At 41.7% G+C, this 552,700-nt stretch overlaps 197 non-coding genes across 197 annotated transcripts; all 197 read right to left on the minus strand.

Annotated features, from left to right (window-relative positions):
* Window positions 1–925: 925 nt before the first annotated feature.
* Window positions 926–997, minus strand: TRNAP-UGG (transfer RNA proline (anticodon UGG)). The gene has a single exon. It is a non-coding gene; the product is annotated as a tRNA-Pro (tRNA).
* A 2,329-nt stretch (window positions 998–3,326) lies between these two features.
* TRNAP-UGG (transfer RNA proline (anticodon UGG)) lies at window positions 3,327–3,398 on the minus strand. Its single transcript has one exon. It is a non-coding gene; the product is annotated as a tRNA-Pro (tRNA).
* A 2,315-nt stretch (window positions 3,399–5,713) lies between these two features.
* On the minus strand, window positions 5,714–5,785 carry TRNAP-UGG (transfer RNA proline (anticodon UGG)). The gene has a single exon. It is a non-coding gene; the product is annotated as a tRNA-Pro (tRNA).
* A 2,329-nt stretch (window positions 5,786–8,114) lies between these two features.
* TRNAP-UGG (transfer RNA proline (anticodon UGG)) lies at window positions 8,115–8,186 on the minus strand. Its single transcript has one exon. It is a non-coding gene; the product is annotated as a tRNA-Pro (tRNA).
* Window positions 8,187–12,877: 4,691 nt separating this feature from the next.
* On the minus strand, window positions 12,878–12,949 carry TRNAP-UGG (transfer RNA proline (anticodon UGG)). Its single transcript has one exon. It is a non-coding gene; the product is annotated as a tRNA-Pro (tRNA).
* Window positions 12,950–22,422: 9,473 nt separating this feature from the next.
* TRNAP-UGG (transfer RNA proline (anticodon UGG)) lies at window positions 22,423–22,494 on the minus strand. Its single transcript has one exon. It is a non-coding gene; the product is annotated as a tRNA-Pro (tRNA).
* Window positions 22,495–24,823: 2,329 nt separating this feature from the next.
* Window positions 24,824–24,895, minus strand: TRNAP-UGG (transfer RNA proline (anticodon UGG)). Its single transcript has one exon. It is a non-coding gene; the product is annotated as a tRNA-Pro (tRNA).
* A 9,473-nt stretch (window positions 24,896–34,368) lies between these two features.
* Window positions 34,369–34,440, minus strand: TRNAP-UGG (transfer RNA proline (anticodon UGG)). Its single transcript has one exon. It is a non-coding gene; the product is annotated as a tRNA-Pro (tRNA).
* Window positions 34,441–36,774: 2,334 nt separating this feature from the next.
* TRNAP-UGG (transfer RNA proline (anticodon UGG)) lies at window positions 36,775–36,846 on the minus strand. The gene has a single exon. It is a non-coding gene; the product is annotated as a tRNA-Pro (tRNA).
* A 9,473-nt stretch (window positions 36,847–46,319) lies between these two features.
* TRNAP-UGG (transfer RNA proline (anticodon UGG)) lies at window positions 46,320–46,391 on the minus strand. The gene has a single exon. It is a non-coding gene; the product is annotated as a tRNA-Pro (tRNA).
* Window positions 46,392–48,375: 1,984 nt separating this feature from the next.
* Window positions 48,376–48,448, minus strand: TRNAV-CAC (transfer RNA valine (anticodon CAC)). The gene has a single exon. It is a non-coding gene; the product is annotated as a tRNA-Val (tRNA).
* A 2,318-nt stretch (window positions 48,449–50,766) lies between these two features.
* On the minus strand, window positions 50,767–50,839 carry TRNAV-CAC (transfer RNA valine (anticodon CAC)). The gene has a single exon. It is a non-coding gene; the product is annotated as a tRNA-Val (tRNA).
* A 2,314-nt stretch (window positions 50,840–53,153) lies between these two features.
* On the minus strand, window positions 53,154–53,226 carry TRNAV-CAC (transfer RNA valine (anticodon CAC)). The gene has a single exon. It is a non-coding gene; the product is annotated as a tRNA-Val (tRNA).
* A 272-nt stretch (window positions 53,227–53,498) lies between these two features.
* TRNAP-UGG (transfer RNA proline (anticodon UGG)) lies at window positions 53,499–53,570 on the minus strand. Its single transcript has one exon. It is a non-coding gene; the product is annotated as a tRNA-Pro (tRNA).
* A 2,329-nt stretch (window positions 53,571–55,899) lies between these two features.
* Window positions 55,900–55,971, minus strand: TRNAP-UGG (transfer RNA proline (anticodon UGG)). Its single transcript has one exon. It is a non-coding gene; the product is annotated as a tRNA-Pro (tRNA).
* A 9,484-nt stretch (window positions 55,972–65,455) lies between these two features.
* On the minus strand, window positions 65,456–65,527 carry TRNAP-UGG (transfer RNA proline (anticodon UGG)). Its single transcript has one exon. It is a non-coding gene; the product is annotated as a tRNA-Pro (tRNA).
* A 4,706-nt stretch (window positions 65,528–70,233) lies between these two features.
* TRNAP-UGG (transfer RNA proline (anticodon UGG)) lies at window positions 70,234–70,305 on the minus strand. The gene has a single exon. It is a non-coding gene; the product is annotated as a tRNA-Pro (tRNA).
* A 4,706-nt stretch (window positions 70,306–75,011) lies between these two features.
* Window positions 75,012–75,083, minus strand: TRNAP-UGG (transfer RNA proline (anticodon UGG)). Its single transcript has one exon. It is a non-coding gene; the product is annotated as a tRNA-Pro (tRNA).
* Window positions 75,084–79,789: 4,706 nt separating this feature from the next.
* On the minus strand, window positions 79,790–79,861 carry TRNAP-UGG (transfer RNA proline (anticodon UGG)). The gene has a single exon. It is a non-coding gene; the product is annotated as a tRNA-Pro (tRNA).
* Window positions 79,862–84,567: 4,706 nt separating this feature from the next.
* On the minus strand, window positions 84,568–84,639 carry TRNAP-UGG (transfer RNA proline (anticodon UGG)). Its single transcript has one exon. It is a non-coding gene; the product is annotated as a tRNA-Pro (tRNA).
* A 4,706-nt stretch (window positions 84,640–89,345) lies between these two features.
* TRNAP-UGG (transfer RNA proline (anticodon UGG)) lies at window positions 89,346–89,417 on the minus strand. The gene has a single exon. It is a non-coding gene; the product is annotated as a tRNA-Pro (tRNA).
* Window positions 89,418–94,123: 4,706 nt separating this feature from the next.
* TRNAP-UGG (transfer RNA proline (anticodon UGG)) lies at window positions 94,124–94,195 on the minus strand. The gene has a single exon. It is a non-coding gene; the product is annotated as a tRNA-Pro (tRNA).
* Window positions 94,196–96,524: 2,329 nt separating this feature from the next.
* On the minus strand, window positions 96,525–96,596 carry TRNAP-UGG (transfer RNA proline (anticodon UGG)). Its single transcript has one exon. It is a non-coding gene; the product is annotated as a tRNA-Pro (tRNA).
* Window positions 96,597–101,302: 4,706 nt separating this feature from the next.
* Window positions 101,303–101,374, minus strand: TRNAP-UGG (transfer RNA proline (anticodon UGG)). The gene has a single exon. It is a non-coding gene; the product is annotated as a tRNA-Pro (tRNA).
* Window positions 101,375–106,080: 4,706 nt separating this feature from the next.
* TRNAP-UGG (transfer RNA proline (anticodon UGG)) lies at window positions 106,081–106,152 on the minus strand. The gene has a single exon. It is a non-coding gene; the product is annotated as a tRNA-Pro (tRNA).
* A 4,706-nt stretch (window positions 106,153–110,858) lies between these two features.
* On the minus strand, window positions 110,859–110,930 carry TRNAP-UGG (transfer RNA proline (anticodon UGG)). The gene has a single exon. It is a non-coding gene; the product is annotated as a tRNA-Pro (tRNA).
* Window positions 110,931–115,636: 4,706 nt separating this feature from the next.
* On the minus strand, window positions 115,637–115,708 carry TRNAP-UGG (transfer RNA proline (anticodon UGG)). The gene has a single exon. It is a non-coding gene; the product is annotated as a tRNA-Pro (tRNA).
* Window positions 115,709–122,470: 6,762 nt separating this feature from the next.
* On the minus strand, window positions 122,471–122,543 carry TRNAV-CAC (transfer RNA valine (anticodon CAC)). The gene has a single exon. It is a non-coding gene; the product is annotated as a tRNA-Val (tRNA).
* Window positions 122,544–122,815: 272 nt separating this feature from the next.
* Window positions 122,816–122,887, minus strand: TRNAP-UGG (transfer RNA proline (anticodon UGG)). Its single transcript has one exon. It is a non-coding gene; the product is annotated as a tRNA-Pro (tRNA).
* Window positions 122,888–124,871: 1,984 nt separating this feature from the next.
* TRNAV-CAC (transfer RNA valine (anticodon CAC)) lies at window positions 124,872–124,944 on the minus strand. The gene has a single exon. It is a non-coding gene; the product is annotated as a tRNA-Val (tRNA).
* Window positions 124,945–127,262: 2,318 nt separating this feature from the next.
* TRNAV-CAC (transfer RNA valine (anticodon CAC)) lies at window positions 127,263–127,335 on the minus strand. Its single transcript has one exon. It is a non-coding gene; the product is annotated as a tRNA-Val (tRNA).
* Window positions 127,336–129,653: 2,318 nt separating this feature from the next.
* Window positions 129,654–129,726, minus strand: TRNAV-CAC (transfer RNA valine (anticodon CAC)). The gene has a single exon. It is a non-coding gene; the product is annotated as a tRNA-Val (tRNA).
* Window positions 129,727–132,044: 2,318 nt separating this feature from the next.
* Window positions 132,045–132,117, minus strand: TRNAV-CAC (transfer RNA valine (anticodon CAC)). Its single transcript has one exon. It is a non-coding gene; the product is annotated as a tRNA-Val (tRNA).
* Window positions 132,118–134,431: 2,314 nt separating this feature from the next.
* Window positions 134,432–134,504, minus strand: TRNAV-CAC (transfer RNA valine (anticodon CAC)). The gene has a single exon. It is a non-coding gene; the product is annotated as a tRNA-Val (tRNA).
* A 272-nt stretch (window positions 134,505–134,776) lies between these two features.
* On the minus strand, window positions 134,777–134,848 carry TRNAP-UGG (transfer RNA proline (anticodon UGG)). Its single transcript has one exon. It is a non-coding gene; the product is annotated as a tRNA-Pro (tRNA).
* Window positions 134,849–136,832: 1,984 nt separating this feature from the next.
* Window positions 136,833–136,905, minus strand: TRNAV-CAC (transfer RNA valine (anticodon CAC)). The gene has a single exon. It is a non-coding gene; the product is annotated as a tRNA-Val (tRNA).
* Window positions 136,906–139,219: 2,314 nt separating this feature from the next.
* On the minus strand, window positions 139,220–139,292 carry TRNAV-CAC (transfer RNA valine (anticodon CAC)). The gene has a single exon. It is a non-coding gene; the product is annotated as a tRNA-Val (tRNA).
* Window positions 139,293–139,564: 272 nt separating this feature from the next.
* On the minus strand, window positions 139,565–139,636 carry TRNAP-UGG (transfer RNA proline (anticodon UGG)). Its single transcript has one exon. It is a non-coding gene; the product is annotated as a tRNA-Pro (tRNA).
* Window positions 139,637–141,616: 1,980 nt separating this feature from the next.
* Window positions 141,617–141,689, minus strand: TRNAV-CAC (transfer RNA valine (anticodon CAC)). The gene has a single exon. It is a non-coding gene; the product is annotated as a tRNA-Val (tRNA).
* Window positions 141,690–141,961: 272 nt separating this feature from the next.
* Window positions 141,962–142,033, minus strand: TRNAP-UGG (transfer RNA proline (anticodon UGG)). Its single transcript has one exon. It is a non-coding gene; the product is annotated as a tRNA-Pro (tRNA).
* A 1,980-nt stretch (window positions 142,034–144,013) lies between these two features.
* On the minus strand, window positions 144,014–144,086 carry TRNAV-CAC (transfer RNA valine (anticodon CAC)). Its single transcript has one exon. It is a non-coding gene; the product is annotated as a tRNA-Val (tRNA).
* A 2,314-nt stretch (window positions 144,087–146,400) lies between these two features.
* TRNAV-CAC (transfer RNA valine (anticodon CAC)) lies at window positions 146,401–146,473 on the minus strand. The gene has a single exon. It is a non-coding gene; the product is annotated as a tRNA-Val (tRNA).
* A 272-nt stretch (window positions 146,474–146,745) lies between these two features.
* TRNAP-UGG (transfer RNA proline (anticodon UGG)) lies at window positions 146,746–146,817 on the minus strand. The gene has a single exon. It is a non-coding gene; the product is annotated as a tRNA-Pro (tRNA).
* Window positions 146,818–148,797: 1,980 nt separating this feature from the next.
* Window positions 148,798–148,870, minus strand: TRNAV-CAC (transfer RNA valine (anticodon CAC)). Its single transcript has one exon. It is a non-coding gene; the product is annotated as a tRNA-Val (tRNA).
* Window positions 148,871–151,188: 2,318 nt separating this feature from the next.
* Window positions 151,189–151,261, minus strand: TRNAV-CAC (transfer RNA valine (anticodon CAC)). The gene has a single exon. It is a non-coding gene; the product is annotated as a tRNA-Val (tRNA).
* Window positions 151,262–155,962: 4,701 nt separating this feature from the next.
* Window positions 155,963–156,035, minus strand: TRNAV-CAC (transfer RNA valine (anticodon CAC)). Its single transcript has one exon. It is a non-coding gene; the product is annotated as a tRNA-Val (tRNA).
* Window positions 156,036–158,353: 2,318 nt separating this feature from the next.
* Window positions 158,354–158,426, minus strand: TRNAV-CAC (transfer RNA valine (anticodon CAC)). Its single transcript has one exon. It is a non-coding gene; the product is annotated as a tRNA-Val (tRNA).
* Window positions 158,427–163,127: 4,701 nt separating this feature from the next.
* Window positions 163,128–163,200, minus strand: TRNAV-CAC (transfer RNA valine (anticodon CAC)). Its single transcript has one exon. It is a non-coding gene; the product is annotated as a tRNA-Val (tRNA).
* A 2,318-nt stretch (window positions 163,201–165,518) lies between these two features.
* Window positions 165,519–165,591, minus strand: TRNAV-CAC (transfer RNA valine (anticodon CAC)). Its single transcript has one exon. It is a non-coding gene; the product is annotated as a tRNA-Val (tRNA).
* A 4,701-nt stretch (window positions 165,592–170,292) lies between these two features.
* On the minus strand, window positions 170,293–170,365 carry TRNAV-CAC (transfer RNA valine (anticodon CAC)). Its single transcript has one exon. It is a non-coding gene; the product is annotated as a tRNA-Val (tRNA).
* A 2,318-nt stretch (window positions 170,366–172,683) lies between these two features.
* TRNAV-CAC (transfer RNA valine (anticodon CAC)) lies at window positions 172,684–172,756 on the minus strand. Its single transcript has one exon. It is a non-coding gene; the product is annotated as a tRNA-Val (tRNA).
* Window positions 172,757–175,070: 2,314 nt separating this feature from the next.
* TRNAV-CAC (transfer RNA valine (anticodon CAC)) lies at window positions 175,071–175,143 on the minus strand. Its single transcript has one exon. It is a non-coding gene; the product is annotated as a tRNA-Val (tRNA).
* Window positions 175,144–179,848: 4,705 nt separating this feature from the next.
* On the minus strand, window positions 179,849–179,921 carry TRNAV-CAC (transfer RNA valine (anticodon CAC)). The gene has a single exon. It is a non-coding gene; the product is annotated as a tRNA-Val (tRNA).
* A 2,314-nt stretch (window positions 179,922–182,235) lies between these two features.
* TRNAV-CAC (transfer RNA valine (anticodon CAC)) lies at window positions 182,236–182,308 on the minus strand. Its single transcript has one exon. It is a non-coding gene; the product is annotated as a tRNA-Val (tRNA).
* A 272-nt stretch (window positions 182,309–182,580) lies between these two features.
* Window positions 182,581–182,652, minus strand: TRNAP-UGG (transfer RNA proline (anticodon UGG)). The gene has a single exon. It is a non-coding gene; the product is annotated as a tRNA-Pro (tRNA).
* A 1,974-nt stretch (window positions 182,653–184,626) lies between these two features.
* Window positions 184,627–184,699, minus strand: TRNAV-CAC (transfer RNA valine (anticodon CAC)). Its single transcript has one exon. It is a non-coding gene; the product is annotated as a tRNA-Val (tRNA).
* Window positions 184,700–187,013: 2,314 nt separating this feature from the next.
* TRNAV-CAC (transfer RNA valine (anticodon CAC)) lies at window positions 187,014–187,086 on the minus strand. Its single transcript has one exon. It is a non-coding gene; the product is annotated as a tRNA-Val (tRNA).
* A 272-nt stretch (window positions 187,087–187,358) lies between these two features.
* On the minus strand, window positions 187,359–187,430 carry TRNAP-UGG (transfer RNA proline (anticodon UGG)). The gene has a single exon. It is a non-coding gene; the product is annotated as a tRNA-Pro (tRNA).
* A 1,980-nt stretch (window positions 187,431–189,410) lies between these two features.
* TRNAV-CAC (transfer RNA valine (anticodon CAC)) lies at window positions 189,411–189,483 on the minus strand. The gene has a single exon. It is a non-coding gene; the product is annotated as a tRNA-Val (tRNA).
* Window positions 189,484–191,801: 2,318 nt separating this feature from the next.
* Window positions 191,802–191,874, minus strand: TRNAV-CAC (transfer RNA valine (anticodon CAC)). The gene has a single exon. It is a non-coding gene; the product is annotated as a tRNA-Val (tRNA).
* Window positions 191,875–196,575: 4,701 nt separating this feature from the next.
* On the minus strand, window positions 196,576–196,648 carry TRNAV-CAC (transfer RNA valine (anticodon CAC)). The gene has a single exon. It is a non-coding gene; the product is annotated as a tRNA-Val (tRNA).
* Window positions 196,649–198,964: 2,316 nt separating this feature from the next.
* On the minus strand, window positions 198,965–199,037 carry TRNAV-CAC (transfer RNA valine (anticodon CAC)). The gene has a single exon. It is a non-coding gene; the product is annotated as a tRNA-Val (tRNA).
* A 2,314-nt stretch (window positions 199,038–201,351) lies between these two features.
* Window positions 201,352–201,424, minus strand: TRNAV-CAC (transfer RNA valine (anticodon CAC)). Its single transcript has one exon. It is a non-coding gene; the product is annotated as a tRNA-Val (tRNA).
* A 4,701-nt stretch (window positions 201,425–206,125) lies between these two features.
* On the minus strand, window positions 206,126–206,198 carry TRNAV-CAC (transfer RNA valine (anticodon CAC)). The gene has a single exon. It is a non-coding gene; the product is annotated as a tRNA-Val (tRNA).
* A 2,314-nt stretch (window positions 206,199–208,512) lies between these two features.
* Window positions 208,513–208,585, minus strand: TRNAV-CAC (transfer RNA valine (anticodon CAC)). Its single transcript has one exon. It is a non-coding gene; the product is annotated as a tRNA-Val (tRNA).
* Window positions 208,586–210,903: 2,318 nt separating this feature from the next.
* Window positions 210,904–210,976, minus strand: TRNAV-CAC (transfer RNA valine (anticodon CAC)). The gene has a single exon. It is a non-coding gene; the product is annotated as a tRNA-Val (tRNA).
* A 272-nt stretch (window positions 210,977–211,248) lies between these two features.
* TRNAP-UGG (transfer RNA proline (anticodon UGG)) lies at window positions 211,249–211,320 on the minus strand. Its single transcript has one exon. It is a non-coding gene; the product is annotated as a tRNA-Pro (tRNA).
* Window positions 211,321–213,284: 1,964 nt separating this feature from the next.
* TRNAV-CAC (transfer RNA valine (anticodon CAC)) lies at window positions 213,285–213,357 on the minus strand. Its single transcript has one exon. It is a non-coding gene; the product is annotated as a tRNA-Val (tRNA).
* Window positions 213,358–215,675: 2,318 nt separating this feature from the next.
* Window positions 215,676–215,748, minus strand: TRNAV-CAC (transfer RNA valine (anticodon CAC)). The gene has a single exon. It is a non-coding gene; the product is annotated as a tRNA-Val (tRNA).
* Window positions 215,749–216,020: 272 nt separating this feature from the next.
* Window positions 216,021–216,092, minus strand: TRNAP-UGG (transfer RNA proline (anticodon UGG)). Its single transcript has one exon. It is a non-coding gene; the product is annotated as a tRNA-Pro (tRNA).
* A 1,970-nt stretch (window positions 216,093–218,062) lies between these two features.
* Window positions 218,063–218,135, minus strand: TRNAV-CAC (transfer RNA valine (anticodon CAC)). Its single transcript has one exon. It is a non-coding gene; the product is annotated as a tRNA-Val (tRNA).
* Window positions 218,136–220,449: 2,314 nt separating this feature from the next.
* TRNAV-CAC (transfer RNA valine (anticodon CAC)) lies at window positions 220,450–220,522 on the minus strand. The gene has a single exon. It is a non-coding gene; the product is annotated as a tRNA-Val (tRNA).
* Window positions 220,523–222,840: 2,318 nt separating this feature from the next.
* Window positions 222,841–222,913, minus strand: TRNAV-CAC (transfer RNA valine (anticodon CAC)). The gene has a single exon. It is a non-coding gene; the product is annotated as a tRNA-Val (tRNA).
* A 272-nt stretch (window positions 222,914–223,185) lies between these two features.
* On the minus strand, window positions 223,186–223,257 carry TRNAP-UGG (transfer RNA proline (anticodon UGG)). The gene has a single exon. It is a non-coding gene; the product is annotated as a tRNA-Pro (tRNA).
* A 2,315-nt stretch (window positions 223,258–225,572) lies between these two features.
* Window positions 225,573–225,644, minus strand: TRNAP-UGG (transfer RNA proline (anticodon UGG)). Its single transcript has one exon. It is a non-coding gene; the product is annotated as a tRNA-Pro (tRNA).
* A 4,712-nt stretch (window positions 225,645–230,356) lies between these two features.
* Window positions 230,357–230,428, minus strand: TRNAP-UGG (transfer RNA proline (anticodon UGG)). The gene has a single exon. It is a non-coding gene; the product is annotated as a tRNA-Pro (tRNA).
* A 4,711-nt stretch (window positions 230,429–235,139) lies between these two features.
* On the minus strand, window positions 235,140–235,211 carry TRNAP-GGG (transfer RNA proline (anticodon GGG)). The gene has a single exon. It is a non-coding gene; the product is annotated as a tRNA-Pro (tRNA).
* A 1,970-nt stretch (window positions 235,212–237,181) lies between these two features.
* On the minus strand, window positions 237,182–237,254 carry TRNAV-CAC (transfer RNA valine (anticodon CAC)). The gene has a single exon. It is a non-coding gene; the product is annotated as a tRNA-Val (tRNA).
* Window positions 237,255–237,526: 272 nt separating this feature from the next.
* Window positions 237,527–237,598, minus strand: TRNAP-UGG (transfer RNA proline (anticodon UGG)). Its single transcript has one exon. It is a non-coding gene; the product is annotated as a tRNA-Pro (tRNA).
* Window positions 237,599–239,562: 1,964 nt separating this feature from the next.
* On the minus strand, window positions 239,563–239,635 carry TRNAV-CAC (transfer RNA valine (anticodon CAC)). The gene has a single exon. It is a non-coding gene; the product is annotated as a tRNA-Val (tRNA).
* A 272-nt stretch (window positions 239,636–239,907) lies between these two features.
* Window positions 239,908–239,979, minus strand: TRNAP-UGG (transfer RNA proline (anticodon UGG)). The gene has a single exon. It is a non-coding gene; the product is annotated as a tRNA-Pro (tRNA).
* Window positions 239,980–241,949: 1,970 nt separating this feature from the next.
* On the minus strand, window positions 241,950–242,022 carry TRNAV-CAC (transfer RNA valine (anticodon CAC)). The gene has a single exon. It is a non-coding gene; the product is annotated as a tRNA-Val (tRNA).
* Window positions 242,023–242,294: 272 nt separating this feature from the next.
* Window positions 242,295–242,366, minus strand: TRNAP-UGG (transfer RNA proline (anticodon UGG)). Its single transcript has one exon. It is a non-coding gene; the product is annotated as a tRNA-Pro (tRNA).
* A 2,325-nt stretch (window positions 242,367–244,691) lies between these two features.
* TRNAP-UGG (transfer RNA proline (anticodon UGG)) lies at window positions 244,692–244,763 on the minus strand. Its single transcript has one exon. It is a non-coding gene; the product is annotated as a tRNA-Pro (tRNA).
* A 1,970-nt stretch (window positions 244,764–246,733) lies between these two features.
* TRNAV-CAC (transfer RNA valine (anticodon CAC)) lies at window positions 246,734–246,806 on the minus strand. Its single transcript has one exon. It is a non-coding gene; the product is annotated as a tRNA-Val (tRNA).
* A 272-nt stretch (window positions 246,807–247,078) lies between these two features.
* Window positions 247,079–247,150, minus strand: TRNAP-UGG (transfer RNA proline (anticodon UGG)). Its single transcript has one exon. It is a non-coding gene; the product is annotated as a tRNA-Pro (tRNA).
* Window positions 247,151–249,459: 2,309 nt separating this feature from the next.
* On the minus strand, window positions 249,460–249,531 carry TRNAP-UGG (transfer RNA proline (anticodon UGG)). Its single transcript has one exon. It is a non-coding gene; the product is annotated as a tRNA-Pro (tRNA).
* Window positions 249,532–251,505: 1,974 nt separating this feature from the next.
* TRNAV-CAC (transfer RNA valine (anticodon CAC)) lies at window positions 251,506–251,578 on the minus strand. Its single transcript has one exon. It is a non-coding gene; the product is annotated as a tRNA-Val (tRNA).
* A 272-nt stretch (window positions 251,579–251,850) lies between these two features.
* Window positions 251,851–251,922, minus strand: TRNAP-UGG (transfer RNA proline (anticodon UGG)). The gene has a single exon. It is a non-coding gene; the product is annotated as a tRNA-Pro (tRNA).
* Window positions 251,923–254,236: 2,314 nt separating this feature from the next.
* On the minus strand, window positions 254,237–254,308 carry TRNAP-UGG (transfer RNA proline (anticodon UGG)). The gene has a single exon. It is a non-coding gene; the product is annotated as a tRNA-Pro (tRNA).
* Window positions 254,309–256,621: 2,313 nt separating this feature from the next.
* On the minus strand, window positions 256,622–256,693 carry TRNAP-UGG (transfer RNA proline (anticodon UGG)). Its single transcript has one exon. It is a non-coding gene; the product is annotated as a tRNA-Pro (tRNA).
* Window positions 256,694–258,663: 1,970 nt separating this feature from the next.
* On the minus strand, window positions 258,664–258,736 carry TRNAV-CAC (transfer RNA valine (anticodon CAC)). Its single transcript has one exon. It is a non-coding gene; the product is annotated as a tRNA-Val (tRNA).
* Window positions 258,737–259,008: 272 nt separating this feature from the next.
* TRNAP-UGG (transfer RNA proline (anticodon UGG)) lies at window positions 259,009–259,080 on the minus strand. Its single transcript has one exon. It is a non-coding gene; the product is annotated as a tRNA-Pro (tRNA).
* A 1,964-nt stretch (window positions 259,081–261,044) lies between these two features.
* Window positions 261,045–261,117, minus strand: TRNAV-CAC (transfer RNA valine (anticodon CAC)). The gene has a single exon. It is a non-coding gene; the product is annotated as a tRNA-Val (tRNA).
* A 272-nt stretch (window positions 261,118–261,389) lies between these two features.
* Window positions 261,390–261,461, minus strand: TRNAP-UGG (transfer RNA proline (anticodon UGG)). The gene has a single exon. It is a non-coding gene; the product is annotated as a tRNA-Pro (tRNA).
* A 1,974-nt stretch (window positions 261,462–263,435) lies between these two features.
* On the minus strand, window positions 263,436–263,508 carry TRNAV-CAC (transfer RNA valine (anticodon CAC)). The gene has a single exon. It is a non-coding gene; the product is annotated as a tRNA-Val (tRNA).
* Window positions 263,509–263,780: 272 nt separating this feature from the next.
* Window positions 263,781–263,852, minus strand: TRNAP-UGG (transfer RNA proline (anticodon UGG)). The gene has a single exon. It is a non-coding gene; the product is annotated as a tRNA-Pro (tRNA).
* Window positions 263,853–268,208: 4,356 nt separating this feature from the next.
* On the minus strand, window positions 268,209–268,281 carry TRNAV-CAC (transfer RNA valine (anticodon CAC)). The gene has a single exon. It is a non-coding gene; the product is annotated as a tRNA-Val (tRNA).
* Window positions 268,282–268,553: 272 nt separating this feature from the next.
* Window positions 268,554–268,625, minus strand: TRNAP-UGG (transfer RNA proline (anticodon UGG)). The gene has a single exon. It is a non-coding gene; the product is annotated as a tRNA-Pro (tRNA).
* Window positions 268,626–270,940: 2,315 nt separating this feature from the next.
* Window positions 270,941–271,012, minus strand: TRNAP-UGG (transfer RNA proline (anticodon UGG)). Its single transcript has one exon. It is a non-coding gene; the product is annotated as a tRNA-Pro (tRNA).
* A 1,970-nt stretch (window positions 271,013–272,982) lies between these two features.
* Window positions 272,983–273,055, minus strand: TRNAV-CAC (transfer RNA valine (anticodon CAC)). The gene has a single exon. It is a non-coding gene; the product is annotated as a tRNA-Val (tRNA).
* Window positions 273,056–273,327: 272 nt separating this feature from the next.
* On the minus strand, window positions 273,328–273,399 carry TRNAP-UGG (transfer RNA proline (anticodon UGG)). Its single transcript has one exon. It is a non-coding gene; the product is annotated as a tRNA-Pro (tRNA).
* Window positions 273,400–275,363: 1,964 nt separating this feature from the next.
* TRNAV-CAC (transfer RNA valine (anticodon CAC)) lies at window positions 275,364–275,436 on the minus strand. The gene has a single exon. It is a non-coding gene; the product is annotated as a tRNA-Val (tRNA).
* A 272-nt stretch (window positions 275,437–275,708) lies between these two features.
* Window positions 275,709–275,780, minus strand: TRNAP-UGG (transfer RNA proline (anticodon UGG)). The gene has a single exon. It is a non-coding gene; the product is annotated as a tRNA-Pro (tRNA).
* Window positions 275,781–278,097: 2,317 nt separating this feature from the next.
* Window positions 278,098–278,169, minus strand: TRNAP-UGG (transfer RNA proline (anticodon UGG)). The gene has a single exon. It is a non-coding gene; the product is annotated as a tRNA-Pro (tRNA).
* A 2,315-nt stretch (window positions 278,170–280,484) lies between these two features.
* TRNAP-UGG (transfer RNA proline (anticodon UGG)) lies at window positions 280,485–280,556 on the minus strand. Its single transcript has one exon. It is a non-coding gene; the product is annotated as a tRNA-Pro (tRNA).
* A 1,964-nt stretch (window positions 280,557–282,520) lies between these two features.
* On the minus strand, window positions 282,521–282,593 carry TRNAV-CAC (transfer RNA valine (anticodon CAC)). The gene has a single exon. It is a non-coding gene; the product is annotated as a tRNA-Val (tRNA).
* A 272-nt stretch (window positions 282,594–282,865) lies between these two features.
* On the minus strand, window positions 282,866–282,937 carry TRNAP-UGG (transfer RNA proline (anticodon UGG)). Its single transcript has one exon. It is a non-coding gene; the product is annotated as a tRNA-Pro (tRNA).
* A 2,317-nt stretch (window positions 282,938–285,254) lies between these two features.
* On the minus strand, window positions 285,255–285,326 carry TRNAP-UGG (transfer RNA proline (anticodon UGG)). The gene has a single exon. It is a non-coding gene; the product is annotated as a tRNA-Pro (tRNA).
* A 2,315-nt stretch (window positions 285,327–287,641) lies between these two features.
* TRNAP-UGG (transfer RNA proline (anticodon UGG)) lies at window positions 287,642–287,713 on the minus strand. Its single transcript has one exon. It is a non-coding gene; the product is annotated as a tRNA-Pro (tRNA).
* Window positions 287,714–289,683: 1,970 nt separating this feature from the next.
* On the minus strand, window positions 289,684–289,756 carry TRNAV-CAC (transfer RNA valine (anticodon CAC)). The gene has a single exon. It is a non-coding gene; the product is annotated as a tRNA-Val (tRNA).
* A 272-nt stretch (window positions 289,757–290,028) lies between these two features.
* TRNAP-UGG (transfer RNA proline (anticodon UGG)) lies at window positions 290,029–290,100 on the minus strand. The gene has a single exon. It is a non-coding gene; the product is annotated as a tRNA-Pro (tRNA).
* Window positions 290,101–292,080: 1,980 nt separating this feature from the next.
* On the minus strand, window positions 292,081–292,153 carry TRNAV-CAC (transfer RNA valine (anticodon CAC)). The gene has a single exon. It is a non-coding gene; the product is annotated as a tRNA-Val (tRNA).
* Window positions 292,154–294,812: 2,659 nt separating this feature from the next.
* TRNAP-UGG (transfer RNA proline (anticodon UGG)) lies at window positions 294,813–294,884 on the minus strand. Its single transcript has one exon. It is a non-coding gene; the product is annotated as a tRNA-Pro (tRNA).
* A 2,315-nt stretch (window positions 294,885–297,199) lies between these two features.
* Window positions 297,200–297,271, minus strand: TRNAP-UGG (transfer RNA proline (anticodon UGG)). Its single transcript has one exon. It is a non-coding gene; the product is annotated as a tRNA-Pro (tRNA).
* A 1,970-nt stretch (window positions 297,272–299,241) lies between these two features.
* TRNAV-CAC (transfer RNA valine (anticodon CAC)) lies at window positions 299,242–299,314 on the minus strand. The gene has a single exon. It is a non-coding gene; the product is annotated as a tRNA-Val (tRNA).
* A 272-nt stretch (window positions 299,315–299,586) lies between these two features.
* TRNAP-UGG (transfer RNA proline (anticodon UGG)) lies at window positions 299,587–299,658 on the minus strand. The gene has a single exon. It is a non-coding gene; the product is annotated as a tRNA-Pro (tRNA).
* Window positions 299,659–301,638: 1,980 nt separating this feature from the next.
* On the minus strand, window positions 301,639–301,711 carry TRNAV-CAC (transfer RNA valine (anticodon CAC)). Its single transcript has one exon. It is a non-coding gene; the product is annotated as a tRNA-Val (tRNA).
* Window positions 301,712–304,370: 2,659 nt separating this feature from the next.
* On the minus strand, window positions 304,371–304,442 carry TRNAP-UGG (transfer RNA proline (anticodon UGG)). The gene has a single exon. It is a non-coding gene; the product is annotated as a tRNA-Pro (tRNA).
* Window positions 304,443–306,412: 1,970 nt separating this feature from the next.
* On the minus strand, window positions 306,413–306,485 carry TRNAV-CAC (transfer RNA valine (anticodon CAC)). Its single transcript has one exon. It is a non-coding gene; the product is annotated as a tRNA-Val (tRNA).
* A 272-nt stretch (window positions 306,486–306,757) lies between these two features.
* On the minus strand, window positions 306,758–306,829 carry TRNAP-UGG (transfer RNA proline (anticodon UGG)). Its single transcript has one exon. It is a non-coding gene; the product is annotated as a tRNA-Pro (tRNA).
* A 4,712-nt stretch (window positions 306,830–311,541) lies between these two features.
* TRNAP-UGG (transfer RNA proline (anticodon UGG)) lies at window positions 311,542–311,613 on the minus strand. Its single transcript has one exon. It is a non-coding gene; the product is annotated as a tRNA-Pro (tRNA).
* A 2,315-nt stretch (window positions 311,614–313,928) lies between these two features.
* TRNAP-UGG (transfer RNA proline (anticodon UGG)) lies at window positions 313,929–314,000 on the minus strand. Its single transcript has one exon. It is a non-coding gene; the product is annotated as a tRNA-Pro (tRNA).
* A 4,701-nt stretch (window positions 314,001–318,701) lies between these two features.
* On the minus strand, window positions 318,702–318,773 carry TRNAP-UGG (transfer RNA proline (anticodon UGG)). The gene has a single exon. It is a non-coding gene; the product is annotated as a tRNA-Pro (tRNA).
* A 2,315-nt stretch (window positions 318,774–321,088) lies between these two features.
* TRNAP-UGG (transfer RNA proline (anticodon UGG)) lies at window positions 321,089–321,160 on the minus strand. Its single transcript has one exon. It is a non-coding gene; the product is annotated as a tRNA-Pro (tRNA).
* Window positions 321,161–323,485: 2,325 nt separating this feature from the next.
* On the minus strand, window positions 323,486–323,557 carry TRNAP-UGG (transfer RNA proline (anticodon UGG)). The gene has a single exon. It is a non-coding gene; the product is annotated as a tRNA-Pro (tRNA).
* A 2,315-nt stretch (window positions 323,558–325,872) lies between these two features.
* Window positions 325,873–325,944, minus strand: TRNAP-UGG (transfer RNA proline (anticodon UGG)). The gene has a single exon. It is a non-coding gene; the product is annotated as a tRNA-Pro (tRNA).
* A 2,315-nt stretch (window positions 325,945–328,259) lies between these two features.
* TRNAP-UGG (transfer RNA proline (anticodon UGG)) lies at window positions 328,260–328,331 on the minus strand. Its single transcript has one exon. It is a non-coding gene; the product is annotated as a tRNA-Pro (tRNA).
* A 1,970-nt stretch (window positions 328,332–330,301) lies between these two features.
* Window positions 330,302–330,374, minus strand: TRNAV-CAC (transfer RNA valine (anticodon CAC)). The gene has a single exon. It is a non-coding gene; the product is annotated as a tRNA-Val (tRNA).
* Window positions 330,375–330,646: 272 nt separating this feature from the next.
* On the minus strand, window positions 330,647–330,718 carry TRNAP-UGG (transfer RNA proline (anticodon UGG)). The gene has a single exon. It is a non-coding gene; the product is annotated as a tRNA-Pro (tRNA).
* Window positions 330,719–333,043: 2,325 nt separating this feature from the next.
* On the minus strand, window positions 333,044–333,115 carry TRNAP-UGG (transfer RNA proline (anticodon UGG)). Its single transcript has one exon. It is a non-coding gene; the product is annotated as a tRNA-Pro (tRNA).
* Window positions 333,116–337,827: 4,712 nt separating this feature from the next.
* Window positions 337,828–337,899, minus strand: TRNAP-UGG (transfer RNA proline (anticodon UGG)). The gene has a single exon. It is a non-coding gene; the product is annotated as a tRNA-Pro (tRNA).
* A 2,315-nt stretch (window positions 337,900–340,214) lies between these two features.
* TRNAP-UGG (transfer RNA proline (anticodon UGG)) lies at window positions 340,215–340,286 on the minus strand. Its single transcript has one exon. It is a non-coding gene; the product is annotated as a tRNA-Pro (tRNA).
* A 2,315-nt stretch (window positions 340,287–342,601) lies between these two features.
* TRNAP-UGG (transfer RNA proline (anticodon UGG)) lies at window positions 342,602–342,673 on the minus strand. The gene has a single exon. It is a non-coding gene; the product is annotated as a tRNA-Pro (tRNA).
* Window positions 342,674–344,998: 2,325 nt separating this feature from the next.
* On the minus strand, window positions 344,999–345,070 carry TRNAP-UGG (transfer RNA proline (anticodon UGG)). Its single transcript has one exon. It is a non-coding gene; the product is annotated as a tRNA-Pro (tRNA).
* Window positions 345,071–347,385: 2,315 nt separating this feature from the next.
* Window positions 347,386–347,457, minus strand: TRNAP-UGG (transfer RNA proline (anticodon UGG)). Its single transcript has one exon. It is a non-coding gene; the product is annotated as a tRNA-Pro (tRNA).
* A 2,315-nt stretch (window positions 347,458–349,772) lies between these two features.
* TRNAP-UGG (transfer RNA proline (anticodon UGG)) lies at window positions 349,773–349,844 on the minus strand. Its single transcript has one exon. It is a non-coding gene; the product is annotated as a tRNA-Pro (tRNA).
* Window positions 349,845–352,169: 2,325 nt separating this feature from the next.
* TRNAP-UGG (transfer RNA proline (anticodon UGG)) lies at window positions 352,170–352,241 on the minus strand. The gene has a single exon. It is a non-coding gene; the product is annotated as a tRNA-Pro (tRNA).
* A 1,980-nt stretch (window positions 352,242–354,221) lies between these two features.
* On the minus strand, window positions 354,222–354,294 carry TRNAV-CAC (transfer RNA valine (anticodon CAC)). Its single transcript has one exon. It is a non-coding gene; the product is annotated as a tRNA-Val (tRNA).
* Window positions 354,295–356,953: 2,659 nt separating this feature from the next.
* Window positions 356,954–357,025, minus strand: TRNAP-UGG (transfer RNA proline (anticodon UGG)). The gene has a single exon. It is a non-coding gene; the product is annotated as a tRNA-Pro (tRNA).
* A 1,970-nt stretch (window positions 357,026–358,995) lies between these two features.
* Window positions 358,996–359,068, minus strand: TRNAV-CAC (transfer RNA valine (anticodon CAC)). Its single transcript has one exon. It is a non-coding gene; the product is annotated as a tRNA-Val (tRNA).
* A 2,659-nt stretch (window positions 359,069–361,727) lies between these two features.
* Window positions 361,728–361,799, minus strand: TRNAP-UGG (transfer RNA proline (anticodon UGG)). The gene has a single exon. It is a non-coding gene; the product is annotated as a tRNA-Pro (tRNA).
* Window positions 361,800–364,114: 2,315 nt separating this feature from the next.
* On the minus strand, window positions 364,115–364,186 carry TRNAP-UGG (transfer RNA proline (anticodon UGG)). The gene has a single exon. It is a non-coding gene; the product is annotated as a tRNA-Pro (tRNA).
* A 4,712-nt stretch (window positions 364,187–368,898) lies between these two features.
* Window positions 368,899–368,970, minus strand: TRNAP-UGG (transfer RNA proline (anticodon UGG)). The gene has a single exon. It is a non-coding gene; the product is annotated as a tRNA-Pro (tRNA).
* A 2,315-nt stretch (window positions 368,971–371,285) lies between these two features.
* On the minus strand, window positions 371,286–371,357 carry TRNAP-UGG (transfer RNA proline (anticodon UGG)). The gene has a single exon. It is a non-coding gene; the product is annotated as a tRNA-Pro (tRNA).
* A 7,099-nt stretch (window positions 371,358–378,456) lies between these two features.
* Window positions 378,457–378,528, minus strand: TRNAS-UGA (transfer RNA serine (anticodon UGA)). The gene has a single exon. It is a non-coding gene; the product is annotated as a tRNA-Ser (tRNA).
* A 2,315-nt stretch (window positions 378,529–380,843) lies between these two features.
* Window positions 380,844–380,915, minus strand: TRNAP-UGG (transfer RNA proline (anticodon UGG)). The gene has a single exon. It is a non-coding gene; the product is annotated as a tRNA-Pro (tRNA).
* A 4,367-nt stretch (window positions 380,916–385,282) lies between these two features.
* TRNAV-CAC (transfer RNA valine (anticodon CAC)) lies at window positions 385,283–385,355 on the minus strand. Its single transcript has one exon. It is a non-coding gene; the product is annotated as a tRNA-Val (tRNA).
* Window positions 385,356–388,014: 2,659 nt separating this feature from the next.
* TRNAP-UGG (transfer RNA proline (anticodon UGG)) lies at window positions 388,015–388,086 on the minus strand. Its single transcript has one exon. It is a non-coding gene; the product is annotated as a tRNA-Pro (tRNA).
* Window positions 388,087–390,056: 1,970 nt separating this feature from the next.
* Window positions 390,057–390,129, minus strand: TRNAV-CAC (transfer RNA valine (anticodon CAC)). The gene has a single exon. It is a non-coding gene; the product is annotated as a tRNA-Val (tRNA).
* A 2,659-nt stretch (window positions 390,130–392,788) lies between these two features.
* On the minus strand, window positions 392,789–392,860 carry TRNAP-UGG (transfer RNA proline (anticodon UGG)). The gene has a single exon. It is a non-coding gene; the product is annotated as a tRNA-Pro (tRNA).
* Window positions 392,861–399,959: 7,099 nt separating this feature from the next.
* On the minus strand, window positions 399,960–400,031 carry TRNAS-UGA (transfer RNA serine (anticodon UGA)). The gene has a single exon. It is a non-coding gene; the product is annotated as a tRNA-Ser (tRNA).
* Window positions 400,032–404,743: 4,712 nt separating this feature from the next.
* TRNAP-UGG (transfer RNA proline (anticodon UGG)) lies at window positions 404,744–404,815 on the minus strand. Its single transcript has one exon. It is a non-coding gene; the product is annotated as a tRNA-Pro (tRNA).
* A 4,701-nt stretch (window positions 404,816–409,516) lies between these two features.
* On the minus strand, window positions 409,517–409,588 carry TRNAP-UGG (transfer RNA proline (anticodon UGG)). Its single transcript has one exon. It is a non-coding gene; the product is annotated as a tRNA-Pro (tRNA).
* Window positions 409,589–416,677: 7,089 nt separating this feature from the next.
* TRNAP-UGG (transfer RNA proline (anticodon UGG)) lies at window positions 416,678–416,749 on the minus strand. Its single transcript has one exon. It is a non-coding gene; the product is annotated as a tRNA-Pro (tRNA).
* A 1,970-nt stretch (window positions 416,750–418,719) lies between these two features.
* Window positions 418,720–418,792, minus strand: TRNAV-CAC (transfer RNA valine (anticodon CAC)). Its single transcript has one exon. It is a non-coding gene; the product is annotated as a tRNA-Val (tRNA).
* Window positions 418,793–421,451: 2,659 nt separating this feature from the next.
* On the minus strand, window positions 421,452–421,523 carry TRNAP-UGG (transfer RNA proline (anticodon UGG)). The gene has a single exon. It is a non-coding gene; the product is annotated as a tRNA-Pro (tRNA).
* Window positions 421,524–423,848: 2,325 nt separating this feature from the next.
* On the minus strand, window positions 423,849–423,920 carry TRNAP-UGG (transfer RNA proline (anticodon UGG)). Its single transcript has one exon. It is a non-coding gene; the product is annotated as a tRNA-Pro (tRNA).
* A 2,315-nt stretch (window positions 423,921–426,235) lies between these two features.
* On the minus strand, window positions 426,236–426,307 carry TRNAS-UGA (transfer RNA serine (anticodon UGA)). The gene has a single exon. It is a non-coding gene; the product is annotated as a tRNA-Ser (tRNA).
* A 7,099-nt stretch (window positions 426,308–433,406) lies between these two features.
* TRNAP-UGG (transfer RNA proline (anticodon UGG)) lies at window positions 433,407–433,478 on the minus strand. Its single transcript has one exon. It is a non-coding gene; the product is annotated as a tRNA-Pro (tRNA).
* Window positions 433,479–440,567: 7,089 nt separating this feature from the next.
* TRNAP-UGG (transfer RNA proline (anticodon UGG)) lies at window positions 440,568–440,639 on the minus strand. Its single transcript has one exon. It is a non-coding gene; the product is annotated as a tRNA-Pro (tRNA).
* Window positions 440,640–442,609: 1,970 nt separating this feature from the next.
* TRNAV-CAC (transfer RNA valine (anticodon CAC)) lies at window positions 442,610–442,682 on the minus strand. Its single transcript has one exon. It is a non-coding gene; the product is annotated as a tRNA-Val (tRNA).
* Window positions 442,683–445,341: 2,659 nt separating this feature from the next.
* On the minus strand, window positions 445,342–445,413 carry TRNAP-UGG (transfer RNA proline (anticodon UGG)). The gene has a single exon. It is a non-coding gene; the product is annotated as a tRNA-Pro (tRNA).
* Window positions 445,414–447,738: 2,325 nt separating this feature from the next.
* On the minus strand, window positions 447,739–447,810 carry TRNAP-UGG (transfer RNA proline (anticodon UGG)). The gene has a single exon. It is a non-coding gene; the product is annotated as a tRNA-Pro (tRNA).
* A 2,315-nt stretch (window positions 447,811–450,125) lies between these two features.
* Window positions 450,126–450,197, minus strand: TRNAS-UGA (transfer RNA serine (anticodon UGA)). The gene has a single exon. It is a non-coding gene; the product is annotated as a tRNA-Ser (tRNA).
* A 4,712-nt stretch (window positions 450,198–454,909) lies between these two features.
* TRNAP-UGG (transfer RNA proline (anticodon UGG)) lies at window positions 454,910–454,981 on the minus strand. Its single transcript has one exon. It is a non-coding gene; the product is annotated as a tRNA-Pro (tRNA).
* Window positions 454,982–457,306: 2,325 nt separating this feature from the next.
* On the minus strand, window positions 457,307–457,378 carry TRNAP-UGG (transfer RNA proline (anticodon UGG)). The gene has a single exon. It is a non-coding gene; the product is annotated as a tRNA-Pro (tRNA).
* A 1,970-nt stretch (window positions 457,379–459,348) lies between these two features.
* On the minus strand, window positions 459,349–459,421 carry TRNAV-CAC (transfer RNA valine (anticodon CAC)). Its single transcript has one exon. It is a non-coding gene; the product is annotated as a tRNA-Val (tRNA).
* A 272-nt stretch (window positions 459,422–459,693) lies between these two features.
* On the minus strand, window positions 459,694–459,765 carry TRNAS-UGA (transfer RNA serine (anticodon UGA)). Its single transcript has one exon. It is a non-coding gene; the product is annotated as a tRNA-Ser (tRNA).
* Window positions 459,766–464,487: 4,722 nt separating this feature from the next.
* On the minus strand, window positions 464,488–464,559 carry TRNAS-UGA (transfer RNA serine (anticodon UGA)). The gene has a single exon. It is a non-coding gene; the product is annotated as a tRNA-Ser (tRNA).
* Window positions 464,560–469,271: 4,712 nt separating this feature from the next.
* On the minus strand, window positions 469,272–469,343 carry TRNAS-UGA (transfer RNA serine (anticodon UGA)). The gene has a single exon. It is a non-coding gene; the product is annotated as a tRNA-Ser (tRNA).
* Window positions 469,344–471,668: 2,325 nt separating this feature from the next.
* TRNAP-UGG (transfer RNA proline (anticodon UGG)) lies at window positions 471,669–471,740 on the minus strand. The gene has a single exon. It is a non-coding gene; the product is annotated as a tRNA-Pro (tRNA).
* A 1,970-nt stretch (window positions 471,741–473,710) lies between these two features.
* Window positions 473,711–473,783, minus strand: TRNAV-CAC (transfer RNA valine (anticodon CAC)). The gene has a single exon. It is a non-coding gene; the product is annotated as a tRNA-Val (tRNA).
* Window positions 473,784–474,055: 272 nt separating this feature from the next.
* Window positions 474,056–474,127, minus strand: TRNAS-UGA (transfer RNA serine (anticodon UGA)). The gene has a single exon. It is a non-coding gene; the product is annotated as a tRNA-Ser (tRNA).
* A 4,712-nt stretch (window positions 474,128–478,839) lies between these two features.
* TRNAS-UGA (transfer RNA serine (anticodon UGA)) lies at window positions 478,840–478,911 on the minus strand. Its single transcript has one exon. It is a non-coding gene; the product is annotated as a tRNA-Ser (tRNA).
* Window positions 478,912–481,236: 2,325 nt separating this feature from the next.
* Window positions 481,237–481,308, minus strand: TRNAS-UGA (transfer RNA serine (anticodon UGA)). The gene has a single exon. It is a non-coding gene; the product is annotated as a tRNA-Ser (tRNA).
* A 2,325-nt stretch (window positions 481,309–483,633) lies between these two features.
* Window positions 483,634–483,705, minus strand: TRNAS-UGA (transfer RNA serine (anticodon UGA)). Its single transcript has one exon. It is a non-coding gene; the product is annotated as a tRNA-Ser (tRNA).
* A 4,712-nt stretch (window positions 483,706–488,417) lies between these two features.
* On the minus strand, window positions 488,418–488,489 carry TRNAS-UGA (transfer RNA serine (anticodon UGA)). The gene has a single exon. It is a non-coding gene; the product is annotated as a tRNA-Ser (tRNA).
* Window positions 488,490–490,814: 2,325 nt separating this feature from the next.
* On the minus strand, window positions 490,815–490,886 carry TRNAS-UGA (transfer RNA serine (anticodon UGA)). The gene has a single exon. It is a non-coding gene; the product is annotated as a tRNA-Ser (tRNA).
* A 7,099-nt stretch (window positions 490,887–497,985) lies between these two features.
* On the minus strand, window positions 497,986–498,057 carry TRNAS-UGA (transfer RNA serine (anticodon UGA)). Its single transcript has one exon. It is a non-coding gene; the product is annotated as a tRNA-Ser (tRNA).
* Window positions 498,058–500,382: 2,325 nt separating this feature from the next.
* TRNAS-UGA (transfer RNA serine (anticodon UGA)) lies at window positions 500,383–500,454 on the minus strand. Its single transcript has one exon. It is a non-coding gene; the product is annotated as a tRNA-Ser (tRNA).
* A 4,712-nt stretch (window positions 500,455–505,166) lies between these two features.
* TRNAS-UGA (transfer RNA serine (anticodon UGA)) lies at window positions 505,167–505,238 on the minus strand. The gene has a single exon. It is a non-coding gene; the product is annotated as a tRNA-Ser (tRNA).
* Window positions 505,239–507,563: 2,325 nt separating this feature from the next.
* TRNAP-UGG (transfer RNA proline (anticodon UGG)) lies at window positions 507,564–507,635 on the minus strand. Its single transcript has one exon. It is a non-coding gene; the product is annotated as a tRNA-Pro (tRNA).
* Window positions 507,636–509,605: 1,970 nt separating this feature from the next.
* Window positions 509,606–509,678, minus strand: TRNAV-CAC (transfer RNA valine (anticodon CAC)). The gene has a single exon. It is a non-coding gene; the product is annotated as a tRNA-Val (tRNA).
* Window positions 509,679–509,950: 272 nt separating this feature from the next.
* On the minus strand, window positions 509,951–510,022 carry TRNAS-UGA (transfer RNA serine (anticodon UGA)). The gene has a single exon. It is a non-coding gene; the product is annotated as a tRNA-Ser (tRNA).
* Window positions 510,023–514,734: 4,712 nt separating this feature from the next.
* Window positions 514,735–514,806, minus strand: TRNAS-UGA (transfer RNA serine (anticodon UGA)). Its single transcript has one exon. It is a non-coding gene; the product is annotated as a tRNA-Ser (tRNA).
* A 2,325-nt stretch (window positions 514,807–517,131) lies between these two features.
* On the minus strand, window positions 517,132–517,203 carry TRNAS-UGA (transfer RNA serine (anticodon UGA)). The gene has a single exon. It is a non-coding gene; the product is annotated as a tRNA-Ser (tRNA).
* Window positions 517,204–521,915: 4,712 nt separating this feature from the next.
* TRNAS-UGA (transfer RNA serine (anticodon UGA)) lies at window positions 521,916–521,987 on the minus strand. The gene has a single exon. It is a non-coding gene; the product is annotated as a tRNA-Ser (tRNA).
* A 2,325-nt stretch (window positions 521,988–524,312) lies between these two features.
* On the minus strand, window positions 524,313–524,384 carry TRNAS-UGA (transfer RNA serine (anticodon UGA)). The gene has a single exon. It is a non-coding gene; the product is annotated as a tRNA-Ser (tRNA).
* Window positions 524,385–529,096: 4,712 nt separating this feature from the next.
* Window positions 529,097–529,168, minus strand: TRNAS-UGA (transfer RNA serine (anticodon UGA)). Its single transcript has one exon. It is a non-coding gene; the product is annotated as a tRNA-Ser (tRNA).
* Window positions 529,169–531,493: 2,325 nt separating this feature from the next.
* On the minus strand, window positions 531,494–531,565 carry TRNAS-UGA (transfer RNA serine (anticodon UGA)). Its single transcript has one exon. It is a non-coding gene; the product is annotated as a tRNA-Ser (tRNA).
* Window positions 531,566–533,890: 2,325 nt separating this feature from the next.
* Window positions 533,891–533,962, minus strand: TRNAP-UGG (transfer RNA proline (anticodon UGG)). The gene has a single exon. It is a non-coding gene; the product is annotated as a tRNA-Pro (tRNA).
* A 4,712-nt stretch (window positions 533,963–538,674) lies between these two features.
* Window positions 538,675–538,746, minus strand: TRNAS-UGA (transfer RNA serine (anticodon UGA)). The gene has a single exon. It is a non-coding gene; the product is annotated as a tRNA-Ser (tRNA).
* A 2,325-nt stretch (window positions 538,747–541,071) lies between these two features.
* Window positions 541,072–541,143, minus strand: TRNAS-UGA (transfer RNA serine (anticodon UGA)). Its single transcript has one exon. It is a non-coding gene; the product is annotated as a tRNA-Ser (tRNA).
* A 2,325-nt stretch (window positions 541,144–543,468) lies between these two features.
* Window positions 543,469–543,540, minus strand: TRNAP-UGG (transfer RNA proline (anticodon UGG)). The gene has a single exon. It is a non-coding gene; the product is annotated as a tRNA-Pro (tRNA).
* Window positions 543,541–548,252: 4,712 nt separating this feature from the next.
* TRNAS-UGA (transfer RNA serine (anticodon UGA)) lies at window positions 548,253–548,324 on the minus strand. The gene has a single exon. It is a non-coding gene; the product is annotated as a tRNA-Ser (tRNA).
* A 2,325-nt stretch (window positions 548,325–550,649) lies between these two features.
* On the minus strand, window positions 550,650–550,721 carry TRNAP-UGG (transfer RNA proline (anticodon UGG)). The gene has a single exon. It is a non-coding gene; the product is annotated as a tRNA-Pro (tRNA).
* Window positions 550,722–552,700: the final 1,979 nt, after the last annotated feature.

A 552,700-nucleotide genomic window follows, 5' to 3' on the forward strand; every position in this document is an offset into this window, starting at 1 on the left:
GATAGAACAGTTGTGAATTGAGTAGAAGAAGGGCCCTGATGTGATACTTATTACATGCAGCCTGTAAGATAGTCAAACATGCAGGCTAGGAAGGCAGATGCAAATATCAATGTATTAGAAAAACACCTAAAGGCGAGTGATATGCTTTCATTCATGCATGGCTAGGAAAAATCGCCATACTGTTGCAAACATTCTTACACCACCAACTGGAAATAAATGATTCTGACATTAAACGTAAAGGTGACAATGCATTTGTATCATCACCTTGAGAAGGATCATCTTGGAATTGAGCCGAGGGCCTCTGCACTCAAAGCCAGAAACACTCCACTAAAATAAGATTCCTGTTGGTGCCAACAATTCTCCATGTTAATGCTTGTTCTAGGTGAGCAGTGAACCGATTGCAGGGCTCTTTTGAAAGCAAGGTCTGAGAACCAACAGATACATCCACACGCCGATTACTTTAGTGTTTTGAGAGAATTCCCTTTCTTGGAACGAGATTGCATGAAATAATCTTCAGGGCTTGGACAATTCCATGGCAAAACGGCACCTATCAACATTGTAGCCAACACAATATAACAACTGTTTCTGCCCGGTTTCGAACCGGGGACCTTTCGCGTGTGAGGCAAACGTGATAACCACTACACTACAGAAACAGATACCTACAGTTGATTTTTCTGTAATGAAACTGCTCCGAACTGGCTATTCCATGGGCCTCTGGCTTTAGATTTCTTTCATGCAACCTGCCCGACATCCCTAGCTGAACGCTCGTACATGCCATGCAAGACCAGATGTTTGGTATTAGCTCAGACTGGGCAGGGCTGAAGCATGAGACTCTAGCAAAGAATTATCCACTACTGCAAAGAAAAAATTGATGTTGGTTTTGAAACGCAAACTTCAAAACAACTTGAAAAGAGTACCAAGAAAAGGGCTCGTCCGGGATTTGAACCCGGGACCTCTCGCACCCAAAGCGAGAATCATACCCCTAGACCAACGAGCCCTCAAAATCCTCTTACCTCTCAAAAGCTAATACCGGCTCTAAGCCCGCAATGAAGATCATGCTGGTATCTTTATGATGCTTGGTCTGTGAATACGCATGAAAGTCAGTCTCAACTTACCCTTTCTCAAACGATAGCACTATCATTTACAAGTGTCTCCTTTTATTCCGTCCCAGCTTTGGACACGTCTTACAGGAAGTCAGCCCTTATTTATATATTTCTTCAGTGGCTGAAGCTTAATGAGAAAGAGTAACAAGTTGTTCATAACAACATAAGAAACACATTGTGCATTTTCTCTTAAATACTCCTTCACTTTGTGCCAAAAGAAATACCAAGGTGAATACCTAGGCCACAGATTCAAGCTAAAGATCTTCCTGCTGAATGCAAGGCGCAATAAAAACTGCATATCGCTGGACTAAAGCATTCCTTGCATAGCCTCTAACATCATAACATAACTGAGCTGCTAGCAGCAAGCTAACCAATACCTTTCTGAAATGAGAATGACATGTGCTTATCTGCTCAATCAGTGCTCAATCAGGCTCGATCAGGCGAGATTTAGAAAAGGTGGAAAGGGTCCAAGTGGATGCCCCTTCCTTTTTAGGGTGGGTCCTGCTGACTATCATAGGATTGCTTGTAAAAGTGGCCAGGGTCAGAGGAAAAGCTGCCAACACTTCTTAGCGTTCTCTATAGATGCAGCCATTTTCTGTGACTGTAATTTCGGCCTTTTCCCAGAAGTCTCTATTCTGCCTATGCAAATTAACAAAAGCAGTGCTCATTCCTCACTTGCTCAAATGTCCTTCCTGTCCAGAAAGCTCTGATTAAGCATGCTTATTTTCTTTTTCTGGGATATTTTAAATTGTTTCGCTGTCCAGTCTGTGGCAGTAGAAAGCTGCTTATGATGCCAGGTTTTGATGAATCCCCAAGGTACAAGTACAGAGGAATATATCAGTCTATAGGATATGGAACTTTTAGCTAAAACATCACAATATGTGATGCTTGCCAAGAAAACACTACATTCTGGAGCGCTGATGATCAGAACATTCTGCTCCTGAAGGATAGAAAAGACAGCTTGATTGAAATAAAGTCTGTTTATATTGACGCTCTCTCTCTCCCTATATATACATACATGCGTACACACACACACACACACAGGTATGTCATGCATTTCTTCAGATTTATTTCAACCATTTACCATTTATTGGAGAATCCCTACTTTTCAAGTGACTGCAAATGAAGTCATCTCTGGCACTTTTTGTGCAAAGTAAGAGACACACATGACACCTTTTTATAAAAGTCATCGGTTTCTTTGTTACTGTGTACTTTCAAAGCATGGGGCTTTCACACGTCAGGTAAACCTGATTACCACTACACAACAAAAGCAGATGCAGCTTTCTTATCTATGTCGTGATAGAACAGTTGTGAATTGAGTAGAAGAAGGGCCCTGATGTGATACTTATTACATGCAGCCTGTAAGATAGTCAAACATGCAGGCTAGGAAGGAAGATGCAAATATCAATGTATTAGAAAAACACCTAAAGGCGAGTGATATGCTTTCATTCATGCATGGCTAGGAAAAATCGCCATACTGTTGCAAACATTCTTACACCACCAACTGGAAATAAATGATTCTGACATTAAACGTAAAGGTGACAATGCATTTGTATCATCACCTTGAGAAGGATCATCTTGGAATTGAGCCGAGGGCCTCTGCACTCAAAGCCAGAAACACTCCACTAAAATAAGATTCCTGTTGGTGCCAACAATTCTCCATGTTAATGCTTGTTCTAGGTGAGCAGTGAACCGATTGCAGGGCTCTTTTGAAAGCAAGGTCTGAGAACCAACAGATACATCCACACGCCGATTACTTTAGTGTTTTGAGAGAATTCCCTTTCTTGGAACGAGATTGCATGAAATAATCTTCAGGGCTTGGACAATTCCATGGCAAAACGGCACCTATCAACATTGTAGCCAACACAATATAACAACTGTTTCTGCCCGGTTTCGAACCGGGGACCTTTCGCGTGTGAGGCAAACGTGATAACCACTACACTACAGAAACAGATACCTACAGTTGATTTTTCTGTAATGAAACTGCTCCGAACTGGCTATTCCATGGGCCTCTGGCTTTAGATTTCTTTCATGCAACCTGCCCGACATCCCTAGCTGAACGCTCGTACATGCCATGCAAGACCAGATGTTTGGTATTAGCTCAGACTGGGCAGGGCTGAAGCATGAGACTCTAGCAAAGAATTATCCACTACTGCAAAGAAAAAATTGATGTTGGTTTTGAAACGCAAACTTCAAAACAACTTGAAAAGAGTACCAAGAAAAGGGCTCGTCCGGGATTTGAACCCGGGACCTCTCGCACCCAAAGCGAGAATCATACCCCTAGACCAACGAGCCCTCAAAATCCTCTTACCTCTCAAAAGCTAATACCGGCTCTAAGCCCGCAATGAAGATCATGCTGGTATCTTTATGATGCTTGGTCTGTGAATACGCATGAAAGTCAGTCTCAACTTACCCTTTCTCAAACGATAGCACTATCATTTACAAGTGTCTCCTTTTATTCCGTCCCAGCTTTGGACACGTCTTACAGGAAGTCAGCCCTTATTTATATATTTCTTCAGTGGCTGAAGCTTAATGAGAAAGAGTAACAAGTTGTTCATAACAACATAAGAAACACATTGTGCATTTTCTCTTAAATACTCCTTCACTTTGTGCCAAAAGAAATACCAAGGTGAATACCTAGGCCACAGATTCAAGCTAAAGATCTTCCTGCTGAATGCAAGGCGCAATAAAAACTGCATATCGCTGGACTAAAGCATTCCTTGCATAGCCTCTAACATCATAACATAACTGAGCTGCTAGCAGCAAGCTAACCAATACCTTTCTGAAATGAGAATGACATGTGCTTATCTGCTCAATCAGTGCTCAATCAGGCTCGATTTAGAAAAGGTGGAAAGGGTCCAAGTGGATGCCCCTTCCTTTTTAGGGTGGGTCCTGCTGACTATCATAGGATTGCTTGTAAAAGTGGCCAGGGTCAGAGGAAAAGCTGCCAACACTTCTTAGCGTTCTCTATAGATGCAGCCATTTTCTGTGACTGTAATTTCGGCCTTTTCCCAGAAGTCTCTATTCTGCCTATGCAAATTAACAAAAGCAGTGCTTATTCCTCACTTGCTCAAATGTCCTTCCTGTCCAGAAAGCTCTGATTAAGCATGCTTATTTTCTTTTTCTGGGATATTTTAAATTGTTTCGCTGTCCAGTCTGTGGCAGTAGAAAGCTGCTTATGATGCCAGGTTTTGATGAATCCCCAAGGTACAAGTACAGAGGAATATATCGGTCTGTAGGATATGGAACTTTTAGCTAACACATCACAATATGTGATGCTTGCCAAGAAAACACTACATTCTGGAGCGCTGATGATCAGAACATTCTGCTCCTGAAGGATAGAAAAGACAGCTTGATTGAAATAAAGTCTGTTTATATTGACGCTCTCTCTCTCCCTATATATACATACATGCATACACACACACACACAGGTATGTCATGCATTTCTTCAGATTTGTTTCAACCATTTACCATTTATTGGAGAATCCCTACTTTTCAAGTGACTGCAAATGAAGTCATCTCTGGCACTTTTTGTGCAAAGTAAGAGACACACATGACACCTTTTTATAAAAGTCATCGGTTTCTTTGTTACTGTGTACTTTCAAAGCATGGGGCTTTCACACGTCAGGTAAACCTGATTACCACTACACAACAAAAGCAGATGCAGCTTTCTTATCTATGTCGTGATAGAACAGTTGTGAATTGAGTAGAAGAAGGGCCCTGATGTGATACTTATTACATGCAGCCTGTAAGATAGTCAAACATGCAGGCTAGGAAGGCAGATGCAAATATCAATGTATTAGAAAAACACCTAAAGGCGAGTGATATGCTTTCATTCATGCATGGCTAGGAAAAATCGCCATACTGTTGCAAACATTCTTACACCACCAACTGGAAATAAATGATTCTGACATTAAACGTAAAGGTGACAATGCATTTGTATCATCACCTTGAGAAGGATCATCTTGGAATTGAGCCGAGGGCCTCTGCACTCAAAGCCAGAAACACTCCACTAAAATAAGATTCCTGTTGGTGCCAACAATTCTCCATGTTAATGCTTGTTCTAGGTGAGCAGTGAACCGATTGCAGGGCTCTTTTGAAAGCAAGGTCTGAGAACCAACAGATACATCCACACGCCGATTACTTTAGTGTTTTGAGAGAATTCCCTTTCTTGGAACGAGATTGCATGAAATAATCTTCAGGGCTTGGACAATTCCATGGCAAAACGGCACCTATCAACATTGTAGCCAACACAATATAACAACTGTTTCTGCCCGGTTTCGAACCGGGGACCTTTCGCGTGTGAGGCAAACGTGATAACCACTACACTACAGAAACAGATACCTACAGTTGATTTTTCTGTAATGAAACTGCTCCGAACTGGCTATTCCATGGGCCTCTGGCTTTAGATTTCTTTCATGCAACCTGCCCGACATCCCTAGCTGAACGCTCGTACATGCCATGCAAGACCAGATGTTTGGTATTAGCTCAGACTGGGCAGGGCTGAAGCATGAGACTCTAGCAAAGAATTATCCACTACTGCAAAGAAAAAATTGATGTTGGTTTTGAAACGCAAACTTCAAAACAACTTGAAAAGAGTACCAAGAAAAGGGCTCGTCCGGGATTTGAACCCGGGACCTCTCGCACCCAAAGCGAGAATCATACCCCTAGACCAACGAGCCCTCAAAATCCTCTTACCTCTCAAAAGCTAATACCGGCTCTAAGCCCGCAATGAAGATCATGCTGGTATCTTTATGATGCTTGGTCTGTGAATACGCATGAAAGTCAGTCTCAACTTACCCTTTCTCAAACGATAGCACTATCATTTACAAGTGTCTCCTTTTATTCCGTCCCAGCTTTGGACACGTCTTACAGGAAGTCAGCCCTTATTTATATATTTCTTCAGTGGCTGAAGCTTAATGAGAAAGAGTAACAAGTTGTTCATAACAACATAAGAAACACATTGTGCATTTTCTCTTAAATACTCCTTCACTTTGTGCCAAAAGAAATACCAAGGTGAATACCTAGGCCACAGATTCAAGCTAAAGATCTTCCTGCTGAATGCAAGGCGCAATAAAAACTGCATATCGCTGGACTAAAGCATTCCTTGCATAGCCTCTAACATCATAACATAACTGAGCTGCTAGCAGCAAGCTAACCAATACCTTTCTGAAATGAGAATGACATGTGCTTATCTGCTCAATCAGTGCTCAATCAGGCTCGATCAGGCGAGATTTAGAAAAGGTGGAAAGGGTCCAAGTGGATGCCCCTTCCTTTTTAGGGTGGGTCCTGCTGACTATCATAGGATTGCTTGTAAAAGTGGCCAGGGTCAGAGGAAAAGCTGCCAACACTTCTTAGCGTTCTCTATAGATGCAGCCATTTTCTGTGACTGTAATTTCGGCCTTTTCCCAGAAGTCTCTATTCTGCCTATGCAAATTAACAAAAGCAGTGCTCATTCCTCACTTGCTCAAATGTCCTTCCTGTCCAGAAAGCTCTGATTAAGCATGCTTATTTTCTTTTTCTGGGATATTTTAAATTGTTTCGCTGTCCAGTCTGTGGCAGTAGAAAGCTGCTTATGATGCCAGGTTTTGATGAATCCCCAAGGTACAAGTACAGAGGAATATATCAGTCTCTAGGATATGGAACTTTTAGCTAAAACATCACAATATGTGATGCTTGCCAAGAAAACACTACATTCTGGAGCGCTGATGATCAGAACATTCTGCTCCTGAAGGATAGAAAAGACAGCTTGATTGAAATAAAGTCTGTTTATATTGACGCTCTCTCTCTCCCTATATATACATACATGCGTACACACACACACACACACAGGTATGTCATGCATTTCTTCAGATTTATTTCAACCATTTACCATTTATTGGAGAATCCCTACTTTTCAAGTGACTGCAAATGAAGTCATCTCTGGCACTTTTTGTGCAAAGTAAGAGACACACATGACACCTTTTTATAAAAGTCATCGGTTTCTTTGTTACTGTGTACTTTCAAAGCATGGGGCTTTCACACGTCAGGTAAACCTGATTACCACTACACAACAAAAGCAGATGCAGCTTTCTTATCTATGTCGTGATAGAACAGTTGTGAATTGAGTAGAAGAAGGGCCCTGATGTGATACTTATTACATGCAGCCTGTAAGATAGTCAAACATGCAGGCTAGGAAGGAAGATGCAAATATCAATGTATTAGAAAAACACCTAAAGGCGAGTGATATGCTTTCATTCATGCATGGCTAGGAAAAATCGCCATACTGTTGCAAACATTCTTACACCACCAACTGGAAATAAATGATTCTGACATTAAACGTAAAGGTGACAATGCATTTGTATCATCACCTTGAGAAGGATCATCTTGGAATTGAGCCGAGGGCCTCTGCACTCAAAGCCAGAAACACTCCACTAAAATAAGATTCCTGTTGGTGCCAACAATTCTCCATGTTAATGCTTGTTCTAGGTGAGCAGTGAACCGATTGCAGGGCTCTTTTGAAAGCAAGGTCTGAGAACCAACAGATACATCCACACGCCGATTACTTTAGTGTTTTGAGAGAATTCCCTTTCTTGGAACGAGATTGCATGAAATAATCTTCAGGGCTTGGACAATTCCATGGCAAAACGGCACCTATCAACATTGTAGCCAACACAATATAACAACTGTTTCTGCCCGGTTTCGAACCGGGGACCTTTCGCGTGTGAGGCAAACGTGATAACCACTACACTACAGAAACAGATACCTACAGTTGATTTTTCTGTAATGAAACTGCTCCGAACTGGCTATTCCATGGGCCTCTGGCTTTAGATTTCTTTCATGCAACCTGCCCGACATCCCTAGCTGAACGCTCGTACATGCCATGCAAGACCAGATGTTTGGTATTAGCTCAGACTGGGCAGGGCTGAAGCATGAGACTCTAGCAAAGAATTATCCACTACTGCAAAGAAAAAATTGATGTTGGTTTTGAAACGCAAACTTCAAAACAACTTGAAAAGAGTACCAAGAAAAGGGCTCGTCCGGGATTTGAACCCGGGACCTCTCGCACCCAAAGCGAGAATCATACCCCTAGACCAACGAGCCCTCAAAATCCTCTTACCTCTCAAAAGCTAATACCGGCTCTAAGCCCGCAATGAAGATCATGCTGGTATCTTTATGATGCTTGGTCTGTGAATACGCATGAAAGTCAGTCTCAACTTACCCTTTCTCAAACGATAGCACTATCATTTACAAGTGTCTCCTTTTATTCCGTCCCAGCTTTGGACACGTCTTACAGGAAGTCAGCCCTTATTTATATATTTCTTCAGTGGCTGAAGCTTAATGAGAAAGAGTAACAAGTTGTTCATAACAACATAAGAAACACATTGTGCATTTTCTCTTAAATACTCCTTCACTTTGTGCCAAAAGAAATACCAAGGTGAATACCTAGGCCACAGATTCAAGCTAAAGATCTTCCTGCTGAATGCAAGGCGCAATAAAAACTGCATATCGCTGGACTAAAGCATTCCTTGCATAGCCTCTAACATCATAACATAACTGAGCTGCTAGCAGCAAGCTAACCAATACCTTTCTGAAATGAGAATGACATGTGCTTATCTGCTCAATCAGTGCTCAATCAGGCTCGATTTAGAAAAGGTGGAAAGGGTCCAAGTGGATGCCCCTTCCTTTTTAGGGTGGGTCCTGCTGACTATCATAGGATTGCTTGTAAAAGTGGCCAGGGTCAGAGGAAAAGCTGCCAACACTTCTTAGCGTTCTCTATAGATGCAGCCATTTTCTGTGACTGTAATTTCGGCCTTTTCCCAGAAGTCTCTATTCTGCCTATGCAAATTAACAAAAGCAGTGCTTATTCCTCACTTGCTCAAATGTCCTTCCTGTCCAGAAAGCTCTGATTAAGCATGCTTATTTTCTTTTTCTGGGATATTTTAAATTGTTTCGCTGTCCAGTCTGTGGCAGTAGAAAGCTGCTTATGATGCCAGGTTTTGATGAATCCCCAAGGTACAAGTACAGAGGAATATATCGGTCTGTAGGATATGGAACTTTTAGCTAACACATCACAATATGTGATGCTTGCCAAGAAAACACTACATTCTGGAGCGCTGATGATCAGAACATTCTGCTCCTGAAGGATAGAAAAGACAGCTTGATTGAAATAAAGTCTGTTTATATTGACGCTCTCTCTCTCCCTATATATACATACATGCATACACACACACACACAGGTATGTCATGCATTTCTTCAGATTTGTTTCAACCATTTACCATTTATTGGAGAATCCCTACTTTTCAAGTGACTGCAAATGAAGTCATCTCTGGCACTTTTTGTGCAAAGTAAGAGACACACATGACACCTTTTTATAAAAGTCATCGGTTTCTTTGTTACTGTGTACTTTCAAAGCATGGGGCTTTCACACGTCAGGTAAACCTGATTACCACTACACAACAAAAGCAGATGCAGCTTTCTTATCTATGTCGTGATAGAACAGTTGTGAATTGAGTAGAAGAAGGGCCCTGATGTGATACTTATTACATGCAGCCTGTAAGATAGTCAAACATGCAGGCTAGGAAGGCAGATGCAAATATCAATGTATTAGAAAAACACCTAAAGGCGAGTGATATGCTTTCATTCATGCATGGCTAGGAAAAATCGCCATACTGTTGCAAACATTCTTACACCACCAACTGGAAATAAATGATTCTGACATTAAACGTAAAGGTGACAATGCATTTGTATCATCACCCTGAGAAGGATCATCTTGGAATTGAGCCGAGGGCCTCTGCACTCAAAGCCAGAAACACTCCACTAAAATAAGATTCCTGTTGGTGCCAACAATTCTCCATGTTAATGCTTGTTCTAGGTGAGCAGTGAACCGATTGCAGGGCTCTTTTGAAAGCAAGGTCTGAGAACCAACAGATACATCCACACGCCGATTTCTTTAGTGTTTTGAGAGAATTCCCTTTCTTGGAACGAGATTGCATGAAATAATCTTCAGGGCTTGGACAATTCCATGGCAAAACGGCACATATCAACATTGTAGCCAACACAATATAACAACTGTTTCTGCCCGGTTTCGAACCGGGGACCTTTCGAGTGTGAGGCGAACGTGATAACCACTACACTACAGAAACAGATACCTACAGTTGATTTTTCTGTAATGAAACTGCTCCGAACTGGCTATTCCATGGGCCTCTGGCTTTAGATTTCTTTCATGCAACCTGCCCGACATCCCTAGCTGAACGCTCGTACATGCCATGCAAGACCAGATGTTTGGTATTAGCTCAGACTGGGCAGGGCTGAAGCATGAGACTCTAGCAAAGAATTATCCACTACTGCAAAGAAAAAATTGATGTTGGTTTTGAAACGCAAACTTCAAAACAACTTGAAAAGAGTACCAAGAAAAGGGCTCGTCCGGGATTTGAACCTGGGACCTCTCGCACCCAAAGCGAGAATCATACCCCTAGACCAACGAGCCCTCAAAATCCTCTTACCTCTCAAAAGCTAATACCGGCTCTAAGCCCGCAATGAAGATCATGCTGGTATCTTTATGATGCTTGGTCTGTGAATACGCATGAAAGTCAGTCTCAACTTACCCTTTCTCAAACGATAGCACTATCATTTACAAGTGTCTCCTTTTATTCCGTCCCAGCTTTGGACACGTCTTACAGGAAGTCAGCCCTTATTTATATATTTCTGCAGTGGCTGAAGCTTAATGAGAAAGAGTAACAAGTTGTTCATAACAACATAAGAAACACATTGTGCATTTTCTCTCAAATACTCCTTCACTTTGTGCCAAAAAAAATACCAAGGTGAATACCTAGGCCACAGATTCAAGCTAAAGATCTTCCTGCTGAATGCAAGGCGCAATAAAAACTGCATATCGCTGGACTAAAGCATTCCTTGCATAGCCTCTAACATCATAACATAACTGAGCTGCTAGCAGCAAGCTAACCAATACCTTTCTGAAATGAGAATGACATGTGCTTATCGGCTCGATCAGGCTCGATTTAGAAAAGGTGGAAAGGGTCCAAGTGGATGCCCCTTCCTTTTTAGGGTGGGTCCTGCTGACTATCATAGGATTGCTTGTAAAAGTGGCCAGGGTCAGAGGAAAAGCTGCCAACACTTCTTAGCGTTCTCTATAGATGCAGCCATTTTCTGTGACTGTAATTTCGGCCTTTTCCCAGAAGTCTCTATTCTGCCTATGCAAATTAACAAAAGCAGTGCTTATTCCTCACTTGCTCAAATGTCCTTCCTGTCCAGAAAGCTCTGATTAAGCATGCTTATTTTCTTTTTCTGGGATATTTTAAATTGTTTCGCTGTCCAGTCTGTGGCAGTAGAAAGCTGCTTATGATGCCAGGTTTTGATGAATCCCCAAGGTACAAGTACAGAGGAATATATCGGTCTGTAGGATATGGAACTTTTAGCTAACACATCACAATATGTGATGCTTGCCAAGAAAACACTACATTCTGGAGCGCTGATGATCAGAACATTCTGCTCCTGAAGGATAGAAAAGACAGCTTGATTGAAATAAAGTCTGTTTATATTGACGCTCTCTCTCTCCCTATATATACATACATGCATACACACACACACACAGGTATGTCATGCATTTCTTCAGATTTGTTTCAACCATTTACCATTTATTGGAGAATCCCTACTTTTCAAGTGACTGCAAATGAAGTCATCTCTGGCACTTTTTGTGCAAAGTAAGAGACACACATGACACCTTTTTATAAAAGTCATCGGTTTCTTTGTTACTGTGTACTTTCAAAGCATGGGGCTTTCACACGTCAGGTAAACCTGATTACCACTACACAACAAAAGCAGATGCAGCTTTCTTATCTATGTCGTGATAGAACAGTTGTGAATTGAGTAGAAGAAGGGCCCTGATGTGATACTTATTACATGCAGCCTGTAAGATAGTCAAACATGCAGGCTAGGAAGGAAGATGCAAATATCAATGTATTAGAAAAACACCTAAAGGCGAGTGATATGCTTTCATTCATGCATGGCTAGGAAAAATCGCCATACTGTTGCAAACATTCTTACACCACCAACTGGAAATAAATGATTCTGACATTAAACGTAAAGGTGACAATGCATTTGTATCATCACCTTGAGAAGGATCATCTTGGAATTGAGCCGAGGGCCTCTGCACTCAAAGCCAGAAACACTCCACTAAAATAAGATTCCTGTTGGTGCCAACAATTCTCCATGTTAATGCTTGTTCTAGGTGAGCAGTGAACCGATTGCAGGGCTCTTTTGAAAGCAAGGTCTGAGAACCAACAGATACATCCACACGCCGATTACTTTAGTGTTTTGAGAGAATTCCCTTTCTTGGAACGAGATTGCATGAAATAATCTTCAGGGCTTGGACAATTCCATGGCAAAACGGCACCTATCAACATTGTAGCCAACACAATATAACAACTGTTTCTGCCCGGTTTCGAACCGGGGACCTTTCGCGTGTGAGGCAAACGTGATAACCACTACACTACAGAAACAGATACCTACAGTTGATTTTTCTGTAATGAAACTGCTCCGAACTGGCTATTCCATGGGCCTCTGGCTTTAGATTTCTTTCATGCAACCTGCCCGACATCCCTAGCTGAACGCTCGTACATGCCATGCAAGACCAGATGTTTGGTATTAGCTCAGACTGGGCAGGGCTGAAGCATGAGACTCTAGCAAAGAATTATCCACTACTGCAAAGAAAAAATTGATGTTGGTTTTGAAACGCAAACTTCAAAACAACTTGAAAAGAGTACCAAGAAAAGGGCTCGTCCGGGATTTGAACCCGGGACCTCTCGCACCCAAAGCGAGAATCATACCCCTAGACCAACGAGCCCTCAAAATCCTCTTACCTCTCAAAAGCTAATACCGGCTCTAAGCCCGCAATGAAGATCATGCTGGTATCTTTATGATGCTTGGTCTGTGAATACGCATGAAAGTCAGTCTCAACTTACCCTTTCTCAAACGATAGCACTATCATTTACAAGTGTCTCCTTTTATTCCGTCCCAGCTTTGGACACGTCTTACAGGAAGTCAGCCCTTATTTATATATTTCTTCAGTGGCTGAAGCTTAATGAGAAAGAGTAACAAGTTGTTCATAACAACATAAGAAACACATTGTGCATTTTCTCTTAAATACTCCTTCACTTTGTGCCAAAAGAAATACCAAGGTGAATACCTAGGCCACAGATTCAAGCTAAAGATCTTCCTGCTGAATGCAAGGCGCAATAAAAACTGCATATCGCTGGACTAAAGCATTCCTTGCATAGCCTCTAACATCATAACATAACTGAGCTGCTAGCAGCAAGCTAACCAATACCTTTCTGAAATGAGAATGACATGTGCTTATCTGCTCAATCAGTGCTCAATCAGGCTCGATTTAGAAAAGGTGGAAAGGGTCCAAGTGGATGCCCCTTCCTTTTTAGGGTGGGTCCTGCTGACTATCATAGGATTGCTTGTAAAAGTGGCCAGGGTCAGAGGAAAAGCTGCCAACACTTCTTAGCGTTCTCTATAGATGCAGCCATTTTCTGTGACTGTAATTTCGGCCTTTTCCCAGAAGTCTCTATTCTGCCTATGCAAATTAACAAAAGCAGTGCTTATTCCTCACTTGCTCAAATGTCCTTCCTGTCCAGAAAGCTCTGATTAAGCATGCTTATTTTCTTTTTCTGGGATATTTTAAATTGTTTCGCTGTCCAGTCTGTGGCAGTAGAAAGCTGCTTATGATGCCAGGTTTTGATGAATCCCCAAGGTACAAGTACAGAGGAATATATCGGTCTGTAGGATATGGAACTTTTAGCTAACACATCACAATATGTGATGCTTGCCAAGAAAACACTACATTCTGGAGCGCTGATGATCAGAACATTCTGCTCCTGAAGGATAGAAAAGACAGCTTGATTGAAATAAAGTCTGTTTATATTGACGCTCTCTCTCTCCCTATATATACATACATGCATACACACACACACACAGGTATGTCATGCATTTCTTCAGATTTGTTTCAACCATTTACCATTTATTGGAGAATCCCTACTTTTCAAGTGACTGCAAATGAAGTCATCTCTGGCACTTTTTGTGCAAAGTAAGAGACACACATGACACCTTTTTATAAAAGTCATCGGTTTCTTTGTTACTGTGTACTTTCAAAGCATGGGGCTTTCACACGTCAGGTAAACCTGATTACCACTACACAACAAAAGCAGATGCAGCTTTCTTATCTATGTCGTGATAGAACAGTTGTGAATTGAGTAGAAGAAGGGCCCTGATGTGATACTTATTACATGCAGCCTGTAAGATAGTCAAACATGCAGGCTAGGAAGGCAGATGCAAATATCAATGTATTAGAAAAACACCTAAAGGCGAGTGATATGCTTTCATTCATGCATGGCTAGGAAAAATCGCCATACTGTTGCAAACATTCTTACACCACCAACTGGAAATAAATGATTCTGACATTAAACGTAAAGGTGACAATGCATTTGTATCATCACCCTGAGAAGGATCATCTTGGAATTGAGCCGAGGGCCTCTGCACTCAAAGCCAGAAACACTCCACTAAAATAAGATTCCTGTTGGTGCCAACAATTCTCCATGTTAATGCTTGTTCTAGGTGAGCAGTGAACCGATTGCAGGGCTCTTTTGAAAGCAAGGTCTGAGAACCAACAGATACATCCACACGCCGATTTCTTTAGTGTTTTGAGAGAATTCCCTTTCTTGGAACGAGATTGCATGAAATAATCTTCAGGGCTTGGACAATTCCATGGCAAAACGGCACATATCAACATTGTAGCCAACACAATATAACAACTGTTTCTGCCCGGTTTCGAACCGGGGACCTTTCGAGTGTGAGGCGAACGTGATAACCACTACACTACAGAAACAGATACCTACAGTTGATTTTTCTGTAATGAAACTGCTCCGAACTGGCTATTCCATGGGCCTCTGGCTTTAGATTTCTTTCATGCAACCTGCCCGACATCCCTAGCTGAACGCTCGTACATGCCATGCAAGACCAGATGTTTGGTATTAGCTCAGACTGGGCAGGGCTGAAGCATGAGACTCTAGCAAAGAATTATCCACTACTGCAAAGAAAAAATTGATGTTGGTTTTGAAACGCAAACTTCAAAACAACTTGAAAAGAGTACCAAGAAAAGGGCTCGTCCGGGATTTGAACCTGGGACCTCTCGCACCCAAAGCGAGAATCATACCCCTAGACCAACGAGCCCTCAAAATCCTCTTACCTCTCAAAAGCTAATACCGGCTCTAAGCCCGCAATGAAGATCATGCTGGTATCTTTATGATGCTTGGTCTGTGAATACGCATGAAAGTCAGTCTCAACTTACCCTTTCTCAAACGATAGCACTATCATTTACAAGTGTCTCCTTTTATTCCGTCCCAGCTTTGGACACGTCTTACAGGAAGTCAGCCCTTATTTATATATTTCTGCAGTGGCTGAAGCTTAATGAGAAAGAGTAACAAGTTGTTCATAACAACATAAGAAACACATTGTGCATTTTCTCTCAAATACTCCTTCACTTTGTGCCAAAAAAAATACCAAGGTGAATACCTAGGCCACAGATTCAAGCTAAAGATCTTCCTGCTGAATGCAAGGCGCAATAAAAACTGCATATCGCTGGACTAAAGCATTCCTTGCATAGCCTCTAACATCATAACATAACTGAGCTGCTAGCAGCAAGCTAACCAATACCTTTCTGAAATGAGAATGACATGTGCTTATCGGCTCGATCAGGCGAGATTTAGAAAAGGTGGAAAGGGTCCAAGTGGATGCCCCTTCCTTTTTAGGGTGGGTCCTGCTGACTATCATAGGATTGCTTGTAAAAGTGGCCAGGGTCAGAGGAAAAGCTGCCAACACTTCTTAGCGTTCTCTATAGATGCAGCCATTTTCTGTGACTGTAATTTCGGCCTTTTCCCAGAAGTCTCTATTCTGCCTATGCAAATTAACAAAAGCAGTGCTTATTCCTCACTTGCTCAAATGTCCTTCCTGTCCAGAAAGCTCTGATTAAGCATGCTTATTTTCTTTTTCTGGGATATTTTAAATTGTTTCGCTGTCCAGTCTGTGGCAGTAGAAAGCTGCTTATGATGCCAGGTTTTGATGAATCCCCAAGGTACAAGTACAGAGGAATATATCAGTCTCTAGGATATGGAACTTTTAGCTAAAACATCACAATATGTGATGCTTGCCAAGAAAACACTACATTCTGGAGCGCTGATGATCAGAACATTCTGCTCCTGAAGGATAGAAAAGACAGCTTGATTGAAATAAAGTCTGTTTATATTGACGCTCTCTCTCTCCCTATATATACATACATGCGTACACACACACACACACACAGGTATGTCATGCATTTCTTCAGATTTGTTTCAACCATTTACCATTTATTGGAGAATCCCTACTTTTCAAGTGACTGCAAATGAAGTCATCTCTGGCACTTTTTGTGCAAAGTAAGAGACACACATGACACCTTTTTATAAAAGTCATCGGTTTCTTTGTTACTGTGTACTTTCAAAGCATGGGGCTTTCACACATCAGGTAAACCTGATTACCACTACACAACAAAAGCAGATGCAGCTTTCTTATCTATGTCGTGATAGAACAGTTGTGAATTGAGTAGAAGAAGGGCCCTGATGTGATACTTATTACATGCAGCCTGTAAGATAGTCAAACATGCAGGCTAGGAAGGAAGATGCAAATATCAATGTTTTAGAAAAACACCTAAAGGCGAGTGATATGCTTTCATTCATGCATGGCTAGGAAAAATCGCCATACTGTTGCAAACATTCTTACACCACCAACTGGAAATAAATGATTCTGACATTAAACGTAAAGGTGACAATGCATTTGTATCATCACCTTGAGAAGGATCATCTTGGAATTGAGCCGAGGGCCTCTGCACTCAAAGCCAGAAACACTCCACTAAAATAAGATTCCTGTTGGTGCCAACAATTCTCCATGTTAATGCTTGTTCTAGGTGAGCAGTGAACCGATTGCAGGGCTCTTTTGAAAGCAAGGTCTGAGAACCAACAGATACATCCACACGCCGATTACTTTAGTGTTTTGAGAGAATTCCCTTTCTTGGAACGAGATTGCATGAAATAATCTTCAGGGCTTGGACAATTCCATGGCAAAACGGCACCTATCAACATTGTAGCCAACACAATATAACAACTGTTTCTGCCCGGTTTCGAACCGGGGACCTTTCGCGTGTGAGGCAAACGTGATAACCACTACACTACAGAAACAGATACCTACAGTTGATTTTTCTGTAATGAAACTGCTCCGAACTGGCTATTCCATGGGCCTCTGGCTTTAGATTTCTTTCATGCAACCTGCCCGACATCCCTAGCTGAACGCTCGTACATGCCATGCAAGACCAGATGTTTGGTATTAGCTCAGACTGGGCAGGGCTGAAGCATGAGACTCTAGCAAAGAATTATCCACTACTGCAAAGAAAAAATTGATGTTGGTTTTGAAACGCAAACTTCAAAACAACTTGAAAAGAGTACCAAGAAAAGGGCTCGTCCGGGATTTGAACCCGGGACCTCCCGCACCCAAAGCGAGAATCATACCCCTAGACCAACGAGCCCTCAAAATCCTCTTACCTCTCAAAAGCTAATACCGGCTCTAAGCCCGCAATGAAGATCATGCTGGTATCTTTATGATGCTTGGTCTGTGAATACGCATGAAAGTCAGTCTCAACTTACCCTTTCTCAAACGATAGCACTATCATTTACAAGTGTCTCCTTTTATTCCGTCCCAGCTTTGGACACGTCTTACAGGAAGTCAGCCCTTATTTATATATTTCTTCAGTGGCTGAAGCTTAATGAGAAAGAGTAACAAGTTGTTCATAACAACATAAGAAACACATTGTGCATTTTCTCTTAAATACTCCTTCACTTTGTGCCAAAAGAAATACCAAGGTGAATACCTAGGCCACAGATTCAAGCTAAAGATCTTCCTGCTGAATGCAAGGCGCAATAAAAACTGCATATCGCTGGACTAAAGCATTCCTTGCATAGCCTCTAACATCATAACATAACTGAGCTGCTAGCAGCAAGCTAACCAATACCTTTCTGAAATGAGAATGACATGTGCTTATCTGCTCAATCAGTGCTCAATCAGGCTCGATTTAGAAAAGGTGGAAAGGGTCCAAGTGGATGCCCCTTCCTTTTTAGGGTGGGTCCTGCTGACTATCATAGGATTGCTTGTAAAAGTGGCCAGGGTCAGAGGAAAAGCTGCCAACACTTCTTAGCGTTCTCTATAGATGCAGCCATTTTCTGTGACTGTAATTTCGGCCTTTTCCCAGAAGTCTCTATTCTGCCTATGCAAATTAACAAAAGCAGTGCTTATTCCTCACTTGCTCAAATGTCCTTCCTGTCCAGAAAGCTCTGATTAAGCATGCTTATTTTCTTTTTCTGGGATATTTTAAATTGTTTCGCTGTCCAGTCTGTGGCAGTAGAAAGCTGCTTATGATGCCAGGTTTTGATGAATCCCCAAGGTACAAGTACAGAGGAATATATCGGTCTGTAGGATATGGAACTTTTAGCTAACACATCACAATATGTGATGCTTGCCAAGAAAACACTACATTCTGGAGCGCTGATGATCAGAACATTCTGCTCCTGAAGGATAGAAAAGACAGCTTGATTGAAATAAAGTCTGTTTATATTGACGCTCTCTCTCTCCCTATATATACATACATGCATACACACACACACACAGGTATGTCATGCATTTCTTCAGATTTGTTTCAACCATTTACCATTTATTGGAGAATCCCTACTTTTCAAGTGACTGCAAATGAAGTCATCTCTGGCACTTTTTGTGCAAAGTAAGAGACACACATGACACCTTTTTATAAAAGTCATCGGTTTCTGTGTTACTGTGTACTTTCAAAGCATGGGGCTTTCACACGTCAGGTAAACCTGATTACCACTACACAACAAAAGCAGATGCAGCTTTCTTATCTATGTCGTGATAGAACAGTTGTGAATTGAGTAGAAGAAGGGCCCTGATGTGATACTTATTACATGCAGCCTGTAAGATAGTCAAACATGCAGGCTAGGAAGGCAGATGCAAATATCAATGTATTAGAAAAACACCTAAAGGCGAGTGATATGCTTTCATTCATGCATGGCTAGGAAAAATCGCCATACTGTTGCAAACATTCTTACACCACCAACTGGAAATAAATGATTCTGACATTAAACGTAAAGGTGACAATGCATTTGTATCATCACCCTGAGAAGGATCATCTTGGAATTGAGCCGAGGGCCTCTGCACTCAAAGCCAGAAACACTCCACTAAAATAAGATTCCTGTTGGTGCCAACAATTCTCCATGTTAATGCTTGTTCTAGGTGAGCAGTGAACCGATTGCAGGGCTCTTTTGAAAGCAAGGTCTGAGAACCAACAGATACATCCACACGCCGATTTCTTTAGTGTTTTGAGAGAATTCCCTTTCTTGGAACGAGATTGCATGAAATAATCTTCAGGGCTTGGACAATTCCATGGCAAAACGGCACCTATCAACATTGTAGCCAACACAATATAACAACTGTTTCTGCCCGGTTTCGAACCGGGGACCTTTCGAGTGTGAGGCGAACGTGATAACCACTACACTACAGAAACAGATACCTACAGTTGATTTTTCTGTAATGAAACTGCTCCGAACTGGCTATTCCATGGGCCTCTGGCTTTAGATTTCTTTCATGCAACCTGCCCGACATCCCTAGCTGAACGCTCGTACATGCCATGCAAGACCAGATGTTTGGTATTAGCTCAGACTGGGCAGGGCTGAAGCATGAGACTCTAGCAAAGAATTATCCACTACTGCAAAGAAAAAATTGATGTTGGTTTTGAAACGCAAACTTCAAAACAACTTGAAAAGAGTACCAAGAAAAGGGCTCGTCCGGGATTTGAACCTCGGACCTCTCGCACCCAAAGCGAGAATCATACCCCTAGACCAACGAGCCCTCAAAATCCTCTTACCTCTCAAAAGCTAATACCGGCTCTAAGCCCGCAATGAAGATCATGCTGGTATCTTTATGATGCTTGGTCTGTGAATACGCATGAAAGTCAGTCTCAACTTACCCTTTCTCAAACGATAGCACTATCATTTACAAGTGTCTCCTTTTATTCCGTCCCAGCTTTGGACACGTCTTACAGGAAGTCAGCCCTTATTTATATATTTCTGCAGTGGCTGAAGCTTAATGAGAAAGAGTAACAAGTTGTTCATAACAACATAAGAAACACATTGTGCATTTTCTCTCAAATACTCCTTCACTTTGTGCCAAAAAAAATACCAAGGTGAATACCTAGGCCACAGATTCAAGCTAAAGATCTTCCTGCTGAATGCAAGGCGCAATAAAAACTGCATATCGCTGGACTAAAGCATTCCTTGCATAGCCTCTAACATCATAACATAACTGAGCTGCTAGCAGCAAGCTAACCAATACCTTTCTGAAATGAGAATGACATGTGCTTATCGGCTCGATCAGGGCTCGATCAGGCGAGATTTAGAAAAGGTGGAAAGGGTCCAAGTGGATGCCCCTTCCTTTTTAGGGTGGGTCCTGCTGACTATCATAGGATTGCTTGTAAAAGTGGCCAGGGTCAGAGGAAAAGCTGCCAACACTTCTTAGCGTTCTCTATAGATGCAGCCATTTTCTGTGACTGTAATTTCGGCCTTTTCCCAGAAGTCTCTATTCTGCCTATGCAAATTAACAAAAGCAGTGCTTATTCCTCACTTGCTCAAATGTCCTTCCTGTCCAGAAAGCTCTGATTAAGCATGCTTATTTTCTTTTTCTGGGATATTTTAAATTGTTTCGCTGTCCAGTCTGTGGCAGTAGAAAGCTGCTTATGATGCCAGGTTTTGATGAATCCCCAAGGTACAAGTACAGAGGAATATATCAGTCTCTAGGATATGGAACTTTTAGCTAAAACATCACAATATGTGATGCTTGCCAAGAAAACACTACATTCTGGAGCGCTGATGATCAGAACATTCTGCTCCTGAAGGATAGAAAAGACAGCTTGATTGAAATAAAGTCTGTTTATATTGACGCTCTCTCTCTCCCTATATATACATACATGCGTACACACACACACACACACAGGTATGTCATGCATTTCTTCAGATTTGTTTCAACCATTTACCATTTATTGGAGAATCCCTACTTTTCAAGTGACTGCAAATGAAGTCATCTCTGGCACTTTTTGTGCAAAGTAAGAGACACACATGATACCTTTTTATAAAAGTCATCGGTTTCTTTGTTACTGTGTACTTTCAAAGCATGGGGCTTTCACACGTCAGGTAAACCTGATTACCACTACACAACAAAAGCAGATGCAGCTTTCTTATCTATGTCGTGATAGAACAGTTGTGAATTGAGTAGAAGAAGGGCCCTGATGTGATACTTATTACATGCAGCCTGTAAGATAGTCAAACATGCAGGCTAGGAAGGAAGATGCAAATATCAATGTATTAGAAAAACACCTAAAGGCGAGTGATATGCTTTCATTCATGCATGGCTAGGAAAAATCGCCATACTGTTGCAAACATTCTTACACCACCAACTGGAAATAAATGATTCTGACATTAAACGTAAAGGTGACAATGCATTTGTATCATCACCTTGAGAAGGATCATCTTGGAATTGAGCCGAGGGCCTCTGCACTCAAAGCCAGAAACACTCCACTAAAATAAGATTCCTGTTGGTGCCAACAATTCTCCATGTTAATGCTTGTTCTAGGTGAGCAGTGAACCGATTGCAGGGCTCTTTTGAAAGCAAGGTCTGAGAACCAACAGATACATCCACACGCCGATTACTTTAGTGTTTTGAGAGAATTCCCTTTCTTGGAACGAGATTGCATGAAATAATCTTCAGGGCTTGGACAATTCCATGGCAAAACGGCACCTATCAACATTGTAGCCAACACAATATAACAACTGTTTCTGCCCGGTTTCGAACCGGGGACCTTTCGCGTGTGAGGCAAACGTGATAACCACTACACTACAGAAACAGATACCTACAGTTGATTTTTCTGTAATGAAACTGCTCCGAACTGGCTATTCCATGGGCCTCTGGCTTTAGATTTCTTTCATGCAACCTGCCCGACATCCCTAGCTGAACGCTCGTACATGCCATGCAAGACCAGATGTTTGGTATTAGCTCAGACTGGGCAGGGCTGAAGCATGAGACTCTAGCAAAGAATTATCCACTACTGCAAAGAAAAAATTGATGTTGGTTTTGAAACGCAAACTTCAAAACAACTTGAAAAGAGTACCAAGAAAAGGGCTCGTCCGGGATTTGAACCCGGGACCTCTCGCACCCAAAGCGAGAATCATACCCCTAGACCAACGAGCCCTCAAAATCCTCTTACCTCTCAAAAGCTAATACCGGCTCTAAGCCCGCAATGAAGATCATGCTGGTATCTTTATGATGCTTGGTCTGTGAATACGCATGAAAGTCAGTCTCAACTTACCCTTTCTCAAACGATAGCACTATCATTTACAAGTGTCTCCTTTTATTCCGTCCCAGCTTTGGACACGTCTTACAGGAAGTCAGCCCTTATTTATATATTTCTTCAGTGGCTGAAGCTTAATGAGAAAGAGTAACAAGTTGTTCATAACAACATAAGAAACACATTGTGCATTTTCTCTTAAATACTCCTTCACTTTGTGCCAAAAGAAATACCAAGGTGAATACCTAGGCCACAGATTCAAGCTAAAGATCTTCCTGCTGAATGCAAGGCGCAATAAAAACTGCATATCGCTGGACTAAAGCATTCCTTGCATAGCCTCTAACATCATAACATAACTGAGCTGCTAGCAGCAAGCTAACCAATACCTTTCTGAAATGAGAATGACATGTGCTTATCTGCTCAATCAGTGCTCAATCAGGCTCGATCAGGCGAGATTTAGAAAAGGTGGAAAGGGTCCAAGTGGATGCCCCTTCCTTTTTAGGGTGGGTCCTGCTGACTATCATAGGATTGCTTGTAAAAGTGGCCAGGGTCAGAGGAAAAGCTGCCAACACTTCTTAGCGTTCTCTATAGATGCAGCCATTTTCTGTGACTGTAATTTCGGCCTTTTCCCAGAAGTCTCTATTCTGCCTATGCAAATTAACAAAAGCAGTGCTCATTCCTCACTTGCTCAAATGTCCTTCCTGTCCAGAAAGCTCTGATTAAGCATGCTTATTTTCTTTTTCTGGGATATTTTAAATTGTTTCGCTGTCCAGTCTGTGGCAGTAGAAAGCTGCTTATGATGCCAGGTTTTGATGAATCCCCAAGGTACAAGTACAGAGGAATATATCAGTCTCTAGGATATGGAACTTTTAGCTAAAACATCACAATATGTGATGCTTGCCAAGAAAACACTACATTCTGGAGCGCTGATGATCAGAACATTCTGCTCCTGAAGGATAGAAAAGACAGCTTGATTGAAATAAAGTCTGTTTATATTGACGCTCTCTCTCTCCCTATATATACATACATGCGTACACACACACACACACACAGGTATGTCATGCATTTCTTCAGATTTGTTTCAACCATTTACCATTTATTGGAGAATCCCTACTTTTCAAGTGACTGCAAATGAAGTCATCTCTGGCACTTTTTGTGCAAAGTAAGAGACACACATGACACCTTTTTATAAAAGTCATCGGTTTCTTTGTTACTGTGTACTTTCAAAGCATGGGGCTTTCACACGTCAGGTAAACCTGATTACCACTACACAACAAAAGCAGATGCAGCTTTCTTATCTATGTCGTGATAGAACAGTTGTGAATTGAGTAGAAGAAGGGCCCTGATGTGATACTTATTACATGCAGCCTGTAAGATAGTCAAACATGCAGGCTAGGAAGGAAGATGCAAATATCAATGTATTAGAAAAACACCTAAAGGCGAGTGATATGCTTTCATTCATGCATGGCTAGGAAAAATCGCCATACTGTTGCAAACATTCTTACACCACCAACTGGAAATAAATGATTCTGACATTAAACGTAAAGGTGACAATGCATTTGTATCATCACCTTGAGAAGGATCATCTTGGAATTGAGCCGAGGGCCTCTGCACTCAAAGCCAGAAACACTCCACTAAAATAAGATTCCTGTTGGTGCCAACAATTCTCCATGTTAATGCTTGTTCTAGGTGAGCAGTGAACCGATTGCAGGGCTCTTTTGAAAGCAAGGTCTGAGAACCAACAGATACATCCACACGCCGATTACTTTAGTGTTTTGAGAGAATTCCCTTTCTTGGAACGAGATTGCATGAAATAATCTTCAGGGCTTGGACAATTCCATGGCAAAACGGCACCTATCAACATTGTAGCCAACACAATATAACAACTGTTTCTGCCCGGTTTCGAACCGGGGACCTTTCGCGTGTGAGGCAAACGTGATAACCACTACACTACAGAAACAGATACCTACAGTTGATTTTTCTGTAATGAAACTGCTCCGAACTGGCTATTCCATGGGCCTCTGGCTTTAGATTTCTTTCATGCAACCTGCCCGACATCCCTAGCTGAACGCTCGTACATGCCATGCAAGACCAGATGTTTGGTATTAGCTCAGACTGGGCAGGGCTGAAGCATGAGACTCTAGCAAAGAATTATCCACTACTGCAAAGAAAAAATTGATGTTGGTTTTGAAACGCAAACTTCAAAACAACTTGAAAAGAGTACCAAGAAAAGGGCTCGTCCGGGATTTGAACCCGGGACCTCTCGCACCCAAAGCGAGAATCATACCCCTAGACCAACGAGCCCTCAAAATCCTCTTACCTCTCAAAAGCTAATACCGGCTCTAAGCCCGCAATGAAGATCATGCTGGTATCTTTATGATGCTTGGTCTGTGAATACGCATGAAAGTCAGTCTCAACTTACCCTTTCTCAAACGATAGCACTATCATTTACAAGTGTCTCCTTTTATTCCGTCCCAGCTTTGGACACGTCTTACAGGAAGTCAGCCCTTATTTATATATTTCTTCAGTGGCTGAAGCTTAATGAGAAAGAGTAACAAGTTGTTCACAACAACATAAGAAACACATTGTGCATTTTCTCTTAAATACTCCTTCACTTTGTGCCAAAAGAAATACCAAGGTGAATACCTAGGCCACAGATTCAAGCTAAAGATCTTCCTGCTGAATGCAAGGCGCAATAAAAACTGCATATCGCTGGACTAAAGCATTCCTTGCATAGCCTCTAACATCATAACATAACTGAGCTGCTAGCAGCAAGCTAACCAATACCTTTCTGAAATGAGAATGACATGTGCTTATCTGCTCAATCAGTGCTCAATCAGGCTCGATTTAGAAAAGGTGGAAAGGGTCCAAGTGGATGCCCCTTCCTTTTTAGGGTGGGTCCTGCTGACTATCATAGGATTGCTTGTAAAAGTGGCCAGGGTCAGAGGAAAAGCTGCCAACACTTCTTAGCGTTCTCTATAGATGCAGCCATTTTCTGTGACTGTAATTTCGGCCTTTTCCCAGAAGTCTCTATTCTGCCTATGCAAATTAACAAAAGCAGTGCTTATTCCTCACTTGCTCAAATGTCCTTCCTGTCCAGAAAGCTCTGATTAAGCATGCTTATTTTCTTTTTCTGGGATATTTTAAATTGTTTCGCTGTCCAGTCTGTGGCAGTAGAAAGCTGCTTATGATGCCAGGTTTTGATGAATCCCCAAGGTACAAGTACAGAGGAATATATCGGTCTGTAGGATATGGAACTTTTAGCTAACACATCACAATATGTGATGCTTGCCAAGAAAACACTACATTCTGGAGCGCTGATGATCAGAACATTCTGCTCCTGAAGGATAGAAAAGACAGCTTGATTGAAATAAAGTCTGTTTATATTGACGCTCTCTCTCTCCCTATATATACATACATGCATACACACACACACACAGGTATGTCATGCATTTCTTCAGATTTGTTTCAACCATTTACCATTTATTGGAGAATCCCTACTTTTCAAGTGACTGCAAATGAAGTCATCTCTGGCACTTTTTGTGCAAAGTAAGAGACACACATGACACCTTTTTATAAAAGTCATCGGTTTCTTTGTTACTGTGTACTTTCAAAGCATGGGGCTTTCACACGTCAGGTAAACCTGATTACCACTACACAACAAAAGCAGATGCAGCTTTCTTATCTATGTCGTGATAGAACAGTTGTGAATTGAGTAGAAGAAGGGCCCTGATGTGATACTTATTACATGCAGCCTGTAAGATAGTCAAACATGCAGGCTAGGAAGGCAGATGCAAATATCAATGTATTAGAAAAACACCTAAAGGCGAGTGATATGCTTTCATTCATGCATGGCTAGGAAAAATCGCCATACTGTTGCAAACATTCTTACACCACCAACTGGAAATAAATGATTCTGACATTAAACGTAAAGGTGACAATGCATTTGTATCATCACCCTGAGAAGGATCATCTTGGAATTGAGCCGAGGGCCTCTGCACTCAAAGCCAGAAACACTCCACTAAAATAAGATTCCTGTTGGTGCCAACAATTCTCCATGTTAATGCTTGTTCTAGGTGAGCAGTGAACCGATTGCAGGGCTCTTTTGAAAGCAAGGTCTGAGAACCAACAGATACATCCACACGCCGATTTCTTTAGTGTTTTGAGAGAATTCCCTTTCTTGGAACGAGATTGCATGAAATAATCTTCAGGGCTTGGACAATTCCATGGCAAAACGGCACATATCAACATTGTAGCCAACACAATATAACAACTGTTTCTGCCCGGTTTCGAACCGGGGACCTTTCGAGTGTGAGGCGAACGTGATAACCACTACACTACAGAAACAGATACCTACAGTTGATTTTTCTGTAATGAAACTGCTCCGAACTGGCTATTCCATGGGCCTCTGGCTTTAGATTTCTTTCATGCAACCTGCCCGACATCCCTAGCTGAACGCTCGTACATGCCATGCAAGACCAGATGTTTGGTATTAGCTCAGACTGGGCAGGGCTGAAGCATGAGACTCTAGCAAAGAATTATCCACTACTGCAAAGAAAAAATTGATGTTGGTTTTGAAACGCAAACTTCAAAACAACTTGAAAAGAGTACCAAGAAAAGGGCTCGTCCGGGATTTGAACCTGGGACCTCTCGCACCCAAAGCGAGAATCATACCCCTAGACCAACGAGCCCTCAAAATCCTCTTACCTCTCAAAAGCTAATACCGGCTCTAAGCCCGCAATGAAGATCATGCTGGTATCTTTATGATGCTTGGTCTGTGAATACGCATGAAAGTCAGTCTCAACTTACCCTTTCTCAAACGATAGCACTATCATTTACAAGTGTCTCCTTTTATTCCGTCCCAGCTTTGGACACGTCTTACAGGAAGTCAGCCCTTATTTATATATTTCTGCAGTGGCTGAAGCTTAATGAGAAAGAGTAACAAGTTGTTCATAACAACATAAGAAACACATTGTGCATTTTCTCTCAAATACTCCTTCACTTTGTGCCAAAAAAAATACCAAGGTGAATACCTAGGCCACAGATTCAAGCTAAAGATCTTCCTGCTGAATGCAAGGCGCAATAAAAACTGCATATCGCTGGACTAAAGCATTCCTTGCATAGCCTCTAACATCATAACATAACTGAGCTGCTAGCAGCAAGCTAACCAATACCTTTCTGAAATGAGAATGACATGTGCTTATCGGCTCGATCAGGCGAGATTTAGAAAAGGTGGAAAGGGTCCAAGTGGATGCCCCTTCCTTTTTAGGGTGGGTCCTGCTGACTATCATAGGATTGCTTGTAAAAGTGGCCAGGGTCAGAGGAAAAGCTGCCAACACTTCTTAGCGTTCTCTATAGATGCAGCCATTTTCTGTGACTGTAATTTCGGCCTTTTCCCAGAAGTCTCTATTCTGCCTATGCAAATTAACAAAAGCAGTGCTTATTCCTCACTTGCTCAAATGTCCTTCCTGTCCAGAAAGCTCTGATTAAGCATGCTTATTTTCTTTTTCTGGGATATTTTAAATTGTTTCGCTGTCCAGTCTGTGGCAGTAGAAAGCTGCTTATGATGCCAGGTTTTGATGAATCCCCAAGGTACAAGTACAGAGGAATATATCAGTCTCTAGGATATGGAACTTTTAGCTAAAACATCACAATATGTGATGCTTGCCAAGAAAACACTACATTCTGGAGCGCTGATGATCAGAACATTCTGCTCCTGAAGGATAGAAAAGACAGCTTGATTGAAATAAAGTCTGTTTATATTGACGCTCTCTCTCTCCCTATATATACATACATGCGTACACACACACACACACACAGGTATGTCATGCATTTCTTCAGATTTGTTTCAACCATTTACCATTTATTGGAGAATCCCTACTTTTCAAGTGACTGCAAATGAAGTCATCTCTGGCACTTTTTGTGCAAAGTAAGAGACACACATGACACCTTTTTATAAAAGTCATCGGTTTCTTTGTTACTGTGTACTTTCAAAGCATGGGGCTTTCACACGTCAGGTAAACCTGATTACCACTACACAACAAAAGCAGATGCAGCTTTCTTATCTATGTCGTGATAGAACAGTTGTGAATTGAGTAGAAGAAGGGCCCTGATGTGATACTTATTACATGCAGCCTGTAAGATAGTCAAACATGCAGGCTAGGAAGGAAGATGCAAATATCAATGTTTTAGAAAAACACCTAAAGGCGAGTGATATGCTTTCATTCATGCATGGCTAGGAAAAATCGCCATACTGTTGCAAACATTCTTACACCACCAACTGGAAATAAATGATTCTGACATTAAACGTAAAGGTGACAATGCATTTGTATCATCACCTTGAGAAGGATCATCTTGGAATTGAGCCGAGGGCCTCTGCACTCAAAGCCAGAAACACTCCACTAAAATAAGATTCCTGTTGGTGCCAACAATTCTCCATGTTAATGCTTGTTCTAGGTGAGCAGTGAACCGATTGCAGGGCTCTTTTGAAAGCAAGGTCTGAGAACCAACAGATACATCCACACGCCGATTACTTTAGTGTTTTGAGAGAATTCCCTTTCTTGGAACGAGATTGCATGAAATAATCTTCAGGGCTTGGACAATTCCATGGCAAAACGGCACCTATCAACATTGTAGCCAACACAATATAACAACTGTTTCTGCCCGGTTTCGAACCGGGGACCTTTCGCGTGTGAGGCAAACGTGATAACCACTACACTACAGAAACAGATACCTACAGTTGATTTTTCTGTAATGAAACTGCTCCGAACTGGCTATTCCATGGGCCTCTGGCTTTAGATTTCTTTCATGCAACCTGCCCGACATCCCTAGCTGAACGCTCGTACATGCCATGCAAGACCAGATGTTTGGTATTAGCTCAGACTGGGCAGGGCTGAAGCATGAGACTCTAGCAAAGAATTATCCACTACTGCAAAGAAAAAATTGATGTTGGTTTTGAAACGCAAACTTCAAAACAACTTGAAAAGAGTACCAAGAAAAGGGCTCGTCCGGGATTTGAACCCGGGACCTCCCGCACCCAAAGCGAGAATCATACCCCTAGACCAACAAGCCCTCAAAATCCTCTTACCTCTCAAAAGCTAATACCGGCTCTAAGCCCGCAATGAAGATCATGCTGGTATCTTTATGATGCTTGGTCTGTGAATACGCATGAAAGTCAGTCTCAACTTACCCTTTCTCAAACGATAGCACTATCATTTACAAGTGTCTCCTTTTATTCCGTCCCAGCTTTGGACACGTCTTACAGGAAGTCAGCCCTTATTTATATATTTCTTCAGTGGCTGAAGCTTAATGAGAAAGAGTAACAAGTTGTTCATAACAACATAAGAAACACATTGTGCATTTTCTCTTAAATACTCCTTCACTTTGTGCCAAAAGAAATACCAAGGTGAATACCTAGGCCACAGATTCAAGCTAAAGATCTTCCTGCTGAATGCAAGGCGCAATAAAAACTGCATATCGCTGGACTAAAGCATTCCTTGCATAGCCTCTAACATCATAACATAACTGAGCTGCTAGCAGCAAGCTAACCAATACCTTTCTGAAATGAGAATGACATGTGCTTATCTGCTCAATCAGTGCTCAATCAGGCTCGATTTAGAAAAGGTGGAAAGGGTCCAAGTGGATGCCCCTTCCTTTTTAGGGTGGGTCCTGCTGACTATCATAGGATTGCTTGTAAAAGTGGCCAGGGTCAGAGGAAAAGCTGCCAACACTTCTTAGCGTTCTCTATAGATGCAGCCATTTTCTGTGACTGTAATTTCGGCCTTTTCCCAGAAGTCTCTATTCTGCCTATGCAAATTAACAAAAGCAGTGCTTATTCCTCACTTGCTCAAATGTCCTTCCTGTCCAGAAAGCTCTGATTAAGCATGCTTATTTTCTTTTTCTGGGATATTTTAAATTGTTTCGCTGTCCAGTCTGTGGCAGTAGAAAGCTGCTTATGATGCCAGGTTTTGATGAATCCCCAAGGTACAAGTACAGAGGAATATATCGGTCTGTAGGATATGGAACTTTTAGCTAACACATCACAATATGTGATGCTTGCCAAGAAAACACTACATTCTGGAGCGCTGATGATCAGAACATTCTGCTCCTGAAGGATAGAAAAGACAGCTTGATTGAAATAAAGTCTGTTTATATTGACGCTCTCTCTCTCCCTATATATACATACATGCATACACACACACACACAGGTATGTCATGCATTTCTTCAGATTTGTTTCAACCATTTACCATTTATTGGAGAATCCCTACTTTTCAAGTGACTGCAAATGAAGTCATCTCTGGCACTTTTTGTGCAAAGTAAGAGACACACATGACACCTTTTTATAAAAGTCATCGGTTTCTGTGTTACTGTGTACTTTCAAAGCATGGGGCTTTCACACGTCAGGTAAACCTGATTACCACTACACAACAAAAGCAGATGCAGCTTTCTTATCTATGTCGTGATAGAACAGTTGTGAATTGAGTAGAAGAAGGGCCCTGATGTGATACTTATTACATGCAGCCTGTAAGATAGTCAAACATGCAGGCTAGGAAGGCAGATGCAAATATCAATGTATTAGAAAAACACCTAAAGGCGAGTGATATGCTTTCATTCATGCATGGCTAGGAAAAATCGCCATACTGTTGCAAACATTCTTACACCACCAACTGGAAATAAATGATTCTGACATTAAACGTAAAGGTGACAATGCATTTGTATCATCACCCTGAGAAGGATCATCTTGGAATTGAGCCGAGGGCCTCTGCACTCAAAGCCAGAAACACTCCACTAAAATAAGATTCCTGTTGGTGCCAACAATTCTCCATGTTAATGCTTGTTCTAGGTGAGCAGTGAACCGATTGCAGGGCTCTTTTGAAAGCAAGGTCTGAGAACCAACAGATACATCCACACGCCGATTTCTTTAGTGTTTTGAGAGAATTCCCTTTCTTGGAACGAGATTGCATGAAATAATCTTCAGGGCTTGGACAATTCCATGGCAAAACGGCACCTATCAACATTGTAGCCAACACAATATAACAACTGTTTCTGCCCGGTTTCGAACCGGGGACCTTTCGAGTGTGAGGCGAACGTGATAACCACTACACTACAGAAACAGATACCTACAGTTGATTTTTCTGTAATGAAACTGCTCCGAACTGGCTATTCCATGGGCCTCTGGCTTTAGATTTCTTTCATGCAACCTGCCCGACATCCCTAGCTGAACGCTCGTACATGCCATGCAAGACCAGATGTTTGGTATTAGCTCAGACTGGGCAGGGCTGAAGCATGAGACTCTAGCAAAGAATTATCCACTACTGCAAAGAAAAAATTGATGTTGGTTTTGAAACGCAAACTTCAAAACAACTTGAAAAGAGTACCAAGAAAAGGGCTCGTCCGGGATTTGAACCTGGGACCTCTCGCACCCAAAGCGAGAATCATACCCCTAGACCAACGAGCCCTCAAAATCCTCTTACCTCTCAAAAGCTAATACCGGCTCTAAGCCCGCAATGAAGATCATGCTGGTATCTTTATGATGCTTGGTCTGTGAATACGCATGAAAGTCAGTCTCAACTTACCCTTTCTCAAACGATAGCACTATCATTTACAAGTGTCTCCTTTTATTCCGTCCCAGCTTTGGACACGTCTTACAGGAAGTCAGCCCTTATTTATATATTTCTGCAGTGGCTGAAGCTTAATGAGAAAGAGTAACAAGTTGTTCATAACAACATAAGAAACACATTGTGCATTTTCTCTCAAATACTCCTTCACTTTGTGCCAAAAAAAATACCAAGGTGAATACCTAGGCCACAGATTCAAGCTAAAGATCTTCCTGCTGAATGCAAGGCGCAATAAAAACTGCATATCGCTGGACTAAAGCATTCCTTGCATAGCCTCTAACATCATAACATAACTGAGCTGCTAGCAGCAAGCTAACCAATACCTTTCTGAAATGAGAATGACATGTGCTTATCGGCTCGATCAGGGCTCGATCAGGCGAGATTTAGAAAAGGTGGAAAGGGTCCAAGTGGATGCCCCTTCCTTTTTAGGGTGGGTCCTGCTGACTATCATAGGATTGCTTGTAAAAGTGGCCAGGGTCAGAGGAAAAGCTGCCAACACTTCTTAGCGTTCTCTATAGATGCAGCCATTTTCTGTGACTGTAATTTCGGCCTTTTCCCAGAAGTCTCTATTCTGCCTATGCAAATTAACAAAAGCAGTGCTTATTCCTCACTTGCTCAAATGTCCTTCCTGTCCAGAAAGCTCTGATTAAGCATGCTTATTTTCTTTTTCTGGGATATTTTAAATTGTTTCGCTGTCCAGTCTGTGGCAGTAGAAAGCTGCTTATGATGCCAGGTTTTGATGAATCCCCAAGGTACAAGTACAGAGGAATATATCAGTCTCTAGGATATGGAACTTTTAGCTAAAACATCACAATATGTGATGCTTGCCAAGAAAACACTACATTCTGGAGCGCTGATGATCAGAACATTCTGCTCCTGAAGGATAGAAAAGACAGCTTGATTGAAATAAAGTCTGTTTATATTGACGCTCTCTCTCTCCCTATATATACATACATGCGTACACACACACACACACACAGGTATGTCATGCATTTCTTCAGATTTGTTTCAACCATTTACCATTTATTGGAGAATCCCTACTTTTCAAGTGACTGCAAATGAAGTCATCTCTGGCACTTTTTGTGCAAAGTAAGAGACACACATGACACCTTTTTATAAAAGTCATCGGTTTCTTTGTTACTGTGTACTTTCAAAGCATGGGGCTTTCACACGTCAGGTAAACCTGATTACCACTACACAACAAAAGCAGATGCAGCTTTCTTATCTATGTCGTGATAGAACAGTTGTGAATTGAGTAGAAGAAGGGCCCTGATGTGATACTTATTACATGCAGCCTGTAAGATAGTCAAACATGCAGGCTAGGAAGGAAGATGCAAATATCAATGTATTAGAAAAACACCTAAAGGCGAGTGATATGCTTTCATTCATGCATGGCTAGGAAAAATCGCCATACTGTTGCAAACATTCTTACACCACCAACTGGAAATAAATGATTCTGACATTAAACGTAAAGGTGACAATGCATTTGTATCATCACCTTGAGAAGGATCATCTTGGAATTGAGCCGAGGGCCTCTGCACTCAAAGCCAGAAACACTCCACTAAAATAAGATTCCTGTTGGTGCCAACAATTCTCCATGTTAATGCTTGTTCTAGGTGAGCAGTGAACCGATTGCAGGGCTCTTTTGAAAGCAAGGTCTGAGAACCAACAGATACATCCACACGCCGATTACTTTAGTGTTTTGAGAGAATTCCCTTTCTTGGAACGAGATTGCATGAAATAATCTTCAGGGCTTGGACAATTCCATGGCAAAACGGCACCTATCAACATTGTAGCCAACACAATATAACAACTGTTTCTGCCCGGTTTCGAACCGGGGACCTTTCGCGTGTGAGGCAAACGTGATAACCACTACACTACAGAAACAGATACCTACAGTTGATTTTTCTGTAATGAAACTGCTCCGAACTGGCTATTCCATGGGCCTCTGGCTTTAGATTTCTTTCATGCAACCTGCCCGACATCCCTAGCTGAACGCTCGTACATGCCATGCAAGACCAGATGTTTGGTATTAGCTCAGACTGGGCAGGGCTGAAGCATGAGACTCTAGCAAAGAATTATCCACTACTGCAAAGAAAAAATTGATGTTGGTTTTGAAACGCAAACTTCAAAACAACTTGAAAAGAGTACCAAGAAAAGGGCTCGTCCGGGATTTGAACCCGGGACCTCTCGCACCCAAAGCGAGAATCATACCCCTAGACCAACGAGCCCTCAAAATCCTCTTACCTCTCAAAAGCTAATACCGGCTCTAAGCCCGCAATGAAGATCATGCTGGTATCTTTATGATGCTTGGTCTGTGAATACGCATGAAAGTCAGTCTCAACTTACCCTTTCTCAAACGATAGCACTATCATTTACAAGTGTCTCCTTTTATTCCGTCCCAGCTTTGGACACGTCTTACAGGAAGTCAGCCCTTATTTATATATTTCTTCAGTGGCTGAAGCTTAATGAGAAAGAGTAACAAGTTGTTCATAACAACATAAGAAACACATTGTGCATTTTCTCTTAAATACTCCTTCACTTTGTGCCAAAAGAAATACCAAGGTGAATACCTAGGCCACAGATTCAAGCTAAAGATCTTCCTGCTGAATGCAAGGCGCAATAAAAACTGCATATCGCTGGACTAAAGCATTCCTTGCATAGCCTCTAACATCATATCATAACATAACTGAGCTGCTAGCAGCAAGCTAACCAATACCTTTCTGAAATGAGAATGACATGTGCTTATCTGCTCAATCAGTGCTCAATCAGGCTCGATCAGGCGAGATTTAGAAAAGGTGGAAAGGGTCCAAGTGGATGCCCCTTCCTTTTTAGGGTGGGTCCTGCTGACTATCATAGGATTGCTTGTAAAAGTGGCCAGGGTCAGAGGAAAAGCTGCCAACACTTCTTAGCGTTCTCTATAGATGCAGCCATTTTCTGTGACTGTAATTTCGGCCTTTTCCCAGAAGTCTCTATTCTGCCTATGCAAATTAACAAAAGCAGTGCTCATTCCTCACTTGCTCAAATGTCCTTCCTGTCCAGAAAGCTCTGATTAAGCATGCTTATTTTCTTTTTCTGGGATATTTTAAATTGTTTCGCTGTCCAGTCTGTGGCAGTAGAAAGCTGCTTATGATGCCAGGTTTTGATGAATCCCCAAGGTACAAGTACAGAGGAATATATCAGTCTCTAGGATATGGAACTTTTAGCTAAAACATCACAATATGTGATGCTTGCCAAGAAAACACTACATTCTGGAGCGCTGATGATCAGAACATTCTGCTCCTGAAGGATAGAAAAGACAGCTTGATTGAAATAAAGTCTGTTTATATTGACGCTCTCTCTCTCCCTATATATACATACATGCGTACACACACACACACACACAGGTATGTCATGCATTTCTTCAGATTTGTTTCAACCATTTACCATTTATTGGAGAATCCCTACTTTTCAAGTGACTGCAAATGAAGTCATCTCTGGCACTTTTTGTGCAAAGTAAGAGACACACATGACACCTTTTTATAAAAGTCATCGGTTTCTTTGTTACTGTGTACTTTCAAAGCATGGGGCTTTCACACGTCAGGTAAACCTGATTACCACTACACAACAAAAGCAGATGCAGCTTTCTTATCTATGTCGTGATAGAACAGTTGTGAATTGAGTAGAAGAAGGGCCCTGATGTGATACTTATTACATGCAGCCTGTAAGATAGTCAAACATGCAGGCTAGGAAGGAAGATGCAAATATCAATGTATTAGAAAAACACCTAAAGGCGAGTGATATGCTTTCATTCATGCATGGCTAGGAAAAATCGCCATACTGTTGCAAACATTCTTACACCACCAACTGGAAATAAATGATTCTGACATTAAACGTAAAGGTGACAATGCATTTGTATCATCACCTTGAGAAGGATCATCTTGGAATTGAGCCGAGGGCCTCTGCACTCAAAGCCAGAAACACTCCACTAAAATAAGATTCCTGTTGGTGCCAACAATTCTCCATGTTAATGCTTGTTCTAGGTGAGCAGTGAACCGATTGCAGGGCTCTTTTGAAAGCAAGGTCTGAGAACCAACAGATACATCCACACGCCGATTACTTTAGTGTTTTGAGAGAATTCCCTTTCTTGGAACGAGATTGCATGAAATAATCTTCAGGGCTTGGACAATTCCATGGCAAAACGGCACCTATCAACATTGTAGCCAACACAATATAACAACTGTTTCTGCCCGGTTTCGAACCGGGGACCTTTCGCGTGTGAGGCAAACGTGATAACCACTACACTACAGAAACAGATACCTACAGTTGATTTTTCTGTAATGAAACTGCTCCGAACTGGCTATTCCATGGGCCTCTGGCTTTAGATTTCTTTCATGCAACCTGCCCGACATCCCTAGCTGAACGCTCGTACATGCCATGCAAGACCAGATGTTTGGTATTAGCTCAGACTGGGCAGGGCTGAAGCATGAGACTCTAGCAAAGAATTATCCACTACTGCAAAGAAAAAATTGATGTTGGTTTTGAAACGCAAACTTCAAAACAACTTGAAAAGAGTACCAAGAAAAGGGCTCGTCCGGGATTTGAACCCGGGACCTCTCGCACCCAAAGCGAGAATCATACCCCTAGACCAACGAGCCCTCAAAATCCTCTTACCTCTCAAAAGCTAATACCGGCTCTAAGCCCGCAATGAAGATCATGCTGGTATCTTTATGATGCTTGGTCTGTGAATACGCATGAAAGTCAGTCTCAACTTACCCTTTCTCAAACGATAGCACTATCATTTACAAGTGTCTCCTTTTATTCCGTCCCAGCTTTGGACACGTCTTACAGGAAGTCAGCCCTTATTTATATATTTCTTCAGTGGCTGAAGCTTAATGAGAAAGAGTAACAAGTTGTTCACAACAACATAAGAAACACATTGTGCATTTTCTCTTAAATACTCCTTCACTTTGTGCCAAAAGAAATACCAAGGTGAATACCTAGGCCACAGATTCAAGCTAAAGATCTTCCTGCTGAATGCAAGGCGCAATAAAAACTGCATATCGCTGGACTAAAGCATTCCTTGCATAGCCTCTAACATCATAACATAACTGAGCTGCTAGCAGCAAGCTAACCAATACCTTTCTGAAATGAGAATGACATGTGCTTATCTGCTCAATCAGTGCTCAATCAGGCTCGATTTAGAAAAGGTGGAAAGGGTCCAAGTGGATGCCCCTTCCTTTTTAGGGTGGGTCCTGCTGACTATCATAGGATTGCTTGTAAAAGTGGCCAGGGTCAGAGGAAAAGCTGCCAACACTTCTTAGCGTTCTCTATAGATGCAGCCATTTTCTGTGACTGTAATTTCGGCCTTTTCCCAGAAGTCTCTATTCTGCCTATGCAAATTAACAAAAGCAGTGCTTATTCCTCACTTGCTCAAATGTCCTTCCTGTCCAGAAAGCTCTGATTAAGCATGCTTATTTTCTTTTTCTGGGATATTTTAAATTGTTTCGCTGTCCAGTCTGTGGCAGTAGAAAGCTGCTTATGATGCCAGGTTTTGATGAATCCCCAAGGTACAAGTACAGAGGAATATATCGGTCTGTAGGATATGGAACTTTTAGCTAACACATCACAATATGTGATGCTTGCCAAGAAAACACTACATTCTGGAGCGCTGATGATCAGAACATTCTGCTCCTGAAGGATAGAAAAGACAGCTTGATTGAAATAAAGTCTGTTTATATTGACGCTCTCTCTCTCCCTATATATACATACATGCATACACACACACACACAGGTATGTCATGCATTTCTTCAGATTTGTTTCAACCATTTACCATTTATTGGAGAATCCCTACTTTTCAAGTGACTGCAAATGAAGTCATCTCTGGCACTTTTTGTGCAAAGTAAGAGACACACATGACACCTTTTTATAAAAGTCATCGGTTTCTTTGTTACTGTGTACTTTCAAAGCATGGGGCTTTCACACGTCAGGTAAACCTGATTACCACTACACAACAAAAGCAGATGCAGCTTTCTTATCTATGTCGTGATAGAACAGTTGTGAATTGAGTAGAAGAAGGGCCCTGATGTGATACTTATTACATGCAGCCTGTAAGATAGTCAAACATGCAGGCTAGGAAGGCAGATGCAAATATCAATGTATTAGAAAAACACCTAAAGGCGAGTGATATGCTTTCATTCATGCATGGCTAGGAAAAATCGCCATACTGTTGCAAACATTCTTACACCACCAACTGGAAATAAATGATTCTGACATTAAACGTAAAGGTGACAATGCATTTGTATCATCACCCTGAGAAGGATCATCTTGGAATTGAGCCGAGGGCCTCTGCACTCAAAGCCAGAAACACTCCACTAAAATAAGATTCCTGTTGGTGCCAACAATTCTCCATGTTAATGCTTGTTCTAGGTGAGCAGTGAACCGATTGCAGGGCTCTTTTGAAAGCAAGGTCTGAGAACCAACAGATACATCCACACGCCGATTTCTTTAGTGTTTTGAGAGAATTCCCTTTCTTGGAACGAGATTGCATGAAATAATCTTCAGGGCTTGGACAATTCCATGGCAAAACGGCACATATCAACATTGTAGCCAACACAATATAACAACTGTTTCTGCCCGGTTTCGAACCGGGGACCTTTCGAGTGTGAGGCGAACGTGATAACCACTACACTACAGAAACAGATACCTACAGTTGATTTTTCTGTAATGAAACTGCTCCGAACTGGCTATTCCATGGGCCTCTGGCTTTAGATTTCTTTCATGCAACCTGCCCGACATCCCTAGCTGAACGCTCGTACATGCCATGCAAGACCAGATGTTTGGTATTAGCTCAGACTGGGCAGGGCTGAAGCATGAGACTCTAGCAAAGAATTATCCACTACTGCAAAGAAAAAATTGATGTTGGTTTTGAAACGCAAACTTCAAAACAACTTGAAAAGAGTACCAAGAAAAGGGCTCGTCCGGGATTTGAACCTGGGACCTCTCGCACCCAAAGCGAGAATCATACCCCTAGACCAACGAGCCCTCAAAATCCTCTTACCTCTCAAAAGCTAATACCGGCTCTAAGCCCGCAATGAAGATCATGCTGGTATCTTTATGATGCTTGGTCTGTGAATACGCATGAAAGTCAGTCTCAACTTACCCTTTCTCAAACGATAGCACTATCATTTACAAGTGTCTCCTTTTATTCCGTCCCAGCTTTGGACACGTCTTACAGGAAGTCAGCCCTTATTTATATATTTCTGCAGTGGCTGAAGCTTAATGAGAAAGAGTAACAAGTTGTTCATAACAACATAAGAAACACATTGTGCATTTTCTCTCAAATACTCCTTCACTTTGTGCCAAAAAAAATACCAAGGTGAATACCTAGGCCACAGATTCAAGCTAAAGATCTTCCTGCTGAATGCAAGGCGCAATAAAAACTGCATATCGCTGGACTAAAGCATTCCTTGCATAGCCTCTAACATCATAACATAACTGAGCTGCTAGCAGCAAGCTAACCAATACCTTTCTGAAATGAGAATGACATGTGCTTATCGGCTCGATCAGGCGAGATTTAGAAAAGGTGGAAAGGGTCCAAGTGGATGCCCCTTCCTTTTTAGGGTGGGTCCTGCTGACTATCATAGGATTGCTTGTAAAAGTGGCCAGGGTCAGAGGAAAAGCTGCCAACACTTCTTAGCGTTCTCTATAGATGCAGCCATTTTCTGTGACTGTAATTTCGGCCTTTTCCCAGAAGTCTCTATTCTGCCTATGCAAATTAACAAAAGCAGTGCTTATTCCTCACTTGCTCAAATGTCCTTCCTGTCCAGAAAGCTCTGATTAAGCATGCTTATTTTCTTTTTCTGGGATATTTTAAATTGTTTCGCTGTCCAGTCTGTGGCAGTAGAAAGCTGCTTATGATGCCAGGTTTTGATGAATCCCCAAGGTACAAGTACAGAGGAATATATCAGTCTCTAGGATATGGAACTTTTAGCTAAAACATCACAATATGTGATGCTTGCCAAGAAAACACTACATTCTGGAGCGCTGATGATCAGAACATTCTGCTCCTGAAGGATAGAAAAGACAGCTTGATTGAAATAAAGTCTGTTTATATTGACGCTCTCTCTCTCCCTATATATACATACATGCGTACACACACACACACACACAGGTATGTCATGCATTTCTTCAGATTTGTTTCAACCATTTACCATTTATTGGAGAATCCCTACTTTTCAAGTGACTGCAAATGAAGTCATCTCTGGCACTTTTTGTGCAAAGTAAGAGACACACATGACACCTTTTTATAAAAGTCATCGGTTTCTTTGTTACTGTGTACTTTCAAAGCATGGGGCTTTCACACGTCAGGTAAACCTGATTACCACTACACAACAAAAGCAGATGCAGCTTTCTTATCTATGTCGTGATAGAACAGTTGTGAATTGAGTAGAAGAAGGGCCCTGATGTGATACTTATTACATGCAGCCTGTAAGATAGTCAAACATGCAGGCTAGGAAGGAAGATGCAAATATCAATGTTTTAGAAAAACACCTAAAGGCGAGTGATATGCTTTCATTCATGCATGGCTAGGAAAAATCGCCATACTGTTGCAAACATTCTTACACCACCAACTGGAAATAAATGATTCTGACATTAAACGTAAAGGTGACAATGCATTTGTATCATCACCTTGAGAAGGATCATCTTGGAATTGAGCCGAGGGCCTCTGCACTCAAAGCCAGAAACACTCCACTAAAATAAGATTCCTGTTGGTGCCAACAATTCTCCATGTTAATGCTTGTTCTAGGTGAGCAGTGAACCGATTGCAGGGCTCTTTTGAAAGCAAGGTCTGAGAACCAACAGATACATCCACACGCCGATTACTTTAGTGTTTTGAGAGAATTCCCTTTCTTGGAACGAGATTGCATGAAATAATCTTCAGGGCTTGGACAATTCCATGGCAAAACGGCACCTATCAACATTGTAGCCAACACAATATAACAACTGTTTCTGCCCGGTTTCGAACCGGGGACCTTTCGCGTGTGAGGCAAACGTGATAACCACTACACTACAGAAACAGATACCTACAGTTGATTTTTCTGTAATGAAACTGCTCCGAACTGGCTATTCCATGGGCCTCTGGCTTTAGATTTCTTTCATGCAACCTGCCCGACATCCCTAGCTGAACGCTCGTACATGCCATGCAAGACCAGATGTTTGGTATTAGCTCAGACTGGGCAGGGCTGAAGCATGAGACTCTAGCAAAGAATTATCCACTACTGCAAAGAAAAAATTGATGTTGGTTTTGAAACGCAAACTTCAAAACAACTTGAAAAGAGTACCAAGAAAAGGGCTCGTCCGGGATTTGAACCCGGGACCTCCCGCACCCAAAGCGAGAATCATACCCCTAGACCAACAAGCCCTCAAAATCCTCTTACCTCTCAAAAGCTAATACCGGCTCTAAGCCCGCAATGAAGATCATGCTGGTATCTTTATGATGCTTGGTCTGTGAATACGCATGAAAGTCAGTCTCAACTTACCCTTTCTCAAACGATAGCACTATCATTTACAAGTGTCTCCTTTTATTCCGTCCCAGCTTTGGACACGTCTTACAGGAAGTCAGCCCTTATTTATATATTTCTTCAGTGGCTGAAGCTTAATGAGAAAGAGTAACAAGTTGTTCATAACAACATAAGAAACACATTGTGCATTTTCTCTTAAATACTCCTTCACTTTGTGCCAAAAGAAATACCAAGGTGAATACCTAGGCCACAGATTCAAGCTAAAGATCTTCCTGCTGAATGCAAGGCGCAATAAAAACTGCATATCGCTGGACTAAAGCATTCCTTGCATAGCCTCTAACATCATAACATAACTGAGCTGCTAGCAGCAAGCTAACCAATACCTTTCTGAAATGAGAATGACATGTGCTTATCTGCTCAATCAGTGCTCAATCAGGCTCGATTTAGAAAAGGTGGAAAGGGTCCAAGTGGATGCCCCTTCCTTTTTAGGGTGGGTCCTGCTGACTATCATAGGATTGCTTGTAAAAGTGGCCAGGGTCAGAGGAAAAGCTGCCAACACTTCTTAGCGTTCTCTATAGATGCAGCCATTTTCTGTGACTGTAATTTCGGCCTTTTCCCAGAAGTCTCTATTCTGCCTATGCAAATTAACAAAAGCAGTGCTTATTCCTCACTTGCTCAAATGTCCTTCCTGTCCAGAAAGCTCTGATTAAGCATGCTTATTTTCTTTTTCTGGGATATTTTAAATTGTTTCGCTGTCCAGTCTGTGGCAGTAGAAAGCTGCTTATGATGCCAGGTTTTGATGAATCCCCAAGGTACAAGTACAGAGGAATATATCGGTCTGTAGGATATGGAACTTTTAGCTAACACATCACAATATGTGATGCTTGCCAAGAAAACACTACATTCTGGAGCGCTGATGATCAGAACATTCTGCTCCTGAAGGATAGAAAAGACAGCTTGATTGAAATAAAGTCTGTTTATATTGACGCTCTCTCTCTCCCTATATATACATACATGCATACACACACACACACAGGTATGTCATGCATTTCTTCAGATTTGTTTCAACCATTTACCATTTATTGGAGAATCCCTACTTTTCAAGTGACTGCAAATGAAGTCATCTCTGGCACTTTTTGTGCAAAGTAAGAGACACACATGACACCTTTTTATAAAAGTCATCGGTTTCTGTGTTACTGTGTACTTTCAAAGCATGGGGCTTTCACACGTCAGGTAAACCTGATTACCACTACACAACAAAAGCAGATGCAGCTTTCTTATCTATGTCGTGATAGAACAGTTGTGAATTGAGTAGAAGAAGGGCCCTGATGTGATACTTATTACATGCAGCCTGTAAGATAGTCAAACATGCAGGCTAGGAAGGCAGATGCAAATATCAATGTATTAGAAAAACACCTAAAGGCGAGTGATATGCTTTCATTCATGCATGGCTAGGAAAAATCGCCATACTGTTGCAAACATTCTTACACCACCAACTGGAAATAAATGATTCTGACATTAAACGTAAAGGTGACAATGCATTTGTATCATCACCCTGAGAAGGATCATCTTGGAATTGAGCCGAGGGCCTCTGCACTCAAAGCCAGAAACACTCCACTAAAATAAGATTCCTGTTGGTGCCAACAATTCTCCATGTTAATGCTTGTTCTAGGTGAGCAGTGAACCGATTGCAGGGCTCTTTTGAAAGCAAGGTCTGAGAACCAACAGATACATCCACACGCCGATTTCTTTAGTGTTTTGAGAGAATTCCCTTTCTTGGAACGAGATTGCATGAAATAATCTTCAGGGCTTGGACAATTCCATGGCAAAACGGCACCTATCAACATTGTAGCCAACACAATATAACAACTGTTTCTGCCCGGTTTCGAACCGGGGACCTTTCGAGTGTGAGGCGAACGTGATAACCACTACACTACAGAAACAGATACCTACAGTTGATTTTTCTGTAATGAAACTGCTCCGAACTGGCTATTCCATGGGCCTCTGGCTTTAGATTTCTTTCATGCAACCTGCCCGACATCCCTAGCTGAACGCTCGTACATGCCATGCAAGACCAGATGTTTGGTATTAGCTCAGACTGGGCAGGGCTGAAGCATGAGACTCTAGCAAAGAATTATCCACTACTGCAAAGAAAAAATTGATGTTGGTTTTGAAACGCAAACTTCAAAACAACTTGAAAAGAGTACCAAGAAAAGGGCTCGTCCGGGATTTGAACCTGGGACCTCTCGCACCCAAAGCGAGAATCATACCCCTAGACCAACGAGCCCTCAAAATCCTCTTACCTCTCAAAAGCTAATACCGGCTCTAAGCCCGCAATGAAGATCATGCTGGTATCTTTATGATGCTTGGTCTGTGAATACGCATGAAAGTCAGTCTCAACTTACCCTTTCTCAAACGATAGCACTATCATTTACAAGTGTCTCCTTTTATTCCGTCCCAGCTTTGGACACGTCTTACAGGAAGTCAGCCCTTATTTATATATTTCTGCAGTGGCTGAAGCTTAATGAGAAAGAGTAACAAGTTGTTCATAACAACATAAGAAACACATTGTGCATTTTCTCTCAAATACTCCTTCACTTTGTGCCAAAAAAAATACCAAGGTGAATACCTAGGCCACAGATTCAAGCTAAAGATCTTCCTGCTGAATGCAAGGCGCAATAAAAACTGCATATCGCTGGACTAAAGCATTCCTTGCATAGCCTCTAACATCATAACATAACTGAGCTGCTAGCAGCAAGCTAACCAATACCTTTCTGAAATGAGAATGACATGTGCTTATCGGCTCGATCAGGGCTCGATCAGGCGAGATTTAGAAAAGGTGGAAAGGGTCCAAGTGGATGCCCCTTCCTTTTTAGGGTGGGTCCTGCTGACTATCATAGGATTGCTTGTAAAAGTGGCCAGGGTCAGAGGAAAAGCTGCCAACACTTCTTAGCGTTCTCTATAGATGCAGCCATTTTCTGTGACTGTAATTTCGGCCTTTTCCCAGAAGTCTCTATTCTGCCTATGCAAATTAACAAAAGCAGTGCTTATTCCTCACTTGCTCAAATGTCCTTCCTGTCCAGAAAGCTCTGATTAAGCATGCTTATTTTCTTTTTCTGGGATATTTTAAATTGTTTCGCTGTCCAGTCTGTGGCAGTAGAAAGCTGCTTATGATGCCAGGTTTTGATGAATCCCCAAGGTACAAGTACAGAGGAATATATCAGTCTCTAGGATATGGAACTTTTAGCTAAAACATCACAATATGTGATGCTTGCCAAGAAAACACTACATTCTGGAGCGCTGATGATCAGAACATTCTGCTCCTGAAGGATAGAAAAGACAGCTTGATTGAAATAAAGTCTGTTTATATTGACGCTCTCTCTCTCCCTATATATACATACATGCGTACACACACACACACACACAGGTATGTCATGCATTTCTTCAGATTTGTTTCAACCATTTACCATTTATTGGAGAATCCCTACTTTTCAAGTGACTGCAAATGAAGTCATCTCTGGCACTTTTTGTGCAAAGTAAGAGACACACATGACACCTTTTTATAAAAGTCATCGGTTTCTTTGTTACTGTGTACTTTCAAAGCATGGGGCTTTCACACGTCAGGTAAACCTGATTACCACTACACAACAAAAGCAGATGCAGCTTTCTTATCTATGTCGTGATAGAACAGTTGTGAATTGAGTAGAAGAAGGGCCCTGATGTGATACTTATTACATGCAGCCTGTAAGATAGTCAAACATGCAGGCTAGGAAGGAAGATGCAAATATCAATGTATTAGAAAAACACCTAAAGGCGAGTGATATGCTTTCATTCATGCATGGCTAGGAAAAATCGCCATACTGTTGCAAACATTCTTACACCACCAACTGGAAATAAATGATTCTGACATTAAACGTAAAGGTGACAATGCATTTGTATCATCACCTTGAGAAGGATCATCTTGGAATTGAGCCGAGGGCCTCTGCACTCAAAGCCAGAAACACTCCACTAAAATAAGATTCCTGTTGGTGCCAACAATTCTCCATGTTAATGCTTGTTCTAGGTGAGCAGTGAACCGATTGCAGGGCTCTTTTGAAAGCAAGGTCTGAGAACCAACAGATACATCCACACGCCGATTACTTTAGTGTTTTGAGAGAATTCCCTTTCTTGGAACGAGATTGCATGAAATAATCTTCAGGGCTTGGACAATTCCATGGCAAAACGGCACCTATCAACATTGTAGCCAACACAATATAACAACTGTTTCTGCCCGGTTTCGAACCGGGGACCTTTCGCGTGTGAGGCAAACGTGATAACCACTACACTACAGAAACAGATACCTACAGTTGATTTTTCTGTAATGAAACTGCTCCGAACTGGCTATTCCATGGGCCTCTGGCTTTAGATTTCTTTCATGCAACCTGCCCGACATCCCTAGCTGAACGCTCGTACATGCCATGCAAGACCAGATGTTTGGTATTAGCTCAGACTGGGCAGGGCTGAAGCATGAGACTCTAGCAAAGAATTATCCACTACTGCAAAGAAAAAATTGATGTTGGTTTTGAAACGCAAACTTCAAAACAACTTGAAAAGAGTACCAAGAAAAGGGCTCGTCCGGGATTTGAACCCGGGACCTCTCGCACCCAAAGCGAGAATCATACCCCTAGACCAACGAGCCCTCAAAATCCTCTTACCTCTCAAAAGCTAATACCGGCTCTAAGCCCGCAATGAAGATCATGCTGGTATCTTTATGATGCTTGGTCTGTGAATACGCATGAAAGTCAGTCTCAACTTACCCTTTCTCAAACGATAGCACTATCATTTACAAGTGTCTCCTTTTATTCCGTCCCAGCTTTGGACACGTCTTACAGGAAGTCAGCCCTTATTTATATATTTCTTCAGTGGCTGAAGCTTAATGAGAAAGAGTAACAAGTTGTTCATAACAACATAAGAAACACATTGTGCATTTTCTCTTAAATACTCCTTCACTTTGTGCCAAAAGAAATACCAAGGTGAATACCTAGGCCACAGATTCAAGCTAAAGATCTTCCTGCTGAATGCAAGGCGCAATAAAAACTGCATATCGCTGGACTAAAGCATTCCTTGCATAGCCTCTAACATCATAACATAACTGAGCTGCTAGCAGCAAGCTAACCAATACCTTTCTGAAATGAGAATGACATGTGCTTATCTGCTCAATCAGTGCTCAATGAGGCTCGATCAGGCGAGATTTAGAAAAGGTGGAAAGGGTCCAAGTGGATGCCCCTTCCTTTTTAGGGTGGGTCCTGCTGACTATCATAGGATTGCTTGTAAAAGTGGCCAGGGTCAGAGGAAAAGCTGCCAACACTTCTTAGCGTTCTCTATAGATGCAGCCATTTTCTGTGACTGTAATTTCGGCCTTTTCCCAGAAGTCTCTATTCTGCCTATGCAAATTAACAAAAGCAGTGCTTATTCCTCACTTGCTCAAATGTCCTTCCTGTCCAGAAAGCTCTGATTAAGCATGCTTATTTTCTTTTTCTGGGATATTTTAAATTGTTTCGCTGTCCAGTCTGTGGCAGTAGAAAGCTGCTTATGATGCCAGGTTTTGATGAATCCCCAAGGTACAAGTACAGAGGAATATATCAGTCTCTAGGATATGGAACTTTTAGCTAAAACATCACAATATGTGATGCTTGCCAAGAAAACACTACATTCTGGAGCGCTGATGATCAGAACATTCTGCTCCTGAAGGATAGAAAAGACAGCTTGATTGAAATAAAGTCTGTTTATATTGACGCTCTCTCTCTCCCTATATATACATACATGCGTACACACACACACACACACAGGTATGTCATGCATTTCTTCAGATTTGTTTCAACCATTTACCATTTATTGGAGAATCCCTACTTTTCAAGTGACTGCAAATGAAGTCATCTCTGGCACTTTTTGTGCAAAGTAAGAGACACACATGACACCTTTTTATAAAAGTCATCGGTTTCTTTGTTACTGTGTACTTTCAAAGCATGGGGCTTTCACACGTCAGGTAAACCTGATTACCACTACACAACAAAAGCAGATGCAGCTTTCTTATCTATGTCGTGATAGAACAGTTGTGAATTGAGTAGAAGAAGGGCCCTGATGTGATACTTATTACATGCAGCCTGTAAGATAGTCAAACATGCAGGCTAGGAAGGAAGATGCATATATCAATGTATTAGAAAAACACCTAAAGGCGAGTGATATGCTTTCATTCATGCATGGCTAGGAAAAATCGCCATACTGTTGCAAACATTCTTACACCACCAACTGGAAATAAATGATTCTGACATTAAACGTAAAGGTGACAATGCATTTGTATCATCACCCTGAGAAGGATCATCTTGGAATTGAGCCGAGGGCCTCTGCACTCAAAGCCAGAAACACTCCACTAAAATAAGATTCCTGTTGGTGCCAACAATTCTCCATGTTAATGCTTGTTCTAGGTGAGCAGTGAACCGATTGCAGGGCTCTTTTGAAAGCAAGGTCTGAGAACCAACAGATACATCCACACGCCGATTTCTTTAGTGTTTTGAGAGAATTCCCTTTCTTGGAACGAGATTGCATGAAATAATCTTCAGGGCTTGGACAATTCCATGGCAAAACGGCACCTATCAACATTGTAGCCAACACAATATAACAACTGTTTCTGCCCGGTTTCGAACCGGGGACCTTTCGCGTGTGAGGCGAACGTGATAACCACTACACTACAGAAACAGATACCTACAGTTGATTTTTCTGTAATGAAACTGCTCCGAACTGGCTATTCCATGGGCCTCTGGCTTTAGATTTCTTTCATGCAACCTGCCCGACATCCCTAGCTGAACGCTCGTACATGCCATGCAAGACCAGATGTTTGGTATTAGCTCAGACTGGGCAGGGCTGAAGCATGAGACTCTAGCAAAGAATTATCCACTACTGCAAAGAAAAAATTGATGTTGGTTTTGAAACGCAAACTTCAAAACAACTTGAAAAGAGTACCAAGAAAAGGGCTCGTCCGGGATTTGAACCTGGGACCTCTCGCACCCAAAGCGAGAATCATACCCCTAGACCAACGAGCCCTCAAAATCCTCTTACCTCTCAAAAGCTAATACCGGCTCTAAGCCCGCAATGAAGATCATGCTGGTATCTTTATGATGCTTGGTCTGTGAATACGCATGAAAGTCAGTCTCAACTTACCCTTTCTCAAACGATAGCACTATCATTTACAAGTGTCTCCTTTTATTCCGTCCCAGCTTTGGACACGTCTTACAGGAAGTCAGCCCTTATTTATATATTTCTGCAGTGGCTGAAGCTTAATGAGAAAGAGTAACAAGTTGTTCATAACAACATAAGAAACACATTGTGCATTTTCTCTCAAATACTCCTTCACTTTGTGCCAAAAAAAATACCAAGGTGAATACCTAGGCCACAGATTCAAGCTAAAGATCTTCCTGCTGAATGCAAGGCGCAATAAAAACTGCATATCGCTGGACTAAAGCATTCCTTGCATAGCCTCTAACATCATAACATAACTGAGCTGCTAGCAGCAAGCTAACCAATACCTTTCTGAAATGAGAATGACATGTGCTTATCGGCTCGATCAGGGCTCGATCAGGTGAGATTTAGAAAAGGTGGAAAGGGTCCAAGTGGATGCCCCTTCCTTTTTAGGGTGGGTCCTGCTGACTATCATAGGATTGCTTGTAAAAGTGGCCAGGGTCAGAGGAAAAGCTGCCAACACTTCTTAGCGTTCTCTATAGATGCAGCCATTTTCTGTGACTGTAATTTCGGCCTTTTCCCAGAAGTCTCTATTCTGCCTATGCAAATTAACAAAAGCAGTGCTTATTCCTCACTTGCTCAAATGTCCTTCCTGTCCAGAAAGCTCTGATTAAGCATGCTTATTTTCTTTTTCTGGGATATTTTAAATTGTTTCGCTGTCCAGTCTGTGGCAGTAGAAAGCTGCTTATGATGCCAGGTTTTGATGAATCCCCAAGGTACAAGTACAGAGGAATATATCAGTCTCTAGGATATGGAACTTTTAGCTAAAACATCACAATATGTGATGCTTGCCAAGAAAACACTACATTCTGGAGCGCTGATGATCAGAACATTCTGCTCCTGAAGGATAGAAAAGACAGCTTGATTGAAATAAAGTCTGTTTATATTGACGCTCTCTCTCTCCCTATATATACATACATGCGTACACACACACACACACACAGGTATGTCATGCATTTCTTCAGATTTGTTTCAACCATTTACCATTTATTGGAGAATCCCTACTTTTCAAGTGACTGCAAATGAAGTCATCTCTGGCACTTTTTGTGCAAAGTAAGAGACACACATGACACCTTTTTATAAAAGTCATCGGTTTCTTTGTTACTGTGTACTTTCAAAGCATGGGGCTTTCACACGTCAGGTAAACCTGATTACCACTACACAACAAAAGCAGATGCAGCTTTCTTATCTATGTCGTGATAGAACAGTTGTGAATTGAGTAGAAGAAGGGCCCTGATGTGATACTTATTACATGCAGCCTGTAAGATAGTCAAACATGCAGGCTAGGAAGGAAGATGCAAATATCAATGTATTAGAAAAACACCTAAAGGCGAGTGATATGCTTTCATTCATGCATGGCTAGGAAAAATCGCCATACTGTTGCAAACATTCTTACACCACCAACTGGAAATAAATGATTCTGACATTAAACGTAAAGGTGACAATGCATTTGTATCATCACCTTGAGAAGGATCATCTTGGAATTGAGCCGAGGGCCTCTGCACTCAAAGCCAGAAACACTCCACTAAAATAAGATTCCTGTTGGTGCCAACAATTCTCCATGTTAATGCTTGTTCTAGGTGAGCAGTGAACCGATTGCAGGGCTCTTTTGAAAGCAAGGTCTGAGAACCAACAGATACATCCACACGCCGATTACTTTAGTGTTTTGAGAGAATTCCCTTTCTTGGAACGAGATTGCATGAAATAATCTTCAGGGCTTGGACAATTCCATGGCAAAACGGCACCTATCAACATTGTAGCCAACACAATATAACAACTGTTTCTGCCCGGTTTCGAACCGGGGACCTTTCGCATGTGAGGCGAACGTGATAACCACTACACTACAGAAACAGATACCTACAGTTGATTTTTCTGTAATGAAACTGCTCCGAACTGGCTATTCCATGGGCCTCTGGCTTTAGATTTCTTTCATGCAACCTGCCCGACATCCCTAGCTGAACGCTCGTACATGCCATGCAAGACCAGATGTTTGGTATTAGCTCAGACTGGGCAGGGCTGAAGCATGAGACTCTAGCAAAGAATTATCCACTACTGCAAAGAAAAAATTGATGTTGGTTTTGAAACGCAAACTTCAAAACAACTTGAAAAGAGTACCAAGAAAAGGGCTCGTCCGGGATTTGAACCCGGGACCTCTCGCACCCAAAGCGAGAATCATACCCCTAGACTAACGAGCCCTCAAAATCCTCTTACCTCTCAAAAGCTAATAACGGCTCTAAGCCCGCAATGAAGATCATGCTGGTATCTTTATGATGCTTGGTCTGTGAATACGCATGAAAGTCAGTCTCAACTTACCCTTTCTCAAACGATAGCACTATCATTTACAAGTGTCTCCTTTTATTCCGTCCCAGCTTTGGACACGTCTTACAGGAAGTCAGCCCTTATTTATATATTTCTGCAGTGGCTGAAGCTTAATGAGAAAGAGTAACAAGTTGTTCATAACAGCATAAGAAACACATTGTGCATTTTATCTCAAATACTCCTTCACTTTGTGCCAAAAGAAATACCAAGGTGAATACCTAGGCCACAGATTCAAGCTAAAGATCTTCCTGCTGAATGCAAGGCGCAATAAAAACTGCATATCGCTGGACTAAAGCATTCCTTGCATAGCCTCTAACATCATAACATAACTGAGCTGCTAGCAGCAAGCTAACCAATAACTTTCTGAAATGAGAATTACATGTGCTTATCTGCTCAATCAGTGCTCGATCAGGCGAGATTTAGAAAAGGTGGAAAGGGTCCAAGTGGATGCCCCTTCCTTTTTAGGGTGGGTCCTGCTGACTATCATAGGATTGCTTGTAAAAGTGGCCAGGGTCAGAGGAAAAGCTGCCAACACTTCTTAGCGTTCTCTATAGATGCAGCCATTTTCTGTGACTGTAATTTCGGCCTTTTCCCAGAAGTCTCTATTCTGCCTATGCAAATTAACAAAAGCAGTGCTTATTCCTCACTTGCTCAAATGTCCTTCCTGTCCAGAAAGCTCTGATTAAGCATGCTTATTTTCTTTTTCTGGGATATTTTAAATTGTTTCGCTGTCCAGTCTGTGGCAGTAGAAAGCTGCTTATGATGCCAGGTTTTGATGAATCCCCAAGGTACAAGTACAGAGGAATATATCAGTCTCTAGGATATGGAACTTTTAGCTAACACATCACAATATGTGATGCTTGCCAAGAAAACACTACATTCTGGAGCGCTGATGATCAGAACATTCTGCTCCTGAAGGATAGAAAAGACAGCTTGATTGAAATAAAGTCTGTTTATATTGACGCTCTCTCTCTCCCTATATATACATACATGCATACACACACACACACAGGTATGTCATGCATTTCTTCAGATTTGTTTCAACCATTTACCATTTATTGGAGAATCCCTACTTTTCAAGTGACTGCAAATGAAGTCATCTCTGGCACTTTTTGTGCAAAGTAAGAGACACACATGACACCTTTTTATAAAAGTCATCGCTTTCTTTGTTACTGTGTACTTTCAAAGCATGGGGCTTTCACACGTCAGGTAAACCTGATTACCACTACACAACAAAAGCAGATGCAGCTTTCTTATCTATGTCGTGATAGAACAGTTGTGAATTGAGTAGAAGAAGGGCCCTGATGTGATACTTATTACATGCAGCCTGTAAGATAGTCAAACATGCAGGCTAAGAAGGAAGATGCAAATATCAATGTATTAGAAAAACACCTAAAGGCGAGTGATATGCTTTCATTCATGCATGGCTAGGAAAAATCGCCATACTGTTGCAAACATTCTTACACCACCAACTGGAAATAAATGATTCTGACATTAAACGTAAAGGTGACAATGCATTTGTATCATCACCTTGAGAAGGATCATCTTGGAATTGAGCCGAGGGCCTCTGCACTCAAAGCCAGAAACACTCCACTAAAATAAGATTCCTGTTGGTGCCAACAATTCTCCATGTTAATGCTTGTTCTAGGTGAGCAGTGAACCGATTGCAGGGCTCTTTTGAAAGCAAGGTCTGAGAACCAACAGATACATCCACACGCCGATTACTTTAGTGTTTTGAGAGAATTCCCTTTCTTGGAACGAGATTGCATGAAATAATCTTCAGGGCTTGGACAATTCCATGGCAAAACGGCACCTATCAACATTGTAGCCAACACAATATAACAACTGTTTCTGCCCGGTTTCGAACCGGGGACCTTTCGCGTGTGAGGCGAACGTGATAACCACTACACTACAGAAACAGATACCTACAGTTGATTTTTCTGTAATGAAACTGCTCCGAACTGGCTATTCCATGGGCCTCTGGCTTTAGATTTCTTTCATGCAACCTGCCCGACATCCCTAGCTGAACGCTCGTACATGCCATGCAAGACCAGATGTTTGGTATTAGCTCAGACTGGGCAGGGCTGAAGCATGAGACTCTAGCAAAGAATTATCCACTACTGCAAAGAAAAAATTGATGTTGGTTTTGAAACGCAAACTTCAAAACAACTTGAAAAGAGTACCAAGAAAAGGGCTCGTCCGGGATTTGAACCCGGGACCTCTCGCACCCAAAGCGAGAATCATACCCCTAGACCAACGAGCCCTCAAAATCCTCTTACCTCTCAAAAGCTAATACCGGCTCTAAGCCCGCAATGAAGATCATGCTGGTATCTTTATGATGCTTGGTCTGTGAATACGCATGAAAGTCAGTCTCAACTTACCCTTTCTCAAACGATAGCACTATCATTTACAAGTGTCTCCTTTTATTCCGTCCCAGCTTTGGACACGTCTTACAGGAAGTCAGCCCTTATTTATATATTTCTTCAGTGGCTGAAGCTTAATGAGAAAGAGTAACAAGTTGTTCATAACAACATAAGAAACACATTGTGCATTTTCTCTTAAATACTCCTTCACTTTGTGCCAAAAGAAATACCAAGGTGAATACCTAGGCCACAGATTCAAGCTAAAGATCCTCCTGCTGAATGCAAGGCGCAATAAAAACTGCATATCGCTGGACTAAAGCATTCCTTGCATAGCCTCTAACATCATAACATAACTGAGCTGCTAGCAGCAAGCTAACCAATACCTTTCTGAAATGAGAATGACATGTGCTTATCTGCTCAATCAGTGCTCAATCAGGCTCGATCAGGCGAGATTTAGAAAAGGTGGAAAGGGTCCAAGTGGATGCCCCTTCCTTTTTAGGGTGGGTCCTGCTGACTATCATAGGATTGCTTGTAAAAGTGGCCAGGGTCAGAGGAAAAGCTGCCAACACTTCTTAGCGTTCTCTATAGATGCAGCCATTTTCTGTGACTGTAATTTCGGCCTTTTCCCAGAAGTCTCTATTCTGCCTATGCAAATTAACAAAAGCAGTGCTTATTCCTCACTTGCTCAAATGTCCTTCCTGTCCAGAAAGCTCTGATTAAGCATGCTTATTTTCTTTTTCTGGGATATTTTAAATTGTTTCGCTGTCCAGTCTGTGGCAGTAGAAAGCTGCTTATGATGCCAGGTTTTGATGAATCCCCAAGGTACAAGTACAGAGGAATATATCAGTCTCTAGGATATGGAACTTTTAGCTAAAACATCACAATATGTGATGCTTGCCAAGAAAACACTACATTCTGGAGCGCTGATGATCAGAACATTCTGCTCCTGAAGGATAGAAAAGACAGCTTGATTGAAATAAAGTCTGTTTATATTGACGCTCTCTCTCTCCCTATATATACATACATGCGTACACACACACACACACACAGGTATGTCATGCATTTCTTCAGATTTGTTTCAACCATTTACCATTTATTGGAGAATCCCTACTTTTCAAGTGACTGCAAATGAAGTCATCTCTGGCACTTTTTGTGCAAAGTAAGAGACACACATGACACCTTTTTATAAAAGTCATCGGTTTCTTTGTTACTGTGTACTTTCAAAGCATGGGGCTTTCACACGTCAGGTAAACCTGATTACCACTACACAACAAAAGCAGATGCAGCTTTCTTATCTATGTCGTGATAGAACAGTTGTGAATTGAGTAGAAGAAGGGCCCTGATGTGATACTTATTACATGCAGCCTGTAAGATAGTCAAACATGCAGGCTAGGAAGGAAGATGCAAATATCAATGTATTAGAAAAACACCTAAAGGCGAGTGATATGCTTTCATTCATGCATGGCTAGGAAAAATCGCCATACTGTTGCAAACATTCTTACACCACCAACTGGAAATAAATGATTCTGACATTAAACGTAAAGGTGACAATGCATTTGTATCATCACCTTGAGAAGGATCATCTTGGAATTGAGCCGAGGGCCTCTGCACTCAAAGCCAGAAACACTCCACTAAAATAAGATTCCTGTTGGTGCCAACAATTCTCCATGTTAATGCTTGTTCTAGGTGAGCAGTGAACCGATTGCAGGGCTCTTTTGAAAGCAAGGTCTGAGAACCAACAGATACATCCACACGCCGATTACTTTAGTGTTTTGAGAGAATTCCCTTTCTTGGAACGAGATTGCATGAAATAATCTTCAGGGCTTGGACAATTCCATGGCAAAACGGCACCTATCAACATTGTAGCCAACACAATATAACAACTGTTTCTGCCCGGTTTCGAACCGGGGACCTTTCGCGTGTGAGGCAAACGTGATAACCACTACACTACAGAAACAGATACCTACAGTTGATTTTTCTGTAATGAAACTGCTCCGAACTGGCTATTCCATGGGCCTCTGGCTTTAGATTTCTTTCATGCAACCTGCCCGACATCCCTAGCTGAACGCTCGTACATGCCATGCAAGACCAGATGTTTGGTATTAGCTCAGACTGGGCAGGGCTGAAGCATGAGACTCTAGCAAAGAATTATCCACTACTGCAAAGAAAAAATTGATGTTGGTTTTGAAACGCAAACTTCAAAACAACTTGAAAAGAGTACCAAGAAAAGGGCTCGTCCGGGATTTGAACCCGGGACCTCTCGCACCCAAAGCGAGAATCATACCCCTAGACCAACGAGCCCTCAAAATCCTCTTACCTCTCAAAAGCTAATACCGGCTCTAAGCCCGCAATGAAGATCATGCTGGTATCTTTATGATGCTTGGTCTGTGAATACGCATGAAAGTCAGTCTCAACTTACCCTTTCTCAAACGATAGCACTATCATTTACAAGTGTCTCCTTTTATTCCGTCCCAGCTTTGGACACGTCTTACAGGAAGTCAGCCCTTATTTATATATTTCTTCAGTGGCTGAAGCTTAATGAGAAAGAGTAACAAGTTGTTCATAACAACATAAGAAACACATTGTGCATTTTCTCTTAAATACTCCTTCACTTTGTGCCAAAAGAAATACCAAGGTGAATACCTAGGCCACAGATTCAAGCTAAAGATCTTCCTGCTGAATGCAAGGCGCAATAAAAACTGCATATCGCTGGACTAAAGCATTCCTTGCATAGCCTCTAACATCATAACATAACTGAGCTGCTAGCAGCAAGCTAACCAATACCTTTCTGAAATGAGAATGACATGTGCTTATCTGCTCAATCAGTGCTCAATCAGGCTCGATTTAGAAAAGGTGGAAAGGGTCCAAGTGGATGCCCCTTCCTTTTTAGGGTGGGTCCTGCTGACTATCATAGGATTGCTTGTAAAAGTGGCCAGGGTCAGAGGAAAAGCTGCCAACACTTCTTAGCGTTCTCTATAGATGCAGCCATTTTCTGTGACTGTAATTTCGGCCTTTTCCCAGAAGTCTCTATTCTGCCTATGCAAATTAACAAAAGCAGTGCTTATTCCTCACTTGCTCAAATGTCCTTCCTGTCCAGAAAGCTCTGATTAAGCATGCTTATTTTCTTTTTCTGGGATATTTTAAATTGTTTCGCTGTCCAGTCTGTGGCAGTAGAAAGCTGCTTATGATGCCAGGTTTTGATGAATCCCCAAGGTACAAGTACAGAGGAATATATCGGTCTGTAGGATATGGAACTTTTAGCTAACACATCACAATATGTGATGCTTGCCAAGAAAACACTACATTCTGGAGCGCTGATGATCAGAACATTCTGCTCCTGAAGGATAGAAAAGACAGCTTGATTGAAATAAAGTCTGTTTATATTGACGCTCTCTCTCTCCCTATATATACATACATGCATACACACACACACACAGGTATGTCATGCATTTCTTCAGATTTGTTTCAACCATTTACCATTTATTGGAGAATCCCTACTTTTCAAGTGACTGCAAATGAAGTCATCTCTGGCACTTTTTGTGCAAAGTAAGAGACACACATGACACCTTTTTATAAAAGTCATCGGTTTCTTTGTTACTGTGTACTTTCAAAGCATGGGGCTTTCACACGTCAGGTAAACCTGATTACCACTACACAACAAAAGCAGATGCAGCTTTCTTATCTATGTCGTGATAGAACAGTTGTGAATTGAGTAGAAGAAGGGCCCTGATGTGATACTTATTACATGCAGCCTGTAAGATAGTCAAACATGCAGGCTAGGAAGGCAGATGCAAATATCAATGTATTAGAAAAACACCTAAAGGCGAGTGATATGCTTTCATTCATGCATGGCTAGGAAAAATCGCCATACTGTTGCAAACATTCTTACACCACCAACTGGAAATAAATGATTCTGACATTAAACGTAAAGGTGACAATGCATTTGTATCATCACCCTGAGAAGGATCATCTTGGAATTGAGCCGAGGGCCTCTGCACTCAAAGCCAGAAACACTCCACTAAAATAAGATTCCTGTTGGTGCCAACAATTCTCCATGTTAATGCTTGTTCTAGGTGAGCAGTGAACCGATTGCAGGGCTCTTTTGAAAGCAAGGTCTGAGAACCAACAGATACATCCACACGCCGATTTCTTTAGTGTTTTGAGAGAATTCCCTTTCTTGGAACGAGATTGCATGAAATAATCTTCAGGGCTTGGACAATTCCATGGCAAAACAGCACCTATCAACATTGTAGCCAACACAATATAACAACTGTTTCTGCCCGGTTTCGAACCGGGGACCTTTCGAGTGTGAGGCGAACGTGATAACCACTACACTACAGAAACAGATACCTACAGTTGATTTTTCTGTAATGAAACTGCTCCGAACTGGCTATTCCATGGGCCTCTGGCTTTAGATTTCTTTCATGCAACCTGCCCGACATCCCTAGCTGAACGCTCGTACATGCCATGCAAGACCAGATGTTTGGTATTAGCTCAGACTGGGCAGGGCTGAAGCATGAGACTCTAGCAAAGAATTATCCACTACTGCAAAGAAAAAATTGATGTTGGTTTTGAAACGCAAACTTCAAAACAACTTGAAAAGAGTAGCAAGAAAAGGGCTCGTCCGGGATTTGAACCTGGGACCTCTCGCACCCAAAGCGAGAATCATACCCCTAGACCAACGAGCCCTCAAAATCCTCTTACCTCTCAAAAGCTAATACCGGCTCTAAGCCCGCAATGAAGATCATGCTGGTATCTTTATGATGCTTGGTCTGTGAATACGCATGAAAGTCAGTCTCAACTTACCCTTTCTCAAACGATAGCACTATCATTTACAAGTGTCTCCTTTTATTCCGTCCCAGCTTTGGACACGTCTTACAGGAAGTCAGCCCTTATTTATATATTTCTGCAGTGGCTGAAGCTTAATGAGAAAGAGTAACAAGTTGTTCATAACAACATAAGAAACACATTGTGCATTTTCTCTCAAATACTCCTTCACTTTGTGCCAAAAAAAATACCAAGGTGAATACCTAGGCCACAGATTCAAGCTAAAGATCTTCCTGCTGAATGCAAGGCGCAATAAAAACTGCATATCGCTGGACTAAAGCATTCCTTGCATAGCCTCTAACATCATAACATAACTGAGCTGCTAGCAGCAAGCTAACCAATACCTTTCTGAAATGAGAATGACATGTGCTTATCGGCTCGATCAGGGCTCGATCAGGCGAGATTTAGAAAAGGTGGAAAGGGTCCAAGTGGATGCCCCTTCCTTTTTAGGGTGGGTCCTGCTGACTATCATAGGATTGCTTGTAAAAGTGGCCAGGGTCAGAGGAAAAGCTGCCAACACTTCTTAGCGTTCTCTATAGATGCAGCCATTTTCTGTGACTGTAATTTCGGCCTTTTCCCAGAAGTCTCTATTCTGCCTATGCAAATTAACAAAAGCAGTGCTTATTCCTCACTTGCTCAAATGTCCTTCCTGTCCAGAAAGCTCTGATTAAGCATGCTTATTTTCTTTTTCTGGGATATTTTAAATTGTTTCGCTGTCCAGTCTGTGGCAGTAGAAAGCTGCTTATGATGCCAGGTTTTGATGAATCCCCAAGGTACAAGTACAGAGGAATATATCAGTCTCTAGGATATGGAACTTTTAGCTAAAACATCACAGTATGTGATGCTTGCCAAGAAAACACTACATTCTGGAGCGCTGATGATCAGAACATTCTGCTCCTGAAGGATAGAAAAGACAGCTTGATTGAAATAAAGTCTGTTTATATTGACGCTCTCTCTCTCCCTATATATACATACATGCGTACACACACACACACACACAGGTATGTCATGCATTTCTTCAGATTTGTTTCAACCATTTACCATTTATTGGAGAATCCCTACTTTTCAAGTGACTGCAAATGAAGTCATCTCTGGCACTTTTTGTGCAAAGTAAGAGACACACATGACACCTTTTTATAAAAGTCATCGGTTTCTTTGTTACTGTGTACTTTCAAAGCATGGGGCTTTCACACGTCAGGTAAACCTGATTACCACTACACAACAAAAGCAGATGCAGCTTTCTTATCTATGTCGTGATAGAACAGTTGTGAATTGAGTAGAAGAAGGGCCCTGATGTGATACTTATTACATGCAGCCTGTAAGATAGTCAAACATGCAGGCTAGGAAGGAAGATGCAAATATCAATGTATTAGAAAAACACCTAAAGGCGAGTGATATGCTTTCATTCATGCATGGCTAGGAAAAATCGCCATACTGTTGCAAACATTCTTACACCACCAACTGGAAATAAATGATTCTGACATTAAACGTAAAGGTGACAATGCATTTGTATCATCACCTTGAGAAGGATCATCTTGGAATTGAGCCGAGGGCCTCTGCACTCAAAGCCAGAAACACTCCACTAAAATAAGATTCCTGTTGGTGCCAACAATTCTCCATGTTAATGCTTGTTCTAGGTGAGCAGTGAACCGATTGCAGGGCTCTTTTGAAAGCAAGGTCTGAGAACCAACAGATACATCCACACGCCGATTACTTTAGTGTTTTGAGAGAATTCCCTTTCTTGGAACGAGATTGCATGAAATAATCTTCAGGGCTTGGACAATTCCATGGCAAAACGGCACCTATCAACATTGTAGCCAACACAATATAACAACTGTTTCTGCCCGGTTTCGAACCGGGGACCTTTCGCGTGTGAGGCAAACGTGATAACCACTACACTACAGAAACAGATACCTACAGTTGATTTTTCTGTAATGAAACTGCTCCGAACTGGCTATTCCATGGGCCTCTGGCTTTAGATTTCTTTCATGCAACCTGCCCGACATCCCTAGCTGAACGCTCGTACATGCCATGCAAGACCAGATGTTTGGTATTAGCTCAGACTGGGCAGGGCTGAAGCATGAGACTCTAGCAAAGAATTATCCACTACTGCAAAGAAAAAATTGATGTTGGTTTTGAAACGCAAACTTCAAAACAACTTGAAAAGAGTACCAAGAAAAGAGCTCGTCCGGGATTTGAACCCGGGACCTCTCGCACCCAAAGCGAGAATCATACCCCTAGACCAACGAGCCCTCAAAATCCTCTTACCTCTCAAAAGCTAATACCGGCTCTAAGCCCGCAATGAAGATCATGCTGGTATCTTTATGATGCTTGGTCTGTGAATACGCATGAAAGTCAGTCTCAACTTACCCTTTCTCAAACGATAGCACTATCATTTACAAGTGTCTCCTTTTATTCCGTCCCAGCTTTGGACACGTCTTACAGGAAGTCAGCCCTTATTTATATATTTCTTCAGTGGCTGAAGCTTAATGAGAAAGAGTAACAAGTTGTTCATAACAACATAAGAAACACATTGTGCATTTTCTCTTAAATACTCCTTCACTTTGTGCCAAAAGAAATACCAAGGTGAATACCTAGGCCACAGATTCAAGCTAAAGATCTTCCTGCTGAATGCAAGGCGCAATAAAAACTGCATATCGCTGGACTAAAGCATTCCTTGCATAGCCTCTAACATCATAACATAACTGAGCTGCTAGCAGCAAGCTAACCAATACCTTTCTGAAATGAGAATGACATGTGCTTATCTGCTCAATCAGTGCTCAATCAGGCTCGATTTAGAAAAGGTGGAAAGGGTCCAAGTGGATGCCCCTTCCTTTTTAGGGTGGGTCCTGCTGACTATCATAGGATTGCTTGTAAAAGTGGCCAGGGTCAGAGGAAAAGCTGCCAACACTTCTTAGCGTTCTCTATAGATGCAGCCATTTTCTGTGACTGTAATTTCGGCCTTTTCCCAGAAGTCTCTATTCTGCCTATGCAAATTAACAAAAGCAGTGCTTATTCCTCACTTGCTCAAATGTCCTTCCTGTCCAGAAAGCTCTGATTAAGCATGCTTATTTTCTTTTTCTGGGATATTTTAAATTGTTTCGCTGTCCAGTCTGTGGCAGTAGAAAGCTGCTTATGATGCCAGCTTTTGATGAATCCCCAAGGTACAAGTACAGAGGAATATATCGGTCTGTAGGATATGGAACTTTTAGCTAACACATCACAATATGTGATGCTTGCCAAGAAAACACTACATTCTGGAGCGCTGATGATCAGAACATTCTGCTCCTGAAGGATAGAAAAGACAGCTTGATTGAAATAAAGTCTGTTTATATTGACGCTCTCTCTCTCCCTATATATACATACATGCATGCACACACACACACAGGTATGTCATGCATTTCTTCAGATTTGTTTCAACCATTTACCATTTATTGGAGAATCCCTACTTTTCAAGTGACTGCAAATGAAGTCATCTCCGGCACTTTTTGTGCAAAGTAAGAGACACACATGACACCTTTTTATAAATGTCATCGGTTTCTTTGTTACTGTGTACTTTCAAAGCATGGGGCTTTCACACGTCAGGTAAACCTGATTACCACTACACAACAAAAGCAGATGCAGCTTTCTTATCTATGTCGTGATAGAACAGTTGTGAATTGAGTAGAAGAAGGGCCCTGATGTGATACTTATTACATGCAGCCTGTAAGATAGTCAAACATGCAGGCTAGGAAGGCAGATGCAAATATCAATGTATTAGAAAAACACCTAAAGGCGAGTGATATGCTTTCATTCATGCATGGCTAGGAAAAATCGCCATACTGTTGCAAACATTCTTACACCACCAACTGGAAATAAATGATTCTGACATTAAACGTAAAGGTGACAATGCATTTGTATCATCACCCTGAGAAGGATCATCTTGGAATTGAGCCGAGGGCCTCTGCACTCAAAGCCAGAAACACTCCACTAAAATAAGATTCCTGTTGGTGCCAACAATTCTCCATGTTAATGCTTGTTCTAGGTGAGCAGTGAACCGATTGCAGGGCTCTTTTGAAAGCAAGGTCTGAGAACCAACAGATACATCCACACGCCGATTTCTTTAGTGTTTTGAGAGAATTCCCTTTCTTGGAACGAGATTGCATGAAATAATCTTCAGGGCTTGGACAATTCCATGGCAAAACGGCACCTATCAACATTGTAGCCAACACAATATAACAACTGTTTCTGCCCGGTTTCGAACCGGGGACCTTTCGAGTGTGAGGCGAACGTGATAACCACTACACTACAGAAACAGATACCTACAGTTGATTTTTCTGTAATGAAACTGCTCCGAACTGGCTATTCCATGGGCCTCTGGCTTTAGATTTCTTTCATGCAACCTGCCCGACATCCCTAGCTGAACGCTCGTACATGCCATGCAAGACCAGATGTTTGGTATTAGCTCAGACTGGGCAGGGCTGAAGCATGAGACTCTAGCAAAGAATTATCCACTACTGCAAAGAAAAAATTGATGTTGGTTTTGAAACGCAAACTTCAAAACAACTTGAAAAGAGTACCAAGAAAAGGGCTCGTCCGGGATTTGAACCTGGGACCTCTCGCACCCAAAGCGAGAATCATACCCCTAGACCAACGAGCCCTCAAAATCCTCTTACCTCTCAAAAGCTAATACCGGCTCTAAGCCCGCAATGAAGATCATGCTGGTATCTTTATGATGCTTGGTCTGTGAATACGCATGAAAGTCAGTCTCAACTTACCCTTTCTCAAACGATAGCACTATCATTTACAAGTGTCTCCTTTTATTCCGTCCCAGCTTTGGACACGTCTTACAGGAAGTCAGCCCTTATTTATATATTTCTGCAGTGGCTGAAGCTTAATGAGAAAGAGTAACAAGTTGTTCATAACAACATAAGAAACACATTGTGCATTTTCTCTCAAATACTCCTTCACTTTGTGCCAAAAAAAATACCAAGGTGAATACCTAGGCCACAGATTCAAGCTAAAGATCTTCCTGCTGAATGCAAGGCGCAATAAAAACTGCATATCGCTGGACTAAAGCATTCCTTGCATAGCCTCTAACATCATAACATAACTGAGCTGCTAGCAGCAAGCTAACCAATACCTTTCTGAAATGAGAATGACATGTGCTTATCGGCTCGATCAGGGCTCGATCAGGCGAGATTTAGAAAAGGTGGAAAGGGTCCAAGTGGATGCCCCTTCCTTTTTAGGGTGGGTCCTGCTGACTATCATAGGATTGCTTGTAAAAGTGGCCAGGGTCAGAGGAAAAGCTGCCAACACTTCTTAGCGTTCTCTATAGATGCAGCCATTTTCTGTGACTGTAATTTCGGCCTTTTCCCAGAAGTCTCTATTCTGCCTATGCAAATTAACAAAAGCAGTGCTTATTCCTCACTTGCTCAAATGTCCTTCCTGTCCAGAAAGCTCTGATTAAGCATGCTTATTTTCTTTTTCTGGGATATTTTAAATTGTTTCGCTGTCCAGTCTGTGGCAGTAGAAAGCTGCTTATGATGCCAGGTTTTGATGAATCCCCAAGGTACAAGTACAGAGGAATATATCAGTCTCTAGGATATGGAACTTTTAGCTAAAACATCACAGTATGTGATGCTTGCCAAGAAAACACTACATTCTGGAGCGCTGATGATCAGAACATTCTGCTCCTGAAGGATAGAAAAGACAGCTTGATTGAAATAAAGTCTGTTTATATTGACGCTCTCTCTCTCCCTATATATACATACATGCGTACACACACACACACACACAGGTATGTCATGCATTTCTTCAGATTTGTTTCAACCATTTACCATTTATTGGAGAATCCCTACTTTTCAAGTGACTGCAAATGAAGTCATCTCTGGCACTTTTTGTGCAAAGTAAGAGACACACATGACACCTTTTTATAAAAGTCATCGGTTTCTTTGTTACTGTGTACTTTCAAAGCATGGGGCTTTCACACGTCAGGTAAACCTGATTACCACTACACAACAAAAGCAGATGCAGCTTTCTTATCTATGTCGTGATAGAACAGTTGTGAATTGAGTAGAAGAAGGGCCCTGATGTGATACTTATTACATGCAGCCTGTAAGATAGTCAAACATGCAGGCTAGGAAGGAAGATGCAAATATCAATGTATTAGAAAAACACCTAAAGGCGAGTGATATGCTTTCATTCATGCATGGCTAGGAAAAATCGCCATACTGTTGCAAACATTCTTACACCACCAACTGGAAATAAATGATTCTGACATTAAACGTAAAGGTGACAATGCATTTGTATCATCACCTTGAGAAGGATCATCTTGGAATTGAGCCGAGGGCCTCTGCACTCAAAGCCAGAAACACTCCACTAAAATAAGATTCCTGTTGGTGCCAACAATTCTCCATGTTAATGCTTGTTCTAGGTGAGCAGTGAACCGATTGCAGGGCTCTTTTGAAAGCAAGGTCTGAGAACCAACAGATACATCCACACGCCGATTACTTTAGTGTTTTGAGAGAATTCCCTTTCTTGGAACGAGATTGCATGAAATAATCTTCAGGGCTTGGACAATTCCATGGCAAAACGGCACCTATCAACATTGTAGCCAACACAATATAACAACTGTTTCTGCCCGGTTTCGAACCGGGGACCTTTCGCGTGTGAGGCAAACGTGATAACCACTACACTACAGAAACAGATACCTACAGTTGATTTTTCTGTAATGAAACTGCTCCGAACTGGCTATTCCATGGGCCTCTGGCTTTAGATTTCTTTCATGCAACCTGCCCGACATCCCTAGCTGAACGCTCGTACATGCCATGCAAGACCAGATGTTTGGTATTAGCTCAGACTGGGCAGGGCTGAAGCATGAGACTCTAGCAAAGAATTATCCACTACTGCAAAGAAAAAATTGATGTTGGTTTTGAAACGCAAACTTCAAAACAACTTGAAAAGAGTACCAAGAAAAGGGCTCGTCCGGGATTTGAACCCGGGACCTCTCGCACCCAAAGCGAGAATCATACCCCTAGACCAACGAGCCCTCAAAATCCTCTTACCTCTCAAAAGCTAATACCGGCTCTAAGCCCGCAATGAAGATCATGCTGGTATCTTTATGATGCTTGGTCTGTGAATACGCATGAAAGTCAGTCTCAACTTACCCTTTCTCAAACGATAGCACTATCATTTACAAGTGTCTCCTTTTATTCCGTCCCAGCTTTGGACACGTCTTACAGGAAGTCAGCCCTTATTTATATATTTCTTCAGTGGCTGAAGCTTAATGAGAAAGAGTAACAAGTTGTTCATAACAACATAAGAAACACATTGTGCATTTTCTCTTAAATACTCCTTCACTTTGTGCCAAAAGAAATACCAAGGTGAATACCTAGGCCACAGATTCAAGCTAAAGATCTTCCTGCTGAATGCAAGGCGCAATAAAAACTGCATATCGCTGGACTAAAGCATTCCTTGCATAGCCTCTAACATCATAACATAACTGAGCTGCTAGCAGCAAGCTAACCAATACCTTTCTGAAATGAGAATGACATGTGCTTATCTGCTCAATCAGTGCTCAATCAGGCTCGATTTAGAAAAGGTGGAAAGGGTCCAAGTGGATGCCCCTTCCTTTTTAGGGTGGGTCCTGCTGACTATCATAGGATTGCTTGTAAAAGTGGCCAGGGTCAGAGGAAAAGCTGCCAACACTTCTTAGCGTTCTCTATAGATGCAGCCATTTTCTGTGACTGTAATTTCGGCCTTTTCCCAGAAGTCTCTATTCTGCCTATGCAAATTAACAAAAGCAGTGCTTATTCCTCACTTGCTCAAATGTCCTTCCTGTCCAGAAAGCTCTGATTAAGCATGCTTATTTTCTTTTTCTGGGATATTTTAAATTGTTTCGCTGTCCAGTCTGTGGCAGTAGAAAGCTGCTTATGATGCCAGCTTTTGATGAATCCCCAAGGTACAAGTACAGAGGAATATATCGGTCTGTAGGATATGGAACTTTTAGCTAACACATCACAATATGTGATGCTTGCCAAGAAAACACTACATTCTGGAGCGCTGATGATCAGAACATTCTGCTCCTGAAGGATAGAAAAGACAGCTTGATTGAAATAAAGTCTGTTTATATTGACGCTCTCTCTCTCCCTATATATACATACATGCATGCACACACACACACAGGTATGTCATGCATTTCTTCAGATTTGTTTCAACCATTTACCATTTATTGGAGAATCCCTACTTTTCAAGTGACTGCAAATGAAGTCATCTCCGGCACTTTTTGTGCAAAGTAAGAGACACACATGACACCTTTTTATAAAAGTCATCGGTTTCTTTGTTACTGTGTACTTTCAAAGCATGGGGCTTTCACACGTCAGGTAAACCTGATTACCACTACACAACAAAAGCAGATGCAGCTTTCTTATCTATGTCGTGATAGAACAGTTGTGAATTGAGTAGAAGAAGGGCCCTGATGTGATACTTATTACATGCAGCCTGTAAGATAGTCAAACATGCAGGCTAGGAAGGCAGATGCAAATATCAATGTATTAGAAAAACACCTAAAGGCGAGTGATATGCTTTCATTCATGCATGGCTAGGAAAAATCGCCATACTGTTGCAAACATTCTTACACCACCAACTGGAAATAAATGATTCTGACATTAAACGTAAAGGTGACAATGCATTTGTATCATCACCCTGAGAAGGATCATCTTGGAATTGAGCCGAGGGCCTCTGCACTCAAAGCCAGAAACACTCCACTAAAATAAGATTCCTGTTGGTGCCAACAATTCTCCATGTTAATGCTTGTTCTAGGTGAGCAGTGAACCGATTGCAGGGCTCTTTTGAAAGCAAGGTCTGAGAACCAACAGATACATCCACACGCCGATTTCTTTAGTGTTTTGAGAGAATTCCCTTTCTTGGAACGAGATTGCATGAAATAATCTTCAGGGCTTGGACAATTCCATGGCAAAACGGCACCTATCAACATTGTAGCCAACACAATATAACAACTGTTTCTGCCCGGTTTCGAACCGGGGACCTTTCGAGTGTGAGGCGAACGTGATAACCACTACACTACAGAAACAGATACCTACAGTTGATTTTTCTGTAATGAAACTGCTCCGAACTGGCTATTCCATGGGCCTCTGGCTTTAGATTTCTTTCATGCAACCTGCCCGACATCCCTAGCTGAACGCTCGTACATGCCATGCAAGACCAGATGTTTGGTATTAGCTCAGACTGGGCAGGGCTGAAGCATGAGACTCTAGCAAAGAATTATCCACTACTGCAAAGAAAAAATTGATGTTGGTTTTGAAACGCAAACTTCAAAACAACTTGAAAAGAGTACCAAGAAAAGGGCTCGTCCGGGATTTGAACCTGGGACCTCTCGCACCCAAAGCGAGAATCATACCCCTAGACCAACGAGCCCTCAAAATCCTCTTACCTCTCAAAAGCTAATACCGGCTCTAAGCCCGCAATGAAGATCATGCTGGTATCTTTATGATGCTTGGTCTGTGAATACGCATGAAAGTCAGTCTCAACTTACCCTTTCTCAAACGATAGCACTATCATTTACAAGTGTCTCCTTTTATTCCGTCCCAGCTTTGGACACGTCTTACAGGAAGTCAGCCCTTATTTATATATTTCTGCAGTGGCTGAAGCTTAATGAGAAAGAGTAACAAGTTGTTCATAACAACATAAGAAACACATTGTGCATTTTCTCTCAAATACTCCTTCACTTTGTGCCAAAAAAAATACCAAGGTGAATACCTAGGCCACAGATTCAAGCTAAAGATCTTCCTGCTGAATGCAAGGCGCAATAAAAACTGCATATCGCTGGACTAAAGCATTCCTTGCATAGCCTCTAACATCATAACATAACTGAGCTGCTAGCAGCAAGCTAACCAATACCTTTCTGAAATGAGAATGACATGTGCTTATCGGCTCGATCAGGGCTCGATCAGGCGAGATTTAGAAAAGGTGGAAAGGGTCCAAGTGGATGCCCCTTCCTTTTTAGGGTGGGTCCTGCTGACTATCATAGGATTGCTTGTAAAAGTGGCCAGGGTCAGAGGAAAAGCTGCCAACACTTCTTAGCGTTCTCTATAGATGCAGCCATTTTCTGTGACTGTAATTTCGGCCTTTTCCCAGAAGTCTCTATTCTGCCTATGCAAATTAACAAAAGCAGTGCTTATTCCTCACTTGCTCAAATGTCCTTCCTGTCCAGAAAGCTCTGATTAAGCATGCTTATTTTCTTTTTCTGGGATATTTTAAATTGTTTCGCTGTCCAGTCTGTGGCAGTAGAAAGCTGCTTATGATGCCAGGTTTTGATGAATCCCCAAGGTACAAGTACAGAGGAATATATCAGTCTCTAGGATATGGAACTTTTAGCTAAAACATCACAATATGTGATGCTTGCCAAGAAAACACTACATTCTGGAGCGCTGATGATCAGAACATTCTGCTCCTGAAGGATAGAAAAGACAGCTTGATTGAAATAAAGTCTGTTTATATTGACGCTCTCTCTCTCCCTATATATACATACATGCGTACACACACACACACACACAGGTATGTCATGCATTTCTTCAGATTTGTTTCAACCATTTACCATTTATTGGAGAATCCCTACTTTTCAAGTGACTGCAAATGAAGTCATCTCTGGCACTTTTTGTGCAAAGTAAGAGACACACATGACACCTTTTTATAAAAGTCATCGGTTTCTTTGTTACTGTGTACTTTCAAAGCATGGGGCTTTCACACGTCAGGTAAACCTGATTACCACTACACAACAAAAGCAGATGCAGCTTTCTTATCTATGTCGTGATAGAACAGTTGTGAATTGAGTAGAAGAAGGGCCCTGATGTGATACTTATTACATGCAGCCTGTAAGATAGTCAAACATGCAGGCTAGGAAGGAAGATGCAAATATCAATGTATTAGAAAAACACCTAAAGGCGAGTGATATGCTTTCATTCATGCATGGCTAGGAAAAATCGCCATACTGTTGCAAACATTCTTACACCACCAACTGGAAATAAATGATTCTGACATTAAACGTAAAGGTGACAATGCATTTGTATCATCACCTTGAGAAGGATCATCTTGGAATTGAGCCGAGGGCCTCTGCACTCAAAGCCAGAAACACTCCACTAAAATAAGATTCCTGTTGGTGCCAACAATTCTCCATGTTAATGCTTGTTCTAGGTGAGCAGTGAACCGATTGCAGGGCTCTTTTGAAAGCAAGGTCTGAGAACCAACAGATACATCCACACGCCGATTACTTTAGTGTTTTGAGAGAATTCCCTTTCTTGGAACGAGATTGCATGAAATAATCTTCAGGGCTTGGACAATTCCATGGCAAAACAGCACCTATCAACATTGTAGCCAACACAATATAACAACTGTTTCTGCCCGGTTTCGAACCGGGGACCTTTCGCGTGTGAGGCAAACGTGATAACCACTACACTACAGAAACAGATACCTACAGTTGATTTTTCTGTAATGAAACTGCTCCGAACTGGCTATTCCATGGGCCTCTGGCTTTAGATTTCTTTCATGCAACCTGCCCGACATCCCTAGCTGAACGCTCGTACATGCCATGCAAGACCAGATGTTTGGTATTAGCTCAGACTGGGCAGGGCTGAAGCATGAGACTCTAGCAAAGAATTATCCACTACTGCAAAGAAAAAATTGATGTTGGTTTTGAAACGCAAACTTCAAAACAACTTGAAAAGAGTACCAAGAAAAGGGCTCGTCCGGGATTTGAACCCGGGACCTCTCGCACCCAAAGCGAGAATCATACCCCTAGACCAACGAGCCCTCAAAATCCTCTTACCTCTCAAAAGCTAATACCGGCTCTAAGCCCGCAATGAAGATCATGCTGGTATCTTTATGATGCTTGGTCTGTGAATACGCATGAAAGTCAGTCTCAACTTACCCTTTCTCAAACGATAGCACTATCATTTACAAGTGTCTCCTTTTATTCCGTCCCAGCTTTGGACACGTCTTACAGGAAGTCAGCCCTTATTTATATATTTCTTCAGTGGCTGAAGCTTAATGAGAAAGAGTAACAAGTTGTTCATAACAACATAAGAAACACATTGTGCATTTTCTCTTAAATACTCCTTCACTTTGTGCCAAAAGAAATACCAAGGTGAATACCTAGGCCACAGATTCAAGCTAAAGATCTTCCTGCTGAATGCAAGGCGCAATAAAAACTGCATATCGCTGGACTAAAGCATTCCTTGCATAGCCTCTAACATCATAACATAACTGAGCTGCTAGCAGCAAGCTAACCAATACCTTTCTGAAATGAGAATGACATGTGCTTATCTGCTCAATCAGTGCTCAATCAGGCTCGATTTAGAAAAGGTGGAAAGGGTCCAAGTGGATGCCCCTTCCTTTTTAGGGTGGGTCCTGCTGACTATCATAGGATTGCTTGTAAAAGTGGCCAGGGTCAGAGGAAAAGCTGCCAACACTTCTTAGCGTTCTCTATAGATGCAGCCATTTTCTGTGACTGTAATTTCGGCCTTTTCCCAGAAGTCTCTATTCTGCCTATGCAAATTAACAAAAGCAGTGCTTATTCCTCACTTGCTCAAATGTCCTTCCTGTCCAGAAAGCTCTGATTAAGCATGCTTATTTTCTTTTTCTGGGATATTTTAAATTGTTTCGCTGTCCAGTCTGTGGCAGTAGAAAGCTGCTTATGATGCCAGGTTTTGATGAATCCCCAAGGTACAAGTACAGAGGAATATATCGGTCTGTAGGATATGGAACTTTTAGCTAACACATCACAATATGTGATGCTTGCCAAGAAAACACTACATTCTGGAGCGCTGATGATCAGAACATTCTGCTCCTGAAGGATAGAAAAGACAGCTTGATTGAAATAAAGTCTGTTTATATTGACGCTCTCTCTCTCCCTATATATACATACATGCATACACACACACACACAGGTATGTCATGCATTTCTTCAGATTTGTTTCAACCATTTACCATTTATTGGAGAATCCCTACTTTTCAAGTGACTGCAAATGAAGTCATCTCTGGCACTTTTTGTGCAAAGTAAGAGACACACATGACACCTTTTTATAAAAGTCATCGGTTTCTTTGTTACTGTGTACTTTCAAAGCATGGGGCTTTCACACGTCAGGTAAACCTGATTACCACTACACAACAAAAGCAGATGCAGCTTTCTTATCTATGTCGTGATAGAACAGTTGTGAATTGAGTAGAAGAAGGGCCCTGATGTGATACTTATTACATGCAGCCTGTAAGATAGTCAAACATGCAGGCTAGGAAGGCAGATGCAAATATCAATGTATTAGAAAAACACCTAAAGGCGAGTGATATGCTTTCATTCATGCATGGCTAGGAAAAATCGCCATACTGTTGCAAACATTCTTACACCACCAACTGGAAATAAATGATTCTGACATTAAACGTAAAGGTGACAATGCATTTGTATCATCACCCTGAGAAGGATCATCTTGGAATTGTGCCGAGGGCCTCTGCACTCAAAGCCAGAAACACTCCACTAAAATAAGATTCCTGTTGGTGCCAACAATTCTCCATGTTAATGCTTGTTCTAGGTGAGCAGTGAACCGATTGCAGGGCTCTTTTGAAAGCAAGGTCTGAGAACCAACAGATACATCCACACGCCGATTTCTTTAGTGTTTTGAGAGAATTCCCTTTCTTGGAACGAGATTGCATGAAATAATCTTCAGGGCTTGGACAATTCCATGGCAAAACGGCACCTATCAACATTGTAGCCAACACAATATAACAACTGTTTCTGCCCGGTTTCGAACCGGGGACCTTTCGAGTGTGAGGCGAACGTGATAACCACTACACTACAGAAACAGATACCTACAGTTGATTTTTCTGTAATGAAACTGCTCCGAACTGGCTATTCCATGGGCCTCTGGCTTTAGATTTCTTTCATGCAACCTGCCCGACATCCCTAGCTGAACGCTCGTACATGCCATGCAAGACCAGATGTTTGGTATTAGCTCAGACTGGGCAGGGCTGAAGCATGAGACTCTAGCAAAGAATTATCCACTACTGCAAAGAAAAAATTGATGTTGGTTTTGAAACGCAAACTTCAAAACAACTTGAAAAGAGTACCAAGAAAAGGGCTCGTCCGGGATTTGAACCTGGGACCTCTCGCACCCAAAGCGAGAATCATACCCCTAGACCAACGAGCCCTCAAAATCCTCTTACCTCTCAAAAGCTAATACCGGCTCTAAGCCCGCAATGAAGATCATGCTGGTATCTTTATGATGCTTGGTCTGTGAATACGCATGAAAGTCAGTCTCAACTTACCCTTTCTCAAACGATAGCACTATCATTTACAAGTGTCTCCTTTTATTCCGTCCCAGCTTTGGACACGTCTTACAGGAAGTCAGCCCTTATTTATATATTTCTGCAGTGGCTGAAGCTTAATGAGAAAGAGTAACAAGTTGTTCATAACAACATAAGAAACACATTGTGCATTTTCTCTCAAATACTCCTTCACTTTGTGCCAAAAAAAATACCAAGGTGAATACCTAGGCCACAGATTCAAGCTAAAGATCTTCCTGCTGAATGCAAGGCGCAATAAAAACTGCATATCGCTGGACTAAAGCATTCCTTGCATAGCCTCTAACATCATAACATAACTGAGCTGCTAGCAGCAAGCTAACCAATACCTTTCTGAAATGAGAATGACATGTGCTTATCGGCTCGATCAGGGCTCGATCAGGCGAGATTTAGAAAAGGTGGAAAGGGTCCAAGTGGATGCCCCTTCCTTTTTAGGGTGGGTCCTGCTGACTATCATAGGATTGCTTGTAAAAGTGGCCAGGGTCAGAGGAAAAGCTGCCAACACTTCTTAGCGTTCTCTATAGATGCAGCCATTTTCTGTGACTGTAATTTCGGCCTTTTCCCAGAAGTCTCTATTCTGCCTATGCAAATTAACAAAAGCAGTGCTTATTCCTCACTTGCTCAAATGTCCTTCCTGTCCAGAAAGCTCTGATTAAGCATGCTTATTTTCTTTTTCTGGGATATTTTAAATTGTTTCGCTGTCCAGTCTGTGGCAGTAGAAAGCTGCTTATGATGCCAGGTTTTGATGAATCCCCAAGGTACAAGTACAGAGGAATATATCAGTCTCTAGGATATGGAACTTTTAGCTAAAACATCACAATATGTGATGCTTGCCAAGAAAACACTACATTCTGGAGCGCTGATGATCAGAACATTCTGCTCCTGAAGGATAGAAAAGACAGCTTGATTGAAATAAAGTCTGTTTATATTGACGCTCTCTCTCTCCCTATATATACATACATGCGTACACACACACACACACACAGGTATGTCATGCATTTCTTCAGATTTGTTTCAACCATTTACCATTTATTGGAGAATCCCTACTTTTCAAGTGACTGCAAATGAAGTCATCTCTGGCACTTTTTGTGCAAAGTAAGAGACACACATGACACCTTTTTATAAAAGTCATCGGTTTCTTTGTTACTGTGTACTTTCAAAGCATGGGGCTTTCACACGTCAGGTAAACCTGATTACCACTACACAACAAAAGCAGATGCAGCTTTCTTATCTATGTCGTGATAGAACAGTTGTGAATTGAGTAGAAGAAGGGCCCTGATGTGATACTTATTACATGCAGCCTGTAAGATAGTCAAACATGCAGGCTAGGAAGGAAGATGCAAATATCAATGTATTAGAAAAACACCTAAAGGCGAGTGATATGCTTTCATTCATGCATGGCTAGGAAAAATCGCCATACTGTTGCAAACATTCTTACACCACCAACTGGAAATAAATGATTCTGACATTAAACGTAAAGGTGACAATGCATTTGTATCATCACCTTGAGAAGGATCATCTTGGAATTGAGCCGAGGGCCTCTGCACTCAAAGCCAGAAACACTCCACTAAAATAAGATTCCTGTTGGTGCCAACAATTCTCCATGTTAATGCTTGTTCTAGGTGAGCAGTGAACCGATTGCAGGGCTCTTTTGAAAGCAAGGTCTGAGAACCAACAGATACATCCACACGCCGATTACTTTAGTGTTTTGAGAGAATTCCCTTTCTTGGAACGAGATTGCATGAAATAATCTTCAGGGCTTGGACAATTCCATGGCAAAACGGCACCTATCAACATTGTAGCCAACACAATATAACAACTGTTTCTGCCCGGTTTCGAACCGGGGACCTTTCGCGTGTGAGGCAAACGTGATAACCACTACACTACAGAAACAGATACCTACAGTTGATTTTTCTGTAATGAAACTGCTCCGAACTGGCTATTCCATGGGCCTCTGGCTTTAGATTTCTTTCATGCAACCTGCCCGACATCCCTAGCTGAACGCTCGTACATGCCATGCAAGACCAGATGTTTGGTATTAGCTCAGACTGGGCAGGGCTGAAGCATGAGACTCTAGCAAAGAATTATCCACTACTGCAAAGAAAAAATTGATGTTGGTTTTGAAACGCAAACTTCAAAACAACTTGAAAAGAGTACCAAGAAAAGGGCTCGTCCGGGATTTGAACCCGGGACCTCTCGCACCCAAAGCGAGAATCATACCCCTAGACCAACGAGCCCTCAAAATCCTCTTACCTCTCAAAAGCTAATACCGGCTCTAAGCCCGCAATGAAGATCATGCTGGTATCTTTATGATGCTTGGTCTGTGAATACGCATGAAAGTCAGTCTCAACTTACCCTTTCTCAAACGATAGCACTATCATTTACAAGTGTCTCCTTTTATTCCGTCCCAGCTTTGGACACGTCTTACAGGAAGTCAGCCCTTATTTATATATTTCTTCAGTGGCTGAAGCTTAATGAGAAAGAGTAACAAGTTGTTCATAACAACATAAGAAACACATTGTGCATTTTCTCTTAAATACTCCTTCACTTTGTGCCAAAAGAAATACCAAGGTGAATACCTAGGCCACAGATTCAAGCTAAAGATCTTCCTGCTGAATGCAAGGCGCAATAAAAACTGCATATCGCTGGACTAAAGCATTCCTTGCATAGCCTCTAACATCATAACATAACTGAGCTGCTAGCAGCAAGCTAACCAATACCTTTCTGAAATGAGAATGACATGTGCTTATCTGCTCAATCAGTGCTCAATCAGGCTCGATTTAGAAAAGGTGGAAAGGGTCCAAGTGGATGCCCCTTCCTTTTTAGGGTGGGTCCTGCTGACTATCATAGGATTGCTTGTAAAAGTGGCCAGGGTCAGAGGAAAAGCTGCCAACACTTCTTAGCGTTCTCTATAGATGCAGCCATTTTCTGTGACTGTAATTTCGGCCTTTTCCCAGAAGTCTCTATTCTGCCTATGCAAATTAACAAAAGCAGTGCTTATTCCTCACTTGCTCAAATGTCCTTCCTGTCCAGAAAGCTCTGATTAAGCATGCTTATTTTCTTTTTCTGGGATATTTTAAATTGTTTCGCTGTCCAGTCTGTGGCAGTAGAAAGCTGCTTATGATGCCAGCTTTTGATGAATCCCCAAGGTACAAGTACAGAGGAATATATCGGTCTGTAGGATATGGAACTTTTAGCTAAAACATCACAATATGTGATGCTTGCCAAGAAAACACTACATTCTGGAGCGCTGATGATCAGAACATTCTGCTCCTGAAGGATAGAAAAGACAGCTTGATTGAAATAAAGTCTGTTTATATTGACGCTCTCTCTCTCCCTATATATACATACATGCATGCACACACACACACAGGTATGTCATGCATTTCTTCAGATTTGTTTCAACCATTTACCATTTATTGGAGAATCCCTACTTTTCAAGTGACTGCAAATGAAGTCATCTCCGGCACTTTTTGTGCAAAGTAAGAGACACACATGACACCTTTTTATAAAAGTCATCGGTTTCTTTGTTACTGTGTACTTTCAAAGCATGGGGCTTTCACACGTCAGGTAAACCTGATTACCACTACACAACAAAAGCAGATGCAGCTTTCTTATCTATGTCGTGATAGAACAGTTGTGAATTGAGTAGAAGAAGGGCCCTGATGTGATACTTATTACATGCAGCCTGTAAGATAGTCAAACATGCAGGCTAGGAAGGCAGATGCAAATATCAATGTATTAGAAAAACACCTAAAGGCGAGTGATATGCTTTCATTCATGCATGGCTAGGAAAAATCGCCATACTGTTGCAAACATTCTTACACCACCAACTGGAAATAAATGATTCTGACATTAAACGTAAAGGTGACAATGCATTTGTATCATCACCCTGAGAAGGATCATCTTGGAATTGAGCCGAGGGCCTCTGCACTCAAAGCCAGAAACACTCCACTAAAATAAGATTCCTGTTGGTGCCAACAATTCTCCATGTTAATGCTTGTTCTAGGTGAGCAGTGAACCGATTGCAGGGCTCTTTTGAAAGCAAGGTCTGAGAACCAACAGATACATCCACACGCCGATTTCTTTAGTGTTTTGAGAGAATTCCCTTTCTTGGAACGAGATTGCATGAAATAATCTTCAGGGCTTGGACAATTCCATGGCAAAACGGCACCTATCAACATTGTAGCCAACACAATATAACAACTGTTTCTGCCCGGTTTCGAACCGGGGACCTTTCGAGTGTGAGGCGAACGTGATAACCACTACACTACAGAAACAGATACCTACAGTTGATTTTTCTGTAATGAAACTGCTCCGAACTGGCTATTCCATGGGCCTCTGGCTTTAGATTTCTTTCATGCAACCTGCCCGACATCCCTAGCTGAACGCTCGTACATGCCATGCAAGACCAGATGTTTGGTATTAGCTCAGACTGGGCAGGGCTGAAGCATGAGACTCTAGCAAAGAATTATCCACTACTGCAAAGAAAAAATTGATGTTGGTTTTGAAACGCAAACTTCAAAACAACTTGAAAAGAGTACCAAGAAAAGGGCTCGTCCGGGATTTGAACCTGGGACCTCTCGCACCCAAAGCGAGAATCATACCCCTAGACCAACGAGCCCTCAAAATCCTCTTACCTCTCAAAAGCTAATACCGGCTCTAAGCCCGCAATGAAGATCATGCTGGTATCTTTATGATGCTTGGTCTGTGAATACGCATGAAAGTCAGTCTCAACTTACCCTTTCTCAAACGATAGCACTATCATTTACAAGTGTCTCCTTTTATTCCGTCCCAGCTTTGGACACGTCTTACAGGAAGTCAGCCCTTATTTATATATTTCTGCAGTGGCTGAAGCTTAATGAGAAAGAGTAACAAGTTGTTCATAACAACATAAGAAACACATTGTGCATTTTCTCTCAAATACTCCTTCACTTTGTGCCAAAAAAAATACCAAGGTGAATACCTAGGCCACAGATTCAAGCTAAAGATCTTCCTGCTGAATGCAAGGCGCAATAAAAACTGCATATCGCTGGACTAAAGCATTCCTTGCATAGCCTCTAACATCATAACATAACTGAGCTGCTAGCAGCAAGCTAACCAATACCTTTCTGAAATGAGAATGACATGTGCTTATCGGCTCGATCAGGGCTCGATCAGGCGAGATTTAGAAAAGGTGGAAAGGGTCCAAGTGGATGCCCCTTCCTTTTTAGGGTGGGTCCTGCTGACTATCATAGGATTGCTTGTAAAAGTGGCCAGGGTCAGAGGAAAAGCTGCCAACACTTCTTAGCGTTCTCTATAGATGCAGCCATTTTCTGTGACTGTAATTTCGGCCTTTTCCCAGAAGTCTCTATTCTGCCTATGCAAATTAACAAAAGCAGTGCTTATTCCTCACTTGCTCAAATGTCCTTCCTGTCCAGAAAGCTCTGATTAAGCATGCTTATTTTCTTTTTCTGGGATATTTTAAATTGTTTCGCTGTCCAGTCTGTGGCAGTAGAAAGCTGCTTATGATGCCAGGTTTTGATGAATCCCCAAGGTACAAGTACAGAGGAATATATCAGTCTCTAGGATATGGAACTTTTAGCTAAAACATCACAATATGTGATGCTTGCCAAGAAAACACTACATTCTGGAGCGCTGATGATCAGAACATTCTGCTCCTGAAGGATAGAAAAGACAGCTTGATTGAAATAAAGTCTGTTTATATTGACGCTCTCTCTCTCCCTATATATACATACATGCGTACACACACACACACACACAGGTATGTCATGCATTTCTTCAGATTTGTTTCAACCATTTACCATTTATTGGAGAATCCCTACTTTTCAAGTGACTGCAAATGAAGTCATCTCTGGCACTTTTTGTGCAAAGTAAGAGACACACATGACACCTTTTTATAAAAGTCATCGGTTTCTTTGTTACTGTGTACTTTCAAAGCATGGGGCTTTCACACGTCAGGTAAACCTGATTACCACTACACAACAAAAGCAGATGCAGCTTTCTTATCTATGTCGTGATAGAACAGTTGTGAATTGAGTAGAAGAAGGGCCCTGATGTGATACTTATTACATGCAGCCTGTAAGATAGTCAAACATGCAGGCTAGGAAGGAAGATGCAAATATCAATGTATTAGAAAAACACCTAAAGGCGAGTGATATGCTTTCATTCATGCATGGCTAGGAAAAATCGCCATACTGTTGCAAACATTCTTACACCACCAACTGGAAATAAATGATTCTGACATTAAACGTAAAGGTGACAATGCATTTGTATCATCACCTTGAGAAGGATCATCTTGGAATTGAGCCGAGGGCCTCTGCACTCAAAGCCAGAAACACTCCACTAAAATAAGATTCCTGTTGGTGCCAACAATTCTCCATGTTAATGCTTGTTCTAGGTGAGCAGTGAACCGATTGCAGGGCTCTTTTGAAAGCAAGGTCTGAGAACCAACAGATACATCCACACGCCGATTACTTTAGTGTTTTGAGAGAATTCCCTTTCTTGGAACGAGATTGCATGAAATAATCTTCAGGGCTTGGACAATTCCATGGCAAAACAGCACCTATCAACATTGTAGCCAACACAATATAACAACTGTTTCTGCCCGGTTTCGAACCGGGGACCTTTCGCGTGTGAGGCAAACGTGATAACCACTACACTACAGAAACAGATACCTACAGTTGATTTTTCTGTAATGAAACTGCTCCGAACTGGCTATTCCATGGGCCTCTGGCTTTAGATTTCTTTCATGCAACCTGCCCGACATCCCTAGCTGAACGCTCGTACATGCCATGCAAGACCAGATGTTTGGTATTAGCTCAGACTGGGCAGGGCTGAAGCATGAGACTCTAGCAAAGAATTATCCACTACTGCAAAGAAAAAATTGATGTTGGTTTTGAAACGCAAACTTCAAAACAACTTGAAAAGAGTACCAAGAAAAGGGCTCGTCCGGGATTTGAACCCGGGACCTCTCGCACCCAAAGCGAGAATCATACCCCTAGACCAACGAGCCCTCAAAATCCTCTTACCTCTCAAAAGCTAATACCGGCTCTAAGCCCGCAATGAAGATCATGCTGGTATCTTTATGATGCTTGGTCTGTGAATACGCATGAAAGTCAGTCTCAACTTACCCTTTCTCAAACGATAGCACTATCATTTACAAGTGTCTCCTTTTATTCCGTCCCAGCTTTGGACACGTCTTACAGGAAGTCAGCCCTTATTTATATATTTCTTCAGTGGCTGAAGCTTAATGAGAAAGAGTAACAAGTTGTTCATAACAACATAAGAAACACATTGTGCATTTTCTCTTAAATACTCCTTCACTTTGTGCCAAAAGAAATACCAAGGTGAATACCTAGGCCACAGATTCAAGCTAAAGATCTTCCTGCTGAATGCAAGGCGCAATAAAAACTGCATATCGCTGGACTAAAGCATTCCTTGCATAGCCTCTAACATCATAACATAACTGAGCTGCTAGCAGCAAGCTAACCAATACCTTTCTGAAATGAGAATGACATGTGCTTATCTGCTCAATCAGTGCTCAATCAGGCTCGATTTAGAAAAGGTGGAAAGGGTCCAAGTGGATGCCCCTTCCTTTTTAGGGTGGGTCCTGCTGACTATCATAGGATTGCTTGTAAAAGTGGCCAGGGTCAGAGGAAAAGCTGCCAACACTTCTTAGCGTTCTCTATAGATGCAGCCATTTTCTGTGACTGTAATTTCGGCCTTTTCCCAGAAGTCTCTATTCTGCCTATGCAAATTAACAAAAGCAGTGCTTATTCCTCACTTGCTCAAATGTCCTTCCTGTCCAGAAAGCTCTGATTAAGCATGCTTATTTTCTTTTTCTGGGATATTTTAAATTGTTTCGCTGTCCAGTCTGTGGCAGTAGAAAGCTGCTTATGATGCCAGGTTTTGATGAATCCCCAAGGTACAAGTACAGAGGAATATATCGGTCTGTAGGATATGGAACTTTTAGCTAACACATCACAATATGTGATGCTTGCCAAGAAAACACTACATTCTGGAGCGCTGATGATCAGAACATTCTGCTCCTGAAGGATAGAAAAGACAGCTTGATTGAAATAAAGTCTGTTTATATTGACGCTCTCTCTCTCCCTATATATACATACATGCATACACACACACACACAGGTATGTCATGCATTTCTTCAGATTTGTTTCAACCATTTACCATTTATTGGAGAATCCCTACTTTTCAAGTGACTGCAAATGAAGTCATCTCTGGCACTTTTTGTGCAAAGTAAGAGACACACATGACACCTTTTTATAAAAGTCATCGGTTTCTTTGTTACTGTGTACTTTCAAAGCATGGGGCTTTCACACGTCAGGTAAACCTGATTACCACTACACAACAAAAGCAGATGCAGCTTTCTTATCTATGTCGTGATAGAACAGTTGTGAATTGAGTAGAAGAAGGGCCCTGATGTGATACTTATTACATGCAGCCTGTAAGATAGTCAAACATGCAGGCTAGGAAGGCAGATGCAAATATCAATGTATTAGAAAAACACCTAAAGGCGAGTGATATGCTTTCATTCATGCATGGCTAGGAAAAATCGCCATACTGTTGCAAACATTCTTACACCACCAACTGGAAATAAATGATTCTGACATTAAACGTAAAGGTGACAATGCATTTGTATCATCACCCTGAGAAGGATCATCTTGGAATTGTGCCGAGGGCCTCTGCACTCAAAGCCAGAAACACTCCACTAAAATAAGATTCCTGTTGGTGCCAACAATTCTCCATGTTAATGCTTGTTCTAGGTGAGCAGTGAACCGATTGCAGGGCTCTTTTGAAAGCAAGGTCTGAGAACCAACAGATACATCCACACGCCGATTTCTTTAGTGTTTTGAGAGAATTCCCTTTCTTGGAACGAGATTGCATGAAATAATCTTCAGGGCTTGGACAATTCCATGGCAAAACGGCACCTATCAACATTGTAGCCAACACAATATAACAACTGTTTCTGCCCGGTTTCGAACCGGGGACCTTTCGAGTGTGAGGCGAACGTGATAACCACTACACTACAGAAACAGATACCTACAGTTGATTTTTCTGTAATGAAACTGCTCCGAACTGGCTATTCCATGGGCCTCTGGCTTTAGATTTCTTTCATGCAACCTGCCCGACATCCCTAGCTGAACGCTCGTACATGCCATGCAAGACCAGATGTTTGGTATTAGCTCAGACTGGGCAGGGCTGAAGCATGAGACTCTAGCAAAGAATTATCCACTACTGCAAAGAAAAAATTGATGTTGGTTTTGAAACGCAAACTTCAAAACAACTTGAAAAGAGTACCAAGAAAAGGGCTCGTCCGGGATTTGAACCTGGGACCTCTCGCACCCAAAGCGAGAATCATACCCCTAGACCAACGAGCCCTCAAAATCCTCTTACCTCTCAAAAGCTAATACCGGCTCTAAGCCCGCAATGAAGATCATGCTGGTATCTTTATGATGCTTGGTCTGTGAATACGCATGAAAGTCAGTCTCAACTTACCCTTTCTCAAACGATAGCACTATCATTTACAAGTGTCTCCTTTTATTCCGTCCCAGCTTTGGACACGTCTTACAGGAAGTCAGCCCTTATTTATATATTTCTGCAGTGGCTGAAGCTTAATGAGAAAGAGTAACAAGTTGTTCATAACAACATAAGAAACACATTGTGCATTTTCTCTCAAATACTCCTTCACTTTGTGCCAAAAAAAATACCAAGGTGAATACCTAGGCCACAGATTCAAGCTAAAGATCTTCCTGCTGAATGCAAGGCGCAATAAAAACTGCATATCGCTGGACTAAAGCATTCCTTGCATAGCCTCTAACATCATAACATAACTGAGCTGCTAGCAGCAAGCTAACCAATACCTTTCTGAAATGAGAATGACATGTGCTTATCGGCTCGATCAGGGCTCGATCAGGCGAGATTTAGAAAAGGTGGAAAGGGTCCAAGTGGATGCCCCTTCCTTTTTAGGGTGGGTCCTGCTGACTATCATAGGATTGCTTGTAAAAGTGGCCAGGGTCAGAGGAAAAGCTGCCAACACTTCTTAGCGTTCTCTATAGATGCAGCCATTTTCTGTGACTGTAATTTCGGCCTTTTCCCAGAAGTCTCTATTCTGCCTATGCAAATTAACAAAAGCAGTGCTTATTCCTCACTTGCTCAAATGTCCTTCCTGTCCAGAAAGCTCTGATTAAGCATGCTTATTTTCTTTTTCTGGGATATTTTAAATTGTTTCGCTGTCCAGTCTGTGGCAGTAGAAAGCTGCTTATGATGCCAGGTTTTGATGAATCCCCAAGGTACAAGTACAGAGGAATATATCAGTCTCTAGGATATGGAACTTTTAGCTAAAACATCACAATATGTGATGCTTGCCAAGAAAACACTACATTCTGGAGCGCTGATGATCAGAACATTCTGCTCCTGAAGGATAGAAAAGACAGCTTGATTGAAATAAAGTCTGTTTATATTGACGCTCTCTCTCTCCCTATATATACATACATGCGTACACACACACACACACACAGGTATGTCATGCATTTCTTCAGATTTGTTTCAACCATTTACCATTTATTGGAGAATCCCTACTTTTCAAGTGACTGCAAATGAAGTCATCTCTGGCACTTTTTGTGCAAAGTAAGAGACACACATGACACCTTTTTATAAAAGTCATCGGTTTCTTTGTTACTGTGTACTTTCAAAGCATGGGGCTTTCACACGTCAGGTAAACCTGATTACCACTACACAACAAAAGCAGATGCAGCTTTCTTATCTATGTCGTGATAGAACAGTTGTGAATTGAGTAGAAGAAGGGCCCTGATGTGATACTTATTACATGCAGCCTGTAAGATAGTCAAACATGCAGGCTAGGAAGGAAGATGCAAATATCAATGTATTAGAAAAACACCTAAAGGCGAGTGATATGCTTTCATTCATGCATGGCTAGGAAAAATCGCCATACTGTTGCAAACATTCTTACACCACCAACTGGAAATAAATGATTCTGACATTAAACGTAAAGGTGACAATGCATTTGTATCATCACCTTGAGAAGGATCATCTTGGAATTGAGCCGAGGGCCTCTGCACTCAAAGCCAGAAACACTCCACTAAAATAAGATTCCTGTTGGTGCCAACAATTCTCCATGTTAATGCTTGTTCTAGGTGAGCAGTGAACCGATTGCAGGGCTCTTTTGAAAGCAAGGTCTGAGAACCAACAGATACATCCACACGCCGATTACTTTAGTGTTTTGAGAGAATTCCCTTTCTTGGAACGAGATTGCATGAAATAATCTTCAGGGCTTGGACAATTCCATGGCAAAACGGCACCTATCAACATTGTAGCCAACACAATATAACAACTGTTTCTGCCCGGTTTCGAACCGGGGACCTTTCGCGTGTGAGGCAAACGTGATAACCACTACACTACAGAAACAGATACCTACAGTTGATTTTTCTGTAATGAAACTGCTCCGAACTGGCTATTCCATGGGCCTCTGGCTTTAGATTTCTTTCATGCAACCTGCCCGACATCCCTAGCTGAACGCTCGTACATGCCATGCAAGACCAGATGTTTGGTATTAGCTCAGACTGGGCAGGGCTGAAGCATGAGACTCTAGCAAAGAATTATCCACTACTGCAAAGAAAAAATTGATGTTGGTTTTGAAACGCAAACTTCAAAACAACTTGAAAAGAGTACCAAGAAAAGGGCTCGTCCGGGATTTGAACCCGGGACCTCTCGCACCCAAAGCGAGAATCATACCCCTAGACCAACGAGCCCTCAAAATCCTCTTACCTCTCAAAAGCTAATACCGGCTCTAAGCCCGCAATGAAGATCATGCTGGTATCTTTATGATGCTTGGTCTGTGAATACGCATGAAAGTCAGTCTCAACTTACCCTTTCTCAAACGATAGCACTATCATTTACAAGTGTCTCCTTTTATTCCGTCCCAGCTTTGGACACGTCTTACAGGAAGTCAGCCCTTATTTATATATTTCTTCAGTGGCTGAAGCTTAATGAGAAAGAGTAACAAGTTGTTCATAACAACATAAGAAACACATTGTGCATTTTCTCTTAAATACTCCTTCACTTTGTGCCAAAAGAAATACCAAGGTGAATACCTAGGCCACAGATTCAAGCTAAAGATCTTCCTGCTGAATGCAAGGCGCAATAAAAACTGCATATCGCTGGACTAAAGCATTCCTTGCATAGCCTCTAACATCATAACATAACTGAGCTGCTAGCAGCAAGCTAACCAATACCTTTCTGAAATGAGAATGACATGTGCTTATCTGCTCAATCAGTGCTCAATCAGGCTCGATTTAGAAAAGGTGGAAAGGGTCCAAGTGGATGCCCCTTCCTTTTTAGGGTGGGTCCTGCTGACTATCATAGGATTGCTTGTAAAAGTGGCCAGGGTCAGAGGAAAAGCTGCCAACACTTCTTAGCGTTCTCTATAGATGCAGCCATTTTCTGTGACTGTAATTTCGGCCTTTTCCCAGAAGTCTCTATTCTGCCTATGCAAATTAACAAAAGCAGTGCTTATTCCTCACTTGCTCAAATGTCCTTCCTGTCCAGAAAGCTCTGATTAAGCATGCTTATTTTCTTTTTCTGGGATATTTTAAATTGTTTCGCTGTCCAGTCTGTGGCAGTAGAAAGCTGCTTATGATGCCAGGTTTTGATGAATCCCCAAGGTACAAGTACAGAGGAATATATCGGTCTGTAGGATATGGAACTTTTAGCTAACACATCACAATATGTGATGCTTGCCAAGAAAACACTACATTCTGGAGCGCTGATGATCAGAACATTCTGCTCCTGAAGGATAGAAAAGACAGCTTGATTGAAATAAAGTCTGTTTATATTGACGCTCTCTCTCTCCCTATATATACATACATGCATACACACACACACACAGGTATGTCATGCATTTCTTCAGATTTGTTTCAACCATTTACCATTTATTGGAGAATCCCTACTTTTCAAGTGACTGCAAATGAAGTCATCTCTGGCACTTTTTGTGCAAAGTAAGAGACACACATGACACCTTTTCATAAAAGTCATCGGTTTCTTTGTTACTGTGTACTTTCAAAGCATGGGGCTTTCACACGTCAGGTAAACCTGATTACCACTACACAACAAAAGCAGATGCAGCTTTCTTATCTATGTCGTGATAGAACAGTTGTGAATTGAGTAGAAGAAGGGCCCTGATGTGATACTTATTACATGCAGCCTGTAAGATAGTCAAACATGCAGGCTAGGAAGGCAGATGCAAATATCAATGTATTAGAAAAACACCTAAAGGCGAGTGATATGCTTTCATTCATGCATGGCTAGGAAAAATCGCCATACTGTTGCAAACATTCTTACACCACCAACTGGAAATAAATGATTCTGACATTAAACGTAAAGGTGACAATGCATTTGTATCATCACCCTGAGAAGGATCATCTTGGAATTGAGCCGAGGGCCTCTGCACTCAAAGCCAGAAACACTCCACTAAAATAAGATTCCTGTTGGTGCCAACAATTCTCCATGTTAATGCTTGTTCTAGGTGAGCAGTGAACCGATTGCAGGGCTCTTTTGAAAGCAAGGTCTGAGAACCAACAGATACATCCACACGCCGATTTCTTTAGTGTTTTGAGAGAATTCCCTTTCTTGGAACGAGATTGCATGAAATAATCTTCAGGGCTTGGACAATTCCATGGCAAAACGGCACCTATCAACATTGTAGCCAACACAATATAACAACTGTTTCTGCCCGGTTTCGAACCGGGGACCTTTCGAGTGTGAGGCGAACGTGATAACCACTACACTACAGAAACAGATACCTACAGTTGATTTTTCTGTAATGAAACTGCTCCGAACTGGCTATTCCATGGGCCTCTGGCTTTAGATTTCTTTCATGCAACCTGCCCGACATCCCTAGCTGAACGCTCGTACATGCCATGCAAGACCAGATGTTTGGTATTAGCTCAGACTGGGCAGGGCTGAAGCATGAGACTCTAGCAAAGAATTATCCACTACTGCAAAGAAAAAATTGATGTTGGTTTTGAAACGCAAACTTCAAAACAACTTGAAAAGAGTACCAAGAAAAGGGCTCGTCCGGGATTTGAACCTGGGACCTCTCGCACCCAAAGCGAGAATCATACCCCTAGACCAACGAGCCCTCAAAATCCTCTTACCTCTCAAAAGCTAATACCGGCTCTAAGCCCGCAATGAAGATCATGCTGGTATCTTTATGATGCTTGGTCTGTGAATACGCATGAAAGTCAGTCTCAACTTACCCTTTCTCAAACGATAGCACTATCATTTACAAGTGTCTCCTTTTATTCCGTCCCAGCTTTGGACACGTCTTACAGGAAGTCAGCCCTTATTTATATATTTCTGCAGTGGCTGAAGCTTAATGAGAAAGAGTAACAAGTTGTTCATAACAACATAAGAAACACATTGTGCATTTTCTCTCAAATACTCCTTCACTTTGTGCCAAAAAAAATACCAAGGTGAATACCTAGGCCACAGATTCAAGCTAAAGATCTTCCTGCTGAATGTAAGGCGCAATAAAAACTGCATATCGCTGGACTAAAGCATTCCTTGCATAGCCTCTAACATCATAACATAACTGAGCTGCTAGCAGCAAGCTAACCAATACCTTTCTGAAATGAGAATGACATGTGCTTATCGGCTCGATCAGGGCTCGATCAGGCGAGATTTAGAAAAGGTGGAAAGGGTCCAAGTGGATGCCCCTTCCTTTTTAGGGTGGGTCCTGCTGACTATCATAGGATTGCTTGTAAAAGTGGCCAGGGTCAGAGGAAAAGCTGCCAACACTTCTTAGCGTTCTCTATAGATGCAGCCATTTTCTGTGACTGTAATTTCGGCCTTTTCCCAGAAGTCTCTATTCTGCCTATGCAAATTAACAAAAGCAGTGCTTATTCCTCACTTGCTCAAATGTCCTTCCTGTCCAGAAAGCTCTGATTAAGCATGCTTATTTTCTTTTTCTGGGATATTTTAAATTGTTTCGCTGTCCAGTCTGTGGCAGTAGAAAGCTGCTTATGATGCCAGGTTTTGATGAATCCCCAAGGTACAAGTACAGAGGAATATATCAGTCTCTAGGATATGGAACTTTTAGCTAAAACATCACAATATGTGATGCTTGCCAAGAAAACACTACATTCTGGAGCGCTGATGATCAGAACATTCTGCTCCTGAAGGATAGAAAAGACAGCTTGATTGAAATAAAGTCTGTTTATATTGACGCTCTCTCTCTCCCTATATATACATACATGCGTACACACACACACACACACAGGTATGTCATGCATTTCTTCAGATTTGTTTCAACCATTTACCATTTATTGGAGAATCCCTACTTTTCAAGTGACTGCAAATGAAGTCATCTCTGGCACTTTTTGTGCAAAGTAAGAGACACACATGACACCTTTTTATAAAAGTCATCGGTTTCTTTGTTACTGTGTACTTTCAAAGCATGGGGCTTTCACACGTCAGGTAAACCTGATTACCACTACACAACAAAAGCAGATGCAGCTTTCTTATCTATGTCGTGATAGAACAGTTGTGAATTGAGTAGAAGAAGGGCCCTGATGTGATACTTATTACATGCAGCCTGTAAGATAGTCAAACATGCAGGCTAGGAAGGAAGATGCAAATATCAATGTATTAGAAAAACACCTAAAGGCGAGTGATATGCTTTCATTCATGCATGGCTAGGAAAAATCGCCATACTGTTGCAAACATTCTTACACCACCAACTGGAAATAAATGATTCTGACATTAAACGTAAAGGTGACAATGCATTTGTATCATCACCTTGAGAAGGATCATCTTGGAATTGAGCCGAGGGCCTCTGCACTCAAAGCCAGAAACACTCCACTAAAATAAGATTCCTGTTGGTGCCAACAATTCTCCATGTTAATGCTTGTTCTAGGTGAGCAGTGAACCGATTGCAGGGCTCTTTTGAAAGCAAGGTCTGAGAACCAACAGATACATCCACACGCCGATTACTTTAGTGTTTTGAGAGAATTCCCTTTCTTGGAACGAGATTGCATGAAATAATCTTCAGGGCTTGGACAATTCCATGGCAAAACGGCACCTATCAACATTGTAGCCAACACAATATAACAACTGTTTCTGCCCGGTTTCGAACCGGGGACCTTTCGCGTGTGAGGCAAACGTGATAACCACTACACTACAGAAACAGATACCTACAGTTGATTTTTCTGTAATGAAACTGCTCCGAACTGGCTATTCCATGGGCCTCTGGCTTTAGATTTCTTTCATGCAACCTGCCCGACATCCCTAGCTGAACGCTCGTACATGCCATGCAAGACCAGATGTTTGGTATTAGCTCAGACTGGGCAGGGCTGAAGCATGAGACTCTAGCAAAGAATTATCCACTACTGCAAAGAAAAAATTGATGTTGGTTTTGAAACGCAAACTTCAAAACAACTTGAAAAGAGTACCAAGAAAAGGGCTCGTCCGGGATTTGAACCCGGGACCTCTCGCACCCAAAGCGAGAATCATACCCCTAGACCAACGAGCCCTCAAAATCCTCTTACCTCTCAAAAGCTAATACCGGCTCTAAGCCCGCAATGAAGATCATGCTGGTATCTTTATGATGCTTGGTCTGTGAATACGCATGAAAGTCAGTCTCAACTTACCCTTTCTCAAACGATAGCACTATCATTTACAAGTGTCTCCTTTTATTCCGTCCCAGCTTTGGACACGTCTTACAGGAAGTCAGCCCTTATTTATATATTTCTTCAGTGGCTGAAGCTTAATGAGAAAGAGTAACAAGTTGTTCATAACAACATAAGAAACACATTGTGCATTTTCTCTTAAATACTCCTTCACTTTGTGCCAAAAGAAATACCAAGGTGAATACCTAGGCCACAGATTCAAGCTAAAGATCTTCCTGCTGAATGCAAGGCGCAATAAAAACTGCATATCGCTGGACTAAAGCATTCCTTGCATAGCCTCTAACATCATAACATAACTGAGCTGCTAGCAGCAAGCTAACCAATACCTTTCTGAAATGAGAATGACATGTGCTTATCTGCTCAATCAGTGCTCGATCAGGCGAGATTTAGAAAAGGTGGAAAGGGTCCAAGTGGATGCCCCTTCCTTTTTAGGGTGGGTCCTGCTGACTATCATAGGATTGCTTGTAAAAGTGGCCAGGGTCAGAGGAAAAGCTGCCAACACTTCTTAGCGTTCTCTATAGATGCAGCCATTTTCTGTGACTGTAATTTCGGCCTTTTCCCAGAAGTCTCTATTCTGCCTATGCAAATTAACAAAAGCAGTGCTTATTCCTCACTTGCTCAAAGGTCCTTCCTGTCCAGAAAGCTCTGATTAAGCATGCTTATTTTCTTTTTCTGGGATATTTTAAATTGTTTCGCTGTCCAGTCTGTGGCAGTAGAAAGCTGCTTATGATGCCAGGTTTTGATGAATCCCCAAGGTACAAGTACAGAGGAATATATCAGTCTCTAGGATATGGAACTTTTAGCTAACACATCACAATATGTGATGCTTGCCAAGAAAACACTACATTCTGGAGCGCTGATGATCAGAACATTCTGCTCCTGAAGGATAGAAAAGACAGCTTGATTGAAATAAAGTCTGTTTATATTGACGCTCTCTCTCTCCCTATATATACATACATGCGTACACACACACACACAGGTATGTCATGCATTTCTTCAGATTTGTTTCAACCATTTACCATTTATTGGAGAATCCCTACTTTTCAAGTGACTGCAAATGAAGTCATCTCTGGCACTTTTTGTGCAAAGTAAGAGACGCACATGACACCTTTTTATAAAAGTCATCGGTTTCTTTGTTACTGTGTACTTTCAAAGCATGGGGCTTTCACACGTCAGGTAAACCTGATTACCACTACACAACAAAAGCAGATGCAGCTTTCTTATCTATGTCGTGATAGAACAGTTGTGAATTGAGTAGAAGAAGGGCCCTGATGTGATACTTATTACATGCAGCCTGTAAGATAGTCAAACATGCAGGCTAGGAAGGCAGATGCAAATATCAATGTATTAGAAAAACACCTAAAGGCGAGTGATATGCTTTCATTCATGCATGGCTAGGAAAAATCGCCATACTGTTGCAAACATTCTTACACCACCAACTGGAAATAAATGATTCTGACATTAAACGTAAAGGTGACAATGCATTTGTATCATCACCCTGAGAAGGATCATCTTGGAATTGAGCCGAGGGCCTCTGCACTCAAAGCCAGAAACACTCCACTAAAATAAGATTCCTGTTGGTGCCAACAATTCTCCATGTTAATGCTTGTTCTAGGTGAGCAGTGAACCGATTGCAGGGCTCTTTTGAAAGCAAGGTCTGAGAACCAACAGATACATCCACACGCCGATTTCTTTAGTGTTTTGAGAGAATTCCCTTTCTTGGAACGAGATTGCATGAAATAATCTTCAGGGCTTGGACAATTCCATGGCAAAACGGCACCTATCAACATTGTAGCCAACACAATATAACAACTGTTTCTGCCCGGTTTCGAACCGGGGACCTTTCGAGTGTGAGGCGAACGTGATAACCACTACACTACAGAAACAGATACCTACAGTTGATTTTTCTGTAATGAAACTGCTCCGAACTGGCTATTCCATGGGCCTCTGGCTTTAGATTTCTTTCATGCAACCTGCCCGACATCCCTAGCTGAACGCTCGTACATGCCATGCAAGACCAGATGTTTGGTATTAGCTCAGACTGGGCAGGGCTGAAGCATGAGACTCTAGCAAAGAATTATCCACTACTGCAAAGAAAAAATTGATGTTGGTTTTGAAACGCAAACTTCAAAACAACTTGAAAAGAGTACCAAGAAAAGGGCTCGTCCGGGATTTGAACCTGGGACCTCTCGCACCCAAAGCGAGAATCATACCCCTAGACCAACGAGCCCTCAAAATCCTCTTACCTCTCAAAAGCTAATACCGGCTCTAAGCCCGCAATGAAGATCATGCTGGTATCTTTATGATGCTTGGTCTGTGAATACGCATGAAAGTCAGTCTCAACTTACCCTTTCTCAAACGATAGCACTATCATTTACAAGTGTCTCCTTTTATTCCGTCCCAGCTTTGGACACGTCTTACAGGAAGTCAGCCCTTATTTATATATTTCTGCAGTGGCTGAAGCTTAATGAGAAAGAGTAACAAGTTGTTCATAACAACATAAGAAACACATTGTGCATTTTCTCTCAAATACTCCTTCACTTTGTGCCAAAAAAAATACCAAGGTGAATACCTAGGCCACAGATTCAAGCTAAAGATCTTCCTGCTGAATGTAAGGCGCAATAAAAACTGCATATCGCTGGACTAAAGCATTCCTTGCATAGCCTCTAACATCATAACATAACTGAGCTGCTAGCAGCAAGCTAACCAATACCTTTCTGAAATGAGAATGACATGTGCTTATCGGCTCGATCAGGGCTCGATCAGGCGAGATTTAGAAAAGGTGGAAAGGGTCCAAGTGGATGCCCCTTCCTTTTTAGGGTGGGTCCTGCTGACTATCATAGGATTGCTTGTAAAAGTGGCCAGGGTCAGAGGAAAAGCTGCCAACACTTCTTAGCGTTCTCTATAGATGCAGCCATTTTCTGTGACTGTAATTTCGGCCTTTTCCCAGAAGTCTCTATTCTGCCTATGCAAATTAACAAAAGCAGTGCTTATTCCTCACTTGCTCAAATGTCCTTCCTGTCCAGAAAGCTCTGATTAAGCATGCTTATTTTCTTTTTCTGGGATATTTTAAATTGTTTCGCTGTCCAGTCTGTGGCAGTAGAAAGCTGCTTATGATGCCAGGTTTTGATGAATCCCCAAGGTACAAGTACAGAGGAATATATCAGTCTCTAGGATATGGAACTTTTAGCTAAAACATCACAATATGTGATGCTTGCCAAGAAAACACTACATTCTGGAGCGCTGATGATCAGAACATTCTGCTCCTGAAGGATAGAAAAGACAGCTTGATTGAAATAAAGTCTGTTTATATTGACGCTCTCTCTCTCCCTATATATACATACATGCGTACACACACACACACACACAGGTATGTCATGCATTTCTTCAGATTTGTTTCAACCATTTACCATTTATTGGAGAATCCCTACTTTTCAAGTGACTGCAAATGAAGTCATCTCTGGCACTTTTTGTGCAAAGTAAGAGACACACATGACACCTTTTTATAAAAGTCATCGGTTTCTTTGTTACTGTGTACTTTCAAAGCATGGGGCTTTCACACGTCAGGTAAACCTGATTACCACTACACAACAAAAGCAGATGCAGCTTTCTTATCTATGTCGTGATAGAACAGTTGTGAATTGAGTAGAAGAAGGGCCCTGATGTGATACTTATTACATGCAGCCTGTAAGATAGTCAAACATGCAGGCTAGGAAGGAAGATGCAAATATCAATGTATTAGAAAAACACCTAAAGGCGAGTGATATGCTTTCATTCATGCATGGCTAGGAAAAATCGCCATACTGTTGCAAACATTCTTACACCACCAACTGGAAATAAATGATTCTGACATTAAACGTAAAGGTGACAATGCATTTGTATCATCACCTTGAGAAGGATCATCTTGGAATTGAGCCGAGGGCCTCTGCACTCAAAGCCAGAAACACTCCACTAAAATAAGATTCCTGTTGGTGCCAACAATTCTCCATGTTAATGCTTGTTCTAGGTGAGCAGTGAACCGATTGCAGGGCTCTTTTGAAAGCAAGGTCTGAGAACCAACAGATACATCCACACGCCGATTACTTTAGTGTTTTGAGAGAATTCCCTTTCTTGGAACGAGATTGCATGAAATAATCTTCAGGGCTTGGACAATTCCATGGCAAAACGGCACCTATCAACATTGTAGCCAACACAATATAACAACTGTTTCTGCCCGGTTTCGAACCGGGGACCTTTCGCGTGTGAGGCAAACGTGATAACCACTACACTACAGAAACAGATACCTACAGTTGATTTTTCTGTAATGAAACTGCTCCGAACTGGCTATTCCATGGGCCTCTGGCTTTAGATTTCTTTCATGCAACCTGCCCGACATCCCTAGCTGAACGCTCGTACATGCCATGCAAGACCAGATGTTTGGTATTAGCTCAGACTGGGCAGGGCTGAAGCATGAGACTCTAGCAAAGAATTATCCACTACTGCAAAGAAAAAATTGATGTTGGTTTTGAAACGCAAACTTCAAAACAACTTGAAAAGAGTACCAAGAAAAGGGCTCGTCCGGGATTTGAACCCGGGACCTCTCGCACCCAAAGCGAGAATCATACCCCTAGACCAACGAGCCCTCAAAATCCTCTTACCTCTCAAAAGCTAATACCGGCTCTAAGCCCGCAATGAAGATCATGCTGGTATCTTTATGATGCTTGGTCTGTGAATACGCATGAAAGTCAGTCTCAACTTACCCTTTCTCAAACGATAGCACTATCATTTACAAGTGTCTCCTTTTATTCCGTCCCAGCTTTGGACACGTCTTACAGGAAGTCAGCCCTTATTTATATATTTCTTCAGTGGCTGAAGCTTAATGAGAAAGAGTAACAAGTTGTTCATAACAACATAAGAAACACATTGTGCATTTTCTCTTAAATACTCCTTCACTTTGTGCCAAAAGAAATACCAAGGTGAATACCTAGGCCACAGATTCAAGCTAAAGATCTTCCTGCTGAATGCAAGGCGCAATAAAAACTGCATATCGCTGGACTAAAGCATTCCTTGCATAGCCTCTAACATCATAACATAACTGAGCTGCTAGCAGCAAGCTAACCAATACCTTTCTGAAATGAGAATGACATGTGCTTATCTGCTCAATCAGTGCTCAATCAGGCTCGATCAGGCGAGATTTAGAAAAGGTGGAAAGGGTCCAAGTGGATGCCCCTTCCTTTTTAGGGTGGGTCCTGCTGACTATCATAGGATTGCTTGTAAAAGTGGCCAGGGTCAGAGGAAAAGCTGCCAACACTTCTTAGCGTTCTCTATAGATGCAGCCATTTTCTGTGACTGTAATTTCGGCCTTTTCCCAGAAGTCTCTATTCTGCCTATGCAAATTAACAAAAGCAGTGCTTATTCCTCACTTGCTCAAATGTCCTTCCTGTCCAGAAAGCTCTGATTAAGCATGCTTATTTTCTTTTTCTGGGATATTTTAAATTGTTTCGCTGTCCAGTCTGTGGCAGTAGAAAGCTGCTTATGATGCCAGGTTTTGATGAATCCCCAAGGTACAAGTACAGAGGAATATATCAGTCTCTAGGATATGGAACTTTTAGCTAAAACATCACAATATGTGATGCTTGCCAAGAAAACACTACATTCTGGAGCGCTGATGATCAGAACATTCTGCTCCTGAAGGATAGAAAAGACAGCTTGATTGAAATAAAGTCTGTTTATATTGACGCTCTCTCTCTCCCTATATATACATACATGCGTACACACACACACACACACAGGTATGTCATGCATTTCTTCAGATTTGTTTCAACCATTTACCATTTATTGGAGAATCCCTACTTTTCAAGTGACTGCAAATGAAGTCATCTCTGGCACTTTTTGTGCAAAGTAAGAGACACACATGACACCTTTTTATAAAAGTCATCGGTTTCTTTGTTACTGTGTACTTTCAAAGCATGGGGCTTTCACACGTCAGGTAAACCTGATTACCACTACACAACAAAAGCAGATGCAGCTTTCTTATCTATGTCGTGATAGAACAGTTGTGAATTGAGTAGAAGAAGGGCCCTGATGTGATACTTATTACATGCAGCCTGTAAGATAGTCAAACATGCAGGCTAGGAAGGAAGATGCAAATATCAATGTATTAGAAAAACACCTAAAGGCGAGTGATATGCTTTCATTCATGCATGGCTAGGAAAAATCGCCATACTGTTGCAAACATTCTTACACCACCAACTGGAAATAAATGATTCTGACATTAAACGTAAAGGTGACAATGCATTTGTATCATCACCTTGAGAAGGATCATCTTGGAATTGAGCCGAGGGCCTCTGCACTCAAAGCCAGAAACACTCCACTAAAATAAGATTCCTGTTGGTGCCAACAATTCTCCATGTTAATGCTTGTTCTAGGTGAGCAGTGAACCGATTGCAGGGCTCTTTTGAAAGCAAGGTCTGAGAACCAACAGATACATCCACACGCCGATTACTTTAGTGTTTTGAGAGAATTCCCTTTCTTGGAACGAGATTGCATGAAATAATCTTCAGGGCTTGGACAATTCCATGGCAAAACGGCACCTATCAACATTGTAGCCAACACAATATAACAACTGTTTCTGCCCGGTTTCGAACCGGGGACCTTTCGCGTGTGAGGCAAACGTGATAACCACTACACTACAGAAACAGATACCTACAGTTGATTTTTCTGTAATGAAACTGCTCCGAACTGGCTATTCCATGGGCCTCTGGCTTTAGATTTCTTTCATGCAACCTGCCCGACATCCCTAGCTGAACGCTCGTACATGCCATGCAAGACCAGATGTTTGGTATTAGCTCAGACTGGGCAGGGCTGAAGCATGAGACTCTAGCAAAGAATTATCCACTACTGCAAAGAAAAAATTGATGTTGGTTTTGAAACGCAAACTTCAAAACAACTTGAAAAGAGTACCAAGAAAAGGGCTCGTCCGGGATTTGAACCCGGGACCTCTCGCACCCAAAGCGAGAATCATACCCCTAGACCAACGAGCCCTCAAAATCCTCTTACCTCTCAAAAGCTAATACCGGCTCTAAGCCCGCAATGAAGATCATGCTGGTATCTTTATGATGCTTGGTCTGTGAATACGCATGAAAGTCAGTCTCAACTTACCCTTTCTCAAACGATAGCACTATCATTTACAAGTGTCTCCTTTTATTCCGTCCCAGCTTTGGACACGTCTTACAGGAAGTCAGCCCTTATTTATATATTTCTTCAGTGGCTGAAGCTTAATGAGAAAGAGTAACAAGTTGTTCATAACAACATAAGAAACACATTGTGCATTTTCTCTTAAATACTCCTTCACTTTGTGCCAAAAGAAATACCAAGGTGAATACCTAGGCCACAGATTCAAGCTAAAGATCTTCCTGCTGAATGCAAGGCGCAATAAAAACTGCATATCGCTGGACTAAAGCATTCCTTGCATAGCCTCTAACATCATAACATAACTGAGCTGCTAGCAGCAAGCTAACCAATACCTTTCTGAAATGAGAATGACATGTGCTTATCTGCTCAATCAGTGCTCAATCAGGCTCGATTTAGAAAAGGTGGAAAGGGTCCAAGTGGATGCCCCTTCCTTTTTAGGGTGGGTCCTGCTGACTATCATAGGATTGCTTGTAAAAGTGGCCAGGGTCAGAGGAAAAGCTGCCAACACTTCTTAGCGTTCTCTATAGATGCAGCCATTTTCTGTGACTGTAATTTCGGCCTTTTCCCAGAAGTCTCTATTCTGCCTATGCAAATTAACAAAAGCAGTGCTTATTCCTCACTTGCTCAAATGTCCTTCCTGTCCAGAAAGCTCTGATTAAGCATGCTTATTTTCTTTTTCTGGGATATTTTAAATTGTTTCGCTGTCCAGTCTGTGGCAGTAGAAAGCTGCTTATGATGCCAGCTTTTGATGAATCCCCAAGGTACAAGTACAGAGGAATATATCGGTCTGTAGGATATGGAACTTTTAGCTAACACATCACAATATGTGATGCTTGCCAAGAAAACACTACATTCTGGAGCGCTGATGATCAGAACATTCTGCTCCTGAAGGATAGAAAAGACAGCTTGATTGAAATAAAGTCTGTTTATATTGACGCTCTCTCTCTCCCTATATATACATACATGCATGCACACACACACACAGGTATGTCATGCATTTCTTCAGATTTGTTTCAACCATTTACCATTTATTGGAGAATCCCTACTTTTCAAGTGACTGCAAATGAAGTCATCTCTGGCACTTTTTGTGCAAAGTAAGAGACACACATGACACCTTTTTATAAAAGTCATCGGTTTCTTTGTTACTGTGTACTTTCAAAGCATGGGGCTTTCACACGTCAGGTAAACCTGATTACCACTACACAACAAAAGCAGATGCAGCTTTCTTATCTATGTCGTGATAGAACAGTTGTGAATTGAGTAGAAGAAGGGCCCTGATGTGATACTTATTACATGCAGCCTGTAAGATAGTCAAACATGCAGGCTAGGAAGGCAGATGCAAATATCAATGTATTAGAAAAACACCTAAAGGCGAGTGATATGCTTTCATTCATGCATGGCTAGGAAAAATCGCCATACTGTTGCAAACATTCTTACACCACCAACTGGAAATAAATGATTCTGACATTAAACGTAAAGGTGACAATGCATTTGTATCATCACCCTGAGAAGGATCATCTTGGAATTGAGCCGAGGGCCTCTGCACTCAAAGCCAGAAACACTCCACTAAAATAAGATTCCTGTTGGTGCCAACAATTCTCCATGTTAATGCTTGTTCTAGGTGAGCAGTGAACCGATTGCAGGGCTCTTTTGAAAGCAAGGTCTGAGAACCAACAGATACATCCACACGCCGATTTCTTTAGTGTTTTGAGAGAATTCCCTTTCTTGGAACGAGATTGCATGAAATAATCTTCAGGGCTTGGACAATTCCATGGCAAAACGGCACCTATCAACATTGTAGCCAACACAATATAACAACTGTTTCTGCCCGGTTTCGAACCGGGGACCTTTCGAGTGTGAGGCGAACGTGATAACCACTACACTACAGAAACAGATACCTACAGTTGATTTTTCTGTAATGAAACTGCTCCGAACTGGCTATTCCATGGGCCTCTGGCTTTAGATTTCTTTCATGCAACCTGCCCGACATCCCTAGCTGAACGCTCGTACATGCCATGCAAGACCAGATGTTTGGTATTAGCTCAGACTGGGCAGGGCTGAAGCATGAGACTCTAGCAAAGAATTATCCACTACTGCAAAGAAAAAATTGATGTTGGTTTTGAAACGCAAACTTCAAAACAACTTGAAAAGAGTACCAAGAAAAGGGCTCGTCCGGGATTTGAACCTGGGACCTCTCGCACCCAAAGCGAGAATCATACCCCTAGACCAACGAGCCCTCAAAATCCTCTTACCTCTCAAAAGCTAATACCGGCTCTAAGCCCGCAATGAAGATCATGCTGGTATCTTTATGATGCTTGGTCTGTGAATACGCATGAAAGTCAGTCTCAACTTACCCTTTCTCAAACGATAGCACTATCATTTACAAGTGTCTCCTTTTATTCCGTCCCAGCTTTGGACACGTCTTACAGGAAGTCAGCCCTTATTTATATATTTCTGCAGTGGCTGAAGCTTAATGAGAAAGAGTAACAAGTTGTTCATAACAACATAAGAAACACATTGTGCATTTTCTCTCAAATACTCCTTCACTTTGTGCCAAAAAAAATACCAAGGTGAATACCTAGGCCACAGATTCAAGCTAAAGATCTTCCTGCTGAATGCAAGGCGCAATAAAAACTGCATATCGCTGGACTAAAGCATTCCTTGCATAGCCTCTAACATCATAACATAACTGAGCTGCTAGCAGCAAGCTAACCAATACCTTTCTGAAATGAGAATGACATGTGCTTATCGGCTCGATCAGGGCTCGATCAGGCGAGATTTAGAAAAGGTGGAAAGGGTCCAAGTGGATGCCCCTTCCTTTTTAGGGTGGGTCCTGCTGACTATCATAGGATTGCTTGTAAAAGTGGCCAGGGTCAGAGGAAAAGCTGCCAACACTTCTTAGCGTTCTCTATAGATGCAGCCATTTTCTGTGACTGTAATTTCGGCCTTTTCCCAGAAGTCTCTATTCTGCCTATGCAAATTAACAAAAGCAGTGCTTATTCCTCACTTGCTCAAATGTCCTTCCTGTCCAGAAAGCTCTGATTAAGCATGCTTATTTTCTTTTTCTGGGATATTTTAAATTGTTTCGCTGTCCAGTCTGTGGCAGTAGAAAGCTGCTTATGATGCCAGGTTTTGATGAATCCCCAAGGTACAAGTACAGAGGAATATATCAGTCTCTAGGATATGGAACTTTTAGCTAAAACATCACAATATGTGATGCTTGCCAAGAAAACACTACATTCTGGAGCGCTGATGATCAGAACATTCTGCTCCTGAAGGATAGAAAAGACAGCTTGATTGAAATAAAGTCTGTTTATATTGACGCTCTCTCTCTCCCTATATATACATACATGCGTACACACACACACACACACAGGTATGTCATGCATTTCTTCAGATTTGTTTCAACCATTTACCATTTATTGGAGAATCCCTACTTTTCAAGTGACTGCAAATGAAGTCATCTCTGGCACTTTTTGTGCAAAGTAAGAGACACACATGACACCTTTTTATAAAAGTCATCGGTTTCTTTGTTACTGTGTACTTTCAAAGCATGGGGCTTTCACACGTCAGGTAAACCTGATTACCACTACACAACAAAAGCAGATGCAGCTTTCTTATCTATGTCGTGATAGAACAGTTGTGAATTGAGTAGAAGAAGGGCCCTGATGTGATACTTATTACATGCAGCCTGTAAGATAGTCAAACATGCAGGCTAGGAAGGAAGATGCAAATATCAATGTATTAGAAAAACACCTAAAGGCGAGTGATATGCTTTCATTCATGCATGGCTAGGAAAAATCGCCATACTGTTGCAAACATTCTTACACCACCAACTGGAAATAAATGATTCTGACATTAAACGTAAAGGTGACAATGCATTTGTATCATCACCTTGAGAAGGATCATCTTGGAATTGAGCCGAGGGCCTCTGCACTCAAAGCCAGAAACACTCCACTAAAATAAGATTCCTGTTGGTGCCAACAATTCTCCATGTTAATGCTTGTTCTAGGTGAGCAGTGAACCGATTGCAGGGCTCTTTTGAAAGCAAGGTCTGAGAACCAACAGATACATCCACACGCCGATTACTTTAGTGTTTTGAGAGAATTCCCTTTCTTGGAACGAGATTGCATGAAATAATCTTCAGGGCTTGGACAATTCCATGGCAAAACGGCACCTATCAACATTGTAGCCAACACAATATAACAACTGTTTCTGCCCGGTTTCGAACCGGGGACCTTTCGCGTGTGAGGCAAACGTGATAACCACTACACTACAGAAACAGATACCTACAGTTGATTTTTCTGTAATGAAACTGCTCCGAACTGGCTATTCCATGGGCCTCTGGCTTTAGATTTCTTTCATGCAACCTGCCCGACATCCCTAGCTGAACGCTCGTACATGCCATGCAAGACCAGATGTTTGGTATTAGCTCAGACTGGGCAGGGCTGAAGCATGAGACTCTAGCAAAGAATTATCCACTACTGCAAAGAAAAAATTGATGTTGGTTTTGAAACGCAAACTTCAAAACAACTTGAAAAGAGTACCAAGAAAAGGGCTCGTCCGGGATTTGAACCCGGGACCTCTCGCACCCAAAGCGAGAATCATACCCCTAGACCAACGAGCCCTCAAAATCCTCTTACCTCTCAAAAGCTAATACCGGCTCTAAGCCCGCAATGAAGATCATGCTGGTATCTTTATGATGCTTGGTCTGTGAATACGCATGAAAGTCAGTCTCAACTTACCCTTTCTCAAACGATAGCACTATCATTTACAAGTGTCTCCTTTTATTCCGTCCCAGCTTTGGACACGTCTTACAGGAAGTCAGCCCTTATTTATATATTTCTTCAGTGGCTGAAGCTTAATGAGAAAGAGTAACAAGTTGTTCATAACAACATAAGAAACACATTGTGCATTTTCTCTTAAATACTCCTTCACTTTGTGCCAAAAGAAATACCAAGGTGAATACCTAGGCCACAGATTCAAGCTAAAGATCTTCCTGCTGAATGCAAGGCGCAATAAAAACTGCATATCGCTGGACTAAAGCATTCCTTGCATAGCCTCTAACATCATAACATAACTGAGCTGCTAGCAGCAAGCTAACCAATACCTTTCTGAAATGAGAATGACATGTGCTTATCTGCTCAATCAGTGCTCAATCAGGCTCGATTTAGAAAAGGTGGAAAGGGTCCAAGTGGATGCCCCTTCCTTTTTAGGGTGGGTCCTGCTGACTATCATAGGATTGCTTGTAAAAGTGGCCAGGGTCAGAGGAAAAGCTGCCAACACTTCTTAGCGTTCTCTATAGATGCAGCCATTTTCTGTGACTGTAATTTCGGCCTTTTCCCAGAAGTCTCTATTCTGCCTATGCAAATTAACAAAAGCAGTGCTTATTCCTCACTTGCTCAAATGTCCTTCCTGTCCAGAAAGCTCTGATTAAGCATGCTTATTTTCTTTTTCTGGGATATTTTAAATTGTTTCGCTGTCCAGTCTGTGGCAGTAGAAAGCTGCTTATGATGCCAGGTTTTGATGAATCCCCAAGGTACAAGTACAGAGGAATATATCGGTCTGTAGGATATGGAACTTTTAGCTAACACATCACAATATGTGATGCTTGCCAAGAAAACACTACATTCTGGAGCGCTGATGATCAGAACATTCTGCTCCTGAAGGATAGAAAAGACAGCTTGATTGAAATAAAGTCTGTTTATATTGACGCTCTCTCTCTCCCTATATATACATACATGCATACACACACACACACAGGTATGTCATGCATTTCTTCAGATTTGTTTCAACCATTTACCATTTATTGGAGAATCCCTACTTTTCAAGTGACTGCAAATGAAGTCATCTCTGGCACTTTTTGTGCAAAGTAAGAGACACACATGACACCTTTTTATAAAAGTCATCGGTTTCTTTGTTACTGTGTACTTTCAAAGCATGGGGCTTTCACACGTCAGGTAAACCTGATTACCACTACACAACAAAAGCAGATGCAGCTTTCTTATCTATGTCGTGATAGAACAGTTGTGAATTGAGTAGAAGAAGGGCCCTGATGTGATACTTATTACATGCAGCCTGTAAGATAGTCAAACATGCAGGCTAGGAAGGCAGATGCAAATATCAATGTATTAGAAAAACACCTAAAGGCGAGTGATATGCTTTCATTCATGCATGGCTAGGAAAAATCGCCATACTGTTGCAAACATTCTTACACCACCAACTGGAAATAAATGATTCTGACATTAAACGTAAAGGTGACAATGCATTTGTATCATCACCCTGAGAAGGATCATCTTGGAATTGAGCCGAGGGCCTCTGCACTCAAAGCCAGAAACACTCCACTAAAATAAGATTCCTGTTGGTGCCAACAATTCTCCATGTTAATGCTTGTTCTAGGTGAGCAGTGAACCGATTGCAGGGCTCTTTTGAAAGCAAGGTCTGAGAACCAACAGATACATCCACACGCCGATTTCTTTAGTGTTTTGAGAGAATTCCCTTTCTTGGAACGAGATTGCATGAAATAATCTTCAGGGCTTGGACAATTCCATGGCAAAACGGCACCTATCAACATTGTAGCCAACACAATATAACAACTGTTTCTGCCCGGTTTCGAACCGGGGACCTTTCGAGTGTGAGGCGAACGTGATAACCACTACACTACAGAAACAGATACCTACAGTTGATTTTTCTGTAATGAAACTGCTCCGAACTGGCTATTCCATGGGCCTCTGGCTTTAGATTTCTTTCATGCAACCTGCCCGACATCCCTAGCTGAACGCTCGTACATGCCATGCAAGACCAGATGTTTGGTATTAGCTCAGACTGGGCAGGGCTGAAGCATGAGACTCTAGCAAAGAATTATCCACTACTGCAAAGAAAAAATTGATGTTGGTTTTGAAACGCAAACTTCAAAACAACTTGAAAAGAGTACCAAGAAAAGGGCTCGTCCGGGATTTGAACCTGGGACCTCTCGCACCCAAAGCGAGAATCATACCCCTAGACCAACGAGCCCTCAAAATCCTCTTACCTCTCAAAAGCTAATACCGGCTCTAAGCCCGCAATGAAGATCATGCTGGTATCTTTATGATGCTTGGTCTGTGAATACGCATGAAAGTCAGTCTCAACTTACCCTTTCTCAAACGATAGCACTATCATTTACAAGTGTCTCCTTTTATTCCGTCCCAGCTTTGGACACGTCTTACAGGAAGTCAGCCCTTATTTATATATTTCTGCAGTGGCTGAAGCTTAATGAGAAAGAGTAACAAGTTGTTCATAACAACATAAGAAACACATTGTGCATTTTCTCTCAAATACTCCTTCACTTTGTGCCAAAAAAAATACCAAGGTGAATACCTAGGCCATAGATTCAAGCTAAAGATCTTCCTGCTGAATGCAAGGCGCAATAAAAACTGCATATCGCTGGACTAAAGCATTCCTTGCATAGCCTCTAACATCATAACATAACTGAGCTGCTAGCAGCAAGCTAACCAATACCTTTCTGAAATGAGAATGACATGTGCTTATCGGCTCGATCAGGGCTCGATCAGGCGAGATTTAGAAAAGGTGGAAAGGGTCCAAGTGGATGCCCCTTCCTTTTTAGGGTGGGTCCTGCTGACTATCATAGGATTGCTTGTAAAAGTGGCCAGGGTAAGAGGAAAAGCTGCCAACACTTCTTAGCGTTCTCTATAGATGCAGCCATTTTCTGTGACTGTAATTTCGGCCTTTTCCCAGAAGTCTCTATTCTGCCTATGCAAATTAACAAAAGCAGTGCTTATTCCTCACTTGCTCAAATGTCCTTCCTGTCCAGAAAGCTCTGATTAAGCATGCTTATTTTCTTTTTCTGGGATATTTTAAATTGTTTCGCTGTCCAGTCTGTGGCAGTAGAAAGCTGCTTATGATGCCAGGTTTTGATGAATCCCCAAGGTACAAGTACAGAGGAATATATCAGTCTCTAGGATATGGAACTTTTAGCTAAAACATCACAATATGTGATGCTTGCCAAGAAAACACTACATTCTGGAGCGCTGATGATCAGAACATTCTGCTCCTGAAGGATAGAAAAGACAGCTTGATTGAAATAAAGTCTGTTTATATTGACGCTCTCTCTCTCCCTATATATACATACATGCGTACACACACACACACACACAGGTATGTCATGCATTTCTTCAGATTTGTTTCAACCATTTACCATTTATTGGAGAATCCCTACTTTTCAAGTGACTGCAAATGAAGTCATCTCTGGCACTTTTTGTGCAAAGTAAGAGACACACATGACACCTTTTTATAAAAGTCATCGGTTTCTTTGTTACTGTGTACTTTCAAAGCATGGGGCTTTCACACGTCAGGTAAACCTGATTACCACTACACAACAAAAGCAGATGCAGCTTTCTTATCTATGTCGTGATAGAACAGTTGTGAATTGAGTAGAAGAAGGGCCCTGATGTGATACTTATTACATGCAGCCTGTAAGATAGTCAAACATGCAGGCTAGGAAGGAAGATGCAAATATCAATGTATTAGAAAAACACCTAAAGGCGAGTGATATGCTTTCATTCATGCATGGCTAGGAAAAATCGCCATACTGTTGCAAACATTCTTACACCACCAACTGGAAATAAATGATTCTGACATTAAACGTAAAGGTGACAATGCATTTGTATCATCACCTTGAGAAGGATCATCTTGGAATTGAGCCGAGGGCCTCTGCACTCAAAGCCAGAAACACTCCACTAAAATAAGATTCCTGTTGGTGCCAACAATTCTCCATGTTAATGCTTGTTCTAGGTGAGCAGTGAACCGATTGCAGGGCTCTTTTGAAAGCAAGGTCTGAGAACCAACAGATACATCCACACGCCGATTACTTTAGTGTTTTGAGAGAATTCCCTTTCTTGGAACGAGATTGCATGAAATAATCTTCAGGGCTTGGACAATTCCATGGCAAAACGGCACCTATCAACATTGTAGCCAACACAATATAACAACTGTTTCTGCCCGGTTTCGAACCGGGGACCTTTCGCGTGTGAGGCAAACGTGATAACCACTACACTACAGAAACAGATACCTACAGTTGATTTTTCTGTAATGAAACTGCTCCGAACTGGCTATTCCATGGGCCTCTGGCTTTAGATTTCTTTCATGCAACCTGCCCGACATCCCTAGCTGAACGCTCGTACATGCCATGCAAGACCAGATGTTTGGTATTAGCTCAGACTGGGCAGGGCTGAAGCATGAGACTCTAGCAAAGAATTATCCACTACTGCAAAGAAAAAATTGATGTTGGTTTTGAAACGCAAACTTCAAAACAACTTGAAAAGAGTACCAAGAAAAGGGCTCGTCCGGGATTTGAACCCGGGACCTCTCGCACCCAAAGCGAGAATCATACCCCTAGACCAACGAGCCCTCAAAATCCTCTTACCTCTCAAAAGCTAATACCGGCTCTAAGCCCGCAATGAAGATCATGCTGGTATCTTTATGATGCTTGGTCTGTGAATACGCATGAAAGTCAGTCTCAACTTACCCTTTCTCAAACGATAGCACTATCATTTACAAGTGTCTCCTTTTATTCCGTCCCAGCTTTGGACACGTCTTACAGGAAGTCAGCCCTTATTTATATATTTCTTCAGTGGCTGAAGCTTAATGAGAAAGAGTAACAAGTTGTTCATAACAACATAAGAAACACATTGTGCATTTTCTCTTAAATACTCCTTCACTTTGTGCCAAAAGAAATACCAAGGTGAATACCTAGGCCACAGATTCAAGCTAAAGATCTTCCTGCTGAATGCAAGGCGCAATAAAAACTGCATATCGCTGGACTAAAGCATTCCTTGCATAGCCTCTAACATCATAACATAACTGAGCTGCTAGCAGCAAGCTAACCAATACCTTTCTGAAATGAGAATGACATGTGCTTATCTGCTCAATCAGTGCTCAATCAGGCTCGATTTAGAAAAGGTGGAAAGGGTCCAAGTGGATGCCCCTTCCTTTTTAGGGTGGGTCCTGCTGACTATCATAGGATTGCTTGTAAAAGTGGCCAGGGTCAGAGGAAAAGCTGCCAACACTTCTTAGCGTTCTCTATAGATGCAGCCATTTTCTGTGACTGTAATTTCGGCCTTTTCCCAGAAGTCTCTATTCTGCCTATGCAAATTAACAAAAGCAGTGCTTATTCCTCACTTGCTCAAATGTCCTTCCTGTCCAGAAAGCTCTGATTAAGCATGCTTATTTTCTTTTTCTGGGATATTTTAAATTGTTTCGCTGTCCAGTCTGTGGCAGTAGAAAGCTGCTTATGATGCCAGCTTTTGATGAATCCCCAAGGTACAAGTACAGAGGAATATATCGGTCTGTAGGATATGGAACTTTTAGCTAACACATCACAATATGTGATGCTTGCCAAGAAAACACTACATTCTGGAGCGCTGATGATCAGAACATTCTGCTCCTGAAGGATAGAAAAGACAGCTTGATTGAAATAAAGTCTGTTTATATTGACGCTCTCTCTCTCCCTATATATACATACATGCATGCACACACACACACAGGTATGTCATGCATTTCTTCAGATTTGTTTCAACCATTTACCATTTATTGGAGAATCCCTACTTTTCAAGTGACTGCAAATGAAGTCATCTCTGGCACTTTTTGTGCAAAGTAAGAGACACACATGACACCTTTTTATAAAAGTCATCGGTTTCTTTGTTACTGTGTACTTTCAAAGCATGGGGCTTTCACACGTCAGGTAAACCTGATTACCACTACACAACAAAAGCAGATGCAGCTTTCTTATCTATGTCGTGATAGAACAGTTGTGAATTGAGTAGAAGAAGGGCCCTGATGTGATACTTATTACATGCAGCCTGTAAGATAGTCAAACATGCAGGCTAGGAAGGCAGATGCAAATATCAATGTATTAGAAAAACACCTAAAGGCGAGTGATATGCTTTCATTCATGCATGGCTAGGAAAAATCGCCATACTGTTGCAAACATTCTTACACCACCAACTGGAAATAAATGATTCTGACATTAAACGTAAAGGTGACAATGCATTTGTATCATCACCCTGAGAAGGATCATCTTGGAATTGAGCCGAGGGCCTCTGCACTCAAAGCCAGAAACACTCCACTAAAATAAGATTCCTGTTGGTGCCAACAATTCTCCATGTTAATGCTTGTTCTAGGTGAGCAGTGAACCGATTGCAGGGCTCTTTTGAAAGCAAGGTCTGAGAACCAACAGATACATCCACACGCCGATTTCTTTAGTGTTTTGAGAGAATTCCCTTTCTTGGAACGAGATTGCATGAAATAATCTTCAGGGCTTGGACAATTCCATGGCAAAACGGCACCTATCAACATTGTAGCCAACACAATATAACAACTGTTTCTGCCCGGTTTCGAACCGGGGACCTTTCGAGTGTGAGGCGAACGTGATAACCACTACACTACAGAAACAGATACCTACAGTTGATTTTTCTGTAATGAAACTGCTCCGAACTGGCTATTCCATGGGCCTCTGGCTTTAGATTTCTTTCATGCAACCTGCCCGACATCCCTAGCTGAACGCTCGTACATGCCATGCAAGACCAGATGTTTGGTATTAGCTCAGACTGGGCAGGGCTGAAGCATGAGACTCTAGCAAAGAATTATCCACTACTGCAAAGAAAAAATTGATGTTGGTTTTGAAACGCAAACTTCAAAACAACTTGAAAAGAGTACCAAGAAAAGGGCTCGTCCGGGATTTGAACCTGGGACCTCTCGCACCCAAAGCGAGAATCATACCCCTAGACCAACGAGCCCTCAAAATCCTCTTACCTCTCAAAAGCTAATACCGGCTCTAAGCCCGCAATGAAGATCATGCTGGTATCTTTATGATGCTTGGTCTGTGAATACGCATGAAAGTCAGTCTCAACTTACCCTTTCTCAAACGATAGCACTATCATTTACAAGTGTCTCCTTTTATTCCGTCCCAGCTTTGGACACGTCTTACAGGAAGTCAGCCCTTATTTATATATTTCTGCAGTGGCTGAAGCTTAATGAGAAAGAGTAACAAGTTGTTCATAACAACATAAGAAACACATTGTGCATTTTCTCTCAAATACTCCTTCACTTTGTGCCAAAAAAAATACCAAGGTGAATACCTAGGCCACAGATTCAAGCTAAAGATCTTCCTGCTGAATGCAAGGCGCAATAAAAACTGCATATCGCTGGACTAAAGCATTCCTTGCATAGCCTCTAACATCATAACATAACTGAGCTGCTAGCAGCAAGCTAACCAATACCTTTCTGAAATGAGAATGACATGTGCTTATCGGCTCGATCAGGGCTCGATCAGGCGAGATTTAGAAAAGGTGGAAAGGGTCCAAGTGGATGCCCCTTCCTTTTTAGGGTGGGTCCTGCTGACTATCATAGGATTGCTTGTAAAAGTGGCCAGGGTCAGAGGAAAAGCTGCCAACACTTCTTAGCGTTCTCTATAGATGCAGCCATTTTCTGTGACTGTAATTTCGGCCTTTTCCCAGAAGTCTCTATTCTGCCTATGCAAATTAACAAAAGCAGTGCTTATTCCTCACTTGCTCAAATGTCCTTCCTGTCCAGAAAGCTCTGATTAAGCATGCTTATTTTCTTTTTCTGGGATATTTTAAATTGTTTCGCTGTCCAGTCTGTGGCAGTAGAAAGCTGCTTATGATGCCAGGTTTTGATGAATCCCCAAGGTACAAGTACAGAGGAATATATCAGTCTCTAGGATATGGAACTTTTAGCTAAAACATCACAATATGTGATGCTTGCCAAGAAAACACTACATTCTGGAGCGCTGATGATCAGAACATTCTGCTCCTGAAGGATAGAAAAGACAGCTTGATTGAAATAAAGTCTGTTTATATTGACGCTCTCTCTCTCCCTATATATACATACATGCGTACACACACACACACACACAGGTATGTCATGCATTTCTTCAGATTTGTTTCAACCATTTACCATTTATTGGAGAATCCCTACTTTTCAAGTGACTGCAAATGAAGTCATCTCTGGCACTTTTTGTGCAAAGTAAGAGACACACATGACACCTTTTTATAAAAGTCATCGGTTTCTTTGTTACTGTGTACTTTCAAAGCATGGGGCTTTCACACGTCAGGTAAACCTGATTACCACTACACAACAAAAGCAGATGCAGCTTTCTTATCTATGTCGTGATAGAACAGTTGTGAATTGAGTAGAAGAAGGGCCCTGATGTGATACTTATTACATGCAGCCTGTAAGATAGTCAAACATGCAGGCTAGGAAGGAAGATGCAAATATCAATGTATTAGAAAAACACCTAAAGGCGAGTGATATGCTTTCATTCATGCATGGCTAGGAAAAATCGCCATACTGTTGCAAACATTCTTACACCACCAACTGGAAATAAATGATTCTGACATTAAACGTAAAGGTGACAATGCATTTGTATCATCACCTTGAGAAGGATCATCTTGGAATTGAGCCGAGGGCCTCTGCACTCAAAGCCAGAAACACTCCACTAAAATAAGATTCCTGTTGGTGCCAACAATTCTCCATGTTAATGCTTGTTCTAGGTGAGCAGTGAACCGATTGCAGGGCTCTTTTGAAAGCAAGGTCTGAGAACCAACAGATACATCCACACGCCGATTACTTTAGTGTTTTGAGAGAATTCCCTTTCTTGGAACGAGATTGCATGAAATAATCTTCAGGGCTTGGACAATTCCATGGCAAAACGGCACCTATCAACATTGTAGCCAACACAATATAACAACTGTTTCTGCCCGGTTTCGAACCGGGGACCTTTCGCGTGTGAGGCAAACGTGATAACCACTACACTACAGAAACAGATACCTACAGTTGATTTTTCTGTAATGAAACTGCTCCGAACTGGCTATTCCATGGGCCTCTGGCTTTAGATTTCTTTCATGCAACCTGCCCGACATCCCTAGCTGAACGCTCGTACATGCCATGCAAGACCAGATGTTTGGTATTAGCTCAGACTGGGCAGGGCTGAAGCATGAGACTCTAGCAAAGAATTATCCACTACTGCAAAGAAAAAATTGATGTTGGTTTTGAAACGCAAACTTCAAAACAACTTGAAAAGAGTACCAAGAAAAGGGCTCGTCCGGGATTTGAACCCGGGACCTCTCGCACCCAAAGCGAGAATCATACCCCTAGACCAACGAGCCCTCAAAATCCTCTTACCTCTCAAAAGCTAATACCGGCTCTAAGCCCGCAATGAAGATCATGCTGGTATCTTTATGATGCTTGGTCTGTGAATACGCATGAAAGTCAGTCTCAACTTACCCTTTCTCAAACGATAGCACTATCATTTACAAGTGTCTCCTTTTATTCCGTCCCAGCTTTGGACACGTCTTACAGGAAGTCAGCCCTTATTTATATATTTCTTCAGTGGCTGAAGCTTAATGAGAAAGAGTAACAAGTTGTTCATAACAACATAAGAAACACATTGTGCATTTTCTCTTAAATACTCCTTCACTTTGTGCCAAAAGAAATACCAAGGTGAATACCTAGGCCACAGATTCAAGCTAAAGATCTTCCTGCTGAATGCAAGGCGCAATAAAAACTGCATATCGCTGGACTAAAGCATTCCTTGCATAGCCTCTAACATCATAACATAACTGAGCTGCTAGCAGCAAGCTAACCAATACCTTTCTGAAATGAGAATGACATGTGCTTATCTGCTCAATCAGTGCTCAATCAGGCTCGATTTAGAAAAGGTGGAAAGGGTCCAAGTGGATGCCCCTTCCTTTTTAGGGTGGGTCCTGCTGACTATCATAGGATTGCTTGTAAAAGTGGCCAGGGTCAGAGGAAAAGCTGCCAACACTTCTTAGCGTTCTCTATAGATGCAGCCATTTTCTGTGACTGTAATTTCGGCCTTTTCCCAGAAGTCTCTATTCTGCCTATGCAAATTAACAAAAGCAGTGCTTATTCCTCACTTGCTCAAATGTCCTTCCTGTCCAGAAAGCTCTGATTAAGCATGCTTATTTTCTTTTTCTGGGATATTTTAAATTGTTTCGCTGTCCAGTCTGTGGCAGTAGAAAGCTGCTTATGATGCCAGGTTTTGATGAATCCCCAAGGTACAAGTACAGAGGAATATATCGGTCTGTAGGATATGGAACTTTTAGCTAACACATCACAATATGTGATGCTTGCCAAGAAAACACTACATTCTGGAGCGCTGATGATCAGAACATTCTGCTCCTGAAGGATAGAAAAGACAGCTTGATTGAAATAAAGTCTGTTTATATTGACGCTCTCTCTCTCCCTATATATACATACATGCATACACACACACACACAGGTATGTCATGCATTTCTTCAGATTTGTTTCAACCATTTACCATTTATTGGAGAATCCCTACTTTTCAAGTGACTGCAAATGAAGTCATCTCTGGCACTTTTTGTGCAAAGTAAGAGACACACATGACACCTTTTTATAAAAGTCATCGGTTTCTTTGTTACTGTGTACTTTCAAAGCATGGGGCTTTCACACGTCAGGTAAACCTGATTACCACTACACAACAAAAGCAGATGCAGCTTTCTTATCTATGTCGTGATAGAACAGTTGTGAATTGAGTAGAAGAAGGGCCCTGATGTGATACTTATTACATGCAGCCTGTAAGATAGTCAAACATGCAGGCTAGGAAGGCAGATGCAAATATCAATGTATTAGAAAAACACCTAAAGGCGAGTGATATGCTTTCATTCATGCATGGCTAGGAAAAATCGCCATACTGTTGCAAACATTCTTACACCACCAACTGGAAATAAATGATTCTGACATTAAACGTAAAGGTGACAATGCATTTGTATCATCACCCTGAGAAGGATCATCTTGGAATTGAGCCGAGGGCCTCTGCACTCAAAGCCAGAAACACTCCACTAAAATAAGATTCCTGTTGGTGCCAACAATTCTCCATGTTAATGCTTGTTCTAGGTGAGCAGTGAACCGATTGCAGGGCTCTTTTGAAAGCAAGGTCTGAGAACCAACAGATACATCCACACGCCGATTTCTTTAGTGTTTTGAGAGAATTCCCTTTCTTGGAACGAGATTGCATGAAATAATCTTCAGGGCTTGGACAATTCCATGGCAAAACGGCACCTATCAACATTGTAGCCAACACAATATAACAACTGTTTCTGCCCGGTTTCGAACCGGGGACCTTTCGAGTGTGAGGCGAACGTGATAACCACTACACTACAGAAACAGATACCTACAGTTGATTTTTCTGTAATGAAACTGCTCCGAACTGGCTATTCCATGGGCCTCTGGCTTTAGATTTCTTTCATGCAACCTGCCCGACATCCCTAGCTGAACGCTCGTACATGCCATGCAAGACCAGATGTTTGGTATTAGCTCAGACTGGGCAGGGCTGAAGCATGAGACTCTAGCAAAGAATTATCCACTACTGCAAAGAAAAAATTGATGTTGGTTTTGAAACGCAAACTTCAAAACAACTTGAAAAGAGTACCAAGAAAAGGGCTCGTCCGGGATTTGAACCTGGGACCTCTCGCACCCAAAGCGAGAATCATACCCCTAGACCAACGAGCCCTCAAAATCCTCTTACCTCTCAAAAGCTAATACCGGCTCTAAGCCCGCAATGAAGATCATGCTGGTATCTTTATGATGCTTGGTCTGTGAATACGCATGAAAGTCAGTCTCAACTTACCCTTTCTCAAACGATAGCACTATCATTTACAAGTGTCTCCTTTTATTCCGTCCCAGCTTTGGACACGTCTTACAGGAAGTCAGCCCTTATTTATATATTTCTGCAGTGGCTGAAGCTTAATGAGAAAGAGTAACAAGTTGTTCATAACAACATAAGAAACACATTGTGCATTTTCTCTCAAATACTCCTTCACTTTGTGCCAAAAAAAATACCAAGGTGAATACCTAGGCCATAGATTCAAGCTAAAGATCTTCCTGCTGAATGCAAGGCGCAATAAAAACTGCATATCGCTGGACTAAAGCATTCCTTGCATAGCCTCTAACATCATAACATAACTGAGCTGCTAGCAGCAAGCTAACCAATACCTTTCTGAAATGAGAATGACATGTGCTTATCGGCTCGATCAGGGCTCGATCAGGCGAGATTTAGAAAAGGTGGAAAGGGTCCAAGTGGATGCCCCTTCCTTTTTAGGGTGGGTCCTGCTGACTATCATAGGATTGCTTGTAAAAGTGGCCAGGGTAAGAGGAAAAGCTGCCAACACTTCTTAGCGTTCTCTATAGATGCAGCCATTTTCTGTGACTGTAATTTCGGCCTTTTCCCAGAAGTCTCTATTCTGCCTATGCAAATTAACAAAAGCAGTGCTTATTCCTCACTTGCTCAAATGTCCTTCCTGTCCAGAAAGCTCTGATTAAGCATGCTTATTTTCTTTTTCTGGGATATTTTAAATTGTTTCGCTGTCCAGTCTGTGGCAGTAGAAAGCTGCTTATGATGCCAGGTTTTGATGAATCCCCAAGGTACAAGTACAGAGGAATATATCAGTCTCTAGGATATGGAACTTTTAGCTAAAACATCACAATATGTGATGCTTGCCAAGAAAACACTACATTCTGGAGCGCTGATGATCAGAACATTCTGCTCCTGAAGGATAGAAAAGACAGCTTGATTGAAATAAAGTCTGTTTATATTGACGCTCTCTCTCTCCCTATATATACATACATGCGTACACACACACACACACACAGGTATGTCATGCATTTCTTCAGATTTGTTTCAACCATTTACCATTTATTGGAGAATCCCTACTTTTCAAGTGACTGCAAATGAAGTCATCTCTGGCACTTTTTGTGCAAAGTAAGAGACACACATGACACCTTTTTATAAAAGTCATCGGTTTCTTTGTTACTGTGTACTTTCAAAGCATGGGGCTTTCACACGTCAGGTAAACCTGATTACCACTACACAACAAAAGCAGATGCAGCTTTCTTATCTATGTCGTGATAGAACAGTTGTGAATTGAGTAGAAGAAGGGCCCTGATGTGATACTTATTACATGCAGCCTGTAAGATAGTCAAACATGCAGGCTAGGAAGGAAGATGCAAATATCAATGTATTAGAAAAACACCTAAAGGCGAGTGATATGCTTTCATTCATGCATGGCTAGGAAAAATCGCCATACTGTTGCAAACATTCTTACACCACCAACTGGAAATAAATGATTCTGACATTAAACGTAAAGGTGACAATGCATTTGTATCATCACCTTGAGAAGGATCATCTTGGAATTGAGCCGAGGGCCTCTGCACTCAAAGCCAGAAACACTCCACTAAAATAAGATTCCTGTTGGTGCCAACAATTCTCCATGTTAATGCTTGTTCTAGGTGAGCAGTGAACCGATTGCAGGGCTCTTTTGAAAGCAAGGTCTGAGAACCAACAGATACATCCACACGCCGATTACTTTAGTGTTTTGAGAGAATTCCCTTTCTTGGAACGAGATTGCATGAAATAATCTTCAGGGCTTGGACAATTCCATGGCAAAACGGCACCTATCAACATTGTAGCCAACACAATATAACAACTGTTTCTGCCCGGTTTCGAACCGGGGACCTTTCGCGTGTGAGGCAAACGTGATAACCACTACACTACAGAAACAGATACCTACAGTTGATTTTTCTGTAATGAAACTGCTCCGAACTGGCTATTCCATGGGCCTCTGGCTTTAGATTTCTTTCATGCAACCTGCCCGACATCCCTAGCTGAACGCTCGTACATGCCATGCAAGACCAGATGTTTGGTATTAGCTCAGACTGGGCAGGGCTGAAGCATGAGACTCTAGCAAAGAATTATCCACTACTGCAAAGAAAAAATTGATGTTGGTTTTGAAACGCAAACTTCAAAACAACTTGAAAAGAGTACCAAGAAAAGGGCTCGTCCGGGATTTGAACCCGGGACCTCTCGCACCCAAAGCGAGAATCATACCCCTAGACCAACGAGCCCTCAAAATCCTCTTACCTCTCAAAAGCTAATACCGGCTCTAAGCCCGCAATGAAGATCATGCTGGTATCTTTATGATGCTTGGTCTGTGAATACGCATGAAAGTCAGTCTCAACTTACCCTTTCTCAAACGATAGCACTATCATTTACAAGTGTCTCCTTTTATTCCGTCCCAGCTTTGGACACGTCTTACAGGAAGTCAGCCCTTATTTATATATTTCTTCAGTGGCTGAAGCTTAATGAGAAAGAGTAACAAGTTGTTCATAACAACATAAGAAACACATTGTGCATTTTCTCTTAAATACTCCTTCACTTTGTGCCAAAAGAAATACCAAGGTGAATACCTAGGCCACAGATTCAAGCTAAAGATCTTCCTGCTGAATGCAAGGCGCAATAAAAACTGCATATCGCTGGACTAAAGCATTCCTTGCATAGCCTCTAACATCATAACATAACTGAGCTGCTAGCAGCAAGCTAACCAATACCTTTCTGAAATGAGAATGACATGTGCTTATCTGCTCAATCAGTGCTCAATCAGGCTCGATTTAGAAAAGGTGGAAAGGGTCCAAGTGGATGCCCCTTCCTTTTTAGGGTGGGTCCTGCTGACTATCATAGGATTGCTTGTAAAAGTGGCCAGGGTCAGAGGAAAAGCTGCCAACACTTCTTAGCGTTCTCTATAGATGCAGCCATTTTCTGTGACTGTAATTTCGGCCTTTTCCCAGAAGTCTCTATTCTGCCTATGCAAATTAACAAAAGCAGTGCTTATTCCTCACTTGCTCAAATGTCCTTCCTGTCCAGAAAGCTCTGATTAAGCATGCTTATTTTCTTTTTCTGGGATATTTTAAATTGTTTCGCTGTCCAGTCTGTGGCAGTAGAAAGCTGCTTATGATGCCAGGTTTTGATGAATCCCCAAGGTACAAGTACAGAGGAATATATCGGTCTGTAGGATATGGAACTTTTAGCTAACACATCACAATATGTGATGCTTGCCAAGAAAACACTACATTCTGGAGCGCTGATGATCAGAACATTCTGCTCCTGAAGGATAGAAAAGACAGCTTGATTGAAATAAAGTCTGTTTATATTGACGCTCTCTCTCTCCCTATATATACATACATGCATACACACACACACACAGGTATGTCATGCATTTCTTCAGATTTGTTTCAACCATTTACCATTTATTGGAGAATCCCTACTTTTCAAGTGACTGCAAATGAAGTCATCTCTGGCACTTTTTGTGCAAAGTAAGAGACACACATGACACCTTTTCATAAAAGTCATCGGTTTCTTTGTTACTGTGTACTTTCAAAGCATGGGGCTTTCACACGTCAGGTAAACCTGATTACCACTACACAACAAAAGCAGATGCAGCTTTCTTATCTATGTCGTGATAGAACAGTTGTGAATTGAGTAGAAGAAGGGCCCTGATGTGATACTTATTACATGCAGCCTGTAAGATAGTCAAACATGCAGGCTAGGAAGGCAGATGCAAATATCAATGTATTAGAAAAACACCTAAAGGCGAGTGATATGCTTTCATTCATGCATGGCTAGGAAAAATCGCCATACTGTTGCAAACATTCTTACACCACCAACTGGAAATAAATGATTCTGACATTAAACGTAAAGGTGACAATGCATTTGTATCATCACCCTGAGAAGGATCATCTTGGAATTGAGCCGAGGGCCTCTGCACTCAAAGCCAGAAACACTCCACTAAAATAAGATTCCTGTTGGTGCCAACAATTCTCCATGTTAATGCTTGTTCTAGGTGAGCAGTGAACCGATTGCAGGGCTCTTTTGAAAGCAAGGTCTGAGAACCAACAGATACATCCACACGCCGATTTCTTTAGTGTTTTGAGAGAATTCCCTTTCTTGGAACGAGATTGCATGAAATAATCTTCAGGGCTTGGACAATTCCATGGCAAAACGGCACCTATCAACATTGTAGCCAACACAATATAACAACTGTTTCTGCCCGGTTTCGAACCGGGGACCTTTCGAGTGTGAGGCGAACGTGATAACCACTACACTACAGAAACAGATACCTACAGTTGATTTTTCTGTAATGAAACTGCTCCGAACTGGCTATTCCATGGGCCTCTGGCTTTAGATTTCTTTCATGCAACCTGCCCGACATCCCTAGCTGAACGCTCGTACATGCCATGCAAGACCAGATGTTTGGTATTAGCTCAGACTGGGCAGGGCTGAAGCATGAGACTCTAGCAAAGAATTATCCACTACTGCAAAGAAAAAATTGATGTTGGTTTTGAAACGCAAACTTCAAAACAACTTGAAAAGAGTACCAAGAAAAGGGCTCGTCCGGGATTTGAACCTGGGACCTCTCGCACCCAAAGCGAGAATCATACCCCTAGACCAACGAGCCCTCAAAATCCTCTTACCTCTCAAAAGCTAATACCGGCTCTAAGCCCGCAATGAAGATCATGCTGGTATCTTTATGATGCTTGGTCTGTGAATACGCATGAAAGTCAGTCTCAACTTACCCTTTCTCAAACGATAGCACTATCATTTACAAGTGTCTCCTTTTATTCCGTCCCAGCTTTGGACACGTCTTACAGGAAGTCAGCCCTTATTTATATATTTCTGCAGTGGCTGAAGCTTAATGAGAAAGAGTAACAAGTTGTTCATAACAACATAAGAAACACATTGTGCATTTTCTCTCAAATACTCCTTCACTTTGTGCCAAAAAAAATACCAAGGTGAATACCTAGGCCACAGATTCAAGCTAAAGATCTTCCTGCTGAATGTAAGGCGCAATAAAAACTGCATATCGCTGGACTAAAGCATTCCTTGCATAGCCTCTAACATCATAACATAACTGAGCTGCTAGCAGCAAGCTAACCAATACCTTTCTGAAATGAGAATGACATGTGCTTATCGGCTCGATCAGGGCTCGATCAGGCGAGATTTAGAAAAGGTGGAAAGGGTCCAAGTGGATGCCCCTTCCTTTTTAGGGTGGGTCCTGCTGACTATCATAGGATTGCTTGTAAAAGTGGCCAGGGTCAGAGGAAAAGCTGCCAACACTTCTTAGCGTTCTCTATAGATGCAGCCATTTTCTGTGACTGTAATTTCGGCCTTTTCCCAGAAGTCTCTATTCTGCCTATGCAAATTAACAAAAGCAGTGCTTATTCCTCACTTGCTCAAATGTCCTTCCTGTCCAGAAAGCTCTGATTAAGCATGCTTATTTTCTTTTTCTGGGATATTTTAAATTGTTTCGCTGTCCAGTCTGTGGCAGTAGAAAGCTGCTTATGATGCCAGGTTTTGATGAATCCCCAAGGTACAAGTACAGAGGAATATATCAGTCTCTAGGATATGGAACTTTTAGCTAAAACATCACAATATGTGATGCTTGCCAAGAAAACACTACATTCTGGAGCGCTGATGATCAGAACATTCTGCTCCTGAAGGATAGAAAAGACAGCTTGATTGAAATAAAGTCTGTTTATATTGACGCTCTCTCTCTCCCTATATATACATACATGCGTACACACACACACACACACAGGTATGTCATGCATTTCTTCAGATTTATTTCAACCATTTACCATTTATTGGAGAATCCCTACTTTTCAAGTGACTGCAAATGAAGTCATCTCTGGCACTTTTTGTGCAAAGTAAGAGACACACATGACACCTTTTTATAAAAGTCATCGGTTTCTTTGTTACTGTGTACTTTCAAAGCATGGGGCTTTCACACGTCAGGTAAACCTGATTACCACTACACAACAAAAGCAGATGCAGCTTTCTTATCTATGTCGTGATAGAACAGTTGTGAATTGAGTAGAAGAAGGGCCCTGATGTGATACTTATTACATGCAGCCTGTAAGATAGTCAAACATGCAGGCTAGGAAGGAAGATGCAAATATCAATGTATTAGAAAAACACCTAAAGGCGAGTGATATGCTTTCATTCATGCATGGCTAGGAAAAATCGCCATACTGTTGCAAACATTCTTACACCACCAACTGGAAATAAATGATTCTGACATTAAACGTAAAGGTGACAATGCATTTGTATCATCACCTTGAGAAGGATCATCTTGGAATTGAGCCGAGGGCCTCTGCACTCAAAGCCAGAAACACTCCACTAAAATAAGATTCCTGTTGGTGCCAACAATTCTCCATGTTAATGCTTGTTCTAGGTGAGCAGTGAACCGATTGCAGGGCTCTTTTGAAAGCAAGGTCTGAGAACCAACAGATACATCCACACGCCGATTACTTTAGTGTTTTGAGAGAATTCCCTTTCTTGGAACGAGATTGCATGAAATAATCTTCAGGGCTTGGACAATTCCATGGCAAAACGGCACCTATCAACATTGTAGCCAACACAATATAACAACTGTTTCTGCCCGGTTTCGAACCGGGGACCTTTCGCGTGTGAGGCAAACGTGATAACCACTACACTACAGAAACAGATACCTACAGTTGATTTTTCTGTAATGAAACTGCTCCGAACTGGCTATTCCATGGGCCTCTGGCTTTAGATTTCTTTCATGCAACCTGCCCGACATCCCTAGCTGAACGCTCGTACATGCCATGCAAGACCAGATGTTTGGTATTAGCTCAGACTGGGCAGGGCTGAAGCATGAGACTCTAGCAAAGAATTATCCACTACTGCAAAGAAAAAATTGATGTTGGTTTTGAAACGCAAACTTCAAAACAACTTGAAAAGAGTACCAAGAAAAGGGCTCGGCCGGGATTTGAACCCGGGACCTCTCGCACCCAAAGCGAGAATCATACCCCTAGACCAACGAGCCCTCAAAATCCTCTTACCTCTCAAAAGCTAATACCGGCTCTAAGCCCGCAATGAAGATCATGCTGGTATCTTTATGATGCTTGGTCTGTGAATACGCATGAAAGTCAGTCTCAACTTACCCTTTCTCAAACGATAGCACTATCATTTACAAGTGTCTCCTTTTATTCCGTCCCAGCTTTGGACACGTCTTACAGGAAGTCAGCCCTTATTTATATATTTCTTCAGTGGCTGAAGCTTAATGAGAAAGAGTAACAAGTTGTTCATAACAACATAAGAAACACATTGTGCATTTTCTCTTAAATACTCCTTCACTTTGTGCCAAAAGAAATACCAAGGTGAATACCTAGGCCACAGATTCAAGCTAAAGATCTTCCTGCTGAATGCAAGGCGCAATAAAAACTGCATATCGCTGGACTAAAGCATTCCTTGCATAGCCTCTAACATCATAACATAACTGAGCTGCTAGCAGCAAGCTAACCAATACCTTTCTGAAATGAGAATGACATGTGCTTATCTGCTCAATCAGTGCTCAATCAGGCTCGATCAGGCGAGATTTAGAAAAGGTGGAAAGGGTCCAAGTGGATGCCCCTTCCTTTTTAGGGTGGGTCCTGCTGACTATCATAGGATTGCTTGTAAAAGTGGCCAGGGTCAGAGGAAAAGCTGCCAACACTTCTTAGCGTTCTCTATAGATGCAGCCATTTTCTGTGACTGTAATTTCGGCCTTTTCCCAGAAGTCTCTATTCTGCCTATGCAAATTAACAAAAGCAGTGCTTATTCCTCACTTGCTCAAATGTCCTTCCTGTCCAGAAAGCTCTGATTAAGCATGCTTATTTTCTTTTTCTGGGATATTTTAAATTGTTTCGCTGTCCAGTCTGTGGCAGTAGAAAGCTGCTTATGATGCCAGGTTTTGATGAATCCCCAAGGTACAAGTACAGAGGAATATATCAGTCTCTAGGATATGGAACTTTTAGCTAAAACATCACAATATGTGATGCTTGCCAAGAAAACACTACATTCTGGAGCGCTGATGATCAGAACATTCTGCTCCTGAAGGATAGAAAAGACAGCTTGATTGAAATAAAGTCTGTTTATATTGACGCTCTCTCTCTCCCTATATATACATACATGCGTACACACACACACACACACAGGTATGTCATGCATTTCTTCAGATTTGTTTCAACCATTTACCATTTATTGGAGAATCCCTACTTTTCAAGTGACTGCAAATGAAGTCATCTCTGGCACTTTTTGTGCAAAGTAAGAGACACACATGACACCTTTTTATAAAAGTCATCGGTTTCTTTGTTACTGTGTACTTTCAAAGCATGGGGCTTTCACACGTCAGGTAAACCTGATTACCACTACACAACAAAAGCAGATGCAGCTTTCTTATCTATGTCGTGATAGAACAGTTGTGAATTGAGTAGAAGAAGGGCCCTGATGTGATACTTATTACATGCAGCCTGTAAGATAGTCAAACATGCAGGCTAGGAAGGAAGATGCAAATATCAATGTATTAGAAAAACACCTAAAGGCGAGTGATATGCTTTCATTCATGCATGGCTAGGAAAAATCGCCATACTGTTGCAAACATTCTTACACCACCAACTGGAAATAAATGATTCTGACATTAAACGTAAAGGTGACAATGCATTTGTATCATCACCCTGAGAAGGATCATCTTGGAATTGAGCCGAGGGCCTCTGCACTCAAAGCCAGAAACACTCCACTAAAATAAGATTCCTGTTGGTGCCAACAATTCTCCATGTTAATGCTTGTTCTAGGTGAGCAGTGAACCGATTGCAGGGCTCTTTTGAAAGCAAGGTCTGAGAACCAACAGATACGTCCACACGCCGATTTCTTTAGTGTTTTGAGAGAATTCCCTTTCTTGGAACGAGATTGCATGAAATAATCTTCAGGGCTTGGACAATTCCATGGCAAAACGGCACCTATCAACATTGTAGCCAACACAATATAACAACTGTTTCTGCCCGGTTTCGAACCGGGGACCTTTCGCGTGTGAGGCGAACGTGATAACCACTACACTACAGAAACAGATACCTACAGTTGATTTTTCTGTAATGAAACTGCTCCGAACTGGCTATTCCATGGGCCTCTGGCTTTAGATTTCTTTCATGCAACCTGCCCGACATCCCTAGCTGAACGCTCGTACATGCCATGCAAGACCAGATGTTTGGTATTAGCTCAGACTGGGCAGGGCTGAAGCATGAGACTCTAGCAAAGAATTATCCACTACTGCAAAGAAAAAATTGATGTTGGTTTTGAAACGCAAACTTCAAAACAACTTGAAAAGAGTACCAAGAAAAGGGCTCGTCCGGGATTTGAACCCGGGACCTCTCGCACCCAAAGCGAGAATCATACCCCTAGACCAACGAGCCCTCAAAATCCTCTTACCTCTCAAAAGCTAATACCGGCTCTAAGCCCGCAATGAAGATCATGCTGGTATCTTTATGATGCTTGGTCTGTGAATACGCATGAAAGTCAGTCTCAACTTACCCTTTCTCAAACGATAGCACTATCATTTACAAGTGTCTCCTTTTATTCCGTCCCAGCTTTGGACACGTCTTACAGGAAGTCAGCCCTTATTTATATATTTCTTCAGTGGCTGAAGCTTAATGAGAAAGAGTAACAAGTTGTTCATAACAACATAAGAAACACATTGTGCATTTTCTCTTAAATACTCCTTCACTTTGTGCCAAAAGAAATACCAAGGTGAATACCTAGGCCACAGATTCAAGCTAAAGATCTTCCTGCTGAATGCAAGGCGCAATAAAAACTGCATATCGCTGGACTAAAGCATTCCTTGCATAGCCTCTAACATCATAACATAACTGAGCTGCTAGCAGCAAGCTAACCAATACCTTTCTGAAATGAGAATGACATGTGCTTATCTGCTCAATCAGTGCTCAATCAGGCTCGATCAGGCGAGATTTAGAAAAGGTGGAAAGGGTCCAAGTGGATGCCCCTTCCTTTTTAGGGTGGGTCCTGCTGACTATCATAGGATTGCTTGTAAAAGTGGCCAGGGTCAGAGGAAAAGCTGCCAACACTTCTTAGCGTTCTCTATAGATGCAGCCATTTTCTGTGACTGTAATTTCGGCCTTTTCCCAGAAGTCTCTATTCTGCCTATGCAAATTAACAAAAGCAGTGCTTATTCCTCACTTGCTCAAATGTCCTTCCTGTCCAGAAAGCTCTGATTAAGCATGCTTATTTTCTTTTTCTGGGATATTTTAAATTGTTTCGCTGTCCAGTCTGTGGCAGTAGAAAGCTGCTTATGATGCCAGGTTTTGATGAATCCCCAAGGTACAAGTACAGAGGAATATATCAGTCTCTAGGATATGGAACTTTTAGCTAAAACATCACAATATGTGATGCTTGCCAAGAAAACACTACATTCTGGAGCGCTGATGATCAGAACATTCTGCTCCTGAAGGATAGAAAAGACAGCTTGATTGAAATAAAGTCTGTTTATATTGACGCTCTCTCTCTCCCTATATATACATACATGCGTACACACACACACACACACAGGTATGTCATGCATTTCTTCAGATTTGTTTCAACCATTTACCATTTATTGGAGAATCCCTACTTTTCAAGTGACTGCAAATGAAGTCATCTCTGGCACTTTTTGTGCAAAGTAAGAGACACACATGACACCTTTTTATAAAAGTCATCGGTTTCTTTGTTACTGTGTACTTTCAAAGCATGGGGCTTTCACACGTCAGGTAAACCTGATTACCACTACACAACAAAAGCAGATGCAGCTTTCTTATCTATGTCGTGATAGAACAGTTGTGAATTGAGTAGAAGAAGGGCCCTGATGTGATACTTATTACATGCAGCCTGTAAGATAGTCAAACATGCAGGCTAGGAAGGAAGATGCAAATATCAATGTATTAGAAAAACACCTAAAGGCGAGTGATATGCTTTCATTCATGCATGGCTAGGAAAAATCGCCATACTGTTGCAAACATTCTTACACCACCAACTGGAAATAAATGATTCTGACATTAAACGTAAAGGTGACAATGCATTTGTATCATCACCCTGAGAAGGATCATCTTGGAATTGAGCCGAGGGCCTCTGCACTCAAAGCCAGAAACACTCCACTAAAATAAGATTCCTGTTGGTGCCAACAATTCTCCATGTTAATGCTTGTTCTAGGTGAGCAGTGAACCGATTGCAGGGCTCTTTTGAAAGCAAGGTCTGAGAACCAACAGATACGTCCACACGCCGATTTCTTTAGTGTTTTGAGAGAATTCCCTTTCTTGGAACGAGATTGCATGAAATAATCTTCAGGGCTTGGACAATTCCATGGCAAAACGGCACCTATCAACATTGTAGCCAACACAATATAACAACTGTTTCTGCCCGGTTTCGAACCGGGGACCTTTCGCGTGTGAGGCGAACGTGATAACCACTACACTACAGAAACAGATACCTACAGTTGATTTTTCTGTAATGAAACTGCTCCGAACTGGCTATTCCATGGGCCTCTGGCTTTAGATTTCTTTCATGCAACCTGCCCGACATCCCTAGCTGAACGCTCGTACATGCCATGCAAGACCAGATGTTTGGTATTAGCTCAGACTGGGCAGGGCTGAAGCATGAGACTCTAGCAAAGAATTATCCACTACTGCAAAGAAAAAATTGATGTTGGTTTTGAAACGCAAACTTCAAAACAACTTGAAAAGAGTACCAAGAAAAGGGCTCGTCCGGGATTTGAACCTGGGACCTCTCGCACCCAAAGCGAGAATCATACCCCTAGACCAACGAGCCCTCAAAATCCTCTTACCTCTCAAAAGCTAATACCGGCTCTAAGCCCGCAATGAAGATCATGCTGGTATCTTTATGATGCTTGGTCTGTGAATACGCATGAAAGTCAGTCTCAACTTACCCTTTCTCAAACGATAGCACTATCATTTACAAGTGTCTCCTTTTATTCCGTCCCAGCTTTGGACACGTCTTACAGGAAGTCAGCCCTTATTTATATATTTCTGCAGTGGCTGAAGCTTAATGAGAAAGAGTAACAAGTTGTTCATAACAACATAAGAAACACATTGTGCATTTTCTCTCAAATACTCCTTCACTTTGTGCCAAAAAAAATACCAAGGTGAATACCTAGGCCACAGATTCAAGCTAAAGATCTTCCTGCTGAATGCAAGGCGCAATAAAAACTGCATATCGCTGGACTAAAGCATTCCTTGCATAGCCTCTAACATCATAACATAACTGAGCTGCTAGCAGCAAGCTAACCAATACCTTTCTGAAATGAGAATGACATGTGCTTATCGGCTCGATCAGGGCTCGATCAGGCGAGATTTAGAAAAGGTGGAAAGGGTCCAAGTGGATGCCCCTTCCTTTTTAGGGTGGGTCCTGCTGACTATCATAGGATTGCTTGTAAAAGTGGCCAGGGTCAGAGGAAAAGCTGCCAACACTTCTTAGCGTTCTCTATAGATGCAGCCATTTTCTGTGACTGTAATTTCGGCCTTTTCCCAGAAGTCTCTATTCTGCCTATGCAAATTAACAAAAGCAGTGCTTATTCCTCACTTGCTCAAATGTCCTTCCTGTCCAGAAAGCTCTGATTAAGCATGCTTATTTTCTTTTTCTGGGATATTTTAAATTGTTTCGCTGTCCAGTCTGTGGCAGTAGAAAGCTGCTTATGATGCCAGGTTTTGATGAATCCCCAAGGTACAAGTACAGAGGAATATATCAGTCTCTAGGATATGGAACTTTTAGCTAAAACATCACAATATGTGATGCTTGCCAAGAAAACACTACATTCTGGAGCGCTGATGATCAGAACATTCTGCTCCTGAAGGATAGAAAAGACAGCTTGATTGAAATAAAGTCTGTTTATATTGACGCTCTCTCTCTCCCTATATATACATACATGCGTACACACACACACACACACAGGTATGTCATGCATTTCTTCAGATTTGTTTCAACCATTTACCATTTATTGGAGAATCCCTACTTTTCAAGTGACTGCAAATGAAGTCATCTCTGGCACTTTTTGTGCAAAGTAAGAGACACACATGACACCTTTTTATAAAAGTCATCGGTTTCTTTGTTACTGTGTACTTTCAAAGCATGGGGCTTTCACACGTCAGGTAAACCTGATTACCACTACACAACAAAAGCAGATGCAGCTTTCTTATCTATGTCGTGATAGAACAGTTGTGAATTGAGTAGAAGAAGGGCCCTGATGTGATACTTATTACATGCAGCCTGTAAGATAGTCAAACATGCAGGCTAGGAAGGAAGATGCAAATATCAATGTATTAGAAAAACACCTAAAGGCGAGTGATATGCTTTCATTCATGCATGGCTAGGAAAAATCGCCATACTGTTGCAAACATTCTTACACCACCAACTGGAAATAAATGATTCTGACATTAAACGTAAAGGTGACAATGCATTTGTATCATCACCTTGAGAAGGATCATCTTGGAATTGAGCCGAGGGCCTCTGCACTCAAAGCCAGAAACACTCCACTAAAATAAGATTCCTGTTGGTGCCAACAATTCTCCATGTTAATGCTTGTTCTAGGTGAGCAGTGAACCGATTGCAGGGCTCTTTTGAAAGCAAGGTCTGAGAACCAACAGATACATCCACACGCCGATTACTTTAGTGTTTTGAGAGAATTCCCTTTCTTGGAACGAGATTGCATGAAATAATCTTCAGGGCTTGGACAATTCCATGGCAAAACGGCACCTATCAACATTGTAGCCAACACAATATAACAACTGTTTCTGCCCGGTTTCGAACCGGGGACCTTTCGCATGTGAGGCGAACGTGATAACCACTACACTACAGAAACAGATACCTACAGTTGATTTTTCTGTAATGAAACTGCTCCGAACTGGCTATTCCATGGGCCTCTGGCTTTAGATTTCTTTCATGCAACCTGCCCGACATCCCTAGCTGAACGCTCGTACATGCCATGCAAGACCAGATGTTTGGTATTAGCTCAGACTGGGCAGGGCTGAAGCATGAGACTCTAGCAAAGAATTATCCACTACTGCAAAGAAAAAATTGATGTTGGTTTTGAAACGCAAACTTCAAAACAACTTGAAAAGAGTACCAAGAAAAGGGCTCGTCCGGGATTTGAACCCGGGACCTCTCGCACCCAAAGCGAGAATCATACCCCTAGACTAACGAGCCCTCAAAATCCTCTTACCTCTCAAAAGCTAATAACGGCTCTAAGCCCGCAATGAAGATCATGCTGGTATCTTTATGATGCTTGGTCTGTGAATACGCATGAAAGTCAGTCTCAACTTACCCTTTCTCAAACGATAGCACTATCATTTACAAGTGTCTCCTTTTATTCCGTCCCAGCTTTGGACACGTCTTACAGGAAGTCAGCCCTTATTTATATATTTCTGCAGTGGCTGAAGCTTAATGAGAAAGAGTAACAAGTTGTTCATAACAGCATAAGAAACACATTGTGCATTTTCTCTCAAATACTCCTTCACTTTGTGCCAAAAGAAATACCAAGGTGAATACCTAGGCCACAGATTCAAGCTAAAGATCTTCCTGCTGAATGCAAGGCGCAATAAAAACTGCATATCGCTGGACTAAAGCATTCCTTGCATAGCCTCTAACATCATAACATAACTGAGCTGCTAGCAGCAAGCTAACCAATAACTTTCTGAAATGAGAATTACATGTGCTTATCTGCTCAATCAGTGCTCGATCAGGCGAGATTTAGAAAAGGTGGAAAGGGTCCAAGTGGATGCCCCTTCCTTTTTAGGGTGGGTCCTGCTGACTATCATAGGATTGCTTGTAAAAGTGGCCAGGGTCAGAGGAAAAGCTGCCAACACTTCTTAGCGTTCTCTATAGATGCAGCCATTTTCTGTGACTGTAATTTCGGCCTTTTCCCAGAAGTCTCTATTCTGCCTATGCAAATTAACAAAAGCAGTGCTTATTCCTCACTTGCTCAAATGTCCTTCCTGTCCAGAAAGCTCTGATTAAGCATGCTTATTTTCTTTTTCTGGGATATTTTAAATTGTTTCGCTGTCCAGTCTGTGGCAGTAGAAAGCTGCTTATGATGCCAGGTTTTGATGAATCCCCAAGGTACAAGTACAGAGGAATATATCAGTCTCTAGGATATGGAACTTTTAGCTAAAACATCACAATATGTGATGCTTGCCAAGAAAACACTACATTCTGGAGCGCTGATGATCAGAACATTCTGCTCCTGAAGGATAGAAAAGACAGCTTGATTGAAATAAAGTCTGTTTATATTGACGCTCTCTCTCTCCCTATATATACATACATGCGTACACACACACACACACACAGGTATGTCATGCATTTCTTCAGATTTGTTTCAACCATTTACCATTTATTGGAGAATCCCTACTTTTCAAGTGACTGCAAATGAAGTCATCTCTGGCACTTTTTGTGCAAAGTAAGAGACACACATGACACCTTTTTATAAAAGTCATCGGTTTCTTTGTTACTGTGTACTTTCAAAGCATGGGGCTTTCACACGTCAGGTAAACCTGATTACCACTACACAACAAAAGCAGATGCAGCTTTCTTATCTATGTCGTGATAGAACAGTTGTGAATTGAGTAGAAGAAGGGCCCTGATGTGATACTTATTACATGCAGCCTGTAAGATAGTCAAACATGCAGGCTAGGAAGGAAGATGCAAATATCAATGTATTAGAAAAACACCTAAAGGCGAGTGATATGCTTTCATTCATGCATGGCTAGGAAAAATCGCCATACTGTTGCAAACATTCTTACACCACCAAGTGGAAATAAATGATTCTGACATTAAACGTAAAGGTGACAATGCATTTGTATCATCACCCTGAGAAGGATCATCTTGGAATTGAGCCGAGGGCCTCTGCACTCAAAGCCAGAAACACTCCACTAAAATAAGATTCCTGTTGGTGCCAACAATTCTCCATGTTAATGCTTGTTCTAGGTGAGCAGTGAACCGATTGCAGGGCTCTTTTGAAAGCAAAGTCTGAGAACCAACAGATACATCCACACGCCGATTTCTTTAGTGTTTTGAGAGAATTCCCTTTCTTGGAACGAGATTGCATGAAATAATCTTCAGGGCTTGGACAATTCCATGGCAAAACGGCACCTATCAACATTGTAGCCAACACAATATAACTACTGTTTCTGCCCGGTTTCGAACCGGGGACCTTTCGCGTGTGAGGCGAACGTGATAACCACTACACTACAGAAACAGATACCTACAGTTGATTTTTCTGTAATGAAACTGCTCCGAACTGGCTATTCCATGGGCCTCTGGCTTTAGATTTCTTTCATGCAACCTGCCCGACATCCCTAGCTGAACGCTCGTACATGCCATGCAAGACCAGATGTTTGGTATTAGCTCAGACTGGGCAGGGCTGAAGCATGAGACTCTAGCAAAGAATTATCCACTACTGCAAAGAAAAAATTGATGTTGGTTTTGAAACGCAAACTTCAAAACAACTTGAAAAGAGTACCAAGAAAAGGGCTCGTCCGGGATTTGAACCTGGGACCTCTCGCACCCAAAGCGAGAATCATACCCCTAGACCAACGAGCCCTCAAAATCCTCTTACCTCTCAAAAGCTAATACCGGCTCTAAGCCCGCAATGAAGATCATGCTGGTATCTTTATGATGCTTGGTCTGTGAATACGCATGAAAGTCAGTCTCAACTTACCCTTTCTCAAACGATAGCACTATCATTTACAAGTGTCTCCTTTTATTCCGTCCCAGCTTTGGACACGTCTCACAGGAAGTCAGCCCTTATTTATATATTTCTGCAGTGGCTGAAGCTTAATGAGAAAGAGTAACAAGTTGTTCATAACAACATAAGAAACACATTGTGCATTTTCTCTCAAATACTCCTTCACTTTGTGCCAAAAAAAATACCAAGGTGAATACCTAGGCCACAGATTCAAGCTAAAGATCTTCCTGCTGAATGCAAGGCGCAATAAAAACTGCATATCGCTGGACTAAAGCATTCCTTGCATAGCCTCTAACATCATAACATAACTGAGCTGCCAGCAGCAAGCTAACCAATACCTTTCTGAAATGAGAATGACATGTGCTTATCGGCTCGATCAGGGCTCGATCAGGCGAGATTTAGAAAAGGTGGAAAGGGTCCAAGTGGATGCCCCTTCCTTTTTAGGGTGGGTCCTGCTGACTATCATAGGATTGCTTGTAAAAGTGGCCAGGGTCAGAGGAAAAGCTGCCAACACTTCTTAGCGTTCTCTATAGATGCAGCCATTTTCTGTGACTGTAATTTCGGCCTTTTCCCAGAAGTCTCTATTCTGCCTATGCAAATTAACAAAAGCAGTGCTTATTCCTCACTTGCTCAAATGTCCTTCCTGTCCAGAAAGCTCTGATTAAGCATGCTTATTTTCTTTTTCTGGGATATTTTAAATTGTTTCGCTGTCCAGTCTGTGGCAGTAGAAAGCTGCTTATGATGCCAGGTTTTGATGAATCCCCAAGGTACAAGTACAGAGGAATATATCAGTCTCTAGGATATGGAACTTTTAGCTAAAACATCACAATATGTGATGCTTGCCAAGAAAACACTACATTCTGGAGCGCTGATGATCAGAACATTCTGCTCCTGAAGGATAGAAAAGACAGCTTGATTGAAATAAAGTCTGTTTATATTGACGCTCTCTCTCTCCCTATATATACATACATGCGTACACACACACACACACACAGGTATGTCATGCATTTCTTCAGATTTGTTTCAACCATTTACCATTTATTGGAGAATCCCTACTTTTCAAGTGACTGCAAATGAAGTCATCTCTGGCACTTTTTGTGCAAAGTAAGAGACACACATGACACCTTTTTATAAAAGTCATCGGTTTCTTTGTTACTGTGTACTTTCAAAGCATGGGGCTTTCACACGTCAGGTAAACCTGATTACCACTACACAACAAAAGCAGATGCAGCTTTCTTATCTATGTCGTGATAGAACAGTTGTGAATTGAGTAGAAGAAGGGCCCTGATGTGATACTTATTACATGCAGCCTGTAAGATAGTCAAACATGCAGGCTAGGAAGGAAGATGCAAATATCAATGTATTAGAAAAACACCTAAAGGCGAGTGATATGCTTTCATTCATGCATGGCTAGGAAAAATCGCCATACTGTTGCAAACATTCTTACACCACCAACTGGAAATAAATGATTCTGACATTAAACGTAAAGGTGACAATGCATTTGTATCATCACCTTGAGAAGGATCATCTTGGAATTGAGCCGAGGGCCTCTGCACTCAAAGCCAGAAACACTCCACTAAAATAAGATTCCTGTTGGTGCCAACAATTCTCCATGTTAATGCTTGTTCTAGGTGAGCAGTGAACCGATTGCAGGGCTCTTTTGAAAGCAAGGTCTGAGAACCAACAGATACATCCACACGCCGATTACTTTAGTGTTTTGAGAGAATTCCCTTTCTTGGAACGAGATTGCATGAAATAATCTTCAGGGCTTGGACAATTCCATGGCAAAACGGCACCTATCAACATTGTAGCCAACACAATATAACAACTGTTTCTGCCCGGTTTCGAACCGGGGACCTTTCGCATGTGAGGCGAACGTGATAACCACTACACTACAGAAACAGATACCTACAGTTGATTTTTCTGTAATGAAACTGCTCCGAACTGGCTATTCCATGGGCCTCTGGCTTTAGATTTCTTTCATGCAACCTGCCCGACATCCCTAGCTGAACGCTCGTACATGCCATGCAAGACCAGATGTTTGGTATTAGCTCAGACTGGGCAGGGCTGAAGCATGAGACTCTAGCAAAGAATTATCCACTACTGCAAAGAAAAAATTGATGTTGGTTTTGAAACGCAAACTTCAAAACAACTTGAAAAGAGTACCAAGAAAAGGGCTCGTCCGGGATTTGAACCCGGGACCTCTCGCACCCAAAGCGAGAATCATACCCCTAGACTAACGAGCCCTCAAAATCCTCTTACCTCTCAAAAGCTAATAACGGCTCTAAGCCCGCAATGAAGATCATGCTGGTATCTTTATGATGCTTGGTCTGTGAATACGCATGAAAGTCAGTCTCAACTTACCCTTTCTCAAACGATAGCACTATCATTTACAAGTGTCTCCTTTTATTCCGTCCCAGCTTTGGACACGTCTTACAGGAAGTCAGCCCTTATTTATATATTTCTGCAGTGGCTGAAGCTTAATGAGAAAGAGTAACAAGTTGTTCATAACAGCATAAGAAACACATTGTGCATTTTCTCTCAAATACTCCTTCACTTTGTGCCAAAAGAAATACCAAGGTGAATACCTAGGCCACAGATTCAAGCTAAAGATCTTCCTGCTGAATGCAAGGCGCAATAAAAACTGCATATCGCTGGACTAAAGCATTCCTTGCATAGCCTCTAACATCATAACATAACTGAGCTGCTAGCAGCAAGCTAACCAATAACTTTCTGAAATGAGAATTACATGTGCTTATCTGCTCAATCAGTGCTCGATCAGGCGAGATTTAGAAAAGGTGGAAAGGGTCCAAGTGGATGCCCCTTCCTTTTTAGGGTGGGTCCTGCTGACTATCATAGGATTGCTTGTAAAAGTGGCCAGGGTCAGAGGAAAAGCTGCCAACACTTCTTAGCGTTCTCTATAGATGCAGCCATTTTCTGTGACTGTAATTTCGGCCTTTTCCCAGAAGTCTCTATTCTGCCTATGCAAATTAACAAAAGCAGTGCTTATTCCTCACTTGCTCAAATGTCCTTCCTGTCCAGAAAGCTCTGATTAAGCATGCTTATTTTCTTTTTCTGGGATATTTTAAATTGTTTCGCTGTCCAGTCTGTGGCAGTAGAAAGCTGCTTATGATGCCAGGTTTTGATGAATCCCCAAGGTACAAGTACAGAGGAATATATCAGTCTCTAGGATATGGAACTTTTAGCTAACACATCACAATATGTGATGCTTGCCAAGAAAACACTACATTCTGGAGCGCTGATGATCAGAACATTCTGCTCCTGAAGGATAGAAAAGACAGCTTGATTGAAATAAAGTCTGTTTATATTGACGCTCTCTCTCTCCCTATATATACATACATGCATACACACACACACACAGGTATGTCATGCATTTCTTCAGATTTGTTTCAACCATTTACCATTTATTGGAGAATCCCTACTTTTCAAGTGACTGCAAATGAAGTCATCTCTGGCACTTTTTGTGCAAAGTAAGAGACACACATGACACCTTTTTATAAAAGTCATCGGTTTCTTTGTTACTGTGTACTTTCAAAGCATGGGGCTTTCACACGTCAGGTAAACCTGATTACCACTACACAACAAAAGCAGATGCAGCTTTCTTATCTATGTCGTGATAGAACAGTTGTGAATTGAGTAGAAGAAGGGCCCTGATGTGATACTTATTACATGCAGCCTGTAAGATAGTCAAACATGCAGGCTAAGAAGGAAGATGCAAATATCAATGTATTAGAAAAACACCTAAAGGCGAGTGATATGCTTTCATTCATGCATGGCTAGGAAAAATCGCCATACTGTTGCAAACATTCTTACACCACCAACTGGAAATAAATGATTCTGACATTAAACGTAAAGGTGACAATGCATTTGTATCATCACCTTGAGAAGGATCATCTTGGAATTGAGCCGAGGGCCTCTGCACTCAAAGCCAGAAACACTCCACTAAAATAAGATTCCTGTTGGTGCCAACAATTCTCCATGTTAATGCTTATTCTAGGTGAGCAGTGAACCGATTGCAGGGCTCTTTTGAAAGCAAGGTCTGAGAACCAACAGATACATCCACACGCCGATTACTTTAGTGTTTTGAGAGAATTCCCTTTCTTGGAACGAGATTGCATGAAATAATCTTCAGGGCTTGGACAATTCCATGGCAAAACGGCACCTATCAACATTGTAGCCAACACAATATAACAACTGTTTCTGCCCGGTTTCGAACCGGGGACCTTTCGCGTGTGAGGCGAACGTGATAACCACTACACTACAGAAACAGATACCTACAGTTGATTTTTCTGTAATGAAACTGCTCCGAACTGGCTATTCCATGGGCCTCTGGCTTTAGATTTCTTTCATGCAACCTGCCCGACATCCCTAGCTGAACGCTCGTACATGCCATGCAAGACCAGATGTTTGGTATTAGCTCAGACTGGGCAGGGCTGAAGCATGAGACTCTAGCAAAGAATTATCCACTACTGCAAAGAAAAAATTGATGTTGGTTTTGAAACGCAAACTTCAAAACAACTTGAAAAGAGTACCAAGAAAAGGGCTCGTCCGGGATTTGAACCCGGGACCTCTCGCACCCAAAGCGAGAATCATACCCCTAGACCAACGAGCCCTCAAAATCCTCTTACCTCTCAAAAGCTAATACCGGCTCTAAGCCCGCAATGAAGATCATGCTGGTATCTTTATGATGCTTGGTCTGTGAATACGCATGAAAGTCAGTCTCAACTTACCCTTTCTCAAACGATAGCACTATCATTTACAAGTGTCTCCTTTTATTCCGTCCCAGCTTTGGACACGTCTTACAGGAAGTCAGCCCTTATTTATATATTTCTTCAGTGGCTGAAGCTTAATGAGAAAGAGTAACAAGTTGTTCATAACAACATAAGAAACACATTGTGCATTTTCTCTTAAATACTCCTTCACTTTGTGCCAAAAGAAATACCAAGGTGAATACCTAGGCCACAGATTCAAGCTAAAGATCTTCCTGCTGAATGCAAGGCGCAATAAAAACTGCATATCGCTGGACTAAAGCATTCCTTGCATAGCCTCTAACATCATAACATAACTGAGCTGCTAGCAGCAAGCTAACCAATACCTTTCTGAAATGAGAATGACATGTGCTTATCTGCTCAATCAGTGCTCAATCAGGCTCGATCAGGCGAGATTTAGAAAAGGTGGAAAGGGTCCAAGTGGATGCCCCTTCCTTTTTAGGGTGGGTCCTGCTGACTATCATAGGATTGCTTGTAAAAGTGGCCAGGGTCAGAGGAAAAGCTGCCAACACTTCTTAGCGTTCTCTATAGATGCAGCCATTTTCTGTGACTGTAATTTCGGCCTTTTCCCAGAAGTCTCTATTCTGCCTATGCAAATTAACAAAAGCAGTGCTTATTCCTCACTTGCTCAAATGTCCTTCCTGTCCAGAAAGCTCTGATTAAGCATGCTTATTTTCTTTTTCTGGGATATTTTAAATTGTTTCGCTGTCCAGTCTGTGGCAGTAGAAAGCTGCTTATGATGCCAGGTTTTGATGAATCCCCAAGGTACAAGTACAGAGGAATATATCAGTCTCTAGGATATGGAACTTTTAGCTAAAACATCACAATATGTGATGCTTGCCAAGAAAACACTACATTCTGGAGCGCTGATGATCAGAACATTCTGCTCCTGAAGGATAGAAAAGACAGCTTGATTGAAATAAAGTCTGTTTATATTGACGCTCTCTCTCTCCCTATATATACATACATGCGTACACACACACACACACACAGGTATGTCATGCATTTCTTCAGATTTGTTTCAACCATTTACCATTTATTGGAGAATCCCTACTTTTCAAGTGACTGCAAATGAAGTCATCTCTGGCACTTTTTGTGCAAAGTAAGAGACACACATGACACCTTTTTATAAAAGTCATCGGTTTCTTTGTTACTGTGTACTTTCAAAGCATGGGGCTTTCACACGTCAGGTAAACCTGATTACCACTACACAACAAAAGCAGATGCAGCTTTCTTATCTATGTCGTGATAGAACAGTTGTGAATTGAGTAGAAGAAGGGCCCTGATGTGATACTTATTACATGCAGCCTGTAAGATAGTCAAACATGCAGGCTAGGAAGGAAGATGCAAATATCAATGTATTAGAAAAACACCTAAAGGCGAGTGATATGCTTTCATTCATGCATGGCTAGGAAAAATCGCCATACTGTTGCAAACATTCTTACACCACCAACTGGAAATAAATGATTCTGACATTAAACGTAAAGGTGACAATGCATTTGTATCATCACCTTGAGAAGGATCATCTTGGAATTGAGCCGAGGGCCTCTGCACTCAAAGCCAGAAACACTCCACTAAAATAAGATTCCTGTTGGTGCCAACAATTCTCCATGTTAATGCTTGTTCTAGGTGAGCAGTGAACCGATTGCAGGGCTCTTTTGAAAGCAAGGTCTGAGAACCAACAGATACATCCACACGCCGATTACTTTAGTGTTTTGAGAGAATTCCCTTTCTTGGAACGAGATTGCATGAAATAATCTTCAGGGCTTGGACAATTCCATGGCAAAACGGCACCTATCAACATTGTAGCCAACACAATATAACAACTGTTTCTGCCCGGTTTCGAACCGGGGACCTTTCGCATGTGAGGCGAACGTGATAACCACTACACTACAGAAACAGATACCTACAGTTGATTTTTCTGTAATGAAACTGCTCCGAACTGGCTATTCCATGGGCCTCTGGCTTTAGATTTCTTTCATGCAACCTGCCCGACATCCCTAGCTGAACGCTCGTACATGCCATGCAAGACCAGATGTTTGGTATTAGCTCAGACTGGGCAGGGCTGAAGCATGAGACTCTAGCAAAGAATTATCCACTACTGCAAAGAAAAAATTGATGTTGGTTTTGAAACGCAAACTTCAAAACAACTTGAAAAGAGTACCAAGAAAAGGGCTCGTCCGGGATTTGAACCCGGGACCTCTCGCACCCAAAGCGAGAATCATACCCCTAGACTAACGAGCCCTCAAAATCCTCTTACCTCTCAAAAGCTAATAACGGCTCTAAGCCCGCAATGAAGATCATGCTGGTATCTTTATGATGCTTGGTCTGTGAATACGCATGAAAGTCAGTCTCAACTTACCCTTTCTCAAACGATAGCACTATCATTTACAAGTGTCTCCTTTTATTCCGTCCCAGCTTTGGACACGTCTTACAGGAAGTCAGCCCTTATTTATATATTTCTGCAGTGGCTGAAGCTTAATGAGAAAGAGTAACAAGTTGTTCATAACAGCATAAGAAACACATTGTGCATTTTCTCTCAAATACTCCTTCACTTTGTGCCAAAAGAAATACCAAGGTGAATACCTAGGCCACAGATTCAAGCTAAAGATCTTCCTGCTGAATGCAAGGCGCAATAAAAACTGCATATCGCTGGACTAAAGCATTCCTTGCATAGCCTCTAACATCATAACATAACTGAGCTGCTAGCAGCAAGCTAACCAATAACTTTCTGAAATGAGAATTACATGTGCTTATCTGCTCAATCAGTGCTCGATCAGGCGAGATTTAGAAAAGGTGGAAAGGGTCCAAGTGGATGCCCCTTCCTTTTTAGGGTGGGTCCTGCTGACTATCATAGGATTGCTTGTAAAAGTGGCCAGGGTCAGAGGAAAAGCTGCCAACACTTCTTAGCGTTCTCTATAGATGCAGCCATTTTCTGTGACTGTAATTTCGGCCTTTTCCCAGAAGTCTCTATTCTGCCTATGCAAATTAACAAAAGCAGTGCTTATTCCTCACTTGCTCAAATGTCCTTCCTGTCCAGAAAGCTCTGATTAAGCATGCTTATTTTCTTTTTCTGGGATATTTTAAATTGTTTCGCTGTCCAGTCTGTGGCAGTAGAAAGCTGCTTATGATGCCAGGTTTTGATGAATCCCCAAGGTACAAGTACAGAGGAATATATCAGTCTCTAGGATATGGAACTTTTAGCTAACACATCACAATATGTGATGCTTGCCAAGAAAACACTACATTCTGGAGCGCTGATGATCAGAACATTCTGCTCCTGAAGGATAGAAAAGACAGCTTGATTGAAATAAAGTCTGTTTATATTGACGCTCTCTCTCTCCCTATATATACATACATGCATACACACACACACACAGGTATGTCATGCATTTCTTCAGATTTGTTTCAACCATTTACCATTTATTGGAGAATCCCTACTTTTCAAGTGACTGCAAATGAAGTCATCTCTGGCACTTTTTGTGCAAAGTAAGAGACACACATGACACCTTTTTATAAAAGTCATCGCTTTCTTTGTTACTGTGTACTTTCAAAGCATGGGGCTTTCACACGTCAGGTAAACCTGATTACCACTACACAACAAAAGCAGATGCAGCTTTCTTATCTATGTCGTGATAGAACAGTTGTGAATTGAGTAGAAGAAGGGCCCTGATGTGATACTTATTACATGCAGCCTGTAAGATAGTCAAACATGCAGGCTAAGAAGGAAGATGCAAATATCAATGTATTAGAAAAACACCTAAAGGCGAGTGATATGCTTTCATTCATGCATGGCTAGGAAAAATCGCCATACTGTTGCAAACATTCTTACACCACCAACTGGAAATAAATGATTCTGACATTAAACGTAAAGGTGACAATGCATTTGTATCATCACCTTGAGAAGGATCATCTTGGAATTGAGCCGAGGGCCTCTGCACTCAAAGCCAGAAACACTCCACTAAAATAAGATTCCTGTTGGTGCCAACAATTCTCCATGTTAATGCTTATTCTAGGTGAGCAGTGAACCGATTGCAGGGCTCTTTTGAAAGCAAGGTCTGAGAACCAACAGATACATCCACACGCCGATTACTTTAGTGTTTTGAGAGAATTCCCTTTCTTGGAACGAGATTGCATGAAATAATCTTCAGGGCTTGGACAATTCCATGGCAAAACGGCACCTATCAACATTGTAGCCAACACAATATAACAACTGTTTCTGCCCGGTTTCGAACCGGGGACCTTTCGCGTGTGAGGCGAACGTGATAACCACTACACTACAGAAACAGATACCTACAGTTGATTTTTCTGTAATGAAACTGCTCCGAACTGGCTATTCCATGGGCCTCTGGCTTTAGATTTCTTTCATGCAACCTGCCCGACATCCCTAGCTGAACGCTCGTACATGCCATGCAAGACCAGATGTTTGGTATTAGCTCAGACTGGGCAGGGCTGAAGCATGAGACTCTAGCAAAGAATTATCCACTACTGCAAAGAAAAAATTGATGTTGGTTTTGAAACGCAAACTTCAAAACAACTTGAAAAGAGTACCAAGAAAAGGGCTCGTCCGGGATTTGAACCCGGGACCTCTCGCACCCAAAGCGAGAATCATACCCCTAGACCAACGAGCCCTCAAAATCCTCTTACCTCTCAAAAGCTAATACCGGCTCTAAGCCCGCAATGAAGATCATGCTGGTATCTTTATGATGCTTGGTCTGTGAATACGCATGAAAGTCAGTCTCAACTTACCCTTTCTCAAACGATAGCACTATCATTTACAAGTGTCTCCTTTTATTCCGTCCCAGCTTTGGACACGTCTTACAGGAAGTCAGCCCTTATTTATATATTTCTTCAGTGGCTGAAGCTTAATGAGAAAGAGTAACAAGTTGTTCATAACAACATAAGAAACACATTGTGCATTTTCTCTTAAATACTCCTTCACTTTGTGCCAAAAGAAATACCAAGGTGAATACCTAGGCCACAGATTCAAGCTAAAGATCTTCCTGCTGAATGCAAGGCGCAATAAAAACTGCATATCGCTGGACTAAAGCATTCCTTGCATAGCCTCTAACATCATAACATAACTGAGCTGCTAGCAGCAAGCTAACCAATACCTTTCTGAAATGAGAATGACATGTGCTTATCTGCTCAATCAGTGCTCAATCAGGCTCGATCAGGCGAGATTTAGAAAAGGTGGAAAGGGTCCAAGTGGATGCCCCTTCCTTTTTAGGGTGGGTCCTGCTGACTATCATAGGATTGCTTGTAAAAGTGGCCAGGGTCAGAGGAAAAGCTGCCAACACTTCTTAGCGTTCTCTATAGATGCAGCCATTTTCTGTGACTGTAATTTCGGCCTTTTCCCAGAAGTCTCTATTCTGCCTATGCAAATTAACAAAAGCAGTGCTTATTCCTCACTTGCTCAAATGTCCTTCCTGTCCAGAAAGCTCTGATTAAGCATGCTTATTTTCTTTTTCTGGGATATTTTAAATTGTTTCGCTGTCCAGTCTGTGGCAGTAGAAAGCTGCTTATGATGCCAGGTTTTGATGAATCCCCAAGGTACAAGTACAGAGGAATATATCAGTCTCTAGGATATGGAACTTTTAGCTAACACATCACAATATGTGATGCTTGCCAAGAAAACACTACATTCTGGAGCGCTGATGATCAGAACATTCTGCTCCTGAAGGATAGAAAAGACAGCTTGATTGAAATAAAGTCTGTTTATATTGACACTCTCTCTCTCCCTATATATACATACATGCATACACACACACACACAGGTATGTCATGCATTTCTTCAGATTTGTTTCAACCATTTACCATTTATTGGAGAATCCCTACTTTTCAAGTGACTGCAAATGAAGTCATCTCTGGCACTTTTTGTGCAAAGTAAGAGACACACATGACACCTTTTTATAAAAGTCATCGCTTTCTTTGTTACTGTGTACTTTCAAAGCATGGGGCTTTCACACGTCAGGTAAACCTGATTACCACTACACAACAAAAGCAGATGCAGCTTTCTTATCTATGTCGTGATAGAACAGTTGTGAATTGAGTAGAAGAAGGGCCCTGATGTGATACTTATTACATGCAGCCTGTAAGATAGTCAAACATGCAGGCTAAGAAGGAAGATGCAAATATCAATGTATTAGAAAAACACCTAAAGGCGAGTGATATGCTTTCATTCATGCATGGCTAGGAAAAATCGCCATACTGTTGCAAACATTCTTACACCACCAACTGGAAATAAATGATTCTGACATTAAACGTAAAGGTGACAATGCATTTGTATCATCACCTTGAGAAGGATCATCTTGGAATTGAGCCGAGGGCCTCTGCACTCAAAGCCAGAAACACTCCACTAAAATAAGATTCCTGTTGGTGCCAACAATTCTCCATGTTAATGCTTGTTCTAGGTGAGCAGTGAACCGATTGCAGGGCTCTTTTGAAAGCAAGGTCTGAGAACCAACAGATACATCCACACGCCGATTACTTTAGTGTTTTGAGAGAATTCCCTTTCTTGGAACGAGATTGCATGAAATAATCTTCAGGGCTTGGACAATTCCATGGCAAAACGGCACCTATCAACATTGTAGCCAACACAATATAACAACTGTTTCTGCCCGGTTTCGAACCGGGGACCTTTCGCGTGTGAGGCGAACGTGATAACCACTACACTACAGAAACAGATACCTACAGTTGATTTTTCTGTAATGAAACTGCTCCGAACTGGCTATTCCATGGGCCTCTGGCTTTAGATTTCTTTCATGCAACCTGCCCGACATCCCTAGCTGAACGCTCGTACATGCCATGCAAGACCAGATGTTTGGTATTAGCTCAGACTGGGCAGGGCTGAAGCATGAGACTCTAGCAAAGAATTATCCACTACTGCAAAGAAAAAATTGATGTTGGTTTTGAAACGCAAACTTCAAAACAACTTGAAAAGAGTACCAAGAAAAGGGCTCGTCCGGGATTTGAACCCGGGACCTCTCGCACCCAAAGCGAGAATCATACCCCTAGACCAACGAGCCCTCAAAATCCTCTTACCTCTCAAAAGCTAATACCGGCTCTAAGCCCGCAATGAAGATCATGCTGGTATCTTTATGATGCTTGGTCTGTGAATACGCATGAAAGTCAGTCTCAACTTACCCTTTCTCAAACGATAGCACTATCATTTACAAGTGTCTCCTTTTATTCCGTCCCAGCTTTGGACACGTCTTACAGGAAGTCAGCCCTTATTTATATATATCTTCAGTGGCTGAAGCTTAATGAGAAAGAGTAACAAGTTGTTCATAACAACATAAGAAACACATTGTGCATTTTCTCTTAAATACTCCTTCACTTTGTGCCAAAAGAAATACCAAGGTGAATACCTAGGCCACAGATTCAAGCTAAAGATCTTCCTGCTGAATGCAAGGCGCAATAAAAACTGCATATCGCTGGACTAAAGCATTCCTTGCATAGCCTCTAACATCATAACATAACTGAGCTGCTAGCAGCAAGCTAACCAATACCTTTCTGAAATGAGAATGACATGTGCTTATCTGCTCAATCAGTGCTCAATCAGGCTCGATCAGGCGAGATTTAGAAAAGGTGGAAAGGGTCCAAGTGGATGCCCCTTCCTTTTTAGGGTGGGTCCTGCTGACTATCATAGGATTGCTTGTAAAAGTGGCCAGGGTCAGAGGAAAAGCTGCCAACACTTCTTAGCGTTCTCTATAGATGCAGCCATTTTCTGTGACTGTAATTTCGGCCTTTTCCCAGAAGTCTCTATTCTGCCTATGCAAATTAACAAAAGCAGTGCTTATTCCTCACTTGCTCAAATGTCCTTCCTGTCCAGAAAGCTCTGATTAAGCATGCTTATTTTCTTTTTCTGGGATATTTTAAATTGTTTCGCTGTCCAGTCTGTGGCAGTAGAAAGCTGCTTATGATGTCAGGTTTTGATGAATCCCCAAGGTACAAGTACAGAGGAATATATCAGTCTCTAGGATATGGAACTTTTAGCTAACACATCACAATATGTGATGCTTGCCAAGAAAACACTACATTCTGGAGCGCTGATGATCAGAACATTCTGCTCCTGAAGGATAGAAAAGACAGCTTGATTGAAATAAAGTCTGTTTATATTGACGCTCTCTCTCTCCCTATATATACATACATGCATACACACACACACACAGGTATGTCATGCATTTCTTCAGATTTGTTTCAACCATTTACCATTTATTGGAGAATCCCTACTTTTCAAGTGACTGCAAATGAAGTCATCTCTGGCACTTTTTGTGCAAAGTAAGAGACACACATGACACCTTTTTATAAAAGTCATCGGTTTCTTTGTTACTGTGTACTTTCAAAGCATGGGGCTTTCACACGTCAGGTAAACCTGATTACCACTACACAACAAAAGCAGATGCAGCTTTCTTATCTATGTCGTGATAGAACAGTTGTGAATTGAGTAGAAGAAGGGCCCTGATGTGATACTTATTACATGCAGCCTGTAAGATAGTCAAACATGCAGGCTAGGAAGGCAGATGCAAATATCAATGTATTAGAAAAACACCTAAAGGCGAGTGATATGCTTTCATTCATGCATGGCTAGGAAAAATCGCCATACTGTTGCAAACATTCTTACACCACCAACTGGAAATAAATGATTCTGACATTAAACGTAAAGGTGACAATGCATTTGTATCATCACCCTGAGAAGGATCATCTTGGAATTGAGCCGAGGGCCTCTGCACTCAAAGCCAGAAACACTCCACTAAAATAAGATTCCTGTTGGTGCCAACAATTCTCCATGTTAATGCTTGTTCTAGGTGAGCAGTGAACCGATTGCAGGGCTCTTTTGAAAGCAAGGTCTGAGAACCAACAGATACATCCACACGCCGATTTCTTTAGTGTTTTGAGAGAATTCCCTTTCTTGGAACGAGATTGCATGAAATAATCTTCAGGGCTTGGACAATTCCATGGCAAAACGGCACCTATCAACATTGTAGCCAACACAATATAACAACTGTTTCTGCCCGGTTTCGAACCGGGGACCTTTCGCGTGTGAGGCGAACGTGATAACCACTACACTACAGAAACAGATACCTACAGTTGATTTTTCTGTAATGAAACTGCTCCGAACTGGCTATTCCATGGGCCTCTGGCTTTAGATTTCTTTCATGCAACCTGCCCGACATCCCTAGCTGAACGCTCGTACATGCCATGCAAGACCAGATGTTTGGTATTAGCTCAGACTGGGCAGGGCTGAAGCATGAGACTCTAGCAAAGAATTATCCACTACTGCAAAGAAAAAATTGATGTTGGTTTTGAAACGCAAACTTCAAAACAACTTGAAAAGAGTACCAAGAAAAGGGCTCGTCCGGGATTTGAACCTGGGACATCTCGCACCCAAAGCGAGAATCATACCCATAGACCAACGAGCCCTCAAAATCCTCTTACCTCTCAAAAGCTAATACCGGCTCTAAGCCCGCAATGAAGATCATGCTGGTATCTTTATGATGCTTGGTCTGTGAATACGCATGAAAGTCAGTCTCAACTTACCCTTTCTCAAACGATAGCACTATCATTTACAAGTGTCTCCTTTTATTCCGTCCCAGCTTTGGACACGTCTTACAGGAAGTCAGCCCTTATTTATATATTTCTGCAGTGGCTGAAGCTTAATGAGAAAGAGTAACAAGTTGTTCATAACAACATAAGAAACACATTGTGCATTTTCTCTCAAATACTCCTTCACTTTGTGCCAAAAAAAATACCAAGGTGAATACCTAGGCCACAGATTCAAGCTAAAGATCTTCCTGCTGAATGCAAGGCGCAATAAAAACTGCATATCGCTGGACTAAAGCATTCCTTGCATAGCCTCTAACATCATAACATAACTGAGCTGCTAGCAGCAAGCTAACCAATACCTTTCTGAAATGAGAATGACATGTGCTTATCGGCTCGATCAGGGCTCGATCAGGCAAGATTTAGAAAAGGTGGAAAGGGTCCAAGTGGATGCCCCTTCCTTTTTAGGGTGGGTCCTGCTGACTATCATAGGATTGCTTGTAAAAGTGGCCAGGGTCAGAGGAAAAGCTGCCAACACTTCTTAGCGTTCTCTATAGATGCAGCCATTTTCTGTGACTGTAATTTCGGCCTTTTCCCAGAAGTCTCTATTCTGCCTATGCAAATTAACAAAAGCAGTGCTTATTCCTCACTTGCTCAAATGTCCTTCCTGTCCAGAAAGCTCTGATTAAGCATGCTTATTTTCTTTTTCTGGGATATTTTAAATTGTTTCGCTGTCCAGTCTGTGGCAGTAGAAAGCTGCTTATGATGCCAGGTTTTGATGAATCCCCAAGGTACAAGTACAGAGGAATATATCAGTCTCTAGGATATGGAACTTTTAGCTAACACATCACAATATGTGATGCTTGCCAAGAAAACACTACATTCTGGAGCGCTGATGATCAGAACATTCTGCTCCTGAAGGATAGAAAAGACAGCTTGATTGAAATAAAGTCTGTTTATATTGACACTCTCTCTCTCCCTATATATACATACATGCATACACACACACACACAGGTATGTCATGCATTTCTTCAGATTTGTTTCAACCATTTACCATTTATTGGAGAATCCCTACTTTTCAAGTGACTGCAAATGAAGTCATCTCTGGCACTTTTTGTGCAAAGTAAGAGACACACATGACACCTTTTTATAAAAGTCATCGCTTTCTTTGTTACTGTGTACTTTCAAAGCATGGGGCTTTCACACGTCAGGTAAACCTGATTACCACTACACAACAAAAGCAGATGCAGCTTTCTTATCTATGTCGTGATAGAACAGTTGTGAATTGAGTAGAAGAAGGGCCCTGATGTGATACTTATTACATGCAGCCTGTAAGATAGTCAAACATGCAGGCTAAGAAGGAAGATGCAAATATCAATGTATTAGAAAAACACCTAAAGGCGAGTGATATGCTTTCATTCATGCATGGCTAGGAAAAATCGCCATACTGTTGCAAACATTCTTACACCACCAACTGGAAATAAATGATTCTGACATTAAACGTAAAGGTGACAATGCATTTGTATCATCACCTTGAGAAGGATCATCTTGGAATTGAGCCGAGGGCCTCTGCACTCAAAGCCAGAAACACTCCACTAAAATAAGATTCCTGTTGGTGCCAACAATTCTCCATGTTAATGCTTGTTCTAGGTGAGCAGTGAACCGATTGCAGGGCTCTTTTGAAAGCAAGGTCTGAGAACCAACAGATACATCCACACGCCGATTACTTTAGTGTTTTGAGAGAATTCCCTTTCTTGGAACGAGATTGCATGAAATAATCTTCAGGGCTTGGACAATTCCATGGCAAAACGGCACCTATCAACATTGTAGCCAACACAATATAACAACTGTTTCTGCCCGGTTTCGAACCGGGGACCTTTCGCGTGTGAGGCGAACGTGATAACCACTACACTACAGAAACAGATACCTACAGTTGATTTTTCTGTAATGAAACTGCTCCGAACTGGCTATTCCATGGGCCTCTGGCTTTAGATTTCTTTCATGCAACCTGCCCGACATCCCTAGCTGAACGCTCGTACATGCCATGCAAGACCAGATGTTTGGTATTAGCTCAGACTGGGCAGGGCTGAAGCATGAGACTCTAGCAAAGAATTATCCACTACTGCAAAGAAAAAATTGATGTTGGTTTTGAAACGCAAACTTCAAAACAACTTGAAAAGAGTACCAAGAAAAGGGCTCGTCCGGGATTTGAACCCGGGACCTCTCGCACCCAAAGCGAGAATCATACCCCTAGACCAACGAGCCCTCAAAATCCTCTTACCTCTCAAAAGCTAATACCGGCTCTAAGCCCGCAATGAAGATCATGCTGGTATCTTTATGATGCTTGGTCTGTGAATACGCATGAAAGTCAGTCTCAACTTACCCTTTCTCAAACGATAGCACTATCATTTACAAGTGTCTCCTTTTATTCCGTCCCAGCTTTGGACACGTCTTACAGGAAGTCAGCCCTTATTTATATATTTCTTCAGTGGCTGAAGCTTAATGAGAAAGAGTAACAAGTTGTTCATAACAACATAAGAAACACATTGTGCATTTTCTCTTAAATACTCCTTCACTTTGTGCCAAAAGAAATACCAAGGTGAATACCTAGGCCACAGATTCAAGCTAAAGATCTTCCTGCTGAATGCAAGGCGCAATAAAAACTGCATATCGCTGGACTAAAGCATTCCTTGCATAGCCTCTAACATCATAACATAACTGAGCTGCTAGCAGCAAGCTAACCAATACCTTTCTGAAATGAGAATGACATGTGCTTATCTGCTCAATCAGTGCTCAATCAGGCTCGATCAGGCGAGATTTAGAAAAGGTGGAAAGGGTCCAAGTGGATGCCCCTTCCTTTTTAGGGTGGGTCCTGCTGACTATCATAGGATTGCTTGTAAAAGTGGCCAGGGTCAGAGGAAAAGCTGCCAACACTTCTTAGCGTTCTCTATAGATGCAGCCATTTTCTGTGACTGTAATTTCGGCCTTTTCCCAGAAGTCTCTATTCTGCCTATGCAAATTAACAAAAGCAGTGCTTATTCCTCACTTGCTCAAATGTCCTTCCTGTCCAGAAAGCTCTGATTAAGCATGCTTATTTTCTTTTTCTGGGATATTTTAAATTGTTTCGCTGTCCAGTCTGTGGCAGTAGAAAGCTGCTTATGATGTCAGGTTTTGATGAATCCCCAAGGTACAAGTACAGAGGAATATATCAGTCTCTAGGATATGGAACTTTTAGCTAACACATCACAATATGTGATGCTTGCCAAGAAAACACTACATTCTGGAGCGCTGATGATCAGAACATTCTGCTCCTGAAGGATAGAAAAGACAGCTTGATTGAAATAAAGTCTGTTTATATTGACGCTCTCTCTCTCCCTATATATACATACATGCATACACACACACACACAGGTATGTCATGCATTTCTTCAGATTTGTTTCAACCATTTACCATTTATTGGAGAATCCCTACTTTTCAAGTGACTGCAAATGAAGTCATCTCTGGCACTTTTTGTGCAAAGTAAGAGACACACATGACACCTTTTTATAAAAGTCATCGGTTTCTTTGTTACTGTGTACTTTCAAAGCATGGGGCTTTCACACGTCAGGTAAACCTGATTACCACTACACAACAAAAGCAGATGCAGCTTTCTTATCTATGTCGTGATAGAACAGTTGTGAATTGAGTAGAAGAAGGGCCCTGATGTGATACTTATTACATGCAGCCTGTAAGATAGTCAAACATGCAGGCTAGGAAGGCAGATGCAAATATCAATGTATTAGAAAAACACCTAAAGGCGAGTGATATGCTTTCATTCATGCATGGCTAGGAAAAATCGCCATACTGTTGCAAACATTCTTACACCACCAACTGGAAATAAATGATTCTGACATTAAACGTAAAGGTGACAATGCATTTGTATCATCACCCTGAGAAGGATCATCTTGGAATTGAGCCGAGGGCCTCTGCACTCAAAGCCAGAAACACTCCACTAAAATAAGATTCCTGTTGGTGCCAACAATTCTCCATGTTAATGCTTGTTCTAGGTGAGCAGTGAACCGATTGCAGGGCTCTTTTGAAAGCAAGGTCTGAGAACCAACAGATACATCCACACGCCGATTTCTTTAGTGTTTTGAGAGAATTCCCTTTCTTGGAACGAGATTGCATGAAATAATCTTCAGGGCTTGGACAATTCCATGGCAAAACGGCACCTATCAACATTGTAGCCAACACAATATAACAACTGTTTCTGCCCGGTTTCGAACCGGGGACCTTTCGCGTGTGAGGCGAACGTGATAACCACTACACTACAGAAACAGATACCTACAGTTGATTTTTCTGTAATGAAACTGCTCCGAACTGGCTATTCCATGGGCCTCTGGCTTTAGATTTCTTTCATGCAACCTGCCCGACATCCCTAGCTGAACGCTCGTACATGCCATGCAAGACCAGATGTTTGGTATTAGCTCAGACTGGGCAGGGCTGAAGCATGAGACTCTAGCAAAGAATTATCCACTACTGCAAAGAAAAAATTGATGTTGGTTTTGAAACGCAAACTTCAAAACAACTTGAAAAGAGTACCAAGAAAAGGGCTCGTCCGGGATTTGAACCTGGGACATCTCGCACCCAAAGCGAGAATCATACCCATAGACCAACGAGCCCTCAAAATCCTCTTACCTCTCAAAAGCTAATACCGGCTCTAAGCCCGCAATGAAGATCATGCTGGTATCTTTATGATGCTTGGTCTGTGAATACGCATGAAAGTCAGTCTCAACTTACCCTTTCTCAAACGATAGCACTATCATTTACAAGTGTCTCCTTTTATTCCGTCCCAGCTTTGGACACGTCTTACAGGAAGTCAGCCCTTATTTATATATTTCTGCAGTGGCTGAAGCTTAATGAGAAAGAGTAACAAGTTGTTCATAACAACATAAGAAACACATTGTGCATTTTCTCTCAAATACTCCTTCACTTTGTGCCAAAAAAAATACCAAGGTGAATACCTAGGCCACAGATTCAAGCTAAAGATCTTCCTGCTGAATGCAAGGCGCAATAAAAACTGCATATCGCTGGACTAAAGCATTCCTTGCATAGCCTCTAACATCATAACATAACTGAGCTGCTAGCAGCAAGCTAACCAATACCTTTCTGAAATGAGAATGACATGTGCTTATCGGCTCGATCAGGGCTCGATCAGGCAAGATTTAGAAAAGGTGGAAAGGGTCCAAGTGGATGCCCCTTCCTTTTTAGGGTGGGTCCTGCTGACTATCATAGGATTGCTTGTAAAAGTGGCCAGGGTCAGAGGAAAAGCTGCCAACACTTCTTAGCGTTCTCTATAGATGCAGCCATTTTCTGTGACTGTAATTTCGGCCTTTTCCCAGAAGTCTCTATTCTGCCTATGCAAATTAACAAAAGCAGTGCTTATTCCTCACTTGCTCAAATGTCCTTCCTGTCCAGAAAGCTCTGATTAAGCATGCTTATTTTCTTTTTCTGGGATATTTTAAATTGTTTCGCTGTCCAGTCTGTGGCAGTAGAAAGCTGCTTATGATGCCAGGTTTTGATGAATCCCCAAGGTACAAGTACAGAGGAATATATCAGTCTCTAGGATATGGAACTTTTAGCTAAAACATCACAATATGTGATGCTTGCCAAGAAAACACTACATTCTGGAGCGCTGATGATCAGAACATTCTGCTCCTGAAGGATAGAAAAGACAGCTTGATTGAAATAAAGTCTGTTTATATTGACGCTCTCTCTCTCCCTATATATACATACATGCGTACACACACACACACACACAGGTATGTCATGCATTTCTTCAGATTTGTTTCAACCATTTACCATTTATTGGAGAATCCCTACTTTTCAAGTGACTGCAAATGAAGTCATCTCTGGCACTTTTTGTGCAAAGTAAGAGACACACATGACACCTTTTTATAAAAGTCATCGGTTTCTTTGTTACTGTGTACTTTCAAAGCATGGGGCTTTCACACGTCAGGTAAACCTGATTACCACTACACAACAAAAGCAGATGCAGCTTTCTTATCTATGTCGTGATAGAACAGTTGTGAATTGAGTAGAAGAAGGGCCCTGATGTGATACTTATTACATGCAGCCTGTAAGATAGTCAAACATGCAGGCTAGGAAGGAAGATGCAAATATCAATGTATTAGAAAAACACCTAAAGGCGAATGATATGCTTTCATTCATGCATGGCTAGGAAAAATCGCCATACTGTTGCAAACATTCTTACACCACCAACTGGAAATAAATGATTCTGACATTAAACGTAAAGGTGACAATGCATTTGTATCATCACCTTGAGAAGGATCATCTTGGAATTGAGCCGAGGGCCTCTGCACTCAAAGCCAGAAACACTCCACTAAAATAAGATTCCTGTTGGTGCCAACAATTCTCCATGTTAATGCTTGTTCTAGGTGAGCAGTGAACCGATTGCAGGGCTCTTTTGAAAGCAAGGTCTGAGAACCAACAGATACATCCACACGCCGATTACTTTAGTGTTTTGAGAGAATTCCCTTTCTTGGAACGAGATTGCATGAAATAATCTTCAGGGCTTGGACAATTCCATGGCAAAACGGCACCTATCAACATTGTAGCCAACACAATATAACAACTGTTTCTGCCCGGTTTCGAACCGGGGACCTTTCGCATGTGAGGCGAACGTGATAACCACTACACTACAGAAACAGATACCTACAGTTGATTTTTCTGTAATGAAACTGCTCCGAACTGGCTATTCCATGGGCCTCTGGCTTTAGATTTCTTTCATGCAACCTGCCCGACATCCCTAGCTGAACGCTCGTACATGCCATGCAAGACCAGATGTTTGGTATTAGCTCAGACTGGGCAGGGCTGAAGCATGAGACTCTAGCAAAGAATTATCCACTACTGCAAAGAAAAAATTGATGTTGGTTTTGAAACGCAAACTTCAAAACAACTTGAAAAGAGTACCAAGAAAAGGGCTCGTCCGGGATTTGAACCCGGGACCTCTCGCACCCAAAGCGAGAATCATACCCCTAGACTAACGAGCCCTCAAAATCCTCTTACCTCTCAAAAGCTAATAACGGCTCTAAGCCCGCAATGAAGATCATGCTGGTATCTTTATGATGCTTGGTCTGTGAATACGCATGAAAGTCAGTCTCAACTTACCCTTTCTCAAACGATAGCACTATCATTTACAAGTGTCTCCTTTTATTCCGTCCCAGCTTTGGACACGTCTTACAGGAAGTCAGCCCTTATTTATATATTTCTGCAGTGGCTGAAGCTTAATGAGAAAGAGTAACAAGTTGTTCATAACAGCATAAGAAACACATTGTGCATTTTATCTCAAATACTCCTTCACTTTGTGCCAAAAGAAATACCAAGGTGAATACCTAGGCCACAGATTCAAGCTAAAGATCTTCCTGCTGAATGCAAGGCGCAATAAAAACTGCATATCGCTGGACTAAAGCATTCCTTGCATAGCCTCTAACATCATAACATAACTGAGCTGCTAGCAGCAAGCTAACCAATAACTTTCTGAAATGAGAATTACATGTGCTTATCTGCTCAATCAGTGCTCGATCAGGCGAGATTTAGAAAAGGTGGAAAGGGTCCAAGTGGATGCCCCTTCCTTTTTAGGGTGGGTCCTGCTGACTATCATAGGATTGCTTGTAAAAGTGGCCAGGGTCAGAGGAAAAGCTGCCAACACTTCTTAGCGTTCTCTATAGATGCAGCCATTTTCTGTGACTGTAATTTCGGCCTTTTCCCAGAAGTCTCTATTCTGCCTATGCAAATTAACAAAAGCAGTGCTTATTCCTCACTTGCTCAAATGTCCTTCCTGTCCAGAAAGCTCTGATTAAGCATGCTTATTTTCTTTTTCTGGGATATTTTAAATTGTTTCGCTGTCCAGTCTGTGGCAGTAGAAAGCTGCTTATGATGCCAGGTTTTGATGAATCCCCAAGGTACAAGTACAGAGGAATATATCAGTCTCTAGGATATGGAACTTTTAGCTAACACATCACAATATGTGATGCTTGCCAAGAAAACACTACATTCTGGAGCGCTGATGATCAGAACATTCTGCTCCTGAAGGATAGAAAAGACAGCTTGATTGAAATAAAGTCTGTTTATATTGACGCTCTCTCTCTCCCTATATATACATACATGCATACACACACACACACAGGTATGTCATGCATTTCTTCAGATTTGTTTCAACCATTTACCATTTATTGGAGAATCCCTACTTTTCAAGTGACTGCAAATGAAGTCATCTCTGGCACTTTTTGTGCAAAGTAAGAGACACACATGACACCTTTTTATAAAAGTCATCGCTTTCTTTGTTACTGTGTACTTTCAAAGCATGGGGCTTTCACACGTCAGGTAAACCTGATTACCACTACACAACAAAAGCAGATGCAGCTTTCTTATCTATGTCGTGATAGAACAGTTGTGAATTGAGTAGAAGAAGGGCCCTGATGTGATACTTATTACATGCAGCCTGTAAGATAGTCAAACATGCAGGCTAGGAAGGAAGATGCAAATATCAATGTATTAGAAAAACACCTAAAGGCGAGTGATATGCTTTCATTCATGCATGGCTAGGAAAAATCGCCATACTGTTGCAAACATTCTTACACCACCAACTGGAAATAAATGATTCTGACATTAAACGTAAAGGTGACAATGCATTTGTATCATCACCCTGAGAAGGATCATCTTGGAATTGAGCCGAGGGCCTCTGCACTCAAAGCCAGAAACACTCCACTAAAATAAGATTCCTGTTGGTGCCAACAATTCTCCATGTTAATGCTTGTTCTAGGTGAGCAGTGAACCGATTGCAGGGCTCTTTTGAAAGCAAGGTCTGAGAACCAACAGATACATCCACACGCCGATTACTTTAGTGTTTTGAGAGAATTCCCTTTCTTGGAACGAGATTGCATGAAATAATCTTCAGGGCTTGGACAATTCCATGGCAAAACGGCACCTATCAACATTGTAGCCAACACAATATAAAAACTGTTTCTGCCCGGTTTCGAACCGGGGACCTTTCACGTGTGAGGCGAACGTGATAACCACTACATTACAGAAACAGATACCTACAGTTGATTTTTCTGTAATGAAACTGCTCCGAACTGGCTATTCCATGGGCCTCTGGCTTTAGATTTCTTTCATGCAACCTGCCCGACATCCCTAGCTGAACGCTCGTACATGCCATGCAAGACCAGATGTTTGGTATTAGCTCAGACTGGGCAGGGCTGAAGCATGAGACTCTAGCAAAGAATTATCCACTACTGCAAAGAAAAAATTGATGTTGGTTTTGAAACGCAAACTTCAAAACAACTTGAAAAGAGTACCAAGAAAAGGGCTCGTCCGGGATTTGAACCTGGGACCTCTCGCACCCAAAGCGAGAATCATACCCCTAGACCAACAAGCCCTCAAAATCCTCTTACCTCTCAAAAGCTAATACCGGCTCTAAGCCCGCAATGAAGATCATGCTGGTATCTTTATGATGCTTGGTCTGTGAATACGCATGAAAGTCAGTCTCAACTTACCCTTTCTCAAACGATAGCACTATCATTTACAAGTGTCTCCTTTTATTCCGTCCCAGCTTTGGACACGTCTTACAGGAAGTCAGCCCTTATTTATATATTTCTGCAGTGGCTGAAGCTTAATGAGAAAGAGTAACAAGTTGTTCATAACAACATAAGAAACACATTGTGCATTTTCTCTCAAATACTCCTTCACTTTGTGCCAAAAAAAATACCAAGGTGAATACCTAGGCCACAGATTCAAGCTAAAGATCTTCCTGCTGAATGCAAGGCGCAATAAAAACTGCATATCGCTGGACTAAAGCATTCCTTGCATAGCCTCTAACATCATAACATAACTGAGCTGCTAGCAGCAAGCTAACCAATACCTTTCTGAAATGAGAATGACATGTGCTTATCGGCTCGATCAGGGCTCGATCAGGCGAGATTTAGAAAAGGTGGAAAGGGTCCAAGTGGATGCCCCTTCCTTTTTAGGGTGGGTCCTGCTGACTATCATAGGATTGCTTGTAAAAGTGGCCAGGGTCAGAGGAAAAGCTGCCAACACTTCTTAGCGTTCTCTATAGATGCAGCCATTTTCTGTGACTGTAATTTCGGCCTTTTCCCAGAAGTCTCTATTCTGCCTATGCAAATTAACAAAAGCAGTGCTTATTCCTCACTTGCTCAAATGTCCTTCCTGTCCAGAAAGCTCTGATTAAGCATGCTTATTTTCTTTTTCTGGGATATTTTAAATTGTTTCGCTGTCCAGTCTGTGGCAGTAGAAAGCTGCTTATGATGCCAGGTTTTGATGAATCCCCAAGGTACAAGTACAGAGGAATATATCAGTCTCTAGGATATGGAACTTTTAGCTAACACATCACAATATGTGATGCTTGCCAAGAAAACACTACATTCTGGAGCGCTGATGATCAGAACATTCTGCTCCTGAAGGATAGAAAAGACAGCTTGATTGAAATAAAGTCTGTTTATATTGACGCTCTCTCTCTCCCTATATATACATACATGCATACACACACACACACAGGTATGTCATGCATTTCTTCAGATTTGTTTCAACCATTTACCATTTATTGGAGAATCCCTACTTTTCAAGTGACTGCAAATGAAGTCATCTCTGGCACTTTTTGTGCAAAGTAAGAGACACACATGACACCTTTTTATAAAAGTCATCGGTTTCTTTGTTACTGTGTACTTTCAAAGCATGGGGCTTTCACACGTCAGGTAAACCTGATTACCACTACACAACAAAAGCAGATGCAGCTTTCTTATCTATGTCGTGATAGAACAGTTGTGAATTGAGTAGAAGAAGGGCCCTGATGTGATACTTATTACATGCAGCCTGTAAGATAGTCAAACATGCAGGCTAGGAAGGCAGATGCAAATATCAATGTATTAGAAAAACACCTAAAGGCGAGTGATATGCTTTCATTCATGCATGGCTAGGAAAAATCGCCATACTGTTGCAAACATTCTTACACCACCAACTGGAAATAAATGATTCTGACATTAAACGTAAAGGTGACAATGCATTTGTATCATCACCCTGAGAAGGATCATCTTGGAATTGAGCCGAGGGCCTCTGCACTCAAAGCCAGAAACACTCCACTAAAATAAGATTCCTGTTGGTGCCAACAATTCTCCATGTTAATGCTTGTTCTAGGTGAGCAGTGAACCGATTGCAGGGCTCTTTTGAAAGCAAGGTCTGAGAACCAACAGATACATCCACACGCCGATTTCTTTAGTGTTTTGAGAGAATTCCCTTTCTTGGAACGAGATTGCATGAAATAATCTTCAGGGCTTGGACAATTCCATGGCAAAACGGCACCTATCAACATTGTAGCCAACACAATATAACAACTGTTTCTGCCCGGTTTCGAACCGGGGACCTTTCGCGTGTGAGGCGAACGTGATAACCACTACACTACAGAAACAGATACCTACAGTTGATTTTTCTGTAATGAAACTGCTCCGAACTGGCTATTCCATGGGCCTCTGGCTTTAGATTTCTTTCATGCAACCTGCCCGACATCCCTAGCTGAACGCTCGTACATGCCATGCAAGACCAGATGTTTGGTATTAGCTCAGACTGGGCAGGGCTGAAGCATGAGACTCTAGCAAAGAATTATCCACTACTGCAAAGAAAAAATTGATGTTGGTTTTGAAACGCAAACTTCAAAACAACTTGAAAAGAGTACCAAGAAAAGGGCTCGTCCGGGATTTGAACCTGGGACATCTCGCACCCAAAGCGAGAATCATACCCATAGACCAACGAGCCCTCAAAATCCTCTTACCTCTCAAAAGCTAATACCGGCTCTAAGCCCGCAATGAAGATCATGCTGGTATCTTTATGATGCTTGGTCTGTGAATACGCATGAAAGTCAGTCTCAACTTACCCTTTCTCAAACGATAGCACTATCATTTACAAGTGTCTCCTTTTATTCCGTCCCAGCTTTGGACACGTCTTACAGGAAGTCAGCCCTTATTTATATATTTCTGCAGTGGCTGAAGCTTAATGAGAAAGAGTAACAAGTTGTTCATAACAACATAAGAAACACATTGTGCATTTTCTCTCAAATACTCCTTCACTTTGTGCCAAAAAAAATACCAAGGTGAATACCTAGGCCACAGATTCAAGCTAAAGATCTTCCTGCTGAATGCAAGGCGCAATAAAAACTGCATATCGCTGGACTAAAGCATTCCTTGCATAGCCTCTAACATCATAACATAACTGAGCTGCTAGCAGCAAGCTAACCAATACCTTTCTGAAATGAGAATGACATGTGCTTATCGGCTCGATCAGGGCTCGATCAGGCAAGATTTAGAAAAGGTGGAAAGGGTCCAAGTGGATGCCCCTTCCTTTTTAGGGTGGGTCCTGCTGACTATCATAGGATTGCTTGTAAAAGTGGCCAGGGTCAGAGGAAAAGCTGCCAACACTTCTTAGCGTTCTCTATAGATGCAGCCATTTTCTGTGACTGTAATTTCGGCCTTTTCCCAGAAGTCTCTATTCTGCCTATGCAAATTAACAAAAGCAGTGCTTATTCCTCACTTGCTCAAATGTCCTTCCTGTCCAGAAAGCTCTGATTAAGCATGCTTATTTTCTTTTTCTGGGATATTTTAAATTGTTTCGCTGTCCAGTCTGTGGCAGTAGAAAGCTGCTTATGATGCCAGGTTTTGATGAATCCCCAAGGTACAAGTACAGAGGAATATATCAGTCTCTAGGATATGGAACTTTTAGCTAAAACATCACAATATGTGATGCTTGCCAAGAAAACACTACATTCTGGAGCGCTGATGATCAGAACATTCTGCTCCTGAAGGATAGAAAAGACAGCTTGATTGAAATAAAGTCTGTTTATATTGACGCTCTCTCTCTCCCTATATATACATACATGCGTACACACACACACACACACAGGTATGTCATGCATTTCTTCAGATTTGTTTCAACCATTTACCATTTATTGGAGAATCCCTACTTTTCAAGTGACTGCAAATGAAGTCATCTCTGGCACTTTTTGTGCAAAGTAAGAGACACACATGACACCTTTTTATAAAAGTCATCGGTTTCTTTGTTACTGTGTACTTTCAAAGCATGGGGCTTTCACACGTCAGGTAAACCTGATTACCACTACACAACAAAAGCAGATGCAGCTTTCTTATCTATGTCGTGATAGAACAGTTGTGAATTGAGTAGAAGAAGGGCCCTGATGTGATACTTATTACATGCAGCCTGTAAGATAGTCAAACATGCAGGCTAGGAAGGAAGATGCAAATATCAATGTATTAGAAAAACACCTAAAGGCGAATGATATGCTTTCATTCATGCATGGCTAGGAAAAATCGCCATACTGTTGCAAACATTCTTACACCACCAACTGGAAATAAATGATTCTGACATTAAACGTAAAGGTGACAATGCATTTGTATCATCACCTTGAGAAGGATCATCTTGGAATTGAGCCGAGGGCCTCTGCACTCAAAGCCAGAAACACTCCACTAAAATAAGATTCCTGTTGGTGCCAACAATTCTCCATGTTAATGCTTGTTCTAGGTGAGCAGTGAACCGATTGCAGGGCTCTTTTGAAAGCAAGGTCTGAGAACCAACAGATACATCCACACGCCGATTACTTTAGTGTTTTGAGAGAATTCCCTTTCTTGGAACGAGATTGCATGAAATAATCTTCAGGGCTTGGACAATTCCATGGCAAAACGGCACCTATCAACATTGTAGCCAACACAATATAACAACTGTTTCTGCCCGGTTTCGAACCGGGGACCTTTCGCATGTGAGGCGAACGTGATAACCACTACACTACAGAAACAGATACCTACAGTTGATTTTTCTGTAATGAAACTGCTCCGAACTGGCTATTCCATGGGCCTCTGGCTTTAGATTTCTTTCATGCAACCTGCCCGACATCCCTAGCTGAACGCTCGTACATGCCATGCAAGACCAGATGTTTGGTATTAGCTCAGACTGGGCAGGGCTGAAGCATGAGACTCTAGCAAAGAATTATCCACTACTGCAAAGAAAAAATTGATGTTGGTTTTGAAACGCAAACTTCAAAACAACTTGAAAAGAGTACCAAGAAAAGGGCTCGTCCGGGATTTGAACCCGGGACCTCTCGCACCCAAAGCGAGAATCATACCCCTAGACTAACGAGCCCTCAAAATCCTCTTACCTCTCAAAAGCTAATAACGGCTCTAAGCCCGCAATGAAGATCATGCTGGTATCTTTATGATGCTTGGTCTGTGAATACGCATGAAAGTCAGTCTCAACTTACCCTTTCTCAAACGATAGCACTATCATTTACAAGTGTCTCCTTTTATTCCGTCCCAGCTTTGGACACGTCTTACAGGAAGTCAGCCCTTATTTATATATTTCTGCAGTGGCTGAAGCTTAATGAGAAAGAGTAACAAGTTGTTCATAACAGCATAAGAAACACATTGTGCATTTTATCTCAAATACTCCTTCACTTTGTGCCAAAAGAAATACCAAGGTGAATACCTAGGCCACAGATTCAAGCTAAAGATCTTCCTGCTGAATGCAAGGCGCAATAAAAACTGCATATCGCTGGACTAAAGCATTCCTTGCATAGCCTCTAACATCATAACATAACTGAGCTGCTAGCAGCAAGCTAACCAATAACTTTCTGAAATGAGAATTACATGTGCTTATCTGCTCAATCAGTGCTCGATCAGGCGAGATTTAGAAAAGGTGGAAAGGGTCCAAGTGGATGCCCCTTCCTTTTTAGGGTGGGTCCTGCTGACTATCATAGGATTGCTTGTAAAAGTGGCCAGGGTCAGAGGAAAAGCTGCCAACACTTCTTAGCGTTCTCTATAGATGCAGCCATTTTCTGTGACTGTAATTTCGGCCTTTTCCCAGAAGTCTCTATTCTGCCTATGCAAATTAACAAAAGCAGTGCTTATTCCTCACTTGCTCAAATGTCCTTCCTGTCCAGAAAGCTCTGATTAAGCATGCTTATTTTCTTTTTCTGGGATATTTTAAATTGTTTCGCTGTCCAGTCTGTGGCAGTAGAAAGCTGCTTATGATGCCAGGTTTTGATGAATCCCCAAGGTACAAGTACAGAGGAATATATCAGTCTCTAGGATATGGAACTTTTAGCTAACACATCACAATATGTGATGCTTGCCAAGAAAACACTACATTCTGGAGCGCTGATGATCAGAACATTCTGCTCCTGAAGGATAGAAAAGACAGCTTGATTGAAATAAAGTCTGTTTATATTGACGCTCTCTCTCTCCCTATATATACATACATGCATACACACACACACACAGGTATGTCATGCATTTCTTCAGATTTGTTTCAACCATTTACCATTTATTGGAGAATCCCTACTTTTCAAGTGACTGCAAATGAAGTCATCTCTGGCACTTTTTGTGCAAAGTAAGAGACACACATGACACCTTTTTATAAAAGTCATCGCTTTCTTTGTTACTGTGTACTTTCAAAGCATGGGGCTTTCACACGTCAGGTAAACCTGATTACCACTACACAACAAAAGCAGATGCAGCTTTCTTATCTATGTCGTGATAGAACAGTTGTGAATTGAGTAGAAGAAGGGCCCTGATGTGATACTTATTACATGCAGCCTGTAAGATAGTCAAACATGCAGGCTAGGAAGGAAGATGCAAATATCAATGTATTAGAAAAACACCTAAAGGCGAGTGATATGCTTTCATTCATGCATGGCTAGGAAAAATCGCCATACTGTTGCAAACATTCTTACACCACCAACTGGAAATAAATGATTCTGACATTAAACGTAAAGGTGACAATGCATTTGTATCATCACCCTGAGAAGGATCATCTTGGAATTGAGCCGAGGGCCTCTGCACTCAAAGCCAGAAACACTCCACTAAAATAAGATTCCTGTTGGTGCCAACAATTCTCCATGTTAATGCTTGTTCTAGGTGAGCAGTGAACCGATTGCAGGGCTCTTTTGAAAGCAAGGTCTGAGAACCAACAGATACATCCACACGCCGATTACTTTAGTGTTTTGAGAGAATTCCCTTTCTTGGAACGAGATTGCATGAAATAATCTTCAGGGCTTGGACAATTCCATGGCAAAACGGCACCTATCAACATTGTAGCCAACACAATATAAAAACTGTTTCTGCCCGGTTTCGAACCGGGGACCTTTCACGTGTGAGGCGAACGTGATAACCACTACATTACAGAAACAGATACCTACAGTTGATTTTTCTGTAATGAAACTGCTCCGAACTGGCTATTCCATGGGCCTCTGGCTTTAGATTTCTTTCATGCAACCTGCCCGACATCCCTAGCTGAACGCTCGTACATGCCATGCAAGACCAGATGTTTGGTATTAGCTCAGACTGGGCAGGGCTGAAGCATGAGACTCTAGCAAAGAATTATCCACTACTGCAAAGAAAAAATTGATGTTGGTTTTGAAACGCAAACTTCAAAACAACTTGAAAAGAGTACCAAGAAAAGGGCTCGTCCGGGATTTGAACCTGGGACCTCTCGCACCCAAAGCGAGAATCATACCCCTAGACCAACAAGCCCTCAAAATCCTCTTACCTCTCAAAAGCTAATACCGGCTCTAAGCCCGCAATGAAGATCATGCTGGTATCTTTATGATGCTTGGTCTGTGAATACGCATGAAAGTCAGTCTCAACTTACCCTTTCTCAAACGATAGCACTATCATTTACAAGTGTCTCCTTTTATTCCGTCCCAGCTTTGGACACGTCTTACAGGAAGTCAGCCCTTATTTATATATTTCTGCAGTGGCTGAAGCTTAATGAGAAAGAGTAACAAGTTGTTCATAACAACATAAGAAACACATTGTGCATTTTCTCTCAAATACTCCTTCACTTTGTGCCAAAAAAAATACCAAGGTGAATACCTAGGCCACAGATTCAAGCTAAAGATCTTCCTGCTGAATGCAAGGCGCAATAAAAACTGCATATCGCTGGACTAAAGCATTCCTTGCATAGCCTCTAACATCATAACATAACTGAGCTGCTAGCAGCAAGCTAACCAATACCTTTCTGAAATGAGAATGACATGTGCTTATCGGCTCGATCAGGGCTCGATCAGGCGAGATTTAGAAAAGGTGGAAAGGGTCCAAGTGGATGCCCCTTCCTTTTTAGGGTGGGTCCTGCTGACTATCATAGGATTGCTTGTAAAAGTGGCCAGGGTCAGAGGAAAAGCTGCCAACACTTCTTAGCGTTCTCTATAGATGCAGCCATTTTCTGTGACTGTAATTTCGGCCTTTTCCCAGAAGTCTCTATTCTGCCTATGCAAATTAACAAAAGCAGTGCTTATTCCTCACTTGCTCAAATGTCCTTCCTGTCCAGAAAGCTCTGATTAAGCATGCTTATTTTCTTTTTCTGGGATATTTTAAATTGTTTCGCTGTCCAGTCTGTGGCAGTAGAAAGCTGCTTATGATGCCAGGTTTTGATGAATCCCCAAGGTACAAGTACAGAGGAATATATCAGTCTCTAGGATATGGAACTTTTAGCTAACACATCACAATATGTGATGCTTGCCAAGAAAACACTACATTCTGGAGCGCTGATGATCAGAACATTCTGCTCCTGAAGGATAGAAAAGACAGCTTGATTGAAATAAAGTCTGTTTATATTGACGCTCTCTCTCTCCCTATATATACATACATGCATACACACACACACACAGGTATGTCATGCATTTCTTCAGATTTGTTTCAACCATTTACCATTTATTGGAGAATCCCTACTTTTCAAGTGACTGCAAATGAAGTCATCTCTGGCACTTTTTGTGCAAAGTAAGAGACACACATGACACCTTTTTATAAAAGTCATCGGTTTCTTTGTTACTGTGTACTTTCAAAGCATGGGGCTTTCACACGTCAGGTAAACCTGATTACCACTACACAACAAAAGCAGATGCAGCTTTCTTATCTATGTCGTGATAGAACAGTTGTGAATTGAGTAGAAGAAGGGCCCTGATGTGATACTTATTACATGCAGCCTGTAAGATAGTCAAACATGCAGGCTAGGAAGGCAGATGCAAATATCAATGTATTAGAAAAACACCTAAAGGCGAGTGATATGCTTTCATTCATGCATGGCTAGGAAAAATCGCCATACTGTTGCAAACATTCTTACACCACCAACTGGAAATAAATGATTCTGACATTAAACGTAAAGGTGACAATGCATTTGTATCATCACCCTGAGAAGGATCATCTTGGAATTGAGCCGAGGGCCTCTGCACTCAAAGCCAGAAACACTCCACTAAAATAAGATTCCTGTTGGTGCCAACAATTCTCCATGTTAATGCTTGTTCTAGGTGAGCAGTGAACCGATTGCAGGGCTCTTTTGAAAGCAAGGTCTGAGAACCAACAGATACATCCACACGCCGATTTCTTTAGTGTTTTGAGAGAATTCCCTTTCTTGGAACGAGATTGCATGAAATAATCTTCAGGGCTTGGACAATTCCATGGCAAAACGGCACCTATCAACATTGTAGCCAACACAATATAACAACTGTTTCTGCCCGGTTTCGAACCGGGGACCTTTCGCGTGTGAGGCGAACGTGATAACCACTACACTACAGAAACAGATACCTACAGTTGATTTTTCTGTAATGAAACTGCTCCGAACTGGCTATTCCATGGGCCTCTGGCTTTAGATTTCTTTCATGCAACCTGCCCGACATCCCTAGCTGAACGCTCGTACATGCCATGCAAGACCAGATGTTTGGTATTAGCTCAGACTGGGCAGGGCTGAAGCATGAGACTCTAGCAAAGAATTATCCACTACTGCAAAGAAAAAATTGATGTTGGTTTTGAAACGCAAACTTCAAAACAACTTGAAAAGAGTACCAAGAAAAGGGCTCGTCCGGGATTTGAACCTGGGACATCTCGCACCCAAAGCGAGAATCATACCCATAGACCAACGAGCCCTCAAAATCCTCTTACCTCTCAAAAGCTAATACCGGCTCTAAGCCCGCAATGAAGATCATGCTGGTATCTTTATGATGCTTGGTCTGTGAATACGCATGAAAGTCAGTCTCAACTTACCCTTTCTCAAACGATAGCACTATCATTTACAAGTGTCTCCTTTTATTCCGTCCCAGCTTTGGACACGTCTTACAGGAAGTCAGCCCTTATTTATATATTTCTGCAGTGGCTGAAGCTTAATGAGAAAGAGTAACAAGTTGTTCATAACAACATAAGAAACACATTGTGCATTTTCTCTCAAATACTCCTTCACTTTGTGCCAAAAAAAATACCAAGGTGAATACCTAGGCCACAGATTCAAGCTAAAGATCTTCCTGCTGAATGCAAGGCGCAATAAAAACTGCATATCGCTGGACTAAAGCATTCCTTGCATAGCCTCTAACATCATAACATAACTGAGCTGCTAGCAGCAAGCTAACCAATACCTTTCTGAAATGAGAATGACATGTGCTTATCGGCTCGATCAGGGCTCGATCAGGCAAGATTTAGAAAAGGTGGAAAGGGTCCAAGTGGATGCCCCTTCCTTTTTAGGGTGGGTCCTGCTGACTATCATAGGATTGCTTGTAAAAGTGGCCAGGGTCAGAGGAAAAGCTGCCAACACTTCTTAGCGTTCTCTATAGATGCAGCCATTTTCTGTGACTGTAATTTCGGCCTTTTCCCAGAAGTCTCTATTCTGCCTATGCAAATTAACAAAAGCAGTGCTTATTCCTCACTTGCTCAAATGTCCTTCCTGTCCAGAAAGCTCTGATTAAGCATGCTTATTTTCTTTTTCTGGGATATTTTAAATTGTTTCGCTGTCCAGTCTGTGGCAGTAGAAAGCTGCTTATGATGCCAGGTTTTGATGAATCCCCAAGGTACAAGTACAGAGGAATATATCAGTCTCTAGGATATGGAACTTTTAGCTAAAACATCACAATATGTGATGCTTGCCAAGAAAACACTACATTCTGGAGCGCTGATGATCAGAACATTCTGCTCCTGAAGGATAGAAAAGACAGCTTGATTGAAATAAAGTCTGTTTATATTGACGCTCTCTCTCTCCCTATATATACATACATGCGTACACACACACACACACACAGGTATGTCATGCATTTCTTCAGATTTGTTTCAACCATTTACCATTTATTGGAGAATCCCTACTTTTCAAGTGACTGCAAATGAAGTCATCTCTGGCACTTTTTGTGCAAAGTAAGAGACACACATGACACCTTTTTATAAAAGTCATCGGTTTCTTTGTTACTGTGTACTTTCAAAGCATGGGGCTTTCACACGTCAGGTAAACCTGATTACCACTACACAACAAAAGCAGATGCAGCTTTCTTATCTATGTCGTGATAGAACAGTTGTGAATTGAGTAGAAGAAGGGCCCTGATGTGATACTTATTACATGCAGCCTGTAAGATAGTCAAACATGCAGGCTAGGAAGGAAGATGCAAATATCAATGTATTAGAAAAACACCTAAAGGCGAATGATATGCTTTCATTCATGCATGGCTAGGAAAAATCGCCATACTGTTGCAAACATTCTTACACCACCAACTGGAAATAAATGATTCTGACATTAAACGTAAAGGTGACAATGCATTTGTATCATCACCTTGAGAAGGATCATCTTGGAATTGAGCCGAGGGCCTCTGCACTCAAAGCCAGAAACACTCCACTAAAATAAGATTCCTGTTGGTGCCAACAATTCTCCATGTTAATGCTTGTTCTAGGTGAGCAGTGAACCGATTGCAGGGCTCTTTTGAAAGCAAGGTCTGAGAACCAACAGATACATCCACACGCCGATTACTTTAGTGTTTTGAGAGAATTCCCTTTCTTGGAACGAGATTGCATGAAATAATCTTCAGGGCTTGGACAATTCCATGGCAAAACGGCACCTATCAACATTGTAGCCAACACAATATAACAACTGTTTCTGCCCGGTTTCGAACCGGGGACCTTTCGCATGTGAGGCGAACGTGATAACCACTACACTACAGAAACAGATACCTACAGTTGATTTTTCTGTAATGAAACTGCTCCGAACTGGCTATTCCATGGGCCTCTGGCTTTAGATTTCTTTCATGCAACCTGCCCGACATCCCTAGCTGAACGCTCGTACATGCCATGCAAGACCAGATGTTTGGTATTAGCTCAGACTGGGCAGGGCTGAAGCATGAGACTCTAGCAAAGAATTATCCACTACTGCAAAGAAAAAATTGATGTTGGTTTTGAAACGCAAACTTCAAAACAACTTGAAAAGAGTACCAAGAAAAGGGCTCGTCCGGGATTTGAACCCGGGACCTCTCGCACCCAAAGCGAGAATCATACCCCTAGACTAACGAGCCCTCAAAATCCTCTTACCTCTCAAAAGCTAATAACGGCTCTAAGCCCGCAATGAAGATCATGCTGGTATCTTTATGATGCTTGGTCTGTGAATACGCATGAAAGTCAGTCTCAACTTACCCTTTCTCAAACGATAGCACTATCATTTACAAGTGTCTCCTTTTATTCCGTCCCAGCTTTGGACACGTCTTACAGGAAGTCAGCCCTTATTTATATATTTCTGCAGTGGCTGAAGCTTAATGAGAAAGAGTAACAAGTTGTTCATAACAGCATAAGAAACACATTGTGCATTTTATCTCAAATACTCCTTCACTTTGTGCCAAAAGAAATACCAAGGTGAATACCTAGGCCACAGATTCAAGCTAAAGATCTTCCTGCTGAATGCAAGGCGCAATAAAAACTGCATATCGCTGGACTAAAGCATTCCTTGCATAGCCTCTAACATCATAACATAACTGAGCTGCTAGCAGCAAGCTAACCAATAACTTTCTGAAATGAGAATTACATGTGCTTATCTGCTCAATCAGTGCTCGATCAGGCGAGATTTAGAAAAGGTGGAAAGGGTCCAAGTGGATGCCCCTTCCTTTTTAGGGTGGGTCCTGCTGACTATCATAGGATTGCTTGTAAAAGTGGCCAGGGTCAGAGGAAAAGCTGCCAACACTTCTTAGCGTTCTCTATAGATGCAGCCATTTTCTGTGACTGTAATTTCGGCCTTTTCCCAGAAGTCTCTATTCTGCCTATGCAAATTAACAAAAGCAGTGCTTATTCCTCACTTGCTCAAATGTCCTTCCTGTCCAGAAAGCTCTGATTAAGCATGCTTATTTTCTTTTTCTGGGATATTTTAAATTGTTTCGCTGTCCAGTCTGTGGCAGTAGAAAGCTGCTTATGATGCCAGGTTTTGATGAATCCCCAAGGTACAAGTACAGAGGAATATATCAGTCTCTAGGATATGGAACTTTTAGCTAACACATCACAATATGTGATGCTTGCCAAGAAAACACTACATTCTGGAGCGCTGATGATCAGAACATTCTGCTCCTGAAGGATAGAAAAGACAGCTTGATTGAAATAAAGTCTGTTTATATTGACGCTCTCTCTCTCCCTATATATACATACATGCATACACACACACACACAGGTATGTCATGCATTTCTTCAGATTTGTTTCAACCATTTACCATTTATTGGAGAATCCCTACTTTTCAAGTGACTGCAAATGAAGTCATCTCTGGCACTTTTTGTGCAAAGTAAGAGACACACATGACACCTTTTTATAAAAGTCATCGCTTTCTTTGTTACTGTGTACTTTCAAAGCATGGGGCTTTCACACGTCAGGTAAACCTGATTACCACTACACAACAAAAGCAGATGCAGCTTTCTTATCTATGTCGTGATAGAACAGTTGTGAATTGAGTAGAAGAAGGGCCCTGATGTGATACTTATTACATGCAGCCTGTAAGATAGTCAAACATGCAGGCTAGGAAGGAAGATGCAAATATCAATGTATTAGAAAAACACCTAAAGGCGAGTGATATGCTTTCATTCATGCATGGCTAGGAAAAATCGCCATACTGTTGCAAACATTCTTACACCACCAACTGGAAATAAATGATTCTGACATTAAACGTAAAGGTGACAATGCATTTGTATCATCACCCTGAGAAGGATCATCTTGGAATTGAGCCGAGGGCCTCTGCACTCAAAGCCAGAAACACTCCACTAAAATAAGATTCCTGTTGGTGCCAACAATTCTCCATGTTAATGCTTGTTCTAGGTGAGCAGTGAACCGATTGCAGGGCTCTTTTGAAAGCAAGGTCTGAGAACCAACAGATACATCCACACGCCGATTACTTTAGTGTTTTGAGAGAATTCCCTTTCTTGGAACGAGATTGCATGAAATAATCTTCAGGGCTTGGACAATTCCATGGCAAAACGGCACCTATCAACATTGTAGCCAACACAATATAAAAACTGTTTCTGCCCGGTTTCGAACCGGGGACCTTTCACGTGTGAGGCGAACGTGATAACCACTACATTACAGAAACAGATACCTACAGTTGATTTTTCTGTAATGAAACTGCTCCGAACTGGCTATTCCATGGGCCTCTGGCTTTAGATTTCTTTCATGCAACCTGCCCGACATCCCTAGCTGAACGCTCGTACATGCCATGCAAGACCAGATGTTTGGTATTAGCTCAGACTGGGCAGGGCTGAAGCATGAGACTCTAGCAAAGAATTATCCACTACTGCAAAGAAAAAATTGATGTTGGTTTTGAAACGCAAACTTCAAAACAACTTGAAAAGAGTACCAAGAAAAGGGCTCGTCCGGGATTTGAACCTGGGACCTCTCGCACCCAAAGCGAGAATCATACCCCTAGACCAACAAGCCCTCAAAATCCTCTTACCTCTCAAAAGCTAATACCGGCTCTAAGCCCGCAATGAAGATCATGCTGGTATCTTTATGATGCTTGGTCTGTGAATACGCATGAAAGTCAGTCTCAACTTACCCTTTCTCAAACGATAGCACTATCATTTACAAGTGTCTCCTTTTATTCCGTCCCAGCTTTGGACACGTCTTACAGGAAGTCAGCCCTTATTTATATATTTCTGCAGTGGCTGAAGCTTAATGAGAAAGAGTAACAAGTTGTTCATAACAACATAAGAAACACATTGTGCATTTTCTCTCAAATACTCCTTCACTTTGTGCCAAAAAAAATACCAAGGTGAATACCTAGGCCACAGATTCAAGCTAAAGATCTTCCTGCTGAATGCAAGGCGCAATAAAAACTGCATATCGCTGGACTAAAGCATTCCTTGCATAGCCTCTAACATCATAACATAACTGAGCTGCTAGCAGCAAGCTAACCAATACCTTTCTGAAATGAGAATGACATGTGCTTATCGGCTCGATCAGGGCTCGATCAGGCGAGATTTAGAAAAGGTGGAAAGGGTCCAAGTGGATGCCCCTTCCTTTTTAGGGTGGGTCCTGCTGACTATCATAGGATTGCTTGTAAAAGTGGCCAGGGTCAGAGGAAAAGCTGCCAACACTTCTTAGCGTTCTCTATAGATGCAGCCATTTTCTGTGACTGTAATTTCGGCCTTTTCCCAGAAGTCTCTATTCTGCCTATGCAAATTAACAAAAGCAGTGCTTATTCCTCACTTGCTCAAATGTCCTTCCTGTCCAGAAAGCTCTGATTAAGCATGCTTATTTTCTTTTTCTGGGATATTTTAAATTGTTTCGCTGTCCAGTCTGTGGCAGTAGAAAGCTGCTTATGATGCCAGGTTTTGATGAATCCCCAAGGTACAAGTACAGAGGAATATATCAGTCTCTAGGATATGGAACTTTTAGCTAACACATCACAATATGTGATGCTTGCCAAGAAAACACTACATTCTGGAGCGCTGATGATCAGAACATTCTGCTCCTGAAGGATAGAAAAGACAGCTTGATTGAAATAAAGTCTGTTTATATTGACGCTCTCTCTCTCCCTATATATACATACATGCATACACACACACACACAGGTATGTCATGCATTTCTTCAGATTTGTTTCAACCATTTACCATTTATTGGAGAATCCCTACTTTTCAAGTGACTGCAAATGAAGTCATCTCTGGCACTTTTTGTGCAAAGTAAGAGACACACATGACACCTTTTTATAAAAGTCATCGGTTTCTTTGTTACTGTGTACTTTCAAAGCATGGGGCTTTCACACGTCAGGTAAACCTGATTACCACTACACAACAAAAGCAGATGCAGCTTTCTTATCTATGTCGTGATAGAACAGTTGTGAATTGAGTAGAAGAAGGGCCCTGATGTGATACTTATTACATGCAGCCTGTAAGATAGTCAAACATGCAGGCTAGGAAGGCAGATGCAAATATCAATGTATTAGAAAAACACCTAAAGGCGAGTGATATGCTTTCATTCATGCATGGCTAGGAAAAATCGCCATACTGTTGCAAACATTCTTACACCACCAACTGGAAATAAATGATTCTGACATTAAACGTAAAGGTGACAATGCATTTGTATCATCACCCTGAGAAGGATCATCTTGGAATTGAGCCGAGGGCCTCTGCACTCAAAGCCAGAAACACTCCACTAAAATAAGATTCCTGTTGGTGCCAACAATTCTCCATGTTAATGCTTGTTCTAGGTGAGCAGTGAACCGATTGCAGGGCTCTTTTGAAAGCAAGGTCTGAGAACCAACAGATACATCCACACGCCGATTTCTTTAGTGTTTTGAGAGAATTCCCTTTCTTGGAACGAGATTGCATGAAATAATCTTCAGGGCTTGGACAATTCCATGGCAAAACGGCACCTATCAACATTGTAGCCAACACAATATAACAACTGTTTCTGCCCGGTTTCGAACCGGGGACCTTTCGCGTGTGAGGCGAACGTGATAACCACTACACTACAGAAACAGATACCTACAGTTGATTTTTCTGTAATGAAACTGCTCCGAACTGGCTATTCCATGGGCCTCTGGCTTTAGATTTCTTTCATGCAACCTGCCCGACATCCCTAGCTGAACGCTCGTACATGCCATGCAAGACCAGATGTTTGGTATTAGCTCAGACTGGGCAGGGCTGAAGCATGAGACTCTAGCAAAGAATTATCCACTACTGCAAAGAAAAAATTGATGTTGGTTTTGAAACGCAAACTTCAAAACAACTTGAAAAGAGTACCAAGAAAAGGGCTCGTCCGGGATTTGAACCTGGGACCTCTCGCACCCAAAGCGAGAATCATACCCATAGACCAACGAGCCCTCAAAATCCTCTTACCTCTCAAAAGCTAATACCGGCTCTAAGCCCGCAATGAAGATCATGCTGGTATCTTTATGATGCTTGGTCTGTGAATACGCATGAAAGTCAGTCTCAACTTACCCTTTCTCAAACGATAGCACTATCATTTACAAGTGTCTCCTTTTATTCCGTCCCAGCTTTGGACACGTCTTACAGGAAGTCAGCCCTTATTTATATATTTCTGCAGTGGCTGAAGCTTAATGAGAAAGAGTAACAAGTTGTTCATAACAACATAAGAAACACATTGTGCATTTTCTCTCAAATACTCCTTCACTTTGTGCCAAAAAAAATACCAAGGTGAATACCTAGGCCACAGATTCAAGCTAAAGATCTTCCTGCTGAATGCAAGGCGCAATAAAAACTGCATATCGCTGGACTAAAGCATTCCTTGCATAGCCTCTAACATCATAACATAACTGAGCTGCTAGCAGCAAGCTAACCAATACCTTTCTGAAATGAGAATGACATGTGCTTATCGGCTCGATCAGGGCTCGATCAGGCGAGATTTAGAAAAGGTGGAAAGGGTCCAAGTGGATGCCCCTTCCTTTTTAGGGTGGGTCCTGCTGACTTTCATAGGATTGCTTGTAAAAGTGGCCAGGGTCAGAGGAAAAGCTGCCAACACTTCTTAGCGTTCTCTATAGATGCAGCCATTTTCTGTGACTGTAATTTCGGCCTTTTCCCAGAAGTCTCTATTCTGCCTATGCAAATTAACAAAAGCAGTGCTTATTCCTCACTTGCTCAAATGTCCTTCCTGTCCAGAAAGCTCTGATTAAGCATGCTTATTTTCTTTTTCTGGGATATTTTAAATTGTTTCGCTGTCCAGTCTGTGGCAGTAGAAAGCTGCTTATGATGCCAGGTTTTGATGAATCCCCAAGGTACAAGTACAGAGGAATATATCAGTCTCTAGGATATGGAACTTTTAGCTAAAACATCACAATATGTGATGCTTGCCAAGAAAACACTACATTCTGGAGCGCTGATGATCAGAACATTCTGCTCCTGAAGGATAGAAAAGACAGCTTGATTGAAATAAAGTCTGTTTATATTGACGCTCTCTCTCTCCCTATATATACATACATGCGTACACACACACACACACACAGGTATGTCATGCATTTCTTCAGATTTGTTTCAACCATTTACCATTTATTGGAGAATCCCTACTTTTCAAGTGACTGCAAATGAAGTCATCTCTGGCACTTTTTGTGCAAAGTAAGAGACACACATGACACCTTTTTATAAAAGTCATCGGTTTCTTTGTTACTGTGTACTTTCAAAGCATGGGGCTTTCACACGTCAGGTAAACCTGATTACCACTACACAACAAAAGCAGATGCAGCTTTCTTATCTATGTCGTGATAGAACAGTTGTGAATTGAGTAGAAGAAGGGCCCTGATGTGATACTTATTACATGCAGCCTGTAAGATAGTCAAACATGCAGGCTAGGAAGGAAGATGCAAATATCAATGTATTAGAAAAACACCTAAAGGCGAGTGATATGCTTTCATTCATGCATGGCTAGGAAAAATCGCCATACTGTTGCAAACATTCTTACACCACCAACTGGAAATAAATGATTCTGACATTAAACGTAAAGCTGACAATGCATTTGTATCATCACCTTGAGAAGGATCATCTTGGAATTGAGCCGAGGGCCTCTGCACTCAAAGCCAGAAACACTCCACTAAAATAAGATTCCTGTTGGTGCCAACAATTCTCCATGTTAATGCTTGTTCTAGGTGAGCAGTGAACCGATTGCAGGGCTCTTTTGAAAGCAAGGTCTGAGAACCAACAGATACATCCACACGCCGATTACTTTAGTGTTTTGAGAGAATTCCCTTTCTTGGAACGAGATTGCATGAAATAATCTTCAGGGCTTGGACAATTCCATGGCAAAACGGCACCTATCAACATTGTAGCCAACACAATATAACAACTGTTTCTGCCCGGTTTCGAACCGGGGACCTTTCGCATGTGAGGCGAACGTGATAACCACTACACTACAGAAACAGATACCTACAGTTGATTTTTCTGTAATGAAACTGCTCCGAACTGGCTATTCCATGGGCCTCTGGCTTTAGATTTCTTTCATGCAACCTGCCCGACATCCCTAGCTGAACGCTCGTACATGCCATGCAAGACCAGATGTTTGGTATTAGCTCAGACTGGGCAGGGCTGAAGCATGAGACTCTAGCAAAGAATTATCCACTACTGCAAAGAAAAAATTGATGTTGGTTTTGAAACGCAAACTTCAAAACAACTTGAAAAGAGTACCAAGAAAAGGGCTCGTCCGGGATTTGAACCCGGGACCTCTCGCACCCAAAGCGAGAATCATACCCCTAGACTAACGAGCCCTCAAAATCCTCTTACCTCTCAAAAGCTAATAACGGCTCTAAGCCCGCAATGAAGATCATGCTGGTATCTTTATGATGCTTGGTCTGTGAATACGCATGAAAGTCAGTCTCAACTTACCCTTTCTCAAACGATAGCACTATCATTTACAAGTGTCTCCTTTTATTCCGTCCCAGCTTTGGACACGTCTTACAGGAAGTCAGCCCTTATTTATATATTTCTGCAGTGGCTGAAGCTTAATGAGAAAGAGTAACAAGTTGTTCATAACAACATAAGAAACACATTGTGCATTTTCTCTCAAATACTCCTTCACTTTGTGCCAAAAAAAATACCAAGGTGAATACCTAGGCCACAGATTCAAGCTAAAGATCTTCCTGCTGAATGCAAGGCGCAATAAAAACTGCATATCGCTGGACTAAAGCATTCCTTGCATAGCCTCTAACATCATAACATAACTGAGCTGCTAGCAGCAAGCTAACCAATACCTTTCTGAAATGAGAATGACATGTGCTTATCGGCTCGATCAGGGCTCGATCAGGCGAGATTTAGAAAAGGTGGAAAGGGTCCAAGTGGATGCCCCTTCCTTTTTAGGGTGGGTCCTGCTGACTATCATAGGATTGCTTGTAAAAGTGGCCAGGGTCAGAGGAAAAGCTGCCAACACTTCTTAGCGTTCTCTATAGATGCAGCCATTTTCTGTGACTGTAATTTCGGCCTTTTCCCAGAAGTCTCTATTCTGCCTATGCAAATTAACAAAAGCAGTGCTTATTCCTCACTTGCTCAAATGTCCTTCCTGTCCAGAAAGCTCTGATTAAGCATGCTTATTTTCTTTTTCTGGGATATTTTAAATTGTTTCGCTGTCCAGTCTGTGGCAGTAGAAAGCTGCTTATGATGCCAGGTTTTGATGAATCCCCAAGGTACAAGTACAGAGGAATATATCAGTCTCTAGGATATGGAACTTTTAGCTAAAACATCACAATATGTGATGCTTGCCAAGAAAACACTACATTCTGGAGCGCTGATGATCAGAACATTCTGCTCCTGAAGGATAGAAAAGACAGCTTGATTGAAATAAAGTCTGTTTATATTGACGCTCTCTCTCTCCCTATATATACATACATGCGTACACACACACACACAGGTATGTCATGCATTTCTTCAGATTTGTTTCAACCATTTACCATTTATTGGAGAATCCCTACTTTTCAAGTGACTGCAAATGAAGTCATCTCTGGCACTTTTTGTGCAAAGTAAGAGACACACATGACACCTTTTTATAAAAGTCATCGGTTTCTTTGTTACTGTGTACTTTCAAAGCATGGGGCTTTCACACGTCAGGTAAACCTGATTACCACTACACAACAAAAGCAGATGCAGCTTTCTTATCTATGTCGTGATAGAACAGTTGTGAATTGAGTAGAAGAAGGGCCCTGATGTGATACTTATTACATGCAGCCTGTAAGATAGTCAAACATGCAGGCTAGGAAGGAAGATGCAAATATCAATGTATTAGAAAAACACCTAAAGGCGAGTGATATGCTTTCATTCATGCATGGCTAGGAAAAATCGCCATACTGTTGCAAACATTCTTACACCACCAACTGGAAATAAATGATTCTGACATTAAACGTAAAGGTGACAATGCATTTGTATCATCACCTTGAGAAGGATCATCTTGGAATTGAGCCGAGGGCCTCTGCACTCAAAGCCAGAAACACTCCACTAAAATAAGATTCCTGTTGGTGCCAACAATTCTCCATGTTAATGCTTGTTCTAGGTGAGCAGTGAACCGATTGCAGGGCTCTTTTGAAAGCAAGGTCTGAGAACCAACAGATACATCCACACGCCGATTACTTTAGTGTTTTGAGAGAATTCCCTTTCTTGGAACGAGATTGCATGAAATAATCTTCAGGGCATGGACAATTCCATGGCAAAACGGCACCTATCAACATTGTAGCCAACACAATATAACAACTGTTTCTGCCCGGTTTCGAACCGGGGACCTTTCGCGTGTGAGGCGAACGTGATAACCACTACACTACAGAAACAGATACCTACAGTTGATTTTTCTGTAATGAAACTGCTCCGAACTGGCTATTCCATGGGCCTCTGGCTTTAGATTTCTTTCATGCAACCTGCCCGACATCCCTAGCTGAACGCTCGTACATGCCATGCAAGACCAGATGTTTGGTATTAGCTCAGACTGGGCAGGGCTGAAGCATGAGACTCTAGCAAAGAATTATCCACTACTGCAAAGAAAAAATTGATGTTGGTTTTGAAACGCAAACTTCAAAACAACTTGAAAAGAGTACCAAGAAAAGGGCTCGTCCGGGATTTGAAGCCGGGACCTCTCGCACCCAAAGCGAGAATCATACCCCTAGACCAACGAGCCCTCAAAATCCTCTTACCTCTCAAAAGCTAATACCGGCTCTAAGCCCGCAATGAAGATCATGCTGGTATCTTTATGATGCTTGGTCTGTGAATACGCATGAAAGTCAGTCTCAACTTACCCTTTCTCAAACGATAGCACTATCATTTACAAGTGTCTCCTTTTATTCCGTCCCAGCTTTGGACACGTCTTACAGGAAGTCAGCCCTTATTTATATATTTCTTCAGTGGCTGAAGCTTAATGAGAAAGAGTAACAAGTTGTTCATAACAACATAAGAAACACATTGTGCATTTTCTCTTAAATACTCCTTCACTTTGTGCCAAAAGAAATACCAAGGTGAATACCTAGGCCACAGATTCAAGCTAAAGATCTTCCTGCTGAATGCAAGGCGCAATAAAAACTGCATATCGCTGGACTAAAGCATTCCTTGCATAGCCTCTAACATCATAACATAACTGAGCTGCTAGCAGCAAGCTAACCAATACCTTTCTGAAATGAGAATTACATGTGCTTATCTGCTCAATCAGTGCTCGATCAGGCGAGATTTAGAAAAGGTGGAAAGGGTCCAAGTGGATGCCCCTTCCTTTTTAGGGTGGGTCCTGCTGACTATCATAGGATTGCTTGTAAAAGTGGCCAGAGTCAGAGGAAAAGCTGCCAACACTTCTTAGCGTTCTCTATAGATGCAGCCATTTTCTGTGACTGTAATTTCGGCCTTTTCCCAGAAGTCTCTATTCTGCCTATGCAAATTAACAAAAGCAGTGCTTATTCCTCACTTGCTCAAATGTCCTTCCTGTCCAGAAAGCTCTGATTAAGCATGCTTATTTTCTTTTTCTGGGATATTTTAAATTGTTTCGCTGTCCAGTCTGTGGCAGTAGAAAGCTGCTTATGATGCCAGGTTTTGATGAATCCCCAAGGTACAAGTACAGAGGAATATATCAGTCTCTAGGATATGGAACTTTTAGCTAACACATCACAATATGTGATGCTTGCCAAGAAAACACTACATTCTGGAGCGCTGATGATCAGAACATTCTGCTCCTGAAGGATAGAAAAGACAGCTTGATTGAAATAAAGTCTGTTTATATTGACGCTCTCTCTCTCCCTATATATACATACATGCATACACACACACACACAGGTATGTCATGCATTTCTTCAGATTTGTTTCAACCATTTACCATTTATTGGAGAATCCCTACTTTTCAAGTGACTGCAAATGAAGTCATCTCTGGCACTTTTTGTGCAAAGTAAGAGACACACATGACACCTTTTTATAAAAGTCATCGGTTTCTTTGTTACTGTGTACTTTCAAAGCATGGGGCTTTCACACGTCAGGTAAACCTGATTACCACTACACAACAAAAGCAGATGCAGCTTTCTTATCTATGTCGTGATAGAACAGTTGTGAATTGAGTAGAAGAAGGGCCCTGATGTGATACTTATTACATGCAGCCTGTAAGATAGTCAAACATGCAGGCTAAGAAGGAAGATGCAAATATCAATGTATTAGAAAAACACCTAAAGGCGAGTGATATGCTTTCATTCATGCATGGCTAGGAAAAATCGCCATACTGTTGCAAACATTCTTACACCACCAACTGGAAATAAATGATTCTGACATTAAACGTAAAGGTGACAATGCATTTGTATCATCACCTTGAGAAGGATCATCTTGGAATTGAGCCGAGGGCCTCTGCACTCAAAGCCAGAAACACTCCACTAAAATAAGATTCCTGTTGGTGCCAACAATTCTCCATGTTAATGCTTGTTCTAGGTGAGCAGTGAACCGATTGCAGGGCTCTTTTGAAAGCAAGGTCTGAGAACCAACAGATACATCCACACGCCGATTACTTTAGTGTTTTGAGAGAATTCCCTTTCTTGGAACGAGATTGCATGAAATAATCTTCAGGGCTTGGACAATTCCATGGCAAAACGGCACCTATCAACATTGTAGCCAACACAATATAACAACTGTTTCTGCCCGGTTTCGAACCGGGGACCTTTCACGTGTGAGGCGAACGTGATAACCACTACATTACAGAAACAGATACCTACAGTTGATTTTTCTGTAATGAAACTGCTCCGAACTGGCTATTCCATGGGCCTCTGGCTTTAGATTTCTTTCATGCAACCTGCCCGACATCCCTAGCTGAACGCTCGTACATGCCATGCAAGACCAGATGTTTGGTATTAGCTCAGACTGGGCAGGGCTGAAGCATGAGACTCTAGCAAAGAATTATCCACTACTGCAAAGAAAAAATTGATGTTGGTTTTGAAACGCAAACTTCAAAACAACTTGAAAAGAGTACCAAGAAAAGGGCTCGTCCGGGATTTGAACCTGGGACCTCTCGCACCCAAAGCGAGAATCATACCCCTAGACCAACGAGCCCTCAAAATCCTCTTACCTCTCAAAAGCTAATACCGGCTCTAAGCCCGCAATGAAGATCATGCTGGTATCTTTATGATGCTTGGTCTGTGAATACGCATGAAAGTCAGTCTCAACTTACCCTTTCTCAAACGATAGCACTATCATTTACAAGTGTCTCCTTTTATTCCGTCCCAGCTTTGGACACGTCTTACAGGAAGTCAGCCCTTATTTATATATTTCTGCAGTGGCTGAAGCTTAATGAGAAAGAGTAACAAGTTGTTCATAACAACATAAGAAACACATTGTGCATTTTCTCTCAAATACTCCTTCACTTTGTGCCAAAAAAAATACCAAGGTGAATACCTAGGCCACAGATTCAAGCTAAAGATCTTCCTGCTGAATGCAAGGCGCAATAAAAACTGCATATCGCTGGACTAAAGCATTCCTTGCATAGCCTCTAACATCATAACATAACTGAGCTGCTAGCAGCAAGCTAACCAATACCTTTCTGAAATGAGAATGACATGTGCTTATCGGCTCGATCAGGGCTCGATCAGGCGAGATTTAGAAAAGGTGGAAAGGGTCCAAGTGGATGCCCCTTCCTTTTTAGGGTGGGTCCTGCTGACTATCATAGGATTGCTTGTAAAAGTGGCCAGGGTCAGAGGAAAAGCTGCCAACACTTCTTAGCGTTCTCTATAGATGCAGCCATTTTCTGTGACTGTAATTTCGGCCTTTTCCCAGAAGTCTCTATTCTGCCTATGCAAATTAACAAAAGCAGTGCTTATTCCTCACTTGCTCAAATGTCCTTCCTGTCCAGAAAGCTCTGATTAAGCATGCTTATTTTCTTTTTCTGGGATATTTTAAATTGTTTCGCTGTCCAGTCTGTGGCAGTAGAAAGCTGCTTATGATGCCAGGTTTTGATGAATCCCCAAGGTACAAGTACAGAGGAATATATCAGTCTCTAGGATATGGAACTTTTAGCTAAAACATCACAATATGTGATGCTTGCCAAGAAAACACTACATTCTGGAGCGCTGATGATCAGAACATTCTGCTCCTGAAGGATAGAAAAGACAGCTTGATTGAAATAAAGTCTGTTTATATTGACGCTCTCTCTCTCCCTATATATACATACATGCGTACACACACACACACACACAGGTATGTCATGCATTTCTTCAGATTTGTTTCAACCATTTACCATTTATTGGAGAATCCCTACTTTTCAAGTGACTGCAAATGAAGTCATCTCTGGCACTTTTTGTGCAAAGTAAGAGACACACATGACACCTTTTTATAAAAGTCATCGGTTTCTTTGTTACTGTGTACTTTCAAAGCATGGGGCTTTCACACGTCAGGTAAACCTGATTACCACTACACAACAAAAGCAGATGCAGCTTTCTTATCTATGTCGTGATAGAACAGTTGTGAATTGAGTAGAAGAAGGGCCCTGATGTGATACTTATTACATGCAGCCTGTAAGATAGTCAAACATGCAGGCTAGGAAGGAAGATGCAAATATCAATGTATTAGAAAAACACCTAAAGGCGAGTGATATGCTTTCATTCATGCATGGCTAGGAAAAATCGCCATACTGTTGCAAACATTCTTACACCACCAACTGGAAATAAATGATTCTGACATTAAACGTAAAGGTGACAATGCATTTGTATCATCACCTTGAGAAGGATCATCTTGGAATTGAGCCGAGGGCCTCTGCACTCAAAGCCAGAAACACTCCACTAAAATAAGATTCCTGTTGGTGCCAACAATTCTCCATGTTAATGCTTGTTCTAGGTGAGCAGTGAACCGATTGCAGGGCTCTTTTGAAAGCAAGGTCTGAGAACCAACAGATACATCCACACGCCGATTACTTTAGTGTTTTGAGAGAATTCCCTTTCTTGGAACGAGATTGCATGAAATAATCTTCAGGGCTTGGACAATTCCATGGCAAAACGGCACCTATCAACATTGTAGCCAACACAATATAACAACTGTTTCTGCCCGGTTTCGAACCGGGGACCTTTCGCATGTGAGGCGAACGTGATAACCACTACACTACAGAAACAGATACCTACAGTTGATTTTTCTGTAATGAAACTGCTCCGAACTGGCTATTCCATGGGCCTCTGGCTTTAGATTTCTTTCATGCAACCTGCCCGACATCCCTAGCTGAACGCTCGTACATGCCATGCAAGACCAGATGTTTGGTATTAGCTCAGACTGGGCAGGGCTGAAGCATGAGACTCTAGCAAAGAATTATCCACTACTGCAAAGAAAAAATTGATGTTGGTTTTGAAACGCAAACTTCAAAACAACTTGAAAAGAGTACCAAGAAAAGGGCTCGTCCGGGATTTGAACCCGGGACCTCTCGCACCCAAAGCGAGAATCATACCCCTAGACTAACGAGCCCTCAAAATCCTCTTACCTCTCAAAAGCTAATAACGGCTCTAAGCCCGCAATGAAGATCATGCTGGTATCTTTATGATGCTTGGTCTGTGAATACGCATGAAAGTCAGTCTCAACTTACCCTTTCTCAAACGATAGCACTATCATTTACAAGTGTCTCCTTTTATTCCGTCCCAGCTTTGGACACGTCTTACAGGAAGTCAGCCCTTATTTATATATTTCTGCAGTGGCTGAAGCTTAATGAGAAAGAGTAACAAGTTGTTCATAACAGCATAAGAAACACATTGTGCATTTTCTCTCAAATACTCCTTCACTTTGTGCCAAAAGAAATACCAAGGTGAATACCTAGGCCACAGATTCAAGCTAAAGATCTTCCTGCTGAATGCAAGGCGCAATAAAAACTGCATATCGCTGGACTAAAGCATTCCTTGCATAGCCTCTAACATCATAACATAACTGAGCTGCTAGCAGCAAGCTAACCAATAACTTTCTGAAATGAGAATTACATGTGCTTATCTGCTCAATCAGTGCTCGATCAGGCGAGATTTAGAAAAGGTGGAAAGGGTCCAAGTGGATGCCCCTTCCTTTTTAGGGTGGGTCCTGCTGACTATCATAGGATTGCTTGTAAAAGTGGCCAGGGTCAGAGGAAAAGCTGCCAACACTTCTTAGCGTTCTCTATAGATGCAGCCATTTTCTGTGACTGTAATTTCGGCCTTTTCCCAGAAGTCTCTATTCTGCCTATGCAAATTAACAAAAGCAGTGCTTATTCCTCACTTGCTCAAATGTCCTTCCTGTCCAGAAAGCTCTGATTAAGCATGCTTATTTTCTTTTTCTGGGATATTTTAAATTGTTTCGCTGTCCAGTCTGTGGCAGTAGAAAGCTGCTTATGATGCCAGGTTTTGATGAATCCCCAAGGTACAAGTACAGAGGAATATATCAGTCTCTAGGATATGGAACTTTTAGCTAACACATCACAATATGTGATGCTTGCCAAGAAAACACTACATTCTGGAGCGCTGATGATCAGAACATTCTGCTCCTGAAGGATAGAAAAGACAGCTTGATTGAAATAAAGTCTGTTTATATTGACACTCTCTCTCTCCCTATATATACATACATGCATACACACACACACACAGGTATGTCATGCATTTCTTCAGATTTGTTTCAACCATTTACCATTTATTGGAGAATCCCTACTTTTCAAGTGACTGCAAATGAAGTCATCTCTGGCACTTTTTGTGCAAAGTAAGAGACACACATGACACCTTTTTATAAAAGTCATCGCTTTCTTTGTTACTGTGTACTTTCAAAGCATGGGGCTTTCACACGTCAGGTAAACCTGATTACCACTACACAACAAAAGCAGATGCAGCTTTCTTATCTATGTCGTGATAGAACAGTTGTGAATTGAGTAGAAGAAGGGCCCTGATGTGATACTTATTACATGCAGCCTGTAAGATAGTCAAACATGCAGGCTAAGAAGGAAGATGCAAATATCAATGTATTAGAAAAACACCTAAAGGCGAGTGATATGCTTTCATTCATGCATGGCTAGGAAAAATCGCCATACTGTTGCAAACATTCTTACACCACCAACTGGAAATAAATGATTCTGACATTAAACGTAAAGGTGACAATGCATTTGTATCATCACCTTGAGAAGGATCATCTTGGAATTGAGCCGAGGGCCTCTGCACTCAAAGCCAGAAACACTCCACTAAAATAAGATTCCTGTTGGTGCCAACAATTCTCCATGTTAATGCTTGTTCTAGGTGAGCAGTGAACCGATTGCAGGGCTCTTTTGAAAGCAAGGTCTGAGAACCAACAGATACATCCACACGCCGATTACTTTAGTGTTTTGAGAGAATTCCCTTTCTTGGAACGAGATTGCATGAAATAATCTTCAGGGCTTGGACAATTCCATGGCAAAACGGCACCTATCAACATTGTAGCCAACACAATATAACAACTGTTTCTGCCCGGTTTCGAACCGGGGACCTTTCGCGTGTGAGGCGAACGTGATAACCACTACACTACAGAAACAGATACCTACAGTTGATTTTTCTGTAATGAAACTGCTCCGAACTGGCTATTCCATGGGCCTCTGGCTTTAGATTTCTTTCATGCAACCTGCCCGACATCCCTAGCTGAACGCTCGTACATGCCATGCAAGACCAGATGTTTGGTATTAGCTCAGACTGGGCAGGGCTGAAGCATGAGACTCTAGCAAAGAATTATCCACTACTGCAAAGAAAAAATTGATGTTGGTTTTGAAACGCAAACTTCAAAACAACTTGAAAAGAGTACCAAGAAAAGGGCTCGTCCGGGATTTGAACCCGGGACCTCTCGCACCCAAAGCGAGAATCATACCCCTAGACCAACGAGCCCTCAAAATCCTCTTACCTCTCAAAAGCTAATACCGGCTCTAAGCCCGCAATGAAGATCATGCTGGTATCTTTATGATGCTTGGTCTGTGAATACGCATGAAAGTCAGTCTCAACTTACCCTTTCTCAAACGATAGCACTATCATTTACAAGTGTCTCCTTTTATTCCGTCCCAGCTTTGGACACGTCTTACAGGAAGTCAGCCCTTATTTATATATTTCTGCAGTGGCTGAAGCTTAATGAGAAAGAGTAACAAGTTGTTCATAACAACATAAGAAACACATTGTGCATTTTCTCTCAAATACTCCTTCACTTTGTGCCAAAAAAAATACCAAGGTGAATACCTAGGCCACAGATTCAAGCTAAAGATCTTCCTGCTGAATGCAAGGCGCAATAAAAACTGCATATCGCTGGACTAAAGCATTCCTTGCATAGCCTCTAACATCATAACATAACTGAGCTGCTAGCAGCAAGCTAACCAATACCTTTCTGAAATGAGAATGACATGTGCTTATCGGCTCGATCAGGGCTCGATCAGGCGAGATTTAGAAAAGGTGGAAAGGGTCCAAGTGGATGCCCCTTCCTTTTTAGGGTGGGTCCTGCTGACTATCATAGGATTGCTTGTAAAAGTGGCCAGGGTCAGAGGAAAAGCTGCCAACACTTCTTAGCGTTCTCTATAGATGCAGCCATTTTCTGTGACTGTAATTTCGGCCTTTTCCCAGAAGTCTCTATTCTGCCTATGCAAATTAACAAAAGCAGTGCTTATTCCTCACTTGCTCAAATGTCCTTCCTGTCCAGAAAGCTCTGATTAAGCATGCTTATTTTCTTTTTCTGGGATATTTTAAATTGTTTCGCTGTCCAGTCTGTGGCAGTAGAAAGCTGCTTATGATGCCAGGTTTTGATGAATCCCCAAGGTACAAGTACAGAGGAATATATCAGTCTCTAGGATATGGAACTTTTAGCTAAAACATCACAATATGTGATGCTTGCCAAGAAAACACTACATTCTGGAGCGCTGATGATCAGAACATTCTGCTCCTGAAGGATAGAAAAGACAGCTTGATTGAAATAAAGTCTGTTTATATTGACGCTCTCTCTCTCCCTATATATACATACATGCGTACACACACACACACACACAGGTATGTCATGCATTTCTTCAGATTTGTTTCAACCATTTACCATTTATTGGAGAATCCCTACTTTTCAAGTGACTGCAAATGAAGTCATCTCTGGCACTTTTTGTGCAAAGTAAGAGACACACATGACACCTTTTTATAAAAGTCATCGGTTTCTTTGTTACTGTGTACTTTCAAAGCATGGGGCTTTCACACGTCAGGTAAACCTGATTACCACTACACAACAAAAGCAGATGCAGCTTTCTTATCTATGTCGTGATAGAACAGTTGTGAATTGAGTAGAAGAAGGGCCCTGATGTGATACTTATTACATGCAGCCTGTAAGATAGTCAAACATGCAGGCTAGGAAGGAAGATGCAAATATCAATGTATTAGAAAAACACCTAAAGGCGAGTGATATGCTTTCATTCATGCATGGCTAGGAAAAATCGCCATACTGTTGCAAACATTCTTACACCACCAACTGGAAATAAATGATTCTGACATTAAACGTAAAGGTGACAATGCATTTGTATCATCACCTTGAGAAGGATCATCTTGGAATTGAGCCGAGGGCCTCTGCACTCAAAGCCAGAAACACTCCACTAAAATAAGATTCCTGTTGGTGCCAACAATTCTCCATGTTAATGCTTGTTCTAGGTGAGCAGTGAACCGATTGCAGGGCTCTTTTGAAAGCAAGGTCTGAGAACCAACAGATACATCCACACGCCGATTACTTTAGTGTTTTGAGAGAATTCCCTTTCTTGGAACGAGATTGCATGAAATAATCTTCAGGGCTTGGACAATTCCATGGCAAAACGGCACCTATCAACATTGTAGCCAACACAATATAACAACTGTTTCTGCCCGGTTTCGAACCGGGGACCTTTCGCATGTGAGGCGAACGTGATAACCACTACACTACAGAAACAGATACCTACAGTTGATTTTTCTGTAATGAAACTGCTCCGAACTGGCTATTCCATGGGCCTCTGGCTTTAGATTTCTTTCATGCAACCTGCCCGACATCCCTAGCTGAACGCTCGTACATGCCATGCAAGACCAGATGTTTGGTATTAGCTCAGACTGGGCAGGGCTGAAGCATGAGACTCTAGCAAAGAATTATCCACTACTGCAAAGAAAAAATTGATGTTGGTTTTGAAACGCAAACTTCAAAACAACTTGAAAAGAGTACCAAGAAAAGGGCTCGTCCGGGATTTGAACCCGGGACCTCTCGCACCCAAAGCGAGAATCATACCCCTAGACTAACGAGCCCTCAAAATCCTCTTACCTCTCAAAAGCTAATAACGGCTCTAAGCCCGCAATGAAGATCATGCTGGTATCTTTATGATGCTTGGTCTGTGAATACGCATGAAAGTCAGTCTCAACTTACCCTTTCTCAAACGATAGCACTATCATTTACAAGTGTCTCCTTTTATTCCGTCCCAGCTTTGGACACGTCTTACAGGAAGTCAGCCCTTATTTATATATTTCTGCAGTGGCTGAAGCTTAATGAGAAAGAGTAACAAGTTGTTCATAACAGCATAAGAAACACATTGTGCATTTTCTCTCAAATACTCCTTCACTTTGTGCCAAAAGAAATACCAAGGTGAATACCTAGGCCACAGATTCAAGCTAAAGATCTTCCTGCTGAATGCAAGGCGCAATAAAAACTGCATATCGCTGGACTAAAGCATTCCTTGCATAGCCTCTAACATCATAACATAACTGAGCTGCTAGCAGCAAGCTAACCAATAACTTTCTGAAATGAGAATTACATGTGCTTATCTGCTCAATCAGTGCTCGATCAGGCGAGATTTAGAAAAGGTGGAAAGGGTCCAAGTGGATGCCCCTTCCTTTTTAGGGTGGGTCCTGCTGACTATCATAGGATTGCTTGTAAAAGTGGCCAGGGTCAGAGGAAAAGCTGCCAACACTTCTTAGCGTTCTCTATAGATGCAGCCATTTTCTGTGACTGTAATTTCGGCCTTTTCCCAGAAGTCTCTATTCTGCCTATGCAAATTAACAAAAGCAGTGCTTATTCCTCACTTGCTCAAATGTCCTTCCTGTCCAGAAAGCTCTGATTAAGCATGCTTATTTTCTTTTTCTGGGATATTTTAAATTGTTTCGCTGTCCAGTCTGTGGCAGTAGAAAGCTGCTTATGATGCCAGGTTTTGATGAATCCCCAAGGTACAAGTACAGAGGAATATATCAGTCTCTAGGATATGGAACTTTTAGCTAACACATCACAATATGTGATGCTTGCCAAGAAAACACTACATTCTGGAGCGCTGATGATCAGAACATTCTGCTCCTGAAGGATAGAAAAGACAGCTTGATTGAAATAAAGTCTGTTTATATTGACACTCTCTCTCTCCCTATATATACATACATGCATACACACACACACACAGGTATGTCATGCATTTCTTCAGATTTGTTTCAACCATTTACCATTTATTGGAGAATCCCTACTTTTCAAGTGACTGCAAATGAAGTCATCTCTGGCACTTTTTGTGCAAAGTAAGAGACACACATGACACCTTTTTATAAAAGTCATCGCTTTCTTTGTTACTGTGTACTTTCAAAGCATGGGGCTTTCACACGTCAGGTAAACCTGATTACCACTACACAACAAAAGCAGATGCAGCTTTCTTATCTATGTCGTGATAGAACAGTTGTGAATTGAGTAGAAGAAGGGCCCTGATGTGATACTTATTACATGCAGCCTGTAAGATAGTCAAACATGCAGGCTAAGAAGGAAGATGCAAATATCAATGTATTAGAAAAACACCTAAAGGCGAGTGATATGCTTTCATTCATGCATGGCTAGGAAAAATCGCCATACTGTTGCAAACATTCTTACACCACCAACTGGAAATAAATGATTCTGACATTAAACGTAAAGGTGACAATGCATTTGTATCATCACCTTGAGAAGGATCATCTTGGAATTGAGCCGAGGGCCTCTGCACTCAAAGCCAGAAACACTCCACTAAAATAAGATTCCTGTTGGTGCCAACAATTCTCCATGTTAATGCTTGTTCTAGGTGAGCAGTGAACCGATTGCAGGGCTCTTTTGAAAGCAAGGTCTGAGAACCAACAGATACATCCACACGCCGATTACTTTAGTGTTTTGAGAGAATTCCCTTTCTTGGAACGAGATTGCATGAAATAATCTTCAGGGCTTGGACAATTCCATGGCAAAACGGCACCTATCAACATTGTAGCCAACACAATATAACAACTGTTTCTGCCCGGTTTCGAACCGGGGACCTTTCGCGTGTGAGGCGAACGTGATAACCACTACACTACAGAAACAGATACCTACAGTTGATTTTTCTGTAATGAAACTGCTCCGAACTGGCTATTCCATGGGCCTCTGGCTTTAGATTTCTTTCATGCAACCTGCCCGACATCCCTAGCTGAACGCTCGTACATGCCATGCAAGACCAGATGTTTGGTATTAGCTCAGACTGGGCAGGGCTGAAGCATGAGACTCTAGCAAAGAATTATCCACTACTGCAAAGAAAAAATTGATGTTGGTTTTGAAACGCAAACTTCAAAACAACTTGAAAAGAGTACCAAGAAAAGGGCTCGTCCGGGATTTGAACCCGGGACCTCTCGCACCCAAAGCGAGAATCATACCCCTAGACCAACGAGCCCTCAAAATCCTCTTACCTCTCAAAAGCTAATACCGGCTCTAAGCCCGCAATGAAGATCATGCTGGTATCTTTATGATGCTTGGTCTGTGAATACGCATGAAAGTCAGTCTCAACTTACCCTTTCTCAAACGATAGCACTATCATTTACAAGTGTCTCCTTTTATTCCGTCCCAGCTTTGGACACGTCTTACAGGAAGTCAGCCCTTATTTATATATTTCTTCAGTGGCTGAAGCTTAATGAGAAAGAGTAACAAGTTGTTCATAACAACATAAGAAACACATTGTGCATTTTCTCTTAAATACTCCTTCACTTTGTGCCAAAAGAAATACCAAGGTGAATACCTAGGCCACAGATTCAAGCTAAAGATCTTCCTGCTGAATGCAAGGCGCAATAAAAACTGCATATCGCTGGACTAAAGCATTCCTTGCATAGCCTCTAACATCATAACATAACTGAGCTGCTAGCAGCAAGCTAACCAATACCTTTCTGAAATGAGAATGACATGTGCTTATCTGCTCAATCAGTGCTCAATCAGGCTCGATCAGGCGAGATTTAGAAAAGGTGGAAAGGGTCCAAGTGGATGCCCCTTCCTTTTTAGGGTGGGTCCTGCTGACTATCATAGGATTGCTTGTAAAAGTGGCCAGGGTCAGAGGAAAAGCTGCCAACACTTCTTAGCGTTCTCTATAGATGCAGCCATTTTCTGTGACTGTAATTTCGGCCTTTTCCCAGAAGTCTCTATTCTGCCTATGCAAATTAACAAAAGCAGTGCTTATTCCTCACTTGCTCAAATGTCCTTCCTGTCCAGAAAGCTCTGATTAAGCATGCTTATTTTCTTTTTCTGGGATATTTTAAATTGTTTCGCTGTCCAGTCTGTGGCAGTAGAAAGCTGCTTATGATGTCAGGTTTTGATGAATCCCCAAGGTACAAGTACAGAGGAATATATCAGTCTCTAGGATATGGAACTTTTAGCTAACACATCACAATATGTGATGCTTGCCAAGAAAACACTACATTCTGGAGCGCTGATGATCAGAACATTCTGCTCCTGAAGGATAGAAAAGACAGCTTGATTGAAATAAAGTCTGTTTATATTGACGCTCTCTCTCTCCCTATATATACATACATGCATACACACACACACACAGGTATGTCATGCATTTCTTCAGATTTGTTTCAACCATTTACCATTTATTGGAGAATCCCTACTTTTCAAGTGACTGCAAATGAAGTCATCTCTGGCACTTTTTGTGCAAAGTAAGAGACACACATGACACCTTTTTATAAAAGTCATCGGTTTCTTTGTTACTGTGTACTTTCAAAGCATGGGGCTTTCACACGTCAGGTAAACCTGATTACCACTACACAACAAAAGCAGATGCAGCTTTCTTATCTATGTCGTGATAGAACAGTTGTGAATTGAGTAGAAGAAGGGCCCTGATGTGATACTTATTACATGCAGCCTGTAAGATAGTCAAACATGCAGGCTAGGAAGGCAGATGCAAATATCAATGTATTAGAAAAACACCTAAAGGCGAGTGATATGCTTTCATTCATGCATGGCTAGGAAAAATCGCCATACTGTTGCAAACATTCTTACACCACCAACTGGAAATAAATGATTCTGACATTAAACGTAAAGGTGACAATGCATTTGTATCATCACCCTGAGAAGGATCATCTTGGAATTGAGCCGAGGGCCTCTGCACTCAAAGCCAGAAACACTCCACTAAAATAAGATTCCTGTTGGTGCCAACAATTCTCCATGTTAATGCTTGTTCTAGGTGAGCAGTGAACCGATTGCAGGGCTCTTTTGAAAGCAAGGTCTGAGAACCAACAGATACATCCACACGCCGATTTCTTTAGTGTTTTGAGAGAATTCCCTTTCTTGGAACGAGATTGCATGAAATAATCTTCAGGGCTTGGACAATTCCATGGCAAAACGGCACCTATCAACATTGTAGCCAACACAATATAACAACTGTTTCTGCCCGGTTTCGAACCGGGGACCTTTCGCGTGTGAGGCGAACGTGATAACCACTACACTACAGAAACAGATACCTACAGTTGATTTTTCTGTAATGAAACTGCTCCGAACTGGCTATTCCATGGGCCTCTGGCTTTAGATTTCTTTCATGCAACCTGCCCGACATCCCTAGCTGAACGCTCGTACATGCCATGCAAGACCAGATGTTTGGTATTAGCTCAGACTGGGCAGGGCTGAAGCATGAGACTCTAGCAAAGAATTATCCACTACTGCAAAGAAAAAATTGATGTTGGTTTTGAAACGCAAACTTCAAAACAACTTGAAAAGAGTACCAAGAAAAGGGCTCGTCCGGGATTTGAACCTGGGACATCTCGCACCCAAAGCGAGAATCATACCCATAGACCAACGAGCCCTCAAAATCCTCTTACCTCTCAAAAGCTAATACCGGCTCTAAGCCCGCAATGAAGATCATGCTGGTATCTTTATGATGCTTGGTCTGTGAATACGCATGAAAGTCAGTCTCAACTTACCCTTTCTCAAACGATAGCACTATCATTTACAAGTGTCTCCTTTTATTCCGTCCCAGCTTTGGACACGTCTTACAGGAAGTCAGCCCTTATTTATATATTTCTGCAGTGGCTGAAGCTTAATGAGAAAGAGTAACAAGTTGTTCATAACAACATAAGAAACACATTGTGCATTTTCTCTCAAATACTCCTTCACTTTGTGCCAAAAAAAATACCAAGGTGAATACCTAGGCCACAGATTCAAGCTAAAGATCTTCCTGCTGAATGCAAGGCGCAATAAAAACTGCATATCGCTGGACTAAAGCATTCCTTGCATAGCCTCTAACATCATAACATAACTGAGCTGCTAGCAGCAAGCTAACCAATACCTTTCTGAAATGAGAATGACATGTGCTTATCGGCTCGATCAGGGCTCGATCAGGCAAGATTTAGAAAAGGTGGAAAGGGTCCAAGTGGATGCCCCTTCCTTTTTAGGGTGGGTCCTGCTGACTATCATAGGATTGCTTGTAAAAGTGGCCAGGGTCAGAGGAAAAGCTGCCAACACTTCTTAGCGTTCTCTATAGATGCAGCCATTTTCTGTGACTGTAATTTCGGCCTTTTCCCAGAAGTCTCTATTCTGCCTATGCAAATTAACAAAAGCAGTGCTTATTCCTCACTTGCTCAAATGTCCTTCCTGTCCAGAAAGCTCTGATTAAGCATGCTTATTTTCTTTTTCTGGGATATTTTAAATTGTTTCGCTGTCCAGTCTGTGGCAGTAGAAAGCTGCTTATGATGCCAGGTTTTGATGAATCCCCAAGGTACAAGTACAGAGGAATATATCAGTCTCTAGGATATGGAACTTTTAGCTAAAACATCACAATATGTGATGCTTGCCAAGAAAACACTACATTCTGGAGCGCTGATGATCAGAACATTCTGCTCCTGAAGGATAGAAAAGACAGCTTGATTGAAATAAAGTCTGTTTATATTGACGCTCTCTCTCTCCCTATATATACATACATGCGTACACACACACACACACACAGGTATGTCATGCATTTCTTCAGATTTGTTTCAACCATTTACCATTTATTGGAGAATCCCTACTTTTCAAGTGACTGCAAATGAAGTCATCTCTGGCACTTTTTGTGCAAAGTAAGAGACACACATGACACCTTTTTATAAAAGTCATCGGTTTCTTTGTTACTGTGTACTTTCAAAGCATGGGGCTTTCACACGTCAGGTAAACCTGATTACCACTACACAACAAAAGCAGATGCAGCTTTCTTATCTATGTCGTGATAGAACAGTTGTGAATTGAGTAGAAGAAGGGCCCTGATGTGATACTTATTACATGCAGCCTGTAAGATAGTCAAACATGCAGGCTAGGAAGGAAGATGCAAATATCAATGTATTAGAAAAACACCTAAAGGCGAATGATATGCTTTCATTCATGCATGGCTAGGAAAAATCGCCATACTGTTGCAAACATTCTTACACCACCAACTGGAAATAAATGATTCTGACATTAAACGTAAAGGTGACAATGCATTTGTATCATCACCTTGAGAAGGATCATCTTGGAATTGAGCCGAGGGCCTCTGCACTCAAAGCCAGAAACACTCCACTAAAATAAGATTCCTGTTGGTGCCAACAATTCTCCATGTTAATGCTTGTTCTAGGTGAGCAGTGAACCGATTGCAGGGCTCTTTTGAAAGCAAGGTCTGAGAACCAACAGATACATCCACACGCCGATTACTTTAGTGTTTTGAGAGAATTCCCTTTCTTGGAACGAGATTGCATGAAATAATCTTCAGGGCTTGGACAATTCCATGGCAAAACGGCACCTATCAACATTGTAGCCAACACAATATAACAACTGTTTCTGCCCGGTTTCGAACCGGGGACCTTTCGCATGTGAGGCGAACGTGATAACCACTACACTACAGAAACAGATACCTACAGTTGATTTTTCTGTAATGAAACTGCTCCGAACTGGCTATTCCATGGGCCTCTGGCTTTAGATTTCTTTCATGCAACCTGCCCGACATCCCTAGCTGAACGCTCGTACATGCCATGCAAGACCAGATGTTTGGTATTAGCTCAGACTGGGCAGGGCTGAAGCATGAGACTCTAGCAAAGAATTATCCACTACTGCAAAGAAAAAATTGATGTTGGTTTTGAAACGCAAACTTCAAAACAACTTGAAAAGAGTACCAAGAAAAGGGCTCGTCCGGGATTTGAACCCGGGACCTCTCGCACCCAAAGCGAGAATCATACCCCTAGACTAACGAGCCCTCAAAATCCTCTTACCTCTCAAAAGCTAATAACGGCTCTAAGCCCGCAATGAAGATCATGCTGGTATCTTTATGATGCTTGGTCTGTGAATACGCATGAAAGTCAGTCTCAACTTACCCTTTCTCAAACGATAGCACTATCATTTACAAGTGTCTCCTTTTATTCCGTCCCAGCTTTGGACACGTCTTACAGGAAGTCAGCCCTTATTTATATATTTCTGCAGTGGCTGAAGCTTAATGAGAAAGAGTAACAAGTTGTTCATAACAGCATAAGAAACACATTGTGCATTTTATCTCAAATACTCCTTCACTTTGTGCCAAAAGAAATACCAAGGTGAATACCTAGGCCACAGATTCAAGCTAAAGATCTTCCTGCTGAATGCAAGGCGCAATAAAAACTGCATATCGCTGGACTAAAGCATTCCTTGCATAGCCTCTAACATCATAACATAACTGAGCTGCTAGCAGCAAGCTAACCAATAACTTTCTGAAATGAGAATTACATGTGCTTATCTGCTCAATCAGTGCTCGATCAGGCGAGATTTAGAAAAGGTGGAAAGGGTCCAAGTGGATGCCCCTTCCTTTTTAGGGTGGGTCCTGCTGACTATCATAGGATTGCTTGTAAAAGTGGCCAGGGTCAGAGGAAAAGCTGCCAACACTTCTTAGCGTTCTCTATAGATGCAGCCATTTTCTGTGACTGTAATTTCGGCCTTTTCCCAGAAGTCTCTATTCTGCCTATGCAAATTAACAAAAGCAGTGCTTATTCCTCACTTGCTCAAATGTCCTTCCTGTCCAGAAAGCTCTGATTAAGCATGCTTATTTTCTTTTTCTGGGATATTTTAAATTGTTTCGCTGTCCAGTCTGTGGCAGTAGAAAGCTGCTTATGATGCCAGGTTTTGATGAATCCCCAAGGTACAAGTACAGAGGAATATATCAGTCTCTAGGATATGGAACTTTTAGCTAACACATCACAATATGTGATGCTTGCCAAGAAAACACTACATTCTGGAGCGCTGATGATCAGAACATTCTGCTCCTGAAGGATAGAAAAGACAGCTTGATTGAAATAAAGTCTGTTTATATTGACGCTCTCTCTCTCCCTATATATACATACATGCATACACACACACACACAGGTATGTCATGCATTTCTTCAGATTTGTTTCAACCATTTACCATTTATTGGAGAATCCCTACTTTTCAAGTGACTGCAAATGAAGTCATCTCTGGCACTTTTTGTGCAAAGTAAGAGACACACATGACACCTTTTTATAAAAGTCATCGCTTTCTTTGTTACTGTGTACTTTCAAAGCATGGGGCTTTCACACGTCAGGTAAACCTGATTACCACTACACAACAAAAGCAGATGCAGCTTTCTTATCTATGTCGTGATAGAACAGTTGTGAATTGAGTAGAAGAAGGGCCCTGATGTGATACTTATTACATGCAGCCTGTAAGATAGTCAAACATGCAGGCTAGGAAGGAAGATGCAAATATCAATGTATTAGAAAAACACCTAAAGGCGAGTGATATGCTTTCATTCATGCATGGCTAGGAAAAATCGCCATACTGTTGCAAACATTCTTACACCACCAACTGGAAATAAATGATTCTGACATTAAACGTAAAGGTGACAATGCATTTGTATCATCACCCTGAGAAGGATCATCTTGGAATTGAGCCGAGGGCCTCTGCACTCAAAGCCAGAAACACTCCACTAAAATAAGATTCCTGTTGGTGCCAACAATTCTCCATGTTAATGCTTGTTCTAGGTGAGCAGTGAACCGATTGCAGGGCTCTTTTGAAAGCAAGGTCTGAGAACCAACAGATACATCCACACGCCGATTACTTTAGTGTTTTGAGAGAATTCCCTTTCTTGGAACGAGATTGCATGAAATAATCTTCAGGGCTTGGACAATTCCATGGCAAAACGGCACCTATCAACATTGTAGCCAACACAATATAACAACTGTTTCTGCCCGGTTTCGAACCGGGGACCTTTCACGTGTGAGGCGAACGTGATAACCACTACATTACAGAAACAGATACCTACAGTTGATTTTTCTGTAATGAAACTGCTCCGAACTGGCTATTCCATGGGCCTCTGGCTTTAGATTTCTTTCATGCAACCTGCCCGACATCCCTAGCTGAACGCTCGTACATGCCATGCAAGACCAGATGTTTGGTATTAGCTCAGACTGGGCAGGGCTGAAGCATGAGACTCTAGCAAAGAATTATCCACTACTGCAAAGAAAAAATTGATGTTGGTTTTGAAACGCAAACTTCAAAACAACTTGAAAAGAGTACCAAGAAAAGGGCTCGTCCGGGATTTGAACCTGGGACCTCTCGCACCCAAAGCGAGAATCATACCCCTAGACCAACAAGCCCTCAAAATCCTCTTACCTCTCAAAAGCTAATACCGGCTCTAAGCCCGCAATGAAGATCATGCTGGTATCTTTATGATGCTTGGTCTGTGAATACGCATGAAAGTCAGTCTCAACTTACCCTTTCTCAAACGATAGCACTATCATTTACAAGTGTCTCCTTTTATTCCGTCCCAGCTTTGGACACGTCTTACAGGAAGTCAGCCCTTATTTATATATTTCTGCAGTGGCTGAAGCTTAATGAGAAAGAGTAACAAGTTGTTCATAACAACATAAGAAACACATTGTGCATTTTCTCTCAAATACTCCTTCACTTTGTGCCAAAAAAAATACCAAGGTGAATACCTAGGCCACAGATTCAAGCTAAAGATCTTCCTGCTGAATGCAAGGCGCAATAAAAACTGCATATCGCTGGACTAAAGCATTCCTTGCATAGCCTCTAACATCATAACATAACTGAGCTGCTAGCAGCAAGCTAACCAATACCTTTCTGAAATGAGAATGACATGTGCTTATCGGCTCGATCAGGGCTCGATCAGGCGAGATTTAGAAAAGGTGGAAAGGGTCCAAGTGGATGCCCCTTCCTTTTTAGGGTGGGTCCTGCTGACTATCATAGGATTGCTTGTAAAAGTGGCCAGGGTCAGAGGAAAAGCTGCCAACACTTCTTAGCGTTCTCTATAGATGCAGCCATTTTCTGTGACTGTAATTTCGGCCTTTTCCCAGAAGTCTCTATTCTGCCTATGCAAATTAACAAAAGCAGTGCTTATTCCTCACTTGCTCAAATGTCCTTCCTGTCCAGAAAGCTCTGATTAAGCATGCTTATTTTCTTTTTCTGGGATATTTTAAATTGTTTCGCTGTCCAGTCTGTGGCAGTAGAAAGCTGCTTATGATGCCAGGTTTTGATGAATCCCCAAGGTACAAGTACAGAGGAATATATCAGTCTCTAGGATATGGAACTTTTAGCTAACACATCACAATATGTGATGCTTGCCAAGAAAACACTACATTCTGGAGCGCTGATGATCAGAACATTCTGCTCCTGAAGGATAGAAAAGACAGCTTGATTGAAATAAAGTCTGTTTATATTGACGCTCTCTCTCTCCCTATATATACATACATGCATACACACACACACACAGGTATGTCATGCATTTCTTCAGATTTGTTTCAACCATTTACCATTTATTGGAGAATCCCTACTTTTCAAGTGACTGCAAATGAAGTCATCTCTGGCACTTTTTGTGCAAAGTAAGAGACACACATGACACCTTTTTATAAAAGTCATCGGTTTCTTTGTTACTGTGTACTTTCAAAGCATGGGGCTTTCACACGTCAGGTAAACCTGATTACCACTACACAACAAAAGCAGATGCAGCTTTCTTATCTATGTCGTGATAGAACAGTTGTGAATTGAGTAGAAGAAGGGCCCTGATGTGATACTTATTACATGCAGCCTGTAAGATAGTCAAACATGCAGGCTAGGAAGGCAGATGCAAATATCAATGTATTAGAAAAACACCTAAAGGCGAGTGATATGCTTTCATTCATGCATGGCTAGGAAAAATCGCCATACTGTTGCAAACATTCTTACACCACCAACTGGAAATAAATGATTCTGACATTAAACGTAAAGGTGACAATGCATTTGTATCATCACCCTGAGAAGGATCATCTTGGAATTGAGCCGAGGGCCTCTGCACTCAAAGCCAGAAACACTCCACTAAAATAAGATTCCTGTTGGTGCCAACAATTCTCCATGTTAATGCTTGTTCTAGGTGAGCAGTGAACCGATTGCAGGGCTCTTTTGAAAGCAAGGTCTGAGAACCAACAGATACATCCACACGCCGATTTCTTTAGTGTTTTGAGAGAATTCCCTTTCTTGGAACGAGATTGCATGAAATAATCTTCAGGGCTTGGACAATTCCATGGCAAAACGGCACCTATCAACATTGTAGCCAACACAATATAACAACTGTTTCTGCCCGGTTTCGAACCGGGGACCTTTCGCGTGTGAGGCGAACGTGATAACCACTACACTACAGAAACAGATACCTACAGTTGATTTTTCTGTAATGAAACTGCTCCGAACTGGCTATTCCATGGGCCTCTGGCTTTAGATTTCTTTCATGCAACCTGCCCGACATCCCTAGCTGAACGCTCGTACATGCCATGCAAGACCAGATGTTTGGTATTAGCTCAGACTGGGCAGGGCTGAAGCATGAGACTCTAGCAAAGAATTATCCACTACTGCAAAGAAAAAATTGATGTTGGTTTTGAAACGCAAACTTCAAAACAACTTGAAAAGAGTACCAAGAAAAGGGCTCGTCCGGGATTTGAACCTGGGACCTCTCGCACCCAAAGCGAGAATCATACCCATAGACCAACGAGCCCTCAAAATCCTCTTACCTCTCAAAAGCTAATACCGGCTCTAAGCCCGCAATGAAGATCATGCTGGTATCTTTATGATGCTTGGTCTGTGAATACGCATGAAAGTCAGTCTCAACTTACCCTTTCTCAAACGATAGCACTATCATTTACAAGTGTCTCCTTTTATTCCGTCCCAGCTTTGGACACGTCTTACAGGAAGTCAGCCCTTATTTATATATTTCTGCAGTGGCTGAAGCTTAATGAGAAAGAGTAACAAGTTGTTCATAACAACATAAGAAACACATTGTGCATTTTCTCTCAAATACTCCTTCACTTTGTGCCAAAAAAAATACCAAGGTGAATACCTAGGCCACAGATTCAAGCTAAAGATCTTCCTGCTGAATGCAAGGCGCAATAAAAACTGCATATCGCTGGACTAAAGCATTCCTTGCATAGCCTCTAACATCATAACATAACTGAGCTGCTAGCAGCAAGCTAACCAATACCTTTCTGAAATGAGAATGACGTGCTTATCGGCTCGATCAGGGCTCGATCAGGCGAGATTTAGAAAAGGTGGAAAGGGTCCAAGTGGATGCCCCTTCCTTTTTAGGGTGGGTCCTGCTGACTATCATAGGATTGCTTGTAAAAGTGGCCAGGGTCAGAGGAAAAGCTGCCAACACTTCTTAGCGTTCTCTATAGATGCAGCCATTTTCTGTGACTGTAATTTCGGCCTTTTCCCAGAAGTCTCTATTCTGCCTATGCAAATTAACAAAAGCAGTGCTTATTCCTCACTTGCTCAAATGTCCTTCCTGTCCAGAAAGCTCTGATTAAGCATGCTTATTTTCTTTTTCTGGGATATTTTAAATTGTTTCGCTGTCCAGTCTGTGGCAGTAGAAAGCTGCTTATGATGCCAGGTTTTGATGAATCCCCAAGGTACAAGTACAGAGGAATATATCAGTCTCTAGGATATGGAACTTTTAGCTAAAACATCACAATATGTGATGCTTGCCAAGAAAACACTACATTCTGGAGCGCTGATGATCAGAACATTCTGCTCCTGAAGGATAGAAAAGACAGCTTGATTGAAATAAAGTCTGTTTATATTGACGCTCTCTCTCTCCCTATATATACATACATGCGTACACACACACACACACACAGGTATGTCATGCATTTCTTCAGATTTGTTTCAACCATTTACCATTTATTGGAGAATCCCTACTTTTCAAGTGACTGCAAATGAAGTCATCTCTGGCACTTTTTGTGCAAAGTAAGAGACACACATGACACCTTTTTATAAAAGTCATCGGTTTCTTTGTTACTGTGTACTTTCAAAGCATGGGGCTTTCACACGTCAGGTAAACCTGATTACCACTACACAACAAAAGCAGATGCAGCTTTCTTATCTATGTCGTGATAGAACAGTTGTGAATTGAGTAGAAGAAGGGCCCTGATGTGATACTTATTACATGCAGCCTGTAAGATAGTCAAACATGCAGGCTAGGAAGGAAGATGCAAATATCAATGTATTAGAAAAACACCTAAAGGCGAGTGATATGCTTTCATTCATGCATGGCTAGGAAAAATCGCCATACTGTTGCAAACATTCTTACACCACCAACTGGAAATAAATGATTCTGACATTAAACGTAAAGGTGACAATGCATTTGTATCATCACCTTGAGAAGGATCATCTTGGAATTGAGCCGAGGGCCTCTGCACTCAAAGCCAGAAACACTCCACTAAAATAAGATTCCTGTTGGTGCCAACAATTCTCCATGTTAATGCTTGTTCTAGGTGAGCAGTGAACCGATTGCAGGGCTCTTTTGAAAGCAAGGTCTGAGAACCAACAGATACATCCACACGCCGATTACTTTAGTGTTTTGAGAGAATTCCCTTTCTTGGAACGAGATTGCATGAAATAATCTTCAGGGCTTGGACAATTCCATGGCAAAACGGCACCTATCAACATTGTAGCCAACACAATATAACAACTGTTTCTGCCCGGTTTCGAACCGGGGACCTTTCGCATGTGAGGCGAACGTGATAACCACTACACTACAGAAACAGATACCTACAGTTGATTTTTCTGTAATGAAACTGCTCCGAACTGGCTATTCCATGGGCCTCTGGCTTTAGATTTCTTTCATGCAACCTGCCCGACATCCCTAGCTGAACGCTCGTACATGCCATGCAAGACCAGATGTTTGGTATTAGCTCAGACTGGGCAGGGCTGAAGCATGAGACTCTAGCAAAGAATTATCCACTACTGCAAAGAAAAAATTGATGTTGGTTTTGAAACGCAAACTTCAAAACAACTTGAAAAGAGTACCAAGAAAAGGGCTCGTCCGGGATTTGAACCCGGGACCTCTCGCACCCAAAGCGAGAATCATACCCCTAGACTAACGAGCCCTCAAAATCCTCTTACCTCTCAAAAGCTAATAACGGCTCTAAGCCCGCAATGAAGATCATGCTGGTATCTTTATGATGCTTGGTCTGTGAATACGCATGAAAGTCAGTCTCAACTTACCCTTTCTCAAACGATAGCACTATCATTTACAAGTGTCTCCTTTTATTCCGTCCCAGCTTTGGACACGTCTTACAGGAAGTCAGCCCTTATTTATATATTTCTGCAGTGGCTGAAGCTTAATGAGAAAGAGTAACAAGTTGTTCATAACAACATAAGAAACACATTGTGCATTTTCTCTCAAATACTCCTTCACTTTGTGCCAAAAAAAATACCAAGGTGAATACCTAGGCCACAGATTCAAGCTAAAGATCTTCCTGCTGAATGCAAGGCGCAATAAAAACTGCATATCGCTGGACTAAAGCATTCCTTGCATAGCCTCTAACATCATAACATAACTGAGCTGCTAGCAGCAAGCTAACCAATACCTTTCTGAAATGAGAATGACATGTGCTTATCGGCTCGATCAGGGCTCGATCAGGCGAGATTTAGAAAAGGTGGAAAGGGTCCAAGTGGATGCCCCTTCCTTTTTAGGGTGGGTCCTGCTGACTATCATAGGATTGCTTGTAAAAGTGGCCAGGGTCAGAGGAAAAGCTGCCAACACTTCTTAGCGTTCTCTATAGATGCAGCCATTTTCTGTGACTGTAATTTCGGCCTTTTCCCAGAAGTCTCTATTCTGCCTATGCAAATTAACAAAAGCAGTGCTTATTCCTCACTTGCTCAAATGTCCTTCCTGTCCAGAAAGCTCTGATTAAGCATGCTTATTTTCTTTTTCTGGGATATTTTAAATTGTTTCGCTGTCCAGTCTGTGGCAGTAGAAAGCTGCTTATGATGCCAGGTTTTGATGAATCCCCAAGGTACAAGTACAGAGGAATATATCAGTCTCTAGGATATGGAACTTTTAGCTAAAACATCACAATATGTGATGCTTGCCAAGAAAACACTACATTCTGGAGCGCTGATGATCAGAACATTCTGCTCCTGAAGGATAGAAAAGACAGCTTGATTGAAATAAAGTCTGTTTATATTGACGCTCTCTCTCTCCCTATATATACATACATGCGTACACACACACACACAGGTATGTCATGCATTTCTTCAGATTTGTTTCAACCATTTACCATTTATTGGAGAATCCCTACTTTTCAAGTGACTGCAAATGAAGTCATCTCTGGCACTTTTTGTGCAAAGTAAGAGACACACATGACACCTTTTTATAAAAGTCATCGGTTTCTTTGTTACTGTGTACTTTCAAAGCATGGGGCTTTCACACGTCAGGTAAACCTGATTACCACTACACAACAAAAGCAGATGCAGCTTTCTTATCTATGTCGTGATAGAACAGTTGTGAATTGAGTAGAAGAAGGGCCCTGATGTGATACTTATTACATGCAGCCTGTAAGATAGTCAAACATGCAGGCTAGGAAGGAAGATGCAAATATCAATGTATTAGAAAAACACCTAAAGGCGAGTGATATGCTTTCATTCATGCATGGCTAGGAAAAATCGCCATACTGTTGCAAACATTCTTACACCACCAACTGGAAATAAATGATTCTGACATTAAACGTAAAGGTGACAATGCATTTGTATCATCACCTTGAGAAGGATCATCTTGGAATTGAGCCGAGGGCCTCTGCACTCAAAGCCAGAAACACTCCACTAAAATAAGATTCCTGTTGGTGCCAACAATTCTCCATGTTAATGCTTGTTCTAGGTGAGCAGTGAACCGATTGCAGGGCTCTTTTGAAAGCAAGGTCTGAGAACCAACAGATACATCCACACGCCGATTACTTTAGTGTTTTGAGAGAATTCCCTTTCTTGGAACGAGATTGCATGAAATAATCTTCAGGGCTTGGACAATTCCATGGCAAAACGGCACCTATCAACATTGTAGCCAACACAATATAACAACTGTTTCTGCCCGGTTTCGAACCGGGGACCTTTCGCGTGTGAGGCGAACGTGATAACCACTACACTACAGAAACAGATACCTACAGTTGATTTTTCTGTAATGAAACTGCTCCGAACTGGCTATTCCATGGGCCTCTGGCTTTAGATTTCTTTCATGCAACCTGCCCGACATCCCTAGCTGAACGCTCGTACATGCCATGCAAGACCAGATGTTTGGTATTAGCTCAGACTGGGCAGGGCTGAAGCATGAGACTCTAGCAAAGAATTATCCACTACTGCAAAGAAAAAATTGATGTTGGTTTTGAAACGCAAACTTCAAAACAACTTGAAAAGAGTACTAAGAAAAGGGCTCGTCCGGGATTTGAAGCCGGGACCTCTCGCACCCAAAGCGAGAATCATACCCCTAGACCAACGAGCCCTCAAAATCCTCTTACCTCTCAAAAGCTAATACCGGCTCTAAGCCCGCAATGAAGATCATGCTGGTATCTTTATGATGCTTGGTCTGTGAATACGCATGAAAGTCAGTCTCAACTTACCCTTTCTCAAACGATAGCACTATCATTTACAAGTGTCTCCTTTTATTCCGTCCCAGCTTTGGACACGTCTTACAGGAAGTCAGCCCTTATTTATATATTTCTTCAGTGGCTGAAGCTTAATGAGAAAGAGTAACAAGTTGTTCATAACAACATAAGAAACACATTGTGCATTTTCTCTTAAATACTCCTTCACTTTGTGCCAAAAGAAATACCAAGGTGAATACCTAGGCCACAGATTCAAGCTAAAGATCTTCCTGCTGAATGCAAGGCGCAATAAAAACTGCATATCGCTGGACTAAAGCATTCCTTGCATAGCCTCTAACATCATAACATAACTGAGCTGCTAGCAGCAAGCTAACCAATACCTTTCTGAAATGAGAATTACATGTGCTTATCTGCTCAATCAGTGCTCGATCAGGCGAGATTTAGAAAAGGTGGAAAGGGTCCAAGTGGATGCCCCTTCCTTTTTAGGGTGGGTCCTGCTGACTATCATAGGATTGCTTGTAAAAGTGGCCAGAGTCAGAGGAAAAGCTGCCAACACTTCTTAGCGTTCTCTATAGATGCAGCCATTTTCTGTGACTGTAATTTCGGCCTTTTCCCAGAAGTCTCTATTCTGCCTATGCAAATTAACAAAAGCAGTGCTTATTCCTCACTTGCTCAAATGTCCTTCCTGTCCAGAAAGCTCTGATTAAGCATGCTTATTTTCTTTTTCTGGGATATTTTAAATTGTTTCGCTGTCCAGTCTGTGGCAGTAGAAAGCTGCTTATGATGCCAGGTTTTGATGAATCCCCAAGGTACAAGTACAGAGGAATATATCAGTCTCTAGGATATGGAACTTTTAGCTAACACATCACAATATGTGATGCTTGCCAAGAAAACACTACATTCTGGAGCGCTGATGATCAGAACATTCTGCTCCTGAAGGATAGAAAAGACAGCTTGATTGAAATAAAGTCTGTTTATATTGACGCTCTCTCTCTCCCTATATATACATACATGCATACACACACACACACAGGTATGTCATGCATTTCTTCAGATTTGTTTCAACCATTTACCATTTATTGGAGAATCCCTACTTTTCAAGTGACTGCAAATGAAGTCATCTCTGGCACTTTTTGTGCAAAGTAAGAGACACACATGACACCTTTTTATAAAAGTCATCGGTTTCTTTGTTACTGTGTACTTTCAAAGCATGGGGCTTTCACACGTCAGGTAAACCTGATTACCACTACACAACAAAAGCAGATGCAGCTTTCTTATCTATGTCGTGATAGAACAGTTGTGAATTGAGTAGAAGAAGGGCCCTGATGTGATACTTATTACATGCAGCCTGTAAGATAGTCAAACATGCAGGCTAAGAAGGAAGATGCAAATATCAATGTATTAGAAAAACACCTAAAGGCGAGTGATATGCTTTCATTCATGCATGGCTAGGAAAAATCGCCATACTGTTGCAAACATTCTTACACCACCAACTGGAAATAAATGATTCTGACATTAAACGTAAAGGTGACAATGCATTTGTATCATCACCTTGAGAAGGATCATCTTGGAATTGAGCCGAGGGCCTCTGCACTCAAAGCCAGAAACACTCCACTAAAATAAGATTCCTGTTGGTGCCAACAATTCTCCATGTTAATGCTTGTTCTAGGTGAGCAGTGAACCGATTGCAGGGCTCTTTTGAAAGCAAGGTCTGAGAACCAACAGATACATCCACACGCCGATTACTTTAGTGTTTTGAGAGAATTCCCTTTCTTGGAACGAGATTGCATGAAATAATCTTCAGGGCTTGGACAATTCCATGGCAAAACGGCACCTATCAACATTGTAGCCAACACAATATAACAACTGTTTCTGCCCGGTTTCGAACCGGGGACCTTTCACGTGTGAGGCGAACGTGATAACCACTACATTACAGAAACAGATACCTACAGTTGATTTTTCTGTAATGAAACTGCTCCGAACTGGCTATTCCATGGGCCTCTGGCTTTAGATTTCTTTCATGCAACCTGCCCGACATCCCTAGCTGAACGCTCGTACATGCCATGCAAGACCAGATGTTTGGTATTAGCTCAGACTGGGCAGGGCTGAAGCATGAGACTCTAGCAAAGAATTATCCACTACTGCAAAGAAAAAATTGATGTTGGTTTTGAAACGCAAACTTCAAAACAACTTGAAAAGAGTACCAAGAAAAGGGCTCGTCCGGGATTTGAACCTGGGACCTCTCGCACCCAAAGCGAGAATCATACCCCTAGACCAACGAGCCCTCAAAATCCTCTTACCTCTCAAAAGCTAATACCGGCTCTAAGCCCGCAATGAAGATCATGCTGGTATCTTTATGATGCTTGGTCTGTGAATACGCATGAAAGTCAGTCTCAACTTACCCTTTCTCAAACGATAGCACTATCATTTACAAGTGTCTCCTTTTATTCCGTCCCAGCTTTGGACACGTCTTACAGGAAGTCAGCCCTTATTTATATATTTCTGCAGTGGCTGAAGCTTAATGAGAAAGAGTAACAAGTTGTTCATAACAACATAAGAAACACATTGTGCATTTTCTCTCAAATACTCCTTCACTTTGTGCCCAAAAAAATACCAAGGTGAATACCTAGGCCACAGATTCAAGCTAAAGATCTTCCTGCTGAATGCAAGGCGCAATAAAAACTGCATATCGCTGGACTAAAGCATTCCTTGCATAGCCTCTAACATCATAACATAACTGAGCTGCTAGCAGCAAGCTAACCAATACCTTTCTGAAATGAGAATGACATGTGCTTATCGGCTCGATCAGGGCTCGATCAGGCGAGATTTAGAAAAGGTGGAAAGGGTCCAAGTGGATGCCCCTTCCTTTTTAGGGTGGGTCCTGCTGACTATCATAGGATTGCTTGTAAAAGTGGCCAGGGTCAGAGGAAAAGCTGCCAACACTTCTTAGCGTTCTCTATAGATGCAGCCATTTTCTGTGACTGTAATTTCGGCCTTTTCCCAGAAGTCTCTATTCTGCCTATGCAAATTAACAAAAGCAGTGCTTATTCCTCACTTGCTCAAATGTCCTTCCTGTCCAGAAAGCTCTGATTAAGCATGCTTATTTTCTTTTTCTGGGATATTTTAAATTGTTTCGCTGTCCAGTCTGTGGCAGTAGAAAGCTGCTTATGATGCCAGGTTTTGATGAATCCCCAAGGTACAAGTACAGAGGAATATATCAGTCTCTAGGATATGGAACTTTTAGCTAAAACATCACAATATGTGATGCTTGCCAAGAAAACACTACATTCTGGAGCGCTGATGATCAGAACATTCTGCTCCTGAAGGATAGAAAAGACAGCTTGATTGAAATAAAGTCTGTTTATATTGACGCTCTCTCTCTCCCTATATATACATACATGCGTACACACACACACACAGGTATGTCATGCATTTCTTCAGATTTGTTTCAACCATTTACCATTTATTGGAGAATCCCTACTTTTCAAGTGACTGCAAATGAAGTCATCTCTGGCACTTTTTGTGCAAAGTAAGAGACACACATGACACCTTTTTATAAAAGTCATCGGTTTCTTTGTTACTGTGTACTTTCAAAGCATGGGGCTTTCACACGTCAGGTAAACCTGATTACCACTACACAACAAAAGCAGATGCAGCTTTCTTATCTATGTCGTGATAGAACAGTTGTGAATTGAGTAGAAGAAGGGCCCTGATGTGATACTTATTACATGCAGCCTGTAAGATAGTCAAACATGCAGGCTAGGAAGGAAGATGCAAATATCAATGTATTAGAAAAACACCTAAAGGCGAGTGATATGCTTTCATTCATGCATGGCTAGGAAAAATCGCCATACTGTTGCAAACATTCTTACACCACCAACTGGAAATAAATGATTCTGACATTAAACGTAAAGGTGACAATGCATTTGTATCATCACCTTGAGAAGGATCATCTTGGAATTGAGCCGAGGGCCTCTGCACTCAAAGCCAGAAACACTCCACTAAAATAAGATTCCTGTTGGTGCCAACAATTCTCCATGTTAATGCTTGTTCTAGGTGAGCAGTGAACCGATTGCAGGGCTCTTTTGAAAGCAAGGTCTGAGAACCAACAGATACATCCACACGCCGATTACTTTAGTGTTTTGAGAGAATTCCCTTTCTTGGAACGAGATTGCATGAAATAATCTTCAGGGCTTGGACAATTCCATGGCAAAACGGCACCTATCAACATTGTAGCCAACACAATATAACAACTGTTTCTGCCCGGTTTCGAACCGGGGACCTTTCGCGTGTGAGGCGAACGTGATAACCACTACACTACAGAAACAGATACCTACAGTTGATTTTTCTGTAATGAAACTGCTCCGAACTGGCTATTCCATGGGCCTCTGGCTTTAGATTTCTTTCATGCAACCTGCCCGACATCCCTAGCTGAACGCTCGTACATGCCATGCAAGACCAGATGTTTGGTATTAGCTCAGACTGGGCAGGGCTGAAGCATGAGACTCTAGCAAAGAATTATCCACTACTGCAAAGAAAAAATTGATGTTGGTTTTGAAACGCAAACTTCAAAACAACTTGAAAAGAGTACCAAGAAAAGGGCTCGTCTGGGATTTGAACCCGGGACCTCTCGCACCCAAAGCGAGAATCATACCCCTAGACCAACGAGCCCTCAAAATCCTCTTACCTCTCAAAAGCTAATACCGGCTCTAAGCCCGCAATGAAGATCATGCTGGTATCTTTATGATGCTTGGTCTGTGAATACGCATGAAAGTCAGTCTCAACTTACCCTTTCTCAAACGATAGCACTATCATTTACAAGTGTCTCCTTTTATTCCGTCCCAGCTTTGGACACGTCTTACAGGAAGTCAGCCCTTATTTATATATTTCTTCAGTGGCTGAAGCTTAATGAGAAAGAGTAACAAGTTGTTCATAACAACATAAGAAACACATTGTGCATTTTCTCTTAAATACTCCTTCACTTTGTGCCAAAAGAAATACCAAGGTGAATACCTAGGCCACAGATTCAAGCTAAAGATCTTCCTGCTGAATGCAAGGCGCAATAAAAACTGCATATCGCTGGACTAAAGCATTCCTTGCATAGCCTCTAACATCATAACATAACTGAGCTGCTAGCAGCAAGCTAACCAATACCTTTCTGAAATGAGAATTACATGTGCTTATCTGCTCAATCAGTGCTCGATCAGGCGAGATTTAGAAAAGGTGGAAAGGGTCCAAGTGGATGCCCCTTCCTTTTTAGGGTGGGTCCTGCTGACTATCATAGGATTGCTTGTAAAAGTGGCCAGAGTCAGAGGAAAAGCTGCCAACACTTCTTAGCGTTCTCTATAGATGCAGCCATTTTCTGTGACTGTAATTTCGGCCTTTTCCCAGAAGTCTCTATTCTGCCTATGCAAATTAACAAAAGCAGTGCTTATTCCTCACTTGCTCAAATGTCCTTCCTGTCCAGAAAGCTCTGATTAAGCATGCTTATTTTCTTTTTCTGGGATATTTTAAATTGTTTCGCTGTCCAGTCTGTGGCAGTAGAAAGCTGCTTATGATGCCAGGTTTTGATGAATCCCCAAGGTACAAGTACAGAGGAATATATCAGTCTCTAGGATATGGAACTTTTAGCTAACACATCACAATATGTGATGCTTGCCAAGAAAACACTACATTCTGGAGCGCTGATGATCAGAACATTCTGCTCCTGAAGGATAGAAAAGACAGCTTGATTGAAATAAAGTCTGTTTATATTGACGCTCTCTCTCTCCCTATATATACATACATGCATACACACACACACACAGGTATGTCATGCATTTCTTCAGATTTGTTTCAACCATTTACCATTTATTGGAGAATCCCTACTTTTCAAGTGACTGCAAATGAAGTCATCTCTGGCACTTTTTGTGCAAAGTAAGAGACACACATGACACCTTTTTATAAAAGTCATCGGTTTCTTTGTTACTGTGTACTTTCAAAGCATGGGGCTTTCACACGTCAGGTAAACCTGATTACCACTACACAACAAAAGCAGATGCAGCTTTCTTATCTATGTCGTGATAGAACAGTTGTGAATTGAGTAGAAGAAGGGCCCTGATGTGATACTTATTACATGCAGCCTGTAAGATAGTCAAACATGCAGGCTAAGAAGGAAGATGCAAATATCAATGTATTAGAAAAACACCTAAAGGCGAGTGATATGCTTTCATTCATGCATGGCTAGGAAAAATCGCCATACTGTTGCAAACATTCTTACACCACCAACTGGAAATAAATGATTCTGACATTAAACGTAAAGGTGACAATGCATTTGTATCATCACCTTGAGAAGGATCATCTTGGAATTGAGCCGAGGGCCTCTGCACTCAAAGCCAGAAACACTCCACTAAAATAAGATTCCTGTTGGTGCCAACAATTCTCCATGTTAATGCTTGTTCTAGGTGAGCAGTGAACCGATTGCAGGGCTCTTTTGAAAGCAAGGTCTGAGAACCAACAGATACATCCACACGCCGATTACTTTAGTGTTTTGAGAGAATTCCCTTTCTTGGAACGAGATTGCATGAAATAATCTTCAGGGCTTGGACAATTCCATGGCAAAACGGCACCTATCAACATTGTAGCCAACACAATATAACAACTGTTTCTGCCCGGTTTCGAACCGGGGACCTTTCGCGTGTGAGGCGAACGTGATAACCACTACACTACAGAAACAGATACCTACAGTTGATTTTTCTGTAATGAAACTGCTCCGAACTGGCTATTCCATGGGCCTCTGGCTTTAGATTTCTTTCATGCAACCTGCCCGACATCCCTAGCTGAACGCTCGTACATGCCATGCAAGACCAGATGTTTGGTATTAGCTCAGACTGGGCAGGGCTGAAGCATGAGACTCTAGCAAAGAATTATCCACTACTGCAAAGAAAAAATTGATGTTGGTTTTGAAACGCAAACTTCAAAACAACTTGAAAAGAGTACCAAGAAAAGGGCTCGTCCGGGATTTGAACCCGGGACCTCTCGCACCCAAAGCAAGAATCATACCCCTAGACCAACGAGCCCTCAAAATCCTCTTACCTCTCAAAAGCTAATACCGGCTCTAAGCCCGCAATGAAGATCATGCTGGTATCTTTATGATGCTTGGTCTGTGAATACGCATGAAAGTCAGTCTCAACTTACCCTTTCTCAAACGATAGCACTATCATTTACAAGTGTCTCCTTTTATTCCGTCCCAGCTTTGGACACGTCTTACAGGAAGTCAGCCCTTATTTATATATTTCTTCAGTGGCTGAAGCTTAATGAGAAAGAGTAACAAGTTGTTCATAACAACATAAGAAACACATTGTGCATTTTCTCTTAAATACTCCTTCACTTTGTGCCAAAAGAAATACCAAGGTGAATACCTAGGCCACAGATTCAAGCTAAAGATCTTCCTGCTGAATGCAAGGCGCAATAAAAACTGCATATCGCTGGACTAAAGTATTCCTTGCATAGCCTCTAACATCATAACATAACTGAGCTGCTAGCAGCAAGCTAACCAATACCTTTCTGAAATGAGAATGACATGTGCTTATCTGCTCAATCAGTGCTCGATCAGGCGAGATTTAGAAAAGGTGGAAAGGGTCCAAGTGGATGCCCCTTCCTTTTTAGGGTGGGTCCTGCTGACTATCATAGGATTGCTTGTAAAAGTGGCCAGGGTCAGAGGAAAAGCTGCCAACACTTCTTAGCGTTCTCTATAGATGCAGCCATTTTCTGTGACTGTAATTTCGGCCTTTTCCCAGAAGTCTCTATTCTGCCTATGCAAATTAACAAAAGCAGTGCTTATTCCTCACTTGCTCAAATGTCCTTCCTGTCCAGAAAGCTCTGATTAAGCATGCTTATTTTCTTTTTCTGGGATATTTTAAATTGTTTCGCTGTCCAGTCTGTGGCAGTAGAAAGCTGCTTATGATGCCAGGTTTTGATGAATCCCCAAGGTACAAGTACAGAGGAATATATCAGTCTCTAGGATATGGAACTTTTAGCTAAAACATCACAATATGTGATGCTTGCCAAGAAAACACTACATTCTGGAGCGCTGATGATCAGAACATTCTGCTCCTGAAGGATAGAAAAGACAGCTTGATTGAAATAAAGTCTGTTTATATTGACGCTCTCTCTCTCCCTATATATACATACATGCATACACACACACACACACACAGGTATGTCATGCATTTCTTCAGATTTGTTTCAACCATTTACCATTTATTGGAGAATCCCTACTTTTCAAGTGACTGCAAATGAAGTCATCTCTGGCACTTTTTGTGCAAAGTAAGAGACACACATGACACCTTTTTATAAAAGTCATCGGTTTCTTTGTTACTGTGTACTTTCAAAGCATGGGGCTTTCACACGTCAGGTAAACCTGATTACCACTACACAACAAAAGCAGATGCAGCTTTCTTATCTATGTCGTGATAGAACAGTTGTGAATTGAGTAGAAGAAGGGCCCTAATGTGATACTTATTACATGCTTCCTGTAAGATAGTCAAACATGCAGGCTAGGAAGGAAGATGCAAATATCAATGTATTAGAAAAACACCTAAAGGCGAGTGATATGCTTTCATTCATGCATGGCTAGGAAAAATCGCCATACTGTTGCAAACATTCTTACACCACCAACTGGAAATAAATGATTCTGACATTAAACGTAAAGGTGACAATGCATTTGTATCATCACCCTGAGAAGGATCATCTTGGAATTGAGCCGAGGGCCTCTGCACTCAAAGCCAGAAACACTCCACTAAAATAAGATTCCTGTTGGTGCCAACAATTCTCCATGTTAATGCTTGTTCTAGGTGAGCAGTGAACCGATTGCAGGGCTCTTTTGAAAGCAAGGTCTGAGAAACCACAGATACATCCACACGCCGATTACTTTAGTGTTTTGAGAGAATTCCCTTTCTTGGAACGAGATTGCATGAAATAATCTTCAGGGCTTGGACAATTCCATGGCAAAACGGCACCTATCAACATTGTAGCCAACACAATATAACAACTGTTTCTGCCCGGTTTCGAACCGGGGACCTTTCGCGTGTGAGGCGAACGTGATAACCACTACACTACAGAAACAGATACCTACAGTTGATTTTTCTGTAATGAAACTGCTCCGAACTGGCTATTCCATGGGCCTCTGGCTTTAGATTTCTTTCATGCAACCTGCCCGACATCCCTAGCTGAACGCTCGTACATGCCATGCAAGACCAGATGTTTGGTATTAGCTCAGACTGGGCAGGGCTGAAGCATGAGACTCTAGCAAAGAATTATCCACTACTGCAAAGAAAAAATTGATGTTGGTTTTGAAACGCAAACTTCAAAACAACTTGAAAAGAGTACCAAGAAAAGGGCTCGTCCGGGATTTGAACCCGGGACCTCTCGCACCCAAAGCGAGAATCATACCCCTAGACCAACGAGCCCTCAAAATCCTCTTACCTCTCAAAAGCTAATAACGGCTCTAAGCCCGCAATGAAGATCATGCTGGTATCTTTATGATGCTTGGTCTGTGAATACGCATGAAAGTCAGTCTCAACTTACCCTTTCTCAAACGATAGCACTATCAAGTGTCTCCTTTTATTCCGTCCCAGCTTTGGACACGTCTTACAGGAAGTCAGCCCTTATTTATATATTTCTGCAGTGGCTGAAGCTTAATGAGAAAGAGTAACAAGTTGTTCATAACAACATAAGAAACACATTGTGCATTTTCTCTCAAATACTCCTTCACTTTGTGCCAAAAGAAATACCAAGGTGAATACCTAGGCCACAGATTCAAGCTAAAGATCTTCCTGGTGAAGGCAAGGCGCAATAAAAACTGCATATCGCTGGACTAAAGCATTCCTTGCATAGCCTCTAACATCATAACATAACTGAGCTGCTAGCAGCAAGCTAACCAATACCTTTCTGAAATGAGAATGACATGTGCTTATCTGCTCAATCAGTGCTCAATCAGGCGAGATTTAGAAAAGGTGGAAAGGGTCCAAGTGGATGCCCCTTCCTTTTTAGGGTGGGTCCTGCTGACTATCATAGGATTGCTTGTAAAAGTGGTCAGGGTCAGAGGAAAAGCTGCCAACACTTCTTAGCGTTCTCTATAGATGCAGCCATTTTCTGTGACTGTAATTTCGGCCTTTTCCCAGAAGTCTCTATTCTGCCTATGCAAATTAACAAAAGCAGTGCTTATTCCTCACTTGCTCAAATGTCCTTCCTGTCCAGAAAGCTCTGATTAAGCATGCTTATTTTCTTTTTCTGGGATATTTTAAATTGTTTCGCTGTCCAGTCTGTGGCAGTAGAAAGCTGCTTATGATGCCAGGTTTTGATGAATCCCCAAGGTACAAGTACAGAGGAATATATCAGTCTCTAGGATATGGAACTTTTAGCTAACACATCACAATATGTGATGCTTGCCAAGAAAACACTACATTCTGGAGCGCTGATGATCAGAACATTCTGCTCCTGAAGGATAGAAAAGACAGCTTGATTGAAATAAAGTCTGTTTATATTGACGCTCTCTCTCTCCCTATATATACATACATGCATACACACACACACACAGGTATGTCATGCATTTCTTCAGATTTGTTTCAACCATTTACCATTTATTGGAGAATCCCTACTTTTCAAGTGACTGCAAATGAAGTCATCTCTGGCACTTTTTGTGCAAAGTAAGAGACACACATGACACCTTTTTATAAAAGTCATCGGTTTCTTTGTTACTGTGTACTTTCAAAGCATGGGGCTTTCACACGTCAGGTAAACCTGATTACCACTACACAACAAAAGCAGATGCAGCTTTCTTATCTATGTCGTGATAGAACAGTTGTGAATTGAGTAGAAGAAGGGCCCTGATGTGATACTTATTACATGCAGCCTGTAAGATAGTCAAACATGCAGGCTAGGAAGGAAGATGCAAATATCAATGTATTAGAAAAACACCTAAAGGCGAGTGATATGCTTTCATTCATGCATGGCTAGGAAAAATCGCCATACTGTTGCAAACATTCTTACACCACCAACTGGAAATAAATGATTCTGACATTAAACGTAAAGGTGACAATGCATTTGTATCATCACCCTGAGAAGGATCATCTTGGAATTGAGCCGAGGGCCTCTGCACTCAAAGCCAGAAACACTCCACTAAAATAAGATTCCTGTTGGTGCCAACAATTCTCCATGTTAATGCTTGTTCTAGGTGAGCAGTGAACCGATTGCAGGGCTCTTTTGAAAGCAAGGTCTGAGAACCAACAGATACATCCACACGCCGATTACTTTAGTGTTTTGAGAGAATTCCCTTTCTTGGAACGAGATTGCATGAAATAATCTTCAGGGCTTGGACAATTCCATGGCAAAACGGCACCTATCAACATTGTAGCCAACACAACATAACAACTGTTTCTGCCCGGTTTCGAACCGGGGACCTTTCGCGTGTGAGGCGAACGTGATAACCACTACACTACAGAAACAGATACCTACAGTTGATTTTTCTGTAATGAAACTGCTCCGAACTGGCTATTCCATGGGCCTCTGGCTTTAGATTTCTTTCATGCAACCTGCCCGACATCCCTAGCTGAACGCTCGTACATGCCATGCAAGACCAGATGTTTGGTATTAGCTCAGACTGGGCAGGGCTGAAGCATGAGACTCTAGCAAAGAATTATCCACTACTGCAAAGAAAAAATTGATGTTGGTTTTGAAACGCAAACTTCAAAACAACTTGAAAAGAGTACCAAGAAAAGGGCTCGTCCGGGATTTGAACCTGGGACCTCTCGCACCCAAAGCGAGAATCATACCCCTAGACCAACGAGCCCTCAAAATCCTCTTACCTCTCAAAAGCTAATACCGGCTCTAAGCCCGCAATGAAGATCATGCTGGTATCTTTATGATGCTTGGTCTGTGAATACGCATGAAAGTCAGTCTCAACTTACCCTTTCTCAAACGATAGCACTATCATTTACAAGTGTCTCCTTTTATTCCGTCCCAGCTTTGGACACGTCTTACAGGAAGTCAGCCCTTATTTATATATTTCTGCAGTGGCTGAAGCTTAATGAGAAAGAGTAACAAGTTGTTCATAACAACATAAGAAACACATTGTGCATTTTCTCTCAAATACTCCTTCACTTTGTGCCAAAAAAAATACCAAGGTGAATACCTAGGCCACAGATTCAAGCTAAAGATCTTCCTGCTGAATGCAAGGCGCAATAAAAACTGCATATCGCTGGACTAAAGCATTCCTTGCATAGCCTCTAACATCATAACATAACTGAGCTGCTAGCAGCAAGCTAACCAATACCTTTCTGAAATGAGAATGACATGTGCTTATCGGCTCGATCAGGGCTCGATCAGGCGAGATTTAGAAAAGGTGGAAAGGGTCCAAGTGGATGCCCCTTCCTTTTTAGGGTGGGTCCTGCTGACTATCATAGGATTGCTTGTAAAAGTGGCCAGGGTCAGAGGAAAAGCTGCCAACACTTCTTAGCGTTCTCTATAGATGCAGCCATTTTCTGTGACTGTAATTTCGGCCTTTTCCCAGAAGTCTCTATTCTGCCTATGCAAATTAACAAAAGCAGTGCTTATTCCTCACTTGCTCAAATGTCCTTCCTGTCCAGAAAGCTCTGATTAAGCATGCTTATTTTCTTTTTCTGGGATATTTTAAATTGTTTCGCTGTCCAGTCTGTGGCAGTAGAAAGCTGCTTATGATGCCAGGTTTTGATGAATCCCCAAGGTACAAGTACAGAGGAATATATCAGTCTCTAGGATATGGAACTTTTAGCTAAAACATCACAATATGTGATGCTTGCCAAGAAAACACTACATTCTGGAGCGCTGATGATCAGAACATTCTGCTCCTGAAGGATAGAAAAGACAGCTTGATTGAAATAAAGTCTGTTTATATTGACGCTCTCTCTCTCCCTATATATACATACATGCGTAGACACACACACACACACAGGTATGTCATGCATTTCTTCAGATTTGTTTCAACCATTTACCATTTATTGGAGAATCCCTACTTTTCAAGTGACTGCAAATGAAGTCATCTCTGGCACTTTTTGTGCAAAGTAAGAGACACACATGACACCTTTTTATAAAAGTCATCGGTTTCTTTGTTACTGTGTACTTTCAAAGCATGGGGCTTTCACACGTCAGGTAAACCTGATTACCACTACACAACAAAAGCAGATGCAGCTTTCTTATCTATGTCGTGATAGAACAGTTGTGAATTGAGTAGAAGAAGGGCCCTGATGTGATACTTATTACATGCTTCCTGTAAGATAGTCAAACATGCAGGCTAGGAAGGAAGATGCAAATATCAATGTATTAGAAAAACACCTAAAGGCGAGTGATATGCTTTCATTCATGCATGGCTAGGAAAAATCGCCATACTGTTGCAAACATTCTTACACCACCAACTGGAAATAAATGATTCTGACATTAAACGTAAAGGTGACAATGCATTTGTATCATCACCCTGAGAAGGATCATCTTGGAATTGAGCCGAGGGCCTCTGCACTCAAAGCCAGAAACACTCCACTAAAATAAGATTCCTGTTGGTGCCAACAATTCTCCATGTTAATGCTTGTTCTAGGTGAGCAGTGAACCGATTGCAGGGCTCTTTTGAAAGCAAGGTCTGAGAAACCACAGATACATCCACACGCCGATTACTTTAGTGTTTTGAGAGAATTCCCTTTCTTGGAACGAGATTGCATGAAATAATCTTCAGGGCTTGGACAATTCCATGGCAAAACGGCACCTATCAACATTGTAGCCAACACAATATAACAACTGTTTCTGCCCGGTTTCGAACCGGGGACCTTTCGCGTGTGAGGCGAACGTGATAACCACTACACTACAGAAACAGATACCTACAGTTGATTTTTCTGTAATGAAACTGCTCCGAACTGGCTATTCCATGGGCCTCTGGCTTTAGATTTCTTTCATGCAACCTGCCCGACATCCCTAGCTGAACGCTCGTACATGCCATGCAAGACCAGATGTTTGGTATTAGCTCAGACTGGGCAGGGCTGAAGCATGAGACTCTAGCAAAGAATTATCCACTACTGCAAAGAAAAAATTGATGTTGGTTTTGAAACGCAAACTTCAAAACAACTTGAAAAGAGTACCAAGAAAAGGGCTCGTCCGGGATTTGAACCCGGGACCTCTCGCACCCAAAGCGAGAATCATACCCCTAGACCAACGAGCCCTCAAAATCCTCTTACCTCTCAAAAGCTAATAACGGCTCTAAGCCCGCAATGAAGATCATGCTGGTATCTTTATGATGCTTGGTCTGTGAATACGCATGAAAGTCAGTCTCAACTTACCCTTTCTCAAACGATAGCACTATCATTTACAAGTGTCTCCTTTTATTCCGTCCCAGCTTTGGACACGTCTTACAGGAAGTCAGCCCTTATTTATATATTTCTGCAGTGGCTGAAGCTTAATGAGAAAGAGTAACAAGTTGTTCATAACAGCATAAGAAACACATTGTGCATTTTATCTCAAATACTCCTTCACTTTGTGCCAAAAGAAATACCAAGGTGAATACCTAGGCCACAGATTCAAGCTAAAGATCTTCCTGCTGAATGCAAGGCGCAATAAAAACTGCATATCGCTGGACTAAAGCATTCCTTGCCTAGCCTCTAACATCATAACATAACTGAGCTGCTAGCAGCAAGCTAACCAATACCTTTCTGAAATGAGAATTACATGTGCTTATCTGCTCAATCAGTGCTCGATCAGGCGAGATTTAGAAAAGGTGGAAAGGGTCCAAGTGGATGCCCCTTCCTTTTTAGGGTGGGTCCTGCTGACTATCATAGGATTGCTTGTAAAAGTGGCCAGGGTCAGAGGAAAAGCTGCCAACACTTCTTAGCGTTCTCTATAGATGCAGCCATTTTCTGTGACTGTAATTTCGGCCTTTTCCCAGAAGTCTCTATTCTGCCTATGCAAATTAACAAAAGCAGTGCTTATTCCTCACTTGCTCAAATGTCCTTCCTGTCCAGAAAGCTCTGATTAAGCATGCTTATTTTCTTTTTCTGGGATATTTTAAATTGTTTCGCTGTCCAGTCTGTGGCAGTAGAAAGCTGCTTATGATGCCAGGTTTTGATGAATCCCCAAGGTACAAGTACAGAGGAATATATCAGTCTCTAGGATATGGAACTTTTAGCTAACACATCACAATATGTGATGCTTGCCAAGAAAACACTACATTCTGGAGCGCTGATGATCAGAACATTCTGCTCCTGAAGGATAGAAAAGACAGCTTGATTGAAATAAAGTCTGTTTATATTGACGCTCTCTCTCTCCCTATATATACATACATGCATACACACACACACACAGGTATGTCATGCATTTCTTCAGATTTGTTTCAACCATTTACCATTTATTGGAGAATCCCTACTTTTCAAGTGACTGCAAATGAAGTCATCTCTGGCACTTTTTGTGCAAAGTAAGAGACACACATGACACCTTTTTATAAAAGTCATCGGTTTCTTTGTTACTGTGTACTTTCAAAGCATGGGGCTTTCACATGTCAGGTAAACCTGATTACCACTACACAACAAAAGCAGATGCAGCTTTCTTATCTATGTCGTGATAGAACAGTTGTGAATTGAGTAGAAGAAGGGCCCTGATGTGATACTTATTACATGCAGCCTGTAAGATAGTCAAACATGCAGGCTAAGAAGGAAGATGCAAATATCAATGTATTAGAAAAACACCTAAAGGCGAGTGATATGCTTTCATTCATGCATGGCTAGGAAAAATCGCCATACTGTTGCAAACATTCTTACACCACCAACTGGAAATAAATGATTCTGACATTAAACGTAAAGGTGACAATGCATTTGTATCATCACCTTGAGAAGGATCATCTTGGAATTGAGCCGAGGGCCTCTGCACTCAAAGCCAGAAACACTCCACTAAAATAAGATTCCTGTTGGTGCCAACAATTCTCCATGTTAATGCTTGTTCTAGGTGAGCAGTGAACCGATTGCAGGGCTCTTTTGAAAGCAAGGTCTGAGAACCAACAGATACATCCACACGCCGATTACTTTAGTGTTTTGAGAGAATTCCCTTTCTTGGAACGAGATTGCATGAAATAATCTTCAGGGCTTGGACAATTCCATGGCAAAACGGCACCTATCAACATTGTAGCCAACACAATATAACAACTGTTTCTGCCCGGTTTCGAACCGGGGACCTTTCGCGTGTGAGGCGAACGTGATAACCACTACACTACAGAAACAGATACCTACAGTTGATTTTTCTGTAATGAAACTGCTCCGAACTGGCTATTCCATGGGCCTCTGGCTTTAGATTTCTTTCATGCAACCTGCCCGACATCCCTAGCTGAACGCTCGTACATGCCATGCAAGACCAGATGTTTGGTATTAGCTCAGACTGGGCAGGGCTGAAGCATGAGACTCTAGCAAAGAATTATCCACTACTGCAAAGAAAAAATTGATGTTGGTTTTGAAACGCAAACTTCAAAACAACTTGAAAAGAGTACCAAGAAAAGGGCTCGTCCGGGATTTGAACCCGGGACCTCTCGCACCCAAAGCAAGAATCATACCCCTAGACCAACGAGCCCTCAAAATCCTCTTACCTCTCAAAAGCTAATACCGGCTCTAAGCCCGCAATGAAGATCATGCTGGTATCTTTATGATGCTTGGTCTGTGAATACGCATGAAAGTCAGTCTCAACTTACCCTTTCTCAAACGATAGCACTATCATTTACAAGTGTCTCCTTTTATTCCGTCCCAGCTTTGGACACGTCTTACAGGAAGTCAGCCCTTATTTATATATTTCTTCAGTGGCTGAAGCTTAATGAGAAAGAGTAACAAGTTGTTCATAACAACATAAGAAACACATTGTGCATTTTCTCTTAAATACTCCTTCACTTTGTGCCAAAAGAAATACCAAGGTGAATACCTAGGCCACAGATTCAAGCTAAAGATCTTCCTGCTGAATGCAAGGCGCAATAAAAACTGCATATCGCTGGACTAAAGTATTCCTTGCATAGCCTCTAACATCATAACATAACTGAGCTGCTAGCAGCAAGCTAACCAATACCTTTCTGAAATGAGAATGACATGTGCTTATCTGCTCAATCAGTGCTCAATCAGGCGAGATTTAGAAAAGGTGGAAAGGGTCCAAGTGGATGCCCCTTCCTTTTTAGGGTGGGTCCTGCTGACTATCATAGGATTGCTTGTAAAAGTGGCCAGGGTCAGAGGAAAAGCTGCCAACACTTCTTAGCGTTCTCTATAGATGCAGCCATTTTCTGTGACTGTAATTTCGGCCTTTTCCCAGAAGTCTCTATTCTGCCTATGCAAATTAACAAAAGCAGTGCTTATTCCTCACTTGCTCAAATGTCCTTCCTGTCCAGAAAGCTCTGATTAAGCATGCTTATTTTCTTTTTCTGGGATATTTTAAATTGTTTCGCTGTCCAGTCTGTGGCAGTAGAAAGCTGCTTATGATGCCAGGTTTTGATGAATCCCCAAGGTACAAGTACAGAGGAATATATCAGTCTCTAGGATATGGAACTTTTAGCTAACACATCACAATATGTGATGCTTGCCAAGAAAACACTACATTCTGGAGCGCTGATGATCAGAACATTCTGCTCCTGAAGGATAGAAAAGACAGCTTGATTGAAATAAAGTCTGTTTATATTGACGCTCTCTCTCTCCCTATATATACATACATGCATACACACACACACACAGGTATGTCATGCATTTCTTCAGATTTGTTTCAACCATTTACCATTTATTGGAGAATCCCTACTTTTCAAGTGACTGCAAATGAAGTCATCTCTGGCACTTTTTGTGCAAAGTAAGAGACACACATGACACCTTTTTATAAAAGTCATCGGTTTCTTTGTTACTGTGTACTTTCAAAGCATGGGGCTTTCACACGTCATGTAAACCTGATTACCACTACACAACAAAAGCAGATGCAGCTTTCTTATCTATGTCGTGATAGAACAGTTGTGAATTGAGTAGAAGAAGGGCCCTGATGTGATACTTATTACATGCAGCCTGTAAGATAGTCAAACATGCAGGCTAGGAAGGAAGATGCAAATATCAATGTATTAGAAAAACACCTAAAGGCGAGTGATATGCTTTCATTCATGCATGGCTAGGAAAAATCGCCATACTGTTGCAAACATTCTTACACCACCAACTGGAAATAAATGATTCTGACATTAAACGTAAAGGTGACAATGCATTTGTATCATCACCCTGAGAAGGATCATCTTGGAATTGAGCCGAGGGCCTCTGCACTCAAAGCCAGAAACACTCCACTAAAATAAGATTCCTGTTGGTGCCAACAATTCTCCATGTTAATGCTTGTTCTAGGTGAGCAGTGAACCGATTGCAGGGCTCTTTTGAAAGCAAGGTCTGAGAACCAACAGATACATCCACACGCCGATTACTTTAGTGTTTTGAGAGAATTCCCTTTCTTGGAACGAGATTGCATGAAATAATCTTCAGGGCTTGGACAATTCCATGGCAAAACGGCACCTATCAACATTGTAGCCAACACAACATAACAACTGTTTCTGCCCGGTTTCGAACCGGGGACCTTTCGCGTGTGAGGCGAACGTGATAACCACTACACTACAGAAACAGATACCTACAGTTGATTTTTCTGTAATGAAACTGCTCCGAACTGGCTATTCCATGGGCCTCTGGCTTTAGATTTCTTTCATGCAACCTGCCCGACATCCCTAGCTGAACGCTCGTACATGCCATGCAAGACCAGATGTTTGGTATTAGCTCAGACTGGGCAGGGCTGAAGCATGAGACTCTAGCAAAGAATTATCCACTACTGCAAAGAAAAAATTGATGTTGGTTTTGAAACGCAAACTTCAAAACAACTTGAAAAGAGTACCAAGAAAAGGGCTCGTCCGGGATTTGAACCTGGGACCTCTCGCACCCAAAGCGAGAATCATACCCCTAGACCAACGAGCCCTCAAAATCCTCTTACCTCTCAAAAGCTAATACCGGCTCTAAGCCCGCAATGAAGATCATGCTGGTATCTTTATGATGCTTGGTCTGTGAATACGCATGAAAGTCAGTCTCAACTTACCCTTTCTCAAACGATAGCACTATCATTTACAAGTGTCTCCTTTTATTCCGTCCCAGCTTTGGACACGTCTTACAGGAAGTCAGCCCTTATTTATATATTTCTGCAGTGGCTGAAGCTTAATGAGAAAGAGTAACAAGTTGTTCATAACAACATAAGAAACACATTGTGCATTTTCTCTCAAATACTGCTTCACTTTGTGCCAAAAAAAATACCAAGGTGAATACCTAGGCCACAGATTCAAGCTAAAGATCTTCCTGCTGAATGCAAGGCGCAATAAAAACTGCATATCGCTGGACTAAAGCATTCCTTGCATAGCCTCTAACATCATAACATAACTGAGCTGCTAGCAGCAAGCTAACCAATACCTTTCTGAAATGAGAATGACATGTGCTTATCGGCTCGATCAGGGCTCGATCAGGCGAGATTTAGAAAAGGTGGAAAGGGTCCAAGTGGATGCCCCTTCCTTTTTAGGGTGGGTCCTGCTGACTATCATAGGATTGCTTGTAAAAGTGGCCAGGGTCAGAGGAAAAGCTGCCAACACTTCTTAGCGTTCTCTATAGATGCAGCCATTTTCTGTGACTGTAATTTCGGCCTTTTCCCAGAAGTCTCTATTCTGCCTATGCAAATTAACAAAAGCAGTGCTTATTCCTCACTTGCTCAAATGTCCTTCCTGTCCAGAAAGCTCTGATTAAGCATGCTTATTTTCTTTTTCTGGGATATTTTAAATTGTTTCGCTGTCCAGTCTGTGGCAGTAGAAAGCTGCTTATGATGCCAGGTTTTGATGAATCCCCAAGGTACAAGTACAGAGGAATATATCAGTCTCTAGGATATGGAACTTTTAGCTAAAACATCACAATATGTGATGCTTGCCAAGAAAACACTACATTCTGGAGCGCTGATGATCAGAACATTCTGCTCCTGAAGGATAGAAAAGACAGCTTGATTGAAATAAAGTCTGTTTATATTGACGCTCTCTCTCTCCCTATATATACATACATGCGTAGACACACACACACACACAGGTATGTCATGCATTTCTTCAGATTTGTTTCAACCATTTACCATTTATTGGAGAATCCCTACTTTTCAAGTGACTGCAAATGAAGTCATCTCTGGCACTTTTTGTGCAAAGTAAGAGACACACATGACACCTTTTTATAAAAGTCATCGGTTTCTTTGTTACTGTGTACTTTCAAAGCATGGGGCTTTCACACGTCAGGTAAACCTGATTACCACTACACAACAAAAGCAGATGCAGCTTTCTTATCTATGTCGTGATAGAACAGTTGTGAATTGAGTAGAAGAAGGGCCCTGATGTGATACTTATTACATGCTTCCTGTAAGATAGTCAAACATGCAGGCTAGGAAGGAAGATGCAAATATCAATGTATTAGAAAAACACCTAAAGGCGAGTGATATGCTTTCATTCATGCATGGCTAGGAAAAATCGCCATACTGTTGCAAACATTCTTACACCACCAACTGGAAATAAATGATTCTGACATTAAACGTAAAGGTGACAATGCATTTGTATCATCACCCTGAGAAGGATCATCTTGGAATTGAGCCGAGGGCCTCTGCACTCAAAGCCAGAAACACTCCACTAAAATAAGATTCCTGTTGGTGCCAACAATTCTCCATGTTAATGCTTGTTCTAGGTGAGCAGTGAACCGATTGCAGGGCTCTTTTGAAAGCAAGGTCTGAGAAACCACAGATACATCCACACGCCGATTACTTTAGTGTTTTGAGAGAATTCCCTTTCTTGGAACGAGATTGCATGAAATAATCTTCAGGGCTTGGACAATTCCATGGCAAAACGGCACCTATCAACATTGTAGCCAACACAATATAACAACTGTTTCTGCCCGGTTTCGAACCGGGGACCTTTCGCGTGTGAGGCGAACGTGATAACCACTACACTACAGAAACAGATACCTACAGTTGATTTTTCTGTAATGAAACTGCTCCGAACTGGCTATTCCATGGGCCTCTGGCTTTAGATTTCTTTCATGCAACCTGCCCGACATCCCTAGCTGAACGCTCGTACATGCCATGCAAGACCAGATGTTTGGTATTAGCTCCGACTGGGCAGGGCTGAAGCATGAGACTCTAGCAAAGAATTATCCACTACTGCAAAGAAAAAATTGATGTTGGTTTTGAAACGCAAACTTCAAAACAACTTGAAAAGAGTACCAAGAAAAGGGCTCGTCCGGGATTTGAACCCGGGACCTCTCGCACCCAAAGCGAGAATCATACCCCTAGACCAACGAGCCCTCAAAATCCTCTTACCTCTCAAAAGCTAATAACGGCTCTAAGCCCGCAATGAAGATCATGCTGGTATCTTTATGATGCTTGGTCTGTGAATACGCATGAAAGTCAGTCTCAACTTACCCTTTCTCAAACGATAGCACTATCATTTACAAGTGTCTCCTTTTATTCCGTCCCAGCTTTGGACACGTCTTACAGGAAGTCAGCCCTTATTTATATATTTCTGCAGTGGCTGAAGCTTAATGAGAAAGAGTAACAAGTTGTTCATAACAGCATAAGAAACACATTGTGCATTTTATCTCAAATACTCCTTCACTTTGTGCCAAAAGAAATACCAAGGTGAATACCTAGGCCACAGATTCAAGCTAAAGATCTTCCTGCTGAATGCAAGGCGCAATAAAAACTGCATATCGCTGGACTAAAGCATTCCTTGCATAGCCTCTAACATCATAACATAACTGAGCTGCTAGCAGCAAGCTAACCAATACCTTTCTGAAATGAGAATTACATGTGCTTATCTGCTCAATCAGTGCTCGATCAGGCGAGATTTAGAAAAGGTGGAAAGGGTCCAAGTGGATGCCCCTTCCTTTTTAGGGTGGGTCCTGCTGACTATCATAGGATTGCTTGTAAAAGTGGCCAGGGTCAGAGGAAAAGCTGCCAACACTTCTTAGCGTTCTCTATAGATGCAGCCATTTTCTGTGACTGTAATTTCGGCCTTTTCCCAGAAGTCTCTATTCTGCCTATGCAAATTAACAAAAGCAGTGCTTATTCCTCACTTGCTCAAATGTCCTTCCTGTCCAGAAAGCTCTGATTAAGCATGCTTATTTTCTTTTTCTGGGATATTTTAAATTGTTTCGCTGTCCAGTCTGTGGCAGTAGAAAGCTGCTTATGATGCCAGGTTTTGATGAATCCCCAAGGTACAAGTACAGAGGAATATATCAGTCTCTAGGATATGGAACTTTTAGCTAACACATCACAATATGTGATGCTTGCCAAGAAAACACTACATTCTGGAGCGCTGATGATCAGAACATTCTGCTCCTGAAGGATAGAAAAGACAGCTTGATTGAAATAAAGTCTGTTTATATTGACGCTCTCTCTCTCCCTATATATACATACATGCATACACACACACACACAGGTATGTCATGCATTTCTTCAGATTTGTTTCAACCATTTACCATTTATTGGAGAATCCCTACTTTTCAAGTGACTGCAAATGAAGTCATCTCTGGCACTTTTTGTGCAAAGTAAGAGACACACATGACACCTTTTTATAAAAGTCATCGGTTTCTTTGTTACTGTGTACTTTCAAAGCATGGGGCTTTCACATGTCAGGTAAACCTGATTACCACTACACAACAAAAGCAGATGCAGCTTTCTTATCTATGTCGTGATAGAACAGTTGTGAATTGAGTAGAAGAAGGGCCCTGATGTGATACTTATTACATGCAGCCTGTAAGATAGTCAAACATGCAGGCTAAGAAGGAAGATGCAAATATCAATGTATTAGAAAAACACCTAAAGGCGAGTGATATGCTTTCATTCATGCATGGCTAGGAAAAATCGCCATACTGTTGCAAACATTCTTACACCACCAACTGGAAATAAATGATTCTGACATTAAACGTAAAGGTGACAATGCATTTGTATCATCACCTTGAGAAGGATCATCTTGGAATTGAGCCGAGGGCCTCTGCACTCAAAGCCAGAAACACTCCACTAAAATAAGATTCCTGTTGGTGCCAACAATTCTCCATGTTAATGCTTGTTCTAGGTGAGCAGTGAACCGATTGCAGGGCTCTTTTGAAAGCAAGGTCTGAGAACCAACAGATACATCCACACGCCGATTACTTTAGTGTTTTGAGAGAATTCCCTTTCTTGGAACGAGATTGCATGAAATAATCTTCAGGGCTTGGACAATTCCATGGCAAAACGGCACCTATCAACATTGTAGCCAACACAATATAACAACTGTTTCTGCCCGGTTTCGAACCGGGGACCTTTCGCGTGTGAGGCAAACGTGATAACCACTACACTACAGAAACAGATACCTACAGTTGATTTTTCTGTAATGAAACTGCTCCGAACTGGCTATTCCATGGGCCTCTGGCTTTAGATTTCTTTCATGCAACCTGCCCGACATCCCTAGCTGAACGCTCGTACATGCCATGCAAGACCAGATGTTTGGTATTAGCTCAGACTGGGCAGGGCTGAAGCATGAGACTCTAGCAAAGAATTATCCACTACTGCAAAGAAAAAATTGATGTTGGTTTTGAAACGCAAACTTCAAAACAACTTGAAAAGAGTACCAAGAAAAGGGCTCGTCCGGGATTTGAACCCGGGACCTCTCGCACCCAAAGCGAGAATCATACCCCTAGACCAACGAGCCCTCAAAATCCTCTTACCTCTCAAAAGCTAATACCGGCTCTAAGCCCGCAATGAAGATCATGCTGGTATCTTTATGATGCTTGGTCTGTGAATACGCATGAAAGTCAGTCTCAACTTACCCTTTCTCAAACGATAGCACTATCATTTACAAGTGTCTCCTTTTATTCCGTCCCAGCTTTGGACACGTCTTACAGGAAGTGAGCCCTTATTTATATATTTCTTCAGTGGCTGAAGCTTAATGAGAAAGAGTAACAAGTTGTTCATAACAACATAAGAAACACATTGTGCATTTTCTCTTAAATACTCCTTCACTTTGTGCCAAAAGAAATACCAAGGTGAATACCTAGGCCACAGATTCAAGCTAAAGATCTTCCTGCTGAATGCAAGGCGCAATAAAAACTGCATATCGCTGGACTAAAGCATTCCTTGCATAGCCTCTAACATCATAACATAACTGAGCTGCTAGCAGCAAGCTAACCAATACCTTTCTGAAATGAGAATGACATGTGCTTATCTGCTCAATCAGTGCTCAATCACGCTCGATCAGGCGAGATTTAGAAAAGGTGGAAAGGGTCCAAGTGGATGCCCCTTCCTTTTTAGGGTGGGTCCTGCTGACTATCATAGGATTGCTTGTAAAAGTGGCCAGGGTCAGAGGAAAAGCTGCCAACACTTCTTAGCGTTCTCTATAGATGCAGCCATTTTCTGTGACTGTAATTTCGGCCTTTTCCCAGAAGTCTCTATTCTGCCTATGCAAATTAACAAAAGCAGTGCTTATTCCTCACTTGCTCAAATGTCCTTCCTGTCCAGAAAGCTCTGATTAAGCATGCTTATTTTCTTTTTCTGGGATATTTTAAATTGTTTCGCTGTCCAGTCTGTGGCAGTAGAAAGCTGCTTATGATGCCAGGTTTTGATGAATCCCCAAGGTACAAGTACAGAGGAATATATCAGTCTCTAGGATATGGAACTTTTAGCTAACACATCACAATATGTGATGCTTGCCAAGAAAACACTACATTCTGGAGCGCTGATGATCAGAACATTCTGCTCCTGAAGGATAGAAAAGACAGCTTGATTGAAATAAAGTCTGTTTATATTGACGCTCTCTCTCTCCCTATATATACATACATGCATACACACACACACACAGGTATGTCATGCATTTCTTCAGATTTGTTTCAACCATTTACCATTTATTGGAGAATCCCTACTTTTCAAGTGACTGCAAATGAAGTCATCTCTGGCACTTTTTGTGCAAAGTAAGAGACACACATGACACCTTTTTATAAAAGTCATCGGTTTCTTTGTTACTGTGTACTTTCAAAGCATGGGGCTTTCACACGTCAGGTAAACCTGATTACCACTACACAACAAAAGCAGATGCAGCTTTCTTATCTATGTCGTGATAGAACAGTTGTGAATTGAGTAGAAGAAGGGCCCTGATGTGATACTTATTACATGCAGCCTGTAAGATAGTCAAACATGCAGGCTAGGAAGGAAGATGCAAATATCAATGTATTAGAAAAACACCTAAAGGCGAGTGATATGCTTTCATTCATGCATGGCTAGGAAAAATCGCCATACTGTTGCAAACATTCTTACACCACCAACTGGAAATAAATGATTCTGACATTAAACGTAAAGGTGACAATGCATTTGTATCATCACCCTGAGAAGGATCATCTTGGAATTGAGCCGAGGGCCTCTGCACTCAAAGCCAGAAACACTCCACTAAAATAAGATTCCTGTTGGTGCCAACAATTCTCCATGTTAATGCTTGTTCTAGGTGAGCAGTGAACCGATTGCAGGGCTCTTTTGAAAGCAAGGTCTGAGAACCAACAGATACATCCACACGCCGATTACTTTAGTGTTTTGAGAGAATTCCCTTTCTTGGAACGAGATTGCATGAAATAATCTTCAGGGCTTGGACAATTCCATGGCAAAACGGCACCTATCAACATTGTAGCCAACACAATATAACAACTGTTTCTGCCCGGTTTCGAACCGGGGACCTTTCACGTGTGAGGCGAACGTGATAACCACTACATTACAGAAACAGATACCTACAGTTGATTTTTCTGTAATGAAACTGCTCCGAACTGGCTATTCCATGGGCCTCTGGCTTTAGATTTCTTTCATGCAACCTGCCCGACATCCCTAGCTGAACGCTCGTACATGCCATGCAAGACCAGATGTTTGGTATTAGCTCAGACTGGGCAGGGCTGAAGCATGAGACTCTAGCAAAGAATTATCCACTACTGCAAAGAAAAAATTGATGTTGGTTTTGAAACGCAAACTTCAAAACAACTTGAAAAGAGTACCAAGAAAAGGGCTCGTCCGGGATTTGAACCTGGGACCTCTCGCACCCAAAGCGAGAATCATACCCCTAGACCAACGAGCCCTCAAAATCCTCTTACCTCTCAAAAGCTAATACCGGCTCTAAGCCCGCAATGAAGATCATGCTGGTATCTTTATGATGCTTGGTCTGTGAATACGCATGAAAGTCAGTCTCAACTTACCCTTTCTCAAACGATAGCACTATCATTTACAAGTGTCTCCTTTTATTCCGTCCCAGCTTTGGACACGTCTTACAGGAAGTCAGCCCTTATTTATATATTTCTGCAGTGGCTGAAGCTTAATGAGAAAGAGTAACAAGTTGTCCATAACAACATAAGAAACACATTGTGCATTTTCTCTCAAATACTCCTTCACTTTGTGCCAAAAAAAATACCAAGGTGAATACCTAGGCCACAGATTCAAGCTAAAGATCTTCCTGCTGAATGCAAGGCGCAATAAAAACTGCATATCGCTGGACTAAAGCATTCCTTGCATAGCCTCTAACATCATAACATAACTGAGCTGCTAGCAGCAAGCTAACCAATACCTTTCTGAAATGAGAATGACATGTGCTTATCGGCTCGATCAGGGCTCGATCAGGTGAGATTTAGAAAAGGTGGAAAGGGTCCAAGTGGATGCCCCTTCCTTTTTAGGGTGGGTCCTGCTGACTATCATAGGATTGCTTGTAAAAGTGGCCAGGGTCAGAGGAAAAGCTGCCAACACTTCTTAGCGTTCTCTATAGATGCAGCCATTTTCTGTGACTGTAATTTCGGCCTTTTCCCAGAAGTCTCTATTCTGCCTATGCAAATTAACAAAAGCAGTGCTTATTCCTCACTTGCTCAAATGTCCTTCCTGTCCAGAAAGCTCTGATTAAGCATGCTTATTTTCTTTTTCTGGGATATTTTAAATTGTTTCGCTGTCCAGTCTGTGGCAGTAGAAAGCTGCTTATGATGCCAGGTTTTGATGAATCCCCAAGGTACAAGTACAGAGGAATATATCAGTCTCTAGGATATGGAACTTTTAGCTAAAACATCACAATATGTGATGCTTGCCAAGAAAACACTACATTCTGGAGCGCTGATGATCAGAACATTCTGCTCCTGAAGGATAGAAAAGACAGCTTGATTGAAATAAAGTCTGTTTATATTGACGCTCTCTCTCTCCCTATATATACATACATGCGTACACACACACACACAGGTATGTCATGCATTTCTTCAGATTTGTTTCAACCATTTACCATTTATTGGAGAATCCCTACTTTTCAAGTGACTGCAAATGAAGTCATCTCTGGCACTTTTTGTGCAAAGTAAGAGACACACATGACACCTTTTTATAAAAGTCATCGGTTTCTTTGTTACTGTGTACTTTCAAAGCATGGGGCTTTCACACGTCAGGTAAACCTGATTACCACTACACAACAAAAGCAGATGCAGCTTTCTTATCTATGTCGTGATAGAACAGTTGTGAATTGAGTAGAAGAAGGGCCCTGATGTGATACTTATTACATGCAGCCTGTAAGATAGTCAAACATGCAGGCTAGGAAGGAAGATGCAAATATCAATGTATTAGAAAAACACCTAAAGGCGAGTGATATGCTTTCATTCATGCATGGCTAGGAAAAATCGCCATACTGTTGCAAACATTCTTACACCACCAACTGGAAATAAATGATTCTGACATTAAACGTAAAGGTGACAATGCATTTGTATCATCACCTTGAGAAGGATCATCTTGGAATTGAGCCGAGGGCCTCTGCACTCAAAGCCAGAAACACTCCACTAAAATAAGATTCCTGTTGGTGCCAACAATTCTCCATGTTAATGCTTGTTCTAGGTGAGCAGTGAACCGATTGCAGGGCTCTTTTGAAAGCAAGGTCTGAGAACCAACAGATACATCCACACGCCGATTACTTTAGTGTTTTGAGAGAATTCCCTTTCTTGGAACAAGATTGCATGAAATAATCTTCAGGGCTTGGACAATTCCATGGCAAAACGGCACCTATCAACATTGTAGCCAACACAATATAACAACTGTTTCTGCCCGGTTTCGAACCGGGGACCTTTCGCGTGTGAGGCAAACGTGATAACCACTACACTACAGAAACAGATACCTACAGTTGATTTTTCTGTAATGAAACTGCTCCGAACTGGCTATTCCATGGGCCTCTGGCTTTAGATTTCTTTCATGCAACCTGCCCGACATCCCTAGCTGAACGCTCGTACATGCCATGCAAGACCAGATGTTTGGTATTAGCTCAGACTGGGCAGGGCTGAAGCATGAGACTCTAGCAAAGAATTATCCACTACTGCAAAGAAAAAATTGATGTTGGTTTTGAAACGCAAACTTCAAAACAACTTGAAAAGAGTACCAAGAAAAGGGCTCGTCCGGGATTTGAACCCGGGACCTCTCGCACCCAAAGCGAGAATCATACCCCTAGACCAACGAGCCCTCAAAATCCTCTTACCTCTCAAAAGCTAATACCGGCTCTAAGCCCGCAATGAAGATCATGCTGGTATCTTTATGATGCTTGGTCTGTGAATACGCATGAAAGTCAGTCTCAACTTACCCTTTCTCAAACGATAGCACTATCATTTACAAGTGTCTCCTTTTATTCCGTCCCAGCTTTGGACACGTCTTACAGGAAGTCAGCCCTTATTTATATATTTCTGCAGTGGCTGAAGCTTAATGAGAAAGAGTAACAAGTTGTTCATAACAACATAAGAAACACATTGTGCATTTTCTCTCAAATACTCCTTCACTTTGTGCCAAAAAAAATACCAAGGTGAATACCTAGGCCACAGATTCAAGCTAAAGATCTTCCTGCTGAATGCAAGGCGCAATAAAAACTGCATATCGCTGGACTAAAGCATTCCTTGCATAGCCTCTAACATCATAACATAACTGAGCTGCTAGCAGCAAGCTAACCAATACCTTTCTGAAATGAGAATGACATGTGCTTATCGGCTCGATCAGGGCTCGATCAGGCGAGATTTAGAAAAGGTGGAAAGGGTCCAAGTGGATGCCCCTTCCTTTTTAGGGTGGGTCCTGCTGACTATCATAGGATTGCTTGTAAAAGTGGCCAGGGTCAGAGGAAAAGCTGCCAACACTTCTTAGCGTTCTCTATAGATGCAGCCATTTTCTGTGACTGTAATTTCGGCCTTTTCCCAGAAGTCTCTATTCTGCCTATGCAAATTAACAAAAGCAGTGCTTATTCCTCACTTGCTCAAATGTCCTTCCTGTCCAGAAAGCTCTGATTAAGCATGCTTATTTTCTTTTTCTGGGATATTTTAAATTGTTTCGCTGTCCAGTCTGTGGCAGTAGAAAGCTGCTTATGATGCCAGGTTTTGATGAATCCCCAAGGTACAAGTACAGAGGAATATATCAGTCTCTAGGATATGGAACTTTTAGCTAAAACATCACAATATGTGATGCTTGCCAAGAAAACACTACATTCTGGAGCGCTGATGATCAGAACATTCTGCTCCTGAAGGATAGAAAAGACAGCTTGATTGAAATAAAGTCTGTTTATATTGACGCTCTCTCTCTCCCTATATATACATACATGCGTACACACACACACACAGGTATGTCATGCATTTCTTCAGATTTGTTTCAACCATTTACCATTTATTGGAGAATCCCTACTTTTCAAGTGACTGCAAATGAAGTCATCTCTGGCACTTTTTGTGCAAAGTAAGAGACACACATGACACCTTTTTATAAAAGTCATCGGTTTCTTTGTTACTGTGTACTTTCAAAGCATGGGGCTTTCACACGTCAGGTAAACCTGATTACCACTACACAACAAAAGCAGATGCAGCTTTCTTATCTATGTCGTGATAGAACAGTTGTGAATTGAGTAGAAGAAGGGCCCTGATGTGATACTTATTACATGCAGCCTGTAAGATAGTCAAACATGCAGGCTAGGAAGGAAGATGCAAATATCAATGTATTAGAAAAACACCTAAAGGCGAGTGATATGCTTTCATTCATGCATGGCTAGGAAAAATCGCCATACTGTTGCAAACATTCTTACACCACCAACTGGAAATAAATGATTCTGACATTAAACGTAAAGGTGACAATGCATTTGTATCATCACCTTGAGAAGGATCATCTTGGAATTGAGCCGAGGGCCTCTGCACTCAAAGCCAGAAACACTCCACTAAAATAAGATTCCTGTTGGTGCCAACAATTCTCCATGTTAATGCTTGTTCTAGGTGAGCAGTGAACCGATTGCAGGGCTCTTTTGAAAGCAAGGTCTGAGAACCAACAGATACATCCACACGCCGATTACTTTAGTGTTTTGAGAGAATTCCCTTTCTTGGAACGAGATTGCATGAAATAATCTTCAGGGCTTGGACAATTCCATGGCAAAACGGCACCTATCAACATTGTAGCCAACACAATATAACAACTGTTTCTGCCCGGTTTCGAACCGGGGACCTTTCGCGTGTGAGGCAAACGTGATAACCACTACACTACAGAAACAGATACCTACAGTTGATTTTTCTGTAATGAAACTGCTCCGAACTGGCTATTCCATGGGCCTCTGGCTTTAGATTTCTTTCATGCAACCTGCCCGACATCCCTAGCTGAACGCTCGTACATGCCATGCAAGACCAGATGTTTGGTATTAGCTCAGACTGGGCAGGGCTGAAGCATGAGACTCTAGCAAAGAATTATCCACTACTGCAAAGAAAAAATTGATGTTGGTTTTGAAACGCAAACTTCAAAACAACTTGAAAAGAGTACCAAGAAAAGGGCTCGTCCGGGATTTGAACCCGGGACCTCTCGCACCCAAAGCGAGAATCATACCCCTAGACCAACAAGCCCTCAAAATCCTCTTACCTCTCAAAAGCTAATACCGGCTCTAAGCCCGCAATGAAGATCATGCTGGTATCTTTATGATGCTTGGTCTGTGAATACGCATGAAAGTCAGTCTCAACTTACCCTTTCTCAAACGATAGCACTATCATTTACAAGTGTCTCCTTTTATTCCGTCCCAGCTTTGGACACGTCTTACAGGAAGTCAGCCCTTATTTATATATTTCTTCAGTGGCTGAAGCTTAATGAGAAAGAGTAACAAGTTGTTCATAACAACATAAGAAACACATTGTGCATTTTCTCTTAAATACTCCTTCACTTTGTGCCAAAAGAAATACCAAGGTGAATACCTAGGCCACAGATTCAAGCTAAAGATCTTCCTGCTGAATGCAAGGCGCAATAAAAACTGCATATCGCTGGACTAAAGCATTCCTTGCATAGCCTCTAACATCATAACATAACTGAGCTGCTAGCAGCAAGCTAACCAATACCTTTCTGAAATGAGAATGACATGTGCTTATCTGCTCAATCAGTGCTCAATTTGCTCGATCAGGCGAGATTTAGAAAAGGTGGAAAGGGTCCAAGTGGATGCCCCTTCCTTTTTAGGGTGGGTCCTGCTGACTATCATAGGATTGCTTGTAAAAGTGGCCAGGGTCAGAGGAAAAGCTGCCAACACTTCTTAGCGTTCTCTATAGATGCAGCCATTTTCTGTGACTGTAATTTCGGCCTTTTCCCAGAAGTCTCTATTCTGCCTATGCAAATTAACAAAAGCAGTGCTTATTCCTCACTTGCTCAAATGTCCTTCCTGTCCAGAAAGCTCTGATTAAGCATGCTTATTTTCTTTTTCTGGGATATTTTAAATTGTTTCGCTGTCCAGTCTGTGGCAGTAGAAAGCTGCTTATGATGCCAGGTTTTGATGAATCCCCAAGGTACAAGTACAGAGGAATATATCAGTCTCTAGGATATGGAACTTTTAGCTAACACATCACAATATGTGATGCTTGCCAAGAAAACACTACATTCTGGAGCGCTGATGATCAGAACATTCTGCTCCTGAAGGATAGAAAAGACAGCTTGATTGAAATAAAGTCTGTTTATATTGACGCTCTCTCTCTCCCTATATATACATACATGCATACACACACACACACAGGTATGTCATGCATTTCTTCAGATTTGTTTCAACCATTTACCATTTATTGGAGAATCCCTACTTTTCAAGTGACTGCAAATGAAGTCATCTCTGGCACTTTTTGTGCAAAGTAAGAGACACACATGACACCTTTTTATAAAAGTCATCGGTTTCTTTGTTACTGTGTACTTTCAAAGCATGGGGCTTTCACACGTCAGGTAAACCTGATTACCACTACACAACAAAAGCATATGCAGCTTTCTTATCTATGTCGTGATAGAACAGTTGTGAATTGAGTAGAAGAAGGGCCCTGATGTGATACTTATTACATGCAGCCTGTAAGATAGTCAAACATGCAGGCTAGGAAGGAAGATGCAAATATCAATGTATTAGAAAAACACCTAAAGGCGAGTGATATGCTTTCATTCATGCATGGCTAGGAAAAATCGCCATACTGTTGCAAACATTCTTACACCACCAACTGGAAATAAATGATTCTGACATTAAACGTAAAGGTGACAATGCATTTGTATCATCACCTTGAGAAGGATCATCTTGGAATTGAGCCGAGGGCCTCTGCACTCAAAGCCAGAAACACTCCACTAAAATAAGATTCCTGTTGGTGCCAACAATTCTCCATGTTAATGCTTGTTCTAGGTGAGCAGTGAACCGATTGCAGGGCTCTTTTGAAAGCAAGGTCTGAGAACCAACAGATACATCCACACGCCGATTACTTTAGTGTTTTGAGAGAATTCCCTTTCTTGGAACGAGATTGCATGAAATAATCTTCAGGGCTTGGACAATTCCATGGCAAAACGGCACCTATCAACATTGTAGCCAACACAATATAACAACTGTTTCTGCCCGGTTTCGAACCGGGGACCTTTCGCGTGTGAGGCAAACGTGATAACCACTACACTACAGAAACAGATACCTACAGTTGATTTTTCTGTAATGAAACTGCTCCGAACTGGCTATTCCATGGGCCTCTGGCTTTAGATTTCTTTCATGCAACCTGCCCGACATCCCTAGCTGAACGCTCGTACATGCCATGCAAGACCAGATGTTTGGTATTAGCTCAGACTGGGCAGGGCTGAAGCATGAGACTCTAGCAAAGAATTATCCACTACTGCAAAGAAAAAATTGATGTTGGTTTTGAAACGCAAACTTCAAAACAACTTGAAAAGAGTACCAAGAAAAGGGCTCGTCCGGGATTTGAACCCGGGACCTCTCGCACCCCAAGCGAGAATCATACCCCTAGACCAACGAGCCCTCAAAATCCTCTTACCTCTCAAAAGCTAATACCGGCTCTAAGCCCGCAATGAAGATCATGCTGGTATCTTTATGATGCTTGGTCTGTGAATACGCATGAAAGTCAGTCTCAACTTACCCTTTCTCAAACGATAGCACTATCATTTACAAGTGTCTCCTTTTATTCCGTCCCAGCTTTGGACACGTCTTACAGGAAGTCAGCCCTTATTTATATATTTCTTCAGTGGCTGAAGCTTAATGAGAAAGAGTAACAAGTTGTTCATAACAACATAAGAAACACATTGTGCATTTTCTCTTAAATACTCCTTCACTTTGTGCCAAAAGAAATACCAAGGTGAATACCTAGGCCACAGATTCAAGCTAAAGATCTTCCTGCTGAATGCAAGGCGCAATAAAAACTGCATATCGCTGGACTAAAGCATTCCTTGCATAGCCTCTAACATCATAACATAACTGAGCTGCTAGCAGCAAGCTAACCAATACCTTTCTGAAATGAGAATGACATGTGCTTATCTGCTCAATCAGTGCTCAATCAGGCGAGATTTAGAAAAGGTGGAAAGGGTCCAAGTGGATGCCCCTTCCTTTTTAGGGTGGGTCCTGCTGACTATCATAGGATTGCTTGTAAAAGTGGCCAGGGTCAGAGGAAAAGCTGCCAACACTTCTTAGCGTTCTCTATAGATGCAGCCATTTTCTGTGACTGTAATTTCGGCCTTTTCCCAGAAGTCTCTATTCTGCCTATGCAAATTAACAAAAGCAGTGCTTATTCCTCACTTGCTCAAATGTCCTTCCTGTCCAGAAAGCTCTGATTAAGCATGCTTATTTTCTTTTTCTGGGATATTTTAAATTGTTTCGCTGTCCAGTCTGTGGCAGTAGAAAGCTGCTTATGATGCTAGGTTTTGATGAATCCCCAAGGTACAAGTACAGAGGAATATATCAGTCTCTAGGATATGGAACTTTTAGCTAACACATCACAATATGTGATGCTTGCCAAGAAAACACTACATTCTGGAGCGCTGATGATCAGAACATTCTGCTCCTGAAGGATAGAAAAGACAGCTTGATTGATATAAAGTCTGTTTATATTGACGCTCTCTCTCTCCCTATATATACATACATGCATACACACACACACACAGGTATGTCATGCATTTCTTCAGATTTGTTTCAACCATTTACCATTTATTGGAGAATCCCTACTTTTCAAGTGACTGCAAATGAAGTCATCTCTGGCACTTTTTGTGCAAAGTAAGAGACACACATGACACCTTTTTATAAAAGTCATCGGTTTCTTTGTTACTGTGTACTTTCAAAGCATGGGGCTTTCACACGTCAGGTAAACCTGATTACCACTACACAACAAAAGCAGATGCAGCTTTCTTATCTATGTCGTGATAGAACAGTTGTGAATTGAGTAGAAGAAGGGCCCTGATGTGATACTTATTACATGCAGCCTGTAAGATAGTCAAACATGCAGGCTAGGAAGGAAGATGCAAATATCAATGTATTAGAAAAACACCTAAAGGCGAGTGATATGCTTTCATTCATGCATGGCTAGGAAAAATCGCCATACTGTTGCAAACATTCTTACACCACCAACTGGAAATAAATGATTCTGACATTAAACGTAAAGGTGACAATGCATTTGTATCATCACCTTGAGAAGGATCATCTTGGAATTGAGCCGAGGGCCTCTGCACTCAAAGCCAGAAACACTCCACTAAAATAAGATTCCTGTTGGTGCCAACAATTCTCCATGTTAATGCTTGTTCTAGGTGAGCAGTGAACCGATTGCAGGGCTCTTTTGAAAGCAAGGTCTGAGAACCAACAGATACATCCACACGCCGATTACTTTAGTGTTTTGAGAGAATTCCCTTTCTTGGAACGAGATTGCATGAAATAATCTTCAGGGCTTGGACAATTCCATGGCAAAACGGCACCTATCAACATTGTAGCCAACACAATATAACAACTGTTTCTGCCCGGTTTCGAACCGGGGACCTTTCGCGTGTGAGGCGAACGTGATAACCACTACACTACAGAAACAGATACCTACAGTTGATTTTTCTGTAATGAAACTGCTCCGAACTGGCTATTCCATGGGCCTCTGGCTTTAGATTTCTTTCATGCAACCTGCCCGACATCCCTAGCTGAACGCTCGTACATGCCATGCAAGACCAGATGTTTGGTATTAGCTCAGACTGGGCAGGGCTGAAGCATGAGACTCTAGCAAAGAATTATCCACTACTGCAAAGAAAAAATTGATGTTGGTTTTGAAACGCAAACTTCAAAACAACTTGAAAAGAGTACCAAGAAAAGGGCTCGTCCGGGATTTGAACCCGGGACCTCTCGCACCCAAAGCGAGAATCATACCCCTAGACCAACGAGCCCTCAAAATCCTCTTACCTCTCAAAAGCTAATACCGGCTCTAAGCCCGCAATGAAGATCATGCTGGTATCTTTATGATGCTTGGTCTGTGAATACGCATGAAAGTCAGTCTCAACTTACCCTTTCTCAAACGATAGCACTATCAAGTGTCTCCTTTTATTCCGTCCCAGCTTTGGACACGTCTTACAGGAAGTCAGCCCTTATTTATATATTTCTGCAGTGGCTGAAGCTTAATGAGAAAGAGTAACAAGTTGTTCATAACAACATAAGAAACACATTGTGCATTTTCTCTCAAATACTCCTTCACTTTGTGCCAAAAGAAATACCAAGGTGAATACCTAGGCCACAGATTCAAGCTAAAGATCTTCCTGGTGAAGGCAAGGCGCAATAAAAACTGCATATCGCTGGACTAAAGCATTCCTTGCATAGCCTCTAACATCATAACATAACTGAGCTGCTAGCAGCAAGCTAACCAATACCTTTCTGAAATGAGAATGACATGTGCTTATCTGCTCAATCAGTGCTCAATCAGGCGAGATTTAGAAAAGGTGGAAAGGGTCCAAGTGGATGCCCCTTCCTTTTTAGGGTGGGTCCTGCTGACTATCATAGGATTGCTTGTAAAAGTGGTCAGGGTCAGAGGAAAAGCTGCCAACACTTCTTAGCGTTCTCTATAGATGCAGCCATTTTCTGTGACTGTAATTTCGGCCTTTTCCCAGAAGTCTCTATTCTGCCTATGCAAATTAACAAAAGCAGTGCTTATTCCTCACTTGCTCAAAGGTCCTTCCTGTCCAGAAAGCTCTGATTAAGCATGCTTATTTTCTTTTTCTGGGATATTTTAAATTGTTTCGCTGTCCAGTCTCTGGCAGTAGAAAGCTGCTTATGATGCCAGGTTTTGATGAATCCCCAAGGTACAAGTACAGAGGAATATATCAGTCTCTAGGATATGGAACTTTTAGCTAACACATCACAATATGTGATGCTTGCCAAGAAAACACTACATTCTGGAGCGCTGATGATGAGAACATTCTGCTCCTGAAGGATAGAAAAGACAGCTTGATTGAAATAAAGTCTGTTTATATTGACGCTCTCTCTCTCCCTATATATACATACATGCGTACACACACACACACAGGTATGTCATGCATTTCTTCAGATTTGTTTCAACCATTTACCATTTATTGGAGAATCCCTACTTTTCAAGTGACTGCAAATGAAGTCATCTCTGGCACTTTTTGTGCAAAGTAAGAGACGCACATGACACCTTTTTATAAAAGTCATCGGTTTCTTTGTTACTGTGTACTTTCAAAGCATGGGGCTTTCACACGTCAGGTAAACCTGATTACCACTACACAACAAAAGCAGATGCAGCTTTCTTATCTATGTCGTGATAGAACAGTTGTGAATTGAGTAGAAGAAGGGCCCTGATGTGATACTTATTACATGCAGCCTGTAAGATAGTCAAACATGCAGGCTAGGAAGGAAGATGCAAATATCAATGTATTAGAAAAACACCTAAAGGCGAGTGATATGCTTTCATTCATGCATGGCTAGGAAAAATCGCCATACTGTTGCAAACATTCTTACACCACCAACTGGAAATAAATGATTCTGACATTAAACGTAAAGGTGACAATGCATTTGTATCATCACCTTGAGAAGGATCATCTTGGAATTGAGCCGAGGGCCTCTGCACTCAAAGCCAGAAACACTCCACTAAAATAAGATTCCTGTTGGTGCCAACAATTCTCCATGTTAATGCTTGTTCTAGGTGAGCAGTGAACCGATTGCAGGGCTCTTTTGAAAGCAAGGTCTGAGAACCAACAGATACATCCACACGCCGATTACTTTAGTGTTTTGAGAGAATTCCCTTTCTTGGAACGAGATTGCATGAAATAATCTTCAGGGCTTGGACAATTCCATGGCAAAACGGCACCTATCAACATTGTAGCCAACACAATATAACAACTGTTTCTGCCCGGTTTCGAACCGGGGACCTTTCGCGTGTGAGGCGAACGTGATAACCACTACACTACAGAAACAGATACCTACAGTTGATTTTTCTGTAATGAAACTGCTCCGAACTGGCTATTCCATGGGCCTCTGGCTTTAGATTTCTTTCATGCAACCTGCCCGACATCCCTAGCTGAACGCTCGTACATGCCATGCAAGACCAGATGTTTGGTATTAGCTCAGACTGGGCAGGGCTGAAGCATGAGACTCTAGCAAAGAATTATCCACTACTGCAAAGAAAAAATTGATGTTGGTTTTGAAACGCAATCTTCAAAACAACTTGAAAAGAGTACCAAGAAAAGGGCTCGTCCGGGATTTGAACCCGGGACCTCTCGCACCCAAAGCGAGAATCATACCCCTAGACCAACGAGCCCTCAAAATCCTCTTACCTCTCAAAAGCTAATAACGGCTCTAAGCCCGCAATGAAGATCATGCTGGTATCTTTATGATGCTTGGTCTGTGAATACGCATGAAAGTCAGTCTCAACTTACCCTTTCTCAAACGATAGCACTATCATTTACAAGTGTCTCCTTTTATTCCGTCCCAGCTTTGGACACGTCTTACAGGAAGTCAGCCCTTATTTATATATTTCTGCAGTGGCTGAAGCTTAATGAGAAAGAGTAACAAGTTGTTCATAACAGCATAAGAAACACATTGTGCATTTTATCTCAAATACTCCTTCACTTTGTGCCAAAAGAAATACCAAGGTGAATACCTAGGCCACAGATTCAAGCTAAAGATCTTCCTGCTGAATGCAAGGCGCAATAAAAACTGCATATCGCTGGACTAAAGCATTCCTTGCATAGCCTCTAACATCATAACATAACTGAGCTGCTAGCAGCAAGCTAACCAATACCTTTCTAAAATGAGAATTACATGTGCTTATCTGCTCAATCAGTGCTCGATCAGGCGAGATTTAGAAAAGGTGGAAAGGGTCCAAGTGGATGCCCCTTCCTTTTTAGGGTGGGTCCTGCTGACTATCATAGGATTGCTTGTAAAAGTGGCCAGGGTCAGAGGAAAAGCTGCCAACACTTCTTAGCGTTCTCTATAGATGCAGCCATTTTCTGTGACTGTAATTTCGGCCTTTTCCCAGAAGTCTCTATTCTGCCTATGCAAATTAACAAAAGCAGTGCTTATTCCTCACTTGCTCAAATGTCCTTCCTGTCCAGAAAGCTCTGATTAAGCATGCTTATTTTCTTTTTCTGGGATATTTTAAATTGTTTCGCTGTCCAGTCTGTGGCAGTAGAAAGCTGCTTATGATGCCAGGTTTTGATGAATCCCCAAGGTACAAGTACAGAGGAATATATCAGTCTCTAGGATATGGAACTTTTAGCTAACACATCACAATATGTGATGCTTGCCAAGAAAACACTACATTCTGGAGCGCTGATGATCAGAACATTCTGCTCCTGAAGGATAGAAAAGACAGCTTGATTGAAATAAAGTCTGTTTATATTGACGCTCTCTCTCTCCCTATATATACATACATGCGTACACACACACACACAGGTATGTCATGCATTTCTTCAGATTTGTTTCAACCATTTACCATTTATTGGAGAATCCCTACTTTTCAAGTGACTGCAAATGAAGTCATCTCTGGCACTTTTTGTGCAAAGTAAGAGACACACATGACACCTTTTTATAAAAGTCATCGGTTTCTTTGTTACTGTGTACTTTCAAAGCATGGGGCTTTCACACGTCAGGTAAACCTGATTACCACTACACAACAAAAGCAGATGCAGCTTTCTTATCTATGTCGTGATAGAACAGTTGTGAATTGAGTAGAAGAAGGGCCCTGATGTGATACTTATTACATGCAGCCTGTAAGATAGTCAAACATGCAGGCTAGGAAGGAAGATGCAAATATCAATGTATTAGAAAAACACCTAAAGGCGAGTGATATGCTTTCATTCATGCATGGCTAGGAAAAATCGCCATACTGTTGCAAACATTCTTACACCACCAACTGGAAATAAATGATTCTGACATTAAACGTAAAGGTGACAATGCATTTGTATCATCACCTTGAGAAGGATCATCTTGGAATTGAGCCGAGGGCCTCTGCACTCAAAGCCAGAAACACTCCACTAAAATAAGATTCCTGTTGGTGCCAACAATTCTCCATGTTAATGCTTGTTCTAGGTGAGCAGTGAACCGATTGCAGGGCTCTTTTGAAAGCAAGGTCTGAGAACCAACAGATACATCCACACGCCGATTACTTTAGTGTTTTGAGAGAATTCCCTTTCTTGGAACGAGATTGCATGAAATAATCTTCAGGGCTTGGACAATTCCATGGCAAAACGGCACCTATCAACATTGTAGCCAACACAATATAACAACTGTTTCTGCCCGGTTTCGAACCGGGGACCTTTCGCGTGTGAGGCGAACGTGATAACCACTACACTACAGAAACAGATACCTACAGTTGATTTTTCTGTAATGAAACTGCTCCGAACTGGCTATTCCATGGGCCTCTGGCTTTAGATTTCTTTCATGCAACCTGCCCGACATCCCTAGCTGAACGCTCGTACATGCCATGCAAGACCAGATGTTTGGTATTAGCTCAGACTGGGCAGGGCTGAAGCATGAGACTCTAGCAAAGAATTATCCACTACTGCAAAGAAAAAATTGATGTTGGTTTTGAAACGCAAACTTCAAAACAACTTGAAAAGAGTACCAAGAAAAGGGCTCGTCCGGGATTTGAACCCGGGACCTCTCGCACCCAAAGCGAGAATCATACCCCTAGACCAACGAGCCTTCAAAATCCTCTTACCTCTCAAAAGCTAATACCGGCTCTAAGCCCGCAATGAAGATCATGCTGGTATCTTTATGATGCTTGGTCTGTGAATACGCATGAAAGTCAGTCTCAACTTACCCTTTCTCAAACGATAGCACTATCATTTACAAGTGTCTCCTTTTATTCCGTCCCAGCTTTGGACACGTCTTACAGGAAGTCAGCCCTTATTTATATATTTCTTCAGTGGCTGAAGCTTAATGAGAAAGAGTAACAAGTTGTTCATAACAACATAAGAAACACATTGTGCATTTTCTCTCAAATACTCCTTCACTTTGTGCCAAAAGAAATACCAAGGTGAATACCTAGGCCACAGATTCAAGCTAAAGATCTTCCTGCAGAATGCAAGGCGCAATAAAAACTGCATATCGCTGGACTAAAGCATTCCTTGCATAGCCTCTAACATCATAACATAACTGAGCTGCTAGCAGCAAGCTAACCAATACCTTTCTGAAATGAGAATGACATGTGCTTATCTGCTCAATCAGTGCTCAATCAGGCTCGATCAGGCGAGATTTAGAAAAGGTGGAAAGGGTCCAAGTGGATGCCCCTTCCTTTTTAGGGTGGGTCCTGCTGACTATCATAGGATTGCTTGTAAAAGTGGCCAGGGTCAGAGGAAAAGCTGCCAACACTTCTTAGCGTTCTCTATAGATGCAGCCATTTTCTGTGACTGTAATTTCGGCCTTTTCCCAGAAGTCTCTATTCTGCCTATGCAAATTAACAAAAGCAGTGCTTATTCCTCACTTGCTCAAATGTCCTTCCTGTCCAGAAAGCTCTGATTAAGCATGCTTGTTTTCTTTTTCTGGGATATTTTAAATTGTTTCGCTGTCCAGTCTGTGGCAGTAGAAAGCTGCTTATGATGCCAGGTTTTGATGAATCCCCAAGGTACAAGTACAGAGGAATATATCAGTCTCTAGGATATGGAACTTTTAGCTAAAACATCACAATATGTGATGCTTGCCAAGAAAACACTACATTCTGGAGCGCTGATGATCAGAACATTCTGCTCCTGAAGGATAGAAAAGACAGCTTGATTGAAATAAAGTCTGTTTATATTGACGCTCTCTCTCTCCCTATATATACATACATGCGTACACACACACACACAGGTATGTCATGCATTTCTTCAGATTTGTTTCAACCATTTACCATTTATTGGAGAATCCCTACTTTTCAAGTGACTGCAAATGAAGTCATCTCTGGCACTTTTTGTGCAAAGTAAGAGACACACATGACACCTTTTTATAAAAGTCATCGGTTTCTTTGTTACTGTGTACTTTCAAAGCATGGGGCTTTCACACGTCAGGTAAACCTGATTACCACTACACAACAAAAGCAGATGCAGCTTTCTTATCTATGTCGTGATAGAACAGTTGTGAATTGAGTAGAAGAAGGGCCCTGATGTGATACTTATTACATGCAGCCTGTAAGATAGTCAAACATGCAGGCTAGGAAGGAAGATGCAAATATCAATGTATTAGAAAAACACCTAAAGGCGAGTGATATGCTTTCATTCATGCATGGCTAGGAAAAATCGCCATACTGTTGCAAACATTCTTACACCACCAACTGGAAATAAATGATTCTGACATTAAACGTAAAGGTGACAATGCATTTGTATCATCACCTTGAGAAGGATCATCTTGGAATTGAGCCGAGGGCCTCTGCACTCAAAGCCAGAAACACTCCACTAAAATAAGATTCCTGTTGGTGCCAACAATTCTCCATGTTAATGCTTGTTCTAGGTGAGCAGTGAACCGATTGCAGGGCTCTTTTGAAAGCAAGGTCTGAGAACCAACAGATACATCCACACGCCGATTACTTTAGTGTTTTGAGAGAATTCCCTTTCTTGGAACGAGATTGCATGAAATAATCTTCAGGGCTTGGACAATTCCATGGCAAAACGGCACCTATCAACATTGTAGCCAACACAATATAACAACTGTTTCTGCCCGGTTTCGAACCGGGGACCTTTCGCGTGTGAGGCAAACGTGATAACCACTACACTACAGAAACAGATACCTACAGTTGATTTTTCTGTAATGAAACTGCTCCGAACTGGCTATTCCATGGGCCTCTGGCTTTAGATTTCTTTCATGCAACCTGCCCGACATCCCTAGCTGAACGCTCGTACATGCCATGCAAGACCAGATGTTTGGTATTAGCTCAGACTGGGCAGGGCTGAAGCATGAGACTCTAGCAAAGAATTATCCACTACTGCAAAGAAAAAATTGATGTTGGTTTTGAAACGCAAACTTCAAAACAACTTGAAAAGAGTACCAAGAAAAGGGCTCGTCCGGGATTTGAACCCGGGACCTCTCGCACCCAAAGCGAGAATCATACCCCTAGACCAACGAGCCCTCAAAATCCTCTTACCTCTCAAAAGCTAATAGAGGCTCTAAGCCCGCAATGAAGATCATGCTGGTATCTTTATGATGCTTGGTCTGTGAATACGCATGAAAGTCAGTCTCAACTTACCCTTTCTCAAACGATAGCACTATCATTTACAAGTGTCTCCTTTTATTCCGTCCCAGCTTTGGACACGTCTTACAGGAAGTCAGCCCTTATTTATATATTTCTTCAGTGGCTGAAGCTTAATGAGAAAGAGTAACAAGTTGTTCATAACAACATAAGAAACACATTGTGCATTTTCTCTTAAATACTCCTTCACTTTGTGCCAAAAGAAATACCAAGGTGAATACCTAGGCCACAGATTCAAGCTAAAGATCTTCCTGCTGAATGCAAGGCGCAATAAAAACTGCATATCGCTGGACTAAAGCATTCCTTGCATAGCCTCTAACATCATAACATAACTGAGCTGCTAGCAGCAAGCTAACCAATACCTTTCTGAAATGAGAATGACATGTGCTTATCTGCTCAATCAGTGCTCAATCAGGCGAGATTTAGAAAAGGTGGAAAGGGTCCAAGTGGATGCCCCTTCCTTTTTAGGGTGGGTCCTGCTGACTATCATAGGATTGCTTGTAAAAGTGGCCAGGGTCAGAGGAAAAGCTGCCAACACTTCTTAGCGTTCTCTATAGATGCAGCCATTTTCTGTGACTGTAATTTCGGCCTTTTCCCAGAAGTCTCTATTCTGCCTATGCAAATTAACAAAAGCAGTGCTTATTCCTCACTTGCTCAAATGTCCTTCCTGTCCAGAAAGCTCTGATTAAGCATGCTTATTTTCTTTTTCTGGGATATTTTAAATTGTTTCGCTGTCCAGTCTGTGGCAGTAGAAAGCTGCTTATGATGCTAGGTTTTGATGAATCCCCAAGGTACAAGTACAGAGGAATATATCAGTCTCTAGGATATGGAACTTTTAGCTAACACATCACAATATGTGATGCTTGCCAAGAAAACACTACATTCTGGAGCGCTGATGATCAGAACATTCTGCTCCTGAAGGATAGAAAAGACAGCTTGATTGATATAAAGTCTGTTTATATTGACGCTCTCTCTCTCCCTATATATACATACATGCATACACACACACACACAGGTATGTCATGCATTTCTTCAGATTTGTTTCAACCATTTACCATTTATTGGAGAATCCCTACTTTTCAAGTGACTGCAAATGAAGTCATCTCTGGCACTTTTTGTGCAAAGTAAGAGACACACATGACACCTTTTTATAAAAGTCATCGGTTTCTTTGTTACTGTGTACTTTCAAAGCATGGGGCTTTCACACGTCAGGTAAACCTGATTACCACTACACAACAAAAGCAGATGCAGCTTTCTTATCTATGTCGTGATAGAACAGTTGTGAATTGAGTAGAAGAAGGGCCCTGATGTGATACTTATTACATGCAGCCTGTAAGATAGTCAAACATGCAGGCTAGGAAGGAAGATGCAAATATCAATGTATTAGAAAAACACCTAAAGGCGAGTGATATGCTTTCATTCATGCATGGCTAGGAAAAATCGCCATACTGTTGCAAACATTCTTACACCACCAACTGGAAATAAATGATTCTGACATTAAACGTAAAGGTGACAATGCATTTGTATCATCACCTTGAGAAGGATCATCTTGGAATTGAGCCGAGGGCCTCTGCACTCAAAGCCAGAAACACTCCACTAAAATAAGATTCCTGTTGGTGCCAACAATTCTCCATGTTAATGCTTGTTCTAGGTGAGCAGTGAACCGATTGCAGGGCTCTTTTGAAAGCAAGGTCTGAGAACCAACAGATACATCCACACGCCGATTACTTTAGTGTTTTGAGAGAATTCCCTTTCTTGGAACGAGATTGCATGAAATAATCTTCAGGGCTTGGACAATTCCATGGCAAAACGGCACCTATCAACATTGTAGCCAACACAATATAACAACTGTTTCTGCCCGGTTTCGAACCGGGGACCTTTCGCGTGTGAGGCGAACGTGATAACCACTACACTACAGAAACAGATACCTACAGTTGATTTTTCTGTAATGAAACTGCTCCGAACTGGCTATTCCATGGGCCTCTGGCTTTAGATTTCTTTCATGCAACCTGCCCGACATCCCTAGCTGAACGCTCGTACATGCCATGCAAGACCAGATGTTTGGTATTAGCTCAGACTGGGCAGGGCTGAAGCATGAGACTCTAGCAAAGAATTATCCACTACTGCAAAGAAAAAATTGATGTTGGTTTTGAAACGCAAACTTCAAAACAACTTGAAAAGAGTACCAAGAAAAGGGCTCGTCCGGGATTTGAACCCGGGACCTCTCGCACCCAAAGCGAGAATCATACCCCTAGACCAACGAGCCCTCAAAATCCTCTTACCTCTCAAAAGCTAATACCGGCTCTAAGCCCGCAATGAAGATCATGCTGGTATCTTTATGATGCTTGGTCTGTGAATACGCATGAAAGTCAGTCTCAACTTACCCTTTCTCAAACGATAGCACTATCAAGTGTCTCCTTTTATTCCATCCCAGCTTTGGACACGTCTTACAGGAAGTCAGCCCTTATTTATATATTTCTGCAGTGGCTGAAGCTTAATGAGAAAGAGTAACAAGTTGTTCATAACAACATAAGAAACACATTGTGCATTTTCTCTCAAATACTCCTTCACTTTGTGCCAAAAGAAATACCAAGGTGAATACCTAGGCCACAGATTCAAGCTAAAGATCTTCCTGGTGAAGGCAAGGCGCAATAAAAACTGCATATCGCTGGACTAAAGCATTCCTTGCATAGCCTCTAACATCATAACATAACTGAGCTGCTAGCAGCAAGCTAACCAATACCTTTCTGAAATGAGAATGACATGTGCTTATCTGCTCAATCAGTGCTCAATCAGGCGAGATTTAGAAAAGGTGGAAAGGGTCCAAGTGGATGCCCCTTCCTTTTTAGGGTGGGTCCTGCTGACTATCATAGGATTGCTTGTAAAAGTGGTCAGGGTCAGAGGAAAAGCTGCCAACACTTCTTAGCGTTCTCTATAGATGCAGCCATTTTCTGTGACTGTAATTTCGGCCTTTTCCCAGAAGTCTCTATTCTGCCTATGCAAATTAACAAAAGCAGTGCTTATTCCTCACTTGCTCAAAGGTCCTTCCTGTCCAGAAAGCTCTGATTAAGCATGCTTATTTTCTTTTTCTGGGATATTTTAAATTGTTTCGCTGTCCAGTCTGTGGCAGTAGAAAGCTGCTTATGATGCCAGGTTTTGATGAATCCCCAAGGTACAAGTACAGAGGAATATATCAGTCTCTAGGATATGGAACTTTTAGCTAACACATCACAATATGTGATGCTTGCCAAGAAAACACTACATTCTGGAGCGCTGATGATCAGAACATTCTGCTCCTGAAGGATAGAAAAGACAGCTTGATTGAAATAAAGTCTGTTTATATTGACGCTCTCTCTCTCCCTATATATACATACATGCGTACACACACACACACAGGTATGTCATGCATTTCTTCAGATTTGTTTCAACCATTTACCATTTATTGGAGAATCCCTACTTTTCAAGTGACTGCAAATGAAGTCATCTCTGGCACTTTTTGTGCAAAGTAAGAGACGCACATGACACCTTTTTATAAAAGTCATCGGTTTCTTTGTTACTGTGTACTTTCAAAGCATGGGGCTTTCACACGTCAGGTAAACCTGATTACCACTACACAACAAAAGCAGATGCAGCTTTCTTATCTATGTCGTGATAGAACAGTTGTGAATTGAGTAGAAGAAGGGCCCTGATGTGATACTTATTACATGCAGCCTGTAAGATAGTCAAACATGCAGGCTAGGAAGGAAGATGCAAATATCAATGTATTAGAAAAACACCTAAAGGCGAGTGATATGCTTTCATTCATGCATGGCTAGGAAAAATCGCCATACTGTTGCAAACATTCTTACACCACCAACTGGAAATAAATGATTCTGACATTAAATGTAAAGGTGACAATGCATTTGTATCATCACCTTGAGAAGGATCATCTTGGAATTGAGCCGAGGGCCTCTGCACTCAAAGCCAGAAACACTCCACTAAAATAAGATTCCTGTTGGTGCCAACAATTCTCCATGTTAATGCTTGTTCTAGGTGAGCAGTGAACCGATTGCAGGGCTCTTTTGAAAGCAAGGTCTGAGAACCAACAGATACATCCACACGCCGATTACTTTAGTGTTTTGAGAGAATTCCCTTTCTTGGAACGAGATTGCATGAAATAATCTTCAGGGCTTGGACAATTCCATGGCAAAACGGCACCTATCAACATTGTAGCCAACACAATATAACAACTGTTTCTGCCCGGTTTCGAACCGGGGACCTTTCGCGTGTGAGGCGAACGTGATAACCACTACACTACTGAAACAGATACCTACAGTTGATTTTTCTGTAATGAAACTGCTCCGAACTGGCTATTCCATGGGCCTCTGGCTTTAGATTTCTTTCATGCAACCTGCCCGACATCCCTAGCTGAACGCTCGTACATGCCATGCAAGACCAGATGTTTGGTATTAGCTCAGACTGGGCAGGGCTGAAGCATGAGACTCTAGCAAAGAATTATCCACTACTGCAAAGAAAAAATTGATGTTGGTTTTGAAACGCAATCTTCAAAACAACTTGAAAAGAGTACCAAGAAAAGGGCTCGTCCGGGATTTGAACCCGGGACCTCTCGCACCCAAAGCGAGAATCATACCCCTAGACCAACGAGCCCTCAAAATCCTCTTACCTCTCAAAAGCTAATAACGGCTCTAAGCCCGCAATGAAGATCATGCTGGTATCTTTATGATGCTTGGTCTGTGAATACGCATGAAAGTCAGTCTCAACTTACCCTTTCTCAAACGATAGCACTATCATTTACAAGTGTCTCCTTTTATTCCGTCCCAGCTTTGGACACGTCTTACAGGAAGTCAGCCCTTATTTATATATTTCTGCAGTGGCTGAAGCTTAATGAGAAAGAGTAACAAGTTGTTCATAACAGCATAAGAAACACATTGTGCATTTTATCTCAAATACTCCTTCACTTTGTGCCAAAAGAAATACCAAGGTGAATACCTAGGCCACAGATTCAAGCTAAAGATCTTCCTGCTGAATGCAAGGCGCAATAAAAACTGCATATCGCTGGACTAAAGCATTCCTTGCATAGCCTCTAACATCATAACATAACTGAGCTGCTAGCAGCAAGCTAACCAATACCTTTCTGAAATGAGAATTACATGTGCTTATCTGCTCAATCAGTGCTCGATCAGGCGAGATTTAGAAAAGGTGGAAAGGGTCCAAGTGGATGCCCCTTCCTTTTTAGGGTGGGTCCTGCTGACTATCATAGGATTGCTTGTAAAAGTGGCCAGGGTCAGAGGAAAAGCTGCCAACACTTCTTAGCGTTCTCTATAGATGCAGCCATTTTCTGTGACTGTAATTTCGGCCTTTTCCCAGAAGTCTCTATTCTGCCTATGCAAATTAACAAAAGCAGTGCTTATTCCTCACTTGCTCAAATGTCCTTCCTGTCCAGAAAGCTCTGATTAAGCATGCTTATTTTCTTTTTCTGGGATATTTTAAATTGTTTCGCTGTCCAGTCTGTGGCAGTAGAAAGCTGCTTATGATGCCAGGTTTTGATGAATCCCCAAGGTACAAGTACAGAGGAATATATCAGTCTCTAGGATATGGAACTTTTAGCTAACACATCACAATATGTGATGCTTGCCAAGAAAACACTACATTCTGGAGCGCTGATGATCAGAACATTCTGCTCCTGAAGGATAGAAAAGACAGCTTGATTGAAATAAAGTCTGTTTATATTGACGCTCTCTCTCTCCCTATATATACATACATGCGTACACACACACACACACACAGGTATGTCATGCATTTCTTCAGATTTGTTTCAACCATTTACCATTTATTGGAGAATCCCTACTTTTCAAGTGATTGCAAATGAAGTCATCTCTGGCACTTTTTGTGCAAAGTAAGAGACACACATGACACCTTTTTATAAAAGTCATCGGTTTCTTTGTTACTGTGTACTTTCAAAGCATGGGGCTTTCACACGTCAGGTAAACCTGATTACCACTACACAACAAAAGCAGATGCAGCTTTCTTATCTATGTCGTGATAGAACAGTTGTGAATTGAGTAGAAGAAGGGCCCTGATGTGATACTTATTACATGCAGCCTGTAAGATAGTCAAACATGCAGGCTAAGAAGGAAGATGCAAATATCAATGTATTAGAAAAACACCTAAAGGCGAGTGATATGCTTTCATTCATGCATGGCTAGGAAAAATCGCCATACTGTTGCAAACATTCTTACACCACCAACTGGAAATAAATGATTCTGACATTAAACGTAAAGGTGACAATTCATTTGTATCATCACCTTGAGAAGGATCATCTTGGAATTGAGCCGAGGGCCTCTGCACTCAAAGCCAGAAACACTCCACTAAAATAAGATTCCTGTTGGTGCCAACAATTCTCCATGTTAATGCTTGTTCTAGGTGAGCAGTGAACCGATTGCATGGCTCTTTTGAAAGCAAGGTCTGAGAACCAACAGATACATCCACACGCCGATTACTTTAGTGTTTTGTGAGAATTCCCTTTCTTGGAACGAGATTGCATGAAATAATCTTCAGGGCTTGGACAATTCCATGGCAAAACGGCACCTATCAACATTGTAGCCAACACAATATAACAACTGTTTCTGCCCGGTTTCGAACCGGGGACCTTTCGCGTGTGAGGCGAACGTGATAACCACTACACTACAGAAACAGATACCTACAGTTGATTTTTCTGTAATGAAACTGCTCCGAACTGGCTATTCCATGGGCCTCTGGCTTTAGATTTCTTTCATGCAACCTGCCCGACATCCCTAGCTGAACGCTCGTACATGCCATGCAAGACCAGATGTTTGGTATTAGCTCAGACTGGGCAGGGCTGAAGCATGAGACTCTAGCAAAGAATTATCCACTACTGCAAAGAAAAAATTGATGTTGGTTTTGAAACGCAAACTTCAAAACAACTTGAAAAGAGTACCAAGAAAAGGGCTCGTCCGGGATTTGAACCCGGGACCTCTCGCACCCAAAGCGAGAATCATACCCCTAGACCAACGAGCCCTCAAAATCCTCTTACCTCTCAAAAGCTAATACCGGCTCTAAGCCCGCAATGAAGATCATGCTGGTATCTTTATGATGCTTGGTCTGTGAATACGCATGAAAGTCAGTCTCAACTTACCCTTTCTCAAACGATAGCACTATCATTTACAAGTGTCTCCTTTTATTCCGTCCCAGCTTTGGACACGTCTTACAGGAAGTCAGCCCTTATTTATATATTTCTTCAGTGGCTGAAGCCTAATGAGAAAGAGTAACAAGTTGTTCATAACAACATAAGAAACACATTGTGCATTTTCTCTCAAATACTCCTTCACTTTGTGCCAAAAGAAATACCAAGGTGAATACCTAGGCCACAGATTCAAGCTAAAGATCTTCCTGCTGAATGCAAGGCGCAATAAAAACTGCATATCGCTGGACTAAAGCATTCCTTGCATAGCCTCTAACATCATAACATAACTGAGCTGCTAGCAGCAAGCTAACCAATACCTTTCTGAAATGAGAATGACATGTGCTTATCTGCTCAATCAGGCTCGATCAGGCGAGATTTAGAAAAGGTGGAAAGGGTCCAAGTGGATGCCCCTTCCTTTTTAGGGTGGGTCCTGCTGACTATCATAGGATTGCTTGTAAAAGTGGCCAGGGTCAGAGGAAAAGCTGCCAACACTTCTTAGCGTTCTCTATAGATGCAGCCATTTTCTGTGACTGTAATTTCGGCCTTTTCCCAGAAGTCTCTATTCTGCCTATGCAAATTAACAAAAGCAGTGCTTATTCCTCACTTGCTCAAATGTCCTTCCTGTCCAGAAAGCTCTGATTAAGCATGCTTGTTTTCTTTTTCTGGGATATTTTAAATTGTTTCGCTGTCCAGTCTGTGGCAGTAGAAAGCTGCTTATGATGCCAGGTTTTGATGAATCCCCAAGGTACAAGTACAGAGGAATATATCAGTCTCTAGGATATGGAACTTTTAGCTAAAACATCACAATATGTGATGCTTGCCAAGAAAACACTACATTCTGGAGCGCTGATGATCAGAACATTCTGCTCCTGAAGGATAGAAAAGACAGCTTGATTGAAATAAAGTCTGTTTATATTGACGCTCTCTCTCTCCCTATATATACATACATGCATACACACACACACACAGGTATGTCATGCATTTCTTCAGATTTGTTTCAACCATTTACCATTTATTGGAGAATCCCTACTTTTCAAGTGACTGCAAATGAAGTCATCTCTGGCACTTTTTGTGCAAAGTAAGAGACACACATGACACCTTTTTATAAAAGTCATCGGTTTCTTTGTTACTGTGTACTTTCAAAGCATGGGGCTTTCACACGTCAGGTAAACCTGATTACCACTACACAACAAAAGCAGATGCAGCTTTCTTATCTATGTCGTGATAGAACAGTTGTGAATTGAGTAGAAGAAGGGCCCTGATGTGATACTTATTACATGCAGCCTGTAAGATAGTCAAACATGCAGGCTAGGAAGGAAGATGCAAATATCAATGTATTAAAAAAACACCTAAAGGCGAGTGATATGCTTTCATTCATGCATGGCTAGGAAAAATCGCCATACTGTTGCAAACATTCTTACACCACCAACTGGAAATAAATGATTCTGACATTAAACGTAAAGGTGACAATGCATTTGTATCATCACCTTGAGAAGGATCATCTTGGAATTGAGCCGAGGGCCTCTGCACTCAAAGCCAGAAACACTCCACTAAAATAAGATTCCTGTTGGTGCCAACAATTCTCCATGTTAATGCTTGTTCTAGGTGAGCAGTGAACCGATTGCAGGGCTCTTTTGAAAGCAAGGTCTGAGAACCAACAGATACATCCACACGCCGATTACTTTAGTGTTTTGAGAGAATTCCCTTTCTTGGAACGAGATTGCATGAAATAATCTTCAGGGCTTGGACAATTCCATGGCAAAACGGCACCTATCAACATTGTAGCCAACACAATATAACAACTGTTTCTGCCCGGTTTCGAACCGGGGACCTTTCGCGTGTGAGGCAAACGTGATAACCACTACACTACAGAAACAGATACCTACAGTTGATTTTTCTGTAATGAAACTGCTCCGAACTGGCTATTCCATGGGCCTCTGGCTTTAGATTTCTTTCATGCAACCTGCCCGACATCCCTAGCTGAACGCTCGTACATGCCATGCAAGACCAGATGTTTGGTATTAGCTCAGACTGGGCAGGGCTGAAGCATGAGACTCTAGCAAAGAATTATCCACTACTGCAAAGAAAAAATTGATGTTGGTTTTGAAACGCAAACTTCAAAACAACTTGAAAAGAGTACCAAGAAAAGGGCTCGTCCGGGATTTGAACCCGGGACCTCTCGCACCCAAAGCGAGAATCATACCCCTAGACCAACGAGCCCTCAAAATCCTCTTACCTCTCAAAAGCTAATACCGGCTCTAAGCCCGCAATGAAGATCATGCTGGTATCTTTATGATGCTTGGTCTGTGAATACGCATGAAAGTCAGTCTCAACTTACCCTTTCTCAAACGATAGCACTATCATTTACAAGTGTCTCCTTTTATTCCGTCCCAGCTTTGGACACGTCTTACAGGAAGTCAGCCCTTATTTATATATTTCTTCAGTGGCTGAAGCCTAATGAGAAAGAGTAACAAGTTGTTCATAACAACATAAGAAACACATTGTGCATTTTCTCTTAAATACTCCTTCACTTTGTGCCAAAAGAAATACCAAGGTGAATACCTAGGCCACAGATTCAAGCTAAAGATCTTCCTGCTGAATGCAAGGCGCAATAAAAACTGCATATCGCTGGACTAAAGCATTCCTTGCATAGCCTCTAACATCATAACATAACTGAGCTGCTAGCAGCAAGCTAACCAATACCTTTCTGAAATGAGAATGACATGTGCTTATCTGCTCAATCAGTGCTCAATCAGGCGAGATTTAGAAAAGGTGGAAAGGGTCCAAGTGGATGCCCCTTCCTTTTTAGGGTGGGTCCTGCTGACTATCATAGGATTGCTTGTAAAAGTGGCCAGGGTCAGAGGAAAAGCTGCCAACACTTCTTAGCGTTCTCTATAGATGCAGCCATTTTCTGTGACTGTAATTTCGGCCTTTTCCCAGAAGTCTCTATTCTGCCTATGCAAATTAACAAAAGCAGTGCTTATTCCTCACTTGCTCAAAGGTCCTTCCTGTCCAGAAAGCTCTGATTAAGCATGCTTATTTTCTTTTTCTGGGATATTTTAAATTGTTTCGCTGTCCAGTCTGTGGCAGTAGAAAGCTGCTTATGATACCAGGTTTTGATGAATCCCCAAGGTACAAGTACAGAGGAATATATCAGTCTCTAGGATATGGAACTTTTAGCTAACATCACAATATGTGATGCTTGCCAAGAAAACACTACATTCTGGAGCGCTGATGATCAGAACATTCTGCTCCTGAAGGATAGAAAAGACAGCTTGATTGAAATAAAGTCTGTTTATATTGACGCTCTCTCTCTCCCTATATATACATACATGCGTACACACACACACACAGGTATGTCATGCATTTCTTCAGATTTGTTTCAACCATTTACCATTTATTGGAGAATCCCTACTTTTCAAGTGACTGCAAATGAAGTCATCTCTGGCACTTTTTGTGCAAAGTAAGAGACGCACATGACACCTTTTTATAAAAGTCATCGGTTTCTTTGTTACTGTGTACTTTCAAAGCATGGGGCTTTCACACGTCAGGTAAACCTGATTACCACTACACAACAAAAGCAGATGCAGCTTTCTTATCTATGTCGTGATAGAACAGTTGTGAATTGAGTAGAAGAAGGGCCCTGATGTGATACTTATTACATGCAGCCTGTAAGATAGTCAAACATGCAGGCTAGGAAGGAAGATGCAAATATCAATGTATTAGAAAAACACCTAAAGGCGAGTGATATGCTTTCATTCATGCATGGCTAGGAAAAATCGCCATACTGTTGCAAACATTCTTACACCACCAACTGGAAATAAATGATTCTGACATTAAACGTAAAGGTGACAATGCATTTGTATCATCACCTTGAGAAGGATCATCTTGGAATTGAGCCGAGGGCCTCTGCACTCAAAGCCAGAAACACTCCACTAAAATAAGATTCCTGTTGGTGCCAACAATTCTCCATGTTAATGCTTGTTCTAGGTGAGCAGTGAACCGATTGCAGGGCTCTTTTGAAAGCAAGGTCTGAGAACCAACAGATACATCCACACGCCGATTACTTTAGTGTTTTGAGAGAATTCCCTTTCTTGGAACGAGATTGCATGAAATAATCTTCAGGGCTTGGACAATTCCAAGGCAAAACGGCACCTATCAACATTGTAGCCAACACAATATAACAACTGTTTCTGCCCGGTTTCGAACCGGGGACCTTTCGCGTGTGAGGCAAACGTGATAACCACTACACTACAGAAACAGATACCTACAGTTGATTTTTCTGTAATGAAACTGCTCCGAACTGGCTATTCCATGGGCCTCTGGCTTTAGATTTCTTTCATGCAACCTGCCCGACATCCCTAGCTGAACGCTCGTACATGCCATGCAAGACCAGATGTTTGGTATTAGCTCAGACTGGGCAGGGCTGAAGCATGAGACTCTAGCAAAGAATTATCCACTACTGCAAAGAAAAAATTGATGTTGGTTTTGAAACGCAAACTTCAAAACAACTTGAAAAGAGTACCAAGAAAAGGGCTCGTCCGGGATTTGAACCCGGGACCTCTCGCACCCAAAGCGAGAATCATACCCCTAGACCAACGAGCCCTCAAAATCCTCTTACCTCTCAAAAGCTAATACCGGCTCTAAGCCCGCAATGAAGATCATGCTGGTATCTTTATGATGCTTGGTCTGTGAATACGCATGAAAGTCAGTCTCAACTTACCCTTTCTCAAACGATAGCACTATCATTTACAAGTGTCTCCTTTTATTCCGTCCCAGCTTTGGACACGTCTTACAGGAAGTCAGCCCTTATTTATATATTTCTTCAGTGGCTGAAGCTTAATGAGAAAGAGTAACAAGTTGTTCATAACAACATAAGAAACACATTGTGCATTTTCTCTTAAATACTCCTTCACTTTGTGCCAAAAGAAATACCAAGGTGAATACCTAGGCCACAGATTCAAGCTAAAGATCTTCCTGCTGAATGCAAGGCGCAATAAAAACTGCATATCGCTGGACTAAAGCATTCCTTGCATAGCCTCTAACATCATAACATAACTGAGCTGCTAGCAGCAAGCTAACCAATACCTTTCTGAAATGAGAATGACATGTGCTTATCTGCTCAATCAGTGCTCAATCAGGCGAGATTTAGAAAAGGTGGAAAGGGTCCAAGTGGATGCCCCTTCCTTTTTAGGGTGGGTCCTGCTGACTATCATAGGATTGCTTGTAAAAGTGGCCAGGGTCAGAGGAAAAGCTGCCAACACTTCTTAGCGTTCTCTATAGATGCAGCCATTTTCTGTGACTGTAATTTCGGCCTTTTCCCAGAAGTCTCTATTCTGCCTATGCAAATTAACAAAAGCAGTGCTTATTCCTCACTTGCTCAAATGTCCTTCCTGTCCAGAAAGCTCTGATTAAGCATGCTTATTTTCTTTTTCTGGGATATTTTAAATTGTTTCGCTGTCCAGTCTGTGGCAGTAGAAAGCTGCTTATGATGCTAGGTTTTGATGAATCCCCAAGGTACAAGTACAGAGGAATATATCAGTCTCTAGGATATGGAACTTTTAGCTAACACATCACAATATGTGATGCTTGCCAAGAAAACACTACATTCTGGAGCGCTGATGATCAGAACATTCTGCTCCTGAAGGATAGAAAAGACAGCTTGATTGATATAAAGTCTGTTTATATTGACGCTCTCTCTCTCCCTATATATACATACATGCATACACACACACACACAGGTATGTCATGCATTTCTTCAGATTTGTTTCAACCATTTACCATTTATTGGAGAATCCCTACTTTTCAAGTGACTGCAAATGAAGTCATCTCTGGCACTTTTTGTGCAAAGTAAGAGACACACATGACACCTTTTTATAAAAGTCATCGGTTTCTTTGTTACTGTGTACTTTCAAAGCATGGGGCTTTCACACGTCAGGTAAACCTGATTACCACTACACAACAAAAGCAGATGCAGCTTTCTTATCTATGTCGTGATAGAACAGTTGTGAATTGAGTAGAAGAAGGGCCCTGGTGTGATACTTATTACATGCAGCCTGTAAGATAGTCAAACATGCAGGCTAGGAAGGAAGATGCAAATATCAATGTATTAGAAAAACACCTAAAGGCGAGTGATATGCTTTCATTCATGCATGGCTAGGAAAAATCGCCATACTGTTGCAAACATTCTTACACCACCAACTGGAAATAAATGATTCTGACATTAAACGTAAAGGTGACAATGCATTTGTATCATCACCTTGAGAAGGATCATCTTGGAATTGAGCCGAGGGCCTCTGCACTCAAAGCCAGAAACACTCCACTAAAATAAGATTCCTGTTGGTGCCAACAATTCTCCATGTTAATGCTTGTTCTAGGTGAGCAGTGAACCGATTGCAGGGCTCTTTTGAAAGCAAGGTCTGAGAACCAACAGATACATCCACACGCCGATTACTTTAGTGTTTTGAGAGAATTCCCTTTCTTGGAACGAGATTGCATGAAATAATCTTCAGGGCTTGGACAATTCCATGGCAAAACGGCACCTATCAACATTGTAGCCAACACAATATAACAACTGTTTCTGCCCGGTTTCGAACCGGGGACCTTTCGCGTGTGAGGCGAACGTGATAACCACTACACTACAGAAACAGATACCTACAGTTGATTTTTCTGTAATGAAACTGCTCCGAACTGGCTATTCCATGGGCCTCTGGCTTTAGATTTCTTTCATGCAACCTGCCCGACATCCCTAGCTGAACGCTCGTACATGCCATGCAAGACCAGATGTTTGGTATTAGCTCAGACTGGGCAGGGCTGAAGCATGAGACTCTAGCAAAGAATTATCCACTACTGCAAAGAAAAAATTGATGTTGGTTTTGAAACGCAAACTTCAAAACAACTTGAAAAGAGTACCAAGAAAAGGGCTCGTCCGGGATTTGAACCCGGGACCTCTCGCACCCAAAGCGAGAATCATACCCCTAGACCAACGAGCCCTCAAAATCCTCTTACCTCTCAAAAGCTAATACCGGCTCTAAGCCCGCAATGAAGATCATGCTGGTATCTTTATGATGCTTGGTCTGTGAATACGCATGAAAGTCAGTCTCAACTTACCCTTTCTCAAACGATAGCACTATCAAGTGTCTCCTTTTATTCCGTCCCAGCTTTGGACACGTCTTACAGGAAGTCAGCCCTTATTTATATATTTCTGCAGTGGCTGAAGCTTAATGAGAAAGAGTAACAAGTTGTTCATAACAACATAAGAAACACATTGTGCATTTTCTCTCAAATACTCCTTCACTTTGTGCCAAAAGAAATACCAAGGTGAATACCTAGGCCACAGATTCAAGCTAAAGATCTTCCTGGTGAAGGCAAGGCGCAATAAAAACTGCATATCGCTGGACTAAAGCATTCCTTGCATAGCCTCTAACATCATAACATAACTGAGCTGCTAGCAGCAAGCTAACCAATACCTTTCTGAAATGAGAATGACATGTGCTTATCTGCTCAATCAGTGCTCAATCAGGCGAGATTTAGAAAAGGTGGAAAGGGTCCAAGTGGATGCCCCTTCCTTTTTAGGGTGGGTCCTGCTGACTATCATAGGATTGCTTGTAAAAGTGGTCAGGGTCAGAGGAAAAGCTGCCAACACTTCTTAGCGTTCTCTATAGATGCAGCCATTTTCTGTGACTGTAATTTCGGCCTTTTCCCAGAAGTCTCTATTCTGCCTATGCAAATTAACAAAAGCAGTGCTTATTCCTCACTTGCTCAAAGGTCCTTCCTGTCCAGAAAGCTCTGATTAAGCATGCTTATTTTCTTTTTCTGGGATATTTTAAATTGTTTCGCTGTCCAGTCTGTGGCAGTAGAAAGCTGCTTATGATGCCAGGTTTTGATGAATCCCCAAGGTACAAGTACAGAGGAATATATCAGTCTCTAGGATATGGAACTTTTAGCTAACACATCACAATATGTGATGCTTGCCAAGAAAACACTACATTCTGGAGCGCTGATGATCAGAACATTCTGCTCCTGAAGGATAGAAAAGACAGCTTGATTGAAATAAAGTCTGTTTATATTGACGCTCTCTCTCTCCCTATATATACATACATGCGTACACACACACACACAGGTATGTCATGCATTTCTTCAGATTTGTTTCAACCATTTACCATTTATTGGAGAATCCCTACTTTTCAAGTGACTGCAAATGAAGTCATCTCTGGCACTTTTTGTGCAAAGTAAGAGACGCACATGACACCTTTTTATAAAAGTCATCGGTTTCTTTGTTACTGTGTACTTTCAAAGCATGGGGCTTTCACACGTCAGGTAAACCTGATTACCACTACACAACAAAAGCAGATGCAGCTTTCTTATCTATGTCGTGATAGAACAGTTGTGAATTGAGTAGAAGAAGGGCCCTGATGTGATACTTATTACATGCAGCCTGTAAGATAGTCAAACATGCAGGCTAGGAAGGAAGATGCAAATATCAATGTATTAGAAAAACACCTAAAGGCGAGTGATATGCTTTCATTCATGCATGGCTAGGAAAAATCGCCATACTGTTGCAAACATTCTTACACCACCAACTGGAAATAAATGATTCTGACATTAAACGTAAAGGTGACAATGCATTTGTATCATCACCTTGAGAAGGATCATCTTGGAATTGAGCCGAGGGCCTCTGCACTCAAAGCCAGAAACACTCCACTAAAATAAGATTCCTGTTGGTGCCAACAATTCTCCATGTTAATGCTTGTTCTAGGTGAGCAGTGAACCGATTGCAGGGCTCTTTTGAAAGCAAGGTCTGAGAACCAACAGATACATCCACACGCCGATTACTTTAGTGTTTTGAGAGAATTCCCTTTCTTGGAACGAGATTGCATGAAATAATCTTCAGGGCTTGGACAATTCCATGGCAAAACGGCACCTATCAACATTGTAGCCAACACAATATAACAACTGTTTCTGCCCGGTTTCGAACCGGGGACCTTTCGCGTGTGAGGCGAACGTGATAACCACTACACTACAGAAACAGATACCTACAGTTGATTTTTCTGTAATGAAACTGCTCCGAACTGGCTATTCCATGGGCCTCTGGCTTTAGATTTCTTTCATGCAACCTGCCCGACATCCCTAGCTGAACGCTCGTACATGCCATGCAAGACCAGATGTTTGGTATTAGCTCAGACTGGGCAGGGCTGAAGCATGAGACTCTAGCAAAGAATTATCCACTACTGCAAAGAAAAAATTGATGTTGGTTTTGAAACGCAATCTTCAAAACAACTTGAAAAGAGTACCAAGAAAAGGGCTCGTCCGGGATTTGAACCCGGGACCTCTCGCACCCAAAGCGAGAATCATACCCCTAGACCAACGAGCCCTCAAAATCCTCTTACCTCTCAAAAGCTAATAACGGCTCTAAGCCCGCAATGAAGATCATGCTGGTATCTTTATGATGCTTGGTCTGTGAATACGCATGAAAGTCAGTCTCAACTTACCCTTTCTCAAACGATAGCACTATCATTTACAAGTGTCTCCTTTTATTCCGTCCCAGCTTTGGACACGTCTTACAGGAAGTCAGCCCTTATTTATATATTTCTGCAGTGGCTGAAGCTTAATGAGAAAGAGTAACAAGTTGTTCATAACAGCATAAGAAACACATTGTGCATTTTATCTCAAATACTCCTTCACTTTGTGCCAAAAGAAATACCAAGGTGAATACCTAGGCCACAGATTCAAGCTAAAGATCTTCCTGCTGAATGCAAGGCGCAATAAAAACTGCATATCGCTGGACTAAAGCATTCCTTGCATAGCCTCTAACATCATAACATAACTGAGCTGCTAGCAGCAAGCTAACCAATACCTTTCTGAAATGAGAATTACATGTGCTTATCTGCTCAATCAGTGCTCGATCAGGCGAGATTTAGAAAAGGTGGAAAGGGTCCAAGTGGATGCCCCTTCCTTTTTAGGGTGGGTCCTGCTGACTATCATAGGATTGCTTGTAAAAGTGGCCAGGGTCAGAGGAAAAGCTGCCAACACTTCTTAGCGTTCTCTATAGATGCAGCCATTTTCTGTGACTGTAATTTCGGCCTTTTCCCAGAAGTCTCTATTCTGCCTATGCAAATTAACAAAAGCAGTGCTTATTCCTCACTTGCTCAAATGTCCTTCCTGTCCAGAAAGCTCTGATTAAGCATGCTTATTTTCTTTTTCTGGGATATTTTAAATTGTTTCGCTGTCCAGTCTGTGGCAGTAGAAAGCTGCTTATGATGCCAGGTTTTGATGAATCCCCAAGGTACAAGTACAGAGGAATATATCAGTCTCTAGGATATGGAACTTTTAGCTAACACATCACAATATGTGATGCTTGCCAAGAAAACACTACATTCTGGAGCGCTGATGATCAGAACATTCTGCTCCTGAAGGATAGAAAAGACAGCTTGATTGAAATAAAGTCTGTTTATATTGACGCTCTCTCTCTCCCTATATATACATACATGCGTACACACACACACACACACAGGTATGTCATGCATTTCTTCAGATTTGTTTCAACCATTTACCATTTATTGGAGAATCCCTACTTTTCAAGTGATTGCAAATGAAGTCATCTCTGGCACTTTTTGTGCAAAGTAAGAGACACACATGACACCTTTTTATAAAAGTCATCGGTTTCTTTGTTACTGTGTACTTTCAAAGCATGGGGCTTTCACACGTCAGGTAAACCTGATTACCACTACACAACAAAAGCAGATGCAGCTTTCTTATCTATGTCGTGATAGAACAGTTGTGAATTGAGTAGAAGAAGGGCCCTGATGTGATACTTATTACATGCAGCCTGTAAGATAGTCAAACATGCAGGCTAAGAAGGAAGATGCAAATATCAATGTATTAGAAAAACACCTAAAGGCGAGTGGTATGCTTTCATTCATGCATGGCTAGGAAAAATCGCCATACTGTTGCAAACATTCTTACACCACCAACTGGAAATAAATGATTCTGACATTAAACGTAAAGGTGACAATGCATTTGTATCATCACCTTGAGAAGGATCATCTTGGAATTGAGCCGAGGGCCTCTGCACTCAAAGCCAGAAACACTCCACTAAAATAAGATTCCTGTTGGTGCCAACAATTCTCCATGTTAATGCTTGTTCTAGGTGAGCAGTGAACCGATTGCATGGCTCTTTTGAAAGCAAGGTCTGAGAACCAACAGATACATCCACACGCCGATTACTTTAGTGTTTTGTGAGAATTCCCTTTCTTGGAACGAGATTGCATGAAATAATCTTCAGGGCTTGGACAATTCCATGGCAAAACGGCACCTATCAACATTGTAGCCAACACAATATAACAACTGTTTCTGCCCGGTTTCGAACCGGGGACCTTTCGCGTGTGAGGCGAACGTGATAACCACTACACTACAGAAACAGATACCTACAGTTGATTTTTCTGTAATGAAACTGCTCCGAACTGGCTATTCCATGGGCCTCTGGCTTTAGATTTCTTTCATGCAACCTGCCCGACATCCCTAGCTGAACGCTCGTACATGCCATGCAAGACCAGATGTTTGGTATTAGCTCAGACTGGGCAGGGCTGAAGCATGAGACTCTAGCAAAGAATTATCCACTACTGCAAAGAAAAAATTGATGTTGGTTTTGAAACGCAAACTTCAAAACAACTTGAAAAGAGTACCAAGAAAAGGGCTCGTCCGGGATTTGAACCCGGGACCTCTCGCACCCAAAGCGAGAATCATACCCCTAGACCAACGAGCCCTCAAAATCCTCTTACCTCTCAAAAGCTAATACCGGCTCTAAGCCCGCAATGAAGATCATGCTGGTATCTTTATGATGCTTGGTCTGTGAATACGCATGAAAGTCAGTCTCAACTTACCCTTTCTCAAACGATAGCACTATCATTTACAAGTGTCTCCTTTTATTCCGTCCCAGCTTTGGACACGTCTTACAGGAAGTCAGCCCTTATTTATATATTTCTTCAGTGGCTGAAGCCTAATGAGAAAGAGTAACAAGTTGTTCATAACAACATAAGAAACACATTGTGCATTTTCTCTTAAATACTCCTTCACTTTGTGCCAAAAGAAATACCAAGGTGAATACCTAGGCCACAGATTCAAGCTAAAGATCTTCCTGCTGAATGCAAGGCGCAATAAAAACTGCATATCGCTGGACTAAAGCATTCCTTGCATAGCCTCTAACATCATAACATAACTGAGCTGCTAGCAGCAAGCTAACCAATACCTTTCTGAAATGAGAATGACATGTGCTTATCTGCTCAATCAGGCTCGATCAGGCGAGATTTAGAAAAGGTGGAAAGGGTCCAAGTGGATGCCCCTTCCTTTTTAGGGTGGGTCCTGCTGACTATCATAGGATTGCTTGTAAAAGTGGCCAGGGTCAGAGGAAAAGCTGCCAACACTTCTTAGCGTTCTCTATAGATGCAGCCATTTTCTGTGACTGTAATTTCGGCCTTTTCCCAGAAGTCTCTATTCTGCCTATGCAAATTAACAAAAGCAGTGCTTATTCCTCACTTGCTCAAATGTCCTTCCTGTCCAGAAAGCTCTGATTAAGCATGCTTGTTTTCTTTTTCTGGGATATTTTAAATTGTTTCGCTGTCCAGTCTGTGGCAGTAGAAAGCTGCTTATGATGCCAGGTTTTGATGAATCCCCAAGGTACAAGTACAGAGGAATATATCAGTCTCTAGGATATGGAACTTTTAGCTAAAACATCACAATATGTGATGCTTGCCAAGAAAACACTACATTCTGGAGCGCTGATGATCAGAACATTCTGCTCCTGAAGGATAGAAAAGACAGCTTGATTGAAATAAAGTCTGTTTATATTGACGCTCTCTCTCTCCCTATATATACATACATGCATACACACACACACACAGGTATGTCATGCATTTCTTCAGATTTGTTTCAACCATTTACCATTTATTGGAGAATCCCTACTTTTCAAGTGACTGCAAATGAAGTCATCTCTGGCACTTTTTGTGCAAAGTAAGAGACACACATGACACCTTTTTATAAAAGTCATCGGTTTCTTTGTTACTGTGTACTTTCAAAGCATGGGGCTTTCACACGTCAGGTAAACCTGATTACCACTACACAACAAAAGCAGATGCAGCTTTCTTATCTATGTCGTGATAGAACAGTTGTGAATTGAGTAGAAGAAGGGCCCTGATGTGATACTTATTACATGCAGCCTGTAAGATAGTCAAACATGCAGGCTAGGAAGGAAGATGCAAATATCAATGTATTAGAAAAACACCTAAAGGCGAGTGATATGCTTTCATTCATGCATGGCTAGGAAAAATCGCCATACTGTTGCAAACATTCTTACACCACCAACTGGAAATAAATGATTCTGACATTAAACGTAAAGGTGACAATGCATTTGTATCATCACCTTGAGAAGGATCATCTTGGAATTGAGCCGAGGGCCTCTGCACTCAAAGCCAGAAACACTCCACTAAAATAAGATTCCTGTTGGTGCCAACAATTCTCCATGTTAATGCTTGTTCTAGGTGAGCAGTGAACCGATTGCAGGGCTCTTTTGAAAGCAAGGTCTGAGAACCAACAGATACATCCACACGCCGATTACTTTAGTGTTTTGAGAGAATTCCCTTTCTTGGAACGAGATTGCATGAAATAATCTTCAGGGCTTGGACAATTCCATGGCAAAACGGCACCTATCAACATTGTAGCCAACACAATATAACAACTGTTTCTGCCCGGTTTCGAACCGGGGACCTTTCGCGTGTGAGGCAAACGTGATAACCACTACACTACAGAAACAGATACCTACAGTTGATTTTTCTGTAATGAAACTGCTCCGAACTGGCTATTCCATGGGCCTCTGGCTTTAGATTTCTTTCATGCAACCTGCCCGACATCCCTAGCTGAACGCTCGTACATGCCATGCAAGACCAGATGTTTGGTATTAGCTCAGACTGGGCAGGGCTGAAGCATGAGACTCTAGCAAAGAATTATCCACTACTGCAAAGAAAAAATTGATGTTGGTTTTGAAACGCAAACTTCAAAACAACTTGAAAAGAGTACCAAGAAAAGGGCTTGTCCGGGATTTGAACCCGGGACCTCTCGCACCCAAAGCGAGAATCATACCCCTAGACCAACGAGCCCTCAAAATCCTCTTACCTCTCAAAAGCTAATACCGGCTCTAAGCCCGCAATGAAGATCATGCTGGTATCTTTATGATGCTTGGTCTGTGAATACGCATGAAAGTCAGTCTCAACTTACCCTTTCTCAAACGATAGCACTATCATTTACAAGTGTCTCCTTTTATTCCGTCCCAGCTTTGGACACGTCTTACAGGAAGTCAGCCCTTATTTATATATTTCTTCAGTGGCTGAAGCTTAATGAGAAAGAGTAACAAGTTGTTCATAACAACATAAGAAACACATTGTGCATTTTCTCTTAAATACTCCTTCACTTTGTGCCAAAAGAAATACCAAGGTGAATACCTAGGCCACAGATTCAAGCTAAAGATCTTCCTGCTGAATGCAAGGCGCAATAAAAACTGCATATCGCTGGACTAAAGCATTCCTTGCATAGCCTCTAACATCATAACATAACTGAGCTGCTAGCAGCAAGCTAACCAATACCTTTCTGAAATGAGAATGACATGTGCTTATCTGCTCAATCAGTGCTCAATCAGGCGAGATTTAGAAAAGGTGGAAAGGGTCCAAGTGGATGCCCCTTCCTTTTTAGGGTGGGTCCTGCTGACTATCATAGGATTGCTTGTAAAAGTGGCCAGGGTCAGAGGAAAAGCTGCCAACACTTCTTAGCGTTCTCTATAGATGCAGCCATTTTCTGTGACTGTAATTTCGGCCTTTTCCCAGAAGTCTCTATTCTGCCTATGCAAATTAACAAAAGCAGTGCTTATTCCTCACTTGCTCAAATGTCCTTCCTGTCCAGAAAGCTCTGATTAAGCATGCTTATTTTCTTTTTCTGGGATATTTTAAATTGTTTCGCTGTCCAGTCTGTGGCAGTAGAAAGCTGCTTATGATGCTAGGTTTTGATGAATCCCCAAGGTACAAGTACAGAGGAATATATCAGTCTCTAGGATATGGAACTTTTAGCTAACACATCACAATATGTGATGCTTGCCAAGAAAACACTACATTCTGGAGCGCTGATGATCAGAACATTCTGCTCCTGAAGGATAGAAAAGACAGCTTGATTGATATAAAGTCTGTTTATATTGACGCTCTCTCTCTCCCTATATATACATACATGCATACACACACACACACAGGTATGTCATGCATTTCTTCAGATTTGTTTCAACCATTTACCATTTATTGGAGAATCCCTACTTTTCAAGTGACTGCAAATGAAGTCATCTCTGGCACTTTTTGTGCAAAGTAAGAGACACACATGACACCTTTTTATAAAAGTCATCGGTTTCTTTGTTACTGTGTACTTTCAAAGCATGGGGCTTTCACACGTCAGGTAAACCTGATTACCACTACACAACAAAAGCAGATGCAGCTTTCTTATCTATGTCGTGATAGAACAGTTGTGAATTGAGTAGAAGAAGGGCCCTGATGTGATACTTATTACATGCAGCCTGTAAGATAGTCAAACATGCAGGCTAGGAAGGAAGATGCAAATATCAATGTATTAGAAAAACACCTAAAGGCGAGTGATATGCTTTCATTCATGCATGGCTAGGAAAAATCGCCATACTGTTGCAAACATTCTTACACCACCAACTGGAAATAAATGATTCTGACATTAAACGTAAAGGTGACAATGCATTTGTATCATCACCTTGAGAAGGATCATCTTGGAATTGAGCCGAGGGCCTCTGCACTCAAAGCCAGAAACACTCCACTAAAATAAGATTCCTGTTGGTGCCAACAATTCTCCATGTTAATGCTTGTTCTAGGTGAGCAGTGAACCGATTGCAGGGCTCTTTTGAAAGCAAGGTCTGAGAACCAACAGATACATCCACACGCCGATTACTTTAGTGTTTTGAGAGAATTCCCTTTCTTGGAACGAGATTGCATGAAATAATCTTCAGGGCTTGGACAATTCCATGGCAAAACGGCACCTATCAACATTGTAGCCAACACAATATAACAACTGTTTCTGCCCGGTTTCGAACCGGGGACCTTTCGCGTGTGAGGCGAACGTGATAACCACTACACTACAGAAACAGATACCTACAGTTGATTTTTCTGTAATGAAACTGCTCCGAACTGGCTATTCCATGGGCCTCTGGCTTTAGATTTCTTTCATGCAACCTGCCCGACATCCCTAGCTGAACGCTCGTACATGCCATGCAAGACCAGATGTTTGGTATTAGCTCAGACTGGGCAGGGCTGAAGCATGAGACTCTAGCAAAGAATTATCCACTACTGCAAAGAAAAAATTGATGTTGGTTTTGAAACGCAAACTTCAAAACAACTTGAAAAGAGTACCAAGAAAAGGGCTCGTCCGGGATTTGAACCCGGGACCTCTCGCACCCAAAGCGAGAATCATACCCCTAGACCAACGAGCCCTCAAAATCCTCTTACCTCTCAAAAGCTAATACCGGCTCTAAGCCCGCAATGAAGATCATGCTGGTATCTTTATGATGCTTGGTCTGTGAATACGCATGAAAGTCAGTCTCAACTTACCCTTTCTCAAACGATAGCACTATCATTTACAAGTGTCTCCTTTTATTCCGTCCCAGCTTTGGACACGTCTTACAGGAAGTCAGCCCTTATTTATATATTTCTTCAGTGGCTGAAGCTTAATGAGAAAGAGTAACAAGTTGTTCATAACAACATAAGAAACACATTGTGCATTTTCTCTTAAATACTCCTTCACTTTGTGCCAAAAGAAATACCAAGGTGAATACCTAGGCCACAGATTCAAGCTAAAGATCTTCCTGCTGAATGCAAGGCGCAATAAAAACTGCATATCGCTGGACTAAAGCATTCCTTGCATAGCCTCTAACATCATAACATAACTGAGCTGCTAGCAGCAAGCTAACCAATACCTTTCTGAAATGAGAATTACATGTGCTTATCTGCTCAATCAGTGCTCGATCAGGCGAGATTTAGAAAAGGTGGAAAGGGTCCAAGTGGATGCCCCTTCCTTTTTAGGGTGGGTCCTGCTGACTATCATAGGATTGCTTGTAAAAGTGGCCAGGGTCAGAGGAAAAGCTGCCAACACTTCTTAGCGTTCTCTATAGATGCAGCCATTTTCTGTGACTGTAATTTCGGCCTTTTCCCAGAAGTCTCTATTCTGCCTATGCAAATTAACAAAAGCAGTGCTTATTCCTCACTTGCTCAAATGTCCTTCCTGTCCAGAAAGCTCTGATTAAGCATGCTTGTTTTCTTTTTCTGGGATATTTTAAATTGTTTCGCTGTCCAGTCTGTGGCAGTAGAAAGCTGCTTATGATGCCAGGTTTTGATGAATCCCCAAGGTACAAGTACAGAGGAATATATCAGTCTCTAGGATATGGAACTTTTAGCTAAAACATCACAATATGTGATGCTTGCCAAGAAAACACTACATTCTGGAGCGCTGATGATCAGAACATTCTGCTCCTGAAGGATAGAAAAGATAGCTTGATTGAAATAAAGTCTGTTTATATTGACGCTCTCTCTCTCCCTATATATACATACATGCGTACACACACACACACAGGTATGTCATGCATTTCTTCAGATTTGTTTCAACCATTTACCATTTATTGGAGAATCCCTACTTTTCAAGTGACTGCAAATGAAGTCATCTCTGGCACTTTTTGTGCAAAGTAAGAGACACACATGACACCTTTTTATAAAAGTCATCGGTTTCTTTGTTACTGTGTACTTTCAAAGCATGGGGCTTTCACACGTCAGGTAAACCTGATTACCACTACACAACAAAAGCAGATGCAGCTTTCTTATCTATGTCGTGATAGAACAGTTGTGAATTGAGTAGAAGAAGGGCCCTGATGTGATACTTATTACATGCAGCCTGTAAGATAGTCAAACATGCAGGCTAGGAAGGAAGATGCAAATATCAATGTATTAGAAAAACACCTAAAGGCGAGTGATATGCTTTCATTCATGCATGGCTAGGAAAAATCGCCATACTGTTGCAAACATTCTTACACCACCAACTGGAAATAAATGATTCTGACATTAAACGTAAAGGTGACAATGCATTTGTATCATCACCTTGAGAAGGATCATCTTGGAATTGAGCCGAGGGCCTCTGCACTCAAAGCCAGAAACACTCCACTAAAATAAGATTCCTGTTGGTGCCAACAATTCTCCATGTTAATGCTTGTTCTAGGTGAGCAGTGAACCGATTGCAGGGCTCTTTTGAAAGCAAGGTCTGAGAACCAACAGATACATCCACACGCCGATTACTTTAGTGTTTTGAGAGAATTCCCTTTCTTGGAACGAGATTGCATGAAATAATCTTCAGGGCTTGGACAATTCCATGGCAAAACGGCACCTATCAACATTGTAGCCAACACAATATAACAACTGTTTCTGCCCGGTTTCGAACCGGAGACCTTTCGCGTGTGAGGCAAACGTGATAACCACTACACTACAGAAACAGATACCTACAGTTGATTTTTCTGTAATGAAACTGCTCCGAACTGGCTATTCCATGGGCCTCTGGCTTTAGATTTCTTTCATGCAACCTGCCCGACATCCCTAGCTGAACGCTCGTACATGCCATGCAAGACCAGATGTTTGGTATTAGCTCAGACTGGGCAGGGCTGAAGCATGAGACTCTAGCAAAGAATTATCCACTACTGCAAAGAAAAAATTGATGTTGGTTTTGAAACGCAAACTTCAAAACAACTTGAAAAGAGTACCAAGAAAAGGGCTCGTCCGGGATTTGAACCCGGGACCTCTCGCACCCAAAGCGAGAATCATACCCCTAGACCAACGAGCCCTCAAAATCCTCTTACCTCTCAAAAGCTAATACCGGCTCTAAGCCCGCAATGAAGATCATGCTGGTATCTTTATGATGCTTGGTCTGTGAATACGCATGAAAGTCAGTCTCAACTTACCCTTTCTCAAACGATAGCACTATCATTTACAAGTGTCTCCTTTTATTCCGTCCCAGCTTTGGACACGTCTTACAGGAAGTCAGCCCTTATTTATATATTTCTTCAGTGGCTGAAGCTTAATGAGAAAGAGTAACAAGTTGTTCATAACAACATAAGAAACACATTGTGCATTTTCTCTTAAATACTCCTTCACTTTGTGCCAAAAGAAATACCAAGGTGAATACCTAGGCCACAGATTCAAGCTAAAGATCTTCCTGCTGAATGCAAGGCGCAATAAAAACTGCATATCGCTGGACTAAAGCATTCCTTGCATAGCCTCTAACATCATAACATAACTGAGCTGCTAGCAGCAAGCTAACCAATACCTTTCTGAAATGAGAATGACATGTGCTTATCTGCTCAATCAGTGCTCAATCAGGCGAGATTTAGAAAAGGTGGAAAGGGTCCAAGTGGATGCCCCTTCCTTTTTAGGGTGGGTCCTGCTGACTATCATAGGATTGCTTGTAAAAGTGGCCAGGGTCAGAGGAAAAGCTGCCAACACTTCTTAGCGTTCTCTATAGATGCAGCCATTTTCTGTGACTGTAATTTCGGCCTTTTCCCAGAAGTCTCTATTCTGCCTATGCAAATTAACAAAAGCAGTGCTTATTCCTCACTTGCTCAAATGTCCTTCCTGTCCAGAAAGCTCTGATTAAGCATGCTTATTTTCTTTTTCTGGGATATTTTAAATTGTTTCGCTGTCCAGTCTGTGGCAGTAGAAAGCTGCTTATGATGCTAGGTTTTGATGAATCCCCAAGGTACAAGTACAGAGGAATATATCAGTCTCTAGGATATGGAACTTTTAGCTAACACATCACAATATGTGATGCTTGCCAAGAAAACACTACATTCTGGAGCGCTGATGATCAGAACATTCTGCTCCTGAAGGATAGAAAAGACAGCTTGATTGATATAAAGTCTGTTTATATTGACGCTCTCTCTCTCCCTATATATACATACATGCATACACACACACACACAGGTATGTCATGCATTTCTTCAGATTTGTTTCAACCATTTACCATTTATTGGCGAATCCCTACTTTTCAAGTGACTGCAAATGAAGTCATCTCTGGCACTTTTTGTGCAAAGTAAGAGACACACATGACACCTTTTTATAAAAGTCATCGGTTTCTTTGTTACTGTGTACTTTCAAAGCATGGGGCTTTCACACGTCAGGTAAACCTGATTACCACTACACAACAAAAGCAGATGCAGCTTTCTTATCTATGTCGTGATAGAACAGTTGTGAATTGAGTAGAAGAAGGGCCCTGATGTGATACTTATTACATGCAGCCTGTAAGATAGTCAAACATGCAGGCTAGGAAGGAAGATGCAAATATCAATGTATTAGAAAAACACCTAAAGGCGAGTGATATGCTTTCATTCATGCATGGCTAGGAAAAATCGCCATACTGTTGCAAACATTCTTACACCACCAACTGGAAATAAATGATTCTGACATTAAACGTAAAGGTGACAATGCATTTGTATCATCACCTTGAGAAGGATCATCTTGGAATTGAGCCGAGGGCCTCTGCACTCAAAGCCAGAAACACTCCACTAAAATAAGATTCCTGTTGGTGCCAACAATTCTCCATGTTAATGCTTGTTCTAGGTGAGCAGTGAACCGATTGCAGGGCTCTTTTGAAAGCAAGGTCTGAGAACCAACAGATACATCCACACGCCGATTACTTTAGTGTTTTGAGAGAATTCCCTTTCTTGGAACGAGATTGCATGAAATAATCTTCAGGGCTTGGACAATTCCATGGCAAAACGGCACCTATCAACATTGTAGCCAACACAATATAACAACTGTTTCTGCCCGGTTTCGAACCGGGGACCTTTCGCGTGTGAGGCGAACGTGATAACCACTACACTACAGAAACAGATACCTACAGTGGATTTTTCTGTAATGAAACTGCTCCGAACTGGCTATTCCATGGGCCTCTGGCTTTAGATTTCTTTCATGCAACCTGCCCGACATCCCTAGCTGAACGCTCGTACATGCCATGCAAGACCAGATGTTTGGTATTAGCTCAGACTGGGCAGGGCTGAAGCATGAGACTCTAGCAAAGAATTATCCACTACTGCAAAGAAAAAATTGATGTTGGTTTTGAAACGCAAACTTCAAAACAACTTGAAAAGAGTACCAAGAAAAGGGCTCGTCCGGGATTTGAACCCGGGACCTCTCGCACCCAAAGCGAGAATCATACCCCTAGACCAACGAGCCCTCAAAATCCTCTTACCTCTCAAAAGCTAATACCGGCTCTAAGCCCGCAATGAAGATCATGCTGGTATCTTTATGATGCTTGGTCTGTGAATACGCATGAAAGTCAGTCTCAACTTACCCTTTCTCAAACGATAGCACTATCAAGTGTCTCCTTTTATTCCGTCCCAGCTTTGGACACGTCTTACAGGAAGTCAGCCCTTATTTATATATTTCTGCAGTGGCTGAATCTTAATGAGAAAGAGTAACAAGTTGTTCATAACAACATAAGAAACACATTGTGCATTTTCTCTCAAATACTCCTTCACTTTGTGCCAAAAGAAATACCAAGGTGAATACCTAGGCCACAGATTCAAGCTAAAGATCTTCCTGGTGAAGGCAAGGCGCAATAAAAACTGCATATCGCTGGACTAAAGCATTCCTTGCATAGCCTCTAACATCATAACATAACTGAGCTGCTAGCAGCAAGCTAACCAATACCTTTCTGAAATGAGAATGACATGTGCTTATCTGCTCAATCAGTGCTCAATCAGGCGAGATTTAGAAAAGGTGGAAAGGGTCCAAGTGGATGCCCCTTCCTTTTTAGGGTGGGTCCTGCTGACTATCATAGGATTGCTTGTAAAAGTGGTCAGGGTCAGAGGAAAAGCTGCCAACACTTCTTAGCGTTCTCTATAGATGCAGCCATTTTCTGTGACTGTAATTTCGGCCTTTTCCCAGAAGTCTCTATTCTGCCTATGCAAATTAACAAAAGCAGTGCTTATTCCTCACTTGCTCAAAGGTCCTTCCTGTCCAGAAAGCTCTGATTAAGCATGCTTATTTTCTTTTTCTGGGATATTTTAAATTGTTTCGCTGTCCAGTCTGTGGCAGTAGAAAGCTGCTTATGATGCCAGGTTTTGATGAATCCCCAAGGTACAAGTACAGAGGAATATATCAGTCTCTAGGATATGGAACTTTTAGCTAACACATCACAATATGTGATGCTTGCCAAGAAAACACTACATTCTGGAGCGCTGATGATCAGAACATTCTGCTCCTGAAGGATAGAAAAGACAGCTTGATTGAAATAAAGTCTGTTTATATTGACGCTCTCTCTCTCCCTATATATACATACATGCGTACACACACACACACAGGTATGTCATGCATTTCTTCAGATTTGTTTCAACCATTTACCATTTATTGGAGAATCCCTACTTTTCAAGTGACTGCAAATGAAGTCATCTCTGGCACTTTTTGTGCAAAGTAAGAGACGCACATGACACCTTTTTATAAAAGTCATCGGTTTCTTTGTTACTGTGTACTTTCAAAGCATGGGGCTTTCACACGTCAGGTAAACCTGATTACCACTACACAACAAAAGCAGATGCAGCTTTCTTATCTATGTCGTGATAGAACAGTTGTGAATTGAGTAGAAGAAGGGCCCTGATGTGATACTTATTACATGCAGCCTGTAAGATAGTCAAACATGCAGGCTAGGAAGGAAGATGCAAATATCAATGTATTAGAAAAACACCTAAAGGCGAGTGATATGCTTTCATTCATGCATGGCTAGGAAAAATCGCCATACTGTTGCAAACATTCTTACACCACCAACTGGAAATAAATGATTCTGACATTAAACGTAAAGGTGACAATGCATTTGTATCATCACCTTGAGAAGGATCATCTTGGAATTGAGCCGAGGGCCTCTGCACTCAAAGCCAGAAACACTCCACTAAAATAAGATTCCTGTTGGTGCCAACAATTCTCCATGTTAATGCTTGTTCTAGGTGAGCAGTGAACCGATTGCAGGGCTCTTTTGAAAGCAAGGTCTGAGAACCAACAGATACATCCACACGCCGATTACTTTAGTGTTTTGAGAGAATTCCCTTTCTTGGAACGAGATTGCATGAAATAATCTTCAGGGCTTGGACAATTCCATGGCAAAACGGCACCTATCAACATTGTAGCCAACACAATATAACAACTGTTTCTGCCCGGTTTCGAACCGGGGACCTTTCGCGTGTGAGGCGAACGTGATAACCACTACACTACAGAAACAGATACCTACAGTTGATTTTTCTGTAATGAAACTGCTCCGAACTGGCTATTCCATGGGCCTCTGGCTTTAGATTTCTTTCATGCAACCTGCCCGACATCCCTAGCTGAACGCTCGTACATGCCATGCAAGACCAGATGTTTGGTATTAGCTCAGACTGGGCAGGGCTGAAGCATGAGACTCTAGCAAAGAATTATCCACTACTGCAAAGAAAAAATTGATGTTGGTTTTGAAACGCAATCTTCAAAACAACTTGAAAAGAGTACCAAGAAAAGGGCTCGTCCGGGATTTGAACCCGGGACCTCTCGCACCCAAAGCGAGAATCATACCCCTAGACCAACGAGCCCTCAAAATCCTCTTACCTCTCAAAAGCTAATAACGGCTCTAAGCCCGCAATGAAGATCATGCTGGTATCTTTATGATGCTTGGTCTGTGAATACGCATGAAAGTCAGTCTCAACTTACCCTTTCTCAAACGATAGCACTATCATTTACAAGTGTCTCCTTTTATTCCGTCCCAGCTTTGGACACGTCTTACAGGAAGTCAGCCCTTATTTATATATTTCTGCAGTGGCTGAAGCTTAATGAGAAAGAGTAACAAGTTGTTCATAACAGCATAAGAAACACATTGTGCATTTTATCTCAAATACTCCTTCACTTTGTGCCAAAAGAAATACCAAGGTGAATACCTAGGCCACAGATTCAAGCTAAAGATCTTCCTGCTGAATGCAAGGCGCAATAAAAACTGCATATCGCTGGACTAAAGCATTCCTTGCATAGCCTCTAACATCATAACATAACTGAGCTGCTAGCAGCAAGCTAACCAATACCTTTCTGAAATGAGAATTACATGTGCTTATCTGCTCAATCAGTGCTCGATCAGGCGAGATTTAGAAAAGGTGGAAAGGGTCCAAGTGGATGCCCCTTCCTTTTTAGGGTGGGTCCTGCTGACTATCATAGGATTGCTTGTAAAAGTGGCCAGGGTCAGAGGAAAAGCTGCCAACACTTCTTAGCGTTCTCTATAGATGCAGCCATTTTCTGTGACTGTAATTTCGGCCTTTTCCCAGAAGTCTCTATTCTGCCTATGCAAATTAACAAAAGCAGTGCTTATTCCTCACTTGCTCAAATGTCCTTCCTGTCCAGAAAGCTCTGATTAAGCATGCTTATTTTCTTTTTCTGGGATATTTTAAATTGTTTCGCTGTCCAGTCTGTGGCAGTAGAAAGCTGCTTATGATGCCAGGTTTTGATGAATCCCCAAGGTACAAGTACAGAGGAATATATCAGTCTCTAGGATATGGAACTTTTAGCTAACACATCACAATATGTGATGCTTGCCAAGAAAACACTACATTCTGGAGCGCTGATGATCAGAACATTCTGCTCCTGAAGGATAGAAAAGACAGCTTGATTGAAATAAAGTCTGTTTATATTGACGCTCTCTCTCTCCCTATATATACATACATGCGTACACACACACACACACAGGTATGTCATGCATTTCTTCAGATTTGTTTCAACCATTTACCATTTATTGGAGAATCCCTACTTTTCAAGTGATTGCAAATGAAGTCATCTCTGGCACTTTTTGTGCAAAGTAAGAGACACACATGACACCTTTTTATAAAAGTCATCGGTTTCTTTGTTACTGTGTACTTTCAAAGCATGGGGCTTTCACACGTCAGGTAAACCTGATTACCACTACACAACAAAAGCAGATGCAGCTTTCTTATCTATGTCGTGATAGAACAGTTGTGAATTGAGTAGAAGAAGGGCCCTGATGTGATACTTATTACATGCAGCCTGTAAGATAGTCAAACATGCAGGCTAAGAAGGAAGATGCAAATATCAATGTATTAGAAAAACACCTAAAGGCGAGTGATATGCTTTCATTCATGCATGGCTAGGAAAAATCGCCATACTGTTGCAAACATTCTTACACCACCAACTGGAAATAAATGATTCTGACATTAAACGTAAAGGTGACAATGCATTTGTATCATCACCTTGAGAAGGATCATCTTGGAATTGAGCCGAGGGCCTCTGCACTCAAAGCCAGAAACACTCCACTAAAATAAGATTCCTGTTGGTGCCAACAATTCTCCATGTTAATGCTTGTTCTAGGTGAGCAGTGAACCGATTGCAGGGCTCTTTTGAAAGCAAGTTCTGAGAACCAACAGATACATCCACACGCCGATTACTTTAGTGTTTTGAGAGCATTCCCTTTCTTGGAACGAGATTGCATGAAATAATCTTCAGGGCTTGGACAATTCCATGGCAAAACGGCACCTATCAACATTGTAGCCAACACAATATAACAACTGTTTCTGCCCGGTTTCGAACCGGGGACCTTTCGCGTGTGAGGCAAACGTGATAACCACTACACTACAGAAACAGATACCTACAGTTGATTTTTCTGTAATGAAACTGCTCCGAACTGGCTATTCCATGGGCCTCTGGCTTTAGATTTCTTTCATGCAACCTGCCCGACATCCCTAGCTGAACGCTCGTACATGCCATGCAAGACCAGATGTTTGGTATTAGCTCAGACTGGGCAGGGCTGAAGCATGAGACTCTAGCAAAGAATTATCCACTACTGCAAAGAAAAAATTGATGTTGGTTTTGAAACGCAAACTTCAAAACAACTTGAAAAGAGTACCAAGAAAAGGGCTCGTCCGGGATTTGAACCCGGGACCTCTCGCACCCAAAGCGAGAATCATACCCCTAGACCAACGAGCCCTCAAAATCCTCTTACCTCTCAAAAGCTAATACCGGCTCTAAGCCCGCAATGAAGATCATGCTGGTATCTTTATGATGCTTGGTCTGTGAATACGCAAGAAAGTCAGTCTCAACTTACCCTTTCTCAAACGATAGCACTATCATTTACAAGTGTCTCCTTTTATTCCGTCCCAGCTTTGGACACGTCTTACAGGAAGTCAGCCCTTATTTATATATTTCTTCAGTGGCTGAAGCTTAATGAGAAAGAGTAACAAGTTGTTCATAACAACATAAGAAACACATTGTGCATTTTCTCTTAAATACTCCTTCACTTTGTGCCAAAAGAAATACCAAGGTGAATACCTAGGCCACAGATTCAAGCTAAAGATCTTCCTGCTGAATGCAAGGCGCAATAAAAACTGCATATCGCTGGACTAAAGCATTCCTTGCATAGCCTCTAACATCATAACATAACTGAGCTGCTAGCAGCAAGCTAACCAATACCTTTCTGAAATGAGAATTACATGTGCTTATCTGCTCAATCAGTGCTCGATCAGGCGAGATTTAGAAAAGGTGGAAAGGGTCCAAGTGGATGCCCCTTCCTTTTTAGGGTGGGTCCTGCTGACTATCATAGGATTGCTTGTAAAAGTGGCCAGGGTCAGAGGAAAAGCTGCCAACACTTCTTAGCGTTCTCTATAGATGCAGCCATTTTCTGTGACTGTAATTTCGGCCTTTTCCCAGAAGTCTCTATTCTGCCTATGCAAATTAACAAAAGCAGTGCTTATTCCTCACTTGCTCAAATGTCCTTCCTGTCCAGAAAGCTCTGATTAAGCATGCTTGTTTTCTTTTTCTGGGATATTTTAAATTGTTTCGCTGTCCAGTCTGTGGCAGTAGAAAGCTGCTTATGATGCCAGGTTTTGATGAATCCCCAAGGTACAAGTACAGAGGAATATATCAGTCTCTAGGATATGGAACTTTTAGCTAAAACATCACAATATGTGATGCTTGCCAAGAAAACACTACATTCTGGAGCGCTGATGATCAGAACATTCTGCTCCTGAAGGATAGAAAAGATAGCTTGATTGAAATAAAGTCTGTTTATATTGACGCTCTCTCTCTCCCTATATATACATACATGCGTACACACACACACACAGGTATGTCATGCATTTCTTCAGATTTGTTTCAACCATTTACCATTTATTGGAGAATCCCTACTTTTCAAGTGACTGCAAATGAAGTCATCTCTGGCACTTTTTGTGCAAAGTAAGAGACACACATGACACCTTTTTATAAAAGTCATCGGTTTCTTTGTTACTGTGTACTTTCAAAGCATGGGGCTTTCACACGTCAGGTAAACCTGATTACCACTACACAACAAAAGCAGATGCAGCTTTCTTATCTATGTCGTGATAGAACAGTTGTGAATTGAGTAGAAGAAGGGCCCTGATGTGATACTTATTACATGCAGCCTGTAAGATAGTCAAACATGCAGGCTAGGAAGGAAGATGCAAATATCAATGTATTAGAAAAACACCTAAAGGCGAGTGATATGCTTTCATTCATGCATGGCTAGGAAAAATCGCCATACTGTTGCAAACATTCTTACACCACCAACTGGAAATAAATGATTCTGACATTAAACGTAAAGGTGACAATGCATTTGTATCATCACCTTGAGAAGGATCATCTTGGAATTGAGCCGAGGGCCTCTGCACTCAAAGCCAGAAACACTCCACTAAAATAAGATTCCTGTTGGTGCCAACAATTCTCCATGTTAATGCTTGTTCTAGGTGAGCAGTGAACCGATTGCAGGGCTCTTTTGAAAGCAAGGTCTGAGAACCAACAGATACATCCACACGCCGATTACTTTAGTGTTTTGAGAGAATTCCCTTTCTTGGAACGAGATTGCATGAAATAATCTTCAGGGCTTGGACAATTCCATGGCAAAACGGCACCTATCAACATTGTAGCCAACACAATATAACAACTGTTTCTGCCCGGTTTCGAACCGGAGACCTTTCGCGTGTGAGGCAAACGTGATAACCACTACACTACAGAAACAGATACCTACAGTTGATTTTTCTGTAATGAAACTGCTCCGAACTGGCTATTCCATGGGCCTCTGGCTTTAGATTTCTTTCATGCAACCTGCCCGACATCCCTAGCTGAACGCTCGTACATGCCATGCAAGACCAGATGTTTGGTATTAGCTCAGACTGGGCAGGGCTGAAGCATGAGACTCTAGCAAAGAATTATCCACTACTGCAAAGAAAAAATTGATGTTGGTTTTGAAACGCAAACTTCAAAACAACTTGAAAAGAGTACCAAGAAAAGGGCTCGTCCGGGATTTGAACCCGGGACCTCTCGCACCCAAAGCGAGAATCATACCCCTAGACCAACGAGCCCTCAAAATCCTCTTACCTCTCAAAAGCTAATACCGGCTCTAAGCCCTCAATGAAGATCATGCTGGTATCTTTATGATGCTTGGTCTGTGAATACGCATGAAAGTCAGTCTCAACTTACCCTTTCTCAAACGATAGCACTATCAAGTGTCTCCTTTTATTCCGTCCCAGCTTTGGACACGTCTTACAGGAAGTCAGCCCTTATTTATATATTTCTGCAGTGGCTGAATCTTAATGAGAAAGAGTAACAAGTTGTTCATAACAACATAAGAAACACATTGTGCATTTTCTCTCAAATACTCCTTCACTTTGTGCCAAAAGAAATACCAAGGTGAATACCTAGGCCACAGATTCAAGCTAAAGATCTTCCTGGTGAAGGCAAGGCGCAATAAAAACTGCATATCGCTGGACTAAAGCATTCCTTGCATAGCCTCTAACATCATAACATAACTGAGCTGCTAGCAGCAAGCTAACCAATACCTTTCTGAAATGAGAATGACATGTGCTTATCTGCTCAATCAGTGCTCAATCAGGCGAGATTTAGAAAAGGTGGAAAGGGTCCAAGTGGATGCCCCTTCCTTTTTAGGGTGGGTCCTGCTGACTATCATAGGATTGCTTGTAAAAGTGGTCAGGGTCAGAGGAAAAGCTGCCAACACTTCTTAGCGTTCTCTATAGATGCAGCCATTTTCTGTGACTGTAATTTCGGCCTTTTCCCAGAAGTCTCTATTCTGCCTATGCAAATTAACAAAAGCAGTGCTTATTCCTCACTTGCTCAAAGGTCCTTCCTGTCCAGAAAGCTCTGATTAAGCATGCTTATTTTCTTTTTCTGGGATATTTTAAATTGTTTCGCTGTCCAGTCTGTGGCAGTAGAAAGCTGCTTATGATGCCAGGTTTTGATGAATCCCCAAGGTACAAGTACAGAGGAATATATCAGTCTCTAGGATATGGAACTTTTAGCTAACACATCACAATATGTGATGCTTGCCAAGAAAACACTACATTCTGGAGCGCTGATGATCAGAACATTCTGCTCCTGAAGGATAGAAAAGACAGCTTGATTGAAATAAAGTCTGTTTATATTGACGCTCTCTCTCTCCCTATATATACATACATGCGTACACACACACACACAGGTATGTCATGCATTTCTTCAGATTTGTTTCAACCATTTACCATTTATTGGAGAATCCCTACTTTTCAAGTGACTGCAAATGAAGTCATCTCTGGCACTTTTTGTGCAAAGTAAGAGACGCACATGACACCTTTTTATAAAAGTCATCGGTTTCTTTGTTACTGTGTACTTTCAAAGCATGGGGCTTTCACACGTCAGGTAAACCTGATTACCACTACACAACAAAAGCAGATGCAGCTTTCTTATCTATGTCGTGATAGAACAGTTGTGAATTGAGTAGAAGAAGGGCCCTGATGTGATACTTATTACATGCAGCCTGTAAGATAGTCAAACATGCAGGCTAGGAAGGAAGATGCAAATATCAATGTATTAGAAAAACACCTAAAGGCGAGTGATATGCTTTCATTCATGCATGGCTAGGAAAAATCGCCATACTGTTGCAAACATTCTTACACCACCAACTGGAAATAAATGATTCTGACATTAAACGTAAAGGTGACAATGCATTTGTATCATCACCTTGAGAAGGATCATCTTGGAATTGAGCCGAGGGCCTCTGCACTCAAAGCCAGAAACACTCCACTAAAATAAGATTCCTGTTGGTGCCAACAATTCTCCATGTTAATGCTTGTTCTAGGTGAGCAGTGAACCGATTGCAGGGCTCTTTTGAAAGCAAGGTCTGAGAACCAACAGATACATCCACACGCCGATTACTTTAGTGTTTTGAGAGAATTCCCTTTCTTGGAACGAGATTGCATGAAATAATCTTCAGGGCTTGGACAATTCCATGGCAAAACGGCACCTATCAACATTGTAGCCAACACAATATAACAACTGTTTCTGCCCGGTTTCGAACCGGGGACCTTTCGCGTGTGAGGCGAACGTGATAACCACTACACTACAGAAACAGATACCTACAGTTGATTTTTCTGTAATGAAACTGCTCCGAACTGGCTATTCCATGGGCCTCTGGCTTTAGATTTCTTTCATGCAACCTGCCCGACATCCCTAGCTGAACGCTCGTACATGCCATGCAAGACCAGATGTTTGGTATTAGCTCAGACTGGGCAGGGCTGAAGCATGAGACTCTAGCAAAGAATTATCCACTACTGCAAAGAAAAAATTGATGTTGGTTTTGAAACGCAATCTTCAAAACAACTTGAAAAGAGTACCAAGAAAAGGGCTCGTCCGGGATTTGAACCCGGGACCTCTCGCACCCAAAGCGAGAATCATACCCCTAGACCAACGAGCCCTCAAAATCCTCTTACCTCTCAAAAGCTAATAACGGCTCTAAGCCCGCAATGAAGATCATGCTGGTATCTTTATGATGCTTGGTCTGTGAATACGCATGAAAGTCAGTCTCAACTTACCCTTTCTCAAACGATAGCACTATCATTTACAAGTGTCTCCTTTTATTCCGTCCCAGCTTTGGACACGTCTTACAGGAAGTCAGCCCTTATTTATATATTTCTGCAGTGGCTGAAGCTTAATGAGAAAGAGTAACAAGTTGTTCATAACAGCATAAGAAACACATTGTGCATTTTATCTCAAATACTCCTTCACTTTGTGCCAAAAGAAATACCAAGGTGAATACCTAGGCCACAGATTCAAGCTAAAGATCTTCCTGCTGAATGCAAGGCGCAATAAAAACTGCATATCGCTGGACTAAAGCATTCCTTGCATAGCCTCTAACATCATAACATAACTGAGCTGCTAGCAGCAAGCTAACCAATACCTTTCTGAAATGAGAATTACATGTGCTTATCTGCTCAATCAGTGCTCGATCAGGCGAGATTTAGAAAAGGTGGAAAGGGTCCAAGTGGATGCCCCTTCCTTTTTAGGGTGGGTCCTGCTGACTATCATAGGATTGCTTGTAAAAGTGGCCAGGGTCAGAGGAAAAGCTGCCAACACTTCTTAGCGTTCTCTATAGATGCAGCCATTTTCTGTGACTGTAATTTCGGCCTTTTCCCAGAAGTCTCTATTCTGCCTATGCAAATTAACAAAAGCAGTGCTTATTCCTCACTTGCTCAAATGTCCTTCCTGTCCAGAAAGCTCTGATTAAGCATGCTTATTTTCTTTTTCTGGGATATTTTAAATTGTTTCGCTGTCCAGTCTGTGGCAGTAGAAAGCTGCTTATGATGCCAGGTTTTGATGAATCCCCAAGGTACAAGTACAGAGGAATATATCAGTCTCTAGGATATGGAACTTTTAGCTAACACATCACAATATGTGATGCTTGCCAAGAAAACACTACATTCTGGAGCGCTGATGATCAGAACATTCTGCTCCTGAAGGATAGAAAAGACAGCTTGATTGAAATAAAGTCTGTTTATATTGACGCTCTCTCTCTCCCTATATATACATACATGCGTACACACACACACACACAGGTATGTCATGCATTTCTTCAGATTTGTTTCAACCATTTACCATTTATTGGAGAATCCCTACTTTTCAAGTGATTGCAAATGAAGTCATCTCTGGCACTTTTTGTGCAAAGTAAGAGACACACATGACACCTTTTTATAAAAGTCATCGGTTTCTTTGTTACTGTGTACTTTCAAAGCATGGGGCTTTCACACGTCAGGTAAACCTGATTACCACTACACAACAAAAGCAGATGCAGCTTTCTTATCTATGTCGTGATAGAACAGTTGTGAATTGAGTAGAAGAAGGGCCCTGATGTGATACTTATTACATGCAGCCTGTAAGATAGTCAAACATGCAGGCTAAGAAGGAAGATGCAAATATCAATGTATTAGAAAAACACCTAAAGGCGAGTGATATGCTTTCATTCATGCATGGCTAGGAAAAATCGCCATACTGTTGCAAACATTCTTACACCACCAACTGGAAATAAATGATTCTGACATTAAACGTAAAGGTGACAATGCATTTGTATCATCACCTTGAGAAGGATCATCTTGGAATTGAGCCGAGGGCCTCTGCACTCAAAGCCAGAAACACTCCACTAAAATAAGATTCCTGTTGGTGCCAACAATTCTCCATGTTAATGCTTGTTCTAGGTGAGCAGTGAACCGATTGCAGGGCTCTTTTGAAAGCAAGTTCTGAGAACCAACAGATACATCCACACGCCGATTACTTTAGTGTTTTGAGAGCATTCCCTTTCTTGGAACGAGATTGCATGAAATAATCTTCAGGGCTTGGACAATTCCATGGCAAAACGGCACCTATCAACATTGTAGCCAACACAATATAACAACTGTTTCTGCCCGGTTTCGAACCGGGGACCTTTCGCGTGTGAGGCAAACGTGATAACCACTACACTACAGAAACAGATACCTACAGTTGATTTTTCTGTAATGAAACTGCTCCGAACTGGCTATTCCATGGGCCTCTGGCTTTAGATTTCTTTCATGCAACCTGCCCGACATCCCTAGCTGAACGCTCGTACATGCCATGCAAGACCAGATGTTTGGTATTAGCTCAGACTGGGCAGGGCTGAAGCATGAGACTCTAGCAAAGAATTATCCACTACTGCAAAGAAAAAATTGATGTTGGTTTTGAAACGCAAACTTCAAAACAACTTGAAAAGAGTACCAAGAAAAGGGCTCGTCCGGGATTTGAACCCGGGACCTCTCGCACCCAAAGCGAGAATCATACCCCTAGACCAACGAGCCCTCAAAATCCTCTTACCTCTCAAAAGCTAATACCGGCTCTAAGCCCGCAATGAAGATCATGCTGGTATCTTTATGATGCTTGGTCTGTGAATACGCAAGAAAGTCAGTCTCAACTTACCCTTTCTCAAACGATAGCACTATCATTTACAAGTGTCTCCTTTTATTCCGTCCCAGCTTTGGACACGTCTTACAGGAAGTCAGCCCTTATTTATATATTTCTTCAGTGGCTGAAGCTTAATGAGAAAGAGTAACAAGTTGTTCATAACAACATAAGAAACACATTGTGCATTTTCTCTTAAATACTCCTTCACTTTGTGCCAAAAGAAATACCAAGGTGAATACCTAGGCCACAGATTCAAGCTAAAGATCTTCCTGCTGAATGCAAGGCGCAATAAAAACTGCATATCGCTGGACTAAAGCATTCCTTGCATAGCCTCTAACATCATAACATAACTGAGCTGCTAGCAGCAAGCTAACCAATACCTTTCTGAAATGAGAATTACATGTGCTTATCTGCTCAATCAGTGCTCGATCAGGCGAGATTTAGAAAAGGTGGAAAGGGTCCAAGTGGATGCCCCTTCCTTTTTAGGGTGGGTCCTGCTGACTATCATAGGATTGCTTGTAAAAGTGGCCAGGGTCAGAGGAAAAGCTGCCAACACTTCTTAGCGTTCTCTATAGATGCAGCCATTTTCTGTGACTGTAATTTCGGCCTTTTCCCAGAAGTCTCTATTCTGCCTATGCAAATTAACAAAAGCAGTGCTTATTCCTCACTTGCTCAAATGTCCTTCCTGTCCAGAAAGCTCTGATTAAGCATGCTTATTTTCTTTTTCTGGGATATTTTAAATTGTTTCGCTGTCCAGTCTGTGGCAGTAGAAAGCTGCTTATGATGCCAGGTTTTGATGAATCCCCAAGGTACAAGTACAGAGGAATATATCAGTCTCTAGGATATGGAACTTTTAGCTAAAACATCACAATATGTGATGCTTGCCAAGAAAACACTACATTCTGGAGCGCTGATGATCAGAACATTCTGCTCCTGAAGGATAGAAAAGACAGCTTGATTGAAATAAAGTCTGTTTATATTGACGCTCTCTCTCTCCCTATATATACATACATGCGTACACACACACACACAGGTATGTCATGCATTTCTTCAGATTTGTTTCAACCATTTACCATTTATTGGAGAATCCCTACTTTTCAAGTGACTGCAAATGAAGTCATCTCTGGCACTTTTTGTGCAAAGTAAGAGACACACATGACACCTTTTTATAAAAGTCATCGGTTTCTTTGTTACTGTGTACTTTCAAAGCATGGGGCTTTCACACGTCAGGTAAACCTGATTACCACTACACAACAAAAGCAGATGCAGCTTTCTTATCTATGTCGTGATAGAACAGTTGTGAATTGAGTAGAAGAAGGGCCCTGATGTGATACTTATTACATGCAGCCTGTAAGATAGTCAAACATGCAGGCTAGGAAGGAAGATGCAAATATCAATGTATTAGAAAAACACCTAAAGGCGAGTGATATGCTTTCATTCATGCATGGCTAGGAAAAATCGCCATACTGTTGCAAACATTCTTACACCACCAACTGGAAATAAATGATTCTGACATTAAACGTAAAGGTGACAATGCATTTGTATCATCACCTTGAGAAGGATCATCTTGGAATTGAGCCGAGGGCCTCTGCACTCAAAGCCAGAAACACTCCACTAAAATAAGATTCCTGTTGGTGCCAACAATTCTCCATGTTAATGCTTGTTCTAGGTGAGCAGTGAACCGATTGCAGGGCTCTTTTGAAAGCAAGGTCTGAGAACCAACAGATACATCCACACGCCGATTACTTTAGTGTTTTGAGAGCATTCCCTTTCTTGGAACGAGATTGCATGAAATAATCTTCAGGGCTTGGACAATTCCATGGCAAAACGGCACCTATCAACATTGTAGCCAACACAATATAACAACTGTTTCTGCCCGGTTTCGAACCGGGGACCTTTCGCGTGTGAGGCAAACGTGATAACCACTACACTACAGAAACAGATACCTACAGTTGATTTTTCTGTAATGAAACTGCTCCGAACTGGCTATTCCATGGGCCTCTGGCTTTAGATTTCTTTCATGCAACCTGCCCGACATCCCTAGCTGAACGCTCGTACATGCCATGCAAGACCAGATGTTTGGTATTAGCTCAGACTGGGCAGGGCTGAAGCATGAGACTCTAGCAAAGAATTATCCACTACTGCAAAGAAAAAATTGATGTTGGTTTTGAAACGCAAACTTCAAAACAACTTGAAAAGAGTACCAAGAAAAGGGCTCGTCCGGGATTTGAACCCGGGACCTCTCGCACCCAAAGCGAGAATCATACCCCTAGACCAACGAGCCCTCAAAATCCTCTTACCTCTCAAAAGCTAATACCGGCTCTAAGCCCGCAATGAAGATCATGCTGGTATCTTTATGATGCTTGGTCTGTGAATACGCATGAAAGTCAGTCTCAACTTACCCTTTCTCAAACGATAGCACTATCATTTACAAGTGTCTCCTTTTATTCCGTCCCAGCTTTGGACACGTCTTACAGGAAGTCAGCCCTTATTTATATATTTCTTCAGTGGCTGAAGCTTAATGAGAAAGAGTAACAAGTTGTTCATAACAACATAAGAAACACATTGTGCATTTTCTCTTAAATACTCCTTCACTTTGTGCCAAAAGAAATACCAAGGTGAATACCTAGGCCACAGATTCAAGCTAAAGATCTTCCTGCTGAATGCAAGGCGCAATAAAAACTGCATATCGCTGGACTAAAGCATTCCTTGCATAGCCTCTAACATCATAACATAACTGAGCTGCTAGCAGCAAGCTAACCAATACCTTTCTGAAATGAGAATTACATGTGCTTATCTGCTCAATCAGTGCTCGATCAGGCGAGATTTAGAAAAGGTGGAAAGGGTCCAAGTGGATGCCCCTTCCTTTTTAGGGTGGGTCCTGCTGACTATCATAGGATTGCTTGTAAAAGTGGCCAGGGTCAGAGGAAAAGCTGCCAACACTTCTTAGCGTTCTCTATAGATGCAGCCATTTTCTGTGACTGTAATTTCGGCCTTTTCCCAGAAGTCTCTATTCTGCCTATGCAAATTAACAAAAGCAGTGCTTATTCCTCACTTGCTCAAATGTCCTTCCTGTCCAGAAAGCTCTGATTAAGCATGCTTATTTTCTTTTTCTGGGATATTTTAAATTGTTTCGCTGTCCAGTCTGTGGCAGTAGAAAGCTGCTTATGATGCCAGGTTTTGATGAATCCCCAAGGTACAAGTACAGAGGAATATATCAGTCTCTAGGATATGGAACTTTTAGCTAACACATCACAATATGTGATGCTTGCCAAGAAAACACTACATTCTGGAGCGCTGATGATCAGAACATTCTGCTCCTGAAGGATAGAAAAGACAGCTTGATTGAAATAAAGTCTGTTTATATTGACGCTCTCTCTCTCCCTATATATACATACATGCGTACACACACACACACAGGTATGTCATGCATTTCTTCAGATTTGTTTCAACCATTTACCATTTATTGGAGAATCCCTACTTTTCAAGTGATTGCAAATGAAGTCATCTCTGGCACTTTTTGTGCAAAGTAAGAGACACACATGACACCTTTTTATAAAAGTCATCGGTTTCTTTGTTACTGTGTACTTTCAAAGCATGGGGCTTTCACACATCAGGTAAACCTGATTACCACTACACAACAAAAGCAGATGCAGCTTTCTTATCTATGTCGTGATAGAACAGTTGTGAATTGAGTAGAAGAAGGGCCCTGATGTGATACTTATTACATGCAGCCTGTAAGATAGTCAAACATGCAGGCTAAGAAGGAAGATGCAAATATCAATGTATTAGAAAAACACCTAAAGGCGAGTGATATGCTTTCATTCATGCATGGCTAGGAAAAATCGCCATACTGTTGCAAACATTCTTACACCACCAACTGGAAATAAATGATTCTGACATTAAACGTAAAGGTGACAATGCATTTGTATCATCACCTTGAGAAGGATCATCTTGGAATTGAGCCGAGGGCCTCTGCACTCAAAGCCAGAAACACTCCACTAAAATAAGATTCCTGTTGGTGCCAACAATTCTCCATGTTAATGCTTGTTCTAGGTGAGCAGTGAACCGATTGCATGGCTCTTTTGAAAGCAAGGTCTGAGAACCAACAGATACATCCACACGCCGATTACTTTAGTGTTTTGAGAGAATTCCCTTTCTTGGAACGAGATTGCATGAAATAATCTTCAGGGCTTGGACAATTCCATGGCAAAACGGCACCTATCAACATTGTAGCCAACACAATATAACAACTGTTTCTGCCCGGTTTCGAACCGGGGACCTTTCGCATGTGAGGCGAACGTGATAACCACTACACTACAGAAACAGATACCTACAGTTGATTTTTCTGTAATGAAACTGCTCCGAACTGGCTATTCCATGGGCCTCTGGCTTTAGATTTCTTTCATGCAACCTGCCCGACATCCCTAGCTGAACGCTCGTACATGCCATGCAAGACCAGATGTTTGGTATTAGCTCAGACTGGGCAGGGCTGAAGCATGAGACTCTAGCAAAGAATTATCCACTACTGCAAAGAAAAAATTGATGTTGGTTTTGAAACGCAAACTTCAAAACAACTTGAAAAGAGTACCAAGAAAAGGGCTCGTCCGGGATTTGAACCCGGGACCTCTCGCACCCAAAGCGAGAATCATACCCCTAGACCAACGAGCCCTCAAAATCCTCTTACCTCTCAAAAGCTAATACCGGCTCTAAGCCCGCAATGAAGATCATGCTGGTATCTTTATGATGCTTGGTCTGTGAATACGCATGAAAGTCAGTCTCAACTTACCCTTTCTCAAACGATAGCACTATCATTTACAAGTGTCTCCTTTTATTCCGTCCCAGCTTTGGACACGTCTTACAGGAAGTCAGCCCTTATTTATATATTTCTTCAGTGGCTGAAGCCTAATGAGAAAGAGTAACAAGTTGTTCATAACAACATAAGAAACACATTGTGCATTTTCTCTTAAATACTCCTTCACTTTGTGCCAAAAGAAATACCAAGGTGAATACCTAGGCCACAGATTCAAGCTAAAGATCTTCCTGCTGAATGCAAGGCGCAATAAAAACTGCATATCGCTGGACTAAAGCATTCCTTGCATAGCCTCTAACATCATAACATAACTGAGCTGCTAGCAGCAAGCTAACCAATACCTTTCTGAAATGAGAATGACATGTGCTTATCTGCTCAATCAGTGCTCAATCAGGCTCGATCAGGCGAGATTTAGAAAAGGTGGAAAGGGTCCAAGTGGATGCCCCTTCCTTTTTAGGGTGGGTCCTGCTGACTATCATAGGATTGCTTGTAAAAGTGGCCAGGGTCAGAGGAAAAGCTGCCAACACTTCTTAGCGTTCTCTATAGATGCAGCCATTTTCTGTGACTGTAATTTCGGCCTTTTCCCAGAAGTCTCTATTCTGCCTATGCAAATTAACAAAAGCAGTGCTTATTCCTCACTTGCTCAAATGTCCTTCCTGTCCAGAAAGCTCTGATTAAGCATGCTTATTTTCTTTTTCTGGGATATTTTAAATTGTTTCGCTGTCCAGTCTGTGGCAGTAGAAAGCTGCTTATGATGCCAGGTTTTGATGAAAACCCAAGGTACAAGTACAGAGGAATATATCAGTCTCTAGGATATGGAACTTTTAGCTAACACATCACAATATGTGATGCTTGCCAAGAAAACACTACATTCTGGAGCGCTGATGATCAGAACATTCTGCTCCTGAAGGATAGAAAAGACAGCTTGATTGAAATAAAGTCTGTTTATATTGACGCTCTCTCTCTCCCTATATATACATACATGCATACACACACACACACAGGTATGTCATGCATTTCTTCAGATTTGTTTCAACCATTTACCATTTATTGGAGAATCCCTACTTTTCAAGTGACTGCAAATGAAGTCATCTCTGGCACTTTTTGTGCAAAGTAAGAGACACACATGACACCTTTTTATAAAAGTCATCGGTTTCTTTGTTACTGTGTACTTTCAAAGCATGGGGCTTTCACACGTCAGGTAAACCTGATTACCACTACACAACAAAAGCAGATGCAGCTTTCTTATCTATGTCGTGATAGAACAGTTGTGAATTGAGTAGAAGAAGGGCCCTGATGTGATACTTATTACATGCAGCCTGTAAGATAGTCAAACATGCAGGCTAGGAAGGAAGATGCAAATATCAATGTATTAGAAAAACACCTAAAGGCGAGTGATATGCTTTCATTCATGCATGGCTAGGAAAAATCGCCATACTGTTGCAAACATTCTTACACCACCAACTGGAAACGAATGATTCTGACATTAAACGTAAAGGTGACAATGCATTTGTATCATCACCCTGAGAAGGATCATCTTGGAATTGAGCCGAGGGCCTCTGCACTCAAAGCCAGAAACACTCCACTAAAATAAGATTCCTGTTGGTGCCAACAATTCTCCATGTTAATGCTTGTTCTAGGTGAGCAGTGAACCGATTGCAGGGCTCTTTTGAAAGCAAGGTCTGAGAACCAACAGATACATCCACACGCCGATTACTTTAGTGTTTTGAGAGAATTCCCTTTCTTGGAACGAGATTGCATGAAATAATCTTCAGGGCTTGGACAATTCCATGGCAAAACGGCACCTATCAACATTGTAGCCAACACAATATAACAACTGTTTCTGCCCGGTTTCGAACCGGGGACCTTTCGCGTGTGAGGCGAACGTGATAACCACTACACTACAGAAACAGATACCTACAGTTGATTTTTCTGTAATGAAACTGCTCCGAACTGGCTATTCCATGGGCCTCTGGCTTTAGATTTCTTTCATGCAACCTGCCCGACATCCCTAGCTGAACGCTCGTACATGCCATGCAAGACCAGATGTGTGGTATTAGCTCAGACTGGGCAGGGCTGAAGCATGAGACTCTAGCAAAGAATTATCCACTACTGCAAAGAAAAAATTGATGTTGGTTTTGAAACGCAAACTTCAAAACAACTTGAAAAGAGTACCAAGAAAAGGGCTCGTCCGGGATTTGAACCTGGGACCTCTCGCACCCAAAGCGAGAATCATACCCCTAGACCAACGAGCCCTCAAAATCCTCTTACCTCTCAAAAGCTAATACCGGCTCTAAGCCCGCAATGAAGATCATGCTGGTATCTTTATGATGCTTGGTCTGTGAATACGCATGAAAGTCAGTCTCAACTTACCCTTTCTCAAACGATAGCACTATCATTTACAAGTGTCTCCTTTTATTCCGTCCCAGCTTTGGACACGTCTTACAGGAAGTCAGCCCTTATTTATATATTTCTGCAGTGGCTGAAGCTTAATGAGAAAGAGTAACAAGTTGTTCATAACAACATAAGAAACACATTGTGCATTTTCTCTCAAATACTCCTTCACTTTGTGCCAAAAAAAATACCAAGGTGAATACCTAGGCCACAGATTCAAGCTAAAGATCTTCCTGCTGAATGCAAGGCGCAATAAAAACTGCATATCGCTGGACTAAAGCATTCCTTGCATAGCCTCTAACATCATAACATAACTGAGCTGCTAGCAGCAAGCTAACCAATACCTTTCTGAAATGAGAATTACATGTGCTTATCGGCTCGATCAGGGCTCGATCAGGCGAGATTTAGAAAAGGTGGAAAGGGTCCAAGTGGATGCCCCTTCCTTTTTAGGGTGGGTCCTGCTGACTATCATAGGATTGCTTGTAAAAGTGGCCAGGGTCAGAGGAAAAGCTGCCAACACTTCTTAGCGTTCTCTATAGATGCAGCCATTTTCTGTGACTGTAATTTCGGCCTTTTCCCAGAAGTCTCTATTCTGCCTATGCAAATTAACAAAAGCAGTGCTTATTCCTCACTTGCTCAAATGTCCTTCCTGTCCAGAAAGCTCTGATTAAGCATGCTTATTTTCTTTTTCTGGGATATTTTAAATTGTTTCGCTGTCCAGTCTGTGGCAGTAGAAAGCTGCTTATGATGCCAGGTTTTGATGAATCCCCAAGGTACAAGTACAGAGGAATATATCAGTCTCTAGGATATGGAACTTTTAGCTAAAACATCACAATATGTGATGCTTGCCAAGAAAACACTACATTCTGGAGCGCTGATGATCAGAACATTCTGCTCCTGAAGGATAGAAAAGACAGCTTGATTGAAATAAAGTCTGTTTATATTGACGCTCTCTCTCTCCCTATATATACATACATGCGTACACACACACACACAGGTATGTCATGCATTTCTTCAGATTTGTTTCAACCATTTACCATTTATTGGAGAATCCCTACTTTTCAAGTGACTGCAAATGAAGTCATCTCTGGCACTTTTTGTGCAAAGTAAGAGACACACATGACACCTTTTTATAAAAGTCATCGGTTTCTTTGTTACTGTGTACTTTCAAAGCATGGGGCTTTCACACGTCAGGTAAACCTGATTACCACTACACAACAAAAGCAGATGCAGCTTTCTTATCTATGTCGTGATAGAACAGTTGTGAATTGAGTAGAAGAAGGGCCCTGATGTGATACTTATTACATGCAGCCTGTAAGATAGTCAAACATGCAGGCTAGGAAGGAAGATGCAAATATCAATGTATTAGAAAAACACCTAAAGGCGAGTGATATGCTTTCATTCATGCATGGCTAGGAAAAATCGCCATACTGTTGCAAACATTCTTACACCACCAACTGGAAATAAATGATTCTGACATTAAACGTAAAGGTGACAATGCATTTGTATCATCACCTTGAGAAGGATCATCTTGGAATTGAGCCGAGGGCCTCTGCACTCAAAGCCAGAAACACTCCACTAAAATAAGATTCCTGTTGGTGCCAACAATTCTCCATGTTAATGCTTGTTCTAGGTGAGCAGTGAACCGATTGCAGGGCTCTTTTGAAAGCAAGGTCTGAGAACCAACAGATACATCCACACGCCGATTACTTTAGTGTTTTGAGAGCATTCCCTTTCTTGGAACGAGATTGCATGAAATAATCTTCAGGGCTTGGACAATTCCATGGCAAAACGGCACCTATCAACATTGTAGCCAACACAATATAACAACTGTTTCTGCCCGGTTTCGAACCGGGGACCTTTCGCGTGTGAGGCAAACGTGATAACCACTACACTACAGAAACAGATACCTACAGTTGATTTTTCTGTAATGAAACTGCTCCGAACTGGCTATTCCATGGGCCTCTGGCTTTAGATTTCTTTCATGCAACCTGCCCGACATCCCTAGCTGAACGCTCGTACATGCCATGCAAGACCAGATGTTTGGTATTAGCTCAGACTGGGCAGGGCTGAAGCATGAGACTCTAGCAAAGAATTATCCACTACTGCAAAGAAAAAAATGATGTTGGTTTTGAAACGCAAACTTCAAAACAACTTGAAAAGAGTACCAAGAAAAGGGCTCGTCCGGGATTTGAACCCGGGACCTCTCGCACCCAAAGCGAGAATCATACCCCTAGACCAACGAGCCCTCAAAATCCTCTTACCTCTCAAAAGCTAATACCGGCTCTAAGCCCGCAATGAAGATCATGCTGGTATCTTTATGATGCTTGGTCTGTGAATACGCATGAAAGTCAGTCTCAACTTACCCTTTCTCAAACGATAGCACTATCATTTACAAGTGTCTCCTTTTATTCCGTCCCAGCTTTGGACACGTCTTACAGGAAGTCAGCCCTTATTTATATATTTCTTCAGTGGCTGAAGCTTAATGAGAAAGAGTAACAAGTTGTTCATAACAACATAAGAAACACATTGTGCATTTTCTCTTAAATACTCCTTCACTTTGTGCCAAAAGAAATACCAAGGTGAATACCTAGGCCACAGATTCAAGCTAAAGATCTTCCTGCTGAATGCAAGGCGCAATAAAAACTGCATATCGCTGGACTAAAGCATTCCTTGCATAGCCTCTAACATCATAACATAACTGAGCTGCTAGCAGCAAGCTAACCAATACCTTTCTGAAATGAGAATTACATGTGCTTATCTGCTCAATCAGTGCTCGATCAGGCGAGATTTAGAAAAGGTGGAAAGGGTCCAAGTGGATGCCCCTTCCTTTTTAGGGTGGGTCCTGCTGACTATCATAGGATTGCTTGTAAAAGTGGCCAGGGTCAGAGGAAAAGCTGCCAACACTTCTTAGCGTTCTCTATAGATGCAGCCATTTTCTGTGACTGTAATTTCGGCCTTTTCCCAGAAGTCTCTATTCTGCCTATGCAAATTAACAAAAGCAGTGCTTATTCCTCACTTGCTCAAATGTCCTTCCTGTCCAGAAAGCTCTGATTAAGCATGCTTATTTTCTTTTTCTGGGATATTTTAAATTGTTTCGCTGTCCAGTCTGTGGCAGTAGAAAGCTGCTTATGATGCCAGGTTTTGATGAATCCCCAAGGTACAAGTACAGAGGAATATATCAGTCTCTAGGATATGGAACTTTTAGCTAAAACATCACAATATGTGATGCTTGCCAAGAAAACACTACATTCTGGAGCGCTGATGATCAGAACATTCTGCTCCTGAAGGATAGAAAAGACAGCTTGATTGAAATAAAGTCTGTTTATATTGACGCTCTCTCTCTCCCTATATATACATACATGCGTACACACACACACACAGGTATGTCATGCATTTCTTCAGATTTGTTTCAACCATTTACCATTTATTGGAGAATCCCTACTTTTCAAGTGACTGCAAATGAAGTCATCTCTGGCACTTTTTGTGCAAAGTAAGAGACACACATGACACCTTTTTATAAAAGTCATCGGTTTCTTTGTTACTGTGTACTTTCAAAGCATGGGGCTTTCACACGTCAGGTAAACCTGATTACCACTACACAACAAAAGCAGATGCAGCTTTCTTATCTATGTCGTGATAGAACAGTTGTGAATTGAGTAGAAGAAGGGCCCTGATGTGATACTTATTACATGCAGCCTGTAAGATAGTCAAACATGCAGGCTAGGAAGGAAGATGCAAATATCAATGTATTAGAAAAACACCTAAAGGCGAGTGATATGCTTTCATTCATGCATGGCTAGGAAAAATCGCCATACTGTTGCAAACATTCTTACACCACCAACTGGAAATAAATGATTCTGACATTAAACGTAAAGGTGACAATGCATTTGTATCATCACCTTGAGAAGGATCATCTTGGAATTGAGCCGAGGGCCTCTGCACTCAAAGCCAGAAACACTCCACTAAAATAAGATTCCTGTTGGTGCCAACAATTCTCCATGTTAATGCTTGTTCTAGGTGAGCAGTGAACCGATTGCAGGGCTCTTTTGAAAGCAAGGTCTGAGAACCAACAGATACATCCACACGCCGATTACTTTAGTGTTTTGAGAGCATTCCCTTTCTTGGAACGAGATTGCATGAAATAATCTTCAGGGCTTGGACAATTCCATGGCAAAACGGCACCTATCAACATTGTAGCCAACACAATATAACAACTGTTTCTGCCCGGTTTCGAACCGGGGACCTTTCGCGTGTGAGGCAAACGTGATAACCACTACACTACAGAAACAGATACCTACAGTTGATTTTTCTGTAATGAAACTGCTCCGAACTGGCTATTCCATGGGCCTCTGGCTTTAGAGTTCTTTCATGCAACCTGCCCGACATCCCTAGCTGAACGCTCGTACATGCCATGCAAGACCAGATGTTTGGTATTAGCTCAGACTGGGCAGGGCTGAAGCATGAGACTCTAGCAAAGAATTATCCACTACTGCAAAGAAAAAATTGATGTTGGTTTTGAAACGCAAACTTCAAAACAACTTGAAAAGAGTACCAAGAAAAGGGCTCGTCCGGGATTTGAACCCGGGACCTCTCGCACCCAAAGCGAGAATCATACCCCTAGACCAACGAGCCCTCAAAATCCTCTTACCTCTCAAAAGCTAATACCGGCTCTAAGCCCGCAATGAAGATCATGCTGGTATCTTTATGATGCTTGGTCTGTGAATACGCATGAAAGTCAGTCTCAACTTACCCTTTCTCAAACGATAGCACTATCATTTACAAGTGTCTCCTTTTATTCCGTCCCAGCTTTGGACACGTCTTACAGGAAGTCAGCCCTTATTTATATATTTCTTCAGTGGCTGAAGCTTAATGAGAAAGAGTAACAAGTTGTTCATAACAACATAAGAAACACATTGTGCATTTTCTCTTAAATACTCCTTCACTTTGTGCCAAAAGAAATACCAAGGTGAATACCTAGGCCACAGATTCAAGCTAAAGATCTTCCTGCTGAATGCAAGGCGCAATAAAAACTGCATATCGCTGGACTAAAGCATTCCTTGCATAGCCTCTAACATCATAACATAACTGAGCTGCTAGCAGCAAGCTAACCAATACCTTTCTGAAATGAGAATTACATGTGCTTATCTGCTCAATCAGTGCTCGATCAGGCGAGATTTAGAAAAGGTGGAAAGGGTCCAAGTGGATGCCCCTTCCTTTTTAGGGTGGGTCCTGCTGACTATCATAGGATTGCTTGTAAAAGTGGCCAGGGTCAGAGGAAAAGCTGCCAACACTTCTTAGCGTTCTCTATAGATGCAGCCATTTTCTGTGACTGTAATTTCGGCCTTTTCCCAGAAGTCTCTATTCTGCCTATGCAAATTAACAAAAGCAGTGCTTATTCCTCACTTGCTCAAATGTCCTTCCTGTCCAGAAAGCTCTGATTAAGCATGCTTATTTTCTTTTTCTGGGATATTTTAAATTGTTTCGCTGTCCAGTCTGTGGCAGTAGAAAGCTGCTTATGATGCCAGGTTTTGATGAATCCCCAAGGTACAAGTACAGAGGAATATATCAGTCTCTAGGATATGGAACTTTTAGCTAACACATCACAATATGTGATGCTTGCCAAGAAAACACTACATTCTGGAGCGCTGATGATCAGAACATTCTGCTCCTGAAGGATAGAAAAGACAGCTTGATTGAAATAAAGTCTGTTTATATTGACGCTCTCTCTCTCCCTATATATACATACATGCGTACACACACACACACAGGTATGTCATGCATTTCTTCAGATTTGTTTCAACCATTTACCATTTATTGGAGAATCCCTACTTTTCAAGTGATTGCAAATGAAGTCATCTCTGGCACTTTTTGTGCAAAGTAAGAGACACACATGACACCTTTTTATAAAAGTCATCGGTTTCTTTGTTACTGTGTACTTTCAAAGCATGGGGCTTTCACACGTCAGGTAAACCTGATTACCACTACACAACAAAAGCAGATGCAGCTTTCTTATCTATGTCGTGATAGAACAGTTGTGAATTGAGTAGAAGAAGGGCCCTGATGTGATACTTATTACATGCAGCCTGTAAGATAGTCAAACATGCAGGCTAAGAAGGAAGATGCAAATATCAATGTATTAGAAAAACACCTAAAGGCGAGTGATATGCTTTCATTCATGCATGGCTAGGAAAAATCGCCATACTGTTGCAAACATTCTTACACCACCAACTGGAAATAAATGATTCTGACATTAAACGTAAAGGTGACAATGCATTTGTATCATCACCTTGAGAAGGATCATCTTGGAATTGAGCCGAGGGCCTCTGCACTCAAAGCCAGAAACACTCCACTAAAATAAGATTCCTGTTGGTGCCAACAATTCTCCATGTTAATGCTTGTTCTAGGTGAGCAGTGAACCGATTGCATGGCTCTTTTGAAAGCAAGGTCTGAGAACCAACAGATACATCCACACGCCGATTACTTTAGTGTTTTGAGAGAATTCCCTTTCTTGGAACGAGATTGCATGAAATAATCTTCAGGGCTTGGACAATTCCATGGCAAAACGGCACCTATCAACATTGTAGCCAACACAATATAACAACTGTTTCTGCCCGGTTTCGAACCGGGGACCTTTCGCGTGTGAGGCGAACGTGATAACCACTACACTACAGAAACAGATACCTACAGTTGATTTTTCTGTAATGAAACTGCTCCGAACTGGCTATTCCATGGGCCTCTGGCTTTAGATTTCTTTCATGCAACCTGCCCGACATCCCTAGCTGAACGCTCGTACATGCCATGCAAGACCAGATGTTTGGTATTAGCTCAGACTGGGCAGGGCTGAAGCATGAGACTCTAGCAAAGAATTATCCACTACTGCAAAGAAAAAATTGATGTTGGTTTTGAAACGCAAACTTCAAAACAACTTGAAAAGAGTACCAAGAAAAGGGCTCGTCCGGGATTTGAACCCGGGACCTCTCGCACCCAAAGCGAGAATCATACCCCTAGACCAACGAGCCCTCAAAATCCTCTTACCTCTCAAAAGCTAATACCGGCTCTAAGCCCGCAATGAAGATCATGCTGGTATCTTTATGATGCTTGGTCTGTGAATACGCATGAAAGTCAGTCTCAACTTACCCTTTCTCAAACGATAGCACTATCATTTACAAGTGTCTCCTTTTATTCCGTCCCAGCTTTGGACACGTCTTACAGGAAGTCAGCCCTTATTTATATATTTCTTCAGTGGCTGAAGCCTAATGAGAAAGAGTAACAAGTTGTTCATAACAACATAAGAAACACATTGTGCATTTTCTCTTAAATACTCCTTCACTTTGTGCCAAAAGAAATACCAAGGTGAATACCTAGGCCACAGATTCAAGCTAAAGATCTTCCTGCTGAATGCAAGGCGCAATAAAAACTGCATATCGCTGGACTAAAGCATTCCTTGCATAGCCTCTAACATCATAACATAACTGAGCTGCTAGCAGCAAGCTAACCAATACCTTTCTGAAATGAGAATGACATGTGCTTATCTGCTCAATCAGTGCTCAATCAGGCTCGATCAGGCGAGATTTAGAAAAGGTGGAAAGGGTCCAAGTGGATGCCCCTTCCTTTTTAGGGTGGGTCCTGCTGACTATCATAGGATTGCTTGTAAAAGTGGCCAGGGTCAGAGGAAAAGCTGCCAACACTTCTTAGCGTTCTCTATAGATGCAGCCATTTTCTGTGACTGTAATTTCGGCCTTTTCCCAGAAGTCTCTATTCTGCCTATGCAAATTAACAAAAGCAGTGCTTATTCCTCACTTGCTCAAATGTCCTTCCTGTCCAGAAAGCTCTGATTAAGCATGCTTATTTTCTTTTTCTGGGATATTTTAAATTGTTTCGCTGTCCAGTCTGTGGCAGTAGAAAGCTGCTTATGATGCCAGGTTTTGATGAAAACCCAAGGTACAAGTACAGAGGAATATATCAGTCTCTAGGATATGGAACTTTTAGCTAACACATCACAATATGTGATGCTTGCCAAGAAAACACTACATTCTGGAGCGCTGATGATCAGAACATTCTGCTCCTGAAGGATAGAAAAGACAGCTTGATTGAAATAAAGTCTGTTTATATTGACGCTCTCTCTCTCCCTATATATACATACATGCATACACACACACACACAGGTATGTCATGCATTTCTTCAGATTTGTTTCAACCATTTACCATTTATTGGAGAATCCCTACTTTTCAAGTGACTGCAAATGAAGTCATCTCTGGCACTTTTTGTGCAAAGTAAGAGACACACATGACACCTTTTTATAAAAGTCATCGGTTTCTTTGTTACTGTGTACTTTCAAAGCATGGGGCTTTCACACGTCAGGTAAACCTGATTACCACTACACAACAAAAGCAGATGCAGCTTTCTTATCTATGTCGTGATAGAACAGTTGTGAATTGAGTAGAAGAAGGGCCCTGATGTGATACTTATTACATGCAGCCTGTAAGATAGTCAAACATGCAGGCTAGGAAGGAAGATGCAAATATCAATGTATTAGAAAAACACCTAAAGGCGAGTGATATGCTTTCATTCATGCATGGCTAGGAAAAATCGCCATACTGTTGCAAACATTCTTACACCACCAACTGGAAACGAATGATTCTGACATTAAACGTAAAGGTGACAATGCATTTGTATCATCACCCTGAGAAGGATCATCTTGGAATTGAGCCGAGGGCCTCTGCACTCAAAGCCAGAAACACTCCACTAAAATAAGATTCCTGTTGGTGCCAACAATTCTCCATGTTAATGCTTGTTCAAGGTGAGCAGTGAACCGATTGCAGGGCTCTTTTGAAAGCAAGGTCTGAGAACCAACAGATACATCCACACGCCGATTACTTTAGTGTTTTGAGAGAATTCCCTTTCTTGGAACGAGATTGCATGAAATAATCTTCAGGGCTTGGACAATTCCATGGCAAAACTGCACCTATCAACATTGTAGCCAACACAATATAACAACTGTTTCTGCCCGGTTTCGAACCGGGGACCTTTCGCGTGTGAGGCGAACGTGATAACCACTACACTACAGAAACAGATACCTACAGTTGATTTTTCTGTAATGAAACTGCTCCGAACTGGCTATTCCATGGGCCTCTGGCTTTAGATTTCTTTCATGCAACCTGCCCGACATCCCTAGCTGAACGCTCGTACATGCCATGCAAGACCAGATGTGTGGTATTAGCTCAGACTGGGCAGGGCTGAAGCATGAGACTCTAGCAAAGAATTATCCACTACTGCAAAGAAAAAATTGATGTTGGTTTTGAAACGCAAACTTCAAAACAACTTGAAAAGAGTACCAAGAAAAGGGCTCGTCCGGGATTTGAACCTGGGACCTCTCGCACCCAAAGCGAGAATCATACCCCTAGACCAACGAGCCCTCAAAATCCTCTTACCTCTCAAAAGCTAATACCGGCTCTAAGCCCGCAATGAAGATCATGCTGGTATCTTTATGATGCTTGGTCTGTGAATACGCATGAAAGTCAGTCTCAACTTACCCTTTCTCAAACGATAGCACTATCATTTACAAGTGTCTCCTTTTATTCCGTCCCAGCTTTGGACACGTCTTACAGGAAGTCAGCCCTTATTTATATATTTCTGCAGTGGCTGAAGCTTAATGAGAAAGAGTAACAAGTTGTTCATAACAACATAAGAAACACATTGTGCATTTTCTCTCAAATACTCCTTCACTTTGTGCCAAAAAAAATACCAAGGTGAATACCTAGGCCACAGATTCAAGCTAAAGATCTTCCTGCTGAATGCAAGGCGCAATAAAAACTGCATATCGCTGGACTAAAGCATTCCTTGCATAGCCTCTAACATCATAACATAACTGAGCTGCTAGCAGCAAGCTAACCAATACCTTTCTGAAATGAGAATTACATGTGCTTATCGGCTCGATCAGGGCTCGACCAGGCGAGATTTAGAAAAGGTGGAAAGGGTCCAAGTGGATGCCCCTTCCTTTTTAGGGTGGGTCCTGCTGACTATCATAGGATTGCTTGTAAAAGTGGCCAGGGTCAGAGGAAAAGCTGCCAACACTTCTTAGCGTTCTCTATAGATGCAGCCATTTTCTGTGACTGTAATTTCGGCCTTTTCCCAGAAGTCTCTATTCTGCCTATGCAAATTAACAAAAGCAGTGCTTATTCCTCACTTGCTCAAATGTCCTTCCTGTCCAGAAAGCTCTGATTAAGCATGCTTATTTTCTTTTTCTGGGATATTTTAAATTGTTTCGCTGTCCAGTCTGTGGCAGTAGAAAGCTGCTTATGATGCCAGGTTTTGATGAATCCCCAAGGTACAAGTACAGAGGAATATATCAGTCTCTAGGATATGGAACTTTTAGCTAAAACATCACAATATGTGATGCTTGCCAAGAAAACACTACATTCTGGAGCGCTGATGATCAGAACATTCTGCTCCTGAAGGATAGAAAAGACAGCTTGATTGAAATAAAGTCTGTTTATATTGACGCTCTCTCTCTCCCTATATATACATACATGCGTACACACACACACACAGGTATGTCATGCATTTCTTCAGATTTGTTTCAACCATTTACCATTTATTGGAGAATCCCTACTTTTCAAGTGACTGCAAATGAAGTCATCTCTGGCACTTTTTGTGCAAAGTAAGAGACACACATGACACCTTTTTATAAAAGTCATCGGTTTCTTTGTTACTGTGTACTTTCAAAGCATGGGGCTTTCACACGTCAGGTAAACCTGATTAAGACTACACAACAAAAGCAGATGCAGCTTTCTTATCTATGTCGTGATAGAACAGTTGTGAATTGAGTAGAAGAAGGGCCCTGATGTGATACTTATTACATGCAGCCTGTAAGATAGTCAAACATGCAGGCTAGGAAGGAAGATGCAAATATCAATGTATTAGAAAAACACCTAAAGGCGAGTGATATGCTTTCATTCATGCATGGCTAGGAAAAATCGCCATACTGTTGCAAACATTCTTACACCACCAACTGGAAATAAATGATTCTGACATTAAACGTAAAGGTGACAATGCATTTGTATCATCACCTTGAGAAGGATCATCTTGGAATTGAGCCGAGGGCCTCTGCACTCAAAGCCAGAAACACTCCACTAAAATAAGATTCCTGTTGGTGCCAACAATTCTCCATGTTAATGCTTGTTCTAGGTGAGCAGTGAACCGATTGCAGGGCTCTTTTGAAAGCAAGGTCTGAGAACCAACAGATACATCCACACGCCGATTACTTTAGTGTTTTGAGAGCATTCCCTTTCTTGGAACGAGATTGCATGAAATAATCTTCAGGGCTTGGACAATTCCATGGCAAAACAGCACCTATCAACATTGTAGCCAACACAATATAACAACTGTTTCTGCCCGGTTTCGAACCGGGGACCTTTCGCGTGTGAGGCAAACGTGATAACCACTACACTACAGAAACAGATACCTACAGTTGATTTTTCTGTAATGAAACTGCTCCGAACTGGCTATTCCATGGGCCTCTGGCTTTAGATTTCTTTCATGCAACCTGCCCGACATCCCTAGCTGAACGCTCGTACATGCCATGCAAGACCAGATGTTTGGTATTAGCTCAGACTGGGCAGGGCTGAAGCATGAGACTCTAGCAAAGAATTATCCACTACTGCAAAGAAAAAATTGATGTTGGTTTTGAAACGCAAACTTCAAAACAACTTGAAAAGAGTACCAAGAAAAGGGCTCGTCCGGGATTTGAACCCGGGACCTCTCGCACCCAAAGCGAGAATCATACCCCTAGACCAACGAGCCCTCAAAATCCTCTTACCTCTCAAAAGCTAATACCGACTCTAAGCCCGCAATGAAGATCATGCTGGTATCTTTATGATGCTTGGTCTGTGAATACGCATGAAAGTCAGTCTCAACTTACCCTTTCTCAAACGATAGCACTATCATTTACAAGTGTCTCCTTTTATTCCGTCCCAGCTTTGGACACGTCTTACAGGAAGTCAGCCCTTATTTATATATTTCTTCAGTGGCTGAAGCTTAATGAGAAAGAGTAACAAGTTGTTCATAACAACATAAGAAACACATTGTGCATTTTCTCTTAAATACTCCTTCACTTTGTGCCAAAAGAAATACCAAGGTGAATACCTAGGCCACAGATTCAAGCTAAAGATCTTCCTGCTGAATGCAAGGCGCAATAAAAACTGCATATCGCTGGACTAAAGCATTCCTTGCATAGCCTCTAACATCATAACATAACTGAGCTGCTAGCAGCAAGCTAACCAATACCTTTCTGAAATGAGAATTACATGTGCTTATCTGCTCAATCAGTGCTCGATCAGGCGAGATTTAGAAAAGGTGGAAAGGGTCCAAGTGGATGCCCCTTCCTTTTTAGGGTGGGTCCTGCTGACTATCATAGGATTGCTTGTAAAAGTGGCCAGGGTCAGAGGAAAAGCTGCCAACACTTCTTAGCGTTCTCTATAGATGCAGCCATTTTCTGTGACTGTAATTTCGGCCTTTTCCCAGAAGTCTCTATTCTGCCTATGCAAATTAACAAAAGCAGTGCTTATTCCTCACTTGCTCAAATGTCCTTCCTGTCCAGAAAGCTCTGATTAAGCATGCTTATTTTCTTTTTCTGGGATATTTTAAATTGTTTCGCTGTCCAGTCTGTGGCAGTAGAAAGCTGCTTATGATGCCAGGTTTTGATGAATCCCCAAGGTACAAGTACAGAGGAATATATCAGTCTCTAGGATATGGAACTTTTAGCTAACACATCACAATATGTGATGCTTGCCAAGAAAACACTACATTCTGGAGCGCTGATGATCAGAACATTCTGCTCCTGAAGGATAGAAAAGACAGCTTGATTGAAATAAAGTCTGTTTATATTGACGCTCTCTCTCTCCCTATATATACATACATGCGTACACACACACACACAGGTATGTCATGCATTTCTTCAGATTTGTTTCAACCATTTACCATTTATTGGAGAATCCCTACTTTTCAAGTGATTGCAAATGAAGTCATCTCTGGCACTTTTTGTGCAAAGTAAGAGACACACATGACACCTTTTTATAAAAGTCATCGGTTTCTTTGTTACTGTGTACTTTCAAAGCATGGGGCTTTCACACGTCAGGTAAACCTGATTACCACTACACAACAAAAGCAGATGCAGCTTTCTTATCTATGTCGTGATAGAACAGTTGTGAATTGAGTAGAAGAAGGGCCCTGATGTGATACTTATTACATGCAGCCTGTAAGATAGTCAAACATGCAGGCTAAGAAGGAAGATGCAAATATCAATGTATTAGAAAAACACCTAAAGGCGAGTGATATGCTTTCATTCATGCATGGCTAGGAAAAATCGCCATACTGTTGCAAACATTCTTACACCACCAACTGGAAATAAATGATTCTGACATTAAACGTAAAGGTGACAATGCATTTGTATCATCACCTTGAGAAGGATCATCTTGGAATTGAGCCGAGGGCCTCTGCACTCAAAGCCAGAAACACTCCACTAAAATAAGATTCCTGTTGGTGCCAACAATTCTCCATGTTAATGCTTGTTCTAGGTGAGCAGTGAACCGATTGCATGGCTCTTTTGAAAGCAAGGTCTGAGAACCAACAGATACATCCACACGCCGATTACTTTAGTGTTTTGAGAGAATTCCCTTTCTTGGAACGAGATTGCATGAAATAATCTTCAGGGCTTGGACAATTCCATGGCAAAACGGCACCTATCAACATTGTAGCCAACACAATATAACAACTGTTTCTGCCCGGTTTCGAACCGGGGACCTTTCGCGTGTGAGGCGAACGTGATAACCACTACACTACAGAAACAGATACCTACAGTTGATTTTTCTGTAATGAAACTGCTCCGAACTGGCTATTCCATGGGCCTCTGGCTTTAGATTTCTTTCATGCAACCTGCCCGACATCCCTAGCTGAACGCTCGTACATGCCATGCAAGACCAGATGTTTGGTATTAGCTCAGACTGGGCAGGGCTGAAGCATGAGACTCTAGCAAAGAATTATCCACTACTGCAAAGAAAAAATTGATGTTGGTTTTGAAACGCAAACTTCAAAACAACTTGAAAAGAGTACCAAGAAAAGGGCTCGTCCGGGATTTGAACCCGGGACCTCTCGCACCCAAAGCGAGAATCATACCCCTAGACCAACGAGCCCTCAAAATCCTCTTACCTCTCAAAAGCTAATACCGGCTCTAAGCCCGCAATGAAGATCATGCTGGTATCTTTATGATGCTTGGTCTGTGAATACGCATGAAAGTCAGTCTCAACTTACCCTTTCTCAAACGATAGCACTATCATTTACAAGTGTCTCCTTTTATTCCGTCCCAGCTTTGGACACGTCTTACAGGAAGTCAGCCCTTATTTATATATTTCTTCAGTGGCTGAAGCCTAATGAGAAAGAGTAACAAGTTGTTCATAACAACATAAGAAACACATTGTGCATTTTCTCTTAAATACTCCTTCACTTTGTGCCAAAAGAAATACCAAGGTGAATACCTAGGCCACAGATTCAAGCTAAAGATCTTCCTGCTGAATGCAAGGCGCAATAAAAACTGCATATCGCTGGACTAAAGCATTCCTTGCATAGCCTCTAACATCATAACATAACTGAGCTGCTAGCAGCAAGCTAACCAATACCTTTCTGAAATGAGAATGACATGTGCTTATCTGCTCAATCAGTGCTCAATCAGGCTCGATCAGGCGAGATTTAGAAAAGGTGGAAAGGGTCCAAGTGGATGCCCCTTCCTTTTTAGGGTGGGTCCTGCTGACTATCATAGGATTGCTTGTAAAAGTGGCCAGGGTCAGAGGAAAAGCTGCCAACACTTCTTAGCGTTCTCTATAGATGCAGCCATTTTCTGTGACTGTAATTTCGGCCTTTTCCCAGAAGTCTCTATTCTGCCTATGCAAATTAACAAAAGCAGTGCTTATTCCTCACTTGCTCAAATGTCCTTCCTGTCCAGAAAGCTCTGATTAAGCATGCTTATTTTCTTTTTCTGGGATATTTTAAATTGTTTCGCTGTCCAGTCTGTGGCAGTAGAAAGCTGCTTATGATGCCAGGTTTTGATGAAAACCCAAGGTACAAGTACAGAGGAATATATCAGTCTCTAGGATATGGAACTTTTAGCTAACACATCACAATATGTGATGCTTGCCAAGAAAACACTACATTCTGGAGCGCTGATGATCAGAACATTCTGCTCCTGAAGGATAGAAAAGACAGCTTGATTGAAATAAAGTCTGTTTATATTGACGCTCTCTCTCTCCCTATATATACATACATGCATACACACACACACACAGGTATGTCATGCATTTCTTCAGATTTGTTTCAACCATTTACCATTTATTGGAGAATCCCTACTTTTCAAGTGACTGCAAATGAAGTCATCTCTGGCACTTTTTGTGCAAAGTAAGAGACACACATGACACCTTTTTATAAAAGTCATCGGTTTCTTTGTTACTGTGTACTTTCAAAGCATGGGGCTTTCACACGTCAGGTAAACCTGATTACCACTACACAACAAAAGCAGATGCAGCTTTCTTATCTATGTCGTGATAGAACAGTTGTGAATTGAGTAGAAGAAGGGCCCTGATGTGATACTTATTACATGCAGCCTGTAAGATAGTCAAACATGCAGGCTAGGAAGGAAGATGCAAATATCAATGTATTAGAAAAACACCTAAAGGCGAGTGATATGCTTTCATTCATGCATGGCTAGGAAAAATCGCCATACTGTTGCAAACATTCTTACACCACCAACTGGAAATGAATGATTCTGACATTAAACGTAAAGGTGACAATGCCTTTGTATCATCACCCTGAGAAGGATCATCTTGGAATTGAGCCGAGGGCCTCTGCACTCAAAGCCAGAAACACTCCACTAAAATAAGATTCCTGTTGGTGCCAACAATTCTCCATGTTAATGCTTGTTCTAGGTGAGCAGTGAACCGATTGCAGGGCTCTTTTGAAAGCAAGGTCTGAGAACCAACAGATACATCCACACGCCGATTACTTTAGTGTTTTGAGAGAATTCCCTTTCTTGGAACGAGATTGCATGAAATAATCTTCAGGGCTTGGACAATTCCATGGCAAAACAGCACCTATCAACATTGTAGCCAACACAATATAACAACTGTTTCTGCCCAGTTTCGAACCGGGGACCTTTCGCGTGTGAGGCGAACGTGATAACCACTACACTACAGAAACAGATACCTACAGTTGATTTTTCTGTAATGAAACTGCTCCGAACTGGCTATTCCATGGGCCTCTGGCTTTAGATTTCTTTCATGCAACCTGCCCGACATCCCTAGCTGAACGCTCGTACATGCCATGCAAGACCAGATGTGTGGTATTAGCTCAGACTGGGCAGGGCTGAAGCATGAGACTCTAGCAAAGAATTATCCACTACTGCAAAGAAAAAATTGATGTTGGTTTTGAAACGCAAACTTCAAAACAACTTGAAAAGAGTACCAAGAAAAGGGCTCGTCCGGGATTTGAACCTGGGACCTCTCGCACCCAAAGCGAGAATCATACCCCTAGACCAACGAGCCCTCAAAATCCTCTTACCTCTCAAAAGCTAATACCGGCTCTAAGCCCGCAATGAAGATCATGCTGGTATCTTTATGATGCTTGGTCTGTGAATACGCATGAAAGTCAGTCTCAACTTACCCTTTCTCAAACGATAGCACTATCATTTACAAGTGTCTCCTTTTATTCCGTCCCAGCTTTGGACACGTCTTACAGGAAGTCAGCCCTTATTTATATATTTCTGCAGTGGCTGAAGCTTAATGAGAAAGAGTAACAAGTTGTTCATAACAACATAAGAAACACATTGTGCATTTTCTCTCAAATACTCCTTCACTTTGTGCCAAAAAAAATACCAAGGTGAATACCTAGGCCACAGATTCAAGCTAAAGATCTTCCTGCTGAATGCAAGGCGCAATAAAAACTGCATATCGCTGGACTAAAGCATTCCTTGCATAGCCTCTAACATCATAACATAACTGAGCTGCTAGCAGCAAGCTAACCAATACCTTTCTGAAATGAGAATTACATGTGCTTATCGGCTCGATCAGGGCTCGATCAGGCGAGATTTAGAAAAGGTGGAAAGGGTCCAAGTGGATGCCCCTTCCTTTTTAGGGTGGGTCCTGCTGACTATCATAGGATTGCTTGTAAAAGTGGCCAGGGTCAGAGGAAAAGCTGCCAACACTTCTTAGCGTTCTCTATAGATGCAGCCATTTTCTGTGACTGTAATTTCGGCCTTTTCCCAGAAGTCTCTATTCTGCCTATGCAAATTAACAAAAGCAGTGCTTATTCCTCACTTGCTCAAATGTCCTTCCTGTCCAGAAAGCTCTGATTAAGCATGCTTATTTTCTTTTTCTGGGATATTTTAAATTGTTTCGCTGTCCAGTCTGTGGCAGTAGAAAGCTGCTTATGATGCCAGGTTTTGATGAATCCCCAAGGTACAAGTACAGAGGAATATATCAGTCTCTAGGATATGGAACTTTTAGCTAAAACATCACAATATGTGATGCTTGCCAAGAAAACACTACATTCTGGAGCGCTGATGATCAGAACATTCTGCTCCTGAAGGATAGAAAAGACAGCTTGATTGAAATAAAGTCTGTTTATATTGACGCTCTCTCTCTCCCTATATATACATACATGCGTACACACACACACACAGGTATGTCATGCATTTCTTCAGATTTGTTTCAACCATTTACCATTTATTGGAGAATCCCTACTTTTCAAGTGACTGCAAATGAAGTCATCTCTGGCACTTTTTGTGCAAAGTAAGAGACACACATGACACCTTTTTATAAAAGTCATCGGTTTCTTTGTTACTGTGTACTTTCAAAGCATGGGGCTTTCACACGTCAGGTAAACCTGATTACCACTACACAACAAAAGCAGATGCAGCTTTCTTATCTATGTCGTGATAGAACAGTTGTGAATTGAGTAGAAGAAGGGCCCTGATGTGATACTTATTACATGCAGCCTGTAAGATAGTCAAACATGCAGGCTAGGAAGGAAGATGCAAATATCAATGTATTAGAAAAACACCTAAAGGCGAGTGATATGCTTTCATTCATGCATGGCTAGGAAAAATCGCCATACTGTTGCAAACATTCTTACACCACCAACTGGAAATAAATGATTCTGACATTAAACGTAAAGGTGACAATGCATTTGTATCATCACCTTGAGAAGGATCATCTTGGAATTGAGCCGAGGGCCTCTGCACTCAAAGCCAGAAACACTCCACTAAAATAAGATTCCTGTTGGTGCCAACAATTCTCCATGTTAATGCTTGTTCTAGGTGAGCAGTGAACCGATTGCAGGGCTCTTTTGAAAGCAAGGTCTGAGAACCAACAGATACATCCACACGCCGATTACTTTAGTGTTTTGAGAGCATTCCCTTTCTTGGAACGAGATTGCATGAAATAATCTTCAGGGCTTGGACAATTCCATGGCAAAACGGCACCTATCAACATTGTAGCCAACACAATATAACAACTGTTTCTGCCCGGTTTCGAACCGGGGACCTTTCACGTGTGAGGCAAACGTGATAACCACTACACTACAGAAACAGATACCTACAGTTGATTTTTCTGTAATGAAACTGCTCCGAACTGGCTATTCCATGGGCCTCTGGCTTTAGATTTCTTTCATGCAACCTGCCCGACATCCCTAGCTGAACGCTCGTACATGCCATGCAAGACCAGATGTTTGGTATTAGCTCAGACTGGGCAGGGCTGAAGCATGAGACTCTAGCAAAGAATTATCCACTACTGCAAAGAAAAAATTGATGTTGGTTTTGAAACGCAAACTTCAAAACAACTTGAAAAGAGTACCAAGAAAAGGGCTCGTCCGGGATTTGAACCCGGGACCTCTCGCACCCAAAGCGAGAATCATACCCCTAGACCAACGAGCCCTCAAAATCCTCTTACCTCTCAAAAGCTAATACCGGCTCTAAGCCCGCAATGAAGATCATGCTGGTATCTTTATGATGCTTGGTCTGTGAATACGCATGAAAGTCAGTCTCAACTTACCCTTTCTCAAACGATAGCACTATCATTTACAAGTGTCTCCTTTTATTCCGTCCCAGCTTTGGACACGTCTTACAGGAAGTCAGCCCTTATTTATATATTTCTTCAGTGGCTGAAGCTTAATGAGAAAGAGTAACAAGTTGTTCATAACAACATAAGAAACACATTGTGCATTTTCTCTTAAATACTCCTTCACTTTGTGCCAAAAGAAATACCAAGGTGAATACCTAGGCCACAGATTCAAGCTAAAGATCTTCCTGCTGAATGCAAGGCGCAATAAAAACTGCATATCGCTGGACTAAAGCATTCCTTGCATAGCCTCTAACATCATAACATAACTGAGCTGCTAGCAGCAAGCTAACCAATACCTTTCTGAAATGAGAATGACATGTGCTTATCTGCTCAATCAGTGCTCAATCAGGCTCGATCAAGAAAAGGTGGAAAGGGTCCAAGTGGATGCCCCTTCCTTTTTAGGGTGGGTCCTGCTGACTATCATAGGATTGCTTGTAAAAGTGGCCAGGGTCAGAGGAAAAGCTGCCAACACTTCTTAGCGTTCTCTATAGATGCAGCCATTTTCTGTGACTGTAATTTCGGCCTTTTCCCAGAAGTCTCTATTCTGCCTATGCAAATTAACAAAAGCAGTGCTTATTCCTCACTTGCTCAAATGTCCTTCCTGTCCAGAAAGCTCTGATTAAGCATGCTTATTTTCTTTTTCTGGGATATTTTAAATTGTTTCGCTGTCCAGTCTGTGGCAGTAGAAAGCTGCTTATGATGCCAGGTTTTGATGAATCCCCAAGGTACAAGTACAGAGGAATATATCAGTCTCTAGGATATGGAACTTTTAGCTAACACATCACAATATGTGATGCTTGCCAAGAAAACACTACATTCTGGAGCGCTGATGATCAGAACATTCTGCTCCTGAAGGATAGAAAAGACAGCTTGATTGAAATAAAGTCTGTTTATATTGACGCTCTCTCTCTCCCCATATATACATACATGCATACACACACACACACAGGTATGTCATGCATTTCTTCAGATTTGTTTCAACCATTTACCATTTATTGGAGAATCCCTACTTTTCAAGTGACTGCAAATGAAGTCATCTCTGGCACTTTTTGTGCAAAGTAAGAGACACACATGACACCTTTTTATAAAAGTCATCGGTTTCTTTGTTACTGTGTACTTTCAAAGCATGGGGCTTTCACACGTCAGGTAAACCTGATTACCACTACACAACAAAAGCAGATGCAGCTTTCTTATCTATGTCGTGATAGAACAGTTGTGAATTGAGTAGAAGAAGGGCCCTGATGTGATACTTATTACATGCAGCCTGTAAGATAGTCAAACATGCAGGCTAGGAAGGAAGATGCAAATATCAATGTATTAGAAAAACACCTAAAGGCGAGTGATATGCTTAAATTCATGCATGGCTAGGAAAAATCGCCATACTGTTGCAAACATTCTTACACCACCAACTGGAAATAAATGATTCTGACATTAAACGTAAAGGTGACAATGCATTTGTATCATCACCTTGAGAAGGATCATCTTGGAATTGAGCCGAGGGCCTCTGCACTCAAAGCCAGAAACACTCCACTAAAATAAGATTCCTGTTGGTGCCAACAATTCTCCATGTTAATGCTTGTTCTAGGTGAGCAGTGAACCGATTGCAGGGCTCTTTTGAAAGCAAGGTCTGAGAACCAACAGATACATCCACACGCCGATTACTTTAGTGTTTTGAGAGAATTCCCTTTCTTGGAACGAGATTGCATGAAATAATCTTCAGGGCTTGGACAATTCCATGGCAAAACGGCACCTATCAACATTGTAGCCAACACAATATAACAACTGTTTCTGCCCGGTTTCGAACCGGGGACCTTTCGCGTGTGAGGCAAACGTGATAACCACTACACTACAGAAACAGATACCTACAGTTGATTTTTCTGTAATGAAACTGCTCCGAACTGGCTATTCCATGGGCCTCTGGCTTTAGATTTCTTTCATGCAACCTGCCCGACATCCCTAGCTGAACGCTCGTACATGCCATGCAAGACCAGATGTTTGGTATTAGCTCAGACTGGGCAGGGCTGAAGCATGAGACTCTAGCAAAGAATTATCCACTACTGCAAAGAAAAAATTGATGTTGGTTTTGAAACGCAAACTTCAAAACAACTTGAAAAGAGTACCAAGAAAAGGGCTCGTCCGGGATTTGAACCCGGGACCTCTCGCACCCAAAGCGAGAATCATACCCCTAGACCAACGAGCCCTCAAAATCCTCTTACCTCTCAAAAGCTAATACCGGCTCTAAGCCCGCAATGAAGATCATGCTGGTATCTTTATGATGCTTGGTCTGTGAATACGCATGAAAGTCAGTCTCAACTTACCCTTTCTCAAACGATAGCACTATCATTTACAAGTGTCTCCTTTTATTCCGTCCCAGCTTTGGACACGTCTTACAGGAAGTCAGCCCTTATTTATATATTTCTGCAGTGGCTGAAGCTTAATGAGAAAGAGTAACAAGTTGTTCATAACAACATAAGAAACACATTGTGCATTTTCTCTCAAATACTCCTTCACTTTGTGCCAAAAAAAATACCAAGGTGAATACCTAGGCCACAGATTCAAGCTAAAGATCTTCCTGCTGAATGCAAGGCGCAATAAAAACTGCATATCGCTGGACTAAAGCATTCCTTGCATAGCCTCTAACATCATAACATAACTGAGCTGCTAGCAGCAAGCTAACCAATACCTTTCTGAAATGAGAATGACATGTGCTTATCTGCTCGATCAGGCTCGATCAGGCGAGATTTAGAAAAGGTGGAAAGGGTCCAAGTGGATGCCCCTTCCTTTTTAGGGTGGGTCCTGCTGACTATCATAGGATTGCTTGTAAAAGTGGCCAGGGTCAGAGGAAAAGCTGCCAACACTTCTTAGCGTTCTCTATAGATGCAGCCATTTTCTGTGACTGTAATTTCGGCCTTTTCCCAGAAGTCTCTATTCTGCCTATGCAAATTAACAAAAGCAGTGCTTATTCCTCACTTGCTCAAATGTCCTTCCTGTCCAGAAAGCTCTGATTAAGCATGCTTATTTTCTTTTTCTGGGATATTTTAAATTGTTTCGCTGTCCAGTCTGTGGCAGTAGAAAGCTGCTTATGATGCCAGGTTTTGATGAATCCCCAAGGTACAAGTACAGAGGAATATATCAGTCTCTAGGATATGGAACTTTTAGCTAACACATCACAATATGTGATGCTTGCCAAGAAAACACTACATTCTGGAGCGCTGATGATCAGAACATTCTGCTCCTGAAGGATAGAAAAGACAGCTTGATTGAAATAAAGTCTGTTTATATTGACGCTCTCTCTCTCCCTATATATACATACATGCGTACACACACACACACAGGTATGTCATGCATTTCTTCAGATTTGTTTCAACCATTTACCATTTATTGGAGAATCCCTACTTTTCAAGTGACTGCAAATGAAGTCATCTCTGGCACTTTTTGTGCAAAGTAAGAGACACACATGACACCTTTTTATAAAAGTCATCGGTTTCTTTGTTACTGTGTACTTTCAAAGCATGGGGCTTTCACACGTCAGGTAAACCTGATTACCACTACACAACAAAAGCAGATGCAGCTTTCTTATCTATGTCGTGATAGAACAGTTGTGAATTGAGTAGAAGAAGGGCCCTGATGTGATACTTATTACATGCAGCCTGTAAGATAGTCAAACATGCAGGCTAGGAAGGAAGATGCAAATATCAATGTATTAGAAAAACACCTAAAGGCGAGTGATATGCTTTCATTCATGCATGGCTAGGAAAAATCGCCATACTGTTGCAAACATTCTTACACCACCAACTGGAAATAAATGATTCTGACATTAAACGTAAAGGTGACAATGCATTTGTATCATCACCTTGAGAAGGATCATCTTGGAATTGAGCCGAGGGCCTCTGCACTCAAAGCCAGAAACACTCCACTAAAATAAGATTCCTGTTGGTGCCAACAATTCTCCATGTTAATGCTTGTTCTAGGTGAGCAGTGAACCGATTGCAGGGCTCTTTTGAAAGCAAGGTCTGAGAACCAACAGATACATCCACACGCCGATTACTTTAGTGTTTTGAGAGAATTCCCTTTCTTGGAACGAGATTGCATGAAATAATCTTCAGGGCTTGGACAATTCCATGGCAAAACAGCACCTATCAACATTGTAGCCAACACAATATAACAACTGTTTCTGCCCGGTTTCGAACCGGGGACCTTTCGCGTGTGAGGCAAACGTGATAACCACTACACTACAGAAACAGATACCTACAGTTGATTTTTCTGTAATGAAACTGCTCCGAACTGGCTATTCCATGGGCCTCTGGCTTTAGATTTCTTTCATGCAACCTGCCCGACATCCCTAGCTGAACGCTCGTACATGCCATGCAAGACCAGATGTTTGGTATTAGCTCAGACTGGGCAGGGCTGAAGCATGAGACTCTAGCAAAGAATTATCCACTACTGCAAAGAAAAAATTGATGTTGGTTTTGAAACGCAAACTTCAAAACAACTTGAAAAGAGTACCAAGAAAAGGGCTCGTCCGGGATTTGAACTCGGGACCTCTCGCACCCAAAGCGAGAATCATACCCCTAGACCAACGAGCCCTCAAAATCCTCTTACCTCTCAAAAGCTAATACCGGCTCTAAGCCCGCAATGAAGATCATGCTGGTATCTTTATGATGCTTGGTCTGTGAATACGCATGAAAGTCAGTCTCAACTTACCCTTTCTCAAACGATAGCACTATCATTTACAAGTGTCTCCTTTTATTCCGTCCCAGCTTTGGACACGTCTTACAGGAAGTCAGCCCTTATTTATATATTTCTGCAGTGGCTGAAGCTTAATGAGAAAGAGTAACAAGTTGTTCATAACAACATAAGAAACACATTGTGCATTTTCTCTCAAATACTCCTTCACTTTGTGCCAAAAAAAATACCAAGGTGAATACCTAGGCCACAGATTCAAGCTAAAGATCCTCCTGCTGAATGCAAGGCGCAATAAAAACTGCATATCGCTCGACTAAAGCATTCCTTGCATAGCCTCTAACATCATAACATAACTGAGCTGCTAGCAGCAAGCTAACCAATACCTTTCTGAAATGAGAATGACATGTGCTTATCTGCTCAATCAGTGCTCGATCAGGCGAGATTTAGAAAAGGTGGAAAGGGTCCAAGTGGATGCCCCTTCCTTTTTAGGGTGGGTCCTGCTGACTATCATAGGATTGCTTGTAAAAGTGGCCAGGGTCAGAGGAAAAGCTGCCAACACTTCTTAGCGTTCTCTATAGATGCAGCCATTTTCTGTGACTGTAATTTCGGCCTTTTCCCAGAAGTCTCTATTCTGCCTATGCAAATTAACAAAAGCAGTGCTTATTCCTCACTTGCTCAAATGTCCTTCCTGTCCAGAAAGCTCTGATTAAGCATGCTTATTTTCTTTTTCTGGGATATTTTAAATTGTTTCGCTGTCCAGTCTGTGGCAGTAGAAAGCTGCTTATGATGCCAGGTTTTGATGAATCCCCAAGGTACAAGTACAGAGGAATATATCAGTCTCTAGGATATGGAACTTTTAGCTAACACATCACAATATGTGATGCTTGCCAAGAAAACACTACATTCTGGAGCGCTGATGATCAGAACATTCTGCTCCTGAAGGATAGAAAAGACAGCTTGATTGAAATAAAGTCTGTTTATATTGACGCTCTCTCTCTCCCTATATATACATACATGCGTACACACACACACACAGGTATGTCATGCATTTCTTCAGATTTGTTTCAACCATTTACCATTTATTGGAGAATCCCTACTTTTCAAGTGACTGCAAATGAAGTCATCTCTGGCACTTTTTGTGCAAAGTAAGAGACACACATGACACCTTTTTATAAAAGTCATCGGTTTCTTTGTTACTGTGTACTTTCAAAGCATGGGGCTTTCACACGTCAGGTAAACCTGATTACCACTACACAACAAAAGCAGATGCAGCTTTCTTATCTATGTCGTGATAGAACAGTTGTGAATTGAGTAGAAGAAGGGCCCTGATGTGATACTTATTACATGCAGCCTGTAAGATAGTCAAACATGCAGGCTAGGAAGGAAGATGCAAATATCAATGTATTAGAAAAACACCTAAAGGCGAGTGATATGCTTTCATTCATGCATGGCTAGGAAAAATCGCCATACTGTTGCAAACATTCTTACACCACCAACTGGAAATAAATGATTCTGACATTAAACGTAAAGGTGACAATGCATTTGTATCATCACCTTGAGAAGGATCATCTTGGAATTGAGCCGAGGGCCTCTGCACTCAAAGCCAGAAACACTCCACTAAAATAAGATTCCTGTTGGTGCCAACAATTCTCCATGTTAATGCTTGTTCTAGGTGAGCAGTGAACCGATTGCAGGGCTCTTTTGAAAGCAAGGTCTGAGAACCAACAGATACATCCACACGCCGATTACTTTAGTGTTTTGAGAGAATTCCCTTTCTTGGAACGAGATTGCATGAAATAATCTTCAGGGCTTGGACAATTCCATGGCAAAACGGCACCTATCAACATTGTAGCCAACACAATATAACAACTGTTCCTGCCCGGTTTCAAACCGGGGACCTTTCGCGTGTGAGGCAAACGTGATAACCACTACACTACAGAAACAGATACCTACAGTTGATTTTTCTGTAATGAAACTGCTCCGAACTGGCTATTCCATGGGCCTCTGGCTTTAGATTTCTTTCATGCAACCTGCCCGACATCCCTAGCTGAACGCTCGTACATGCCATGCAAGACCAGATGTTTGGTATTAGCTCAGACTGGGCAGGGCTAAAGCATGAGACTCTAGCAAAGAATTATCCACTACTGCAAAGAAAAAATTGATGTTGGTTTTGAAACGCAAACTTCAAAACAACTTGAAAAGAGTACCAAGAAAAGGGCTCGTCCGGGATTTGAACCCGGGACCTCTCGCACCCAAAGCGAGAATCATACCCCTAGACCAACGAGCCCTCAAAATCCTCTTACCTCTCAAAAGCTAATACCGGCTCTAAGCCCGCAATGAAGATCATGCTGGTATCTTTATGATGCTTGGTCTGTGAATACGCATGAAAGTCAGTCTCAACTTACCCTTTCTCAAACGATAGCACTATCATTTACAAGTGTCTCCTTTTATTCCGTCCCAGCTTTGGACACGTCTTACAGGAAGTCAGCCCTTATTTATATATTTCTGCAGTGGCTGAAGCTTAATGAGAAAGAGTAACAAGTTGTTCATAACAACATAAGAAACACATTGTGCATTTTCTCTCAAATACTCCTTCACTTTGTGCCCAAAAAAATACCAAGGTGAATACCTAGGCCACAGATTCAAGCTAAAGATCCTCCTGCTGAATGCAAGGCGCAATAAAAACTGCATATCGCTGGACTAAAGCATTCCTTGCATAGCCTCTAACATCATAACATAACTGAGCTGCTAGCAGCAAGCTAACCAATACCTTTCTGAAATGAGAATGACATGTGCTTATCTGCTCAATCAGTGCTCGATCAGGCGAGATTTAGAAAAGGTGGAAAGGGTCCAAGTGGATGCCCCTTCCTTTTTAGGGTGGGTCCTGCTGACTATCATAGGATTGCTTGTAAAAGTGGCCAGGGTCAGAGGAAAAGCTGCCAACACTTCTTAGCGTTCTCTATAGATGCAGCCATTTTCTGTGACTGTAATTTCGGCCTTTTCCCAGAAGTCTCTATTCTGCCTATGCAAATTAACAAAAGCAGTGCTTATTCCTCACTTGCTCAAATGTCCTTCCTGTCCAGAAAGCTCTGATTAAGCATGCTTATTTTCTTTTTCTGGGATATTTTAAATTGTTTCGCTGTCCAGTCTGTGGCAGTAGAAAGCTGCTTATGATGCCAGGTTTTGATGAATCCCCAAGGTACAAGTACAGAGGAATATATCAGTCTCTAGGATATGGAACTTTTAGCTAACACATCACAATATGTGATGCTTGCCAAGAAAACACTACATTCTGGAGCGCTGATGATCAGAACATTCTGCTCCTGAAGGATAGAAAAGACAGCTTGATTGAAATAAAGTCTGTTTATATTGACGCTCTCTCTCTCCCTATATATACATACATGCGTACACACACACACACAGGTATGTCATGCATTTCTTCAGATTTGTTTCAACCATTTACCATTTATTGGAGAATCCCTACTTTTCAAGTGACTGCAAATGAAGTCATCTCTGGCACTTTTTGTGCAAAGTAAGAGACACACATGACACCTTTTTATAAAAGTCATCGGTTTCTTTGTTACTGTGTACTTTCAAAGCATGGGGCTTTCACACGTCAGGTAAACCTGATTACCACTACACAACAAAAGCAGATGCAGCTTTCTTATCTATGTCGTGATAGAACAGTTGTGAATTGAGTAGAAGAAGGGCCCTGATGTGATACTTATTACATGCAGCCTGTAAGATAGTCAAACATGCAGGCTAGGAAGGAAGATGCAAATATCAATGTATTAGAAAAACACCTAAAGGCGAGTGATATGCTTTCAATTATGCATGGCTAGGAAAAATCGCCATACTGTTGCAAACATTCTTACACCACCAACTGGAAATAAATGATTCTGACATTAAACGTAAAGGTGACAATGCATTTGTATCATCACCTTGAGAAGGATCATCTTGGAATTGAGCCGAGGGCCTCTGCACTCAAAGCCAGAAACACTCCACTAAAATAAGATTCCTGTTGGTGCCAACAATTCTCCATGTTAATGCTTGTTCTAGGAGAGCAGTGAACCGATTGCAGGGCTCTTTTGAAAGCAAGGTCTGAGAACCAACAGATACATCCACACGCCGATTACTTTAGTGTTTTGAGAGAATTCCCTTTCTTGGAACGAGATTGCATGAAATAATCTTCAGGGCTTGGACAATTCCATGGCAAAACGGCACCTATCAACATTGTAGCCAACACAATATAACAACTGTTTCTGCCCGGTTTCAAACCGGGGACCTTTCGCGTGTGAGGCAAACGTGATAACCACTACACTACAGAAACAGATACCTACAGTTGATTTTTCTGTAATGAAACTGCTCCGAACTGGCTATTCCATGGGCCTCTGGCTTTAGATTTCTTTCATGCAACCTGCCCGACATCCCTAGCTGAACGCTCGTACATGCCATGCAAGACCAGATGTTTGGTATTAGCTCAGACTGGGCAGGGCTGAAGCATGAGACTCTAGCAAAGAATTATCCACTACTGCAAAGAAAAAATTGATGTTGGTTTTGAAACGCAAACTTCAAAACAACTTGAAAAGAGTACCAAGAAAAGGGCTCGTCCGGGATTTGAACCCGGGACCTCTCGCACCCAAAGCGAGAATCATACCCCTAGACCAACGAGCCCTCAAAATCCTCTTACCTCTCAAAAGCTAATACCGGCTCTAAGCCCGCAATGAAGATCATGCTGGTATCTTTATGATGCTTGGTCTGTGAATACGCATGAAAGTCAGTCTCAACTTACCCTTTCTCAAACGATAGCACTATCATTTACAAGTGTCTCCTTTTATTCCGTCCCAGCTTTGGACACGTCTTACAGGAAGTCAGCCCTTATTTATATATTTCTGCAGTGGCTGAAGCTTAATGAGAAAGAGTAACAAGTTGTTCATAACAACATAAGAAACACATTGTGCATTTTCTCTCAAATACTCCTTCACTTTGTGCCAAAAGAAATACCAAGGTGAATACCTAGGCCACAGATTCAAGCTAAAGATCTTCCTGCTGAATGCAAGGCGCAATAAAAACTGCATATCGCTGGACTAAAGCATTCCTTGCATAGCCTCTAACATCATAACATAACTGAGCTGCTAGCAGCAAGCTAACCAATACCTTTCTGAAATGAGAATGACATGTGCTTATCTGCTCAATCAGTGCTCAATCAGGCTCGATCAGGCGAGATTTAGAAAAGGTGGAAAGGGTCCAAGTGGATGCCCCTTCCTTTTTAGGGTGGGTCCTGCTCACTATCATAGGATTGCTTGTAAAAGTGGCCAGGGTCAGAGGAAAAGCTGCCAACACTTCTTAGCGTTCTCTATAGATGCAGCCATTTTCTGTGACTGTAATTTCGGCCTTTTCCCAGAAGTCTCTATTCTGCCTATGCAAATTAACAAAAGCAGTGCTTATTCCTCACTTGCTCAAATGTCCTTCCTGTCCAGAAAGCTCTGATTAAGCATGCTTATTTTCTTTTTCTGGGATATTTTAAATTGTTTCGCTGTCCAGTCTGTGGCAGTAGAAAGCTGCTTATGATGCCAGGTTTTGATGAATCCCCAAGGTACAAGTACAGAGGAATATATCAGTCTCTAGGATATGGAACTTTTAGCTAACACATCACAATATGTGATGCTTGCCAAGAAAACACTACATTCTGGAGCGCTGATGATCAGAACATTCTGCTCCTGAAGGATAGAAAAGACAGCTTGATTGAAATAAAGTCTGTTTATATTGACGCTCTCTCTCTCCCTATATATACATACATGCGTACACACACACACACAGGTATGTCATGCATTTCTTCAGATTTGTTTCAACCATTTACCATTTATTGGAGAATCCCTACTTTTCAAGTGACTGCAAATGAAGTCATCTCTGGCACTTTTTGTGCAAAGTAAGAGACACACATGACACCTTTTTATAAAAGTCATCGGTTTCTTTGTTACTGTGTACTTTCAAAGCATGGGGCTTTCACACGTCAGGTAAACCTGATTACCACTACACAACAAAAGCAGATGCAGCTTTCTTATCTATGTCGTGATAGAACAGTTGTGAATTGAGTAGAAGAAGGGCCCTGATGTGATACTTATTACATGCAGCCTGTAAGATAGTCAAACATGCAGGCTAGGAAGGAAGATGCAAATATCAATGTATTAGAAAAACACCTAAAGGCGAGTGATATGCTTTCATTCATGCATGGCTAGGAAAAATCGCCATACTGTTGCAAACATTCTTACACCACCAACTGGAAATAAATGATTCTGACATTAAACGTAAAGGTGACAATGCATTTGTATCATCACCTTGAGAAGGATCATCTTGGAATTGAGCCGAGGGCCTCTGCACTCAAAGCCAGAAACACTCCACTAAAATAAGATTCCTGTTGGTGCCAACAATTCTCCATGTTAATGCTTGTTCTAGGTGAGCAGTGAACCGATTGCAGGGCTCTTTTGAAAGCAAGGTCTGAGAACCAACAGATACATCCACACGCCGATTACTTTAGTGTTTTGAGAGAATTCCCTTTCTTGGAACGAGATTGCATGAAATAATCTTCAGGGCTTGGACAATTCCATGGCAAAACGGCACCTATCAACATTGTAGCCAACACAATATAACAACTGTTTCTGCCCGGTTTCAAACCGGGGACCTTTCGCGTGTGAGGCAAACGTGATAACCACTACACTACAGAAACAGATACCTACAGTTGATTTTTCTGTAATGAAACTGCTCCGAACTGGCTATTCCATGGGCCTCTGGCTTTAGATTTCTTTCATGCAACCTGCCCGACATCCCTAGCTGAACGCTCGTACATGCCATGCAAGACCAGATGTTTGGTATTAGCTCAGACTGGGCAGGGCTAAAGCATGAGACTCTAGCAAAGAATTATCCACTACTGCAAAGAAAAAATTGATGTTGGTTTTGAAACGCAAACTTCAAAACAACTTGAAAAGAGTACCAAGAAAAGGGCTCGTCCGGGATTTGAACCCGGGACCTCTCGCACCCAAAGCGAGAATCATACCCCTAGACCAACGAGCCCTCAAAATCCTCTTACCTCTCAAAAGCTAATACCGGCTCTAAGCCCGCAATGAAGATCATGCTGGTATCTTTATGATGCTTGGTCTGTGAATACGCATGAAAGTCAGTCTCAACTTACCCTTTCTCAAACGATAGCACTATCATTTACAAGTGTCTCCTTTTATTCCGTCCCAGCTTTGGACACGTCTTACAGGAAGTCAGCCCTTATTTATATATTTCTGCAGTGGCTGAAGCTTAATGAGAAAGAGTAACAAGTTGTTCATAACAACATAAGAAACACATTGTGCATTTTCTCTCAAATACTCCTTCACTTTGTGCCAAAAGAAATACCAAGGTGAATACCTAGGTCACAGATTCAAGCTAAAGATCTTCCTGCTGAATGCAAGGCGCAATAAAAACTGCATATCGCTGGACGAAAGCATTCCTTGCATAGCCTCTAACATCATAACATAACTGAGCTGCTAGCAGCAAGCTAACCAATACCTTTCTGAAATGAGAATGACATGTGCTTATCTGCTCAATCAGTGCTCAATCAGGCGAGATTTAGAAAAGGTGGAAAGGGTCCAAGTGGATGCCCCTTCCTTTTTAGGGTGGGTCCTGCTGACTATCATAGGATTGCTTGTAAAAGTGGTCAGGGTCAGAGGAAAAGCTGCCAGCACTTCTTAGCGTTCTCTATAGATGCAGCCATTTTCTGTGACTGTAATTTCGGCCTTTTCCCAGAAGTCTCTATTCTGCCTATGCAAATTAACAAAAGCAGTGCTTATTCCTCACTTGCTCAAATGTCCTTCCTGTCCAGAAAGCTCTGATTAAGCATGCTTATTTTCTTTTTCTGGGATATTTTAAATTGTTTCGCTGTCCAGTCTGTGGCAGTAGAAAGCTGCTTATGATGCCAGGTTTTGATGAATCCCCAAGGTACAAGTACAGAGGAATATATCAGTCTCTAGGATATGGAACTTTTAGCTAACACATCACAATATGTGATGCTTGCCAAGAAAACACTACATTCTGGAGCGCTGATGATCAGAACATTCTGCTCCTGAAGGATAGAAAAGACAGCTTGATTGAAATAAAGTCTGTTTATATTGACGCTCTCTCTCTCCCTATATATACATACATGCGTACACACACACACACAGGTATGTCATGCATTTCTTCAGATTTGTTTCAACCATTTACCATTTATTGGAGAATCCCTACTTTTCAAGTGACTGCAAATGAAGTCATCTCTGGCACTTTTTGTGCAAAGTAAGAGACACACATGACACCTTTTTATAAAAGTCATCGGTTTCTTTGTTACTGTGTACTTTCAAAGCATGGGGCTTTCACACGTCAGGTAAACCTGATTACCACTACACAACAAAAGCAGATGCAGCTTTCTTATCTATGTCGTGATAGAACAGTTGTGAATTGAGTAGAAGAAGGGCCCTGATGTGATACTTATTACATGCAGCCTGTAAGATAGTCAAACATGCAGGCTAGGAAGGAAGATGCAAATATCAATGTATTAGAAAAACACCTAAAGGCGAGTGATATGCTTTCATTCATGCATGGCTAGGAAAAATCGCCATACTGTTGCAAACATTCTTACACCACCAACTGGAAATAAATGATTCTGACATTAAACGTAAAGGTGACAATGCATTTGTATCATCACCTTGAGAAGGATCATCTTGGAATTGAGCCGAGGGCCTCTGCACTCAAAGCCAGAAACACTCCACTAAAATAAGATTCCTGTTGGTGCCAACAATTCTCCATGTTAATGCTTGTTCTAGGTGAGCAGTGAACCGATTGCAGGGCTCTTTTGAAAGCAAGGTCTGAGAACCAACAGATACATCCACACGCCGATTACTTTAGTGTTTTGAGAGAATTCCCTTTCTTGGAACGAGATTGCATGAAATAATCTTCAGGGCTTGGACAATTCCATGGCAAAACGGCACCTATCAACATTGTAGCCAACACAATATAACAACTGTTTCTGCCCGGTTTCAAACCGGGGACCTTTCGCGTGTGAGGCAAACGTGATAACCACTACACTACAGAAACAGATACCTACAGTTGATTTTTCTGTAATGAAACTGCTCCGATCTGGCTATTCCATGGGCCTCTGGCTTTAGATTTCTTTCATGCAACCTGCCCGACATCCCTAGCTGAACGCTCGTACATGCCATGCAAGACCAGATGTTTGGTATTAGCTCAGACTGGGCAGGGCTAAAGCATGAGACTCTAGCAAAGAATTATCCACTACTGCAAAGAAAAAATTGATGTTGGTTTTGAAACGCAAACTTCAAAACAACTTGAAAAGAGTACCAAGAAAAGGGCTCGTCCGGGATTTGAACCCGGGACCTCTCGCACCCAAAGCGAGAATCATACCCCTAGACCAACGAGCCCTCAAAATCCTCTTACCTCTCAAAAGCTAATACCGGCTCTAAGCCCGCAATGAAGATCATGCTGGTATCTTTATGATGCTTGGTCTGTGAATACGCATGAAAGTCAGTCTCAACTTACCCTTTCTCAAACGATAGCACTATCATTTACAAGTGTCTCCTTTTATTCCGTCCCAGCTTTGGACACGTCTTACAGGAAGTCAGCCCTTATTTATATATTTCTGCAGTGGCTGAAGCTTAATGAGAAAGAGTAACAAGTTGTTCATAACAACATAAGAAACACATTGTGCATTTTCTCTCAAATACTCCTTCACTTTGTGCCAAAAGAAATACCAAGGTGAATACCTAGGTCACAGATTCAAGCTAAAGATCTTCCTGCTGAATGCAAGGCGCAATAAAAACTGCATATCGCTGGACGAAAGCATTCCTTGCATAGCCTCTAACATCATAACATAACTGAGCTGCTAGCAGCAAGCTAACCAATACCTTTCTGAAATGAGAATGACATGTGCTTATCTGCTCAATCAGCGCTCAATCAGGCGAGATTTAGAAAAGGTGGAAAGGGTCCAAGTGGATGCCCCTTCCTTTTTAGGGTGGGTCCTGCTGACTATCATAGGATTGCTTGTAAAAGTGGTCAGGGTCAGAGGAAAAGCTGCCAGCACTTCTTAGCGTTCTCTATAGATGCAGCCATTTTCTGTGACTGTAATTTCGGCCTTTTCCCAGAAGTCTCTATTCTGCCTATGCAAATTAACAAAAGCAGTGCTTATTCCTCACTTGCTCAAATGTCCTTCCTGTCCAGAAAGCTCTGATTAAGCATGCTTATTTTCTTTTTCTGGGATATTTTAAATTGTTTCGCTGTCCAGTCTGTGGCAGTAGAAAGCTGCTTATGATGCCAGGTTTTGATGAATCCCCAAGGTACAAGTACAGAGGAATATATCAGTCTCTAGGATATGGAACTTTTAGCTAACACATCACAATATGTGATGCTTGCCAAGAAAACACTACATTCTGGAGCGCTGATGATCAGAACATTCTGCTCCTGAAGGATAGAAAAGACAGCTTGATTGAAATAAAGTCTGTTTATATTGACGCTCTCTCTCTCCCTATATATACATACATGCGTACACACACACACACAGGTATGTCATGCATTTCTTCAGATTTGTTTCAACCATTTACCATTTATTGGAGAATCCCTACTTTTCAAGTGACTGCAAATGAAGTCATCTCTGGCACTTTTTGTGCAAAGTAAGAGACACACATGACACCTTTTTATAAAAGTCATCGGTTTCTTTGTTACTGTGTACTTTCAAAGCATGGGGCTTTCACACGTCAGGTAAACCTGATTACCACTACACAACAAAAGCAGATGCAGCTTTCTTATCTATGTCGTGATAGAACAGTTGTGAATTGAGTAGAAGAAGGGCCCTGATGTGATACTTATTACATGCAGCCTGTAAGATAGTCAAACATGCAGGCTAGGAAGGAAGATGCAAATATCAATGTATTAGAAAAACACCTAAAGGCGAGTGATATGCTTTCATTCATGCATGGCTAGGAAAAATCGCCATACTGTTGCAAACATTCTTACACCACCAACTGGAAATAAATGATTCTGACATTAAACGTAAAGGTGACAATGCATTTGTATCATCACCTTGAGAAGGATCATCTTGGAATTGAGCCGAGGGCCTCTGCACTCAAAGCCAGAAACACTCCACTAAAATAAGATTCCTGTTGGTGCCAACAATTCTCCATGTTAATGCTTGTTCTAGGTGAGCAGTGAACCGATTGCAGGGCTCTTTTGAAAGCAAGGTCTGAGAACCAACAGATACATCCACACGCCGATTACTTTAGTGTTTTGAGAGAATTCCCTTTCTTGGAACGAGATTGCATGAAATAATCTTCAGGGCTTGGACAATTCCATGGCAAAACGGCACCTATCAACATTGTAGCCAACACAATATAACAACTGTTTCTGCCCGGTTTCAAACCGGGGACCTTTCGCGTGTGAGGCAAACGTGATAACCACTACACTACAGAAACAGATACCTACAGTTGATTTTTCTGTAATGAAACTGCTCCGAACTGGCTATTCCATGGGCCTCTGGCTTTAGATTTCTTTCATGCAACCTGCCCGACATCCCTAGCTGAACGCTCGTACATGCCATGCAAGACCAGATGTTTGGTATTAGCTCAGACTGGGCAGGGCTAAAGCATGAGACTCTAGCAAAGAATTATCCACTACTGCAAAGAAAAAATTGATGTTGGTTTTGAAACGCAAACTTCAAAACAACTTGAAAAGAGTACCAAGAAAAGGGCTCGTCCGGGATTTGAACCCGGGCCCTCTCGCACCCAAAGCGAGAATCATACCCCTAGACCAACGAGCCCTCAAAATCCTCTTACCTCTCAAAAGCTAATACCGGCTCTAAGCCCGCAATGAAGATCATGCTGGTATCTTTATGATGCTTGGTCTGTGAATACGCATGAAAGTCAGTCTCAACTTACCCTTTCTCAAACGATAGCACTATCATTTACAAGTGTCTCCTTTTATTCCGTCCCAGCTTTGGACACGTCTTACAGGAAGTCAGCCCTTATTTATATATTTCTGCAGTGGCTGAAGCTTAATGAGAAAGAGTAACAAGTTGTTCATAACAACATAAGAAACACATTGTGCATTTTCTCTCAAATACTCCTTCACTTTGTGCCAAAAGAAATACCAAGGTGAATACCTAGGTCACAGATTCAAGCTAAAGATCTTCCTGCTGAATGCAAGGCGCAATAAAAACTGCATATCGCTGGACGAAAGCATTCCTTGCATAGCCTCTAACATCATAACATAACTGAGCTGCTAGCAGCAAGCTAACCAATACCTTTCTGAAATGAGAATGACATGTGCTTATCTGCTCAATCAGTGCTCAATCAGGCGAGATTTAGAAAAGGTGGAAAGGGTCCAAGTGGATGCCCCTTCCTTTTTAGGGTGGGTCCTGCTGACTATCATAGGATTGCTTGTAAAAGTGGTCAGGGTCAGAGGAAAAGCTGCCAACACTTCTTAGCGTTCTCTATAGATGCAGCCATTTTCTGTGACTGTAATTTCGGCCTTTTCCCAGAAGTCTCTATTCTGCCTATGCAAATTAACAAAAGCAGTGCTTATTCCTCACTTGCTCAAATGTCCTTCCTGTCCAGAAAGCTCTGATTAAGCATGCTTATTTTCTTTTTCTGGGATATTTTAAATTGTTTCGCTGTCCAGTCTGTGGCAGTAGAAAGCTGCTTATGATGCCAGGTTTTGATGAATCCCCAAGGTACAAGTACAGAGGAATATATCAGTCTCTAGGATATGGAACTTTTAGCTAACACATCACAATATGTGATGCTTGCCAAGAAAACACTACATTCTGGAGCGCTGATGATCAGAACATTCTGCTCCTGAAGGATAGAAAAGACAGCTTGATTGAAATAAAGTCTGTTTATATTGACGCTCTCTCTCTCCCTATATATACATACATGCGTACACACACACACACAGGTATGTCATGCATTTCTTCAGATTTGTTTCAACCATTTACCATTTATTGGAGAATCCCTACTTTTCAAGTGATTGCAAATGAAGTCATCTCTGGCACTTTTTGTGCAAAGTAAGAGACACACATGACACCTTTTTATAAAAGTCATCGGTTTCTTTGTTACTGTGTACTTTCAAAGCATGGGGCTTTCACACGTCAGGTAAACCTGATTACCACTACACAACAAAAGCAGATGCAGCTTTCTTATCTATGTCGTGATAGAACAGTTGTGAATTGAGTAGAAGAAGGGCCCTGATGTGATACTTATTACATGCAGCCTGTAAGATAGTCAAACATGCAGGCTAAGAAGGAAGATGCAAATATCAATGTATTAGAAAAACACCTAAAGGCGAGTGATATGCTTTCATTCATGCATGGCTAGGAAAAATCGCCATACTGTTGCAAACATTCTTACACCACCAACTGGAAATAAATGATTCTGACATTAAACGTAAAGGTGACAATGCATTTGTATCATCACCTTGAGAAGGATCATCTTGGAATTGAGCCGAGGGCCTCTGCACTCAAAGCCAGAAACACTCCACTAAAATAAGATTCCTGTTGGTGCCAACAATTCTCCATGTTAATGCTTGTTCTAGGTGAGCAGTGAACCGATTGCATGGCTCTTTTGAAAGCAAGGTCTGAGAACCAACAGATACATCCACACGCCGATTACTTTAGTGTTTTGAGAGAATTCCCTTTCTTGGAACGAGATTGCATGAAATAATCTTCAGGGCTTGGACAATTCCATGGCAAAACGGCACCTATCAACATTGTAGCCAACACAATATAACAACTGTTTCTGCCCGGTTTCGAACCGGGGACCTTTCGCGTGTGAGGCGAACGTGATAACCACTACACTACAGAAACAGATACCTACAGTTGATTTTTCTGTAATGAAACTGCTCCGAACTGGCTATTCCATGGGCCTCTGGCTTTAGATTTCTTTCATGCAACCTGCCCGACATCCCTAGCTGAACGCTCGTACATGCCATGCAAGACCAGATGTTTGGTATTAGCTCAGACTGGGCAGGGCTGAAGCATGAGACTCTAGCAAAGAATTATCCACTACTGCAAAGAAAAAATTGATGTTGGTTTTGAAACGCAAACTTCAAAACAACTTGAAAAGAGTACCAAGAAAAGGGCTCGTCCGGGATTTGAACCCGGGACCTCTCGCACCCAAAGCGAGAATCATACCCCTAGACCAACGAGCCCTCAAAATCCTCTTACCTCTCAAAAGCTAATACCGGCTCTAAGCCCGCAATGAAGATCATGCTGGTATCTTTATGATGCTTGGTCTGTGAATACGCATGAAAGTCAGTCTCAACTTACCCTTTCTCAAACGATAGCACTATCATTTACAAGTGTCTCCTTTTATTCCGTCCCAGCTTTGGACACGTCTTACAGGAAGTCAGCCCTTATTTATATATTTCTTCAGTGGCTGAAGCCTAATGAGAAAGAGTAACAAGTTGTTCATAACAACATAAGAAACACATTGTGCATTTTCTCTTAAATACTCCTTCACTTTGTGCCAAAAGAAATACCAAGGTGAATACCTAGGCCACAGATTCAAGCTAAAGATCTTCCTGCTGAATGCAAGGCGCAATAAAAACTGCATATCGCTGGACTAAAGCATTCCTTGCATAGCCTCTAACATCATAACATAACTGAGCTGCTAGCAGCAAGCTAACCAATACCTTTCTGAAATGAGAATGACATGTGCTTATCTGCTCAATCAGTGCTCAATCAGGCTCGATCAGGCGAGATTTAGAAAAGGTGGAAAGGGTCCAAGTGGATGCCCCTTCCTTTTTAGGGTGGGTCCTGCTGACTATCATAGGATTGCTTGTAAAAGTGGCCAGGGTCAGAGGAAATGCTGCCAACACTTCTTAGCGTTCTCTATAGATGCAGCCATTTTCTGTGACTGTAATTTCGGCCTTTTCCCAGAAGTCTCTATTCTGCCTATGCAAATTAACAAAAGCAGTGCTTATTCCTCACTTGCTCAAATGTCCTTCCTGTCCAGAAAGCTCTGATTAAGCATGCTTATTTTCTTTTTCTGGGATATTTTAAATTGTTTCGCTGTCCAGTCTGTGGCAGTAGAAAGCTGCTTATGATGCCAGGTTTTGATGAATCCCCAAGGTACAAGTACAGAGGAATATATCAGTCTCTAGGATATGGAACTTTTAGCTAACACATCACAATATGTGATGCTTGCCAAGAAAACACTACATTCTGGAGCGCTGATGATCAGAACATTCTGCTCCTGAAGGATAGAAAAGACAGCTTGATTGAAATAAAGTCTGTTTATATTGACGCTCTCTCTCTCCCCATATATACATACATGCATACACACACACACACAGGTATGTCATGCATTTCTTCAGATTTGTTTCAACCATTTACCATTTATTGGAGAATCCCTACTTTTCAAGTGACTGCAAATGAAGTCATCTCTGGCACTTTTTGTGCAAAGTAAGAGACACACATGACACCTTTTTATAAAAGTCATCGGTTTCTTTGTTACTGTGTACTTTCAAAGCATGGGGCTTTCACACGTCAGGTAAACCTGATTACCACTACACAACAAAAGCAGATGCAGCTTTCTTATCTATGTCGTGATAGAACAGTTGTGAATTGAGTAGAAGAAGGGCCCTGATGTGATACTTATTACATGCAGCCTGTAAGATAGTCAAACATGCAGGCTAGGAAGGAAGATGCAAATATCAATGTATTAGAAAAACACCTAAAGGCGAGTGATATGCTTAAATTCATGCATGGCTAGGAAAAATCGCCATACTGTTGCAAACATTCTTACACCACCAACTGGAAATAAATGATTCTGACATTAAACGTAAAGGTGACAATGCATTTGTATCATCACCTTGAGAAGGATCATCTTGGAATTGAGCCGAGGGCCTCTGCACTCAAAGCCAGAAACACTCCACTAAAATAAGATTCCTGTTGGTGCCAACAATTCTCCATGTTAATGCTTGTTCTAGGTGAGCAGTGAACCGATTGCAGGGCTCTTTTGAAAGCAAGGTCTGAGAACCAACAGATACATCCACACGCCGATTACTTTAGTGTTTTGAGAGAATTCCCTTTCTTGGAACGAGATTGCATGAAATAATCTTCAGGGCTTGGACAATTCCATGGCAAAACGGCACCTATCAACATTGTAGCCAACACAATATAACAACTGTTTCTGGCCGGTTTCGAACCGGGGACCTTTCGCGTGTGAGGCGAACGTGATAACCACTACACTACAGAAACAGATACCTACAGTTGATTTTTCTGTAATGAAACTGCTCCGAACTGGCTATTCCATGGGCCTCTGGCTTTAGATTTCTTTCATGCAACCTGCCCGACATCCCTAGCTGAACGCTCGTACATGCCATGCAAGACCAGATGTTTGGTATTAGCTCAGACTGGGCAGGGCTGAAGCATGAGACTCTAGCAAAGAATTATCCACTACTGCAAAGAAAAAATTGATGTTGGTTTTGAAACGCAAACTTCAAAACAACTTGAAAAGAGTACCAAGAAAAGGGCTCGTCCGGGATTTGAACCCGGGACCTCTCGCACCCAAAGCGAGAATCATACCCCTAGACCAACGAGCCCTCAAAATCCTCTTACCTCTCAAAAGCTAATACCGGCTCTAAGCCCGCAATGAAGATCATGCTGGTATCTTTATGATGCTTGGTCTGTGAATACGCATGAAAGTCAGTCTCAACTTACCCTTTCTCAAACGATAGCACTATCATTTACAAGTGTCTCCTTTTATTCCGTCCCAGCTTTGGACACGTCTTACAGGAAGTCAGCCCTTATTTATATATTTCTTCAGTGGCTGAAGCCTAATGAGAAAGAGTAACAAGTTGTTCATAACAACATAAGAAACACATTGTGCATTTTCTCTTAAATACTCCTTCACTTTGTGCCAAAAGAAATACCAAGGTGAATACCTAGGCCACAGATTCAAGCTAAAGATCTTCCTGCTGAATGCAAGGCGCAATAAAAACTGCATATCGCTGGACTAAAGCATTCCTTGCATAGCCTCTAACATCATAACATAACTGAGCTGCTAGCAGCAAGCTAACCAATACCTTTCTGAAATGAGAATGACATGTGCTTATCTGCTCAATCAGTGCTCAATCAGGCTCGATCAGGCGAGATTTAGAAAAGGTGGAAAGGGTCCAAGTGGATGCCCCTTCCTTTTTAGGGTGGGTCCTGCTGACTATCATAGGATTGCTTGTAAAAGTGGCCAGGGTCAGAGGAAATGCTGCCAACACTTCTTAGCGTTCTCTATAGATGCAGCCATTTTCTGTGACTGTAATTTCGGCCTTTTCCCAGAAGTCTCTATTCTGCCTATGCAAATTAACAAAAGCAGTGCTTATTCCTCACTTGCTCAAATGTCCTTCCTGTCCAGAAAGCTCTGATTAAGCATGCTTATTTTCTTTTTCTGGGATATTTTAAATTGTTTCGCTGTCCAGTCTGTGGCAGTAGAAAGCTGCTTATGATGCCAGGTTTTGATGAATCCCCAAGGTACAAGTACAGAGGAATATATCAGTCTCTAGGATATGGAACTTTTAGCTAACACATCACAATATGTGATGCTTGCCAAGAAAACACTACATTCTGGAGCGCTGATGATCAGAACATTCTGCTCCTGAAGGATAGAAAAGACAGCTTGATTGAAATAAAGTCTGTTTATATTGACGCTCTCTCTCTCCCCATATATACATACATGCATACACACACACACACAGGTATGTCATGCATTTCTTCAGATTTGTTTCAACCATTTACCATTTATTGGAGAATCCCTACTTTTCAAGTGACTGCAAATGAAGTCATCTCTGGCACTTTTTGTGCAAAGTAAGAGACACACATGACACCTTTTTATAAAAGTCATCGGTTTCTTTGTTACTGTGTACTTTCAAAGCATGGGGCTTTCACACGTCAGGTAAACCTGATTACCACTACACAACAAAAGCAGATGCAGCTTTCTTATCTATGTCGTGATAGAACAGTTGTGAATTGAGTAGAAGAAGGGCCCTGATGTGATACTTATTACATGCAGCCTGTAAGATAGTCAAACATGCAGGCTAGGAAGGAAGATGCAAATATCAATGTATTAGAAAAACACCTAAAGGCGAGTGATATGCTTAAATTCATGCATGGCTAGGAAAAATCGCCATACTGTTGCAAACATTCTTACACCACCAACTGGAAATAAATGATTCTGACATTAAACGTAAAGGTGACAATGCATTTGTATCATCACCTTGAGAAGGATCATCTTGGAATTGAGCCGAGGGCCTCTGCACTCAAAGCCAGAAACACTCCACTAAAATAAGATTCCTGTTGGTGCCAACAATTCTCCATGTTAATGCTTGTTCTAGGTGAGCAGTGAACCGATTGCAGGGCTCTTTTGAAAGCAAGGTCTGAGAACCAACAGATACATCCACACGCCGATTACTTTAGTGTTTTGAGAGAATTCCCTTTCTTGGAACGAGATTGCATGAAATAATCTTCAGGGCTTGGACAATTCCATGGCAAAACGGCACCTATCAACATTGTAGCCAACACAATATAACAACTGTTTCTGGCCGGTTTCGAACCGGGGACCTTTCGCGTGTGAGGCGAACGTGATAACCACTACACTACAGAAACAGATACCTACAGTTGATTTTTCTGTAATGAAACTGCTCCGAACTGGCTATTCCATGGGCCTCTGGCTTTAGATTTCTTTCATGCAACCTGCCCGACATCCCTAGCTGAACGCTCGTACATGCCATGCAAGACCAGATGTTTGGTATTAGCTCAGACTGGGCAGGGCTGAAGCATGAGACTCTAGCAAAGAATTATCCACTACTGCAAAGAAAAAATTGATGTTGGTTTTGAAACGCAAACTTCAAAACAACTTGAAAAGAGTACCAAGAAAAGGGCTCGTCCGGGATTTGAACTCGGGACCTCTCGCACCCAAAGCGAGAATCATACCCCTAGACCAACGAGCCCTCAAAATCCTCTTACCTCTCAAAAGCTAATACCGGCTCTTAGCCCGCAATGAAGATCATGCTGGTATCTTTATGATGCTTGGTCTGTGAATACGCATGAAAGTCAGTCTCAACTTACCCTTTCTCAAACGATAGCACTATCATTTACAAGTGTCTCCTTTTATTCCGTCCCAGCTTTGGACACGTCTTACAGGAAGTCAGCCCTTATTTATATATTTCTGCAGTGGCTGAAGCTTAATGAGAAAGAGTAACAAGTTGTTCATAACAACATAAGAAACACATTGTGCATTTTCTCTCAAATACTCCTTCACTTTGTGCCCAAAAAAATACCAAGGTGAATACCTAGGCCACAGATTCAAGCTAAAGATCCTCCTGCTGAATGCAAGGCGCAATAAAAACTGCATATCGCTGGACTAAAGCATTCCTTGCATAGCCTCTAACATCATAACATAACTGAGCTGCTAGCAGCAAGCTAACCAATACCTTTCTGAAATGAGAATGACATGTGCTTATCTGCTCAATCAGTGCTCGATCAGGCGAGATTTAGAAAAGGTGGAAAGGGTCCAAGTGGATGCCCCTTCCTTTTTAGGGTGGGTCCTGCTGACTATCATAGGATTGCTTGTAAAAGTGGCCAGGGTCAGAGGAAAAGCTGCCAACACTTCTTAGCGTTCTCTATAGATGCAGCCATTTTCTGTGACTGTAATTTCGGCCTTTTCCCAGAAGTCTCTATTCTGCCTATGCAAATTAACAAAAGCAGTGCTTATTCCTCACTTGCTCAAATGTCCTTCCTGTCCAGAAAGCTCTGATTAAGCATGCTTATTTTCTTTTTCTGGGATATTTTAAATTGTTTCGCTGTCCAGTCTGTGGCAGTAGAAAGCTGCTTATGATGCCAGGTTTTGATGAATCCCCAAGGTACAAGTACAGAGGAATATATCAGTCTCTAGGATATGGAACTTTTAGCTAACACATCACAATATGTGATGCTTGCCAAGAAAACACTACATTCTGGAGCGCTGATGATCAGAACATTCTGCTCCTGAAGGATAGAAAAGACAGCTTGATTGAAATAAAGTCTGTTTATATTGACGCTCTCTCTCTCCCTATATATACATACATGCGTACACACACACACACAGGTATGTCATGCATTTCTTCAGATTTGTTTCAACCATTTACCATTTATTGGAGAATCCCTACTTTTCAAGTGACTGCAAATGAAGTCATCTCTGGCACTTTTTGTGCAAAGTAAGAGACACACATGACACCTTTTTATAAAAGTCATCGGTTTCTTTGTTACTGTGTACTTTCAAAGCATGGGGCTTTCACACGTCAGGTAAACCTGATTACCACTACACAACAAAAGCAGATGCAGCTTTCTTATCTATGTCGTGATAGAACAGTTGTGAATTGAGTAGAAGAAGGGCCCTGATGTGATACTTATTACATGCAGCCTGTAAGATAGTCAAACATGCAGGCTAGGAAGGAAGATGCAAATATCAATGTATTAGAAAAACACCTAAAGGCGAGTGATATGCTTTCATTCATGCATGGCTAGGAAAAATCGCCATACTGTTGCAAACATTCTTACACCACCAACTGGAAATAAATGATTCTGACATTAAACGTAAAGGTGACAATGCATTTGTATCATCACCTTGAGAAGGATCATCTTGGAATTGAGCCGAGGGCCTCTGCACTCAAAGCCAGAAACACTCCACTAAAATAAGATTCCTGTTGGTGCCAACAATTCTCCATGTTAATGCTTGTTCTAGGTGAGCAGTGAACCGATTGCAGGGCTCTTTTGAAAGCAAGGTCTGAGAACCAACAGATACATCCACACGCCGATTACTTTAGTGTTTTGAGAGAATTCCCTTTCTTGGAACGAGATTGCATGAAATAATCTTCAGGGCTTGGACAATTCCATGGCAAAACGGCACCTATCAACATTGTAGCCAACACAATATAACAACTGTTTCTGCCCGGTTTCGAACCGGGGACCTTTCGCGTGTGAGGCAAACGTGATAACCACTACACTACAGAAACAGATACCTACAGTTGATTTTTCTGTAATGAAACTGCTCCGAACTGGCTATTCCATGGGCCTCTGGCTTTAGATTTCTTTCATGCAACCTGCCCGACATCCCTAGCTGAACGCTCGTACATGCCATGCAAGACCAGATGTTTGGTATTAGCTCAGACTGGGCAGGGCTGAAGCATGAGACTCTAGCAAAGAATTATCCACTACTGCAAAGAAAAAATTGATGTTGGTTTTGAAACGCAAACTTCAAAACAACTTGAAAAGAGTACCAAGAAAAGGGCTCGTCCGGGATTTGAACCCGGGACCTCTCGCACCCAAAGCGAGAATCATACCCCTAGACCAACGAGCCCTCAAAATCCTCTTACCTCTCAAAAGCTAATACCGGCTCTAAGCCCGCAATGAAGATCATGCTGGTATCTTTATGATGCTTGGTCTGTGAATACGCATGAAAGTCAGTCTCAACTTACCCTTTCTCAAACGATAGCACTATCATTTACAAGTGTCTCCTTTTATTCCGTCCCAGCTTTGGACACGTCTTACAGGAAGTCAGCCCTTATTTATATATTTCTTCAGTGGCTGAAGCTTAATGAGAAAGAGTAACAAGTTGTTCATAACAACATAAGAAACACATTGTGCATTTTCTCTCAAATACTCCTTCACTTTGTGCCAAAAGAAATACCAAGGTGAATACCTAGGCCACAGATTCAAGCTAAAGATCTTCCTGCTGAATGCAAGGCGCAATAAAAACTGCATATCGCTGGACTAAAGCATTCCTTGCATAGCCTCTAACATCATAACATAACTGAGCTGCTAGCAGCAAGCTAACCAATACCTTTCTGAAATGAGAATGACATGTGCTTATCTGCTCAATCAGTGCTCGATCAGGCGAGATTTAGAAAAGGTGGAAAGGGTCCAAGTGGATGCCCCTTCCTTTTTAGGGTGGGTCCTGCTGACTATCATAGGATTGCTTGTAAAAGTGGCCAGGGTCAGAGGAAAAGCTGCCAACACTTCTTAGCGTTCTCTATAGATGCAGCCATTTTCTGTGACTGTAATTTCGGCCTTTTCCCAGAAGTCTCTATTCTGCCTATGCAAATTAACAAAAGCAGTGCTTATTCCTCACTTGCTCAAATGTCCTTCCTGTCCAGAAAGCTCTGATTAAGCATGCTTATTTTCTTTTTCTGGGATATTTTAAATTGTTTCGCTGTCCAGTCTGTGGCAGTAGAAAGCTGCTTATGATGCCAGGTTTTGATGAATCCCCAAGGTACAAGTACAGAGGAATATATCAGTCTCTAGGATATGGAACTTTTAGCTAACACATCACAATATGTGATGCTTGCCAAGAAAACACTACATTCTGGAGCGCTGATGATCAGAACATTCTGCTCCTGAAGGATAGAAAAGACAGCTTGATTGAAATAAAGTCTGTTTATATTGACGCTCTCTCTCTCCCTATATATACATACATGCGTACACACACACACACAGGTATGTCATGCATTTCTTCAGATTTGTTTCAACCATTTACCATTTATTGGAGAATCCCTACTTTTCAAGTGACTGCAAATGAAGTCATCTCTGGCACTTTTTGTGCAAAGTAAGAGACACACATGACACCTTTTTATAAAAGTCATCGGTTTCTTTGTTACTGTGTACTTTCAAAGCATGGGGCTTTCACACGTCAGGTAAACCTGATTACCACTACACAACAAAAGCAGATGCAGCTTTCTTATCTATGTCGTGATAGAACAGTTGTGAATTGAGTAGAAGAAGGGCCCTGATGTGATACTTATTACATGCAGCCTGTAAGATAGTCAAACATGCAGGCTAGGAAGGAAGATGCAAATATCAATGTATTAGAAAAACACCTAAAGGCGAGTGATATGCTTTCATTCATGCATGGCTAGGAAAAATCGCCATACTGTTGCAAACATTCTTACACCACCAACTGGAAATAAATGATTCTGACATTAAACGTAAAGGTGACAATGCATTTGTATCATCACCTTGAGAAGGATCATCTTGGAATTGAGCCGAGGGCCTCTGCACTCAAAGCCAGAAACACTCCACTAAAATAAGATTCCTGTTGGTGCCAACAATTCTCCATGTTAATGCTTGTTCTAGGTGAGCAGTGAACCGATTGCAGGGCTCTTTTGAAAGCAAGGTCTGAGAACCAACAGATACATCCACACGCCGATTACTTTAGTGTTTTGAGAGAATTCCCTTTCTTGGAACGAGATTGCATGAAATAATCTTCAGGGCTTGGACAATTCCATGGCAAAACGGCACCTATCAACATTGTAGCCAACACAATATAACAACTGTTTCTGCCCGGTTTCGAACCGGGGACCTTTCGCGTGTGAGGCAAACGTGATAACCACTACACTACAGAAACAGATACCTACAGTTGATTTTTCTGTAATGAAACTGCTCCGAACTGGCTATTCCATGGGCCTCTGGCTTTAGATTTCTTTCATGCAACCTGCCCGACATCCCTAGCTGAACGCTCGTACATGCCATGCAAGACCAGATGTTTGGTATTAGCTCAGACTGGGCAGGGCTGAAGCATGAGACTCTAGCAAAGAATTATCCACTACTGCAAAGAAAAAATTGATGTTGGTTTTGAAACGCAAACTTCAAAACAACTTGAAAAGAGTACCAAGAAAAGGGCTCGTCCGGGATTTGAACCCGGGACCTCTCGCACCCAAAGCGAGAATCATACCCCTAGACCAACGAGCCCTCAAAATCCTCTTACCTCTCAAAAGCTAATACCGGCTCTAAGCCCGCAATGAAGATCATGCTGGTATCTTTATGATGCTTGGTCTGTGAATACCCATGAAAGTCAGTCTCAACTTACCCTTTCTCAAACGATAGCACTATCATTTACAAGTGTCTCCTTTTATTCCGTCCCAGCTTTGGACACGTCTTACAGGAAGTCAGCCCTTATTTATATATTTCTTCAGTGGCTGAAGCTTAATGAGAAAGAGTAACAAGTTGTTCATAACAACATAAGAAACACATTGTGCATTTTCTCTCAAATACTCCTTCACTTTGTGCCAAAAGAAATACCAAGGTGAATACCTAGGCCACAGATTCAAGCTAAAGATCTTCCTGCTGAATGCAAGGCGCAATAAAAACTGCATATCGCTGGACTAAAGCATTCCTTGCATAGCCTCTAACATCATAACATAACTGAGCTGCTAGCAGCAAGCTAACCAATACCTTTCTGAAATGAGAATGACATGTGCTTATCTGCTCAATCAGTGCTCGATCAGGCGAGATTTAGAAAAGGTGGAAAGGGTCCAAGTGGATGCCCCTTCCTTTTTAGGGTGGGTCCTGCTGACTATCATAGGATTGCTTGTAAAAGTGGCCAGGGTCAGAGGAAAAGCTGCCAACACTTCTTAGCGTTCTCTATAGATGCAGCCATTTTCTGTGACTGTAATTTCGGCCTTTTCCCAGAAGTCTCTATTCTGCCTATGCAAATTAACAAAAGCAGTGCTTATTCCTCACTTGCTCAAATGTCCTTCCTGTCCAGAAAGCTCTGATTAAGCATGCTTATTTTCTTTTTCTGGGATATTTTAAATTGTTTCGCTGTCCAGTCTGTGGCAGTAGAAAGCTGCTTATGATGCCAGGTTTTGATGAATCCCCAAGGTACAAGTACAGAGGAATATATCAGTCTCTAGGATATGGAACTTTTAGCTAACACATCACAATATGTGATGCTTGCCAAGAAAACACTACATTCTGGAGCGCTGATGATCAGAACATTCTGCTCCTGAAGGATAGAAAAGACAGCTTGATTGAAATAAAGTCTGTTTATATTGACGCTCTCTCTCTCCCCATATATACATACATGCATACACACACACACACAGGTATGTCATGCATTTCTTCAGATTTGTTTCAACCATTTACCATTTATTGGAGAATCCCTACTTTTCAAGTGACTGCAAATGAAGTCATCTCTGGCACTTTTTGTGCAAAGTAAGAGACACACATGACACCTTTTTATAAAAGTCATCGGTTTCTTTGTTACTGTGTACTTTCAAAGCATGGGGCTTTCACACGTCAGGTAAACCTGATTACCACTACACAACAAAAGCAGATGCAGCTTTCTTATCTATGTCGTGATAGAACAGTTGTGAATTGAGTAGAAGAAGGGCCCTGATGTGATACTTATTACATGCAGCCTGTAAGATAGTCAAACATGCAGGCTAGGAAGGAAGATGCAAATATCAATGTATTAGAAAAACACCTAAAGGCGAGTGATATGCTTAAATTCATGCATGGCTAGGAAAAATCGCCATACTGTTGCAAACATTCTTACACCACCAACTGGAAATAAATGATTCTGACATTAAACGTAAAGGTGACAATGCATTTGTATCATCACCTTGAGAAGGATCATCTTGGAATTGAGCCGAGGGCCTCTGCACTCAAAGCCAGAAACACTCCACTAAAATAAGATTCCTGTTGGTGCCAACAATTCTCCATGTTAATGCTTGTTCTAGGTGAGCAGTGAACCGATTGCAGGGCTCTTTTGAAAGCAAGGTCTGAGAACCAACAGATACATCCACACGCCGATTACTTTAGTGTTTTGAGAGAATTCCCTTTCTTGGAACGAGATTGCATGAAATAATCTTCAGGGCTTGGACAATTCCATGGCAAAACGGCACCTATCAACATTGTAGCCAACACAATATAACAACTGTTTCTGCCCGGTTTCGAACCGGGGACCTTTCGCGTGTGAGGCAAACGTGATAACCACTACACTACAGAAACAGATACCTACAGTTGATTTTTCTGTAATGAAACTGCTCCGAACTGGCTATTCCATGGGCCTCTGGCTTTAGATTTCTTTCATGCAACCTGCCCGACATCCCTAGCTGAACGCTCGTACATGCCATGCAAGACCAGATGTTTGGTATTAGCTCAGACTGGGCAGGGCTGAAGCATGAGACTCTAGCAAAGAATTATCCACTACTGCAAAGAAAAAATTGATGTTGGTTTTGAAACGCAAACTTCAAAACAACTTGAAAAGAGTACCAAGAAAAGGGCTCGTCCGGGATTTGAACCCGGGACCTCTCGCACCCAAAGCGAGAATCATACCCCTAGACCAACGAGCCCTCAAAATCCTCTTACCTCTCAAAAGCTAATACCGGCTCTAAGCCCGCAATGAAGATCATGCTGGTATCTTTATGATGCTTGGTCTGTGAATACGCATGAAAGTCAGTCTCAACTTACCCTTTCTCAAACGATAGCACTATCATTTACAAGTGTCTCCTTTTATTCCGTCCCAGCTTTGGACACGTCTTACAGGAAGTCAGCCCTTATTTATATATTTCTTCAGTGGCTGAAGCTTAATGAGAAAGAGTAACAAGTTGTTCATAACAACATAAGAAACACATTGTGCATTTTCTCTCAAATACTCCTTCACTTTGTGCCAAAAGAAATACCAAGGTGAATACCTAGGCCACAGATTCAAGCTAAAGATCTTCCTGCTGAATGCAAGGCGCAATAAAAACTGCATATCGCTGGACTAAAGCATTCCTTGCATAGCCTCTAACATCATAACATAACTGAGCTGCTAGCAGCAAGCTAACCAATACCTTTCTGAAATGAGAATGACATGTGCTTATCTGCTCAATCAGTGCTCAATCAGGCTCGATCAGGCGAGATTTAGAAAAGGTGGAAAGGGTCCAAGTGGATGCCCCTTCCTTTTTAGGGTGGGTCCTGCTGACTATCATAGGATTGCTTGTAAAAGTGGCCAGGGTCAGAGGAAAAGCTGCCAACACTTCTTAGCGTTCTCTATAGATGCAGCCATTTTCTGTGACTGTAATTTCGGCCTTTTCCCAGAAGTCTCTATTCTGCCTATGCAAATTAACAAAAGCAGTGCTTATTCCTCACTTGCTCAAATGTCCTTCCTGTCCAGAAAGCTCTGATTAAGCATGCTTATTTTCTTTTTCTGGGATATTTTAAATTGTTTCGCTGTCCAGTCTGTGGCAGTAGAAAGCTGCTTATGATGCCAGGTTTTGATGAATCCCCAAGGTACAAGTACAGAGGAATATATCAGTCTCTAGGATATGGAACTTTTAGCTAACACATCACAATATGTGATGCTTGCCAAGAAAACACTACATTCTGGAGCGCTGATGATCAGAACATTCTGCTCCTGAAGGATAGAAAAGACAGCTTGATTGAAATAAAGTCTGTTTATATTGACGCTCTCTCTCTCCCTATATATACATACATGCGTACACACACACACACAGGTATGTCATGCATTTCTTCAGATTTGTTTCAACCATTTACCATTTATTGGAGAATCCCTACTTTTCAAGTGACTGCAAATGAAGTCATCTCTGGCACTTTTTGTGCAAAGTAAGAGACACACATGACACCTTTTTATAAAAGTCATCGGTTTCTTTGTTACTGTGTACTTTCAAAGCATGGGGCTTTCACACGTCAGGTAAACCTGATTACCACTACACAACAAAAGCAGATGCAGCTTTCTTATCTATGTCGTGATAGAACAGTTGTGAATTGAGTAGAAGAAGGGCCCTGATGTGATACTTATTACATGCAGCCTGTAAGATAGTCAAACATGCAGGCTAGGAAGGAAGATGCAAATATCAATGTATTAGAAAAACACCTAAAGGCGAGTGATATGCTTTCATTCATGCATGGCTAGGAAAAATCGCCATACTGTTGCAAACATTCTTACACCACCAACTGGAAATAAATGATTCTGACATTAAACGTAAAGGTGACAATGCATTTGTATCATCACCTTGAGAAGGATCATCTTGGAATTGAGCCGAGGGCCTCTGCACTCAAAGCCAGAAACACTCCACTAAAATAAGATTCCTGTTGGTGCCAACAATTCTCCATGTTAATGCTTGTTCTAGGTGAGCAGTGAACCGATTGCAGGGCTCTTTTGAAAGCAAGGTCTGAGAACCAACAGATACATCCACACGCCGATTACTTTAGTGTTTTGAGAGAATTCCCTTTCTTGGAACGAGATTGCATGAAATAATCTTCAGGGCTTGGACAATTCCATGGCAAAACGGCACCTATCAACATTGTAGCCAACACAATATAACAACTGTTTCTGCCCGGTTTCGAACCGGGGACCTTTCGCGTGTGAGGCAAACGTGATAACCACTACACTACAGAAACAGATACCTACAGTTGATTTTTCTGTAATGAAACTGCTCCGAACTGGCTATTCCATGGGCCTCTGGCTTTAGATTTCTTTCATGCAACCTGCCCGACATCCCTAGCTGAACGCTCGTACATGCCATGCAAGACCAGATGTTTGGTATTAGCTCAGACTGGGCAGGGCTGAAGCATGAGACTCTAGCAAAGAATTATCCACTACTGCAAAGAAAAAATTGATGTTGGTTTTGAAACGCAAACTTCAAAACAACTTGAAAAGAGTACCAAGAAAAGGGCTCGTCCGGGATTTGAACCCGGGACCTCTCGCACCCAAAGCGAGAATCATACCCCTAGACCAACGAGCCCTCAAAATCCTCTTACCTCTCAAAAGCTAATACCGGCTCTAAGCCCGCAATGAAGATCATGCTGGTATCTTTATGATGCTTGGTCTGTGAATACGCATGAAAGTCAGTCTCAACTTACCCTTTCTCAAACGATAGCACTATCATTTACAAGTGTCTCCTTTTATTCCGTCCCAGCTTTGGACACGTCTTACAGGAAGTCAGCCCTTATTTATATATTTCTTCAGTGGCTGAAGCTTAATGAGAAAGAGTAACAAGTTGTTCATAACAACATAAGAAACACATTGTGCATTTTCTCTCAAATACTCCTTCACTTTGTGCCAAAAGAAATACCAAGGTGAATACCTAGGCCACAGATTCAAGCTAAAGATCTTCCTGCTGAATGCAAGGCGCAATAAAAACTGCATATCGCTGGACTAAAGCATTCCTTGCATAGCCTCTAACATCATAACATAACTGAGCTGCTAGCAGCAAGCTAACCAATACCTTTCTGAAATGAGAATGACATGTGCTTATCTGCTCAATCAGTGCTCGATCAGGCGAGATTTAGAAAAGGTGGAAAGGGTCCAAGTGGATGCCCCTTCCTTTTTAGGGTGGGTCCTGCTGACTATCATAGGATTGCTTGTAAAAGTGGCCAGGGTCAGAGGAAAAGCTGCCAACACTTCTTAGCGTTCTCTATAGATGCAGCCATTTTCTGTGACTGTAATTTCGGCCTTTTCCCAGAAGTCTCTATTCTGCCTATGCAAATTAACAAAAGCAGTGCTTATTCCTCACTTGCTCAAATGTCCTTCCTGTCCAGAAAGCTCTGATTAAGCATGCTTATTTTCTTTTTCTGGGATATTTTAAATTGTTTCGCTGTCCAGTCTGTGGCAGTAGAAAGCTGCTTATGATGCCAGGTTTTGATGAATCCCCAAGGTACAAGTACAGAGGAATATATCAGTCTCTAGGATATGGAACTTTTAGCTAACACATCACAATATGTGATGCTTGCCAAGAAAACACTACATTCTGGAGCGCTGATGATCAGAACATTCTGCTCCTGAAGGATAGAAAAGACAGCTTGATTGAAATAAAGTCTGTTTATATTGACGCTCTCTCTCTCCCTATATATACATACATGCGTACACACACACACACAGGTATGTCATGCATTTCTTCAGATTTGTTTCAACCATTTACCATTTATTGGAGAATCCCTACTTTTCAAGTGACTGCAAATGAAGTCATCTCTGGCACTTTTTGTGCAAAGTAAGAGACACACATGACACCTTTTTATAAAAGTCATCGGTTTCTTTGTTACTGTGTACTTTCAAAGCATGGGGCTTTCACACGTCAGGTAAACCTGATTACCACTACACAACAAAAGCAGATGCAGCTTTCTTATCTATGTCGTGATAGAACAGTTGTGAATTGAGTAGAAGAAGGGCCCTGATGTGATACTTATTACATGCAGCCTGTAAGATAGTCAAACATGCAGGCTAGGAAGGAAGATGCAAATATCAATGTATTAGAAAAACACCTAAAGGCGAGTGATATGCTTTCATTCATGCATGGCTAGGAAAAATCGCCATACTGTTGCAAACATTCTTACACCACCAACTGGAAATAAATGATTCTGACATTAAACGTAAAGGTGACAATGCATTTGTATCATCACCTTGAGAAGGATCATCTTGGAATTGAGCCGAGGGCCTCTGCACTCAAAGCCAGAAACACTCCACTAAAATAAGATTCCTGTTGGTGCCAACAATTCTCCATGTTAATGCTTGTTCTAGGTGAGCAGTGAACCGATTGCAGGGCTCTTTTGAAAGCAAGGTCTGAGAACCAACAGATACATCCACACGCCGATTACTTTAGTGTTTTGAGAGAATTCCCTTTCTTGGAACGAGATTGCATGAAATAATCTTCAGGGCTTGGACAATTCCATGGCAAAACGGCACCTATCAACATTGTAGCCAACACAATATAACAACTGTTTCTGCCCGGTTTCGAACCGGGGACCTTTCGCGTGTGAGGCAAACGTGATAACCACTACACTACAGAAACAGATACCTACAGTTGATTTTTCTGTAATGAAACTGCTCCGAACTGGCTATTCCATGGGCCTCTGGCTTTAGATTTCTTTCATGCAACCTGCCCGACATCCCTAGCTGAACGCTCGTACATGCCATGCAAGACCAGATGTTTGGTATTAGCTCAGACTGGGCAGGGCTGAAGCATGAGACTCTAGCAAAGAATTATCCACTACTGCAAAGAAAAAATTGATGTTGGTTTTGAAACGCAAACTTCAAAACAACTTGAAAAGAGTACCAAGAAAAGGGCTCGTCCGGGATTTGAACCCGGGACCTCTCGCACCCAAAGCGAGAATCATACCCCTAGACCAACGAGCCCTCAAAATCCTCTTACCTCTCAAAAGCTAATACCGGCTCTAAGCCCGCAATGAAGATCATGCTGGTATCTTTATGATGCTTGGTCTGTGAATACCCATGAAAGTCAGTCTCAACTTACCCTTTCTCAAACGATAGCACTATCATTTACAAGTGTCTCCTTTTATTCCGTCCCAGCTTTGGACACGTCTTACAGGAAGTCAGCCCTTATTTATATATTTCTTCAGTGGCTGAAGCTTAATGAGAAAGAGTAACAAGTTGTTCATAACAACATAAGAAACACATTGTGCATTTTCTCTCAAATACTCCTTCACTTTGTGCCAAAAGAAATACCAAGGTGAATACCTAGGCCACAGATTCAAGCTAAAGATCTTCCTGCTGAATGCAAGGCGCAATAAAAACTGCATATCGCTGGACTAAAGCATTCCTTGCATAGCCTCTAACATCATAACATAACTGAGCTGCTAGCAGCAAGCTAACCAATACCTTTCTGAAATGAGAATGACATGTGCTTATCTGCTCAATCAGTGCTCGATCAGGCGAGATTTAGAAAAGGTGGAAAGGGTCCAAGTGGATGCCCCTTCCTTTTTAGGGTGGGTCCTGCTGACTATCATAGGATTGCTTGTAAAAGTGGCCAGGGTCAGAGGAAAAGCTGCCAACACTTCTTAGCGTTCTCTATAGATGCAGCCATTTTCTGTGACTGTAATTTCGGCCTTTTCCCAGAAGTCTCTATTCTGCCTATGCAAATTAACAAAAGCAGTGCTTATTCCTCACTTGCTCAAATGTCCTTCCTGTCCAGAAAGCTCTGATTAAGCATGCTTATTTTCTTTTTCTGGGATATTTTAAATTGTTTCGCTGTCCAGTCTGTGGCAGTAGAAAGCTGCTTATGATGCCAGGTTTTGATGAATCCCCAAGGTACAAGTACAGAGGAATATATCAGTCTCTAGGATATGGAACTTTTAGCTAACACATCACAATATGTGATGCTTGCCAAGAAAACACTACATTCTGGAGCGCTGATGATCAGAACATTCTGCTCCTGAAGGATAGAAAAGACAGCTTGATTGAAATAAAGTCTGTTTATATTGACGCTCTCTCTCTCCCCATATATACATACATGCATACACACACACACACAGGTATGTCATGCATTTCTTCAGATTTGTTTCAACCATTTACCATTTATTGGAGAATCCCTACTTTTCAAGTGACTGCAAATGAAGTCATCTCTGGCACTTTTTGTGCAAAGTAAGAGACACACATGACACCTTTTTATAAAAGTCATCGGTTTCTTTGTTACTGTGTACTTTCAAAGCATGGGGCTTTCACACGTCAGGTAAACCTGATTACCACTACACAACAAAAGCAGATGCAGCTTTCTTATCTATGTCGTGATAGAACAGTTGTGAATTGAGTAGAAGAAGGGCCCTGATGTGATACTTATTACATGCAGCCTGTAAGATAGTCAAACATGCAGGCTAGGAAGGAAGATGCAAATATCAATGTATTAGAAAAACACCTAAAGGCGAGTGATATGCTTAAATTCATGCATGGCTAGGAAAAATCGCCATACTGTTGCAAACATTCTTACACCACCAACTGGAAATAAATGATTCTGACATTAAACGTAAAGGTGACAATGCATTTGTATCATCACCTTGAGAAGGATCATCTTGGAATTGAGCCGAGGGCCTCTGCACTCAAAGCCAGAAACACTCCACTAAAATAAGATTCCTGTTGGTGCCAACAATTCTCCATGTTAATGCTTGTTCTAGGTGAGCAGTGAACCGATTGCAGGGCTCTTTTGAAAGCAAGGTCTGAGAACCAACAGATACATCCACACGCCGATTACTTTAGTGTTTTGAGAGAATTCCCTTTCTTGGAACGAGATTGCATGAAATAATCTTCAGGGCTTGGACAATTCCATGGCAAAACGGCACCTATCAACATTGTAGCCAACACAATATAACAACTGTTTCTGCCCGGTTTCGAACCGGGGACCTTTCGCGTGTGAGGCAAACGTGATAACCACTACACTACAGAAACAGATACCTACAGTTGATTTTTCTGTAATGAAACTGCTCCGAACTGGCTATTCCATGGGCCTCTGGCTTTAGATTTCTTTCATGCAACCTGCCCGACATCCCTAGCTGAACGCTCGTACATGCCATGCAAGACCAGATGTTTGGTATTAGCTCAGACTGGGCAGGGCTGAAGCATGAGACTCTAGCAAAGAATTATCCACTACTGCAAAGAAAAAATTGATGTTGGTTTTGAAACGCAAACTTCAAAACAACTTGAAAAGAGTACCAAGAAAAGGGCTCGTCCGGGATTTGAACCCGGGACCTCTCGCACCCAAAGCGAGAATCATACCCCTAGACCAACGAGCCCTCAAAATCCTCTTACCTCTCAAAAGCTAATACCGGCTCTAAGCCCGCAATGAAGATCATGCTGGTATCTTTATGATGCTTGGTCTGTGAATACGCATGAAAGTCAGTCTCAACTTACCCTTTCTCAAACGATAGCACTATCATTTACAAGTGTCTCCTTTTATTCCGTCCCAGCTTTGGACACGTCTTACAGGAAGTCAGCCCTTATTTATATATTTCTTCAGTGGCTGAAGCTTAATGAGAAAGAGTAACAAGTTGTTCATAACAACATAAGAAACACATTGTGCATTTTCTCTCAAATACTCCTTCACTTTGTGCCAAAAGAAATACCAAGGTGAATACCTAGGCCACAGATTCAAGCTAAAGATCTTCCTGCTGAATGCAAGGCGCAATAAAAACTGCATATCGCTGGACTAAAGCATTCCTTGCATAGCCTCTAACATCATAACATAACTGAGCTGCTAGCAGCAAGCTAACCAATACCTTTCTGAAATGAGAATGACATGTGCTTATCTGCTCAATCAGTGCTCAATCAGGCTCGATCAGGCGAGATTTAGAAAAGGTGGAAAGGGTCCAAGTGGATGCCCCTTCCTTTTTAGGGTGGGTCCTGCTGACTATCATAGGATTGCTTGTAAAAGTGGCCAGGGTCAGAGGAAAAGCTGCCAACACTTCTTAGCGTTCTCTATAGATGCAGCCATTTTCTGTGACTGTAATTTCGGCCTTTTCCCAGAAGTCTCTATTCTGCCTATGCAAATTAACAAAAGCAGTGCTTATTCCTCACTTGCTCAAATGTCCTTCCTGTCCAGAAAGCTCTGATTAAGCATGCTTATTTTCTTTTTCTGGGATATTTTAAATTGTTTCGCTGTCCAGTCTGTGGCAGTAGAAAGCTGCTTATGATGCCAGGTTTTGATGAATCCCCAAGGTACAAGTACAGAGGAATATATCAGTCTCTAGGATATGGAACTTTTAGCTAACACATCACAATATGTGATGCTTGCCAAGAAAACACTACATTCTGGAGCGCTGATGATCAGAACATTCTGCTCCTGAAGGATAGAAAAGACAGCTTGATTGAAATAAAGTCTGTTTATATTGACGCTCTCTCTCTCCCTATATATACATACATGCGTACACACACACACACAGGTATGTCATGCATTTCTTCAGATTTGTTTCAACCATTTACCATTTATTGGAGAATCCCTACTTTTCAAGTGACTGCAAATGAAGTCATCTCTGGCACTTTTTGTGCAAAGTAAGAGACACACATGACACCTTTTTATAAAAGTCATCGGTTTCTTTTTTACTGTGTACTTTCAAAGCATGGGGCTTTCACACGTCAGGTAAACCTGATTACCACTACACAACAAAAGCAGATGCAGCTTTCTTATCTATGTCGTGATAGAACAGTTGTGAATTGAGTAGAAGAAGGGCCCTGATGTGATACTTATTACATGCAGCCTGTAAGATAGTCAAACATGCAGGCTAGGAAGGAAGATGCAAATATCAATGTATTAGAAAAACACCTAAAGGCGAGTGATATGCTTTCATTCATGCATGGCTAGGAAAAATCGCCATACTGTTGCAAACATTCTTACACCACCAACTGGAAATAAATGATTCTGACATTAAACGTAAAGGTGACAATGCATTTGTATCATCACCTTGAGAAGGATCATCTTGGAATTGAGCCGAGGGCCTCTGCACTCAAAGCCAGAAACACTCCACTAAAATAAGATTCCTGTTGGTGCCAACAATTCTCCATGTTAATGCTTGTTCTAGGTGAGCAGTGAACCGATTGCAGGGCTCTTTTGAAAGCAAGGTCTGAGAACCAACAGATACATCCACACGCCGATTACTTTAGTGTTTTGAGAGAATTCCCTTTCTTGGAACGAGATTGCATGAAATAATCTTCAGGGCTTGGACAATTCCATGGCAAAACGGCACCTATCAACATTGTAGCCAACACAATATAACAACTGTTTCTGCCCGGTTTCGAACCGGGGACCTTTCGCGTGTGAGGCAAACGTGATAACCACTACACTACAGAAACAGATACCTACAGTTGATTTTTCTGTAATGAAACTGCTCCGAACTGGCTATTCCATGGGCCTCTGGCTTTAGATTTCTTTCATGCAACCTGCCCGACATCCCTAGCTGAACGCTCGTACATGCCATGCAAGACCAGATGTTTGGTATTAGCTCAGACTGGGCAGGGCTGAAGCATGAGACTCTAGCAAAGAATTATCCACTACTGCAAAGAAAAAATTGATGTTGGTTTTGAAACGCAAACTTCAAAACAACTTGAAAAGAGTACCAAGAAAAGGGCTCGTCCGGGATTTGAACCCGGGACCTCTCGCACCCAAAGCGAGAATCATACCCCTAGACCAACGAGCCCTCAAAATCCTCTTACCTCTCAAAAGCTAATACCGGCTCTAAGCCCGCAATGAAGATCATGCTGGTATCTTTATGATGCTTGGTCTGTGAATACGCATGAAAGTCAGTCTCAACTTACCCTTTCTCAAACGATAGCACTATCATTTACAAGTGTCTCCTTTTATTCCGTCCCAGCTTTGGACACGTCTTACAGGAAGTCAGCCCTTATTTATATATTTCTTCAGTGGCTGAAGCTTAATGAGAAAGAGTAACAAGTTGTTCATAACAACATAAGAAACACATTGTGCATTTTCTCTCAAATACTCCTTCACTTTGTGCCAAAAGAAATACCAAGGTGAATACCTAGGCCACAGATTCAAGCTAAAGATCTTCCTGCTGAATGCAAGGCGCAATAAAAACTGCATATCGCTGGACTAAAGCATTCCTTGCATAGCCTCTAACATCATAACATAACTGAGCTGCTAGCAGCAAGCTAACCAATACCTTTCTGAAATGAGAATGACATGTGCTTATCTGCTCAATCAGTGCTCAATCAGGCTCGATCAGGCGAGATTTAGAAAAGGTGGAAAGGGTCCAAGTGGATGCCCCTTCCTTTTTAGGGTGGGTCCTGCTGACTATCATAGGATTGCTTGTAAAAGTGGCCAGGGTCAGAGGAAAAGCTGCCAACACTTCTTAGCGTTCTCTATAGATGCAGCCATTTTCTGTGACTGTAATTTCGGCCTTTTCCCAGAAGTCTCTATTCTGCCTATGCAAATTAACAAAAGCAGTGCTTATTCCTCACTTGCTCAAATGTCCTTCCTGTCCAGAAAGCTCTGATTAAGCATGCTTATTTTCTTTTTCTGGGATATTTTAAATTGTTTCGCTGTCCAGTCTGTGGCAGTAGAAAGCTGCTTATGATGCCAGGTTTTGATGAAAACCCAAGGTACAAGTACAGAGGAATATATCAGTCTCTAGGATATGGAACTTTTAGCTAACACATCACAATATGTGATGCTTGCCAAGAAAACACTACATTCTGGAGCGCTGATGATCAGAACATTCTGCTCCTGAAGGATAGAAAAGACAGCTTGATTGAAATAAAGTCTGTTTATATTGACGCTCTCTCTCTCCCTATATATACATACATGCATACACACACACACACAGGTATGTCATGCATTTCTTCAGATTTGTTTCAACCATTTACCATTTATTGGAGAATCCCTACTTTTCAAGTGACTGCAAATGAAGTCATCTCTGGCACTTTTTGTGCAAAGTAAGAGACACACATGACACCTTTTTATAAAAGTCATCGGTTTCTTTGTTACTGTGTACTTTCAAAGCATGGGGCTTTCACACGTCAGGTAAACCTGATTACCACTACACAACAAAAGCAGATGCAGCTTTCTTATCTATGTCGTGATAGAACAGTTGTGAATTGAGTAGAAGAAGGGCCCTGATGTGATACTTATTACATGCAGCCTGTAAGATAGTCAAACATGCAGGCTAGGAAGGAAGATGCAAATATCAATGTATTAGAAAAACACCTAAAGGCGAGTGATATGCTTTCATTCATGCATGGCTAGGAAAAATCGCCATACTGTTGCAAACATTCTTACACCACCAACTGGAAACGAATGATTCTGACATTAAACGTAAAGGTGACAATGCATTTGTATCATCACCCTGAGAAGGATCATCTTGGAATTGAGCCGAGGGCCTCTGCACTCAAAGCCAGAAACACTCCACTAAAATAAGATTCCTGTTGGTGCCAACAATTCTCCATGTTAATGCTTGTTCTAGGTGAGCAGTGAACCGATTGCAGGGCTCTTTTGAAAGCAAGGTCTGAGAACCAACAGATACATCCACACGCCGATTACTTTAGTGTTTTGAGAGAATTCCCTTTCTTGGAACGAGATTGCATGAAATAATCTTCAGGGCTTGGACAATTCCATGGCAAAACGGCACCTATCAACATTGTAGCCAACACAATATAACAACTGTTTCTACCCGGTTTCGAACCGGGGACCTTTCGCGTGTGAGGCGAACGTGATAACCACTACACTACAGAAACAGATACCTACAGTTGATTTTTCTGTAATGAAACTGCTCCGAACTGGCTATTCCATGGGCCTCTGGCTTTAGATTTCTTTCATGCAACCTGCCCGACATCCCTAGCTGAACGCTCGTACATGCCATGCAAGACCAGATGTGTGGTATTAGCTCAGACTGGGCAGGGCTGAAGCATGAGACTCTAGCAAAGAATTATCCACTACTGCAAAGAAAAAATTGATGTTGGTTTTGAAACGCAAACTTCAAAACAACTTGAAAAGAGTACCAAGAAAAGGGCTCGTCCGGGATTTGAACCTGGGACCTCTCGCACCCAAAGCGAGAATCATACCCCTAGACCAACGAGCCCTCAAAATCCTCTTACCTCTCAAAAGCTAATACCGGCTCTAAGCCCGCAATGAAGATCATGCTGGTATCTTTATGATGCTTGGTCTGTGAATACGCATGAAAGTCAGTCTCAACTTACCCTTTCTCAAACGATAGCACTATCATTTACAAGTGTCTCCTTTTATTCCGTCCCAGCTTTGGACACGTCTTACAGGAAGTCAGCCCTTATTTATATATTTCTGCAGTGGCTGAAGCTTAATGAGAAAGAGTAACAAGTTGTTCATAACAACATAAGAAACACATTGTGCATTTTCTCTCAAATACTCCTTCACTTTGTGCCAAAAAAAATACCAAGGTGAATACCTAGGCCAGAGATTCAAGCTAAAGATCTTCCTGCTGAATGCAAGGCGCAATAAAAACTGCATATCGCTGGACTAAAGCATTCCTTGCATAGCCTCTAACATCATAACATAACTGAGCTGCTAGCAGCAAGCTAACCAATACCTTTCTGAAATGAGAATTACATGTGCTTATCGGCTCGATCAGGGCTCGATCAGGCGAGATTTAGAAAAGGTGGAAAGGGTCCAAGTGGATGCCCCTTCCTTTTTAGGGTGGGTCCTGCTGACTATCATAGGATTGCTTGTAAAAGTGGCCAGGGTCAGAGGAAAAGCTGCCAACACTTCTTAGCGTTCTCTATAGATGCAGCCATTTTCTGTGACTGTAATTTCGGCCTTTTCCCAGAAGTCTCTATTCTGCCTATGCAAATTAACAAAAGCAGTGCTTATTCCTCACTTGCTCAAATGTCCTTCCTGTCCAGAAAGCTCTGATTAAGCATGCTTATTTTCTTTTTCTGGGATATTTTAAATTGTTTCGCTGTCCAGTCTGTGGCAGTAGAAAGCTGCTTATGATGCCAGGTTTTGATGAATCCCCAAGGTACAAGTACAGAGGAATATATCAGTCTCTAGGATATGGAACTTTTAGCTAAAACATCACAATATGTGATGCTTGCCAAGAAAACACTACATTCTGGAGCGCTGATGATCAGAACATTCTGCTCCTGAAGGATAGAAAAGACAGCTTGATTGAAATAAAGTCTGTTTATATTGACGCTCTCTCTCTCCCTATATATACATACATGCGTACACACACACACACAGGTATGTCATGCATTTCTTCAGATTTGTTTCAACCATTTACCATTTATTGGAGAATCCCTACTTTTCAAGTGACTGCAAATGAAGTCATCTCTGGCACTTTTTGTGCAAAGTAAGAGACACACATGACACCTTTTTATAAAAGTCATCGGTTTCTTTGTTACTGTGTACTTTCAAAGCATGGGGCTTTCACACGTCAGGTAAACCTGATTACCACTACACAACAAAAGCAGATGCAGCTTTCTTATCTATGTCGTGATAGAACAGTTGTGAATTGAGTAGAAGAAGGGCCCTGATGTGATACTTATTACATGCAGCCTGTAAGATAGTCAAACATGCAGGCTAGGAAGGAAGATGCAAATATCAATGTATTAGAAAAACACCTAAAGGCGAGTGATATGCTTTCATTCATGCATGGCTAGGAAAAATCGCCATACTGTTGCAAACATTCTTACACCACCAACTGGAAATAAATGATTCTGACATTAAACGTAAAGGTGACAATGCATTTGTATCATCACCTTGAGAAGGATCATCTTGGAATTGAGCCGAGGGCCTCTGCACTCAAAGCCAGAAACACTCCACTAAAATAAGATTCCTGTTGGTGCCAACAATTCTCCATGTTAATGCTTGTTCTAGGTGAGCAGTGAACCGATTGCAGGGCTCTTTTGAAAGCAAGGTCTGAGAACCAACAGATACATCCACACGCCGATTACTTTAGTGTTTTGAGAGCATTCCCTTTCTTGGAACGAGATTGCATGAAATAATCTTCAGGGCTTGGACAATTCCATGGCAAAACGGCACCTATCAACATTGTAGCCAACACAATATAACAACTGTTTCTGCCCGGTTTCGAACCGGGGACCTTTCGCGTGTGAGGCAAACGTGATAACCACTACACTACAGAAACAGATACCTACAGTTGATTTTTCTGTAATGAAACTGCTCCGAACTGGCTATTCCATGGGCCTCTGGCTTTAGATTTCTTTCATGCAACCTGCCCGACATCCCTAGCTGAACGCTCGTACATGCCATGCAAGACCAGATGTTTGGTATTAGCTCAGACTGGGCAGGGCTGAAGCATGAGACTCTAGCAAAGAATTATCCACTACTGCAAAGAAAAAATTGATGTTGGTTTTGAAACGCAAACTTCAAAACAACTTGAAAAGAGTACCAAGAAAAGGGCTCGTCCGGGATTTGAACCCGGGACCTCTCGCACCCAAAGCGAGAATCATACCCCTAGACCAACGAGCCCTCAAAATCCTCTTACCTCTCAAAAGCTAATAGAGGCTCTAAGCCCGCAATGAAGATCATGCTGGTATCTTTATGATGCTTGGTCTGTGAATACGCATGAAAGTCAGTCTCAACTTACCCTTTCTCAAACGATAGCACTATCATTTACAAGTGTCTCCTTTTATTCCGTCCCAGCTTTGGACACGTCTTACAGGAAGTCAGCCCTTATTTATATATTTCTGCAGTGGCTGAAGCTTAATGAGAAAGAGTAACAAGTTGTTCATAACAACATAAGAAACACATTGTGCATTTTCTCTCAAATACTCCTTCACTTTGTGCCAAAAGAAATACCAAGGTGAATACCTAGGCCACAGATTCAAGCTAAAGATCTTCCTGCTGAATGCAAGGCGCAATAAAAACTGCATATCGCTGGACTAAAGCATTCCTTGCATAGCCTCTAACATCATAACATAACTGAGCTGCTAGCAGCAAGCTAACCAATACCTTTCTGAAATGAGAATGACATGTGCTTATCTGCTCAATCAGTGCTCAATCAGGCTCGATCTAGAAAAGGTGGAAAGGGTCCAAGTGGATGCCCCTTCCTTTTTAGGGTGGGTCCTGCTGACTATCATAGGATTGCTTGTAAAAGTGGCCAGGGTCAGAGGAAAAGCTGCCAACACTTCTTAGCGTTCTCTATAGATGCAGCCATTTTCTGTGACTGTAATTTCGGCCTTTTCCCAGAAGTCTCTATTCTGCCTATGCAAATTAACAAAAGCAGTGCTTATTCCTCACTTGCTCAAATGTCCTTCCTGTCCAGAAAGCTCTGATTAAGCATGCTTATTTTCTTTTTCTGGGATATTTTAAATTGTTTCGCTGTCCAGTCTGTGGCAGTAGAAAGCTGCTTATGATGCCAGGTTTTGATGAAAACCCAAGGTACAAGTACAGAGGAATATATCAGTCTCTAGGATATGGAACTTTTAGCTAACACATCACAATATGTGATGCTTGCCAAGAAAACACTACATTCTGGAGCGCTGATGATCAGAACATTCTGCTCCTGAAGGATAGAAAAGACAGCTTGATTGAAATAAAGTCTGTTTATATTGACGCTCTCTCTCTCCCTATATATACATACATGCATACACACACACACACAGGTATGTCATGCATTTCTTCAGATTTGTTTCAACCATTTACCATTTATTGGAGAATCCCTACTTTTCAAGTGACTGCAAATGAAGTCATCTCTGGCACTTTTTGTGCAAAGTAAGAGACACACATGACACCTTTTTATAAAAGTCATCGGTTTCTTTGTTACTGTGTACTTTCAAAGCATGGGGCTTTCACACGTCAGGTAAACCTGATTACCACTACACAACAAAAGCAGATGCAGCTTTCTTATCTATGTCGTGATAGAACAGTTGTGAATTGAGTAGAAGAAGGGCCCTGATGTGATACTTATTACATGCAGCCTGTAAGATAGTCAAACATGCAGGCTAGGAAGGAAGATGCAAATATCAATGTATTAGAAAAACACCTAAAGGCGAGTGATATGCTTTCATTCATGCATGGCTAGGAAAAATCGCCATACTGTTGCAAACATTCTTACACCACCAACTGGAAACGAATGATTCTGACATTAAACGTAAAGGTGACAATGCATTTGTATCATCACCCTGAGAAGGATCATCTTGGAATTGAGCCGAGGGCCTCTGCACTCAAAGCCAGAAACACTCCACTAAAATAAGATTCCTGTTGGTGCCAACAATTCTCCATGTTAATGCTTGTTCTAGGTGAGCAGTGAACCGATTGCAGGGCTCTTTTGAAAGCAAGGTCTGAGAACCAACAGATACATCCACACGCCGATTACTTTAGTGTTTTGAGAGAATTCCCTTTCTTGGAACGAGATTGCATGAAATAATCTTCAGGGCTTGGACAATTCCATGGCAAAACGGCACCTATCAACATTGTAGCCAACACAATATAACAACTGTTTCTACCCGGTTTCGAACCGGGGACCTTTCGCGTGTGAGGCGAACGTGATAACCACTACACTACAGAAACAGATACCTACAGTTGATTTTTCTGTAATGAAACTGCTCCGAACTGGCTATTCCATGGGCCTCTGGCTTTAGATTTCTTTCATGCAACCTGCCCGACATCCCTAGCTGAACGCTCGTACATGCCATGCAAGACCAGATGTGTGGTATTAGCTCAGACTGGGCAGGGCTGAAGCATGAGACTCTAGCAAAGAATTATCCACTACTGCAAAGAAAAAATTGATGTTGGTTTTGAAACGCAAACTTCAAAACAACTTGAAAAGAGTACCAAGAAAAGGGCTCGTCCGGGATTTGAACCTGGGACCTCTCGCACCCAAAGCGAGAATCATACCCCTAGACCAACGAGCCCTCAAAATCCTCTTACCTCTCAAAAGCTAATACCGGCTCTAAGCCCGCAATGAAGATCATGCTGGTATCTTTATGATGCTTGGTCTGTGAATACGCATGAAAGTCAGTCTCAACTTACCCTTTCTCAAACGATAGCACTATCATTTACAAGTGTCTCCTTTTATTCCGTCCCAGCTTTGGACACGTCTTACAGGAAGTCAGCCCTTATTTATATATTTCTGCAGTGGCTGAAGCTTAATGAGAAAGAGTAACAAGTTGTTCATAACAACATAAGAAACACATTGTGCATTTTCTCTCAAATACTCCTTCACTTTGTGCCAAAAAAAATACCAAGGTGAATACCTAGGCCAGAGATTCAAGCTAAAGATCTTCCTGCTGAATGCAAGGCGCAATAAAAACTGCATATCGCTGGACTAAAGCATTCCTTGCATAGCCTCTAACATCATAACATAACTGAGCTGCTAGCAGCAAGCTAACCAATACCTTTCTGAAATGAGAATTACATGTGCTTATCGGCTCGATCAGGGCTCGATCAGGCGAGATTTAGAAAAGGTGGAAAGGGTCCAAGTGGATGCCCCTTCCTTTTTAGGGTGGGTCCTGCTGACTATCATAGGATTGCTTGTAAAAGTGGCCAGGGTCAGAGGAAAAGCTGCCAACACTTCTTAGCGTTCTCTATAGATGCAGCCATTTTCTGTGACTGTAATTTCGGCCTTTTCCCAGAAGTCTCTATTCTGCCTATGCAAATTAACAAAAGCAGTGCTTATTCCTCACTTGCTCAAATGTCCTTCCTGTCCAGAAAGCTCTGATTAAGCATGCTTATTTTCTTTTTCTGGGATATTTTAAATTGTTTCGCTGTCCAGTCTGTGGCAGTAGAAAGCTGCTTATGATGCCAGGTTTTGATGAATCCCCAAGGTACAAGTACAGAGGAATATATCAGTCTCTAGGATATGGAACTTTTAGCTAAAACATCACAATATGTGATGCTTGCCAAGAAAACACTACATTCTGGAGCGCTGATGATCAGAACATTCTGCTCCTGAAGGATAGAAAAGACAGCTTGATTGAAATAAAGTCTGTTTATATTGACGCTCTCTCTCTCCCTATATATACATACATGCGTACACACACACACACAGGTATGTCATGCATTTCTTCAGATTTGTTTCAACCATTTACCATTTATTGGAGAATCCCTACTTTTCAAGTGACTGCAAATGAAGTCATCTCTGGCACTTTTTGTGCAAAGTAAGAGACACACATGACACCTTTTTATAAAAGTCATCGGTTTCTTTGTTACTGTGTACTTTCAAAGCATGGGGCTTTCACACGTCAGGTAAACCTGATTACCACTACACAACAAAAGCAGATGCAGCTTTCTTATCTATGTCGTGATAGAACAGTTGTGAATTGAGTAGAAGAAGGGCCCTGATGTGATACTTATTACATGCAGCCTGTAAGATAGTCAAACATGCAGGCTAGGAAGGAAGATGCAAATATCAATGTATTAGAAAAACACCTAAAGGCGAGTGATATGCTTTCATTCATGCATGGCTAGGAAAAATCGCCATACTGTTGCAAACATTCTTACACCACCAACTGGAAATAAATGATTCTGACATTAAACGTAAAGGTGACAATGCATTTGTATCATCACCTTGAGAAGGATCATCTTGGAATTGAGCCGAGGGCCTCTGCACTCAAAGCCAGAAACACTCCACTAAAATAAGATTCCTGTTGGTGCCAACAATTCTCCATGTTAATGCTTGTTCTAGGTGAGCAGTGAACCGATTGCAGGGCTCTTTTGAAAGCAAGGTCTGAGAACCAACAGATACATCCACACGCCGATTACTTTAGTGTTTTGAGAGCATTCCCTTTCTTGGAACGAGATTGCATGAAATAATCTTCAGGGCTTGGACAATTCCATGGCAAAACGGCACCTATCAACATTGTAGCCAACACAATATAACAACTGTTTCTGCCCGGTTTCGAACCGGGGACCTTTCGCGTGTGAGGCAAACGTGATAACCACTACACTACAGAAACAGATACCTACAGTTGATTTTTCTGTAATGAAACTGCTCCGAACTGGCTATTCCATGGGCCTCTGGCTTTAGATTTCTTTCATGCAACCTGCCCGACATCCCTAGCTGAACGCTCGTACATGCCATGCAAGACCAGATGTTTGGTATTAGCTCAGACTGGGCAGGGCTGAAGCATGAGACTCTAGCAAAGAATTATCCACTACTGCAAAGAAAAAATTGATGTTGGTTTTGAAACGCAAACTTCAAAACAACTTGAAAAGAGTACCAAGAAAAGGGCTCGTCCGGGATTTGAACCCGGGACCTCTCGCACCCAAAGCGAGAATCATACCCCTAGACCAACGAGCCCTCAAAATCCTCTTACCTCTCAAAAGCTAATGCCGGCTCTAAGCCCGCAATGAAGATCATGCTGGTATCTTTATGATGCTTGGTCTGTGAATACGCATGAAAGTCAGTCTCAACTTACCCTTTCTCAAACGATAGCACTATCATTTACAAGTGTCTCCTTTTATTCCGTCCCAGCTTTGGACACGTCTTACAGGAAGTCAGCCCTTATTTATATATTTCTGCAGTGGCTGAAGCTTAATGAGAAAGAGTAACAAGTTGTTCATAACAACATAAGAAACACATTGTGCATTTTCTCTCAAATACTCCTTCACTTTGTGCCAAAAGAAATACCAAGGTGAATACCTAGGCCACAGATTCAAGCTAAAGATCTTCCTGCTGAATGCAAGGCGCAATAAAAACTGCATATCGCTGGACTAAAGCATTCCTTGCATAGCCTCTAACATCATAACATAACTGAGCTGCTAGCAGCAAGCTAACCAATACCTTTCTGAAATGAGAATGACATGTGCTTATCTGCTCAATCAGTGCTCAATCAGGCTCGATCTAGAAAAGGTGGAAAGGGTCCAAGTGGATGCCCCTTCCTTTTTAGGGTGGGTCCTGCTGACTATCATAGGATTGCTTGTAAAAGTGGCCAGGGTCAGAGGAAAAGCTGCCAACACTTCTTAGCGTTCTCTATAGATGCAGCCATTTTCTGTGACTGTAATTTCGGCCTTTTCCCAGAAGTCTCTATTCTGCCTATGCAAATTAACAAAAGCAGTGCTTATTCCTCACTTGCTCAAATGTCCTTCCTGTCCAGAAAGCTCTGATTAAGCATGCTTATTTTCTTTTTCTGGGATATTTTAAATTGTTTCGCTGTCCAGTCTGTGGCAGTAGAAAGCTGCTTATGATGCCAGGTTTTGATGAAAACCCAAGGTACAAGTACAGAGGAATATATCAGTCTCTAGGATATGGAACTTTTAGCTAACACATCACAATATGTGATGCTTGCCAAGAAAACACTACATTCTGGAGCGCTGATGATCAGAACATTCTGCTCCTGAAGGATAGAAAAGACAGCTTGATTGAAATAAAGTCTGTTTATATTGACGCTCTCTCTCTCCCTATATATACATACATGCATACACACACACACACAGGTATGTCATGCATTTCTTCAGATTTGTTTCAACCATTTACCATTTATTGGAGAATCCCTACTTTTCAAGTGACTGCAAATGAAGTCATCTCTGGCACTTTTTGTGCAAAGTAAGAGACACACATGACACCTTTTTATAAAAGTCATCGGTTTCTTTGTTACTGTGTACTTTCAAAGCATGGGGCTTTCACACGTCAGGTAAACCTGATTACCACTACACAACAAAAGCAGATGCAGCTTTCTTATCTATGTCGTGATAGAACAGTTGTGAATTGAGTAGAAGAAGGGCCCTGATGTGATACTTATTACATGCAGCCTGTAAGATAGTCAAACATGCAGGCTAGGAAGGAAGATGCAAATATCAATGTATTAGAAAAACACCTAAAGGCGAGTGATATGCTTTCATTCATGCATGGCTAGGAAAAATCGCCATACTGTTGCAAACATTCTTACACCACCAACTGGAAACGAATGATTCTGACATTAAACGTAAAGGTGACAATGCATTTGTATCATCACCCTGAGAAGGATCATCTTGGAATTGAGCCGAGGGCCTCTGCACTCAAAGCCAGAAACACTCCACTAAAATAAGATTCCTGTTGGTGCCAACAATTCTCCATGTTAATGCTTGTTCTAGGTGAGCAGTGAACCGATTGCAGGGCTCTTTTGAAAGCAAGGTCTGAGAACCAACAGATACATCCACACGCCGATTACTTTAGTGTTTTGAGAGCATTCCCTTTCTTGGAACGAGATTGCATGAAATAATCTTCAGGGCTTGGACAATTCCATGGCAAAACGGCACCTATCAACATTGTAGCCAACACAATATAACAACTGTTTCTGCCCGGTTTCGAACCGGGGACCTTTCGCGTGTGAGGCAAACGTGATAACCACTACACTACAGAAACAGATACCTACAGTTGATTTTTCTGTAATGAAACTGCTCCGAACTGGCTATTCCATGGGCCTCTGGCTTTAGATTTCTTTCATGCAACCTGCCCGACATCCCTAGCTGAACGCTCGTACATGCCATGCAAGACCAGATGTTTGGTATTAGCTCAGACTGGGCAGGGCTGAAGCATGAGACTCTAGCAAAGAATTATCCACTACTGCAAAGAAAAAATTGATGTTGGTTTTGAAACGCAAACTTCAAAACAACTTGAAAAGAGTACCAAGAAAAGGGCTCGTCCGGGATTTGAACCCGGGACCTCTCGCACCCAAAGCGAGAATCATACCCCTAGACCAACGAGCCCTCAAAATCCTCTTACCTCTCAAAAGCTAATACCGGCTCTAAGCCCGCAATGAAGATCATGCTGGTATCTTTATGATGCTTGGTCTGTGAATACGCATGAAAGTCAGTCTCAACTTACCCTTTCTCAAACGATAGCACTATCATTTACAAGTGTCTCCTTTTATTCCGTCCCAGCTTTGGACACGTCTTACAGGAAGTCAGCCCTTATTTATATATTTCTGCAGTGGCTGAAGCTTAATGAGAAAGAGTAACAAGTTGTTCATAACAACATAAGAAACACATTGTGCATTTTCTCTCAAATACTCCTTCACTTTGTGCCAAAAGAAATACCAAGGTGAATACCTAGGCCACAGATTCAAGCTAAAGATCTTCCTGCTGAATGCAAGGCGCAATAAAAACTGCATATCGCTGGACTAAAGCATTCCTTGCATAGCCTCTAACATCATAACATAACTGAGCTGCTAGCAGCAAGCTAACCAATACCTTTCTGAAATGAGAATGACATGTGCTTATCTGCTCAATCAGTGCTCAATCAGGCTCGATCAGGCGAGATTTAGAAAAGGTGGAAAGGGTCCAAGTGGATGCCCCTTCCTTTTTAGGGTGGGTCCTGCTGACTATCATAGGATTGCTTGTAAAAGTGGCCAGGGTCAGAGGAAAAGCTGCCAACACTTCTTAGCGTTCTCTATAGATGCAGCCATTTTCTGTGACTGTAATTTCGGCCTTTTCCCAGAAGTCTCTATTCTGCCTATGCAAATTAACAAAAGCAGTGCTTATTCCTCACTTGCTCAAATGTCCTTCCTGTCCAGAAAGCTCTGATTAAGCATGCTTATTTTCTTTTTCTGGGATATTTTAAATTGTTTCGCTGTCCAGTCTGTGGCAGTAGAAAGCTGCTTATGATGCCAGGTTTTGATGAATCCCCAAGGTACAAGTACAGAGGAATATATCAGTCTCTAGGATATGGAACTTTTAGCTAACACATCACAATATGTGATGCTTGCCAAGAAAACACTACATTCTGGAGCGCTGATGATCAGAACATTCTGCTCCTGAAGGATAGAAAAGACAGCTTGATTGAAATAAAGTCTGTTTATATTGACGCTCTCTCTCTCCCTATATATACATACATGCGTACACACACACACACAGGTATGTCATGCATTTCTTCAGATTTGTTTCAACCATTTACCATTTATTGGAGAATCCCTACTTTTCAAGTGACTGCAAATGAAGTCATCTCTGGCACTTTTTGTGCAAAGTAAGAGACACACATGACACCTTTTTATAAAAGTCATCGGTTTCTTTGTTACTGTGTACTTTCAAAGCATGGGGCTTTCACACATCAGGTAAACCTGATTACCACTACACAACAAAAGCAGATGCAGCTTTCTTATCTATGTCGTGATAGAACAGTTGTGAATTGAGTAGAAGAAGGGCCCTGATGTGATACTTATTACATGCAGCCTGTAAGATAGTCAAACATGCAGGCTAGGAAGGAAGATGCAAATATCAATGTATTAGAAAAACACCTAAAGGCGAGTGATATGCTTTCATTCATGCATGGCTAGGAAAAATCGCCATACTGTTGCAAACATTCTTACACCACCAACTAGAAATAAATGATTCTGACATTAAACGTAAAGGTGACAATGCATTTGTATCATCACCTTGAGAAGGATCATCTTGGAATTGAGCCGAGGGCCTCTGCACTCAAAGCCAGAAACACTCCACTAAAATAAGATTCCTGTTGGTGCCAACAATTCTCCATGTTAATGCTTGTTCTAGGTGAGCAGTGAACCGATTGCAGGGCTCTTTTGAAAGCAAGGTCTGAGAACCAACAGATACATCCACACGCCGATTACTTTAGTGTTTTGAGAGAATTCCCTTTCTTGGAACGAGATTGCATGAAATAATCTTCAGGGCTTGGACAATTCCATGGCAAAACGGCACCTATCAACATTGTAGCCAACACAATATAACAATTGTTTCTGCCCGGTTTCAAACCGGGGACCTTTCGCGTGTGAGGCAAACGTGATAACCACTACACTACAGAAACAGATACCTACAGTTGATTTTTCTGTAATGAAACTGCTCCGAACTGGCTATTCCATGGGCCTCTGGCTTTAGATTTCTTTCATGCAACCTGCCCGACATCCCTAGCTGAACGCTCATACATGCCATGCAAGACCAGATGTTTGGTATTAGCTCAGACTGGGCAGGGCTGAAGCATGAGACTCTAGCAAAGAATTATCCACTACTGCAAAGAAAAAATTGATGTTGGTTTTGAAACGCAAACTTCAAAACAACTTGAAAAGAGTACCAAGAAAAGGGCTCGTCCGGGATTTGAACTCGGGACCTCTCGCACCCAAAGCGAGAATCATACCCCTAGACCAACGAGCCCTCAAAATCCTCTTACCTCTCAAAAGCTAATACCGGCTCTAAGCCCGCAATGAAGATCATGCTGGTATCTTTATGATGCTTGGTCTGTGAATACGCATGAAAGTCAGTCTCAACTTACCCTTTCTCAAACGATAGCACTATCATTTACAAGTGTCTCCTTTTATTCCGTCCCAGCTTTGGACACGTCTTACAGGAAGTCAGCCCTTATTTATATATTTCTGCAGTGGCTGAAGCTTAATGAGAAAGAGTAACAAGTTGTTCATAACAACATAAGAAACACATTGTGCATTTTCTCTCAAATACTCCTTCACTTTGTGCCAAAAAAAATACCAAGGTGAATACCTAGGCCACAGATTCAAGCTAAAGATCCTCCTGCTGAATGCAAGGCGCAATAAAAACTGCATATCGCTGGACTAAAGCATTCCTTGCATAGCCTCTAACATCATAACATAACTGAGCTGCTAGCAGCAAGCTAACCAATACCTTTCTGAAATGAGAATTACATGTGCTTATCGGCTCGATCAGGGCTCGATCAGGCGAGATTTAGAAAAGGTGGAAAGGGTCCAAGTGGATGCCCCTTCCTTTTTAGGGTGGGTCCTGCTGACTATCATAGGATTGCTTGTAAAAGTGGCCAGGGTCAGAGGAAAAGCTGCCAACACTTCTTAGCGTTCTCTATAGATGCAGCCATTTTCTGTGACTGTAATTTCGGCCTTTTCCCAGAAGTCTCTATTCTGCCTATGCAAATTAACAAAAGCAGTGCTTATTCCTCACTTGCTCAAATGTCCTTCCTGTCCAGAAAGCTCTGATTAAGCATGCTTATTTTCTTTTTCTGGGATATTTTAAATTGTTTCGCTGTCCAGTCTGTGGCAGTAGAAAGCTGCTTATGATGCCAGGTTTTGATGAATCCCCAAGGTACAAGTACAGAGGAATATATCAGTCTCTAGGATATGGAACTTTTAGCTAAAACATCACAATATGTGATGCTTGCCAAGAAAACACTACATTCTGGAGCGCTGATGATCAGAACATTCTGCTCCTGAAGGATAGAAAAGACAGCTTGATTGAAATAAAGTCTGTTTATATTGACGCTCTCTCTCTCCCTATATATACATACATGCGTACACACACACACACAGGTATGTCATGCATTTCTTCAGATTTGTTTCAACCATTTACCATTTATTGGAGAATCCCTACTTTTCAAGTGACTGCAAATGAAGTCATCTCTGGCACTTTTTGTGCAAAGTAAGAGACACACATGACACCTTTTTATAAAAGTCATCGGTTTCTTTGTTACTGTGTACTTTCAAAGCATGGGGCTTTCACACGTCAGGTAAACCTGATTACCACTACACAACAAAAGCAGATGCAGCTTTCTTATCTATGTCGTGATAGAACAGTTGTGAATTGAGTAGAAGAAGGGCCCTGATGTGATACTTATTACATGCAGCCTGTAAGATAGTCAAACATGCAGGCTAGGAAGGAAGATGCAAATATCAATGTATTAGAAAAACACCTAAAGGCGAGTGATATGCTTTCATTCATGCATGGCTAGGAAAAATCGCCATACTGTTGCAAACATTCTTACACCACCAACTGGAAATAAATGATTCTGACATTAAACGTAAAGGTGACAATGCATTTGTATCATCACCTTGAGAAGGATCATCTTGGAATTGAGCCGAGGGCCTCTGCACTCAAAGCCAGAAACACTCCACTAAAATAAGATTCCTGTTGGTGCCAACAATTCTCCATGTTAATGCTTGTTCTAGGTGAGCAGTGAACCGATTGCAGGGCTCTTTTGAAAGCAAGGTCTGAGAACCAACAGATACATCCACACGCCGATTACTTTAGTGTTTTGAGAGCATTCCCTTTCTTGGAACGAGATTGCATGAAATAATCTTCAGGGCTTGGACAATTCCATGGCAAAACGGCACCTATCAACATTGTAGCCAACACAATATAACAACTGTTTCTGCCCGGTTTCGAACCGGGGACCTTTCGCGTGTGAGGCAAACGTGATAACCACTACACTACAGAAACAGATACCTACAGTTGATTTTTCTGTAATGAAACTGCTCCGAACTGGCTATTCCATGGGCCTCTGGCTTTAGATTTCTTTCATGCAACCTGCCCGACATCCCTAGCTGAACGCTCGTACATGCCATGCAAGACCAGATGTTTGGTATTAGCTCAGACTGGGCAGGGCTGAAGCATGAGACTCTAGCAAAGAATTATCCACTACTGCAAAGAAAAAATTGATGTTGGTTTTGAAACGCAAACTTCAAAACAACTTGAAAAGAGTACCAAGAAAAGGGCTCGTCCGGGATTTGAACCCGGGACCTCTCGCACCCAAAGCGAGAATCATACCCCTAGACCAACGAGCCCTCAAAATCCTCTTACCTCTCAAAAGCTAATGCCGGCTCTAAGCCCGCAATGAAGATCATGCTGGTATCTTTATGATGCTTGGTCTGTGAATACGCATGAAAGTCAGTCTCAACTTACCCTTTCTCAAACGATAGCACTATCATTTACAAGTGTCTCCTTTTATTCCGTCCCAGCTTTGGACACGTCTTACAGGAAGTCAGCCCTTATTTATATATTTCTGCAGTGGCTGAAGCTTAATGAGAAAGAGTAACAAGTTGTTCATAACAACATAAGAAACACATTGTGCATTTTCTCTCAAATACTCCTTCACTTTGTGCCAAAAGAAATACCAAGGTGAATACCTAGGCCACAGATTCAAGCTAAAGATCTTCCTGCTGAATGCAAGGCGCAATAAAAACTGCATATCGCTGGACTAAAGCATTCCTTGCATAGCCTCTAACATCATAACATAACTGAGCTGCTAGCAGCAAGCTAACCAATACCTTTCTGAAATGAGAATGACATGTGCTTATCTGCTCAATCAGTGCTCAATCAGGCTCGATCTAGAAAAGGTGGAAAGGGTCCAAGTGGATGCCCCTTCCTTTTTAGGGTGGGTCCTGCTGACTATCATAGGATTGCTTGTAAAAGTGGCCAGGGTCAGAGGAAAAGCTGCCAACACTTCTTAGCGTTCTCTATAGATGCAGCCATTTTCTGTGACTGTAATTTCGGCCTTTTCCCAGAAGTCTCTATTCTGCCTATGCAAATTAACAAAAGCAGTGCTTATTCCTCACTTGCTCAAATGTCCTTCCTGTCCAGAAAGCTCTGATTAAGCATGCTTATTTTCTTTTTCTGGGATATTTTAAATTGTTTCGCTGTCCAGTCTGTGGCAGTAGAAAGCTGCTTATGATGCCAGGTTTTGATGAAAACCCAAGGTACAAGTACAGAGGAATATATCAGTCTCTAGGATATGGAACTTTTAGCTAACACATCACAATATGTGATGCTTGCCAAGAAAACACTACATTCTGGAGCGCTGATGATCAGAACATTCTGCTCCTGAAGGATAGAAAAGACAGCTTGATTGAAATAAAGTCTGTTTATATTGACGCTCTCTCTCTCCCTATATATACATACATGCATACACACACACACACAGGTATGTCATGCATTTCTTCAGATTTGTTTCAACCATTTACCATTTATTGGAGAATCCCTACTTTTCAAGTGACTGCAAATGAAGTCATCTCTGGCACTTTTTGTGCAAAGTAAGAGACACACATGACACCTTTTTATAAAAGTCATCGGTTTCTTTGTTACTGTGTACTTTCAAAGCATGGGGCTTTCACACGTCAGGTAAACCTGATTACCACTACACAACAAAAGCAGATGCAGCTTTCTTATCTATGTCGTGATAGAACAGTTGTGAATTGAGTAGAAGAAGGGCCCTGATGTGATACTTATTACATGCAGCCTGTAAGATAGTCAAACATGCAGGCTAGGAAGGAAGATGCAAATATCAATGTATTAGAAAAACACCTAAAGGCGAGTGATATGCTTTCATTCATGCATGGCTAGGAAAAATCGCCATACTGTTGCAAACATTCTTACACCACCAACTGGAAACGAATGATTCTGACATTAAACGTAAAGGTGACAATGCATTTGTATCATCACCCTGAGAAGGATCATCTTGGAATTGAGCCGAGGGCCTCTGCACTCAAAGCCAGAAACACTCCACTAAAATAAGATTCCTGTTGGTGCCAACAATTCTCCATGTTAATGCTTGTTCTAGGTGAGCAGTGAACCGATTGCAGGGCTCTTTTGAAAGCAAGGTCTGAGAACCAACAGATACATCCACACGCCGATTACTTTAGTGTTTTGAGAGCATTCCCTTTCTTGGAACGAGATTGCATGAAATAATCTTCAGGGCTTGGACAATTCCATGGCAAAACGGCACCTATCAACATTGTAGCCAACACAATATAACAACTGTTTCTGCCCGGTTTCGAACCGGGGACCTTTCGCGTGTGAGGCAAACGTGATAACCACTACACTACAGAAACAGATACCTACAGTTGATTTTTCTGTAATGAAACTGCTCCGAACTGGCTATTCCATGGGCCTCTGGCTTTAGATTTCTTTCATGCAACCTGCCCGACATCCCTAGCTGAACGCTCGTACATGCCATGCAAGACCAGATGTTTGGTATTAGCTCAGACTGGGCAGGGCTGAAGCATGAGACTCTAGCAAAGAATTATCCACTACTGCAAAGAAAAAATTGATGTTGGTTTTGAAACGCAAACTTCAAAACAACTTGAAAAGAGTACCAAGAAAAGGGCTCGTCCGGGATTTGAACCCGGGACCTCTCGCACCCAAAGCGAGAATCATACCCCTAGACCAACGAGCCCTCAAAATCCTCTTACCTCTCAAAAGCTAATACCGGCTCTAAGCCCGCAATGAAGATCATGCTGGTATCTTTATGATGCTTGGTCTGTGAATACGCATGAAAGTCAGTCTCAACTTACCCTTTCTCAAACGATAGCACTATCATTTACAAGTGTCTCCTTTTATTCCGTCCCAGCTTTGGACACGTCTTACAGGAAGTCAGCCCTTATTTATATATTTCTGCAGTGGCTGAAGCTTAATGAGAAAGAGTAACAAGTTGTTCATAACAACATAAGAAACACATTGTGCATTTTCTCTCAAATACTCCTTCACTTTGTGCCAAAAGAAATACCAAGGTGAATACCTAGGCCACAGATTCAAGCTAAAGATCTTCCTGCTGAATGCAAGGCGCAATAAAAACTGCATATCGCTGGACTAAAGCATTCCTTGCATAGCCTCTAACATCATAACATAACTGAGCTGCTAGCAGCAAGCTAACCAATACCTTTCTGAAATGAGAATGACATGTGCTTATCTGCTCAATCAGTGCTCAATCAGGCTCGATCAGGCGAGATTTAGAAAAGGTGGAAAGGGTCCAAGTGGATGCCCCTTCCTTTTTAGGGTGGGTCCTGCTGACTATCATAGGATTGCTTGTAAAAGTGGCCAGGGTCAGAGGAAAAGCTGCCAACACTTCTTAGCGTTCTCTATAGATGCAGCCATTTTCTGTGACTGTAATTTCGGCCTTTTCCCAGAAGTCTCTATTCTGCCTATGCAAATTAACAAAAGCAGTGCTTATTCCTCACTTGCTCAAATGTCCTTCCTGTCCAGAAAGCTCTGATTAAGCATGCTTATTTTCTTTTTCTGGGATATTTTAAATTGTTTCGCTGTCCAGTCTGTGGCAGTAGAAAGCTGCTTATGATGCCAGGTTTTGATGAATCCCCAAGGTACAAGTACAGAGGAATATATCAGTCTCTAGGATATGGAACTTTTAGCTAACACATCACAATATGTGATGCTTGCCAAGAAAACACTACATTCTGGAGCGCTGATGATCAGAACATTCTGCTCCTGAAGGATAGAAAAGACAGCTTGATTGAAATAAAGTCTGTTTATATTGACGCTCTCTCTCTCCCTATATATACATACATGCGTACACACACACACACAGGTATGTCATGCATTTCTTCAGATTTGTTTCAACCATTTACCATTTATTGGAGAATCCCTACTTTTCAAGTGACTGCAAATGAAGTCATCTCTGGCACTTTTTGTGCAAAGTAAGAGACACACATGACACCTTTTTATAAAAGTCATCGGTTTCTTTGTTACTGTGTACTTTCAAAGCATGGGGCTTTCACACATCAGGTAAACCTGATTACCACTACACAACAAAAGCAGATGCAGCTTTCTTATCTATGTCGTGATAGAACAGTTGTGAATTGAGTAGAAGAAGGGCCCTGATGTGATACTTATTACATGCAGCCTGTAAGATAGTCAAACATGCAGGCTAGGAAGGAAGATGCAAATATCAATGTATTAGAAAAACACCTAAAGGCGAGTGATATGCTTTCATTCATGCATGGCTAGGAAAAATCGCCATACTGTTGCAAACATTCTTACACCACCAACTAGAAATAAATGATTCTGACATTAAACGTAAAGGTGACAATGCATTTGTATCATCACCTTGAGAAGGATCATCTTGGAATTGAGCCGAGGGCCTCTGCACTCAAAGCCAGAAACACTCCACTAAAATAAGATTCCTGTTGGTGCCAACAATTCTCCATGTTAATGCTTGTTCTAGGTGAGCAGTGAACCGATTGCAGGGCTCTTTTGAAAGCAAGGTCTGAGAACCAACAGATACATCCACACGCCGATTACTTTAGTGTTTTGAGAGAATTCCCTTTCTTGGAACGAGATTGCATGAAATAATCTTCAGGGCTTGGACAATTCCATGGCAAAACGGCACCTATCAACATTGTAGCCAACACAATATAACAATTGTTTCTGCCCGGTTTCAAACCGGGGACCTTTCGCGTGTGAGGCAAACGTGATAACCACTACACTACAGAAACAGATACCTACAGTTGATTTTTCTGTAATGAAACTGCTCCGAACTGGCTATTCCATGGGCCTCTGGCTTTAGATTTCTTTCATGCAACCTGCCCGACATCCCTAGCTGAACGCTCATACATGCCATGCAAGACCAGATGTTTGGTATTAGCTCAGACTGGGCAGGGCTGAAGCATGAGACTCTAGCAAAGAATTATCCACTACTGCAAAGAAAAAATTGATGTTGGTTTTGAAACGCAAACTTCAAAACAACTTGAAAAGAGTACCAAGAAAAGGGCTCGTCCGGGATTTGAACTCGGGACCTCTCGCACCCAAAGCGAGAATCATACCCCTAGACCAACGAGCCCTCAAAATCCTCTTACCTCTCAAAAGCTAATACCGGCTCTAAGCCCGCAATGAAGATCATGCTGGTATCTTTATGATGCTTGGTCTGTGAATACGCATGAAAGTCAGTCTCAACTTACCCTTTCTCAAACGATAGCACTATCATTTACAAGTGTCTCCTTTTATTCCGTCCCAGCTTTGGACACGTCTTACAGGAAGTCAGCCCTTATTTATATATTTCTGCAGTGGCTGAAGCTTAATGAGAAAGAGTAACAAGTTGTTCATAACAACATAAGAAACACATTGTGCATTTTCTCTCAAATACTCCTTCACTTTGTGCCAAAAAAAATACCAAGGTGAATACCTAGGCCACAGATTCAAGCTAAAGATCCTCCTGCTGAATGCAAGGCGCAATAAAAACTGCATATCGCTGGACTAAAGCATTCCTTGCATAGCCTCTAACATCATAACATAACTGAGCTGCTAGCAGCAAGCTAACCAATACCTTTCTGAAATGAGAATGACATGTGCTTATCTGCTCAATCAGTGCTCGATCAGGCGAGATTTAGAAAAGGTGGAAAGGGTCCAAGTGGATGCCCCTTCCTTTTTAGGGTGGGTCCTGCTGACTATCATAGGATTGCTTGTAAAAGTGGTCAGGGTCAGAGGAAAAGCTGCCAACACTTCTTAGCGTTCTCTATAGATGCAGCCATTTTCTGTGACTGTAATTTCGGCCTTTTCCCAGAAGTCTCTATTCTGCCTATGCAAATTAACAAAAGCAGTGCTTATTCCTCACTTGCTCAAATGTCCTTCCTGTCCAGAAAGCTCTGATTAAGCATGCTTATTTTCTTTTTCTGGGATATTTTAAATTGTTTCGCTGTCCAGTCTGTGGCAGTAGAAAGCTGCTTATGATGCCAGGTTTTGATGAATCCCCAAGGTACAAGTACAGAGGAATATATCAGTCTCTAGGATATGGAACTTTTAGCTAACACATCACAATATGTGATGCTTGCCAAGAAAACACTACATTCTGGAGCGCTGATGATCAGAACATTCTGCTCCTGAAGGATAGAAAAGACAGCTTGATTGAAATAAAGTCTGTTTATATTGACGCTCTCTCTCTCCCTATATATACATACATGCGTACACACACACACACAGGTATGTCATGCATTTCTTCAGATTTGTTTCAACCATTTACCATTTATTGGAGAATCCCTACTTTTCAAGTGATTGCAAATGAAGTCATCTCTGGCACTTTTTGTGCAAAGTAAGAGACACACATGACACCTTTTTATAAAAGTCATCGGTTTCTTTGTTACTGTGTACTTTCAAAGCATGGGGCTTTCACACGTCAGGTAAACCTGATTACCACTACACAACAAAAGCAGATGCAGCTTTCTTATCTATGTCGTGATAGAACAGTTGTGAATTGAGTAGAAGAAGGGCCCTGATGTGATACTTATTACATGCAGCCTGTAAGATAGTCAAACATGCAGGCTAAGAAGGAAGATGCAAATATCAATGTATTAGAAAAACACCTAAAGGCGAGTGATATGCTTTCATTCATGCATGGCTAGGAAAAATCGCCATACTGTTGCAAACATTCTTACACCACCAACTGGAAATAAATGATTCTGACATTAAACGTAAAGGTGACAATGCATTTGTATCATCACCTTGAGAAGGATCATCTTGGAATTGAGCCGAGGGCCTCTGCACTCAAAGCCAGAAACACTCCACTAAAATAAGATTCCTGTTGGTGCCAACAATTCTCCATGTTAATGCTTGTTCTAGGTGAGCAGTGAACCGATTGCATGGCTCTTTTGAAAGCAAGGTCTGAGAACCAACAGATACATCCACACGCCGATTACTTTAGTGTTTTGAGAGAATTCCCTTTCTTGGAACGAGATTGCATGAAATAATCTTCAGGGCTTGGACAATTCCATGGCAAAACGGCACCTATCAACATTGTAGCCAACACAATATAACAACTGTTTCTGCCCGGTTTCGAACCGGGGACCTTTCGCGTGTGAGGCAAACGTGATAACCACTACACTACAGAAACAGATACCTACAGTTGATTTTTCTGTAATGAAACTGCTCCGAACTGGCTATTCCATGGGCCTCTGGCTTTAGATTTCTTTCATGCAACCTGCCCGACATCCCTAGCTGAACGCTCGTACATGCCATGCAAGACCAGATGTTTGGTATTAGCTCAGACTGGGCAGGGCTGAAGCATGAGACTCTAGCAAAGAATTATCCACTACTGCAAAGAAAAAATTGATGTTGGTTTTGAAACGCAAACTTCAAAACAACTTGAAAAGAGTACCAAGAAAAGGGCTCGTCCGGGATTTGAACTCGGGACCTCTCGCACCCAAAGCGAGAATCATACCCCTAGACCAACGAGCCCTCAAAATCCTCTTACCTCTCAAAAGCTAATACCGGCTCTAAGCCCGCAATGAAGATCATGCTGGTATCTTTATGATGCTTGGTCTGTGAATACGCATGAAAGTCAGTCTCAACTTACCCTTTCTCAAACGATAGCACTATCATTTACAAGTGTCTCCTTTTATTCCGTCCCAGCTTTGGACACGTCTTACAGGAAGTCAGCCCTTATTTATATATTTCTGCAGTGGCTGAAGCTTAATGAGAAAGAGTAACAAGTTGTTCATAACAACATAAGAAACACATTGTGCATTTTCTCTCAAATACTCCTTCACTTTGTGCCAAAAAAAATACCAAGGTGAATACCTAGGCCACAGATTCAAGCTAAAGATCCTCCTGCTGAATGCAAGGCGCAATAAAAACTGCATATCGCTGGACTAAAGCATTCCTTGCATAGCCTCTAACATCATAACATAACTGAGCTGCTAGCAGCAAGCTAACCAATACCTTTCTGAAATGAGAATGACATGTGCTTATCTGCTCAATCAGTGCTCGATCAGGCGAGATTTAGAAAAGGTGGAAAGGGTCCAAGTGGATGCCCCTTCCTTTTTAGGGTGGGTCCTGCTGACTATCATAGGATTGCTTGTAAAAGTGGTCAGGGTCAGAGGAAAAGCTGCCAACACTTCTTAGCGTTCTCTATAGATGCAGCCATTTTCTGTGACTGTAATTTCGGCCTTTTCCCAGAAGTCTCTATTCTGCCTATGCAAATTAACAAAAGCAGTGCTTATTCCTCACTTGCTCAAATGTCCTTCCTGTCCAGAAAGCTCTGATTAAGCATGCTTATTTTCTTTTTCTGGGATATTTTAAATTGTTTCGCTGTCCAGTCTGTGGCAGTAGAAAGCTGCTTATGATGCCAGGTTTTGATGAATCCCCAAGGTACAAGTACAGAGGAATATATCAGTCTCTAGGATATGGAACTTTTAGCTAACACATCACAATATGTGATGCTTGCCAAGAAAACACTACATTCTGGAGCGCTGATGATCAGAACATTCTGCTCCTGAAGGATAGAAAAGACAGCTTGATTGAAATAAAGTCTGTTTATATTGACGCTCTCTCTCTCCCTATATATACATACATGCGTACACACACACACACAGGTATGTCATGCATTTCTTCAGATTTGTTTCAACCATTTACCATTTATTGGAGAATCCCTACTTTTCAAGTGATTGCAAATGAAGTCATCTCTGGCACTTTTTGTGCAAAGTAAGAGACACACATGACACCTTTTTATAAAAGTCATCGGTTTCTTTGTTACTGTGTACTTTCAAAGCATGGGGCTTTCACACGTCAGGTAAACCTGATTACCACTACACAACAAAAGCAGATGCAGCTTTCTTATCTATGTCGTGATAGAACAGTTGTGAATTGAGTAGAAGAAGGGCCCTGATGTGATACTTATTACATGCAGCCTGTAAGATAGTCAAACATGCAGGCTAAGAAGGAAGATGCAAATATCAATGTATTAGAAAAACACCTAAAGGCGAGTGATATGCTTTCATTCATGCATGGCTAGGAAAAATCGCCATACTGTTGCAAACATTCTTACACCACCAACTGGAAATAAATGATTCTGACATTAAACGTAAAGGTGACAATGCATTTGTATCATCACCTTGAGAAGGATCATCTTGGAATTGAGCCGAGGGCCTCTGCACTCAAAGCCAGAAACACTCCACTAAAATAAGATTCCTGTTGGTGCCAACAATTCTCCATGTTAATGCTTGTTCTAGGTGAGCAGTGAACCGATTGCATGGCTCTTTTGAAAGCAAGGTCTGAGAACCAACAGATACATCCACACGCCGATTACTTTAGTGTTTTGAGAGAATTCCCTTTCTTGGAACGAGATTGCATGAAATAATCTTCAGGGCTTGGACAATTCCATGGCAAAACGGCACCTATCAACATTGTAGCCAACACAATATAACAACTGTTTCTGCCCGGTTTCGAACCGGGGACCTTTCGCGTGTGAGGCAAACGTGATAACCACTACACTACAGAAACAGATACCTACAGTTGATTTTTCTGTAATGAAACTGCTCCGAACTGGCTATTCCATGGGCCTCTGGCTTTAGATTTCTTTCATGCAACCTGCCCGACATCCCTAGCTGAACGCTCGTACATGCCATGCAAGACCAGATGTTTGGTATTAGCTCAGACTGGGCAGGGCTGAAGCATGAGACTCTAGCAAAGAATTATCCACTACTGCAAAGAAAAAATTGATGTTGGTTTTGAAACGCAAACTTCAAAACAACTTGAAAAGAGTACCAAGAAAAGGGCTCGTCCGGGATTTGAACCCGGGACCTCTCGCACTCAAAGCGAGAATCATACCCCTAGACCAACGAGCCCTCAAAATCCTCTTACCTCTCAAAAGCTAATACCGGCTCTAAGCCCGCAATGAAGATCATGCTGGTATCTTTATGATGCTTGGTCTGTGAATACGCATGAAAGTCAGTCTCAACTTACCCTTTCTCAAACGATAGCACTATCATTTACAAGTGTCTCCTTTTATTCCGTCCCAGCTTTGGACACGTCTTACAGGAAGTCAGCCCTTATTTATATATTTCTTCAGTGGCTGAAGCCTAATGAGAAAGAGTAACAAGTTGTTCATAACAACATAAGAAACACATTGTGCATTTTCTCTTAAATACTCCTTCACTTTGTGCCAAAAGAAATACCAAGGTGAATACCTAGGCCACAGATTCAAGCTAAAGATCTTCCTGCTGAATGCAAGGCGCAATAAAAACTGCATATCGCTGGACTAAAGCATTCCTTGCATAGCCTCTAACATCATAACATAACTGAGCTGCTAGCAGCAAGCTAACCAATACCTTTCTGAAATGAGAATGACATGTGCTTATCTGCTCAATCAGTGCTCGATCAGGCGAGATTTAGAAAAGGTGGAAAGGGTCCAAGTGGATGCCCCTTCCTTTTTAGGGTGGGTCCTGCTGACTATCATAGGATTGCTTGTAAAAGTGGCCAGGGTCAGAGGAAAAGCTGCCAACACTTCTTAGCGTTCTCTATAGATGCAGCCATTTTCTGTGACTGTAATTTCGGCCTTTTCCCAGAAGTCTCTATTCTGCCTATGCAAATTAACAAAAGCAGTGCTTATTCCTCACTTGCTCAAATGTCCTTCCTGTCCAGAAAGCTCTGATTAAGCATGCTTATTTTCTTTTTCTGGGATATTTTAAATTGTTTCGCTGTCCAGTCTGTGGCAGTAGAAAGCTGCTTATGATGCCAGGTTTTGATGAATCCCCAAGGTACAAGTACAGAGGAATATATCAGTCTCTAGGATATGGAACTTTTAGCTAACACATCACAATATGTGATGCTTGCCAAGAAAACACTACATTCTGGAGCGCTGATGATCAGAACATTCTGCTCCTGAAGGATAGAAAAGACAGCTTGATTGAAATAAAGTCTGTTTATATTGACGCTCTCTCTCTCCCTATATATACATACATGCGTACACACACACACACAGGTATGTCATGCATTTCTTCAGATTTGTTTCAACCATTTACCATTTATTGGAGAATCCCTACTTTTCAAGTGACTGCAAATGAAGTCATCTCTGGCACTTTTTGTGCAAAGTAAGAGACACACATGACACCTTTTTATAAAAGTCATCGGTTTCTTTGTTACTGTGTACTTTCAAAGCATGGGGCTTTCACACGTCAGGTAAACCTGATTACCACTACACAACAAAAGCAGATGCAGCTTTCTTATCTATGTCGTGATAGAACAGTTGTGAATTGAGTAGAAGAAGGGCCCTGATGTGATACTTATTACATGCAGCCTGTAAGATAGTCAAACATGCAGGCTAGGAAGGAAGATGCAAATATCAATGTATTAGAAAAACACCTAAAGGCGAGTGATATGCTTTCATTCATGCATGGCTAGGAAAAATCGCCATACTGTTGCAAACATTCTTACACCACCAACTGGAAATAAATGATTCTGACATTAAACGTAAAGGTGACAATGCATTTGTATCATCACCTTGAGAAGGATCATCTTGGAATTGAGCCGAGGGCCTCTGCACTCAAAGCCAGAAACACTCCACTAAAATAAGATTCCTGTTGGTGCCAACAATTCTCCATGTTAATGCTTGTTCTAGGTGAGCAGTGAACCGATTGCAGGGCTCTTTTGAAAGCAAGGTCTGAGAACCAACAGATACATCCACACGCCGATTACTTTAGTGTTTTGAGAGAATTCCCTTTCTTGGAACGAGATTGCATGAAATAATCTTCAGGGCTTGGACAATTCCATGGCAAAACGGCACCTATCAACATTGTAGCCAACACAATATAACAACTGTTTCTGCCCGGTTTCGAACCGGGGACCTTTCGCGTGTGAGGCAAACGTGATAACCACTACACTACAGAAACAGATACCTACAGTTGATTTTTCTGTAATGAAACTGCTCCGAACTGGCTATTCCATGGGCCTCTGGCTTTAGATTTCTTTCATGCAACCTGCCCGACATCCCTAGCTGAACGCTCGTACATGCCATGCAAGACCAGATGTTTGGTATTAGCTCAGACTGGGCAGGGCTGAAGCATGAGACTCTAGCAAAGAATTATCCACTACTGCAAAGAAAAAATTGATGTTGGTTTTGAAACGCAAACTTCAAAACAACTTGAAAAGAGTACCAAGAAAAGGGCTCGTCCGGGATTTGAACCCGGGACCTCTCGCACCCAAAGCGAGAATCATACCCCTAGACCAACGAGCCCTCAAAATCCTCTTACCTCTCAAAAGCTAATACCGGCTCTAAGCCCGCAATGAAGATCATGCTGGTATCTTTATGATGCTTGGTCTGTGAATACGCATGAAAGTCAGTCTCAACTTACCCTTTCTCAAACGATAGCACTATCATTTACAAGTGTCTCCTTTTATTCCGTCCCAGCTTTGGACACGTCTTACAGGAAGTCAGCCCTTATTTATATATTTCTTCAGTGGCTGAAGCTTAATGAGAAAGAGTAACAAGTTGTTCATAACAACATAAGAAACACATTGTGCATTTTCTCTCAAATACTCCTTCACTTTGTGCCAAAAGAAATACCAAGGTGAATACCTAGGCCACAGATTCAAGCTAAAGATCTTCCTGCTGAATGCAAGGCGCAATAAAAACTGCATATCGCTGGACTAAAGCATTCCTTGCATAGCCTCTAACATCATAACATAACTGAGCTGCTAGCAGCAAGCTAACCAATACCTTTCTGAAATGAGAATGACATGTGCTTATCTGCTCAATCAGTGCTCAATCAGGCTCGATCAGGCGAGATTTAGAAAAGGTGGAAAGGGTCCAAGTGGATGCCCCTTCCTTTTTAGGGTGGGTCCTGCTGACTATCATAGGATTGCTTGTAAAAGTGGCCAGGGTCAGAGGAAAAGCTGCCAACACTTCTTAGCGTTCTCTATAGATGCAGCCATTTTCTGTGACTGTAATTTCGGCCTTTTCCCAGAAGTCTCTATTCTGCCTATGCAAATTAACAAAAGCAGTGCTTATTCCTCACTTGCTCAAATGTCCTTCCTGTCCAGAAAGCTCTGATTAAGCATGCTTATTTTCTTTTTCTGGGATATTTTAAATTGTTTCGCTGTCCAGTCTGTGGCAGTAGAAAGCTGCTTATGATGCCAGGTTTTGATGAATCCCCAAGGTACAAGTACAGAGGAATATATCAGTCTCTAGGATATGGAACTTTTAGCTAACACATCACAATATGTGATGCTTGCCAAGAAAACACTACATTCTGGAGCGCTGATGATCAGAACATTCTGCTCCTGAAGGATAGAAAAGACAGCTTGATTGAAATAAAGTCTGTTTATATTGACGCTCTCTCTCTCCCTATATATACATACATGCGTACACACACACACACAGGTATGTCATGCATTTCTTCAGATTTGTTTCAACCATTTACCATTTATTGGAGAATCCCTACTTTTCAAGTGACTGCAAATGAAGTCATCTCTGGCACTTTTTGTGCAAAGTAAGAGACACACATGACACCTTTTTATAAAAGTCATCGGTTTCTTTGTTACTGTGTACTTTCAAAGCATGGGGCTTTCACACGTCAGGTAAACCTGATTACCACTACACAACAAAAGCAGATGCAGCTTTCTTATCTATGTCGTGATAGAACAGTTGTGAATTGAGTAGAAGAAGGGCCCTGATGTGATACTTATTACATGCAGCCTGTAAGATAGTCAAACATGCAGGCTAGGAAGGAAGATGCAAATATCAATGTATTAGAAAAACACCTAAAGGCGAGTGATATGCTTTCATTCATGCATGGCTAGGAAAAATCGCCATACTGTTGCAAACATTCTTACACCACCAACTGGAAATAAATGATTCTGACATTAAACGTAAAGGTGACAATGCATTTGTATCATCACCTTGAGAAGGATCATCTTGGAATTGAGCCGAGGGCCTCTGCACTCAAAGCCAGAAACACTCCACTAAAATAAGATTCCTGTTGGTGCCAACAATTCTCCATGTTAATGCTTGTTCTAGGTGAGCAGTGAACCGATTGCAGGGCTCTTTTGAAAGCAAGGTCTGAGAACCAACAGATACATCCACACGCCGATTACTTTAGTGTTTTGAGAGAATTCCCTTTCTTGGAACGAGATTGCATGAAATAATCTTCAGGGCTTGGACAATTCCATGGCAAAACGGCACCTATCAACATTGTAGCCAACACAATATAACAACTGTTTCTGCCCGGTTTCAAACCGGGGACCTTTCGCGTGTGAGGCAAACGTGATAACCACTACACTACAGAAACAGATACCTACAGTTGATTTTTCTGTAATGAAACTGCTCCGAACTGGCTATTCCATGGGCCTCTGGCTTTAGATTTCTTTCATGCAACCTGCCCGACATCCCTAGCTGAACGCTCGTACATGCCATGCAAGACCAGATGTTTGGTATTAGCTCAGACTGGGCAGGGCTAAAGCATGAGACTCTAGCAAAGAATTATCCACTACTGCAAAGAAAAAATTGATGTTGGTTTTGAAACGCAAACTTCAAAACAACTTGAAAAGAGTACCAAGAAAAGGGCTCGTCCGGGATTTGAACCCGGGACCTCTCGCACCCAAAGCGAGAATCATACCCCTAGACCAACGAACCCTCAAAATCCTCTTACCTCTCAAAAGCTAATACCGGCTCTAAGCCCGCAATGAAGATCATGCTGGTATCTTTATGATGCTTGGTCTGTGAATACGCATGAAAGTCAGTCTCAACTTACCCTTTCTCAAACGATAGCACTATCATTTACAAGTGTCTCCTTTTATTCCGTCCCAGCTTTGGACACGTCTTACAGGAAGTCAGCCCTTATTTATATATTTCTGCAGTGGCTGAAGCTTAATGAGAAAGAGTAACAAGTTGTTCATAACAACATAAGAAACACATTGTGCATTTTCTCTCAAATACTCCTTCACTTTGTGCCAAAAGAAATACCAAGGTGAATACCTAGGTCACAGATTCAAGCTAAAGATCTTCCTGCTGAATGCAAGGCGCAATAAAAACTGCATATCGCTGGACGAAAGCATTCCTTGCATAGCCTCTAACATCATAACATAACTGAGCTGCTAGCAGCAAGCTAACCAATACCTTTCTGAAATGAGAATGACATGTGCTTATCTGCTCAATCAGTGCTCAATCAGGCGAGATTTAGAAAAGGTGGAAAGGGTCCAAGTGGATGCCCCTTCCTTTTTAGGGTGGGTCCTGCTGACTATCATAGGATTGCTTGTAAAAGTGGTCAGGGTCAGAGGAAAAGCTGCCAACACTTCTTAGCGTTCTCTATAGATGCAGCCATTTTCTGTGACTGTAATTTCGGCCTTTTCCCAGAAGTCTCTATTCTGCCTATGCAAATTAACAAAAGCAGTGCTTATTCCTCACTTGCTCAAATGTCCTTCCTGTCCAGAAAGCTCTGATTAAGCATGCTTATTTTCTTTTTCTGGGATATTTTAAATTGTTTCGCTGTCCAGTCTGTGGCAGTAGAAAGCTGCTTATGATGCCAGGTTTTGATGAAAACCCAAGGTACAAGTACAGAGGAATATATCAGTCTCTAGGATATGGAACTTTTAGCTAACACATCACAATATGTGATGCTTGCCAAGAAAACACTACATTCTGGAGCGCTGATGATCAGAACATTCTGCTCCTGAAGGATAGAAAAGACAGCTTGATTGAAATAAAGTCTGTTTATATTGACGCTCTCTCTCTCCCTATATATACATACATGCATACACACACACACACAGGTATGTCATGCATTTCTTCAGATTTGTTTCAACCATTTACCATTTATTGGAGAATCCCTACTTTTCAAGTGACTGCAAATGAAGTCATCTCTGGCACTTTTTGTGCAAAGTAAGAGACACACATGACACCTTTTTATAAAAGTCATCGGTTTCTTTGTTACTGTGTACTTTCAAAGCATGGGGCTTTCACACGTCAGGTAAACCTGATTACCACTACACAACAAAAGCAGATGCAGCTTTCTTATCTATGTCGTGATAGAACAGTTGTGAATTGAGTAGAAGAAGGGCCCTGATGTGATACTTATTACATGCAGCCTGTAAGATAGTCAAACATGCAGGCTAGGAAGGAAGATGCAAATATCAATGTATTAGAAAAACACCTAAAGGCGAGTGATATGCTTTCATTCATGCATGGCTAGGAAAAATCGCCATACTGTTGCAAACATTCTTACACCACCAACTGGAAACGAATGATTCTGACATTAAACGTAAAGGTGACAATGCATTTGTATCATCACCCTGAGAAGGATCATCTTGGAATTGAGCCGAGGGCCTCTGCACTCAAAGCCAGAAACACTCCACTAAAATAAGATTCCTGTTGGTGCCAACAATTCTCCATGTTAATGCTTGTTCTAGGTGAGCAGTGAACCGATTGCAGGGCTCTTTTGAAAGCAAGGTCTGAGAACCAACAGATACATCCACACGCCGATTACTTTAGTGTTTTGAGAGAATTCCCTTTCTTGGAACGAGATTGCATGAAATAATCTTCAGGGCTTGGACAATTCCATGGCAAAACGGCACCTATCAACATTGTAGCCAACACAATATAACAACTGTTTCTACCCGGTTTCGAACCGGGGACCTTTCGCGTGTGAGGCGAACGTGATAACCACTACACTACAGAAACAGATACCTACAGTTGATTTTTCTGTAATGAAACTGCTCCGAACTGGCTATTCCATGGGCCTCTGGCTTTAGATTTCTTTCATGCAACCTGCCCGACATCCCTAGCTGAACGCTCGTACATGCCATGCAAGACCAGATGTGTGGTATTAGCTCAGACTGGGCAGGGCTGAAGCATGAGACTCTAGCAAAGAATTATCCACTACTGCAAAGAAAAAATTGATGTTGGTTTTGAAACGCAAACTTCAAAACAACTTGAAAAGAGTACCAAGAAAAGGGCTCGTCCGGGATTTGAACCTGGGACCTCTCGCACCCAAAGCGAGAATCATACCCCTAGACCAACGAGCCCTCAAAATCCTCTTACCTCTCAAAAGCTAATACCGGCTCTAAGCCCGCAATGAAGATCATGCTGGTATCTTTATGATGCTTGGTCTGTGAATACGCATGAAAGTCAGTCTCAACTTACCCTTTCTCAAACGATAGCACTATCATTTACAAGTGTCTCCTTTTATTCCGTCCCAGCTTTGGACACGTCTTACAGGAAGTCAGCCCTTATTTATATATTTCTGCAGTGGCTGAAGCTTAATGAGAAAGAGTAACAAGTTGTTCATAACAACATAAGAAACACATTGTGCATTTTCTCTCAAATACTCCTTCACTTTGTGCCAAAAAAAATACCAAGGTGAATACCTAGGCCAGAGATTCAAGCTAAAGATCTTCCTGCTGAATGCAAGGCGCAATAAAAACTGCATATCGCTGGACTAAAGCATTCCTTGCATAGCCTCTAACATCATAACATAACTGAGCTGCTAGCAGCAAGCTAACCAATACCTTTCTGAAATGAGAATTACATGTGCTTATCGGCTCGATCAGGGCTCGATCAGGCGAGATTTAGAAAAGGTGGAAAGGGTCCAAGTGGATGCCCCTTCCTTTTTAGGGTGGGTCCTGCTGACTATCATAGGATTGCTTGTAAAAGTGGCCAGGGTCAGAGGAAAAGCTGCCAACACTTCTTAGCGTTCTCTATAGATGCAGCCATTTTCTGTGACTGTAATTTCGGCCTTTTCCCAGAAGTCTCTATTCTGCCTATGCAAATTAACAAAAGCAGTGCTTATTCCTCACTTGCTCAAATGTCCTTCCTGTCCAGAAAGCTCTGATTAAGCATGCTTATTTTCTTTTTCTGGGATATTTTAAATTGTTTCGCTGTCCAGTCTGTGGCAGTAGAAAGCTGCTTATGATGCCAGGTTTTGATGAATCCCCAAGGTACAAGTACAGAGGAATATATCAGTCTCTAGGATATGGAACTTTTAGCTAAAACATCACAATATGTGATGCTTGCCAAGAAAACACTACATTCTGGAGCGCTGATGATCAGAACATTCTGCTCCTGAAGGATAGAAAAGACAGCTTGATTGAAATAAAGTCTGTTTATATTGACGCTCTCTCTCTCCCTATATATACATACATGCGTACACACACACACACAGGTATGTCATGCATTTCTTCAGATTTGTTTCAACCATTTACCATTTATTGGAGAATCCCTACTTTTCAAGTGACTGCAAATGAAGTCATCTCTGGCACTTTTTGTGCAAAGTAAGAGACACACATGACACCTTTTTATAAAAGTCATCGGTTTCTTTGTTACTGTGTACTTTCAAAGCATGGGGCTTTCACACGTCAGGTAAACCTGATTACCACTACACAACAAAAGCAGATGCAGCTTTCTTATCTATGTCGTGATAGAACAGTTGTGAATTGAGTAGAAGAAGGGCCCTGATGTGATACTTATTACATGCAGCCTGTAAGATAGTCAAACATGCAGGCTAGGAAGGAAGATGCAAATATCAATGTATTAGAAAAACACCTAAAGGCGAGTGATATGCTTTCATTCATGCATGGCTAGGAAAAATCGCCATACTGTTGCAAACATTCTTACACCACCAACTGGAAATAAATGATTCTGACATTAAACGTAAAGGTGACAATGCATTTGTATCATCACCTTGAGAAGGATCATCTTGGAATTGAGCCGAGGGCCTCTGCACTCAAAGCCAGAAACACTCCACTAAAATAAGATTCCTGTTGGTGCCAACAATTCTCCATGTTAATGCTTGTTCTAGGTGAGCAGTGAACCGATTGCAGGGCTCTTTTGAAAGCAAGGTCTGAGAACCAACAGATACATCCACACGCCGATTACTTTAGTGTTTTGAGAGCATTCCCTTTCTTGGAACGAGATTGCATGAAATAATCTTCAGGGCTTGGACAATTCCATGGCAAAACGGCACCTATCAACATTGTAGCCAACACAATATAACAACTGTTTCTGCCCGGTTTCGAACCGGGGACCTTTCGCGTGTGAGGCAAACGTGATAACCACTACACTACAGAAACAGATACCTACAGTTGATTTTTCTGTAATGAAACTGCTCCGAACTGGCTATTCCATGGGCCTCTGGCTTTAGATTTCTTTCATGCAACCTGCCCGACATCCCTAGCTGAACGCTCGTACATGCCATGCAAGACCAGATGTTTGGTATTAGCTCAGACTGGGCAGGGCTGAAGCATGAGACTCTAGCAAAGAATTATCCACTACTGCAAAGAAAAAATTGATGTTGGTTTTGAAACGCAAACTTCAAAACAACTTGAAAAGAGTACCAAGAAAAGGGCTCGTCCGGGATTTGAACCCGGGACCTCTCGCACCCAAAGCGAGAATCATACCCCTAGACCAACGAGCCCTCAAAATCCTCTTACCTCTCAAAAGCTAATACCGGCTCTAAGCCCGCAATGAAGATCATGCTGGTATCTTTATGATGCTTGGTCTGTGAATACGCATGAAAGTCAGTCTCAACTTACCCTTTCTCAAACGATAGCACTATCATTTACAAGTGTCTCCTTTTATTCCGTCCCAGCTTTGGACACGTCTTACAGGAAGTCAGCCCTTATTTATATATTTCTGCAGTGGCTGAAGCTTAATGAGAAAGAGTAACAAGTTGTTCATAACAACATAAGAAACACATTGTGCATTTTCTCTCAAATACTCCTTCACTTTGTGCCAAAAGAAATACCAAGGTGAATACCTAGGCCACAGATTCAAGCTAAAGATCTTCCTGCTGAATGCAAGGCGCAATAAAAACTGCATATCGCTGGACTAAAGCATTCCTTGCATAGCCTCTAACATCATAACATAACTGAGCTGCTAGCAGCAAGCTAACCAATACCTTTCTGAAATGAGAATGACATGTGCTTATCTGCTCAATCAGTGCTCAATCAGGCTCGATCTAGAAAAGGTGGAAAGGGTCCAAGTGGATGCCCCTTCCTTTTTAGGGTGGGTCCTGCTGACTATCATAGGATTGCTTGTAAAAGTGGCCAGGGTCAGAGGAAAAGCTGCCAACACTTCTTAGCGTTCTCTATAGATGCAGCCATTTTCTGTGACTGTAATTTCGGCCTTTTCCCAGAAGTCTCTATTCTGCCTATGCAAATTAACAAAAGCAGTGCTTATTCCTCACTTGCTCAAATGTCCTTCCTGTCCAGAAAGCTCTGATTAAGCATGCTTATTTTCTTTTTCTGGGATATTTTAAATTGTTTCGCTGTCCAGTCTGTGGCAGTAGAATGCTGCTTATGATGCCAGGTTTTGATGAAAACCCAAGGTACAAGTACAGAGGAATATATCAGTCTCTAGGATATGGAACTTTTAGCTAACACATCACAATATGTGATGCTTGCCAAGAAAACACTACATTCTGGAGCGCTGATGATCAGAACATTCTGCTCCTGAAGGATAGAAAAGACAGCTTGATTGAAATAAAGTCTGTTTATATTGACGCTCTCTCTCTCCCTATATATACATACATGCATACACACACACACACAGGTATGTCATGCATTTCTTCAGATTTGTTTCAACCATTTACCATTTATTGGAGAATCCCTACTTTTCAAGTGACTGCAAATGAAGTCATCTCTGGCACTTTTTGTGCAAAGTAAGAGACACACATGACACCTTTTTATAAAAGTCATCGGTTTCTTTGTTACTGTGTACTTTCAAAGCATGGGGCTTTCACACGTCAGGTAAACCTGATTACCACTACACAACAAAAGCAGATGCAGCTTTCTTATCTATGTCGTGATAGAACAGTTGTGAATTGAGTAGAAGAAGGGCCCTGATGTGATACTTATTACATGCAGCCTGTAAGATAGTCAAACATGCAGGCTAGGAAGGAAGATGCAAATATCAATGTATTAGAAAAACACCTAAAGGCGAGTGATATGCTTTCATTCATGCATGGCTAGGAAAAATCGCCATACTGTTGCAAACATTCTTACACCACCAACTGGAAACGAATGATTCTGACATTAAACGTAAAGGTGACAATGCATTTGTATCATCACCCTGAGAAGGATCATCTTGGAATTGAGCCGAGGGCCTCTGCACTCAAAGCCAGAAACACTCCACTAAAATAAGATTCCTGTTGGTGCCAACAATTCTCCATGTTAATGCTTGTTCTAGGTGAGCAGTGAACCGATTGCAGGGCTCTTTTGAAAGCAAGGTCTGAGAACCAACAGATACATCCACACGCCGATTACTTTAGTGTTTTGAGAGAATTCCCTTTCTTGGAACGAGATTGCATGAAATAATCTTCAGGGCTTGGACAATTCCATGGCAAAACGGCACCTATCAACATTGTAGCCAACACAATATAACAACTGTTTCTGCCCGGTTTCGAACCGGGGACCTTTCGCGTGTGAGGCGAACGTGATAACCACTACACTACAGAAACAGATACCTACAGTTGATTTTTCTGTAATGAAACTGCTCCGAACTGGCTATTCCATGGGCCTCTGGCTTTAGATTTCTTTCATGCAACCTGCCCGACATCCCTAGCTGAACGCTCGTACATGCCATGCAAGACCAGATGTGTGGTATTAGCTCAGACTGGGCAGGGCTGAAGCATGAGACTCTAGCAAAGAATTATCCACTACTGCAAAGAAAAAATTGATGTTGGTTTTGAAACGCAAACTTCAAAACAACTTGAAAAGAGTACCAAGAAAAGGGCTCGTCCGGGATTTGAACCTGGGACCTCTCGCACCCAAAGCGAGAATCATACCCCTAGACCAACGAGCCCTCAAAATCCTCTTACCTCTCAAAAGCTAATACCGGCTCTAAGCCCGCAATGAAGATCATGCTGGTATCTTTATGATGCTTGGTCTGTGAATACGCATGAAAGTCAGTCTCAACTTACCCTTTCTCAAACGATAGCACTATCATTTACAAGTGTCTCCTTTTATTCCGTCCCAGCTTTGGACACGTCTTACAGGAAGTCAGCCCTTATTTATATATTTCTGCAGTGGCTGAAGCTTAATGAGAAAGAGTAACAAGTTGTTCATAACAACATAAGAAACACATTGTGCATTTTCTCTCAAATACTCCTTCACTTTGTGCCAAAAAAAATACCAAGGTGAATACCTAGGCCACAGATTCAAGCTAAAGATCTTCCTGCTGAATGCAAGGCGCAATAAAAACTGCATATCGCTGGACTAAAGCATTCCTTGCATAGCCTCTAACATCATAACATAACTGAGCTGCTAGCAGCAAGCTAACCAATACCTTTCTGAAATGAGAATTACATGTGCTTATCGGCTCGATCAGGGCTCGATCAGGCGAGATTTAGAAAAGGTGGAAAGGGTCCAAGTGGATGCCCCTTCCTTTTTAGGGTGGGTCCTGCTGACTATCATAGGATTGCTTGTAAAAGTGGCCAGGGTCAGAGGAAAAGCTGCCAACACTTCTTAGCGTTCTCTATAGATGCAGCCATTTTCTGTGACTGTAATTTCGGCCTTTTCCCAGAAGTCTCTATTCTGCCTATGCAAATTAACAAAAGCAGTGCTTATTCCTCACTTGCTCAAATGTCCTTCCTGTCCAGAAAGCTCTGATTAAGCATGCTTATTTTCTTTTTCTGGGATATTTTAAATTGTTTCGCTGTCCAGTCTGTGGCAGTAGAAAGCTGCTTATGATGCCAGGTTTTGATGAATCCCCAAGGTACAAGTACAGAGGAATATATCAGTCTCTAGGATATGGAACTTTTAGCTAAAACATCACAATATGTGATGCTTGCCAAGAAAACACTACATTCTGGAGCGCTGATGATCAGAACATTCTGCTCCTGAAGGATAGAAAAGACAGCTTGATTGAAATAAAGTCTGTTTATATTGACGCTCTCTCTCTCCCTATATATACATACATGCGTACACACACACACACAGGTATGTCATGCATTTCTTCAGATTTGTTTCAACCATTTACCATTTATTGGAGAATCCCTACTTTTCAAGTGACTGCAAATGAAGTCATCTCTGGCACTTTTTGTGCAAAGTAAGAGACACACATGACACCTTTTTATAAAAGTCATCGGTTTCTTTGTTACTGTGTACTTTCAAAGCATGGGGCTTTCACACGTCAGGTAAACCTGATTACCACTACACAACAAAAGCAGATGCAGCTTTCTTATCTATGTCGTGATAGAACAGTTGTGAATTGAGTAGAAGAAGGGCCCTGATGTGATACTTATTACATGCAGCCTGTAAGATAGTCAAACATGCAGGCTAGGAAGGAAGATGCAAATATCAATGTATTAGAAAAACACCTAAAGGCGAGTGATATGCTTTCATTCATGCATGGCTAGGAAAAATCGCCATACTGTTGCAAACATTCTTACACCACCAACTGGAAATAAATGATTCTGACATTAAACGTAAAGGTGACAATGCATTTGTATCATCACCTTGAGAAGGATCATCTTGGAATTGAGCCGAGGGCCTCTGCACTCAAAGCCAGAAACACTCCACTAAAATAAGATTCCTGTTGGTGCCAACAATTCTCCATGTTAATGCTTGTTCTAGGTGAGCAGTGAACCGATTGCAGGGCTCTTTTGAAAGCAAGGTCTGAGAACCAACAGATACATCCACACGCCGATTACTTTAGTGTTTTGAGAGCATTCCCTTTCTTGGAACGAGATTGCATGAAATAATCTTCAGGGCTTGGACAATTCCATGGCAAAACGGCACCTATCAACATTGTAGCCAACACAATATAACAACTGTTTCTGCCCGGTTTCGAACCGGGGACCTTTCGCGTGTGAGGCAAACGTGATAACCACTACACTACAGAAACAGATACCTACAGTTGATTTTTCTGTAATGAAACTGCTCCGAACTGGCTATTCCATGGGCCTCTGGCTTTAGATTTCTTTCATGCAACCTGCCCGACATCCCTAGCTGAACGCTCGTACATGCCATGCAAGACCAGATGTTTGGTATTAGCTCAGACTGGGCAGGGCTGAAGCATGAGACACTAGCAAAGAATTATCCACTACTGCAAAGAAAAAATTGATGTTGGTTTTGAAACGCAAACTTCAAAACAACTTGAAAAGAGTACCAAGAAAAGGGCTCGTCCGGGATTTGAACCCGGGACCTCTCGCACCCAAAGCGAGAATCATACCCCTAGACCAACGAGCCCTCAAAATCCTCTTACCTCTCAAAAGCTAATACCGGCTCTAAGCCCGCAATGAAGATCATGCTGGTATCTTTATGATGCTTGGTCTGTGAATACGCATGAAAGTCAGTCTCAACTTACCCTTTCTCAAACGATAGCACTATCATTTACAAGTGTCTCCTTTTATTCCGTCCCAGCTTTGGACACGTCTTACAGGAAGTCAGCCCTTATTTATATATTTCTGCAGTGGCTGAAGCTTAATGAGAAAGAGTAACAAGTTGTTCATAACAACATAAGAAACACATTGTGCATTTTCTCTCAAATACTCCTTCACTTTGTGCCAAAAGAAATACCAAGGTGAATACCTAGGCCACAGATTCAAGCTAAAGATCTTCCTGCTGAATGCAAGGCGCAATAAAAACTGCATATCGCTGGACTAAAGCATTCCTTGCATAGCCTCTAACATCATAACATAACTGAGCTGCTAGCAGCAAGCTAACCAATACCTTTCTGAAATGAGAATGACATGTGCTTATCTGCTCAATCAGTGCTCAATCAGGCTCGATCAGGCGAGATTTAGAAAAGGTGGAAAGGGTCCAAGTGGATGCCCCTTCCTTTTTAGGGTGGGTCCTGCTGACTATCATAGGATTGCTTGTAAAAGTGGCCAGGGTCAGAGGAAAAGCTGCCAACACTTCTTAGCGTTCTCTATAGATGCAGCCATTTTCTGTGACTGTAATTTCGGCCTTTTCCCAGAAGTCTCTATTCTGCCTATGCAAATTAACAAAAGCAGTGCTTATTCCTCACTTGCTCAAATGTCCTTCCTGTCCAGAAAGCTCTGATTAAGCATGCTTATTTTCTTTTTCTGGGATATTTTAAATTGTTTCGCTGTCCAGTCTGTGGCAGTAGAAAGCTGCTTATGATGCCAGGTTTTGATGAATCCCCAAGGTACAAGTACAGAGGAATATATCAGTCTCTAGGATATGGAACTTTTAGCTAACACATCACAATATGTGATGCTTGCCAAGAAAACACTACATTCTGGAGCGCTGATGATCAGAACATTCTGCTCCTGAAGGATAGAAAAGACAGCTTGATTGAAATAAAGTCTGTTTATATTGACGCTCTCTCTCTCCCTATATATACATACATGCGTACACACACACACACAGGTATGTCATGCATTTCTTCAGATTTGTTTCAACCATTTACCATTTATTGGAGAATCCCTACTTTTCAAGTGACTGCAAATGAAGTCATCTCTGGCACTTTTTGTGCAAAGTAAGAGACACACATGACACCTTTTTATAAAAGTCATCGGTTTCTTTGTTACTGTGTACTTTCAAAGCATGGGGCTTTCACACATCAGGTAAACCTGATTACCACTACACAACAAAAGCAGATGCAGCTTTCTTATCTATGTCGTGATAGAACAGTTGTGAATTGAGTAGAAGAAGGGCCCTGATGTGATACTTATTACATGCAGCCTGTAAGATAGTCAAACATGCAGGCTAGGAAGGAAGATGCAAATATCAATGTATTAGAAAAACACCTAAAGGCGAGTGATATGCTTTCATTCATGCATGGCTAGGAAAAATCGCCATACTGTTGCAAACATTCTTACACCACCAACTAGAAATAAATGATTCTGACATTAAACGTAAAGGTGACAATGCATTTGTATCATCACCTTGAGAAGGATCATCTTGGAATTGAGCCGAGGGCCTCTGCACTCAAAGCCAGAAACACTCCACTAAAATAAGATTCCTGTTGGTGCCAACAATTCTCCATGTTAATGCTTGTTCTAGGTGAGCAGTGAACCGATTGCAGGGCTCTTTTGAAAGCAAGGTCTGAGAACCAACAGATACATCCACACGCCGATTACTTTAGTGTTTTGAGAGAATTCCCTTTCTTGGAACGAGATTGCATGAAATAATCTTCAGGGCTTGGACAATTCCATGGCAAAACGGCACCTATCAACATTGTAGCCAACACAATATAACAATTGTTTCTGCCTGGTTTCAAACCGGGGACCTTTCGCGTGTGAGGCAAACGTGATAACCACTACACTACAGAAACAGATACCTACAGTTGATTTTTCTGTAATGAAACTGCTCCGAACTGGCTATTCCATGGGCCTCTGGCTTTAGATTTCTTTCATGCAACCTGCCCGACATCCCTAGCTGAACGCTCATACATGCCATGCAAGACCAGATGTTTGGTATTAGCTCAGACTGGGCAGGGCTGAAGCATGAGACTCTAGCAAAGAATTATCCACTACTGCAAAGAAAAAATTGATGTTGGTTTTGAAACGCAAACTTCAAAACAACTTGAAAAGAGTACCAAGAAAAGGGCTCGTCCGGGATTTGAACTCGGGACCTCTCGCACCCAAAGCGAGAATCATACCCCTAGACCAACGAGCCCTCAAAATCCTCTTACCTCTCAAAAGCTAATACCGGCTCTAAGCCCGCAATGAAGATCATGCTGGTATCTTTATGATGCTTGGTCTGTGAATACGCATGAAAGTCAGTCTCAACTTACCCTTTCTCAAACGATAGCACTATCATTTACAAGTGTCTCCTTTTATTCCGTCCCAGCTTTGGACACGTCTTACAGGAAGTCAGCCCTTATTTATATATTTCTGCAGTGGCTGAAGCTTAATGAGAAAGAGTAACAAGTTGTTCATAACAACATAAGAAACACATTGTGCATTTTCTCTCAAATACTCCTTCACTTTGTGCCAAAAAAAATACCAAGGTGAATACCTAGGCCACAGATTCAAGCTAAAGATCCTCCTGCTGAATGCAAGGCGCAATAAAAACTGCATATCGCTGGACTAAAGCATTCCTTGCATAGCCTCTAACATCATAACATAACTGAGCTGCTAGCAGCAAGCTAACCAATACCTTTCTGAAATGAGAATGACATGTGCTTATCTGCTCAATCAGTGCTCGATCAGGCGAGATTTAGAAAAGGTGGAAAGGGTCCAAGTGGATGCCCCTTCCTTTTTAGGGTGGGTCCTGCTGACTATCATAGGATTGCTTGTAAAAGTGGCCAGGGTCAGAGGAAAAGCTGCCAACACTTCTTAGCGTTCTCTATAGATGCAGCCATTTTCTGTGACTGTAATTTCGGCCTTTTCCCAGAAGTCTCTATTCTGCCTATGCAAATTAACAAAAGCAGTGCTTATTCCTCACTTGCTCAAATGTCCTTCCTGTCCAGAAAGCTCTGATTAAGCATGCTTATTTTCTTTTTCTGGGATATTTTAAATTGTTTCGCTGTCCAGTCTGTGGCAGTAGAAAGCTGCTTATGATGCCAGGTTTTGATGAATCCCCAAGGTACAAGTACAGAGGAATATATCAGTCTCTAGGATATGGAACTTTTAGCTAACACATCACAATATGTGATGCTTGCCAAGAAAACACTACATTCTGGAGCGCTGATGATCAGAACATTCTGCTCCTGAAGGATAGAAAAGACAGCTTGATTGAAATAAAGTCTGTTTATATTGACGCTCTCTCTCTCCCTATATATACATACATGCGTACACACACACACACAGGTATGTCATGCATTTCTTCAGATTTGTTTCAACCATTTACCATTTATTGGAGAATCCCTACTTTTCAAGTGACTGCAAATGAAGTCATCTCTGGCACTTTTTGTGCAAAGTAAGAGACACACATGACACCTTTTTATAAAAGTCATCGGTTTCTTTGTTACTGTGTACTTTCAAAGCATGGGGCTTTCACACATCAGGTAAACCTGATTACCACTACACAACAAAAGCAGATGCAGCTTTCTTATCTATGTCGTGATAGAACAGTTGTGAATTGAGTAGAAGAAGGGCCCTGATGTGATACTTATTACATGCAGCCTGTAAGATAGTCAAACATGCAGGCTAGGAAGGAAGATGCAAATATCAATGTATTAGAAAAACACCTAAAGGCGAGTGATATGCTTTCATTCATGCATGGCTAGGAAAAATCGCCATACTGTTGCAAACATTCTTACACCACCAACTAGAAATAAATGATTCTGACATTAAACGTAAAGGTGACAATGCATTTGTATCATCACCTTGAGAAGGATCATCTTGGAATTGAGCCGAGGGCCTCTGCACTCAAAGCCAGAAACACTCCACTAAAATAAGATTCCTGTTGGTGCCAACAATTCTCCATGTTAATGCTTGTTCTAGGTGAGCAGTGAACCGATTGCAGGGCTCTTTTGAAAGCAAGGTCTGAGAACCAACAGATACATCCACACGCCGATTACTTTAGTGTTTTGAGAGAATTCCCTTTCTTGGAACGAGATTGCATGAAATAATCTTCAGGGCTTGGACAATTCCATGGCAAAACGGCACCTATCAACATTGTAGCCAACACAATATAACAATTGTTTCTGCCTGGTTTCAAACCGGGGACCTTTCGCGTGTGAGGCAAACGTGATAACCACTACACTACAGAAACAGATACCTACAGTTGATTTTTCTGTAATGAAACTGCTCCGAACTGGCTATTCCATGGGCCTCTGGCTTTAGATTTCTTTCATGCAACCTGCCCGACATCCCTAGCTGAACGCTCATACATGCCATGCAAGACCAGATGTTTGGTATTAGCTCAGACTGGGCAGGGCTGAAGCATGAGACTCTAGCAAAGAATTATCCACTACTGCAAAGAAAAAATTGATGTTGGTTTTGAAACGCAAACTTCAAAACAACTTGAAAAGAGTACCAAGAAAAGGGCTCGTCCGGGATTTGAACTCGGGACCTCTCGCACCCAAAGCGAGAATCATACCCCTAGACCAACGAGCCCTCAAAATCCTCTTACCTCTCAAAAGCTAATACCGGCTCTAAGCCCGCAATGAAGATCATGCTGGTATCTTTATGATGCTTGGTCTGTGAATACGCATGAAAGTCAGTCTCAACTTACCCTTTCTCAAACGATAGCACTATCATTTACAAGTGTCTCCTTTTATTCCGTCCCAGCTTTGGACACGTCTTACAGGAAGTCAGCCCTTATTTATATATTTCTGCAGTGGCTGAAGCTTAATGAGAAAGAGTAACAAGTTGTTCATAACAACATAAGAAACACATTGTGCATTTTCTCTCAAATACTCCTTCACTTTGTGCCAAAAAAAATACCAAGGTGAATACCTAGGCCACAGATTCAAGCTAAAGATCCTCCTGCTGAATGCAAGGCGCAATAAAAACTGCATATCGCTGGACTAAAGCATTCCTTGCATAGCCTCTAACATCATAACATAACTGAGCTGCTAGCAGCAAGCTAACCAATACCTTTCTGAAATGAGAATGACATGTGCTTATCTGCTCAATCAGTGCTCGATCAGGCGAGATTTAGAAAAGGTGGAAAGGGTCCAAGTGGATGCCCCTTCCTTTTTAGGGTGGGTCCTGCTGACTATCATAGGATTGCTTGTAAAAGTGGTCAGGGTCAGAGGAAAAGCTGCCAACACTTCTTAGCGTTCTCTATAGATGCAGCCATTTTCTGTGACTGTAATTTCGGCCTTTTCCCAGAAGTCTCTATTCTGCCTATGCAAATTAACAAAAGCAGTGCTTATTCCTCACTTGCTCAAATGTCCTTCCTGTCCAGAAAGCTCTGATTAAGCATGCTTATTTTCTTTTTCTGGGATATTTTAAATTGTTTCGCTGTCCAGTCTGTGGCAGTAGAAAGCTGCTTATGATGCCAGGTTTTGATGAATCCCCAAGGTACAAGTACAGAGGAATATATCAGTCTCTAGGATATGGAACTTTTAGCTAACACATCACAATATGTGATGCTTGCCAAGAAAACACTACATTCTGGAGCGCTGATGATCAGAACATTCTGCTCCTGAAGGATAGAAAAGACAGCTTGATTGAAATAAAGTCTGTTTATATTGACGCTCTCTCTCTCCCTATATATACATACATGCGTACACACACACACACAGGTATGTCATGCATTTCTTCAGATTTGTTTCAACCATTTACCATTTATTGGAGAATCCCTACTTTTCAAGTGATTGCAAATGAAGTCATCTCTGGCACTTTTTGTGCAAAGTAAGAGACACACATGACACCTTTTTATAAAAGTCATCGGTTTCTTTGTTACTGTGTACTTTCAAAGCATGGGGCTTTCACACGTCAGGTAAACCTGATTACCACTACACAACAAAAGCAGATGCAGCTTTCTTATCTATGTCGTGATAGAACAGTTGTGAATTGAGTAGAAGAAGGGCCCTGATGTGATACTTATTACATGCAGCCTGTAAGATAGTCAAACATGCAGGCTAAGAAGGAAGATGCAAATATCAATGTATTAGAAAAACACCTAAAGGCGAGTGATATGCTTTCATTCATGCATGGCTAGGAAAAATCGCCATACTGTTGCAAACATTCTTACACCACCAACTGGAAATAAATGATTCTGACATTAAACGTAAAGGTGACAATGCATTTGTATCATCACCTTGAGAAGGATCATCTTGGAATTGAGCCGAGGGCCTCTGCACTCAAAGCCAGAAACACTCCACTAAAATAAGATTCCTGTTGGTGCCAACAATTCTCCATGTTAATGCTTGTTCTAGGTGAGCAGTGAACCGATTGCATGGCTCTTTTGAAAGCAAGGTCTGAGAACCAACAGATACATCCACACGCCGATTACTTTAGTGTTTTGAGAGAATTCCCTTTCTTGGAACGAGATTGCATGAAATAATCTTCAGGGCTTGGACAATTCCATGGCAAAACGGCACCTATCAACATTGTAGCCAACACAATATAACAACTGTTTCTGCCCGGTTTCGAACCGGGGACCTTTCGCGTGTGAGGCAAACGTGATAACCACTACACTACAGAAACAGATACCTACAGTTGATTTTTCTGTAATGAAACTGCTCCGAACTGGCTATTCCATGGGCCTCTGGCTTTAGATTTCTTTCATGCAACCTGCCCGACATCCCTAGCTGAACGCTCGTACATGCCATGCAAGACCAGATGTTTGGTATTAGCTCAGACTGGGCAGGGCTGAAGCATGAGACTCTAGCAAAGAATTATCCACTACTGCAAAGAAAAAATTGATGTTGGTTTTGAAACGCAAACTTCAAAACAACTTGAAAAGAGTACCAAGAAAAGGGCTCGTCCGGGATTTGAACCCGGGACCTCTCGCACTCAAAGCGAGAATCATACCCCTAGACCAACGAGCCCTCAAAATCCTCTTACCTCTCAAAAGCTAATACCGGCTCTAAGCCCGCAATGAAGATCATGCTGGTATCTTTATGATGCTTGGTCTGTGAATACGCATGAAAGTCAGTCTCAACTTACCCTTTCTCAAACGATAGCACTATCATTTACAAGTGTCTCCTTTTATTCCGTCCCAGCTTTGGACACGTCTTACAGGAAGTCAGCCCTTATTTATATATTTCTTCAGTGGCTGAAGCCTAATGAGAAAGAGTAACAAGTTGTTCATAACAACATAAGAAACACATTGTGCATTTTCTCTTAAATACTCCTTCACTTTGTGCCAAAAGAAATACCAAGGTGAATACCTAGGCCACAGATTCAAGCTAAAGATCTTCCTGCTGAATGCAAGGCGCAATAAAAACTGCATATCGCTGGACTAAAGCATTCCTTGCATAGCCTCTAACATCATAACATAACTGAGCTGCTAGCAGCAAGCTAACCAATACCTTTCTGAAATGAGAATGACATGTGCTTATCTGCTCAATCAGTGCTCAATCAGGCTCGATCAGGCGAGATTTAGAAAAGGTGGAAAGGGTCCAAGTGGATGCCCCTTCCTTTTTAGGGTGGGTCCTGCTGACTATCATAGGATTGCTTGTAAAAGTGGCCAGGGTCAGAGGAAAAGCTGCCAACACTTCTTAGCGTTCTCTATAGATGCAGCCATTTTCTGTGACTGTAATTTCGGCCTTTTCCCAGAAGTCTCTATTCTGCCTATGCAAATTAACAAAAGCAGTGCTTATTCCTCACTTGCTCAAATGTCCTTCCTGTCCAGAAAGCTCTGATTAAGCATGCTTATTTTCTTTTTCTGGGATATTTTAAATTGTTTCGCTGTCCAGTCTGTGGCAGTAGAAAGCTGCTTATGATGCCAGGTTTTGATGAAAACCCAAGGTACAAGTACAGAGGAATATATCAGTCTCTAGGATATGGAACTTTTAGCTAACACATCACAATATGTGATGCTTGCCAAGAAAACACTACATTCTGGAGCGCTGATGATCAGAACATTCTGCTCCTGAAGGATAGAAAAGACAGCTTGATTGAAATAAAGTCTGTTTATATTGACGCTCTCTCTCTCCCTATATATACATACATGCGTACACACACACACACAGGTATGTCATGCATTTCTTCAGATTTGTTTCAACCATTTACCATTTATTGGAGAATCCCTACTTTTCAAGTGACTGCAAATGAAGTCATCTCTGGCACTTTTTGTGCAAAGTAAGAGACACACATGACACCTTTTTATAAAAGTCATCGGTTTCTTTGTTACTGTGTACTTTCAAAGCATGGGGCTTTCACACGTCAGGTAAACCTGATTACCACTACACAACAAAAGCAGATGCAGCTTTCTTATCTATGTCGTGATAGAACAGTTGTGAATTGAGTAGAAGAAGGGCCCTGATGTGATACTTATTACATGCAGCCTGTAAGATAGTCAAACATGCAGGCTAGGAAGGAAGATGCAAATATCAATGTATTAGAAAAACACCTAAAGGCGAGTGATATGCTTTCATTCATGCATGGCTAGTTAAAATCGCCATACTGTTGCAAACATTCTTACACCACCAACTGGAAATAAATGATTCTGACATTAAACGTAAAGGTGACAATGCATTTGTATCATCACCTTGAGAAGGATCATCTTGGAATTGAGCCGAGGGCCTCTGCACTCAAAGCCAGAAACACTCCACTAAAATAAGATTCCTGTTGGTGCCAACAATTCTCCATGTTAATGCTTGTTCTAGGTGAGCAGTGAACCGATTGCAGGGCTCTTTTGAAAGCAAGGTCTGAGAACAAACAGATACATCCACACGCCGATTACTTTAGTGTTTTGAGAGCATTCCCTTTCTTGGAACGAGATTGCATGAAATAATCTTCAGGGCTTGGACAATTCCATGGCAAAACGGCACCTATCAACATTGTAGCCAACACAATATAAAAACTGTTTCTGCCCGGTTTCGAACCGGGGACCTTTCGCGTGTGAGGCAAACGTGATAACCACTACACTACAGAAACAGATACCTACAGTTGATTTTTCTGTAATGAAACTGCTCCGAACTGGCTATTCCATGGGCCTCTGGCTTTAGATTTCTTTCATGCAACCTGCCCGACATCCCTAGCTGAACGCTCGTACATGCCATGCAAGACCAGATGTTTGGTATTAGCTCAGACTGGGCAGGGCTGAAGCATGAGACTCTAGCAAAGAATTATCCACTACTGCAAAGAAAAAATTGATGTTGGTTTTGAAACGCAAACTTCAAAACAACTTGAAAAGAGTACCAAGAAAAGGGCTGGTCCGGGATTTGAACCCGGGACCTCTCGCACCCAAAGCGAGAATCATACCCCTAGACCAACGAGCCCTCAAAATCCTCTTACCTCTCAAAAGCTAATACCGGCTCTAAGCCCGCAATGAAGATCATGCTGGTATCTTTATGATGCTTGGTCTGTGAATACGCATGAAAGTCAGTCTCAACTTACCCTTTCTCAAACGATAGCACTATCATTTACAAGTGTCTCCTTTTATTCCGTCCCAGCTTTGGACACGTCTTACAGGAAGTCAGCCCTTATTTATATATTTCTGCAGTGGCTGAAGCTTAATGAGAAAGAGTAACAAGTTGTTCATAACAACATAAGAAACACATTGTGAATTTTCTCTCAAATACTCCTTCACTTTGTGCCAAAAGAAATACCAAGGTGAATACCTAGGTCACAGATTCAAGCTAAAGATCTTCCTGCTGAATGCAAGGCGCAATAAAAACTGCATATCGCTGGACGAAAGCATTCCTTGCATAGCCTCTAACATCATAACATAACTGAGCTGCTAGCAGCAAGCTAACCAATACCTTTCTGAAATGAGAATGACATGTGCTTATCTGCTCAATCAGTGCTCAATCAGGCGAGATTTAGAAAAGGTGGAAAGGGTCCAAGTGGATGCCCCTTCCTTTTTAGGGTGGGTCCTGCTGACTATCATAGGATTGCTTGTAAAAGTGGTCAGGGTCAGAGGAAAAGCTGCCAACACTTCTTAGCGTTCTCTATAGATGCAGCCATTTTCTGTGACTGTAATTTCGGCCTTTTCCCAGAAGTCTCTATTCTGCCTATGCAAATTAACAAAAGCAGTGCTTATTCCTCACTTGCTCAAATGTCCTTCCTGTCCAGAAAGCTCTGATTAAGCATGCTTATTTTCTTTTTCTGGGATATTTTAAATTGTTTCGCTGTCCAGTCTGTGGCAGTAGAAAGCTGCTTATGATGCCAGGTTTTGATGAATCCCCAAGGTACAAGTACAGAGGAATATATCAGTCTCTAGGATATGGAACTTTTAGCTAACACATCACAATATGTGATGCTTGCCAAGAAAACACTACATTCTGGAGCGCTGATGATCAGAACATTCTGCTCCTGAAGGATAGAAAAGACAGCTTGATTGAAATAAAGTCTGTTTATATTGACGCTCTCTCTCTCCCTATATATACATACATGCGTACACACACACACACAGGTATGTCATGCATTTCTTCAGATTTGTTTCAACCATTTACCATTTATTGGAGAATCCCTACTTTTCAAGTGATTGCAAATGAAGTCATCTCTGGCACTTTTTGTGCAAAGTAAGAGACACACATGACACCTTTTTATAAAAGTCATCGGTTTCTTTGTTACTGTGTACTTTCAAAGCATGGGGCTTTCACACGTCAGGTAAACCTGATTACCACTACACAACAAAAGCAGATGCAGCTTTCTTATCTATGTCGTGATAGAACAGTTGTGAATTGAGTAGAAGAAGGGCCCTGATGTGATACTTATTACATGCAGCCTGTAAGATAGTCAAACATGCAGGCTAAGAAGGAAGATGCAAATATCAATGTATTAGAAAAACACCTAAAGGCGAGTGATATGCTTTCATTCATGCATGGCTAGGAAAAATCGCCATACTGTTGCAAACATTCTTACACCACCAACTGGAAATAAATGATTCTGACATTAAACGTAAAGGTGACAATGCATTTGTATCATCACCTTGAGAAGGATCATCTTGGAATTGAGCCGAGGGCCTCTGCACTCAAAGCCAGAAACACTCCACTAAAATAAGATTCCTGTTGGTGCCAACAATTCTCCATGTTAATGCTTGTTCTAGGTGAGCAGTGAACCGATTGCATGGCTCTTTTGAAAGCAAGGTCTGAGAACCAACAGATACATCCACACGCCGATTACTTTAGTGTTTTGAGAGAATTCCCTTTCTTGGAACGAGATTGCATGAAATAATCTTCAGGGCTTGGACAATTCCATGGCAAAACGGCACCTATCAACATTGTAGCCAACACAATATAACAACTGTTTCTGCCCGGTTTCGAACCGGGGACCTTTCGCGTGTGAGGCAAACGTGATAACCACTACACTACAGAAACAGATACCTACAGTTGATTTTTCTGTAATGAAACTGCTCCGAACTGGCTATTCCATGGGCCTCTGGCTTTAGATTTCTTTCATGCAACCTGCCCGACATCCCTAGCTGAACGCTCGTACATGCCATGCAAGACCAGATGTTTGGTATTAGCTCAGACTGGGCAGGGCTGAAGCATGAGACTCTAGCAAAGAATTATCCACTACTGCAAAGAAAAAATTGATGTTGGTTTTGAAACGCAAACTTCAAAACAACTTGAAAAGAGTACCAAGAAAAGGGCTCGTCCGGGATTTGAACCCGGGACCTCTCGCACCCAAAGCGAGAATCATACCCCTAGACCAACGAGCCCTCAAAATCCTCTTACCTCTCAAAAGCTAATACCGGCTCTAAGCCCGCAATGAAGATCATGCTGGTATCTTTATGATGCTTGGTCTGTGAATACGCATGAAAGTCAGTCTCAACTTACCCTTTCTCAAACGATAGCACTATCATTTACAAGTGTCTCCTTTTATTCCGTCCCAGCTTTGGACACGTCTTACAGGAAGTCAGCCCTTATTTATATATTTCTGCAGTGGCTGAAGCTTAATGAGAAAGAGTAACAAGTTGTTCATAACAACATAAGAAACACATTGTGCATTTTCTCTCAAATACTCCTTCACTTTGTGCCAAAAGAAATACCAAGGTGAATACCTAGGCCACAGATTCAAGCTAAAGATCTTCCTGCTGAATGCAAGGCGCAATAAAAACTGCATATCGCTGGACTAAAGCATTCCTTGCATAGCCTCTAACATCATAACATAACTGAGCTGCTAGCAGCAAGCTAACCAATACCTTTCTGAAATGAGAATGACATGTGCTTATCTGCTCAATCAGGCTCGATCAGGCGAGATTTAGAAAAGGTGGAAAGGGTCCAAGTGGATGCCCCTTCCTTTTTAGGGTGGGTCCTGCTCACTATCATAGGATTGCTTGTAAAAGTGGCCAGGGTCAGAGGAAAAGCTGCCAACACTTCTTAGCGTTCTCTATAGATGCAGCCATTTTCTGTGACTGTAATTTCGGCCTTTTCCCAGAAGTCTCTATTCTGCCTATGCAAATTAACAAAAGCAGTGCTTATTCCTCACTTGCTCAAATGTCCTTCCTGTCCAGAAAGCTCTGATTAAGCATGCTTATTTTCTTTTTCTGGGATATTTTAAATTGTTTCGCTGTCCAGTCTGTGGCAGTAGAAAGCTGCTTATGATGCCAGGTTTTGATGAAAACCCAAGGTACAAGTACAGAGGAATATATCAGTCTCTAGGATATGGAACTTTTAGCTAACACATCACAATATGTGATGCTTGCCAAGAAAACACTACATTCTGGAGCGCTGATGATCAGAACATTCTGCTCCTGAAGGATAGAAAAGACAGCTTGATTGAAATAAAGTCTGTTTATATTGACGCTCTCTCTCTCCCTATATATACATACATGCGTACACACACACACACAGGTATGTCATGCATTTCTTCAGATTTGTTTCAACCATTTACCATTTATTGGAGAATCCCTACTTTTCAAGTGACTGCAAATGAAGTCATCTCTGGCACTTTTTGTGCAAAGTAAGAGACACACATGACACCTTTTTATAAAAGTCATCGGTTTCTTTGTTACTGTGTACTTTCAAAGCATGGGGCTTTCACACGTCAGGTAAACCTGATTACCACTACACAACAAAAGCAGATGCAGCTTTCTTATCTATGTCGTGATAGAACAGTTGTGAATTGAGTAGAAGAAGGGCCCTGATGTGATACTTATTACATGCAGCCTGTAAGATAGTCAAACATGCAGGCTAGGAAGGAAGATGCAAATATCAATGTATTAGAAAAACACCTAAAGGCGAGTGATATGCTTTCATTCATGCATGGCTAGTTAAAATCGCCATACTGTTGCAAACATTCTTACACCACCAACTGGAAATAAATGATTCTGACATTAAACGTAAAGGTGACAATGCATTTGTATCATCACCTTGAGAAGGATCATCTTGGAATTGAGCCGAGGGCCTCTGCACTCAAAGCCAGAAACACTCCACTAAAATAAGATTCCTGTTGGTGCCAACAATTCTCCATGTTAATGCTTGTTCTAGGTGAGCAGTGAACCGATTGCAGGGCTCTTTTGAAAGCAAGGTCTGAGAACAAACAGATACATCCACACGCCGATTACTTTAGTGTTTTGAGAGCATTCCCTTTCTTGGAACGAGATTGCATGAAATAATCTTCAGGGCTTGGACAATTCCATGGCAAAACGGCACCTATCAACATTGTAGCCAACACAATATAACAACTGTTTCTGCCCGGTTTCGAACCGGGGACCTTTCGCGTGTGAGGCAAACGTGATAACCACTACACTACAGAAACAGATACCTACAGTTGATTTTTCTGTAATGAAACTGCTCCGAACTGGCTATTCCATGGGCCTCTGGCTTTAGATTTCTTTCATGCAACCTGCCCGACATCCCTAGCTGAACGCTCGTACATGCCATGCAAGACCAGATGTTTGGTATTAGCTCAGACTGGGCAGGGCTGAAGCATGAGACTCTAGCAAAGAATTATCCACTACTGCAAAGAAAAAATTGATGTTGGTTTTGAAACGCAAACTTCAAAACAACTTGAAAAGAGTACCAAGAAAAGGGCTGGTCCGGGATTTGAACCCGGGACCTCTCGCACCCAAAGCGAGAATCATACCCCTAGACCAACGAGCCCTCAAAATCCTCTTACCTCTCAAAAGCTAATACCGGCTCTAAGCCCGCAATGAAGATCATGCTGGTATCTTTATGATGCTTGGTCTGTGAATACGCATGAAAGTCAGTCTCAACTTACCCTTTCTCAAACGATAGCACTATCATTTACAAGTGTCTCCTTTTATTCCGTCCCAGCTTTGGACACGTCTTACAGGAAGTCAGCCCTTATTTATATATTTCTGCAGTGGCTGAAGCTTAATGAGAAAGAGTAACAAGTTGTTCATAACAACATAAGAAACACATTGTGCATTTTCTCTCAAATACTCCTTCACTTTGTGCCAAAAGAAATACCAAGGTGAATACCTAGGTCACAGATTCAAGCTAAAGATCTTCCTGCTGAATGCAAGGCGCAATAAAAACTGCATATCGCTGGACGAAAGCATTCCTTGCATAGCCTCTAACATCATAACATAACTGAGCTGCTAGCAGCAAGCTAACCAATACCTTTCTGAAATGAGAATGACATGTGCTTATCTGCTCAATCAGTGCTCAATCAGGCGAGATTTAGAAAAGGTGGAAAGGGTCCAAGTGGATGCCCCTTCCTTTTTAGGGTGGGTCCTGCTGACTATCATAGGATTGCTTGTAAAAGTGGTCAGGGTCAGAGGAAAAGCTGCCAACACTTCTTAGCGTTCTCTATAGATGCAGCCATTTTCTGTGACTGTAATTTCGGCCTTTTCCCAGAAGTCTCTATTCTGCCTATGCAAATTAACAAAAGCAGTGCTTATTCCTCACTTGCTCAAATGTCCTTCCTGTCCAGAAAGCTCTGATTAAGCATGCTTATTTTCTTTTTCTGGGATATTTTAAATTGTTTCGCTGTCCAGTCTGTGGCAGTAGAAAGCTGCTTATGATGCCAGGTTTTGATGAATCCCCAAGGTACAAGTACAGAGGAATATATCAGTCTCTAGGATATGGAACTTTTAGCTAACACATCACAATATGTGATGCTTGCCAAGAAAACACTACATTCTGGAGCGCTGATGATCAGAACATTCTGCTCCTGAAGGATAGAAAAGACAGCTTGATTGAAATAAAGTCTGTTTATATTGACGCTCTCTCTCTCCCTATATATACATACATGCGTACACACACACACACAGGTATGTCATGCATTTCTTCAGATTTGTTTCAACCATTTACCATTTATTGGAGAATCCCTACTTTTCAAGTGATTGCAAATGAAGTCATCTCTGGCACTTTTTGTGCAAAGTAAGAGACACACATGACACCTTTTTATAAAAGTCATCGGTTTCTTTGTTACTGTGTACTTTCAAAGCATGGGGCTTTCACACGTCAGGTAAACCTGATTACCACTACACAACAAAAGCAGATGCAGCTTTCTTATCTATGTCGTGATAGAACAGTTGTGAATTGAGTAGAAGAAGGGCCCTGATGTGATACTTATTACATGCAGCCTGTAAGATAGTCAAACATGCAGGCTAAGAAGGAAGATGCAAATATCAATGTATTAGAAAAACACCTAAAGGCGAGTGATATGCTTTCATTCATGCATGGCTAGGAAAAATCGCCATACTGTTGCAAACATTCTTACACCACCAACTGGAAATAAATGATTCTGACATTAAACGTAAAGGTGACAATGCATTTGTATCATCACCTTGAGAAGGATCATCTTGGAATTGAGCCGAGGGCCTCTGCACTCAAAGCCAGAAACACTCCACTAAAATAAGATTCCTGTTGGTGCCAACAATTCTCCATGTTAATGCTTGTTCTAGGTGAGCAGTGAACCGATTGCATGGCTCTTTTGAAAGCAAGGTCTGAGAACCAACAGATACATCCACACGCCGATTACTTTAGTGTTTTGAGAGAATTCCCTTTCTTGGAACGAGATTGCATGAAATAATCTTCAGGGCTTGGACAATTCCATGGCAAAACGGCACCTATCAACATTGTAGCCAACACAATATAACAACTGTTTCTGCCCGGTTTCGAACCGGGGACCTTTCGCGTGTGAGGCAAACGTGATAACCACTACACTACAGAAACAGATACCTACAGTTGATTTTTCTGTAATGAAACTGCTCCGAACTGGCTATTCCATGGGCCTCTGGCTTTAGATTTCTTTCATGCAACCTGCCCGACATCCCTAGCTGAACGCTCGTACATGCCATGCAAGACCAGATGTTTGGTATTAGCTCAGACTGGGCAGGGCTGAAGCATGAGACTCTAGCAAAGAATTATCCACTACTGCAAAGAAAAAATTGATGTTGGTTTTGAAACGCAAACTTCAAAACAACTTGAAAAGAGTACCAAGAAAAGGGCTCGTCCGGGATTTGAACCCGGGACCTCTCGCACCCAAAGCGAGAATCATACCCCTAGACCAACGAGCCCTCAAAATCCTCTTACCTCTCAAAAGCTAATACCGGCTCTAAGCCCGCAATGAAGATCATGCTGGTATCTTTATGATGCTTGGTCTGTGAATACGCATGAAAGTCAGTCTCAACTTACCCTTTCTCAAACGATAGCACTATCATTTACAAGTGTCTCCTTTTATTCCGTCCCAGCTTTGGACACGTCTTACAGGAAGTCAGCCCTTATTTATATATTTCTGCAGTGGCTGAAGCTTAATGAGAAAGAGTAACAAGTTGTTCATAACAACATAAGAAACACATTGTGCATTTTCTCTCAAATACTCCTTCACTTTGTGCCAAAAGAAATACCAAGGTGAATACCTAGGTCACAGATTCAAGCTAAAGATCTTCCTGCTGAATGCAAGGCGCAATAAAAACTGCATATCGCTGGACGAAAGCATTCCTTGCATAGCCTCTAACATCATAACATAACTGAGCTGCTAGCAGCAAGCTAACCAATACCTTTCTGAAATGAGAATGACATGTGCTTATCTGCTCAATCAGTGCTCAATCAGGCGAGATTTAGAAAAGGTGGAAAGGGTCCAAGTGGATGCCCCTTCCTTTTTAGGGTGGGTCCTGCTGACTATCATAGGATTGCTTGTAAAAGTGGTCAGGGTCAGAGGAAAAGCTGCCAACACTTCATAGCGTTCTCTATAGATGCAGCCATTTTCTGTGACTGTAATTTCGGCCTTTTCCCAGAAGTCTCTATTCTGCCTATGCAAATTAACAAAAGCAGTGCTTATTCCTCACTTGCTCAAATGTCCTTCCTGTCCAGAAAGCTCTGATTAAGCATGCTTATTTTCTTTTTCTGGGATATTTTAAATTGTTTCGCTGTCCAGTCTGTGGCAGTAGAAAGCTGCTTATGATGCCAGGTTTTGATGAATCCCCAAGGTACAAGTACAGAGGAATATATCAGTCTCTAGGATATGGAACTTTTAGCTAACACATCACAATATGTGATGCTTGCCAAGAAAACACTACATTCTGGAGCGCTGATGATCAGAACATTCTGCTCCTGAAGGATAGAAAAGACAGCTTGATTGAAATAAAGTCTGTTTATATTGACGCTCTCTCTCTCCCTATATATACATACATGCGTACACACACACACACAGGTATGTCATGCATTTCTTCAGATTTGTTTCAACCATTTACCATTTATTGGAGAATCCCTACTTTTCAAGTGACTGCAAATGAAGTCATCTCTGGCACTTTTTGTGCAAAGTAAGAGACACACATGACACCTTTTTATAAAAGTCATCGGTTTCTTTGTTACTGTGTACTTTCAAAGCATGGGGCTTTCACACGTCAGGTAAACCTGATTACCACTACACAACAAAAGCAGATGCAGCTTTCTTATCTATGTCGTGATAGAACAGTTGTGAATTGAGTAGAAGAAGGGCCCTGATGTGATACTTATTACATGCAGCCTGTAAGATAGTCAAACATGCAGGCTAGGAAGGAAGATGCAAATATCAATGTATTAGAAAAACACCTAAAGGCGAGTGATATGCTTTCATTCATGCATGGCTAGGAAAAATCGCCATACTGTTGCAAACATTCTTACACCACCAACTGGAAATAAATGATTCTGACATTAAACGTAAAGGTGACAATGCATTTGTATCATCACCTTGAGAAGGATCATCTTGGAATTGAGCCGAGGGCCTCTGCACTCAAAGCCAGAAACACTCCACTAAAATAAGATTCCTGTTGGTGCCAACAATTCTCCATGTTAATGCTTGTTCTAGGTGAGCAGTGAACCGATTGCAGGGCTCTTTTGAAAGCAAGGTCTGAGAACCAACAGATACATCCACACGCCGATTACTTTAGTGTTTTGAGAGAATTCCCTTTCTTGGAACGAGATTGCATGAAATAATCTTCAGGGCTTGGACAATTCCATGGCAAAACGGCACCTATCAACATTGTAGCCAACACAATATAACAACTGTTTCTGCCCGGTTTCAAACCGGGGACCTTTCGCGTGTGAGGCAAACGTGATAACCACTACACTACAGAAACAGATACCTACAGTTGATTTTTCTGTAATGAAACTGCTCCGAACTGGCTATTCCATGGGCCTCTGGCTTTAGATTTCTTTCATGCAACCTGCCCGACATCCCTAGCTGAACGCTCGTACATGCCATGCAAGACCAGATGTTTGGTATTAGCTCAGACTGGGCAGGGCTAAAGCATGAGACTCTAGCAAAGAATTATCCACTACTGCAAAGAAAAAATTGATGTTGGTTTTGAAACGCAAACTTCAAAACAACTTGAAAAGAGTACCAAGAAAAGGGCTCGTCCGGGATTTGAACCCGGGACCTCTCGCACCCAAAGCAAGAATCATACCCCTAGACCAACGAACCCTCAAAATCCTCTTACCTCTCAAAAGCTAATACCGGCTCTAAGCCCGCAATGAAGATCATGCTGGTATCTTTATGATGCTTGGTCTGTGAATACGCATGAAAGTCAGTCTCAACTTACCCTTTCTCAAACGATAGCACTATCATTTACAAGTGTCTCCTTTTATTCCGTCCCAGCTTTGGACACGTCTTACAGGAAGTCAGCCCTTATTTATATATTTCTGCAGTGGCTGAAGCTTAATGAGAAAGAGTAACAAGTTGTTCATAACAACATAAGAAACACATTGTGCATTTTCTCTCAAATACTCCTTCACTTTGTGCCAAAAGAAATACCAAGGTGAATACCTAGGTCACAGATTCAAGCTAAAGATCTTCCTGCTGAATGCAAGGCGCAATAAAAACTGCATATCGCTGGACGAAAGCATTCCTTGCATAGCCTCTAACATCATAACATAACTGAGCTGCTAGCAGCAAGCTAACCAATACCTTTCTGAAATGAGAATGACATGTGCTTATCTGCTCAATCAGTGCTCAATCAGGCGAGATTTAGAAAAGGTGGAAAGGGTCCAAGTGGATGCCCCTTCCTTTTTAGGGTGGGTCCTGCTGACTATCATAGGATTGCTTGTAAAAGTGGTCAGGGTCAGAGGAAAAGCTGCCAACACTTCTTAGCGTTCTCTATAGATGCAGCCATTTTCTGTGACTGTAATTTCGGCCTTTTCCCAGAAGTCTCTATTCTGCCTATGCAAATTAACAAAAGCAGTGCTTATTCCTCACTTGCTCAAATGTCCTTCCTGTCCAGAAAGCTCTGATTAAGCATGCTTATTTTCTTTTTCTGGGATATTTTAAATTGTTTCGCTGTCCAGTCTGTGGCAGTAGAAAGCTGCTTATGATGCCAGGTTTTGATGAAAACCCAAGGTACAAGTACAGAGGAATATATCAGTCTCTAGGATATGGAACTTTTAGCTAACACATCACAATATGTGATGCTTGCCAAGAAAACACTACATTCTGGAGCGCTGATGATCAGAACATTCTGCTCCTGAAGGATAGAAAAGACAGCTTGATTGAAATAAAGTCTGTTTATATTGACGCTCTCTCTCTCCCTATATATACATACATGCATACACACACACACACAGGTATGTCATGCATTTCTTCAGATTTGTTTCAACCATTTACCATTTATTGGAGAATCCCTACTTTTCAAGTGACTGCAAATGAAGTCATCTCTGGCACTTTTTGTGCAAAGTAAGAGACACACATGACACCTTTTTATAAAAGTCATCGGTTTCTTTGTTACTGTGTACTTTCAAAGCATGGGGCTTTCACACGTCAGGTAAACCTGATTACCACTACACAACAAAAGCAGATGCAGCTTTCTTATCTATGTCGTGATAGAACAGTTGTGAATTGAGTAGAAGAAGGGCCCTGATGTGATACTTATTACATGCAGCCTGTAAGATAGTCAAACATGCAGGCTAGGAAGGAAGATGCAAATATCAATGTATTAGAAAAACACCTAAAGGCGAGTGATATGCTTTCATTCATGCATGGCTAGGAAAAATCGCCATACTGTTGCAAACATTCTTACACCACCAACTGGAAACGAATGATTCTGACATTAAACGTAAAGGTGACAATGCATTTGTATCATCACCCTGAGAAGGATCATCTTGGAATTGAGCCGAGGGCCTCTGCACTCAAAGCCAGAAACACTCCACTAAAATAAGATTCCTGTTGGTGCCAACAATTCTCCATGTTAATGCTTGTTCTAGGTGAGCAGTGAACCGATTGCAGGGCTCTTTTGAAAGCAAGGTCTGAGAACCAACAGATACATCCACACGCCGATTACTTTAGTGTTTTGAGAGCATTCCCTTTCTTGGAACGAGATTGCATGAAATAATCTTCAGGGCTTGGACAATTCCATGGCAAAACGGCACCTATCAACATTGTAGCCAACACAATATAACAACTGTTTCTGCCCGGTTTCGAACCGGGGACTTTTCGCGTGTGAGGCGAACGTGATAACCACTACACTACAGAAACAGATACCTACAGTTGATTTTTCTGTAATGAAACTGCTCCGAACTGGCTATTCCATGGGCCTCTGGCTTTAGAGTTCTTTCATGCAACCTGCCCGACATCCCTAGCTGAACGCTCGTACATGCCATGCAAGACCAGATGTTTGGTATTAGCTCAGACTGGGCAGGGCTGAAGCATGAGACTCTAGCAAAGAATTATCCACTACTGCAAAGAAAAAATTGATGTTGGTTTTGAAACGCAAACTTCAAAACAACTTGAAAAGAGTACCAAGAAAAGGGCTCGTCCGGGATTTGAACCTGGGACCTCTCGCACCCAAAGCGAGAATCATACCCCTAGACCAACGAGCCCTCAAAATCCTCTTACCTCTCAAAAGCTAATACCGGCTCTAAGCCCGCAATGAAGATCATGCTGGTATCTTTATGATGCTTGGTCTGTGAATACGCATGAAAGTCAGTCTCAACTTACCCTTTCTCAAACGATAGCACTATCATTTACAAGTGTCTCCTTTTATTCCGTCCCAGCTTTGGACACGTCTTACAGGAAGTCAGCCCTTATTTATATATTTCTGCAGTGGCTGAAGCTTAATGAGAAAGAGTAACAAGTTGTTCATAACAACATAAGAAACACATTGTGCATTTTCTCTCAAATACTCCTTCACTTTGTGCCAAAAAAAATACCAAGGTGAATACCTAGGCCAGAGATTCAAGCTAAAGATCTTCCTGCTGAATGCAAGGCGCAATAAAAACTGCATATCGCTGGACTAAAGCATTCCTTGCATAGCCTCTAACATCATAACATAACTGAGCTGCTAGCAGCAAGCTAACCAATACCTTTCTGAAATGAGAATTACATGTGCTTATCGGCTCGATCAGGGCTCGATCAGGCGAGATTTAGAAAAGGTGGAAAGGGTCCAAGTGGATGCCCCTTCCTTTTTAGGGTGGGTCCTGCTGACTATCATAGGATTGCTTGTAAAAGTGGCCAGGGTCAGAGGAAAAGCTGCCAACACTTCTTAGCGTTCTCTATAGATGCAGCCATTTTCTGTGACTGTAATTTCGGCCTTTTCCCAGAAGTCTCTATTCTGCCTATGCAAATTAACAAAAGCAGTGCTTATTCCTCACTTGCTCAAATGTCCTTCCTGTCCAGAAAGCTCTGATTAAGCATGCTTATTTTCTTTTTCTGGGATATTTTAAATTGTTTCGCTGTCCAGTCTGTGGCAGTAGAAAGCTGCTTATGATGCCAGGTTTTGATGAATCCCCAAGGTACAAGTACAGAGGAATATATCAGTCTCTAGGATATGGAACTTTTAGCTAAAACATCACAATATGTGATGCTTGCCAAGAAAACACTACATTCTGGAGCGCTGATGATCAGAACATTCTGCTCCTGAAGGATAGAAAAGACAGCTTGATTGAAATAAAGTCGGTTTATATTGACGCTCTCTCTCTCCCTATATATACATACATGCGTACACACACACACACAGGTATGTCATGCATTTCTTCAGATTTGTTTCAACCATTTACCATTTATTGGAGAATCCCTACTTTTCAAGTGACTGCAAATGAAGTCATCTCTGGCACTTTTTGTGCAAAGTAAGAGACACACATGACACCTTTTTATAAAAGTCATCGGTTTCTTTGTTACTGTGTACTTTCAAAGCATGGGGCTTTCACACGTCAGGTAAACCTGATTACCACTACACAACAAAAGCAGATGCAGCTTTCTTATCTATGTCGTGATAGAACAGTTGTGAATTGAGTAGAAGAAGGGCCCTGATGTGATACTTATTACATGCAGCCTGTAAGATAGTCAAACATGCAGGCTAGGAAGGAAGATGCAAATATCAATGTATTAGAAAAACACCTAAAGGCGAGTGATATGCTTTCATTCATGCATGGCTAGGAAAAATCGCCATACTGTTGCAAACATTCTTACACCACCAACTGGAAATAAATGATTCTGACATTAAACGTAAAGGTGACAATGCATTTGTATCATCACCTTGAGAAGGATCATCTTGGAATTGAGCCGAGGGCCTCTGCACTCAAAGCCAGAAACACTCCACTAAAATAAGATTCCTGTTGGTGCCAACAATTCTCCATGTTAATGCTTGTTCTAGGTGAGCAGTGAACCGATTGCAGGGCTCTTTTGAAAGCAAGGTCTGAGAACCAACAGATACATCCACACGCCGATTACTTTAGTGTTTTGAGAGCATTCCCTTTCTTGGAACGAGATTGCATGAAATAATCTTCAGGGCTTGGACAATTCCATTGCAAAACGGCACCTATCAACATTGTAGCCAACACAATATAACAACTGTTTCTGCCCGGTTTCGAACCGGGGACCTTTCGCGTGTGAGGCAAACGTGATAACCACTACACTACAGAAACAGATACCTACAGTTGATTTTTCTGTAATGAAACTGCTCCGAACTGGCTATTCCATGGGCCTCTGGCTTTAGATTTCTTTCATGCAACCTGCCCGACATCCCTAGCTGAACGCTCGTACATGCCATGCAAGACCAGATGTTTGGTATTAGCTCAGACTGGGCAGGGCTGAAGCATGAGACTCTAGCAAAGAATTATCCACTACTGCAAAGAAAAAATTGATGTTGGTTTTGAAACGCAAACTTCAAAACAACTTGAAAAGAGTACCAAGAAAAGGGCTCGTCCGGGATTTGAACCCGGGACCTCTCGCACCCAAAGCGAGAATCATACCCCTAGACCAACGAGCCCTCAAAATCCTCTTACCTCTCAAAAGCTAATACCGGCTCTAAGCCCGCAATGAAGATCATGCTGGTATCTTTATGATGCTTGGTCTGTGAATACGCATGAAAGTCAGTCTCAACTTACCCTTTCTCAAACGATAGCACTATCATTTACAAGTGTCTCCTTTTATTCCGTCCCAGCTTTGGACACGTCTTACAGGAAGTCAGCCCTTATTTATATATTTCTGCAGTGGCTGAAGCTTAATGAGAAAGAGTAACAAGTTGTTCATAACAACATAAGAAACACATTGTGCATTTTCTCTCAAATACTCCTTCACTTTGTGCCAAAAGAAATACCAAGGTGAATACCTAGGCCACAGATTCAAGCTAAAGATCTTCCTGCTGAATGCAAGGCGCAATAAAAACTGCATATCGCTGGACTAAAGCATTCCTTGCATAGCCTCTAACATCATAACATAACTGAGCTGCTAGCAGCAAGCTAACCAATACCTTTCTGAAATGAGAATGACATGTGCTTATCTGCTCAATCAGTGCTCAATCAGGCTCGATCTAGAAAAGGTGGAAAGGGTCCAAGTGGATGCCCCTTCCTTTTTAGGGTGGGTCCTGCTGACTATCATAGGATTGCTTGTAAAAGTGGCCAGGGTCAGAGGAAAAGCTGCCAACACTTCTTAGCGTTCTCTATAGATGCAGCCATTTTCTGTGACTGTAATTTCGGCCTTTTCCCAGAAGTCTCTATTCTGCCTATGCAAATTAACAAAAGCAGTGCTTATTCCTCACTTGCTCAAATGTCCTTCCTGTCCAGAAAGCTCTGATTAAGCATGCTTATTTTCTTTTTCTGGGATATTTTAAATTGTTTCGCTGTCCAGTCTGTGGCAGTAGAAAGCTGCTTATGATGCCAGGTTTTGATGAAAACCCAAGGTACAAGTACAGAGGAATATATCAGTCTCTAGGATATGGAACTTTTAGCTAACACATCACAATATGTGATGCTTGCCAAGAAAACACTACATTCTGGAGCGCTGATGATCAGAACATTCTGCTCCTGAAGGATAGAAAAGACAGCTTGATTGAAATAAAGTCTGTTTATATTGACGCTCTCTCTCTCCCTATATATACATACATGCATACACACACACACACAGGTATGTCATGCATTTCTTCAGATTTGTTTCAACCATTTACCATTTATTGGAGAATCCCTACTTTTCAAGTGACTGCAAATGAAGTCATCTCTGGCACTTTTTGTGCAAAGTAAGAGACACACATGACACCTTTTTATAAAAGTCATCGGTTTCTTTGTTACTGTGTACTTTCAAAGCATGGGGCTTTCACACGTCAGGTAAACCTGATTACCACTACACAACAAAAGCAGATGCAGCTTTCTTATCTATGTCGTGATAGAACAGTTGTGAATTGAGTAGAAGAAGGGCCCTGATGTGATACTTATTACATGCAGCCTGTAAGATAGTCAAACATGCAGGCTAGGAAGGAAGATGCAAATATCAATGTATTAGAAAAACACCTAAAGGCGAGTGATATGCTTTCATTCATGCATGGCTAGGAAAAATCGCCATACTGTTGCAAACATTCTTACACCACCAACTGGAAACGAATGATTCTGACATTAAACGTAAAGGTGACAATGCATTTGTATCATCACCCTGAGAAGGATCATCTTGGAATTGAGCCGAGGGCCTCTGCACTCAAAGCCAGAAACACTCCACTAAAATAAGATTCCTGTTGGTGCCAACAATTCTCCATGTTAATGCTTGTTCTAGGTGAGCAGTGAACCGATTGCAGGGCTCTTTTGAAAGCAAGGTCTGAGAACCAACAGATACATCCACACGCCGATTACTTTAGTGTTTTGAGAGAATTCCCTTTCTTGGAACGAGATTGCATGAAATAATCTTCAGGGCTTGGACAATTCCATGGCAAAACGGCACCTATCAACATTGTAGCCAACACAATATAACAACTGTTTCTGCCCGGTTTCGAACCGGGGACCTTTCGCGTGTGAGGCGAACGTGATAACCACTACACTACAGAAACAGATACCTACAGTTGATTTTTCTGTAATGAAACTGCTCCGAACTGGCTATTCCATGGGCCTCTGGCTTTAGATTTCTTTCATGCAACCTGCCCGACATCCCTAGCTGAACGCTCGTACATGCCATGCAAGACCAGATGTGTGGTATTAGCTCAGACTGGGCAGGGCTGAAGCATGAGACTCTAGCAAAGAATTATCCACTACTGCAAAGAAAAAATTGATGTTGGTTTTGAAACGCAAACTTCAAAACAACTTGAAAAGAGTACCAAGAAAAGGGCTCGTCCGGGATTTGAACCTGGGACCTCTCGCACCCAAAGCGAGAATCATACCCCTAGACCAACGAGCCCTCAAAATCCTCTTACCTCTCAAAAGCTAATACCGGCTCTAAGCCCGCAATGAAGATCATGCTGGTATCTTTATGATGCTTGGTCTGTGAATACGCATGAAAGTCAGTCTCAACTTACCCTTTCTCAAACGATAGCACTATCATTTACAAGTGTCTCCTTTTATTCCGTCCCAGCTTTGGACACGTCTTACAGGAAGTCAGCCCTTATTTATATATTTCTGCAGTGGCTGAAGCTTAATGAGAAAGAGTAACAAGTTGTTCATAACAACATAAGAAACACATTGTGCATTTTCTCTCAAATACTCCTTCACTTTGTGCCAAAAAAAATACCAAGGTGAATACCTAGGCCACAGATTCAAGCTAAAGATCTTCCTGCTGAATGCAAGGCGCAATAAAAACTGCATATCGCTGGACTAAAGCATTCCTTGCATAGCCTCTAACATCATAACATAACTGAGCTGCTAGCAGCAAGCTAACCAATACCTTTCTGAAATGAGAATTACATGTGCTTATCGGCTCGATCAGGGCTCGATCAGGCGAGATTTAGAAAAGGTGGAAAGGGTCCAAGTGGATGCCCCTTCCTTTTTAGGGTGGGTCCTGCTGACTATCATAGGATTGCTTGTAAAAGTGGCCAGGGTCAGAGGAAAAGCTGCCAACACTTCTTAGCGTTCTCTATAGATGCAGCCATTTTCTGTGACTGTAATTTCGGCCTTTTCCCAGAAGTCTCTATTCTGCCTATGCAAATTAACAAAAGCAGTGCTTATTCCTCACTTGCTCAAATGTCCTTCCTGTCCAGAAAGCTCTGATTAAGCATGCTTATTTTCTTTTTCTGGGATATTTTAAATTGTTTCGCTGTCCAGTCTGTGGCAGTAGAAAGCTGCTTATGATGCCAGGTTTTGATGAATCCCCAAGGTACAAGTACAGAGGAATATATCAGTCTCTAGGATATGGAACTTTTAGCTAAAACATCACAATATGTGATGCTTGCCAAGAAAACACTACATTCTGGAGCGCTGATGATCAGAACATTCTGCTCCTGAAGGATAGAAAAGACAGCTTGATTGAAATAAAGTCTGTTTATATTGACGCTCTCTCTCTCCCTATATATACATACATGCGTACACACACACACACAGGTATGTCATGCAATTCTTCAGATTTGTTTCAACCATTTACCATTTATTGGAGAATCCCTACTTTTCAAGTGACTGCAAATGAAGTCATCTCTGGCACTTTTTGTGCAAAGTAAGAGACACACATGACACCTTTTTATAAAAGTCATCGGTTTCTTTGTTACTGTGTACTTTCAAAGCATGGGGCTTTCACACGTCAGGTAAACCTGATTACCACTACACAACAAAAGCAGATGCAGCTTTCTTATCTATGTCGTGATAGAACAGTTGTGAATTGAGTAGAAGAAGGGCCCTGATGTGATACTTATTACATGCAGCCTGTAAGATAGTCAAACATGCAGGCTAGGAAGGAAGATGCAAATATCAATGTATTAGAAAAACACCTAAAGGCGAGTGATATGCTTTCATTCATGCATGGCTAGGAAAAATCGCCATACTGTTGCAAACATTCTTACACCACCAACTGGAAATAAATGATTCTGACATTAAACGTAAAGGTGACAATGCATTTGTATCATCACCTTGAGAAGGATCATCTTGGAATTGAGCCGAGGGCCTCTGCACTCAAAGCCAGAAACACTCCACTAAAATAAGATTCCTGTTGGTGCCAACAATTCTCCATGTTAATGCTTGTTCTAGGTGAGCAGTGAACCGATTGCAGGGCTCTTTTGAAAGCAAGGTCTGAGAACCAACAGATACATCCACACGCCGATTACTTTAGTGTTTTGAGAGCATTCCCTTTCTTGGAACGAGATTGCATGAAATAATCTTCAGGGCTTGGACAATTCCATGGCAAAACGGCACCTATCAACATTGTAGCCAACACAATATAACAACTGTTTCTGCCCGGTTTCGAACCGGGGACCTTTCGCGTGTGAGGCAAACGTGATAACCACTACACTACAGAAACAGATACCTACAGTTGATTTTTCTGTAATGAAACTGCTCCGAACTGGCTATTCCATGGGCCTCTGGCTTTAGATTTCTTTCATGCAACCTGCCCGACATCCCTAGCTGAACGCTCGTACATGCCATGCAAGACCAGATGTTTGGTATTAGCTCAGACTGGGCAGGGCTGAAGCATGAGACTCTAGCAAAGAATTATCCACTACTGCAAAGAAAAAATTGATGTTGGTTTTGAAACGCAAACTTCAAAACAACTTGAAAAGAGTACCAAGAAAAGGGCTCGTCCGGGATTTGAACCCGGGACCTCTCGCACCCAAAGCGAGAATCATACCCCTAGACCAACGAGCCCTCAAAATCCTCTTACCTCTCAAAAGCTAATACCGGCTCTAAGCCCGCAATGAAGATCATGCTGGTATCTTTATGATGCTTGGTCTGTGAATACGCATGAAAGTCAGTCTCAACTTACCCTTTCTCAAACGATAGCACTATCATTTACAAGTGTCTCCTTTTATTCCGTCCCAGCTTTGGACACGTCTTACAGGAAGTCAGCCCTTATTTATATATTTCTGCAGTGGCTGAAGCTTAATGAGAAAGAGTAACAAGTTGTTCATAACAACATAAGAAACACATTGTGCATTTTCTCTCAAATACTCCTTCACTTTGTGCCAAAAGAAATACCAAGGTGAATACCTAGGCCACAGATTCAAGCTAAAGATCTTCCTGCTGAATGCAAGGCGCAATAAAAACTGCATATCGCTGGACTAAAGCATTCCTTGCATAGCCTCTAACATCATAACATAACTGAGCTGCTAGCAGCAAGCTAACCAATACCTTTCTGAAATGAGAATGACATGTGCTTATCTGCTCAATCAGTGCTCAATCAGGCTCGATCAGGCGAGATTTAGAAAAGGTGGAAAGGGTCCAAGTGGATGCCCCTTCCTTTTTAGGGTGGGTCCTGCTCACTATCATAGGATTGCTTGTAAAAGTGGCCAGGGTCAGAGGAAAAGCTGCCAACACTTCTTAGCGTTCTCTATAGATGCAGCCATTTTCTGTGACTGTAATTTCGGCCTTTTCCCAGAAGTCTCTATTCTGCCTATGCAAATTAACAAAAGCAGTGCTTATTCCTCACTTGCTCAAATGTCCTTCCTGTCCAGAAAGCTCTGATTAAGCATGCTTATTTTCTTTTTCTGGGATATTTTAAATTGTTTCGCTGTCCAGTCTGTGGCAGTAGAAAGCTGCTTATGATGCCAGGTTTTGATGAATCCCCAAGGTACAAGTACAGAGGAATATATCAGTCTCTAGGATATGGAACTTTTAGCTAACACATCACAATATGTGATGCTTGCCAAGAAAACACTACATTCTGGAGCGCTGATGATCAGAACATTCTGCTCCTGAAGGATAGAAAAGACAGCTTGATTGAAATAAAGTCTGTTTATATTGACGCTCTCTCTCTCCCTATATATACATACATGCGTACACACACACACACAGGTATGTCATGCATTTCTTCAGATTTGTTTCAACCATTTACCATTTATTGGAGAATCCCTACTTTTCAAGTGACTGCAAATGAAGTCATCTCTGGCACTTTTTGTGCAAAGTAAGAGACACACATGACACCTTTTTATAAAAGTCATCGGTTTCTTTGTTACTGTGTACTTTCAAAGCATGGGGCTTTCACACATCAGGTAAACCTGATTACCACTACACAACAAAAGCAGATGCAGCTTTCTTATCTATGTCGTGATAGAACAGTTGTGAATTGAGTAGAAGAAGGGCCCTGATGTGATACTTATTACATGCAGCCTGTAAGATAGTCAAACATGCAGGCTAGGAAGGAAGATGCAAATATCAATGTATTAGAAAAACACCTAAAGGCGAGTGATATGCTTTCATTCATGCATGGCTAGGAAAAATCGCCATACTGTTGCAAACATTCTTACACCACCAACTAGAAATAAATGATTCTGACATTAAACGTAAAGGTGACAATGCATTTGTATCATCACCTTGAGAAGGATCATCTTGGAATTGAGCCGAGGGCCTCTGCACTCAAAGCCAGAAACACTCCACTAAAATAAGATTCCTGTTGGTGCCAACAATTCTCCATGTTAATGCTTGTTCTAGGTGAGCAGTGAACCGATTGCAGGGCTCTTTTGAAAGCAAGGTCTGAGAACCAACAGATACATCCACACGCCGATTACTTTAGTGTTTTGAGAGAATTCCCTTTCTTGGAACGAGATTGCATGAAATAATCTTCAGGGCTTGGACAATTCCATGGCAAAACGGCACCTATCAACATTGTAGCCAACACAATATAACAATTGTTTCTGCCCGGTTTCAAACCGGGGACCTTTCGCGTGTGAGGCAAACGTGATAACCACTACACTACAGAAACAGATACCTACAGTTGATTTTTCTGTAATGAAACTGCTCCGAACTGGCTATTCCATGGGCCTCTGGCTTTAGATTTCTTTCATGCAACCTGCCCGACATCCCTAGCTGAACGCTCGTACATGCCATGCAAGACCAGATGTTTGGTATTAGCTCAGACTGGGCAGGGCTAAAGCATGAGACTCTAGCAAAGAATTATCCACTACTGCAAAGAAAAAATTGATGTTGGTTTTGAAACGCAAACTTCAAAACAACTTGAAAAGAGTACCAAGAAAAGGGCTCGTCCGGGATTTGAACCCGGGACCTCTCGCACCCAAAGCGAGAATCATACCCCTAGACCAACGAGCCCTCAAAATCCTCTTACCTCTCAAAAGCTAATACCGGCTCTAAGCCCGCAATGAAGATCATGCTGGTATCTTTATGATGCTTGGTCTGTGAATACGCATGAAAGTCAGTCTCAACTTACCCTTTCTCAAACGATAGCACTATCATTTACAAGTGTCTCCTTTTATTCCGTCCCAGCTTTGGACACGTCTTACAGGAAGTCAGCCCTTATTTATATATTTCTGCAGTGGCTGAAGCTTAATGAGAAAGAGTAACAAGTTGTTCATAACAACATAAGAAACACATTGTGCATTTTCTCTCAAATACTCCTTCACTTTGTGCCAAAAGAAATACCAAGGTGAATACCTAGGTCACAGATTCAAGCTAAAGATCTTCCTGCTGAATGCAAGGCGCAATAAAAACTGCATATCGCTGGACGAAAGCATTCCTTGCATAGCCTCTAACATCATAACATAACTGAGCTGCTAGCAGCAAGCTAACCAATACCTTTCTGAAATGAGAATGACATGTGCTTATCTGCTCAATCAGTGCTCAATCAGGCGAGATTTAGAAAAGGTGGAAAGGGTCCAAGTGGATGCCCCTTCCTTTTTAGGGTGGGTCCTGCTGACTATCATAGGATTGCTTGTAAAAGTGGTCAGGGTCAGAGGAAAAGCTGCCAACACTTCTTAGCGTTCTCTATAGATGCAGCCATTTTCTGTGACTGTAATTTCGGCCTTTTCCCAGAAGTCTCTATTCTGCCTATGCAAATTAACAAAAGCAGTGCTTATTCCTCACTTGCTCAAATGTCCTTCCTGTCCAGAAAGCTCTGATTAAGCATGCTTATTTTCTTTTTCTGGGATATTTTAAATTGTTTCGCTGTCCAGTCTGTGGCAGTAGAAAGCTGCTTATGATGCCAGGTTTTGATGAATCCCCAAGGTACAAGTACAGAGGAATATATCAGTCTCTAGGATATGGAACTTTTAGCTAACACATCACAATATGTGATGCTTGCCAAGAAAACACTACATTCTGGAGCGCTGATGATCAGAACATTCTGCTCCTGAAGGATAGAAAAGACAGCTTGATTGAAATAAAGTCTGTTTATATTGACGCTCTCTCTCTCCCTATATATACATACATGCGTACACACACACACACAGGTATGTCATTCATTTCTTCAGATTTGTTTCAACCATTTACCATTTATTGGAGAATCCCTACTTTTCAAGTGATTGCAAATGAAGTCATCTCTGGCACTTTTTGTGCAAAGTAAGAGACACACATGACACCTTTTTATAAAAGTCATCGGTTTCTTTGTTACTGTGTACTTTCAAAGCATGGGGCTTTCACACGTCAGGTAAACCTGATTACCACTACACAACAAAAGCAGATGCAGCTTTCTTATCTATGTCGTGATAGAACAGTTGTGAATTGAGTAGAAGAAGGGCCCTGATGTGATACTTATTACATGCAGCCTGTAAGATAGTCAAACATGCAGGCTAAGAAGGAAGATGCAAATATCAATGTATTAGAAAAACACCTAAAGGCGAGTGATATGCTTTCATTCATGCATGGCTAGGAAAAATCGCCATACTGTTGCAAACATTCTTACACCACCAACTGGAAATAAATGATTCTGACATTAAACGTAAAGGTGACAATGCATTTGTATCATCACCTTGAGAAGGATCATCTTGGAATTGAGCCGAGGGCCTCTGCACTCAAAGCCAGAAACACTCCACTAAAATAAGATTCCTGTTGGTGCCAACAATTCTCCATGTTAATGCTTGTTCTAGGTGAGCAGTGAACCGATTGCATGGCTCTTTTGAAAGCAAGGTCTGAGAACCAACAGATACATCCACACGCCGATTACTTTAGTGTTTTGAGAGAATTCCCTTTCTTGGAACGAGATTGCATGAAATAATCTTCAGGGCTTGGACAATTCCATGGCAAAACGGCACCTATCAACATTGTAGCCAACACAATATAACAACTGTTTCTGCCCGGTTTCGAACCGGGGACCTTTCGCGTGTGAGGCAAACGTGATAACCACTACACTACAGAAACAGATACCTACAGTTGATTTTTCTGTAATGAAACTGCTCCGAACTGGCTATTCCATGGGCCTCTGGCTTTAGATTTCTTTCATGCAACCTGCCCGACATCCCTAGCTGAACGCTCGTACATGCCATGCAAGACCAGATGTTTGGTATTAGCTCAGACTGGGCAGGGCTGAAGCATGAGACTCTAGCAAAGAATTATCCACTACTGCAAAGAAAAAATTGATGTTGGTTTTGAAACGCAAACTTCAAAACAACTTGAAAAGAGTACCAAGAAAAGGGCTCGTCCGGGATTTGAACCCGGGACCTCTCGCACTCAAAGCGAGAATCATACCCCTAGACCAACGAGCCCTCAAAATCCTCTTACCTCTCAAAAGCTAATACCGGCTCTAAGCCCGCAATGAAGATCATGCTGGTATCTTTATGATGCTTGGTCTGTGAATACGCATGAAAGTCAGTCTCAACTTACCCTTTCTCAAACGATAGCACTATCATTTACAAGTGTCTCCTTTTATTCCGTCCCAGCTTTGGACACGTCTTACAGGAAGTCAGCCCTTATTTATATATTTCTTCAGTGGCTGAAGCCTAATGAGAAAGAGTAACAAGTTGTTCATAACAACATAAGAAACACATTGTGCATTTTCTCTTAAATACTCCTTCACTTTGTGCCAAAAGAAATACCAAGGTGAATACCTAGGCCACAGATTCAAGCTAAAGATCTTCCTGCTGAATGCAAGGCGCAATAAAAACTGCATATCGCTGGACTAAAGCATTCCTTGCATAGCCTCTAACATCATAACATAACTGAGCTGCTAGCAGCAAGCTAACCAATACCTTTCTGAAATGAGAATGACATGTGCTTATCTGCTCAATCAGTGCTCAATCAGGCTCGATCAGGCGAGATTTAGAAAAGGTGGAAAGGGTCCAAGTGGATGCCCCTTCCTTTTTAGGGTGGGTCCTGCTGACTATCATAGGATTGCTTGTAAAAGTGGCCAGGGTCAGAGGAAAAGCTGCCAACACTTCTTAGCGTTCTCTATAGATACAGCCATTTTCTGTGACTGTAATTTCGGCCTTTTCCCAGAAGTCTCTATTCTGCCTATGCAAATTAACAAAAGCAGTGCTTATTCCTCACTTGCTCAAATGTCCTTCCTGTCCAGAAAGCTCTGATTAAGCATGCTTATTTTCTTTTTCTGGGATATTTTAAATTGTTTCGCTGTCCAGTCTGTGGCAGTAGAAAGCTGCTTATGATGCCAGGTTTTGATGAAAACCCAAGGTACAAGTACAGAGGAATATATCAGTCTCTAGGATATGGAACTTTTAGCTAACACATCACAATATGTGATGCTTGCCAAGAAAACACTACATTCTGGAGCGCTGATGATCAGAACATTCTGCTCCTGAAGGATAGAAAAGACAGCTTGATTGAAATAAAGTCTGTTTATATTGACGCTCTCTCTCTCCCTATATATACATACATGCGTACACACACACACACAGGTATGTCATGCATTTCTTCAGATTTGTTTCAACCATTTACCATTTATTGGAGAATCCCTACTTTTCAAGTGACTGCAAATGAAGTCATCTCTGGCACTTTTTGTGCAAAGTAAGAGACACACATGACACCTTTTTATAAAAGTCATCGGTTTCTTTGTTACTGTGTACTTTCAAAGCATGGGGCTTTCACACGTCAGGTAAACCTGATTACCACTACACAACAAAAGCAGATGCAGCTTTCTTATCTATGTCGTGATAGAACAGTTGTGAATTGAGTAGAAGAAGGGCCCTGATGTGATACTTATTACATGCAGCCTGTAAGATAGTCAAACATGCAGGCTAGGAAGGAAGATGCAAATATCAATGTATTAGAAAAACACCTAAAGGCGAGTGATATGCTTTCATTCATGCATGGCTAGGAAAAATCGCCATACTGTTGCAAACATTCTTACACCACCAACTGGAAATAAATGATTCTGACATTAAACGTAAAGGTGACAATGCATTTGTATCATCACCTTGAGAAGGATCATCTTGGAATTGAGCCGAGGGCCTCTGCACTCAAAGCCAGAAACACTCCACTAAAATAAGATTCCTGTTGGTGCCAACAATTCTCCATGTTAATGCTTGTTCTAGGTGAGCAGTGAACTGATTGCAGGGCTCTTTTGAAAGCAAGGTCTGAGAACAAACAGATACATCCACACGCCGATTACTTTAGTGTTTTGAGAGCATTCCCTTTCTTGGAACGAGATTGCATGAAATAATCTTCAGGGCTTGGACAATTCCATGGCAAAACGGCACCTATCAACATTGTAGCCAACACAATATAACAACTGTTTCTGCCCGGTTTCGAACCGGGGACCTTTCGCGTGTGAGGCAAACGTGATAACCACTACACTACAGAAACAGATACCTACAGTTGATTTTTCTGTAATGAAACTGCTCCGAACTGGCTATTCCATGGGCCTCTGGCTTTAGATTTCTTTCATGCAACCTGCCCGACATCCCTAGCTGAACGCTCGTACATGCCATGCAAGACCAGATGTTTGGTATTAGCTCAGACTGGGCAGGGCTGAAGCATGAGACTCTAGCAAAGAATTATCCACTACTGCAAAGAAAAAATTGATGTTGGTTTTGAAACGCAAACTTCAAAACAACTTGAAAAGAGTACCAAGAAAAGGGCTGGTCCGGGATTTGAACCCGGGACCTCTCGCACCCAAAGCGAGAATCATACCCCTAGACCAACGAGCCCTCAAAATCCTCTTACCTCTCAAAAGCTAATACCGGCTCTAAGCCCGCAATGAAGATCATGCTGGTATCTTTATGATGCTTGGTCTGTGAATACGCATGAAAGTCAGTCTCAACTTACCCTTTCTCAAACGATAGCACTATCATTTACAAGTGTCTCCTTTTATTCCGTCCCAGCTTTGGACACGTCTTACAGGAAGTCAGCCCTTATTTATATATTTCTGCAGTGGCTGAAGCTTAATGAGAAAGAGTAACAAGTTGTTCATAACAACATAAGAAACACATTGTGCATTTTCTCTCAAATACTCCTTCACTTTGTGCCAAAAGAAATACCAAGGTGAATACCTAGGTCACAGATTCAAGCTAAAGATCTTCCTGCTGAATGCAAGGCGCAATAAAAACTGCATATCGCTGGACGAAAGCATTCCTTGCATAGCCTCTAACATCATAACATAACTGAGCTGCTAGCAGCAAGCTAACCAATACCTTTCTGAAATGAGAATGACATGTGCTTATCTGCTCAATCAGTGCTCAATCAGGCGAGATTTAGAAAAGGTGGAAAGGGTCCAAGTGGATGCCCCTTCCTTTTTAGGGTGGGTCCTGCTGACTATCATAGGATTGCTTGTAAAAGTGGCCAGGGTCAGAGGAAAAGCTGCCAACACTTCTTAGCGTTCTCTATAGATGCAGCCATTTTCTGTGACTGTAATTTCGGCCTTTTCCCAGAAGTCTCTATTCTGCCTATGCAAATTAACAAAAGCAGTGCTTATTCCTCACTTGCTCAAATGTCCTTCCTGTCCAGAAAGCTCTGATTAAGCATGCTTATTTTCTTTTTCTGGGATATTTTAAATTGTTTCGCTGTCCAGTCTGTGGCAGTAGAAAGCTGCTTATGATGCCAGGTTTTGATGAAAACCCAAGGTACAAGTACAGAGGAATATATCAGTCTCTAGGATATGGAACTTTTAGCTAACACATCACAATATGTGATGCTTGCCAAGAAAACACTACATTCTGGAGCGCTGATGATCAGAACATTCTGCTCCTGAAGGATAGAAAAGACAGCTTGATTGAAATAAAGTCTGTTTATATTGACGCTCTCTCTCTCCCTATATATACATACATGCGTACACACACACACACAGGTATGTCATGCATTTCTTCAGATTTGTTTCAACCATTTACCATTTATTGGAGAATCCCTACTTTTCAAGTGACTGCAAATGAAGTCATCTCTGGCACTTTTTGTGCAAAGTAAGAGACACACATGACACCTTTTTATAAAAGTCATCGGTTTCTTTGTTACTGTGTACTTTCAAAGCATGGGGCTTTCACACGTCAGGTAAACCTGATTACCACTACACAACAAAAGCAGATGCAGCTTTCTTATCTATGTCGTGATAGAACAGTTGTGAATTGAGTAGAAGAAGGGCCCTGATGTGATACTTATTACATGCAGCCTGTAAGATAGTCAAACATGCAGGCTAGGAAGGAAGATGCAAATATCAATGTATTAGAAAAACACCTAAAGGCGAGTGATATGCTTTCATTCATGCATGGCTAGTTAAAATCGCCATACTGTTGCAAACATTCTTACACCACCAACTGGAAATAAATGATTCTGACATTAAACGTAAAGGTGACAATGCATTTGTATCATCACCTTGAGAAGGATCATCTTGGAATTGAGCCGAGGGCCTCTGCACTCAAAGCCAGAAACACTCCACTAAAATAAGATTCCTGTTGGTGCCAACAATTCTCCATGTTAATGCTTGTTCTAGGTGAGCAGTGAACCGATTGCAGGGCTCTTTTGAAAGCAAGGTCTGAGAACAAACAGATACATCCACACGCCGATTACTTTAGTGTTTTGAGAGCATTCCCTTTCTTGGAACGAGATTGCATGAAATAATCTTCAGGGCTTGGACAATTCCATGGCAAAACGGCACCTATCAACATTGTAGCCAACACAATATAACAACTGTTTCTGCCCGGTTTCGAACCGGGGACCTTTCGCGTGTGAGGCAAACGTGATAACCACTACACTACAGAAACAGATACCTACAGTTGATTTTTCTGTAATGAAACTGCTCCGAACTGGCTATTCCATGGGCCTCTGGCTTTAGATTTCTTTCATGCAACCTGCCCGACATCCCTAGCTGAACGCTCGTACATGCCATGCAAGACCAGATGTTTGGTATTAGCTCAGACTGGGCAGGGCTGAAGCATGAGACTCTAGCAAAGAATTATCCACTACTGCAAAGAAAAAATTGATGTTGGTTTTGAAACGCAAACTTCAAAACAACTTGAAAAGAGTACCAAGAAAAGGGCTGGTCCGGGATTTGAACCCGGGACCTCTCGCACCCAAAGCGAGAATCATACCCCTAGACCAACGAGCCCTCAAAATCCTCTTACCTCTCAAAAGCTAATACCGGCTCTAAGCCCGCAATGAAGATCATGCTGGTATCTTTATGATGCTTGGTCTGTGAATACGCATGAAAGTCAGTCTCAACTTACCCTTTCTCAAACGATAGCACTATCATTTACAAGTGTCTCCTTTTATTCCGTCCCAGCTTTGGACACGTCTTACAGGAAGTCAGCCCTTATTTATATATTTCTGCAGTGGCTGAAGCTTAATGAGAAAGAGTAACAAGTTGTTCATAACAACATAAGAAACACATTGTGCATTTTCTCTCAAATACTCCTTCACTTTGTGCCAAAAGAAATACCAAGGTGAATACCTAGGTCACAGATTCAAGCTAAAGATCTTCCTGCTGAATGCAAGGCGCAATAAAAACTGCATATCGCTGGACGAAAGCATTCCTTGCATAGCCTCTAACATCATAACATAACTGAGCTGCTAGCAGCAAGCTAACCAATACCTTTCTGAAATGAGAATGACATGTGCTTATCTGCTCAATCAGTGCTCAATCAGGCGAGATTTAGAAAAGGTGGAAAGGGTCCAAGTGGATGCCCCTTCCTTTTTAGGGTGGGTCCTGCTGACTATCATAGGATTGCTTGTAAAAGTGGTCAGGGTCAGAGGAAAAGCTGCCAACACTTCTTAGCGTTCTCTATAGATGCAGCCATTTTCTGTGACTGTAATTTCGGCCTTTTCCCAGAAGTCTCTATTCTGCCTATGCAAATTAACAAAAGCAGTGCTTATTCCTCACTTGCTCAAATGTCCTTCCTGTCCAGAAAGCTCTGATTAAGCATGCTTATTTTCTTTTTCTGGGATATTTTAAATTGTTTCGCTGTCCAGTCTGTGGCAGTAGAAAGCTGCTTATGATGCCAGGTTTTGATGAATCCCCAAGGTACAAGTACAGAGGAATATATCAGTCTCTAGGATATGGAACTTTTAGCTAACACATCACAATATGTGATGCTTGCCAAGAAAACACTACATTCTGGAGCGCTGATGATCAGAACATTCTGCTCCTGAAGGATAGAAAAGACAGCTTGATTGAAATAAAGTCTGTTTATATTGACGCTCTCTCTCTCCCTATATATACATACATGCGTACACACACACACACAGGTATGTCATGCATTTCTTCAGATTTGTTTCAACCATTTACCATTTATTGGAGAATCCCTACTTTTCAAGTGATTGCAAATGAAGTCATCTCTGGCACTTTTTGTGCAAAGTAAGAGACACACATGACACCTTTTTATAAAAGTCATCGGTTTCTTTGTTACTGTGTACTTTCAAAGCATGGGGCTTTCACACGTCAGGTAAACCTGATTACCACTACACAACAAAAGCAGATGCAGCTTTCTTATCTATGTCGTGATAGAACAGTTGTGAATTGAGTAGAAGAAGGGCCCTGATGTGATACTTATTACATGCAGCCTGTAAGATAGTCAAACATGCAGGCTAAGAAGGAAGATGCAAATATCAATGTATTAGAAAAACACCTAAAGGCGAGTGATATGCTTTCATTCATGCATGGCTAGGAAAAATCGCCATACTGTTGCAAACATTCTTACACCACCAACTGGAAATAAATGATTCTGACATTAAACGTAAAGGTGACAATGCATTTGTATCATCACCTTGAGAAGGATCATCTTGGAATTGAGCCGAGGGCCTCTGCACTCAAAGCCAGAAACACTCCACTAAAATAAGATTCCTGTTGGTGCCAACAATTCTCCATGTTAATGCTTGTTCTAGGTGAGCAGTGAACCGATTGCATGGCTCTTTTGAAAGCAAGGTCTGAGAACCAACAGATACATCCACACGCCGATTACTTTAGTGTTTTGAGAGAATTCCCTTTCTTGGAACGAGATTGCATGAAATAATCTTCAGGGCTTGGACAATTCCATGGCAAAACGGCACCTATCAACATTGTAGCCAACACAATATAACAACTGTTTCTGCCCGGTTTCGAACCGGGGACCTTTCGCGTGTGAGGCAAACGTGATAACCACTACACTACAGAAACAGATACCTACAGTTGATTTTTCTGTAATGAAACTGCTCCGAACTGGCTATTCCATGGGCCTCTGGCTTTAGATTTCTTTCATGCAACCTGCCCGACATCCCTAGCTGAACGCTCGTACATGCCATGCAAGACCAGATGTTTGGTATTAGCTCAGACTGGGCAGGGCTGAAGCATGAGACTCTAGCAAAGAATTATCCACTACTGCAAAGAAAAAATTGATGTTGGTTTTGAAACGCAAACTTCAAAACAACTTGAAAAGAGTACCAAGAAAAGGGCTCGTCCGGGATTTGAACCCGGGACCTCTCGCACCCAAAGCGAGAATCATACCCCTAGACCAACGAGCCCTCAAAATCCTCTTACCTCTCAAAAGCTAATACCGGCTCTAAGCCCGCAATGAAGATCATGCTGGTATCTTTATGATGCTTGGTCTGTGAATACGCATGAAAGTCAGTCTCAACTTACCCTTTCTCAAACGATAGCACTATCATTTACAAGTGTCTCCTTTTATTCCGTCCCAGCTTTGGACACGTCTTACAGGAAGTCAGCCCTTATTTATATATTTCTGCAGTGGCTGAAGCTTAATGAGAAAGAGTAACAAGTTGTTCATAACAACATAAGAAACACATTGTGCATTTTCTCTCAAATACTCCTTCACTTTGTGCCAAAAGAAATACCAAGGTGAATACCTAGGTCACAGATTCAAGCTAAAGATCTTCCTGCTGAATGCAAGGCGCAATAAAAACTGCATATCGCTGGACGAAAGCATTCCTTGCATAGCCTCTAACATCATAACATAACTGAGCTGCTAGCAGCAAGCTAACCAATACCTTTCTGAAATGAGAATGACATGTGCTTATCTGCTCAATCAGTGCTCAATCAGGCGAGATTTAGAAAAGGTGGAAAGGGTCCAAGTGGATGCCCCTTCCTTTTTAGGGTGGGTCCTGCTGACTATCATAGGATTGCTTGTAAAAGTGGTCAGGGTCAGAGGAAAAGCTGCCAACACTTCATAGCGTTCTCTATAGATGCAGCCATTTTCTGTGACTGTAATTTCGGCCTTTTCCCAGAAGTCTCTATTCTGCCTATGCAAATTAACAAAAGCAGTGCTTATTCCTCACTTGCTCAAATGTCCTTCCTGTCCAGAAAGCTCTGATTAAGCATGCTTATTTTCTTTTTCTGGGATATTTTAAATTGTTTCGCTGTCCAGTCTGTGGCAGTAGAAAGCTGCTTATGATGCCAGGTTTTGATGAATCCCCAAGGTACAAGTACAGAGGAATATATCAGTCTCTAGGATATGGAACTTTTAGCTAACACATCACAATATGTGATGCTTGCCAAGAAAACACTACATTCTGGAGCGCTGATGATCAGAACATTCTGCTCCTGAAGGATAGAAAAGACAGCTTGATTGAAATAAAGTCTGTTTATATTGACGCTCTCTCTCTCCCTATATATACATACATGCGTACACACACACACACAGGTATGTCATGCATTTCTTCAGATTTGTTTCAACCATTTACCATTTATTGGAGAATCCCTACTTTTCAAGTGACTGCAAATGAAGTCATCTCTGGCACTTTTTGTGCAAAGTAAGAGACACACATGACACCTTTTTATAAAAGTCATCGGTTTCTTTGTTACTGTGTACTTTCAAAGCATGGGGCTTTCACACGTCAGGTAAACCTGATTACCACTACACAACAAAAGCAGATGCAGCTTTCTTATCTATGTCGTGATAGAACAGTTGTGAATTGAGTAGAAGAAGGGCCCTGATGTGATACTTATTACATGCAGCCTGTAAGATAGTCAAACATGCAGGCTAGGAAGGAAGATGCAAATATCAATGTATTAGAAAAACACCTAAAGGCGAGTGATATGCTTTCATTCATGCATGGCTAGGAAAAATCGCCATACTGTTGCAAACATTCTTACACCACCAACTGGAAATAAATGATTCTGACATTAAACGTAAAGGTGACAATGCATTTGTATCATCACCTTGAGAAGGATCATCTTGGAATTGAGCCGAGGGCCTCTGCACTCAAAGCCAGAAACACTCCACTAAAATAAGATTCCTGTTGGTGCCAACAATTCTCCATGTTAATGCTTGTTCTAGGTGAGCAGTGAACCGATTGCAGGGCTCTTTTGAAAGCAAGGTCTGAGAACCAACAGATACATCCACACGCCGATTACTTTAGTGTTTTGAGAGAATTCCCTTTCTTGGAACGAGATTGCATGAAATAATCTTCAGGGCTTGGACAATTCCATGGCAAAACGGCACCTATCAACATTGTAGCCAACACAATATAACAACTGTTTCTGCCCGGTTTCAAACCGGGGACCTTTCGCGTGTGAGGCAAACGTGATAACCACTACACTACAGAAACAGATACCTACAGTTGATTTTTCTGTAATGAAACTGCTCCGAACTGGCTATTCCATGGGCCTCTGGCTTTAGATTTCTTTCATGCAACCTGCCCGACATCCCTAGCTGAACGCTCGTACATGCCATGCAAGACCAGATGTTTGGTATTAGCTCAGACTGGGCAGGGCTAAAGCATGAGACTCTAGCAAAGAATTATCCACTACTGCAAAGAAAAAATTGATGTTGGTTTTGAAACGCAAACTTCAAAACAACTTGAAAAGAGTACCAAGAAAAGGGCTCGTCCGGGATTTGAACCCGGGACCTCTCGCACCCAAAGCAAGAATCATACCCCTAGACCAACGAACCCTCAAAATCCTCTTACCTCTCAAAAGCTAATACCGGCTCTAAGCCCGCAATGAAGATCATGCTGGTATCTTTATGATGCTTGGTCTGTGAATACGCATGAAAGTCAGTCTCAACTTACCCTTTCTCAAACGATAGCACTATCATTTACAAGTGTCTCCTTTTATTCCGTCCCAGCTTTGGACACGTCTTACAGGAAGTCAGCCCTTATTTATATATTTCTGCAGTGGCTGAAGCTTAATGAGAAAGAGTAACAAGTTGTTCATAACAACATAAGAAACACATTGTGCATTTTCTCTCAAATACTCCTTCACTTTGTGCCAAAAGAAATACCAAGGTGAATACCTAGGTCACAGATTCAAGCTAAAGATCTTCCTGCTGAATGCAAGGCGCAATAAAAACTGCATATCGCTGGACGAAAGCATTCCTTGCATAGCCTCTAACATCATAACATAACTGAGCTGCTAGCAGCAAGCTAACCAATACCTTTCTGAAATGAGAATGACATGTGCTTATCTGCTCAATCAGTGCTCAATCAGGCGAGATTTAGAAAAGGTGGAAAGGGTCCAAGTGGATGCCCCTTCCTTTTTAGGGTGGGTCCTGCTGACTATCATAGGATTGCTTGTAAAAGTGGTCAGGGTCAGAGGAAAAGCTGCCAACACTTCTTAGCGTTCTCTATAGATGCAGCCATTTTCTGTGACTGTAATTTCGGCCTTTTCCCAGAAGTCTCTATTCTGCCTATGCAAATTAACAAAAGCAGTGCTTATTCCTCACTTGCTCAAATGTCCTTCCTGTCCAGAAAGCTCTGATTAAGCATGCTTATTTTCTTTTTCTGGGATATTTTAAATTGTTTCGCTGTCCAGTCTGTGGCAGTAGAAAGCTGCTTATGATGCCAGGTTTTGATGAAAACCCAAGGTACAAGTACAGAGGAATATATCAGTCTCTAGGATATGGAACTTTTAGCTAACACATCACAATATGTGATGCTTGCCAAGAAAACACTACATTCTGGAGCGCTGATGATCAGAACATTCTGCTCCTGAAGGATAGAAAAGACAGCTTGATTGAAATAAAGTCTGTTTATATTGACGCTCTCTCTCTCCCTATATATACATACATGCATACACACACACACACAGGTATGTCATGCATTTCTTCAGATTTGTTTCAACCATTTACCATTTATTGGAGAATCCCTACTTTTCAAGTGACTGCAAATGAAGTCATCTCTGGCACTTTTTGTGCAAAGTAAGAGACACACATGACACCTTTTTATAAAAGTCATCGGTTTCTTTGTTACTGTGTACTTTCAAAGCATGGGGCTTTCACACGTCAGGTAAACCTGATTACCACTACACAACAAAAGCAGATGCAGCTTTCTTATCTATGTCGTGATAGAACAGTTGTGAATTGAGTAGAAGAAGGGCCCTGATGTGATACTTATTACATGCAGCCTGTAAGATAGTCAAACATGCAGGCTAGGAAGGAAGATGCAAATATCAATGTATTAGAAAAACACCTAAAGGCGAGTGATATGCTTTCATTCATGCATGGCTAGGAAAAATCGCCATACTGTTGCAAACATTCTTACACCACCAACTGGAAACGAATGATTCTGACATTAAACGTAAAGGTGACAATGCATTTGTATCATCACCCTGAGAAGGATCATCTTGGAATTGAGCCGAGGGCCTCTGCACTCAAAGCCAGAAACACTCCACTAAAATAAGATTCCTGTTGGTGCCAACAATTCTCCATGTTAATGCTTGTTCTAGGTGAGCAGTGAACCGATTGCAGGGCTCTTTTGAAAGCAAGGTCTGAGAACCAACAGATACATCCACACGCCGATTACTTTAGTGTTTTGAGAGCATTCCCTTTCTTGGAACGAGATTGCATGAAATAATCTTCAGGGCTTGGACAATTCCATGGCAAAACGGCACCTATCAACATTGTAGCCAACACAATATAACAACTGTTTCTGCCCGGTTTCGAACCGGGGACTTTTCGCGTGTGAGGCGAACGTGATAACCACTACACTACAGAAACAGATACCTACAGTTGATTTTTCTGTAATGAAACTGCTCCGAACTGGCTATTCCATGGGCCTCTGGCTTTAGAGTTCTTTCATGCAACCTGCCCGACATCCCTAGCTGAACGCTCGTACATGCCATGCAAGACCAGATGTTTGGTATTAGCTCAGACTGGGCAGGGCTGAAGCATGAGACTCTAGCAAAGAATTATCCACTACTGCAAAGAAAAAATTGATGTTGGTTTTGAAACGCAAACTTCAAAACAACTTGAAAAGAGTACCAAGAAAAGGGCTCGTCCGGGATTTGAACCTGGGACCTCTCGCACCCAAAGCGAGAATCATACCCCTAGACCAACGAGCCCTCAAAATCCTCTTACCTCTCAAAAGCTAATACCGGCTCTAAGCCCGCAATGAAGATCATGCTGGTATCTTTATGATGCTTGGTCTGTGAATACGCATGAAAGTCAGTCTCAACTTACCCTTTCTCAAACGATAGCACTATCATTTACAAGTGTCTCCTTTTATTCCGTCCCAGCTTTGGACACGTCTTACAGGAAGTCAGCCCTTATTTATATATTTCTGCAGTGGCTGAAGCTTAATGAGAAAGAGTAACAAGTTGTTCATAACAACATAAGAAACACATTGTGCATTTTCTCTCAAATACTCCTTCACTTTGTGCCAAAAAAAATACCAAGGTGAATACCTAGGCCAGAGATTCAAGCTAAAGATCTTCCTGCTGAATGCAAGGCGCAATAAAAACTGCATATCGCTGGACTAAAGCATTCCTTGCATAGCCTCTAACATCATAACATAACTGAGCTGCTAGCAGCAAGCTAACCAATACCTTTCTGAAATGAGAATTACATGTGCTTATCGGCTCGATCAGGGCTCGATCAGGCGAGATTTAGAAAAGGTGGAAAGGGTCCAAGTGGATGCCCCTTCCTTTTTAGGGTGGGTCCTGCTGACTATCATAGGATTGCTTGTAAAAGTGGCCAGGGTCAGAGGAAAAGCTGCCAACACTTCTTAGCGTTCTCTATAGATGCAGCCATTTTCTGTGACTGTAATTTCGGCCTTTTCCCAGAAGTCTCTATTCTGCCTATGCAAATTAACAAAAGCAGTGCTTATTCCTCACTTGCTCAAATGTCCTTCCTGTCCAGAAAGCTCTGATTAAGCATGCTTATTTTCTTTTTCTGGGATATTTTAAATTGTTTCGCTGTCCAGTCTGTGGCAGTAGAAAGCTGCTTATGATGCCAGGTTTTGATGAATCCCCAAGGTACAAGTACAGAGGAATATATCAGTCTCTAGGATATGGAACTTTTAGCTAAAACATCACAATATGTGATGCTTGCCAAGAAAACACTACATTCTGGAGCGCTGATGATCAGAACATTCTGCTCCTGAAGGATAGAAAAGACAGCTTGATTGAAATAAAGTCGGTTTATATTGACGCTCTCTCTCTCCCTATATATACATACATGCGTACACACACACACACAGGTATGTCATGCATTTCTTCAGATTTGTTTCAACCATTTACCATTTATTGGAGAATCCCTACTTTTCAAGTGACTGCAAATGAAGTCATCTCTGGCACTTTTTGTGCAAAGTAAGAGACACACATGACACCTTTTTATAAAAGTCATCGGTTTCTTTGTTACTGTGTACTTTCAAAGCATGGGGCTTTCACACGTCAGGTAAACCTGATTACCACTACACAACAAAAGCAGATGCAGCTTTCTTATCTATGTCGTGATAGAACAGTTGTGAATTGAGTAGAAGAAGGGCCCTGATGTGATACTTATTACATGCAGCCTGTAAGATAGTCAAACATGCAGGCTAGGAAGGAAGATGCAAATATCAATGTATTAGAAAAACACCTAAAGGCGAGTGATATGCTTTCATTCATGCATGGCTAGGAAAAATCGCCATACTGTTGCAAACATTCTTACACCACCAACTGGAAATAAATGATTCTGACATTAAACGTAAAGGTGACAATGCATTTGTATCATCACCTTGAGAAGGATCATCTTGGAATTGAGCCGAGGGCCTCTGCACTCAAAGCCAGAAACACTCCACTAAAATAAGATTCCTGTTGGTGCCAACAATTCTCCATGTTAATGCTTGTTCTAGGTGAGCAGTGAACCGATTGCAGGGCTCTTTTGAAAGCAAGGTCTGAGAACCAACAGATACATCCACACGCCGATTACTTTAGTGTTTTGAGAGCATTCCCTTTCTTGGAACGAGATTGCATGAAATAATCTTCAGGGCTTGGACAATTCCATTGCAAAACGGCACCTATCAACATTGTAGCCAACACAATATAACAACTGTTTCTGCCCGGTTTCGAACCGGGGACCTTTCGCGTGTGAGGCAAACGTGATAACCACTACACTACAGAAACAGATACCTACAGTTGATTTTTCTGTAATGAAACTGCTCCGAACTGGCTATTCCATGGGCCTCTGGCTTTAGATTTCTTTCATGCAACCTGCCCGACATCCCTAGCTGAACGCTCGTACATGCCATGCAAGACCAGATGTTTGGTATTAGCTCAGACTGGGCAGGGCTGAAGCATGAGACTCTAGCAAAGAATTATCCACTACTGCAAAGAAAAAATTGATGTTGGTTTTGAAACGCAAACTTCAAAACAACTTGAAAAGAGTACCAAGAAAAGGGCTCGTCCGGGATTTGAACCCGGGACCTCTCGCACCCAAAGCGAGAATCATACCCCTAGACCAACGAGCCCTCAAAATCCTCTTACCTCTCAAAAGCTAATACCGGCTCTAAGCCCGCAATGAAGATCATGCTGGTATCTTTATGATGCTTGGTCTGTGAATACGCATGAAAGTCAGTCTCAACTTACCCTTTCTCAAACGATAGCACTATCATTTACAAGTGTCTCCTTTTATTCCGTCCCAGCTTTGGACACGTCTTACAGGAAGTCAGCCCTTATTTATATATTTCTGCAGTGGCTGAAGCTTAATGAGAAAGAGTAACAAGTTGTTCATAACAACATAAGAAACACATTGTGCATTTTCTCTCAAATACTCCTTCACTTTGTGCCAAAAGAAATACCAAGGTGAATACCTAGGCCACAGATTCAAGCTAAAGATCTTCCTGCTGAATGCAAGGCGCAATAAAAACTGCATATCGCTGGACTAAAGCATTCCTTGCATAGCCTCTAACATCATAACATAACTGAGCTGCTAGCAGCAAGCTAACCAATACCTTTCTGAAATGAGAATGACATGTGCTTATCTGCTCAATCAGTGCTCAATCAGGCTCGATCTAGAAAAGGTGGAAAGGGTCCAAGTGGATGCCCCTTCCTTTTTAGGGTGGGTCCTGCTGACTATCATAGGATTGCTTGTAAAAGTGGCCAGGGTCAGAGGAAAAGCTGCCAACACTTCTTAGCGTTCTCTATAGATGCAGCCATTTTCTGTGACTGTAATTTCGGCCTTTTCCCAGAAGTCTCTATTCTGCCTATGCAAATTAACAAAAGCAGTGCTTATTCCTCACTTGCTCAAATGTCCTTCCTGTCCAGAAAGCTCTGATTAAGCATGCTTATTTTCTTTTTCTGGGATATTTTAAATTGTTTCGCTGTCCAGTCTGTGGCAGTAGAAAGCTGCTTATGATGCCAGGTTTTGATGAAAACCCAAGGTACAAGTACAGAGGAATATATCAGTCTCTAGGATATGGAACTTTTAGCTAACACATCACAATATGTGATGCTTGCCAAGAAAACACTACATTCTGGAGCGCTGATGATCAGAACATTCTGCTCCTGAAGGATAGAAAAGACAGCTTGATTGAAATAAAGTCTGTTTATATTGACGCTCTCTCTCTCCCTATATATACATACATGCATACACACACACACACAGGTATGTCATGCATTTCTTCAGATTTGTTTCAACCATTTACCATTTATTGGAGAATCCCTACTTTTCAAGTGACTGCAAATGAAGTCATCTCTGGCACTTTTTGTGCAAAGTAAGAGACACACATGACACCTTTTTATAAAAGTCATCGGTTTCTTTGTTACTGTGTACTTTCAAAGCATGGGGCTTTCACACGTCAGGTAAACCTGATTACCACTACACAACAAAAGCAGATGCAGCTTTCTTATCTATGTCGTGATAGAACAGTTGTGAATTGAGTAGAAGAAGGGCCCTGATGTGATACTTATTACATGCAGCCTGTAAGATAGTCAAACATGCAGGCTAGGAAGGAAGATGCAAATATCAATGTATTAGAAAAACACCTAAAGGCGAGTGATATGCTTTCATTCATGCATGGCTAGGAAAAATCGCCATACTGTTGCAAACATTCTTACACCACCAACTGGAAACGAATGATTCTGACATTAAACGTAAAGGTGACAATGCATTTGTATCATCACCCTGAGAAGGATCATCTTGGAATTGAGCCGAGGGCCTCTGCACTCAAAGCCAGAAACACTCCACTAAAATAAGATTCCTGTTGGTGCCAACAATTCTCCATGTTAATGCTTGTTCTAGGTGAGCAGTGAACCGATTGCAGGGCTCTTTTGAAAGCAAGGTCTGAGAACCAACAGATACATCCACACGCCGATTACTTTAGTGTTTTGAGAGAATTCCCTTTCTTGGAACGAGATTGCATGAAATAATCTTCAGGGCTTGGACAATTCCATGGCAAAACGGCACCTATCAACATTGTAGCCAACACAATATAACAACTGTTTCTGCCCGGTTTCGAACCGGGGACCTTTCGCGTGTGAGGCGAACGTGATAACCACTACACTACAGAAACAGATACCTACAGTTGATTTTTCTGTAATGAAACTGCTCCGAACTGGCTATTCCATGGGCCTCTGGCTTTAGATTTCTTTCATGCAACCTGCCCGACATCCCTAGCTGAACGCTCGTACATGCCATGCAAGACCAGATGTGTGGTATTAGCTCAGACTGGGCAGGGCTGAAGCATGAGACTCTAGCAAAGAATTATCCACTACTGCAAAGAAAAAATTGATGTTGGTTTTGAAACGCAAACTTCAAAACAACTTGAAAAGAGTACCAAGAAAAGGGCTCGTCCGGGATTTGAACCTGGGACCTCTCGCACCCAAAGCGAGAATCATACCCCTAGACCAACGAGCCCTCAAAATCCTCTTACCTCTCAAAAGCTAATACCGGCTCTAAGCCCGCAATGAAGATCATGCTGGTATCTTTATGATGCTTGGTCTGTGAATACGCATGAAAGTCAGTCTCAACTTACCCTTTCTCAAACGATAGCACTATCATTTACAAGTGTCTCCTTTTATTCCGTCCCAGCTTTGGACACGTCTTACAGGAAGTCAGCCCTTATTTATATATTTCTGCAGTGGCTGAAGCTTAATGAGAAAGAGTAACAAGTTGTTCATAACAACATAAGAAACACATTGTGCATTTTCTCTCAAATACTCCTTCACTTTGTGCCAAAAAAAATACCAAGGTGAATACCTAGGCCACAGATTCAAGCTAAAGATCTTCCTGCTGAATGCAAGGCGCAATAAAAACTGCATATCGCTGGACTAAAGCATTCCTTGCATAGCCTCTAACATCATAACATAACTGAGCTGCTAGCAGCAAGCTAACCAATACCTTTCTGAAATGAGAATTACATGTGCTTATCGGCTCGATCAGGGCTCGATCAGGCGAGATTTAGAAAAGGTGGAAAGGGTCCAAGTGGATGCCCCTTCCTTTTTAGGGTGGGTCCTGCTGACTATCATAGGATTGCTTGTAAAAGTGGCCAGGGTCAGAGGAAAAGCTGCCAACACTTCTTAGCGTTCTCTATAGATGCAGCCATTTTCTGTGACTGTAATTTCGGCCTTTTCCCAGAAGTCTCTATTCTGCCTATGCAAATTAACAAAAGCAGTGCTTATTCCTCACTTGCTCAAATGTCCTTCCTGTCCAGAAAGCTCTGATTAAGCATGCTTATTTTCTTTTTCTGGGATATTTTAAATTGTTTCGCTGTCCAGTCTGTGGCAGTAGAAAGCTGCTTATGATGCCAGGTTTTGATGAATCCCCAAGGTACAAGTACAGAGGAATATATCAGTCTCTAGGATATGGAACTTTTAGCTAAAACATCACAATATGTGATGCTTGCCAAGAAAACACTACATTCTGGAGCGCTGATGATCAGAACATTCTGCTCCTGAAGGATAGAAAAGACAGCTTGATTGAAATAAAGTCTGTTTATATTGACGCTCTCTCTCTCCCTATATATACATACATGCGTACACACACACACACAGGTATGTCATGCAATTCTTCAGATTTGTTTCAACCATTTACCATTTATTGGAGAATCCCTACTTTTCAAGTGACTGCAAATGAAGTCATCTCTGGCACTTTTTGTGCAAAGTAAGAGACACACATGACACCTTTTTATAAAAGTCATCGGTTTCTTTGTTACTGTGTACTTTCAAAGCATGGGGCTTTCACACGTCAGGTAAACCTGATTACCACTACACAACAAAAGCAGATGCAGCTTTCTTATCTATGTCGTGATAGAACAGTTGTGAATTGAGTAGAAGAAGGGCCCTGATGTGATACTTATTACATGCAGCCTGTAAGATAGTCAAACATGCAGGCTAGGAAGGAAGATGCAAATATCAATGTATTAGAAAAACACCTAAAGGCGAGTGATATGCTTTCATTCATGCATGGCTAGGAAAAATCGCCATACTGTTGCAAACATTCTTACACCACCAACTGGAAATAAATGATTCTGACATTAAACGTAAAGGTGACAATGCATTTGTATCATCACCTTGAGAAGGATCATCTTGGAATTGAGCCGAGGGCCTCTGCACTCAAAGCCAGAAACACTCCACTAAAATAAGATTCCTGTTGGTGCCAACAATTCTCCATGTTAATGCTTGTTCTAGGTGAGCAGTGAACCGATTGCAGGGCTCTTTTGAAAGCAAGGTCTGAGAACCAACAGATACATCCACACGCCGATTACTTTAGTGTTTTGAGAGCATTCCCTTTCTTGGAACGAGATTGCATGAAATAATCTTCAGGGCTTGGACAATTCCATGGCAAAACGGCACCTATCAACATTGTAGCCAACACAATATAACAACTGTTTCTGCCCGGTTTCGAACCGGGGACCTTTCGCGTGTGAGGCAAACGTGATAACCACTACACTACAGAAACAGATACCTACAGTTGATTTTTCTGTAATGAAACTGCTCCGAACTGGCTATTCCATGGGCCTCTGGCTTTAGATTTCTTTCATGCAACCTGCCCGACATCCCTAGCTGAACGCTCGTACATGCCATGCAAGACCAGATGTTTGGTATTAGCTCAGACTGGGCAGGGCTGAAGCATGAGACTCTAGCAAAGAATTATCCACTACTGCAAAGAAAAAATTGATGTTGGTTTTGAAACGCAAACTTCAAAACAACTTGAAAAGAGTACCAAGAAAAGGGCTCGTCCGGGATTTGAACCCGGGACCTCTCGCACCCAAAGCGAGAATCATACCCCTAGACCAACGAGCCCTCAAAATCCTCTTACCTCTCAAAAGCTAATACCGGCTCTAAGCCCGCAATGAAGATCATGCTGGTATCTTTATGATGCTTGGTCTGTGAATACGCATGAAAGTCAGTCTCAACTTACCCTTTCTCAAACGATAGCACTATCATTTACAAGTGTCTCCTTTTATTCCGTCCCAGCTTTGGACACGTCTTACAGGAAGTCAGCCCTTATTTATATATTTCTGCAGTGGCTGAAGCTTAATGAGAAAGAGTAACAAGTTGTTCATAACAACATAAGAAACACATTGTGCATTTTCTCTCAAATACTCCTTCACTTTGTGCCAAAAGAAATACCAAGGTGAATACCTAGGCCACAGATTCAAGCTAAAGATCTTCCTGCTGAATGCAAGGCGCAATAAAAACTGCATATCGCTGGACTAAAGCATTCCTTGCATAGCCTCTAACATCATAACATAACTGAGCTGCTAGCAGCAAGCTAACCAATACCTTTCTGAAATGAGAATGACATGTGCTTATCTGCTCAATCAGTGCTCAATCAGGCTCGATCAGGCGAGATTTAGAAAAGGTGGAAAGGGTCCAAGTGGATGCCCCTTCCTTTTTAGGGTGGGTCCTGCTCACTATCATAGGATTGCTTGTAAAAGTGGCCAGGGTCAGAGGAAAAGCTGCCAACACTTCTTAGCGTTCTCTATAGATGCAGCCATTTTCTGTGACTGTAATTTCGGCCTTTTCCCAGAAGTCTCTATTCTGCCTATGCAAATTAACAAAAGCAGTGCTTATTCCTCACTTGCTCAAATGTCCTTCCTGTCCAGAAAGCTCTGATTAAGCATGCTTATTTTCTTTTTCTGGGATATTTTAAATTGTTTCGCTGTCCAGTCTGTGGCAGTAGAAAGCTGCTTATGATGCCAGGTTTTGATGAATCCCCAAGGTACAAGTACAGAGGAATATATCAGTCTCTAGGATATGGAACTTTTAGCTAACACATCACAATATGTGATGCTTGCCAAGAAAACACTACATTCTGGAGCGCTGATGATCAGAACATTCTGCTCCTGAAGGATAGAAAAGACAGCTTGATTGAAATAAAGTCTGTTTATATTGACGCTCTCTCTCTCCCTATATATACATACATGCGTACACACACACACACAGGTATGTCATGCATTTCTTCAGATTTGTTTCAACCATTTACCATTTATTGGAGAATCCCTACTTTTCAAGTGACTGCAAATGAAGTCATCTCTGGCACTTTTTGTGCAAAGTAAGAGACACACATGACACCTTTTTATAAAAGTCATCGGTTTCTTTGTTACTGTGTACTTTCAAAGCATGGGGCTTTCACACATCAGGTAAACCTGATTACCACTACACAACAAAAGCAGATGCAGCTTTCTTATCTATGTCGTGATAGAACAGTTGTGAATTGAGTAGAAGAAGGGCCCTGATGTGATACTTATTACATGCAGCCTGTAAGATAGTCAAACATGCAGGCTAGGAAGGAAGATGCAAATATCAATGTATTAGAAAAACACCTAAAGGCGAGTGATATGCTTTCATTCATGCATGGCTAGGAAAAATCGCCATACTGTTGCAAACATTCTTACACCACCAACTAGAAATAAATGATTCTGACATTAAACGTAAAGGTGACAATGCATTTGTATCATCACCTTGAGAAGGATCATCTTGGAATTGAGCCGAGGGCCTCTGCACTCAAAGCCAGAAACACTCCACTAAAATAAGATTCCTGTTGGTGCCAACAATTCTCCATGTTAATGCTTGTTCTAGGTGAGCAGTGAACCGATTGCAGGGCTCTTTTGAAAGCAAGGTCTGAGAACCAACAGATACATCCACACGCCGATTACTTTAGTGTTTTGAGAGAATTCCCTTTCTTGGAACGAGATTGCATGAAATAATCTTCAGGGCTTGGACAATTCCATGGCAAAACGGCACCTATCAACATTGTAGCCAACACAATATAACAATTGTTTCTGCCCGGTTTCAAACCGGGGACCTTTCGCGTGTGAGGCAAACGTGATAACCACTACACTACAGAAACAGATACCTACAGTTGATTTTTCTGTAATGAAACTGCTCCGAACTGGCTATTCCATGGGCCTCTGGCTTTAGATTTCTTTCATGCAACCTGCCCGACATCCCTAGCTGAACGCTCGTACATGCCATGCAAGACCAGATGTTTGGTATTAGCTCAGACTGGGCAGGGCTAAAGCATGAGACTCTAGCAAAGAATTATCCACTACTGCAAAGAAAAAATTGATGTTGGTTTTGAAACGCAAACTTCAAAACAACTTGAAAAGAGTACCAAGAAAAGGGCTCGTCCGGGATTTGAACCCGGGACCTCTCGCACCCAAAGCGAGAATCATACCCCTAGACCAACGAGCCCTCAAAATCCTCTTACCTCTCAAAAGCTAATACCGGCTCTAAGCCCGCAATGAAGATCATGCTGGTATCTTTATGATGCTTGGTCTGTGAATACGCATGAAAGTCAGTCTCAACTTACCCTTTCTCAAACGATAGCACTATCATTTACAAGTGTCTCCTTTTATTCCGTCCCAGCTTTGGACACGTCTTACAGGAAGTCAGCCCTTATTTATATATTTCTGCAGTGGCTGAAGCTTAATGAGAAAGAGTAACAAGTTGTTCATAACAACATAAGAAACACATTGTGCATTTTCTCTCAAATACTCCTTCACTTTGTGCCAAAAGAAATACCAAGGTGAATACCTAGGTCACAGATTCAAGCTAAAGATCTTCCTGCTGAATGCAAGGCGCAATAAAAACTGCATATCGCTGGACGAAAGCATTCCTTGCATAGCCTCTAACATCATAACATAACTGAGCTGCTAGCAGCAAGCTAACCAATACCTTTCTGAAATGAGAATGACATGTGCTTATCTGCTCAATCAGTGCTCAATCAGGCGAGATTTAGAAAAGGTGGAAAGGGTCCAAGTGGATGCCCCTTCCTTTTTAGGGTGGGTCCTGCTGACTATCATAGGATTGCTTGTAAAAGTGGTCAGGGTCAGAGGAAAAGCTGCCAACACTTCTTAGCGTTCTCTATAGATGCAGCCATTTTCTGTGACTGTAATTTCGGCCTTTTCCCAGAAGTCTCTATTCTGCCTATGCAAATTAACAAAAGCAGTGCTTATTCCTCACTTGCTCAAATGTCCTTCCTGTCCAGAAAGCTCTGATTAAGCATGCTTATTTTCTTTTTCTGGGATATTTTAAATTGTTTCGCTGTCCAGTCTGTGGCAGTAGAAAGCTGCTTATGATGCCAGGTTTTGATGAATCCCCAAGGTACAAGTACAGAGGAATATATCAGTCTCTAGGATATGGAACTTTTAGCTAACACATCACAATATGTGATGCTTGCCAAGAAAACACTACATTCTGGAGCGCTGATGATCAGAACATTCTGCTCCTGAAGGATAGAAAAGACAGCTTGATTGAAATAAAGTCTGTTTATATTGACGCTCTCTCTCTCCCTATATATACATACATGCGTACACACACACACACAGGTATGTCATTCATTTCTTCAGATTTGTTTCAACCATTTACCATTTATTGGAGAATCCCTACTTTTCAAGTGATTGCAAATGAAGTCATCTCTGGCACTTTTTGTGCAAAGTAAGAGACACACATGACACCTTTTTATAAAAGTCATCGGTTTCTTTGTTACTGTGTACTTTCAAAGCATGGGGCTTTCACACGTCAGGTAAACCTGATTACCACTACACAACAAAAGCAGATGCAGCTTTCTTATCTATGTCGTGATAGAACAGTTGTGAATTGAGTAGAAGAAGGGCCCTGATGTGATACTTATTACATGCAGCCTGTAAGATAGTCAAACATGCAGGCTAAGAAGGAAGATGCAAATATCAATGTATTAGAAAAACACCTAAAGGCGAGTGATATGCTTTCATTCATGCATGGCTAGGAAAAATCGCCATACTGTTGCAAACATTCTTACACCACCAACTGGAAATAAATGATTCTGACATTAAACGTAAAGGTGACAATGCATTTGTATCATCACCTTGAGAAGGATCATCTTGGAATTGAGCCGAGGGCCTCTGCACTCAAAGCCAGAAACACTCCACTAAAATAAGATTCCTGTTGGTGCCAACAATTCTCCATGTTAATGCTTGTTCTAGGTGAGCAGTGAACCGATTGCATGGCTCTTTTGAAAGCAAGGTCTGAGAACCAACAGATACATCCACACGCCGATTACTTTAGTGTTTTGAGAGAATTCCCTTTCTTGGAACGAGATTGCATGAAATAATCTTCAGGGCTTGGACAATTCCATGGCAAAACGGCACCTATCAACATTGTAGCCAACACAATATAACAACTGTTTCTGCCCGGTTTCGAACCGGGGACCTTTCGCGTGTGAGGCAAACGTGATAACCACTACACTACAGAAACAGATACCTACAGTTGATTTTTCTGTAATGAAACTGCTCCGAACTGGCTATTCCATGGGCCTCTGGCTTTAGATTTCTTTCATGCAACCTGCCCGACATCCCTAGCTGAACGCTCGTACATGCCATGCAAGACCAGATGTTTGGTATTAGCTCAGACTGGGCAGGGCTGAAGCATGAGACTCTAGCAAAGAATTATCCACTACTGCAAAGAAAAAATTGATGTTGGTTTTGAAACGCAAACTTCAAAACAACTTGAAAAGAGTACCAAGAAAAGGGCTCGTCCGGGATTTGAACCCGGGACCTCTCGCACTCAAAGCGAGAATCATACCCCTAGACCAACGAGCCCTCAAAATCCTCTTACCTCTCAAAAGCTAATACCGGCTCTAAGCCCGCAATGAAGATCATGCTGGTATCTTTATGATGCTTGGTCTGTGAATACGCATGAAAGTCAGTCTCAACTTACCCTTTCTCAAACGATAGCACTATCATTTACAAGTGTCTCCTTTTATTCCGTCCCAGCTTTGGACACGTCTTACAGGAAGTCAGCCCTTATTTATATATTTCTTCAGTGGCTGAAGCCTAATGAGAAAGAGTAACAAGTTGTTCATAACAACATAAGAAACACATTGTGCATTTTCTCTTAAATACTCCTTCACTTTGTGCCAAAAGAAATACCAAGGTGAATACCTAGGCCACAGATTCAAGCTAAAGATCTTCCTGCTGAATGCAAGGCGCAATAAAAACTGCATATCGCTGGACTAAAGCATTCCTTGCATAGCCTCTAACATCATAACATAACTGAGCTGCTAGCAGCAAGCTAACCAATACCTTTCTGAAATGAGAATGACATGTGCTTATCTGCTCAATCAGTGCTCAATCAGGCTCGATCAGGCGAGATTTAGAAAAGGTGGAAAGGGTCCAAGTGGATGCCCCTTCCTTTTTAGGGTGGGTCCTGCTGACTATCATAGGATTGCTTGTAAAAGTGGCCAGGGTCAGAGGAAAAGCTGCCAACACTTCTTAGCGTTCTCTATAGATACAGCCATTTTCTGTGACTGTAATTTCGGCCTTTTCCCAGAAGTCTCTATTCTGCCTATGCAAATTAACAAAAGCAGTGCTTATTCCTCACTTGCTCAAATGTCCTTCCTGTCCAGAAAGCTCTGATTAAGCATGCTTATTTTCTTTTTCTGGGATATTTTAAATTGTTTCGCTGTCCAGTCTGTGGCAGTAGAAAGCTGCTTATGATGCCAGGTTTTGATGAAAACCCAAGGTACAAGTACAGAGGAATATATCAGTCTCTAGGATATGGAACTTTTAGCTAACACATCACAATATGTGATGCTTGCCAAGAAAACACTACATTCTGGAGCGCTGATGATCAGAACATTCTGCTCCTGAAGGATAGAAAAGACAGCTTGATTGAAATAAAGTCTGTTTATATTGACGCTCTCTCTCTCCCTATATATACATACATGCGTACACACACACACACAGGTATGTCATGCATTTCTTCAGATTTGTTTCAACCATTTACCATTTATTGGAGAATCCCTACTTTTCAAGTGACTGCAAATGAAGTCATCTCTGGCACTTTTTGTGCAAAGTAAGAGACACACATGACACCTTTTTATAAAAGTCATCGGTTTCTTTGTTACTGTGTACTTTCAAAGCATGGGGCTTTCACACGTCAGGTAAACCTGATTACCACTACACAACAAAAGCAGATGCAGCTTTCTTATCTATGTCGTGATAGAACAGTTGTGAATTGAGTAGAAGAAGGGCCCTGATGTGATACTTATTACATGCAGCCTGTAAGATAGTCAAACATGCAGGCTAGGAAGGAAGATGCAAATATCAATGTATTAGAAAAACACCTAAAGGCGAGTGATATGCTTTCATTCATGCATGGCTAGGAAAAATCGCCATACTGTTGCAAACATTCTTACACCACCAACTGGAAATAAATGATTCTGACATTAAACGTAAAGGTGACAATGCATTTGTATCATCACCTTGAGAAGGATCATCTTGGAATTGAGCCGAGGGCCTCTGCACTCAAAGCCAGAAACACTCCACTAAAATAAGATTCCTGTTGGTGCCAACAATTCTCCATGTTAATGCTTGTTCTAGGTGAGCAGTGAACTGATTGCAGGGCTCTTTTGAAAGCAAGGTCTGAGAACAAACAGATACATCCACACGCCGATTACTTTAGTGTTTTGAGAGCATTCCCTTTCTTGGAACGAGATTGCATGAAATAATCTTCAGGGCTTGGACAATTCCATGGCAAAACGGCACCTATCAACATTGTAGCCAACACAATATAACAACTGTTTCTGCCCGGTTTCGAACCGGGGACCTTTCGCGTGTGAGGCAAACGTGATAACCACTACACTACAGAAACAGATACCTACAGTTGATTTTTCTGTAATGAAACTGCTCCGAACTGGCTATTCCATGGGCCTCTGGCTTTAGATTTCTTTCATGCAACCTGCCCGACATCCCTAGCTGAACGCTCGTACATGCCATGCAAGACCAGATGTTTGGTATTAGCTCAGACTGGGCAGGGCTGAAGCATGAGACTCTAGCAAAGAATTATCCACTACTGCAAAGAAAAAATTGATGTTGGTTTTGAAACGCAAACTTCAAAACAACTTGAAAAGAGTACCAAGAAAAGGGCTGGTCCGGGATTTGAACCCGGGACCTCTCGCACCCAAAGCGAGAATCATACCCCTAGACCAACGAGCCCTCAAAATCCTCTTACCTCTCAAAAGCTAATACCGGCTCTAAGCCCGCAATGAAGATCATGCTGGTATCTTTATGATGCTTGGTCTGTGAATACGCATGAAAGTCAGTCTCAACTTACCCTTTCTCAAACGATAGCACTATCATTTACAAGTGTCTCCTTTTATTCCGTCCCAGCTTTGGACACGTCTTACAGGAAGTCAGCCCTTATTTATATATTTCTGCAGTGGCTGAAGCTTAATGAGAAAGAGTAACAAGTTGTTCATAACAACATAAGAAACACATTGTGCATTTTCTCTCAAATACTCCTTCACTTTGTGCCAAAAGAAATACCAAGGTGAATACCTAGGTCACAGATTCAAGCTAAAGATCTTCCTGCTGAATGCAAGGCGCAATAAAAACTGCATATCGCTGGACGAAAGCATTCCTTGCATAGCCTCTAACATCATAACATAACTGAGCTGCTAGCAGCAAGCTAACCAATACCTTTCTGAAATGAGAATGACATGTGCTTATCTGCTCAATCAGTGCTCAATCAGGCGAGATTTAGAAAAGGTGGAAAGGGTCCAAGTGGATGCCCCTTCCTTTTTAGGGTGGGTCCTGCTGACTATCATAGGATTGCTTGTAAAAGTGGCCAGGGTCAGAGGAAAAGCTGCCAACACTTCTTAGCGTTCTCTATAGATGCAGCCATTTTCTGTGACTGTAATTTCGGCCTTTTCCCAGAAGTCTCTATTCTGCCTATGCAAATTAACAAAAGCAGTGCTTATTCCTCACTTGCTCAAATGTCCTTCCTGTCCAGAAAGCTCTGATTAAGCATGCTTATTTTCTTTTTCTGGGATATTTTAAATTGTTTCGCTGTCCAGTCTGTGGCAGTAGAAAGCTGCTTATGATGCCAGGTTTTGATGAAAACCCAAGGTACAAGTACAGAGGAATATATCAGTCTCTAGGATATGGAACTTTTAGCTAACACATCACAATATGTGATGCTTGCCAAGAAAACACTACATTCTGGAGCGCTGATGATCAGAACATTCTGCTCCTGAAGGATAGAAAAGACAGCTTGATTGAAATAAAGTCTGTTTATATTGACGCTCTCTCTCTCCCTATATATACATACATGCGTACACACACACACACAGGTATGTCATGCATTTCTTCAGATTTGTTTCAACCATTTACCATTTATTGGAGAATCCCTACTTTTCAAGTGACTGCAAATGAAGTCATCTCTGGCACTTTTTGTGCAAAGTAAGAGACACACATGACACCTTTTTATAAAAGTCATCGGTTTCTTTGTTACTGTGTACTTTCAAAGCATGGGGCTTTCACACGTCAGGTAAACCTGATTACCACTACACAACAAAAGCAGATGCAGCTTTCTTATCTATGTCGTGATAGAACAGTTGTGAATTGAGTAGAAGAAGGGCCCTGATGTGATACTTATTACATGCAGCCTGTAAGATAGTCAAACATGCAGGCTAGGAAGGAAGATGCAAATATCAATGTATTAGAAAAACACCTAAAGGCGAGTGATATGCTTTCATTCATGCATGGCTAGGAAAAATCGCCATACTGTTGCAAACATTCTTACACCACCAACTGGAAATAAATGATTCTGACATTAAACGTAAAGGTGACAATGCATTTGTATCATCACCTTGAGAAGGATCATCTTGGAATTGAGCCGAGGGCCTCTGCACTCAAAGCCAGAAACACTCCACTAAAATAAAATTCCTGTTGTTGCCAACAATTCTCCATGTTAATGCTTGTTCTAGGTGAGCAGTGAACCGATTGCAGGGCTCTTTTGAAAGCAAGGTCTGAGAACAAACAGATACATCCACACGCCGATTACTTTAGTGTTTTGAGAGCATTCCCTTTCTTGGAACGAGATTGCATGAAATAATCTTCAGGGCTTGGACAATTCCATGGCAAAACGGCACCTATCAACATTGTAGCCAACACAATATAACAACTGTTTCTGCCCGGTTTCGAACCGGGGACCTTTCGCGTGTGAGGCAAACGTGATAACCACTACACTACAGAAACAGATACCTACAGTTGATTTTTCTGTAATGAAACTGCTCCGAACTGGCTATTCCATGGGCCTCTGGCTTTAGATTTCTTTCATGCAACCTGCCCGACATCCCTAGCTGAACGCTCGTACATGCCATGCAAGACCAGATGTTTGGTATTAGCTCAGACTGGGCAGGGCTGAAGCATGAGACTCTAGCAAAGAATTATCCACTACTGCAAAGAAAAAATTGATGTTGGTTTTGAAACGCAAACTTCAAAACAACTTGAAAAGAGTACCAAGAAAAGGGCTCGTCCGGGATTTGAACCCGGGACCTCTCGCACCCAAAGCGAGAATCATACCCCTAGACCAACGAGCCCTCAAAATCCTCTTACCTCTCAAAAGCTAATACCGGCTCTAAGCCCGCAATGAAGATCATGCTGGTATCTTTATGATGCTTGGTCTGTGAATACGCATGAAAGTCAGTCTCAACTTACCCTTTCTCAAACGATAGCACTATCATTTACAAGTGTCTCCTTTTATTCCGTCCCAGCTTTGGACACGTCTTACAGGAAGTCAGCCCTTATTTATATATTTCTGCAGTGGCTGAAGCTTAATGAGAAAGAGTAACAAGTTGTTCATAACAACATAAGAAACACATTGTGCATTTTCTCTCAAATACTCCTTCACTTTGTGCCAAAAGAAATACCAAGGTGAATACCTAGGCCACAGATTCAAGCTAAAGATCTTCCTGCTGAATGCAAGGCGCAATAAAAACTGCATATCGCTGGACTAAAGCATTCCTTGCATAGCCTCTAACATCATAACATAACTGAGCTGCTAGCAGCAAGCTAACCAATACCTTTCTGAAATGAGAATGACATGTGCTTATCTGCTCAATCAGTGCTCAATCAGGCTCGATCAGGCGAGATTTAGAAAAGGTGGAAAGGGTCCAAGTGGATGCCCCTTCCTTTTTAGGGTGGGTCCTGCTCACTATCATAGGATTGCTTGTAAAAGTGGCCAGGGTCAGAGGAAAAGCTGCCAACACTTCTTAGCGTTCTCTATAGATGCAGCCATTTTCTGTGACTGTAATTTCGGCCTTTTCCCAGAAGTCTCTATTCTGCCTATGCAAATTAACAAAAGCAGTGCTTATTCCTCACTTGCTCAAATGTCCTTCCTGTCCAGAAAGCTCTGATTAAGCATGCTTATTTTCTTTTTCTGGGATATTTTAAATTGTTTCGCTGTCCAGTCTGTGGCAGTAGAAAGCTGCTTATGATGCCAGGTTTTGATGAATCCCCAAGGTACAAGTACAGAGGAATATATCAGTCTCTAGGATATGGAACTTTTAGCTAACACATCACAATATGTGATGCTTGCCAAGAAAACACTACATTCTGGAGCGCTGATGATCAGAACATTCTGCTCCTGAAGGATAGAAAAGACAGCTTGATTGAAATAAAGTCTGTTTATATTGACGCTCTCTCTCTCCCTATATATACATACATGCGTACACACACACACACAGGTATGTCATGCATTTCTTCAGATTTGTTTCAACCATTTACCATTTATTGGAGAATCCCTACTTTTCAAGTGACTGCAAATGAAGTCATCTCTGGCACTTTTTGTGCAAAGTAAGAGACACACATGACACCTTTTTATAAAAGTCATCGGTTTCTTTGTTACTGTGTACTTTCAAAGCATGGGGCTTTCACACATCAGGTAAACCTGATTACCACTACACAACAAAAGCAGATGCAGCTTTCTTATCTATGTCGTGATAGAACAGTTGTGAATTGAGTAGAAGAAGGGCCCTGATGTGATACTTATTACATGCAGCCTGTAAGATAGTCAAACATGCAGGCTAGGAAGGAAGATGCAAATATCAATGTATTAGAAAAACACCTAAAGGCGAGTGATATGCTTTCATTCATGCATGGCTAGGAAAAATCGCCATACTGTTGCAAACATTCTTACACCACCAACTGGAAATAAATGATTCTGACATTAAACGTAAAGGTGACAATGCATTTGTATCATCACCTTGAGAAGGATCATCTTGGAATTGAGCCGAGGGCCTCTGCACTCAAAGCCAGAAACACTCCACTAAAATAAGATTCCTGTTGGTGCCAACAATTCTCCATGTTAATGCTTGTTCTAGGTGAGCAGTGAACCGATTGCAGGGCTCTTTTGAAAGCAAGGTCTGAGAACCAACAGATACATCCACACGCCGATTACTTTAGTGTTTTGAGAGAATTCCCTTTCTTGGAACGAGATTGCATGAAATAATCTTCAGGGCTTGGACAATTCCATGGCAAAACGGCACCTATCAACATTGTAGCCAACACAATATAACAACTGTTTCTGCCCGGTTTCAAACCGGGGACCTTTCGCGTGTGAGGCAAACGTGATAACCACTACACTACAGAAACAGATACCTACAGTTGATTTTTCTGTAATGAAACTGCTCCGAACTGGCTATTCCATGGGCCTCTGGCTTTAGATTTCTTTCATGCAACCTGCCCGACATCCCTAGCTGAACGCTCGTACATGCCATGCAAGACCAGATGTTTGGTATTAGCTCAGACTGGGCAGGGCTAAAGCATGAGACTCTAGCAAAGAATTATCCACTACTGCAAAGAAAAAATTGATGTTGGTTTTGAAACGCAAACTTCAAAACAACTTGAAAAGAGTACCAAGAAAAGGGCTCGTCCGGGATTTGAACCCGGGACCTCTCGCACCCAAAGCGAGAATCATACCCCTAGACCAACGAGCCCTCAAAATCCTCTTACCTCTCAAAAGCTAATACCGGCTCTAAGCCCGCAATGAAGATCATGCTGGTATCTTTATGATGCTTGGTCTGTGAATACGCATGAAAGTCAGTCTCAACTTACCCTTTCTCAAACGATAGCACTATCATTTACAAGTGTCTCCTTTTATTCCGTCCCAGCTTTGGACACGTCTTACAGGAAGTCAGCCCTTATTTATATATTTCTGCAGTGGCTGAAGCTTAATGAGAAAGAGTAACAAGTTGTTCATAACAACATAAGAAACACATTGTGCATTTTCTCTCAAATACTCCTTCACTTTGTGCCAAAAGAAATACCAAGGTGAATACCTAGGTCACAGATTCAAGCTAAAGATCTTCCTGCTGAATGCAAGGCGCAATAAAAACTGCATATCGCTGGACGAAAGCATTCCTTGCATAGCCTCTAACATCATAACATAACTGAGCTGCTAGCAGCAAGCTAACCAATACCTTTCTGAAATGAGAATGACATGTGCTTATCTGCTCAATCAGTGCTCAATCAGGCGAGATTTAGAAAAGGTGGAAAGGGTCCAAGTGGATGCCCCTTCCTTTTTAGGGTGGGTCCTGCTGACTATCATAGGATTGCTTGTAAAAGTGGTCAGGGTCAGAGGAAAAGCTGCCAACACTTCTTAGCGTTCTCTATAGATGCAGCCATTTTCTGTGACTGTAATTTCGGCCTTTTCCCAGAAGTCTCTATTCTGCCTATGCAAATTAACAAAAGCAGTGCTTATTCCTCACTTGCTCAAATGTCCTTCCTGTCCAGAAAGCTCTGATTAAGCATGCTTATTTTCTTTTTCTGGGATATTTTAAATTGTTTCGCTGTCCAGTCTGTGGCAGTAGAAAGCTGCTTATGATGCCAGGTTTTGATGAATCCCCAAGGTACAAGTACAGAGGAATATATCAGTCTCTAGGATATGGAACTTTTAGCTAACACATCACAATATGTGATGCTTGCCAAGAAAACACTACATTCTGGAGCGCTGATGATCAGAACATTCTGCTCCTGAAGGATAGAAAAGACAGCTTGATTGAAATAAAGTCTGTTTATATTGACGCTCTCTCTCTCCCTATATATACATACATGCGTACACACACACACACAGGTATGTCATGCATTTCTTCAGATTTGTTTCAACCATTTACCATTTATTGGAGAATCCCTACTTTTCAAGTGATTGCAAATGAAGTCATCTCTGGCACTTTTTGTGCAAAGTAAGAGACACACATGACACCTTTTTATAAAAGTCATCGGTTTCTTTGTTACTGTGTACTTTCAAAGCATGGGGCTTTCACACGTCAGGTAAACCTGATTACCACTACACAACAAAAGCAGATGCAGCTTTCTTATCTATGTCGTGATAGAACAGTTGTGAATTGATTAGAAGAAGGGCCCTGATGTGATACTTATTACATGCAGCCTGTAAGATAGTCAAACATGCAGGCTAAGTAGGAAGATGCAAATATCAATGTATTAGAAAAACACCTAAAGGCGAGTGATATGCTTTCATTCATGCATGGCTAGGAAAAATCGCCATACTGTTGCAAACATTCTTACACCACCAACTGGAAATAAATGATTCTGACATTAAACGTAAAGGTGACAATGCATTTGTATCATCACCTTGAGAAGGATCATCTTGGAATTGAGCCGAGGGCCTCTGCACTCAAAGCCAGAAACACTCCTCTAAAATAAGATTCCTGTTGGTGCCAACAATTCTCCATGTTAATGCTTGTTCTAGGTGAGCAGTGAACCGATTGCATGGCTCTTTTGAAAGCAAGGTCTGAGAACCAACAGATACATCCACACGCCGATTACTTTAGTGTTTTGAGAGAATTCCCTTTCTTGGAACGAGATTGCATGAAATAATCTTCAGGGCTTGGACAATTCCATGGCAAAATGGCACCTATCAACATTGTAGCCAACACAATATAACAACTGTTTCTGCCCGGTTTCGAACCGGGGACCTTTCGCGTGTGAGGCGAACGTGATAACCACTACACTACAGAAACAGATACCTACAGTTGATTTTTCTGTAATGAAACTGCTCCGAACTGGCTATTCCATGGGCCTCTGGCTTTAGATTTCTTTCATGCAACCTGCCCGACATCCCTAGCTGAACGCTCGTACATGCCATGCAAGACCAGATGTTTGGTATTAGCTCAGACTGGGCAGGGCTGAAGCATGAGACTCTAGCAAAGAATTATCCACTACTGCAAAGAAAAAATTGATGTTGGTTTTGAAACGCAAACTTCAAAACAACTTGAAAAGAGTACCAAGAAAAGGGCTCGTCCGGGATTTGAACCCGGGACCTCTCGCACTCAAAGCGAGAATCATACCCCTAGACCAACGAGCCCTCAAAATCCTCTTACCTCTCAAAAGCTAATACCGGCTCTAAGCCCGCAATGAAGATCATGCTGGTATCTTTATGATGCTTGGTCTGTGAATACGCATGAAAGTCAGTCTCAACTTACCCTTTCTCAAACGATAGCACTATCATTTACAAGTGTCTCCTTTTATTCCGTCCCAGCTTTGGACACGTCTTACAGGAAGTCAGCCCTTATTTATATATTTCTTCAGTGGCTGAAGCCTAATGAGAAAGAGTAACAAGTTGTTCATAACAACATAAGAAACACATTGTGCATTTTCTCTTAAATACTCCTTCACTTTGTGCCAAAAGAAATACCAAGGTGAATACCTAGGCCACAGATTCAAGCTAAAGATCTTCCTGCTGAATGCAAGGCGCAATAAAAACTGCATATCGCTGGACTAAAGCATTCCTTGCATAGCCTCTAACATCATAACATAACTGAGCTGCTAGCAGCAAGCTAACCAATACCTTTCTGAAATGAGAATGACATGTGCTTATCTGCTCAATCAGTGCTCAATCAGGCTCGATCAGGCGAGATTTAGAAAAGGTGGAAAGGGTCCAAGTGGATGCCCCTTCCTTTTTAGGGTGGGTCCTGCTGACTATCATAGGATTGCTTGTAAAAGTGGCCAGGGTCAGAGGAAAAGCTGCCAACACTTCTTAGCGTTCTCTATAGATGCAGCCATTTTCTGTGACTGTAATTTCGGCCTTTTCCCAGAAGTCTCTATTCTGCCTATGCAAATTAACAAAAGCAGTGCTTATTCCTCACTTGCTCAAATGTCCTTCCTGTCCAGAAAGCTCTGATTAAGCATGCTTATTTTCTTTTTCTGGGATATTTTAAATTGTTTCGCTGTCCAGTCTGTGGCAGTAGAAAGCTGCTTATGATGCCAGGTTTTGATGAAAACCCAAGGTACAAGTACAGAGGAATATATCAGTCTCTAGGATATGGAACTTTTAGCTAACACATCACAATATGTGATGCTTGCCAAGAAAACACTACATTCTGGAGCGCTGATGATCAGAACATTCTGCTCCTGAAGGATAGAAAAGACAGCTTGATTGAAATAAAGTCTGTTTATATTGACGCTCTCTCTCTCCCTATATATACATACATGCGTACACACACACACACAGGTATGTCATGCATTTCTTCAGATTTGTTTCAACCATTTACCATTTATTGGAGAATCCCTACTTTTCAAGTGACTGCAAATGAAGTCATCTCTGGCACTTTTTGTGCAAAGTAAGAGACACACATGACACCTTTTTATAAAAGTCATCGGTTTCTTTGTTACTGTGTACTTTCAAAGCATGGGGCTTTCACACGTCAGGTAAACCTGATTACCACTACACAACAAAAGCAGATGCAGCTTTCTTATCTATGTCGTGATAGAACAGTTGTGAATTGAGTAGAAGAAGGGCCCTGATGTGATACTTATTACATGCAGCCTGTAAGATAGTCAAACATGCAGGCTAGGAAGGAAGATGCAAATATCAATGTATTAGAAAAACACCTAAAGGCGAGTGATATGCTTTCATTCATGCATGGCTAGGAAAAATCGCCATACTGTTGCAAACATTCTTACACCACCAACTGGAAATAAATGATTCTGACATTAAACGTAAAGGTGACAATGCATTTGTATCATCACCTTGAGAAGGATCATCTTGGAATTGAGCCGAGGGCCTCTGCACTCAAAGCCAGAAACACTCCACTAAAATAAGATTCCTGTTGGTGCCAACAATTCTCCATGTTAATGCTTGTTCTAGGTGAGCAGTGAACCGATTGCAGGGCTCTTTTGAAAGCAAGGTCTGAGAACAAACAGATACATCCACACGCCGATTACTTTAGTGTTTTGAGAGCATTCCCTTTCTTGGAACGAGATTGCATGAAATAATCTTCAGGGCTTGGACAATTCCATGGCAAAACGGCACCTATCAACATTGTAGCCAACACAATATAACAACTGTTTCTGCCCGGTTTCGAACCGGGGACCTTTCGCGTGTGAGGCAAACGTGATAACCACTACACTACAGAAACAGATACCTACAGTTGATTTTTCTGTAATGAAACTGCTCCGAACTGGCTATTCCATGGGCCTCTGGCTTTAGATTTCTTTCATGCAACCTGCCCGACATCCCTAGCTGAACGCTCGTACATGCCATGCAAGACCAGATGTTTGGTATTAGCTCAGACTGGGCAGGGCTGAAGCATGAGACTCTAGCAAAGAATTATCCACTACTGCAAAGAAAAAATTGATGTTGGTTTTGAAACGCAAACTTCAAAACAACTTGAAAAGAGTACCAAGAAAAGGGCTGGTCCGGGATTTGAACCCGGGACCTCTCGCACCCAAAGCGAGAATCATACCCCTAGACCAACGAGCCCTCAAAATCCTCTTACCTCTCAAAAGCTAATACCGGCTCTAAGCCCGCAATGAAGATCATGCTGGTATCTTTATGATGCTTGGTCTGTGAATACGCATGAAAGTCAGTCTCAACTTACCCTTTCTCAAACGATAGCACTATCATTTACAAGTGTCTCCTTTTATTCCGTCCCAGCTTTGGACACGTCTTACAGGAAGTCAGCCCTTATTTATATATTTCTGCAGTGGCTGAAGCTTAATGAGAAAGAGTAACAAGTTGTTCATAACAACATAAGAAACACATTGTGCATTTTCTCTCAAATACTCCTTCACTTTGTGCCAAAAGAAATACCAAGGTGAATACCTAGGTCACAGATTCAAGCTAAAGATCTTCCTGCTGAATGCAAGGCGCAATAAAAACTGCATATCGCTGGACGAAAGCATTCCTTGCATAGCCTCTAACATCATAACATAACTGAGCTGCTAGCAGCAAGCTAACCAATACCTTTCTGAAATGAGAATGACATGTGCTTATCTGCTCAATCAGTGCTCAATCAGGCTCGATCAGGCGAGATTTAGAAAAGGTGGAAAGGGTCCAAGTGGATGCCCCTTCCTTTTTAGGGTGGGTCCTGCTGACTATCATAGGATTGCTTGTAAAAGTGGCCAGGGTCAGAGGAAAAGCTGCCAACACTTCTTAGCGTTCTCTATAGATGCAGCCATTTTCTGTGACTGTAATTTCGGCCTTTTCCCAGAAGTCTCTATTCTGCCTATGCAAATTAACAAAAGCAGTGCTTATTCCTCACTTGCTCAAATGTCCTTCCTGTCCAGAAAGCTCTGATTAAGCATGCTTATTTTCTTTTTCTGGGATATTTTAAATTGTTTCGCTGTCCAGTCTGTGGCAGTAGAAAGCTGCTTATGATGCCAGGTTTTGATGAATCCCCAAGGTACAAGTACAGAGGAATATATCAGTCTCTAGGATATGGAACTTTTAGCTAACACATCACAATATGTGATGCTTGCCAAGAAAACACTACATTCTGGAGCGCTGATGATCAGAACATTCTGCTCCTGAAGGATAGAAAAGACAGCTTGATTGAAATAAAGTCTGTTTATATTGACGCTCTCTCTCTCCCTATATATACATACATGCGTACACACACACACACAGGTATGTCATGCATTTCTTCAGATTTGTTTCAACCATTTACCATTTATTGGAGAATCCCTACTTTTCAAGTGATTGCAAATGAAGTCATCTCTGGCACTTTTTGTGCAAAGTAAGAGACACACATGACACCTTTTTATAAAAGTCATCGGTTTCTTTGTTACTGTGTACTTTCAAAGCATGGGGCTTTCACACGTCAGGTAAACCTGATTACCACTACACAACAAAAGCAGATGCAGCTTTCTTATCTATGTCGTGATAGAACAGTTGTGAATTGAGTAGAAGAAGGGCCCTGATGTGATACTTATTACATGCAGCCTGTAAGATAGTCAAACATGCAGGCTAAGAAGGAAGATGCAAATATCAATGTATTAGAAAAACACCTAAAGGCGAGTGATATGCTTTCATTCATGCATGGCTAGGAAAAATCGCCATACTGTTGCAAACATTCTTACACCACCAACTGGAAATAAATGATTCTGACATTAAACGTAAAGGTGACAATGCATTTGTATCATCACCTTGAGAAGGATCATCTTGGAATTGAGCCGAGGGCCTCTGCACTCAAAGCCAGAAACACTCCACTAAAATAAGATTCCTGTTGGTGCCAACAATTCTCCATGTTAATGCTTGTTCTAGGTGAGCAGTGAACCGATTGCATGGCTCTTTTGAAAGCAAGGTCTGAGAACCAACAGATACATCCACACGCCGATTACTTTAGTGTTTTGAGAGAATTCCCTTTCTTGGAACGAGATTGCATGAAATAATCTTCAGGGCTTGGACAATTCCATGGCAAAACGGCACCTATCAACATTGTAGCCAACACAATATAACAACTGTTTCTGCCCGGTTTCGAACCGGGGACCTTTCGCGTGTGAGGCAAACGTGATAACCACTACACTACAGAAACAGATACCTACAGTTGATTTTTCTGTAATGAAACTGCTCCGAACTGGCTATTCCATGGGCCTCTGGCTTTAGATTTCTTTCATGCAACCTGCCCGACATCCCTAGCTGAACGCTCGTACATGCCATGCAAGACCAGATGTTTGGTATTAGCTCAGACTGGGCAGGGCTGAAGCATGAGACTCTAGCAAAGAATTATCCACTACTGCAAAGAAAAAATTGATGTTGGTTTTGAAACGCAAACTTCAAAACAACTTGAAAAGAGTACCAAGAAAAGGGCTCGTCCGGGATTTGAACCCGGGACCTCTCGCACTCAAAGCGAGAATCATACCCCTAGACCAACGAGCCCTCAAAATCCTCTTACCTCTCAAAAGCTAATACCGGCTCTAAGCCCGCAATGAAGATCATGCTGGTATCTTTATGATGCTTGGTCTGTGAATACGCATGAAAGTCAGTCTCAACTTACCCTTTCTCAAACGATAGCACTATCATTTACAAGTGTCTCCTTTTATTCCGTCCCAGCTTTGGACACGTCTTACAGGAAGTCAGCCCTTATTTATATATTTCTTCAGTGGCTGAAGCCTAATGAGAAAGAGTAACAAGTTGTTCATAACAACATAAGAAACACATTGTGCATTTTCTCTTAAATACTCCTTCACTTTGTGCCAAAAGAAATACCAAGGTGAATACCTAGGCCACAGATTCAAGCTAAAGATCTTCCTGCTGAATGCAAGGCGCAATAAAAACTGCATATCGCTGGACTAAAGCATTCCTTGCATAGCCTCTAACATCATAACATAACTGAGCTGCTAGCAGCAAGCTAACCAATACCTTTCTGAAATGAGAATGACATGTGCTTATCTGCTCAATCAGTGCTCAATCAGGCTCGATCAGGCGAGATTTAGAAAAGGTGGAAAGGGTCCAAGTGGATGCCCCTTCCTTTTTAGGGTGGGTCCTGCTGACTATCATAGGATTGCTTGTAAAAGTGGCCAGGGTCAGAGGAAAAGCTGCCAACACTTCTTAGCGTTCTCTATAGATGCAGCCATTTTCTGTGACTGTAATTTCGGCCTTTTCCCAGAAGTCTCTATTCTGCCTATGCAAATTAACAAAAGCAGTGCTTATTCCTCACTTGCTCAAATGTCCTTCCTGTCCAGAAAGCTCTGATTAAGCATGCTTATTTTCTTTTTCTGGGATATTTTAAATTGTTTCGCTGTCCAGTCTGTGGCAGTAGAAAGCTGCTTATGATGCCAGGTTTTGATGAAAACCCAAGGTACAAGTACAGAGGAATATATCAGTCTCTAGGATATGGAACTTTTAGCTAACACATCACAATATGTGATGCTTGCCAAGAAAACACTACATTCTGGAGCGCTGATGATCAGAACATTCTGCTCCTGAAGGATAGAAAAGACAGCTTGATTGAAATAAAGTCTGTTTATATTGACGCTCTCTCTCTCCCTATATATACATACATGCGTACACACACACACACAGGTATGTCATGCATTTCTTCAGATTTGTTTCAACCATTTACCATTTATTGGAGAATCCCTACTTTTCAAGTGACTGCAAATGAAGTCATCTCTGGCACTTTTTGTGCAAAGTAAGAGACACACATGACACCTTTTTATAAAAGTCATCGGTTTCTTTGTTACTGTGTACTTTCAAAGCATGGGGCTTTCACACGTCAGGTAAACCTGATTACCACTACACAACAAAAGCAGATGCAGCTTTCTTATCTATGTCGTGATAGAACAGTTGTGAATTGAGTAGAAGAAGGGCCCTGATGTGATACTTATTACATGCAGCCTGTAAGATAGTCAAACATGCAGGCTAGGAAGGAAGATGCAAATATCAATGTATTAGAAAAACACCTAAAGGCGAGTGATATGCTTTCATTCATGCATGGCTAGGAAAAATCGCCATACTGTTGCAAACATTCTTACACCACCAACTGGAAATAAATGATTCTGACATTAAACGTAAAGGTGACAATGCATTTGTATCATCACCTTGAGAAGGATCATCTTGGAATTGAGCCGAGGGCCTCTGCACTCAAAGCCAGAAACACTCCACTAAAATAAGATTCCTGTTGGTGCCAACAATTCTCCATGTTAATGCTTGTTCTAGGTGAGCAGTGAACCGATTGCAGGGCTCTTTTGAAAGCAAGGTCTGAGAACAAACAGATACATCCACACGCCGATTACTTTAGTGTTTTGAGAGCATTCCCTTTCTTGGAACGAGATTGCATGAAATAATCTTCAGGGCTTGGACAATTCCATGGCAAAACGGCACCTATCAACATTGTAGCCAACACAATATAACAACTGTTTCTGCCCGGTTTCGAACCGGGGACCTTTCGCGTGTGAGGCAAACGTGATAACCACTACACTACAGAAACAGATACCTACAGTTGATTTTTCTGTAATGAAACTGCTCCGAACTGGCTATTCCATGGGCCTCTGGCTTTAGATTTCTTTCATGCAACCTGCCCGACATCCCTAGCTGAACGCTCGTACATGCCATGCAAGACCAGATGTTTGGTATTAGCTCAGACTGGGCAGGGCTGAAGCATGAGACTCTAGCAAAGAATTATCCACTACTGCAAAGAAAAAATTGATGTTGGTTTTGAAACGCAAACTTCAAAACAACTTGAAAAGAGTACCAAGAAAAGGGCTGGTCCGGGATTTGAACCCGGGACCTCTCGCACCCAAAGCGAGAATCATACCCCTAGACCAACGAGCCCTCAAAATCCTCTTACCTCTCAAAAGCTAATACCGGCTCTAAGCCCGCAATGAAGATCATGCTGGTATCTTTATGATGCTTGGTCTGTGAATACGCATGAAAGTCAGTCTCAACTTACCCTTTCTCAAACGATAGCACTATCATTTACAAGTGTCTCCTTTTATTCCGTCCCAGCTTTGGACACGTCTTACAGGAAGTCAGCCCTTATTTATATATTTCTGCAGTGGCTGAAGCTTAATGAGAAAGAGTAACAAGTTGTTCATAACAACATAAGAAACACATTGTGCATTTTCTCTCAAATACTCCTTCACTTTGTGCCAAAAGAAATACCAAGGTGAATACCTAGGTCACAGATTCAAGCTAAAGATCTTCCTGCTGAATGCAAGGCGCAATAAAAACTGCATATCGCTGGACGAAAGCATTCCTTGCATAGCCTCTAACATCATAACATAACTGAGCTGCTAGCAGCAAGCTAACCAATACCTTTCTGAAATGAGAATGACATGTGCTTATCTGCTCAATCAGTGCTCAATCAGGCGAGATTTAGAAAAGGTGGAAAGGGTCCAAGTGGATGCCCCTTCCTTTTTAGGGTGGGTCCTGCTGACTATCATAGGATTGCTTGTAAAAGTGGTCAGGGTCAGAGGAAAAGCTGCCAACACTTCTTAGCGTTCTCTATAGATGCAGCCATTTTCTGTGACTGTAATTTCGGCCTTTTCCCAGAAGTCTCTATTCTGCCTATGCAAATTAACAAAAGCAGTGCTTATTCCTCACTTGCTCAAATGTCCTTCCTGTCCAGAAAGCTCTGATTAAGCATGCTTATTTTCTTTTTCTGGGATATTTTAAATTGTTTCGCTGTCCAGTCTATGGCAGTAGAAAGCTGCTTATGATGCCAGGTTTTGATGAATCCCCAAGGTACAAGTACAGAGGAATATATCAGTCTCTAGGATATGGAACTTTTAGCTAACACATCACAATATGTGATGCTTGCCAAGAAAACACTACATTCTGGAGCGCTGATGATCAGAACATTCTGCTCCTGAAGGATAGAAAAGACAGCTTGATTGAAATAAAGTCTGTTTATATTGACGCTCTCTCTCTCCCTATATATACATACATGCGTACACACACACACACAGGTATGTCATGCATTTCTTCAGATTTGTTTCAACCATTTACCATTTATTGGAGAATCCCTACTTTTCAAGTGATTGCAAATGAAGTCATCTCTGGCACTTTTTGTGCAAAGTAAGAGACACACATGACACCTTTTTATAAAAGTCATCGGTTTCTTTGTTACTGTGTACTTTCAAAGCATGGGGCTTTCACACGTCAGGTAAACCTGATTACCACTACACAACAAAAGCAGATGCAGCTTTCTTATCTATGTCGTGATAGAACAGTTGTGAATTGAGTAGAAGAAGGGCCCTGATGTGATACTTATTACATGCAGCCTGTAAGATAGTCAAACATGCAGGCTAAGAAGGAAGATGCAAATATCAATGTATTAGAAAAACACCTAAAGGCGAGTGATATGCTTTCATTCATGCATGGCTAGGAAAAATCGCCATACTGTTGCAAACATTCTTACACCACCAACTGGAAATAAATGATTCTGACATTAAACGTAAAGGTGACAATGCATTTGTATCATCACCTTGAGAAGGATCATCTTGGAATTGAGCCGAGGGCCTCTGCACTCAAAGCCAGAAACACTCCACTAAAATAAGATTCCTGTTGGTGCCAACAATTCTCCATGTTAATGCTTGTTCTAGGTGAGCAGTGAACCGATTGCATGGCTCTTTTGAAAGCAAGGTCTGAGAACCAACAGATACATCCACACGCCGATTACTTTAGTGTTTTGAGAGAATTCCCTTTCTTGGAACGAGATTGCATGAAATAATCTTCAGGGCTTGGACAATTCCATGGCAAAACGGCACCTATCAACATTGTAGCCAACACAATATAACAACTGTTTCTGCCCGGTTTCGAACCGGGGACCTTTCGCGTGTGAGGCAAACGTGATAACCACTACACTACAGAAACAGATACCTACAGTTGATTTTTCTGTAATGAAACTGCTCCGAACTGGCTATTCCATGGGCCTCTGGCTTTAGATTTCTTTCATGCAACCTGCCCGACATCCCTAGCTGAACGCTCGTACATGCCATGCAAGACCAGATGTTTGGTATTAGCTCAGACTGGGCAGGGCTGAAGCATGAGACTCTAGCAAAGAATTATCCACTACTGCAAAGAAAAAATTGATGTTGGTTTTGAAACGCAAACTTCAAAACAACTTGAAAAGAGTACCAAGAAAAGGGCTCGTCCGGGATTTGAACCCGGGACCTCTCGCACTCAAAGCGAGAATCATACCCCTAGACCAACGAGCCCTCAAAATCCTCTTACCTCTCAAAAGCTAATACCGGCTCTAAGCCCGCAATGAAGATCATGCTGGTATCTTTATGATGCTTGGTCTGTGAATACGCATGAAAGTCAGTCTCAACTTACCCTTTCTCAAACGATAGCACTATCATTTACAAGTGTCTCCTTTTATTCCGTCCCAGCTTTGGACACGTCTTACAGGAAGTCAGCCCTTATTTATATATTTCTTCAGTGGCTGAAGCCTAATGAGAAAGAGTAACAAGTTGTTCATAACAACATAAGAAACACATTGTGCATTTTCTCTTAAATACTCCTTCACTTTGTGCCAAAAGAAATACCAAGGTGAATACCTAGGCCACAGATTCAAGCTAAAGATCTTCCTGCTGAATGCAAGGCGCAATAAAAACTGCATATCGCTGGACTAAAGCATTCCTTGCATAGCCTCTAACATCATAACATAACTGAGCTGCTAGCAGCAAGCTAACCAATACCTTTCTGAAATGAGAATGACATGTGCTTATCTGCTCAATCAGTGCTCAATCAGGCTCGATCAGGCGAGATTTAGAAAAGGTGGAAAGGGTCCAAGTGGATGCCCCTTCCTTTTTAGGGTGGGTCCTGCTGACTATCATAGGATTGCTTGTAAAAGTGGCCAGGGTCAGAGGAAAAGCTGCCAACACTTCTTAGCGTTCTCTATAGATGCAGCCATTTTCTGTGACTGTAATTTCGGCCTTTTCCCAGAAGTCTCTATTCTGCCTATGCAAATTAACAAAAGCAGTGCTTATTCCTCACTTGCTCAAATGTCCTTCCTGTCCAGAAAGCTCTGATTAAGCATGCTTATTTTCTTTTTCTGGGATATTTTAAATTGTTTCGCTGTCCAGTCTGTGGCAGTAGAAAGCTGCTTATGATGCCAGGTTTTGATGAATCCCCAAGGTACAAGTACAGAGGAATATATCAGTCTCTAGGATATGGAACTTTTAGCTAACACATCACAATATGTGATGCTTGCCAAGAAAACACTACATTCTGGAGCGCTGATGATCAGAACATTCTGCTCCTGAAGGATAGAAAAGACAGCTTGATTGAAATAAAGTCTGTTTATATTGACGCTCTCTCTCTCCCTATATATACATACATGCGTACACACACACACACAGGTATGTCATGCATTTCTTCAGATTTGTTTCAACCATTTACCATTTATTGGAGAATCCCTACTTTTCAAGTGACTGCAAATGAAGTCATCTCTGGCACTTTTTGTGCAAAGTAAGAGACACACATGACACCTTTTTATAAAAGTCATCGGTTTCTTTGTTACTGTGTACTTTCAAAGCATGGGGCTTTCACACATCAGGTAAACCTGATTACCACTACACAACAAAAGCAGATGCAGCTTTCTTATCTATGTCGTGATAGAACAGTTGTGAATTGAGTAGAAGAAGGGCCCTGATGTGATACTTATTACATGCAGCCTATAAGATAGTCAAACATGCAGGCTAGGAAGGAAGATGCAAATATCAATGTATTAGAAAAACACCTAAAGGCGAGTGATATGCTTTCATTCATGCATGGCTAGGAAAAATCGCCATACTGTTGCAAACATTCTTACACCACCAACTGGAAATAAATGATTCTGACATTAAACGTAAAGGTGACAATGCATTTGTATCATCACCTTGAGAAGGATCATCTTGGAATTGAGCCGAGGGCCTCTGCACTCAAAGCCAGAAACACTCCACTAAAATAAGATTCCTGTTGGTGCCAACAATTCTCCATGTTAATGCTTGTTCTAGGTGAGCAGTGAACCGATTGCAGGGCTCTTTTGAAAGCAAGGTCTGAGAACCAACAGATACATCCACACGCCGATTACTTTAGTGTTTTGAGAGAATTCCCTTTCTTGGAACGAGATTGCATGAAATAATCTTCAGGGCTTGGACAATTCCATGGCAAAACGGCACCTATCAACATTGTAGCCAACACAATATAACAACTGTTTCTGCCCGGTTTCAAACCGGGGACCTTTCGCGTGTGAGGCAAACGTGATAACCACTACACTACAGAAACAGATACCTACAGTTGATTTTTCTGTAATGAAACTGCTCCGAACTGGCTATTCCATGGGCCTCTGGCTTTAGATTTCTTTCATGCAACCTGCCCGACATCCCTAGCTGAACGCTCGTACATGCCATGCAAGACCAGATGTTTGGTATTAGCTCAGACTGGGCAGGGCTAAAGCATGAGACTCTAGCAAAGAATTATCCACTACTGCAAAGAAAAAATTGATGTTGGTTTTGAAACGCAAACTTCAAAACAACTTGAAAAGAGTACCAAGAAAAGGGCTCGTCCGGGATTTGAACCCGGGACCTCTCGCACCCAAAGCGAGAATCATACCCCTAGACCAACGAGCCCTCAAAATCCTCTTACCTCTCAAAAGCTAATACCGGCTCTAAGCCCGCAATGAAGATCATGCTGGTATCTTTATGATGCTTGGTCTGTGAATACGCATGAAAGTCAGTCTCAACTTACCCTTTCTCAAACGATAGCACTATCATTTACAAGTGTCTCCTTTTATTCCGTCCCAGCTTTGGACACGTCTTACAGGAAGTCAGCCCTTATTTATATATTTCTGCAGTGGCTGAAGCTTAATGAGAAAGAGTAACAAGTTGTTCATAACAACATAAGAAACACATTGTGCATTTTCTCTCAAATACTCCTTCACTTTGTGCCAAAAGAAATACCAAGGTGAATACCTAGGTCACAGATTCAAGCTAAAGATCTTCCTGCTGAATGCAAGGCGCAATAAAAACTGCATATCGCTGGACGAAAGCATTCCTTGCATAGCCTCTAACATCATAACATAACTGAGCTGCTAGCAGCAAGCTAACCAATACCTTTCTGAAATGAGAATGACATGTGCTTATCTGCTCAATCAGTGCTCAATCAGGCGAGATTTAGAAAAGGTGGAAAGGGTCCAAGTGGATGCCCCTTCCTTTTTAGGGTGGGTCCTGCTGACTATCATAGGATTGCTTGTAAAAGTGGTCAGGGTCAGAGGAAAAGCTGCCAACACTTCTTAGCGTTCTCTATAGATGCAGCCATTTTCTGTGACTGTAATTTCGGCCTTTTCCCAGAAGTCTCTATTCTGCCTATGCAAATTAACAAAAGCAGTGCTTATTCCTCACTTGCTCAAATGTCCTTCCTGTCCAGAAAGCTCTGATTAAGCATGCTTATTTTCTTTTTCTGGGATATTTTAAATTGTTTCGCTGTCCAGTCTGTGGCAGTAGAAAGCTGCTTATGATGCCAGGTTTTGATGAATCCCCAAGGTACAAGTACAGAGGAATATATCAGTCTCTAGGATATGGAACTTTTAGCTAACACATCACAATATGTGATGCTTGCCAAGAAAACACTACATTCTGGAGCGCTGATGATCAGAACATTCTGCTCCTGAAGGATAGAAAAGACAGCTTGATTGAAATAAAGTCTGTTTATATTGACGCTCTCTCTCTCCCTATATATACATACATGCGTACACACACACACACAGGTATGTCATGCATTTCTTCAGATTTGTTTCAACCATTTACCATTTATTGGAGAATCCCTACTTTTCAAGTGATTGCAAATGAAGTCATCTCTGGCACTTTTTGTGCAAAGTAAGAGACACACATGACACCTTTTTATAAAAGTCATCGGTTTCTTTGTTACTGTGTACTTTCAAAGCATGGGGCTTTCACACGTCAGGTAAACCTGATTACCACTACACAACAAAAGCAGATGCAGCTTTCTTATCTATGTCGTGATAGAACAGTTGTGAATTGATTAGAAGAAGGGCCCTGATGTGATACTTATTACATGCAGCCTGTAAGATAGTCAAACATGCAGGCTAAGAAGGAAGATGCAAATATCAATGTATTAGAAAAACACCTAAAGGCGAGTGATATGCTTTCATTCATGCATGGCTAGGAAAAATCGCCATACTGTTGCAAACATTCTTACACCACCAACTGGAAATAAATGATTCTGACATTAAACGTAAAGGTGACAATGCATTTGTATCATCACCTTGAGAAGGATCATCTTGGAATTGAGCCGAGGGCCTCTGCACTCAAAGCCAGAAACACTCCTCTAAAATAAGATTCCTGTTGGTGCCAACAATTCTCCATGTTAATGCTTGTTCTAGGTGAGCAGTGAACCGATTGCATGGCTCTTTTGAAAGCAAGGTCTGAGAACCAACAGATACATCCACACGCCGATTACTTTAGTGTTTTGAGAGAATTCCCTTTCTTGGAACGAGATTGCATGAAATAATCTTCAGGGCTTGGACAATTCCATGGCAAAATGGCACCTATCAACATTGTAGCCAACACAATATAACAACTGTTTCTGCCCGGTTTCGAACCGGGGACCTTTCGCGTGTGAGGCGAACGTGATAACCACTACACTACAGAAACAGATACCTACAGTTGATTTTTCTGTAATGAAACTGCTCCGAACTGGCTATTCCATGGGCCTCTGGCTTTAGATTTCTTTCATGCAACCTGCCCGACATCCCTAGCTGAACGCTCGTACATGCCATGCAAGACCAGATGTTTGGTATTAGCTCAGACTGGGCAGGGCTGAAGCATGAGACTCTAGCAAAGAATTATCCACTACTGCAAAGAAAAAATTGATGTTGGTTTTGAAACGCAAACTTCAAAACAACTTGAAAAGAGTACCAAGAAAAGGGCTCGTCCGGGATTTGAACCCGGGACCTCTCGCACTCAAAGCGAGAATCATACCCCTAGACCAACGAGCCCTCAAAATCCTCTTACCTCTCAAAAGCTAATACCGGCTCTAAGCCCGCAATGAAGATCATGCTGGTATCTTTATGATGCTTGGTCTGTGAATACGCATGAAAGTCAGTCTCAACTTACCCTTTCTCAAACGATAGCACTATCATTTACAAGTGTCTCCTTTTATTCCGTCCCAGCTTTGGACACGTCTTACAGGAAGTCAGCCCTTATTTATATATTTCTTCAGTGGCTGAAGCCTAATGAGAAAGAGTAACAAGTTGTTCATAACAACATAAGAAACACATTGTGCATTTTCTCTTAAATACTCCTTCACTTTGTGCCAAAAGAAATACCAAGGTGAATACCTAGGCCACAGATTCAAGCTAAAGATCTTCCTGCTGAATGCAAGGCGCAATAAAAACTGCATATCGCTGGACTAAAGCATTCCTTGCATAGCCTCTAACATCATAACATAACTGAGCTGCTAGCAGCAAGCTAACCAATACCTTTCTGAAATGAGAATGACATGTGCTTATCTGCTCAATCAGTGCTCAATCAGGCTCGATCAGGCGAGATTTAGAAAAGGTGGAAAGGGTCCAAGTGGATGCCCCTTCCTTTTTAGGGTGGGTCCTGCTGACTATCATAGGATTGCTTGTAAAAGTGGCCAGGGTCAGAGGAAAAGCTGCCAACACTTCTTAGCGTTCTCTATAGATGCAGCCATTTTCTGTGACTGTAATTTCGGCCTTTTCCCAGAAGTCTCTATTCTGCCTATGCAAATTAACAAAAGCAGTGCTTATTCCTCACTTGCTCAAATGTCCTTCCTGTCCAGAAAGCTCTGATTAAGCATGCTTATTTTCTTTTTCTGGGATATTTTAAATTGTTTCGCTGTCCAGTCTGTGGCAGTAGAAAGCTGCTTATGATGCCAGGTTTTGATGAAAACCCAAGGTACAAGTACAGAGGAATATATCAGTCTCTAGGATATGGAACTTTTAGCTAACACATCACAATATGTGATGCTTGCCAAGAAAACACTACATTCTGGAGCGCTGATGATCAGAACATTCTGCTCCTGAAGGATAGAAAAGACAGCTTGATTGAAATAAAGTCTGTTTATATTGACGCTCTCTCTCTCCCTATATATACATACATGCGTACACACACACACACAGGTATGTCATGCATTTCTTCAGATTTGTTTCAACCATTTACCATTTATTGGAGAATCCCTACTTTTCAAGTGACTGCAAATGAAGTCATCTCTGGCACTTTTTGTGCAAAGTAAGAGACACACATGACACCTTTTTATAAAAGTCATCGGTTTCTTTGTTACTGTGTACTTTCAAAGCATGGGGCTTTCACACGTCAGGTAAACCTGATTACCACTACACAACAAAAGCAGATGCAGCTTTCTTATCTATGTCGTGATAGAACAGTTGTGAATTGAGTAGAAGAAGGGCCCTGATGTGATACTTATTACATGCAGCCTGTAAGATAGTCAAACATGCAGGCTAGGAAGGAAGATGCAAATATCAATGTATTAGAAAAACACCTAAAGGCGAGTGATATGCTTTCATTCATGCATGGCTAGGAAAAATCGCCATACTGTTGCAAACATTCTTACACCACCAACTGGAAATAAATGATTCTGACATTAAACGTAAAGGTGACAATGCATTTGTATCATCACCTTGAGAAGGATCATCTTGGAATTGAGCCGAGGGCCTCTGCACTCAAAGCCAGAAACACTCCACTAAAATAAGATTCCTGTTGGTGCCAACAATTCTCCATGTTAATGCTTGTTCTAGGTGAGCAGTGAACCGATTGCAGGGCTCTTTTGAAAGCAAGGTCTGAGAACAAACAGATACATCCACACGCCGATTACTTTAGTGTTTTGAGAGCATTCCCTTTCTTGGAACGAGATTGCATGAAATAATCTTCAGGGCTTGGACAATTCCATGGCAAAACGGCACCTATCAACATTGTAGCCAACACAATATAACAACTGTTTCTGCCCGGTTTCGAACCGGGGACCTTTCGCGTGTGAGGCAAACGTGATAACCACTACACTACAGAAACAGATACCTACAGTTGATTTTTCTGTAATGAAACTGCTCCGAACTGGCTATTCCATGGGCCTCTGGCTTTAGATTTCTTTCATGCAACCTGCCCGACATCCCTAGCTGAACGCTCGTACATGCCATGCAAGACCAGATGTTTGGTATTAGCTCAGACTGGGCAGGGCTGAAGCATGAGACTCTAGCAAAGAATTATCCACTACTGCAAAGAAAAAATTGATGTTGGTTTTGAAACGCAAACTTCAAAACAACTTGAAAAGAGTACCAAGAAAAGGGCTGGTCCGGGATTTGAACCCGGGACCTCTCGCACCCAAAGCGAGAATCATACCCCTAGACCAACGAGCCCTCAAAATCCTCTTACCTCTCAAAAGCTAATACCGGCTCTAAGCCCGCAATGAAGATCATGCTGGTATCTTTATGATGCTTGGTCTGTGAATACGCATGAAAGTCAGTCTCAACTTACCCTTTCTCAAACGATAGCACTATCATTTACAAGTGTCTCCTTTTATTCCGTCCCAGCTTTGGACACGTCTTACAGGAAGTCAGCCCTTATTTATATATTTCTGCAGTGGCTGAAGCTTAATGAGAAAGAGTAACAAGTTGTTCATAACAACATAAGAAACACATTGTGCATTTTCTCTCAAATACTCCTTCACTTTGTGCCAAAAGAAATACCAAGGTGAATACCTAGGTCACAGATTCAAGCTAAAGATCTTCCTGCTGAATGCAAGGCGCAATAAAAACTGCATATCGCTGGACGAAAGCATTCCTTGCATAGCCTCTAACATCATAACATAACTGAGCTGCTAGCAGCAAGCTAACCAATACCTTTCTGAAATGAGAATGACATGTGCTTATCTGCTCAATCAGTGCTCAATCAGGCGAGATTTAGAAAAGGTGGAAAGGGTCCAAGTGGATGCCCCTTCCTTTTTAGGGTGGGTCCTGCTGACTATCATAGGATTGCTTGTAAAAGTGGTCAGGGTCAGAGGAAAAGCTGCCAACACTTCTTAGCGTTCTCTATAGATGCAGCCATTTTCTGTGACTGTAATTTCGGCCTTTTCCCAGAAGTCTCTATTCTGCCTATGCAAATTAACAAAAGCAGTGCTTATTCCTCACTTGCTCAAATGTCCTTCCTGTCCAGAAAGCTCTGATTAAGCATGCTTATTTTCTTTTTCTGGGATATTTTAAATTGTTTCGCTGTCCAGTCTATGGCAGTAGAAAGCTGCTTATGATGCCAGGTTTTGATGAATCCCCAAGGTACAAGTACAGAGGAATATATCAGTCTCTAGGATATGGAACTTTTAGCTAACACATCACAATATGTGATGCTTGCCAAGAAAACACTACATTCTGGAGCGCTGATGATCAGAACATTCTGCTCCTGAAGGATAGAAAAGACAGCTTGATTGAAATAAAGTCTGTTTATATTGACGCTCTCTCTCTCCCTATATATACATACATGCGTACACACACACACACAGGTATGTCATGCATTTCTTCAGATTTGTTTCAACCATTTACCATTTATTGGAGAATCCCTACTTTTCAAGTGATTGCAAATGAAGTCATCTCTGGCACTTTTTGTGCAAAGTAAGAGACACACATGACACCTTTTTATAAAAGTCATCGGTTTCTTTGTTACTGTGTACTTTCAAAGCATGGGGCTTTCACACGTCAGGTAAACCTGATTACCACTACACAACAAAAGCAGATGCAGCTTTCTTATCTATGTCGTGATAGAACAGTTGTGAATTGAGTAGAAGAAGGGCCCTGATGTGATACTTATTACATGCAGCCTGTAAGATAGTCAAACATGCAGGCTAAGAAGGAAGATGCAAATATCAATGTATTAGAAAAACACCTAAAGGCGAGTGATATGCTTTCATTCATGCATGGCTAGGAAAAATCGCCATACTGTTGCAAACATTCTTACACCACCAACTGGAAATAAATGATTCTGACATTAAACGTAAAGGTGACAATGCATTTGTATCATCACCTTGAGAAGGATCATCTTGGAATTGAGCCGAGGGCCTCTGCACTCAAAGCCAGAAACACTCCACTAAAATAAGATTCCTGTTGGTGCCAACAATTCTCCATGTTAATGCTTGTTCTAGGTGAGCAGTGAACCGATTGCATGGCTCTTTTGAAAGCAAGGTCTGAGAACCAACAGATACATCCACACGCCGATTACTTTAGTGTTTTGAGAGAATTCCCTTTCTTGGAACGAGATTGCATGAAATAATCTTCAGGGCTTGGACAATTCCATGGCAAAACGGCACCTATCAACATTGTAGCCAACACAATATAACAACTGTTTCTGCCCGGTTTCGAACCGGGGACCTTTCGCGTGTGAGGCAAACGTGATAACCACTACACTACAGAAACAGATACCTACAGTTGATTTTTCTGTAATGAAACTGCTCCGAACTGGCTATTCCATGGGCCTCTGGCTTTAGATTTCTTTCATGCAACCTGCCCGACATCCCTAGCTGAACGCTCGTACATGCCATGCAAGACCAGATGTTTGGTATTAGCTCAGACTGGGCAGGGCTGAAGCATGAGACTCTAGCAAAGAATTATCCACTACTGCAAAGAAAAAATTGATGTTGGTTTTGAAACGCAAACTTCAAAACAACTTGAAAAGAGTACCAAGAAAAGGGCTCGTCCGGGATTTGAACCCGGGACCTCTCGCACTCAAAGCGAGAATCATACCCCTAGACCAACGAGCCCTCAAAATCCTCTTACCTCTCAAAAGCTAATACCGGCTCTAAGCCCGCAATGAAGATCATGCTGGTATCTTTATGATGCTTGGTCTGTGAATACGCATGAAAGTCAGTCTCAACTTACCCTTTCTCAAACGATAGCACTATCATTTACAAGTGTCTCCTTTTATTCCGTCCCAGCTTTGGACACGTCTTACAGGAAGTCAGCCCTTATTTATATATTTCTTCAGTGGCTGAAGCCTAATGAGAAAGAGTAACAAGTTGTTCATAACAACATAAGAAACACATTGTGCATTTTCTCTTAAATACTCCTTCACTTTGTGCCAAAAGAAATACCAAGGTGAATACCTAGGCCACAGATTCAAGCTAAAGATCTTCCTGCTGAATGCAAGGCGCAATAAAAACTGCATATCGCTGGACTAAAGCATTCCTTGCATAGCCTCTAACATCATAACATAACTGAGCTGCTAGCAGCAAGCTAACCAATACCTTTCTGAAATGAGAATGACATGTGCTTATCTGCTCAATCAGTGCTCAATCAGGCTCGATCAGGCGAGATTTAGAAAAGGTGGAAAGGGTCCAAGTGGATGCCCCTTCCTTTTTAGGGTGGGTCCTGCTGACTATCATAGGATTGCTTGTAAAAGTGGCCAGGGTCAGAGGAAAAGCTGCCAACACTTCTTAGCGTTCTCTATAGATGCAGCCATTTTCTGTGACTGTAATTTCGGCCTTTTCCCAGAAGTCTCTATTCTGCCTATGCAAATTAACAAAAGCAGTGCTTATTCCTCACTTGCTCAAATGTCCTTCCTGTCCAGAAAGCTCTGATTAAGCATGCTTATTTTCTTTTTCTGGGATATTTTAAATTGTTTCGCTGTCCAGTCTGTGGCAGTAGAAAGCTGCTTATGATGCCAGGTTTTGATGAATCCCCAAGGTACAAGTACAGAGGAATATATCAGTCTCTAGGATATGGAACTTTTAGCTAACACATCACAATATGTGATGCTTGCCAAGAAAACACTACATTCTGGAGCGCTGATGATCAGAACATTCTGCTCCTGAAGGATAGAAAAGACAGCTTGATTGAAATAAAGTCTGTTTATATTGACGCTCTCTCTCTCCCTATATATACATACATGCGTACACACACACACACAGGTATGTCATGCATTTCTTCAGATTTGTTTCAACCATTTACCATTTATTGGAGAATCCCTACTTTTCAAGTGATTGCAAATGAAGTCATCTCTGGCACTTTTTGTGCAAAGTAAGAGACACACATGACACCTTTTTATAAAAGTCATCGGTTTCTTTGTTACTGTGTACTTTCAAAGCATGGGGCTTTCACACGTCAGGTAAACCTGATTACCACTACACAACAAAAGCAGATGCAGCTTTCTTATCTATGTCGTGATAGAACAGTTGTGAATTGAGTAGAAGAAGGGCCCTGATGTGATACTTATTACATGCAGCCTGTAAGATAGTCAAACATGCAGGCTAAGAAGGAAGATGCAAATATCAATGTATTAGAAAAACACCTAAAGGCGAGTGATATGCTTTCATTCATGCATGGCTAGGAAAAATCGCCATACTGTTGCAAACATTCTTACACCACCAACTGGAAATAAATGATTCTGACATTAAACGTAAAGGTGACAATGCATTTGTATCATCACCTTGAGAAGGATCATCTTGGAATTGAGCCGAGGGCCTCTGCACTCAAAGCCAGAAACACTCCACTAAAATAAGATTCCTGTTGGTGCCAACAATTCTCCATGTTAATGCTTGTTCTAGGTGAGCAGTGAACCGATTGCATGGCTCTTTTGAAAGCAAGGTCTGAGAACCAACAGATACATCCACACGCCGATTACTTTAGTGTTTTGAGAGAATTCCCTTTCTTGGAACGAGATTGCATGAAATAATCTTCAGGGCTTGGACAATTCCATGGCAAAACGGCACCTATCAACATTGTAGCCAACACAATATAACAACTGTTTCTGCCCGTTTTCGAACCGGGGACCTTTCGCGTGTGAGGCAAACGTGATAACCACTACACTACAGAAACAGATACCTACAGTTGATTTTTCTGTAATGAAACTGCTCCGAACTGGCTATTCCATGGGCCTCTGGCTTTAGATTTCTTTCATGCAACCTGCCCGACATCCCTAGCTGAACGCTCGTACATGCCATGCAAGACCAGATGTTTGGTATTAGCTCAGACTGGGCAGGGCTGAAGCATGAGACTCTAGCAAAGAATTATCCACTACTGCAAAGAAAAAATTGATGTTGGTTTTGAAACGCAAACTTCAAAACAACTTGAAAAGAGTACCAAGAAAAGGGCTCGTCCGGGATTTGAACCCGGGACCTCTCGCACTCAAAGCGAGAATCATACCCCTAGACCAACGAGCCCTCAAAATCCTCTTACCTCTCAAAAGCTAATACCGGCTCTAAGCCCGCAATGAAGATCATGCTGGTATCTTTATGATGCTTGGTCTGTGAATACGCATGAAAGTCAGTCTCAACTTACCCTTTCTCAAACGATAGCACTATCATTTACAAGTGTCTCCTTTTATTCCGTCCCAGCTTTGGACACGTCTTACAGGAAGTCAGCCCTTATTTATATATTTCTTCAGTGGCTGAAGCCTAATGAGAAAGAGTAACAAGTTGTTCATAACAACATAAGAAACACATTGTGCATTTTCTCTTAAATACTCCTTCACTTTGTGCCAAAAGAAATACCAAGGTGAATACCTAGGCCACAGATTCAAGCTAAAGATCTTCCTGCTGAATGCAAGGCGCAATAAAAACTGCATATCGCTGGACTAAAGCATTCCTTGCATAGCCTCTAACATCATAACATAACTGAGCTGCTAGCAGCAAGCTAACCAATACCTTTCTGAAATGAGAATGACATGTGCTTATCTGCTCAATCAGTGCTCAATCAGGCTCGATCAGGCGAGATTTAGAAAAGGTGGAAAGGGTCCAAGTGGATGCCCCTTCCTTTTTAGGGTGGGTCCTGCTGACTATCATAGGATTGCTTGTAAAAGTGGCCAGGGTCAGAGGAAAAGCTGCCAACACTTCTTAGCGTTCTCTATAGATGCAGCCATTTTCTGTGACTGTAATTTCGGCCTTTTCCCAGAAGTCTCTATTCTGCCTATGCAAATTAACAAAAGCAGTGCTTATTCCTCACTTGCTCAAATGTCCTTCCTGTCCAGAAAGCTCTGATTAAGCATGCTTATTTTCTTTTTCTGGGATATTTTAAATTGTTTCGCTGTCCAGTCTGTGGCAGTAGAAAGCTGCTTATGATGCCAGGTTTTGATGAATCCCCAAGGTACAAGTACAGAGGAATATATCAGTCTCTAGGATATGGAACTTTTAGCTAACACATCACAATATGTGATGCTTGCCAAGAAAACACTACATTCTGGAGCGCTGATGATCAGAACATTCTGCTCCTGAAGGATAGAAAAGACAGCTTGATTGAAATAAAGTCTGTTTATATTGACGCTCTCTCTCTCCCTATATATACATACATGCGTACACACACACACACAGGTATGTCATGCATTTCTTCAGATTTGTTTCAACCATTTACCATTTATTGGAGAATCCCTACTTTTCAAGTGATTGCAAATGAAGTCATCTCTGGCACTTTTTGTGCAAAGTAAGAGACACACATGACACCTTTTTATAAAAGTCATCGGTTTCTTTGTTACTGTGTACTTTCAAAGCATGGGGCTTTCACACGTCAGGTAAACCTGATTACCACTACACAACAAAAGCAGATGCAGCTTTCTTATCTATGTCGTGATAGAACAGTTGTGAATTGAGTAGAAGAAGGGCCCTGATGTGATACTTATTACATGCAGCCTGTAAGATAGTCAAACATGCAGGCTAAGAAGGAAGATGCAAATATCAATGTATTAGAAAAACACCTAAAGGCGAGTGATATGCTTTCATTCATGCATGGCTAGGAAAAATCGCCATACTGTTGCAAACATTCTTACACCACCAACTGGAAATAAATGATTCTGACATTAAACGTAAAGGTGACAATGCATTTGTATCATCACCTTGAGAAGGATCATCTTGGAATTGAGCCGAGGGCCTCTGCACTCAAAGCCAGAAACACTCCACTAAAATAAGATTCCTGTTGGTGCCAACAATTCTCCATGTTAATGCTTGTTCTAGGTGAGCAGTGAACCGATTGCATGGCTCTTTTGAAAGCAAGGTCTGAGAACCAACAGATACATCCACACGCCGATTACTTTAGTGTTTTGAGAGAATTCCCTTTCTTGGAACGAGATTGCATGAAATAATCTTCAGGGCTTGGACAATTCCATGGCAAAACGGCACCTATCAACATTGTAGCCAACACAATATAACAACTGTTTCTGCCCGGTTTCGAACCGGGGACCTTTCGCGTGTGAGGCAAACGTGATAACCACTACACTACAGAAACAGATACCTACAGTTGATTTTTCTGTAATGAAACTGCTCCGAACTGGCTATTCCATGGGCCTCTGGCTTTAGATTTCTTTCATGCAACCTGCCCGACATCCCTAGCTGAACGCTCGTACATGCCATGCAAGACCAGATGTTTGGTATTAGCTCAGACTGGGCAGGGCTGAAGCATGAGACTCTAGCAAAGAATTATCCACTACTGCAAAGAAAAAATTGATGTTGGTTTTGAAACGCAAACTTCAAAACAACTTGAAAAGAGTACCAAGAAAAGGGCTCGTCCGGGATTTGAACCCGGGACCTCTCGCACTCAAAGCGAGAATCATACCCCTAGACCAACGAGCCCTCAAAATCCTCTTACCTCTCAAAAGCTAATACCGGCTCTAAGCCCGCAATGAAGATCATGCTGGTATCTTTATGATGCTTGGTCTGTGAATACGCATGAAAGTCAGTCTCAACTTACCCTTTCTCAAACGATAGCACTATCATTTACAAGTGTCTCCTTTTATTCCGTCCCAGCTTTGGACACGTCTTACAGGAAGTCAGCCCTTATTTATATATTTCTTCAGTGGCTGAAGCCTAATGAGAAAGAGTAACAAGTTGTTCATAACAACATAAGAAACACATTGTGCATTTTCTCTTAAATACTCCTTCACTTTGTGCCAAAAGAAATACCAAGGTGAATACCTAGGCCACAGATTCAAGCTAAAGATCTTCCTGCTGAATGCAAGGCGCAATAAAAACTGCATATCGCTGGACTAAAGCATTCCTTGCATAGCCTCTAACATCATAACATAACTGAGCTGCTAGCAGCAAGCTAACCAATACCTTTCTGAAATGAGAATGACATGTGCTTATCTGCTCAATCAGTGCTCAATCAGGCTCGATCAGGCGAGATTTAGAAAAGGTGGAAAGGGTCCAAGTGGATGCCCCTTCCTTTTTAGGGTGGGTCCTGCTGACTATCATAGGATTGCTTGTAAAAGTGGCCAGGGTCAGAGGAAAAGCTGCCAACACTTCTTAGCGTTCTCTATAGATGCAGCCATTTTCTGTGACTGTAATTTCGGCCTTTTCCCAGAAGTCTCTATTCTGCCTATGCAAATTAACAAAAGCAGTGCTTATTCCTCACTTGCTCAAATGTCCTTCCTGTCCAGAAAGCTCTGATTAAGCATGCTTATTTTCTTTTTCTGGGATATTTTAAATTGTTTCGCTGTCCAGTCTGTGGCAGTAGAAAGCTGCTTATGATGCCAGGTTTTGATGAAAACCCAAGGTACAAGTACAGAGGAATATATCAGTCTCTAGGATATGGAACTTTTAGCTAACACATCACAATATGTGATGCTTGCCAAGAAAACACTACATTCTGGAGCGCTGATGATCAGAACATTCTGCTCCTGAAGGATAGAAAAGACAGCTTGATTGAAATAAAGTCTGTTTATATTGACGCTCTCTCTCTCCCTATATATACATACATGCGTACACACACACACACAGGTATGTCATGCATTTCTTCAGATTTGTTTCAACCATTTACCATTTATTGGAGAATCCCTACTTTTCAAGTGACTGCAAATGAAGTCATCTCTGGCACTTTTTGTGCAAAGTAAGAGACACACATGACACCTTTTTATAAAAGTCATCGGTTTCTTTGTTACTGTGTACTTTCAAAGCATGGGGCTTTCACACGTCAGGTAAACCTGATTACCACTACACAACAAAAGCAGATGCAGCTTTCTTATCTATGTCGTGATAGAACAGTTGTGAATTGAGTAGAAGAAGGGCCCTGATGTGATACTTATTACATGCAGCCTGTAAGATAGTCAAACATGCAGGCTAGGAAGGAAGATGCAAATATCAATGTATTAGAAAAACACCTAAAGGCGAGTGATATGCTTTCATTCATGCATGGCTAGGAAAAATCGCCATACTGTTGCAAACATTCTTACACCACCAACTGGAAATAAATGATTCTGACATTAAACGTAAAGGTGACAATGCATTTGTATCATCACCTTGAGAAGGATCATCTTGGAATTGAGCCGAGGGCCTCTGCACTCAAAGCCAGAAACACTCCACTAAAATAAGATTCCTGTTGGTGCCAACAATTCTCCATGTTAATGCTTGTTCTAGGTGAGCAGTGAACCGATTGCAGGGCTCTTTTGAAAGCAAGGTCTGAGAACAAACAGATACATCCACACGCCGATTACTTTAGTGTTTTGAGAGCATTCCCTTTCTTGGAACGAGATTGCATGAAATAATCTTCAGGGCTTGGACAATTCCATGGCAAAACGGCACCTATCAACATTGTAGCCAACACAATATAACAACTGTTTCTGCCCGGTTTCGAACCGGGGACCTTTCGCGTGTGAGGCAAACGTGATAACCACTACACTACAGAAACAGATACCTACAGTTGATTTTTCTGTAATGAAACTGCTCCGAACTGGCTATTCCATGGGCCTCTGGCTTTAGATTTCTTTCATGCAACCTGCCCGACATCCCTAGCTGAACGCTCGTACATGCCATGCAAGACCAGATGTTTGGTATTAGCTCAGACTGGGCAGGGCTGAAGCATGAGACTCTAGCAAAGAATTATCCACTACTGCAAAGAAAAAATTGATGTTGGTTTTGAAACGCAAACTTCAAAACAACTTGAAAAGAGTACCAAGAAAAGGGCTGGTCCGGGATTTGAACCCGGGACCTCTCGCACCCAAAGCGAGAATCATACCCCTAGACCAAGGAGCCCTCAAAATCCTCTTACCTCTCAAAAGCTAATACCGGCTCTAAGCCCGCAATGAAGATCATGCTGGTATCTTTATGATGCTTGGTCTGTGAATACGCATGAAAGTCAGTCTCAACTTACCCTTTCTCAAACGATAGCACTATCATTTACAAGTGTCTCCTTTTATTCCGTCCCAGCTTTGGACACGTCTTACAGGAAGTCAGCCCTTATTTATATATTTCTGCAGTGGCTGAAGCTTAATGAGAAAGAGTAACAAGTTGTTCATAACAACATAAGAAACACATTGTGCATTTTCTCTCAAATACTCCTTCACTTTGTGCCAAAAGAAATACCAAGGTGAATACCTAGGTCACAGATTCAAGCTAAAGATCTTCCTGCTGAATGCAAGGCGCAATAAAAACTGCATATCGCTGGACGAAAGCATTCCTTGCATAGCCTCTAACATCATAACATAACTGAGCTGCTAGCAGCAAGCTAACCAATACCTTTCTGAAATGAGAATGACATGTGCTTATCTGCTCAATCAGTGCTCAATCAGGCGAGATTTAGAAAAGGTGGAAAGGGTCCAAGTGGATGCCCCTTCCTTTTTAGGGTGGGTCCTGCTGACTATCATAGGATTGCTTGTAAAAGTGGTCAGGGTCAGAGGAAAAGCTGCCAACACTTCTTAGCGTTCTCTATAGATGCAGCCATTTTCTGTGACTGTAATTTCGGCCTTTTCCCAGAAGTCTCTATTCTGCCTATGCAAATTAACAAAAGCAGTGCTTATTCCTCACTTGCTCAAATGTCCTTCCTGTCCAGAAAGCTCTGATTAAGCATGCTTATTTTCTTTTTCTGGGATATTTTAAATTGTTTCGCTGTCCAGTCTATGGCAGTAGAAAGCTGCTTATGATGCCAGGTTTTGATGAATCCCCAAGGTACAAGTACAGAGGAATATATCAGTCTCTAGGATATGGAACTTTTAGCTAACACATCACAATATGTGATGCTTGCCAAGAAAACACTACATTCTGGAGCGCTGATGATCAGAACATTCTGCTCCTGAAGGATAGAAAAGACAGCTTGATTGAAATAAAGTCTGTTTATATTGACGCTCTCTCTCTCCCTATATATACATACATGCGTACACACACACACACAGGTATGTCATGCATTTCTTCAGATTTGTTTCAACCATTTACCATTTATTGGAGAATCCCTACTTTTCAAGTGATTGCAAATGAAGTCATCTCTGGCACTTTTTGTGCAAAGTAAGAGACACACATGACACCTTTTTATAAAAGTCATCGGTTTCTTTGTTACTGTGTACTTTCAAAGCATGGGGCTTTCACACGTCAGGTAAACCTGATTACCACTACACAACAAAAGCAGATGCAGCTTTCTTATCTATGTCGTGATAGAACAGTTGTGAATTGAGTAGAAGAAGGGCCCTGATGTGATACTTATTACATGCAGCCTGTAAGATAGTCAAACATGCAGGCTAAGAAGGAAGATGCAAATATCAATGTATTAGAAAAACACCTAAAGGCGAGTGATATGCTTTCATTCATGCATGGCTAGGAAAAATCGCCATACTGTTGCAAACATTCTTACACCACCAACTGGAAATAAATGATTCTGACATTAAACGTAAAGGTGACAATGCATTTGTATCATCACCTTGAGAAGGATCATCTTGGAATTGAGCCGAGGGCCTCTGCACTCAAAGCCAGAAACACTCCACTAAAATAAGATTCCTGTTGGTGCCAACAATTCTCCATGTTAATGCTTGTTCTAGGTGAGCAGTGAACCGATTGCATGGCTCTTTTGAAAGCAAGGTCTGAGAACCAACAGATACATCCACACGCCGATTACTTTAGTGTTTTGAGAGAATTCCCTTTCTTGGAACGAGATTGCATGAAATAATCTTCAGGGCTTGGACAATTCCATGGCAAAACGGCACCTATCAACATTGTAGCCAACACAATATAACAACTGTTTCTGCCCGGTTTCGAACCGGGGACCTTTCGCGTGTGAGGCAAACGTGATAACCACTACACTACAGAAACAGATACCTACAGTTGATTTTTCTGTAATGAAACTGCTCCGAACTGGCTATTCCATGGGCCTCTGGCTTTAGATTTCTTTCATGCAACCTGCCCGACATCCCTAGCTGAACGCTCGTACATGCCATGCAAGACCAGATGTTTGGTATTAGCTCAGACTGGGCAGGGCTGAAGCATGAGACTCTAGCAAAGAATTATCCACTACTGCAAAGAAAAAATTGATGTTGGTTTTGAAACGCAAACTTCAAAACAACTTGAAAAGAGTACCAAGAAAAGGGCTCGTCCGGGATTTGAACCCGGGACCTCTCGCACTCAAAGCGAGAATCATACCCCTAGACCAACGAGCCCTCAAAATCCTCTTACCTCTCAAAAGCTAATACCGGCTCTAAGCCCGCAATGAAGATCATGCTGGTATCTTTATGATGCTTGGTCTGTGAATACGCATGAAAGTCAGTCTCAACTTACCCTTTCTCAAACGATAGCACTATCATTTACAAGTGTCTCCTTTTATTCCGTCCCAGCTTTGGACACGTCTTACAGGAAGTCAGCCCTTATTTATATATTTCTTCAGTGGCTGAAGCCTAATGAGAAAGAGTAACAAGTTGTTCATAACAACATAAGAAACACATTGTGCATTTTCTCTTAAATACTCCTTCACTTTGTGCCAAAAGAAATACCAAGGTGAATACCTAGGCCACAGATTCAAGCTAAAGATCTTCCTGCTGAATGCAAGGCGCAATAAAAACTGCATATCGCTGGACTAAAGCATTCCTTGCATAGCCTCTAACATCATAACATAACTGAGCTGCTAGCAGCAAGCTAACCAATACCTTTCTGAAATGAGAATGACATGTGCTTATCTGCTCAATCAGTGCTCAATCAGGCTCGATCAGGCGAGATTTAGAAAAGGTGGAAAGGGTCCAAGTGGATGCCCCTTCCTTTTTAGGGTGGGTCCTGCTGACTATCATAGGATTGCTTGTAAAAGTGGCCAGGGTCAGAGGAAAAGCTGCCAACACTTCTTAGCGTTCTCTATAGATGCAGCCATTTTCTGTGACTGTAATTTCGGCCTTTTCCCAGAAGTCTCTATTCTGCCTATGCAAATTAACAAAAGCAGTGCTTATTCCTCACTTGCTCAAATGTCCTTCCTGTCCAGAAAGCTCTGATTAAGCATGCTTATTTTCTTTTTCTGGGATATTTTAAATTGTTTCGCTGTCCAGTCTGTGGCAGTAGAAAGCTGCTTATGATGCCAGGTTTTGATGAATCCCCAAGGTACAAGTACAGAGGAATATATCAGTCTCTAGGATATGGAACTTTTAGCTAACACATCACAATATGTGATGCTTGCCAAGAAAACACTACATTCTGGAGCGCTGATGATCAGAACATTCTGCTCCTGAAGGATAGAAAAGACAGCTTGATTGAAATAAAGTCTGTTTATATTGACGCTCTCTCTCTCCCTATATATACATACATGCGTACACACACACACACAGGTATGTCATGCATTTCTTCAGATTTGTTTCAACCATTTACCATTTATTGGAGAATCCCTACTTTTCAAGTGATTGCAAATGAAGTCATCTCTGGCACTTTTTGTGCAAAGTAAGAGACACACATGACACCTTTTTATAAAAGTCATCGGTTTCTTTGTTACTGTGTACTTTCAAAGCATGGGGCTTTCACACGTCAGGTAAACCTGATTACCACTACACAACAAAAGCAGATGCAGCTTTCTTATCTATGTCGTGATAGAACAGTTGTGAATTGAGTAGAAGAAGGGCCCTGATGTGATACTTATTACATGCAGCCTGTAAGATAGTCAAACATGCAGGCTAAGAAGGAAGATGCAAATATCAATGTATTAGAAAAACACCTAAAGGCGAGTGATATGCTTTCATTCATGCATGGCTAGGAAAAATCGCCATACTGTTGCAAACATTCTTACACCACCAACTGGAAATAAATGATTCTGACATTAAACGTAAAGGTGACAATGCATTTGTATCATCACCTTGAGAAGGATCATCTTGGAATTGAGCCGAGGGCCTCTGCACTCAAAGCCAGAAACACTCCACTAAAATAAGATTCCTGTTGGTGCCAACAATTCTCCATGTTAATGCTTGTTCTAGGTGAGCAGTGAACCGATTGCATGGCTCTTTTGAAAGCAAGGTCTGAGAACCAACAGATACATCCACACGCCGATTACTTTAGTGTTTTGAGAGAATTCCCTTTCTTGGAACGAGATTGCATGAAATAATCTTCAGGGCTTGGACAATTCCATGGCAAAACGGCACCTATCAACATTGTAGCCAACACAATATAACAACTGTTTCTGCCCGGTTTCGAACCGGGGACCTTTCGCGTGTGAGGCAAACGTGATAACCACTACACTACAGAAACAGATACCTACAGTTGATTTTTCTGTAATGAAACTGCTCCGAACTGGCTATTCCATGGGCCTCTGGCTTTAGATTTCTTTCATGCAACCTGCCCGACATCCCTAGCTGAACGCTCGTACATGCCATGCAAGACCAGATGTTTGGTATTAGCTCAGACTGGGCAGGGCTGAAGCATGAGACTCTAGCAAAGAATTATCCACTACTGCAAAGAAAAAATTGATGTTGGTTTTGAAACGCAAACTTCAAAACAACTTGAAAAGAGTACCAAGAAAAGGGCTCGTCCGGGATTTGAACCCGGGACCTCTCGCACTCAAAGCGAGAATCATACCCCTAGACCAACGAGCCCTCAAAATCCTCTTACCTCTCAAAAGCTAATACCGGCTCTAAGCCCGCAATGAAGATCATGCTGGTATCTTTATGATGCTTGGTCTGTGAATACGCATGAAAGTCAGTCTCAACTTACCCTTTCTCAAACGATAGCACTATCATTTACAAGTGTCTCCTTTTATTCCGTCCCAGCTTTGGACACGTCTTACAGGAAGTCAGCCCTTATTTATATATTTCTTCAGTGGCTGAAGCCTAATGAGAAAGAGTAACAAGTTGTTCATAACAACATAAGAAACACATTGTGCATTTTCTCTTAAATACTCCTTCACTTTGTGCCAAAAGAAATACCAAGGTGAATACCTAGGCCACAGATTCAAGCTAAAGATCTTCCTGCTGAATGCAAGGCGCAATAAAAACTGCATATCGCTGGACTAAAGCATTCCTTGCATAGCCTCTAACATCATAACATAACTGAGCTGCTAGCAGCAAGCTAACCAATACCTTTCTGAAATGAGAATGACATGTGCTTATCTGCTCAATCAGTGCTCAATCAGGCTCGATCAGGCGAGATTTAGAAAAGGTGGAAAGGGTCCAAGTGGATGCCCCTTCCTTTTTAGGGTGGGTCCTGCTGACTATCATAGGATTGCTTGTAAAAGTGGCCAGGGTCAGAGGAAAAGCTGCCAACACTTCTTAGCGTTCTCTATAGATGCAGCCATTTTCTGTGACTGTAATTTCGGCCTTTTCCCAGAAGTCTCTATTCTGCCTATGCAAATTAACAAAAGCAGTGCTTATTCCTCACTTGCTCAAATGTCCTTCCTGTCCAGAAAGCTCTGATTAAGCATGCTTATTTTCTTTTTCTGGGATATTTTAAATTGTTTCGCTGTCCAGTCTGTGGCAGTAGAAAGCTGCTTATGATGCCAGGTTTTGATGAAAACCCAAGGTACAAGTACAGAGGAATATATCAGTCTCTAGGATATGGAACTTTTAGCTAACACATCACAATATGTGATGCTTGCCAAGAAAACACTACATTCTGGAGCGCTGATGATCAGAACATTCTGCTCCTGAAGGATAGAAAAGACAGCTTGATTGAAATAAAGTCTGTTTATATTGACGCTCTCTCTCTCCCTATATATACATACATGCGTACACACACACACACAGGTATGTCATGCATTTCTTCAGATTTGTTTCAACCATTTACCATTTATTGGAGAATCCCTACTTTTCAAGTGACTGCAAATGAAGTCATCTCTGGCACTTTTTGTGCAAAGTAAGAGACACACATGACACCTTTTTATAAAAGTCATCGGTTTCTTTGTTACTGTGTACTTTCAAAGCATGGGGCTTTCACACGTCAGGTAAACCTGATTACCACTACACAACAAAAGCAGATGCAGCTTTCTTATCTATGTCGTGATAGAACAGTTGTGAATTGAGTAGAAGAAGGGCCCTGATGTGATACTTATTACATGCAGCCTGTAAGATAGTCAAACATGCAGGCTAGGAAGGAAGATGCAAATATCAATGTATTAGAAAAACACCTAAAGGCGAGTGATATGCTTTCATTCATGCATGGCTAGGAAAAATCGCCATACTGTTGCAAACATTCTTACACCACCAACTGGAAATAAATGATTCTGACATTAAACGTAAAGGTGACAATGCATTTGTATCATCACCTTGAGAAGGATCATCTTGGAATTGAGCCGAGGGCCTCTGCACTCAAAGCCAGAAACACTCCACTAAAATAAGATTCCTGTTGGTGCCAACAATTCTCCATGTTAATGCTTGTTCTAGGTGAGCAGTGAACCGATTGCACGGCTCTTTTGAAAGCAAGGTCTGAGAACAAACAGATACATCCACACGCCGATTACTTTAGTGTTTTGAGAGCATTCCCTTTCTTGGAACGAGATTGCATGAAATAATCTTCAGGGCTTGGACAATTCCATGGCAAAACGGCACCTATCAACATTGTAGCCAACACAATATAACAACTGTTTCTGCCCGGTTTCGAACCGGGGACCTTTCGCGTGTGAGGCAAACGTGATAACCACTACACTACAGAAACAGATACCTACAGTTGATTTTTCTGTAATGAAACTGCTCCGAACTGGCTATTCCATGGGCCTCTGGCTTTAGATTTCTTTCATGCAACCTGCCCGACATCCCTAGCTGAACGCTCGTACATGCCATGCAAGACCAGATGTTTGGTATTAGCTCAGACTGGGCAGGGCTGAAGCATGAGACTCTAGCAAAGAATTATCCACTACTGCAAAGAAAAAATTGATGTTGGTTTTGAAACGCAAACTTCAAAACAACTTGAAAAGAGTACCAAGAAAAGGGCTGGTCCGGGATTTGAACCCGGGACCTCTCGCACCCAAAGCGAGAATCATACCCCTAGACCAACGAGCCCTCAAAATCCTCTTACCTCTCAAAAGCTAATACCGGCTCTAAGCCCGCAATGAAGATCATGCTGGTATCTTTATGATGCTTGGTCTGTGAATACGCATGAAAGTCAGTCTCAACTTACCCTTTCTCAAACGATAGCACTATCATTTACAAGTGTCTCCTTTTATTCCGTCCCAGCTTTGGACACGTCTTACAGGAAGTCAGCCCTTATTTATATATTTCTGCAGTGGCTGAAGCTTAATGAGAAAGAGTAACAAGTTGTTCATAACAACATAAGAAACACATTGTGCATTTTCTCTCAAATACTCCTTCACTTTGTGCCAAAAGAAATACCAAGGTGAATACCTAGGTCACAGATTCAAGCTAAAGATCTTCCTGCTGAATGCAAGGCGCAATAAAAACTGCATATCGCTGGACGAAAGCATTCCTTGCATAGCCTCTAACATCATAACATAACTGAGCTGCTAGCAGCAAGCTAACCAATACCTTTCTGAAATGAGAATGACATGTGCTTATCTGCTCAATCAGTGCTCAATCAGGCGAGATTTAGAAAAGGTGGAAAGGGTCCAAGTGGATGCCCCTTCCTTTTTAGGGTGGGTCCTGCTGACTATCATAGGATTGCTTGTAAAAGTGGTCAGGGTCAGAGGAAAAGCTGCCAACACTTCTTAGCGTTCTCTATAGATGCAGCCATTTTCTGTGACTGTAATTTCGGCCTTTTCCCAGAAGTCTCTATTCTGCCTATGCAAATTAACAAAAGCAGTGCTTATTCCTCACTTGCTCAAATGTCCTTCCTGTCCAGAAAGCTCTGATTAAGCATGCTTATTTTCTTTTTCTGGGATATTTTAAATTGTTTCGCTGTCCAGTCTATGGCAGTAGAAAGCTGCTTATGATGCCAGGTTTTGATGAATCCCCAAGGTACAAGTACAGAGGAATATATCAGTCTCTAGGATATGGAACTTTTAGCTAACACATCACAATATGTGATGCTTGCCAAGAAAACACTACATTCTGGAGCGCTGATGATCAGAACATTCTGCTCCTGAAGGATAGAAAAGACAGCTTGATTGAAATAAAGTCTGTTTATATTGACGCTCTCTCTCTCCCTATATATACATACATGCGTACACACACACACACAGGTATGTCATGCATTTCTTCAGATTTGTTTCAACCATTTACCATTTATTGGAGAATCCCTACTTTTCAAGTGATTGCAAATGAAGTCATCTCTGGCACTTTTTGTGCAAAGTAAGAGACACACATGACACCTTTTTATAAAAGTCATCGGTTTCTTTGTTACTGTGTACTTTCAAAGCATGGGGCTTTCACACGTCAGGTAAACCTGATTACCACTACACAACAAAAGCAGATGCAGCTTTCTTATCTATGTCGTGATAGAACAGTTGTGAATTGAGTAGAAGAAGGGCCCTGATGTGATACTTATTACATGCAGCCTGTAAGATAGTCAAACATGCAGGCTAAGAAGGAAGATGCAAATATCAATGTATTAGAAAAACACCTAAAGGCGAGTGATATGCTTTCATTCATGCATGGCTAGGAAAAATCGCCATACTGTTGCAAACATTCTTACACCACCAACTGGAAATAAATGATTCTGACATTAAACGTAAAGGTGACAATGCATTTGTATCATCACCTTGAGAAGGATCATCTTGGAATTGAGCCGAGGGCCTCTGCACTCAAAGCCAGAAACACTCCACTAAAATAAGATTCCTGTTGGTGCCAACAATTCTCCATGTTAATGCTTGTTCTAGGTGAGCAGTGAACCGATTGCAGGGCTCTTTTGAAAGCAAGGTCTGAGAACAAACAGATACATCCACACGCCGATTACTTTAGTGTTTTGAGAGCATTCCCTTTCTTGGAACGAGATTGCATGAAATAATCTTCAGGGCTTGGACAATTCCATGGCAAAACGGCACCTATCAACATTGTAGCCAACACAATATAACAACTGTTTCTGCCCGGTTTCGAACCGGGGACCTTTCGCGTGTGAGGCAAACGTGATAACCACTACACTACAGAAACAGATACCTACAGTTGATTTTTCTGTAATGAAACTGCTCCGAACTGGCTATTCCATGGGCCTCTGGCTTTAGATTTCTTTCATGCAACCTGCCCGACATCCCTAGCTGAACGCTCGTACATGCCATGCAAGACCAGATGTTTGGTATTAGCTCAGACTGGGCAGGGCTGAAGCATGAGACTCTAGCAAAGAATTATCCACTACTGCAAAGAAAAAATTGATGTTGGTTTTGAAACGCAAACTTCAAAACAACTTGAAAAGAGTACCAAGAAAAGGGCTGGTCCGGGATTTGAACCCGGGACCTCTCGCACCCAAAGCGAGAATCATACCCCTAGACCAACGAGCCCTCAAAATCCTCTTACCTCTCAAAAGCTAATACCGGCTCTAAGCCCGCAATGAAGATCATGCTGGTATCTTTATGATGCTTGGTCTGTGAATACGCATGAAAGTCAGTCTCAACTTACCCTTTCTCAAACGATAGCACTATCATTTACAAGTGTCTCCTTTTATTCCGTCCCAGCTTTGGACACGTCTTACAGGAAGTCAGCCCTTATTTATATATTTCTGCAGTGGCTGAAGCTTAATGAGAAAGAGTAACAAGTTGTTCATAACAACATAAGAAACACATTGTGCATTTTCTCTCAAATACTCCTTCACTTTGTGCCAAAAGAAATACCAAGGTGAATACCTAGGTCACAGATTCAAGCTAAAGATCTTCCTGCTGAATGCAAGGCGCAATAAAAACTGCATATCGCTGGACGAAAGCATTCCTTGCATAGCCTCTAACATCATAACATAACTGAGCTGCTAGCAGCAAGCTAACCAATACCTTTCTGAAATGAGAATGACATGTGCTTATCTGCTCAATCAGTGCTCAATCAGGCGAGATTTAGAAAAGGTGGAAAGGGTCCAAGTGGATGCCCCTTCCTTTTTAGGGTGGGTCCTGCTGACTATCATAGGATTGCTTGTAAAAGTGGTCAGGGTCAGAGGAAAAGCTGCCAACACTTCTTAGCGTTCTCTATAGATGCAGCCATTTTCTGTGACTGTAATTTCGGCCTTTTCCCAGAAGTCTCTATTCTGCCTATGCAAATTAACAAAAGCAGTGCTTATTCCTCACTTGCTCAAATGTCCTTCCTGTCCAGAAAGCTCTGATTAAGCATGCTTATTTTCTTTTTCTGGGATATTTTAAATTGTTTCGCTGTCCAGTCTATGGCAGTAGAAAGCTGCTTATGATGCCAGGTTTTGATGAATCCCCAAGGTACAAGTACAGAGGAATATATCAGTCTCTAGGATATGGAACTTTTAGCTAACACATCACAATATGTGATGCTTGCCAAGAAAACACTACATTCTGGAGCGCTGATGATCAGAACATTCTGCTCCTGAAGGATAGAAAAGACAGCTTGATTGAAATAAAGTCTGTTTATATTGACGCTCTCTCTCTCCCTATATATACATACATGCGTACACACACACACACAGGTATGTCATGCATTTCTTCAGATTTGTTTCAACCATTTACCATTTATTGGAGAATCCCTACTTTTCAAGTGATTGCAAATGAAGTCATCTCTGGCACTTTTTGTGCAAAGTAAGAGACACACATGACACCTTTTTATAAAAGTCATCGGTTTCTTTGTTACTGTGTACTTTCAAAGCATGGGGCTTTCACACGTCAGGTAAACCTGATTACCACTACACAACAAAAGCAGATGCAGCTTTCTTATCTATGTCGTGATAGAACAGTTGTGAATTGAGTAGAAGAAGGGCCCTGATGTGATACTTATTACATGCAGCCTGTAAGATAGTCAAACATGCAGGCTAAGAAGGAAGATGCAAATATCAATGTATTAGAAAAACACCTAAAGGCGAGTGATATGCTTTCATTCATGCATGGCTAGGAAAAATCGCCATACTGTTGCAAACATTCTTACACCACCAACTGGAAATAAATGATTCTGACATTAAACGTAAAGGTGACAATGCATTTGTATCATCACCTTGAGAAGGATCATCTTGGAATTGAGCCGAGGGCCTCTGCACTCAAAGCCAGAAACACTCCACTAAAATAAGATTCCTGTTGGTGCCAACAATTCTCCATGTTAATGCTTGTTCTAGGTGAGCAGTGAACCGATTGCATGGCTCTTTTGAAAGCAAGGTCTGAGAACCAACAGATACATCCACACGCCGATTACTTTAGTGTTTTGAGAGAATTCCCTTTCTTGGAACGAGATTGCATGAAATAATCTTCAGGGCTTGGACAATTCCATGGCAAAACGGCACCTATCAACATTGTAGCCAACACAATATAACAACTGTTTCTGCCCGGTTTCGAACCGGGGACCTTTCGCGTGTGAGGCAAACGTGATAACCACTACACTACAGAAACAGATACCTACAGTTGATTTTTCTGTAATGAAACTGCTCCGAACTGGCTATTCCATGGGCCTCTGGCTTTAGATTTCTTTCATGCAACCTGCCCGACATCCCTAGCTGAACGCTCGTACATGCCATGCAAGACCAGATGTTTGGTATTAGCTCAGACTGGGCAGGGCTGAAGCATGAGACTCTAGCAAAGAATTATCCACTACTGCAAAGAAAAAATTGATGTTGGTTTTGAAACGCAAACTTCAAAACAACTTGAAAAGAGTACCAAGAAAAGGGCTCGTCCGGGATTTGAACCCGGGACCTCTCGCACTCAAAGCGAGAATCATACCCCTAGACCAACGAGCCCTCAAAATCCTCTTACCTCTCAAAAGCTAATACCGGCTCTAAGCCCGCAATGAAGATCATGCTGGTATCTTTATGATGCTTGGTCTGTGAATACGCATGAAAGTCAGTCTCAACTTACCCTTTCTCAAACGATAGCACTATCATTTACAAGTGTCTCCTTTTATTCCGTCCCAGCTTTGGACACGTCTTACAGGAAGTCAGCCCTTATTTATATATTTCTTCAGTGGCTGAAGCCTAATGAGAAAGAGTAACAAGTTGTTCATAACAACATAAGAAACACATTGTGCATTTTCTCTTAAATACTCCTTCACTTTGTGCCAAAAGAAATACCAAGGTGAATACCTAGGCCACAGATTCAAGCTAAAGATCTTCCTGCTGAATGCAAGGCGCAATAAAAACTGCATATCGCTGGACTAAAGCATTCCTTGCATAGCCTCTAACATCATAACATAACTGAGCTGCTAGCAGCAAGCTAACCAATACCTTTCTGAAATGAGAATGACATGTGCTTATCTGCTCAATCAGTGCTCAATCAGGCTCGATCAGGCGAGATTTAGAAAAGGTGGAAAGGGTCCAAGTGGATGCCCCTTCCTTTTTAGGGTGGGTCCTGCTGACTATCATAGGATTGCTTGTAAAAGTGGCCAGGGTCAGAGGAAAAGCTGCCAACACTTCTTAGCGTTCTCTATAGATGCAGCCATTTTCTGTGACTGTAATTTCGGCCTTTTCCCAGAAGTCTCTATTCTGCCTATGCAAATTAACAAAAGCAGTGCTTATTCCTCACTTGCTCAAATGTCCTTCCTGTCCAGAAAGCTCTGATTAAGCATGCTTATTTTCTTTTTCTGGGATATTTTAAATTGTTTCGCTGTCCAGTCTGTGGCAGTAGAAAGCTGCTTATGATGCCAGGTTTTGATGAATCCCCAAGGTACAAGTACAGAGGAATATATCAGTCTCTAGGATATGGAACTTTTAGCTAACACATCACAATATGTGATGCTTGCCAAGAAAACACTACATTCTGGAGCGCTGATGATCAGAACATTCTGCTCCTGAAGGATAGAAAAGACAGCTTGATTGAAATAAAGTCTGTTTATATTGACGCTCTCTCTCTCCCTATATATACATACATGCGTACACACACACACACAGGTATGTCATGCATTTCTTCAGATTTGTTTCAACCATTTACCATTTATTGGAGAATCCCTACTTTTCAAGTGATTGCAAATGAAGTCATCTCTGGCACTTTTTGTGCAAAGTAAGAGACACACATGACACCTTTTTATAAAAGTCATCGGTTTCTTTGTTACTGTGTACTTTCAAAGCATGGGGCTTTCACACGTCAGGTAAACCTGATTACCACTACACAACAAAAGCAGATGCAGCTTTCTTATCTATGTCGTGATAGAACAGTTGTGAATTGAGTAGAAGAAGGGCCCTGATGTGATACTTATTACATGCAGCCTGTAAGATAGTCAAACATGCAGGCTAAGAAGGAAGATGCAAATATCAATGTATTAGAAAAACACCTAAAGGCGAGTGATATGCTTTCATTCATGCATGGCTAGGAAAAATCGCCATACTGTTGCAAACATTCTTACACCACCAACTGGAAATAAATGATTCTGACATTAAACGTAAAGATGACAATGCATTTGTATCATCACCTTGAGAAGGATCATCTTGGAATTGAGCCGAGGGCCTCTGCACTCAAAGCCAGAAACACTCCACTAAAATAAGATTCCTGTTGGTGCCAACAATTCTCCATGTTAATGCTTGTTCTAGGTGAGCAGTGAACCGATTGCATGGCTCTTTTGAAAGCAAGGTCTGAGAACCAACAGATACATCCACACGCCGATTACTTTAGTGTTTTGAGAGAATTCCCTTTCTTGGAACGAGATTGCATGAAATAATCTTCAGGGCTTGGACAATTCCATGGCAAAACGGCACCTATCAACATTGTAGCCAACACAATATAACAACTGTTTCTGCCCGGTTTCGAACCGGGGACCTTTCGCGTGTGAGGCAAACGTGATAACCACTACACTACAGAAACAGATACCTACAGTTGATTTTTCTGTAATGAAACTGCTCCGAACTGGCTATTCCATGGGCCTCTGGCTTTAGATTTCTTTCATGCAACCTGCCCGACATCCCTAGCTGAACGCTCGTACATGCCATGCAAGACCAGATGTTTAGTATTAGCTCAGACTGGGCAGGGCTGAAGCATGAGACTCTAGCAAAGAATTATCCACTACTGCAAAGAAAAAATTGATGTTGGTTTTGAAACGCAAACTTCAAAACAACTTGAAAAGAGTACCAAGAAAAGGGCTCGTCCGGGATTTGAACCCGGGACCTCTCGCACTCAAAGCGAGAATCATACCCCTAGACCAACGAGCCCTCAAAATCCTCTTACCTCTCAAAAGCTAATACCGGCTCTAAGCCCGCAATGAAGATCATGCTGGTATCTTTATGATGCTTGGTCTGTGAATACGCATGAAAGTCAGTCTCAACTTACCCTTTCTCAAACGATAGCACTATCATTTACAAGTGTCTCCTTTTATTCCGTCCCAGCTTTGGACACGTCTTACAGGAAGTCAGCCCTTATTTATATATTTCTTCAGTGGCTGAAGCCTAATGAGAAAGAGTAACAAGTTGTTCATAACAACATAAGAAACACATTGTGCATTTTCTCTTAAATACTCCTTCACTTTGTGCCAAAAGAAATACCAAGGTGAATACCTAGGCCACAGATTCAAGCTAAAGATCTTCCTGCTGAATGCAAGGCGCAATAAAAACTGCATATCGCTGGACTAAAGCATTCCTTGCATAGCCTCTAACATCATAACATAACTGAGCTGCTAGCAGCAAGCTAACCAATACCTTTCTGAAATGAGAATGACATGTGCTTATCTGCTCAATCAGTGCTCAATCAGGCTCGATCAGGCGAGATTTAGAAAAGGTGGAAAGGGTCCAAGTGGATGCCCCTTCCTTTTTAGGGTGGGTCCTGCTGACTATCATAGGATTGCTTGTAAAAGTGGCCAGGGTCAGAGGAAAAGCTGCCAACACTTCTTAGCGTTCTCTATAGATGCAGCCATTTTCTGTGACTGTAATTTCGGCCTTTTCCCAGAAGTCTCTATTCTGCCTATGCAAATTAACAAAAGCAGTGCTTATTCCTCACTTGCTCAAATGTCCTTCCTGTCCAGAAAGCTCTGATTAAGCATGCTTATTTTCTTTTTCTGGGATATTTTAAATTGTTTCGCTGTCCAGTCTGTGGCAGTAGAAAGCTGCTTATGATGCCAGGTTTTGATGAAAACCCAAGGTACAAGTACAGAGGAATATATCAGTCTCTAGGATATGGAACTTTTAGCTAACACATCACAATATGTGATGCTTGCCAAGAAAACACTACATTCTGGAGCGCTGATGATCAGAACATTCTGCTCCTGAAGGATAGAAAAGACAGCTTGATTGAAATAAAGTCTGTTTATATTGACGCTCTCTCTCTCCCTATATATACATACATGCGTACACACACACACACAGGTATGTCATGCATTTCTTCAGATTTGTTTCAACCATTTACCATTTATTGGAGAATCCCTACTTTTCAAGTGACTGCAAATGAAGTCATCTCTGGCACTTTTTGTGCAAAGTAAGAGACACACATGACACCTTTTTATAAAAGTCATCGGTTTCTTTGTTACTGTGTACTTTCAAAGCATGGGGCTTTCACACGTCAGGTAAACCTGATTACCACTACACAACAAAAGCAGATGCAGCTTTCTTATCTATGTCGTGATAGAACAGTTGTGAATTGAGTAGAAGAAGGGCCCTGATGTGATACTTATTACATGCAGCCTGTAAGATAGTCAAACATGCAGGCTAGGAAGGAAGATGCAAATATCAATGTATTAGAAAAACACCTAAAGGCGAGTGATATGCTTTCATTCATGCATGGCTAGGAAAAATCGCCATACTGTTGCAAACATTCTTACACCACCAACTGGAAATAAATGATTCTGACATTAAACGTAAAGGTGACAATGCATTTGTATCATCACCTTGAGAAGGATCATCTTGGAATTGAGCCGAGGGCCTCTGCACTCAAAGCCAGAAACACTCCACTAAAATAAGATTCCTGTTGGTGCCAACAATTCTCCATGTTAATGCTTGTTCTAGGTGAGCAGTGAACCGATTGCAGGGCTCTTTTGAAAGCAAGGTCTGAGAACAAACAGATACATCCACACGCCGATTACTTTAGTGTTTTGAGAGCATTCCCTTTCTTGGAACGAGATTGCATGAAATAATCTTCAGGGCTTGGACAATTCCATGGCAAAACGGCACCTATCAACATTGTAGCCAACACAATATAACAACTGTTTCTGCCCGGTTTCGAACCGGGGACCTTTCGCGTGTGAGGCAAACGTGATAACCACTACACTACAGAAACAGATACCTACAGTTGATTTTTCTGTAATGAAACTGCTCCGAACTGGCTATTCCATGGGCCTCTGGCTTTAGATTTCTTTCATGCAACCTGCCCGACATCCCTAGCTGAACGCTCGTACATGCCATGCAAGACCAGATGTTTGGTATTAGCTCAGACTGGGCAGGGCTGAAGCATGAGACTCTAGCAAAGAATTATCCACTACTGCAAAGAAAAAATTGATGTTGGTTTTGAAACGCAAACTTCAAAACAACTTGAAAAGAGTACCAAGAAAAGGGCTGGTCCGGGATTTGAACCCGGGACCTCTCGCACCCAAAGCGAGAATCATACCCCTAGACCAACGAGCCCTCAAAATCCTCTTACCTCTCAAAAGCTAATACCGGCTCTAAGCCCGCAATGAAGATCATGCTGGTATCTTTATGATGCTTGGTCTGTGAATACGCATGAAAGTCAGTCTCAACTTACCCTTTCTCAAACGATAGCACTATCATTTACAAGTGTCTCCTTTTATTCCGTCCCAGCTTTGGACACGTCTTACAGGAAGTCAGCCCTTATTTATATATTTCTGCAGTGGCTGAAGCTTAATGAGAAAGAGTAACAAGTTGTTCATAACAACATAAGAAACACATTGTGCATTTTCTCTCAAATACTCCTTCACTTTGTGCCAAAAGAAATACCAAGGTGAATACCTAGGTCACAGATTCAAGCTAAAGATCTTCCTGCTGAATGCAAGGCGCAATAAAAACTGCATATCGCTGGACGAAAGCATTCCTTGCATAGCCTCTAACATCATAACATAACTGAGCTGCTAGCAGCAAGCTAACCAATACCTTTCTGAAATGAGAATGACATGTGCTTATCTGCTCAATCAGTGCTCAATCAGGCGAGATTTAGAAAAGGTGGAAAGGGTCCAAGTGGATGCCCCTTCCTTTTTAGGGTGGGTCCTGCTGACTATCATAGGATTGCTTGTAAAAGTGGTCAGGGTCAGAGGAAAAGCTGCCAACACTTCTTAGCGTTCTCTATAGATGCAGCCATTTTCTGTGACTGTAATTTCGGCCTTTTCCCAGAAGTCTCTATTCTGCCTATGCAAATTAACAAAAGCAGTGCTTATTCCTCACTTGCTCAAATGTCCTTCCTGTCCAGAAAGCTCTGATTAAGCATGCTTATTTTCTTTTTCTGGGATATTTTAAATTGTTTCGCTGTCCAGTCTATGGCAGTAGAAAGCTGCTTATGATGCCAGGTTTTGATGAATCCCCAAGGTACAAGTACAGAGGAATATATCAGTCTCTAGGATATGGAACTTTTAGCTAACACATCACAATATGTGATGCTTGCCAAGAAAACACTACATTCTGGAGCGCTGATGATCAGAACATTCTGCTCCTGAAGGATAGAAAAGACAGCTTGATTGAAATAAAGTCTGTTTATATTGACGCTCTCTCTCTCCCTATATATACATACATGCGTACACACACACACACAGGTATGTCATGCATTTCTTCAGATTTGTTTCAACCATTTACCATTTATTGGAGAATCCCTACTTTTCAAGTGATTGCAAATGAAGTCATCTCTGGCACTTTTTGTGCAAAGTAAGAGACACACATGACACCTTTTTATAAAAGTCATCGGTTTCTTTGTTACTGTGTACTTTCAAAGCATGGGGCTTTCACACGTCAGGTAAACCTGATTACCACTACACAACAAAAGCAGATGCAGCTTTCTTATCTATGTCGTGATAGAACAGTTGTGAATTGAGTAGAAGAAGGGCCCTGATGTGATACTTATTACATGCAGCCTGTAAGATAGTCAAACATGCAGGCTAAGAAGGAAGATGCAAATATCAATGTATTAGAAAAACACCTAAAGGCGAGTGATATGCTTTCATTCATGCATGGCTAGGAAAAATCGCCATACTGTTGCAAACATTCTTACACCACCAACTGGAAATAAATGATTCTGACATTAAACGTAAAGGTGACAATGCATTTGTATCATCACCTTGAGAAGGATCATCTTGGAATTGAGCCGAGGGCCTCTGCACTCAAAGCCAGAAACACTCCACTAAAATAAGATTCCTGTTGGTGCCAACAATTCTCCATGTTAATGCTTGTTCTAGGTGAGCAGTGAACCGATTGCATGGCTCTTTTGAAAGCAAGGTCTGAGAACCAACAGATACATCCACACGCCGATTACTTTAGTGTTTTGAGAGAATTCCCTTTCTTGGAACGAGATTGCATGAAATAATCTTCAGGGCTTGGACAATTCCATGGCAAAACGGCACCTATCAACATTGTAGCCAACACAATATAACAACTGTTTCTGCCCGGTTTCGAACCGGGGACCTTTCGCGTGTGAGGCAAACGTGATAACCACTACACTACAGAAACAGATACCTACAGTTGATTTTTCTGTAATGAAACTGCTCCGAACTGGCTATTCCATGGGCCTCTGGCTTTAGATTTCTTTCATGCAACCTGCCCGACATCCCTAGCTGAACGCTCGTACATGCCATGCAAGACCAGATGTTTGGTATTAGCTCAGACTGGGCAGGGCTGAAGCATGAGACTCTAGCAAAGAATTATCCACTACTGCAAAGAAAAAATTGATGTTGGTTTTGAAACGCAAACTTCAAAACAACTTGAAAAGAGTACCAAGAAAAGGGCTCGTCCGGGATTTGAACCCGGGACCTCTCGCACTCAAAGCGAGAATCATACCCCTAGACCAACGAGCCCTCAAAATCCTCTTACCTCTCAAAAGCTAATACCGGCTCTAAGCCCGCAATGAAGATCATGCTGGTATCTTTATGATGCTTGGTCTGTGAATACGCATGAAAGTCAGTCTCAACTTACCCTTTCTCAAACGATAGCACTATCATTTACAAGTGTCTCCTTTTATTCCGTCCCAGCTTTGGACACGTCTTACAGGAAGTCAGCCCTTATTTATATATTTCTTCAGTGGCTGAAGCCTAATGAGAAAGAGTAACAAGTTGTTCATAACAACATAAGAAACACATTGTGCATTTTCTCTTAAATACTCCTTCACTTTGTGCCAAAAGAAATACCAAGGTGAATACCTAGGCCACAGATTCAAGCTAAAGATCTTCCTGCTGAATGCAAGGCGCAATAAAAACTGCATATCGCTGGACTAAAGCATTCCTTGCATAGCCTCTAACATCATAACATAACTGAGCTGCTAGCAGCAAGCTAACCAATACCTTTCTGAAATGAGAATGACATGTGCTTATCTGCTCAATCAGTGCTCAATCAGGCTCGATCAGGCGAGATTTAGAAAAGGTGGAAAGGGTCCAAGTGGATGCCCCTTCCTTTTTAGGGTGGGTCCTGCTGACTATCATAGGATTGCTTGTAAAAGTGGCCAGGGTCAGAGGAAAAGCTGCCAACACTTCTTAGCGTTCTCTATAGATGCAGCCATTTTCTGTGACTGTAATTTCGGCCTTTTCCCAGAAGTCTCTATTCTGCCTATGCAAATTAACAAAAGCAGTGCTTATTCCTCACTTGCTCAAATGTCCTTCCTGTCCAGAAAGCTCTGATTAAGCATGCTTATTTTCTTTTTCTGGGATATTTTAAATTGTTTCGCTGTCCAGTCTGTGGCAGTAGAAAGCTGCTTATGATGCCAGGTTTTGATGAATCCCCAAGGTACAAGTACAGAGGAATATATCAGTCTCTAGGATATGGAACTTTTAGCTAACACATCACAATATGTGATGCTTGCCAAGAAAACACTACATTCTGGAGCGCTGATGATCAGAACATTCTGCTCCTGAAGGATAGAAAAGACAGCTTGATTGAAATAAAGTCTGTTTATATTGACGCTCTCTCTCTCCCTATATATACATACATGCGTACACACACACACACAGGTATGTCATGCATTTCTTCAGATTTGTTTCAACCATTTACCATTTATTGGAGAATCCCTACTTTTCAAGTGACTGCAAATGAAGTCATCTCTGGCACTTTTTGTGCAAAGTAAGAGACACACATGACACCTTTTTATAAAAGTCATCGGTTTCTTTGTTACTGTGTACTTTCAAAGCATGGGGCTTTCACACATCAGGTAAACCTGATTACCACTACACAACAAAAGCAGATGCAGCTTTCTTATCTATGTCGTGATAGAACAGTTGTGAATTGAGTAGAAGAAGGGCCCTGATGTGATACTTATTACATGCAGCCTGTAAGATAGTCAAACATGCAGGCTAGGAAGGAAGATGCAAATATCAATGTATTAGAAAAACACCTAAAGGCGAGTGATATGCTTTCATTCATGCATGGCTAGGAAAAATCGCCATACTGTTGCAAACATTCTTACACCACCAACTGGAAATAAATGATTCTGACATTAAACGTAAAGGTGACAATGCATTTGTATCATCACCTTGAGAAGGATCATCTTGGAATTGAGCCGAGGGCCTCTGCACTCAAAGCCAGAAACACTCCACTAAAATAAGATTCCTGTTGGTGCCAACAATTCTCCATGTTAATGCTTGTTCTAGGTGAGCAGTGAACCGATTGCAGGGCTCTTTTGAAAGCAAGGTCTGAGAACCAACAGATACATCCACACGCCGATTACTTTAGTGTTTTGAGAGAATTCCCTTTCTTGGAACGAGATTGCATGAAATAATCTTCAGGGCTTGGACAATTCCATGGCAAAACGGCACCTATCAACATTGTAGCCAACACAATATAACAACTGTTTCTGCCCGGTTTCAAACCGGGGACCTTTCGCGTGTGAGGCAAACGTGATAACCACTACACTACAGAAACAGATACCTACAGTTGATTTTTCTGTAATGAAACTGCTCCGAACTGGCTATTCCATGGGCCTCTGGCTTTAGATTTCTTTCATGCAACCTGCCCGACATCCCTAGCTGAACGCTCGTACATGCCATGCAAGACCAGATGTTTGGTATTAGCTCAGACTGGGCAGGGCTAAAGCATGAGACTCTAGCAAAGAATTATCCACTACTGCAAAGAAAAAATTGATGTTGGTTTTGAAACGCAAACTTCAAAACAACTTGAAAAGAGTACCAAGAAAAGGGCTCGTCCGGGATTTGAACCCGGGACCTCTCGCACCCAAAGCGAGAATCATACCCCTAGACCAACGAGCCCTCAAAATCCTCTTACCTCTCAAAAGCTAATACCGGCTCTAAGCCCGCAATGAAGATCATGCTGGTATCTTTATGATGCTTGGTCTGTGAATACGCATGAAAGTCAGTCTCAACTTACCCTTTCTCAAACGATAGCACTATCATTTACAAGTGTCTCCTTTTATTCCGTCCCAGCTTTGGACACGTCTTACAGGAAGTCAGCCCTTATTTATATATTTCTGCAGTGGCTGAAGCTTAATGAGAAAGAGTAACAAGTTGTTCATAACAACATAAGAAACACATTGTGCATTTTCTCTCAAATACTCCTTCACTTTGTGCCAAAAGAAATACCAAGGTGAATACCTAGGTCACAGATTCAAGCTAAAGATCTTCCTGCTGAATGCAAGGCGCAATAAAAACTGCATATCGCTGGACGAAAGCATTCCTTGCATAGCCTCTAACATCATAACATAACTGAGCTGCTAGCAGCAAGCTAACCAATACCTTTCTGAAATGAGAATGACATGTGCTTATCTGCTCAATCAGTGCTCAATCAGGCGAGATTTAGAAAAGGTGGAAAGGGTCCAAGTGGATGCCCCTTCCTTTTTAGGGTGGGTCCTGCTGACTATCATAGGATTGCTTGTAAAAGTGGTCAGGGTCAGAGGAAAAGCTGCCAACACTTCTTAGCGTTCTCTATAGATGCAGCCATTTTCTGTGACTGTAATTTCGGCCTTTTCCCAGAAGTCTCTATTCTGCCTATGCAAATTAACAAAAGCAGTGCTTATTCCTCACTTGCTCAAATGTCCTTCCTGTCCAGAAAGCTCTGATTAAGCATGCTTATTTTCTTTTTCTGGGATATTTTAAATTGTTTCGCTGTCCAGTCTGTGGCAGTAGAAAGCTGCTTATGATGCCAGGTTTTGATGAATCCCCAAGGTACAAGTACAGAGGAATATATCAGTCTCTAGGATATGGAACTTTTAGCTAACACATCACAATATGTGATGCTTGCCAAGAAAACACTACATTCTGGAGCGCTGATGATCAGAACATTCTGCTCCTGAAGGATAGAAAAGACAGCTTGATTGAAATAAAGTCTGTTTATATTGACGCTCTCTCTCTCCCTATATATACATACATGCGTACACACACACACACAGGTATGTCATGCATTTCTTCAGATTTGTTTCAACCATTTACCATTTATTGGAGAATCCCTACTTTTCAAGTGATTGCAAATGAAGTCATCTCTGGCACTTTTTGTGCAAAGTAAGAGACACACATGACACCTTTTTATAAAAGTCATCGGTTTCTTTGTTACTGTGTACTTTCAAAGCATGGGGCTTTCACACGTCAGGTAAACCTGATTACCACTACACAACAAAAGCAGATGCAGCTTTCTTATCTATGTCGTGATAGAACAGTTGTGAATTGATTAGAAGAAGGGCCCTGATGTGATACTTATTACATGCAGCCTGTAAGATAGTCAAACATGCAGGCTAAGAAGGAAGATGCAAATATCAATGTATTAGAAAAACACCTAAAGGCGAGTGATATGCTTTCATTCATGCATGGCTAGGAAAAATCGCCATACTGTTGCAAACATTCTTACACCACCAACTGGAAATAAATGATTCTGACATTAAACGTAAAGGTGACAATGCATTTGTATCATCACCTTGAGAAGGATCATCTTGGAATTGAGCCGAGGGCCTCTGCACTCAAAGCCAGAAACACTCCTCTAAAATAAGATTCCTGTTGGTGCCAACAATTCTCCATGTTAATGCTTGTTCTAGGTGAGCAGTGAACCGATTGCATGGCTCTTTTGAAAGCAAGGTCTGAGAACCAACAGATACATCCACACGCCGATTACTTTAGTGTTTTGAGAGAATTCCCTTTCTTGGAACGAGATTGCATGAAATAATCTTCAGGGCTTGGACAATTCCATGGCAAAATGGCACCTATCAACATTGTAGCCAACACAATATAACAACTGTTTCTGCCCGGTTTCGAACCGGGGACCTTTCGCGTGTGAGGCGAACGTGATAACCACTACACTACAGAAACAGATACCTACAGTTGATTTTTCTGTAATGAAACTGCTCCGAACTGGCTATTCCATGGGCCTCTGGCTTTAGATTTCTTTCATGCAACCTGCCCGACATCCCTAGCTGAACGCTCGTACATGCCATGCAAGACCAGATGTTTGGTATTAGCTCAGACTGGGCAGGGCTGAAGCATGAGACTCTAGCAAAGAATTATCCACTACTGCAAAGAAAAAATTGATGTTGGTTTTGAAACGCAAACTTCAAAACAACTTGAAAAGAGTACCAAGAAAAGGGCTCGTCCGGGATTTGAACCCGGGACCTCTCGCACTCAAAGCGAGAATCATACCCCTAGACCAACGAGCCCTCAAAATCCTCTTACCTCTCAAAAGCTAATACCGGCTCTAAGCCCGCAATGAAGATCATGCTGGTATCTTTATGATGCTTGGTCTGTGAATACGCATGAAAGTCAGTCTCAACTTACCCTTTCTCAAACGATAGCACTATCATTTACAAGTGTCTCCTTTTATTCCGTCCCAGCTTTGGACACGTCTTACAGGAAGTCAGCCCTTATTTATATATTTCTTCAGTGGCTGAAGCCTAATGAGAAAGAGTAACAAGTTGTTCATAACAACATAAGAAACACATTGTGCATTTTCTCTTAAATACTCCTTCACTTTGTGCCAAAAGAAATACCAAGGTGAATACCTAGGCCACAGATTCAAGCTAAAGATCTTCCTGCTGAATGCAAGGCGCAATAAAAACTGCATATCGCTGGACTAAAGCATTCCTTGCATAGCCTCTAACATCATAACATAACTGAGCTGCTAGCAGCAAGCTAACCAATACCTTTCTGAAATGAGAATGACATGTGCTTATCTGCTCAATCAGTGCTCAATCAGGCTCGATCAGGCGAGATTTAGAAAAGGTGGAAAGGGTCCAAGTGGATGCCCCTTCCTTTTTAGGGTGGGTCCTGCTGACTATCATAGGATTGCTTGTAAAAGTGGCCAGGGTCAGAGGAAAAGCTGCCAACACTTCTTAGCGTTCTCTATAGATGCAGCCATTTTCTGTGACTGTAATTTCGGCCTTTTCCCAGAAGTCTCTATTCTGCCTATGCAAATTAACAAAAGCAGTGCTTATTCCTCACTTGCTCAAATGTCCTTCCTGTCCAGAAAGCTCTGATTAAGCATGCTTATTTTCTTTTTCTGGGATATTTTAAATTGTTTCGCTGTCCAGTCTGTGGCAGTAGAAAGCTGCTTATGATGCCAGGTTTTGATGAAAACCCAAGGTACAAGTACAGAGGAATATATCAGTCTCTAGGATATGGAACTTTTAGCTAACACATCACAATATGTGATGCTTGCCAAGAAAACACTACATTCTGGAGCGCTGATGATCAGAACATTCTGCTCCTGAAGGATAGAAAAGACAGCTTGATTGAAATAAAGTCTGTTTATATTGACGCTCTCTCTCTCCCTATATATACATACATGCGTACACACACACACACAGGTATGTCATGCATTTCTTCAGATTTGTTTCAACCATTTACCATTTATTGGAGAATCCCTACTTTTCAAGTGACTGCAAATGAAGTCATCTCTGGCACTTTTTGTGCAAAGTAAGAGACACACATGACACCTTTTTATAAAAGTCATCGGTTTCTTTGTTACTGTGTACTTTCAAAGCATGGGGCTTTCACACGTCAGGTAAACCTGATTACCACTACACAACAAAAGCAGATGCAGCTTTCTTATCTATGTCGTGATAGAACAGTTGTGAATTGAGTAGAAGAAGGGCCCTGATGTGATACTTATTACATGCAGCCTGTAAGATAGTCAAACATGCAGGCTAGGAAGGAAGATGCAAATATCAATGTATTAGAAAAACACCTAAAGGCGAGTGATATGCTTTCATTCATGCATGGCTAGGAAAAATCGCCATACTGTTGCAAACATTCTTACACCACCAACTGGAAATAAATGATTCTGACATTAAACGTAAAGGTGACAATGCATTTGTATCATCACCTTGAGAAGGATCATCTTGGAATTGAGCCGAGGGCCTCTGCACTCAAAGCCAGAAACACTCCACTAAAATAAGATTCCTGTTGGTGCCAACAATTCTCCATGTTAATGCTTGTTCTAGGTGAGCAGTGAACCGATTGCAGGGCTCTTTTGAAAGCAAGGTCTGAGAACAAACAGATACATCCACACGCCGATTACTTTAGTGTTTTGAGAGCATTCCCTTTCTTGGAACGAGATTGCATGAAATAATCTTCAGGGCTTGGACAATTCCATGGCAAAACGGCACCTATCAACATTGTAGCCAACACAATATAACAACTGTTTCTGCCCGGTTTCGAACCGGGGACCTTTCGCGTGTGAGGCAAACGTGATAACCACTACACTACAGAAACAGATACCTACAGTTGATTTTTCTGTAATGAAACTGCTCCGAACTGGCTATTCCATGGGCCTCTGGCTTTAGATTTCTTTCATGCAACCTGCCCGACATCCCTAGCTGAACGCTCGTACATGCCATGCAAGACCAGATGTTTGGTATTAGCTCAGACTGGGCAGGGCTGAAGCATGAGACTCTAGCAAAGAATTATCCACTACTGCAAAGAAAAAATTGATGTTGGTTTTGAAACGCAAACTTCAAAACAACTTGAAAAGAGTACCAAGAAAAGGGCTGGTCCGGGATTTGAACCCGGGACCTCTCGCACCCAAAGCGAGAATCATACCCCTAGACCAACGAGCCCTCAAAATCCTCTTACCTCTCAAAAGCTAATACCGGCTCTAAGCCCGCAATGAAGATCATGCTGGTATCTTTATGATGCTTGGTCTGTGAATACGCATGAAAGTCAGTCTCAACTTACCCTTTCTCAAACGATAGCACTATCATTTACAAGTGTCTCCTTTTATTCCGTCCCAGCTTTGGACACGTCTTACAGGAAGTCAGCCCTTATTTATATATTTCTGCAGTGGCTGAAGCTTAATGAGAAAGAGTAACAAGTTGTTCATAACAACATAAGAAACACATTGTGCATTTTCTCTCAAATACTCCTTCACTTTGTGCCAAAAGAAATACCAAGGTGAATACCTAGGTCACAGATTCAAGCTAAAGATCTTCCTGCTGAATGCAAGGCGCAATAAAAACTGCATATCGCTGGACGAAAGCATTCCTTGCATAGCCTCTAACATCATAACATAACTGAGCTGCTAGCAGCAAGCTAACCAATACCTTTCTGAAATGAGAATGACATGTGCTTATCTGCTCAATCAGTGCTCAATCAGGCGAGATTTAGAAAAGGTGGAAAGGGTCCAAGTGGATGCCCCTTCCTTTTTAGGGTGGGTCCTGCTGACTATCATAGGATTGCTTGTAAAAGTGGTCAGGGTCAGAGGAAAAGCTGCCAACACTTCTTAGCGTTCTCTATAGATGCAGCCATTTTCTGTGACTGTAATTTCGGCCTTTTCCCAGAAGTCTCTATTCTGCCTATGCAAATTAACAAAAGCAGTGCTTATTCCTCACTTGCTCAAATGTCCTTCCTGTCCAGAAAGCTCTGATTAAGCATGCTTATTTTCTTTTTCTGGGATATTTTAAATTGTTTCGCTGTCCAGTCTATGGCAGTAGAAAGCTGCTTATGATGCCAGGTTTTGATGAATCCCCAAGGTACAAGTACAGAGGAATATATCAGTCTCTAGGATATGGAACTTTTAGCTAACACATCACAATATGTGATGCTTGCCAAGAAAACACTACATTCTGGAGCGCTGATGATCAGAACATTCTGCTCCTGAAGGATAGAAAAGACAGCTTGATTGAAATAAAGTCTGTTTATATTGACGCTCTCTCTCTCCCTATATATACATACATGCGTACACACACACACACAGGTATGTCATGCATTTCTTCAGATTTGTTTCAACCATTTACCATTTATTGGAGAATCCCTACTTTTCAAGTGATTGCAAATGAAGTCATCTCTGGCACTTTTTGTGCAAAGTAAGAGACACACATGACACCTTTTTATAAAAGTCATCGGTTTCTTTGTTACTGTGTACTTTCAAAGCATGGGGCTTTCACACGTCAGGTAAACCTGATTACCACTACACAACAAAAGCAGATGCAGCTTTCTTATCTATGTCGTGATAGAACAGTTGTGAATTGAGTAGAAGAAGGGCCCTGATGTGATACTTATTACATGCAGCCTGTAAGATAGTCAAACATGCAGGCTAAGAAGGAAGATGCAAATATCAATGTATTAGAAAAACACCTAAAGGCGAGTGATATGCTTTCATTCATGCATGGCTAGGAAAAATCGCCATACTGTTGCAAACATTCTTACACCACCAACTGGAAATAAATGATTCTGACATTAAACGTAAAGGTGACAATGCATTTGTATCATCACCTTGAGAAGGATCATCTTGGAATTGAGCCGAGGGCCTCTGCACTCAAAGCCAGAAACACTCCACTAAAATAAGATTCCTGTTGGTGCCAACAATTCTCCATGTTAATGCTTGTTCTAGGTGAGCAGTGAACCGATTGCATGGCTCTTTTGAAAGCAAGGTCTGAGAACCAACAGATACATCCACACGCCGATTACTTTAGTGTTTTGAGAGAATTCCCTTTCTTGGAACGAGATTGCATGAAATAATCTTCAGGGCTTGGACAATTCCATGGCAAAACGGCACCTATCAACATTGTAGCCAACACAATATAACAACTGTTTCTGCCCGGTTTCGAACCGGGGACCTTTCGCGTGTGAGGCAAACGTGATAACCACTACACTACAGAAACAGATACCTACAGTTGATTTTTCTGTAATGAAACTGCTCCGAACTGGCTATTCCATGGGCCTCTGGCTTTAGATTTCTTTCATGCAACCTGCCCGACATCCCTAGCTGAACGCTCGTACATGCCATGCAAGACCAGATGTTTGGTATTAGCTCAGACTGGGCAGGGCTGAAGCATGAGACTCTAGCAAAGAATTATCCACTACTGCAAAGAAAAAATTGATGTTGGTTTTGAAACGCAAACTTCAAAACAACTTGAAAAGAGTACCAAGAAAAGGGCTCGTCCGGGATTTGAACCCGGGACCTCTCGCACTCAAAGCGAGAATCATACCCCTAGACCAACGAGCCCTCAAAATCCTCTTACCTCTCAAAAGCTAATACCGGCTCTAAGCCCGCAATGAAGATCATGCTGGTATCTTTATGATGCTTGGTCTGTGAATACGCATGAAAGTCAGTCTCAACTTACCCTTTCTCAAACGATAGCACTATCATTTACAAGTGTCTCCTTTTATTCCGTCCCAGCTTTGGACACGTCTTACAGGAAGTCAGCCCTTATTTATATATTTCTTCAGTGGCTGAAGCCTAATGAGAAAGAGTAACAAGTTGTTCATAACAACATAAGAAACACATTGTGCATTTTCTCTTAAATACTCCTTCACTTTGTGCCAAAAGAAATACCAAGGTGAATACCTAGGCCACAGATTCAAGCTAAAGATCTTCCTGCTGAATGCAAGGCGCAATAAAAACTGCATATCGCTGGACTAAAGCATTCCTTGCATAGCCTCTAACATCATAACATAACTGAGCTGCTAGCAGCAAGCTAACCAATACCTTTCTGAAATGAGAATGACATGTGCTTATCTGCTCAATCAGTGCTCAATCAGGCTCGATCAGGCGAGATTTAGAAAAGGTGGAAAGGGTCCAAGTGGATGCCCCTTCCTTTTTAGGGTGGGTCCTGCTGACTATCATAGGATTGCTTGTAAAAGTGGCCAGGGTCAGAGGAAAAGCTGCCAACACTTCTTAGCGTTCTCTATAGATGCAGCCATTTTCTGTGACTGTAATTTCGGCCTTTTCCCAGAAGTCTCTATTCTGCCTATGCAAATTAACAAAAGCAGTGCTTATTCCTCACTTGCTCAAATGTCCTTCCTGTCCAGAAAGCTCTGATTAAGCATGCTTATTTTCTTTTTCTGGGATATTTTAAATTGTTTCGCTGTCCAGTCTGTGGCAGTAGAAAGCTGCTTATGATGCCAGGTTTTGATGAATCCCCAAGGTACAAGTACAGAGGAATATATCAGTCTCTAGGATATGGAACTTTTAGCTAACACATCACAATATGTGATGCTTGCCAAGAAAACACTACATTCTGGAGCGCTGATGATCAGAACATTCTGCTCCTGAAGGATAGAAAAGACAGCTTGATTGAAATAAAGTCTGTTTATATTGACGCTCTCTCTCTCCCTATATATACATACATGCGTACACACACACACACAGGTATGTCATGCATTTCTTCAGATTTGTTTCAACCATTTACCATTTATTGGAGAATCCCTACTTTTCAAGTGATTGCAAATGAAGTCATCTCTGGCACTTTTTGTGCAAAGTAAGAGACACACATGACACCTTTTTATAAAAGTCATCGGTTTCTTTGTTACTGTGTACTTTCAAAGCATGGGGCTTTCACACGTCAGGTAAACCTGATTACCACTACACAACAAAAGCAGATGCAGCTTTCTTATCTATGTCGTGATAGAACAGTTGTGAATTGAGTAGAAGAAGGGCCCTGATGTGATACTTATTACATGCAGCCTGTAAGATAGTCAAACATGCAGGCTAAGAAGGAAGATGCAAATATCAATGTATTAGAAAAACACCTAAAGGCGAGTGATATGCTTTCATTCATGCATGGCTAGGAAAAATCGCCATACTGTTGCAAACATTCTTACACCACCAACTGGAAAAAAATGATTCTGACATTAAACGTAAAGGTGACAATGCATTTGTATCATCACCTTGAGAAGGATCATCTTGGAATTGAGCCGAGGGCCTCTGCACTCAAAGCCAGAAACACTCCACTAAAATAAGATTCCTGTTGGTGCCAACAATTCTCCATGTTAATGCTTGTTCTAGGTGAGCAGTGAACCGATTGCATGGCTCTTTTGAAAGCAAGGTCTGAGAACCAACAGATACATCCACACGCCGATTACTTTAGTGTTTTGAGAGAATTCCCTTTCTTGGAACGAGATTGCATGAAATAATCTTCAGGGCTTGGACAATTCCATGGCAAAACGGCACCTATCAACATTGTAGCCAACACAATATAACAACTGTTTCTGCCCGGTTTCGAACCGGGGACCTTTCGCGTGTGAGGCAAACGTGATAACCACTACACTACAGAAACAGATACCTACAGTTGATTTTTCTGTAATGAAACTGCTCCGAACTGGCTATTCCATGGGCCTCTGGCTTTAGATTTCTTTCATGCAACCTGCCCGACATCCCTAGCTGAACGCTCGTACATGCCATGCAAGACCAGATGTTTGGTATTAGCTCAGACTGGGCAGGGCTGAAGCATGAGACTCTAGCAAAGAATTATCCACTACTGCAAAGAAAAAATTGATGTTGGTTTTGAAACGCAAACTTCAAAACAACTTGAAAAGAGTACCAAGAAAAGGGCTCGTCCGGGATTTGAACCCGGGACCTCTCGCACTCAAAGCGAGAATCATACCCCTAGACCAACGAGCCCTCAAAATCCTCTTACCTCTCAAAAGCTAATACCGGCTCTAAGCCCGCAATGAAGATCATGCTGGTATCTTTATGATGCTTGGTCTGTGAATACGCATGAAAGTCAGTCTCAACTTACCCTTTCTCAAACGATAGCACTATCATTTACAAGTGTCTCCTTTTATTCCGTCCCAGCTTTGGACACGTCTTACAGGAAGTCAGCCCTTATTTATATATTTCTTCAGTGGCTGAAGCCTAATGAGAAAGAGTAACAAGTTGTTCATAACAACATAAGAAACACATTGTGCATTTTCTCTTAAATACTCCTTCACTTTGTGCCAAAAGAAATACCAAGGTGAATACCTAGGCCACAGATTCAAGCTAAAGATCTTCCTGCTGAATGCAAGGCGCAATAAAAACTGCATATCGCTGGACTAAAGCATTCCTTGCATAGCCTCTAACATCATAACATAACTGAGCTGCTAGCAGCAAGCTAACCAATACCTTTCTGAAATGAGAATGACATGTGCTTATCTGCTCAATCAGTGCTCAATCAGGCTCGATCAGGCGAGATTTAGAAAAGGTGGAAAGGGTCCAAGTGGATGCCCCTTCCTTTTTAGGGTGGGTCCTGCTGACTATCATAGGATTGCTTGTAAAAGTGGCCAGGGTCAGAGGAAAAGCTGCCAACACTTCTTAGCGTTCTCTATAGATGCAGCCATTTTCTGTGACTGTAATTTCGGCCTTTTCCCAGAAGTCTCTATTCTGCCTATGCAAATTAACAAAAGCAGTGCTTATTCCTCACTTGCTCAAATGTCCTTCCTGTCCAGAAAGCTCTGATTAAGCATGCTTATTTTCTTTTTCTGGGATATTTTAAATTGTTTCGCTGTCCAGTCTGTGGCAGTAGAAAGCTGCTTATGATGCCAGGTTTTGATGAAAACCCAAGGTACAAGTACAGAGGAATATATCAGTCTCTAGGATATGGAACTTTTAGCTAACACATCACAATATGTGATGCTTGCCAAGAAAACACTACATTCTGGAGCGCTGATGATCAGAACATTCTGCTCCTGAAGGATAGAAAAGACAGCTTGATTGAAATAAAGTCTGTTTATATTGACGCTCTCTCTCTCCCTATATATACATACATGCGTACACACACACACACAGGTATGTCATGCATTTCTTCAGATTTGTTTCAACCATTTACCATTTATTGGAGAATCCCTACTTTTCAAGTGACTGCAAATGAAGTCATCTCTGGCACTTTTTGTGCAAAGTAAGAGACACACATGACACCTTTTTATAAAAGTCATCGGTTTCTTTGTTACTGTGTACTTTCAAAGCATGGGGCTTTCACACGTCAGGTAAACCTGATTACCACTACACAACAAAAGCAGATGCAGCTTTCTTATCTATGTCGTGATAGAACAGTTGTGAATTGAGTAGAAGAAGGGCCCTGATGTGATACTTATTACATGCAGCCTGTAAGATAGTCAAACATGCAGGCTAGGAAGGAAGATGCAAATATCAATGTATTAGAAAAACACCTAAAGGCGAGTGATATGCTTTCATTCATGCATGGCTAGGAAAAATCGCCATACTGTTGCAAACATTCTTACACCACCAACTGGAAATAAATGATTCTGACATTAAACGTAAAGGTGACAATGCATTTGTATCATCACCTTGAGAAGGATCATCTTGGAATTGAGCCGAGGGCCTCTGCACTCAAAGCCAGAAACACTCCACTAAAATAAGATTCCTGTTGGTGCCAACAATTCTCCATGTTAATGCTTGTTCTAGGTGAGCAGTGAACCGATTGCAGGGCTCTTTTGAAAGCAAGGTCTGAGAACAAACAGATACATCCACACGCCGATTACTTTAGTGTTTTGAGAGCATTCCCTTTCTTGGAACGAGATTGCATGAAATAATCTTCAGGGCTTGGACAATTCCATGGCAAAACGGCACCTATCAACATTGTAGCCAACACAATATAACAACTGTTTCTGCCCGGTTTCGAACCGGGGACCTTTCGCGTGTGAGGCAAACGTGATAACCACTACACTACAGAAACAGATACCTACAGTTGATTTTTCTGTAATGAAACTGCTCCGAACTGGCTATTCCATGGGCCTCTGGCTTTAGATTTCTTTCATGCAACCTGCCCGACATCCCTAGCTGAACGCTCGTACATGCCATGCAAGACCAGATGTTTGGTATTAGCTCAGACTGGGCAGGGCTGAAGCATGAGACTCTAGCAAAGAATTATCCACTACTGCAAAGAAAAAATTGATGTTGGTTTTGAAACGCAAACTTCAAAACAACTTGAAAAGAGTACCAAGAAAAGGGCTGGTCCGGGATTTGAACCCGGGACCTCTCGCACCCAAAGCGAGAATCATACCCCTAGACCAACGAGCCCTCAAAATCCTCTTACCTCTCAAAAGCTAATACCGGCTCTAAGCCCGCAATGAAGATCATGCTGGTATCTTTATGATGCTTGGTCTGTGAATACGCATGAAAGTCAGTCTCAACTTACCCTTTCTCAAACGATAGCACTATCATTTACAAGTGTCTCCTTTTATTCCGTCCCAGCTTTGGACACGTCTTACAGGAAGTCAGCCCTTATTTATATATTTCTGCAGTGGCTGAAGCTTAATGAGAAAGAGTAACAAGTTGTTCATAACAACATAAGAAACACATTGTGCATTTTCTCTCAAATACTCCTTCACTTTGTGCCAAAAGAAATACCAAGGTGAATACCTAGGTCACAGATTCAAGCTAAAGATCTTCCTGCTGAATGCAAGGCGCAATAAAAACTGCATATCGCTGGACGAAAGCATTCCTTGCATAGCCTCTAACATCATAACATAACTGAGCTGCTAGCAGCAAGCTAACCAATACCTTTCTGAAATGAGAATGACATGTGCTTATCTGCTCAATCAGTGCTCAATCAGGCGAGATTTAGAAAAGGTGGAAAGGGTCCAAGTGGATGCCCCTTCCTTTTTAGGGTGGGTCCTGCTGACTATCATAGGATTGCTTGTAAAAGTGGTCAGGGTCAGAGGAAAAGCTGCCAACACTTCTTAGCGTTCTCTATAGATGCAGCCATTTTCTGTGACTGTAATTTCGGCCTTTTCCCAGAAGTCTCTATTCTGCCTATGCAAATTAACAAAAGCAGTGCTTATTCCTCACTTGCTCAAATGTCCTTCCTGTCCAGAAAGCTCTGATTAAGCATGCTTATTTTCTTTTTCTGGGATATTTTAAATTGTTTCGCTGTCCAGTCTATGGCAGTAGAAAGCTGCTTATGATGCCAGGTTTTGATGAATCCCCAAGGTACAAGTACAGAGGAATATATCAGTCTCTAGGATATGGAACTTTTAGCTAACACATCACAATATGTGATGCTTGCCAAGAAAACACTACATTCTGGAGCGCTGATGATCAGAACATTCTGCTCCTGAAGGATAGAAAAGACAGCTTGATTGAAATAAAGTCTGTTTATATTGACGCTCTCTCTCTCCCTATATATACATACATGCGTACACACACACACACAGGTATGTCATGCATTTCTTCAGATTTGTTTCAACCATTTACCATTTATTGGAGAATCCCTACTTTTCAAGTGATTGCAAATGAAGTCATCTCTGGCACTTTTTGTGCAAAGTAAGAGACACACATGACACCTTTTTATAAAAGTCATCGGTTTCTTTGTTACTGTGTACTTTCAAAGCATGGGGCTTTCACACGTCAGGTAAACCTGATTACCACTACACAACAAAAGCAGATGCAGCTTTCTTATCTATGTCGTGATAGAACAGTTGTGAATTGAGTAGAAGAAGGGCCCTGATGTGATACTTATTACATGCAGCCTGTAAGATAGTCAAACATGCAGGCTAAGAAGGAAGATGCAAATATCAATGTATTAGAAAAACACCTAAAGGCGAGTGATATGCTTTCATTCATGCATGGCTAGGAAAAATCGCCATACTGTTGCAAACATTCTTACACCACCAACTGGAAATAAATGATTCTGACATTAAACGTAAAGGTGACAATGCATTTGTATCATCACCTTGAGAAGGATCATCTTGGAATTGAGCCGAGGGCCTCTGCACTCAAAGCCAGAAACACTCCACTAAAATAAGATTCCTGTTGGTGCCAACAATTCTCCATGTTAATGCTTGTTCTAGGTGAGCAGTGAACCGATTGCATGGCTCTTTTGAAAGCAAGGTCTGAGAACCAACAGATACATCCACACGCCGATTACTTTAGTGTTTTGAGAGAATTCCCTTTCTTGGAACGAGATTGCATGAAATAATCTTCAGGGCTTGGACAATTCCATGGCAAAACGGCACCTATCAACATTGTAGCCAACACAATATAACAACTGTTTCTGCCCGGTTTCGAACCGGGGACCTTTCGCGTGTGAGGCAAACGTGATAACCACTACACTACAGAAACAGATACCTACAGTTGATTTTTCTGTAATGAAACTGCTCCGAACTGGCTATTCCATGGGCCTCTGGCTTTAGATTTCTTTCATGCAACCTGCCCGACATCCCTAGCTGAACGCTCGTACATGCCATGCAAGACCAGATGTTTGGTATTAGCTCAGACTGGGCAGGGCTGAAGCATGAGACTCTAGCAAAGAATTATCCACTACTGCAAAGAAAAAATTGATGTTGGTTTTGAAACGCAAACTTCAAAACAACTTGAAAAGAGTACCAAGAAAAGGGCTCGTCCGGGATTTGAACCCGGGACCTCTCGCACTCAAAGCGAGAATCATACCCCTAGACCAACGAGCCCTCAAAATCCTCTTACCTCTCAAAAGCTAATACCGGCTCTAAGCCCGCAATGAAGATCATGCTGGTATCTTTATGATGCTTGGTCTGTGAATACGCATGAAAGTCAGTCTCAACTTACCCTTTCTCAAACGATAGCACTATCATTTACAAGTGTCTCCTTTTATTCCGTCCCAGCTTTGGACACGTCTTACAGGAAGTCAGCCCTTATTTATATATTTCTTCAGTGGCTGAAGCCTAATGAGAAAGAGTAACAAGTTGTTCATAACAACATAAGAAACACATTGTGCATTTTCTCTTAAATACTCCTTCACTTTGTGCCAAAAGAAATACCAAGGTGAATACCTAGGCCACAGATTCAAGCTAAAGATCTTCCTGCTGAATGCAAGGCGCAATAAAAACTGCATATCGCTGGACTAAAGCATTCCTTGCATAGCCTCTAACATCATAACATAACTGAGCTGCTAGCAGCAAGCTAACCAATACCTTTCTGAAATGAGAATGACATGTGCTTATCTGCTCAATCAGTGCTCAATCAGGCTCGATCAGGCGAGATTTAGAAAAGGTGGAAAGGGTCCAAGTGGATGCCCCTTCCTTTTTAGGGTGGGTCCTGCTGACTATCATAGGATTGCTTGTAAAAGTGGCCAGGGTCAGAGGAAAAGCTGCCAACACTTCTTAGCGTTCTCTATAGATGCAGCCATTTTCTGTGACTGTAATTTCGGCCTTTTCCCAGAAGTCTCTATTCTGCCTATGCAAATTAACAAAAGCAGTGCTTATTCCTCACTTGCTCAAATGTCCTTCCTGTCCAGAAAGCTCTGATTAAGCATGCTTATTTTCTTTTTCTGGGATATTTTAAATTGTTTCGCTGTCCAGTCTGTGGCAGTAGAAAGCTGCTTATGATGCCAGGTTTTGATGAATCCCCAAGGTACAAGTACAGAGGAATATATCAGTCTCTAGGATATGGAACTTTTAGCTAACACATCACAATATGTGATGCTTGCCAAGAAAACACTACATTCTGGAGCGCTGATGATCAGAACATTCTGCTCCTGAAGGATAGAAAAGACAGCTTGATTGAAATAAAGTCTGTTTATATTGACGCTCTCTCTCTCCCTATATATACATACATGCGTACACACACACACACAGGTATGTCATGCATTTCTTCAGATTTGTTTCAACCATTTACCATTTATTGGAGAATCCCTACTTTTCAAGTGATTGCAAATGAAGTCATCTCTGGCACTTTTTGTGCAAAGTAAGAGACACACATGACACCTTTTTATAAAAGTCATCGGTTTCTTTGTTACTGTGTACTTTCAAAGCATGGGGCTTTCACACGTCAGGTAAACCTGATTACCACTACACAACAAAAGCAGATGCAGCTTTCTTATCTATGTCGTGATAGAACAGTTGTGAATTGAGTAGAAGAAGGGCCCTGATGTGATACTTATTACATGCAGCCTGTAAGATAGTCAAACATGCAGGCTAAGAAGGAAGATGCAAATATCAATGTATTAGAAAAACACCTAAAGGCGAGTGATATGCTTTCATTCATGCATGGCTAGGAAAAATCGCCATACTGTTGCAAACATTCTTACACCACCAACTGGAAATAAATGATTCTGACATTAAACGTAAAGGTGACAATGCATTTGTATCATCACCTTGAGAAGGATCATCTTGGAATTGAGCCGAGGGCCTCTGCACTCAAAGCCAGAAACACTCCACTAAAATAAGATTCCTGTTGGTGCCAACAATTCTCCATGTTAATGCTTGTTCTAGGTGAGCAGTGAACCGATTGCATGGCTCTTTTGAAAGCAAGGTCTGAGAACCAACAGATACATCCACACGCCGATTACTTTAGTGTTTTGAGAGAATTCCCTTTCTTGGAACGAGATTGCATGAAATAATCTTCAGGGCTTGGACAATTCCATGGCAAAACGGCACCTATCAACATTGTAGCCAACACAATATAACAACTGTTTCTGCCCGGTTTCGAACCGGGGACCTTTCGCGTGTGAGGCAAACGTGATAACCACTACACTACAGAAACAGATACCTACAGTTGATTTTTCTGTAATGAAACTGCTCCGAACTGGCTATTCCATGGGCCTCTGGCTTTAGATTTCTTTCATGCAACCTGCCCGACATCCCTAGCTGAACGCTCGTACATGCCATGCAAGACCAGATGTTTGGTATTAGCTCAGACTGGGCAGGGCTGAAGCATGAGACTCTAGCAAAGAATTATCCACTACTGCAAAGAAAAAATTGATGTTGGTTTTGAAACGCAAACTTCAAAACAACTTGAAAAGAGTACCAAGAAAAGGGCTCGTCCGGGATTTGAACCCGGGACCTCTCGCACTCAAAGCGAGAATCATACCCCTAGACCAACGAGCCCTCAAAATCCTCTTACCTCTCAAAAGCTAATACCGGCTCTAAGCCCGCAATGAAGATCATGCTGGTATCTTTATGATGCTTGGTCTGTGAATACGCATGAAAGTCAGTCTCAACTTACCCTTTCTCAAACGATAGCACTATCATTTACAAGTGTCTCCTTTTATTCCGTCCCAGCTTTGGACACGTCTTACAGGAAGTCAGCCCTTATTTATATATTTCTTCAGTGGCTGAAGCCTAATGAGAAAGAGTAACAAGTTGTTCATAACAACATAAGAAACACATTGTGCATTTTCTCTTAAATACTCCTTCACTTTGTGCCAAAAGAAATACCAAGGTGAATACCTAGGCCACAGATTCAAGCTAAAGATCTTCCTGCTGAATGCAAGGCGCAATAAAAACTGCATATCGCTGGACTAAAGCATTCCTTGCATAGCCTCTAACATCATAACATAACTGAGCTGCTAGCAGCAAGCTAACCAATACCTTTCTGAAATGAGAATGACATGTGCTTATCTGCTCAATCAGTGCTCAATCAGGCTCGATCAGGCGAGATTTAGAAAAGGTGGAAAGGGTCCAAGTGGATGCCCCTTCCTTTTTAGGGTGGGTCCTGCTGACTATCATAGGATTGCTTGTAAAAGTGGCCAGGGTCAGAGGAAAAGCTGCCAACACTTCTTAGCGTTCTCTATAGATGCAGCCATTTTCTGTGACTGTAATTTCGGCCTTTTCCCAGAAGTCTCTATTCTGCCTATGCAAATTAACAAAAGCAGTGCTTATTCCTCACTTGCTCAAATGTCCTTCCTGTCCAGAAAGCTCTGATTAAGCATGCTTATTTTCTTTTTCTGGGATATTTTAAATTGTTTCGCTGTCCAGTCTGTGGCAGTAGAAAGCTGCTTATGATGCCAGGTTTTGATGAAAACCCAAGGTACAAGTACAGAGGAATATATCAGTCTCTAGGATATGGAACTTTTAGCTAACACATCACAATATGTGATGCTTGCCAAGAAAACACTACATTCTGGAGCGCTGATGATCAGAACATTCTGCTCCTGAAGGATAGAAAAGACAGCTTGATTGAAATAAAGTCTGTTTATATTGACGCTCTCTCTCTCCCTATATATACATACATGCGTACACACACACACACAGGTATGTCATGCATTTCTTCAGATTTGTTTCAACCATTTACCATTTATTGGAGAATCCCTACTTTTCAAGTGACTGCAAATGAAGTCATCTCTGGCACTTTTTGTGCAAAGTAAGAGACACACATGACACCTTTTTATAAAAGTCATCGGTTTATTTGTTACTGTGTACTTTCAAAGCATGGGGCTTTCACACGTCAGGTAAACCTGATTACCACTACACAACAAAAGCAGATGCAGCTTTCTTATCTATGTCGTGATAGAACAGTTGTGAATTGAGTAGAAGAAGGGCCCTGATGTGATACTTATTACATGCAGCCTGTAAGATAGTCAAACATGCAGGCTAGGAAGGAAGATGCAAATATCAATGTATTAGAAAAACACCTAAAGGCGAGTGATATGCTTTCATTCATGCATGGCTAGGAAAAATCGCCATACTGTTGCAAACATTCTTACACCACCAACTGGAAATAAATGATTCTGACATTAAACGTAAAGGTGACAATGCATTTGTATCATCACCTTGAGAAGGATCATCTTGGAATTGAGCCGAGGGCCTCTGCACTCAAAGCCAGAAACACTCCACTAAAATAAGATTCCTGTTGGTGCCAACAATTCTCCATGTTAATGCTTGTTCTAGGTGAGCAGTGAACCGATTGCACGGCTCTTTTGAAAGCAAGGTCTGAGAACAAACAGATACATCCACACGCCGATTACTTTAGTGTTTTGAGAGCATTCCCTTTCTTGGAACGAGATTGCATGAAATAATCTTCAGGGCTTGGACAATTCCATGGCAAAACGGCACCTATCAACATTGTAGCCAACACAATATAACAACTGTTTCTGCCCGGTTTCGAACCGGGGACCTTTCGCGTGTGAGGCAAACGTGATAACCACTACACTACAGAAACAGATACCTACAGTTGATTTTTCTGTAATGAAACTGCTCCGAACTGGCTATTCCATGGGCCTCTGGCTTTAGATTTCTTTCATGCAACCTGCCCGACATCCCTAGCTGAACGCTCGTACATGCCATGCAAGACCAGATGTTTGGTATTAGCTCAGACTGGGCAGGGCTGAAGCATGAGACTCTAGCAAAGAATTATCCACTACTGCAAAGAAAAAATTGATGTTGGTTTTGAAACGCAAACTTCAAAACAACTTGAAAAGAGTACCAAGAAAAGGGCTGGTCCGGGATTTGAACCCGGGACCTCTCGCACCCAAAGCGAGAATCATACCCCTAGACCAACGAGCCCTCAAAATCCTCTTACCTCTCAAAAGCTAATACCGGCTCTAAGCCCGCAATGAAGATCATGCTGGTATCTTTATGATGCTTGGTCTGTGAATACGCATGAAAGTCAGTCTCAACTTACCCTTTCTCAAACGATAGCACTATCATTTACAAGTGTCTCCTTTTATTCCGTCCCAGCTTTGGACACGTCTTACAGGAAGTCAGCCCTTATTTATATATTTCTGCAGTGGCTGAAGCTTAATGAGAAAGAGTAACAAGTTGTTCATAACAACATAAGAAACACATTGTGCATTTTCTCTCAAATACTCCTTCACTTTGTGCCAAAAGAAATACCAAGGTGAATACCTAGGTCACAGATTCAAGCTAAAGATCTTCCTGCTGAATGCAAGGCGCAATAAAAACTGCATATCGCTGGACGAAAGCATTCCTTGCATAGCCTCTAACATCATAACATAACTGAGCTGCTAGCAGCAAGCTAACCAATACCTTTCTGAAATGAGAATGACATGTGCTTATCTGCTCAATCAGTGCTCAATCAGGCGAGATTTAGAAAAGGTGGAAAGGGTCCAAGTGGATGCCCCTTCCTTTTTAGGGTGGGTCCTGCTGACTATCATAGGATTGCTTGTAAAAGTGGTCAGGGTCAGAGGAAAAGCTGCCAACACTTCTTAGCGTTCTCTATAGATGCAGCCATTTTCTGTGACTGTAATTTCGGCCTTTTCCCAGAAGTCTCTATTCTGCCTATGCAAATTAACAAAAGCAGTGCTTATTCCTCACTTGCTCAAATGTCCTTCCTGTCCAGAAAGCTCTGATTAAGCATGCTTATTTTCTTTTTCTGGGATATTTTAAATTGTTTCGCTGTCCAGTCTATGGCAGTAGAAAGCTGCTTATGATGCCAGGTTTTGATGAATCCCCAAGGTACAAGTACAGAGGAATATATCAGTCTCTAGGATATGGAACTTTTAGCTAACACATCACAATATGTGATGCTTGCCAAGAAAACACTACATTCTGGAGCGCTGATGATCAGAACATTCTGCTCCTGAAGGATAGAAAAGACAGCTTGATTGAAATAAAGTCTGTTTATATTGACGCTCTCTCTCTCCCTATATATACATACATGCGTACACACACACACACAGGTATGTCATGCATTTCTTCAGATTTGTTTCAACCATTTACCATTTATTGGAGAATCCCTACTTTTCAAGTGATTGCAAATGAAGTCATCTCTGGCACTTTTTGTGCAAAGTAAGAGACACACATGACACCTTTTTATAAAAGTCATCGGTTTCTTTGTTACTGTGTACTTTCAAAGCATGGGGCTTTCACACGTCAGGTAAACCTGATTACCACTACACAACAAAAGCAGATGCAGCTTTCTTATCTATGTCGTGATAGAACAGTTGTGAATTGAGTAGAAGAAGGGCCCTGATGTGATACTTATTACATGCAGCCTGTAAGATAGTCAAACATGCAGGCTAAGAAGGAAGATGCAAATATCAATGTATTAGAAAAACACCTAAAGGCGAGTGATATGCTTTCATTCATGCATGGCTAGGAAAAATCGCCATACTGTTGCAAACATTCTTACACCACCAACTGGAAATAAATGATTCTGACATTAAACGTAAAGGTGACAATGCATTTGTATCATCACCTTGAGAAGGATCATCTTGGAATTGAGCCGAGGGCCTCTGCACTCAAAGCCAGAAACACTCCACTAAAATAAGATTCCTGTTGGTGCCAACAATTCTCCATGTTAATGCTTGTTCTAGGTGAGCAGTGAACCGATTGCATGGCTCTTTTGAAAGCAAGGTCTGAGAACCAACAGATACATCCACACGCCGATTACTTTAGTGTTTTGAGAGAATTCCCTTTCTTGGAACGAGATTGCATGAAATAATCTTCAGGGCTTGGACAATTCCATGGCAAAACGGCACCTATCAACATTGTAGCCAACACAATATAACAACTGTTTCTGCCCGGTTTCGAACCGGGGACCTTTCGCGTGTGAGGCAAACGTGATAACCACTACACTACAGAAACAGATACCTACAGTTGATTTTTCTGTAATGAAACTGCTCCGAACTGGCTATTCCATGGGCCTCTGGCTTTAGATTTCTTTCATGCAACCTGCCCGACATCCCTAGCTGAACGCTCGTACATGCCATGCAAGACCAGATGTTTGGTATTAGCTCAGACTGGGCAGGGCTGAAGCATGAGACTCTAGCAAAGAATTATCCACTACTGCAAAGAAAAAATTGATGTTGGTTTTGAAACGCAAACTTCAAAACAACTTGAAAAGAGTACCAAGAAAAGGGCTCGTCCGGGATTTGAACCCGGGACCTCTCGCACTCAAAGCGAGAATCATACCCCTAGACCAACGAGCCCTCAAAATCCTCTTACCTCTCAAAAGCTAATACCGGCTCTAAGCCCGCAATGAAGATCATGCTGGTATCTTTATGATGCTTGGTCTGTGAATACGCATGAAAGTCAGTCTCAACTTACCCTTTCTCAAACGATAGCACTATCATTTACAAGTGTCTCCTTTTATTCCGTCCCAGCTTTGGACACGTCTTACAGGAAGTCAGCCCTTATTTATATATTTCTTCAGTGGCTGAAGCCTAATGAGAAAGAGTAACAAGTTGTTCATAACAACATAAGAAACACATTGTGCATTTTCTCTTAAATACTCCTTCACTTTGTGCCAAAAGAAATACCAAGGTGAATACCTAGGCCACAGATTCAAGCTAAAGATCTTCCTGCTGAATGCAAGGCGCAATAAAAACTGCATATCGCTGGACTAAAGCATTCCTTGCATAGCCTCTAACATCATAACATAACTGAGCTGCTAGCAGCAAGCTAACCAATACCTTTCTGAAATGAGAATGACATGTGCTTATCTGCTCAATCAGTGCTCAATCAGGCTCGATCAGGCGAGATTTAGAAAAGGTGGAAAGGGTCCAAGTGGATGCCCCTTCCTTTTTAGGGTGGGTCCTGCTGACTATCATAGGATTGCTTGTAAAAGTGGCCAGGGTCAGAGGAAAAGCTGCCAACACTTCTTAGCGTTCTCTATAGATGCAGCCATTTTCTGTGACTGTAATTTCGGCCTTTTCCCAGAAGTCTCTATTCTGCCTATGCAAATTAACAAAAGCAGTGCTTATTCCTCACTTGCTCAAATGTCCTTCCTGTCCAGAAAGCTCTGATTAAGCATGCTTATTTTCTTTTTCTGGGATATTTTAAATTGTTTCGCTGTCCAGTCTGTGGCAGTAGAAAGCTGCTTATGATGCCAGGTTTTGATGAATCCCCAAGGTACAAGTACAGAGGAATATATCAGTCTCTAGGATATGGAACTTTTAGCTAACACATCACAATATGTGATGCTTGCCAAGAAAACACTACATTCTGGAGCGCTGATGATCAGAACATTCTGCTCCTGAAGGATAGAAAAGACAGCTTGATTGAAATAAAGTCTGTTTATATTGACGCTCTCTCTCTCCCTATATATACATACATGCGTACACACACACACACAGGTATGTCATGCATTTCTTCAGATTTGTTTCAACCATTTACCATTTATTGGAGAATCCCTACTTTTCAAGTGATTGCAAATGAAGTCATCTCTGGCACTTTTTGTGCAAAGTAAGAGACACACATGACACCTTTTTATAAAAGTCATCGGTTTCTTTGTTACTGTGTACTTTCAAAGCATGGGGCTTTCACACGTCAGGTAAACCTGATTACCACTACACAACAAAAGCAGATGCAGCTTTCTTATCTATGTCGTGATAGAACAGTTGTGAATTGAGTAGAAGAAGGGCCCTGATGTGATACTTATTACATGCAGCCTGTAAGATAGTCAAACATGCAGGCTAAGAAGGAAGATGCAAATATCAATGTATTAGAAAAACACCTAAAGGCGAGTGATATGCTTTCATTCATGCATGGCTAGGAAAAATCGCCATACTGTTGCAAACATTCTTACACCACCAACTGGAAATAAATGATTCTGACATTAAACGTAAAGGTGACAATGCATTTGTATCATCACCTTGAGAAGGATCATCTTGGAATTGAGCCGAGGGCCTCTGCACTCAAAGCCAGAAACACTCCACTAAAATAAGATTCCTGTTGGTGCCAACAATTCTCCATGTTAATGCTTGTTCTAGGTGAGCAGTGAACCGATTGCATGGCTCTTTTGAAAGCAAGGTCTGAGAACCAACAGATACATCCACACGCCGATTACTTTAGTGTTTTGAGAGAATTCCCTTTCTTGGAACGAGATTGCATGAAATAATCTTCAGGGCTTGGACAATTCCATGGCAAAACGGCACCTATCAACATTGTAGCCAACACAATATAACAACTGTTTCTGCCCGGTTTCGAACCGGGGACCTTTCGCGTGTGAGGCAAACGTGATAACCACTACACTACAGAAACAGATACCTACAGTTGATTTTTCTGTAATGAAACTGCTCCGAACTGGCTATTCCATGGGCCTCTGGCTTTAGATTTCTTTCATGCAACCTGCCCGACATCCCTAGCTGAACGCTCGTACATGCCATGCAAGACCAGATGTTTGGTATTAGCTCAGACTGGGCAGGGCTGAAGCATGAGACTCTAGCAAAGAATTATCCACTACTGCAAAGAAAAAATTGATGTTGGTTTTGAAACGCAAACTTCAAAACAACTTGAAAAGAGTACCAAGAAAAGGGCTCGTCCGGGATTTGAACCCGGGACCTCTCGCACTCAAAGCGAGAATCATACCCCTAGACCAACGAGCCCTCAAAATCCTCTTACCTCTCAAAAGCTAATACCGGCTCTAAGCCCGCAATGAAGATCATGCTGGTATCTTTATGATGCTTGGTCTGTGAATACGCATGAAAGTCAGTCTCAACTTACCCTTTCTCAAACGATAGCACTATCATTTACAAGTGTCTCCTTTTATTCCGTCCCAGCTTTGGACACGTCTTACAGGAAGTCAGCCCTTATTTATATATTTCTTCAGTGGCTGAAGCCTAATGAGAAAGAGTAACAAGTTGTTCATAACAACATAAGAAACACATTGTGCATTTTCTCTTAAATACTCCTTCACTTTGTGCCAAAAGAAATACCAAGGTGAATACCTAGGCCACAGATTCAAGCTAAAGATCTTCCTGCTGAATGCAAGGCGCAATAAAAACTGCATATCGCTGGACTAAAGCATTCCTTGCATAGCCTCTAACATCATAACATAACTGAGCTGCTAGCAGCAAGCTAACCAATACCTTTCTGAAATGAGAATGACATGTGCTTATCTGCTCAATCAGTGCTCAATCAGGCTCGATCAGGCGAGATTTAGAAAAGGTGGAAAGGGTCCAAGTGGATGCCCCTTCCTTTTTAGGGTGGGTCCTGCTGACTATCATAGGATTGCTTGTAAAAGTGGCCAGGGTCAGAGGAAAAGCTGCCAACACTTCTTAGCGTTCTCTATAGATGCAGCCATTTTCTGTGACTGTAATTTCGGCCTTTTCCCAGAAGTCTCTATTCTGCCTATGCAAATTAACAAAAGCAGTGCTTATTCCTCACTTGCTCAAATGTCCTTCCTGTCCAGAAAGCTCTGATTAAGCATGCTTATTTTCTTTTTCTGGGATATTTTAAATTGTTTCGCTGTCCAGTCTGTGGCAGTAGAAAGCTGCTTATGATGCCAGGTTTTGATGAAAACCCAAGGTACAAGTACAGAGGAATATATCAGTCTCTAGGATATGGAACTTTTAGCTAACACATCACAATATGTGATGCTTGCCAAGAAAACACTACATTCTGGAGCGCTGATGATCAGAACATTCTGCTCCTGAAGGATAGAAAAGACAGCTTGATTGAAATAAAGTCTGTTTATATTGACGCTCTCTCTCTCCCTATATATACATACATGCGTACACACACACACACAGGTATGTCATGCATTTCTTCAGATTTGTTTCAACCATTTACCATTTATTGGAGAATCCCTACTTTTCAAGTGACTGCAAATGAAGTCATCTCTGGCACTTTTTGTGCAAAGTAAGAGACACACATGACACCTTTTTATAAAAGTCATCGGTTTCTTTGTTACTGTGTACTTTCAAAGCATGGGGCTTTCACACGTCAGGTAAACCTGATTACCACTACACAACAAAAGCAGATGCAGCTTTCTTATCTATGTCGTGATAGAACAGTTGTGAATTGAGTAGAAGAAGGGCCCTGATGTGATACTTATTACATGCAGCCTGTAAGATAGTCAAACATGCAGGCTAGGAAGGAAGATGCAAATATCAATGTATTAGAAAAACACCTAAAGGCGAGTGATATGCTTTCATTCATGCATGGCTAGGAAAAATCGCCATACTGTTGCAAACATTCTTACACCACCAACTGGAAATAAATGATTCTGACATTAAACGTAAAGGTGACAATGCATTTGTATCATCACCTTGAGAAGGATCATCTTGGAATTGAGCCGAGGGCCTCTGCACTCAAAGCCAGAAACACTCCACTAAAATAAGATTCCTGTTGGTGCCAACAATTCTCCATGTTAATGCTTGTTCTAGGTGAGCAGTGAACCGATTGCACGGCTCTTTTGAAAGCAAGGTCTGAGAACAAACAGATACATCCACACGCCGATTACTTTAGTGTTTTGAGAGCATTCCCTTTCTTGGAACGAGATTGCATGAAATAATCTTCAGGGCTTGGACAATTCCATGGCAAAACGGCACCTATCAACATTGTAGCCAACACAATATAACAACTGTTTCTGCCCGGTTTCGAACCGGGGACCTTTCGCGTGTGAGGCAAACGTGATAACCACTACACTACAGAAACAGATACCTACAGTTGATTTTTCTGTAATGAAACTGCTCCGAACTGGCTATTCCATGGGCCTCTGGCTTTAGATTTCTTTCATGCAACCTGCCCGACATCCCTAGCTGAACGCTCGTACATGCCATGCAAGACCAGATGTTTGGTATTAGCTCAGACTGGGCAGGGCTGAAGCATGAGACTCTAGCAAAGAATTATCCACTACTGCAAAGAAAAAATTGATGTTGGTTTTGAAACGCAAACTTCAAAACAACTTGAAAAGAGTACCAAGAAAAGGGCTCGTCCGGGATTTGAACCCGGGACCTCTCGCACCCAAAGCGAGAATCATACCCCTAGACCAACGAGCCCTCAAAATCCTCTTACCTCTCAAAAGCTAATACCGGCTCTAAGCCCGCAATGAAGATCATGCTGGTATCTTTATGATGCTTGGTCTGTGAATACGCATGAAAGTCAGTCTCAACTTACCCTTTCTCAAACGATAGCACTATCATTTACAAGTGTCTCCTTTTATTCCGTCCCAGCTTTGGACACGTCTTACAGGAAGTCAGCCCTTATTTATATATTTCTGCAGTGGCTGAAGCTTAATGAGAAAGAGTAACAAGTTGTTCATAACAACATAAGAAACACATTGTGCATTTTCTCTCAAATACTCCTTCACTTTGTGCCAAAAGAAATACCAAGGTGAATACCTAGGCCACAGATTCAAGCTAAAGATCTTCCTGCTGAATGCAAGGCGCAATAAAAACTGCATATCGCTGGACTAAAGCATTCCTTGCATAGCCTCTAACATCATAACATAACTGAGCTGCTAGCAGCAAGCTAACCAATACCTTTCTGAAATGAGAATGACATGTGCTTATCTGCTCAATCAGTGCTCAATCAGGCTCGATCAGGCGAGATTTAGAAAAGGTGGAAAGGGTCCAAGTGGATGCCCCTTCCTTTTTAGGGTGGGTCCTGCTGACTATCATAGGATTGCTTGTAAAAGTGGCCAGGGTCAGAGGAAAAGCTGCCAACACTTCTTAGCGTTCTCTATAGATGCAGCCATTTTCTGTGACTGTAATTTCGGCCTTTTCCCAGAAGTCTCTATTCTGCCTATGCAAATTAACAAAAGCAGTGCTTATTCCTCACTTGCTCAAATGTCCTTCCTGTCCAGAAAGCTCTGATTAAGCATGCTTATTTTCTTTTTCTGGGATATTTTAAATTGTTTCGCTGTCCAGTCTGTGGCAGTAGAAAGCTGCTTATGATGCCAGGTTTTGATGAAAACCCAAGGTACAAGTACAGAGGAATATATCAGTCTCTAGGATATGGAACTTTTAGCTAACACATCACAATATGTGATGCTTGCCAAGAAAACACTACATTCTGGAGCGCTGATGATCAGAACATTCTGCTCCTGAAGGATAGAAAAGACAGCTTGATTGAAATAAAGTCTGTTTATATTGACGCTCTCTCTCTCCCTATATATACATACATGCGTACACACACACACACAGGTATGTCATGCATTTCTTCAGATTTGTTTCAACCATTTACCATTTATTGGAGAATCCCTACTTTTCAAGTGACTGCAAATGAAGTCATCTCTGGCACTTTTTGTGCAAAGTAAGAGACACACATGACACCTTTTTATAAAAGTCATCGGTTTCTTTGTTACTGTGTACTTTCAAAGCATGGGGCTTTCACACGTCAGGTAAACCTGATTACCACTACACAACAAAAGCAGATGCAGCTTTCTTATCTATGTCGTGATAGAACAGTTGTGAATTGAGTAGAAGAAGGGCCCTGATGTGATACTTATTACATGCAGCCTGTAAGATAGTCAAACATGCAGGCTAGGAAGGAAGATGCAAATATCAATGTATTAGAAAAACACCTAAAGGCGAGTGATATGCTTTCATTCATGCATGGCTAGGAAAAATCGCCATACTGTTGCAAACATTCTTACACCACCAACTGGAAATAAATGATTCTGACATTAAACGTAAAGGTGACAATGCATTTGTATCATCACCTTGAGAAGGATCATCTTGGAATTGAGCCGAGGGCCTCTGCACTCAAAGCCAGAAACACTCCACTAAAATAAGATTCCTGTTGGTGCCAACAATTCTCCATGTTAATGCTTGTTCTAGGTGAGCAGTGAACCGATTGCAGGGCTCTTTTGAAAGCAAGGTCTGAGAACAAACAGATACATCCACACGCCGATTACTTTAGTGTTTTGAGAGCATTCCCTTTCTTGGAACGAGATTGCATGAAATAATCTTCAGGGCTTGGACAATTCCATGGCAAAACGGCACCTATCAACATTGTAGCCAACACAATATAACAACTGTTTCTGCCCGGTTTCGAACCGGGGACCTTTCGCGTGTGAGGCAAACGTGATAACCACTACACTACAGAAACAGATACCTACAGTTGATTTTTCTGTAATGAAACTGCTCCGAACTGGCTATTCCATGGGCCTCTGGCTTTAGATTTCTTTCATGCAACCTGCCCGACATCCCTAGCTGAACGCTCGTACATGCCATGCAAGACCAGATGTTTGGTATTAGCTCAGACTGGGCAGGGCTGAAGCATGAGACTCTAGCAAAGAATTATCCACTACTGCAAAGAAAAAATTGATGTTGGTTTTGAAACGCAAACTTCAAAACAACTTGAAAAGAGTACCAAGAAAAGGGCTGGTCCGGGATTTGAACCCGGGACCTCTCGCACCCAAAGCGAGAATCATACCTCTAGACCAACGAGCCCTCAAAATCCTCTTACCTCTCAAAAGCTAATACCGGCTCTAAGCCCGCAATGAAGATCATGCTGGTATCTTTATGATGCTTGGTCTGTGAATACGCATGAAAGTCAGTCTCAACTTACCCTTTCTCAAACGATAGCACTATCATTTACAAGTGTCTCCTTTTATTCCGTCCCAGCTTTGGACACGTCTTACAGGAAGTCAGCCCTTATTTATATATTTCTGCAGTGGCTGAAGCTTAATGAGAAAGAGTAACAAGTTGTTCATAACAACATAAGAAACACATTGTGCATTTTCTCTCAAATACTCCTTCACTTTGTGCCAAAAGAAATACCAAGGTGAATACCTAGGTCACAGATTCAAGCTAAAGATCTTCCTGCTGAATGCAAGGCGCAATAAAAACTGCATATCGCTGGACGAAAGCATTCCTTGCATAGCCTCTAACATCATAACATAACTGAGCTGCTAGCAGCAAGCTAACCAATACCTTTCTGAAATGAGAATGACATGTGCTTATCTGCTCAATCAGTGCTCAATCAGGCGAGATTTAGAAAAGGTGGAAAGGGTCCAAGTGGATGCCCCTTCCTTTTTAGGGTGGGTCCTGCTGACTATCATAGGATTGCTTGTAAAAGTGGTCAGGGTCAGAGGAAAAGCTGCCAACACTTCTTAGCGTTCTCTATAGATGCAGCCATTTTCTGTGACTGTAATTTCGGCCTTTTCCCAGAAGTCTCTATTCTGCCTATGCAAATTAACAAAAGCAGTGCTTATTCCTCACTTGCTCAAATGTCCTTCCTGTCCAGAAAGCTCTGATTAAGCATGCTTATTTTCTTTTTCTGGGATATTTTAAATTGTTTCGCTGTCCAGTCTATGGCAGTAGAAAGCTGCTTATGATGCCAGGTTTTGATGAATCCCCAAGGTACAAGTACAGAGGAATATATCAGTCTCTAGGATATGGAACTTTTAGCTAACACATCACAATATGTGATGCTTGCCAAGAAAACACTACATTCTGGAGCGCTGATGATCAGAACATTCTGCTCCTGAAGGATAGAAAAGACAGCTTGATTGAAATAAAGTCTGTTTATATTGACGCTCTCTCTCTCCCTATATATACATACATGCGTACACACACACACACAGGTATGTCATGCATTTCTTCAGATTTGTTTCAACCATTTACCATTTATTGGAGAATCCCTACTTTTCAAGTGATTGCAAATGAAGTCATCTCTGGCACTTTTTGTGCAAAGTAAGAGACACACATGACACCTTTTTATAAAAGTCATCGGTTTCTTTGTTACTGTGTACTTTCAAAGCATGGGGCTTTCACACGTCAGGTAAACCTGATTACCACTACACAACAAAAGCAGATGCAGCTTTCTTATCTATGTCGTGATAGAACAGTTGTGAATTGAGTAGAAGAAGGGCCCTGATGTGATACTTATTACATGCAGCCTGTAAGATAGTCAAACATGCAGGCTAAGAAGGAAGATGCAAATATCAATGTATTAGAAAAACACCTAAAGGCGAGTGATATGCTTTCATTCATGCATGGCTAGGAAAAATCGCCATACTGTTGCAAACATTCTTACACCACCAACTGGAAATAAATGATTCTGACATTAAACGTAAAGGTGACAATGCATTTGTATCATCACCTTGAGAAGGATCATCTTGGAATTGAGCCGAGGGCCTCTGCACTCAAAGCCAGAAACACTCCACTAAAATAAGATTCCTGTTGGTGCCAACAATTCTCCATGTTAATGCTTGTTCTAGGTGAGCAGTGAACCGATTGCATGGCTCTTTTGAAAGCAAGGTCTGAGAACCAACAGATACATCCACACGCCGATTACTTTAGTGTTTTGAGAGAATTCCCTTTCTTGGAACGAGATTGCATGAAATAATCTTCAGGGCTTGGACAATTCCATGGCAAAACGGCACCTATCAACATTGTAGCCAACACAATATAACAACTGTTTCTGCCCGGTTTCGAACCGGGGACCTTTCGCGTGTGAGGCAAACGTGATAACCACTACACTACAGAAACAGATACCTACAGTTGATTTTTCTGTAATGAAACTGCTCCGAACTGGCTATTCCATGGGCCTCTGGCTTTAGATTTCTTTCATGCAACCTGCCCGACATCCCTAGCTGAACGCTCGTACATGCCATGCAAGACCAGATGTTTGGTATTAGCTCAGACTGGGCAGGGCTGAAGCATGAGACTCTAGCAAAGAATTATCCACTACTGCAAAGAAAAAATTGATGTTGGTTTTGAAACGCAAACTTCAAAACAACTTGAAAAGAGTACCAAGAAAAGGGCTCGTCCGGGATTTGAACCCGGGACCTCTCGCACTCAAAGCGAGAATCATACCCCTAGACCAACGAGCCCTCAAAATCCTCTTACCTCTCAAAAGCTAATACCGGCTCTAAGCCCGCAATGAAGATCATGCTGGTATCTTTATGATGCTTGGTCTGTGAATACGCATGAAAGTCAGTCTCAACTTACCCTTTCTCAAACGATAGCACTATCATTTACAAGTGTCTCCTTTTATTCCGTCCCAGCTTTGGACACGTCTTACAGGAAGTCAGCCCTTATTTATATATTTCTTCAGTGGCTGAAGCCTAATGAGAAAGAGTAACAAGTTGTTCATAACAACATAAGAAACACATTGTGCATTTTCTCTTAAATACTCCTTCACTTTGTGCCAAAAGAAATACCAAGGTGAATACCTAGGCCACAGATTCAAGCTAAAGATCTTCCTGCTGAATGCAAGGCGCAATAAAAACTGCATATCGCTGGACTAAAGCATTCCTTGCATAGCCTCTAACATCATAACATAACTGAGCTGCTAGCAGCAAGCTAACCAATACCTTTCTGAAATGAGAATGACATGTGCTTATCTGCTCAATCAGTGCTCAATCAGGCTCGATCAGGCGAGATTTAGAAAAGGTGGAAAGGGTCCAAGTGGATGCCCCTTCCTTTTTAGGGTGGGTCCTGCTGACTATCATAGGATTGCTTGTAAAAGTGGCCAGGGTCAGAGGAAAAGCTGCCAACACTTCTTAGCGTTCTCTATAGATGCAGCCATTTTCTGTGACTGTAATTTCGGCCTTTTCCCAGAAGTCTCTATTCTGCCTATGCAAATTAACAAAAGCAGTGCTTATTCCTCACTTGCTCAAATGTCCTTCCTGTCCAGAAAGCTCTGATTAAGCATGCTTATTTTCTTTTTCTGGGATATTTTAAATTGTTTCGCTGTCCAGTCTGTGGCAGTAGAAAGCTGCTTATGATGCCAGGTTTTGATGAATCCCCAAGGTACAAGTACAGAGGAATATATCAGTCTCTAGGATATGGAACTTTTAGCTAACACATCACAATATGTGATGCTTGCCAAGAAAACACTACATTCTGGAGCGCTGATGATCAGAACATTCTGCTCCTGAAGGATAGAAAAGACAGCTTGATTGAAATAAAGTCTGTTTATATTGACGCTCTCTCTCTCCCTATATATACATACATGCGTACACACACACACACAGGTATGTCATGCATTTCTTCAGATTTGTTTCAACCATTTACCATTTATTGGAGAATCCCTACTTTTCAAGTGATTGCAAATGAAGTCATCTCTGGCACTTTTTGTGCAAAGTAAGAGACACACATGACACCTTTTTATAAAAGTCATCGGTTTCTTTGTTACTGTGTACTTTCAAAGCATGGGGCTTTCACACGTCAGGTAAACCTGATTACCACTACACAACAAAAGCAGATGCAGCTTTCTTATCTATGTCGTGATAGAACAGTTGTGAATTGAGTAGAAGAAGGGCCCTGATGTGATACTTATTACATGCAGCCTGTAAGATAGTCAAACATGCAGGCTAAGAAGGAAGATGCAAATATCAATGTATTAGAAAAACACCTAAAGGCGAGTGATATGCTTTCATTCATGCATGGCTAGGAAAAATCGCCATACTGTTGCAAACATTCTTACACCACCAACTGGAAATAAATGATTCTGACATTAAACGTAAAGGTGACAATGCATTTGTATCATCACCTTGAGAAGGATCATCTTGGAATTGAGCCGAGGGCCTCTGCACTCAAAGCCAGAAACACTCCACTAAAATAAGATTCCTGTTGGTGCCAACAATTCTCCATGTTAATGCTTGTTCTAGGTGAGCAGTGAACCGATTGCATGGCTCTTTTGAAAGCAAGGTCTGAGAACCAACAGATACATCCACACGCCGATTACTTTAGTGTTTTGAGAGAATTCCCTTTCTTGGAACGAGATTGCATGAAATAATCTTCAGGGCTTGGACAATTCCATGGCAAAACGGCACCTATCAACATTGTAGCCAACACAATATAACAACTGTTTCTGCCCAGTTTCGAACCGGGGACCTTTCGCGTGTGAGGCAAACGTGATAACCACTACACTACAGAAACAGATACCTACAGTTGATTTTTCTGTAATGAAACTGCTCCGAACTGGCTATTCCATGGGCCTCTGGCTTTAGATTTCTTTCATGCAACCTGCCCGACATCCCTAGCTGAACGCTCGTACATGCCATGCAAGACCAGATGTTTGGTATTAGCTCAGACTGGGCAGGGCTGAAGCATGAGACTCTAGCAAAGAATTATCCACTACTGCAAAGAAAAAATTGATGTTGGTTTTGAAACGCAAACTTCAAAACAACTTGAAAAGAGTACCAAGAAAAGGGCTCGTCCGGGATTTGAACCCGGGACCTCTCGCACTCAAAGCGAGAATCATACCCCTAGACCAACGAGCCCTCAAAATCCTCTTACCTCTCAAAAGCTAATACCGGCTCTAAGCCCGCAATGAAGATCATGCTGGTATCTTTATGATGCTTGGTCTGTGAATACGCATGAAAGTCAGTCTCAACTTACCCTTTCTCAAACGATAGCACTATCATTTACAAGTGTCTCCTTTTATTCCGTCCCAGCTTTGGACACGTCTTACAGGAAGTCAGCCCTTATTTATATATTTCTTCAGTGGCTGAAGCCTAATGAGAAAGAGTAACAAGTTGTTCATAACAACATAAGAAACACATTGTGCATTTTCTCTTAAATACTCCTTCACTTTGTGCCAAAAGAAATACCAAGGTGAATACCTAGGCCACAGATTCAAGCTAAAGATCTTCCTGCTGAATGCAAGGCGCAATAAAAACTGCATATCGCTGGACTAAAGCATTCCTTGCATAGCCTCTAACATCATAACATAACTGAGCTGCTAGCAGCAAGCTAACCAATACCTTTCTGAAATGAGAATGACATGTGCTTATCTGCTCAATCAGTGCTCAATCAGGCTCGATCAGGCGAGATTTAGAAAAGGTGGAAAGGGTCCAAGTGGATGCCCCTTCCTTTTTAGGGTGGGTCCTGCTGACTATCATAGGATTGCTTGTAAAAGTGGCCAGGGTCAGAGGAAAAGCTGCCAACACTTCTTAGCGTTCTCTATAGATGCAGCCATTTTCTGTGACTGTAATTTCGGCCTTTTCCCAGAAGTCTCTATTCTGCCTATGCAAATTAACAAAAGCAGTGCTTATTCCTCACTTGCTCAAATGTCCTTCCTGTCCAGAAAGCTCTGATTAAGCATGCTTATTTTCTTTTTCTGGGATATTTTAAATTGTTTCGCTGTCCAGTCTGTGGCAGTAGAAAGCTGCTTATGATGCCAGGTTTTGATGAAAACCCAAGGTACAAGTACAGAGGAATATATCAGTCTCTAGGATATGGAACTTTTAGCTAACACATCACAATATGTGATGCTTGCCAAGAAAACACTACATTCTGGAGCGCTGATGATCAGAACATTCTGCTCCTGAAGGATAGAAAAGACAGCTTGATTGAAATAAAGTCTGTTTATATTGACGCTCTCTCTCTCCCTATATATACATACATGCGTACACACACACACACAGGTATGTCATGCATTTCTTCAGATTTGTTTCAACCATTTACCATTTATTGGAGAATCCCTACTTTTCAAGTGACTGCAAATGAAGTCATCTCTGGCACTTTTTGTGCAAAGTAAGAGACACACATGACACCTTTTTATAAAAGTCATCGGTTTCTTTGTTACTGTGTACTTTCAAAGCATGGGGCTTTCACACGTCAGGTAAACCTGATTACCACTACACAACAAAAGCAGATGCAGCTTTCTTATCTATGTCGTGATAGAACAGTTGTGAATTGAGTAGAAGAAGGGCCCTGATGTGATACTTATTACATGCAGCCTGTAAGATAGTCAAACATGCAGGCTAGGAAGGAAGATGCAAATATCAATGTATTAGAAAAACACCTAAAGGCGAGTGATATGCTTTCATTCATGCATGGCTAGGAAAAATCGCCATACTGTTGCAAACATTCTTACACCACCAACTGGAAATAAATGATTCTGACATTAAACGTAAAGGTGACAATGCATTTGTATCATCACCTTGAGAAGGATCATCTTGGAATTGAGCCGAGGGCCTCTGCACTCAAAGCCAGAAACACTCCACTAAAATAAGATTCCTGTTGGTGCCAACAATTCTCCATGTTAATGCTTGTTCTAGGTGAGCAGTGAACCGATTGCAGGGCTCTTTTGAAAGCAAGGTCTGAGAACAAACAGATACATCCACACGCCGATTACTTTAGTGTTTTGAGAGCATTCCCTTTCTTGGAACGAGATTGCATGAAATAATCTTCAGGGCTTGGACAATTCCATGGCAAAACGGCACCTATCAACATTGTAGCCAACACAATATAACAACTGTTTCTGCCCGGTTTCGAACCGGGGACCTTTCGCGTGTGAGGCAAACGTGATAACCACTACACTACAGAAACAGATACCTACAGTTGATTTTTCTGTAATGAAACTGCTCCGAACTGGCTATTCCATGGGCCTCTGGCTTTAGATTTCTTTCATGCAACCTGCCCGACATCCCTAGCTGAACGCTCGTACATGCCATGCAAGACCAGATGTTTGGTATTAGCTCAGACTGGGCAGGGCTGAAGCATGAGACTCTAGCAAAGAATTATCCACTACTGCAAAGAAAAAATTGATGTTGGTTTTGAAACGCAAACTTCAAAACAACTTGAAAAGAGTACCAAGAAAAGGGCTCGTCCGGGATTTGAACCCGGGACCTCTCGCACCCAAAGCGAGAATCATACCCCTAGACCAACGAGCCCTCAAAATCCTCTTACCTCTCAAAAGCTAATACCGGCTCTAAGCCCGCAATGAAGATCATGCTGGTATCTTTATGATGCTTGGTCTGTGAATACGCATGAAAGTCAGTCTCAACTTACCCTTTCTCAAACGATAGCACTATCATTTACAAGTGTCTCCTTTTATTCCGTCCCAGCTTTGGACACGTCTTACAGGAAGTCAGCCCTTATTTATATATTTCTGCAGTGGCTGAAGCTTAATGAGAAAGAGTAACAAGTTGTTCATAACAACATAAGAAACACATTGTGCATTTTCTCTCAAATACTCCTTCACTTTGTGCCAAAAGAAATACCAAGGTGAATACCTAGGCCACAGATTCAAGCTAAAGATCTTCCTGCTGAATGCAAGGCGCAATAAAAACTGCATATCGCTGGACTAAAGCATTCCTTGCATAGCCTCTAACATCATAACATAACTGAGCTGCTAGCAGCAAGCTAACCAATACCTTTCTGAAATGAGAATGACATGTGCTTATCTGCTCAATCAGTGCTCAATCAGGCTCGATCAGGCGAGATTTAGAAAAGGTGGAAAGGGTCCAAGTGGATGCCCCTTCCTTTTTAGGGTGGGTCCTGCTCACTATCATAGGATTGCTTGTAAAAGTGGCCAGGGTCAGAGGAAAAGCTGCCAACACTTCTTAGCGTTCTCTATAGATGCAGCCATTTTCTGTGACTGTAATTTCGGCCTTTTCCCAGAAGTCTCTATTCTGCCTATGCAAATTAACAAAAGCAGTGCTTATTCCTCACTTGCTCAAATGTCCTTCCTGTCCAGAAAGCTCTGATTAAGCATGCTTATTTTCTTTTTCTGGGATATTTTAAATTGTTTCGCTGTCCAGTCTGTGGCAGTAGAAAGCTGCTTATGATGCCAGGTTTTGATGAAAACCCAAGGTACAAGTACAGAGGAATATATCAGTCTCTAGGATATGGAACTTTTAGCTAACACATCACAATATGTGATGCTTGCCAAGAAAACACTACATTCTGGAGCGCTGATGATCAGAACATTCTGCTCCTGAAGGATAGAAAAGACAGCTTGATTGAAATAAAGTCTGTTTATATTGACGCTCTCTCTCTCCCTATATATACATACATGCGTACACACACACACACAGGTATGTCATGCATTTCTTCAGATTTGTTTCAACCATTTACCATTTATTGGAGAATCCCTACTTTTCAAGTGACTGCAAATGAAGTCATCTCTGGCACTTTTTGTGCAAAGTAAGAGACACACATGACACCTTTTTATAAAAGTCATCGGTTTCTTTGTTACTGTGTACTTTCAAAGCATGGGGCTTTCACACGTCAGGTAAACCTGATTACCACTACACAACAAAAGCAGATGCAGCTTTCTTATCTATGTCGTGATAGAACAGTTGTGAATTGAGTAGAAGAAGGGCCCTGATGTGATACTTATTACATGCAGCCTGTAAGATAGTCAAACATGCAGGCTAGGAAGGAAGATGCAAATATCAATGTATTAGAAAAACACCTAAAGGCGAGTGATATGCTTTCATTCATGCATGGCTAGGAAAAATCGCCATACTGTTGCAAACATTCTTACACCACCAACTGGAAATAAATGATTCTGACATTAAACGTAAAGGTGACAATGCATTTGTATCATCACCTTGAGAAGGATCATCTTGGAATTGAGCCGAGGGCCTCTGCACTCAAAGCCAGAAACACTCCACTAAAATAAGATTCCTGTTGGTGCCAACAATTCTCCATGTTAATGCTTGTTCTAGGTGAGCAGTGAACCGATTGCAGGGCTCTTTTGAAAGCAAGGTCTGAGAACAAACAGATACATCCACACGCCGATTACTTTAGTGTTTTGAGAGCATTCCCTTTCTTGGAACGAGATTGCATGAAATAATCTTCAGGGCTTGGACAATTCCATGGCAAAACGGCACCTATCAACATTGTAGCCAACACAATATAACAACTGTTTCTGCCCGGTTTCGAACCGGGGACCTTTCGCGTGTGAGGCAAACGTGATAACCACTACACTACAGAAACAGATACCTACAGTTGATTTTTCTGTAATGAAACTGCTCCGAACTGGCTATTCCATGGGCCTCTGGCTTTAGATTTCTTTCATGCAACCTGCCCGACATCCCTAGCTGAACGCTCGTACATGCCATGCAAGACCAGATGTTTGGTATTAGCTCAGACTGGGCAGGGCTGAAGCATGAGACTCTAGCAAAGAATTATCCACTACTGCAAAGAAAAAATTGATGTTGGTTTTGAAACGCAAACTTCAAAACAACTTGAAAAGAGTACCAAGAAAAGGGCTGGTCCGGGATTTGAACCCGGGACCTCTCGCACCCAAAGCGAGAATCATACCCCTAGACCAACGAGCCCTCAAAATCCTCTTACCTCTCAAAAGCTAATACCGGCTCTAAGCCCGCAATGAAGATCATGCTGGTATCTTTATGATGCTTGGTCTGTGAATACGCATGAAAGTCAGTCTCAACTTACCCTTTCTCAAACGATAGCACTATCATTTACAAGTGTCTCCTTTTATTCCGTCCCAGCTTTGGACACGTCTTACAGGAAGTCAGCCCTTATTTATATATTTCTGCAGTGGCTGAAGCTTAATGAGAAAGAGTAACAAGTTGTTCATAACAACATAAGAAACACATTGTGCATTTTCTCTCAAATACTCCTTCACTTTGTGCCAAAAGAAATACCAAGGTGAATACCTAGGTCACAGATTCAAGCTAAAGATCTTCCTGCTGAATGCAAGGCGCAATAAAAACTGCATATCGCTGGACGAAAGCATTCCTTGCATAGCCTCTAACATCATAACATAACTGAGCTGCTAGCAGCAAGCTAACCAATACCTTTCTGAAATGAGAATGACATGTGCTTATCTGCTCAATCAGTGCTCAATCAGGCGAGATTTAGAAAAGGTGGAAAGGGTCCAAGTGGATGCCCCTTCCTTTTTAGGGTGGGTCCTGCTGACTATCATAGGATTGCTTGTAAAAGTGGTCAGGGTCAGAGGAAAAGCTGCCAACACTTCTTAGCGTTCTCTATAGATGCAGCCATTTTCTGTGACTGTAATTTCGGCCTTTTCCCAGAAGTCTCTATTCTGCCTATGCAAATTAACAAAAGCAGTGCTTATTCCTCACTTGCTCAAATGTCCTTCCTGTCCAGAAAGCTCTGATTAAGCATGCTTATTTTCTTTTTCTGGGATATTTTAAATTGTTTCGCTGTCCAGTCTATGGCAGTAGAAAGCTGCTTATGATGCCAGGTTTTGATGAATCCCCAAGGTACAAGTACAGAGGAATATATCAGTCTCTAGGATATGGAACTTTTAGCTAACACATCACAATATGTGATGCTTGCCAAGAAAACACTACATTCTGGAGCGCTGATGATCAGAACATTCTGCTCCTGAAGGATAGAAAAGACAGCTTGATTGAAATAAAGTCTGTTTATATTGACGCTCTCTCTCTCCCTATATATACATACATGCGTACACACACACACACAGGTATGTCATGCATTTCTTCAGATTTGTTTCAACCATTTACCATTTATTGGAGAATCCCTACTTTTCAAGTGATTGCAAATGAAGTCATCTCTGGCACTTTTTGTGCAAAGTAAGAGACACACATGACACCTTTTTATAAAAGTCATCGGTTTCTTTGTTACTGTGTACTTTCAAAGCATGGGGCTTTCACACGTCAGGTAAACCTGATTACCACTACACAACAAAAGCAGATGCAGCTTTCTTATCTATGTCGTGATAGAACAGTTGTGAATTGAGTAGAAGAAGGGCCCTGATGTGATACTTATTACATGCAGCCTGTAAGATAGTCAAACATGCAGGCTAAGAAGGAAGATGCAAATATCAATGTATTAGAAAAACACCTAAAGGCGAGTGATATGCTTTCATTCATGCATGGCTAGGAAAAATCGCCATACTGTTGCAAACATTCTTACACCACCAACTGGAAATAAATGATTCTGACATTAAACGTAAAGGTGACAATGCATTTGTATCATCACCTTGAGAAGGATCATCTTGGAATTGAGCCGAGGGCCTCTGCACTCAAAGCCAGAAACACTCCACTAAAATAAGATTCCTGTTGGTGCCAACAATTCTCCATGTTAATGCTTGTTCTAGGTGAGCAGTGAACCGATTGCATGGCTCTTTTGAAAGCAAGGTCTGAGAACCAACAGATACATCCACACGCCGATTACTTTAGTGTTTTGAGAGAATTCCCTTTCTTGGAACGAGATTGCATGAAATAATCTTCAGGGCTTGGACAATTCCATGGCAAAACGGCACCTATCAACATTGTAGCCAACACAATATAACAACTGTTTCTGCCCGGTTTCGAACCGGGGACCTTTCGCGTGTGAGGCAAACGTGATAACCACTACACTACAGAAACAGATACCTACAGTTGATTTTTCTGTAATGAAACTGCTCCGAACTGGCTATTCCATGGGCCTCTGGCTTTAGATTTCTTTCATGCAACCTGCCCGACATCCCTAGCTGAACGCTCGTACATGCCATGCAAGACCAGATGTTTGGTATTAGCTCAGACTGGGCAGGGCTGAAGCATGAGACTCTAGCAAAGAATTATCCACTACTGCAAAGAAAAAATTGATGTTGGTTTTGAAACGCAAACTTCAAAACAACTTGAAAAGAGTACCAAGAAAAGGGCTCGTCCGGGATTTGAACCCGGGACCTCTCGCACTCAAAGCGAGAATCATACCCCTAGACCAACGAGCCCTCAAAATCCTCTTACCTCTCAAAAGCTAATACCGGCTCTAAGCCCGCAATGAAGATCATGCTGGTATCTTTATGATGCTTGGTCTGTGAATACGCATGAAAGTCAGTCTCAACTTACCCTTTCTCAAACGATAGCACTATCATTTACAAGTGTCTCCTTTTATTCCGTCCCAGCTTTGGACACGTCTTACAGGAAGTCAGCCCTTATTTATATATTTCTTCAGTGGCTGAAGCCTAATGAGAAAGAGTAACAAGTTGTTCATAACAACATAAGAAACACATTGTGCATTTTCTCTTAAATACTCCTTCACTTTGTGCCAAAAGAAATACCAAGGTGAATACCTAGGCCACAGATTCAAGCTAAAGATCTTCCTGCTGAATGCAAGGCGCAATAAAAACTGCATATCGCTGGACTAAAGCATTCCTTGCATAGCCTCTAACATCATAACATAACTGAGCTGCTAGCAGCAAGCTAACCAATACCTTTCTGAAATGAGAATGACATGTGCTTATCTGCTCAATCAGTGCTCAATCAGGCTCGATCAGGCGAGATTTAGAAAAGGTGGAAAGGGTCCAAGTGGATGCCCCTTCCTTTTTAGGGTGGGTCCTGCTGACTATCATAGGATTGCTTGTAAAAGTGGCCAGGGTCAGAGGAAAAGCTGCCAACACTTCTTAGCGTTCTCTATAGATGCAGCCATTTTCTGTGACTGTAATTTCGGCCTTTTCCCAGAAGTCTCTATTCTCCCTTTGCAAATTAACAAAAGCAGTGCTTATTCCTCACTTGCTCAAATGTCCTTCCTGTCCAGAAAGCTCTGATTAAGCATGCTTATTTTCTTTTTCTGGGATATTTTAAATTGTTTCGCTGTCCAGTCTGTGGCAGTAGAAAGCTGCTTATGATGCCAGGTTTTGATGAAAACCCAAGGTACAAGTACAGAGGAATATATCAGTCTCTAGGATATGGAACTTTTAGCTAACACATCACAATATGTGATGCTTGCCAAGAAAACACTACATTCTGGAGCGCTGATGATCAGAACATTCTGCTCCTGAAGGATAGAAAAGACAGCTTGATTGAAATAAAGTCTGTTTATATTGACGCTCTCTCTCTCCCTATATATACATACATGCGTACACACACACACACAGGTATGTCATGCATTTCTTCAGATTTGTTTCAACCATTTACCATTTATTGGAGAATCCCTACTTTTCAAGTGACTGCAAATGAAGTCATCTCTGGCACTTTTTGTGCAAAGTAAGAGACACACATGACACCTTTTTATAAAAGTCATCGGTTTCTTTGTTACTGTGTACTTTCAAAGCATGGGGCTTTCACACGTCAGGTAAACCTGATTACCACTACACAACAAAAGCAGATGCAGCTTTCTTATCTATGTCGTGATAGAACAGTTGTGAATTGAGTAGAAGAAGGGCCCTGATGTGATACTTATTACATGCAGCCTGTAAGATAGTCAAACATGCAGGCTAGGAAGGAAGATGCAAATATCAATGTATTAGAAAAACACCTAAAGGCGAGTGATATGCTTTCATTCATGCATGGCTAGGAAAAATCGCCATACTGTTGCAAACATTCTTACACCACCAACTGGAAATAAATGATTCTGACATTAAACGTAAAGGTGACAATGCATTTGTATCATCACCTTGAGAAGGATCATCTTGGAATTGAGCCGAGGGCCTCTGCACTCAAAGCCAGAAACACTCCACTAAAATAAGATTCCTGTTGGTGCCAACAATTCTCCATGTTAATGCTTGTTCTAGGTGAGCAGTGAACCGATTGCAGGGCTCTTTTGAAAGCAAGGTCTGAGAACAAACAGATACATCCACACGCCGATTACTTTAGTGTTTTGAGAGCATTCCCTTTCTTGGAACGAGATTGCATGAAATAATCTTCAGGGCTTGGACAATTCCATGGCAAAACGGCACCTATCAACATTGTAGCCAACACAATATAACAACTGTTTCTGCCCGGTTTCGAACCGGGGACCTTTCGCGTGTGAGGCAAACGTGATAACCACTACACTACAGAAACAGATACCTACAGTTGATTTTTCTGTAATGAAACTGCTCCGAACTGGCTATTCCATGGGCCTCTGGCTTTAGATTTCTTTCATGCAACCTGCCCGACATCCCTAGCTGAACGCTCGTACATGCCATGCAAGACCAGATGTTTGGTATTAGCTCAGACTGGGCAGGGCTGAAGCATGAGACTCTAGCAAAGAATTATCCACTACTGCAAAGAAAAAATTGATGTTGGTTTTGAAACGCAAACTTCAAAACAACTTGAAAAGAGTACCAAGAAAAGGGCTCGTCCGGGATTTGAACCCGGGACCTCTCGCACCCAAAGCGAGAATCATACCCCTAGACCAACGAGCCCTCAAAATCCTCTTACCTCTCAAAAGCTAATACCGGCTCTAAGCCCGCAATGAAGATCATGCTGGTATCTTTATGATGCTTGGTCTGTGAATACGCATGAAAGTCAGTCTCAACTTACCCTTTCTCAAACGATAGCACTATCATTTACAAGTGTCTCCTTTTATTCCGTCCCAGCTTTGGACACGTCTTACAGGAAGTCAGCCCTTATTTATATATTTCTGCAGTGGCTGAAGCTTAATGAGAAAGAGTAACAAGTTGTTCATAACAACATAAGAAACACATTGTGCATTTTCTCTCAAATACTCCTTCACTTTGTGCCAAAAGAAATACCAAGGTGAATACCTAGGCCACAGATTCAAGCTAAAGATCTTCCTGCTGAATGCAAGGCGCAATAAAAACTGCATATCGCTGGACTAAAGCATTCCTTGCATAGCCTCTAACATCATAACATAACTGAGCTGCTAGCAGCAAGCTAACCAATACCTTTCTGAAATGAGAATGACATGTGCTTATCTGCTCAATCAGTGCTCAATCAGGCTCGATCAGGCGAGATTTAGAAAAGGTGGAAAGGGTCCAAGTGGATGCCCCTTCCTTTTTAGGGTGGGTCCTGCTCACTATCATAGGATTGCTTGTAAAAGTGGCCAGGGTCAGAGGAAAAGCTGCCAACACTTCTTAGCGTTCTCTATAGATGCAGCCATTTTCTGTGACTGTAATTTCGGCCTTTTCCCAGAAGTCTCTATTCTGCCTATGCAAATTAACAAAAGCAGTGCTTATTCCTCACTTGCTCAAATGTCCTTCCTGTCCAGAAAGCTCTGATTAAGCATGCTTATTTTCTTTTTCTGGGATATTTTAAATTGTTTCGCTGTCCAGTCTGTGGCAGTAGAAAGCTGCTTATGATGCCAGGTTTTGATGAATCCCCAAGGTACAAGTACAGAGGAATATATCAGTCTCTAGGATATGGAACTTTTAGCTAACACATCACAATATGTGATGCTTGCCAAGAAAACACTACATTCTGGAGCGCTGATGATCAGAACATTCTGCTCCTGAAGGATAGAAAAGACAGCTTGATTGAAATAAAGTCTGTTTATATTGACGCTCTCTCTCTCCCTATATATACATACATGCGTACACACACACACACAGGTATGTCATGCATTTCTTCAGATTTGTTTCAACCATTTACCATTTATTGGAGAATCCCTACTTTTCAAGTGACTGCAAATGAAGTCATCTCTGGCACTTTTTGTGCAAAGTAAGAGACACACATGACACCTTTTTATAAAAGTCATCGGTTTCTTTGTTACTGTGTACTTTCAAAGCATGGGGCTTTCACACATCAGGTAAACCTGATTACCACTACACAACAAAAGCAGATGCAGCTTTCTTATCTATGTCGTGATAGAACAGTTGTGAATTGAGTAGAAGAAGGGCCCTGATGTGATACTTATTACATGCAGCCTGTAAGATAGTCAAACATGCAGGCTAGGAAGGAAGATGCAAATATCAATGTATTAGAAAAACACCTAAAGGCGAGTGATATGCTTTCATTCATGCATGGCTAGGAAAAATCGCCATACTGTTGCAAACATTCTTACACCACCAACTGGAAATAAATGATTCTGACATTAAACGTAAAGGTGACAATGCATTTGTATCATCACCTTGAGAAGGATCATCTTGGAATTGAGCCGAGGGCCTCTGCACTCAAAGCCAGAAACACTCCACTAAAATAAGATTCCTGTTGGTGCCAACAATTCTCCATGTTAATGCTTGTTCTAGGTGAGCAGTGAACCGATTGCAGGGCTCTTTTGAAAGCAAGGTCTGAGAACCAACAGATACATCCACACGCCGATTACTTTAGTGTTTTGAGAGAATTCCCTTTCTTGGAACGAGATTGCATGAAATAATCTTCAGGGCTTGGACAATTCCATGGCAAAACGGCACCTATCAACATTGTAGTCAACACAATATAACAA

The sequence above is a fragment of the Triturus cristatus genome, chromosome 8 (genome assembly GCF_964204655.1).
Source record: "Triturus cristatus chromosome 8, aTriCri1.1, whole genome shotgun sequence".
Lineage (NCBI taxonomy): Eukaryota > Metazoa > Chordata > Amphibia > Caudata > Salamandridae > Triturus > Triturus cristatus.